This window comes from Microcebus murinus, chromosome 9 (assembly GCF_040939455.1).
Source record: "Microcebus murinus isolate Inina chromosome 9, M.murinus_Inina_mat1.0, whole genome shotgun sequence".
Classification (NCBI taxonomy): domain Eukaryota; kingdom Metazoa; phylum Chordata; class Mammalia; order Primates; family Cheirogaleidae; genus Microcebus; species Microcebus murinus.
In genome coordinates this window covers 6,875,016-7,424,579 of record NC_134112.1, presented here as the reverse complement: position 1 = coordinate 7,424,579, position 549,564 = coordinate 6,875,016, and the positions used below count along the sequence as shown (strand labels likewise).

General features: G+C 41.1%; 2 protein-coding genes and 1 long non-coding RNA gene across 3 annotated transcripts; 2 read left to right on the top strand and 1 right to left on the bottom strand.

The window, feature by feature from the left end:
- The first annotated feature begins 25,803 nt into the window (after nt 1–25,803).
- Nucleotides 25,804–46,037, top strand: UPP1 (uridine phosphorylase 1). Its single transcript, XM_012735978.2, has 8 exons — nt 25,804–25,921; nt 33,680–33,744; nt 38,181–38,298; nt 39,950–40,108; nt 41,398–41,512; nt 44,480–44,689; nt 44,930–45,076; nt 45,833–46,037. Exons 2-8 carry the CDS (start codon nt 33,701–33,703, stop codon nt 45,982–45,984), a joined length of 945 nt encoding a protein of 314 aa, XP_012591432.1. The 5' UTR covers nt 25,804–25,921; nt 33,680–33,700; the 3' UTR covers nt 45,985–46,037.
- Nucleotides 46,038–75,406: 29,369 nt separating this feature from the next.
- On the top strand, nt 75,407–546,058 carry ABCA13 (ATP binding cassette subfamily A member 13). Its single transcript, XM_020289932.2, is given in 66 exon segments — nt 75,407–75,486; nt 91,923–92,016; nt 96,268–96,391; nt 114,311–114,462; nt 116,305–116,333; nt 122,732–122,895; nt 125,298–125,428; nt 128,818–128,951; nt 139,407–139,571; nt 140,952–141,151; nt 145,162–145,289; nt 146,086–146,186; nt 146,441–146,617; nt 148,539–148,744; nt 149,506–149,645; nt 168,661–168,775; nt 171,465–176,207; nt 177,713–178,859; nt 178,861–179,025; nt 179,027–179,090; nt 179,093–179,194; nt 179,197–179,542; nt 180,999–181,108; nt 186,862–186,980; nt 193,458–193,621; nt 194,356–194,435; nt 195,136–195,257; nt 203,965–204,159; nt 207,179–207,343; nt 208,337–208,514; nt 212,489–212,628; nt 228,764–228,877; nt 231,687–231,777; nt 244,267–244,443; nt 245,783–246,089; nt 263,973–264,087; nt 271,367–271,696; nt 273,539–273,608; nt 275,420–275,551; nt 288,448–288,585; nt 289,575–289,755; nt 292,365–292,583; nt 303,627–303,823; nt 310,093–310,250; nt 311,303–311,533; nt 325,429–325,534; nt 352,367–352,616; nt 363,752–363,841; nt 368,103–368,172; nt 374,587–374,705; nt 376,366–376,453; nt 382,103–382,211; nt 405,492–405,546; nt 407,007–407,184; nt 410,166–410,281; nt 416,431–416,587; nt 421,352–421,605; nt 425,718–425,910; nt 429,355–429,464; nt 487,708–487,858; nt 493,964–494,098; nt 501,665–501,768; nt 513,053–513,145; nt 542,081–542,186; nt 543,413–543,550; nt 544,214–546,058. Coding segments are annotated over 66 exon segments (15,147 nt in total). The 5' UTR covers nt 75,407–75,417; the 3' UTR covers nt 544,310–546,058.
- Nucleotides 75,413–141,082, bottom strand: LOC142872889 (uncharacterized). Its single transcript, XR_012920973.1, has 3 exons — nt 140,999–141,082; nt 77,010–77,079; nt 75,413–75,527 (listed from the first exon to the last, which is right to left on the bottom strand). It is a non-coding gene; the product is annotated as an uncharacterized LOC142872889 (long non-coding RNA).
- Nucleotides 546,059–549,564: the final 3,506 nt, after the last annotated feature.

The window sequence follows — 549,564 nt, the reverse complement described above, 5'->3', positions numbered from 1 at the left end:
GTTACAAACATTTCATGTAAAACATTGTAACATTGCTAGTTTTAAATTTTTGCTAATACTCTTTACATAAACTAAAGTTCAAAATATTAAATATTCATTATTTTATAACCTTTAAGTAAAAATATGTTGAATTTTAATATTTAATTTAGTAGGCTTAACAAAAACTTTTTAATAGACTGAATTCTCTTATTTTATAAATTTTTTAGTTTATGTAAGTAATTAGCATTAAAATGTAGTTTTACATTTTGTACATTTAATTGATTAATACAATGAAAACTTTATGTAGGAAGGTTCAGAAAGCCAAATAAGGTCACAGATACTATAGCTTCTTTCCCAGAATAAGCTTATCATGCACTTGCTTACCTAAAATTTAAGTTTCAAATTAGTTCTCTAAATGAGATATTTACTTGAGCGTATCCACTTATATCATTTGATCAAACTGATATACTATGAGAGAATGCATGAAGTGTGTAAAACTGTGAATGGCTGTATGTATTGAATAAAAAGAATATACTGTCATAGTAAGAAGTTTATTTTTTTTCCTTTTTTTTTTCCTTTTCTATCCTCTCTCTATCTGTAACTGAATTCTTACCTCATTCCCAAAAAATCATTAGGAACAGATAGATACCAGTAGTGTAGAACTCTTTAATTCTTATTTAGGTTATTATAGTAACAGAGACCTGTGGTTTAGGGAAACAGGGGACAAACTTTGGAGTAAAGACCATTGATCAAATCTTGGCTCCATTCCTTGTTTGCATAATGGTTAATGTGGCGGGAAAAAATCAGGGCTCCACCTATAGTAGCCAGCGTCAGGTTAAATGATAAGCAGAGAGAGGCTCTCTAAAAGAAAATGATATTTATTCAGATATAGGGCATTGCAATGGAAATTCATGTGCCATAGTAAAGTATGTGAGTATTCAGGGAGGTAAAGGAAGACAAAAGTTTTTAAGGGAAAAATGAGGATTACATAATTGTAATTATCCTTAGCTACAAAGAGCAATAACAAGAGTGACGCCAGTCCCAGGTTGGTCAGGCAGTTGCTAGGCAGATGTCCTTGCAGAAGCATTTTTTATGTATGGTGCAATGGCCTCTGTTCAAGGTTTCATTTATTGTAGAGTCTTCTGTAGTAGATTTTGTCATTAGGCATTATGTATGAGAACCCTCTTTTCATAGCCTTATCCAGCTCTATTTGCCAGGGTTCTTGTTTTTGCTTTTAAACACTAGTGACTCCATTTTAGTTCTGATGACTTTCACATCAGGATATATCTGAAAAAATCAGTCCTGTAGTTAACTTTCTGCTTGGTCAAATACAATAAAAGAGCATTTTATGAAAACAGAAACTTGCAATTCCATCCAGTTCTGATGTAAATGACTTACTTCTAAAAGGTAAAAATATCCTTTAGGATATTTTTTAGAAGCAGAAAAATTAATTCCTAACTTATTCATAAAGACTAATACTAAAACTAGGCAAAGACATTATAAGAAAATTTCAGACCAAAAGATTTAAAGGAAAGAATATGTACAACAAAACCTAGAGCTAACATCATACTTAATGATGAGAAACTAGAAATTTTTCTCCTAAGATCAAGTATGAGACAAGGATGCCCTCTTTCACCACTACCTTTCAACATTTGTGTTGGAAGTCATAGTTAATGCAATAAGATAAGGAAATAAAAGGCATAGAGACTGGAAGGTGCCATGGTCTGAATGTTTGTGTTCCCCCAAAATTCATATGTTGAAAACTGATCACCAATGTGATGGTAGCAGAAAGTGGGGCCTTTGGGATGTAATTAGGTCATGAGGGTGGGGCCCTCATAAATAAGATTAGTGCTCCCCAGAGAGCTGCCTTGCTCTTCCACCACATGGGGACACAGCGAGCCCTCACCAACATGGAATGTGCCTGTGCCTTGATCCTGGACTTCCAAGCCTCCAAAGCTGTGAGAAAAACTTTTGGTTGTTTATAAGCTAACCAGTTTATGGCATTTTGTTATAGTAATCTAAATGGGTTAAGAAAAGAATAATAAAACTGTCTTTGTTCATAGATGACATGATCATCTTTATAGAAAATCTGAGAAAGTTAATTTAAAAAAAAACTCTTAGAACTAGTAAGCAATTATGACAAGGTGGCAGGACACAAGGTTAATATACAAAAGTCAATCGTTTTCCTATATACCAGAAATGAACAAGTAGAATTTGAAATTAAACCATAATATCATTTATGTTACTACTGTCTAACAAAATATGCACAGGACCTATGTGAGAAAAAATACCAAACTCTTGATGAGAAAAATCAAAGAACTAAATACATGGAGAGATATTCCATGTTGTTGAGGTGTCAGTTCTTCTCAAATTGATCTATAAATTCAACACAATCTCAGTCAAAATTCCAGCAAGTTATTTTGTGGATATTGACAAGTTAATTAAGGAAAGGTAAAAGATCCTGAATAGCCAACACTCTGTTGAAGGTTAAAACCAAAGGCAGAGAACTGACACTACCAAACTTCAAGATATACTATAAATTTAGCTATAGTAATCATGAGAATATGTTATTGGAGAAAGAATAGGCAATCAATGTAGTAGGATAGAGAGCCCATAAATAGACCCACAATATAATCTGATCTTTGGCAATACTACAACTGATCTTTGGCAGTACTACAATGGAGAAAAATAGCCTCTTCCATAAATGATGCTGGAATAATGGACATCCACATGCAAAAAAAACCAAAATGAATCTAGACATAGACTTTACACCATTCACAAAAATTTACTCAAAAAGGGTCATAGATAGAAATATAAAATCCCAAGCTATACAACTCCTAGAAGATAACACAGGAGAAAATCTAGATGACATTGGGTTTAGCAATGACTCTTTATATACACCATCAAAGGTATGACCTATGAAAAAAAGTGATAAGCTGGATTTCATTAATATTAAAAACTTCTGCTCCATGAAAGACAGTGTCTAGAGAATGAAAAGGCAAGTGACAAACTGGGAAAAAATATCTACAAAAGAAATATCTTTTGCACCTACAATCCTAGCATTTTGGGAGGCTGAAGCAAAAGAATCACTTGAACCCAGGAGTTCAAGACTCAGCAAGTTGGTATCAACCCAGTTTGATACCAACTTGAGCAACATAATGAGACCCTAGCTCTACAAAGAAAGAAAAGCCTGATAAAGGACTGTTATCCAATATATACCAAGAACTCTTAAGACCCAACAGAATAAAATAATTCAATGTAAATAAAAATGAGCCAAAGACTTTGGCAGACACATCATCAAAGATCTTCCATATCATATGTCATCAGGGAAATGCAAATTAAAACAATCAGATACCACTACACATCTATTAGACTTGACAAAATCCAGAACAGACATTATTTAAAACATCATTTAAAGACTGAGCAGATCAACAAACAGAATTGAGCAGATGTACCAATCATTGCACATCTATAACATAAATACAACCACCTATGACCCATTTCTTCAGCACAATTAGAAAAGGAGAATGTTATTAACTTCAAATAACCCATAAACAGACAAACACAAATTTCCAGAAGAATCATTTCTAGAGATTGCACCACATGCTTTACTGAAGGTAAGGTAGGGTCCAGAAAGATTCCAGAGAGAGAAGAGGTGTTTGAGGCACAACAACCTGCGGAAGGAAAAGTCCAGGCTAGGTAAGAAAATAATGAAAACAAGGATCAGAAGGAGTCCTGGCAGGGAGGAGCACTGATGACAAGAAAAGGAATCAAAGTATGTGTGAGACCCAGGGAGGTACTGTTGAAAAGATACAGCACGAAATTGGAAGAAGAGGCACTCTTTGAAGACTCCATAGTGAAGGGGAAATAGAGGTGGAGGGAATTGAAGGATCCTACCAAATAAAAGTAAACCAAAAAAATTATAAGACACACAATCTCTGCCCTGTACCTCCTCAAACAGCCATCCAATAAAAAATCTCCACACCTCCTTACTGATAGAAAATATCACCTGAATATAAGTCATTCCAATAGCCAACTCTATTCACAAAATAAAATATACAAGAAGTCTTCATCTATAAATAGTACAATAAAACAAAGGCAAAAAGTGAGAAAACATTTCAGCTGATAAAAATTTCCTCCAAAAAAAACAATGAAGCAGAAGAAATCTTTATCAGAACATTTCTCAAGCAAGCATTTAGAGATTTTAAAAATGTACATACAAACAACAAAAACTACAGACATACACTTTGACTTAGAAATTAAAAAACTATGAACAGAAATGAACTGAAAAAAAGAAAAGAACAAGTGAAACAAACAAGAGTTGATTAATCCCAGAAAGAAAAAGAATCAAAAGAAAAATCATATCAGAAATAAAGACTAAGTATTAATTCCCCAAAAGAAAATAGATTCCAATGAAAATTTAATATAGGCCATGGAATAAAAGTAATGAAAGGGGCCGGGCGCGGTGGCTCACGCCTGTAATCCTAGCACTTTGGGAGGCCGAGGCGGGCAGATTGCTCAAGGTCAGGAGTTCGAAACCAGCCTGAGCGAGACCCCGTCTCTACCAAAAATAGAAATAAATTAATTGACCAACTAAAAATATATATACAAAAAAAAAAAATTAGCCGGGCATGGTGGCGCATGCCTGTAGTCCCAGCTACTCGGGAGGCTGAGGCAGTAGGATCACTGAGCCCCGGAGATTGAGGTTGCTGTGAGCCAGGCTAATGCCACGGCACTCACTCTAGCCTGGGCAACAAAGTGAGACTCTGTCTCAAAAAAAAAAAAAAAAAAAAAAGTAATGAAAGAACTAAGGGATTAAAAATAAGATGAAGTAGAATGGATTGGAGGGAAATTGGTTAAAATGAAAGACAATGAAAGGATATTAAACATATGTATAATTCAATTCCATGAAGAAAAAAATATAAATAATAGAACAGAACTGATAAGTATAACCCAATAAAACACTTCACAAATAAAATAATTAAATACACATATTAAAAGGGTCCATGATGTACTGGGAAAATTGATCTGTAACAATACCTCGACATATCCTAATAAAACTGTAAGGTTTTATTACAAAGAAAATATCCTCAGTCCCTCTAGGCAAAAAAAATCTAGTAAGTTTAAAGGTCATGCAAAATAATCTGGTATAAGCTTTCTCAAAAAGAATATACAAGGTAACAAAGAAGCAGTATTTTAAGGAAACTCAAGGAAAGAATATATGAACGAAAGATTTTATACCCAGCCAAATTGTCTTGCAAGTACCAAGGCTATAGAAAAAGTTTCAAACATGTAATAAGGAGCTCATTGTGATGCATCAGACAAAGGAGGCGATTCACTCAACTAAAAAGTAACTGAAGAAAATTCAGCAAAAGGACTATTTGTGAGCACTTAATAAAGTTAATTATGGACCTAAAACTAAAATAAAATTGGGGAAAACATGAGGGAATAATATATAAATGTTATATGTTCTGATAAACTAGAAATAACACAACTAAAAATTTAAAAAAGGAAAAGAGAAATGTAGAATTAACACTTTGATGACCAGATGATATGTAGTAGCCAAAGAATACCATTAAAAACTGACAAACCAGATAGTAAAAGGTTAAATAAGAAAACAGAGAAATAAGGTTATTAGGGAAGACATAAATAAAAAAGAAAGAAAATAGTAAATGTAAGACCTATAATAGTTACAATAATAGCACAGAATTGAGACTACACTTGCTAGTCATAAATAAATGTGAATGAGCTTAACTCATTTCTTAAAAGAAAAAATTTTCAATTTGGCTTACAAAGCAAGATACAAATATCATATGCTAGAAACATGAGACGCATCTAAAATTATTCAGAAAGGCTAAAAATGAAATGATGGGCAAAGGCATAGCAGAAAAACTGAAATAACAGGAAAACACAAGTAACAAGATTCATGTCATACAAAGTATTTAATATAATTCAAGCCAATAAGCATTAAATATGACAAAGAAAGAACTTTCTAATGCTAAAAGCCAAAAGTCACATTAAAGACAGGACATGAGTTATCAATACCTAAGGATCAGATAATAGAGAGACCACCTTTATGGAGCAGAAACTACAGGAGATGCAAGGAGTCTTAGAAACAAACTATTAATAGAGACTTTAACACACCACCCTCAGTGTAATTCAGATCACACAGAAAAAGATAAGAAAGGTTATAGGAGATCTAAACAATGTAATTATATGATAGATTTTATGGATATATATCAAAAGTTAAAACGTGATAATAGAATATATACCTTCAAAAGCATGTACAGAATATTCAGAAAAATAGATGCTATATTTGGACATAATGTATAAATGTTACAAATAATACTCCAATTACAGTGCAATAAATCTGGAAATTAATCACACAATGAATACACTTTAAAAATAATTTTCTCACATGGAACTTTTTTTTTTTTTTTTTTTTTTTGAGACAGAGTCTCGCTTTGTTGTCCAGGCTAGAGTGAGTGCCGTGGCGTCAGCCTAGCTCACAGCAACCTCAAACTCCTGGGCTCGAGTGATCCTTCTGCCTCAGCCTCCCGAGTAGCTGGGACTACAGGCATGCGCCACCATGCCCGGCTAATTTTTTATATATATATCAGTTGGCCAATTAATTTCTTTCTATTTATAGTAGAGACGGGGGTCTCGCTCTTGCTCAGGCTGGTTTTGAACTCCTGACCTTGAGCAATCCGCCCGCCTCGGCCTCCCAAGAGCTAGGATTACAGGCGTGAGCCACAGCGCCCGGCCCTCACATGGAACTTTTTAAAAACTCACACAATTTATATTTAATATCCTTAGATAAAAGAGAAAATGCCTAAATTACAGAATTTCTAAAATCAAATATAATAAAAATACTGCTAGTAAGAACCTATGGAATCTAGACCTAGCAGACAGATACAGGCATTTCATCCAACAATGGGAGACTGTACACTCTTCTCAAGAGCACACCAGCATTCCCAAGGACAGAGCATATATGAGGCCTCAAAGCAAGTCTCAATAAACTTAAAAAGAAGGAAATCATACAAAGTATCTTCTCTGACAACAATAGAATGAAACTGGAAATCAATAACAAAAAACACACACACCTAAATGACCAGTTTGCCAAAGAAGATGTCACACGGAAATTAGAAAATACTTTGAGATGAATGGAGCAAAAGCACAACATACAAAAACTTATGGGATGCAGAGAATTTATAAAAATTTACAGCTATAAACACACACATAAAAAAAAATAAAGATCTCAAATCAGTGGTCTAAACTTATACTTTGAGGAACTAGAAGAACAAACTGAACCCAAATCTAGCAGAAGGAAGGAAATAATAAAGACCAAAGCAGAAATAAACAAAACAGAGACTAGGAAAAACAGTAGACTCAACGAAACCAAACTTCTGTGAAAAGATTAACAAAACTGACAAAGCTAGAATGACTAAGAAAAAAGAGAGAATATTCAAATTACTAAAATAAATAACAGTAAGGACATTGCTACCAACATTACAGAATAAAAAGAATTCCAAGAGAATACTGTGAACAATTATACCCCAGCAGAATTAGATAGCCAAGATGAATGGTCAAATTCTTAGAACACTCATATTATAAAAACTGATCCAAGAAGAAATAATAAAGAACAGACCTATACAAGTTAAAGAGACTGAATTGGTAATCTAAAACCTCCCAATAAAGAAAAGCCCAAAACCATATGTCATCACTAGTAAATTCTACAAGTTGTTAATACCACTCCTTCTTAAGCTTTCCCAAAAATAGAAAGGTAAGGAACACTTCCTAACTCATTTTATGAGGTCAGCAACACCCTGATCCCAAAGTCAAACAAAGGACACAGCAAAAAAGAAAACTACTCACCAATCTCTCTTATGAATATAGGTGCAAAAGTCTCTAACAAAATACTGTCAAATTGAATCTACCAGTATATAATTAATAAAGGAATTATACATCATGACCAACTGGGATTTATCCCAAGAATGCAAGGTTTGTTATATCAATCAATCAATGAAATATACCACATTAATAGAATGAAGGGGGGTAAAAAAAAACACATGATCATCTCAATTCACCCAGAAAAAGCATTCAGGTTGGTTGGGCATGATGGCATGTGCCTGTAGTCTCAGCTACTTGGGAGGCTGAGGCAGGAAGATTGCCTGAGCCCAGGAGTTCCAGGTTGCAGTGAGTTGTGATCATGCCACTGCACTTTAGGCAACAGAGTGAGACCCTGTCTCTGAAAAACAAACAAAACAAAAACAAATCATTTAAAAAAATCTAGTACCCTCTCCTGATAAAAACATACTAGGAATTGAAGGGAATTTTCTCAATCTGATAAAGAGCACTTATGAAAAACCTACAGCTAATATTACAATCAAAAGTGAAAGACTAAAAGTTTCTCCTAAGATCAGGAACAAGATAAGGATGCCTGCTTTCATCATTTCTATTTCAACATTGTACTAGAAGTTCTAGAGAAATCAGTTAGGGAAGAAAAAGAAATAATGGACATACAAAGTATTAATAGAAAGAAAGAAAGATGTAAAACTATCTCTATTTACAGGTGGTGCTATGGTCTGAATATTTGTATACCCCCCAAATTAATATGGTGGAACTCAATCTCTAATGTGATAATATTAAGAGGTGGGGCCTTTAGGTGGTGATTAGGTCATGAGGGCAGTGCCCTAGTGAATGCCCTCCAGAACAATAAGCACATAAACAGTATTTCTGTTGTTTATAAAGTAAGAGGTCTAGATATTTTGTTATAGCAGCAGTAACAGACTGAGGCAGATGGAAGGATCTTATATAACACATTATATAGAAAAGCCTAAAGCACACATACACACACACACACCCCTATTGTAACTAATAAATGAATTCAGCAAAGTTGCAGGATTCAAAATCAACCCACAAAAATCAGTTGCATTTCTATGAGACAATAAACCATTTGAAAAGGAAATTGAGAAAACAATCCCATTTATAGTAGTATCAAAATGAATAAAATACTTAGGAACACATTTAACTAAGGAGGAGAGAAAACTTGTATACTGAAAACTATAAAACATTGCTAAAATAAATTAAAGAAGACCTAAGTAAATCAAGATACATCTATGGTGATGATTGGAAGGCTTAATATTGTTAAGATGGCAATACTCCCCCAATCTGCACATTCAACAAGTCAATATCAAAATCCTAATGGCCATTTTTTGCAAATGTGGAAAAGCCGATCCTAAAATTCATATGGAATTACAAGGAATCCAAGTAGCCAGATAGTGTTGAAAAAAGAAAATGAGGACCTATACTTCCAGACTAGACAGCATACTACAAAGTTATACTAATCAAAACAGTGTGACTGGCACAGGGATAGACATACAGGCCAATGGCATGGAATTGAGAGTCCAGAAAAAACCCCATACACTTTGGCCAACTGATTTCCAACAACGGTCTAGAGAATTCATGGCAAAAGAATAACATGAAAGGTCGGGCGCGGTGGCTCACGCCTGTAATCCTAGCTCTCTGGGAGGCCGAGGCGGGCGGATTGCTCAAGGTCAGGAGTTCAAAACCAGCCTGAGCAAGAGCGAGACCCCGTCTCTACTATAAATAGAAAGAAACTAATTGGCCAACTGATATATATATATAAAATTAGCCGGGCATGGTGGCGCATGCCTGTAGTCCCAGCTACTCAGGAGGCTGAGACAGAAGGATCGCTCGAGCCCAGGAGTTTGAGGTTGCTGTGAGCTACGCCACGGCACTCACACTAGCCTGGGCAACAAAGCGAGACTCTGTCTCAAAAAAAAAAAAAAAAAAAAAAAGAATAACATGAAAGTTCCAACTTTAATCATGCCTTGGTCTTTCCTAATCCTGATGCTAATCTAGGGATCCCAGCCAACAGAATCATCTCATTATACTACAGAAGACACTCATTCCAGAGATGCCAATGGTTTTAGGAGTTGTATGCCAGGAACCAAAGACAAAGACCAATTTTTCTTTTTTTTTTTAACAACAAGGTATATATGGAAAACCTTGAAAAATAAATAATAAAACCAACTCAAGACCATAAAAGAAATCAGTACATTATTAGCATATATGATCAATATTCAGAAATCTGCAAATCAAACCATTTTTAATTGACAAAATTATGTGTATATATGGTATACAACATGAAGCAATTTTAATACATAAAACAATATCATTTAAAGGATAAAATAGAGAAAATTCCATTTATAATTATAAAAGAGAAGATTAAATATTTGGGAATAAATTTATCAACAAGCAAAAACTATATGTGCAAAAATTCTAAAACGCTTCTGAAGATACAAAAGTAGTCTTGAGCAAATATTAATAGAAAGTTATCCCCTGCTTTAGACAGGATGACAACATCATAATGATGCCAATTAATTTATAAATTTAATATAATCCCAATAACCCTTTTAGTGAAGTCAGAAAGGTCAATACTAAAATTCCTATAGGAAAGAAAATATGTAAGAATAGAATAAAAATAGTTAAAAAAGAAAATCTATAAGAACTATGTCTACTAAAAATTAAAACATACTAAAGGGCCTCTATAATTAAACAGTTCTGGTGTGTGAGTGACAAACAGACCAGTGGAATAGATGAGAAAATAATAGAACTACAGACATATGCAAATATGCATGTAATAAAAGTAGAATCACAAGTCAATTAGGAAAAACTGAACTTTTTAATACATAAGACAACTAGAAGCCATTTAAAAAAAGGTAAAATTTGGTTCATACCTCACACCATATAGAAGAACAACCTCCCAATGAATCAGAGATCTAGCATATTTTAAAAAGGTAAAAGTATGTAAGTAGTAGGAAAAAGGATGGGCAAATTCATCTATAAACTGGATTTAAGGAAAGGCTTCCTAACTATAAACTCAGTATTTAGGAACAATAAAGGAAAATATTGATAAAATTAACTACATTTATGCCCAAAAGATCCAATGACACTCTACGAAAAAGACACCTGCACTTGAATGTTTATAGCAGCACAATTCATAATTGCAAGGCTGTGGAAACAGTCCAAGTGCCCATCAATCCAAGAATGGATTAATAAAATGTGGTATATGTATACCATGGAGTACTATTCAGCTCTAAGAAACAATGGTGATATAGCACATCTTATATTTTCCTGGTTAGAGCTGGAACCCATACTACTAAGTGAAGTATCCTAAGATTGGAAAAACAAGCACCACATATACTAACCAGCAAACTGGTATTAACTGAGCAGCACCTAAGTGGGCACATAGGTACTACAGTAATAGGGTATTGGGGAGGGGGGAGGAGAGAGGGGGGCGGGTATATACATACATAATAAGTGACATGTGCACCATCTGAGGGATGGTCATGCTGGAAACTCAGACTAGTGGGGGGAGGGGTGGAAAGGGCATTTATTGAAACCTTAAAATCTGTACCCCCATAATATGCCGAAATAAAAAAAAGAATCATGGAGGAAAAAACCAATAAGTAAAGTCAAAAGACAATTGACAAGATGACATCACAGAATAAGACAGTAGGACACCACATTGTTGAGCTATGGAAGCAACAGGGAAGGCATAAGTGTTGCACTGCCCTATCTTCATACAGTCCCTAAATTCTGTTCATCCTTTTGTTGTTACTATCCTTTAACCAAAACATTAAATAAACAGTGAAATTGACTGCTTTGAGATGTATGTCTTTTTCTTGTCCTTTTATCCTTCCATGAGCTATGAACTTGGCTATAATGAAAGAATCATCCTGAGGCAGAGTTGGTTACCTACTCACTATGCATCCCATCTTCTGTCTAACCCAAGCCCCTGTGTTGTTCAGCCATGTTCTCTCCTCCGTGATGGGAAGCTGGAGCCATCCAGGAGAGTCCCGATTTAGCTGTCAGTGTCCTGCTTGAGATTAGTTTGGGTTTTGGAATGTGCTACGCTTCAGGGCATTGCAATGTCAAGGGAAACCTGCTGCAGCATCAGGGGGCTTTAGAGGCATGTTTCCCTGTTCTAAGAAAGACCCAAAGAAGAATGAGTCTTTTCTTTCTCTAAATAATATTGCATCAGCATGTGATGTCTGGAAATTTTGCAGCCATCTTACAGTCATAAGGAAGACAGTCCAAGGACAAATATCATACGTTGGTGGCTGCAAAATCCTTGATAACTACTTTGAACTGCTGAATTAACCAGCCCTGGAACTACTTTGTGTTGGAACTTCTCCTTTTCAAAACAATCAAGCTCCATACCACTTACCTAGATTTTAAGAGGTTCTGTTTTTGCAGTCAAAATTATTTCGATAGTTCCTGAATAATAAACAACTGGCTACAGTATCTCTGAGAAACAATACAAGGTTTAATCCATTAAGTGATATTTCTTCTATTAACAACACTTGCCTGTAATTTACTATGTTGTCATAACCTTTTTGTATATTGTTTTCATCTTTCTTTATTTTCTACCCATTATTTTGGATTACACACATAATCCTTACCTATCAATAGGCTGTGTTTTTAAATGATTGTTAGCTGATAATTTGGAAGTTATAATAAATTTCCTACAGAAACAAGATATTCTATTTGGTCATTATATTTCTAGGCTAGTCTACAGAAGGTTATTTAAACCAAAATATGCTGTAAATCTAAAGTACATAGAAAACACTATTATGGTATTATGTCTTTCTTTTTATACCTTAAAATAATTAAACATGGGAAAATATTGAAATAGCCAATCACCTTCCTATACAATGTAATTAAATATTTGTGGAATGAATTTAGAACATATCAAGATACATAACACTTTTTTCTAACATGATACAATAGTAAACATTACATTCAAAACTAAATATGAAATGATTTTCAATTTATCTTGACTGCTATTATCGGAGGGGAAAGCAGGGAGTTTATTAGAAAAAAAAAAAAAGATTTGCACCATTTTTGCCCATTCCCAAATGAAACAAGTATGCATAGTCTACAAAACCTATGGTAGAAGATTATCTCATTCTCTTTTACATTCTGTTTTTACTCTGAGTATCACATTGGATTATCTGTAATCTCCACATCTCTTATTATTCCCACAGTGGTCACTCTGGGTCTTCACCTCATGGATTCAGCCTTGGCGTCATACTGACCTGTTTGATTCTCTGGATCACTGGGGTCCCGTCCTCCCCCCACTGGGGGTGGCTGGAGCAGGACCCCACAGCCCTGTCTACCTGTGGGTCCACCTGCAAGCCCCACTCTTCAGACATGAGGAGTGTGGGGGCTGGAGTTTATATTCATCTCCCATGTGGTTCTGGGAGCTAAGGAGGGGAAATAAGAGAGAACAGGAATTAGACCTTGATACATAAAAGAGGAGGGAGCCCAGAGCCTACTTGGGGGCCCCACTTTCTGTCCCAGAAATATTCATGGACAAAGTCAAGGAGTGGGTTGAAGCCAGGGGAGCAGGGGAAGGCATTCCCTCAGTTGGCCTCCCTTGGGGAAGCACTCGTCCAGGCCAAAGGAGGAAAGCTCATGGCTATGAAGAGACCCCAGCCAGGACAGTTTCTGGGATGTACAAGACTTTATTAGTCGCTGTTTATAGTCAACTCAGAATAAGCTCTCTCTAGCCATTGGTTATTCAGAGTTGGAAGGTATCTTACAGTGACCTTGTTCAGCCTCCTCACCTTAAAGCAATATTCAGAATGGACCCTGAGAAGTCACATCATCAGTTATGTGGAACCTGACTGCAGTTCCTCATCTCTCAGTCAGGGAGGGTGGACAATGGCATTTCTAGGTTTTCTTCTAGCTCTGAGAAAAAAGGAGTCAACTATCCATCAAACCTGACACTTGGGTCTCTGCCAACCCAGGCTAAACACCCTGGGGAGAGTTTAATCTACATGTGATGTTGACCTTGAGCATGACACTGGGTCCTCTACATAAACCATCTGGAGCCCTTCAGGGGAAGATGGAATTCGGCTCTGTTTTATAGATAAAGCAGAGGTTCTCAAGGCATGCTGCCAGGACTCTTGGGAATACCCAAGACCTGTTAAGGGGTCTCCCAGGTCAGAACTGTTTTCATAATAATTTTAAAACTTTTTTTGCCTTTTTCTCTCATTCTTTCCTTATGTCCAGCTGCATTTTCCAGACTATATGACATGTGATCCCACAACAGATTAAATGCAGAAGAAGACATGAGAATCCAATTGTCTTGATTAAGCTGGATAGTAAAGGAATTTTTAAAAATCTAGAATAATGCCACGCCTCTCACCTTTTTTGTTTTGTAAAAATATAGTTCTGTTTCATAAAAATGCTATTTATACTAATGTAATGTTTTTTATTATTACTTTAAAATAAATTAATAAGTAAATATGCTATAGATGTATTAGTTTTAATTTCTAATATGATAAGTATTAATAGCTAATAACCCACATACACATTTCTTTGGAGTCTTCAGTAATTTTTAAGGGAGTAAAGGAGTCTTGAGACCAAAATGTTTGAGATTTTCTGGGTTATAGGAATTCAGAGAGGTTAAGTGACTTTCCTTATGTCACACAGCATGCTTCAGACAGACTTGTGTTCACCTTTAGACTCTGTGCTCCTTCTTTTCTTGTTTTACTGTGTTTTAGCCTTTGCTTTACCTTATATGATACATGCAAGGTGGATGTCACCTGTTGAAAATCTTTACTTATAGAACTTTATTTTTACTTGGTGCAGTATTTGTGTTTTGACAATATAGTATAAAACACTTATTCTTTGTGCTCAGCCAGAGCCTGAGGCTGAGTAGTTTACATGATGAGGACAGCAGCCTCTCCACTTAGAATGTTACCTTGAGGCTGTTTGATGCCTCAAGATTGGGCAGAGGACAGCTAACACCATTATTTTTCTTGAGATAAACCTGGTTGGACAGCTATCTGCCACAGGGCAAGTTGGGGGTGGGACACAAAAGACAACAGAGGAAAAATAAGCAGAGGAGAATAGATGTTCAAAACTCTTGGCAATGTGCAATGCATGCGACACGCCTGTGCATATGCAGAGATGTACAACGTGCTGTAGAAAGACATGCACTCATGAATGTAAAAGCTGGAAATTTTATTTTTATCACCGTACTTATCAATGTATCCTTCAACTCATCTATTATTTCCACTTTTTTATATTTTAGTTTGTTCCTTCCAAATGATACGTCATTCAAAGCTTGAAAAAGCCAGATATATTTGTGCACCAAGAGGAGTTCAGGAACAAAACAGTATGTGCCCTGGAGCCCTTCCTGCATTGGCACAAGACTCAGAAAAGGCTGGTAACTGCTGAGGGGTTGGACGGTGGGGCTGTGTGTGTATGTGGGGGAGGGGAGGCAAACTAGCACTGTTAGCCTATCATCTCTGAGCCTAATAATAAGAACTCTATGTTTATTTCCCTGTAAATAACTCTATGTTTATTTCCCTGTATTACTTTCCTTTGTATAACTGGTGCTGTGGACAGTGCATAGTGTTTCAATCAGGCTTCCACCAGAGAACACAATGGCATGCAAGTATGTGCACACATATACACATATATGTATGTGTATATACATATATGAAAGAATTAGCTAACACAGTTGTGGGGACAACTAGGCAAGCCTGAATTCCACAAGACAGATAGTCAGGAAGGGTGGACAGGAACTCTCTGGCACAGGCTAAATCTGTTGTCCACAGGACTTTCTTCAGAGGAGGAGGAGGAGCCTCAGTTCTGCTGTTAAGCTCTTTCAGTTGATAGATTCAGGCCCTTTAGAATTATCTACAAAAATCTCCTTTGCTAAAAGTCAACTAATTGGCCGGGCGCGGTGGCTCACGCCTGTAATCCTAGCTCTCTGGGAGGCCGAGGCGGGCGGATTGCTCGAGGTCAGGAGTTCAAAACCAGCCTGAGCAAGAGCGAGACCCCGTCTCTACTATAAAATAGAAAGAAATTAATTGGCCAACTAATATACATACAAAAAATTAGCCGGGCATGGTGGCGAATGCCTGTAGTCCCAGCTACTCGGGAGGCTGAGGCAGGAGGATTGCTTGAGCCAGGAGTTTGAGGTTGCTATGAGCTAGGCTAACGCCATGGCACTCACTCTAGCCTGGGCAACAAAGCGAGACTCTGTCTCAAAAAAAAAAAAAAAAGTCAACTGATTATGGACATTATTCACATCTCCAAAATTCCTCACAGAAACACCTAGATTAGTGCTTAGCTGAATAACTGTGGACTAGAATAACTGGCCTGGCCATGCTGACACATAAATGGACCACCACAAATTGTTAAGTATTTTAAAAATAAAACAAACGTTTTATGGTTTCGTTTTTCATTTTTTCACTTTTCAAATTTAGAAAATAATACTTACAGAGTCTAAACCATAAATGTACAACTGAATAAATTGTCATAAAACGAATCTTCTGGTAATTATAACCAAGGTCCAGAAACAGAACCGTGCAGCCCCAGAAGCCCCAGCATACTCTGTCCCGACCACCGAGCCCTCCCGACCCCCACCTCCAGGCAGGCACACTCCTGACTTTCTGAAACTCATTACTTGCTTTTCTTTTTTTTGAGACAAAGTCTCACTCTGTTGCCTGGGCTAGAGTGCCGTGGCGTCAGCCTAGTTTGCAGCAACCTCAAACTCCTGGGCTCAAGCTATACTACTGCTCTGCCTCCTGAGTAGCTGGGACTACAGGCATGTGCCAACATGCCCGGCTAATTTTTTCTATTTTTGGTAGAGACGGGGTCTAACTCATGTTCAGGCTGGTCTCGAACTCCTAGGCTCAAACGATCCGCCCACCTCAGCCTCCCAGAGAGCATTTCTTGCTTTTCTTTATGGTTGACCTGTTTATTATGAATCCTAGACAAGATGCTTTAATTTTGCTTTGTTTTTCACTTAAAAAATATGAAATCATACAGCATGTGTTTGTGTCTGTCTTCTTTTCACCCAACACTATGTATATTCTTACACATATTGGTCAATTATTCATTTCACTTCTGTTATGTGTGAGATGGGACATTATTACATGATATGAATATTTAATTACTTCTTTATCCATTCTACTGTAGTTTTTAGCTATTGGCTATGATCAATAAATAAAGCTGTTGAAATATTTTAAATATTTTTCAAAAAAATTTTGAGATTCTAGACTTATAATGAGTCATGAGATATGGATATTGTCAATTTTACCAGATAATTTCTATTCTCCAAAGTGATCAAACCATTTTCTACTGCTACTAGCAATATAAGAGAGTGGCTCCTCATTCAAGCCAAAGTTCAGTGTTGTCACACTTTGTAATTTTCTCTCTCATTCCCCAAATATAAAAAATTTCTATCAAAAATATAAAGAGAGATGCAATCAAATAGAAAAATGGGCAAGAGCCTTAAACACACACTTCTCATGGATATTCAACGATCAATAAACATATGAAAAGATGCTCAACATTATTAGCCATTCAGGGAAATCTAAATTAAAACCACAATGAGCTATAGCTACTCATACACTAGAATGGCTCAAAGTTTAAAAACCAAAACAAGCAAAATCTGACAGTAGCTCCTGAGAGGAGGCTGTGGTGCTCCGGAACATTCCAGAGTCATTGACATCCCAATCTTGTCCAAGGTGAGGCACACTTGGACAAGTGTGAAATATTAAAATATTAACAGTTGGTGCCTGAAGGTCTTTGGCATAGTAGGCACAAAACCCATAACATTTCCTCAACTCCTACCTTGTCTCACCTTGATATATTTGCTTTATCCACATTATTCATTAAATGTTCACTGTTATCTAAAGAGACAGGGATGTTACAGTGACTTTACTGAACTTTTGTTGGGTGGCTATCACTTGACATATCTTACCCAACACATATTCACATGTATTTATTTAACAGTGATTGTTTGAAGCATTAGAGATATAGCAGCAATTAAAACAAAGTCCCTGCTCTAGTGGAGTTTGAAATCCAGTCTAAGAGGCAGATAGATACATAAATAATGTAAATAATGCAAATTTCTCTGTGATATAACAGATTATTGGTCAGTGTCAAAATGGGAGACTTCTACTCAGACAAGATGGCATATATCCATTTTTTATGCTCCTTCCCACTAGGTACAACTTTAAACCCTGGAAATAACTCAAAAAGCATCCAAAAGTAATCTCTGAATGGCAGGAAGAAGGTAGGAAGCCAGTGTGGGCATCAGGACTGGAGGAACTACACAGTGTGGACCATCTCATTCCCTCCATCCACCAGAACAAGAAAAACTAGACTCTGAGGTTTCTGATTCCCACCTAAGCAATAGAAGGCAGTTCAGGCAAGCTCATTCCACCTCTGGACTAAAGGGGAGCCCCACAGAAACATCCAGTGAGCAGGGCAGGACAGTTGATGGTAGCCCTACTAACCACAAGTGGCCAGAGGAGGCAGTCTGCTTTCCTGCCAGGCCCAAGGTTCCTCTCACACTCTAAGAGATACTCAGGCAGCTGGATGGCACTGGCAAAAGCGATAATATGTAACACATGGGAAGGAAAGAAAAGAGAAACAGGAATGAGAAACAGATGAAGCAAACAGAACACAATAGAGTGGCAGATTAATCACTCATATATTAATAATTACCTTAAACATAAATGATTTAGATATATAGATAAAAAAAGAGATTGGCAGACTAGATTTAAAAACCAAAAACCAGAAACTACAACCCAAATATATTCTGTTTATAAGAAACTCACTGTGAATCTAACCCATGAAAACGTGATGCAGTCCTGCACTGCATTACGATATTTTGGTCAACTCCAGATTGCCTATACAGTGGTGGCCCCACAAGACTAAACTATTATATTTTTACTGTACCTTTTCTATGTTTACATATGTTTAGATATGCAAGTAATTACCATGTGTTACAACTGCCTACAGTATTCAGTACAGTAACATGCTGTACAGGTTTGTGGCTTAGCAATGATAGGCTATACCATGTAGCTTGGGTACATAGAAGGCTATACCATCTAGGGTTATGTAAGTGCACTCTATGAAGTTTGCACAATGATATAATCATTCTCAGAATGTATCCCTGTCATTAAGTGATGCATGACTGTATATCAAAATTTGTGGGACACAGATAAAGCAGTCCTGAGAGGGAAATTATAGCACTAAATGCCTATATTTGAAACCAGGAGGGGTCTCAAATCAGCCATCTAATTTGCCACCTCAAGAAACTACACAAGCATAGCAGAAGGAAGGAAACAGTAAAGATCAGAGCAGAAATTGAAAATAGGAAAACAATATAGAAAAATAATGAAACCAAAAGCTTGTTATACAAAATATCAATAAAATCAACAAACCTATAGTAAGATTGATAAGAATATCAGGAATGAAATAGGAGATATCATAACAGATCCTGAAGCCATTAAAGAGGTAATAAAAATATACTAAAAATATACTTTACCTACAGAAATTTAACAATTTATAAGAAATAGACCAATTCTTCAAAATTCACGAACTACCAAAACTCAACCAAGATGAAATAGATAGCTTGACTAATTTTACAACCATTAAAGGAATTAAATTTAAAATTTAAAAAGCTCCTAAAAAAGAAATCTCCAGGTCCATATGGTTTCAATAGAGAATTCTACCAAATGTTTAAAGAATTAACACTAATTTTATGCAATCTCTTTCAGAAACTAAAAGAAGAGAGAATAATTCCCAACTCATTTTGTGAGTCCAGTGTTACTTTGATGCCAAAATGAGACAAATACAGCATGGAAAAAGAAAGCTGCAGACCAATATTTTTCATCAATTTAGATAGAAAAGTCTTCAATTTTTCTATCAGAAAACAGAATTCAAGAACATATAAAAAGAATTACATTCTGTTAGGAAGTGAAATTCATCACATGTATGCAAGGTGGTTCAACATTCAAAAATCAGTTAATATAATCTGCCATATAAACTTGCTAAGGAAGAAAAAGGAAATGATTCTATAAATTGACACAGGACTTTTGGCAAAATTCAGCACCTATGATAAAAACTCTTAGGCACTTAGGAGATGAGAAAGGCGACTTCCATTTGACAAACATCACCTACAGAAAACCTACAGTTACATCGTACTTAATGATGAAAGACTGAATGCTCTTTTCTTCCTCTGATCAGGACAAAGCAAGGTTTTCCACTGCTTGCTCCACTCTTACCCAACATGGTATTGGAAGGCCTTGCCACTGAAACAAGACAGGAAACCAAAATAAAAGGCACACAGATGGGAAAGGAAGAAATAAAACTGTCTCTATTTTTAAATGACATGATTGTCTCTGTAGGAAATCCCAAAGAATCTACAAAAACCACTCCTAGAGCTAACAAGTGAGTCCAGCAAGGTTGCAGGATAAAAGACCAATACATAGAAATAAATCACTTTTGTCTATACAACGATGAGCATGAGGAAACTGAGATCTAAAACACAATGCCATTTACAATCACACCAAAGATAATAGACTACTTAGGTACGCACTCACCTAGTCATATACAGAATCTGCATGCTGAAAATCACCAAATGCTGAGGAAAGAAGTTAAAAAAAAACCCAAAAGACCTCATAAATAGACTTACTGTGTGGATTAGAATGCTCAACATAGTAAAGATGCCATTTCTACTGTTGAAGAGAAAAAATTACTCATGGTATTTGTTAGAGATGGTAGGGAGACTTTTCAGGACTATCACCATAGGTGTAGGAACCACTGTGGTGAAGTTTTGCAGTTGGGGAGAGAAATTGGGCTTGACTCCTACTACAAGGACAAGTGAGAATTTATAGCCAAGCAGCAGTGTAAGTGAGGGTCAGTGGATAGAAGATTACTAAGAGAACACTAAGGCTAGGGGGATTCTGGCTAGGCTGAATCACCAAAGGCAGGCCAAGATCATGAGATATTGAGGGCAGGAAATGAAGAATTTGATCAGATATCAAACCTGGAGGATTTTCACTGAACTAACTCAGCAGGATTCTTGCTAAAACTGGACTAAGTAGGCTTAGGCTCTGGGCTAAGAACAGATGGGGACATGCTCAGAAAGAGAGCCGTGGCCATTACCCAAATTGACTTATAGGCTTAATGCAATCCCTATCAAAATCCTAGTATGATTTTTTTTTTCAGACATAGACAAGTGTCTTCTAAAATTTATATGGAAAGGCACAGGCATTAGAATAGCTAAAACAATCTTTATGAGAAGAATCACTCTACCCAATATTAAAGTCTACTATAATATACAGTTACAGTAATCAAAAGAGTGCAACATTGAGAGGAGAGCAATAGACCATAGATGACTGGAACAGGATAGAAAACCCAGAAATAGACCAACACAAATAAGCTCAGCTAACTTCTGACAAAAGCGCCAAAGCAATTCAATGGAGAAAGAGCCTTTTTAACAAATGGTGCTGGAGCAAGTGCGTATCTGTAGGTAGAAAAAAAAAAAGAATCTTCACCCAACTTGTCACACCTAAAAATGGATTAAGAATTTAAATATAAAATATGAAACTATTAAACTTTTAGAAAATCATAGGACAAAATTCTCAGGATCTAAGGCTAGGCAAAGAGTTATTAGACTTGACAACAAAAGCATAATCCATAAAAGAGAAAATAAGTAAATTGAAAATTAAAGTTAAATTAAAAATTTTTTTAATGTGCTCCCTAAAAGCATGTATGAAGATGATAAAAAGACGAGCTATAGATTGGAAGAAAATATTTGTGAACACATATGTAACAAAGAACTCTCAAATCTCAATAAGAATAACAAAAAACCCCAAATAATTCCATTAGAAAATGGGGAAAAGATATGAACAAATATTTCACCAAAGAGGATATACAGATGTCAATAAGCACATCAAAAGATGCTAAACCACAATGAGACATCACACCTATCAGAATGGCTAAAATAAAAAAAATTACATTAAATACTAGCGAAGATGCAAAAAAACTGGATCTCTCATACATTGTTTGTAGGAATGTAAAATATCACGGACACTCTGGGAAAGAGTTTGGCAGCTTTTTAAAAGACTAAATAAATATGCAATTACCACACAACCCAGCAATTGCACTCTGGGCATTTATCCAAGAGAAATGAAGCTATGTTCACACAAAAACATGCACATGAAGTTTCATACCAGCTTACTTCTTAATGGCCTAAAACTGAAGACAGTCTAGAAGTCTTTCAAGAGGTGAATGATTAAACATCACACTGTGGAATACTGCTCAACAACAGAAAGGAATAAACCGTCAATACACACACCAACATGGATGAATCACCAGGAAATTATGCTGGGTGAAAAAGCTAATTCCAAAAGGCTACACACAGTGTGATTCTATGTATGTAACATTTCTGAAATGACAAAATTTTAGGAATCCAAGGACAGATTAGTAGATGCCAGGGCTCAGGGATTGGGGTGGCACAGAGGGAGTTGAGGGATCCTGTCAGTGCGGAGCTGTTCAGTGTTTTGACTGTAGTGGTATCACACATGTGACACAATTCTGTAGAACTAAATCCAGTACAAAAATGAGAACAAGTACAGCCCAAGAAATCTGAAGAATATTGGCAGAGTGTGTTAATGTCCCTCCTGGTGTGATACTCTCCTATAGTTTTGCAAGATGTTACCAGTGGAGGAGACCATGGAAAGGCTTACAAGGAATTCCTCTGTATTATTCCCTACAACTTCATAATCTATAGTTATCTCAATCAAAATTCAGTTTAAAAAATCGCAGTGAGGCAATGGGCTAGAATTTCACTGGGGAGGCACTGGGAGGTGCTGGGTCTCAGGGCAAGTGCTCTGGGAGTTGGCCTTAAGTTGAAGCCTAACAAGGCAGAAAGAGAATGCTCCTGCAGGGTAAGCAAACACCAGGGGAGAGGCCTGGAGCAGGAGTTTATTATGTTTAGAGAGCAGGAACAGGAGGTGGCAGCTCCAGGGCACCTGGAGCATGCGTGTGCAGCTGGACTTTGCACAGGCTGCCTGGCAATTCTCCCATCAAATGCGCTTCCAATTTCTATGCTGATTTAATTCTAGAAAATGATCAGCAGATCCCTTAGTTTACACCAACACACCTTTGAGAATTATCTATGACGGCACAGATGTAAGCTTTAGTTCACCTCTTTAATTAAAAGAGACAAAGCAGCAATACACAAGGAATCTCAGGACACCTAAGGGTTTTATAGGTTGAGTGCAAGTTGGAGGGAAGAAACTCCCTCATTGTAATGTGACAAGACTCGACAGATTCAAATACATTTTTGTATGGTATCCGACTCTGACCATCCTGCAGCACTCCCCTTGCGTAGATGACAGGGCTCTGGTCAGATGGCCCTGGTAACTGGCCGGGAGTCATCCGCTGGGATGCAGCGAGGCCAAGGACATCAGGGTCATGTCTCAGGAGGGAAAAGTGTCTCTGCGGGTCCTGCGGCATGCTGAGCCCAGTTTAGAAATGAACACTTATTATTCCTTGGTGAGATTCGTGAAGAATTTCGGTCTGAGACAGTGGTTTAGAGGGAAACCAGTCAGGTAGGAGGATGCGTGGACTGCAGACAGAGCTGCGTGGCAACAAGGGGTGAGACAAAGGTGCTTCCTAGATTAGAGTGTTCCTGGAGGCCCTAGAAATGCTGCACTCTGCCAGCACCACTGCTCCAAAAGGAGAAGACCGGAGGGCAAGTACAAGTCTGCCATTGGCACCCATCCTGCTGCTGGGTGTGACTCATAAATGTTTCCTATGAATATTCCATTGCCTGTTCCTTTCCTGTAAACACGGAGAAGCCTGTGCAGTCTCTGCGCCTTGGGGCAGCTGGAATGCCACAGGAATCCCCACTTCCTTTGGTTCCACTGCAGGGCTAGCCATCGGCTGGGACTGGTGACCAAGGAAAGTGACGCCTCATCATACTGGCTGCAGGTGCCAGTAGAGTGAGCCAGTCACTGTGAGTCTCTCTGAGCTGGGCGGGCTCCGGGCATGTGGCGTCTGAGCAATCCTGCAGACTCAGCCTCCATGCTGGGAGCACGCTCTGTGTGCGGAGTCTGAGTGACACAAGGGCATGTTATCTCCCACATGTGACTCCATTCTATCTCGGGGACAATAAAAATGCTAGCTGTGACCTGCCTCATTGGTTTCATGACCTACTAATGGCCAGCCAGCTGTTTAAAAAACACTGCTCTTCAGTTTCTGTCCTCTCTGAGGGCTGTTCCAGAAAATGGGTAGCTGCTGGGATGGAAGGGAGGAGCAGCTACACAGGGAACTGGGGAGTGAGGGCAAAGCAGAGACGAAGCCTCAGTTACCACCTCTACAATATCATCTGAGAAAGAAAACACACTTCTTTGAGGAAGGCCAGCCCCTTTAGATGATCAGGCCTAGAGAGGCATTTAAAATGTACCAGCAGTGCCGTCTCACTGCCTCTTGAGCTAAATAATTACTCTTGAAATCACTTGCTATGGGGGCTCTAGACTGACTAACTCGGGTAACCCTAAAGTGTCATACATCCTAGCAGCCCAGGGACCGGTGTCATGGAAGACAACTTTTCTACAGACGGGGTGCGGAGCTCGGGCAGTGATGCAAGCGATCGGGAACGGCTGTAAACACAGATGAAGCTTCGCTCCAGCCTCTGTGTGCCCCTGCTGGAAGAAGGCCTGGGGTTGGGGACTGGCCTGGGAGGTTGGGGACTGCAGCTCTAGAGCATTCCCCAAGGCCACCTGGAAGTGTGTCCCAGGCTGCAGTCCTCAACCTTGGACCAAATAAACTCTCTGTATTAATTTTTCCTCAGTAAAATTCCCTTTAGGCTAACACAGCTTTGGGAGAATTCCAAATAGTTTGAAATTACTCCTAGGTTCTGGGGAACCTGAAGGGCAGTGAGTGGGGTGTCACTACCTGGTCTTTGGCCCCTAAGTCGCCTTCCTCAGGCCTTCCCACCTCTCAGAGTGCAGAGACCAAAGGCTGGCCCCGGGCTGGGCTGGCTGAGCCTGCAAGCTCTCAGTCCCTTCCAGACTTTCTTTCTCAGGTAGCAGCTATGCCAGGTGGCCACTGGTGGGCTGGGTTTGTTCCTTGCTTGCAAACAGTGATGATAGGGGTTTCAGGAGTTGGGGACAGAGTACCTCCTTGGTTTGAGGCACAGTTTTGCCAGCGTAGCCAGGACTCTCTAAATGAATGAGTCACATCCACTCCCCAGGCCAGCTCTGGGCTCCCCTATAACTGGGCAACTTCCAGGATCATGAAGTTGCCAGAGAAGCTCCCCAGAGGATAAGCTGGGGCCTGAGAGACCAAGGGTACACACAGCCCATAATGACCAGCCACACATTTCCAGACCACCAGCCCAGGGCTGGCCCCACACTGTCATTTGTCTCTAGCACTTTCTCTCAGCTGGTCCTAGCCATGAGGGCCACCTCCAGACAAACAGACCCGGGTCCTGCACTGGCGTCTGACCATGGGATACTTATAGAACCCCTTCTAGCCAAGTTTCCTGTGCTGCAAAACGGCTGGGACTGCAGTTGGTTGGGAGATTTCATCTGTAGCACGAATGACTTAACGAATAAAAAGAATAACAAAAAACGGCTTCCAGTTATTTACAGTTGTCCAACTCCCCAAAGATGAGAAACAATAGCTGGGGGGCGGGGCGCGGCGGGCTCTGGGACAACCTTCCCGCCCCCAAGCCGAGGCGGGAGGACAGGGGCAGGAGTGCCTGTCCCTGGGCGCGGTCCGGTCCGATGAGTCCGCTGAGTGCGCTGGCCACCGCGGGAGGCGGGGCTGGAGCCGGGCGGTGACCGCCGGGCCAGCTCAGCGGGCGACGGCGGCGGGACAGGGCGCACACTGGCTCTGTTCTGAGATTCACCTTGCTGGTCGTTCCCTCCTTCAGTGGTCCTGCCAACAGCCGCTCTCCCCACGGTCCGCGAGCCTTCGGGGAGCGAGGCTTCATCCTCCTGGAGCGAGGTCTTTGTCGCCAGCGTCGCTGTGCCAGGATCGCGCAGCAGGTGTAGCGGGTCGCCGTGCAGGCCGCGCGGTGAGTTGTCCTCGACCCGGGTTCTGCTGTCGGCCTCTCTTGGTAGGATGCTCGCTCGTCCCCTGTCCTGGTGATGTTCCCACTTGCCTCTAGGTAAGGCGACCGGTGTCGCGTCCCTCCCGGCTGCAGAGCAGCCGCAGGGCAGGAGGCGCAGGAGGGCGCACGGGGAGCAAGTGCTTCTTCGAGTTCAGCCCTGCCGGCCTCTGCCCCGCCCGGACGGCCGCGCGCGAGAGTGCCGTTCGGGGCGGGGGTCGCGGGCGGAGGCAGAGCCCCCGGGGCAGGCAGAGCCCCCGGGCGCAGGCAGAGCCCCCGGGGCCGGCAGAGCCCCCGGGCGCAGGCAGAGCCCCCGGGGCAGGCAGAGCCCCCGGGCGCAGGCAGAGCCCCCGGGGCCGGCAGAGCCCCCGGGCGCAGGCAGAGCCCCCGGGCGCAGGCAGAGCCCCCGGGCGCAGGCAGAGCCCCCACGGCAGGCAGAGCCCCGGGCGCAGGCAGAGTCCCCGGGCGGAGGCAGAGCCCCCACGGCAGGCAGAGTCCCGGGCGGAGGCAGAGCCCCCACGGCAGGCAGAGCCCCCGGGCGGAGGCAGAACCCCCGGGCGGAGGCAGAGCCCCCACGGCAGGCAGAGTCCCGGGGCGGAGGCAGCCCGAGCCCAGGCGGGACGCGAGTACGACGAGCCCCACAACTGTGCTGGGCGCCCCAGAAGAGCAAGGAGCTGGTGCCTTCGGTTACGAAGTGATGTTTTGTCCCCACCCGCCTTTTAATGGGGAGGGGGAATAACGTCCGATTTTGTAGAAATGATTGTTACTCGAACCTTCGGAGTTCACACGGATTGGAGTACACATGGTTCAACGTGCAGCACAATGTCACCGCGTAAATACTGGCAGGGTCCGGCAGCGCAGCGGATAGACTTCAGTGTTACGTGTTGCATGGCACCAACGGACTCTGCAGGGGGAGTGGGTCCCCTCAACATCCTTTTAAAGTCCTTAGACCTGGCAGTGCCCAGACAAGGCAGGGGCCACAGCCCGGGGCTGTCGGCGGGTCTCTCCCTTCCGGATGCAGCCAGGAAGGTGACTCCAGGTCGCACGCAGTGACTGCTGGCAGCTTCCACCCGACCTGCCACGCCCGCCGCCGAGGAGGGCGGTGAGTTTCTGGGAAACTCCTTCTAAAATCCGGAGCAGAAAAAGGCAATGGAAGCAACTTTCCGGCTTCCGAACGACCTATCTGAACTCTCCTGTCCGGGTCTCCGTCTCCTCCTTCCCTTCCCCCACAGTCCTGGCCTCTGCTGGGCTCATTTCTCGCCTCCACATATCTTAAGGGTGAAAAAGACCATTGGTTCCATTCATTTGCTGTAACGTTGGATTTAAGAAAAACGAAACTTTGCGACTTTCTTAAATAGAAAGTGTGTCTTAATCTGAGTTTTTAAAAGCCCTTCTCAGCCATTCCCAGGGTGCCATTGCCCCCTTTCAATTTGTGCAAACCTCCCCCACTTCTCTGCCAATCTTACATTATTTCCTTTCCTTTTTCAGGGGCCACACTGACCTTCCATTCTCCAAATAAGCCTCATTACTGCAGACTTCATTAATTCAGCACAAGTTTATTGGGCACAAATTATAGTTTTGGTTCCATCACTAATGGACATTTTAGTTAAAAAGGATAAATTAGTTTTTCTTTACATGGGCTTTTTGTCAAAGTTAACTTTTGTTGTCTTTACTGATCATAAAATTAATGCAAACTTATTTTTAAAAACCACGCCAAAACAGAAAGTGAAACTTCCAGGCTTTCCAACTCCCTAACGATAACACCAGACATTACTCTTCCTCTTCTTCTGTCTCAGTCTCTGTCTCTCTTACACACACACATTTGCTTTTGAAATATGTTCGTTCAAATAAGTATTAGGTTGTCCACAGAAAAGCCAAATTCTGTAAAATAGTTTAAAGAGGGTTATTCTGAGCCAAATTTGAGGACCATGACCTGGAGCCACGCCCAAGAAACGTTGAGCAAGTGGACTCCCTGTGGCTGGGTTGCAGTTTGATTTTATACATTTCAGGGAGGCAGGGGTTACAGGTAAAGTCATAAATCAATACATGGAAGGCATACATTGGTTTGGCCTGAAAAGGCCAGACATCTCAAAGTGGGGTTTTACAAGTCACAGGTGGGTTTTGGGACTCTTTAGTTGACAATTGGCTGAAAGAGTTAGGCTTTGTCTAAAAGACCAGGAGTGGCAGAAAGCAGTTAAGATAAGGGTCGTCTGTCAGGTGATGCTATACCAGAATTGGGTTGGAAAGTAAATCACAACATATTGGGTTAACAAAACTTGTTTAGTGAGATTTTATCATTTGTAGGTGTGACTCGCCAGGCCCCCTTACACAGGAATTTTTGAGCAAGAGAAAGGATCAGTTCTAAATGTTTAGTTTACACACTAAGTTTTTTACACAAGTACTCTAACAAATGGATTTTTGTTTAATGGGTTAAAACTAAAAAAAAAAAAAGAAAAGAAAAGAAAAAAGAAAAAACAAAACTAAAACTTAAAAAATCAATGATTTTTTTTTGTTGTTGTTGTTTTGTTTTGTTTTTTTGTAAGCTGGATCTGGCAGTGGGTAGGGGAGCCCCAGGTACTCACAGCAAAGGTTCCTCCCTGTGGAGCCAGAGAGGGAGGTTCAGAATTTTCCTGGAGGCAGAACCCGCAGGCCAGGTGAAACTGGCTTCCTAGAAAGGTGAGAGAAGACTTGTCTTGGAGAAACTGAATTTAGTCCCTCTGTGTAGTGTGAGAGCATTGTGGTACAATGTCAGGAGAACTGTTTCCTGAAATCAGCTCCAGTCAGGGTCAAATTCCCTCCTGGGGAGTTGGCTAGGGCTTTGGAGACATGGTCTGGAATGTTCTCATCTCAGGAAAGGGCACAGATACTCTTAGGACCTCTAGATATCCCAGTGCTGATCTCTAATTAAATCCAATTTGTAAAATTAGTGCCCCGTGGTGACAGGACTCTGTCCCTCTGTGGTCTTGGTCCTGGGCTTCTCTTAATTGTTGATTCCTGGGCTTTGCCCTTGGCCCTAGTTCTCAGCTGCCCCTTGTGGCCAGGCTTCTCTTCTGTTTTCAGTCTGCTTTGTGATGATGCTCAGACTGCAGTTCCCCACGGGGCGATGCCCACCAGGCCTGCGCAAGAACCATGGTGCCTCCTGTGAAACGTCCAACCACAGCCCCTGGCCTAGTGAACTTCGTCCTTCCCTGTCTAATCCCAGCTGGAAACCGAGGCAGCTTTGTCCCACAGTTTAGTCAGCCCCAAGAAGGAAAGCTTTGTGGCAATGTCTGAGTGTGGTGTGGACTTCGTTCCTAGAAGAGATTCGAGTTGCTCCCATGACAGTTGAGTTTAGGATTTGGGAGGTTTTGCTTTTAGGGAGACGAGGGGTTTCAGAAACTCAAATGCCTTCAGCTCAAAATAATTTTTTATATTGTACCCCCATAATATGCCAAAATAAAAAAAATAATAATTTTTATGCCATAGTAGCTTATTCTGGACCTTTTCACATGGATCTATCATGCAAGTCTTTGTCATTTCCTGTTTGAAATCTTTCAGGGGCCCCCAGTCACCTCCAGGATGATGTTTAAGATTTCTATTAGGACACATAACCACGAGGGCACGCATAGATGCAGCTGCCCACACTGAACTGTTGATCTCTCTATACTCAGTGCTGCCTGGGCTGTCTCACGTGGGGCCTGTCTCCTCGCCTTTGTTAACACTGTTGCTCCTGTTCTGGGTCCTTTCCTCACGGCATGCTTTCCAGGCTGATTCCTACTCAACGATCATTAAGAACCCAGGGTTTGCATTCTTTCTTCTTTTCTGCTCCCTCCTTCCTGGCTGAAGTCAATAAACCTCCCAGGTCCGGTTTGCACCTTTACTTGGCCGCCCTGACATGGAGTTATCGCCTGGCTTGCTGGGTTTGTTGCACACACTGAATTAGCTTCTCAGTGTCCTGGGGCCTTCTCATCTCTCTAGATCATACATATCAGAGGAGATGCTTTTACACTAGACTGATTCTAATCTCTGCAGAAACACGGTGGTAATGCCTAGCACTTTCTTGTATCTTACAGACATTTAATGCTGTCAACGGAAAAAAAGCCAAAGTCTGCAAAATAATTTTAAAGATATTTATTCTGAGCCAAATTTGAGGACCATGACCCAGAGCCACTGCCAAGAGGCCTTGGGCAAGTGGACTCACTGTGGCTGGGTTACAGTTTGGTTTTTATACATTTTAGAGACAAGGGTTACAGGTAAAGCCATCAATCAATGTGTGGGAGGCATACATTGGTTTGGCCCAAAAAGGAGGGCCATCTCATTTAGATTGTAATTGGCTAAAGACATGATGCTTTGTCTAAAGACCTGGAATGTTTTAACATAAACTGTTTACCAGAGATAAGCCACCATTTGTTGCAAATTGAGGGCCTGCAGGTTTGTCTTGCATACCCTTAGGCCTGTTAATGGGTTACAAAGGAAGTCTCCAAGAAGGGAGGGGGGCATAAGGCATGTCTGACCTCCCTCCTCCCGGCAGGCAACTTTCCCCTAGAATATTCCTTTGGCCACTTGGGGGGTCCATTCAGTCAGCTGGTGGGGGGGGGGTGAGGATTTTAGTTCACAGTGCCATTTCTGTTACTGAAAGCACCCAGGTGAGCATCAGAATTCATCTGTTATTGAAGTTACAATGATTGCTGGAGAGAGCAGGATCAAATGGCACCTTTCCTGTGGTGAACAATGGCTGCGGTGGGCTAATTTGGTGACAGTGTTTGGCAAGCTGGCTTTTCTCAGCCAAGCAGAAAACAGGAAGTGGTAGAGTACATCAGGGTTAGATCAGGGATAGTGGTGAGGCTGGAAGTCCATTTTGTAAAATCAAATGTCTCATTAGGAAATAAACTATATATATTATCTGTTGGAGGAAAAATGTCCTGGATGCACAATAAGTATAATTTGGTAAAACAATTTAAAAGCAAATGTCAGAAATATTCCTTAAGATTCTATGAATAGCCTCTACTAGATTAAAGCAACGGGCAAAGTTAAGCTGAACAAAAGGCAGTGCTTGGAAATGATCCTCACACGTCCTCAGCTTGCAGAGCCAGACCCTTTCCAGCTTTGTCCTGGGGGCGGGGTGGGCTGGGGGAACTCCCAAAGGCGTTTCTTCCAGAGGCAGAAAAGGGGTAATGAGGCCTTTTGTCTGGGCCTTAAGCAGTGACCCCGACTGGGTCCCAGAACCCCTTCTCTCTGCCTGTTCTCTAAACTAAACTGTGGGGGGCAAACTCTGAAGGTTGAAAAACAAGAATGCAGCTTTATTCACTATTTTTTTTTCACTTGAAAGCTGCTTTTGAAATGCAAAGGTAGTACCGCGTCACTCAATTGTTGTTAGCCTACTTAATCAGCACTAGGGCCTCTTTCCACCACTCACAGGTGCCCCGAGGAACTGGAGAGTAGGGGGAGACCCACCAGGTGAGTTGGCTCAAGGCTCCCACCCTGTAAGGCTTCACCTGGTCTAAGGGGAGACTAGGTTTTCTTCTCTTACCTCCTCCCGTCTTTGACCTGTCAGTGGGTGGATGGGTGGGGCCACTATATAATTTATCCTCCATGTTCACATCCTTAGGATAGTGGAATGTGTCTCTGAGAATTATGCCAGGTCTACCCAGGTAAACCCCGATGCCCCAGGTAAACCTGCTTGAGACCTAAGTTATTTATTTAGTTGGTAGCATTGCTAAAGTCTGCAACTTTGGCTACCATACATGGGTGGTTTAAATAGAGCCTCAGGGAGTGCAGGGCTGGGGGGTGGAGCTAAGTTAGTCTTTGGGAAGCTTGCACCCAGGAGGGGAGAGCCTCAGGTACTATCATTATTGGGGGAAACGGGGAGCCGGGCTGGTGGGAACCTACCCAGAAAGCAGCCAGCAGAGGGCCTGAGCAAGGGAACTGGTTTCTCTGCTCAGCGGGCCTTGGTTTGTCTGGTTCAGAGGAAGGAAGAGCAAGCGAGCTTAGAAATACCCTTACTCTGCAAGGCCAGCCGCCCCTCGGCAAGAACAAGAATAGCAGCTGGAGGGTGCAGAGTGTGTGTGTGGGTGCATGAGGGGCTGCTCTCACAGAGGGGCTGCTTTTACGGGGGAATGTGCCTGCCCCACAGAAACTGGGCTCGGGACCAGGACTCTGTCTGCCCTACACCCTGTTCTTCCCTCAGTGGAGAAGCAAGAGCTCCGTAAGGAGGGTGGAGGCTGGCCAGAGTATGCAGTGCCCCTCCCCCCCCAGATGACTGTGACTTGGCTGGGAGAGGTGGGGCCCCAGAGAGGGGAGCCAGGGCTATAAGACTGAGGGGCACTGTTGATGGTGCCCTTGGTGTTGTGTTTCCTGGTTCCAAGGGAACCAGACTCATGCAGAGCTGGGTGCCTGTAATCTGCTCGGTGGATGCCGTCATCCACTGAAGGCCTGAAGTCATGTCCAGACACCTGTGCCCAGGACCCTTCCCGAAGGCACTAGGGGAACCACTGCCCGTGCTACCTCCAGCCCTCCCCGTGGCCCTCCACAGGCACATGGGGATAGCTGGCTTGGCAGTGCCTCCTCCCGTTCATAAAGGTTTGTCCCCTCAGTGTGTGGACTTGGCCCCTGGTGGTACAGGGCGAGAGGTGGTACTTCTTTTGAACTCACTCTCTTCCTTGCCTCTGCTTAGCTGAAGTGTTTTACAAAAGCTAAGGGAAAATAAAAGGCAGATGTAGGGAGACAAAGCAGCAACTGCGGGAAAAGTTTTGCTGCACTCCCAACTATGGCCTTCAGTATTTACTGAAAATGCCCAGTATATTATGGTAATAACAGTTATAAATTCCATTCTCCAAAAAGGGACCTTTCAGGTCTTAGCGGGTTGACAAATGACAGGTGAGACACAAGGGTCAGAACCGCCCTATGAAAGTAACAGGCCTGTCCTCGGGAAAGTGGCTCTGCTTGGTAGATTTCTGATGTCTTCTCGAGCCTCGGATCATTCTGGAAGCCCAGTGCTTCACTTCCCTCATCTCTGCAATGGGTCCTGCCCACCCTGCAAGTCTGCACAGGGAGCTGGCGGCCTGGCAGGTGCAGCGAGCTCAGGATTCCTTGCTTTATTAACCAAGTTCAAAATGTGAGCCTCGCCCCCCTCCAAAGTGTTCTGCAAAACCCTGCCCTTCTTCATGCAGAGCAGCGGGCTTGGGCTTTCCTGATTACTGAGATGTATTAAGATGACTGTGGTCACGTGTATGCAGCTTCTCCTGTCACCGGGCTTTGCAGTGCAGGTGGGGGTGGGGGTGTGTGGGGGGCTTATTCACATCAGCCTCAAGCCCCTCTCCCTCCTTGTTGGTCCCTCTTGACCGAGTGCCCTTACCCCACATTTGACCTGATCCCTCCCGCTCCCCAGCTGTCCTTGAAAGCTGGAAAAGGAAGGTTAAGATTCCAGAAGGAGAGGTGTGGTCTGAGAGTCCATGAAGTCCTATTGCTGGGCTGGGAAACCAGGAGGTGGGGTCAGGTTCTCTATACAAGTGTGAGGTGCCCGTCCATTTGTGCCTTTGCCACATTTTTGCCATCTCCTCTTTGAAATTAGCAACCCTCTAAACACACCGCATGCACATACAAACACACACCCGTACCTGCTTCGCACACATCACGAATGTGTAAAGCACCCCACTTCATGGCGCTGACTGTGCATGTCAGTGGGGCGGCACACAGCTTGCTTCCTGCTGGTGGGTTCACTCCATTCCGTGTGCTGTTTGCCCGCAGGGTCCTGCCTCCGAGGAGAGAATGGCGGCTGCACGAGCTGGAGAAGAGGAACTTGGAAGCCACAAGTAAGGCTCCGTCCCCTGCCGCGCTGGCTTGGGTTGGGTTGGGTTTTTTTGGCATACTTTGTGCCAACACTTTTCTAAGAACTAGTCCTATATGTACACATTTGATTCCTGTGACAGAAACTGAGGCCCAGAGGCATCAGCAACCCAGCAGGCTCAGAAGTCAGATGGTCTGCGACCTGCAGGCTGGAGAAGGCAGGCCGGCACGCATCAAATGCCCAGCAACTCACTGAGGACGTCCTCTCTCCTCTCCTTCCCTCTGTTCAGTAGCTATTTTGTCCTCCATCATTTTATTGTCAACTATTTGCTTGTCATGTTCCACCTGCTAAGAGGCAGTCAGCTGCAGAGGTTAGGAGCTAATGGGTGCAGCCTCTTACTAAAGATGTGATCTTGAACCTTTAAAATGGAATTGGACAGGCACGGTGGCTCAGGCCTGTAATCCTAGCACTCTGGGAGGCCAACGTGGGAGAATAGCTTGAGCTCAGGAGTTCGAGACCAGCCTGAGCAAGAGCAAGAGCGAGACCCTATCTCTACTAAAAATAGAAAAATTAGCTGGACATGGTGGTGTGTGCCTGTAGTCCCACATACTCGGGAGGCTGAGGCAGGAAGATTGCTTGAGCCCAGCTGTCTGACGTTGCAGCAAGCTATGATAACGCCTCTAGCCAGGGCAACAAAGCAAAACTCTTGTCCCTATCCCCCCACAAAAAAAGGTATTAATGATAGTCCCTAGTTTATACTATGGTTGCATTAAATAAATTCATATGTGCTGGCTAGTAATAATTTTATTTCTATCTACCCCAAAAGTTGACTCCTTCCTTGAGTGGAACCATATCTCACTAGTCGTTGTGTTCCCCGGATGCAGCGCAGGGGCTTGGCTGGCGTTAGATTCAGCTGATGTTTCCTGGGGCCCTCCCTCTTTTCTTGGGACCAGCATCTCCCCCTTCTCATTCTCTTCTTGTCCCCATGAGTACCTGTCCTAAGCAGAGTGGCCTGGTTTACATAATGATTGGCAGTGTTTTCTCTTTGCTGCTGATAAACTCCAGGAATCGGAAGCCAGTTTTCATTCATTGTCATCTCACACATTTCTTTTACATAGTAGGTGCTCAGCGAATATTTGTTAAATGAATAAAGTGACAGAATAAAGCAAAATAAAGTCACTGGAAATTGTGTATAGACTAGAGAAATGCTTTTCAAAGTGATATGTCTCTGAATTGTTATTTTAAAAATTCTTTAAAAAATAAGTTGGAGGATGTTCCAGTTCACATTTACATATTTTAAAGTTATTGCTGATCTTTATGGTTATATCCTATTTCCTTCTCCTTCTTTTCCTGGAATTGAGAAGAAAATAATTTTTTTTCTATTTCGAAATATGTGACATAGTTGTCTTCATCACATCCTGTTTTGATATTTTAAAGCATGCCAGTTCTTTTATTTTGTACTCTGTACACCCAGAACATCCTGAACGAGACTAGGAACCTTAATTACATTAAATGTAATTGTCATTAAAAAAGCTTAAAATGCTACAGAGTGTTATGATTGTCAGAATTTCAGATTGGCCTAGAGATCAAAAAGGCTTTCTGGGAAAGTGTGGTATTGTAAAATATATATGAATATATTATATATATATATGTATATATATATACACACACACACACATATATATATATATATATATAGTAAAAAATATATATAACAGGTGTTAGACCTGTTTCTTGGTATACAACTCCTTAGAATCTTCACAGTGATGCCTTTCAGTATGCTAATGATTGACCGTGGCCGGCAGCTTCTGAGTGGCTTCAGGATGGGGGCTGGTCACCCAAAAGACAAGGCAGGATTAGAGGGCTGGGACTTTCAGTCTCACTCCTAACCTCCTTGGAGCAGTGAGAGGCTGAAGATTAAGTTAATAACCAATGGTCAATTATTTAATCAACCATGCCTATGTAAAAACCCAAGAGGGCCCGGTTTGGAGAGCTTTGGATAGCTGAACATGGGAGGATCCTGGAGGGTGATGGGCCTGGGGAGGGCATGGAACTCCACGCCTCTCCCCCGACCTTGCCCAGTGCATCTCTTCATCTGTAGCCTTTGTAATACCCTTTGCAGTAAACGCGTTCCCTCAGCTCTGAGCCTCTTGACCAAACTAATCAAAAAGTGGGTTGTGAGAACCCCAACTTGAAGCTGGTCAGTCAGAAGTTCTTGAGGCCTAGACTTGCAACTGGTGTCTGAAGGGGGCAGTCTGGTGGGACTGAGCCCTCAACATCTGGGCTCTGACACTGTCTCCAGGTAGATAGTGTCAGAATTGTGTTGGGGACACCCAGCTTGTGTCTGCTGTAGAAGAGACTGCACGCTTGGTGGTGGGGAGAAGGCCCCACCAACATTCTGTCTCAGAGGTCTTTTTTTTTTTTTTTTTTTTATTGATAAGAGCCCCAGTGTTAAGGTCTCAGAGGTCTTGTGTGTTGCTTGTTGCTGAGTGAGCAAATGGGGAAAGCACTTTGAGTTTGTTTTCTCTACACTCAAAAAGTCCAGAGATGGTCCTAACCACACATACTTCTGGATTTGGACCCTTGAAAAATGGCCTCCCTGCCCCAAGGCAGAGTAAGATTAACCCTGAGTCTGGAGAGCCACACCCCCATCTGAAGAGGTGGGTCGAGGGGCAGATGGGCGTGGCTCTGTACCGCAGCTGGCTGCCTGCCTTCCTGCACAAGATTACAAATCTTTTGGGTGTAGTCAGCAAAGTCTCTGTGCTTGGTTGGCATGCCACCAATGATCACTGCTGACAGTTGATCAGTCCAAGGTCTCTGAAATCTCTTAGCACTTAGCCATGAGAGTCAACTAGCCCCACACTCCCTTTATAAAAAGATCTCTCTCTCTCTCTCTCTTTGAATCTTTTTGTACTTATCTTTCCTCTACAAGCCTTTTAGAAATGTTCAGGACACTACTTGAGAGGAATGGACAAGAGGGGAAATTTGAGAAACATGGAAGAAAGAAGGATTTAGATGTAGGCAGAGGGAGAAGCTGGAGTTCTCAGTGTCTGGAGCCTGGGTGTCTGCTTTTGGTGCCAAATGCCAGGTAGAAACAGGAAATAGATAAAATAAATGGTAAAATGTATCAAATAGGGACGGGCCATCTTAACCTTGTTTGACATGTCTGCTGTGTGTTTTGGAGAATTCAGAGATAAATAAGACATGGTCATGGCCTCTAGGAATTTCTGCTAACGGAGACGATTGTGGTTGTTACATTAATCATGTAAGTCAGTGTTACAAGGTGTGATGAGCATTGTCTGGAGACGGAGGGAGAATAGATGAGATCTCGGGGTGGGGAGTGTGGGGAGCAGCCCTTTACATAACAGTGTTTACACATCACAGGCAGCCGAGTCCCTGCTCTCTTGCTTTATGTTTTACTTTCTCATGAGTTAGATTAAGGAGGGCACATGATCAGTGGGTTCTGGGTGGAAAGTCAGACTCAGAAGGAAAGAAACGAAGGCCCAATTGCTCTGAGATCAGGGATCCACATCTGCCTCAGTTTCCTGTGGGTGAGCATGCCGGTCTCTGGGAATCAGAAAGCGTACACTATTGAGGGAACTGTGTTTGAAGTTGTTTCTAAGGGACTTTGGCAGGCTGGAGATGGAATCATGTAGATCTGGGACATCAGTTTTGTAAGTAAGGTTTTATTGGAATGCTACCACACTCACTTATTTGTGGTTTCTTTCATACAGTTACGGCAGACTTTAGAAGTAGCAGAAACCATGCAGTGTGCAGAGCCAAGCATACTTGCTATCTAGCCTTTTATGATAAAAAGCTTGCTGACCTCTGTTTTAGACTAGCAGAGAGCTGTCCAACAGAAAGGTGGTATGAGCCACACATTGTTTTCTAGTAGCCACTCTGATAAAAAGCAAGATGAACAGATGTCTTATCTTGTCACTCTTCCTGGTCATCATACTGGAGAAGTGATAGCTCGTGCAACAAGGCAGGAAACCGAAACTGAAGGAGTGCAGATTGGAAAGGTTATCTCTGGGTGGTAGAATGCGAGGTGATTTTTTTTTTCTTTCAAATTTCTGTCCTTGTTTCCTAAGGTGAACATAATAGTAGTTTTAAAATAAGTCAAGTTTACATATTGAATGAACCTGACTGGAAGCAACCGGCTCTCCTCATGGTATGGGTAGATTTAACATTTTCTTTGTACTTTTGTGGGCTCTTCTGAGTTCTTCCAATTCCCCTCCAAAGAGAAGCCCTGGGAGCAAAGAGGGATTAAGAGGAAGGAGGAGGAGGAGAACAGAGGGGAGAGGATAGGGAACTCAGAGAGTGGGGTGTCGTACCCCAGGGGTCTGGCTGTGCCCTTCCCCACGCTGCGGCTCACATCTTGCTGACAGAGCACTCCTGTGATACTGTCGGCCACTGGGCACTGGTGTTCTATAAACCTTCCCCTTTCTCGTTTTTTAACAGTGACTGCCTCGTCCAACTTTCAAATCCAAATATAGCAACAATGAAAGAAGATATCCTCTATCATTTGAATCTCAGCACTGGCACACATGATTTCCCAGCTATGTTTGGAGATGTGAAGGTAAGAGGCAGGCTTCTAACTCTCAGAACTTGTCTTAAGCTCAGCCTCTTCCTAAATGATACAGGTAGACTTCCTCACAGGTGCTTGGGGGGGGCAGCTGACACCTTCATGAAGTTATATGCTTGTCAAAGTTTTGCAAATTGTTACTTTGTAAGTATGTGAGCTAGCACATAAAAGAAAACTATTCTAAGTATTGCCATATTGTTCCCTAATTCATCTCTTACAAATTTGATACAGTCATGCATCGTTTGAGGATACATTCTGAGAAATGTATCCTGGGGCGATTTCATCCTTGTGTAAAATCTCAGAGTGTACTTTGCAAACCTAGGTGTTATAACCTAGTGGTCCTAGACCTCAATCTGCATAGCATGTTACTGTGCTGAATACTGGAGGCAGTGGTAAGATATCTGTAAGTATTGTATCTAAACATGTCTAAACATAGAAAAGTAAAGTAAAAACACAGTATTATAATCCTATAGGAGCATCACATATGTGGTTCATTGTTGACCCAAACAATGTTCTGTGACTGTATATATTTCCTATATACAGGAAGAGAGAAGTAGGACATATAAACATTTCCCAGGGACAAAGGACAGTAAAAAAGTGTAATTGTATTGCTTCTGTTTGTAAGTCAAGATGCATATTGATATTCTGTTTAGTTAATTGTCTTTAATGGCTTTTTTTTTGCTGTAAGCAGCTTCCAGTCCATTTGCCCTACAATGTCTTAAATCCTTCAGTTTTGATTTAGGTTAACAAAGAACTTTAAAAAGTCTAATCCCCATGGGCAAAGAACTAACATGGAATTGAAAATCAAAATATAATAGGACCCTAGAATCCATTGCTGCCACATGGGATCATAATTCAATGATAGCCGTATGTCCCATCAGCTATTGTATTCTTTGGTAGTGTTGGTTTCAAATCGTGTACAACTTTCCATGTGCTCTTCATTTATTAAATATCCACCCCTCCCATTAATGTTAATCCATAATGATTGCTATTCCAGGCTATGGAATTTTCTTTTCATGTTTAGAAAATAATAATTCATTTTTTTATCTTCAAACTGTTTAAAACTTATTTACCTTTTTTTTTGACAAAACAAAAAATTTTCTTCAAGGTGCGCCAAAAATTAAAGTTTTTACTTCTCGGAGAGAGACTCGTGCACAATAAGTACAACTTCCCGAGTGTCCACTAGGCCTCTGGCTCTTTCTAAGCATTGGCCATTTGGCACTCAAATGACCAGGTGAGAGGCAGCCCCAGCGTGGGACCCTGGTCACACAGTGAGGAGCCACACCGTCTTGTTTCAAACCCAGGTTCTCTCCAGTACCCTGAGCTGCCTTCCACAGGATGGAGGGAGGCTGCGTATGCATGGGACCTGGAATTACCTTCTCAGAAGAGAGCTAGAGTCTAGATTCCTGAGTTCGTGGAGCTGACTGCCTTGCACCTCTGGGCTGCGAAGTGCCCAACCCTACTGAACACTCACCAGGAAGGCTCATTAAACCAGATATCTGGGCCTCTTTGAGATAGTAGGTTTGGATGAGGCCAGTGAACTTGTATTTCTAGCAAGTTGCCATGTGATGCTGATATTGTGGGTCATTTTGAGGACCCCTGCTATCCACAGTGCACTGAAGGAGTCTCTGTTCTCTGGTTGCAGTTTGTGTGTGTTGGTGGAAGCCCAACCCGGATGAAAAGCTTCATCAAGTACATTGGTGCAGAGCTGGGCCTTGACCGCCCAGGCATGGACTATCCCAACATCTGTGCAGGGACTGACCGCTACGCCATGTATAAAGTAGGACCGGTGCTGTCCATCAGTGTGAGTACCTGCCCAGCACTTGGGCTGTCTCTAGGCTCTGCCAGCCCCTGCGCCCCACCCCTCGGCACACACAGACAGCTGTTCCCCCAACACTTGTTTACTGTAAATGGCTGGGAGCAAGGTGAGCCCACGGCAGCTGGGGTGCAGAGATGAATAGGACCCAGGGTTCTGCCCTCGAGGCTCAGACTCCAAGGGCAACTAAGTGCACAAATGCAAATACAGCTGTCTACACAGTGTGAAGGTGGCAGGTGAGAGTGCCCAGGGCCTAACGGAGACACAGGAGGGCGTGTCCTTCCTGGACCAGGGCAGTAGGAGAGCCCCAGACAAGTACCAGGCCTCAAATTTCCTGTGTCAGCTCACAGTGAGTGAGCTATTTCATAACAAATTTTGATTTAGCAATGAAAGTGAACACAGAAGTGTTCAGTGTTCTACCAAATAAGTCTTCTCATTTTCTGGGTTTCGATTTCCTTTGCCGGCAGCAATATAAACGAAGAGCTACAGAGTTAGGAAAGGATACTGCCCCCCCTCCTGCCCCCCACCATGAGATGTGTGTCAGCCAACACCTCTAGTAACCTCAACCGCCCAGAACACATCAGGGAGCCAAGACGACGTTGAGTTACTGATAGTCTGTGGAAGCACGTCCAGTGTGTAAGACACCATGACACATTCTAAAAGGGACACCTCTACCATAGGACTCTGCCAGGCAAAGCACCTGCCAAGTGCTGAGGGCATCCCGGGGAGGGGTGTCGTAGAAGACGCGACACGGGGAGGGCCTTCGAAGGGGAGGGCCGGAGGGGGCGGTGTGCAGAGACCCTGAGAAGAGGCAGAGGCGCAGGCAGAGTATAGGGACAGCAGGGTGTTCCATGTGCAGTGGGCTAAAGGCCGGCCACTTACTTAGTCTGGATGAAGCAGAGAGTGTAGGACAAAAGTGAAGAGATAGGACTCTACCCAGTGTGTGTGGGGAAGGGGGGTGGGGCTGGCGGTTATGCAGGGCTTAAAGTGCCAGAGGAGCTGTTGTTACCCAGCAGCGGCGGGCTGCTGCCTCCCTGCTAGACCTCGGGCTCCTCAGCTGCTACCTATGTGACAAGTTGTATGGGTCAGATGGGGTCTTGTCTATGACACCTTTGTGCACGCTTTTAAGCTTCCCAAGTGTTAGTAGTTTTTAAATTTATGTCTCAAATTTCATCTTCCATTGCCACCGCGATGGGCATATTAGAGTGAAGCAACCAGTCAGAATACTGACAAAGGCACCGCCTTGGCTTAACGTTGGTGTTTCTCCCTGGTTCCAGCATGGTATGGGCGTTCCTTCCATCTCCATCATGCTACACGAGCTCATCAAGCTGCTGCACCACGCCAGGTGCTCCGACGTCACCGTCTTCCGCATTGGCACTTCCGGGGGCATAGGTAAGGTCGGTGAGTGCCTGACGGCCGGTGGCCCCTGAGGCGGCTCCACCTTGGTGGGATTGGGACGAAGAGTTCCTTCCCTGGCTTTGTTCAAGGAAAGCTTTTCAACAGGAGGGTGGAAGGAAGCTTGCTTGTTTACTTTTGGCAGCCTGTCCTCCGGCTTGCAGCCTAGAGCAGGAAGCCCCGGCCGCCCACCCTTTCGGGGCTGTGCACGCAGCGCCTTCCGTTCGCTCGGCTCTCTCTTTTCATTCTTCCTAATCCCGCTTCTCCTCTGTTCTCTCCTTGCCTTTGCTCGCTTCTCCTCCTCCTTGTGCCTGCAAGGATTTGGAGCACCTTATGAGAAAACCTGCGGGGAAAATGACGGGCGGGAAGAGAGAGGCGGAATACAAAACTAAGATAAGTGTGCTTACATTCGCTCAAAGTTTTCCAGTCCTCAGCGTGTGCTTTAAAACACAAAGATGGCAAAAAAATAGGATTTCACGAGAAAACAAAATGCTAAAAAATAGTTGACTTGTAAGCAGAAGTCTATCAGGCAACTTTGTTTTAAATAAATTGCCTTGCTCTCTGAGGTCCCAACTCCGTGCTAGCTTTTCTGGTCACAACTGGCTTGCGGCAACTCTTACTCCCACCGAGACTCTGGGAGCTAATGGACGAAGCCTGCGTTTGCCCCCAGCAGGCTCAGCCTTGATGCTATTGGCCAGGCCCGTGTGCATTTGTTTCTGACTGTCTAGGCCTGTTCTGTCCTGGATTTATGGTAATTCTAGAATTTAGGTGTTTTGACTTTGAAAGGGGATTTGCTTTAGACAATAAATCTTCTGAATACATTGTCTTATTTTTTTCTTTTTGTCATATAAAGAGATTAATGTGTAATATCTGTGTTTGCATGGACATAATTCCAAGTTTAAAGAAGTTGTTCTCAGGAAAACATACCAATGGCCGTGAGCTGACTTGCAGACTCAGTCTCTATTGCTACCAAGCAGATACTTACAGCTGTGCATGTCATGCCTAGGTCTGCCAGGAGCTCTAGAAAATCCTTTTTGAGTTCTTCCAATGGAGGAATTTTTTTTTTTTTTAAGACAAAGTTTTGTTCTGTCACCCGGGGTAGAGTTCTGTAGTATCAGCCTAGCTCACAGCAACCTCAAATTCCTGGGCTCAAGTAGATCCTCTTGCCTCAGCCTCTCAAGTAGCTGGGACTACAGGTATGCGCTACCATGCCCGGCTATATTTTCTATTTTTAGTAGAGATGGGGTCTCACTCTTGTTTAGGCTGGTCTTGAACTCCTGACTTCAAGGTGATCCTCCCACCCTGGCCTCCCAGAGTACTAGGATTACTGGCATGAGGCTCCATGTCTGGCCTGGAGAGAGTTTTAAAATCAATGATCCGAGAGAATTCTGGAGGGAGTAGTGTAGATTTTGAGTCTCCCTAAATTGCCCCATAAAGATGGAAAGAGTTATTAGAGAGCAAACCCCAATACTCCTGGACCCCACTGATAGAAAAATGTGAATCTCTATCCCCACAAATCCAAAAATATGAATGGGTAGGGACTAGCAGCTGCAAGATCTGGGCTATGTCAGCAGAACTTCAGGAGGATTTCAGGAGAGCCAACTAGGAAGGTGCAGGGGACCCAGTGAGACTAGGAACCAGTGCTGGAGGGGTCTGCATGTCCCAGTGTGATGGTGACATTGGAATCCCAAGGGCCGTGGACACTCAGGCCCTGTGAATTCACCAAGGCCTTGGCCAAGCTTTCCTCCAGCCCCAGCCTCAGTGCTGGGAGGAGCTACTTAGAGGCTCTGCATTTCCCAGAACAGGGCTGGGAGCAGCCAGGGAGAGAGGAAGTTCAGAAAAACACGGGCGTGAAGCAACACAGCAGCCGGAAGGTCTTGGCAGTCAGCCATGTTTTTTTAATATTTTGCAAAAATAACTGACTTGAGAGCTCTAGAAAAGATCATTTGACTTCTTGTTCCTTCCTGTAGATTTATTAAAAGCAATTTTGCATTCAAACAAGTATGAGGAAAGTATTTTGGGTATCTTTATTTCGGCTGCTAAACGAAAGTACTATAGGCTGGGTGGCTTGTAAATAACAGGAATTTGTTTCTCACAGTCTGGAGGCTGAAAGTCCAAAATCCAGTCTTAGCAGATTTGGTGGCTGGCAAAGGCCAGCTTCCTGGCTGTGTCCTCATGTGGCAGAAGGGACGAAGGTCTCTCTGGGACCTCTTCCGTAAGGGCACTAAATCCCATTCGTAAGGGCTCTACTCTTGTGGCCTGATCACCTCCCGAGTCCCCACCTCCTGATACCACCACTTGGGGGCTAGGATTTCAGAAAGGAGGACACAAACATTCAGAATAATAGTCTAATTCCATGTAAATTATAAGACAAAAGAATAAGGAGCAGAATAATGTCCCTACAAGCATGAACATACTCCAGGAAGACATGCAGAGAAAACAGATGAACTGGAACTAAATAGTGCATCAACCCTAGAGGCAACGCGGGCTGTGCAGGAGTCGGTTATTGCTGTGCTGTGCTTGGGGTGCGTGAGAGTTCATTGTACTGGTCTAGTCTGCTTTTTACTTGTTTCCTTTTCAAGTATTTGCTTGAAGTCTTAAATAATAAAAAGGTACAAAACTGGGAGCAATTGAGCATGTCGTGGTGACTCATATGGCAGTTGGCAGTGCAAAGAGCATCAGCTGGAAGACACAAACACGGACCAGAGGATGGGAGGCTCCTGGCAACTTCTGTTTCCTTCTCCCTGCTTTTCCCTTCTGCAGTGTCCACAGTGATCACGTGTGGATTACTTTTATAGCCTGAAAATCACTTTTAGTGGGAAAATGGATCGCTGTGTTTCTCTAGAACAATACCGGATGCTTCAGTGTTTTGCTGAGTTAGTGGATCATTTTCTTTTCTCCACGTGCTTTGCTGTGTGCTCGCAGTCAGCCCTGCATCGTTTGGACATCTGCTTCTGTCTTCAGGTCTGGAGCCGGGCTCTGTGGTCATAACCCGGCAGGCATTGGATGCCTGCTTCAAGCCACAGTTTGAGCAGATTGTCCTGGGGAAGCCGGTCGTCCGGAGCACAGACCTGGACGAGCAGCTGGTGCTGGAGCTGATGCAGTGTTCTGTGGAGCTCAGCGAGTTTCCCACGGTTGTGGGAAACACCATGTGCACCTTGGACTTCTATGAAGGTGAGCCCACGCGTGCCAGGAGGCACCATCCCTCGACGCTGCTTCCCCGCCGTGCGCTGCGGTTTGCACATGCCGGCTGCTGTCTGTTGCAGCTCTTCTGCAGTGCTTGTGACAGCCCGTTTGAATGGACAGAGGCAGGACCTGGATGGGTCCCTTGTGTCCCAGTGGGTAGCATGGTGCCAGTGTGCAGTAGGAGCTTACTGTGTGCATGTGGTTCTTATGTCTCCATGTGTGCTTCAGGGCAAGCCCGACTGGACGGTGCTCTCTGCTCCTACACGGAGAAGGACAAGCAGGCGTACCTGCAGGCGGCCTACGCTGCCGGTGTCCGCAACATCGAGATGGAGTCCTTGGCGTTTGCGGCCATGTGCCGGGCCTGTGGTCTGCGAGGTAGGTGGCACCGTTGCCCTCATTACCCCTCCCCGTCCCTCTCTGCTCTGCTGGCTCAGCCTGGAGCCCCTCACCAGGGCCCCTCCTCCCAGGGCACCCCAATACCAGTTTCTGGCTTCTGCCTACCCTGCCCCCACATCAGTTCCTGACAGAGATGGCATCCCTGCACTCCTGGGCTCAGTGTCCTTTGATTGTCACACAGCAAAATGCGCCATTCTCAGTGTCTGTGCAGTGACTCCCCATGCTGCTATGTGGGGTAAGAAAGATCATTAAAAAGACCATCCCAGCTAGGCCAGGGTCGCTGCCCAGGGAGATTGCCACCAGCCCTGTAAGGAATGTGGCTTTCCTAGCTCTTTGGCTTTCTGAATCATGGTGAGTCCACCCCTAGGTTGCTGGCCCCCCTTCAAGGCCAACTCTGCCTTCCTGAGTTCCCGCATCTGGGTCACATGAGCCAAAACGTGCCTTTCAAGGCAGTATAAGGCGGCCCCGAGCTGGTCCTGGAATTGGCTCGGGAATTTCTTTTGGAAGAGAAGGCAAGAAGAAAATGAGACAGATGGGCAGGGCAGTGTCAGAGAGGGAGGAACCTTCGGAGCACGGGGACCCAGCACCTGCCCCTCTAAGCACCTGCCCACTGCCCCTGCACCGCCCCTGCCATCCTGAGGGATGGCAGAGTGCTCCCCACGCGCACGCTGGTCCTTCATGCCGTCTCTGGCAGGGATGGGCGCTTTGCCTCCATTTGCTCTTTGCTCTGTGCAGCCGCCGTGGTGTGTGTCGCCTACTTGGACCGCTTGCAAGGGGACCAGATCAGCAGTCCTCACGACCTGCTGGCCGAGTACCAGCAGAGGCCGCAGCGGCTGGTGTCCCACTTCATCAAGAAGAGGCTCGGCAAGGCCCGCGTCCCGTCCTGAGCTTCCCGGGACAAGCTGCTGTGGTTACTTGTCAATAAAATAATTGTCCAGAATCCCCTTTTGTGTGACTTTGAGTACGCTTTACATACGGAGCTTGAAAATTAGGTCCCAGTTGAGAGGCAGAGGATCCTGGATTAACCACATGGGAGATTTTCTTCTTTTTTTAAACTTCATTAGTGCATTTTCAACTACTTCAGCTTAATTTGGGGTTTTCTTCAAGAACATTCTGCTAAATACTTCAACTATTTCTAGTGAAAATTTTAAGACCTTTAAATTCTAATGGGGTGGTCAGGATTTCTTGTCACTAAACAAGAAATCTGATAATAGTGCCAGATAATTCATTTCCTAATGCATTTAAAAAAATTCTGTATACCACTTGTAATTGAGAGACAACTAAAAGCTAAAGAACCAGGTAGCAGGTGTTTGGGAAATAAACACATACTAAATGGGTGTATATGCACGATTTCCAAGTTGCATTCAGGAAAATTCCAGGACCCTTCTGCATCAGCTTAATAACACCACAGTAATTCTCCCGTCCATCCTCCACACCACCAGTGCTAGATGGACTTTGCTCAGTACTTGGACCAAGACGTTACATTGTGTTCAAGACAGGTTGTCCTGTTGTGCTTGTCAGCCTTGCAGCCATTCCTGGTGTCCCACAGACACACCCAGACTCCAAGTTCCTTGGCTTCCTTTAGGGGTCAGTCTTTGCAAAGGAGATGGGGCAGAAGGGGGAGAATTCAGGGTGTCCCCTCCTCCATCTCAGGTGAGTCTGGTGCAGCCACTTCTCAGACAGGTCTGGGTCCCCCAGCCTAGGGGCAGTTGGGTCTTAGGGCATTGCTGGCTCCTGGGTCCCCCATGCTCTCAACTGACTCCTTCCATCAATGTGTCCCGTTTCTGGTACTAAGTTCTGTTTCCCATACTGGATGGAGGTGGGCTGTTTCTTGGTGGGCATGGAGGCACCTTGCCATGCTCTGGAGCTCTGCTTGGCAGTTTGCGTGTGACTTTGCGGGGTGCAGGGATGTGTAGGGGGACCTTAGTGTGGATGCATGTGTGTTGTCTATACTCTTTGGAAGCCCCTTTCCTGTATTTCTGAGATTCACCCTAAATTGGCAGTTATTCACCATCTACTGAGCCCATGTGCCCTTCTACGTGCTGAGAGCAAAAGAGACCCCTGAATCAAAAATTTCCTTCCCTCCCACCTCCTGAAGCTCTAGGGCCATGATATGGACCTGCTCAGAGTGGAGAGTGAATGACCTTTTGTTCCTCCCTCAGCAGTTCTTGGCCCCTGATTTGGGCTGTCCAGGGGAAACCGCAGTCCCCAAGGAAGAAGGCTGGCAGTCTCGGGAGTGGCTGTCCAGCTTTCCGTGCACCTCGGGAATGCGCTCAAGGCCAGTGATCCTCGGCCCCATCCCACCATGAGCTGCAGAGCTGGGCTCATGCCCCTCTGTCCCAGGCTACTGTCACATACTTCTGTCTGCCTCCAAATTCCTGAGCATTCCCAGACTTCAGCTGGATGTCATCATGCTCTGTTGGGTGCATGACCCAGAGTAGGTCCGTCTCGCCACTGCGCAGACCACACTGCCTGGCCTGTGGCGTGTCCTGGGAGCAATGTTTGCGTGACCAGCCAGCCGACATTTATTGCCAGGCCCCTGGTTGGGTGAGGATGCAGGCAGGGACTGTCACCCCAGCCTGTAGGGGCTCACAGGCTAGTCCTTTACACACCTCAACCCATGCAAGTGCGGCTGGACGGGGAACCCTGCCCCCTCCTTGAGGACATCTTTGGTAAAGCAAAGGAAAAAATACAGAAAACAGTTGACATGTTAACAGGATTTAAGGCTACAGTGGAGGCTGCTATTAGCAAGAGAAGACTAGTTCCTCCCTTAGGTGTTTGTCTCTGCAGTGCCTGCAAGTCTCTCCTGCTGGGGGGAGCCATCCCAGCACCTGTTGACTGAGCGCCCTCCCTGGGGTGAGGTGGCAGGTAAAAACGACTTCTAGCAGGAGATTCTCACTGACCTATGTGCCCAAGCTGCAGGCGTCTGCGCTGCACCGCCCTCTGCTGGCTGAGCCGAGTAGGGCACGTCGCTGACCGTGATCGTTGCTGACGTGTGGCAGGTGACATCTGCAATTTAAATTGTACCTTCATGAAAATCAGGGAATGGGCCGTGGAGTCCCAGTGCAGATGCCGGGAAACATCCCAGAGCCAGTGGCCTGCTTGTCAAAGCAGCTGGGCGACACTGTGAGAGGACGGCCTCCTTGCTTCTGGGCAGTGGCAGCTGCATGGGACCTGATGCGAGAGGCCAAAACATTCACTGCAGGACGGCCTGTTGTGCTGTGTGCACCCCACCAGCTTCTGACTTTATGAGAACAGAAGGGGAGTTACTGGCTGGCTGCAGGAAGGCTGGGAAAATACCAGGCCATCCTCTTGGGTAATCCCAGCGTTAAATTGAAGACTGTGTCTACTCTTAATCCCACCACCCTGTTACTGGCTGAAGACAATGAGCCTCTGCAGCATGACTGTTTAGAGCAGGCGTCCTCAAACTACGGCCCACGGCCACATGCGGCCCGCCTAGCGCATTTATCCGGCCTTCCGGGTGTTTTTGCCGCCACTGCCTGTCTTGCTTAGTAGCTGACTCGCCCAGGGCCCACAGTGCGCACTCTCCAGCGGTCTGAGGGACAGTGAACTGGCCCCCTGTTTAAAAGGTTTGAGGACCCCTGGTTTAGAGGTTCTGGAGGCTATCTATTCTAGCAGGATGGATCTGTTGATCAGCTGATAGCAGAGTCAGATCGGCACCTTTTCACAGAAGGGAGTAGTTTTGTGGACAATAGACGGCAAAGGGCTGGATATACGGCCAGGTGGAACAATCAGTGCTAGAAGCAATGGCACTGCTACCTGTGACTTCAGCCCAGAAAGCTGAGCTGATTGCTTAAACCAGAGCTCTTCAGTTATCCAGAAGGAAAAGGGCAAACATTTATACAGACTCTAAATATGCTTTCATGGTGATGCATGCTCATGGTACCATTTGGAAGGAAAAGGGACTCCTGATGCAGGACATAAAGATACTAAGCATGCCACTGAAATAATGGCCCTGATACAGGCTGTGGCTGAGCCCAAGCAGGAGGCCATCATATACTGTTCTGGTCATCAGAAAGGGGACACTTAATGTTGCAAAAAAGAATCAGCCTGTTGACAGGGCTGTTGAGAATGCTGCTAAAAGTGATCTGTTCCTCAGAGCTTTGTTACCTCAGTTGGATTTAGATCAATATAATTCCACTACATGGATGAGGATGAAAAAAGAGCTAAAGATTGGAAATTTTGACACTTAGGATGACACAGCTAAGTGGAGACAGAATTCTCATGAACTTATCGTCTACATGAAGCCTTGATTCGGCCCCTTATGAGGCACCTACATGAATGCACACACTATGCACGTGATGCCTTATGGATCTGGCAGGACCTCATTTAAGAGAACCCTGGGCCAGGCATGGTGGCTCACGCCTGTAATCCTAGCACTCTGGGAGGCTGAGGTGGAAGGATTGCTCGAGGTCAGGAGTTCAAGACCAGCCTGAGCAAGAGCGAGACCCCGTCTCTACTAAAAATAGAAATAAATTCATTGGCCAACTAAAAATATATAGTAAAAATTAGCTGGGCATGGTGGTGCATGCCTGTAGTCCAGCTACTTGGGAGTCCAGCTACTGCTGAGGCAGAAGGATTGCTTGAACCCAGGAGTTTGAGGTTGCTGTGAGCTATGCTGATGCCACGGTGCTCTAGCCCAGGCAAGAAAGAGAGCAAGACTCTGTCTCAAAAAAAAAAAAAAAAAAAAAAGAGAACCCTGGCTACAACAAACTATACAACAAATAACTCAGAGCTGCCTCTATGTGCATAAACAATCCCAAACCAGAAGAGTGACCTGCTGTACAGCGGACCCAACATGTGGGGACCCACTCTTTCGATGACTAGCAAATTGATTTTACTCAGATGCCTAAAACAACTGGAAACTTCAAACACTTGTTTGTATTAGTAGCTACCGTCTCAGGATGGGTAGAGTCTTATCCTACCTGAACATAGCATCTGAAGTCATCCAAGTCCTTCTAAAGGAACTTATTCCAAGGTATGACTCCCTTCCTCCATACAGAGTGATAACGGACCCTCCTTTATATCAGAGGTAAATCAGCCAATGAGTAAAGCCCTGCATCTGGAGTGGAAATTGCACACATCCTGGAGATCTCGATCTACAGGAGAAATGGGGAACATGAATCATACTTTAGAGAGGACAGTAGCAAGATTAATGCAGGAAACCCATCTGAGGTGGGATAAGGTATTGCTGCTTGCCCTCCTCTGGATATGGGTAGCCACTAGAAGCAGGCTTAAGTTGAGCCCCTATGAAATAGTTTATGGGAGACCCTTCCTGGCACCCTGAGGTAGGTATGGTAACACAATCATAAGTGAAGAAAAGAGAGTAAAGCAATACATTAAACAAGTAAGTCAGATACTAACCACTATACATGAGTTTGCCTCTTTTAGGTCCTGGCCTCTGCTGGAGACATCCCTCCACCCCTTTAAACCAGGAGACCAGGTTTTGCTTAAAGCCTGGAAAGAACAGGAGACTGAACAACAACTGACGGAGAGGTGGAAGGGACCCTATGAAGGTTATAACAACTCACACCTCATTGACATGGTCAGGAGTAAAACCTTGGGTCCACTATACCAGAGTAAAGAGGTGATTCAGGAAAGAAGAGGACCCCAAACCACAGTGGAAGGGCCAGCCTAGGTGGTCTAAAGTATCTGTTTATGAAGAAGAAAAAATATATAAACCTTCCATCTAAAAGGTCACCCCAATTAAGCAGGAAGTAGCTCTATGACTACGTTGCCCCTCCTCCATAGATATGGAAGGGTGAAATTGACAGTGGGGAATATGTAACAGGGGGAATGGCCTGGAAAAGGGTAAAAATATTCTCTCTCTAAAATCTTCCCCACTCCTTTTTGGAATTAAAACCTGCACCCCTGTCCCAGGACAGTGGTAGGGAGGGGCAGGGGAGTATCTTTGTTCTTTGTACACAGGAGATAGCTCGAGGGAATTGTCCAGGAGGAGGTCATGAGATTGTCCTGGTTAAGATGGGATGAATCAGAACCATCAAATATAGTTGAACAGCAATAGTCTGAGGCTGAAAACCTCCCCTGTAGCTGAAGACTATAAAGTATTTCAGTGTGTTAGGCACTAATAGATTCTGATTTATCAAATTAAGTGAAATAATTGAGCCAGTAAGTACTAGAACCCTGCTTCTAATGAGCGGGTCTTCCGAGTAATTAAGCCAATGAAAAGACTCTTCTCTTGTTGCATAAAACCCTGGAGTCATGAGGCAAAGAGGAGTATATTCCCTTTACCTTTAGTCTAATTGTATCTCTGCACAGGATCGCAGCCTGGGCTGGGCACATGGTCCTCCCATGGGAGGAGGGTTGCCCCTCAGGCACGTACACTGGTCTGCCTGTGAAGCCGCAAACACCTTAGTAGGCTCGTTCAGGAATATCCCCTCTGTGCCCCTGGGCAATGCGATGGAGACCTGGGTGTATGGGATCTGGTCTGCAGGTCTGACCCCTGGGCCCTGGAGTTCGATCCCTGACCCTGCCAGGGAGAGGAGTGCTGGTCCTAAGTCACCAGCGGGGTGCCCAAGCTGGGTGGATGTCTCTCAGCCTCAGGATCTGCCTTGTTCTCCTGGAGTCACCAGGCCAGCAGCACCTGGGCGGGTAGGGAGCTCACCATCTGAGTACCCCTCAGTCAGCTGTAGGGCCCCAAAAGGGAAGGTCCTATTCCCTGGAGATGCCTCCAGCTGGTGGCTAAATTGTCTCTCTCTGCAGCCGTAGATAGGGAAGGGGGAGGGGAGAATGTAGCAATATGGCCCCTGCCCTGCGGCTCGGGTCTGTGCACATGGGGAGGTCCCCCGAGGGAGCTGGGAGCCTGGTGTCATGTCTGAAAGAGGCTCACCACTCACTGGAGGCAGCCGTCTCTGGGCTGGTGTCCGCAGGTCTCTCCAACCTCCTGGGAGCTCACTAGCAGTCCGAGATGCAGGGAGGGGAAAGGTAACTGTTCCACCTACCCTTGTGTTGCTGGTCTCCAAGACTCCTTTCTCCTTCCGTTTCTCCTCCACGACTTCTTCCTGTGGAGTCTCCTGAAATCTCAGGTACCCAAGTACCCCTCCTTTCGACTCTCATCTGATGTAAGTTTGTCTGCTTGCTTATTCTTTTCTCTTTCTTTTAAAATCTGTCTTTTTTGCAGAGACACTCTGGCTGGCGGTTTTTCTCGTCCTCCACCCTGTTGGCTCTCATTCATTTTTTTTTTTTTATTAGCAGCAACAAAAAAAAGAGTAGGACAAAAACTGAGTAGATATAAAAATATAAAACAAGTTGTAGAAGGTTTACAGAAAAGGAATTTTATGTATGGTCAATCTGTTCAGATTGAATGGGTCTATTTTAAGTTAAAAAATGATGAACCTTAATATCAAAAGCCTTCTGATATAAAACTAGAATGGTAAAGGTTTCTTAGATTATTTGTCTGATCTTAATAAAGACATTGTGAAAGATTTTGTTTACCTTTGAGTAATTTGCCCAGAAAATAAAGATTTTGTATTTTATGAAAACAATTCCTTGTGCTTCTTGTTGTCTTTATCAGTTCTTTAATCCAATCTCCTCAATATTAAAAAAGCTAAGTTTTGTTTACAAGTAACCTTCTCTATTTGCCTATAAAATCTTTTATCACTTTAGTTAAATAGATAGTTAAGTATTGTTTCATAATGATCTCTGATTGTATTTAATTAAGGATTAAAACCTTTTGATATTTTTGACAATATCTCAAGATCAAATTCTAAATTTTTTTTTTTTTTTTTTTGAGACAGAGTCTCACTTTGTTGCCCAGGCTAGAGTGAGTGCCGTGGCGTCAGCCTAGCTCACAGCAACCTCAATCTCCTGGGCTCAGCGATCCTACTGCCTCAGCCTCCCGAGTAGCTGGGACTACAGGCATGAGCCACCATGCCCGGCTAATTTTTTGTATATATATTTTTAGTTGGTCAATTAATTTCTTTCTATTTTCGGTAGAGACGGGGTCTCGCTCAGGCTGGTTTTGAACTCCTGACCTTGAGCAATCCGCCCCCCTCGGCCTCCCAAAGTGCTAGGATTACAGGCGTGAGCCACCACTCCTGTCCTAAATTTTGTTTTTTGACCTCAAACTAACTTTGGTATTTCTCAGGGGGCTCCTGGAAAATTTCAAAAGATTTACTTTCCTGTCTTACAAAAAGAGAGATGTTAACTACTTAGGTTGATTTGTTATGTTAATTTACATGGGAAACATTGTTAAATGAGACATGACGGTAATCTTCCTTACATTATATTTGTATGGATATATAGTATTAATATAAGTATTTCAGAAATGATATGAGGTCCACAGAAGTTTGTCAATACCCTAACTAGCTGCTCATGATATGTCGAGCACGATTTTATCAGGTGACTGATGAGGGCCTCAGTGATGTCTCTTAGGGTCCCTTCTGCAAGCAGCATGTAGATGGAGCAGCTTGATAAAGGCAGTGGTCCCCAACATTTTTGGCACCAGGGATGAGTTTCATGGAAGACAATTTTTCCAAGAAGAGGAGGTGGTGCTGGGGGACGGTTTCGGGATGATTTAAGCACATTACACTTTTTGTGTACTTTATTTCTATTATTATTACATTGTAATATAATGAAATGATTACACAACTCACCATAATGCAGAATCTAATGCTGTTGCTGATCCGCAGGAGGCGGAGCTCAGACAGTGATGCGAGCGATGGGGAGCAGCTGTAAATACAGGTGAAGCTTCTCTCTTGCCAGCTGCTGTCTGCTCATCTCCTGCTGTGTGGCCCAGTTTCTAACAGGCCACGTCCATGGCCCAGGGGTTGGGACCACAGGATAAAGGGACAACAAGGCTTCTTTGAGGTTTGAATTTTATAATGATCTAAATGTAGAATGTTTGTGAGGTTCTATGTCCTTAATTTAATGGAAATAAAGTATCAAAGCATAGTTTCTTAGAATGTCTATCATAATGATTGCTTGTGGGAATTTCGAAGTATTTTTCCTTTTAAAAATTCCTTATGTGATGAATGTATAGTATTGTGCTCCTGAATTGTTTCTCCCACAACCCTAAGCAGACATCTTCACAGGTCAAGCTTGACCTGGACCATGAAGAAGCAAAAAGAAGTGAATATTCTGTCCAGCTCCTTCCCAGAGTCTCTGCTGGTCGTTAGTTTCTAAGCAACTCTGAACACCACTGCTGTTTGTAAAATTCTTACACTGAAACAGGAGTCTCCACTACAGAACTTGTTAGAACTTTTCATCTGTGAAATTGAAATTGAAATTGGGACCTACTGCAGATGACCCAATGAACATTCGGATCCAAATAACATGGTGTGGACTTGGAGGAAGGGCATAAGGCCGTTTGTGTGAAAAAAAATCTGGCCATTTTAGACTGGGGCTAGCTTAATACAAAAACTGGGAAAAGCAAATGCAATCTTAGCTCTCCAGAACTCTATTGTCACAGTGTAAAATATAAGTTATTACTTTTTACATGTACACAGATTGCAAAGGTGAGAAATAAGGAGCTTCAGCACATCTATGGGTATGGAGCTTGGGGACAACCACGACAGGATGTGATCTTTCTTCCACCTGAGGGGATATTGAATAGAAGGGAGGCAGCTTTAATGTATTCTCTCAGATTAAACAGGAAAAAGAAGATGGCACTCAGCAGCTGTAGGCTCAGGGTAGAACCTTAAATAACAGGAAAGAGTGTTCTTTTCCTGATACCCATTCCTTTCTCCTCTTTGTTGAGGACTCTGGTAAACAATGCAAAGAGATACAGCCTTCATGAGTCTAATAAGATCTTGCACTGTTATCCACAACAGATTGGATCTGAGATGCTATAAGGGAGGAAGGGAACTCTTGGATGCCCCAACAAGATGGACTTTGCATGACGGATGAGCAATCTGATGGGGAAAGTGACTGTGCTGTCACGTGGGCTTCATGTATTTGCATGGTGCGCTATAAAAGGCATTCTTTCTGGTAATGGGTTGCACTTCCATATTCTCCTAGAGATTATAGGCTTAATGAAGGGATTAAATTTGTGCTCCAAAGTGTATTATGATAACGGGACAGTCTTTCTCATGAGGAAGTGAGCTGTCATTTTGTGGAGTGTTTAGCACATCTTTGATGATTATGTGACAGTGATTCTGTAGAATGGGTTCCCATGTGAGGTGCAAAATTTGACCCAGTGATATTTAAGCATATTTGTGATTCTGATTGGAGAGATGATTCATGATTCATGAGTTTTCCTAGAGGGGAGAGAATTGTATTGGTCTTGCCTTGTTTATTCTTAATATTTATAAAATATAATTTTGTCTTTTGTGACCCTAAAAATAATCAAAAGGGTCAAAATCTAGTTTAAAGAGGTTTATTCAAGCACAAAGTTTGAGAATGAGCCACTTGGGAAGTACACATTCCAAAGATTGGAAGTCAGTGTTCCAAAGTGTAAGTTTGGGATTGTGTATATGGACAAAATTTAGGGAAGTTTAACAGAATTTCAACATCTTTCTACATAAGACTTAATGTCTAGTTACAATGATCTAATTAGTCGAAATGGTCTTTTTCTTTTGGGAAAGGTATATTTAACATTGCACACTGAAGAGGTAACTGTCATGGGTCTTGGGCGCCATCTGGTCTGAGTTAGGTACAGGAATAAAGGAGGCAGTTAATCTATAACAAAGAGCAGTGATGGACAGAGGAGAGGTCTGGTCTCTGGTCCTAACACTATATATAGTCTTTAGAATTAAGTGAGATAATGTATTTGAAATGCTTGGAAACTGTGAAGTATTCAAGAAATGCTAGATGTTATTTTTTTAAGTCCTCAGAGAGTGAACTCCACAAGCTGCTGGCCTCCACAATCCTGTGATTCCCCTACTTGTTAGTGATGGTTACAGGGAGACTGAGCGCTTTCACACTGCAAATTTGTCTCCTCTCCTCCCTCTCTTCCTTCCTCCCTTCCCTTCCCTTCCCTTCCCTTCCCTTCCCTTCCCTTCCCTTCCCTTCCCTTCCCTTCCCTTCCCTTCCCTTCCCTTCCCTTCCCTTCCCTTCCCTTCCCTTCCCTTCCCTTCCCTCCCCTCCCCTCCCCTCCCCTCCCCTCCCCTCCCCTCCCCTCCCCTCCTTCCCTTCTTTGCTTCTTCTTTATTTTTTATTGGACCGTAATATATTTTTGTGACATTTAAATCTGCAACTTAAAGAAAAAACGGAAGAATGACTGCTATGCCTTTAAACTGCCTTTAAAGTCTAAAAAATTGCTAAAAACTCCAATAGCAATCTAGCAAACATTTTGCAAAACTAGAGGGATTTTTCTTGTTTTCTAATGTAATGAAAAACCAAAAGAATTCACGTTGTATCTAATTAATAGACTTGAGTTAAAATCTACTTTAGAGCAGGACTATGGACTAGCATATGGGAAAATACCACCTGGTTGGTGAGAAGTGGAGGGAAAGGAGGTCACTGAACAATTGTATACAATCTGACGTGATACAGAATAATGATGAAGAGTGCTGCTTGGATGAGGTCTTAATTTCCCTTTACACAAATGAGGAAGTGAAGCAAAAGCTTGTTTTAACCAACGGTGAAAGCAATTCTGTTGCTTCAAAAGATGGCGATCGGCTTTCCATGTCATGAGGTCAGAAAGCCAGCCTGGAGACTCAAGTTAGAGATGTAGTCTGCTGTCACCCTGGAGCGGACACTGTAGTTTGCTCATTTTACAGTCTCCGTAGAGCAGATTATCTTTGACTAACAGGCCAGTTCTGCCGGTTATCTAGCTGTTTGCTAAAATCATCAGTTCTTTGGTCCTTGGCAACCCTTAGCAGACTGGGCTGTCTGAGGACCCTTGGAGTTGACAGAGATGTCCTGAAAAAGGGGTCGGGGGAGGGAAAGGGTCATGTCTGAGTCCAGAGTTTGCATCATCACCTGCCCCTCAGTAGTGAGTGATCTCTGTTCCCAGAGCTTCCCTTTACCTAAGGTTTCAGGAAATAAGAAAAATGTTTATGCTCTACCTGTCTTGTAGGGTCAGTGTGGGAATCAAGGGAGCTAATGGAATAAAAAGCATCTGTAGACTGCTAAGAGTTTGACAAATGGAAGCGTGCATTGAGATTCCACTGACTTCTGTGAGGGTGGATTCCTCCTCTCTCTGTGGTCTGGCAGCACTCTGGGCACTCCTGGGTTAGAACACCCTATTATATTGTAAGTGGCTCTGTCTCTCCTCTGTTAAATTGTGAGCTTAAGGAGAGAGCCCGGCTTACCTTTGCAACTGATGCTTAGTAGAGTGTCCACAACAGGGGAATCTCTATTTGGCAATAGTTTGCCAAATGAGTGGGAGCAAGTAATTCCCAGGACTTAGCCACAGGACATTTTTATTGAATATCACACAAAATTAATTCTATTCTTGCTAATCCCCAAATAATCACAATCTGGATGGCTTGCTGACTGATAATTTTATTCCTCTAAGAATTATTTATCATATGGCATGAAGGGCTTTGTCCCTGGGGGAGGGTACCGAGTGTGGGAAGGAAATGATTCCCTGATGCCTTTGGCCTTTGGAAGTGAGTTACCTTGAATCATATGGGGTTCAGGTGTGTTTCCGTTCAAGCAGCACAGCTGCCTTGCAGGTGAGATCGAAGCCACAGAATACAGCTGAAGCAATTAGCCCAAACCTGTGGTTCTCAATGAGTGGTTATGAAATGGCAACATGAACATACCTTGAGAACTTGTTAAAAATGAAAATCCTCTGGCCCCAGACAGAATGAGACAATTTCTGGGTGGGACCCAGCAATCTACAGTTCAATCACCTCTAAGTGACTGTGATACATACTGGTGTTTGAGAACAACTTCCAAAACCAAGGAAAATCCAGTTAGTCCTCTGTCAATGTAAGTTCTTACCATCTGTTTAGGATGGCCTCATCTCCAGCAACTGTCCCATCTTCTATTGGCCTCACATTACAAGGAGCCCAAATGGAAGGTGGATCTGGAATCAGGTTCTTATTGGACAGGGCCCCAGTTCCACTTGTCTGTGGTTCTCCCTACTCTTTGTGATTTGGTTCTGTTTTTGTGCTGGTAAATGGCAATGGCTATTACAGGTGTCACATCCCAAAACACGTCATCTGTTGTTTTCTTAAGATCCAGAAAAACTTTAAATGAAGCCTCAGTTGATCACGTCTTCCCAAGTATCTTACTGGTAAACACTGAGTCACATGGGAACCCCTACCAATTCTGTGTAAAGGGGTTGAGACTACCTTAACACATCAATTGAATTTGCCTTGTAAATTGGAGATGGGGTTCTTCTCCTTGAGTCCTATATGTCAAAATTGGTCACTAGAGCAGAACAAGACTGAAGCCTTGCCTTTTCATTGTTGGGTAGTATTCTGTGGTATGTCTTCTTTCCTCCCTCTCTCCCTCCCTTCCTTTTTTCCTTCCTCTCTCTCTTCTTCCTCTCTTCCTCCTTTCCTTTCCTTTCCCTTCCCTCCTTCCCTCCTTTGCTTCCTCTTTTATTTTTATTGGACCATAATATATTTTTCTGACATTTAAATCTGTAACTTAAAAAAAACAGCCACAGAAAAATGACTGTTATGTCTTTAAAATGCCTTTAAAGTTTAAAAAATTGCTAAAAACTCCAATGGCAGTCTAGCAAACATTTTGAAAAACTATTTTTTCAAAATAGTTTTTTTTTTGTTTTCTAATGTAATGAAAAGCCATGGTATGGATATTCACCAACTGACGGATATTTTGGTTGTTTCCAGTTTTGAGCTATTACTAATAATGTTGCTATGAACATTCATGTACAGAATTTTGTGTGAAGATAAGTTTTCACTTTTCTTGGATAAATGTCCAGAAATATGATTGCTGGACTATGTGGTAAGTGTACATTCAATTTTTAAAAGAAACTAGCAAACTATTTCTGGAGTAGGTGTAACATTTTGCCATTACTCTAGCAATGTATGAAATATCTGATTTCTGTGCATGTAGTATTTTCACTAATTTTTATTTCAGTTGTTCTAAGAGGTGTATAGTAATATCTCAACTTTGTCTTAATTTGTATTTCCCTGATGGCTAGTAATGTTGCACATCTTTACATTGCCTGATTCACTATCTGTATATCCTCTTCACTGATATGTCTCTTTATGTCTTTTTTGCCCATTTCCTAGTTGGATTTCTCTTTACTGGTTGAATTTTGAGAGCTATTTATATATTCTATTCTAAATATGAGTGCTTTGCCACATATGTAGTTTGCAAATATTTTCTACCAGTCTGTGGCTTGTATTTTTATTCTTTTAACAGTATCACAGAGCAAACATTTTTAATTTTGATACATTCTTTTTATTTATTTATTTATTTATTTATTTATTTATTTATTTATTTTTATTTCGGCATATTATGGGGGTACAGATTTTAAGGTTTCAATAAATGCCCATTTCCACCCCTCCCCCCACAAGTCTGAGTCTCCAGCATGACCATCCCCCAGATGGTGCACATCTCACTCATTATATATGTATATACCCACCCCCTCCCCCCTGCCCAATATCCTATTACTGTAGTACCTATGTGTCCACTTAGGTGCTGTTCAGTTAATACCAATTTGCTGGTGAGTATATGTGGTGCTTGTTTTTCCATTCTTGGGAAACTTCTCTTAATAGTATGGGTTCAAGCTCTAACCAGGAAAATATGAGATGTGCTATGTCACCATTGTTTCTTAGAGCTGAATAGTACTCCATGGTATACATATACCACATTTTATTAATCCATTCTTGGATTGATGGGCACTTGGGCTGTTTCCACAGCCTTGCAATTATGAATTGTGCTGCTATAAACATTCGAGTGCAGGTGTCTTTTTTGTAGAGTGTCATTGGATCTTTTGGGTAGATGCCCAGTAATGGGATTGCTGGATCAAATGGTAGATTCACTTGTATCGTTTTAAGGTATCTCCATATTGCTTTCCGCAGAGGTTGAACTAATTTGAAGTCCCACCAGCAGTGTAGGAGTATAGAATTTTTTTTATTTCCATCTTGATTTCTTCATTTATGAAGTAATCATTTAGTAGGAGGTTGTTTAATTTCCACGCTTTTGTGTAGAAATGTGAGTTTCTGTTAGGGTTGATTTCTACTTTTATTCAACTGAGATCTGAGAAGGTACATGGTATGATTTCTATTTTTTTAAATTTCTTGAGATTTACTTTGTGTAAATCTCTGGGATATGGTCAATCTTAGAGAATGTCCCGTGAGCTGATGAGAAGAACGTATATTTAGTGGATTTTGGGTAGAATGTCCTGTAGATGTCAGTCAGACCCAGTTGTTCCAGGGTTTTGTTTAAGTCCATTATTTCTTTATTAATTTTCTGTTTGGAGGATCTGTCTTGTGCTGTCAGTAGGGTGTTGAAATCTCCGGTGATTATGGAGTTGCTATTAATCCATTTGCTTAGATCCAGTAAGGTTTGCTTTATGAAACTGGGTGCACCTAAGTTGGGTGCATATATATTTAAAATTGTTATCTCTTCTTGTTGAACTGTGCCCTTCACCATTATATAATGACCCTCTTTGTCTTTCACTACTTTTGTTGGTTTAAAAACTAAATCGTCTGAAATTAGAACTGCCACACCAGCCTTCTTTTGGCTTCCACTTGCCTGGAATACTGATCTCCACCCTTTTACTTTTAGTCTATATGCATCCTTGCAGGTTAGATGTGTTTCCTGAACACAGCATAGACTTGGCCTGTATTTTCTTATCCATTCAGCCAGCCTATGTCTCTTGAGTGGAGAGTTTAAGCCATTCACATTTATTGAGAGAACTGATAGGTAAGGTAGATTACTGTTCATTCTGTTGGGTTGGATGTTGTTGCTTTGATTTCTCTCTTGAGCCATTGTATTATCTGGCCTTTAATCTTTGGGTTTTGGTTGTTTTTATATTCGTGAGTTTTTATTATGTTGTTCCGTGCGTAGCACTGTTTTGAGTACTTCTTGTAGGGCTGGTCTTGTCTTGGTGAATTCTCTGAGACTTTGCTTGTCTGAGAATGTCTTAATTTCTCCTTCATATATGAAGCTTAGTTTTGCAGGGAAGAAGATTCTAGGCTGGGCATTGTTTTGTTTCAGAAGAGTGAGAATGGGGCCCCAGTCTCTCCTTGCTTGTAAAGTCTCATTAGAGAAGTCTGGTGTTATTCGAATTGGCTTTCCCTTGTATGTCACTTGCTTCTTTCGTCTTACAGCTCTTAGAAGGGCCTCTTTAGTTGATACTTTGGTCAGTCTGATGACTGCATGTCGTGACGTCTTCCTGTTTGCATTGAATCTCCCAGGGGTCCTATGAGCTTCTTGAACTTGTATATCAAAATTTTGAGCAAGGCCTGGGAAATTTTCCTCTATTATATCTTCAAATAGCTTGTTAAACCCTTGGGTGTTGTCTTCTTCCCCTTCTGGTAACCCTATGACCCTCACATTAGGTTTCTTCACATAATCCCACATCTCTTGTAGGCTTTGCTCTTTTCTCTTGTTTCTCTGCTCTATTTCTGTGATGGTTTTATTTAGTTGGAGGGTGTTATCTTCAAGCTCTGAGATTCTTTCTTCTGTTTGATCTACCCTGTTCTTTAGACTTTCCACTGTATTTTGTAGTTCCCTGAATTGATTCTTCATTTCCAGGAGTTTGGTTAAACTTTTCTTCATTGTGTCCATTTCTTTTTCCAGATCCTGGAGGCTTTTTGTGGTTTCTTTGTGTTGGTTATTGAGTTGTTGTTGCAGCTCGGTAAGTGTTCTTATGATCCACATACGGAATTCCTCTTCTGTCATTTTGGTTGCCTGATTTGGGTTGGTGTCTGTTTCTAGGGGGCTGGTGCTCCTCTTTGGGGGTGTGTTTTCCATTTGGTTCTTCATATTTCCTGAGTTCTTTCGCTGATTTCTTCCCATGTCGATCAGTTGTTGTTTCTTTCCTTTAGGTTTTTGTTTGGATATTCACACGCCTTGTTTAGTTTCTGAGCCGTTAGGTGGTGTCTGTGGGTGAGATTCGACCACTCCCTGTATAATGAGTCAGTGGGTGCCGTGATAAGGCTGTGCAGGATGCCGTCCCTGTCAGTAGGTGGCGCTTGTTTGGAGGAACAGGCTATGCTGTTGTTTTTGTGTCCTGTTATCAGCTCTTGTTCTGGGCAGAGCTGGGTTGAGTAAGCCTGCCCTCAGGCACCACCAATGCCATTAGCAGGGCTCAAAATTTTGTTCTCTGCTTCCAGGAAAAGCTGTCAGGGCAGGAGACTGGAATGGTCCCCTCAGCCAGAAAGTCTGCTTGTGGGGGTGGGGCTGTCTGAGACCGGCAGTCTGGAGCGGGCCTCGCTTCTTTCCACCCTCTCCAACTCCGCAGCTACTCCTGGGCCTCTGCCAGCAGGCCAGACCACACGTCACCAGGCCTCCCTGGATTGTGATGCCTGCGGGGAGGTTCCCTGCACAGAAAGGCTGCCTGGGCTGGGCACACGGCCTCCCTTTGGTGGGAGGGTTGCCCTCTAGGATGCTGATCTGTCCCTGGAGGCACACACACCTCCGCGGGCTGTTCACAAATATCCCTTCTGTGCCCCGGGCAATGCTAGATCTCGGTGCACGGGATCTGGTCTGCAGGTCCGACCTCTGGGTCCCGGAGTTCAAACTGTATCCCCACCAGGGAGAGGAGTTCCGGTCCCAATTCACCCACAGGGAGCCCAAGCTGGGTCTATGTCTCTCAGCCTCTGAGTCAGCACCATTCTCCTGGGAACACCGTGCCAGCAGCACCTGGGAGGGCTGGCGGGTAGGGAGCTCACAGTCTGAGTTCCCCTTGGTCAGCTGTAGGGTCCCAAAAGGGAAGGTCCTGGTCCCTGGAGGTGCCTCTGGCTGGTGGCTGTATTGTCTCTCTGGGCAGCCGCAGGTAGGGTCAGCGGAGGGGAGTAGGAGGCAATATGGTGCCTGCCGTGTGGCTCGGGTCTGTGCACACGGAGGTGCACAGGGATTTGGGAGTCTGGTGCCATGTCCGCTACAGGCTCACTGCTAGCTGGTGGTGGCTGTCTCTGGGCTGGTGTCCGCAGGTCTCTCCACCCGCTGGGGAGCCCACCAGCAGTCCCAAATGCAGGGGAGGGGAAAGGTGATTTATCCACCTACCCTTCCCGCTGGTCTCCGGGCTGCTCCGGCTGTCTCAGCTTCCAGTTCTGCTCCGAAGACTCCTCCCGTGGAGTCTCCCGGGGTCGCAGGTACCCCTCCTTCCGGCCCTCGTCTGCTGCATGCTCGCCTTCTTGCTTCTTTTTTCTAATTTCTGCTAGAATCTGTCTTTTCTGCAGAGACACTCTTTCTGGCGGTGTTTCTCATCCGCCATCTTGATCCTCTCTCCTAATTTTGATACATTCTAATGATTTTTTTCTTTCATAGTTTTTTTATTGTTGCATCATTGTATTTTTCAGTTTTTATAATGCTAACATCTTTCTCTTCTTCTTCCAGTACATCATTGATCTGAATGTTGAAACCTTTGATATTGGTTCATAGGCACATAACAGTATGATGTTTTTCAATCTTTTTCTCTCCATTTTTCATATCAGTTAACTTTTATTGATCTATCTTCAAGTTTTCTGATTCTTTAATTTTCGTATACATTCTGCTATTGAGCCTCTCTGGTGAATTTTAAAATTTCTGTTATTTTATAATTCAGTTCCACAATTTTCCACTTGGTTCTTTTTTACATCTACTAATTCTTTGCAGATAATGTCCATGTTTCTTATTGTTTCAAGAGTCTTTGTCCTTACTTAATGGGGCATGGTTATAATAATTGTTTGAAAATAGTTATCTAATATTTTCAACATCTGTGTTATCTTGAGATTGCTGTCTGTTGATTGCCTTTTCTCCTGAGAGTTTTTTTAAAGGTTCTTTTGGTTCATGTTATGTTGGATAATTATGGATTCTATTCTGGACATTTTGAATATTATGTTACAAGATTTTGGGTCCTAGTAAAGTCTTCTGGGAAATGTAGATTTTGTTTTGTTTTGTTTTAACAGGCAATTAACACAGTTAATTTTGCTCTACAAGTCCTGACTCATCTTCTGTGATCTGTGCATCGAGTGTTAATTAAGTTTTCAAAGATGTTGCAGTGCTGTTCTGGTCTGCTTCATACATGTGCCACCCAGAGGTCAGTCTACTTTGTAGTTCAGTTCTCAAAGCCTTTGCTGTGTGAATTCTTGTCCATTCCATGCATGTGTAGCTCAGGGATGATTCTAGGACTCCATACATCGATCTAAAGCATTTCTCTCTCTAGCTCCCTCTTCTCTGTGATATTCCTCACACACAGAAGCTCCCATGGTCACCTTTTCCTGGTGCCGTAGCTAGGGATCTAGGGAGCTAGGGAGCTAGGGAGCTGTGCTATTGCACACTTCTTACAACAAGGTCCACTTTAAGGCAAGGTGGCAAAAAGCTGAGCCTGTGGGGCTGCTAACACCACTGTCACCACTGCAGGGGTCCATATTTGTTATAGGAGCTCACCATAACTAGGGTTGGGAGATTCAGCAGAGCTCCAGACTCTTTTGTCTACTCTTTTGTCAGACTCTTTTGTCTACAAAAGGGTCTCTTTTGTAGATTCTTTGGCTAGTATAAGAGATTCTTTTCTTGAAGTTTTTCCATTTGTATCTGTTTACAATTGCAGGATTTAGGTTGCCCCAAACTCTAAGTATGGCAATATGGGAGGAACCACATTATTTCTTTTTTAAAAAAGGAAGGAAATTCACTGCCCTATGGGTCATTTTTTCTGAATTTGATCTCTCTGTCCAGTCTGTCTGCTCTTATTTACTTCTCAGAGATCTCCAATAGTTTCTTTCTGTATTATTTCCAGAGATGTTAGTTGCGATAGGTGAGATATAGGGTAGAATGGGCTTAATCCATCCTAACTGGAATCAAAACTCTAAATCTTGGCTTTTAAACAAAAAGGTCATGGTATAGATGATATAAGATAGAATAATTTGGAGGAATATTCATCAATTTTTTAAAAATTTCCTCTTCTAGGAGTCTAGATAAACTTTTCTAATGTACAAGTGGATGGGATTATTGGGGAAGATTGAATGAAAAGATTCTTTAAGAGGGGACCGTATACCCATCCCTTCTCCCCTGTCATATTATCTCCAGGATGTGGCTGGGACAACAAAGTCTACACACAGCGACTGGATCCGAGTGGATAGGAGGCTGGTGCTCCCTCCATCCGAAGCCCTGGAGGTAAAAGCCTTCCTGAGAATTCATGCCATCCCGGCATGGGAATGGTGGAGTAGGGATGGCAGTAAGGCACTGAGACACAGAGGGCCAGAGAGAGCCCACTGAGTTTCTCGTGGTACCAGAGAGATGTGGAAGAACAGTTGAGCTTTCTCTGCATCTCTGAGAAAACCCTGGAGGTAAAAGGAGGGAGAGGCCTTATGGGTCAGGCCGAGCGGACATAACAACAAAGGGCCCCGTGGCTCTGGGGACAGGGGACCAAACACAAATGTAGGCGTTTCAGTACAGTCCAGCAGTGAGGCGATGATGCTGTGGACGGCTCGGGACCGTCCACCATTGTGCATGTTGGTGAGGGAAGAGATCACACCTGTGCACAAATTTGAGCGTGGTCAGTGCACAAGTGGTCTTTACAAGCCGTGGGGCTGGGCTGAGACATGGGTGTGTATAGAGATGAGAAACCAGTGAAGACTGAGCCCTGTGGTGTGCTGAGGTTCAGAGGATGGAAAGATGAGGAGGAGCAGGCAGCAGAGATGCAGAAGGGTGGGGCAGGGAAGTGGGAGGAGAAGCAGGAGGAAGTGGTGGGGGAGGAAGGAAGTACTGTGTGGAACACTGCTGCTGGAGTCACGGGGGAAGAGACCTGCTGGGTCCAGTCGCTGGATGTGGAAACTCGGAGCACGGAGGTCTCAGAAGAAATGCTTACAGAGTAGTGACGACAAAACCTGGTTGCCATAGATTTAAGACAGATGAGATGGAAGCTGGGGACAGACAGAATATAGACAACTATTTTGAAGCATTTTGACATTAATGAACATAGATATAGGGCAGTACCTGGAGAAGCTAATTTTTATTGGGTGGCAGCAATCGTAGCATGTTGTGTGCTCACTAAAGAGTGGAAAACTGATGCTCCTGCTGAGGGCACGAGATGCAGCCAGTGCACCAGCAGGGGCTGTCATTGGCAGGAGCAAGGTGGGTCAACGCCTCGTGCCAGGAGGGAGGACGGAGTATCTGAATAAAGGCGGGGTAAGCTGGCCACTGGGTCAAGAGATTGTGTGAAAACTTCATTCTATTTCTGTTTTCTCAGTGAAATACTAAGATTCAGTTTTTGCTTCTTTAAAATAAAACATATAATACCTACCTACTTCATTGGTTTGGTGAGTATCCAAGCAGAAACATTTAAACATATTTCGAAAATTACAAGACATTGTACAAATATAATTGTTGTTATGGACTTCGGAAAAGTTTTTCTTTCTCTTTAGATATCAACATTTCCTTCCTGAGATCCTTAGGGTTCTGGAATATGGATTTGGGAGGCATCAGCCTCTCACTGGCTCCCTGACAGCACCTGCTCCAGGGCAAATCCTCCTCCCTTGCCCTGACACGGGTGGCCCTTGAGTCCCATTGCTAGCTTGAATTTTAGATTTTTGTCTTTGATTCTGCTGTCCTGTGCTTGCAAACTAAACCTGGGTGCTCTGACACTGGAATAAGCAGACATTGCTTTTCACGTTCTCACCTGGAGAAATACAACTCAACTCAAATGGATGATACGCGAAACACGATTTAGACCTCAGATTGTCCCTAACATATTAAAAGGAGAATTCTACTCAATGCCCTTAAATCTAGGTTCAGGCAATTTTTGTCTCAATGTTGTTAGTATCTGAGGATTTCTTTTTAATTTTCTCAGCTCAGTGGACACCAGACAGCATTAGAAGAGGAAAACCACCTGTTCCTATCAATTTATTATCTTTTGAACAAATATCCTTTAGATACAAGTTAAAATTATGTTTTTATATTAGTGTAAGAAGAGAAACTAATTCAGATTCATGAGAAATTATTGAAATTAGCAAGATAGAATTTCAGTATCAGAGAAAAGTAAGTTATTTAAATTACCTGTGAGGCTATTAGTTTTCAAGATTTATAAATTACAATTAAAGGAGAAATATTTGGGTCATGAAAGTTCTCTAAACTAGAAACTTCTAATTGCTTACTGCTCATAATTTTAATAAAGCTTTTTAACAGAGACAAAGGCAATCCTACCTGCAAATGCTGAATAATTCACTTACAACTTTTAAATGACATTACCATAACCTTTCAAAGGAATCAGCCAAGTGTGTGTTTGATAATCTCCTACATTCAAGTTCATTGCATGCTCCTCTGACAGTTTGGTTGGCTTTTGGGGAACTATTCAGGTCTGACTGAAACAATTTATGTGTGAAACTTATTCCATCCAAGCAGAATTATAAGTAGCCGAGAAAGAGACGGAGTTGGTTTTCAGCGCCCTCCAAGGGCCTTCACTCTTCATTCCTTTCTGTGCTGGATCAGCCCTCCTTCCTCCCTCCCCTTCCCTGTCTGTGCCTGCCTTCACATACTTCCACCCCTTCCACTCTCTACGGAACCAGACCTTAACCAAGAATCAAATAGACTGGTCGTGGGGGCTGGGGGAGGGAGCCCTGTCATCAATCATGAAGCCAAATGTTACTTTTATAAACCAATATGAGATGTCTTATGACAAAGCACCAGTAGACATGGAGTTCTGATTTGCAGTGACAGGTGCACGAGGCACACAGCCCGTCCTGCACAGGTGATTGCTGATTCTGTAATGAGCATAGAGTGGCCAGGTCTCCTCTGAGGAAGCTTACGCTTAGAGATCATCTCCGGGAAGCTTCGTACTCAGCACCCTTTCAGACAAAGATTTTTCTGCTAACCCTGTGGTTTTCTGTGTCTTCCAGGGTGACAGAAACTCCTTGCTCTAGGTAAGGCGGGAGAGTCAGCCTGAAATTCCTTAGCCAGCATCCTCTGCAGGGACCTAAATGCGAGTTGAAGTTCTGGCTCCCCTTTGCAGCCCTCTGGCATCAGTGTGCTTGGGCTGCCATAACAAACTACCCAGTCCAGGTAGTGTAAACATCAAAATTTATTTTCTTACATTTCTGGAGGCCAGAAGCCCCAAATCAAGATGGCATCAGGGTTGGTTCTAGTGAGGCCTCTCCTCCCAGCTTGCAGGTGGCCATTGTCTTCCCTTGGCCTTTCCTTCCTGTGTGTCTCTCCTCTGAGCATGCACTCTTGCTGTCTATCCTCTTCTTACAAGGACCCCAGTCTCCTTGGATTAGGGCCCTACTTTGTGACCTCCTTTAGCTTCAGTTACCTCCCTAAAGGCCCTATCTGTAAATGCAGTCACAGTGGGGTTAGGGCTTTGTAAAGGAAACAGAAGTCTCAGGATCCCTCCACCCCAACTCCTTGTGCAAAAGGGAAGATCGGGGCTGGATGCTGTGTGAATAGCTGTCGCCGGCACTGTGCGTCAGCCAGATCCCCATGAAAGGCAAAGGCCTCTGGCACCTATGAAGGACCCGCCACACAGAGTGTTCATAAGGAAGGGCCTACTGGCTTCCAAGGACAGGGACATACAAATTGTGACTTTGGATCTGCAGGCTAAATCTACTTCCTACATCTAAAGAATGTTGATTGTAAGTTTATCTTGCCGGTACGGAACAGAGACGAGACAGGATCCAGCATTCTTCCAGCTACCCAAGGACAGCTATGTAATTGATGCTGCCTTTACTGCCTTTTCCTTCTAACATTCCCTTTATCTCATGTAAAATGTAGATTTCTTGGGCCTCACAAGAATGTAACCATTTGTCTCACTGCTCACCTCCCTCCTCCTTCATTCCTTTTGTATGCCCTCTCTCCTTCAGAAAACCGGGCTCCCACGTCCTGCTTCGGAACAACAGTCACAGATGCATCTTTGGTCTGTGTTTCCCAGCCACCTCCTCCAACTTCGGCTTCATCAGCCTCCATAGATTGAGATCTTTGCCTCAGTCACTTATTTTGTGTTGTTAGCTTCAATATATGAATTTTGGGGGACAGAATTCTGCCCATAACACCCTCCTTTTCTTCCCGGACTCTCCTTGTGATGTGCATTTCCCATTTCCCAATCAGTGTTGGGCCAGCACACTTGGCTTTGTGCGTCACAGGAGAAGAGGGGCGATGAGTCTGCTCTCGTGGCCTTCTCCTCTGACTGTCACGGCTGTGACTGGACTTCTAATGCTTCCTTCTAATGCGGTCCCCTAGTAGAGAGAAGTGGAACAAAAGGTTGTCCAGGCAAGTGGCTGGCAGCAGGGAAGGCGGCGAGAGGTGAGCGGACGTAGGGACAGGAGAGTCTGGAGACAGGTAGCACTGGGAGCACCGGCTGTGTTAGGTGCTCTCCTCACAGTTGTACTGATGAGGACAATGAAGCCACGGTTGGCCAACGACGTGCGGCTAGGCTGGACCTGGAATTCCCACCTGGCTGATTTCGTTACTAGAACCTGACTTCCCTCGGAAATCAACCACCCCACCCCCACCTCGTCACCAGCCGTGGCTTCTCTTCTTCTGTTAGGGATATCATGGTTCATTCCTTTGAGCTTTGCCTTATGCCCCATGGCTGCTGGAAGTCTTTATTTCCTTCTCCTTGGACAACAGCCTCCTTCCTGCTGGCCTCCCTGACTCTAGGACTTGTTAAAGAGGAGGTGGTTGGTTGCGATGGACATTTACAGAGAAAGGGAGGGAGAGAAAGGAGGGCAGTCAGGAGTCCCTGTGGATAAATCCTGTCCTTTTCCAGCCACTTGTCCGAGTGGAGAGAGAGAGAGAGAGAGAGAGAGTGAGTCTCCTAGGAGAATGGCTGCACCAGGGTTTGAAGTCAGCCTAAGAGCTGGTTTTTATGAACCATTTGGTGGATTCTGTCCATCAGGGTCAACGGGAAAATATAAATCATGCTGTATACTATAAAGAGAGGAAATATAAGTAGAAAACTCGTGTAGGTGATGGAAGAGCCGAGAAGCTGTGCAGGCAACGTTGAGGCGCCCCAGAAATCAGCAACGAGGGGGTAGATCACCACTGAGGAGCAAAGCACAGGGGAGAAAATGTAATTTCTTTTCTTTCCCTTTTTAGGTTCTTAGTCGAGACACTAAAAGTCGAAAACAAAAGTCAAATTAACAAAAGAAAAACAAGCAGAAGTTTATTAACCTGTGCCGTACCCACCATGCGGGAGAGACCTCAGTTCAAAGTGCCTCTCTCCCAGGGCAGTGGCTTAGGAGCCTTGCGCAGGTGGTATTTTAACCTTAAGCCACAGACCTACGCAGTGACAGGACAAAGGAGAGAGCAGTTTCAGTCTTTTAAAAGGCGGGAAAGTGTGGGAAGACAGTAAAATCTGTTCCCAGAGTCCTTTGGTGCCTGCTGGTACCTTCTGTGGGCCAACAATCAAGTGCTGGCTCCAGAGAGGAAGGCTTTATGTCCTACTACTAGGTAAATAGAGGCAGAGACAGTGTTCCCTTGTGTTTTCAGTGTCTTTAACTTAACAGCGCTCAATATTTTGGGGAGAAAAATTTTGTTTTCCTTCACAGGGCAGGAGGTGGAATCGCTACAACTCCAGGTGATCTGTGGGAGCTGGGGCCCTGCTAGGGGGGAGGGGAGGGGGGAGGGGAGAGGGGAGAGGGGGGAAGAGTGGAGGGTGGGAGGAGCAGAGGGAACTCCCATCAAGGACTCTGCCACACCAGCCACATTAACTGAGACGTGCCCACTTATCATTGGCTCAGCAGGGATGTTTGTCTACACTCGCGAAACACTCCACCACATGCTCTTTGCTCAGGGGCTTTGCATGTGTGGGGGTCCAGGGGAAGGAAGAGAGTGGGTAGAGCAGGAGCTACACTAGCTTCCCAGTTCACAGTCTCCCTGCAGGGGCCGGCGCGTCCTCACAGTGAGCGGGACCTGGGGAGTCAGTGATCAGCACGTGAGATAAGTGTGTGAGCCACTGGCGAGAAGACATCCCCCTGGCTCTTCTAAAGAGGACTTTAGTGGCTACTGTCCAGTTTTTTTTTTTTTTTTTTTTTTTTTTTTGAGACAGAGTCTCCCTTTGTTGTCCAGGCTAGAGTGAGTGCCATGGCGTCAGCCTAGCTCACAGCAACCTCAAACTCCTGGGCTCGAGCGATCCTTCTGCCTCAGCCTCCCGAGTAGCTGGGACTACAGGCATGCGCCACCATGCCCGGCTAATTTTTTATATATATATCAATTGGCCAATTAATTTCTTTCTATTTATAGTAGAGACGGGGTCTCGCTCTTGCTCAGGCTGGTTTTGAACTCCTGACCTTGAGCAATCCGCCCGCCTCGGCCTCCCAAGAGCTAGGATTACAGGCGTGAGCCACAGCGCCCGGCCTACTGTCCGGTTTTCATGAGAGTGATGATGTGGCAGTTTACAAAGTGGCTAAGACAAAATAAAGAACAGGACAATTCCAAAATGCAGATCCACGCAGCAGCGCCATTCGCTCAGGTTATTTTGAGCTTGGCCAAATGACTGAGAGGAGATGAGTGGCGAAATTTAATTAAAAATAATATATTGAAGGGAAATTCATATGACATAAGATCAACATATTGCAGTGAACAATTCAATGGCATTCAGTACATTCACAATGTTGTGTAGCCACTACTGCTGTTTAGTTTCAAAACTATCTCCATCATTCCAAATTAACACCCCATATCCACTAAACAATTTATCCCCATCTCCCTCCTCTGCAGCCCCTGGTAACCACCAGTCTGCTTTCTGCCCATGGATTTGTCTGTTCTGGACATTTCATGGAAATGAATCGTGTAATATGTGAGCGTTAGAGTCTGGCTTCTTTCACTTAGCACAGCTCTCCATCGATCCGTCCACGGCGTAGCATGCGTATTTCATACTTTCGTATCACTGAATAATGTTCCAGTGCTTTTATAGACTCTATTTTTTTTATCCATTCATTCATGGGTGGACAATTGTGTTGTTTCCACCTTTTAGCTATTGTGAATAGTGTTGCTGTAAACATTAAGTACATGTACTTCTTTGAGTCCCTGTTTTTGATTCTTCTGAGTATATATCTAGGAGTAGAATTGCAGGGTTATGTGACAATGCTATGTTTAACTAAAATTTACTTTTCTGAATCTTGGAAACTGCTCTGGCTAGTGATCCCATACCAATTGCTACAACTGTAATGTGAATACTAGGCTCTTGGCATTTCTGATGGCTAGTTTCATGTGTCAATTCGATTGGGCCGCAGGATGCCCAGGTATGTGGTCAAACGTGACTCTGGGTATGTCTGTGAGGGTGTTTTGGATGCGATTAAGATTTGAATTGGCAGACTGATTTTAGCAGGTTGCCCCCCACCATGTGGGTGGGCCTCATCCAGTCAGCTGAAAGCCTGCATAGAAGAAAAACGCTGATCCTCTCCCCAGTAAGAGAATTCTTCCTGCCTGATGGCCTTTGAACTGAGACCTCAGCTTTTTTCCTGCCTTCGGACTCAACTGAAACGTTGGCCCTCCGTGGATCTCGAGCCTGCTGGCCCTTAGATGGCACTGTTGGCTCTGTGGGTTCTCAGGCTCTGACTGGGGCTACACTTGTCTCCAACTTGCTGACTCGTACTGCAGACCTTGGGGCCTGCCCAGTTCCATAATTACCTGTGCCGATTCCTTGGAGTAAATCTCTTTATACGTATAAATATGATATGCATATGGTTCCATTTCTCTGGAGAACCCCAACACAGACTTTGGTACTGAGAGTGATTCTAGAGAAAGAGAATCTTAAGGATAAATTTTCTGGGATTGAATTTCTAATCCGATTAGATTTAAAGATGCTAATGACTCTGGTTCCAGCAGTAAAGAGAACACTGAGAGCCCATGGCATGATCTGGCAATAGAGATGCGCAAAACATCACGATTGGATACTCCTAATCAAACACTTTTAGGAAGCAAGGGCCTGGGTCATTGTGTATTCAATGCTTTACAGCATTTTTGTCACGACAGTGAGGATAAGGAGATTGGCTGGCCACTCCTAATGTTTCTGGACAAAGTGGAGAAAGCGTGAGCTCCGGGTCCGATTCCGGCTGATGTGCGGCATCGTGTCACGGAAGCGCTACGCGTGCCCTGACAGACACCCTCATCGCCTGTAGCAGAGCTGAGGTTGCTGAAAATCAAACTGAGAACATCACCTGCACCTCGCGGAACTGAGTGCGAGCTGAACTCCCACCTTGCTGTCACAGTGAGGACATGGGTGGGAGGGGCAGATTCTGAAAGTCCGATGGGGATGAGCTGGAGGGCCCTGATGGGGCAGGGACACTGCGCCCCTACATTCTGATGAGGCTTCTTTGCCAGTGGAGTAGGCCTCCCGAGCCCCAGTGGAAGTGGCCTCTGAGGGGACGAACCCTGCATCGCCCGAGGAAATAACAGCCTGCCCTGAGGCAGCTGCCGTGAAGACCTGGCTGCTTCTCCTCAGGACGCACCCCGCCATTCCTGTTTTATTCAGGACCCATGACTAGACTCAAGTCCCAGCAGCACCCAAAGGTGAGGCAGCTCAGGGAGTCAGGAAGGACTCTGATAATTTGGTTGGTCGATTGAAACACACACCCAAAGATGGCAGTATTCTGGGGGTTTCTGTGAGAGCGATTTTGTCTGAGAGGAACATTTCAGCTGGAGGGCTGAGCAGAGCAGACTGCCCTCTGTAGAACAAAAAGGCTGACCCTCCCCTGAGTAAGTGAATTCTTCCCGTGGTGACCTTCAAACTGGGACGCTGGCGTTTCCTTCTGCCTTCAGACCTGGATGGAAACACAGCTCCTCCCGCTCTTGAGCCTGCTGGGCTTTGCACGGAAACTACACCGTTGCCTCCTGTTCCCAGGTCTTTGGATTTGGACAAGATCTACATCATTGGCTCTTTTTTTTATCTCCAACTTGTTGACTCACCCCGCAGATCTTGGGGCTTGCCTACCTCCATGATTGTGTGGGCCAATTCCTTGTAATCAGCCAATCGATCACTTATTGGCTCTATTTCTCTGAAAACCCTGACTAACAGCACTCTTCCATGGAAGCAATGGATGAAATAATGGCTACGCCCCTGGGATGATGCCAGCATAGAAACATAAAATCTGGGTGCTATGAAAATAGCACGGGAAGACCCATGGCTGGGGGCTTTTCCTTATTCTGGATTTTTAAAAGAACATGACAGTTACCAGTGATATAAGGTGTTCTAAGTGTTATCTGCAACGAGAACCATGGTGGCTATAGTTAGACGAACCCAACAGGACTTTGAGGAGGGACAGGCCAAGGGAGGACATTGTGTAGGGGTCAGGCCAACCCACTTATGGATGCTGGACCTCATCCTGCCAGGGAATGGCCTTCATGCCAGTGCTGCCAATTATGTAACAATAAGATAAAATTGATGTCCTTTTAAAAAGTAAGTTTACAGAATAATTAAACCCATTTCTTTGCCAAAGCCTGTGTTCCCTGTTTCTTGTTGCAAAAGCCATTTATGGAACATTCGCAGCTTGTGCAAATTGCTTTATGAAATTGAAGACCACAAGATAGGGTTGCCTGACATCCTTCTGACCACAACTGGGGGCAACAGGAACTTGGGGAGCCTGGCCTCCAGGAAAATGGAGCAACCAGTCGCCTGGCTGAATCCATGTTGCCAGTTAAAAAGTACAAGCGTGCAAGGATCAAACAGGATGTGGAGGTAACCCACAGGCCCCTTGCTAAGTCCTGCTGTGTCTGTGCCTGCTGTCTTCTGAAACACAGATCCTGACCTTTTGGGGCAAATGGGCGAAGGAGAAGTGTGAAGTGTGGCTGCAATAGCAGAACGGACCTGAGACACCCATCCCCAACCCACCCAGACATCAACACTGCTTCTGTCTCCTTCTCTTCCAGTTCTCTGCCATGGGATCACCAAACTGGAAACATTTTGACAAATTAGTACGATAGCTGCTGTGTCAGGAGAGAGGAGGAATGATTCCATCCAGTTAACATGGAGGGAAAAGGGAGGCAAATGGTAAATGTGAGCATCACTTCTCGTGTGCATCCGTTGTGTGGGTTTTGGAGAGGGTGGGTGCACTCTGTGTGCATGCCCGGGAAAGGCCCCGAAGGCAGCTTCCTGTAACCCAACCCTCCCGGGACCTTCCCTGGAGCAGCTAGTGAAAAGATAAGATTTCTCAGCAGATGCAAAACAAGAGGGGACATTTGATGCTTGCTTTATTCAGTCACCAGTAATCTCTCTTGCATCACTCACTTTTGTTAGAATTGACTAATAGGCAGCATGCCTTCGCTTGAGCCCAGCAGATATAAGCGCCGTCCTTACAGGCTGGCTTCCTGACCGACGACAGGGAGTGGCGGGCATGGGGCGCTATGGGCGCCAGTTCCGAGTCCTGCTCTGGAAGAATTGGCTCTGCAGACTCAGGCATCCGGTGAGTGCTTGCCTTGGTTTTCCACAGGGTTCCAGTGAGGTCTATAGAGAGAGATCAGGGTGGTTCTTGTACCTCCTAGAAGGCACAAATGTCCACACTGCAGGGAATTGGGGGAGGTTGGATTATGTTAGATCAGAACCTGCCCTAAGGGCCAAAGTAGCGGAACTCTAATAATCAGCATGAAATCAAGGGTGTAGAATCTTGTCAGAAAAGCTCTAAAATAAAATGTGGAATTTGAACTATAATTTGTGTTTTGAGCATTTGTTATAAAAACTGAACAGCAAAGGCTCTGGTTTAAGGGACAAGGCGTCAGATACATTTAAAGCGTAAATAGAGTATCACAGGTACTGACTCAAAGCCTGGGGCTACAATGTGCATAGAATTGGGCATGACACACCTACTAAGTAATATTCTGTAACGTCGTATCTTGAGTGTTAATTCACATCGTTTTAGAACTGAATTCAAATTAGAACAGCAAGATTTTCCTAAGCAAATTAGAATTGCTCAAACCAAACTCATGGGAATACTTAATACATATCCCATAAGTGTATGTTTTAATGAAATAAAAATTGATTACTTATTGTTATGATTAACCATCCTTTATTCCTGATGCCACTAGACAAACATTAACACCTGTAAATATCATATTAAGAAGAAACATATCTGCAGTAATGTATAGACATTATTTCTGATTTTAAGGTCTATACTTAATATATGGGGTTTTTCTCTGCTGGCAAATTCTTCTGTTTGAAGAAATTCAGTAATTGACATTGCATTACATTTTGCTGAATCCTTATAGCCCAAATATTCTTTCTCTCTTTCTCAAAGTAAATGTTAAAGGAGATGCTTTGTTTTTCATGTGATGTTCAGGACTAACACAATCTCAGTTCAAAATTCGTACGAAAGTTTTAAGGTCAGGAATGAACGAGTGAGACACTCTTCATTGATTGTCAGTGCTTTGGTGTCTGTGTGGGTGGCTTTGTATTTATGGGCAGCATATTTCATGGCCTTGTAAGTTTGTTTTGGAGAGCTAAGCTTATTTTCCCATGAAAGAATGTCACAAGTGGAAGTCGGCTCCCCAGGCACTGTTCTTTCTGCTAGCTTCATGCACATCAACTCATTTAAACCTCAAGACAGTTCAGTGACTGTCTGACCCTCATTATTAGACACTTGAGTTGTTTAAAATTTTCACTAGTCTTATTGCTGCTAAGGTAAATAGCCTCATCAGAAATATTTTGTTCATTTATGTATATGATGACCACTTATTTAAAATGGTAACTCCTGCACCCCACCCTTCTTTGCCTTATTTTTCTCTTTAGTACTTATCATCTTGTAACACATCGCAAATGTACTTATTTGTTAATTGCCTCTGGATCCTACATTAGCAAGATTTGTGAGAACTGGGCATTTTCCCAAATTCGTTCACCACCGTATTCCCTGTACACAGAACAGTGCCTGGCATACGATAGATGCTCAATAAATATTGTTGAATGAGTAAAGGAAGGAAGGAATAAAGTACTTACTGCACTTCTGCTCTGTGCAAGTAGTGGACAAGCAAGCCAAATCCGTGCCCTGCCCTCAGGGAGCTATAGTCTGTTCAGAGAAAAGCAACAAAATATGTGATTAAATATTTAATGAACCCACTCCTGGGGATATCCTAGAGATGTCCCTGCGCAAATGAGGAGTGATGTTTGTACAAGGTCATTCATCACAGCACTGCTTATAACAGCACGCGAGTGGTTTGTGAGTGGAACTTGGGGACACCTGTCTGGGTCCGCGCCACAGCTCTGCCACTTGCTGGTTTACTTGTTCAGGCAATTTCTTAACTTGGTTTTCCTCCCTGTGAAATGAGATTGTGTGCAAAGACTAAATGATTAAATGTGTGTAATGTGCTGGCCGCAGTGCCTGGCACTCCTAAGTCAGAGCTGTTTTCTTATCTGGCCACAGTGCTAGAGGTGGCAGAGATGGGGCCTCGGACATCTGTGGCATGCAAACCGTGGGCTCTGGGGAGGGGGACTCAAGGGCGACTCTAGGTTTCTGGCTTGCACATTTGGGTTAGAATAGAACTCCGGGGGCATGCAATGCGAATATGTTTACATCTCTTAATGCTATTGCAGTGGAAATATTGAGGTCAGGCCCCTGTGGGTGAATGTCTTTGAACTGACCTATTTTTCACAGCTTCCTCCCATTCTCCAGTGATGATCTGTAAATTCTTTTTTTTATTCACTATGAAAATGGGATGTTGGCACATACTATGGGATAACCAAACTAACTGAATGAATAAAAGGTCTCCAATAAATGTTTATTTAGTATATGAGAATCAGAGACTATCTGTAAGATGAAGGAAGCTTGTCTGTATGTACATTTACTTAAAAAATCCCTTCATTTTATTACATTTTATGATTATAGTTCCTTTAAAATCATTTTATTATGAATTCAAACAGTGAAAAAATTAAAAAAAATAGTATAATGGATGAATAATATCCATCATACTTAATACCCAGCCTTATAGATAGTTAAAATTCTACTGTTCTTGGAAAAAAAATAGTTTAAATAGAAGCATATTATCACAACTATTTTAATACTACTTATTTTTTCCTTTGATTTTATTTATTGTACAAACAACACTATAACAAAAAGGAAAAAAATTTAAAATCACCTAAAATTCCATTATCTTAATTCATCTGCTACAGGACATGGCTGGTCCTCTGGCCCTGCTCAGACCCTTCTGATGGCACATCCAGCACAGGCTGCAGGACCTGGTGGTGACAGTGGCTGAAGCCTGCCAGCCATTTTTCAGCCCCTAGATGGCTGTCATGGTGGTGGTCAGCCCTGCTTTCCTGGCTGTGCTAGGACCTAACAGAAGTTACAAACGGAGCTTGGCTGCAGTCAGAAGTGGAGCCTGGGAGTGGCGAGCGGTGCCCTGCTGGCCAGTATGCTTTCTGCTCTGCCTCCTAGCGCTGACCTCCCAGGGCAGCTCCACACACAGCCCCACTCAGCTGCAAACTGGGCACTGTTGGCAGTGAGAGCCAAGGGGCCCTCGGGGCACCGTGGGGGCCCTTGACCTATTCAGGGTTTGCAGTCATTACACGGAAGTGGCGTGTTTCCTGTGATCAGGCCACCTGAGACCTACAGGGCCGCTTCTCTGCCTCTGGCTGGAGCTGTGTTGTAGTGCAGATGCCGACGGCCTTGGGACAGCTTGAAGCGCTGACCCGAGGGCTCTTTAACAAAGTTGGAGCATAACTCAACTTCCATGTGGTTAGATAAGAGGGCAAAGTTGATGATCTTCCTACTCATCATTAAATCTGGAGCCTGTGGGATCCTGGGGCTGGCCTGGGCTGCCCTGGTGTCGGCCTCACCCTGCCCTGGCCCCTGGGAGGAAACTCTAAGGCCACTCAGCATCATTCAGGTGTGCCTCAGTTTACTCAGAGCAGTGATCTAGGAAAAGCAGTTCAGAAATCTAATTAATGAAAAGCATTAATTTGTGTCTTTATAACACAGAGCTGACACATGCTATCTCCATTCATAATCATGGTATCAGCAGTGTCTTTTCTTTAATTTTGATTGACCTTAATTTGCTTCTGATCCTTTAATTTTAGCTTCATTTTCCTCCTGCCTTCTTTCTCAAAGTACTAGTGGTAAACAACCAAACATAAACACAACTTTGAAGGGCAATGAGGGGACTCCTTGTATAGAGAAAGTGCCTCATTCTGGGGTTGGCTTTTTGTGGCAGGAAAGCATCCTTTTTGTTGTGCATCATCTCCTGAGCTGAAGAAAGTAGGACTGCCCAGTCTTCTAAAGGTAGGGAACACTGATTGGATTTCAAAAACGGGCATCCAATTTCCCATTTACCAATTTGATGGTCAGGGTGAAAGAAAAAAATTTCTCCTATGTTGCTCTGTTGCTGAAATTGTTAACAGCATTTTGGAGAGAAAATTACTAGATTGTCATAAGGCTAGATCCGGAAGATTTTATTTAGGCTGGTGGCTTTATGTGGCTTCTATGAAAAACAAAAAACCAAAAACACCCCCGAGGACCTCCTCCCTTCCCAGAGGCGCTTCCTCCCTGCGTGGGCACGTGGGTCTCCTTGGGTAGGGCTGGGCCCGCGGTGCAGCTATTCACTTTGGCCCAGCCAGGCCTGGGTCTTCCAATTACGAGACAGGCTTAAACAAAAACAAAACAGAACAAAAAGCAAACCTTATATTCACAATAACTTGAGAGAGCAGAGGCAAAGGCACCTCAAGGCTGTTTTATGATTATATAAGAGGAGAAGGCTGTTTGTTTACTGGGGAACTGGTCAGACTGAAAAGCACGTTCATTTGGTCACCTCGGGACTCTGCGCGCCCCTTTCAAGCAGACCTCTGTCTGAGGCCAGCTCTGCCTTCTCCACCCTGTGTGTCGCTCCTCTCTCCCTGCATCACACCCGCTGGGGATATTTTCTTCTTCAGCTGCCTGCTGTCGGCTAAGCCAGGGGGCTCACCCGAGGGATGCCGCCAAGCCTGGTCTGGACCTGGGCCGTGGGCTGTCCCGTGTCAGACATTCCGGCTACCCCAACGTGCCTGGCCAGCACCTGCCATCCTTCAGGTCTGAATCTGGAGCTGCTAGGAGACTGAATCTCTGCATCCTAGCGCCCCCTGTTGCTGTTCCTTAGGGATGAGCGGGGAGCGGCCAGGAGGCGTGGTGCCCTGTCCCAGACCAACAGAACCCTGGCTGAGCGGCTGCTACGAAAGACCCAAGTGGGAGTTACGGTCGTGTGTGCTGGGATCCCGGTGGGTCCTGGGCGCACAGGCTCTCCCCTCTTCTTCTGTCACAGCAGCCAAGCCAGACAGTGTCAGAGTGCCCTCTCTCTCCCAGCATGATCCTGGACCAGGATCCTAGTCTTATTCTGTCCTCCCACACTCCTGTGTGACAGAACTTCTTATTCCCACTCCACAGATGCAGGAAACTGAGGCCAGGGAGAGGAATGACTTGCCCAGGCCCATTAGATGCAGAGCTCTTGCCCTCCGCAGAACCCATGGCACTCCTGCCTGGTTCCGTGAGTGAGCAGCACTGAAGAAACACCCTGAATTTATTTGGTGAAGACTGGAGTGGGTGAACCTGGACAAAATGCCACCAAACAACGAGCATTAGGAAACTCTGTCTTGCACATGCTAGAGCTGGATTTGGTCATCTCCACACGGTTAAGCTTCAGGAACTACTGGCATCCTTACAACAGGACAGACTTGGCTGCTGTCTCTAGCACGGCCTTGAACTCTGTGTCCACAGCACATACTGGCATGGGCGGTGTAAGTCCCAAATTCCAGGCCGAGTTGAGGCACCGGCCTCGGCACTTCTGTTGTGGGGCATCCTGGTTTCCAGTGGTGTCTTGATTATCCTAACGTGCTACTCTTTCGATAGGTCATGCCATATTAAACATTACCTCCTTGCTGGGCATACTCTTAATAATCTTAGGATAAATTCTAAGGAGCTCCATGGCTGAGAGGGAACTCAGATTACTTTCCATCTCTAAGGTTCATGCCATTTGCTGGCTGCTGCTCTCAGCAGGAACATGCAGTTCAAGTAATGCCAATCGATGCGCCCAGTGTTGTACTGTCCTTGGCCCTGTGGGTTCTTTGCTTGCAAATCTAGTCCACGTACCATGGTCTATTAAAGTTTACCTAATTTTCTATTTTGAAGAGTTAGTGTAAGAATGAAATTTTTTCACATATATTTTTTCTTATATGAATTGTCCATAAAATTCTTTTCCAATTGTGTAATTAGAGTGATTACATGTATGACAAGTATTTCTTGGGTTAATTATCTTTTATATGTTTTCTACTCTTTATTGCTCAGATTTAATTTGTATATCTTATTATCTTTTCATTTCTTTTTTTTCTTTTTTTTTTTTTTTTTTTTTTGAGACAGAGTCTCACTTTGTTGTCCAGGCTAGAGTGAGTGCCGCGGCGTCAGCCTAGCTCACAGCAACCTCAAACTCCTGGGCTCAAGCGATCCTCCTGCCTCAGCCTCCCGAGTAGCTGGGACTACAGGCATGCGCCACCATGCCCGGCTAATTTTTTATATATATCAGTTGGCCAATTAATTTCTTTCTATTTATAGTAGAGATGGGGTCTCACTCTTGCTCAGGCTGGTTTTGAACTCCTGACCTTGAGCAATCCGCCCACCTCGGCCTCCCAAGAGCTAGGATTACAGGCGTGAGCCACAGCGCCCGGCCTCTTTTCATTTCTTGAACTATATTTTTTATAATTTTAAAACTGTTGAAATTATACTTCATTTATAGGTTTGATCAATGCTCTGTTCTCTTCTAGTGTTTCTAGAATTAACTTTCTTTCATTTCCTTAGAATATACTTTTCAGTATTATGTAAGATTTTAATTTATCTTTTTTTAAAAAAAATCCAAATTCAGGGGGCCTAATGCCATTGTTGAATCACTCTTTCTTACCTCCTTGTACTGAAAATATTATCTTATCATATATTTTGAAACAAAGTAGCATCTATTTTTGACTTCCCATGCTATTGTATTGATCTACATTTCTTCTTTGTCACCAATTTTATTTTTTAAAGCATTGATACTTTATTATATGTGCTAATATTTTGTAGGAGTAGATTCTTTTTCCTTCAGAATTGTCTTTGTTTTTGGAATATATTTACTCACCAATTATACTTCAGAACCATTTTGACTTAAAAGAATTAGTCCAGTTTGCACTTTGGGTAGATTTGCATGCAATGTAAGCAGGAACTTGGGAAGAGAGGGTCCTCTCAGCCCACCTCTTCCCTGTCCCCTTGGAGCCATGGTGGATGGGTGACTTGAGGGTCCCTGTGGATAGAGCTCTCCACATCCCAGACACTCACCTCCTGCCCAGTATCCCTTTGGCTGTAGCCTTCCACGGACCTACTGGACTCAGCCACGACAGAGAAGACATTACCTGCTCAGTCACTAGTTCAAACATCCCAACCCTGATCACAGCAATTGGGGCTTTAAAAAATTTCAAGAGACATATATATTTAACTTCATTTAAGAAAAAAGTAACAATTGTTATGTATTTCATTGAATACAATGTATCAATACCCCAATGATTGCTGCGTAGTTTCTAAATTAATTTTTTGCAGTAGAAACAATGTTGAAATAACATTTTTTGTACATATTTTGGACAGTTTCCCAGTTGTTTTCTTATGAAAAATCCATTGAATGGGAATCTTTATGTTGAAGAGTAGGCACATTTCACAATTTTAAAATGTATTTCTTACTTGACTTACAGGAAGCTTGTACCAACACACTTCTCCTTCCAGTGTTCATATTTCGTTTGCTTGTGTCCTTTGAATCTTTGAGGGAAGAAATTATTCCTCATTCATCTTTACAATGTCAAAGTCTCTAGTTCAATGTTTGATGGAGTAAGTGTTAAATAAAGGCTTAATGAGTGAATGTTGAAAGAAAAACCATTATTTTTCAATAGAAAGCGAAGAAGTAATCCAAAAATAAAAAATAAAAAAGAGGGAAAGAAGAAAATGTTTGCTCATTTGTTTCTCTCAGTATTCAACTAACTAAAAGGTTTGCAAAGAGTTCACTTGGGGAGGGATTTTTTTTACCTTTTTTTCTTTCAGAATATTACTGGAGTACACACATTTTGGTTACATAATTTGCTTTTGTACAGTTTGAGTCAAAGTTATAAGTGTGCCTTTCACTCGGTTACTGTGCATTGTACCCACTAGGCATGAGTCAGGAGGGAGCTTTGGACTTTGCTGGAGAGAACTTTGGAAGCCCCAGCACCTAACTGCAAAGGATCTAGGCGGATCAACTGTAACTCTAGTTGCTATTCAGTATTTGACTGTCTTTAGCTTTGGCTCATGCTTTGTTTGAACCCATTGTGCGAACACTGGGGCTGTCTTTCCTTGCAGGGCTTAACAAGAAGGGCCTCAAACTATGTCTGGGAAAATCCCCTTTCCTGAGGGGTTGGCATCTAGAGGCCGTGAGCACCCCAGAGAGACACAATAGAATTTCATGCTTACTGCAAAACCCTTTATTTCCAAGGACAAGGGCAACAGACTAATTATATGTTTTACTTCAGCTTCCTTGATATTCTACACTTACGGTGTTTTCCACTTCTCTCAGCCAATGGGATCTTGTGGCTGGCCCCTCTCTGAAGGGTGTCTTCCCTTCTCAATTCCTTTACAATTTTAGTTTTTGTACTGAAGCATTTTATTCTTTGTGGTTTTCAGTTGCAACCAAAACCACATGCTGTCTGAGCCAATCTTCCCAGTGGAGGATTTAAAATGAATTTAAACTCAGTCTAGAGGATTCTTATTGAATCTGCAGGCCTGAGCTTCCGTCCGGGTTCTGTCACAAATTAGTTCAAGGACACTGGGAAGAATAATTATCTTCACAGTGTCTAGCATGTAAAAATATTACCTGTCTCACCGTTTGTCGTGGGGATTAAGTAATGGGTGAACATGACCCTGTTAGGGCTCCAAGGCTATACAAATGAGCTACCTGAGGACAGGGCTTGGGCCTCTTGATGGCAGCAGCCCAGGAGAACCTCACGGGGGATGTGTGAGGCTCCGCTTCATGCACTTCACAAGTACATCCATCCCACACTCTCAGGAGGGACTCGCCATGTTTGCTACTGCTCTTCCCCTAGGCCCGTGACAGTGCCTGCCATGGTACACACTTCCTAACCAATGGTGAATGAATGAGCGAGTCACTTATTTTTATTGCTCTAGTACACCACAATTTATTGATCTGTTTTCCAACTGATGGATTTTGCATAACTGCCAATTTTGTTTTTCATTCACAAATAACACTGTTGTGAACACTCTTGAGCATTCCTCTTGGTTCATGTGTGTTACACCTTCTCAGCTACTACATATTCTGCTGAACCATATGCTTTTATAGGTTTAAACCAGTCTAATATGAATAAATGAACATGGTTCAACCTATTACATAGTTGTTGAATTACTGGGTTATAGAATTTGCACATCTTCAGGTTACTGATATTGTCGAATTGCTTTCCAAAGTTCTTGGTGCTCCATATGATCTGTGGCCCTGGATTTTGTCAGACTTTGCTTTTTCCCAAATTGGTGGATATAAAATGGTCTCTCATTGGGGTTTAATTTCTGTCTGCTTGAGTACTACTGAAACTGAGGCCTTATAAGGCGTTTGTATTTCACTCTTGTCTGCTCATGCCCTCTGTTTCCTGCCGTGCTGCCTTTCTCTCATGGCTCCCAGCCGTGTGCAAGCAGCCCGGGGCCATGCTGTCAGTTCTGTGCATGGAGACAGTCTTCACCCCTGCGCCTCTGGCTGCTCCTTCCACTCCTCAGACGGCTTTTCTGAAGAGCACAGATTTTTAATTTTAAAGTAGCTTAATTTCCCTTTGTGGTTTATGGTTTTTGTGTCTTATATAAACATAAGCAAAACATAAATAAGGTACTCTATGTTTTCTTATAAATATTTTTATGGATTTTTAAAAAATATATTTAGAGTTTTGTATGTGATGGTGGTAAAGATCTAATCCATCCCTGTCTGTCCCCAACCCGACTCTCAGAATAACCAATTATGTGGCACAATTTGCTGAATGACAAGTTGCCGTCCCTTTGATCTCGCAACCACGTTTTCTTATATATTGAGTTTCCAGGTATACACAGCTCTGTGTCTAGGCTGTCTGTGCTGCTCCCCAGGTTAGTTTGCTGATTGTGGAACTATTAATAATAGTACAGTGTTTTAATTACTATTATTTTATAGAAAGCTTTGGTAGGTAAGACAAGTTTTTTCAACCTGCTGATGAAAACTGTCTTGGATATTTTTGACCTTTGTTCTCCCAAATACAATCTAGAATCAGCTAATTAAGTATGACAAGAACAGCAAAATCAAAACACAACAAAACAAACAAAAATCTGCTGGAATTCCATTAGAATTGCATTGAGTCTATACATCAATCTGGGTGGAATTAACATCTTTATGATTTTGAGTTTTTTTATGCATTAACAATGTTTATCTGTTCATTTATTTAGGTTCTCTTTGGTATCTTTCAGCAAAGTTTTATCATTTTCTTCATGAAATAATCGCACACACTTTACTTACTTTTCCCCCCTTAAGTGCTTTATATTTTTCATTGTAAATTCTTATTTAAAGGATACGTTTTCTTACTAATTCTTGCTGTTGTAGAGAATTGTTGTGAGACAGATATTGGATTCTTCTGTGAATATAAGTTTGGAATTTTCTTTCTGTAGTAGACTACTATTTAGTACAGTACTATCATAGTACAGTACTATCGTTGCTCTATATATTTTGAGACTATTTTCTTAAATATATACATGCATAAAATTATTACATATTTTTGTTGTATCAGTCTTTTTATATACAGTGATCCTCTATACAACAACATTCCTTATCTTAAAATATTTGTCTGATATTAACATAGCTAATTTGTTTAACATTTACCTACTATATCTTTTCCATCTCTTTACTTTCAACCACTCTGTGTCCTTATATTTTAGTCTTATATATTCTAAATGGCATATGGCATTTTTTTCTATAAAATCTAGCTTGAAAATCCTTGTCTTTCAAATAGTGAGTTTAATCCAAGCATTATTTGAAATTAAAGCATATTATTTGAAAGTTTTTAAAATGTAGGTCTGTTGTTGGATAATTTAGTTTCTGACTAACTGAAAAATTTTTTACCCAATTCTTAAAAAATCATTTTTCTGGGTATACAAGTCTAGATTAACAGAATTTCTCTCAGTGGTCTAAAGATATTTTACTGTCATCTGGCTTCTTGCTTTTGATGTGTCTTTGATAATTCTAATTATTCCTTTGAGGTAGTGTGTGTTTCTTTCTTGAAGTACTATTGAGATCTTCTCTAAATAAACCTTTCACTACACCATGTTTTAGTGTGAATTTATCTTTTCTAGTAAATGTATTTTCTTTATGAATTTGTGTCTTTTATATGTTACAAAAAGTTTTCAGCAATTAGTTATTTAAATATTGCCCCATCCGGGTTTCTTTCCATTCCCCTTCAATCTTACATTTAAAGACTCAGCTCCTGACCTTTTTTTTAAATTTATTTTTTTGGTCAGTCTCCTCCCCTTAGTTCTTTGGAATTTTTTTTTTTTTTTTTTTTTACTTCTAGTAAGACCAGCAATATAACAAAAACTACATTGTCTTGGCAGGCGTGGCCCTGTTGTTTCTAGTCACTGTACTGCTGGGAACAGAAGTGATGTTAATCGATTTTTAATTTTGTCCCATTTTCATCTGGTCTGGATTTCACTGTCAAGTTCCCCCCCCCCCTCAGTGTTTACAGTTAACATGTTATCTGTGTTCTTCCATCCTTGAGAATATATGTATATTGCTTTTTGTTTAAGGGCCATTTTGGTTGGGTAGCTTTTAAAAATCATACCTTCTTCCTTTTAGAACTTTGTAAATATTGATGCATTGGGTATCTAACATTGAGTGTTTTAAGACATGTTTGAGGATAGCCTGATTTTTCTCCTTCTTGTTAGTTATTACTATTTTTTCTGTCTAGATATCTGCAATATTTTTACTTTATCTTTGAAATTCAATAGCTTAGTTTAACTATGGCTTTTTTTTTCTTTCTGAAATACAGTATACTGACTCTTTCAGTCTTCTTCTTCTCTATGTTAAGGGAAATTCTCCTGTGTTATATATTTGCCCATATTTTTTGTTCCATTCACGGGGATTCTCTATTTCAGGGATGACAATTATACTTATGTTGTGTAGTATTTATTTTTCAAATATATTAGCTTTCATTTCTTAATATTTTTGCCTTTAAAAATGTTTTAAAAATATCACTGTTGTTATTTCACACTGTTTCTTTGTTTCAGAAATTTAAATTTCACTAGTGTGTATATTCTTTTTATGGTTCATAAATCATTTAGAATTCCACAGTGACGACTTGACTTTTTGTTGTCGTTATTTTTTCCTTAGATCCACAACCACTCTTTTCATTTATTTATCATTTTTTTGAACTTTTATTTCTGAATGTTTGCTCTTGTTAAATTGTTCTTAATAATAAATCAATTGCAAAGAAATTTTTCATTTTCTTTGAGTTGTTTCTTTTCTAGTCATGCTCTGTGACTTTCTTTTACTTGCTTTTTTGTTTGTTTGTTTCAGTATATTTAGACAGCTGCTACACTCTCTCTTTTCATCTGACTCATACTTGGGCAGCTCAGCCCAGGTACTATGTTTGTTCTTGACTCTCGTTTCAATAAGTCTTGGAATAGTCTGATTTCCCCTTTAGTCTCCAGTGTGATCTCTGAGCTCATCCTGTATGCTCCAGGTTTCTGTAGCAGGAGAAAACGGCCCAGATGATATTGGAGAAGTGGGAGGGGAATCATCTGAGTTGAGATGCAAACTTCATGAGACTAGTTGGGCTCTGTGCTCTCTTTCGACATTTTGACAAGCCTGTTTTGTACCTGGCTTGCTCCACCTAGTTGGGGATATTGTTCCCCAACTTTGAATTCTTTTTGCATTTCAGTGTGTAGCCCTGGAGAGCTTCCCAACAGAGTCAGCCTCACTGTTCACTTCTCGTTCCATTTGATCACTCCCAGCAGCAGTGTCCCACCTCCTCTGTTAGAAGAAGAAGATAGGGAGACTCCTTTGGGGTGTTTGTCCCCAAAGATGTGGATATTGGGGAAAGTCACCAGGATCCTGAGGGTGCATCATTATGGCTTTAGAGATGCTGGGCTGATTGAGGCCTGAGCCATGGCGATCTTGTCTTATCTGCTCTAAAAGCTTGTTACTTGACTTATTTTATGTTTTTGTATTAGGCAAAGACAAATATTTCCCTCTTTTCTCTTTCCTCCGTAATTTTGTCTGGGAGAAGAAAAAGTCTGTGAAAAAGTTTCAGTACATGACTTTGTTTTACCGGGGTGTACATTTCCCATGTATGTGTTGCTAAGGCCTCCCCAAATGCCACTGTGTCTCAGCTGTGCTGAAGGAACCACAGGAAGGTTTATATTCACCCTCAGGCTACAGTGTGAGAGGCATGGGGAATGGGACAGGGACCTGGTCATCCAGGAAAGCCGGGTGAGAGGTGTGTGGGGACGAGAAGCTCAGGGTGTGGGACTGAGCACGGCCACCCTCTCCTGGGAGAGCCTCCCTCCCAGCAGAGCAGAGGGCTCATGGTTGTTTGGAAGGGAGGCTACTGTTTTCTAAGCACTGATAGGTTTACCAGATGAGTATTTTTCTTGAGAGCAGAGCCCAGGACAGCATCTACTTGTGTGCCTTTGGACAGCACGAGTACTAGTTTTTGCTCAGGTCAGTTGCTGGTGGTAAGATGCCCACACCGGAGGGCCTGGCGTGTGGGAGACACGGCAAAGCTCTAACATTAACCAGAAAGCATTCCACTTAACAGGGGTAACATTAACAACGTTAAGGAAGATTTGAGGATAATAATGACACGCAAGAATGGAAAACATGATATAAAAATGTGATGAGAAAGGGAAGGCTGCTTCTGCAGCCCTGCAGAGAAATAGTCTCATGAAAGGAGGCGATTCACTCACTCACAATGGACAATGACACAGCAGAACTGGCTGTCTGGAGACTTTTCTCTTGAATGAAGTAGTTTCAAATCTGAAACAATGAAAGATTTTTCCTATTGTCTTTTTAAGAAAGTTCAGTGACTAGCTTGTAAATAAAAAACTCTGAGATATTGTGGATTTTTTTTTTTTTTTGCTTTTTGTTTGTAGGTTTAATTGGAGTTCTATTTTTATTTCAAGATCCTCAGAGAAATTTCTCAATGGTACGATGTAGGGTTTTATTTTTTTACCAATGTTATTTCCATTTGAAACTAGAGATTTGTCTTTGATTTAAAGACTAGACTGATAAATATCTGGAATTTTAGAGTTGCCACTGACTATTATAATTTGGCTCTGATGGGGTCCTTTAAATTATATTGCCTTTGTGTATGGAAAAAAATTCAGGTACAATAAATAAAAAAATTGACAAATTGATTACATAAAAGATTTATACAATAAAAAGACAAAAAAATGGGGAAAATATTCATAATACTTTAAGCCAAGAAAGGGCTTAATTCTTTAATTAAAAAAATAGAAAATGATGGTTTATAAGTCAGTTAAAAGAAAAGAACAATTTAATTGAAAAATAGGCACCTGAAAGAACAGGGAGTTAAGGGAGAAGGAATTATTACATACTTAATTTATGAAAAACACTTGATCTTAATAATTAAATAAATTTATTGTTATATTTTTTATATTAGCTTGACAAAAAATTAAAAGTTTGTTAATCCCAGGTACTACTGAGAGTGTTATTGGACTGAATGATGATTAACATGTTTGGCTTTTATAAATGTACCTGTGAAGTAACATTGCTAAATGGGATTACTGAGCCAAAATGTCTAACATTTTTAATGTGGATTTTTAATTTAGATAGATATAACAAAACACCCTCATTACAAAAGTCAAACATGGAAAGGAGACTCATGATATCACTGGCCCCAAATAGAAAACCATGCATATTTCCATAACTAGAAAATTGGTTAAATAAATTAAATCCTACAGTAGAACATTATGTAGTCTTTTAAAGCAGTTAGGCACATCTAGAAGTGCTCATATGAAAAACTGTTTCTAAAAACATTAGTTATGATTATATATGTTTTTTATAAGTGAACTCTTAAGATAATTTATGTGTTGGGAGAGTAGTTGTAATCTTTCTGTACTTTCAAAATTTCCTAACCATGCATATGCTTATTTATTTATTTATAATATCAAAAGTTGTTAGACAAATAAGTCTTGGGTCTATAAACCATTATCTGTTTTCTTTATAGCTCTGTCTTAAAAATAGCTATCATATGTTATTAAAAATGAAAAAGAATAAAAAATTATTTATTCTTCTTTATGGTATCAAGTTATTGTTTAATATGAGGTACATTCTAAATTTTGCTAGTTTATGTTCACCCAGAATTAATTATTGAATCTTTCCCCACCACCTCCCTACCCCAATACTCCAATAAGTTATTAATTGTTACAGAGAATGACCAAAACGACTTAAATGAACTACAATCTCCTGAGTGTCCTCGTCCTTTCTTTCTAGTTTAATTAGAACCCTTGAACCAGGGGGTGCCCTCCCACAGACATTTTCTCTATCAGAATGTGTGATATTGGGTTTCAGCACTTTCTCAGAAAACTTTTTATCATGATGCACTTTTTGGCACAAGAAATACTTCCTCATGGACGATTTCAAAGAGAGTGCTTTCTTTTCTTCTTTAATTACACCAGGGATTGAAACACTGATTTCCACCTGTGTTTTGTCTTGATGGATTCAGGCCACTCACCTGTTCACATTTAGATCTGCTTACAGGGAAGGATTAGGACAGTGGGGTATGACCACAGCAGTGTAAGGACTAAAGGAGCAAATGCTACCAGAAGTTCACTTTAGTTCAAAGCACTATAACTGTGAGTCTGAAACAGTAAGACATCCTCTGCAGTGTTTGACTGAACATCCTCAACTTGAAGATTTTTAGGTTTTTGTGTGTGCATTTATTCAATACCTTGCCTGTTTTGTGTCTGGCTATAAACTTTCATTTTTGTAAATGGATATCACCTGAAGTGAATAGAAGATTATCTACCATAAAAACAAGTGAAGAATGATAACAATAAAAATAATTTTATGATAATCAAGGCTTTTGTACATTTAATTTTTCTTTGGGCTATAAGAAATACAGGTGGTATTTCTTCCTCAAATAATTAAATTTCATGTATCAATGGCAGTTCTTTTTAACTTTGAAAATTCAGGATCGTACAAATTATTGCAATCCTTTTGGGTAGCTCTTTTGTAGTATGTGTCAAGATATTTGACTCCAAAAATCTTAGTTTTAGGCATTTATTCCAATCTTAAGAAAGTAATTCAAAAGAAAAATTATTTATGCACAAAAATGTTCTTTGTTAGAAGAATAGGTATGAGAATTATGATATATCCATTTGGTACAAATGTTATGCAATTAGCAAGCTGATAGTTATGAACCTCATTTGGCAATATTGAAAAATATGCATACGATGAAGGTAAATGAGAAATGAGTGCTACCACCAAAGCTGGCAAAATATCTGTTTGGATGGAAAAGTCAGGAATATTAAAGAAATTAGAAAAATAAGATTTGATTTGTTGCAGTGTGGGAAATACGAGTGAAGTCATTAATTTCTTTAATGTCATAAGTTCTGTAATCAATAAAAATGTGCAGAAAAAGGGACTAGGCAGAAGTCAGGTCTGGTGGGAGAAGGCCAGGGAGATGACGCAGTCACAGATGTGGATGCAGTGACGAATGAGCTAGGCTTCTCTGTGGGCCTCTGTCCCAAATGATTGTTCTAAGAGACACATAGTAAGGATTATGATAAACTCCTTCAAGGGATAGAAATATTGTAAAGCTTTGCAATTGATTCAAGTACTATTTTTTTTTTTTAAATGTCCCTAGGTCCTTTCCCTTGCTGAATTCTTCTGGCCATGTATCCTGTTCATGATTCTGACAGTACTTCGTCTTCAAGAACCTCCCAGACACAGAGACAATTGTAAGTTTGACTTTTTAATACATTTTTTGAATTACAAACCTTCAGAGAGAAAAAAAATAGTATGCTTTCTTCTGTTCTTTGTAAACTATGAATTCTGAGTGGAATGAATAGATAGGGTTTTGTTATGACAATTGCAATGTATCTTAGTCATGTGCCCATAAGCTACAATGTAGATTTTTTCTTTTAAGAATGATATTCATATGCATTTACTCAATCTAGCAGATAGACTTCTTCTTCCAACTAACTGACACAATTTGGGCATGAGCATGTAAACTATTATACATATAGGAAGAGTAGAAGAAGGAAAAGTGGGAGATGTATTTCACAGTTAACCAACAATATATTGATAGTGATGATGGAGGTGATGATAGTGATGATGATGATGACAGTGAAGATAGAGATGATGATGGTGATGATGGAGATGGTGATGGTGATGGTGATGATAGTGATAACCATGATGATGACAATCATGGTGGTGTTGCACCAATAAGCTGTTATTGATAACATCCTATGTTCCAGGAACATGGTTAGACAGGCCATTTTGTTAATCTGGTTTGAAACCTCAATAGCTTCATTCCTTGAAAAACAATGGCCTGTTTAGCTTCTGTCAGACTATGCCACTTAAAATATATATAATGTGGTTGATTCTATTTAACATGAATAAAGGATTATGAAACGTTGAGATTTATCCAAAATAGTGCATCAGCTATATTCAGGTTTTACACATACAAAAAGGAATAGTCCCAATGGTTTATATTTGTTTTTTGGGACTCTATTGTATATTGCAGAAAATGGTGACACCATTTTAGTAAAACTGCATTGAGGAAATGTTGGAAAGCCTTTCTGGGTTCCTACTTTATTAATTAATTTATCCATTCAGGAAATATGTATTGAGTGCCTTTTGTGTTTCAGTCCTTGCTGAGGATGAAATTGTGGACAGGTATTTTCCCTCCTTTACTGAACTTACTGTAGGGCCAGACTGTCACAATATGATGGGAAAGCTGTCATGACGGGTTTCGTATTGGGGCCGTGTGAGCACGTAGGAGGGTGGCCAACCCGTTCTAGGGAAGGGCTGCTGAAGAACTGGCCGCGTGCAGCTTTGTCAGTAAGGGGTGCAGGAGAGGAATGGTCTAGGCAGGGAGGACAGCAAGGGCCAAGGCCCGAAGGGGAACAAAAGCAGTTCGTTGTGACCAAGAAGCAGAGATGTGGCTGGGGGTCAGCAGGGTCAGATGGATTGAAGGGTGTGGTGTGGTGTGGAGGACAGTGCACTCTCAGAGAGCGCCGAGGAGCCGTCGAAAGGCTTCAGGCAAGATCATAAAAAGATGGGCATTTAGGGGTCCTGGTCTGGATGCTGGCAGAGGTGGAACTTGGGTTGGGGAGAGCAGCACTGGAAGATGCAAGATCAGTTTATGGAGCTCTTGAGTAACCTGGAAAGAGATGGTTGTGGCGTGGATAAGGGGAAAGAGCACACTGGATGGACATGAAGGAGGAGGATTGAAAGGAGCAACAACTGGTGGGGTGCAGGAGAAGAGAGAGGCCTCTGACTGGGGCCACTGGGTGAAGCACACGCCCTCACCCAAATTGAAGGTGTGCAGACTGAGTGGGGGTTCGGGGACCTGTGTCATGTGGGCTCATCAGGCTGAGCAGCTGCGTCAGTCCGATGACAAGTCTGGAAGCACATAGACGAGGACTCCTAAGGAGGAGACACAGAAGACAGGACACCCAGGACATGGAAGAGCACATTTGAGGGCCAGGCCGGGGGGGACAATGGCAACAGCCAGAGTGCTGCTTTTCCATATGGAAAGAGCATCTTGTGATGTTCCTTATCCCCAACGTTTCTATCCATTTCTTAAACACTTCTCAAGCTCTGGCTTTGTACCAGGAGTGCAGTCCAACAAAGATGTGACCTAAGGAAACACTGGAAATGTTTCCTAGAGGTTGATGCAGATGAGCATTTTGAGGAAGGGAAGGATTTGTCAGAGTCTCAGAGGGATCCAAGAGCCAAAACTGTTGAAGGACCACGTGTTGAAGCTCCACTGTGGCACCCACCAGCTCTGAGGGCACGGGCATGGGGCGTAGCCTCCGTGAGCTTCCTCCCTGTAAAGACGGCTGCTTTCTCCTGCCTCCCAGGGCTGCCTCGAGGACTCGGCAAGAAAGCCGGTCACGAGCATGCAGCCAGGATGGGGCCTGGCACAGAGATGACCCACAAACATTCGTCCCCCTCCCTCACGTCCTGCTGTCTTGGGGTGGCCCGATGGTGCCAGTCAGATTCTTAGTCTTGGAGGCAGTGTGTCCAGGGCTGGAGTCCTCAATTTCTGACCCACTGAACATCTCACTGTGGCAGCCACCATTCCTCATGGTCCTGAGAGAGATGGGACATAGACGTCACACCAGGGAAACACACCTTTCGTCACGAGCTGGCTGTTTCTGGTGCCTGAAGTAAGGACCTGTCCGGGCGCAGGAGAGCTTGCTCCCCTTCTTGTGCTCTGCCTGAAAATACCTTAGAAAAGGTCGGGTGGATTTGAGGATTTAAAACAAAGCCTAAGACTGCGTATATGCATATTTTCCCTAGGAATAAATAATCTTCTAAAGTTAAGATTCCTTGCATAGAAAGTGAAATTTACAATTATGTACCTTGAGAGATTAAAAATAGAAGCCTGAGAAGCTATGTTGATCCATCTGCCCAAGTAAAATACCGTCTGTGCTGGTGGAGTCCGGCCCGCGTCCCGGCGGGCTGCATGCGCAGGGAGACAGGCACAGGGCGCAGCCAGAATAAGCCCGGGTGCAGCTGCTCCCTCGAGCTACACGCGGCTGTGAAGGCTCTGCTGGGCGGGGCTGAGTGGCCTTTGTGTTCCCACTGCCATGGACCAGGAGGAGAGGGAGTGGTCAGGGACACAGCAGCCTGGGAAAGCACGCCTGGTCTCTGATGGGCCCCGGTGATGCTGGGGCGCCGACAGGCACCTCCATCCAGGGCTGCTCCCTGGGGACATGGTAAGGTGTGGGGGAATGAGTGTTCGACTTGGAGTCATTCTCAGGAGTGTGTGACTTGGGGAAGACATGCCTGGAACCTCAGCATCGTTATCAGTAAGACGGAGGTTGTAAAACACATTTTTCATTGTGTTCCATCAGATGTTCAAGAACTTCACACTTGCTTATTTGTATTACAAGGTGACCCAATAATATTAAGCCAAATTTGTAGTCTTGGAGACAAATTGTATCCAAAACTAGTGTCCTCAAAACCTCTGACCCACTGAGCCACCCCACTGTGGTGACTTTCATTCCTGATGTCTTTCTGAGAAAGGTAGGACACGGAAGTCATGCACCTCTTATTTCTAGCCAAGATATAACCCCCAATCCCTCTGTGGTCTCCTATTCTAGAGCACTGGGCCATTCGTCTGCTAAGAACTTGATTTGCCCCCTTAGTTAAAAGTCGATTCATGTATTTTTTTTTCATTCATTCATTCATTCATTCATTCATTCATTCATTCATCATTTAGTGAATGTCTTTTACGTGCTAAATGCTGGGCATAGTGGGTCTCCAAGTTCTGGGGAGTGAGATCATCTCCCAGACCAAACTAGATTTGAGGGGAAAGGCTGTTGCCAGGGTTTCATGAGCTACAGTATATTAGACTCAGAACTTCCAAGTTACCTGCAGGCATCAGCACCCCAGATCCACCTGGTGGTGTGAAGGGCAGATGCAGCTGAGGCAAGTGTGAACAGCCCTTTCTCAAGGGAGGTGGCTTATTGTAGCAACTCTTGTCCTGAAAACTCCTATGCGGTGTAGAAAAACTTTCTTGCATTGTGCGATATTTAGCAACCACACTCAAATATTTAAGAATTCAAGTTGTACTGAACTTGAAATTTTTGTCAAAACTAAAACTCCTAGATTTTTATATGAAATGGGAGGAAGCATCCATTCTTATTCTTCCTGCCCAAAGCCTGCTTCTAGAAGGCCGTGTCTGGAGGCCTGCCTGGGCATCAGAGGTATTGCCACTCCGCGGGTGGGGAAGCTAGTGGATCATGCAACTGGCTGCTTAGAGCCGTTCTGCCTTGAAGGGTGAGTGCTGACCCTGAGGGAATTTTAGGTATAAAGCATTTTTTGTTTGTTTGTTTTGTCCTTAGATTTTCTTTAAATCAATAACAGGGTTGATAATATAATAATTTGATGTGAAATATTAATTCTAACTCAACAGGAATTCCATTGCTAGGAGCAGGAGTCAGGACTCATTTCTTTTTTGCTTCTATATCCAGGTTACTTGCAGCCCCGGGATCTGCCGAGCCAGGGTGTTCTTCCCTTTGTCCAAGGCCTTCTTTGTAACACCGGGTCCAGGTGCAGAAACATCAGCTATGGAGGGTTGATGGAGCACCATCTTCGGTAAGAGAAACACAGACATCCTTTCCAGAATTCACATTAGGCTGATGCCCAGAACAGGCATAGTGCTTTTAGTAAAGCCTCAATAATTTGGGACAGGTCAGGGATCATAAAAAGTATAGACTTTAGAGCTTTAATTAAGTTCAGAGTCACATACTAATGGCTCCAACTCGTGGTTAGTGTCTAGTATAGGAGATTGTTTCACTGCTGTTTCAAGACTCACAGAGCAATTGCTGCTTAGCTAGTGCCATTTACATGTACCAGTTTCCTTTCTGTGGGTTAAAATTCTGACTTCAAAATTACTGGCTAGGCCAACTTTTCATTTTGGTGCCAAATGCCTGCCCAAACAAATATCTTTTGAGCTAACTACTGGGTTTTCCTTACTGTGCTATTAGTTGATCAGAAGCCTGTCCCCAGCTAAGATCAAATGAAAAGTCACCTATTATTCTTCATATAACCATCTAAATGCCCTACATGACAGGTGAGTTGCCTTCTCTGATTCTCTCAATGCCGAGCTATGCCTGCAGGTGCCTATGGCATCAGTCAGCATTGAAAATCAAGAAGAGAAAAAACAGGAGGGATTTCATGTGAGAAGAGTTAAGGTGAAGGGGTTTAATTGGGAGGATCCGATTGCTCTGGAAACTTCTCCCAGGTGAAGTTAGGAATGGAAGGAGGTGACCAATTGATCAGGATAATTTGACTTTATCAAGTATGAATGATCTGGGTTTTGTTTTACCTATACTTACTGGTATTGAATAATCTAATGTATTTAAATGCAAAGCATATGTTAGAATATATGATCTTTATCTTTCAACTTACAGTTATAAGACAAAAATTGGAAGTTTCCAGATAATTTTGGACACATCTGGTACAATATTTATAAACGGTGCTGTTTTAGTCCATTTGGGCTGCTATAACAAAATACCATAAGCTGGGAGGCCTATAAAACACAAGCTTTTATTTCTCATTGTTCTGGGGGCTAGAAGTCCAAGATCAAGGTGTTAGCAGAGTCCAAGTCTGGGGAGGATATTATGGATAATGCCCCCTAGCTGTGTCCTCACATGGTGGCAGGAGGCCAGGCAGCTCTCTGAGGTCTCCTTTACAAGGACACTAATGCCATCATGATGACCTAGTCACCTCCCCAAAGGCTCTGCCCCCTAATACCATAATCTTGGGGGACATATACATTTGGACCACAGCAGATACTGTTTTTGAGAAAGGCCATATAAAATTGTGACATAAAGAGAATTCTTTGAAAATAATGTAAAATCATAACCCTGAAAAGTTTGATGATCATTTGTTGTGTGTGTGATGAAAGAAAGTATACAAAACTTGTCTCTCTGGGAAGCATTATAAGAGCTCGAGACTTAGTATTTTCATTTCAGATCTTTCTTATATCCATTCCTTACTCAGAAAGAGAAATTTAAATGATGTTGAAGAGAAAAGAATAGGACTATGCAGCCAAACAATACTGGCTTTATTACATTTTGGTTCTGTGAATCTGTGCAAATTAACCTCTCTGAATCTCAGTTTTCTCACTTACCTACTTCAGGTGTCACGAATATTAAAGGCAAAATATGTAGCACATCTAGCACAACGCATGGCATATAGCATTCAACCAATGGGAATTAATAATAACAAATTCTTATCACTATGGCTGTAACAATTATAAAATATTATTTGACATCAGAAAATAATCATTTTTTCCTCTATGTTTTTCAATTTCAACACTCTCACTTCAATGTGTAGAAACTCAGGAATTATAAAAGCAACCTCTTAAGAAAGGGGAGGGAGGTACTGATCATTATGAGGACCTCATAGGTCCTCATCATTAGCAGAGACTGAAAAACTGAAGATTTAGTTTTTATAATTTCCCCTATGCCAGTGTCTAGCATCTTTCTAAGTAGCTCTAGCCATAACACCTAAGACTTTGATCCTTGTTTCTTAAATGGCTTTTCTGACATGAAGAAGCACCAACATTAGAGGCAGTGAGAAGAATGCCTTCCATGCCTGTACCTTGGGGTCCTCATAACGGTCAGTACCTCCCTCCCCTTTCTCAGCATCTGCTCCAGCATCACCAACCTTTCCCTTTGCGTTGTCCCCCCACCCAGACTTCACACAGTCCAGTCTGCTATGCAATATGCAGACAGCTGTACCATGGCCAGCCACCTGCTCAGGATGACACGCCATGGCCTCTGCACACTGAGGAAAGAAATTCTGGATGGTCCTGGGGTTTAATTCCAAGCCCCTTTAAGCAGCTTAGTGGAGAGCTGGACCTGGGGGCTTGAGTGAGGAACAAAGGAATGATCCAAGCCCCTGAGCCCAGAGACCCTTTCCTCACTCATCCACTTCTCTGAGAAGGAATATCTCCCTGTCACTCGATCACCTGTCCACCTGTATAGAGCATTTCGGGCTGAGTCCCTGTCCTGGAGTGCTTTCCATGCCCCACCTAAGCATGCCTCTTGATGGACTGTTAAGAACTTGGGGGATTGTGTGTGTTCTGCTATTTTTTTATTTGTGAATTTTCCCCCCCAAAACCTCACTTTGTTTTTACACTGTGTTTCACACTTCAGTTTTGTTTAAGGAATTTTTTCCTACCTGAGGTCATAAAGATAATTTCCTACATTATATTTTTAAAGTATTATAATTTTTCCTTTCACATGTTAGTCTTGAATTTATCTGGGATTTTTGTCTATGTATAGTGAGGGTAATGATCCAATTGCATTTTTTTTTACCCATTTGGATAAGCAATTATTTCAGTTCTATTTATTAAACAGTTTATCCACTTTGCATTGATTTTCAATCCTACTCTGACATGAATGAAGTTTTCGTATGTGCTGCATCTGTTTCCAGCTTCTCCAATTTGTTCTAGTTCCAGCCATCTTTTGAACCATACTGCACTGTCTTTCTCACAATACCTTTTTAAGTCTTGATGGAGCAAATATTCCTACTTTTCCCTTCTCTTTTAGGGAAGTCTTTCCATTCTTCTATATAAATTTTACAACCTTGTTGTAAAGGTCAAAGAAAGGAAACCTATTGGAATTTTGATTGGAGTTGCATTGAATCCCATGATCATGATGCATCATTTAATTTACTTAGGTTTTCTTTAGTGTCTTTCAACATAGCTTTATAGTATTTTTCCATGATGGTTATGCATATCTTTTGTTAAATGTTTTACTGGTTATTTTATATTTTTTGTTGTTATTGCAAATGGTATGCTTTTATTTTTATTTTTTTATTTCAATAAATTTAGGGAATACAGGTGGCTTTTTGTTACATGGATGAATTGTATAGTGGTGATGTCTGGGCTTTTAGTGTATCTGTCACCTGAATAGTGTGAAGTGTTACCAAGTAGGTAATTTTTCATTCCTCATCCTCCCACTCCTGAGTCTCCATTGTCCATTATGTCATGCTGTATGACTGCATACCCATGGCTTAGCTCCCACTTACAAGTGACAACATCTGGTATTCGTTTTTCCATCCATGAGTTACCTCACTTAGGGTAATGGCCTCCAGTTCCATCCAGGTTGCTATAAAGACACTATTTCATTCTTGTTGATGGCTCAGTAGTATTCCATGGTGTGTGTGTGTATGTGTGTTTGTACATATAGACACACACACATCACATTTTCTTTATCCATTCATCAGTTGATGGGCACTTATGTTCATTCCATATGTTTGCAATTGAGAATTGTCCTGTAATAAACGTAAGAGTGCAGGTGTCTTTTTGATATAATGACTTCTCCTTTGAGTAGACAGCAAGTAGTGGGATTGCTGGATCAAATGGTAGTTCCACTTTTAGTTCTTTGAGAAATCTCTATACTTTTTTCCACAGAGGCTGTACTAATTTACATTACCACCAACAGTGTAGTTGTATATTAACTACTATATAACTTCAGAGAAGTTATATACCAACAGTGTATAAGTGTTCCCTTATCACCACGTCTGTGCCAACATCTATTGTTTTTGACTTTTTAATAGTGGCCATTCTGACAGGTGATATCTCGCTGTAGTTTTAATTTATATTTCCCTGATGATTAGTGATGTTTGGGCATTTTTAATTTTTTTTGACCATTTGAAAAATGTCTGTTCATGTTGTTTGCTTAGTTTTTAATGTGTTTTTTTTGTTGTTCTGTTGATTTTGAGTGTCTTGTTGATTTTGAGTATTAGTCCTTTGTAGGATGTTTAGTTTGCAAATATTTTCTTTCATTCTGTAGGTTATCTATTTACTCTGTTTATTATTCCTTTTGATGTGCAGAAGCTTTTTAGTTTAATGAAGTCCTATTTGTCTATTTTTATTTTTGTTGCATTTGCTTTTGGAATCTTAGTAATAAATTCTTTGCCTAGGCCAATGTTGAGAATAACTTTTCCTAGATTTTGTTCTAGACTTTTTATGGTTTCAGGTCTTACATTTAAGTCTTTAATTCACCTTGAGTTAGTTTTTGTATATGGTGAGAGGTAGGGATCCAGTTTTATTCATCTACATGTGGCTATCCAATTCTCCCAGAACCATTATTGAATTGGGTGTCATTTCCTCAGTGTATGCTTTTGTATGCTTTGTTGAAGATCAGTTGATTGCAAGTATGTAGTTTTATTTCTGGGTTTCTTATTCTGTTCCATTGATCTATGTGTCTACTTTTATACTAGTTCCATGCTGTTTTGGTTACTGTAGCCATGTAGTATAATTTGAAGTTGGGTAGTTATGCCTCCAGATTTTTTTGTTTGTTTGTTTAGGAATGCTTTAGCTATTTGGGCTCTTTTTTGATTCCATGTGAAATTTAGGTTTGTGTTTTCTAATTCTGTGAAAAATGATGAAGACATTTTGATAAAAATTACATTGACTCTGTAGATTACTTTAGGCAGTATGGTCATTTTCACAATATTGATTCTTGCAATATATGAGCATAAGATGTTTTCCCATTTCTTTGTGTCATAGATTTCTTTCATCAGTGTTTTGTAGTTCTCCTGGTAGAGATCTTTCACCTCCTTGGTTAAGTATATTCCTAGACATTTTGGGTTTTTTGCAGGTATTATAAATAGGATTGAATTCTTGACTTGATTCTCAGCTTGGTTATTATTGGCATATAGAAATGCTACTAATTTGTGTTCAATAATTCTGTAACTTCAGACTTTACTGAATTCACTTATCAAATCTAGGAGTCTTTTGGAGGGGCCTTTAGGGTTTTCTAGGTATAGGATCATAACATTGGCAAACAAAGGCAATTTGAATTCCTCTTTTTCAATTTGGATGTCCTTTATTTCTTTCTCTTGCCTGACTGTTTTGGCTAGGACTTCTAGTACTATGTTGAATAGGAGTGGTGAAAGTGGCATCCTTGTCCTGTTTCAGTTCTTATGGCAAATGATTTCAACTTTTCCCCATTCAGTATGATATTGGCTGTGGGTTTGTCATATATGGCTTTTATTATTTTGATGTATATTCCTTCTATGCCTAGTTTGTTGAGATTTTTTATTTTTTGTCATGAATGAATGCTGGATTTTATTGAATCTTTTTTCTGCATCTATTGAGATGGTCATATGGTTTTTGGTTTTAATTCTGTTTTTATGGTAAATCCCATTTATTGATTTGGTATGTTGAACCATCCTTGCATCCCTAGGATGAAACTCAGTTGATCATGGTGAATTGGTTTTTTTTTTTTTTTGATGTCCTGTGGGCTTCAGTGTGCTAGTAGTTTGTTGAGAATTTTTACATCTATGTTCATCAGGGATATTGGTCTGCAGTTTTATTCTTTTTTGTTATGTTATTTCCTGGCTTTGATATTGGTGTGATATTGGCTTTGTAGGTAAGTTAGGGAAGATTTCCTCCTTCTTGATCTTTTGGAACAGTTTCAGTAGGACTGGTACTAGTTCTTTGTACTTTTGATAGAATTCTGCTGTGAATCCATCTGGTCCTAGGATTTTTATTGTTGGGAGATTTTTTTTTTATTATTGATTCAATCTCACCACTCATTATTGCTCTGTTCAGGATTTCTGTTTTTTCCCGATTTAAGCTTGGGGGGTTGCATGTTTCCAGGATGTTATCCATTTCCTCTAGATTTTCTAGTTTGTGTGTGTAGAGGTTTCCATAGTAGTCTCAGATGATCTTTTGTATTCCTGTGGTATCAATTGTAATGTCTCCTTTTATCATTTCTGATTGAGTTTATTTGAATCCCCTCCTTTCTATTCTTGGTTAATCTAGTTAGTGGTATATCAATTTCATTTATCTTTTAAAAGAAACAGCTTTTTGCTTTATTGACCCTTTGTATTGTATTTTGGTTCAATTTTGTTTAGATCTGCTCTGATATTTGTTATTTCTTATCTTATGCTAGCTTTGGGTTTGGTTTATTCTTGTTTTTCTAGTTCCTTGAAGTGTGATGTTAGGTTAGGTTGCTAATCTGTTATCTTTCTGTCTTTTGATGTAGGCATTTAGTGCTATAAACTTCCCTCTTAGCACTGCTTTTGCTGTATACCAAAGATTTTGGTAACTTGTGTCATTATTACCATTCATTTAAAAACATTTTTAAATTCCATCTTGATTGCATCATTGACCCAAAGATCATTCAGCAGCAGGATGTTTAATTTCCATGTATTTGTGTAGTTTTAAGAATTCCTCTTAGAATTTATTTTTAATTTTATTACACTGTGGTCCAAAATATACTTGATGATTTTGATTTTTTAAAATTTATTGAGACTTGTTTTATAGTCTAACATATGGTCTATCTTAGAGAATGTTCTGTGTGTTGATGAGAAGAATGCATATTCTACAGTACTTGGGTAGAATGTCCTGTTAGGTCAGTTAGATCATTTAATCTAATGTCCAACTTAAGTCTGGTGTTTCTTTATTGATTTTCTGTTGTGATATCTGTCAAGTGCTGTCAGCGAGATGTTAAAGTTTCACAATATTAATTGTATTGCTGTCTATCTCTTTTCTTAGGTCTAGTAATGTTTTAATGCATTTGGATGCCCTGGTGTTGGGTGTATATATTTAGGACTTTTATATCTTCTGGTTGAATTGATCCCTTTATCATTATATAATGATCATCTTTAACTTTTTTTTTACTGTTATTGATTTGAAATCTATTTTATTTGATATCAGCATAGCTACTCCTGTTCACTTTTTTTCTGTTTGCATGGAATATCTTTTTCCATTCATTTGCCTTCAGTTTATAAGTGTCTTTACTAGTTAGGTGGGTTTCTTATAAGCAGCACATGATTGAATCATATTTTTAAATCCATTCCACTGAGCTGTATCTTTTAAGTGGAGCATTTAATCCTTTGACATTCAATGTTAATAATAATATGTGATGTTTGTTTCTATCATAATGTTAATTGTTATCTAGTTTCTTTGTAGTCTCTTATATGTGATTGTTTTAGTAGACTTGTGATTTTTATATTTTCATATGTTTTTTAATGGCAAGCATTGATCTTTTGTTTTCATGTTTAGAACTTCCTGGTCTATTTCTTGTAGGCCCAGTCTAATGGTGATGAATTCCCTCAGCATTTGCTTGTCTGAGAAAGACTTTATTTCTCCTTCATTTCTGAAACTTATTCCTTCAGGATACAAAATTTATGGTCAATTTTTTTCTCTTTAAGAAGTCTTCTGGCTTTTAAGGTTTCAGCTGAGAAGTCTGCTGTTAGTCTGATGAGGTTTCCTTTATAGGTGTTTTCCTCTTGCTGATTTTAGAATATTTTTTACTTTACACTGACTTTAGACAGTATGATAACTACATGTCTTTATGAAATCCTTCTTGCAGTATATTTCCCTGGAGTTCTTTCTCTTATATCTGGATGCAAGACACAATCTAGCAAGACTAAGGAAGTTCTTCTCAATTATTCTCTCAAATAGATTGTACAAACTCTTTGATTTTTGTTCTCCCTTGGGAGTATCTATTATTTATAGGTTCAGATACTTTACATAATCCTATAGTTCTCCAAGGCTTTGTTCACTGTTAAAAAATTCTTTTTTTTTTTTTTGTTTTGTTTGACTGGTTTAATTCCAAAGAACTGTCTTCAAGTTCTCAGATATTTTTCTTCTGCTTGATCTAGTCTACTGTTGTAGTTTTCAACTGTATTTTTAAATTTCTTCAATGAAGTTTTCATTTCCATAAGTTCTGTTTGTTTTTTCTTTAAAATATCTACCTCTTTGCTAAATTTCTTGTTCATATCCTAAATTGATTTTCTGATTTCTTTGCATTGGTTTTTAGATTTCTTTTAAATCTCATTGAGCTTCCTTATAATCCATACTTTGAATTCTTTATCTTGCATTTCAGAATTTTCATTTTGGTAAGGATCCATTGTTAGAAAGCTAGTGTGATCCTTTGGGAGTATATACTGCCAGAATTATTGTGCTGATTTCATCTTGTCTGGAGAAATTGTCACTTCTTGTTTTTGAATTTACCTTCATTTGGACAGGATTGCTTCTTTTCTGCTTTCAGGGTGTGACTGTAATGTACGTTGAGTAGGGTCATTTGGCTTTGCCTCTGGGTACTTTCAGGGGTCCAAAGCTCTGTATGAATTTATTAGTGGCTTTAGCATGGTGGTTTTCTCAAATGCTGATTATAATAATGGTGTACTGGGCATGTGAGTAGGGTCTTGGCCTCATGCAGAGATGGAGAGGCAGAGGTCTTGAGAAGTTTATCTCATTCCCAAATGCTGTGCATTTGTGTCAGCAGGTTTATATTGTGTTATGCAGTTCACCCTCCAGGTGCTTGCAGGTAAAAGTTGCCTGTGGCAGTATCAGTAGGGTAAATGTTTGGTCTTTGTTTACCTGGAGAAACTCCCTGATATGTCAGGCCAGTGGCCTTGGCTTGGCTCTCAGCCCTGAAAGGGGTTGAAGCTGGGTGGAGCTTGACCTGACTTGCCTCCTTTCAGGTCTCCCAATGACAGTTGCAAGCATGAGCCCTGATGGGGGTGGTGGGTGAATGATGCAGACTCTGTAAGATTTCCTTGGTAATAAATAGTCTTAACTTTGTGGGAATTGTCCCAAGCAGCAAGAATCCCCACTCAGGACATAAATTATAGTTCACAGGCCACACTCCTCCCAGTCTGGGCAAATGCCCAGTTCTTGCACCTGCAAGCAAGAGCCTACACCTCACTTGCCTCTCAGTTCTGGCCACAGGGATTTGTCCCCACTTGAGATTAGATTGCAGATCTCAGTACGAGGCCTCTATCAACCTGTGACCACTGCCCAAGTTACCTGGCAGATTTCCACGAGGTCTGCTATGAGTTAGGATCAGGAAAGTCTTCCTTCAATTAGCGCTGGGATCTGCAAGCGCACACAACACACTTTCTGATGTTGTTCCTTCCCATGGACTCCCACCTCCTGCCAAGTCAGATCTAGCACTGGTAGGGTCAAGGAGCTCCCCAGTGAAAATGCATATCACACAGAGACTACCTATCACCCTTTTCACATGCTGAAGACTCAGTTTTTTGCCAGACCCAGGGGGAGGGATGCTGCCTGCCACTCTTTTGAAAGTACCCAAAGTTTCTTTCGCTTTTTCTGTTGGGCTCCCATGTTCCTTCTTGGATAAAAGTTCATAGAGTTAATCTTTACACACTATTTTGCTCTTCCCAAGTGGGTAAGGCACACTAACACAGTCTCCAATTCTCCATCTTTTACAATTAAGACTTTTTTTTTAATTTCAGCATATTATGGGTATACAAACGTTTAGGTTATGTATATTGCCCTTGTCCTCCCCCCCGCCCCCCCCCCCGCCCAGTCAGAACTTCAAGCATGTCCATCTTCCAGATGGTGTGCATCACACTCATTATGTATGTATCAAAAAGTCCCAAAACAATAAATGTTGGCATGAATGCGGAGAGATAGGAACACTCATACACTGCTGATGGGACTGCAAACTACTGCAACCTTTGTGGAAAGCAATATGGAGATACCTTAAAGAGATACAAGTAGATCTACCATTTGATCCAGCAATCCCATTACTGGGCATCTACTCAAAAGAACAAAAGACATTCTATAAAAAAGACATCTGCACTTGAATGTTTATAGCAGTACAATTCACAATTGCAAAGATGTGGAAACAACCCAAGTGCCCATCAATACATGAGTGGATTAATACAATTAAGACTTTTAATTGAGAAATGTGGTGTGTCTGTTCATTTATTTAGCACAATGGTTTAATAGCAACCTCACCTATTGTAGTTAAACAATGATATGTCCAAGTCCCTTGGATGTATATTTTAGAAAATATAGAAATAGTTTCCTACAGATTTGTACCTGAAAACAAGTTGCTGAGATGCTTGAAGAAATGGTAGTTGGTTGGCAAGATGTCAGGTGAATATGGGGGATGAGGCAAGACTTCATAGTCCAATTCATTCAACTTCTGAAGTGTTGGCTGTGTGACGTGCAGTTCAGGCATTGTTGTAGAAAAGAAATGGGCCCTTTCTGTTGACCAATGCCGGCTGCAGGTGTTGTAGTTTTTGGTGCATCTCATTGATTTTCTGAATATACTTCTCAGAAGTAATGCTTTCAGGAGGATTCAGAAAGCTGTAGTGGATTAGACTGGCAGCAGACCACCAAACAGTGACCATGACCTTTTTTTGGTGCAAGTTCAGCTTTGGGAAGTGCTTTGGAGCTTCTTCTTGGTCCAGTCACTGAGCTGGTCATCACTAGTTGTATAAAATCCATTTTTCACTGCCCATCACAATTTGATTGAGAAATGGTTCATTGTTGTTGCATATGATAAGAGAAGACGACTCTTCAAAATGATGATTTTTTTGATTTTCAGTCAGTTCATGAGGCACCCACTTATTGAGCTTTTTCACCTTTCCAATTTGCACCAAATGCAAAATAACCATAGAATGGCCAATGCTGAGTTCTTTGGCAACTTTTTGTGTAGTTGTAAGTGAATCAGCTTTGATGATTGCTCTCAATTGGTTGTTGTCAACTTCCTATGGCTGGCTCCTGTGCCCCTCATCTACAAGTCTTTCGTCTCCTTTGCAAAACTTCTTGAATCACCACTGCACTGTATGTTCTTTAGCAGTTCCTGGGACTAATGCGTTGATATTGCGAGTTCTCTCTGCTGCTTTACCACCCATTTTGAATTCGAACAAGAAAATCACTTGAATTTGCTTTTTGTCTAACATCATTTCCATCGTCTAAAATAAATATCAAATAAACAGCAAGTAATAAGTCATTAGCAAAAAAACATAAAGTGAGAAATGTATAATAAAATGATGCATAACATAACCACATTCATTTAAGAATGTATTCCAGTATGAAAGGGCAAGTTTCAACAATGCTAAATCCACACTTACTTTTGCACCAACTTTTTTTTTGCACCAACTATCTCCTTATTTGTCTTTGTATTACTTGTTTTGAAGTCAACTTTGTTTGATATTTATCTACATACTGAGGCTTTGTTTTGATTAGTGTTTGCATGATATATATTTTTCCATATTTTTACTTTTTAGCTATATGTGTCTTTATATTTAAAATTAGCATATAATCAGATAATCTTTGCCTTTTAATGTTTAAATCATTTATATTTAATATGTCACATTTAAATATCACCACTTATTTTCTACTTTTGCCATCTCTTTTTTACTCCCACTTTTTTTGTTTTCTTTATTTTTGTAAATTGAGTTTTCCTTATTATTCCATTTTCTCTACTATTGACTTATTAACTATACCTTTTTATTGTATTTTTCTAATGGCTCATGCCAGTTCATACTGGTTTATGCCAATTCCTAATGGCTTATAATAATTCATTTATCTGTAGGAATGATTCCTGAAAGTAGAATTACAGGTCAAGAGCTAAATATGTATTTGATTTTGGTGCTCTTCTATAAATGCTCCTTTGTGGGATTGTCATATTCTGCATTCTCAATTTCAATATATGAAGATATCTCTCTTCCTAGTGAAACCAGTAGAGGGTGGTGTTGAACTTTCAGATTTCTTTCAATCTTATGTCTAAGAAATGATATCTCAGTCAAGTTTAAATTTCATATTTCTTATTCATATTGAATTCTATTTCCTTATTCAGATGCTGAACCTATTTTTATATCTCTATATAATTTATAATTATCTTCCTGTTAAGTGTTTGTTCATGTCCTTTTCCCCTTGTTCTCTTGGTTCATTATTTTTCTTCTTGGTTTTTAGAAACTCTTTACCTATTAAGGAGTCAAACCCTTGGTGATATGAGTTGCAAATATTCTTTCCTGTGTCTGTCATTTTTTTTTTACTTTATTTTCTAACTTTTATTTTTAAGTCATTATAGACTCCCAGGAAGTTGTGAAATACTATATGTAGTCCTGTGAACCCTTCATCTCGCTTCCCCAAGTATTGACTTCTTATGTAACTATAGTACAACATTGAAACCAGGAAAGTGGCTTTAGCACAGTACTGTTAAGTAGACAGCAGACCTTATTCCGTTTTTATCAGTTTTTATGTGCACTTGTGTTGGTGTATGTGTGTGTATGTGTTTCTGTGCAGTTTGATCCCTTGCATAGGCTCATGTAATCACCACCACAATTAAAATATAGAACTGTTCAATCGACACAAAACAACTTTCTCATGCTACTCCTGTAGAGTCACTTTTACCCGCCATCTGCACCTTGTCCTCAGCAGTCACCGTTCTGCTCTACATTGCTATAGTTTTATAATTATGAGGTGCTATATAATGGAAGCTTAGAGAATGTGACCTTATGAGATTGATTTGTTTTTTTCCACCAAGTATACTGCTTTTAAGATCCATCCATCTTCCTGAATGTGCCTTCAGTTCATCCTTTTTATTGCTTAGCAGAGTTCCAGTTCGTGCCTTAATAGAAGTTCTTTTTTATAGTTTATTGATAGTCTTTAATTAGCTGAAAAGTGTTCTGTGTCAGTGAAAATCTAAGTCCAGTGAACAGAAATTTCTTATGCCCAGAGAAAAAGCTGTCAAATATTGGTTGGACAGCCTCTTGCCATTGATATTTTAGAATGATGACTGGGTTGGAAATCTCTGGCGAGAATGCAAGCAGGGGAGCCAAGTGTGGACAGAGATTCTGAAATCCCCTCAAGCGCTGAGAGCCATTGTTTCTGATCTGGAGTTTGGATCATTTTCTCTCTAAACAGACCTAAAGAAAGTCCCAAGGAATTCTTGCTCTTTCTTGTTTTGTCAAATGAGAGATCCTCAAATTCCACTCTAGACTCTCATTCCATCATAGATTTCAAAAGCTGCTTCATCCTCAGAGGCTCCCCAGGTGCAGCCCTGCCCCGAGCTGTAGATGGCAGGCCGGGCTGGGCTGGGGTGCTGGCCAGCCTCACTCCTGGGAATGCGTCCCCCGGGTGCTGCCTCGCCTGCCCAGATAAAGGGGAGCAGTAATGTGAGTTGCCAGGGCACTGTTCTTAGGAGAATTACTTCTGCCTTTGGTTCTGGTTGTCTTAGACATAATTCTAATTCAATCAGAACCTGTTCTATTTATGTAAGTAAAAATTAGTGAAAATTGTAATAGGAAAAATATTCATGTTGCTTACTTATTCTTGTCGCGTCTCTGCTGAAAATGCACATATCTCAGCGTTAGCTGTCCTGTTGCCACTGCCCTTCATTCTTATTTACAGAGAGCTGAGTGCTGGCTGATCCTCACAATCCTATTAGGAGAATTTATTATGATCTTATTTTAAAGATGATTTTCCCAGGGCAACACTGCGTGAAAATATTTTGACTGCAGGGGTACTCTCATTTGGTCTCAGTTATCTCATCTTTAAACTGATGGATGGGGCTCATTGATGATTTCCAAGTCCCCTTCCACTTCCGGCATACTTAGGCTGGTCCTTCATGGAATTGCGGGGGTGTTTTTAGGTGCAACATTTGGTTCCTGGCCCTTTGAGAAGGTGATTCTCCATGCCAGTCTGAAGTCTGAGAAAGAAGTTCAGTCATCTCTGCAGGTGGCCATCTCTTGTCCTCCTGCATTCTAATCTCCAAGTCCTTTCCCACCCGGCCTGGCCGAGCATTACATGACAAACGTCTCAATAAAGAACTGCACTCAGGAAGAAGGAAATTGCTCTGCAACCAAATCCTATTACAGTGCTGGGATTTCCCTGGTCCCCTGTAATTCTCTCTCTCTCCATCACACACACACATGAAAAGTAACGTTTAATCAATGATTTTCTTTCTATATTTTTTTGCTATAACATTTCTCCTGTTAATGATAGTTCATTATCTGGTCTTAAGAACAAATTGCGACACTTTTGAGATAATAATTAGAAAAAGAACATAAAACCAGTTTATTATTACTGGGGAAACTCATCTTGAATTACATCAATCTCTATAATCCCATAATTCTATGGTTTCCCAGGGAAGAGCCATGTCTGGGTGCGGCGTGAGAGCCTGAGTCATGGCTCACGGGTTTCAGAGCTCATTTTTAGCCGCTAACATGAGGCCTAGAGAAAAAAGTAGTAACTGATTTCTTGTTGAGCTTTTGGAAATCTAACCCACTCAAATTGGAGGCCACTCTTTAAAAGGTGAGATTTCAGTCAAGTGTAACAGCACCTCTCACAGTCACCTGAGTGAGCGTTGGGCACACTGGGCTCCAGACCTGGCTTTGCTGCCAACAACCCACTTGCTTTTAACAGATTCACGTTGATGGTCTGGGCCTTATTTCCTTATCTCTAAAGGACTGTGACCTGAAAGTCATTGCATTTATTTTATTCATCAATGAATGTTTATTGAACCTGCTTTGACATCATTATAGGCTGTGAGAATTAAGTGATAGTATTTGTGAAAGAGATTTTACTTCCTCTGTCATGCAAGCTTTTTATTATTTCCTGGTAAATTTACATGTTGACAACTATTAATTCATTTTCACAACTTACATGTTCACAATTTACATGTTGACAACTATTAATTCATTTTCTCTAATTTGTAAAATAAAGGCATGGGATTTAAAAAAAAGAATAAAAGGTTCTATAATTTCTCATCAGGAAAAATTATCTTCAATTTTGCATTTTTTCCCCTTTGGATATGCTAATTTTAATTGGACTCTTAGTTACTTTAGCAAGCTTTCAGTAACTTGTGGCATGATTTCCAATTTTATTTCAAATCAGTAGTTTCTTACTGATTAAAAATAAACTCCATTGGATTTGAGAGTAAATGTAGACAGGGTACACAGTGTTGATTTCTAAGGTCGCGAGAATGTTTTCTCCTGTTAACTAGTTAAAAAATATTTTCATACATGATAAAGTTAAGAAAATACAGTAATTTTATCATAATTTTCTAGTTAGTATTATGGAGTCTGATTTTTCCCACAATGTTCGGGTTAGGTTAGTCTGTGGATCTTCTGTGTCAGAACTCCTAGGAGGTGTGGGTTAAATGCAGAGTCCTGGGCCAGCCTCTCACCCAGTCAATGGGAGCCAGTGGGGGATGGTGCCGAGAACTGTGTTTTTATCGTTTCCCATGTGATCATTCAGCACGGTCAAGTCTGAACATCTCTGAGGGAATATATTTCTAGAAGCTTATTTTTATAGGTGAAGGCAAATTCCTTCTAAAACATATGCTGTTATTTATTTAACCATTGCCCTATAATTGGACAATTATAGGAATTATGGGAATTGTTATTTCTGGTACTTTACTCTGCAAAACATTGTTCTTATAGACATTATTTTTTACATGCTTTATGTCTATTATTATCTTCTAGGAGTAAATTACTCAAAACTAAAATAAAATTAAGGCAGATAAAAAACTGGAGAAAATATTTCTTAACAAAGTGATAAAGTTATACTATACTTAAAACATAAACAGATTATATTTGTAAATGAAGAAGACTCTAAACATCTCAACAGAAAATGAATAAAGACTTTGAATATCCGGTACACTGAAGCCTGACCGTCCCATCCCCGGATCTGTGGATAAAGGGCCCCTGGCTTCTCTCCGTGGCCGTCTGGTGGGCATTGCGAACTTGAGTCTTACCAGGCCTGTATTTCCACCTGCACAGCTACTCTCCACTCTTGAGGAGGAGCCGCCATCCACTGTGTATTCCTCCCGCCACCCTGGATGTCCTTCTTGATTCCCTCTCTCGAAAGGCCCCTGTTTTAATCAGGCGTGGTAAGACACGCAGACATGGAAGTGACTGTCTGGCAGGTGGTTTGCCATCTCTAAGAACTGGCTAACCCTGGGAGGGGCTTCTAGGGCCAGCAAGGCCCCAAGGTGTCAAAGCATCAGAAATACAGAAAACAAAAGACACGGTGAATACACCCACATCCACTTCATTACAGGTCCTCTCAGTGCATGTGGATCTTGAGCCTTTCTGTGTCTTTGGCCTCTTTCTTTAAAGATGCAACTCCTTCTCCATTCTTATCCTCCTGACTCCTTTTCTTATCCTGCAGCCAGAGGGCTCTTTTAATTTCAAAATCCACTTATTGATTGCTGTATATAGGAAACGAATTGATTTTTATAATTTAACTATGTATTCTGCAACCTTGCTATAATCACTTAGTTCCATGAGTTTTTTCTTTTTTAAATTTTTTTATTAATACATAATATTTGTACATATTTATTGGAATCATGTGATATTTCATTACATGCATGGAATGTGTAATGATCAGGTCAGGGTAGTTAGGGTAACCATCGCCTTCAGTATTTATCATTTCTTTGTGTTGGAAACATTTCCAAGTCTGTCCTTCTGGCTATTTTGAAATATAAAATATATTATTGTTCATTATAGTTACCCTACTCTGCTATTGGATATTGGAGAACTGGAGGTCACAATGTTAAGTGAAATAAGCATAGAAAGATTAACATCACTATTTCAGGAGGTTTCCCTGGTCAATTTTTTCAGATTTTCCAAATAGGTAATCATGTCCTGTGGGAATAAAGACAGTTTTATTTCTTCCTTCTCAATCTGTATATCTTTTATTTCCTTTTCTTGTCTTACTGCATTATCTAGGATTCCTAGCACAATGTTGAAAAGCAGTGGTGAGAAGAGATACCCTTGCCTTGTTCCTGATCTTATTAGGAAATCTTTGAGGTTCCCATTGTGAAGTTTTCCTTTATTTCTCTTTTACATGGAGTTTAAAAAAATGTTTTTTAAATCATGGATAAGTGTTGGATTTTGTCGAGTGATTTTTCTGCATGTACTGATATGCTCATGTGATTTTTCCTTTTTAGCCTGTTGATGTGATAGATTACATTAATTGATTTTTGAGTGTTGCTATAGGGCTGTTTTAAAATTGAAATTAGACCATGTTGTGCCTAGTGAAATCTGTTCAAGCTCCCCATTGCTCTTGTGCCTAGCACAATCCTTCCCACAACTGCCCCAGTCTGATGTTATCTGGCCCCATCAGCTTACACCTCCCCTTCCCCACCCCAACCCTACCCTGACCACAGTTTGCACCTGCTCCTTCTGCCCAGAACACACTCTCCCAGTTCTGCCCAACGCTGAACCATTTCGCTTTCAGGTTTCTTAACGTCCTAACGTCCTTAACCTCAACGTCGCCTCCTCTCAGAGGCCCGCCATGAGCATCTTCCTCTACAACAGACTTTTCCACTCACTCCCCATCTCACAGCATTTATCTCCACCCATAAGTGTTTGTCTCCTTCTCATGCGGAAGTCATGTCTGTTCTGCTGTGTTCACTGATGATTTATTCCCACTACCTTGCACAGGGCATGCTATATGTGTTGAATAAATTTTAAAAAATTAAATGGCTAATAAACATATAAAAATGGTTGAGCTTTCTACAGATAATACAGACAATGAGAACAATTTTATAATTTTAAATCCTCAAAGATTTTTTTATATGACAATTTCTATTTTGGATGAGGGCCAGGTAAAGTGGCCTACCTCCCAGGGGAGCTGGTGGGAGTGTAAATTGGTATGAGTTTGGCTGAAAAGAATTTGATGTTGAGTATCAAGAACCTTAAAAACACCAGGGAAACTTGCTCTTACAAAAAAGTTCCACTTGTGGTATTTATTCTATTTATTTAAAGCTTGTCTAGGTTCCAAGCTGCAACTGACCACAAGAAGGTCAACAATCTTGCCTTTTTAAAAGAGATACAAGACCTGGCCGAGGAAATTTATAGAACGATGGACAAGGCAAAGAACTTACAAAAACTTTGGAAAGAACAATCCAAGACTCCAGGCAAGTAAATCTCTCATAACTGACATTACCTACCCAGACACAGCTTAGGACAGCTACCATGAAGGCTGTGATAACCCAGAATGTTTCTGAAATCCTTAAACCCTTAGTGTGCTAATGTCTTATTGTAGGTCTTTGAAAAGGGTGCACCCTCTGATGCGTGAGGCCAGCATCTGTGGCCAGTTGCGGGGGGTGGGGCTGAATTCTCCCTTCCCCTCACCTTGGGGAGATACTTTGTGCAGTGCACATGCTACACCACCTTCAGGGGCTGCAGCCCGTCCTAGTTTTGTCTCCATGGTTACTCTTCCTGCTCCTTCGCTTTCTTCTATTGCTGTCTTCCTTCCTCACTTTCTTTTCTTCTATATTTAAAATCTGTTCCTACCTTTCCCCAATACATACACACACACACACACACACACACACACACACACACACACACACACTCCTGATTCCTTTCCTCCTCCTTGAAGACTTGGAATTTTCCATGGACTTGGATTTTTTCCATGTTAGTAACTCTTTAATTCAGGTTTTGGATGATTAACTTGCTTTTTGATTACAAAACTTTTGTATTATTGGGCAGATTATTCCCTAAACAAAGTAATTTCTTTTCATTATAAAGAATATCCACATCATAAAAGGCTTCAACTCTTATAAACCGGCAATAGAGGAAGTTAGAATGGACATAGATCTTAGAAATTTCAGCTTACTAATGCATAAGTTTGCCGCTCAGAGGGAGCCAGCCAGTTTCCTGCCTTCACGGGAGGTGTTGCCTGTTGCAATTTTGTTAATAAACAGGCGGCCACAATGGTCCTGCCCGCTTTGTTTTAACCCAGCTACCACAGCTGTCAGATAAAATACGGGACATTCAGTTAAATTTGAATTTTAAATAAACAACATATAAATTTTTAATGTATGTATGTTCCAAATATTACACACTTATAATACAATAAACTATTCATTTTTTATCTGAAACTGAAATTTAACTAAATGTCCTTTGCTTTTAATTTGTTAAATCTGGTACCTAGCTCCAATTTTTCTTTTTATATAATTTTTTCTTTCTTCATGGAGTATGTACAAGAAAATGAAGTAAAGAGCTTGGCAGCAAAATGGAGAATGAGCTCCCCAGAACAGGTTTGATGTGTTATTTTTAAGAGAAAAAAATAGCTGCTTTGTCCAGGGTGAGGCAGGGCTGGCCAGGGCCTCCCTGAAGGCCGATTTCATGATGGACCCAAAATGTTTCAACAAAATTTGAGAATGGCTTCAAATACCAAATGATGGAACTCTTATATTATGATTTACTATGGGCTAATTTTACTTTTTATAAAATTTGATTTTCAAGTAAGATTTTTAACATACTATTGAAAGAAAAACTAAATATTTTTTGAGATGAAGTCTGTATTTTCAATTTGCTATTATTTGAGTCATTTCCTATGGCATATAAATTCAAAAATAATCTGAAAATATAATTTCACTTTTTTCCCTCTTCAACTTTTTTCTTTTTTTTTATTTAAAAAAATGTATGTCTCACTCAATCTCTCTATCTTGTCCTGAATGCTTGCAATATGTGGGAAAATTAGAGTCTGATAAAATAATACAATATCCTTTGGCAAATTATTGAAATTTGGTTTTGTAGTTTAATTTTTTTCCAGGAATTTTCTTAATGTCAATATGATTTGGAAATTGTAAGTGAGGTTTTTTCTTCAGATTTATTCATTATTTGGGTATTTTGTCTTTTGGGCCACGGTTCTGTGATCTTCCATTTGACTTTAGAACTAAAGCAGGGACTCAGCAAATGCGTTTTCACTGATGGTTGAATTAATGTCTCTTAAATCTTCTTTATTGTAGATTCTTCTTATGGTTCCAGTTTTTTAACGGTAAGTATCTGAACAAAAGTTTGAAAATTAGTCTTCAGAAACAGAATGGCTAAGCTTACAACAATTTTTAAGTTTAATTTATATTTTCAAACACTTCTTTCTAATGGTTTGATATGTAGTAACAATTATGCAGAGGCTGGATTTGAGAGAGCCAAATTCACTGGGAAGATGGACTGAACGATGAATTCTACTTTTTGGAAGCAAGGCTCTGGGTCTGTGGGAAGTGCAGGGGTAAATAGGGCTGGCAGGTGGTGGGCAGCCCACGCATTGCTTTGAAGGTGCCTTTGAGCCTGTCTGAGCTCAAGGTAGGCCTGAGATTTGGGTCTGGCATATAACCTATGACCCACTTTGAGCACAAAGCCTTTAGTTAAGGCACCAGTTAGCAACAGGGGGCGATTTTGTCCCTCAGCGGGTATTTGCCAATGTCTGGACATTGACAAATTTGATCTTCACAACTGGGGATGGCTTGGGAGGATATTACTGGCCTCTAGAGGGTTGGAGCTGGAGGTGCCACTAAACATCTTCCAAAGCACAGGGCAGCCCCCACAGTGGAGAATTGCCTGATCCAGAAGGTTAACAGTGCCAAAGTTGAGAAACCTTGAATTAAGGTGAGAATCTTGACAATATCGAAAATTCTTTCTTGGTCATATTGTAGCACGAGGCACTGACCGTACAAGCGTTTTCAGTAACGATGTGCTAACAATAACTCTAAGAAGGATTTAGACAATTCAAAAAATAAGTAAATATGCAGTGAGACTATTAGGAGAAAAGCAAAAGAATATGGGCCAACTCATGAATTGGAATGGAGCAGGAATGTCAGTGTATCCATTATATAACTATACTAGCAAATTATTAATATATTGGACATTAGCCTTCACTTTGCACTTCATCATATACCAAGTCAAAAGGAAAATAGTGTGGGTTATACATATTTAGAGTCTTACAAATAATGGCAGAAATTAAAAATAGGGTAAAGTATCATTTCAATGATTAAATTAGCATTTTTAAAAGGAATTGCTTGTGATGTTGTAGCCTACTGATATAATCATATACAGTTTCTGACAGTAAAAAATTGATACAATAACTTTTGGAAAAGCAACTTGATATCCTTTTTCCCAGTAATTATTCTGATAATTTATCTTGTTTATAAGGCAAAAGAAATTAAAAGCTATATGTGTAAAGATGTTCATTTATAATGATGGATAATTTTAATATCTAAAAGTAGGATAAATAGCTGTTGATTGCCTCTTTAGTATGGTCACTTAATAGTAAATATGGTGCATGGGAAATGATTATGTTATTATGTCAAGTGTAAAAAGCAGAGGAGGACAGCATCATATCCATAGTGTGACTGTGATATCAAAACATTTAGGCATGTGCACAATGAACACAGAAATGTGGCTACATGGAAGCAGTTCTATTTGTCATGATGAAAGAATTCTAGGCAACTTTACTATTACAGAATTATGATAAAGATGTTACACTATTCGATTTTCATTTAGAGTAAAACGGTCATTCGAATAATGTGGCCAGACGAACAGCAACACTTGAGTTATGTTTTCAGAGGATCCTTTTGGACTTTGTGTTGAGCACAGACTGATGGTAGCCAGGGTGGAGTTGGGAGTCAATGTCAGTCAGCTCTTTCATTTGTGCAATCGATGCAGTGGTTTAGAGCAGCAGCGTGGCTAGAGAGGGGGGTGGTGAGATGTGGTGGAGTTCTTGATATATTTCAGAGGTAGAACCAGTAGACTCTGTTGGTGAATATGACGTAGGTTGTGTGAGAGAGAAAAGAGTCAAGGAAGACTCCAGGTGGTTAGGCCTGAGCACATAGAAATATGGAGTGTCCTTTTGCTGAGGTGGGGAAGACTGGAACAGGTTTTTCTTGGGGGTGGGGAGAGGAGGAGGAAGGGGAGACCAGGAGGTTGATTTGGGACATATTAATGGGACACCCGGGTGGCACTGTCCAGGAGGCTGTGGAAGGTACGTGTTTGGAGCTGAGATAAGCAGTCTTGGATGGACATGTAAGCTGGAAGGTGTTGGCCCATAAGTGACACTCTAAGGCCCTCAAGGGGGATAAGAGAAAGAGGGCTGAGCACCAAACACTCACATTTGAGAAGGTAAGGAGGAGGAAGATGAGAAGGGGGGAGTCCTGGTAGCCTGGGAAGCTGTTTTCAGAGATGGAAGGAATCCACTGTCCAGAATGTTGCTGATGGATCAAGCAAGAGGAGGACGGAGAAGTGACCACTGGAAGTGCAGCGTGGAGGCCATGGCGGTGTGGATGAGAAAGCTCTGATGGAGTGAGGAGGGCGAAAGCCTGACAGAGGGGGTGTAAGAGAGGGTGAGTGGCTGTCAGTGCAGACAGGAAGTGCAGCATACATGACTCTAGGCGGTATGCTGCGAAGGGGAGGAAGACGTGAGGTAGAGGCTGCGGGGTTGCAGAGGTTTGGTGCCTGCTTCCTGCCCCACGGACTCCCTAGTTTCTTCCCAGTGAAGGTGCACAGGTCTCTGAGAACTTGGACTCCTGGGCACAGCGTCCCAGGTCAGGCACATGCTGAGAGAGTTTTGCATTCTGTACCTGCTCCTTCTCTGAGGCAAGCCAGGCCTGAGAGGGCAGGGAAGCCGATACCCCAGAGCAGCCTGCAACTGGGGCAACCACCTGATCCGTGTTGCCTGGGACTGAAAGTTCCTCATCGCAGAAAATATCTCAGTCCCAGGCGACGTCAGAAGGCTGATCCCTTGGGGTGGATGCTGGGCAGCACCTGGGCTCCTGAGAGGCTTTGTGGATTCAAGGTGGTGTGGGCCACACAGGAGCTCAACTATTGCATAGGCTCTTCCTTCTTTCTTGTTCCAGTCCTCCCATTCCCTCAGCTCCCCCCTGTGGCCATGCCTTTGAACAAGCCACCTACACATAAGTCCTTGTCTCAGGGCTGCTTTCAGGGGACCCCAAATCAGGACAGGAGTTAGGGACTTTCTTTCTTCTTTCCTTCCTTCCCTCCCTCCCCCTCTCCTTTCCTTCCTTCCTTTTTCCCTTTTGGTTTCCCTTTTAAGACTTTACAGTTATTGTAATTGAAGATTTTTCTAACTTTTTATTTTTGACCTAATTTCAGACTTATAAAAACAGTTTTAATAGTAGTACAAAGAATTATTATATATTTTTTAGTCAGATTCCACAAATGATAATGTTTTCAGAATGTTTACTTTATTCTTTTTTCTCTCTATATTTATATCCATACATATTTTGGACTAAGGCTAAATTGCAGACATGATGCCCCTTTAATCCTAAATACAGTTGCCACTTGGTGTCCCTAGGGGGTTGCTTCCAAAACCCTCTGCAGATGGCTTCTGTATGAGGGATGATGCCCAGGTCCCTTAGAAAAAAAGGTGTAGTGTTTGCATGTAGCCTACACGCATCCTCCCGATTACTTTATAATTAGTTGAGATCATCTCTAGATTGTAATACCTAATACGATTTAAATGCTATGTAAATAGTTATTATATTATGCTGCATTGTTTAGGAAATAATAACAAGAAAAATGTGTCCAGTACGGATGCAGCCGTCCATTTCTTTCCCTGAGTTGTTTGGACCTGTGGCAGGTGAACTCACAGGTGCAGATTCCTCATGCGGGGGCCGGCGCACTTCAGTGTGCACTTCCTGAAAACAAAGGCGTCCCCATACACAGCCACGGTATGGTCACTGAAATCAGGGAATTAACACTAATACAATAGAGCTGTTCAAGCTACGGACTCTTCCAGATTTCCCAGTTGTTCTAATAATGCCCTTCGTAACAAAAGACGGCCTGGATCAAGCGTTGCATTCAGTTGTATCGTCCTTAGTCTCGTTTACTCTGAAGCAGTGTCACAGCCTATCTTTGTCTTTATTTCATCAAGGTTTTTGAAGAGGTCCTTTATTTTTTTTTATTTTTTTATTTTTTTTGAGACAGAGTCTCGCTTTGTTGCCCAGGCTAGAGTGAGTGCCGTGGCATCAGCCTAGCTCACAGCAACCTCAAACTCCTGGGCTCAGGCAATCCTCCTGCCTCAGCCTCCCTAGTAGCTGGGACTACAGGCATGCGCCACCATGCCCGGCTAATTTTTTCTATATATATTAGTTGGCCAATTAATTTCTTTCTATTTATAGTAGAGACGGGGTCTCGCTCTTGCTCAGGCTGGTTTCGAACTCTTGACCTCGAGCAATCCGCCCTCCTCGACCTCCCAGAGTACTAGGATTACAGGCGTGAGCCACAGCGCCCGGCCAAGAGGTCCTTTATGTTTTGGACTGTCTCTAATTTGGGGCTTGTCTGATGTCTCCCCATGGCTGGCTTTGGAGTTGTGATTTACGGCAGGAATGTGCTGTATTTTTAAGATGGTGAATAATGTCGCGGGAAGGAACCGAAGGAGAGGACGAGAGGAGAGTTGCGGGCGATGCCTGTGAGGGCCGGGGGCCGGGGGCGGGAGCCCAGGCCGAGGGTTGGGCGGAGGTGGTGACGGCAGCCCGTGGGAAGCCAGGGCAGCACCCCGGCGCAGGTACGGGCCGGCCAGATGTGGGGGTGGGAGAAGCTTCTCTCTAATTGCCGCTGCTTCGCAGAGAAACGGGAAGCAAATGTGCAGGTCAGCGCGAGGATGGAGGACAAGCGGTCTGGAGAGCTGAGGAGAGAAGAGGTTTGCAAGGGCTGGCTGGGAGAACGGGGAAGAACATGGACTAGGACACTGTATTACAGGCGTGCGACAGTGCTAGGCTGCACGCTCAAGGTGTGGTCACCAACTTAAGGTGGAGGGTCAGCACCACTGCGCATTGATCTGCAGCCGCGTTCAGCCGTGCGGGTGAGCGTTTGAAGCAGGCAAAGAGTTGAATTTGACATAGGGTGGATTTTTTTCTATTGGTAATGAAAGGTCAAGATTTTGACCATGGAAATGCGTGATTCAAGCAAGTAGAAGAAAATAGCACTGGACGGTGGAGAAGGGCCAAGTACCAGAAGTGCTTCAAGGAACACTAGAAGATACTGGAATCACGAGGGTTGTGGCAGGAGTCGTGCCGCACAGGCTGACGGTGTGCTGGAAGCCAGACCCCTCCAGAAGTAAATGCGAGGGGATTCTGGGCTGTCCCAAGACCTCGCTGGGTTCCGGGCCGCTCTTCCCTGCCGCCCTGCGTGGTGAGAGGCAGAGGGAGCGGTGCGGTGCGGGTGGCGGGTGGCGGGTGGCGGGCTCTGGTTCCACGCGGTCTCGCCTGAGCGGTAAACGGCAAGACGCAAGACGCGGACTCAGCTTTCCTGGAGGACGGGAACTGGCTGGAGAGCTGAGGGCCAGCGGCTCCCAGCTCGGGGCGCAGCGTGGGGCGGCCCCGAGATGTGGAGTGTCGGGGCGCTCTCCACCCAGAGGGCCGCCGCGGCTCCGTCCCGCACCGGAGACGAGGCTGCTCCTGTGTCCCACTCCACCATGCGTAGCACACAGCAGGAAAGGCTCCAGTATGAGAAAGGTCTGAGGGCTTGCAAATGGGCACCTGCGGGCCGAGTGGTCAGCGCTCAGTGCAGTGTTGAGTTTCCCTGCTCTTCCCCACGTGACCCTTCTCGGTATTCTTTTCAGTACCACCGTGGTGAAAACCTTTCCCGCTTTGCTTACATAGCTAGTTTTATAAAGCAACTGCACCATGGCTGTAATAAAAATGAATTATGCTGCCACTTTCCCATCCCTTTGCCTGTGGAAAAGGCTCTTCTATCTTCACTTCTTTCTCTTGGGTCTATTTTTTCCCCAATACTTGGGGAAAATCACAAATCCGGGGTGCAGTTTCTTGTTCCATGTCTGCTTTATTAAAATATTCATTCAGCCTTCATTTTCCATTTACTTTCCTCCAGACTAAGATTTCATGAATTGTACCATCAAAAACAGCTCTTTGGACATGTGGCGGTAGCAGGGGTGGGGGAAGGGATGCATTTTTGTGGAGGAAATACAGCATTCAGTTACTACACTGTGTGTCAGTCACGACCAGGCTCAGCTGCAATAACAGAAAAACCCAAAATAACAGGAGGCATTCCAACCGTGTTTGTATTTGAGTTATTCTCTTTTCCCTTATCATTTGCTTGCAAACAACAGATCATTACATTCTAGTCCGGGACCTGTCACAAAGACCTGGTAGTTTCAGAAATCGTAGAAATTGATACACCTTGTTACAAAAGCAGGCCTTCTTTTTCTCATCTGCCCCATCTATACTTTCAAAACATTAAAGAAAAACCCACAACCTGACAGAATAATTTTAAAATTGTGTCTGTGCAACATAGGGACCTAGGAAGCATGGTTTCTGCCAGGAGAACGTCTGCATTCTTGTGCCTTTGGGACGTCCTGTCGTTATCTCATTTAACTTATTAATAAAACTACAGAGGGAAACTCTTGGGCTTTTTCCCTGTCAGATGGATCTCAATAAGACCGAGGAAGTAATATTAAAACTGGAGAGGCTCCACCAGCAGCCTCACGTCTGGGATTTTCTACTTTCACTGCCGAGACTGCACGCAGACGGTGTCCGCCCGGAGCACGGCGTGCGCGCGGCGGTGCACCTGCTCCGCTCGGTTGTGAGGTACGTGAAAAAGAGAAATGTCACTAAGCGTAGGTGCGTTAGTTTTTCTTTCTCATTTTCTACATGGGAAGTCAAAATTACTGAGTAATTGTTCTACTGGAAAAAAATAAAAACACCACCCACAATACAACAGGAGCTCCTGCACCTCCCGTCTGCCCCTGGGCTATCTGTGTCCGTGTTTTACCAAGGGGAAGGGATGTTGCTCAGAGTATATCCTCCCTGCTTTAAAAATGTAACATTGCATTATTAATATTTCATATGTTATGGTCCACAAATACTAGTTTTTAATGGCTGCAGAACACTCCCTTTTGATAAAGTACCATATACCATAATTTACTTAATAAATTTAGCATTGGACATTTGGTTGTCTCTAAGCTTTTCACTATTAGAGATGTGATGTGAATATAAAAATTTTAACTAATTTCTTAATACATCAGGCCATAGTTGTCCAAAATAGCACCTGAGACTAATCAGCTCTGTTGTTTCAGTTGCATAATTCAGCGAGTCGGGCATTGGTTTGGTGTGATGGGTCTGGCCCCGTGTCACCTGGGGTCAGGTGGGTCACCTTTGGGAAGACCCTTTCCCATGGTGGATTTCCTGTTCTTTAATCAGCGTGGTCTTCCTTTTTTAAAATTGTGAATTATTTTGTGTAAACTCATTGTAGGAATATGCTATTTTATTAGTAAAATTTCATATTCTTTTCAGGTTTTTAACTGTTACTTATTTTAGCTGCCAGCAGTGAGAACAACCTGCACTGTCCTCAGGCCAGGATGAGAGGGGCCCTGTCCTGGGCCTGTACTTCGGAGGTCCCTGCCCTGGCCTTCCCCAGGTTGTGTCTCTGCTTATGGCTCAGGAAGCCCATGGGGTGAAGGGGATGTGTCCACAGAGCACACGCCCCCGACTTCCTCTCACCCTGGAATTCCCAACTGCCACGTCCGGAGCCCACTTCCAGAGCCTGTGCTGGCCTCTTTCCGGCCTGTGCCTTTGAGGGCAGGTCTCACACTGCAGTGTGCACCCTAGGCTCAGGGCTGTTCGGGGACAGCTGCGGCCATTGGCGGGAGTGTGCGCGGTGCCCGGCCGTGCAGCTGGAGTGCCCGCACTTGAGCACAGAGGCCCCTTGGGCTACAGGCAGAGCTGAGGGTGGGAAGCAAGTGGGGGAGGGGTGCGCTGAGAGTTGGGGCCAGGGCTGCGTGCTCCCCAAACCCCCACACTCTGGAGCACAGCTCTGAGGATCAGAAAATTCTAAATTCAAATATGGCTTTCCAAGTTGTTATGAAGATGTATTTGTCAATGTAGGAAAACAGAACATATTTTGATAGTTTGTTAGCTTGATTTATAATGTAAATATTTGAACATATTTGCTGTGTCTCCCTTTGTATTCTTGCTCTAAGCCCTGAATATGTTAGCAGTGGAAAGTGGGAACAATCAGGTAATCTTAAAACAGGAAAATTTGAAATTAGAAGATTAATTAATGACAGTTGTTGGACCATATCAGCTTCAGCAGAAATTTTATTTCTATTTTTTTGCTTTGGTGACGCAGTATCAAGATAATCTACATTTATAGAGATAAGTGTTTGCAAGCGGCACCACTTTTCAATAATATATCTTGTAATCTTAGGATACTCTTCAATACATAAAGATGTCATGAGAGATTTTCCTTAATGAAAAGCTATAGGAAAATAACCTGTCTGGAAGCAAAACTTATGGTTGTGTGGTCTTATTTTGCCAAACTATGGGTATATTCCAACTTCAGTTCATTGTATTTTGTAATCCACAAGTTGAAGTATATTTATTTATAAAATAAAAATTGATATTTAAAAAATAAATTAATACCATATGCATGTGGACTCCCCTGCCCCAAAGCCCCTTGTTCTGTGAAACAGTTTGAAAACCACTGGTTGAACCCTGGACATATTCAGATCCATGGTTAAGGTAGAGTTGACGATTGGTGCACATAGCATTGCAATTGGCTGCCCTCCAAATATTAGACTGATTATCTCAACTTGAAGCAGCCAGGCTGACTGTTCATTTGTTTTTCTAAGATAACAGCACTTTGCACACTGGCTGGCCTTGTCAACTGCCCTTGTAGGGCAGGAATAAGCAAGACTGAGCGTAAAATGAAATCTATGACAGAGCCAACCAAAACTCGAGTTCTGCATCGAGGGCAGAGGGGAAGATGGCCAAAGTTCCTGGGTGTTTCTAGAGAGGCAGGCTTACCTCATACACTTCGTCCCTAGGCCAGGGAGTTAGGGTGGCATTAAAGCCATGAAGAATGTTGACTTGGAGGTGGTCTAGCTATATATTGCAATAGGTAAGCCGTGGGCTACAAGTAAATCTGGAATTGATGCTACCTCTTTTGCTAATTACCAACTCATATTGCTTTTATTTTCTTTTGGTTCTAGTTTCTTAACATCCCTAGAAGATTTAGATTGGCTGCAACTCAACCAAACTTTCTCCCAGGTTTCTGAAATGGCCCTGAATGTGACCATTTCGACGCTGACATTTCTGGAGCAACATGGAGTAGCAGTCACTGGTATGGGTAATTTAGAGCTATTGCTGTATTTCAGAATGTTTCACTAGTAATTATTGACAGTCAAGATAGAGCTAAAATGATGTTCAAGGAAATGATTTAATTAAAATTTCAAACATAAAAAGAATCCATTTTCTTGTTGCTGTTAATAAAAGATAGTACTAGAGTGAAAATTTGTTACTCAAAACTGAATTAGACTTCCAACTACTATTGAAATTCTGCAGTCACTGCTGATAAAAATGATATTTTTGACAAAAACATAGCTGGATTTAAAATTCCTTGCCTTGATGTCTTCTTAGATTAGATCTACCACTGGTTCCATGATTTTAATCTTTCTTTCTCTAAGCTCCTATTGGGAGGAAATATTTGAAAAACAGTAAGGCTAGTATAGGATGCAGGTTGGTGTGGACTTAAAGAGCCCCCTAACTGAGTAAGCAGCCCCTCCACAGGGGAGAGAATCAGATTATCTAGTTCTTTTCATAACTCAGGATATTATTTCTTGAATTGTCAACTGGGCCTGAATATTTAAGTTTTAATTTCCTCCTTTTCTCTTTTTTTTCTATCTCTGTCTCTTTCTTTAAGGGAAATACAGTGAGGAAACAGCAAAATTAGAATTCATCCACCCATTCATCCATCTGTCCATCTGCCTGTCCTTCTGTCCACCCATCCATCCACCTACCCCTTCACCACTGACCTACCCACCATCCATCCCTCCATCCATCTATTCATTTATTCATCTCTCATTTAGTAAACACTTACTGAGCACTCCCTCTGAACCAAACACTACCTCAGACAGTTGGAATAAAAATCTGAATAAGACATAGTTCTTGCTTTCAAGGAAGTCATATTTATTAAAGGAGAGAAATGTGTCAATAAAGAAAAGATAAAAGCTACAGAGTAGGGATCTGGCATCTTCTTCAGGAAAAGTTTCAAGGAAGAGTTTTGAAGGATGAATTAGAGCCATCAAAGACATGAGGGGGCATTTGCAGGAAGAGAGAACAGTGTGCGAAGCACCTGGCTTGCTGAGAGCCCTGAGGGCTGACATTCAGTGTCTGAGGTGTATCAGGCAACGGCAGAAGATGGCCCAGACAGGGAGCCCAGGTCAGATTGCAAATGGTCTTCGGAGTGGTAGAATTATTTCTACCTTACAGAAGGATGCTCGTGGGCAGGTGTGAGGGGTGGCCCGGAGGCAGGCAAGTCTGGGGGTGAGGAGCCTGAGCTCAGGTTTTCCACTGGCTGCTGACTCTTGAGGTCTCAGCTCTCTGAGCTCTGTAATATTAATAAGAGGTCATACACAGGGATTTCTGCAGGCACACAGAGATTTATCCTGCTGCGTGGAGCCACCCTACATGATACCCTCCATCATCCCAAATTCTACCTGTTGTTTGTTTCTCCCTGTTGTTTGTGATTCAGCGCAGGCAGATCCCCACAGAGAAGAAGAGTTTCTTTGAGTGCTCTGTACAGAAAAGCTTGGCTATTAATGTTTAACTCAGTTTTCACATTGGGTTAGTTCCAGTGGGAACTACCACTTCTTACACTGAGAACAAAACCTAGAGGTGGGGTGAGAGATAAATAAAATGCCTCACTGAAATCTTCCCAGTGACCTTTATTTTAACAAACTCATTTAGAAGCTCAAGTTTTTGTACATCATCTGAATTACAACAACCAATTTACCTTATAATTAGAAATGCAATTACTGCTAAGAATGTAATCAAAATGAACAATTTTCTATCAACTTGCCAGTGAGTCAGAGCTAAGGAAAACTGTTACAAAACATACTCTTAGAAGCAACTTAAAATTGTCTTTATTTTCACAAATTCTTTTGCTTGATGAGCAGATTACAATGTGTGAAGGGGAGGGATACTCTGTTGTTTAGCAATGAATTTCAGAAACAAGTTGTCTTTCACGTTTTTAGAATGATTTTATATTTTTATATCTAGACTGAAGTTACTATCTAGTTTTGTTTCTCTACTTTCTGGAACTTCATAGATACTTCTAATACATTCTGAGAGCAGTAGAGATTAATGGTTTCAACTCAGGTTTGAGAACCGGATCACCTTGGTTTGAATCGTGACTGATTCTAGACATGTGAGTTTGAGTGGCTCTAAATCCCTCCTCTCTAAATAGAGAATAATTGTAGCTCCTGTCTCATAGTGCTGTTGCAGGACTGAGACCTCCCACGGGAAACTCCTAGCCTAGGGCACGGTATCTCTTCAATATACAAGTGCTAGTTTTAATCTCAGAAACCTGTCTTTTGTCTCTATGATTCCATGTAAAGACAGTCAGACCAGAAGCTAGGTGCCTTGGTTTCCTGGACTCTTCCCCATTTTCAATTCCATTTTCATTAATAAGGACCCTAAGAGATCCTTGATGTGAAATGGTTGTACAGTGTCTGGCGTGTGCAGGGACTTAGCAAATGAGTGTGGAATCATGATCTGAAACAATCTAGTTGCTAGGTTTTCAGATGAAGGTTCACCTCAGAATTTATGTGTTTTTATGTTTGTAATTGCTAGACCATACTCCCTAGAGATTTTGTTAAACCGTGGGGGACTTGGATTTATTTTTTGGTTGTGTCACTTCTCGATAGTGTTCTTGGGTTATTTGGGTAGCTTATGCATTTTATACCTTGATTACCTGAGTTAAGGGAACCTTTTCCTCTGACTCCAAATAATTTTGGGTAATATAGTTTTAAGGACTCCATAGTATTTTATGCTATGAATGTACTATAATTTATCCTTTCCCCTGACGCTAGATACTTAGCTAGTTTTCAATATTTATTTCTAAAATAAAGATTCAATTTTTATTTTAATTTTTAAAATTTTTTTGCTTTTTTTTAATATTCAGGATATTATGGGGCACAAACATTTGATTACATGAAATGCATTTGCCTCACTCACACCAAGGCTATAAGGGTGTCCTTCCTCCATACGGTGTGCCCCATTTCCATTAGCTGTGGGTTTACTCCTACCCCTACTCGCCACCCCCTCCACCCCCTAACCTGACCCAATATTTAATCAGTATAAAACCAATGCAATAGTCTTTTTGTACAGTAATTTTTGTTCAGTCATCTGATAGTTTCCTGAGATAGAATTTTAGAAATAGGATTATTAGGTTCAATGATTTGAATTTTATAAAGCTATTGAAATATGTTTTCGAATTATCCTGTATAAACTTTGCGATCATTTATGCCAGGGAGTATGTAACACCTCGTCATACTCTCTTACAGCAGCAAGTATTAGCTTCTGTTCGTTTTCCCATTTGATGCCCAAATTGTATTTGGTTTTCATTTACTTTTCCTATAAAGGTGAATATAGCATTAGTTTCAGAATTACTTGAGACATGTCAAAATATTTAAACAACTGACAGTATATAAATCTTTTGTTGTTTCCCAGAGCCAGGACCCCACTTGTCCCTGCAGAACATGGTGTGGGATCCACAGAAAGTCCAATCTGATCTCAAATCCCAGTTTGGTTTTGGTGATCTTCACACAGAACAAATCCTGAATTACTCAGCTGAACTAAAGGAGGTATGTATGTTTGATTGCCTCTCACACCAGTGGGTCTGTCCTGGGGAGTGACTTTAGAACACACTACCAGGGCAAGGTGGGCAGTGGCGATGGGGCAGGGTAGCCCCACAGGAGAGTCCCACTAAATCTGAGCTCTGTAGACAGAGCAGACCTCAGCTGTCTCCAGCTATTCTAGCAGTGTCCCTTTTCTCTTACCTTATCATTTTATCCCAGCAGTCAAAGACAGTTTGCAAGGACTGTGACCCTTGATTGCTCTCAGAGCTCGCAGTGGGAGAAGCCAGATCAGGTGAGGGTGTGTGATTCTGGGCACTAGGCAGCAGCTAGCGGGGCCCGGGCAGGAAGGTGGTGCACCAGCAAGAGCTTGTGGGTCACAAGTAGGCGAACTTCCAAGCAAAGAGATGGTTACCATTACAAGAAGAGAAGGTGAGTGTCTTAGAGGCCTGCTGGGCTCACCAAAATTAAGCCTTTTCCCAAATTAGGTGAAATAAGGGTGTAGGACTGGATGACCCCAGGACCTCATCCACCTCTAATTTGCTGAGCTTCTGGGAAGTATCTTTTGTACAGAGTTTGCTTTTGTCACTTCTGTCCACTGCAGGCCCTTCTGCTTTGCACAGTGCAGGGCCAAGAACTACACACCTGGAGCTTTGGTCCACTGATGCCCCCTTTCGATCCCACCTCAGGGGTTAGAGCTCTTTGGTGCATCTCATAGGTCAGAGTTGAGCTGTGTATGTTTGGAGAAGACCCACTGTTTTTCATTTTCAGTACAATATTCAACAAATTACATGAGATAATCAACACTTTCTTACAAAATCGGCCTGTGTTAGATGGTTTTGTCCTACTGTAGCTAAGGTAAATGTTCTAAGCACATTTGCAGTTGGCTAGGCTAAGCTATGATGTCTGTAGGTTAAGCATAGTAAATGCACTTTTTAAAAAATATTCAGAATATTACCTTGGAGCAAATATTTTGATAACATTAACTGCTTTTGTGCAGTTTGAGTCAAAGTTATAAATGTATCCATCACCCAGATAGTGTGCATTGTACCCTTTAGGAGTGTACCCATCTACGCTCCCCCCCCCCGCCATGCTTGATTTCCACTCAATTTTACTATCATATGTGCACACGAGTGTTGATCAATGAGTTCCAATTTAATAGTGAGTACATGTGGTGTGTTCTTTTTCCATTTTTACAACACTTCACTTAGGAGGATGGTCTCTAGTTCTATCCAGGATGTTACAAAAGGTATTTGTTCACTTTTTTATGGTTGAGTAATATTCCATATTATACATATACCATATTTTATTAATGCACTTATGTATTGATGGGCACTTGGACAATTTCCACATCTTTGCAATTGTGAATTATGCTGTTATAAACATTCAAGTGCAAGTGTCCTTTTTATAAAATGTATTTTTTTCTTTTGGGTGAATACTCACTAGTGGGATTGCTGGCTTGAATGGTAGTTCTACTTTTAGTTCTTTGAGGTATCTCCATGCTGCTTTTCATAGTGGTCGTACTAGTTTGCAGTCCCACCAACAGTGTATAAGTGTTCCTTTCTCTTTGCATCCACACCTGCATCTGTTGTTTTGGGACTTTTTTTTTTTTTTCTTCTTCTTTTTTTCTTTTATACTTCCTGTCTTTCAGATTTTGGGACTTTTTGATAAAAGCCAATTTCACTGGAGTTAGGCAATATCTCATTGTGGTTTTGATTTGCATTTTCATGATAACTAGAGATGTTGAGCATCTTTTCATATGTTTATTAGGCATTAGTCTGTCTTCTTGTGAAAAGCTTCTGTTCATGTCCTTCGCCTACTTTTTAATGAGGTTGTTTGATGTTGATTTGTTCGAGTTCGAAATATTTGTTCAAAATATTGTAGATTCTGATTATCAGCCCTTTACTGGATGTATAGCATGCAAATATTTTCTCTCATTCTGGAGGTTGTCTGTTCACTCTATTGATTGTTTCCTTTGCTGTGCAGAAGCCTTTTAATTTAATCAGGTCTCATTTATTTATTTTTGCTGTTGCTATGATTGCCTATAGGGTCTTCTTCATAAATTCTTTGCCTATGCTGATATCTGTAAGAGTTTTCCAACCTCTTCTAGAATTCTTATAGTTTCATGCCTTAGGTTTAAGTCTATTATCCACTGGGAATTAATGTTTGTGAGTGGTGAGAGGTGTGGATCCTGTTTCAGTCAATTATTTTCCCCAGTGTATGTTTTTGTTTGCTTTGTCAAAGATCAGGTGGCAATATGAGGATGGTTTTATATCTGGGTTTTCTGTTCTCATCAGTTGGTCTATGTCTCTGTTCTTGTGCTAACACCATGCTGTTTTGGTTACTACAGCCTTGTAGTATAGCTTGAAGGTAAGAAGATGCCTCCCAATTTGTTCTTTTTGCTTTGGGTTGCTTTGGCTATTTGGGGTCTTTTCTGGTTCTGTATGAAGTGTAAAATTATTTTTCTAGATCTGCAAAATATAATACTGGTATTTTAATAGGGATTGCATTGAATCTGTACATCACTTTGGGTAGTATAGACATTTTAACAATGTTGATTCTGCCAAGCCATGTGCATGATGTATTTTTACATTCGTTTACATCCTCTGTGATTTCTTTTTTCAGAGTTACATAGTTCTTCCTATAGAGGTCTTTCACCTTCTTGGTTAAATTTATTCCTAGATATTTCATTTTCTTTGTTACTATTGTGAAGGTATTGAGTCTTTGATTTGATTGTCAACTTGACTGTTATTGGTATGTATGAATGCTATTGATTTGTGTATATTGATTTAGTAACCTGAGACTTTGCTGAATTTATTTATTAATTCCAGTAGTCTTTTGGCAGAATCTTTGGTATTTTCTAGATATAAGATCATATTGTCAACAAAGAATGATATTTTGACCTCTTCATTCCTCATTTGGATACCCTCGATTTCCTTCTCTTGCCTGATTGCTCTGGCTAAGACTTCCAGCATTATGTGGAACAGGAGTGGTGATATAGGGCAACCTTGTCTGGTACCAGTTCTAAGCAGGAATGCTTTCCATTCTCCATTCAGTATGATGTTGACTCTGGGTTTGTCATAATACTTTTTATAATGTTAATGTATGTTCCTTCTATGCCCACTTTGTTAAGAATGCTTATCATAAAAGGGTACTGAATTTTGTCAAATGCTTTCTCTGCATCTAATGAGAGAATCATATGGTTTTTATTTTTGCTTCTATTTATGTGGTGAATCACATTTATAGATTTGCATATGTTGAACCATACTTACATCTCTGGGATGAAGCCCACCTGTGTGTGGTAGATTATTTTTTTAATGTGTAGCTGAATTCATTTTGCTAGGATTTTATTGAGAATTTTTGCATCTATATTCATAAGGGATATTGGTCTGTAGTTTTTTTTTTTTTTTTTTTTTTTGAGACAGAGTCTCGCTTTGTTGCCCAGGCTAGAGTGAGTGCCATGGCGTCAGCCTAGCTCACAGCAACCTCAATCTCCTGGCTCAAGCAATCCTCCTGCCTCAGCCTCCCAAGTAGCTGGGACTACAGGCATTCGCCACCATGCCCGGCTAATTTTTTGTATATATATATTAGTTGGCCAATTAATTTCTTTCTATTTATAGTAGAGACGGGGTCTCGCTCTTGCTCAGGCTGGTTTCGAACTCCTGACCTCGAGCAATCCACCCGCCTCAGCCTCCCAGAGAGCTAGGATTACAGGCGTGAGCCACCGCGCCCGGCCTGGTCTGTAGTTTTGTTGTTGTGTCCTTTCCTGGCTTTGGTATCAGGGTGATATTGGCTTCTTAGAATGAGTTGGGAACAGTCTTTCCTACTCCATGTTATGAAATAATTTCTGCAATATAGGTATCAATTATTCTTTGAAGTCTGGTAAAATCTGGCTGTGAAACCATTTGGTTCAGGACATTTTTCTGTTGGGAGATTTTTTTTTGCTGCTTCAATTTTGTTACTTGATATTAGTCTGTTCAGGAGTTCTATTTCTTTGTGATTGAGTCTAGGGAGGTTGTGTGATTCTAAGAATTTGTTTATTTCCTCAATGTTTTCAAGTTTATGTGCATAGAGATTTTTATATTAATAGTATTCAGAGATGATATTTTTGTATTTCCATGGTATCAGTTGTAATATCTCCTTTTTCATTTCTGATTCAGCTTATTAGGGTCCTTTCTTTTCTGTTTATGGTTAATCTAGTGAGAGGTCTGTTGGTTTTGTTTATCTTTTCAAAGAACCAACTTTATGCTTCATTAATCTTCTGTATAATTCTTTTGGTATCCACTTCATTTAGCTCTGCTCTGACCTTAGTTATTTCTTTTCTTCTGCTGGGTTTGGGATTAGTTTACTCTTCATTTTCCAACTCTTTAAGACAATTCATTAGATTGTTAATTTGTGATCTTTCTGTCTTTTGGATGTTGGCATTTCAGACTATAAATTTTTCTCTTATGACTACTTTTGCTCAATCCCACAGATTTTGATAACTTGTGTTCCCTTTGTCATTTAGTTCAAAGAATCTTTTGATTTCTATCTTAATTTCCTCCTTGATGCAATAATCATTGAGCAGCAGGTTGTTTAATTTCCATGACTTTGCATAGAATTGAATGTTTCTGTTGGAATTGCTTTCTAATTTTATTCCACTGTGGTCTGAGAGGATACATAATATAATTTCTATTTTTAAAAATGTGTTGAGATGTGTTTTGTGACCTAGGATGTGATCAATCTTAGAGAATGTTCCATGAGCTGAGGAGAAGACATAATATATTCAGAGGTTTTTGAGTACACTGTTTTGCAAACATCTGTTAGGCCCATTTGTTCTAGAGTTCTGATTAAGTCCATCATTTCTTTGCTTAATTTCTGCTTGGTGTATCTGTCCCATTCTGTCAGTGGGGTGTGGAAGTCCCTGGGTATTATGATGCTGCTGTTTATCATTTTGTTTAGATCAAGTAGGGTTTGCTTTATGAATCTGGGCACACCTGTGTTAGTTGCATAAATATTTAGGATTGTTATGTATTCTTGTTGAATTGTTCCCTTCACCACTATATAATGGCCATCTTTGTCTTTTTTTACTTTTGTTGATTTGAAGTCTATGTTATCTGATAGAAGGATGACTACACCATCTTGGTTTCCTTTTATGTGGACTATTGTTTTCCATCTCTCCACCTTGAGTCTGAATGAATTCTTGTGAGTTAGATGTGTTTCCTGGAGACAGCAGATACTTGGCTTATATATTTTTTTTATCCACTTAGGCAGCCTATTTCTATTCAGTGGGGAATTCAAGTCATTTACATTTGTTGAAAGAATTGATAGGTGGGACATTTCTTTTCATCCCATTGGGTAGAACTTTATTGCTTTGTTTTACCTCTTGAGCCATAATAGTATCCAGGCTCTGACCTTTATAGCTTTTGGATAATTTTACATTTGTGAGTGTCTATTGTTCTGATCCATGTATAATGAAGGTCTGAGTACTTCCTGCAGGGCAGTTCTGGTCTTGACAAATTCTCTTAGTGTTTGCCTATCTGAGAAAGTCTTTATTTTTCTCTCACACAAGAAACTTAGTTTTGCAGGATACAAAATTCTGGGCTGGGATTATTGTTTGAGAAGACTGAGAATGGGACCCCAATCCCTCTGGCTTGTAAGGTCTCAGTTGAGAAGTCTCCAGTTAGTCTGGTAGGTTTTCTTTTGTAAGTTACCTGCTGCTTTTACCTAGGGATTGCAGGAGCACCTCTTTTGTGTTTACTTTGGCCAGTCTGATGACTGTGTGTCATGGTGATTGTCTCTTCATGATGAAACTCCAAGAGGTCCTTTCAGCTTTTTGTACCTGGATATCTAGATTTTTAGCAAGGTCAGGTAAATTTTCCATGGGTTTTCCAACCCTTGTGTATTTTCTTCTTAGCCCTCAGGGATGCCTATGATTCTTATGTTAGACTTCTTTACATAATCCCATATTTGTTGCAAGTTTTGTTCATTCTTATTTTTTAGTTCTTTCTCTTTGACTTACTTGTTTAACTCAAAGATGTCTTTAAGCTCTTAGATTCTTTCTTCTGCATGATCTAGCCTATTCTTGTGGCTTTCCACTATATTTTGTATTTCCTTAAATGATTTCAAGATGTTCTGTTTGACTTTTTTAAAAAATAATTTCATTTCCTTAGTAAATTTTTCATTCATTTTCTGCATTATTTTTGTGGTTTCTTTGTGTTGAATTCCTGTTTTCTCTTGTATTTCATTGAGGTTCCTTATAATCCATATTTGAAATTCTTCATTTGTCATTTCAATCTTTTTGTTTCACTTGGTATCCATTGGTAAGGAGTTATTGTTTTCTTTTGGAGGTGTCCTTTTGCCCTGATTTTTCATGTTTCTGGAGTTCCTTTGCTGATTCCTTCTTTTCTGGCCTCTCATTTGAGACCTGGGCTGCTAGGCCTGGCTTTCAGGTCTGTCTCTGTGCTCCGAAAGATCAATCCCTGAGTGGGCTAGGGAGAGGAGTCCTGGTCCCAAGTTGCCTATGGGGTGTTCTAGCAGATTAGCTGTACCTCTTGGGTTACCTCTGACCCTCTGTCTTCACCTCTTCCCAACAAGGTGTAGTAAGTTAGGTCCCCCAGCCTAATCTTGGTGATGATGGGTGGTACTGTGAGTTTTAATCAGCCACTTCCTTTTGCTTGAGTTGGAAGGTGCTATGTTTACCTATGGGATTGTTCCCTCATCATTGATTGATTTTTGCGTGGAAGAGGCAGCTTCTGAGATGGTCTCTGTGCCTGTGTAAGCTGTGTTCCCTGAATTTGGGCATATGAATGCCCCAAGCTTTGGAAGGGATCCTGTATCTCCCGGGGATTTACTTGATCTCTACTCCCCCTGAGGTTGGGGAAGGAGCAAGACAAATTGTGGCTGGATTGCCAAAGCTGGAGAGGCTTTGCAAGGCCTCAGTGGGGCTCAGAGGTTGCTTATTTGGCCACTAGGGGGAACCGCTGGTATGAAATATAGGGCTGTCCCTCCAAGCTGGGCTTTTCTTGAGGGAGAAGCCTAATGTCTTGTGAGCTAAGGCTTTAGGTCAGCCTCCTTTTGCCCTTGTCCACTAGCACAGTTTCTCTGTGGGATGGGGTGGGCACACTCGCTATTCACTCCCTGTAACTCCACAGCACTCTCCTATTGGATCAGTTATTGTGCATTCCCTCACCACTTGAGACTGGCTCTGGAACTACCCCTCAGTCCGTGTGTATGACCCACTAGTGTGCATCTCTGTAAGATACGGACAGGTGGGGAGATCCCTAATTGTGCACATCTGTTCCACCACAAGACCCCACGGGGAGAAAGGTAGGCCTATCTGTCCACAGGGGCTTCTGCCAGGGGTTCACTCCCACCTGGAACAAGTGGCCTCTCGCAGGTTCCCTGGCTCAGGCTGCACTCCCTGTTGTAATGAGTGGGGGGAGGGGCCACTGCTCCCATTCAGCTGAGGTATTTGGTTGCAGTGAAAACCAGGGGCTATGCTAATTGACTCTCAGTGCTGCACCTCTATCCAATATGGAGGTTCTCTAGCAGGGGTGGGGATGGGTGCACCCACAGATTGCCATCCTGTGAAATGCCTGCAGGCTGACAAAGTGCAGTGGCCCACTTTCAGTGGTGGGCTCAGTGGGAACACGCACCCACCATGGAGATGCAGCTATTCGTGTGCTACTAGGTTCGGAGTATTCTCATGGTTGCAATGTTTGGGGGAAGCGGGGCCATCAGCTGGCCCTAGAGCTAAAATTACACGCTCTAATGCCATTATGGGAGAGGGGGAGAGTGCAGAGGAGAAAGTGTCTAGGTGTGAAAAAGCTGGCACTCCAATCTCTTGTGGCCCTCTCTTGTTGAGTGACCCTTTTGAACACCCTTTCTCCTGTGGACTGCTGGTTCACTCTGCTATTCCTATTTAGCCTCTGTGGCTTGGCTCATAGAGGGTGGAAACACCTCTACACTGTTTTATGTCCCGATGCTCACTGAAGGTACCTATGTGGGAGGCCCCCGCTTACCCTTTCACTGGGCTCCCAGCCTCTCGGGGTTCAGACTATGCTGCTGTCTTCTCCTCTCTATCTTCTTCTTTCTCGGCTTCGCAGTTTTTCTTGGTTGGGACCTCAGACATCTCTGTATCTCTCCCTGAGATCCACACCTGAGCTGCAACTGCTCTCCACTTTCCTCAGTCCAATATTCTACCTGCTAGCTGGGAAGACCCAAAAAGCCATGTCTCTAGTCAGCCTCCTTGGCTCTGTCTCATAAGTGTGCTTTCAACTTACGGTATTTTTGAGTTTCAGTGGGTTTATCAGGGTATGGCTGCATTGGGGGTCACAGAGTCATTGTGTTTCAACAAGGCAGTCAAATGACTGAGGCACATACACTATATTAGGCAGTACAAAGGAAAATGGGTTTTGGGTTTCTGGGCAGTGAGGCAAGTTATGGGAGGGTGAGGGAGGAGGAACCTTACAGTGAATAGGGCTGTTTTATTATGCAGATGAAAGCAGAGGTGAGCAGAGTTTTTTGGAGGAGTAGCTCTCTTCTTGGTAGAAGACATCTTTACAAATGAAAATTTTCTCTATAAATGTAAATTTCCTTTACAAAAGGGACATTTATACTCTACCTTTAGGGAGTTAGGGAGAAGTAAGGAGATTTTCCTGCATTTGCAGGTTCTAAGTTTGAGCCTTTAGCTTGAAATAATTCATATGCCAAAGCGAAATATTTGGTGGTAGCATATTCTGGTACCTCTCACTTGTTCCTTGACTTTTCCAGCTTCTAGAGGCGCCCACATTCCTTGGCTGTTGGCTCCTTCCTCCATCTCCAAAGCCAGTCATGGCAGCTTGAGTCCTGCTCACATCCGATCACTCTGGTACTGACATTTTGCCTCCCACCTCCACTAATAAGGACCTGATTACACTGGGCACCCTAGATAATCCAGGATGATCTCCCATCTCAAAGTTGGCTGATTAGCAATCTTAATTCCATCTGTGACCTAAAATCTCACCTGCCATGCAGTATAACATATTCCTGGTTTCTAGATTTCAGGATATGTGCATCTTGGGTGGCCTTTGCCCTGCTTTCCCCTTCTTGTTAAGCCCTTTACTACTGGGGTCAGCCTGTGCTCCTAGGCACCTCCTAGATCTTACTGAGCCCTCACCACATGCTGCCCCTGGACGAGAGTGGTCCTTCTTGGTCCCTTTCTCTGCTCCCCAAATCAGATGCATCTAACCTCACATCCTCTGTGGAGCCCCTGTGACCTCACTCCAGCCTCAATTCCATGAGAGGGTGAGTCCCAGGGAAGCTGATGGCTCCACATCTCTCTCTTGGAGACCATGAGACTGGGCGTATCTTTCTAACATGATACATGGTATTGTTGACTTTTTTTTTTAATTAAAGGAAAAAAATCGTAGTAGAAACATGAGGGACACTGTGGTTTTACAGTCACAAGTGAATATTTTTAATCTGTGTCCTAAAGAAACCTGCAAAATGACAAATGGGGCTTTCATGCTTTTGGATCATTGCCATTATTTTGGTTCATTCAGGATGCCACAACACAAGACCATAGATGGGGGGTTTGTAAACAATGGAAATTTATTTCTCACAGTTCTAGAAGCTGGGAAGTCCAAGATCAAGTCTCTAGCAGATTTGCTGTCTGGGGAGGGCCTGCTTTCTGGCTCCAGAGGGCACTTTTTGCTGTGTTCTCACATCATAGAAGTGGTCAGGAAGCTGCCTTGGGCCTTTTTCATGAGAGCACTAATCCCATTCTTAACGGATCCACCCACATGACCTTTTCGTCCCCAAGGCCACACCTCCTCCTGGCACCACCTTGGGGGGCAGGAATTCAACATATGAATTTTGAGGGGCACACAAACACTCAGACCATAGCAGCCATCAGTTGAATCTCTAAAAGATGACACTACGATTATTTTAAAACTATGTAATAGGGGAATGTTCTAACATAAACGTCAGAATTTATACAGCAGTGTTAGAGAAACGGCATTTAAATTCATATACAAAATAAAGGAAATTTGGTTTAAAAATATTAAACAGTTTCTGACCCAGGATCCAAATTTGAATCTTTCTTATTTAATCCACTTTTGTTAGTTAGAAAAGAAAATGTTCTTGGCAAAACAACTTTGTTAATCAAAAGTATCAATTAAACTAGGCTGGTCCATGTAGGTTTTGGCACACGAATGAAGATGAACAGTGTTTGATATCATCTCCACATTTGGGCCTGGAGAAGCAGCTGCACCCATTGCTTACGGATAATTCTCAAAAACATAATCAAGTTTCCTCACTACAAAAATATCCCCTCAAAATAAATCACATAAACATTACAAGTGTCACTTTAACACCTGTTACTTCTTCAATCAAGCAAATGTAAGAGCTTTCACTTAGGCAAGATTGTGGTATTAATTTTAGAAGATAAATGTTCTAGAAGTAAAGGTTTTACCTGCCAATATTTCTTCACCCTGTTGCCAGATTCCCACAGACAGCTCATTAGAGAGGATGGTGTGTTTAGCCTTGTCCAGCACATTGGAGGACGATGCTGAGAGAGAGGGCCACCATGGAGACTGTCACTCCAACTGGTCAGGAGTCAAAAACTATCTCGTCCATGCGGTCAGCTGGCCTCGAGTCTACAAACAGGTGCTGTCCCACCTCCAAATGCTCTGTCCAAAGGTGTGCCAGCTTGAAACATGTCCAAATCCTTCCCCCTCCCCCACATTTGTTGACTGTCTGATTTTTATGTCCTTCCCGGGAGAAGGCCTCGGGATGCCCACATCCTGGCCATTGTGTGCACTTCTCCCATGTGTATCCGCTGGCTCCAGCTGAGCACGAGTGTTACCAAACTGCCCATCCTAGGCCTAACTGGCAACTAAGAAGTTCTGAGGCTCATGCTCTGTTATTGGTGTGTGAGGCCCCCGGGCTACTCTGATGGGATTTGGACACTCGGGAGCATGTGTGCGACCTCCCTGCAGCACTGTAGTGCTGGCTTCCTTGTCCCCTCACCCTGGTGTTGACCAGAAGCACCGTGCAAGGACAGTGACTGTGATTTAAAGGCAAATGAGGAGATGGGGTGTGGTCTGTTTTCACAGCGGTGCTGGTGGGGCAGTGCCCCGAGAGATCGGACTGCTCTTGCCCTCGAAGCCGATGGGGCCTGGCCGGTTCTCAGCTCTGTGCTCCGGGGGAAGGGTTTGGGGACTGTGAAGCAGAGCCTTCTTGGCAGCGGCTTCTTATTTGCTCTATTGGGCATCGCAATGTCTGTCTCACATTTTTACCCAGAAACACAGCTTTTTAACTTTTTTTCTCCCTGTGCCACTGATAAAGGTCAAAATCTCAAAAAGTAGAAAAAACGTCATTAAAAATGTATAGGTGTGGTTGTCCATTTGCTGTCACTACACTCATCAGCATTAAAAGGATAGGAGACGATGTTAAAGTGACCAGCATGGAAATGTTCCAGTGCGCACCTTGCTTTGAGCGTAGTTAACAGAGGCCGGGTGAGCACACCTAGATGGGCGTCCGCACTTCCCATCGCTGTCCGAATTGGGCTTGACTGATCTATTTTGGTGTCATGTTGATGATAAACCAAAATATTAATTGCCCTTAGTATCATAATCCCCAGTCCACGTCATTAAATGGCATTTAGCAACTATGTATTAATTATGGTATATATTTAAAAATATATGAATATATTTATACAGTCTTTAACATGTTAGTTTAGTTTTAAAATTATATTTCATTTGTTTAGAAAATTACATTATTGACTTCTTTTTTTTTCTCTTTAAGGGAAGAAAAGAGAAATAGAATATCAAATAAAAAGTTCTGTGTATCCATTGTTGTAACTTTTAATCTTTAATTTCTGAGTAAAAATTAAATCATAATATAATTGTTAACAGACATTTCAATTTGCTAACAAAATCAAAATTGGCTGTCATCTAGAATAGTCTGTTAATATTTCTTAACTAAGTACTATTATTTCTAATTTGCTATTATTAACAACAGTATTTTTTTTTTCTAAATTTGTAGGTATTTAATCAGTGGCAACAAGGTAGCCTGTTTCAGAAGATACTCACGGGCCTGGTCCACAGTCTGGAGGCTCTCAGCGGTCGGCTTGAAGAAGAGGGAAAGCCGTGGAAGGTGGTGGAAGCTTTGCACACTGGGCTGCTCCTCTTGAATGATAGCTTGGCAGCAGATGGCCCAGGAGACAATCTTACATCTCCAAAGATGTAAGGCACCTTTCCCTGTTCTGTTATCAATTAGATAGTTAACGCTGAACTTTAAATAGTGCATGGTGATACTGTTAGAAACAAATTCTGTAAAACTATAGCTGACAATGAATTCCTACTTAACAAATGGGAAATCTAAGGCTTTCATTGTGGCCCAGGACAGAACACATTGCATCAGCCAGGATGCCGGTGTGGGTGTTGCAAATCATCTAAGGGGGAAGCGATATTTGAGAAGGTGGCAGCTTTCTGGATTTTAGATTTTGTATCTTTGGCATTTTTAAAAAATGAACAAATACGTTTTAGAGATATTTTCACGTAAGGAGCTACGTGTTTTCATGCTTAAAGATTTTGCATAGTTGAAGTGTTAACATGAAGGCCAAAAATATTTTAGAAGCAGGAAAATGTGGAACTTGTGGTTTCTTCATTTTTAAGATAACCAAAACGGTCAAGACTGAATCTTTCTCCTGAGTATGTGTGGCAATTTGTAGTAACTTGAATCTTATTCTGCTCCTGAAGTTAAGGCCCTCCTTCGAAGAGAACAATAAGATTTCTCAAAATTATCTCAAAATGTTCCTTTGAAATCAGAGTCACACAAACTCTTGCTCTTTGTGCACCATGAAGAGAGAATTGTGATGTCAGAACTGTGTGGGGCCATATCGTGTTTTTATGATTACATAACAAATAGCAACTCTAAACATTTCCATCTCTTTCACATTTTCTGAAACCCACTTGGGAAATAGGATCTTGCTTAAGAAGGTTCTAGTTCTTAACTTTTGCTTAAGAGATGCCCTGGGGCATGCATTGTTTGTGCATTGTTTGGCTGCAGTGCGGTTCCAGCTCTGGGCCATAAAAGCAACAGGGGGATGGATACAGGGAACCAGCAGGGACACCTTGCAAACAGGGATCTAAGGATCAGGGTAGGGACAAAGCATTCTTTCATAAATAAGCTTCAAATGCAGGACATTGAATTGGGGCTACTGAAAGCTTTTCTGCTGGTCTGTAATTGAATGCCCATTAATAGAGATACTATAATAAGTCACCTTGACTATCCCACAAACCTCAAATACCCCTTGGCATGTTAGCCCAGGGTTCTATCTGCTCTCTGCCAGACTAGGGGAATGATGTTCCAGAAGTTCTACCTCTTAGCTAGTGCAGGGACTGGGGCAGCTAAAGACCAGACCACATTCTAAGTACCAAGCATGGGCAGCGCGAGTATCCTTGCCCCCATACATAATTTCTGCATGCTCTCGAGGTCAGGAAGATCAGGGCCCAAAGACATCTACCTTTGGCATCCACCTGCTATGTTCACTGGGCAAGCAGTTGGCCTTTGGGAGCCTCCGTTTCCATGTGGACACCACTTTTGTTAAAGGTAATGCAAAACTGCCACCTCATGGCTGCCCTGATGACAAGCAACTCTTACCTGTGCAGCTCTGGCACCGCTGTTGGTCCCCCTGGGCCTTGGCCTCTTGGTTTGGTAATAGCACCACTAGATGGGCCCTAAGCCCTTTCTAGTCTTCAACCCCTTGGTCTGCTGGAGACTGGACACAGGACCACCCAAGGGTGGTCTGTAAAGAAGGAATCATCTGCCCACCTTGTTAGATTGCTATGAGGACTGATGGAGACCTCGTGATGAGAACGCCGCACACTGAGTGGGTGCTCTCAAACACTGACCCTTTCTCACCCCCTGCTCATCTCTCCTTCTAAACTCACCCTCTATCCCTCCGTCCTTCTTCTTACAGAGTCACTGATCCACCTACACGATGTCAGATGTCCCTTCATACACACCTTCCAGATTTTGTGGTCCCTTTTGTTAATTCAACTATTATATTTTGAAAGTTATTTTTTTTCTTTTGCTTTTGTATGGAGTCATGAGTCCCATGGAAACATGTGTGTGTTTCTGTGTGTGGCGGGTGGTGTTTAAAATTTTAGTTGCTCACTTTCTCTGTGCTACGCAGTTTCTTATCTGCCATGCCTGTGGCTTGCAACTCTCTGATTTGTCTCTGTGCTATTGCTGAGTTCTTTCTTCTCCACCTTAATATATTTTGTTGTTGTTTTTGTTGCACTTATTGATATCTCTATCACCTTCTTTTCAAAGTTTTATCCTTGTTTCTCCAATTCAGTTTAAACACTGCAGTTAAGTCAGGCAGTTCCTTGCCTTCAGCCTTCTTCACATCTTTATAAGATTCACACTCACCCTTAGCCTGAAACTCTATGTCTTTTATCATAAATTTATCATAGGCTTGGTCCAGGAACCACATCTTTTCTTTTCTACTCTTTCTCCGTAGCCAATTGTCCAGGTCTTTTCTCTTAAGTCACATCTTTCAGCCCAAAGGAATGGAAATATCTCCAGACCCTCCGTTTCCTGCTGAGACCTTCGTGTCATTACAGACTGTCTTTCCCTGTCAGGGTTTTGTCTGTTCCAGCCCAAGTCCCTTCAGTTGGGAGGCTGAGACCTGGGAGCTCCCATCCCCTTGTGAGTGGAGAGCACAGATCCTGTTGAGGCAAGGACACATGGGGTGCCACCGTACCCTCCAGCAAGGAGTAACCCTTATACCCTGCGCACTGCCGCAAAGCACCTGGTCACAGATATGAGAGGCGTAGTCCCCTGTGTCTGGCCATGCATGTCCTTGCTTTTCAGAGCTTGAAGAGGCTTGGCAGCCCGGATCCAGGTGCCAAGCCACACAGTGTATATTTTTTTCCTGGGGAGATCAAAATAAAGTACAACCATCTCCTTCCCACTTTCTAGTTTTTTCCAGAGCCATTCTGCTTCCTCCTCAGTATAACCCAGAGAGGCAGAGGAATGAGTAACCTAACCCCACTTCATGCTGCAGAGAGAAGCCCAGTTTAAGAAGACGCACCTCTGGTTTCAGAGCAGAGGAGGTGGCATGAGTCCTGCCAGTGGCCGGAGAGCCCCTGCACGCAGCTGCGATGGAGCAGCTCTGCCTTGCAGGGGATGACACGGGCATGGGCACCACCTCCTGCCAGTTGCTTGCAGGAGAAACATCGCGAGGACCCTCCTCACTCCCTCTACACCCTGCAGAGGTCACTCCCTCTACACCATCCGCACACAGCTGCGGAATAGCAGCAACTATTTATCACACCTCTGCGTAGCCGGGACTGTGGAGGTGCCGTGTGGAGCTCAGTCACCGCGGCGCAGAAGTCCAGATGGAGGGCAGGAGCTGAAAGCTGTGGCACGGCCCCAGCCGGTGGAGCGTCTCGCTTGGGCTTCACGTAGTCATGTTCTTTCTGTGTTTTCTCTTCTTTTATCTTGACTTCTCTTTCCTGGGTGAGGATTCCATGCGCTTGCACAAAGACTCAGAAAGCCGGACTCACGGGCTCCGTGGCAGTCCTGCTACGCGCAGTGGGACTGCGCCGCGCTCCTCACTCTTCCATATTTATCCCAGTTTCGGTTTCCTCTCATTCTCAGGGTCATTTTCTTTCCAGCTTCCCTTCTGAGTTACTTCCTCCGTGTCTTCCACACCTCTGGGCCCTGTTAGCCTAATGTTCCAGGGACTAGAGGTGTCAAGCCGCCTGGCTGCTCCTCGTGCCTTGATGGCCTTGACTTGGAGGGCCTGGCGGGCACTGCTGACTCGCCCTGGTCGGGCGCGCTGGTGGGTCTGTGCGCCGCCCGTCGTCTCTACAGTGGAAAGCTCTCCTCAAAACACTTTTCTTTGTCTTGTAAATGTAGGATTCAAGGCAAATATTTTAAAATCTCTCCTGGAAATTTTTCCTAACCCTCACCTCTATTACGCACTGTCAGGAATAAACTTTTCTGTTTTTGAGTAAAGAGAATGTTTAATCCATATTCAGCACCAAAAGAATCCCCAAATCAGCTGATTCGAACAATGCAATTTGTCAAGAACCTGGTTATACGATGAAGTAAGGCTTTCAGTCTATGAACACACTTCCCAAGGCAGTGGAATCTTTTCCTTTGAATGGAATTTTTATATCCCTAGTTGGCACTTTGAGCTGCTTTCCATTTTATTTCATTTATTTATTTTTGCCCTCAGATTACGGCATCTGCAGAAATTGCAGAGCATGCTGCAAAACCTGCCCCCGTGGCCAGCTCTGAAGAGATTGCTTCAGCTTGATGGAGCTCTCAGGAATTCAATAGCCCAGAATTTACATTTTGTCCAAGGTAAACTAGCTCTGGTATTATTTGTCACTGGCTCGCTAAGAGCAAACAGGAAATTTATTGGAAAATGGACTTGAAACTGCCTGATAACACTGTAAAGTTTGGAGATAAGTTTGCTGGTGTTGTATACATATTTATGCTTTGCTGTGATGCCTGCTAGGGTATTTCAAATACTGCACACCAAGGCTGAATGAACAATGCCGTCCTAGTGAAGAATGCATCCTCTGTTTGCCATGAGCTCGCAGTGTGGCCTGTGACGGGCAGTTTCTTAGGACTGGCGTTTGGCTTTCACATTCACGCCAGCATCTGTGGTTCTCAGGCCGGAAAGGGACCAGAGTGCATTGTGAATCTTTCACAGCCTGTGCTCCTCCCCTCAGCTTCCTGGAGTCTGGCAGGGAGGGCATGCTCCTCCTAGGTTTGCAGAATGCTCTTTGAACTTCATCGACTCCTTCCACCCTCTTCTGAGGAAGTCAGGTTTGCACTTTTGCCCAGGTGGGCTGGAGTCTTTTCATCTTATCAAAGAGGAGAGAGAAGAAATGAGGAGTGATGTCACTTTAGAAGCAAAATTCTCCTGCAACTAAAAACTCATACTCACGAGTCTTCAAAAAGTATATGTGGCATTCTAATGATGTTTTCTGTTTTCCTCTCTAAGGAAGGTAACAAAATGTATGATCACAGGTCAAGTTTACCGAAATGCATGTTTTCAAAATTCAGTTTATTAATTCATGGCCAGGCATAGAAGTCAAGCTTGGAGTAGCCTACTTTAGGTGAATAATAAATCAATTTGTCTATCTTGCAGAAATCCTCATTTGCCTGGAGACATTAGGTAACGATTTTAAATGGGTTGGACTTGACCAAGTGAAACTGGAAAATGATGTGTTCTTTTGGGAGTTAAAGCAGGTAAAGCACAGCAAAGGATTATAAATAAACAATTTTTATAAAACATTCAAGAAGCTCATGCAATATTCAGTTTTGCTCCTGTTGTGAATTGTGCTAGCAAAATAAAGAGAACAATAGGCAAGTTTTCGAATAACTTTATGCTGTGTTTTAAAATTTTTATTGTTGCTTATTTCTATTTGCAGTTCTTGAGCCCATGGAGAGGATATCTAAGCCTCTCTAAATGTTACCCCTTCCCACCCTCATTAATCTTTTAGATGTTGATGAAGAATGGCACTACTCTCTGCCCGGATGGACGCTTGTCTGAGAAGGAGACCCTCCGACCCCCTGGAAACTCTAGCATCTGTGGTGGCCTCCAGGGACTGTTATGCCGTCATAATTCCTTCAACGAGACCAATGTTTTAATCAAACTACTGGGTTCAGTAGAGGAAGCTGTAAGTATTCTGTCTTCTGAGCTCCTCCAAGAGAACCAGTGGGCTCATTTTTAAGATTAAATGTATTGAAGGTGCTAATATTTAACCTGGAATTTTGATGAGGCAAGTGTTGACATCAGCCCATAACTTAAATGAAACTGGCCAACTGAGGCCCAGCTGCCCCTCAGTTCCAACCCTTCTGTCTGATTGCCTGGGAGGTTGTGTGTCTGCCCAAAAGCCACCTGACATTCCCTAAGAGCACCCCAAACTTTCAGATCATGCCACTTCCACTTCTCTGGTTTCCTAGTGCCCTGACTTGCTTCATTTTTGGCTGTGTATGCTTAGAGAAGTAGAGGAAGGTCTTTGTTCATCAGTTAATTACAGCAAAGCTGTGGCTTTTATTTACTGGTCATAGGCTCTGAAAAATCATGCTTTTTCTCATTTCTGCCCAGGACGGGGGACTACTTTGGCTGAGTGCTCAAGTGGGACTGCAGAATGTTCTGCAATTTGTTTGGAAAGATTATTATGTGAAGTTCAGCCCATTTTTTTTTCTTACTGAGCATTAAACATCATAAAATTCATATTTTTGTCATTCATTTTTCCTCTCAGAATTACATTTTTTAAATTTTCTTTTTTATATACCATGAAATAAAACCAGTGAAATAATGAAACTAGCAAAATGATTATCAGAATGAAACAAAAACTGAGATAGTCATTGGGATAGTAGTGTACACAGTTCAATCCAATCAATGCTTTCTTAGCATTTACTATATGTGTGATGGTATGGCACAGGGAGTACAAATGTGAAGAAGACAACATCTTGGCTGAGAAGGGCAGACTACCTAATAGCTCAGTATCTGGAGGTCTTCCCAAATAAGTCAATGAGCCTTAAATTAGGTATAAGATTTGGAAGCAAAATAAAATCAGAAGAGGATACTAGGCAGATAGAAAAGAGTATGTGAAGGCATGCAGGCATGAAAACTACTACCTGTCTGCACATAGCTTTCCTGCTATGGGGTGTAAGCTCTTTCCTGGCAGAAAGCTCATTCCAAATTTCTTTGCATGTATAAAGCCTAACTCAGAACCCCACACAGAGCAGGAACTCAGCAGGATCTGTTACTAGTGATGAGTATATTTACAGTTGCACATATGTGAGATTGCCTTTCTGGTGATGCCTAGGTTATCTGTTACTAATAAACCACCTCAAAGCTCAGTGGCTTTAAAGAAAGCACATTCTATTATCTCCCATGACTCTGGGTTGACTGGGCTTGGCCAAGTGTTTCTTCTGTTGGTCTTACCAAGCATTGCTCATATAGTTACAGTAAGATGGCTGTGGGGGCTTGAGTCTGGATACTCGGCTGGGACACGGAGAGGAGAATCTTTCATTCTCCTCTGGAGACTCAGGGTCTCTCTTCTCAGTGTAGACTCTTTATGTGTTCTCTGAGCAGAGTAGTCAGACATCTTCCATGGCCATCCAGGAATCCAAGAAATAGGCAGGAAGGGGGAGAGAGTAGAACCTGCCACCCATCAGAAAAGGAAGAGCTGAAACTGGCACAAGTCTCTTCTGCATTTGATGGGTTCATGTGAGTCAGAGCCCATCCTAGAGGAATTTTGGAAGGAGGTGACAGAGTGAGACTATCAGGGAGTCTGGTTCATTTGGGCCATTTGGGGAGACTAGATGATGCAGATGGCTATGGTACTCGGGTCTCGTCCTATTTTATTTTTGTATGAGATTTTTATTTGGGGATCAACTAACTTGAACATGAGTAAAGACTCAAGTCTAGAACTTTGACTTCAGTGATCATCATCTTACAAGGCATGGTCTTTGAAGAACAGTTCAAGCAGATGCCTTATTAAATGAAACTAGGTAAAGGTTGCATCTCAAGTATCCACATTTGAATTGCTTTATTTATTACAAGTAATATATATTTTTTCTGTTAAGGATCATATTTTGCAAGAGGTCATTACTGGGTACACAAATATGTCAGTTTTAATACCTGAAGGATATTTGGACTGGCAGGAACTTGAGACACAGCTGTCAGAAGCAAGCTCCTTCTGTGCTCAGCTTTTCCGGCTGCTGGAAGCTGAAGCTTCGCCTGGAAATGGTGTCTTTTCTGGTGGCTGTAAGCACCAGCTTGTCTCCACAGTGTAAGTACGTGTTTGATGGAAAACTTCTGAATGACCGGATGCCAAAATGATTTAAATTGCTCCCTTCTACTAAAATGATAGCTCAACATGGTACATTATATTTCTAATGAGTAGAATAGAAAGATGTTTCATTTATTTAAAAATGTGACTCCACTTTGGTACTACTGGAAAGCATCTATAATATGTTCAACAGTTCTTTTAAAGTTTAACCATCAGCTTAATCTTTCACAAGCTGTGTAGGAGCCCTGTTTAGTCTGAGGTGTGCATGTGGTTAAGGTTCTCATTTATTACATTACTCAGGGCTCTCACATTAAGTATCAGTGGGAGGTTTCTCTCGGGAGCTATAATTCTCCAGAAAATTTGCCTTGTTTTTATTTTATGACTTTGTGAATTATATGTGTGATCAATTTCCACTTTCCTTGGCTGCTGGGAAGTTCATAATCTAATATGTCAAATAAGTAATGTATTTTTCTTAAACTCAAAGTTTACTTCACAGTGTGGCCTTTAATTTTCCTTTTCTGTTGATTTACTCTGTCTTATATTTTATGTATTCCTACAAATGGCATTCACTTATTTTCAAATCGGAATGGAGAAATTCATAAACAAATAAATATTTAGAACTATTTCAGAGATTCTAATTCCTTACCTAAGTGGACTCCCAGGTATTTGCATATATTTGTGTTTAGATAAATTTATAATGACCTGTCATCTGGAAAATCATTTCTAAATTTTGGCTTTCTCTGGATTCTTTTTGACTGCAGTATATTTCATACACTTGAAAAAGCACAACTTTCCTTGGAACAAACATATTACTGGAAAGCCTTCGCAGACTTTATCAGGAAGACTTGTGAAGTGGCTCGGTATGTGAATATGCAAGAGACTTCCCAGAACAGTCTGTCCGGTAAGTCAGTCACCGTCGCTACAGAACCATGGGTGCTTTCCCATTTTAGTGAGGTAATATGACTTCCTAAGAGACCATCCTATTCAATGAAAGGGAGCTAAACGGGAGGTGCTCCAAGTACAATTTGCTATTGTGAATACTTCAGATAATTTTTTCCCATCAATTATGACAAGACTTGCCAGAAGTCCTGGTTTGACTGAGCCAGGTTGTTCCTGCACAGTTTCTAATAGTGATGCCTTTGCTCTCAAAACTGTCCTGGTTTGAATGATAAATACTTGTACATGTGGGCTAATCGTGACCCTTCTCATGGGAGTCCAGGTTTACTGCGTGGGTGTCTTCTCACTTTACCCAGCGTGGAGTCTGCCCTCACACTGCGGGAAATACCCCATGCTGAGTGTGCTGCTGTGAAGGAAAAAACAAACTGCTTTTCTCTCTACTCGCACTCAACCCCTCCAACACTTCTGTGACAAAATGCTGTGTGTTATTTTTTTGTTAATTTTTAAAAATTTTTAAATTTATTTCAGCATAATAAGGGAGTACAAATGTTAAGGTTACAAACATTGCTATTGCCTTCCCTCCCCCCTTGAGTCAGAGCTTCAAGCGTGCCCATTCCCCTGACAATGCACAACGCGCTTATAATGTATATATTTAAACCCATCCCCTCTCCCACCTTCCCGACACCCCATACATTTTTTTTCATAACATTTTGGTTAGATTTTATAATTTTTTATAATTTTGCCATTACTTAGAAAAGGTTAGAGGTATGCCCTTCCCCTCCACACTGTTCGCTGCCTCTTTCAGTTGTGGGTCTATCCCCTCACCTCCCGAATCTCTGGTGAACACCAGCACCCTTTGAGCGCCATATTGAAAATCAGTCAGTACCAATGTGACAGCAAGTACATGTGGAGCCCATTTTTCTGATCTTGTGTCACCTCACTTTGGATAATGGGCTTAAGCTCAATCCGGGATAATATAAGCAGTGTTAGCTCACTGTCATTTCTTAGAATTGAATAATATTCCATTGTAAACATATACCAAATTTTAATTATCCAGTCATGAATTAACGGGCACTTGGGTTGTTTCCACATCCTTGCAATAGTGAATTGTGCCACCAAAAACATTCAGGTGCAGATGTCTTTATAATGGAATGTCTTATGCATCTTAGGTAGATGCCTAATAATGCTATTGCTGGGTCGAATGGTATTTCTATTTTTAGCTGTTTGAGGTATCTCCAAATTCTTTTCCACAAAGGTTGCACTAATTTGCAGTCCCACCAGCAGTGTAAGAGTGTTCCTGTCTCTCCGCATCCTTACCAGCATTTGTTGTTTTGGGATTTCTTGATATATGCAGTCTCACTGGGGTTAGATAATATCTCATTGTGGTTTTAATTTGCATTTCTCTAATGATTAGAGATGTTGAGCACTTTTTTATATGTTTGCTGGCCATTATTCTGTCTTCTTTGGAAAAGTTTCTGTTCATTTCCATTGCCCATTTCTTGATGGGGTGGTTTGATTTTTTCTTGTTAATTCTTTTGAGTTCTAGATAGATTCTTGTTATCATACCTTTATTGTAAGAGTATAGAGCAAATATTTTCTCCCATTCTGTAAGTTGTCTATTTGCTCTAATGATAGTTTCTTTGGCTGAGCAGAAGCTTCTTAGTTTGATCAGATCTCATTTGTTTATTTTTGTTGCTGTGGTGATTGCTTTGGGGGTCTTCTTCAAAAATTCTTTGCCTAGGCCAATGTCTTAGAGGGTTTTCCCAACATTTTTCTACACCAAGCAATTCTCCAGTTCTCTATAGACACCAATTAGTGTCCTACAGTTCAATTAAATTCTGGCGCTATCTACCCAGCGTTGGTGTCAGACCACAGGTTAAGGGCTCAGTCCCACAAACTGTCCCCACTCCAGACGCCAGCCCTACAGCTAGGCCTCCCTTCTGACTTCTGACCAGCCAGCTAGAAATCAGGATTCCCATGACCACACTTTGTGTTCAACAATTTGCTGGTACAGAACTCAGGAAACAGTTTATTTGCTAGGTTACTGGTTTATTATAAACCAGCCAACTCAGGACAGGAACAGCCAGATGGAAGAGGCATATGGGGCAAGGTGTGGAAGGGCGGGTTGGCGAGGGGGCTGGGGAGCTTCCCTGCTGTCCTGGGCCCACCCCCCCCCCCAGCACCTCCACGTGTTCCCCAACCTTAAGGCTCCTCAACCACATTCTTTGGTTTTTATGGCGGCTTCTTTATGTAGGTATGCTTGGCTAATTCACTGGCCATTAGTGACTGGCTCAACCTCCAGCTCTCCCTGGAGGTTGGGAGGAGAGAGGGTCTGAAACGTCCAATCCTCTGATCACATGATTGGGTCCCCTGACAACCACCGCCCCAGGCTACCCAGCAGTCCAGCCCCCTGTCATCTCATTAGCATATGAAAAGATGCATATCAATTCCAATATTCTAAGAGTTTTAGGAGCTGTGTACAGAGACCAAACATTATTTTTAAATTGTTATTTTGGCATATTATGGGGGTGCAGATCTTAAGGTTTCAATGAATGCCCTCCCCCCCAAGTCTGAGTCTCCAGCATGACCATCCCCCAGATGGTGCACATCTCACTCACTATGTATATATCCACTACCCTCCCCCCTCCCACCTGCCCAATACCCTATTACTGTAGTTCCTATGTGTCCACTTAGGTGCTGCTCAGTTAATACCAATTTGCTGGTGAGTATATGTGGTGCTTGCTTTTCCATTCTTGGGATACTTCACTTAGTAGTATGGGTTCCAGCTCTAACCAGGAAAATATAAGATGTGCTATATCACCGTTGTTTCTTAGAGCTGAATAGTATTCCATGGTATACATATACCATATTTTATTAATTCATTCTTGGATTGATGGGCACTTGGGCTATTTCCACAGCCTTGTGATTGTGAATTGTGCTGCTATAAACATTCGGGTACAGGTGTCTTTTTTGTAGAGTGTCATTGGATCTTTTGGGTAGATGCCCAGCAATGGGATTGCTGGATCAAATGGTAGATCCACTTGTATTGCTTTAAGGTATCTCCATATTGCTTTCCACAGAGGTTGAACTAGTTTGCAGTCCCACCAGCAGTGTAGGAGTGTTCCTCTCTCTCCGCAACCACGCCAGCATTTATTGTTTGGAGACTTTTTGATAAAGGCCATTCTCACTGGAGTTAAGTGATATCTCATTGTGGTTTTGATTTGCATTTCCCTGATGAATAGAGATGTTGAGCATTTTTTCATATGTTTGTTGGCCATTCTTCTGTCTTCTTTAGAAAAATTACTGTTCAAGTCCTTTGCCCACTTTTTAATAGGGTTATTTGATTTTTTCTTGCTGGTTTTCATGGGTTCTATGTATATTCTAGTTATCAGCCCCTTATCGGATGCGTAGGATGCAAACATTTTCTCCCATTCTGTAGGTTGTCTGTTTACTTTCATGACTATTTCTTTGGCTGTGCAGAAGCTTTTTAGTTTGATCATGTCCCATTTATTTATTTTTGTTGCCGCTGTGATTGCCTTTGGGGACTTCTTCATAAACTCTTTGCCTAGGCCGATGTCTAGGAGAGTGTTTCCAACATTTTCCTCTAGAATTCTAATAGTTTCATACCTTAGGTTTAAGTCTGTTATCCAGCGTGAGTTGATTTTTGTGAGAGGTGAAAGGTGTGGATCCTGCTTTAGCCTTCTACAAGTGGCTATCCAGTTTTCCCAGCACCATTTATTGAAAAGGAATTCTTTCCCCAGCGTATGTTTTTGTCTGCTTTGTCAAAGATTAGATGGCTATATGAGGATGGTTTTATATCAGGATTCTCAGATCTGTTGCACTGGTCAATATTCCTATTTTTGTGCCAATACCAGATTGATTTAATTACTGTAGCTTTGTAGTATAGTTTGATATCTGGCATATTAATACCTCCCATTTTGTTTTTGTTGCCTAGAATTGCTTTTGATATTCGGGGCTCCATATGAAGCGTAAAATTATTTTTTCTATATCTGTGAAGAATGCTGATGGGATTTTAATAAGTATTGCATTGAATCTGTAGATCAGTTTGGGTAGTATAGACATTTTAATGATGTTGAGTCTGCCAATCCAGGAGCATGGTATGGATTTCCATCTGTTTACATCCTCTGCTATTTCCTTCCTCAGTTTTTCATAGTTCTCCCTGTAGAGGTCTGTTACCTCCTTGGTTAAGTATATTCCTAGGTACTTTAATTTCTTTGTTGCTATTGTGAAGGGAATTGAGTGACCAAATATTAACAAATATATTTCTTATTATGCTACAGTTCCCCCCTTTCCTTGCCAGTGTCATAAAACTAAAAATTCCCCAAAATGTAAATTTTATAAACTCATAACTGCATGATTCACAGTGAGTCCTCTGGTTCCTTCAAAGACCCTCCTTTTTGAAAAGATGCCAGCACTGTACCGTTAAACTTGCATTTCTGACTCTCTTCTTCGTGCTCTGGAGCTGGTTGTCTGTTCCCCTCTCTCCTTGGGAATCATGCTGTCCCTGGCTTTCTGGCCTGTCATGACACGGCCTCATCACAGTGGGCTTACCAGCTTCGCCCTAGAAAGCCTGCGACTTGGACTTGGGAAGCCTGGGCTGGGCGTGGGAGTTCCTCATTCCTTTTCTGCCATTGTGACCACCTGGTCTTCTTGTTTTTCTTGCTCCTCCTCAAACTGCCACTTTTGGAGGCTGCCACAGATTCTCCCTCCGTGGCTGTCAGTATCAAGCCTACACACCATCTGATGGGCCCTTGCGTTTGCTGCAGGCTACACTTTAAAGCTCTGTGCTTCGCCATAGTGGTGTTGGATCCACGGCAACTTCTCCAGTGAGTTGGCCATGTCCTCCTGGGTTGGGTGTGCATCCTGCACTTCAGCTTTCTCCTTTACCTCCTTGTCCTCATTTTTATCACTTATTCTTGCCCACTTCTGACTACTTTCGGAAACTTAGGCTACAAAGAGTAACTTTCAATATCAGCCAGAGGCCTGGGTGTTCAGAAGTCTCAAAAATACTGATAATTGCAAATATTTATTGTATTTTCTGTAATTATCTCATTCGGTCTTCATATTAACCTGTGATATCTGTACCATTATGATTTCATTTTCAGAGGAGAAAACTGAGGTTCAAAAAGATTTTACTCTTGGCTTAAGTCACAAAAGTACTAAGTATCAAAGTCAAGAATTCAAATCCAAAGGAGTCTCCCTCTGGCTCCTGTAAGCATAACCACTTCCTTCCCTTTGGAAAGACCCTTGTTAGAGCCTCACTTCTGTGACAAGACTTGCTCTGTTACAGAAATCATTAGGATAGGTGCACGTCTTTTCTCTTGGGTGGGTCAATTTCTCCAAAGCCTAAAAAACCGAATTCTCCAGATGCCTGCTAACAACATGCAGGTGCAGGGTTCTGGGAAAGAAACAATAAACAGGTGATGAGAGTTTCACTGTTCAAAATTAACAGGCTAAATTATTCTTGATATTTCCAGTAATGGCGTGACATCCATACTATCAATTGTATCTGATACTCCAAGTTCAGTGCCAGTCTAGTTCTGTTTGTCTAGACCAGTAAACCTTTCATCTTCTGCTGACATAGGGGAGGAACAGTTGCCTAGCCAGGCTGATGGAGAAAACGCATGTTAGAATTTCTCCTTATTCAAAATGTTATCCAAACTTATCTGCCTATTTTTAATTCCACTCCTCATACTTGCAGTTAGATGCTTGTACCTCCAATACAAGAGACTTAGGGAGTTTCTGCAAAGAACATTAACTTCCCTCTTTTTTGGCTTCTCCTTCTTCAGACTTAAGCTTAAGCTTTTGCTTCTCTGCTATGCCAGATACTCCTTGTCCATTTGTTTTCATACTTCTAATGTTGATATTAATAGTTCTCATTTGCTGTTGTTTCTTTTTTCATTAATGTTATCTATGAGGTTATACACTTTTCTATTGTGTACAGTCTTTTTAGTGGTGTTTTGTGAATAAGTGGTGATAAATGCATGTATTTGATCTTCCACATTTAACTGGAAGTCTTCAGGGAAAACTAACAGCTAAAGAAATCCAGAATCAGAATGGCTGCCTCAACAGTTTTGGGTCATCAAAGATGGTCAAAAACAGACTAGATGTCAGTTTATCTTGACTCTTACAAAGGACATTCCACCCTTACAAGGATGGGGATTCCAGGGCTTGATAGAGGGTCCCAGTTAATGGGGGGATGGACACATCTGGAAATGGGTGTCGGCAAGAGGCTCTGATGCACAGGGCAGGTGCCAGCTTGAATTGTTTGAGCCAGAACATGAAGAATGAGTAGAAGCCAGCAGGTAGAAACTGGGAGAAGAGTGTTGAAATCCTTGCTTAGTACATTGCTTCAGTCACATCAGACTCTCAAGTTTTTCCATAGTGAAGTTTTAAATGTGAAGGCTTTGGTTGTAGAGAGTGTTATCAAACAATTTGACCATTGTATGAGTCACGGGTGGGGCGGGATGAATAATAACTGAGGGAAGTCAGTGGACTGTGCGCTATTCTTTGCCTGTGTCCATGTATTGCGCACGCTTGATCTGGTCACATCCTTGCTACTCGAAGTGCGGTCTCTGGACCTGTGGCATTAGCAGCGTCTGGGGCTTGCTGGACGCATAGAATTGTGGCCCCAGCTCAGACCTACTGAATCACAATGTGCATTTTATGAAGGTGCCCAGGTGATTTGTAAGCACGTGAAAGTCTGAGATATACTGGCCTACAGGAATAACAGCAGAACAGGTCTGGTTTTATGCATTCATCTTTAGGTTACATGTTCCTTATTTCCTCGACAACTGTACATGATAAGAATGTGGTATAATAGAGACACTATTTATTCTAGTAAGTAGATCCTCCTATAATTATTTAAATTTATGGAGTGCAGTTTTATTGTACAGATGAAGCATGAACTCAGGTTGGTACTTTGGCGTGGGTTTTGGAAGCAAATGGACTTGGAAGCAAACATTACATCTGACACAGATTTTATTGAGCAGACTATCTTAATTAGTTTTATCACTGGTTAAATAAAAATTATATGGCTTACTTTAGTGGGTTCTTATGAAGATTAAATAAAGTAATGTATGTTTTAATAAAATGCCTAGCACAGTATTGTAGGCATATGCAATAAATACTAGTTCCTTTTTCTTCCGCACATAAATGAGTGTCAGAATTATGATACATCACAAACAACAGCCAGGGAATTTAATGTAGACAAATTAATTAATTAATTAATTAATTAATTAATTTATTTATTTATTTATTTATTTATATTGCTTAAAAATGTTCTTTGATACTTCTTGATTTTCTGGTGCCATCAACCATTTTCCTATCTGATGTTAATCATCCATACTTGGGCTAGTTTTCAAGATTGTTTCCACTCTTTTTTGCCCCTTAAACACTTGTAAAATTTTACACACATAAGTAAGTCTATTTCAGTGGAAACTCAGTGAAGTATAATGAGCGTAAATTTTATGCAATTTTGCTTTTAAAATAGGTACTAAAGAGGTTAAATTACTTGCCTCAAATTAGAAGTTTTTCTGAAAAAGAAGCCCAACAGCTTTACTGAAATATAATTAACATATAATAAATCGCACATATTTAAAGCATACAATTTGATGTACTGACCTGTGTACATATTCATGATATTAAGATAGTGAACACCTCTGTCACTCTGCTAAACTTTCTCCTATCCTTTGCAATCCTTCCCCAAATATCAATTCCAGCTTCCTGTCCTGTCCTCAGGCAACCACTGCTCTGCTTTCTGTCACTGTATTTGAGTTTTAATTTTCCAAAATTTTTATAAATGCAGTATACACTTTCTGTGTCTGACATGTTTTACTTAGCACAATTAATCAGCATTAATTACTTTGAGATTCATTCTTGTTGTAGTGTGTTCATTCCTTTTTATTGCTGGGTGCTATTCCATTGTATGGATGTATCACAGTTTTTCTATCCATTCACATGATTCACAATTGCACTGTTTACTGTTTGGGGCTGTCACAAACAAAGCTGCTATAAACATTCATGTACGAGTCTTGTTGGGAAGTATGCTTTATCTTCTTTAGGAATAACATGATTTGATTATCTGAGAAGTGTATGTTTAACATTTTAGGAAACTGACAAACTATTTTTCAAAGTCATTGTACCATTTTATACTCCCAACAGCAGTGTATGAGAGTTCTAATGTCTCCACATCCTCTCTGACCCTGAGTGGGTCAGTCTTTTAATATGAGCCATTCCCATAGGTATGTGGCATTATCTCAATATGGATTGAATTTGCATTTATGTGTGATGATTTGAAGCATCTATCTTTTCATGTGCTTATATGCCATCTGTATTTTTATTCATGAATTGTATATTCAAATCTTTTCCCTCCTTTTTAAATTGGGTTGTTTGTTTCTATATTATTTAATTTGAAATTCTCTTGCTTATTCAGGCTACAAGCTCTTTATCAGACATAGGCTTTGCAAATATTTCCTCCCAGCCTCTGGATTGTCTGTTCATTCTTCTCAACAACATCATGCAGGAGCAGAGTTTTAATTTTTTATGAAGTCCTAGGTAACATTTTATGTTAATGGATCATGTTTTTGGAATTACCGCTAAGAAATCTTTGCTAACTCTTGAGGTCACCAAGATTTAGCCTATGCTCTTTTCTAGAAGTTTAATAGCATTAGTGTTTGGTTTTTTTTTTTTTTTTTTTCTGTTTGTTTGTTTGAGACAGAGTCTCAGTATGTTGCCCCCAGCTAGAGGGCAGTGGCCTCACAGCAACCTCAAACTCCTGGGCTTAAGCGATCCTCCTGCCTTGGCCTCCCCAAGTAGTTGGGACTACAGGCAGCCACCACACCTGGCTTAATTTTTTCTATTTTCAGTAAAGATGGGGTCTCACTCTTGCTCAGGCTGGTCCCGAACTCCTGACCTCAAGTAATCCTCCCACCTCGGCCTCCCAGAGTGCTAGGATTACAGGCGTGAGCCACATAGTGCCTAGACTAGGTTTTAAGTTTAATTCTATGATTTATTTTTACTTATTTTTTGTATATGGTGTAGGCATATATAGAAGTTTATTATTATTTTTGCACATGGAGATCCAATTGCTCCAGCAAAATTGATTGTAAAGTTTCTCCTTTCTCCATTGGATTATCTTTGTTTTTTTGTCACAAAATAGTTGTACAAATATGTGGATCTTTTTCTAGACTCTCTATTCTAGTGATATTTTTTGTTTATCTTTATATAAATATTGACACCTTAATTATCACAGCTTTACACTAAGCCTTAAAGTCAAATAGTTTTAGTTCTCTAACTTTATTCCTTTTTTAAAAAATTCACCAGCTATTCTGCGTCATATGCCTTTCCATATGGATTTTAGAATCTGCTTGTAGTTTCTCAAAATTCTGCTTGATTTTTAACCAGATCTGAATTGAATCAATAAATCGATTTAAGGAGAATTGACTTTTTGAACTATTTTGAGTCTTTTGACTCATGGCATATCTCCCCATTTACTAGGTCTTCTTTATTTCTTCTTAGCAACTTCTTGTCATTCTCATTGTAAAAGTCTCACATCTTGTGTCAGGTTTATCCCTAAGAATTTAATACTTTTAATACTATTACAAATTGCTTATTTTTTAAAAATTTCAATCTTCAGTGGTTTGTTGCTCATATATGGACATACATTTAATTTTTTTTTGTTTGTTTTTTAAGACAGTGTCACTCTGTAGCCAAGGCTAGAGTATAGTGGCACTATCATAGGTCACTGCAGCCTCAAACTCCTGGGCCCAGGCAATCCTCCCACCCTGACCTCCCAAAGTACTAGGATTACAGGCATAAGCCACTGTGCCCAGTCAAGTTTTATAAATTGATCTTGTATCCTGCAAACTTTCTGATTCACGTTTTAGTTATCTTTTTCATAGACTTCATCAAATTGTCAATAAATCATGTCATCTGTGAATTCAGATGGTTTAACTATCTTTTGTTTTAATCATTCTTATTACACTGTCTATACCTTCCAGCACAATATTGAATAGAAAAGGTGAAAGAGAACATCCTTATCTTTCTCTTGATCCTGGGTGAGGAGCATGTAGTCTTTTACCATTGAGTGTAATGTCAGCTGTAGGTTTTTCATAGATACCTTTGTTAGGTTCAGGGAATTTTCTTTTATTCTTAGTTTGCCAAGAGTTTTTTTTATTATCAGGAATGGATGTAACAGTTTGCCAAATGCCTTTCTGCATCCATTGAGATGATTATACGGTTTTTCTTTTAAATTTATTCATATAGTAAATTGCATATATTCATTTTAAATGTTAAATTAACCATGCATAACTGGGATACATTCCACTTGATTAAGGTATATTAGGTTTTTATATATTATTGGATTTAATTTACTAAAATTTTATTTAACATTTTGAACCAATTCTTACAAGAAATATTGTCTTTAGTTTTCTTTTCTTACATTGTCTTTATCTCGTTTTTTTATTCAGATTTATTTCTTCTTAAGTGAACTTTGGTAGTTTCTGTCTTGCAAAGAACTTGTTTCTTTTATCTGAATTGTCCAATTTAGTGTCATAAAGGTTTTTTAAATATAATGCTCCATCATTTATCTCTTAATTTCTATAGACTCTGTGGTAATAGCACCTCTCTCATACTTCATATTGATAATTTGCATCTTTCTTTCTTGATTTCTCTCCTTAGAGGTTTATCAACACAACTGATCTTCTCAAAGAACTGGCCTTTGGTTTCATTAATTCTACTCTAATGTTTTTCTTTTTCTACTTCCTGGATTTCCATTCTGATTTTTATTATTTTCTTTATTCTACTTAGTTTGAATTTGACTGACTCTTCATTTCTAGTTTCTTTACATGGAAACTGAGGTCAGCCATTTGAGACCATTTTTATTCTAACATGGGTGTTTAGTGGAATGAACTTCTTTGCCCTAAGTTCTTCTTTAAAGTAGCATTCCACAAACACTGGCATGTTATGCTTTCATTTTTATTCAGTTCAAAGTACTTTCTAATTTACCTTTTGATTTCTTTTCTCATCCATGAGTTATTTAGAAGTATGCTATTTAGTTTTCACATATTTGGGATTTTTCATATATATTTGTTATTGATTTCTAATTTAATTCTACTAGTCAGTGGACATTCTTTGTATGACTTTTTTTTTTATTTCGGCATATTATGGGGGTACAAATTTTAAGGTTTCAAAAAATGCCCTTTCCTCCCCTTCCCCCACAAGTCTGAGTTTCCAGCGTGACCATCCCTCAGATGGTGCACATCTCACTCATTATGTATGTATATGCCCACTACCCTCCCTCTCCCACCTGCCCAATACCCAATTACTGTAGTGCCTATGTGTCCATTTAGGTGCTGCTCAGTTAATACCAGTTTGCTGGTGAGTATAACTGGTGTTTGTTTTTCCATTCTTGGGATACTTCACTTAGTAGTATGGGTTCCAGCTCTAACCAGGAAAATATAAGATGTGCTATATCACCATTGTTTCTTAGAGCTGAATAGTACTCCATGGTATACATATACCACATTTTATTAATCCATTCTTGGATTGATGGGCACTTGGGCTGTTTCCACAGCCTTGTGATTGTGAATTGTGCTGCTATAAACATTCGGGTACAGGTGTCTTTTTTGTAGAGTGTCATTGGATCTTTTGGGTAGATGCCCAGCAATGGGATTACTGGATCAAATGGTAGATTCACTTGTATTGCTTTAAGGTATCTCCATATTGCTTTCCACAGAGGTTGAACTAGTTTGCAGTCCCACCAGCAGTGTAGGAGTGTTCCTCTCTCTCCGCAACCACGCCAGCATTTATTGTTTGGAGATTTTTTGATAAAGGCCATTCTCACTGGAGTTAAGTGATATCTCATTGTGGTTTTGATTTGCATTTCCCTGATGAATAGAGATGTTGAGCATTTTTTCATATGTTTGTTGGCAATTCTTCTGTCTTCTTTAGAAAAGTTTCTGTTCAAGTCCTTTGCCCACATTTTAATAGGGTTATTTGATTTTTTCTTGCTGGTTTTCATGAGTTCTATGTATATTCTAGTTATCAGTCCCTTATCGGATGCGTAGGATGCAAACATTTTCTCCCATTCTGTAGGCTGTCTGTTTACTTTCATGACTATTTCTTTGGCTGTGCAGAAGCTTTGTAGTTTGATCATGTCCCATTTATTTATTTTTGTTGCCGCTGTGATTGCCTTTGGGGACTTCTTCATAAACTCTTTGCCTAGGCCGATGTCTAGGAGAGTGTTTCCAACATTTTCCTCTAGAATTCTAATAGTTTCATACCTTAAGTTTAAGTCTGTTATTCAGCGTGAGTTGATTTTTGTGAGAAGTGAAAGATGTGGGTCCTGTTTTAGCCTCCTACAGGTGGCTATCCAGTTTTCCCAGCACCATTTATTGAAAAGGGATTCTTTTCCCCAGCGTATGTTTTTGTCTGCTTTGTCAAAGATTAGATGGCTATATGAGGATGGTTTTATATCAGGATTCTCAGATCTGTTGCACTGGTCAATATTCCTATTTTTGTGCCAATACCAGATTGATTTAATTACTGCAGCTTTGTAGTATAGTTTGATATCTGGCATATTAATACCTCCCATTTTGTTTTTGTTGCCTAGAATTGCTTTTGATATTCGGGGTCTTCTTTGGTTCTATACAGAGCATAACATTATTTTTTCTATATCTGTGAAGAATGCTGATGGGATTTTAATAGGTATTACATTGAAGCTCTAGATCAGTTTGGGTAGTATAGACATTTTAATGATATTGAGTCTGCCGATCTACGAGCATGGTATGGATTTCCATCTGTTTACATCCTCTGCTATTTCCTTCCTCAGTGTTTCATAGTTCTCCCTGTAGAGGTCTTTTACCTCCTTGGTTAAGTATATTCCTAGGTACTTTAATTTCTTTGTTGCTATTGTGAAGGAAATTGAGTCTTTGATTTGGTTCTCAATTTGGATTGTTGGCATACATGAATGCCTCTGATTTCTGTGTATTGATTTTGTATCCTGAGACTTTACTAAATTCATTTATCAGTTCCAGGTGTTTCTTAGTTGAATCTTTGGGGTTTTCTAAATATAATATCATATTATCAGCAAACAGTGAAAGTTTGATCTCTTCTGCCCCTATTTGGATCTCTTTAATTCCACTTTCCTGTCTGCTTGCTGTAGCCAGGACTTCCAGCACTATGTTGAATAGAAGTGGAGATAGTGGGCAGCCTTGTCTGGTTCCAGTTCTAAGTGGGAATGCTTTCAATTTTTCCCCATTCAGTATGATGTTGGCTATGGGTCTGTCATATATGGCTTGTATCATTTTTAGATATGTTCCTTCTATGCCTATTTTATTAAGTGTTCGTATCATGAAGGGGTGTTGAATGTTGTCAAAAGCTTCTTCTGCATCTATTGAAAGAATCATGTGGTGTTTGTTTTTGCTTCTGTTTATGTGGTGAATTGCATTTATAGATTTAGGTATGTTGAACCATTCCTGCATCCCTAGGATGAAGTCTCTTGGTTGTGATGGATTATTTTTTTGATAAGCGTCTGGATTGGGTTAGCTAGGATTTTGTTGAAAATTTTTGCATCTATATTCATTAGGGATATTGGTCTGTAGTTTTCTTTTTTTGTTGCATCCTTTCCTGGTTTGGTATCAGAGTAATATTCGCTTCATAAAAGGTGTCAGGGAGGTTTCCATTCTTCTCGATGTTGTGGAATAGTTTCTGCAAGATAGGTACTAGTTCTTCTTTGTAAATGTGCTAAAATTTGGGTGTGAAACCATCTGGACTGGGACTCTTGTTTTTAGGGAGATTTTTCATTGCTGTTTCTATTTCAGCTGTTGAGATTGGTCTGTTCAGGGAATCTATTTCTTCCTGGTTGAGCCTAGGGAGGCTGTGTGTTTCTAGAAATTTGTCCATTTCCTCCACATTTTCCAGTTTGTGTGCATAAAGATTTTTGTAGTATTCATAAATTATATCTTCTGTCTCTTTGGGATCAGTTGTGATATCTCCTTTTTTGTTCCTGATGGAGCTTATTAGAGATTTCTCTTTTCTGCTTTTTGTTAGCCGAGCCAATGGCACGTCAATTTTATTTTTTCAAAGAACCAACTTTTTTTTTATGAATCTCCTGAATAGCTTCCCTGTTTTCAATTTCATTTAGTTCTGATTTGATCTTTTTTATTTCATTTCTTCTGCTGGATTTGGGGTTGGTATGTTCTTTTTCCAGCTCTTTTACTCGTTTCATTAGATTGTCTATTTGTGATCTTTTTGACTTTTGGTTATAGGCATTTATGGAGATAAACTTTCCTCTCAGAACTGCTTTAGCTGTGTCCCAGAAGATTTGATAACTTGTCTCTCCATTGTCATTTTGTTCATAGATTTTTTTATTTCCATCTTGATTTCTTCATTTATGAAGTAATCATTTAGTAGGAGGTTGTTTAATTTCCACGTTTTTGTGTAGAAGTGTGAGTTTCTGTTAGGGTTGATTTCTACTTTTATTCTACTGGGATATGAGAAGATACATGGTATGATTTCTATTTTTTTAAATTTCTTGAGGTGTACTTTGTGTCCTAGGATATAGTCAATCTTACAGAATGTCTTGTGAGCTGATGAGAAGTACATGTATTCAGTGGATTTTGGGTAGAATGTCCTATAAATGTCAGTCAGACCCAATTGTTCTAGAGTTTTGTTTAAGTCAATTATTTCTTTATTAATTTTCTGTTTGGAGGATCTGTCTTGTGCCATCAATGGGGTGTTGAAATCTCCAGTGATTACGGAGTTGCTATTAATCCATTTGCTTAGATCCAGTAAGGTTTGCTTTATGAATCTGGGTGCACCTAAGTTGGGTGCATATGTATTTAAAATTGTTATGTCTTCTAGTTGAATTGTGACCTTCACCATTATATAATTTCCCTCTTTGTCTTTCACTACTTTTGTTGGTTTAAAAACTAAATCGTCTGAAATTAGAACTACCACGCCAGCCTTTTTTTGTCTTCCACTTGCCTGGAATACTGATCTCTACCATTTTACTTTTAGTCTATATCCATCCTTGCAGGTTAGATGTGTTTCCTGAAGACAGCATATACTTGGCCTGTATTTTCTTATCATTCAGCCAGCCTATGTCTCTTGAGTGGAGAGTTTAAGCCATTCACATTTATTGAGAGAACTGATAGGTAAGGTTGATTACTGTTCATTCTGTTGGGTTGGATGTTGTTGCTTTGATTTCTCTCTTGAGCCTTTGTAATATCTGGCCTTTAATCTTTGGGTTTTGGTTGTTTCTATATTTGTGAGTTTTTATTATGGTGTTCCGTGTGTAACACTGTTTTGAGTGCTTCTTGTAGGGCTGGTCTTGTCTTGGTGAATTCTCTGAGACTTTGCTTATCTGAGAATGTCTTAATTTCTCCTTCATATATGAAGCTTAGTTTTGCAGGATACACGATTCTAGGCTGGGCGTTATTTTATTTTAAAAGATTGAGAGTGGGTCCCCATTCCCTCCTTGCTTGTATTGTTTCAGTTGAGAAATCTGGAGTTATTCGGATCGGTTTTCCTTTGTATGTAACTTCTTTCCTGTGCCTAACAGCTTGTAGGAGGGTCTATTTTGTTGATATTTTGGTCAGTCTGATGACTACATGGCGTGGTGTTTTCCTGTTTGCATTGTATCTCCCAGGAGTCCTTTTGGCCTCTTGTATTTCTAATTCTAGGTTACTGGTTAGACGTGGGAAGTTTTCCTCAATTATTTCTTCCAAAACTTATCTAACCCATGGGTTTTTTCTTCCTCCTTCTCTGGAATCCAGTGGACCTGCAGGTTATTTTTCTTCATATAGTCCCACAATTCTTGTAAGCTTTGCTCATGTCTCTTATTTTTCTGCTCTAACTCTTTGAATAATTTATTTGATTTGAATGAGTTGTCTTCCAGCTCTGAGATTCTTTCTTCTGTTTGGTCCACCCTATTTTTGAGGCTTTCCACTGTGTTTTGAATTTTCCTGAATAAATTCTTCATATCGAGGATATCTGATTGATTCTTCTTCAAGATGTCGATCTCCTTAATGAATCTTTCTTCCAATTCTTGTATCTTCTTTGTAGTTTCTTTGTGTTTGTTATCCATTTTTTTTTGCATTTCATTGAGCTTTTTTACAATCCAATTTTGGAATTCTTCTTCTGTCATTTTAGTGTTTTGGGTTTGTTCAGACTCCATTTCTTGAGAGCTGGTGTATCTCCTAGGGGGAGTATTTTCGGCTTGATTTTTTGAATTGCGTTGGGCCCTCCCCATCTGGGTCAATTGCTAGAGCTCAGTCGTCTACTTTTTGTAGTTTCTTGATCAACCACTGGGGGAGCTCTTCCACCACACTTGGAAGGTTCCCCTGACAGGGGTAGCTTTTGGGGAAAGTGGGTTTTCTTGTTTCGCCCCGCCTCCAGGGGTGGAGCCTACCACTTGGGCAAGAGAGATGCGGGCTGAGGGGAGGCAGTGTCTCCCCAGTCTACCCTGCACGCCCTGAACCCCAGTGGCTGTAACTCCCTTCGGGCTGCTAGACTTCTCAGTAGTTCGTTGATGGAGCCAGGCCTGACAAGCCGATGGCAGATTGTGTAGGGGCAGGATTTGCCAGGAGATACTCTAGGTTGGGCGGGGGCGGGGGCTTGCCCGCTGACAGCTGGGCTGTGGACCCCCTCAATGGCAACCACCAGCCCACTCGTAGGGTACCAGTACTGGGGGTGACTGATTAGGGTGCAGCCGGTGCCGGGTTGGGGGCCTGGGTCAATAGGACACCCTGTAGGTTCCTCCAGGCTGCCTGCCTGCCCACCTGTTCAGTCGGAGCCCAGGCTTTACTGGCCCGCCCTGTGCGGTTTTATTCGCCTGGGGCAGTTCCAGCTTAGAGCCCCGCCTAGTCTCCCTGGTTACCAGAGGCGACACCTCTAACCACCCCCCAGTCCGCACAGACCAGCGTCTTGGAGCCGTCCTAGCACGGGGCTCAGGGGGGACCACGCGGCCGCCTCTCACCATCAACCCACCCTCCAGCACCCTCTTCTCCTGCTGCCATTTCGCACCAGTGTCAGACAGGCCCCTGGCCGGGCGGGTGTGGGGGTCGATGGGGAAGCAAGGAGTTCTCCTGTGGGTCTGATCCCGCTCCACCCCCTGGCCCGGCGGGTGTGGGGGTCGATGGGGAAGCAAGGAGTTCTCCTGTGGGTCTGATCCGCTCCACCCCCTGGCCCGCGGCCCGCGCCCTCCCACGCTCCCTGTTGTTTGCTGTGCACTCTCCAGAGAACCCGATCTTACTTCCGGGTCACCTGGTTTATCCTTTCATGAGAGTCCCACGCTGCTCCTCTGCGGAGTCTCCACGCTGCCCTCGTAGTGGGGAGAGCCACTCGCCCGTAGGAGACCAAGATCTGTGTCTCCTTCTCTGGAGCAGGAGCCCGGAGAGTTACCTCTACTCCACCATTTTTTCTCCCTCGAAATATTTCTTACCTATAAAATTCCTTTCTTGGTCACCTCTTTCCGTCTCTGTCGGGACTCGGCGGGTCTGTCGTGCCTCTCTGCCAGGCGTGCCACTCAAAAGCTCTTTGTATGACTTTATTGAAATTTGTTTTATGGGCTAGAATCTGATCTATTTTGGTCAATGTTCCATCACTGGGGAAGAATATGTATTACTTTAATGTTGGGTAGATATTTTATAAACATCAATGACATCAAGTTGATTGATAGTATTGTACAAATCTATATCCTTGCTGATATTTTGTCATAGGTATAGTGAAATCTCTGATTATAGTTGTGGATTTGTCTATTTCTCCTTTATTTCGATTAGTTTTTGTTTCATATGTTTCAAAGCTCTGTTATAATGTGCATAAACATTTTGAATTCCTTTATCTTATTGATTAATTTATATGTTTATCATTATGAAATGATAATATCTAATATAAATAATAATAAACTAAAATCTACTTTGATAGCTTGCTTTTGGTTAGTGTTTGGTGGTATGCCTTTTACTTTTCACTTATTTATGTCATTATATTTCTTACATGCAACATACAGTTGCATCTTATTTCATCTGAAATGACAAATTTTGGTTTTTAATTGGAGTGTGCAAGGTATACAGTATAAACTAAATAACATAAACTACTTCACGTGTTTAGTGTTCCTCTCTGCTGGATCCTTCATCTCTGTTGGTTTTGATCAATTATTTTCTCCTGATTAGGGTCATATTTTCCTGTTTCTTTGTATGCCTGATAATTTTTGATCAGCTCCCAAACAGTACACATTTTAATTTTGTTTTGTGCTGGTTGTTTTGTATTACTATAAAGACTCTTGAAACAAATCATTTGAAACAGTTTGATTCTTCAGGGCCTTACTTTTAAGATTTGTGAGGCAGAAGTGGTGAAGTGCTCAGTCCGGTTATAAATATTCCCCGCTCCTGGAGCAAGACCCCTTTTGTTCACTGTTCTCTAATGACAAATGAATTATGAACTGCTCCAGTCGGACTAATGGAAAGAGCATGTTCCTGGTCCTGTGTGATCACTAGAAACCATTACCTTTAATTCTTCTGGGTGGTTCTTTCCCTGGTCTCAGGTAGTTTCCTCACATGCATGTGTTGGGTGTTTCCTGTCTGCAGAGTGGAGAGAAGCTCGCTGCCCATGTTCTTGCTTTGAGCAGCCCTTGCTGGCGCTCTGTGCTGGGTTCTCTGCTGTCTCTCACGCTTAAGCTTCCCCTCCTCCACTCAGCACGTCCACTGGGCCGTAGCTCAGCTTTTCCTTCCTGTGCCAGAGCCTGGCCTCTCTCTAGGCGGCAAGCTGGGATCGGCGTGGGTCTCACCTTTCCCGTCTCTCATGGATCAGCGTCCCCACTACTCAAGGGCCAGTGCTACTTCATCTTGCTGGAAACAGCAGTCAAATTAGGAGGATTTCTAAAACTCCTCTTTAAATATTCAACCATATCAGCTCAACTACTGTAGCATTTTTTGCTTTACTAGATTTGTCTTTTATATCCAATTTGAAATCAATATATGAAATGCCTTTATATTTAGCTTTCTCTGTGGAATCTCCTTGTTATGAAGAAAACATGGATTGGACAACCATCAGTGATAATTATGCTGCATTTTTAAATAACTTACTCAAGTCTCCAGTAGCTTCCATATCCAGGTAAGTTATCAGAATTCAACTTCTGGGGGTCTTGATTTAACTATTATCTGAAGACATTCAAAGCCTAGCTATAGGATATGAATTCTTTAAAATTTATGAGCTTGATTTATATATTGACACAGTGTTTCATATTAGGTGCTCAATAAATATTTGTTTACTAGAATGTACGACTCAAGTTTCAAGTTGTTTAATAGAATGTACGACTCAATGGATTTTTGAAAGGAAGTACAGATTATGGTAATAAGATTCCCCTGAAATAGTAACATGATTTATAATAGATGCTCCGAAAATAAAGCTTTTCTTTGAAAAGTGGCCTTATCTAATTGCTTAGTGTTTAGACATGGAATCAATAATTTAGATTCTGGTAGTTTTAGAGACTTTGGGGGAGATAAGTGATTTTTAGAACTAAATCTGCCAGCTTATTTTCTGCTATGCTATTTTAACACATGTATCGAAATGGAGGTTTTTGTGTGTGGTTATGGATAATGGGTGCAGTTTAAAGGCAAACTTTAATGTTTGTGGGTTGTACTGCGACATGATGGGGAAAAAGCTTTTCATTAGAGCAGTAGCTCTCAAACTCAGGAATGGATCAAACTTATCTATAAAATTTGCTAAAAATACAGATGCCTTCATCTTGCTCCAGACACATGAAATCTTGCCCCAGTTTCTATATATTTAACAATTTCTGTAGGTGGTTCTTATGCAGACCAAAGTTTGAGGGCCATTCTATATCTATCTAGACCTGAGATTTGTCAATGTAGGGGAAATTTGTAAGCCTACTTATTAGTGGGCACAGAAGAAAGGACAATGGTTTGCACCCTCTGGAGAACCAGTTCCTTGCTCATGTCAGATTTCTCACTTTCCTGAAATTCTCAAATATTCAATAGTCCTTGAAAGACAGGGACAAAATGAGTTTATATGTGCTCCAAGGACATGTTTAACTTTATGTTTGTGGACTCATAGCAGTTGGCACTGTGTCTTCCATGACAGATGCTAGATAATTAGATGTTGAATTAATGAATGAAAGCAATTGGACATTAAGTATAATTCATAATAAGAAAGCTGAACTTGAAATGAGAAAATCTGGGCCATGTGCTGTTCGTGCCTCATCATAAAAGCTTGAACCTGCTAATTTAAGAAGAAATTGAAAAGTTTCTTTTTTCATGAAATGGAGATAATGATGTGTAACCCCAAAGTGCTGCTGTAGCAATGAACTAAGATCATAGTTGTGAAAGTGCTTTATGAACTCTAAAGTGATATAAAAATGTGGCAATATTATTATTAGCAGTAAGTATTACTTCTACTCCAATTGTTACTCATACAACTATTGCTACTATAGAATCCTCTCAGTTCCCCATGCAAATATAGTTTTGTATTCTCCTCTGTCAATGCACTATTACTTGCATGTTAGTTTTACATACATTTCTATGCAAGGCTGGATTTAAGCAAAGTTTGTATTGAATTCCTAATAGTAGAACTTTTTTTTTTCTTAATGGGAATTTTTCCCAGGAATTATTTCAAAGCAGCCACTCTTCGTCCTACAAATAACAATTAACTAAACTAAGCCCATATATATATATATCTTTGTGCCCAGATCTCAGCTGTCAGAGAGGAAAACAACATTTCTGACTTTGATCTGTCTTATATCTGTCCAAGGTCAGAGAGTGTGTTACTCAACAGTAGTAGAAAGTTAAAGAAATTACAGAGTAATTCAACCCTTTAGGCATTCGTAGCCAATAAAGTTCGAAATACCTTACCTACAATTCTGAACTCTTAAAAGTATGAAAATAAAAGCTTTTCTTGTAGCTGGCATCACAACTCATTCAGTGGAGATTTTTGCCTAGACCAGTGTGTAGCTGTTTTAAGTCTATGGATCCCGCACAGCGAGACCAGTTCTCACTGCTGAAGTGTTAGTATGTTGACCACAGGGTTGCCCCAGTCCCCAGTGGGGGGCATTAATACATATCTGACATTTGTACCATGTTACCTTTATAAAGTCTGAATGTCTGAATTCTGAAGCACATATGGCCCTGAGGATTTCAAAAGTGAACTTGCAACTAACTTCTGAGTTAGAAGTTAGTTCTCCAAGGGTGGACTTCTACTACATGAGTGGACTTGTCATAAGCTCTGAGTTGCTCTTCTGAGAAACCTTTGTATTTAAAACATAAACACCTGAAGAGAAAGTATGCTACTATAATAATGAGTTTATAATAGTAGCATGTACAGCATTGTTGAAAGAGTACTGGAATTGCCTTCTGGGATGGGGATCCCAACAGTTTTCCCTAAATCACACGGGCAAGGTTCCTGACACATCCCATTATTTGGACTACCTCTACAGCTCAAGACATTTTTAGATGTAATATGGAATTGAATCCTAAAATTCTTCTGGCATAAATAGCAAACTTATCTTTAACCATCATACATAAGAATTTATAGGGGAAAATATATTTAGAATGCATTCTTTTTGATTGTAGGAAACACATTTTAAGCTAAATGTATACAACTATATTGTGAATTCCTAAAAATTTCAAATGCTCACATTAGTTTAATTTTTCTTGGGAATTACATTGTCTAGTAAATGTTTCACTTGTGTTTTACTATCAGTAAGTGAGAATTAACTTGGGAATCTGATAAATTTAATTAATGTATTTTTCTTTCTGATATTAAAACAATTCTATTAATATTACAGGGCCTTAAATTTCACAAAGCACCTTCTAACAATGGAAAAGAAAATGCATACCTTTGAGGATGAACAGATAGACTTTCTCTTATCATTTGTGGAATTTTTGGAGAAATTATTATGGCCTAATCCTTTTGACTCACCCATTGTCCCCAAATTCCATAACCTCCCATTTCTCACTGAGAATATTATTAATACAAGTATTTCATGGATAAATCATTTAAAAAGTTTAGAGAGAGACCCATCTACCATTGATACTCAGGAACTTTTGGAATTTAGCAAAGAAGTGATTGGAAAAATGCAAACTCTTGAAAGTCACTGGATAAGAAAGGAATCAAGAAATATTTTGAGATTCATGGAGTTAATCCTTTTTGAAATTAATCCCAAGTTACTAGAATTATGGCTATATGGAATTTCAGAAGGAGAAAGAGCTAAATTGGAAAACTTCTCTGAAATTTTAAATTTTTCTACTCCTAAAAATGAGATTCTTAGTAAAAATTTTAACTTTTCCCATTTGTTCCATTCAAATTGGCCTATATCACCAGCTGTGAACATGGATTTTGTACATTTAAGTGAAACTATAGTAAATAGTCTCTATGAATTTGGGTTTCTGAGACAGGAACAACTCTCAGAAGCTCTGGATAAAGTCTATGCTATAAGGAATGTATCTGATCTTTTCTCAGCTCTTCCTGAACCTCAAAAACAAGAAGTTGATAAAATTTTGACTCATATCTACCTAAATGTCTTCAAAGACAAGGATTCAGCTTTACTTCTGCAAATGTATTCTTCATTTTACCAATATATTTATGAATTCTTGAGCATTCAGAGTAGAGGGTCTTTGGTAACTTTCCTTACACAAATCTCAAAACACATTTTGGATATCTTAAAGCAATTTAATTTCCAAAACATTGGTAAAGCGTTTGCATTTTTATCTGAGACAGCAGAGTTTCTTGGGGGAATTTCTAACGTATCTTATTGTCAGCAATTGCTTTCAATTTTTAACTTTCTGGAGTTTCAAGCCCAATCCCTGATGTCTACAGAGGACCAAGAATTGGAAATGATCCATGCTACGTTGACAGGCCTCAAACAGCTGCTCATAGTAGATGAAGATTTTCGCATTTCTTTATTTCAATATGTGAGACAACTCTTCAATGGTTCAGGAGAAGCCCTGTTGGATAATGAATGCTTTGTTTTGGATAATAAACACATTTCTTCTGTGAATTATTCAACAGATGAGGGGTCTCCATTCATTCTTCCATGGGCACAAATTTTTTCAAACCTCTCAGCAAATGCCAGTGTTTTCGATGAGTTTATGGCTGTTCACTGTACTGTTTCATGGCTTCAAATGTGGACTGAAATTTGGGGAAGCATTTCTCAAATATTAAAGTTTGACATGAATCTTTTTACTTCTCTTCATGTTGGTCTCACTCAGCTTTTGAATGAATTTGAAAATGTGAAAATTTCTAAAAGCTGCCAGGGAATATTTGCTACTCATCATGTTGCCAGACTCATATTAAATTTGCTTAAAAATATAACTCAAACTGATGACTTCCATGATTGGGATGATTTCCTGGATCTCAGGGATCTTTTGGTAGCATTAGGCAATGCATTAGTTACAGTAAAATCACTTAACCTGGACCAGGTGGAGACTTCCCTTTTCACCTTGGAAACTGCCCTACATCAGCTGAAGACATTTCCATTAAACACAAGTACAAGCAGAGAGTTTTTCTATTCTCTTCTTGAAGTTTTCATTGAGTTCAGCCATATCTCAGAATATACAGGTAGAAATGTAGATTTGATAAATCAATTTCTTTCAAATAATTTCACAAATTATGGAGTAAAATTTGAGAGTGTCATCACTGAGCTAAAAGAAACAATATTATTTCTTAGAAATGTGTCACATGATCGAGATTTATTGTCTTGCATTGATATTTTCCAAAATGTTACTGACTTGATTTTAGAAAATGGCTTACTGTATGTAAATACCTCACAGAGGACATTACATATTCTGGCCATGTTAAATTCCACATTTTCCTCTGAGAACACAATTAGCAGATTGAAAGGATGCACTGCATGGGTAGACATCATAAACTATCTCTATGTGATGTATAACTCAAGTTTTTCACAAGACAGTCTTCAAAGTATTTTAGGGAGTTTCAGAGATAAGGAAAAAATGAACTCCATATTGAAAATTGTAACTTCAATGTTAAATATAAAGGGACCTCTTTGTTCCTTGAATGAATCAAATATAAATTGTGTAAATATTTACCTGAAAGATGTAACTGACTTCCTAAATATTATACTTACCACAGTCTTTGAGAAAGAGAAGGAACCAAAATTTGAGATTTTATTAGCTCTTTTAAATGATTCCACAACACAAGTGAAGATGATTATCAACAACTTAACAAGAGATTTTGATATTGCATCTCAGTCCAACTGGAAAAATTTTACTGAATTAATTCTAAGACCCACAGAAATGTCAGACGACATTTCTAACCAGTTTAAAAATATTTGGCTGCATTTAGTAGAACTGGGAAAGGAATTTCAGAAATTTATGAAAGATATTTCCTCTAACATCCTGGAAAATAATTCTTCTAAAACTGACAAGTTTTTCAGTATAGTTGCCACCAGTCCAAAGGAAAAGTATGTAAGAAGTTTGGGCAATTCCATTTATCATTTAGCTAGTTACTTTGCCCTAAACTTATCTCAGGATCTCCAAAATTCACCAAAAGTAATTTCACATGAAATAAAGAAAGGTGTGGGTCTTGGTATTCAACTGATGAGGGATGTGTTCAACTCCATAATGTCTGTCGTTCATTATAATATGCCACAAAATACAAGTCATGTTCAAGTTTTGAAGAAGGTCACTTCTCTCATGCGTACTCTCAAGAAGGCAGACATAGACCTGTTCGTAGATCAGCTTGAACAAATGAGTGCAAACCTAGTGGATTTCTTTAAGAATATCAGTAGAGCAGGAACTGGCAATTTAGGGAGCAACTTGTTTGTTGGCTTGATGGAAAAGTTTGTAGAGAGTTCACATTCTTGGAATGTAAATCATCTGCTGCAGCTCTCACGCCTGTTTCCTAAAGATGCTGTGGATGCGGTGGTGGATGTGTACTACGTGCTGCCTCATGCCGCAAGGCTCCTGCAGAGAGTGGTTGATAAAAATATCACTGAGGGCCTTAAGGATGTCTATAACTTCATGCTCCTTCATGGCATAAGCATTTCAAACATCACCAAAGAAGACTTTGCTGTCATGATAAAAACCCTTTTGGATACAATTGAATTAATGTCCGATAAACCAGGTATTGTTTCAGAGGTTTTAACTTGTCTTCCTGTAATTTGGTGCTGGAATCATACAGCTTCTGGATTTCAGCAGAATCTAACATTAGAAACCTGTAACGTCCAAGGGACTTCTCTTTATAGCAAAGTGGCCAGTGTACTTGACCACCTTCACCTGTCTCCCCGCGGTGATGATTCACAGTGTTCAGATGAAAGCTCCCAAGTGGAAATAACTAGGAAAGTCGTCTGTGCAATTCATGAATTAGTGGAGTGGAATTCCATTCTCCTGGATCTGTCTCAATCTTCACTTATGAAAACTGTGAAAAAATTTTGGGATAAAGTATTACCATTTATCCCACCTTCTGAAAATAACAGCATCTCTGAACTTTGTCCTGGGAGTTCCATAAAGCAAGTTGCTTTGAAAATCATAAAAAAACTAAAAATTGTCAACTTTACAAAAATTACACCAGGTGAAAACATTCTTGACAAACTAGCTGGTTTGAACAAGATCTTTAACATTAATGAAGGTGCAGAGCCATATGTTCAAAATAATATTTCCTTAAATTTGGGAAACATAATAAAATTGATTTCTGAGGATTGGAGTCCAGAAAATAGTACTCATTATCTGCTCTCTTCATTTATGATGCCCCTGAATGCAAACCTTACAGGTAGGAGTTTAGAAGCATTATCAAGTTTTATTGAAAAAAGTGAAGCAACTTACAACTTTGAAGAACTGTGGCTTGAGTTTGAACAAACAGTGAAACACCTGAAAGACTTAACCCATGACTTTAGTGTCAGGCGCCTGTTCTCTGAAATGAACAAAGAAATCCAGAGTATAAATTCGGTGGCTCTTCAAAACATTACTTTGCAACTTGCCCATTTTCTGGAAATCTTGGATTCATCATCAATAAACACATTAGAAATAATTGAAGATTTTCTATTAGCCACAAAAAACTGGCTTCATGAATATGCAAATGAAGATTACTCCAGAATGATACAAACATTATTTATTCTTATGGCTAATAAGAGTTCAACTGATGACATAGCTTTGTTGACTAAAGATATTATTACCTTTTTCAGCGCCCTAAAAAACGTTTCTAGAGAAGGTAATTTTGATGTTGCCTTTCTTACTCCTCTGCTAAATCAAGAACAGCTAACTAATTTCTCAGTTGTTCAGTTGCTTTTTGAAAGCCTTCTAATTAATTCGATCAATAACTTAGCTGGGAGTTCTCAAGAAGCAGCTCCAAATTTAAGTGATCCTGACCTTCAAATAATGAATTTCATTAACCTCACCTTGAACCATATGCAGTCAGAAGCTGGTGGGAGAATAATTCTCCCTCCAAGAAGCATGGTGGATTTCACAGAACAGCTTTTGAAAACATTCTTCTCCGTTTTACTAATGGAAAATTCAGAGAAAAAAATATCTCTTCTGCTAAAAGATTTCCACAAAGACATTATTGCAGAGATAAGGTGAGTCTACTTTTGCTTTATGTAGTATGTCCATTTGTGATATATCTCAAACCACTTTATTTTCTGGAGTATAGACATATCAATAGCAGCACTTGTATCTAACACCTTTGAATATCTTTGAAGTAAATGTGTCTTAATGAATATTTTATCAAAATGTCAAGGTAAGTGATTTTGATTGCTATCATCTAACTACAATAGTAGACATATAAACCTAGTCCAGAATGATTTATCACATATTATTACTCTTACATTTTTTGATTATGAAAACTATGATGAATTCCACTTTATATGGAGCTGAAAAATTAGTTTTTATAGATATATATACATATATAGCATGGTCATAATTTGAATTGCTGTAGTAACTGTTTAATCACAAATGAGGTGTTTAAATATTCTCATTCCAATTAATCTACTATGATGTTTGCATTTGGAAACATTAAAATTGATAATCACATCTTTATTCATATATATAGATATTCATATATTTCTAAAAATTTCTCTTGAAGGTTTCCAGTAAAAAGGCTGGAGGGAAATTTCAAATTATTCTGTGATGTCTGTTTCAGTCAGGGCTCAGCCATGGAACCACAACCATAACAAGGACTTAATCCCAAGAGCTGGCTTACACAGTTAGGGGCTGGATAAGCATGTCTAAATTGGTAGGGTGGGCTGTCTGGAAGGGATCACGGTGGGCACAGATGCCACGGGCAAGAGCTGAAGCTGCCGTACTCAGGAGGCGGTCAAGGGGGAAGACCCTGGGGAAGGGGGCACCGTTGCATGCCCAGCCATTGTTTGGAGTCTCTGGATCAGGGAGGTCCCAAGCCCTGTTTTAAAGCCTTCCAACTGATTATGTCATGCCCACTCAGGACAATAACCCTTTTCATTAACTTATAGTTAACTGATGCTAGACTTTAACTAGGTCTGCAAAATCTCCTCACAGCAGCACATAGATTAGTGTTTGATTGAATAGCCTAGAAAGGTGTATTTATGCTACAGAATGGCCACTAACTCTCATCTTCCTTCCAACTCTCATGGGAGAATCTCCCTTGTGGCCTACACAGACCAGAAACATATGAGGGAAGGCATCTGGGGCTATATTTCAGCCTAGCCAAGTAGACAAATCACAAAGCCATCACAGTGTCTAAGTGATTCACCAGTATTTTAAAATCCAGAAAAATATAAATATGCTTACCACTTTTTCAGAGATTTATCTCTTAGATTAAGAGTCCTTTTGTAGTCATTTCACCCTCTTTTCTAAAAGCATGTGACTTTTAAAATTGCTAGATCCAAGGAGTTGTAATAGAATTGTTCATGAAATTCCTTCACTCTTGCCATTATTTGGCAACAAACTATTAAGTTTCATCTGGAATTGTTTTAGCATGTCAACTTTCACTCAGTATTATCCTATGATGCCATTATAAAACAAATAAAGTTATAAAAATTATAATTTAACCTCTCCATTGCTAATGTATTAAACATGAAATTAAAAAATATATCTATGTTTACAGTTTTGTCCCAAAAGATAAAATTCCAGAAACTCTGAAACTAGATCAATTTCTTACCTTGATGAAAGAAAACAGATTGAAGAGCATTTTCTCAAGTTTAATGGAGACGGTATATCATATAATCAAAAGCTTATTTGTATTAGACAATGGACAATTTTATTTTGATAGTCACCAGGGATTAGAGTTCATGCAGGATTTAGCTAACACCCCTCGAAGGGAAACCTCCCTGAAAAATAAGGGTGAAAATAATTTAGAGTTTTTCACATTGGTGCGTCAATTGCTTTTTCATGAGAATAGTTCTGAGGACCTCTTCAAACTCAGTCAAGACCTTAGGTCAGCTCTTTGCCTTGTGAGCGAATATTCCACAGAGATGACAAACCTTATGGCCATTCCTTTCAACTCTCCTAATAAGGACTTCCATGCCTTGTGTCCTATACTCCAAAACGTCATACTTGCTAATCTAACTGATTTGCTTTTCTTTATAAGTAATTCATTGCCTCTAAGAAACAGAGCAATTTTAGAAGTTACTAGAGATTACTCAGTGTTTATTTCAAGAGCTGGTGAAGAAAGTCATGCCCTGGAACCTCTTTTAGAAATGTGTAGGACTCTGGTCATGCTGTTGAATGACAGTGCTGACCTGAGAGATCTCGCCATATTAGTGGACTCCACTGTGAAACTTCTTAAGCTGGCCAAGGAAGTTTTGGAAAAGATTGCCATAATTTTTAAAACTCATTTCATCTCTGATACCAAGGATGCTAAGAAATTCTTTGATACTCTCCACTCCATCATGCATCAAAGTGTTCAACACCTTGTGAAGGGAATATTAATAGCTACTTGGAAAGGAGAAGATGATTTGGTATTTGAAAGGATAAATGCTTTGTTGACACCATTTCTTGACTTGGCCTTTGGAAGGATTGGAGTCAAACCTTACATATCAGAGGACTCTGATATTTTCAATATATCATCTAACATACTCTCATATGTGAACCAATCTAAGGACTTTTATGATATTTTGTAAGAAATTGCTGAATTTTTAACATCCATGAAAATCAATTTGGGAGATGTGGAGCATCTTGTGGTAGTATTTAATAATGGGTCCAATATATTTTCTATGGATTCTATCAACTTATGGGAAGAAATTCTAGATTGCTTTAGTTCCTATAAATAACATCACCAATCAAATGAACTTCTTATATCCCAATCCAACTTCCACAAATAGTTGCCTTCAAGATATAAGATGGGAAATAATTCATGAAGTGATCCTTTTTTTGGATAAAAGATTATCACAAAACAGCACAGAAATAGGGTCTTACTTGAAAAAAGGTGATTGATCTCACCTTAGAACCTCTTTGGAATGTCTTAAAGGAGGATAATTGGAATTTTTAAATCTGTTGACATTTACTCAGCATCCAAATAACCTTTGGAAAACCATGGAAACAGTTGTAGAGGCCTCCAGTGGAATTAAAAGTGACTATGGAGGTGATTTGAGAGAAGTGTTATTTTTGACACATCTTTGATTCAGAATATAACTCATCATCAACTTGAAAAAGCAATCCAGATTGTCTTAAGTAGACTAGTTCTCTGGAGAAAAGGGCTTCTGTCAAACAACTCTCAGTGGCTAAATTTCATGAGAACTTTGTTTCAGCCAGTTTTTGAGGTTTTTATTAATGCAAGCACTGGAAAGAATGTCATGTCAGAAAAAGAAGACAAGACCAAGGAAGAGATGATTGATTTTCTTTATAGCTTCAAACCATTATCATGTTTCAGGAAATACCTGAGGGGATTATTTGTATTAAGTAAATACTGGCAAAAAATTCCGCTGACAGACCAAAGGTAATAAAACACCTACTTCACTTCATTTTTTTCTCTGCTGCAGCGACTATATAAAATAGAGCCGTGCAGGGTTACCCTGAGGCAGGGTAAGTAGTTCTTCTCAGCTTGAGCTTTCCTTATACGCTAAAGCTGGCTTCAAGGCAGAGTGACTCAAGTCTGGTCCTTTCACTATTTGACTCATTGCTTGGCATTCAAATATGACTTGAACTTATTCAAAATATTTCAAAATTGATTATTTTATTTTCGAAAGTAAAAGCTCCTATTCTGTTCACTTGTCCCAGGACTAGGCACATACACAGTTTTTCTACCTCCATCCTCTGACAGCCGAGGCTCCTGCTGTTCGACATGTGGGCAAGAATGTGTAGCTGCTCGCTTCACACAGAAAATTGTGCTTCCAGGGGTCGCTAAGCACAGGACAGGTCCCAGTGGCTGTTGGCTCCTGCCCTTTTTGGATTCAGCCCAACTCTACGTGATTGGCCCACCTCTGAGCTTTCCCAGCCTTGAACGTGAGGGCAATGGAGACCTGTTCTTGAGAGCTGCAGGCCTGTTGGCTTCATGCTTTGCAAGAAGTCTGTTGTCTTAGGTTGGAGGTCTTGTGCCCCTGGGTGTGCAGGGTCCCACAGATGCTGCACTTGCCCCACCCATCCGTTCTGTATGCGACAGTACCGTTTGGTCCATGGTCCCTGTCTGCCTCTGCCTTTCTCTCAGTTCCACGTGGAGATTGGAGGTACCACCTCAATCCTCATTCATTTGCCAGACAAGCTGACCTATTTCCTGCTAGTTCTGTTGCTACAGAGTTGCACCTTGCATCCAATTATTATTGTTTTTTTATTTCAGAATATTGTGGGGATACAAATACTTTGGTTACATATGTTGCCTTTAAAGCTTGGAAGGATGTTCTTAGTTAAGGAAATAGATGTCCATTGGCACAAAGAACCATCACTACCTTGAAATTTGACTGCTAGCTTTCAGAGCACCCTGCCTCTTCTCCTCATTGCCTCCAACCCCAGACTACATTCTGTTTGACTTTAGTGTTCTGCTCTAAATTTTCTTTTGGATTGGAGGTGGTCCTGGAAACCCCAGTTCTCTGCCAATCTGAGCTTTTATGTCAATCTTTTCAGTTCTCTGCGGAGGAAATTTACACCATAGTTCTACATACCATCGTGTTTTGACACCCTTTAATCATTTACCTTTGCACCTCAAGAAAAGACAAAGCAAATATATCAGGTTTATTGTCAACTAAATTGATGCTTTGAACTAAACTAGGAGACCTAAAGTTTTCTAAAGGTCTAGATTGTGTTATCCATGTTTTTCTTATGTTCCTAGGAAATAAATATGGTTGTGCATGGAGGATGGTTCTTACATGTGTGGTATGACTTAGCCTTCTACACAGTACAGATGCACATGGGTTGCAGAGTTTTACCCTTTGATGCCATTTTCAATTTTTTTTCTGAAGTGTTGCTGAGATGTGTCAAGTTTCCTGGCATCCTGTGAAGCCTTCAGCAGCCATTGAGATGCTGCAGAAAGTGAAGATGATTGTTTTGCGTGTGCTCATCATCTTTGCAGGTGAGCTGCTTGTGTAAGAAGTGCTTGATAATCGCCCCAATTATCAATTGCCCCAATTGTGCCAATTTTCGGAGTGTGGCTGTCAGTGGGACCAGTTGATGATTGCCTTTAGAGCCAAGTATAGCCGTCTTAGCTGGGCTACAAGGCCCTGGGGTGTCTGGACCACCCTCTCCAGCCTCATTCCCACTACTGGGACTCTGCTGCAGCCAAAATGCACAGCCCCTTCCTGCCACTGTGCTGGGCTTTCTGGGGTCCACGTCTTTGCTCATGGAACATGCTCACCCTGTCTCCTTGATCCAAGCTCCAGCTGTGGTCTATGGCCCAGAGCTGGGGGCATCTCATCCAGAGGACTGCCCCATCTGCTCTGCTGGCGGAGACCTCGAGGAAACTTTGAGCAAATGCAGTACTATACTTTCTTCTCATATTTCTTATATCTCTCCCCCCCCACCATCACCACTGGAGTCCACATTTCTTGAAGACAGCCACCATGTGATAATCTCCCGTGTGCACCCAGCACCTGGCACAGAGGGTGCATTCCCACCATGTGTGCCGAGTGGTCTGCGCACTTAACCTGGGTTCCTTACAGTGCTGGCACTTACCACTCCTGTTTTAGTTTTTGGTACCTCATTTTCTTGCAGTAGTCTATAAGCTCACTGAAAGTAGGATCAGTCTCTTATTAAATTGTGTGCCTCCATAACACTCAGTGCAATGTCCAGCCATAGTGAGTGACTCTACTGTAAGTCAATTAATTCATCTACTAAGATAATACTTACCCGATCTATTACTGCACATTTCAGTGCAATCTCTGTTTAATGCCACTGCTGAAGGAGAGTCCCACGAGCTGCCTTACAGGCTAACTCAATTATTTTGTTACTTTCTCTAATATGTAAGTATTAGGTTTTAAAGCACATGTGAGTCCATGGAATGGGCTGCTGCTGTTTAAGTAATTCCCACGTGCACACGTTTGTGCCTTCCCACGGCTGAGCCCTCTCAGTGGACTACAGGGCCGTGGGCTCTGAGTCGGCGGAGGGCAGTGGATGCTGGAGACATGACTCTGAGCCCAGAAGAGGAGGGGCGGGGGGCGGGAATGGGGAAGCTGTGGGTGGATTTGATCAAACCATGACAAGAGGAGGGAGGAGAGAGGTCACTTGGGTGCACCTTCGCTCCTTACCCCTGCGTGGAGCTCCGCATGGCTGGTCCTGGACTCCCCGTCCCTCCAGCTCATCTGATACCATGTGCTCATTCTCCCACCTTCCTCTGACTTATTGCTAGATCATTATTATTATTTAGTTGCTATTAGATTATTGTATTATCATTCTTAGATTAGGTGTTTTTTTCTTCTGGAAAGCTTTTCAGATAACCCTGCCCCAGGGATACCTCTGTGGTAGCCTGTCTGGGGTCAGGTGGCCCTGCCTGGGCTTTCCTCATGGTGGCCTGACCTCCGGGTTTGGCTCTTACCACTGTGTGCTGTTCTGATTATGAATGAGTGTCTCTTCCACAGCCGTGAGGACTGTGCCTATCTATTAATCATGATAAACCCAGCATATGGAGATTAGAACATAAGAGACGTGGATCGATGTTTGTTGAATGAATATATAAATAAATGCCAGGAGCCCGTCTACACTTATGTCTTGGTTCACTGGAATTCCTAAGTGTGCAATCTGTCCTCGTGGCAATATTCATCTGTAAAGAGGCAGTGGATGGGCCATCTGTGTGCTCTGGGCCCATTTTATACTATTGAGCCAACTGCATGGGGCTGGGGAGGATGCTATAGAGAGAAAGTCTGGCTTCCCCAAAAGTGGACACATGCCCAAAGTCCACCACCAGAGAGGAAAGGTCACTGGCCCCAGGGCGTGGGCTGCAGAGACTGGGCACCAGGAGTACAGACCAGCACTCATGGGGAGTGCAAGTGAGAAGTGAGCCTTGGGCAGAACCAGCATGTCAGATCCTTTTTTCGAAACAAACTCTAACAAATAAGATAAATTCTGGTACTGATAAGTTCTGGGAAGAAGCTAAAGTAAGGTGATGCAGGTGATAGTGAAGGGTGGAGGAGAGGAGGAGACTTTGGGGATGTAGCTCTGGGTGCGACATTTCAGGTGAGACCTGAGAGGTGAGGATGTGCCTGCTCTGCCCACTGTTACACCTGCCAGGGTCCAGGAAACACCCCAACGTGGACATGGTGGGCGTTCTATCAATACATGTTGAAGGATTGGATTGATCAATGTGTGAGTGCTGGCACTAGGCTGGCCACTTGTCACTGCTTGGGTTAATCCACACAACCACTCACAGGGCTCTGGCCAACGTGCTGGACCTCCTGGTCTGCAAGGCCACTTCCTCAGTAACGTGATGGCCCCTTGTGATTATGCAAGATCGTGTCTGGTAAGGCTTCATTGTCCTCACATGTCTTCAGGTGCAGAATCAAACTTGACTCTTACAAGAAATGATGTAATGGAAGGAGCAGGTGTTTTAGATCAAGCCAGCCAAGTTTGACTCTCCACACTAGCTGAGCGACACAGGGCAGTGACCGAGTCTCTGTGAGCCTTGAACAAAGAATGGGGTGACATGGATTTCAAAGTGCAGTTGAGGGGATTAAATAAAATGAGGTCACAAACACAAGTCACCTCCAGGGCCCCTGCCTGTCGTGGGTGCCTCATCCATGTTAGTTTCCTTTGCTGGCCACGGTGCAAGATGGAGATGAGTCTCCCTGCACACCATTGCGAAAACCATGCCTCTCTTCCTAAGAGCTGGTTTCCCCGCGAAAACTGGTAATTCAGGGACGGTGTGACACAAGATCAGTTCTAATCTACTCACTCACCTCTTTTTTGTAATACAATCATTTCTTCGAACCCCAGAATTAATTGATTAGTTGTTTGGCCTAAGAGACACGAAAAAAGATTGAAGAATGGAGGGAGAAAGGAAGACAGCTTTGATGCAAGTGAAACCCCAACTGCCATGGAGGGGTTTGTGGAGGTTTTTTTTTTTTTTAAGACAATCTCTATGTCCACTTAGATGTTGTGAACATTGACGATATTGTTGAATATAAAGTGATGAAGCATCAAGTGTCTAAGTCTACCTTAGCATGGTGGATAAATGATTTCTGCACATGGAATCATGCTCTGGTAAAATTCAGACTTCTTTCTGGTTCTCAGATGCTTATCTGGCATGTTGAATTCAGCCATGTTTGAAGACTTAATTATTTTGACATTTCACAGTCAGCTAATGTAATGGATTTTAAATGAATTAAATATTCCTTAATGCCTGAATTTATATTTATTTTGCTGTTCTGTATTGCAGCTGCTAAATTAATATAGCATATTTGAAATCACATTAGTAACAGAAAATTAATTTTTAATTTTTATCTTTTACTTAAAAAAACTCAAGCATACTAATATTTGAACTGCCATCCCACTTTCCTTATTGAACTGTCACCCCATCCTATAAACTAGGAGGGTAGTGACAGATCCAGAAAAGGTTAAAAGGCCCCCCCACAAAGATTTGAGCTGGAATGGACCAAAATGGGCAGGTGGCTTCTCTTCTGTCACACAAAGGAATAGCAGTCAGGTCTGTTGTAATGTTATTATCACTATTGAAAATGAAGTAGTTATTTGCCATATTATAGAGCTGACTTTGGGGTCTTCATGAGGGATGCTGTCACATTCCTCCTCCTGATCTAGGGCTGTATGTATGACAATGGCAATTGCACGAGAGCCCAGTAGGTCTATACAACTGGAAGAAACCTCAGTGGGCATCTACTTTAATCTTCTAGTTTCACATTCTGGCAAATGGAGGCCCAGAGAATGTCAATGAGTTGCTCAGGGTTTTGGAGTGAAGTCTGATCCCCTCTCGGTCCGCGGGGCTGGAGGGAGCAGAGTGGAGGGGCCCAGGGGAAGCTGGCAGAGCTGGGAAGGCAAAGCGAGGTCTCTGAATGTGTCCTCAGACCAAGAAGAGGCCAGAGCAGGTAGGAGGGGCTGGAGCCAGGGACGTGAAGAAACAGTGTGAGCCTGGGAAAGAGAGGACCTTGGAGGGTGGGAGGAGCCAAGGCTCGACAGGACCTTACCAGAGTCAGGACACGTGTCAAGTGTCCTCAAGGGCAGGTGGCAAGACGATGTCAGAAGCAGGGTCAGATGGAGGCCCGCGGCTCGACGGCTCAGCACAGCTTCCCGCGACCATAACGCCCCTGACCTGACCTTGCAGAAATGCGGGGTGTGGCCACTGTCTAGTCCGTGTCATTTTATATTAAGGGAATAAACGGTGGATACAGCCCATCACTTTCCTAAGGCCACACCGTCGTTGCAACAGCTTTTTCATGTTACATTCCTCGTTCTTTGATCTTGAACAGTGTAATTCCTAAACATGTTACTATGTCTTCTCCAAAGCAGAGGGTCCGTATATGCTTAAAGATAAGTGCCACGAACCCCGACCAGAGTGGTGTGTGTGTTACAAGGGACACGTCATCACCGCCCACGGTCCGCAGTTTACTCGAGGGTGCGCGCTGGGTGTTGCAGGGTCCAGGCTGTGGACAGATGTGCAGCGTTCGTGCATTTGCAGCAGCTCACAGAGCAGTTCCCTGCCCTGCGTCCTCCCTGCTCTGCCTACTCTTCCTCCCTCCCCCAACCTCTGACAACCAGTGATTTTTTCACTGTGTCCGAAGTTTTACCTTTTCCAGAATGTCATGGAGTTGACATTGTACGGTAGGTACGTGGCCTTGTCAGGTGTGCTTTTTTCACTTTGTAATATGACCCAACTTTTTAAAAAAATGACTTTTGAGAAACAATGTAATAATTTGAAAGTCAGGATTTAATTTTTTTCTTTCATTGAAAAAATAAAAAAGATTGTATTCTTCATAAACAGACATTTTCTTTTCTGTCACGAGCAAGCACCTGGAAGGTACAAAGCCACGTGCTAGGTGCCACAGCGACAGGGAGGGCCGCACAGGGCCCGTGCTGGCGGGGTGACCCCGCAGTGGGTGCCCGCAGGGCAGGGAGCACCGCGGGGCGGGAGGCCTGGGCGGCTGGGGAGGGGCGCGTAGGGCGGATTCAGGAGGGAAGCGGTGGTGCCTGAGCAGATGGCCCCGCAGCCAGCAGGAACACGGACGGGCTCGGGGCCCAGGGGGTGCGGCCTGTGGCTGCGGAAAGGCTTTGGGTGCAACGAGGAGCCTTCGGGCAGTTTCCGACCACGGGATCTCCCCAGGAGGGGCCTGTGGCTCACCTGGAAGGGCGTGGGAGAGGCGAGGCGGGCTGGGCCCCGCTAGGAGCCTGGCGCCGTGGGGGTGTGCCCTGGGGGGAGCCGGCGGGGAGATTGGTTGGCTGTGGGGACCCGTGCACAGGCGGAGCAGGGTCGGGATGTGTTCCAGGGGTGCCTTGTGAGGCTGGAAGGCGGGAAGGTCACCTGTAGACGTGCACGTAGTTCATCCTTCCGACCGGGCCTCGGAGAGCGGCAGAGGGCGCTGTCCGCGAACGCGGCCGGCGTTGCGGTGCGTGCACCGGCCTGCGGGGACCGGGAAGGGGCCGCCCGCGGAGTGGGGCGAGTTAATTTCTATGGACTCAGTTAGGCCCCGGAAAAACAAAGTGTCTGTTTAATTACCTTTGGAACTCAAAAGGCTCAGCTTTGCCCTCACCATCTGCGTGTTCATCTTGATGATTTCAGAAATGTCTAGAACATTTAATTATTTTGAATCTTTAAAAAGTGATTTTGTGAGAGTGGCTGTTCAGGAGAGCGCTGTGCACTAATTAGCCCTGTGTTTCTTCTGGCAGAAAACCCTTCCTTGACCAAGGACATGCTGTGTGCTGCTGTGAGGTGCGAGCAGGGTGGGATAGGCCACCTCATCTCCTCTGCCGTACAGGGCGTCACTTTGGCACGCGACCACTATCAGGTTTGTCATCTTTTGTGTTTCAGAGAATTCCACGACCACTGGCGCTTGCCAGGCAGTCGAGCCATCCCAAGCTTGCTGCCCGCTGCTCCTGGCTGGCCATGGCGGTGTCCCGCGCAGTCCTGCTGGGAGTCAGGCTTGCGGACGGGGTTCTCCCAGGGGCGTGCTGGGGTTGACTGGCACCAAGGAATGAGCTGATTGTTAATTCTCAGAAATTTTGCAAGCTGGTTAAGCACAGACATAATTAAAAATCATATTATATAAATTTATGATGAAATAAATTATGTTTAAAACCAAAGTAATAAATACTCAAGGCTTATCACTTCCTAATTGTTCTAGTATGTTCTTCTGTTTACTATCCTCCTGAGATCATTTGCATCTGTTGAATCTCTGTAATGGAAATACTATATATTAATAGCTATGTGCTACTATGTAGTTCTCCCAACTCTATGTTCAGTAGTATCATGTTCCTAGCTTGAACCAGGCCATGTGGGAGCATTTGCCCCATGGACATTGCCAAGTGCTAGAAATGAGATCTTTTTTTTTTTTTTTTTCCTGGAGAGTTACTTTAAAATGTATATCAGCACTTCACTGGCTCTAACTAATCAAACACCAAGTACCAAGAACTGACAGCTGAACGGGACCACTGGCATAGCAGTTTCTTTTGTGTTAATTTGGACAAATGCCCCATGAGCTCCCATGCAGGGTCTCCACATAAAGCTGGCTGGGAGGATGTGACTTTTATCTGGGACCTACTCCCTTGCTCTGGAATTAAAGACCGCTGGGCCCCCAGGCAGGCCTGACCTGTGGAAGAGGCTTGGGCAACGGCACTGTTTTCCCAACAGTGGACCGAAGGCTGGCCCTTCTTCTAGATCCAGTTCTGAATGTTGTTTGCTGCTTTTGTGGTACAGTAACTCTGCTCCGTCCTAAATCCAGTGAATGCCGGATTATCACAGAAAGCAGAGAGATGGATGATGCCTAGAGATCAGTGATGGCCACGCCAAACTCTCAGTGTGGAGGCCTCCTCTTGGGGACATGTGGGGAAGGGGTGAGAGCTGCTGATCACCAGCTGCTGTGCTGGGGCCCTGGGGCGCGTGGTGCACGTGGACAGGAAGCCTGTGCAGGCGCTCGTCATTTGTCGTCTTTACATTGACTTGTTAGATCATCAGTTTTTTATTTCCGGGTTGTATATAACTTTGTCAGGTATTAAATGTGGATACAGAAAAACAAAAACAAACAAACTCAGAAAATTTTTGAGTGCTGAGTGAAGGTTATGTTAATAAATCAGGCAAGAGACTTCAGCTTTTAAAACAACTGATTCAAAACTGTGTTCATAGTTCAGATTGTTGTATGAACATAGGCAATTCTGGACAGTAACAGTTGGGCTCATTTTTCTAAAGAGCAGAAGTTCCCGTCTTTAATGACAAAAATAGAACATTGCCTATCTGAGGACGCCAAGCTCCCAGGATGGGTTTGTGGTTCAAGAGCTTCCAGTGTGTGAGACTTTCAGAAATATGAATCTTTTCCAGGCTGTGGGATATGAATGCCCGACAGAGGTAGACAAAGGACACAATGCCATTGTTAGTTTTTCAATATCTAAATACATATTCTAACATTTAGTTTTCTCAGTACTAACACAGCATTCCAGTTGGAAGTGAAAGTCTCAATTGATGGATGTGATGAAAGTTCAGGGGTTCAACTCTCCTTGCCCTTTTCCATGTTTTGTTCCAAACAATAGAAAGTAGCAATAAGGAGCTAAATAGGAATCAGAAATTAAATAACAGAAATGAAAGCAAGTGTGCAATGAGTCTCAGCACTTCTGGGGTAAGCTGAATCAGAGAATGTGGCTGGAACTCCACGTTAAACATGGGCTTCCCATCACCTTCCTACATCTACACCTTTGGGCGCAGCTATGTGCACTCACCTGCTAGTTCCTGGACAATTTCAGGCCTGATCTAGCCAGAGAAGGAGAGATTGATGTACGCTGTCTGTTCCATATGGTGGTCTTACTGAATCCCCAAAGTATCGTTTAATGAATGTCAATCTCAACCTTCATGCCAGACACTTCTCCTTTCCTTACAGCCTGGCACACCTGTGCTGAAGACACTTGGAAGTTTTCTTCCATTGGTCCTTGCTCCTGGGTAGGATGTGCACTTCCTACTTTATAGTCCTCTCTATGCCAAAATTATTATTTTGTTAAATTTAAGAATGACATCTATAGCAAGAATATGAGAAATGCATTGAATAAAATTTAATTCGCATATAGTAATAAATGAGGAACTAGAGCTTCTTTCTATGCAGGGATGCTCCAAGCATGGCAGAGTCCCTGTGCTGTGGATTTAATTCAATCTATTTTCTCAGAAGAAAGTGGCCCCCAGGGGACACTCATCTGTACCTGTTGTTCTGACCTCGTTGTATCTATGCACCAGTGTGCTTTGAAGAGGGACCTCTAAGGAGGAAAGAGAATATTCGGCCTGTGAAATGTTTGGGTGAGAAAATTGGGGAGGGTCCAGAAAGATCCACAAGTAGGAAAAAGAGCAGAGTATGAAAGTTGCACGGGCATCTGTGCGTGTTACCAGAAATGGACAGAGATTGGAGCCTTGGGACTGGCCCCGATGTCTCTCGCCTTGCAGATGCACTGCAGAGGTTTGCTGCCATGTTTTTCCTTTCTGCTTTCCTGTGGTCATGTTCAGGTGATGAACGGGGTCTGTGCACCTGACTTGAGGGGCAGTGAGTCAGAGGAGGCCGGAGGAGGCTGTGTCTCCGAGGGCAGAGCAGGCAGTGGAGACCTAAGTGAAGAAGGGAAAGGAGTCTGTGTCCTTGAGTCCTGCCCCAAGGTTAAAGGAAGAGACAGGCCTGAGTTGACCATTCCTGCTAGGCCCCTGCAGGCCACAGACACCGGGCTGCTCCTGCCAAGGCCCTGTGACCCCCACATGGCCGAGTCTCACTCTGCCCTTCCCTGGGTTTGAGCACAGACTCGCCCCTCCCCAGCCTTTCTGCACTGGGCTCCCAGGCCCTACCCTGGGCTCCTGCATCCTTGGCTGACCACCTGCACCTCCCCGCCCCGTTCCTCTCCATGATGGATGGCCTAGGTTCAGTCTCCGGACCTCTCCTACTCTCTGTCTAGGCTCCTGTGCTGGGCAATCTTATGTAGATTCCTTTACAACCTAAAAATTCCAATTACTTCCTGACAGTTTCCAAATTTCCTTCTCTGGCCAAGATCCCCGTGACTTCCAGGCCTGCTGCTCTGTCATCTCCTCGGCTTCTCCATTCGGATGGCAGGCAGGCCTCTCAGCCCCACCCATCTGAGAACGGACTCTGGACCTTCCCACCCAATCTTTCCCTCCCCTGGTGTTCTTTTCCTCAGACCCTCGGGGCAATGAGCTTGCCATACTTGTGAACACTTTTTTGTTTTTTTCTGTTAGCAAACTCTTGTTTGTTCTACCTTCCAAATGTTTCCAGAACCTGGCCATGTTCTTGCACCTGCACCGCATCTCACCGGGATGGCGAGACAACCTCCCAACGCTCTCCTCTTCCTCTCCTTGGCTCTGTCCTCAACCCCGGAGCCACCGTGGTCCTCCCAAAGCAGCATCAGTTATGTCACTTTTCTGCTGAGAGCCACCCAGTGCCTTCCAACCCCATTCAGAATAAGTGCCAGAGTCCTACAGGACACCGCTGCAAGGGCCAGCCGTCTGGGTGGCGGTCACCTCCGCATGTCCCTCCCTTGTGCACTCTTCTCCACCTCACTGGCTCCTTCGAAACCCCCGTGGGGTGTTTGCCCGGCTGCTCCCCTTTCCTGCAGCGGGGCTCCTGGAGGGTGTCCCGAAAGTTGTACACCGTCCCCTCAAACCTCCAGCCCTGCCCCCAGCCTTATTTTTCTTCACGGCACATCATGACATGCTGAGCAGCTTGTCCCGCAGCAGCTCTTGGGTGTTCCCGCTGGGATGAGTGCCTCCCAGGGCGAGGATTTCGTCCCCTCCAGACCAGCTCACTCCTGCCGTTGCTGGGGAGGCGCTCAGGAGGTCTTTTTGAATGAATGAATGGGGAGTCCTGTAGGATTTCCATTCTAGTCTCACACCCAGATGGCGTGGGGAGAAGTTATCTTGGAAAGTGAACATATTAATGGATAAACTAGACACAGGCAGTCACATGCTGTGGAAGGGGCCACTGGCTCAGCTCCCCCCGCTGCGGTGAGATTTTGGCCCACGGTGGCGTGAGTTTGGGTGTTCCGATCGCAGCCTAGCGCTGGCAATTCCTGAGAAGCCTCCCTCTCTCCCCAGGCCCCCCCAGCTGGGCAGGGACGGCACCGGCAGCCTCCACAGCTCTGGGCCCCCATGTCAACAGTTCAGCCGCCCTCACCTTTCCCTTTTCTTGGAACATACACTGCTTAGCTCCCTCTGGTCACCTGAGTGATTCATGATTTTCCTCTGCAAGAGAAACTGACAGTGTTTTGGCAATAATATTTAGAAGTTTTATTTAGACAGAAATATTATCTAAGTGTTGACCTACATATGACACTTTTCCCATAATTGATTGGCACAACCTAAAACTATGTTTCCAATATCAATAAGAAAAGGGTGATATAAATAAAATGTGATGAAGCAAATAAATTATGATCATACGAAATAAATTATATATGGTAGAATAGCTGTGCCCAGGGAATGTGTACAGGTTTACATGTATGTATGTAGACACAGGTATAAATACATGTGCGTTGCTTTTCAGGTGGTTTTACATTTTAAATTACCTATGTTTGACACTTAATTCCACATATGATAAATGTTTTGCATTTTTGTCAATTTTTAGCTATTATTAAAACAGGTTTTTCTCTTTTTTTCCCCCCAAATTATTGGTCTTTTGTAAAACTGATTAATGCTTCTAGAAAGATGCTGATCATATGTCCATGAAATGTTAGAGAAGGGTCTGGGGATGGCTGAGAGCCAGGGCCCAGCCCCGGGCTTTTCCCCGTGTGCGATAGAGTCCCCGGCCCCACCTGCAGCGGGAGGGCAGGGTCTTTCCAGGCTGCTCCGCCAGACTTCAGGGCACAGTTTCATCCATTTTGTGTACGTATAGCCACATATAGTTGCTTTTCAATTATTGGTTTTATGGCTTTTATTTTTGAAAAGCCTCTTTAATGTTTTTTTTTCATTTTCATTTTTCATGTTTTTATTATATATATGGAAGGTGTACAACATGATGGTTTGATAAACATATATAGTGAAATGGTTACTATAGTCAAGTAAATTAGCATATCTATAATCTCCGTTATCTGTGTGCATGTGTGTATATGCGAAGTGTGGTAAAATCTTCTGTCTTAGCTAATTGCCAATATATAATGCAGTATTAGTAACTGTGATCCTCTTGCTGTCTGTTGGATCTCTAGATTTACCAGCATAACTGCAACTTTATATCATTTGACCAACATCTCACTATTCCCATACACCTCCTTGGTAACCACCATTCTACTCTCTATTTCTATGTTGTTTGACTTTTTTTTTTTTAATTCTATGTATAAGTGAGATCATAGAGTATTTTTTGTAACTGATTTATTTCACTTAGCATGCCTTCTAGGTTCACCCATGTTACTTCCAATGGCATGATTTCCTTCTTTTTGTGGCTTAATAGTATTTCACTGTGCGTGTCACATTTTCTTTATCCATTCATCTGTTCATGAACATTTAAGTTGATTTTGTATCTTGACTATAGATAGCATGAGGATCATGTTTCTTTGAGACATGATCTCATTTCCCTTGAATTTATACCCAGAAGTGGGCTTGCTGGATCATATGCTAGCTCTATTTTTAATATTTTGAGGAACCTCAATACTGTTTTCCATAATGGCTGTACCGATTTACATTTCTGCCCACAGTGTACAAGGGGTCCCATCTCTCCACACCCTCACCAATATTTATCTCTTGTCTTGATAACAGCCACCCTAACAGGTAAGAGGTAGCATCTTATGGAGGTTTTGATTTGCATTTCCCTGATCCTTAGTGATGTGGCACACTTTTCATATATCTATTTGCCATTTTTATGTCTTCTTTGGAGAAATATCTATCAGGTCCATTGCCCATTTAAAAAATTGGGTTATTTGGTTTTTTTGTTTTTTTCATGTTGAGTTGTATGAGTTCCTAGGATCTGAGATCCAGGAAGTTAAGAGCCAGGCCATGCAGGGAGGCATAGCTTGTTGTCTGCCATTTTTTTTAAGAACCTGCTGTTTTTCCTAGCTGGTGACTAATGGCAGAGCCAGGAGTAAAATCTGAGCTCCCCAATTTTCCAGCCAAGGGCTCTATCTGCTACTCTGCAATGCACAGAAGCAATTGGAAAATGATTGTTCATTCTCTGTATTTCCTGAGTCTACAGGAAAACTGACAACGAATGTAGTACTTAGTGAGAACACATGTTTATCTGGAAACCAGACTTAAGTTCATACGAATAAGTATGTATGTTTCTAATCAATATCATTGCCATGTTTTCCAGGAAATTGAAATGATATGGTCCTCACCCAGTCAAAAAATTTGTGAAAGCCTTAGCAGGAATCTCTCTAGCATCTTGGAAAACTTCAAGAGCAGCTTGGAAAATGCCACCAACCAGGACTGCACATGCCAGCCCGGGATGGAAGCCCTGCAGCAGCGCATGCACATGTATGTGCTAACATGCTCTCCTGCCTTCCCAGTATTGTCATTCATAAAGAGATGTCTAGCACTCTCTGTGAATTTCAGACAACAGTTTGTGCCACATACTATCAGTATATATCTCAATATATATATTTTTTCTAAACAAAATCAAAGTTTTCTATGACTAAATTCTTAAGTGGTAAAATGTAAGAGCAGCATCAGCCAGAAGGCTAACTTTATTGGTGATCAAGATATTAGATCAAAATGTCATGATCCAAGGCAGCAAAATGGTTTTATATGAAGAGTCAAGTTTTTTTTCAAATTACCTTCATATTTGATTAACTTTGCTCATTCCGTAAGCATAAAGCCCAGGAAGAGGAAATCAGGGACTGTGTATTCTGCAGATGACTTGTTCACAAAAAGAATTATGTTCATCTGACTCTTACTCTCCTGATTTCTCATATGTTCCATGATCTATTCTATCTATCCTTTTCACAGTTGCATTAATTATGCATCCGTATTCCCCTGATTCATCTTGCTTGGCAGGGGCTCTGAGAAGGAAACACTGTCGTGTGGGTATTATGGGTATTCACATGCAGATGGTGTCTGGAGACATGTGTGTAATTGTTGGAGGAATTTTATGGAAATGTGATCTTGTTATCCAGCTCATCTCCTGGGAATTGAGACAGTGTTATTCAGTCCAACATAGTTTCTGATGGTTTTATCTTGCCTAATTTAGCTTTAATTTTCTGCCATTTTAGGTTGGCCAAAAGCCTCAAGGATTCTTGGTCATCAGGGAACCCCATTATGACTTTTCTTAGCAATTTCATAGTCACTGAGGGTAAGTATGTGGTCTTTCAAGTTTTCTTGATTAAAAATTAAATTTAGTTTCTCATTTTATTACTAAAATAAAATATAAACATGAAAAGTTATATTATATGTGATAATCATTTAGAATTTGGTTGGTCTGATCTATTTGGGGTTTTTAAGGAATGCCCCAAAATCCTGGAGTACTAAAATCAGTGGAGGAAGGAAGGGAAACTTCTGTAGTCCAGATCTTGCTCTGGCCATGCCTGCCTGGGCAAGCCAGTTGATGTCTATGAGTTTCTGTTCTTCAACTGTTCAATCTACACAATTCATGAAGCTTCTTGTAGCATCAATTTTCCAAGTCTGAAGATGTCTGGCAAATTCTTGAATGATATTCCTCTTGTTAAGAAAAAGTGAGGTAATCAGAAGTGGCACTTGGTCACTGTTCCCTAAGAAAAAAATCTCTTTCTAAAGTAAATCTTATAACATACAGGTCTTAAAGAGTAAACCCAGTGACTAGAAAATACCACATACCCTGGGATTTTGGTTTACTTGTGTTCTACATTATCTGTTGGCCTTAGAGGAGTAAGATTTGACTTTATTTAGTGTCTATTATGGGCTGGATAGAGTGAAGGAAACCATTCTGGCCAAGTATAATATTGAATGTTATTTTCATAGTCAGTAATAATCTAAACATGCATTATACAATTTCCTTCTTTTTGCTTGTTTTTCAGATGTGAAAGTAAAAGATTTGATGAAGAACATCACCCAGTTGACTGAAGAGCTTCGATCTTCCATTAACATCTCACATGAAACTATCCACAGTATTTTGGAAGCAAACATTTCCCACTCCAAGGTGTGGTGCTGCTTCTTGTCCATCTGTTGTGCTTGTGGAGGGGCCCTGGCCTGAGCTATGGCGTTTTGTCACCCTTTCCTCTCTTCCTCTCCTGTGGCTGGGGAAGGGGCTGCTGAGCAATGATATGACCGGAGGCAGAAAGGAAATGAGGGAATGAGCGAGGAACCACAGATTGTCATGATTTCATTCCAATTCTTGGGGTCTTTAATTTTATAATATTGTCATTATCTGGGGTCAGAAAGGATAAAATTGGTGATATTTATTCCAGTGATTTCCAGCCCTATGCTCAACACCCCACGGGGTTTCTTCTTGGTTCAGTAGTTGTTGCAAAATTATAAAAAATATCCAAAAACCAAAACCAGCTAAAAGTGTCTAAAAATCAACTATGATTTACTCTGAGTAACTGTGTACAGTCTGGCTGCATGCTACCGTAGTGGGTTGTTGTGAAAGTAAATGAGGAAGACAGGCTGCTTCGTCTCCAAGGTGGTTGGGAAGCACTGGTGAAGGCAACTGAAAAGAAAAAAGACAAAACTATTAAAGAGCTTTTGCAGCAAGTCAAGGAGTGAGTAAGGATGTGGTTTACCCATGGAAAGGGGGAACAGGTAAATATCATGTTTGCCATAGCAGATATCACCTGCACCCTTAGCAGGTGTGCTGTTCTGAGACATCCTCTCAGCACTTCCGGTTGTGGTTTTACCTTTCTGTACAGAAAACCTTCCATAAGTAACAAGCATGTAGCTGACTCACAAGTGAACATTCCAATTGACAGTCAGCTAGGCCCCAACACACATTAAATTTCAATTTTCCTGGTTAATTGGGGCTAATTGCAAGCCTGAAAGATAGATTAATTAAGAATTAATTTAAATTAAGAAAGAAAGAAATTAAAAGCTAGGAACCCCAAATTCAAATGGCAGTATCACCAAGTTGTTTATAGTAAGATGCATAGCATCTCTCTTCAAGAAAAAAAGTCAAATTCAGCTTATTAAACACCACATATGCACAGAGGTGTTGGGGTTGAAGATGGAGGGGAAGAGAGTAGAGGGCAGTGGTGAAATTCCTTCTACCCACCTGTTATGCTGCCTTATAAAGAAATGGTGAATAGATGTGCTTTTAGATCTTTAGTTATGGAAACCTGTAATGAGGGAAATAAAACACTGACTGAATTAATTTGAGCAGCTGCCTAGGAATGCCTTAAGAGAAGCATCAGATTGGTTAAATTCTGGGTTTCCTTTCAAATTCCAAGTCCTTATGATATGCTCTGAGTTTGGGCTCAGCTGTTTTTGATGGTCACTGCCTGATTAAGCAAGCAGCCACCGGGTGTCACTGCTGTTCTACCATGGGAGGGCTGGGCTCAGAGAGGCTCCTGTTATAAGGTGATGTTGCCGTATAGACAGTTTTGCAGTGCTTTTTTTGCACTTTGTGTATCTTCCTCTGCCACTATGTCAATATAAATCATTATGGTTATCTGGAAAGTTAGGTAACTGGGAGGTGTATTTAAAAAGTTGCATTCTAACTATTCTGATAGCTAATGAGGTTAGTTGCTTTGATAGCTAAATATATCCATGAAGCCGCATGCATCTACAGATCCTAGGGAAGGAATTCACGTCAGGTTCGGAACTGACACTTTGGACACTAGCGTTTTTTAGATTGGCAGGTTGACAATCTTTCTTCCTGAGCTTCTCCACCATAGTTTTAGTCAGTCTTCAAATTTGTCACATCAGATTCTCATTCCGATCTGTTGGTCGCCTGTAGGGAATAATGTTTCAGTGGTGCTAAGGCCTTGGCAAAATTGCAGAAATCTTCATTCCTTCATTTATTCACTTAAGATGTCCTGCATGTCAGGTGTGGTTCCAAAGTGGAGGATCGAAGTCCCTACTCCAAGACTGTGAATGTTCTATGGGGCATGACAGGAAAAATGTAAACAAATGATGGACATCATAAGTTAATAGACCATAAAGTTCTATGAAGCACATATGATGCAGTCATGGGGAGAGATGGTCATAGGAAGCCTCCCTGAGCAGGTGAAGTTGGAGGTTAGCTTGGAATGACAGCAAGCTGGTTGAGAGTCACAGAGCTGTGGACATCGCGTAAAAGGACCAGAGGCAGGAATGAGCAAAAGGTGGCAAAGGCAGGCTGATATATCCATACCATCTCACTTTTCTTTCCTGCCTTCTCCCCTGGATGCATAGAATCTGCCATGGGTACCTATGGAAGTTGCTCTCTTGCAGAGCTCCATTCTTTAACATCAGCATCACCCCATTAAAACATCAAGTCACAGACTCATGGGGCTCATTGGACTCTGAGCCCAGCTAGTTCAGCCTCTGTCCTGGGCTTGGATCTCCTCCCCCTGCCCTGTGGAGCGCCCACCCATGTCATGCTGGACTCCATGTTGTAGGCACTCATACAAATTGACAGTGGCTTCCTCCTTTGTGTTGGGCCCAATTTTTATTCTTTTAAGATTAAGAATGAGGTCAAAGGGTCAGGATCCAATAGACTGAGAGAGTATTCAAAGGGTCTGTCTTCTGTTTCTTCACTTTTTGTGCTAAGTAATTGAGCATTACTTGGAAGAACTTGGTCTTTTGCTTAGAAGATAAATATTTTCCATAATCTTCAGCAGATTGTTTTCTCCTCCCCATGAGGCTTAAGGCAGAAGGGAGAGGCTTAAGCCTCTTCTGGGAGGCTCCTTCAAATGGAAAGATATTCTGAGACGTTCTCTTATTTCTGTGGAGCAGAAATAATTGTGTTGTGTCAATCTGGTCAAGTTTTCCCATCTCACCTAAGGCTGGTCCCCTGCGCTGGTTCTGTCTGTTGCTTCATTAACAGAGCTGCCTGACACAATTTTTGGAAAGAGAAAGAGATTCCTTATAGGGATTTAGCAACATTATGCATTCCATTTGCTGTAGTACATGAAGTTTGTCTTCTCAAAAGCTTCAACAGATAGTTTTTGGTGAAATTTTAGAGTAGACACTGGTGAAAATACGCTCATGCTGTTTTTTCCCTACTCAAAGAGGAAAATAATGAATGTGTGACCGGAGTTAGGGGTTTCTGGGACCACGCAGAGGAATGTGACCAAGCATCCCCTGGAAGACCCCCTGTGTGTGGAGCGTTATCCTGGAGGGAGCTGCCCCATGGCTGCTTGCCCGACCCCACAGCCACATCGCCAGGGGGGAGCTCACGGTCCTGAGTTGGGGACACACCGTCCTCCACCCCGGCTCATCCTCCGTGCTCTTAGGGTCGGGCTCTGCTTTGGCTTGTTTTGCTGTTCTACCGGAGTGTTCTCAGTGTGTGCAGTAGGTTTTCATTAAACATTCACGAAAATGAGGTGAATCTCCAGCTTCTCTCCTAACGTTAATTCAGCCAGCATCCTGTAGGTTTATGACAGCCACACACTGTGCTAAGGGAATTTGTGTGTCATTTAACTCCCTCTGAGCAAGGCATTTCCCTCCTTTCACAGGTGAGTGTGGGGCTGAGAAAGTCACAGCTGGGAGAGGGCCGGAGTTCAAACCCAGGCTTCTGCACTCCAGCTGTTCTATTCTTTCGTCTCATGCTGGTGCTACTTCAATTTATTATAAAGTGACTGTTCTAAATATTAATAAATTGCTCCTCGCTGAAGGGTTATTTTTTCCTACTAGCACGTATGTAAATATTTTTGAAGCTTAATTTCAGGATTGGCATTGACCTCTGCAAAAATACTTCTTGTTAGTTTTGGCCAAATATTATGACCTTCAAGGTGTTTTTAATTATGACTCTACTTTGCAAAGTATCATTTGTCCTTGTCAGCTTTGTCGGTTACCAAAGAGATGAGAGTATCTCCTGTATTTTCACTCAAGTTGTTAGTGTTGACAGATGACCATGCCCTAGGAAGGTACCAACTAACACCCGCTTATCAGTTTGTTTGGGCTCTTAAATCAATCACAGCATGTCCATGTGGGGTGTCTTGGTAACTTACAAGCCTAATAATTTTGTCACCAAAAGAAAATGACTTTGTATTGACATGGACCATTTATGGTGACTCTGTCAACACGGATGCTGCCAGGGTGCAGCCCAGTGTGGGGTGGGGCAGAGGGCACAGGGGTGCTGGAGCAAGGACTTCTTCGGCATCTCTTCTACCCTCTCCAGTGCCACGATCGTTCTCTTTAGGGATATAAAATCAAAGAAGGAATTAATTAGTCCTCTCATTTTCTTAAGCATAATCAGTATTCTCAATCAACCACTCTTACTCATCTTTTTCTTTAAATATGCTGTGAGTCAAAGGTGTGTTGTTGTCGGTAGTTACTGATAGACTCCTTGGTAATAATGGTGGTTACCGAGCACTTACGTACACTGCGTCTTGTGCGGAGCGCTTGAGATCTCATTTAATTCTCCTAACAACCCTGTGGAGTCCTTTGGAATTTATTATCTCCGCTATCGAGGCTTATAGATGTTAGGTGACTCTCGGAGGTCACGGAGTGAGAGCTGGAGTCAGGATCCACGTGTGTGCAGTGTGGTGACAGTCCTTTAGTCGGGTCCCTGTAGCTTTATCCCACTCTCTGATGCTCATCTCTTGCTCTTGCCTTTTTATCTGTGAGCAGGTCTGAGCTCAAACAGGTCTCCAAGAGCAGAGAGCCACCTTGCTTCTCTCTGAAAAGCATAGGGTCTATTTTTTAATATCTGTCCTGATTTCGATTTCTTGGCTTACACGCTAACTTGGCAGAGTCCCTCTGCCCTGATATTTCTATCGCTTCCTTTCTGGTCACAGCCAGGCGGAGAGCAGCCGTCCCTGCCATGCCTTCCTTGCCCTTCTGCGTCTACAGTGATCAGCTGGGCAACATCAAGCCCGGCTCTGGTGCTCTGCTCTGAATGCAATTAGGGTTTCAGGCAGATGTCCAGTAAACAAGCTCCAGCTAAAAATGCAAATGCCTCTCCTAGGGATCACTGTCGTTTTAAAATCAGCTAAATACCGTGATCGTTATCTAAGTGGTAGAGAGTGTGTGTGCTGGGCTCGCAGGGTGGGGGCGGCTGCCCGGCGCCCCGGCTCCCTCACAACTTCCCAGCCTATAGGCACGCACAGGAAAGGCTGCAGCACCTCGGCATCCCTGCTGCCGATAATTTGCAGTGTGAGCCTGAGCAAAGCCTGAGCTGAGAGGTGCCAGTTTCACTTTGAACAGGAATAGCACATGATGCTTCCAACCAAGCAAAACTGTTATCTTTCTTTCCTTATTCCCTTTCCCACCTCCTGCTCCCACCTGCTTTCAAACAGGTGTTCGTGAAACAGGAAAAACTGAGCATAATAAGACTTTAGAAAGATAACTAGTAAAACTTGGAAAACCAGAGCAAAGGAGTGGAAGCAGACACGCTTCCGGGCCGTAGTCTTGTGAGCTGAGTGTGGAGCGCCTGCGTGACGGCCTGGGATTCTCCCCATTCAGTAAACAGAGATGTAGGAAATTTCAGGACAAATGTTTTTGCCCTGGAACCAAATTCTAAGAAATGCACTGGGTATGACCTTGCCCGGTGCCATTGCACGCTGCACTAGAAAATAAGACACAGACTCCACAGCGATGCAGGACTGCCACTGGCCGGCCCGGCCGGCGCTCGGGGAAGCCAGCAGCAGCTGCTCTGGCGCTGGGTGTGGATGCGCCTCCTTCACGGAACATTCCCGCGGGTGCTCATTTTATGGAACTGATCAAAGAGGGGCTGCTGTAACAAAATCCAAGGGTGGATACCCACATCGCACCCCCAGCCGCCCCCTGAGGGCTCCCTCGCCATCCAGGGAAAGCATGTTCGAAAACAGTGGCATTCAGGAAAACATAACCAAGGTGTGTTTGCGCCATGCAACTCCCATGTGAAAAAGGGGCTTGTTGGCAAATTAGTTATGAAAACACTTAACATTCTCTCTTAAAAGATTCAAAATGCCCATTAACATACTAGAGCATTTTAGCCATTGGTGATGATTAATTTTGTCAGTTAACCAGCTAGGCTGACAGTGCTCAGATATCTGGTCAAATATTATTCTAAATGCCCCAGTGAAAGTATTTTTAGATGAGATTACGAGTTAAATCGGTGACTTTGAGCAAAGCAGATGACCCGGCATCATGTGCGTGGGCCTTACTCGATCGGCTGAAGGCCATAAGAGAAAACAAACTGAGGTCCCCAGGGAGAAGGGATTTTGCCTTCAGATGGCCTTCAGACCCTGCAACGTCACCTCCTCCTTGGGTCCCCACCCTGGTGGCCCACTGAGCAGATTTTGGGCTTGCCAGCCTCCACGGCTGCATGAGCCAGTTCCTTAAAATAGATCTTTCTCTGAATATATGTGTTAGTATAATATTATATGTGTTAATATAAGTCATGTGTCCCTCCACAGCAGGGATATGTTCTGAGAAATGTATCATTAGGCGGTTTTGTCGTTTGTGAACACCGTAGAGTACACTACTTAGGGATGGCGGGCCGACCACACACCTGGGCCGCGTGGTGTAGCCTGTGCTGCTGGGCTGGAGACCTGCGCAGCAGGTACGGTACTGAACACGGGGCAGTAGTGACACGGTGTATTCGTGTATCTTGACATAGAAAAGGTAAAAATACCATATGGGAGATAAAAATGGTACACCTGTATAAGGCACTTACCATGGAAGTGGCCCTGGGTGAGTCAGGGAGTGAGTGGCGAGGGAATGCGGAGGCCCCGGACATTGCTGTGGGCTGCTGTGCACTTTATCAACACGGGACACTTAGGCTACGCTAAATTTATAAAAATGTATTTCCCTCCTTCAATGATGAATTAACCTTAGCTTATTGTAACTTTTTTACTTTATAAATTTTAAAACCTTTTAACTCTTTTGTAATAATGGTTTAAAACAAAACAAAAAAATACAGCTGTACAAAAATATTTTCTTTATCTCTTTCTTACATATGCTTTTTTTCTATTTAATTTTTTTCTTTTTACTTTTTAAAACATCTTAAAACTTTTTTGTTAGAAATCGAGACACAAACACACACATTAGCCTGGGCCTACACAGGGCCAGGATCCTCAGAATCACTGTCTTCACCTCCGCATCTTGCCCCACTGGAGGGTCCCCACTGGAGGGTCCTCACCGGCAATAACACCCATGGGGCTGTCATCTCCTGTGATAACAATGCCTTCTTCTGGAACACCTCCTGCAGGACCTGCCTGAGGCTGTTTCATGTCACCTTTTTAAAATATAGGAGGAATGCACTATAAAATAATGGTAAAGCATGTAGTATAGTAAATACATAATTAACATAGTCATTTGTTATCATTATCAAATATTATGTACTGTACACAATTGCATGTGCCAGAATTTCATACAGCTGACAACACGGTAGGTCTGTCTACACCAGCATCACCACAAACACATGAGTAATGCATTTTGCTACACACTCATGATAGCTCCCTCATCACCAGGAGACAGGAATTTTTCAGTGTCATTATAATTGTGTGGAATCACCATCGTACATGCAGTTCGTCATTATGCACCATATGTCAACATTTCAGTCAGCCAGGACTGAATATACAATGATGGTCCTGTAAGAAGATTATAATACTGTATTGTTACTATACCTTTTCTATGTTTAGATATGTTTAGATGCACAAATGCTTGCCATTGTGTTACAATTGCCTACAGTACGGCAGCATGCTATACAGGTGTGCAGCCTAGCGGCTGTGGGCTGTCCCGTATAGCCCAGATGTGCAGCAGGCTCTACTGTCTGGGTGTGTGCACATACAATTTATACTGTGATGTTCGCACAGTGGTGGAATCACCTAATGACTCATTTCTCAGAATGTGTCCCCGTAGCTAAATGATGCATGACTGCAGTTGTACACACACAGCCTAGCGGTTCTGTTTCTCTGGAGCACCCTGACTAACACACCCTCTATCTCTTAATAATTTTTTTGGCATTTCGTGGCATATGCAATCATCTGATGAGTTCCACCTGCTCTCAGGGCAGGTACACAATAGCTCCTCTTCACAAGGGAGAGTGCACTGAGGCCTCACTTGGCCTGAATGTGTCACAGCAGTCACACCGATCAAGAGTATACACATGGAACAGGGAGTATGGTTTTTGTTTCAGTTTGCTTTGTAATCTGATACATTACAAAGGTCATTAACTGAAAGTTGTGTCCAAGTGAAGCGGCAGAAGCCTTTGATTAAAACGTGATACAAAATACCAACAAACGAGATAATAATACAAGTTGTCCTCAGTGCCTCCTTTTGAGTTTATTTGCTTTTTCTTTAAAAATAAATAACATTTTGGTAATTCTTTTTTCAATCTGGACATGGAGGAGGTAAAAAATATCAATTGCACGCTGATAACAGTGGAAAGTGGAAGCTGATAAGCTGAAAGCAAAGGGTGAGACTTAATACCAAAGAAGCCACAAATGTTAACCATGAGGGCAGCTTCCGGAGTGGGGGCGAGGCGTGAGCGTCGGGGCGAGCCCTGCAGAGAGCAGAGGGACGAGGATTTTGGAACAGTGCTCCGAACCCTCAGGCCAGGGCAGGCGTCACAGAAGTCAGAGGATGCTGCGCACACCAGGACCATTTCCATTCGTAACATTGAAAACAGAGCCAGGGGCCGGCTCCGTGCACGCAGGCAGTCCCCAGCGGGCCAGGAAGCGCTCCTGGGCGCCTCCTCCGTGGGGAAGCTCTGGGTCTGGGGTGCCAGAGCCCGCGACGGCCTGGGTGTCCTCACTTCTCCTCTTCGCTCTTTGAAACAGGTTCTCTCTAGTGCCCTCGCCCTCGCTGTGTCTGGAAAGTGTGATCAGGAAACCCTTCGTCTCCTGCTGATGTTTCCTGAGGATGAAAAATCTTGGCTCGCAACAAAGGAGCTCTGTGGGCTGCCGGGGTCAAAAGTGTTTCCTCTGATCGTGTTGATGAGTCGAAACCTGAACGTGCGGACTTTCATTTACAAGGTACGGGGCGCCGGCCAGGGCGTCTGGCTCCGTGCGGACGGTGGCTGCGTGTCTGTGCGAGGAGTAGAGCAGGAGGCCGCGGCACCGGGTCACTCTGTGCAGCCTCGGCTTGTCTCTCCCGTCACCTGTTTGCTGGTCCTGGGGCGGAGTTCAAAGAGGCTGTGCTGGAACAGAGGGATGTCCAGGAGACATTCCGGGGCTCTTGGAAGCAGCACACCAGCGCGTTTGGCACAGCCCTGCTGCTGGGCTCCAAACTCAACGTGCGGGACCAGCAGCAAGGAACACCGCCGACCCTAGCGCCAGGTGCGCCCTCGTCCCTACAGACCGCCTTCCCGCAGCGTGTTTGGGAGGACTGGGACTGTGTGTGAACACCCCGAGCTGCGGAACCAGGAGCTGCTCCCGCCCCGCTGTGGCCCTGCCCCAGCAGTGTGGAGTGCCCGGCTCTGCCTGGCCCTGCCCCGGAGAGGGCGCTGGGGTTGGGTGGCACGGCCACCCACGGTGCTGCGTGTGCTGGTCTCACCTCGCGACAGCACTCCCACACACAGCGGGGCGAGTGTGCAGAGGTTGGAGGAAAGACTTGAAAGTGGAAGGCGACTGGGAGTTGGGGCAAGCCGGGGTCCGACCCTTCCCACACGGCTTGCATCAGGGCAACCCAGTTCCCAACTTGGTCTTCTGCTCTGGGGCTGCCATTTCCGGAAGTTCCTCCTTTTGCTGGCCTCTACTGTTTGCATCCTTACTTGCACTTTTAGAAACTTCATTTCCTATGCTTACAGATCAGTCTTGTTCCAAGTTCCGCTGTTTTTCCTTTAGGGATGTATTTCACAACATCTGGGTGAATCAGAGGGTTTGCAGCGTGGCAAGGTGGCTGTAGGTGCTCAGCGGAGTGAAACAAAAAAGATGTGGGCTTGGGAGCGAGCTGCAGCTGCCCTCGAATCCCCACATGGTTACCCGTCAGTGCTGCGGGACGCCCCATCTCCGAGCAACGTCTTGTATTTTATCAACGTTCATAGAGCCCTGCACTCGGGAGGGGCCTGATGAACAGGAGCTGTTGTCCAGGAGCACAGTCCTGGGTTTAGGAAAGGGTGGATTTGCCATTCCAGCCATTCGTGGCCTCCTTCCCTTCTGTTACTCCAAGAATCCAGTGGGTCTCTGGATTCTCTCTGAGAGAGAGATGTTGGATCTCTCTCTCACTCTCTGTCTGTCTCTCTGACACACACACACGGACACACATATACACATACACATGCTCCAGGAATAAATATTCATTTTCAGGAGGAATACATTTTAAACCCATAAGGAGGAGGATAAACATTTCCTAAGTAATTTGCAAGCCCACCTCTGCTCGGTATAATTAATACTTCCAGCCAACAGGAAGAACGGTTTCGTTCTGCATTTGCTCCTGGCCGCCCCTTTTGTAACTTTACAATACACCTTGGGGAAAACAGTTAGAGCTCCATTGGTGAGTGGATATTTTACTGGCCACTCTGTCATGTGCCCAAAGGCCACCAATTGGAAATGAGTACTTGGGGCCCGTGTAATTAACTGCGACAAGGGCCGTCATCTGTGCCCAGATTCCTTTGGAGGATGACAGTGGGTTGGACTCAGTCTCCCAGACACGATGCAAATGACACCACCATAAATAACAACAGCTCCTGTTCATCAGGCCGCTCCCAAGTGCAGGGCTCTAGAACATTGATTAAATACAAGACGTTGCTCAGAGATGGGGCATCCCGCATCACTGACGGGCAACCATGTGGGGATTCAAGGACAGCTGCAGCTCGCTCCCAAGTCTACGTATTTTTTGTTTCACTAGGCTGACAATGAATTCCTGAAGCCTTCTGCAAAACATGATTTGCCACATTAGTTCAGGACATTCGTCTGTTCTGGGGGTATTGCTAACTGAATCCACCATTAGTCAGCGGGCGCCGTGTGCCATTTCTAAAGGGCAGCTGTAATTAGAAAGGTGAGTAGAAAAAGTGTCCATAACCACATGCCATTTCTCCTGCTTGAGTTGTCCCTGTGGCCTGAACGGACGGAGCCACGTGGTTACCAGCGAAGTGTGCCTGCGAAGGATGGAGCTCTGATCGCGGGGCTCTGAGGGTCAGTGCAGAGCCGCAGCTAAGTGGCAGGGCAGAACCCTAAAGAGCAAAAGTAAGATACGGTGACAACTGGGTTCCTCCACACCAGTCTGGAAAATCAAAAATTTAGTATGTGAATGACATAGGAAGGAGATTCACTGCGATTTCTCCCACCTCTCGGAAAAAGCCGGCGTTTGCTCATATAGCCATTGATCCAACAAATACTTGTTGAGCGACTGATGTTTGCGGATGCTGTTCTATCCCTGATAGCTCCATAAATGATCAAGATAGGAAAAACCCCTGCCTCAGTGGGATTTACAGTCTAGAGCTGAGAATATGCAAATAACAAGTAAAACGCATAGTGTCTCAGGTGGTGATAGCACAAGTAGGTTGCAAAGGGCACTGATATTTTTAAAGAACTGGGTTAAATTCAGAGCCCTGAATCTTTCTAACTTGGAGACCCCAGGAAGCCCTTGAATCCCTTCAGGCCTCAGTGTTTCCACCCACAGAACAAGCACTGTGAGAAATAGCCCCGGGCACCAACGAGACTGAAATGACATGTGAACCTTAGGACACAGTCAGCAGCAGAGAAGTGTAAATTGTCTCACTTATAAGCCTGGCTTTATTTTGAGCCTCTTCTCAAATTTCCACCTTGGTCACCTCAAAGATACAAAGGAGTATTTTGAAAATGGTTTGAATTTTAACTATAGAGCACATTTGTATCTGGTTTACATTTTAACAATACTGGAACAATTTAGTGTGCTCCAAAAAACTGAACTATGTCTACTCCATAAAGAAGATTTTGATATTGTACAACAAAGATGTCTCTGAAGTACGAGAGACCATAACATCCAATAACCAAGTTTTCACAGCTCATATGATGCGCTTGAGAGTAAAAATACACTGTTGGTTATTTCATGTTGTTTCTTTTTTCCTTTAAGACTCTGATACCTTCTGAAGCAAATGGTTTGCTCAACTCCTTGTTGGATGTAGTCTCAAGCCTCAGCTTGTTGCTTGCCAAAGGCCAGCATGTCTTTGAATACCTTCCCGAATTCTTTCACACATTGAAACTCACTGCCTTGCTGGATATGCCAGACTTTCAACAGGTGTGTGTTTGATCTTTGCCACTGGTGAAATATTTGAACTTACTCTCTCTTTGTATTTGTTCCTTTTTGCCGTTATTTATCTTCCCACACCTAAAACTTTCATTAGACAACAAAATACAGGACCTTTTAATATCTATGGAGGCAACAGCATGACAAAGAGCAAGTCCTGGCTTCTCCCTGAAAACTGATCAAAGAGATATTGCAGATCCACATCCCACTGATGGAGAGATTGGGATAGTTTGTGCATTGTTTATGAAGTAAAAAATTACTAGCTCAATTATTAGCAAAAATGAGATTTCAAGGGCCTGCTTAACTTAATTTGGAAAACAAATTGCTTTCCAAAACCTTAAAACATTTATTTACATACAAATAATTGGTTTACAAATTACTGATCATTTGCTGCAAATGCAAACACAAACTCGAATTAGGTTAGTGGCTTGATATTCATTTTTGCTTGAATTCTCTTTGCCTGGGATGGAACTGATGGGCACAGACGAGGAGCCGTGTGGGGTTATGTAGTGTGGGAGGTGTAGGGTGAGCCAGATGGCGACGTCCTTAGAGCTGCCTTGGAGTTAGAATGTCAGTTAGTCCATCAGCTCTTGGGCAATTTGTATTACTGTCAGATATCCGGGTAATTTGGCAGTATAGACACCCATTAAGATTGTTATTAATAATTAGTCTGATTTAGTGATATTTTATGGATTAATAATTTATTACTGGACAGACAAAAGAACTTGTTAGTGTGTGTGTGTGTGTGTGTGTGTGTGTGTGTGTGTGACATTTTTGTCTTCTACCAGGTGTGTTGGCCAGAAAAATCATTGCAGGAATTTGAATGGTATCCCAAGGGCAGAAAAGTCTAAGCAGAGTTTTCATTCTTTTGAGTTGTCGAACATCTTGTACGTTCAGTTGCAGAAGGGTCTCGAATTTCAGAAGTGAGCAAGGGATTGTTTCAAGTCACTATATAATTGCAATTTATTTTAAAAACTTTCTCAGGTTTCACAAAATGTCCAGGCCAGAAGTTCAGCCTTTGGTTCTTTCCAGTCTGTGATGAAGATGATTTGCAAGGACCACGCATCATTCCTTAGCAATTCTAACATGTTCATTAATTTGCCCAGAGTTAACGAACTCTTGGAAGATGACAAAGAAAAATTCAACATTCCTGAAAATTCAAGTAAGACAATAGTAATCTATATTTGCTTGGGTTCATTTGTGTCTTGATAATTAGTTCCACTTTATACCAAATGTTCTGTCTGTATAGACAGCTGGTATGTGTTGGTATAGAATCCTCTGCCTCTACCTCCTTACCTTCATCCCTCTTCATTTTAAGGTCTAAAAATGCTCGAATGGCAGTTGGCTTTGGAAGGACCTAGTGCTCGTGAGGACTGACTAATCCTCTCACCTGTGTCACCAGGGAACTGGGCTAGAAACATCTAACACCCCTGAAACTCCAGCCCCTTTGGTTTCCCCGGCTAACGAAAGTCAGTGAGGGTCCAGGCACAAAGACCACCAGCACCATATGGGTCCTTGCAAAATGGTCATATCAGATAACAAAGAGAACTGGTCTGTGGCTGCCTCCAGATTTGCTGTTTATCAATCTCAGGTGCAAAGGAACGTGGATTGAGAAGTGATTTTCTGGCCTCATTTTAAGTGAATAAATGTTCTTAGAAAGGCAGAGAAAACATACTGGTAAGGATTTGGGGTTTGGACAGTTCAGCTGGACAAGTTGTGCTGTTTTAGTCACATTATTTTATGTGTCTGAATCACGTTGGTCTCACCTCTGATATGGAAACTATAGCTCATAACCGTGTTGTGCAGAGCAGTGGCAATGAGGAGTGTTAGCAGCTTAGCATAACCTAAATGTATCCTAAGTATACTCATTTTCTACCCTGCAGGACAAATCGCCACACACTTAGTGGCTTAAGACAACATACATTTATCATCTCGTAATTTCTGGAGGTCAGCATTAGGCACTGGTTAGCTGGTTCTGTGCTAGGGACCTCACAAGGCAGTAATGAGGGTGCTGGCCAGGGCTGGGGTCTCTTCAGAGGCTCTGGTTGCTGTGTTGTTGGTAGAATTCTTTTCCCTGAAGCTGTAGAACTCCTGGGGGCTGCGTCTTCAAGGCCAGCAGGAATCTCTCTCTGACTCTGAGGCTTCCAATGTCTTTTAAAGGATTTACCTGATTGCTCAGCCTTTTGCTTAATTCCAAGTAAACTGATTAAGATATCTTATTTAGGCTGGCCGCAGTGGCTCACACCTATAATCCTAGCACTCTGGAAGACTGAGGTGGGCAGATTGCTCAAGGTCAGGAGTTCGAAACCAGCCTGAGTAAGAGTGAGACCCTGTCTCTACTAAAAAAATAGAAAAATTAATTGGCCAACTAAAAATATATAGTAAAAATTAGCCAGGCATGGTGGTGCATGCCTGTAGTCCCAGCTACTTAGGAGGCTGAGGCAGGAGGATCACTTGAACCCAGGAGTTTGAGGTTGCTGTGAGCTAGGCTGACGCCATGGCACTCTAGCCTGGGCAATAGAGTGACACTCTGGCTCAAAAAAAGAAAAAAAAAAAGACCTTATTTACATCTTCAATATTCTTTCACCTTGGTTGTAAAACCCAATCATGGATGTGGCAGGTTCTATCTGCACTCAGGGCAGGAAATCATACAAGGCTTAAACTCCAGGGATCCTTTTAGAATTCTGCATACCACACCCAAGATCTATCTTTATATACTTTGTGCCTGGAATGGAGCAGAGGACAGAGGTGTTGATGGGACTGGGGAAGGGAAGGAGCATGGGATTCTCTAAGAGCTGGAGGTGAGGATGAGCAGCCAGGTAACAGTGTTTTCAGGGCTTCTAGAGAGGCAGTCTGTCAGTGTGTTCACCAGCTGGTGTACAATTTGGATGGCTGTCAAATATAAGGTGATTTGGTAGTATAAACACACATTAAGGCTATTAATATTTAATTATTTTTGTTGTCTCTTTTCCTAATCCTCATTTTCTCTTCTTTTTTTGCATTTGGGATTCTTGAGGGTTATTGATTTGTGCATCCAATCCAGTCATCCATCCATCTATTTATTCATCCATCTACCCTTCCATCCATTCAGTCATCAGATGATATTGAGGACCAGTTTTTATTGGTCTTTTCATAGCTTTTATTTCAAATGGTTGACATATATACTTGGCAGACAATATTAGCACCCCATTTTTCAAATGACATGATAGAAGCTCAGAGAAGGTTAAGTGACTTGCCCAAGTTCACACAGGTCACAAGTGGCAGATGTTAAGATTCCTGGATTTAAATTTTTAGTTCTGTACATGTAATGATTATGTCTTACAATAAAAATTGCTCCTGTCTATATTAAGCTTGCTATTTAAAGAGTAAGTTGTTAAATTACAATAACAGTAACCTCTATAAATTAATGCTTTAAAAATTCATTGTGTGATCATGCTCTTAATTTATATTTTAGGGAATTATTTCTATTAATTTCATTGTCAAATAAAAATAACTTTTTGTCTTTTCAATGGAGAATTTGGGAAGATGAAATTAGCAGTTAAAATAATCATAACAGTACTCTCCATACCTTGAGTATAATGAATCACGATATTGAAGCTAACATAGTACTTCTATTTTAAATGTTCTCTTTATGGGTAAAGAACTAGTCATACTGAAGTATTTATACTTCACTATACTTCACTTCATTTATACCTCACTAGCTTACAAGCTCATATTTGGTCCTAATCACTGCAGTGATGAAAGCTCTACCTTCATCAGGTACCTACTGATGTTGTTAAATAAATCTTTGATCAAAACCAACTCTAGCATCACAACGATGATGAGAGCCACTGAGAGGAATTAAAGGTTTGAGTGAAAATAAGGCAACTACTTATCAAAAGTAGTAAGTTTGAAAGTTAGTACTAGTGAACCGTACTTTGATGCATTGTTGCATTAAAGAAAATTTAGTAGTAACTTGTAAAGCTGATTTTATTAAAAATCTTAATTCTGGTCTCAATATTATGACTGTTGCAATGAGAATTTTCTTGATTAAAAACCAAATTTATTTATGTTTTTAAATTTTTAATTTTTTTCTTTTCTTTTTCACCCCCCTTTTTGCCTGTGTCACAAGGGAAGAGGAACTATTTCTTGAGTGTTCATTAAGCATTACACACTTGACATATATCATGCTGCTTTATACTCAGAGCAAGCCTGAAAAAGATGGATTTGTACACTTCTTCCATTTGTACAAATGGAGATTTTGTCAAGTTTAAAAAATTTTCCCAAGGTCAAAACTCATAACATCAATATGGGAATTGAAGCCCACTTTCCTGTTTTGATAACTCATATCCATGTAATAACAATTATAATGAAAATAGAAATAAAAATAATACTTAAATTTACTATGTTTTAAGTAGTTTATTTTATTTTTTAAAATTTATTTATTTCAGGAAATTATGGGGGTACAAAACATTTTGGTTACATGTTATGACTTTGCCACAACCAAACCATGATTTTCAGAGTGCCTTTTCCCCCTACAATGCTCACCGTGTCTGTTAGTTGTGAGTTTACCCACCCCCAACCCCCTAATCCCTGGAGAATATCACTACCATGTGAGCACCATAGTGTTGATCAGTTAGTGCCAATTTCATGGCGAGTACATGTGGAGCCTGTTCTTCCATTCTTCTGATACCTCACTTCGGAGGATGGGCTCAAGCTGTATCCAGGAAAATATAAGATGTGCTAGATCACCTTTGTTTCCTATAATTGAGTAATATTCCATTGTATACATATACCACATTTTAATAATCCACTCATGAATTGACCAGCACTTGGGTTGTTTCCCAAATTTATTATTTTAATTACCATTTTCATTTTCATATATTTATGTCATCATGTGGTACTCTTCTTGACATCTTAATTTGAAACCATGAGTTATGCTTTCATTTCTGTGAAATCATTCAAGTGAACACAGTAACACGAAGCTTCTCATGAGACAAGAGCTGCTGAAGACTGCAACAAGGAAAAATATTCTTGTTTTACTCCCCAAGTTCAGAGTTATGTCAGGAGAAACATATCTAAGTCATTCATTGATAACAAGGTATCTTGGATACCTTGGGCATTCCATAATACCTTTGTTCTTTCTTTTTGTGACAGCACCGTTTTGCTTGAAGCTTTATCAGGAAATTCTACAGTCTCCAAATGGTGCTTTGGTATGGTCCTTCCTAAAACCTGTATTACATGGAAAAATACTATACACACCAGACACTCCAGAGATTAATAATGTCATTCAAAAGGTAAGTTAAAATGAATCATAGAGAACACACATGCCTTTTACCAGGAAGATATCTTTTAAAATATTTAACATAATTATTACATGCCTTGGATTACATAAAAGTGTTCCTGTGTTAATTACAACTTATTTTGGCCTGAGTTATTTTTTTCCTTTTACTGGTGTTAAATATGGATTTGCTGAGTCCTTCTTTTAGAGGACACTTTGGAGGCTGGGGGTGTCATTTAGAATAACTAATGCAGTGAACTTACAGAGCTCTAATATTAAAAGTCGAGGACAATTAGAGAGGAGGACTGTTTGGAATAGCTCCAGGAAAACTTCGAGAACAAATGCTAATCTGTGTTGCTTGGTGCATCTGGCAACTAAGAAAGAATCCAACGTGGCGCATGCAAACTGATGTAGGAACGGTTAGGATTTGGAAAGTCATGCTTTGAATTGGTGGCGAGGCTTTGCTCAAGCCTGTGGAGGAGAGAAAGAGGCCAAAGCAGTTTACCCAGGAGGAATTTAGACCTGTGTGGTTCACCTGTTCTCCCTTTCTTGTACTGTTTGACTTCTCCAATCTACTTACTGCAGACTTAGTAGTAGTAGTATTTGTAGTTTCTTTTTAATGATTGGGTTGTCTTTTCTTTTCTTATCTGTGGGTGGCTTGTGGGTCTGTAGGTACCTCAAAATGGGACATTTTACCAAGGACATGGAAATAATTTGGTCTTACTGTCAAACACTGCAAAGAAGGTACCTGTCCTATCAATGATAAAACTCTCGATCTTCAAATAGTATGAACAACTTAAACTTAAAAGCTAACAGCAGTATGGAATCACATGAGCTATGAAGTCATTTTTGATCAAACTCACTTTTGCAAGTTTTGTGCTCCTGCCCCTGCAGATGCTGTGTGAAGTCAGGTGTGTCCTGGCTTCTCCCTCCTGGCGAGGAGCTGTGGGGGAGCCGGGAGCTGAGGGTCTTGGCTCTACCCCTGGTCCTCTGAGGGGTTGTCAGAATTGTCAGAGTGTAACCTTTGAGGGCAGCGTCTTCTATTCAGTGTAAGGGCTGTGTTGTATCTAGGTGGCTGGGTTTTTCAGCAGTTGCCTCCTCTTTACGGCCACGTAGTCTTCCGTGGTGTGGACACACAGTTTGTCCCTCCGTCCACCTGCTGAAGGGCATCTGGGTTTTTTCTAGTCTCTGGTGATTATCAGTAGAGCTGTGATCATACCTTTATCACTACTTGCGGTCTTCTCATTGATCCAGGCGCTTACTTGCTACTGTTTGTCTCCTGCTGTCATGGGAGCCCCATGAGGGGCAGGGGCTTGTGTGTCTTCCTGACCTCCATCCCCGGGGCCTAGAAAATGCTGGGAATACAGTCGGCAAGTGGTTGTTGAATAAGTGAAAGAACAGTGAGTATCTGGCTTTTGTACCCAATTGAGTCAAAGATGTTCCTGTATTAAGTAAGCCAGGAACAGAATAAACCAAGTGCCGAGCCCTCTGTCCCTTCCTGGAGTCCAGGGACCCCTCTGTCACGGCTGCAGCTGTGCCTTGCAGTGGGGCAGCGATAGCTGTGTCTGAGTCTAGCAGTTTCCAGTGAGCCGCCTTTCCCACCTCGCCACTTAGCTCAGGGCTGCATTTTGCATTCACCCCGGCCTATTCTCAGTGGTGTTTATAACTTTGTTTGTTTTTTAATCTTGAGAGTGTCCTTTTGGAGGAGTATATGCTGAAAGTCTGGACTCACAATGGATGACATTAGTCTCCCTTCACACCCAGCGCCGGCCGTTCTGCGTGTGGGAGCTTCGGCCTCACAGCCGCCGTCCCAGGGCTGCAGCCTGCAGACCGCCCTCAGGTGGCGTGCTGGGCTTTTTAGGGTCGTGGCTATTTTAGGAATTTCATAGAAAATGATTCTATATCACAGCTTTATTTTAAATTCAAAATTTTAAAATAGGCCATGAATTTTTTGTGATTATAGGGCATATTATTATATGTTAATATCATTAATAATATATATTACTGTGGTATGACATGTTGTGCTATATTCTGCAATGTGACAGTTAGTATGGTGATCTCTGCTTTTGAGGGGCTCACCCTGCAGTGGGAAAGAGAAGAGGAACAGCTAAGGAAGTGGCCTACATGTGATGTGACAAAAGAGGCGTGCGACGCAGCAGGGACACAGGCTGAGGCGCAACTCGTCTTCCCGGAAAGAAGGGTGGGAAGGATGCCTGGCAGGGGGGTGTAGGCCCTGCGGGGTGGAGGGGCAGAGGTGGGGGAAGGGATGCGGCCCGCATGTGCGGTCTGAGAAGGATGCGAATTTTGTAAGAATCACCAAAGATTTCGCTGGTCCTTGCTTAGCCCCTTCTTAAACTCCACAGCAGTAATAAGTAGTGAGAGCTGGTATCTTCTTCACTCCCACGGCTGAAGACTGTGCACGCAGGTGTCCTGTTCTGCGCGTGCCGCGCTGACTTGACGGCCGCGTACCTGGGACGAATGATCCTAGCGGTGGCTCTAGCCCTTAGACCCGGGGCCTAACGTCCGCGCAGCTGGGAGGTGCCTGCAGCTTTGTGACTGGGGTTATGTGCAGCAGTGCCATCTGCAGTGTCGGAGTGACCCGCACCATAAATCATTTACCACTTGGTCTTTCTGTTACTTCCTGTTAGGCGGAACCATATGGAGCTGCCATTTTTGCAGGAAAAACAAATCCATAAAAACTGGCAATTTCATGTCGGTCAACTTCAATAGCGAGGGCTGCCGCAGCAGCAGGCGGGTGTGGTGGCACGAAAGGCGTGTGAGTGCCGGGAGCTGGCGCCCCTTTCCTGACTCTGTGACCTGGGCCGACGGCTGTCCCTCCGAGGACTCCTTCCTCCGACTGTGAAATGGGGGCTTGAGGTGGATCGTGGTTTTCAGTCATCTGGGAGGCACTGTTCACGAGGGGCTCCCCCTGCCAAGCCAGCCGCCGGGGCTGCGATGCCCCTCGCTGGGGACCCGCGCCCCGCACCCTCCCCGCCCCTGCGAGGAGCTGGGTGACCTCCCGCAGCCTCGAAGGCAGCGCAGGCTGAGCACTGTCATGGCCTGGAAAGAAATGATGGCTAAAATTTCAAAGTTAAAAGATAAACTTGGGCACATCAACATTTTAATGAGTTTCAGTTTGAGCGTCCAGCTATTCACGCAATAGACAGCACTGACTGCAAGCGGGCGGCCTCCGCGGTGTGCTGGGCTCGGGGAGGAGCAAGACAAGCTTTTCTAAGCATTTGTGGAAGCAAGACGGAGAAAATATTATGTATTTGATTGTTCAAGTGCAAAGTCCTTAGAAGTTACTTGGAGGTTTCTGATTATAAGCTTAAGTGTTGTTTTATTGTTTGCATCCAATTTGCTTATCTATGAACCCGAGGTGCCATAGGCGGCTTAGCCTAGTGACCTCCCAATTAATTATTTTAACGGGAGTAACTTCACTCCTGCTCCGAGGGTGTCAGACTCAGTATTTGTGAAGGAGTTGATGGTATTTCCACGTTATTAGTCAAGAGATTCCAACACATCAGTATGCTCTTTTTATTTTTGGCCCCAGGCTGATGTAAAAATTGAAGAACCACGTGTAGGCCCAATGTGAGCTTGAAGAGAGATGATAAAAGTAAAAAAATAAAATAAAAAATCAGATTGTTCCCAGGAATAAGTAGCATGCCAGAATGACATTGTGAGTGGAGTCATCAGCTTGTTCTAGTCTCCGCCGCACAAGGTAGTTTAGTTTGAGCTTGTGCTTGGGAAGTGTAAGCCCCGACATCAGACTGTCCGCTGTCTGCCCTGGGCCACCTATCTGCACTGTCACGCTCAGTTTCCTCCTTTTAACACTGGGCTACATAATAACTATCAGTGCCACATAATAACTTGCAGTGCTGTTTGGAGGATTGGAAAAAATATCAGAAATAATATTTAGAAAACAGTAAATGAATGTAGTTTGGGATCTTCTCTAAAAACGTTATTCCTGGGAAGGCATTCTGCCATCGTTGCTGCAGGGGGTTGGGAGGGCGGATGTCACCTTAGGGAGAAGGAAGAGGTACTGAGCAGTGGTCCTAGCCAGGGTGGGTCGGAGTGACTTTGCCCACTGGAGGACTCCTGGAAATATCTGGAGACATTCTTAGTGTCACAAGTAGGAGGCGCTGTTGGCACCTAGAGGGATGCTGCTAAATGTCCTTCAATTCACAGGACAACACCCAGCCTACAAAGAGTTATCTGGCCCAGAATGTCAATGGGGCTGAGGTCGAGAAACCCCAGCATAAGGGGAACACAGTGGCAGGCCGGGCGGAGGGGTGGGTCACGGGAAGAGAGGGATAAACACAGAGGAAGCCGGTGGTCAGGTGTGTCCTGGCTTCACCTTCCTGGAGAGGAGCTGTGGGCTGAGGGGGAGCAGGGAGCTGAGGGTCTTGGCTCTACCCCTGGTCATCTTACCGGGTTGTCAGAATTGTTAGAATATAACTTTTGAGAGTGGCGTCTTTTACTCAGTGTAAGGGCTGCAATTCATGAGGGGGTTGTGTTTTTCAGCAGTTGCCTCCTCTTTACGGCCACGTAGTCTTCCGTGGTGTGGACGCACAGTTTGTCCCTCCGTCCACCTGCTGAAGGGCATCTGGGTTTTTTCTAGTCTCTGGTGATTATCAGTAGAGCTGTGATCATACCTTTATCACTACTTGCGGTCTTCTCATTGATCCAGGCGCTTACTTGCTATTGTTTGTCTCCTGCTGTCATGGGAGCCCCATGAGGGGCAGGGGCTTGTGTGTCTTCCTGACCTCCATCCCCGGGGCTAGAAAATGCTGGGAATACAGTCGGCAAGTGGGTGTTGAATAAGTGAAAGAACAGCGAGTATCTGGCTCTTGTACTCAATTGAGTCAAAGATGTTCCTGTATTAAGTAAGCCAGGAACAGAATAAACCAAGTGCCGAGCCCTCTGTCCCTTCCTGGAGTCCAGGGGCCCCTCTGTCACGGCTGCAGCTGTGCCTTGCAGTGGGGCAGCGATAGTTCGGTCTGAGTTCAGCAGTGGGAAGCTGAGAGAGGTCTCTGTCGTCATTAACCTCATTTATTGACCCCGGGCCATACACCTTACATGGATTATCTCATTCATTCCTCACAACCACCGTGGAGATAGGTACTAATATCATCCCCATTCTATAGATAGGGAAACTGAGGCTAAGAGAGGAAATGTTAACTTGCCCCAAGTCACACAGCCAGCAAGTGGTGGAGCTGGAATCCAGGCCAAGTCCATTCGTTTGAAGTCTTTGACATACTGCCTGTATCAGTTTGCTAGGGCTGCCATAGCAAAGTGCCACAGACTGGGTGGCTTAAACAACAGACATTTATTTTTAGCACCATTCTGGAGGCTGGGAGTCTGAGATCAAGGTGTGGCAGGCTGGTTTCTCCTGTGGCCTCTCTCCTGGGCTTGCAGGTGGCCGTCCTCTCCCTGTGTCCTCTCGTGGTCTTCCCTCTGTGCGTCTGTGTCCTCAGCTCCTCTTCTCGTAGGCAGCAGTCCGACTGGATTATGGCCCACCCCAATGACCTCATTTTAACTTAATTGCCTCTTTAAATAGGATCTTTAAAAACCCTATTTCCAAATGCAGTCACATTCTGGGGCACTGAGGGTTCCGACTTCAGCACATACATTTTGGGAGGACACAATTCAGCCCACAACACTGCCTCTTCTAAATTGTCTTTTACCACTTGAAAATGGAAATAATTGGAGCCATCTATGAAACTGGCAAAGCCTGTCCTTCTGGCTCTGCAGCTGGCTATGGAATCGCAGTGGAAACAGTAACCCAAGGGAGGCCAGTTTGCTAATTACTGCGTGAGCGTGGGGCTGAATGCTAAAAAAAGACAAGCAGGAGGCTCACAGAAACCAGCCGCAGGTCACTCCTCAGAGCCACCTGCCCTTGGGCCCAGTGAACCTCAGGCACCTGTGACACGTGGCGTGCTCACCGGGGCAGGGTCCAGTCTCGCTCGTCTGTGCAGACTGTGGTGCCAGCACGGCGATGCACAGGGTGTGCTCACAGGAAGCCGCTGCGTGGCACTGGTGTATGGCGATTTTCGTTTCAAGGCCAGTTTGAGCAGGACAAGATATGGTTCACATTGCTCTCTTAATTAAAATTTTTCCCTAAAAACTGAGCTAAGTGTTACTTCCACTGTCACTTTGGTCATTAGAGGCTTCCTCTGTCACAGAACCAAGAATATCTCTTTTATTCTGACAATGGTTGGCTGCAAAGTCACTGAAGCAGACGTTAGACAGGCCTGTCTGGGGGGGGGGGGTTGGGGGGGCTACTAATTTGCGCCCGAGCAAGTTTCTGCAGACTGAGGATGACTTGCAGCTGGCGGCAGGAAAGCTGATCTGTGATGGCCGAATTCTAGTTCTCCCTGCGGTCCAGGTGCTCTCTGTCTATAGGGCTTTGTGCTGGGTTCGTGAGCCAAGGAGTGAGAGCCAGGGAGCTCCCTGTCCACCAAACCCTCCTGGTGACTGTGGTCACCCCGTGGATGCTGTGCAGAGCCCTACCTCAGATGAGGCATCAAAGCACTGGCATCCCTCCCTCAACCTCCCCCAAGCCCCAGGATTAATTCCTGTGGCTTCCCACCTTTGCCAACTCCACATCCCAATAGTTTCTTTTTTATTTATTTTTAAAAAGTATCAGATTATGTTTAAAGCTGTAGTTTTTGGCACTTAAGTGGTCTTGACATATGTAAGAAATTTCATTCCCTTCTCCTCTTAGTTCTTTTCCATGGCATCTGCATTGTTGCTATTTTCCAAGCACATTTTCCATTTTGTTGTTAGTTCATGTTATCAGTCAGGGTCCAAGCAGAAAAGAGAAAACAAGCCATATTTAATATAAATAATTATCACTTGAGAAAGGTATTGGAGCCAGGTGTGGTGGCTCATGCCTGTAATCCTAGCACTCTGGAAAGCCGAGGTGGGAGGATCACTTGAGGTCAGGAATTTAAGACCAGCCCGAGCAAGAGTGAGACCCCTTCTCTACTAAAAATAGAAAGATTAGCCAGGCGTGGTGGCATGTGCACCTGTAGTCCCAGTTACTTGGGAGGCTGAGGTAAGAGAACAGCTTGAGCCCAGGAGTTTGAGGTTGCTGTGAGCTAGGTTGATGCCACGGCACTCTAGCCTGGGCAACAGAGTGAGACTCTGTTGCAAAAAAAAAAAAAAGAAAAAAGGAAAAGAAAGGTATTAGAGTAACAGGGGGTTGGTTAGAACAGTAAAAAGAACTCTGGAGAATGCAGCAATGGCAGATGCAGGGGCAGCTCCTGCCCGCAGTGCTGGGCGAGCACCCACGGAAGCAGCGAAAGGAGCAGCAGCCCCCATCCGCGCTCGCTATCCAGGCCTCCCTGGAGAGAGCACAGCTGTGGGCCACTGGATGGCGGAGAAAGCCACTGAGGTGCCACTTTGGTGGTTCTTGCTGGGAATCTGCACTCTGGGTGCTGGGAGAAGTTCCGTATTCCTTAACTATGCAAAGCTAGAAAAGAACATGCTGGGGAGTCACCCAGGGGGGCATGCTGCACCAGCAGTCTTCCTGGGAAACCATTCTTTGGGATGCTGTGGGTGTTGCCATAGGATGCTAAGGGACGGTGCTATGCCTGCGCTCACTGCGCTCAAATGAGCTAGAGGAGGAGCTAGGTGAGGGGGAATGGAGGGGCTCCCTCTGTGGCAGCCTGTCAGAAGCAGCACACCACAATCAGGAAGAGAAAATCCTTCCCCCTTTATTGTCCCTTCAGCGCCCTCTACTGGCAAAGCTTAACATTATGTCAGCTGGTAAAAGAGAATGATTCTTTTTATTTATTTTTATTTTTTTATTTTAGCATATTATGGGGGTACAAGTGTTAAAGTTACGTTTATTGCCCATCCCCCCTCCCCTCGAGACAGAGCCTCAGGTATGACCATCCCACAAACGTGCACATCTCACTCATTGTGTTTGTATATACTCATCTCCTCCTCCCCCTCCCACCTGCCTGACACCTGATAAATATTATTCCTATATGTCCACTCAGGAGTAGATCCATTAATACCAAAGAGATACGAGTAGATCTACCATTTGATCCAGCAATTCCACTACTGGGCATCTACCCAAAAGATCAAAAGTCACTATATGGAAAAGACACCTGCACTCAAATGTTTCTAGCAGCACAATTCACAATTGCAAAGTTGTGGAAACAACCCAAGTGCCCATCAATTCATGAGTGGATTAATAAAATGTGGTATATGTATACCATGGAGTACTACTCAGCTTTAAGAAACAATGGTGATATAGCACCTCTTATATATTCCTGGATACAGCTGGAACCCATTCTACTAAGTGAAGTATCTCAAGAATGGAAAAACCAGCACCACATGTACTCACCAGCAAATTGATATTAAAAGAGCATTATTAAAAGGCCCATCTTTCATATTGCAGAGCAGGCAAAGAAGGGCTGTTATAATATTGTGAGTTACAAGATGATAAATTAATAACTGGCACAGCCTGTTGTAAGTTGGTTTCTTTGCTTTAGAAAAATGAGACTATTGAGGTATAAAGAGTTCCTGTAAAACTCATCAGTTCTTGAGTGTAAGCTTTAATTTATCAAACAAATTGAATAGAGGTAGAAGGAGAAATATTGGAGAGGAATTACTGACAATGCTAAGATTTCATGTTGGTTAGGAATGATAGGAATTAGTAATTGTCATACCCAATTTGCAGGTAAATAAATGAGTCTTGGGGTAGGTAACCTTGTCAAAATTTCTCCACAGGTGGAAGAGATGGCATTCAAACCTAGGTCTGTTTAACTCCCACACCAATATTGTTTTGGTTTTTTTCTGCTGCACTTTACTATATTCTCCAGCTAGGGATTCACATATGAATAAAACTCAGTTTCTGCCTCAGGGGAACTGAGGCAAGGATCATGGTGTGACAGAGACCAGAGTCCCAGTGATAGAGGACATGAGGAGACCGGTTCCTGTGGAGGGAGTTGGACCCAAGCTTTAGAGCTGGAATGTCGGGTTATGGTGGTGAGAGACTGGCTTTCAATCTCGTCTCTCTGGTGTAGTGGATTCTGATAGAATCTTGAGCAACAGAGGAGGACAGAGGGGGAGTCTGACATTTGCTCATGGTTCTGGGACTCTAACATTAACGATTCCATTGTCTTAGGTGTACACCGAATCACTCTTTATTGAGCACTCACTTCTACAAGGTTGTTGGAACCATCATGGACAGTTTCCCAAATCCTGTCTCATTTACTTCTCACAAGAACCAGATGGGGTAGTCATTATTAGACCCATTTCACAGATTACAATATTAAGAATTGGGGAGGTTTGGGTATCCAAATTTATTAGCTGGTAAACAGTAGCTCAGGGTTCTCGAATCCAACTTTGGCATACTCTACAGCACCAAATGGGTTCTTTTCATTGGCCATATTTATAGTGTTAGCTACCACATAGTAAGGATCCTGTACACCAAAACTTCTTTTACTATTGTCAGCCTGGGATACCAAGTACCTAATTTAAAACATTTACCATGTATTTTATAGCTTTGTGTGGCAATGTGTTTCACCCATCCTCAGACCTCTGACTACCTTCAAAGGGACACCTTTGGGAGGATGAGAATTGAGGTCACACAGGTTAAAGATGAGCACAAATTTATTGTTATTGCCATCATTAAATTGACATAATGCCTGATGATTAACTCGAGTAGACATGAAAATCCTTGGCTCTATGATACTTATCAAAGATGAAAAATGCTAGAGAAGTGGAAGCTGCCCAGACCTGGAGTCTACAGAAAGCCACAAGGCTCTGCACGTACGTGGGACTGTTTACATAGCAGATCAACAGTGAAGGGGACTGGTAGGACCTCCAGGCAGGTCAAGGTCGCCCCCAGGGAGCCCTGCAGAGGGAATGGAATTCATCTCAATCTGCTTTCTGACTGTAGGCATCTGATCAGTGGTCTGAAAGCGAGTTGTCAGTGGCTCAGCCTGCAGCGAGGCTCCCAGGTAGATGAAAATGCCCGACATGGAACATTTTTATCAAAACTCAGCGAAGTTGCCCAGAGTAGAAGTAATTACATTTTACCAGTAGCCCTGTTTGATGTAATCCCCTGTAAAACAGAAGTTCTCTAAGAAAGCAGTATCAGTAGGCCGGTGAATCTACTTGTTTTGTGAGACTAGATAATGTCCAGTCCCTGAGATGGGCATGGATGTTGTTTTTTTATTGACACTGGATGTCTGTGAACTTCCATCCTACCAGCTTTCAAATCCAATCCCACATCCTTAGACTCAAAATCTCTCTTGGGCCCCTCTAGGTCATTTAGGCCCTGGTAAAAGGAGAGCCCATAAAGGTGAGATTAGCATATTTTTTGCTCTTAAAAGTATTAAGAGCAGGGAGGGGCAGTGAAGAAATGACCAGGAGAGGTGATGGGAAGGGGAGGCTCAGGTTCGCACCACCTCCTCCTGGCTCCTGTGGCAGGTTACCGCCTATGCTGTCTTCCTCCTCCTCTCTGAGCTGCCTAGCAGTGGATCCTGTCCACCTGGGAATGGAGTTTTCTTAGACAAAATTTTAATTCATTAATTATTTAAACAGTACATTAGAAAATGAGCAAAGAATATAAACATATAGTTCAAAAGGGGAACAAAAATAATATGGGTTTTAAACAAATGAAAAGGTGCTCAAACTTACTCATAGTAAGAAAAATGCAAATATCCAAAATAAGATACTCAAAAATGAGATATCTTACCAGAATAATAAAGGCCCCAGATGTGATATATTTTGGTGGTTGAAGGTATTGGGAGAAAGACACTGTCATACATAGCTGTTCGGAGTATCTGACTTTGAGGCGTGCTGGGAATGCCTATCAACGTTACGGAGACATTTATTCACATAGGAAAAATACTATATTTCTTGTGCCATTGTTTGTAAGCATTAGGCATGGGAAACCGCCTGGCCACCAATAGGGAATTGGTTAAATGTTGGTACATCCAGGAAATGAAAAATATGCAGCTTATTAAAAAGAATTAATTAGATATAAACTGATCTTCAGATATAAACTGATCTTCAACATTTACTGCTCAATGAATTTCAGGCAAAGTGAAGAAAACTTTTGGATAGTATGAGTGAAAAGAAACAGAATATCAATGTATGAACCTGCCCTTGTAAATATATAGATGACCTCAGGGAAGCTCCAGGAGGAACCAATAGCAATTCTTCCTCTGGGTTTGGAACTGAGTTTTGGGGGGACGGAGTAGAAATGGAGAGAATCTCTTCACAAACCCCTTTGAAGGCTTGGAATTTTGTACAGGGAGCAAAGAGTGTACACGAGAATTCCCAGGAAGTCTTTCTACCTCATCATTTCACATTGCAATGGATTTGTGTGTTGGATTGAAGACACAAGGCCTTGGCAGTGAGTGTCAACATCCTGGGGGACTGGCCATGTGCCCTCCAGATGACCTGTCCAGCCATGTCCTCTATCTGGGAAGGTCAGGGAACAAGTCCCTTCTGTTTCTGGGGCCACAGGGAAGCCTTCCACTTTTTTCTTTCTTTTTTTTTTTTTTTTTGAGATGAGTCTCGCTCTGTCACCTGGGCTAGAGTGCTGTGGCATCAGCTTAACTCACAGCCACCTCAAACTCCTGGCCCAAGCGATCATCCTGTCTCTGCCTCCTGAGTAGGTGGGACTGCAGGAGTGTGCCACCATGCCTGGCTAATTTTCCTATTTTTAGTAGAGATGGGGTCTCGCTTTTGCTCAGGCTGGTCTCAAACTCCTGACCTCAAGTGATCCTCCCGCCTTGGCCTCCCGGAGTGCTAGGATTACCGGTGTGAGCCACCACACCTGGCCCCTTCCTCTTTTTCTTCCATCCATCCATCCCATCCCTCCACGATGGGGAGGAAGCAGTCTCTCTCTAGTATGAGGTGGGCTGAGGAGAAGGGGGATGCTCACTCCCTGAGTTTTGCTCTTCTTGATTTTGGCTAAGTGAAAAAGAAACTTCTTCCTTTTATCTGCTCTGAATATCCCAATTATTTCCTTTTAAAATCTCTGCCTTGTGCCCCTTTGAAGTAATAAGCAAAGGTCTGAATGAGGAGAGAAGAGGGTGATATAAATAAGAAAATAATGGATACAGCAGAGCAAATAAACCGAGAGCTAATATCTTGTGCTATGACCCAGTCACCTTTTAATTTTTTTCCTGTATTTTTTCAACAAAAGATAACTGCAATAAGAGAGGAATAGGCCATTTTCTAAAATCAGCAGTTAGTAGGTGGTGAAACCAAAACTCGGGTCATTTCTCCAATGAGATGAAAGTGAAAACAAGACTTTAATCACAGGCTACCTGAGAATCATGGCCATGTTTAGGTGGAGCTTTGAGCTCTGGGCCTCAGCTGTTCCCTACAATCTTCTGAAGGTGATCAATTACAAATATATTATTTTGAACTCAGATTTAAACCTATTTACCGTATTTCAGTCTACTGCAAATATTCTTCTAGATAATGTCCAGTCCCTGAGATGGGCATGGATGTTGTTTTTTTATTGACATTGGATGTCTGTGAACTTGTTCAAATGATCCCATCTGTGGTCAGTGGGCCTGTCTTCTGTCAGACTTCCATGTTCTTTTAAAAAATAAACTTATCTTGAGGCAGTTGTAGATTCACATGCGTTAGGGAGAAACCACACAGAAAGATTCCACGTGCTCTTTACTCAGTTTCCCTAAGGTAACATGTCACAAATCTACCTGAAGTGCAAGCGCATGGCCAGGATTCTGACACGATGTGGTTCACTGATCTTACTCTGATTTTCCCCGTTTTACTTGCACTTGCACGTGTGTATTTAGTTGCACGCAGCCTTATCGCCTGTGTGGGACTGTGTGCCCATCAGCAGAGCTGAGGCAGAGTAGCCGCGTCCCTGCGGGGTGTCTGCGTCGCCCTTTCACAGCCACGCTCGTGTGTTCCTGCACTGCTCCTCCCACGTCCTGGTCCCTGCCGGCCACTCGTCTATTCTGCATTTCCATAATGTTGTCATTCCTAGGTTGTTGTGTACGTGGAGTGATGCAGTGTGTGACCATTTGGGATTGTGTTTTCCCCCAGAGCATAATTCCCTAGAGATCTGTCCACACTGTGCAGATACCAATAGTTCACACGTGCTTATTGCTGGTATGTATGGGCCACAGTTTGTTTAACCATTTACACACTGTAGGACATCTGGGTTCCTAATTTTTGGCTATTGTGTTTTCTGTTTCTTTTTTTTTTTTTTTCTTTTTTGCCTTTTTGTGGATTATTTGAAGATATTTGAGGATCCTCATCCTAAAAAATAATTTTAGGACCACCATCCTAAAAAAGTGTTTATTACTAGTGCTTTTGAGTGAATCTCTTTGAATGATGTTCTCAGTGGTGGCTCTGGGTGCCACAGCACACGCAGACACACTTGTGTCTCGCCACAGCCCACCGGCATCGACGTCGTGCCACTCTGAGTCAGGTATGGGGACCTTGCTTTCACTAGGTCTCTTTACCTTCCCAACTTTTAAATATCGTTGTCGTCACTATCAGATGGTGTTATAACTTCTATTTCAATCATCAAATATGATTTATAAAACCCATGGGGAATAGGATAGTTTACTGCATTTACCCCCATTGCTGCTCTTTCTGTTGGTTTTTCTTCCTTCCCAATACTCCAAGATTCTTCCCTGTGTTTCCTTTTTGTTTGATGAACTTCAGCTTTTCTAGTTTTTCTTCATCTGAGAATGTCCTTGTTTTCCCTTCATCTCTGAAAGACATGCACACTGGGCAGAGGCTTCACAATTGACACTTCTTTGCTTCCATCATGAACAGTGTTGGGGTGTTTCCTTCTGACCTCCAGAGTTTGGATGAGAGATTGCTAACCTTTGAGTTGGTGTTCCCTACAGGTAACATGTCATTTTCCTCTGGCTTCTTTAAAGGTTTTTCTGTCTTCAGTTTTCAGCAGTTTAATTATGGTGTGGCTTGGTGTAGATTTCTCTCAGTTTATTTAATTTAATGTTTACTGAGCTTTCTGAGTGTGCAGGTTTTTATATTTCTTATATTTTCCCAGTTGTAAGAAGTTTTTCAACTGTTATTTCCTCTAATGCTCTTTTAGCTCCACTTGGGTTCTCCTCTCCTTCTGAGACTCCAGTGATAGCAAGGTTGAATTTTTATTATTGTCCTATAGGTCCCCGAGGCCCGCTTGCTGCTCTGTCAGCCTGTCTCCCCCTGTTGCTCAGATGGGTGCAGTGCGCTGAGCTGTCCTCCGGTTTACGGCCTTCTCTGCCTTCTGCTGAGACCATCCAGTGACTGTTTTTTATTTGTATTATCACATTTTTCAGTTCTGTAGTATCCCATGTGGTTCTTTTTTTTATGGATTCTTTTTCTTTATTAAGATTTTCTACATTTCATTAGTTTCAAGACAATTTATAATTGCTTCTTGAAGCATTTTTGGTGATGGGTGCTTTAAAGCACTAGCCAGATCATACCAACATCTGATTTGTCACAATGTGGGTGTCAATCGATTGCTTTTTTTATTCCTGCTGTGTCTTCTCTGGCTCTTTTTACGAGGGATGCTTTTCAATTATATCCTGGGCACTTTGGCTTCATGTGAGGAGACTGAGCCTGTGCAGGAATGTTTTATTTGTACAGATTCCTACTTAGGCTTCACCAACGGCTCTCAGCCTACTCTGTGGCTGTGGCTCCAGTGACAGTTTGATTTTCAGAGAGCTTGTGCTGTGGTCTCTGTTTGCTGGTTTATCCGAGGGTGCTTCTGGCACTCCCGCTGGCCCCTGACGCTGCTGCTTGAGGGGAGAGAGAGGCTTTCCCTAGACCCAGATCCCAAGGGGGTCCGCACAGGGGAGCCTGGGAGCTAGGAACGACAGGACTTGGTAGGTCAGGCCTCTGTCGCATAGGGGCCCTCCCGCTGCAGGGCAGGGGCGTGTCCGGCCAGGCTCCTTATTGTGGTGGGATCCCCTTGTCCTGTCCCCTGGCTGCTCAGGGTCCGACCTGGGTACTTGTCGCAGGAGCTTCACCCCAAGCCCCTCTGTTCCCCTCGAAGAAAGAGTGCCATTTCCCTGGCTGCTTGCTCTCTGTGGGTGTCCCGTTGTTGGTGTTGCCAGCCGGAGAGGCGTGAGCCCAGCTAAGCTCCTTCCATTGCTAGACTGTCAGTTGAAGAATGCGGGGTCTGTTGGATGAGGGTTGTAAGATGTGGTGTGTGTGTGTGTTTTCCCTATTTGTAGTTTTAACATATTTTAAAGATCTTCTAAATTGGTTGGATCAATGACATTATTCAATGTCTGCATATCTGTATACATTTTTCAACCAGTGTAGTTGGCATTTATTGAGCATTTACTATGTGCCAGGCCTGGTACCAAGATATTGGAATATTACTTTATCTTAATACTTATGCAATCTGTACCCCTGTCTTTCTTGGAGGCTGAAGCTGAGAGTGTAAGCTTTTCATCTATTGACTGCAGTGCTGCCTGTGCCACAGCCAGGGTCCTGGTGACCCAAGGGAGATGGGGTTGGATTCCCAAACCCTCCTTAAACATTGTCTCTTTGGCATTTAGCCTGTTTTCAGTATTAAATGTAATTATGTTGCAACAGATGTTTCCATGGAAATAGCTTTATATTTTATTTAAACTATTTCTTTAGAATACAGTCCTTTCATCTTGAGGGAAAATGATTGGTGACTCTGACCATTTTTATGATACTAAATTATTTTATAAAAGTCTTACACCAATGTACTCTGCCAGCAGCAATAAATGAAAAAAAAATACCACTTTTACTTTACCCTCAGTAGTGCTGGATATCATAAAACAAATAAATAGATATTGGTTGAAAACATATTTTGGGGGGGAGAAATGTGGGCAACATTGTTTCATTTGGCCAGTTGTGTTTTGAGCCTAACACTGGGGGGGCAGCGATGAGCAGGCAGGTGGCACTTGGATGGGCAGAGTCCACAAGAGGTGTTGGAGGACTCACCTTATATATGAGGACATTGAGCCGTTCACCTTGTCGAGGGAGGTGTCAGCAGCCTGTAGGTGGCCATGGCAGATCTCTGTCTGGCATCCACATCTACACAATGCGTGTGAATTTTCTTGTTGTGGTTGCTACAGGACTGAAGAGTCATCCTAATACAACAACTGAATAAGAGATATATCCAAATGTGCTTCATTTTGCAGGCTAATTACACTTTTCATTTTGTGGACAAACTAAAAACTTTATCAGAAACACTGCTGAAACTGTTCAGTCTTTTCCAGAGAAGCGGAAACAGGCAGATGTTCAACCAGCTGCAGGTGAGTGGGGACCGCCTTTGCCACTGAGGCCTGGGGAGCTGCTGGCTGGGGCATGTCTGAGACACCGAGCAGCCCTTTAGAATATTCTGCAAGGTCATAGCAGGCATGGTTTCATCAGTTGGCTGATGGAATTGACGTGAAATTGGGTGTGTGGAAGCTTTTTGTGAATTTTCAGTGTTTTACTCATGCAATATGACACTATTGTGAGAATGATTAATAATTTGTTAATATTTACCTGAGCTTTAAATTTGACATTAAAAGTAATGCTTTTTAGATGGCTTGTATACTTTTCAATTGTGAGGTTTATGACAATGACCGATGGCCATTTACTAATATTCTGTATTGACAGAACTAATACTTACAAAATTAAGTGGGTTGTGGTTTAAAATGGCCCAACTTCATCAGAGCCTGGCAATCATTGGCTGCAAAACTTTGATTTAGGTAGGTCACCTAGTAACGTTTGGGGCATTTATGTAGCTCTAAATTACCTAAAATCTGATAGGATTAGAAAAAATATTTTTATTTTTATTTGGCTTATTTATTACCCACTGGATGAGTAGTTCAGAGCATGGTCTCAAAGGCCAGAATCTTCTAAGTCTGATTCCGAGATCCAGCCTCACCAGCCCCGTCATCTTGGACTAGTCGCTGAACTTCTTTGTACCTTGGGTTTCTTACCACTCTGTGCCTTGGGTTTCTTTCTACCATGAGGAGGTGATGGTAGTTATTAGGTGTAACTACCGTGAGTTAGGGCATGTAAAGCACTTGGAATAAGGTTCACACAGAGGGTATGCTACTGCGTGAGCCTGGGTTTTCCACGACGGGATTACATGTGCAAGAATTTTATCTTGGGACAAGGCTAGTAGAGCAAAGGAAGAGGGACCCAGAGAGGCTGGGGCAAGGTCGCCGAGCGGTGATGCAAGTCAGACCCTGAGGGAAGGAGCGAGGGGAGCTGGGTGGAAGCATCCTGATTGCCCTGCAAGTTAATGGACATCAGACAAGGCCGCGAGGAGGTGTGGCGCCGACGTCAGTTATCAAGGGAGGAGTCCTGCGCCAGCAGAGCCCAGTGGCTCGGAGGATCGCGTCTATGTGCAGGTCATGGGCGAGGGCAGCTAGTGGGAGGTGCGGCCTTAGGGCAAACTGACATGGATTCAGAGTGCAGCAGGGCATCCTGGCAGTTGGTATGCCATGTGTACATCATTACAGAGGCCACAGCTGTATGTGTTAGCTATTATTGCAATATTCTTCTCCTTTGATTGATTTGTTTGTGAATTTGTTAATACAGGCACCGGCATATCTTTGCTGTTACTGGGCCGGACAATACATAGTTTAGACTTGATAAGGTCTCTGCTGCAGCTATAAATAATTAATCACATGCAATATTGTAAGTGCCAAATTAAGAACATACAAAGTACTATGAGAACATGAAGGAGTGCCTAACCCTGCCGCAAGAACTTGGTGGCCCCTTAAGAAGTCTACAGTTTAGCTGAGTATTGTTTACTAAGCAGTCAAGTGAGAAATTAAAGTCATTTACTTATTCAATCACTTGAAGAACTTTTCATCTTACATAAGATAAGATGTCATCCATTGTTACTCTATTTCTTAGCATTGGGATCGTGTTCAGGAAGAGCTTGTAGTGTCTTTGAGTTTGTAGTTTGTAGTAGAGCTGCCACCTTCTTATGCATGATGTCATTTAATCTCAACAACTTCCCGAGAGATGCTTACCTATGCTGCTGGGGAACCAGCCTGGTTGTGCCACAAGGTGGAGTCATAGTGCCTCTGGGTGAAGGCCACAGCCGCTCCCTCATGGGATGTTATTGAGACTCAGTGACACAATGCGTAACAAAGTGCCTTGCACGTTGTCTGCAGGATAGCTAATGCGCAGTGAAACAAGACAGATAAGATTGCAATAAAAAAGTGAGCACCAAGGTTTCGTAATAAAGTCTTGTCATCCTCAGACAAGATTAAATAAAGCCATCCCATGTAATGAGGCAACGGTGAGAACTAAAGGAGCTATAGACGGTATACATTATTGGAGAATTCCTACGTGAAGCTCCCGTGTTATCGGGTGTCGTGCTGAAACCGAGTCTGGATGACATACAAAGACTCCCCGCGGCGCTGGCCCATCCCCAAAAGAGCCCGCTCCTTGACGCTGAGCACTGATGCACTAGTGCCTTCCCCACTCAGCTTGCCGTCGCCTGTCGGGGCTGTAAATAAAGGCACACCAGTTGCACAGCAGAGATGCAAATTGTCATTAAGTTGATGAAAATAATTTTGAAGTACTCTCCACAGTAAAACCAGAGTAAAATGAGGCAAAGTTAGAACCATCGATAATGAGAGAAGGATGGCACAGATGATGCAATGAAAGATGTTTCCAAAGATGATGATTTGGAAATCAAAGCAGTAAGAGAAAGTTTGGGAAATGCTGAAACCCCTCCTCAGTGTTTTTGTAACAGTAAACTCCTCTTTATAAGCAGCCTGTGGAAAAGGTAATGTTAAAAAAAAGAAAAGAATCTTATAGAAAGTAACCATATAGGTTCAGTAGAAAATGTTGTCAAAAAGTCACCACTTAATTCATTCTTTGTTTTCAGTATTAAGTCATAATTATAATTACAACCTACATTTTTATACTTTTTTTCAAGGTAAAGTCCTATTCAATTGTTACCTTATTAATTGTGATGTTTTCTTCTTTTAAGTGGATTCACTTTATGTGTCTTTTTTCTGTATGATGAAACTCTGAATGAGTCTAGTAAGTATTATTCAATAAGAGGAAATGATGCAGCTTCTGTTAATCTATATTATTTCCCTTTAGGAAGCCCTGAGAAACAAATTTATAAGAAACTTCGTAGAAAGCCAGCTGCACATTGATGTAGACAAACTTACTGAAAAACTCCAGACATACGGTAAGTGTGCTGATGGGTGTGTTGGGGTCCCTCTGCCCAAATGGCTCTGATGCTTAGGTCCTAACCTGTGGGCCCTGGGTTGCCAGGTGACTTCCAGCCAGTCACTCTTCCTCTCTTAGTTCCTGTTTTCTTATCTGTCACATGAAGGGCTTGAACTAAACACACTCTAAAGTTTATTTATACCTGAAGTTTTCTGATTTGCTGATTCAGGGCTTGACCAGTAAAGAACTTAGTGAACAAGGAAGCCTTCTTATTCAAAGATAAGAACTGGAGTTACAAAGCAAGTTTATAAAAAAATTACGTTTATAGAATTAATAGTTGAAAGGAGCCTCACTGATTTGAAAATGTGGAGCTCAGATAAAAAACATTATCAATGAGCAACCATTTACCTCTGCAATTGATGAATCTATGAATTCGTTTAGGTGTTTAACAAATGTTTGTTGAACACGCAAGGAGAGCCAGTTCCGTGCAAGAATCTGGAGAAGGATGTGGCATATTCCTGTCCCACCATGCAGCGTGGAGGGGAAGATGAACACGCTTACGAACCGCAACACGGTGGCACAATCTGCTCTCTGCCAGGGCCTACCAGGGAAGCTGTCAGGAGACGAACCCAGCTGGAGGGACCGGAGATGGGGGAGGGAAGGTGTCAGGCTGTCTCCGGTCCTGGCACCCTGGTGCTCTGCTTGTGCACAGGAAAGGGCCTGGAGTATGAGGGTTAGAGGAAGGCAAAGCATTTTTTTAGGCACAACACTTCCCTTTTCTGAAAAGAAAAAATTGGTGAATTACTACTTTGAAATTTTAATAATATTTTAAAATAAATGTTACTTCCTTAAACAATTTTTTCAAGTAATTAAAACATCTTTTTTTTTTAAATGAAGTAGTACTGCAAGGGGTGTAATGGGGGAGTGTCGCGCCCCCCCCCCCCCATCTTGTGCTGTTAGGAGTCAGGCACTGACATGGGTCTGAGAGACGTGGGCCTGGGACACAGATGGCTCCATTAGTTTGCAGCTACAGTAGTCCTGGTGTTAATGTCAGTGTCTCAGTGTGTGAATTGAACTTGAGCCACGTTTGTTTAGCATGCTGCTGAAAAGCAATACCACTCTTGAATAGGTTTTCCCACATAGGAACTTCTATTATAAAATTAAGGGAAAAAAATCCCAGAAGTTTAGACCTACAAGTATGCTGGAACTCAGAATATGGGAATCCCATGGAATTTAGAAATTCACAAGGTGTGATTCCTCCTTTCTTCTTGCTCCCCTCCAAAGTTGGAGTCCGGAGATCCTGTCCCCCGTGGTGGGGGATGGTGGTTATTGTCCATTCGACCCTGACAGCGTCTGTGAGCAGGCAGTGTGGCGCCAGGCGTTCTTCTCAGCTGGGGTAGTGGTGATGGCGGTGGTGGCGGTGGCGGCGGGGGAGGGGAGATGGATCACTGACTAGGTGCAGATCTCCGTTTGTAGCTCCCTAGCTAAAGAGTTACCTCACCTTACTGCATGCATCCTTTAAAAATTTTTACCTAGGTCATACATACATTTCTTCATCCCATAATGAGTATCTGGAGACTAGGGTAAAATGACCACTTGAAGTTATATTGATGCAATTCCTAAGAATGTTTACACAATCATGCTGTTGTTTTTATTCATTATAAACGTTTTTAAATTTTGGTTACTGCAAAAACTGTGTATGTCTGTTGTAGAAATACTTTAAAATACAAATAACCCAGAAAAAAAATCCACCCATAATCTTCTCACCACTTATATCTATTGTAAGAGCCTCAAAGTTCTTTTTTTAGATGGATCTATATGTACTAATACAAGCACAGGTGTATGTATTTTCAAGAATGACCATGCTGTACATATCATTTTGTAACTTGTTTGCAAAAAAGTTAACTCTCTTTCAGAGGTTCTTCACATCTATAAATATCGATTCCATTATTAAGGAGGAGTCTCCTAATCCTGCCCCTGCTTCCATTTTCACTTGATAGTTTGAATTATTTTAAATTTATTTAGCAATTTCTTCTGGATTGGTCATTATATCCTTAAACAATATGCCTATAGTAGTATTTCTTGATTTATGTGTTGTAGGAAATACCAATTGATTTCCTGCTATGAAAGACGCAGTTTTAGTTTTTGCACCATATCATTTCCCTGACCAGTTGCTCCCACTATAGTTACAAGACCATTTTAGTTGTCATGATACATTATGATTAGATAAATATTGTTCAGTGTAGAGCCAGGCTATTACACTGTAATGACACTTCCTTTTTATAATGTTTCCCTTTTCCTGGAGTTTCATGTTCTCTTCTTTTACATAACACTTGCCAGCCATGGCTCCCGCCCCAGTGTGCCAACAGATCATCTTTGCTTTGAGTCCTCTTGTCTGTGCAGACGTGCCCCTCCCCCAACCCCAGCGCCCGCCCTCAGGCTCCCATCCGGGTGCGACCTCCGCCGCCACCACTCAGCTGCTTTGCTGGGAATGCTCTGCTCTCCTGGGTGGATGCTGTGATTTCTGTGTTGTACATCCCTCTCACTTTTGTTTTATTGTCATGTTTTTTGTGGGTCATATTCACAAATGTCATCCTGAAAAAGAAAGCATGACAAAAAAATTTCCTGAGTAATCTTACTCAGTAAAATCTGTTTTTTAATAGCTGAAGAATATGTAGACATATCCTTATTTCATTCCTAGTAATTTAAATTTGCATCTTCTTTTTGATTTGTCTTGTCAGAGGGTCATCAATTTCATCAGTCTTTTTCAAAAACACTCATAAGATTTGGCCTTGTTTATTCTATTTTATGTTTATTTTCTATTTCATTGATTTCTGTTCTTTTTTAATTGGTACTATATTTTTAGTCTTTGATTTGTTTCTTTTTCTGGTAATTTCTTGAGATGGATACTTGAATGGTTGATTTCCACTTTGTCTTCTTCCCTACATACACTCATGATTATACATTTCCCTTTGAGCATGACCTTAACCACATCTCACAAGTTTTGATATGTTGTAGTTTCATCATAATTCAATTAAACATATTTTAATATATAGAATGATTTCTTTTATTTTTTGACCTGCAGGCTATTTGAAAGTTTATAGCTTAATTTCTGAGTATTTGGGATTTTCTATTTATCTTTGTGCTACTGATTTCTAACTTTATTTCACAGTGGTCAGAGACTATATGTCATCAATATGATTTCATTTGTTTGAAAATTATTGAGACTTACTTAATGTTCCCACCCATGGTCAATTTTGGTTCTTGCATACAATGGCTCTGCAATTGCTGAGTGCAATTCTGTGTTTTCTTACCCTCTCCTTGTTCTATCAGTTAGTAAGTGCACGTATTTGAATTTCTTATTATGATTGTGGATTTGTACCTTTTTTTTTAAAGTTCTATTAATTGAGACTTTTTATATTTTGAGGCTACATTTTAATTTCTGTTGAGAACATGTTTGAGATATTTATATTTTCTTCTGTTTGTACTTACTTTGTTTTTTTTAGAGACAGAGTCTCATCTGATGCCCTGGCTAGAGTGCTGTGGCATCAGCCTAGCTCACAGCAACCTCAGGCTCCTGGACTCAGGCAATCCTCCTGCCTCAGCTCCCAAGTAGCTGGGACTAAAGGCAAACACCATCATGTCTGGCTAACTTTCTCTATGTATTTTTAGTTGTCCAGATAATTTCTTTCTATTTTTTAGTAGAGACAGGTCTCGCTCTTGCTCAGGCTGGTCTTGAACTCCTGAGCTCAAACAATCCGCCCGCCTTGGCCTCCCAGAGTACTAGGATTATAGGCGTGAGCCACTGCACCGGGTTGTTTGTACTTAAATTATTTAAATTCCCTCCCTTCCTTCCTCCCTTCTCTTCTCTCTTTCTCTCTCTCTTTCTTTTGCTTTTTTTCTTTCTAGAAGTTTTACTGTGACTTACTTAGGTATAGTTTCTTTTATGAGAATACTGCTTTGATTTTATAGCACTTCTTGAATCAGTGAGTAAATATCTTACATTTTGGGAAAGTCTTGACTACTATTAAAATATAGCTTCTGATGAGCTCTCACACTGCTCTTCTCTGTCTGCCACTCTAGTTAAATAACTTTTCACAGTGTCCGTATGCTTCTTATACCTTTTCTGGTTTTCCAACCTTTTATTTTCTCTTTATGCTTCAGTTTGTGGAATTTTTTTCTTACCAGTTTTCTAATCTACTAATTCTCTCTTCAGCTGAGTTTAATCTGCTGTTAAACCTGCCCATGGAGTTCTTCATTTTAGTTACTATGTTTTCCTTTTAAAATTTAAATTTTATTCTTTTTTTTATAGTATTTAGTTCTCTGCTGAAAGTCTCCTTATTTTCATCTAAATTTTGGATGCAGTCACACTTTTAAAGTTCATGTTGTAAACTATAATATTTGAGTCTTTTGTAGATCTTTTTCTATAGTCTATTTTTCTCTTATTTTTTCACTATTCTGTCTTATCTCCAGAAATACTAAGTATTTTTAAATTAAATACCAGACATTGTGAATGAAAAATTGTAGAAACAAATTTGAGTCTACTGATGGTGTTATCCTCCCCAGATAAGTTATTTTCCTGCTTTTGGCAGAGAGTGAGGGTGGGGCCACATTCTCCTAATGTAATCTGGGACTGAGATGGGTGGTGGAGCTGGACTTCACTCTTAAAATGGAAATTTTCAGTTTCCCTCCACTCTTAGGGAGTACACTATTTGTGTGGTGAGGGATCTCAACTAAAAAGCTGGTGTTTCCTAGGGCCTTGGTAGGTCCTAAACTTGTAGCCCCCTGGGACGACTGGAAGCTTAGCCTCTCAGTTCTCGGGAGTACCACATACCAGGCTTCCTGTGCTTTCCTTTTCTCAAATCTCAGAGCTTCAAGTCTTTGCTGCCTTGGTAGCTATTTAAAGCCTTCATATAGACTTTTAAAAAGTCATTCATATTTTCTAGTTGTTCTTGGTAGGAAAATTTGTCTGCACTAAATTGTCTTCCATTACTCTAAGCAGAGATTTCCTCAGTAGGTCCTTTTGATATCAAGACTGTTGTCCTTCAATTAAGGAAAGTTTTTATTTCATTATTTCTTTCATAATTTAATCTCTATTTAAAAAATAATGTCATTTTAAACTTTAGTTTATTTTTAAATCATTGGTATTATTTTCTATTGGCTTATTTTGAGTTCTCTCTTTCATGTTGGAAGGTCTCCTTAAATGTTTGGTGGTGTTATGAATGAGGCACTAAATCCTGACTATAAGTTTTTTACATGGGTGGCACTTATTGTGACTCAGTTGATTTTGTCCCCCAGGGGACATTTGGTCATGTCTGGAGATATTTTTAGTTGTCACAGCTTGTGAGATACTACTGGCATCTAATAGAGAGAGGCTAGGGGTACTACTAAACATCTTATAATATACACGACAGCCTTCCACAACAAATAATTATGGGCCCCAAATGTCTACAATGCCTAGGTTAAGAAACTTATTTAGAGCAATAGGATGGAGTCATTTGTTGAAAATAATTTTTAGGGACAGACACATCGGAATGTCAAATTCCCTAGTCTGTTTTGGCTAAAAACATGCCATATCTAGGGTCCTCAGATATATACACTGAATGAGGAACAATGGTCAACTTTTATTATTATCTGAAGCTTGGCCCCGAATTAATGCAGAATTTTATACTATGTTGTTTTACGTCTACCTATGTGTGTATCTCATTATTCTTGTTGCCCTCCGGACTAAAAGTAGACCTATGTGTGTCTTTCCTTGCCTGCTGTTCCACGGGCCCCACGGCTTTTCTGCTGGTCCATCTGTTACTGCCTATCGTATGAGATGGAGCAATCCAACAAGACAAGAGAGCCTTGGCTCTAGTCCTTCCACAGTGGGCGTCACGCACTCGTGTCCTGTGGTCTGCATTCCATCCTCTCCCACACCAGTGCCCCTCGTCCCTTTAGGTTGCAGCAAGCACTCAGGTCTCCAAAGTGATAGAATGTGCAATTAATATTAGGCCACATTTTATTTTTATTATGTTTAATTCATTGTGCAGAAGCTATTATTCCACATGGATATTGCTGCTTTCTTCTCAAAGGAAGAAGATCTGCACAGCATCCCGAGATCCAGTGAGTTTTTGTGTGGAACTGCTTTTTTGATTTTTAAATAATGCCTAGTGACATCATGGCTGTCATCACATTGTAGCACACATTTGTGGTGGTACTGGTGTAAACAAGCCTACTGGGCTGCCAGTCACACCGAAGTATATTATTATACATACAACTCTTTACAGTATGTAATACTTGATAATCATAAATATTGCAGATTTATGTACTTACTGTACTTCTTAATCATTAATTTAGGATGCACTTACCATTACTAGAAAATATTAACTGTAAAATAGCCTCAGGCAGCTCCTTCAGGAGATATTCCACAATAAGCCACTGTTGTCACAGGAGATGACAGCTCCATATGAGTCGTTAGCCTTGAAGACCTTACAGTGGGACAAGATGTGGAGGTGGAAGACAGTGATATTTATAATCCTGACCCTATATAGGTCTAGGCTAATGTATGTGTTTGTGTCTTAGTTCTTAACAAAAAAGTTTAAAAAGTAAACAAAATAAAATATTTAAAAGTAAAAAAGCTTATAGAATAAGGATATAAAGAAAGAAAATGTTTTTGTATGGCTGTACAATGTTTGTATTTTAAGCTGTGTTACTACAAAAGAGTCAAAAAGTTAAAAGAAATTAAAAATATATAATGTAAAAAAGTCACAGTAAGTAAGGTCAGTTTATTGTTGAAGAAAGAAAAGTTTGTTCTGTAAATTTAGTACAGCCTAAATGCACCGCGTTTACCAGGGGTGCAGGCGTCTGCAGCAGTGTCCCAGGCCCTCGCTGTCACTCACCGCGCACTCTCCGACGCCCCACAGCAACCTCCGGTCCCCAAAGCTTCGTTCCTGGCAAGTGGTCTGCACAGTTGTACCATTTTTTATCTTTCATACATATTTATACTGTACACTTTCTATGTTTAGGTAAGTTTAGACACACAAATACCGCCCACCACGTCCCAACGGCGAGCAGCATTTAGCGCAGGAGCGCGTGCGGGTTGTAGCCGCGGGCGGTGGTCGGCACCAAGGCTGGACGTGTGCGCGCGTCCGATAATTACACCACTCAGCTCTCAAGGCCGTCTTCAAAGCTGCTTTGATTCTTCCCCCGAAAGACAATTAAAACCACGCTGTGCTGAGGCCAGGTCACTCTTTGTTGCATTTAACATCTGGAATTATACAGTTAAATCGTCTGACTGTGCTTACTAGGCAAGCTTATGGAGCAACATATTCTGAGCGACAAATGGTCAACAATATAAAAACACAATGTGAAAATGTCCCCGGTTGGCCCCCTACTGTGAAATTTAACAATCTCCAATTCACCACAAAAAAAAATGAAGCCCTCCACAACACACTTTTTGGTCTCCTATTTTCTGGTTGTTCTGTTTAGTTTCATGCAGGGGAATTAAATAAAGATAACGAGTTGGAGCCTAGCTCTTTCCTTTAGCAGCTACAAATATGGTAATAGCGTGCAGTAAGCGCTTATTATAACATCGGGTTTTTATACAGATATATATAAACTTCATTTAATTTTAACAACTCTGTGGACAATTTTGCTTTTTATATGTTACAGATGAGGAAACTAAAACCTTGACAGAATAAATAACTTTCCAGTGTATACCATGGGATAAAGGTAGAACTGCCACGGGAGCAAAGCCACATCACGTCTGCGCTGGGCACCAGGCCCTGTGCCCCTGCAGCAGGGAGATGACGCCACTCCTACGCCCCCAAGCCAGGTCACCCAGCACACGTCTGTCAGGGGCCTTGCTTTGTGGTGGCTCCCAGGAGTATCATTGCACACAAGAATATCCAAGCTTAGCCTTGTACCCACAATATTTAGAAAACGGTAACTTCCTTAAGAGAATTGTCATCACAACCACTGAATAACCCATAAACGCCACCCTTTCCAGTTGCATTTCACTGCAAAAATGATGTCTCCAGAGCCCAATACGTCGATATTTCTAGCAGGTGGTAGGCAGCGTACCAGGGTCATAGAAGGTCATGGAGTGAACATGATGGATTGTTCAAAGACATCACTTTTGCTTGAATATTTTGGGGAAAATGAGACATAATTTTATATTCACACAAATGAGGAATAGACAAATACAATATACATTTTTTAAAGAATCAGTCATTTCACAGAATTTTCACCTTGTAAAGGCTCATCCAGGATCACTGTGTTCTTGTGCACACGCCCCTCGCCCCTTCTCCCTGGGCGGAAGCAGGGGAGAAGCAGCCCCAGCACAGCGTGCCGGCACTGCACGCCGGAGTCAGCAGCCCAGGGCCGTCTCCGAGACATGGTGCAATCTCAGAGAAGGAAATAGAGAAAACAGATGAGAAAATATTAAGAACTACTGGTGTTAGCTTTGCCTTTGCATCAGCTGGTCCAGCCCCGCTGTGCAGCCCCAGCCAGCTGCGTTTTCACAGCAGATACATGAGGGAGCCAGCTTCCCATCGTGATTGGGTGGGGGTGCCGGTGGAGCTCTGGAAATCCACCTGCCACACAGGATAATAGTTTGCTTGTGCCGAGTTACCTGAGCCAAAATCTGAGTCTCGGAGCAAGATAAAGGCAATGTGCTTTGTCTGCTCCTGTACTGGAAATCAGTTTTACGTAGTATATTAATTACTGTGATGCTGGGAAGCATGTATTGAGTGCTCAGTATGTGCTAGACACAGTGAGTATCAAGCATGTTATATGCTTTATCTCGTTTCCTCTCTCACAGAGGTCAAGGACTAAACAGCTTCAGCTGTGCACCAGGGGTTGGTGAGCAGACTCTTGACTCCATCTCACCCTAGTCCACGAGCCCAGTAGACAGCAGAGGCCCCGTGTCCCCGTCTGCAGATCAGATGGGCACCACATCCAAGGAAACTCTTTAAACCCAACACCATGTGTTCAGTATCTCTTGTTCAGCCAGGAGGGCCAGACCAGACCACGGGCTGCTCCCTCGAGCCCCCCATGTCAGTGCTGAGGGGAAGGCCAGCTGGTGTCCAGCACAGGGGCTCTGAAGCTCAGAACTTTTCCAAAGACCTCTGAGATGCTCTGTCCTAATTGGAGAACTCAGGACACACTGTGACAGAAGACCCAACGCTGTGGGTCCTTCTAGCTCCTCTTTGATGGTGTCATCCGAACAGCCAAAGGTCTTTTCCTGCCTTAGATCTTAGAAATTGTAGACTATAGAAATAAATGAGAGAGGAAAACTGCCAGTCAATTACACGTTTCTGCTGTTGATGCCATTTGAGAGCTCTGGCTTGAGGGACTTTCTTCTCACTGAATTTCCCCATGAGCTTGTTTTAATCTTCTATGCATTCAGTTTGACTGTCTTCACTTAACCATACCTTCCAGGGTTTACCAAATTGTGAATTAAGGGGATGTTTCTATGAAAGTGTTGTGTGCTTTCCGATGGCAATAGTTAATTGGTCTTCTGATTAAATGTTTACTAAATAGCTTCAAATTTTTTTTTTTTTCCCATTCGATCTCTCTCTGGGAAACAGTAATGAGTTTTTTCCTTTCTGAAATACACATGATAAAATTGAGGCTTAGAGACTGCCTCTTTCAATATTTGGTGGAACCAGGGACCCAATTCTTTGAACTTGGGATCATGTATTCTTTCTACTATGTGCTATGGAGAGCTGTCTGGAATTCCCGATGCTTGAGTATTTTTGGCATAACATTGAACCGTAGTTTTATATGGCTCCACCCAATATAAATGCAGCCTGGTGCATTTGTAAGAAAGTGACCTCCAAAGCTAGATGGTGTGTTTGAATCATGGTTTTGAAACTTACTGGTTGCTCATCCTCTTTGTGCCTTAATTCCTGCACTTTAAAATGAACATGCTACTAAGTTTCCTACAAATAGAAGGATTAAGTGAGACAGTACACGAAAGTGCCTAGAATTGTGCCTGGCACATGGCTGGCACTCAGACCATGCCATCTTGCTGTTATTGTAGTTAGCAAAAGCTTAAAACTATCTAAAATCCAGCCTTCCCAAATCCTCACACTTGTGTCTTGGCCTGAGATCTAGACATTACTGGAACATCACGACAGTAGTAGCAACCGCAATAACGGCTAATGCCCTTTGAGAAACAGCGAGCAGCGCAGGTGGAGAAGCATTGCATGGCAGAACACCGGCACCAAACATCGGTATTTGGAGCCTTACGTGTTTTCAGCTCCCTGAGTTGGGGAATGGAAATGATTCTTTCCTTACCGGGGATGAAGTTGAGGCCAAGACGTCTTAAGTGAATTTTCCACACCTCTCAGGATGATAGAGATGGATCTTGACATAATTTCTCGTTCAGGTCTGGCCGCTTTGCACAGCCCCAAGCTGCCTTTCAAACACAGGAAGGGTGCCCAGCAAGCCAAACCCAGACTTCATCCAGAAACCCAGGAGATCTGGAGGATCTTGGAGCAGGGAGAAGCCTACTCAAGGAAGAGAGTGATGTGAGAGGAGGAGCAGCCCTCAGTAGAGGCCAGTGCTGCCGCGTCCTGGGACAAATGCCCACTGGGAGGGCAGGCATGCTCCTGGCTGGGGTGGAGGATGGCCGTGGGCTTGGGTGGGGGGAGCTGCCTCACCTGTCAGTCTGGAGCATTCAAGAAGTCAGTGGGATGGAGGAAGGCCAGGCAAGCAGGGTCTGCATACAGAGGGAAGGCAGGGGCAGATCCTTGTCTGCCACCATACAATGGAAGGCAGCTGGCAAGGCCTGAAGGCAGAGGCTTCCCCCAGACCATGGAGGAGAGGAACAAAGTCGAGGGTTGACACTGAAGGTGCGCCTGGGGAGCTCCCATTCCTTGGGGTGTTCCTGAGCTCCAGTGGGATGCTCGTGTCGGAAGTCAGGTGTGGGGTTGCCTGATGACAGTCCTCCCAGGAGTGACCATCAAACATTGTTGGGTAGAGAATGCACCTGGGTATTTAAGAGCAAAATAATATAGATCCAGAGTGTCAGCCAGTCAACTCTTGCCAAGAATTATATAATATTCTTCTGTAACATGAAAAGGTGCTGAAAAGATTACATGTCATGTATACTTGTAAGCCCTGTTACACAAGGTTCTAATCATGCTTGTATTTCTTTCTTACTTGTATTTCCCATGCACGATTACGTTCAGTCTAATAGGTGCGGGGCTGGGTGGGAGCTAGCTGTAAACTAGTTCCTTTATGAGAGGACCGTGTGTCAGTGCTGAGGGCTCACCACTATCTGAGATGAGATTAAGCAGCTCCTGTAGCCAAGAAAGTGGTCCCTGGCAGCTGACAGTTGTCCCAAACTGTGATTTTGTCTACATAGTTTTACAGCTTGCTGCGTGTTAGTGTGCAGGCTGTGGGTGTCTGAAAACATGTTGGCATGTTTCCAGGTAGGTTCAGGTGATCTCAGTTCTTCTATTTTCTTTATAAGGTCTTGAGCAGTAAAGACAAAAAAAAAAAAGACTCTCTGGGTCTGAATAGGGTCCAGGCCCAGGGCGGGTGGAGACGTCTCTGCTGTGAGCATCACGCTGACCAGAGGAGCATCTTTCTCACAGGCCGGGGCCCAGCAGAGCCGCTTCCCCTTGCACCCCGCGTAGGGAGGCCCCCCCCTGTAGCGATGGGGTGGCCCTGCTCTGTGACCACCTCCTGCTGGCAGGGCCCCGAGCGACTGCCCCACGGCTGTGCCACCCAGGGACTCTGGGATCTCTCCTGCCGCTTCCCCTCTGCAGGTTATGGCATTCTTCTGGGCCTGCCGTACTCCCGGTGACTGGTTTTCCCAGCTCCTTCCTGAAACCGGAGTGAGCATATCGAGACGTGCTCAGAGTTCTGCCCTGAAAAATGTTTACTGTTCGGCATCCACAGTCGATAAGATGTTGCCAACTTTAATCTGTGATATTTGTATTTCCATTTCCAACGCGCAGATCTAGGACGGAGAGGGCATGAGGATTTGGTTTCCTCAGTGTCAATGCTCCTTGATAATTGGTTCTGCAAAATTAATGTTATAAAATTACTTTCCCAAAGTGCTTGCTGCTTCAGGGAAGGCATTTTTTTTAGGATTATTCGACTCCAGGTTGGAGCATCAGTTTTTCCCCCCTGAAACTCTGCTGAGCTGTCTGTGAAAGGCTCTTCCCTACCGCTTGTAGAGGTTTCCTCCTCCTGTTCCTCCTGCCGTCTCCTCCCCCAGGCTGACACCCCCTGGGTCTGCAGTGCCACCTTTTGGGCTGTTACTGTTTTCTTTTTATTTACATGTAAATATCAGTGCCACAGAGAATGTCTATACTATGAGAGAGTTTACACTCAGCAAGTAAGTGGCAAATTTTGCATGTGAACAAAATTTGACTCTTTGGAGCCATTTTTTAGTGAAGGAATTCATATTCATTTCCAAATTCATTTGTGCTATCTCCACTCTACGAGCAGGAGGAACTGGGGCGGAACAGAAGTTGATCTGTCCTAATCTGTTTGCTCTCCTTAGGAGGGATGCTGGATGGCATGTTCAGCCACGCAGGGGCTGGGCGCTTCCGCCTCCTGGGCAGCATCTTGGTCAACCTCTCTTCCTGTGTGGCCTTGGACCGTTTCCAGGCTGTGGAGTCTGTCGACATCCTGGAGACTAAAGCACAGGAGCTCATGCAGCAGAACAACTTCTTGGCCAGTAAGTTTGCAATGAAAAGTATGTTTGCAAGGGTGCCAGCTCTAATACATTGTCATTTTGCGTATTTCTCCCTGAGGGTGCCTTATGATGGCTCAGAAAGAAAAGAAGTCCTTTCCAGACAAAACATAAACATAAAGCAGAAATATTTGCATTGAGTTAACAAAAAGATGTATATTTACTGTAATGGCTAATGGCATTTTCATCATCCTGAGACCAGCACCCTTCCTTACCTCTGGACTTACTGCTTCATGATATCATGCCCCGGTTAAATCCCACATGATAAATTGTACTTTTCCTGATTAAATGTATACTCTAATTTCCTCCATCACCTTTATTTTTATCATAGTATCTTGATGTCCTCATTGAGCGAGGAGAAAAGACAATGGTCACTTCAACTCCATTATTAATTGTTCACCTATTCAAGATAAACATGATGTGTGCTCTCATATTCTTTTTGAGTAAACATTTAATTATTTTTAATTGAGGCCTTGTATTTGTTGGCTAGGGCTGCTGTAACAAACTGTCATGGACTTAAACAGCAGAAGTTAATTGTCTCTCAGTTCTGGAGGCTAGAAATTCAAGATCAAGGCCTCCATGGTTTTCTGTCTGCAGAGGGAGAGGGAAGGGTCTTCTCCAGGGCACTCTTGCTGGCTTGCAACGGCCGTCTTCTCTCTGTGTGTGTTCACAACGTCTTCCTCCAACCTCGCTGTGCCCAAATGTCCCCTGTTCATAAGGCACCCTCATATTGAATGAGGGCCCACCTAATTGACTCGTTTTAACTTGATACCACTTGAGAGATCCTGTCTCCAAATATGGTTGGTCACATTCTGAGATACTAAGGGTTAGGACTTCGACATTTAAATTTGGCAGAGCTTGGGGGAGGGGGCCGACAATTCAGCCCATAATGAGCTTTATGCATGAAATTCAAAGAATGCATGTGGCAGGAAACAGAATCCCTGTATTTAAATTATGAATGAGACGAACTCTGCACATTTAGTTTTATCTGCCACTCAAGAGAAGAAATGCTTGACTTGAACAGCCTCATGTATTTTTTGATGTCCTACAAAAGATACCAAACAAATAATTTCTTTGTGTTGGCGACACTGCTGCATGGTTTTATTAAATAAAAGGCAGCACTGGACCAGGAGTCGGGAGGTCTTCGTTCGAGCTCACCACCGATTGCCTGTGTGACTGATTTGCCGCCCTGGGGCTTGGCCGTACGTGTAGGAGTGGGGTCCCTCGCAGTCCTGCCAGCTTTCCGCTCTGACCCAGCGCAGAGTGGTGTCAGCCCCTCCCTAAGTTGTGATGCTGCTTCAGTTTTTTCCTTTTCTGCCATTAGGTGTCATATTCAACAGTTCCTTACTAGGCAAGAAGTTCAGATCGGAGAGCCTCAAACTGCCACCGCACGTCACATACACGATTCGGACGAGTGTCTTATACAGCATGAGGACAGATGTGGTAAAAAATCCTTCTTGGAAGTTCCACCCTCAGAGTCTACCAGCTGACGGGTTCAAATACAACTACATCTTCGCCCCGCTGCAAGACGTGATCGAAAGAGCTGTCGTAGCGGTGCAGACAGGGCAGGAAGCCCCGGAGCCCGCGGCGCAGACGCAGGCGATGCCCTACCCCTGCCACACCAGCGACCTGTGAGTAGCCTGCAGTCGGGGCCACCCCGCCCGGCCGCGCCCGCCGCAGCGAGAAGGGCTGTGTGTTTGGACAGAGGAGTGGAGAAGCCCCTTTGATTTCTTTCTGTAGTCATTCCAGAGAGCATTTTTTAAAAAGTCCAACCTCCTTTTGAATTTCTTAAGGTTCATTTGTTACATGCTTGAGCTATCTAGGTAGGAGAAATACAGTGGCTGAGATAATGTGATCGAGTGGAGCTTCACATTTGGCATCAGGCATCTTCAGTCTTAAATACCCTTGGAATAAATTTGAGGAACAGTATTCACAGGGCTGCGCATGTCTGAGAAAAGACCCCGCCCACGTAAACCTGGGGGAACAAAGGCAGGCTGTTTCCTCTTCAGTGCAAGTCCTTAGAAAAGCAGGCAGCGTGCTGTGCAGAGCGGTGAGGGCTCCACAGAGGCCTCGGCGTGGCTTAGGTACCATGTGAAACCTGAGGATACTTAGTAGTCAAATCGTGTGGTTTGGCTGGTGACGTCTGCACGGGGACCGAGAGGGGAAGCTCAGTGAAGGGCTCCGGCTGGGCAGGGAGACTTGGAGGAGAACCACGGGGGAGGCCGGGCCAGGCAGCGGGCGCTGGCCAAGTGCAGCGGAGGTCTGCACTTGTGGTCTGATGGGGGCTCAGTGAACACGAGGGTGAGCTTGGACACCTAGGTGGGACCGAGGGTGGAGGACGTCAAAGCACATCAGAGGGCACGAGCCACACTGCTGCTGGCTCGGCCTCCACGCCTCCCTTTCTGCAGGACGGGTGCTGTTCCATGGGCATCCCACTCCCACACCTGGCCCCGGCTAATGCAGGTCACTTGCAGTCCTTGCATGCTGGCTCTAGGATGCCCCTCTCCTGAGCTCTATCAAAAGCAGAACAAGTGGCTGAATGTAAGGTTGTTAAAGGGACAGTCTTGAGTGTTCTGAGAACAGGGACAGACCCTCGTTCTTCAGTGAGACAGGGTGGTGATGCCACATCCCATCCCCAACTCCCAGAGCAGTGGGCCAAGAGCAGAAGATGGGACTGCCACTCCAGGTGGTTGGGGGCCACATTTGCAAGGAAAGGTGACTTGACGTCTTACGCCCTTCTTCCTGCCTAGTGATATGACTTGTACATCATATCTGGCCAACCTAGAAGGAAAAAGGCTAAAGACGGCCTGATTGAGCTTCTCTCAGGGTATTGTTGTATGTGGGGAGAAGCAAGGGTGAGGAGGAAAGAGAGCAAGGTGTCACTTTCACCCAGGGACTGCATCCTTAGCAGATTGTTGGTAAGCTTCTTCATCTCCTTCTTTGTGAAATGAAAGCTATCCTTTCATTTCAGAGTGATGATATTTTTGGCTTTGAACATTTTCAGCCAGTGATTTTCTGCTTCTAAGGCATTTTGCTTGGAGGTGACAGCACTGAGAGCGGAAACCAGGAGCAGTGCTGCTGCTGGGTGTCACGCGCACATGCTTCTCACCTACCTCGGACACTGAGAGTTCTGAGAATTAATGACCTGTGTTAGATACTTGGGGAAGTCAACATTTTATGGTGCTATTTTTTAAAAAGGCGAGTCTCAGAAAAAAGTCTCCTTTTGACAGTTTTATTTTGTCTCCAACGTATGCTATGATCTCCATCCGTGGAAGACAGCATCACCGATGTGGGTGGGAAGGAGAAAGTTCCCTCCGCTCCTGCTCGCAGGAGGAAGGCAGGGCTTTGCTCTGCCCACCCTGACGCAGGAGTTCCCAGGAAGGCGTGCTGGGGAGGACAGCGGAGGCCCCTGTGGATGTGCGGACGGAAAGCCGGTGGCAGGAACAGTCAGGTTTCCATATCTGCTGACCACGGCGCTTGGTCAGCAGACATTGAAGAGGATGGCAAGGAGACATTGAATGAGATAGATGAAGATGTGCCTTTTTCATACTTTGAAGCTAAATTCTTGTGTATGAGAAACATCTTTGCCTAGGACGTTGGGGTTAGTGCAACGCCCAGCTGTGATTCATGGAATTACTTCTTGGTCTACTTCTGGGATGCCACAACATAACTCCTCAGAAATACTGTTTTACTTCTTTGGTGAAGGTAAAGAAGTATTTTAGTTCTTTGAAACACTTAAATCTTTGAGACCTCTCATCGTTGTATATCTTTCTTATGTCTAGTTTCAAAAAGTTTCCCTTTCTTGAGGGCTTAGTGTACCTTCAATGACTGAGGCAGTCTAAGATCTTGCAAGAACTCAGCCACTTGAGGAAAAGTCCCTAAGTACACTTTAGACCATAGACCACACTTGTTACATTTTTTTTAGTGGTTTCCTGCTGCTTACAGAATGAGCTACGTGTTCATTAATGTATAGATTTATTCAATGACACTTACGTACTATTTGTGAGTCTCGAGGCTGGGGGTGAATCAGTGAAGGGAGCAGGTGAAGCCCCTGCTCCTGTGGCACTAACCGTCCAGGGAAGCAGCGTCCACAGCACAGTGAAGAATGCCTTGACAGTCTGAAGGCGGGAAGAGCCACGCAGGTGTGGACAGTAGGAGGAGCAAAGTCAGGGACGCTGGGAGCTGGGTGGGCGGACCTTGCCCGGAAGTCTTTGAGCAAAGACTTGGAGGGTGACAGAAACACAGAGGAACAGAGGAACAGGCAGAGCAAAGGCCCTGTGGCAGGAGTGGCTGGGTGCATGTGAAGGGGCATGGAGCAGCGTGAATGAGGGTGAGAGGACAGGAGATGAAGTCAAGGATTGGCCGCAGATTGGTGGTTGCAGGGCACCTGGGTGACACAAGAGGCCGTGCTGGGGGGTTCTGAGAAGGAATGTTACCATCTAAGCCATACTGTAAAGGCCTTGCTTAGGCTGCTGCGTGGGAAAGAGTGTGTAGGGGTAGGTGTGGGAGCAGAGAAAGCCTTTAGAAGGCTGGCGTAGCAACCCAGGTGAGAGGCGATGGCAGCTTGGTTCAGCACGGTAGCAGGGAAGCCAGAGAAAAGTGGTCAGATTCTGGTTGCACCCAGAAGGTAGAGGCGACAGAATCACCAAAAGGCTGGATGAGGGTGACAGCAGGGCATCAAGGGAGATGCCCTTATTTTGGTCCAAGTAACTGGCTGGAACCAACTATGCTAGAAACAACTGTTGATGGAGAAGATGTAGAGGATAAGAATAGAAATTCAGTTTGGGACATGCCTAGTTGCCTTTTAGAAACCCAAAAGACATGTTAAGGAGGCATATTTTCTAGAAGGCTGGGGAGATCCAGCTGGCCCTATTAATCCAGGAGTCTTCACCACCTTGATGGTATTTAGGATTCTGGGACTGGACGGTATGACCACGGGAGAAAGAACAGACAGAGAAACAAGCAGGGCCAAGGCCACGTGCCAGGCCTCGGCCCGAAGGGGTCTGGAGAAGAGGAGATGGAGAAAGCATCACTGAGGCAGGAGGAAAACCTACAGAGGGTGGGGTTGTGGAGGCCACGCTGAGCAAGTGACTCCGGGAAGGAGGGTGCTCAAGCGTGTCGAGTGAAGACAGGAACTCGGCCGCGGGATCTAGCAGTGCGCCCGTCATCGGGCACTCCGCAGAGAGCAGCTTCCATCACGTGGTGGGATTGGGGTGCACGCGCGGAGGGGAGACTTGCAGGAGCAGAACTGGAGAGAAATCTCTCGGGAGTTTTGCTGTAAGTGGGAAGAAATGGGCAGTAGATATAGGGGAATCGGGGAAGATGTTCTTTTCTTCATTTTTTTAATGTAGGCTGCTAAGGAGAATAGTCCAGCAACACTGGAAAGCTGGTGTATACAGAGAGGGGGGCTGTGCCCGTGCGCAGCCGAGGGGCGAGACCAGCACGGGTGGGGCACGGCAGCGCGTCCACGGCAACCACACCCGCTTCACTTTATTAACCGAGAATTTCCCTTCTTCCTTGTGCACAGATCTCTCTTGCCTTCATTTTTATTTTTTCATATTTTTCGTATAATACCTATCAGCATCCCACGGAACTGATGTTTGAGGGGCGTGCACCGGGAAATGCTGCCCTGAGACCGCAGGGGTGGGTAGGGAGGGGCTTTGTGAAATGCGTTACTTGCAAGACCCCAGATTCATGGGTGGTCATCACAGGGCGTCTCTGTGATTGGAACAGGGGTGAACTTCATGAATAAAGATTTCAAAGGTTAATGTATTGCTTCAAAGAGTAAGCCAACTTACTGAAAAGGTTTTCAGAGAACAGAAATATAACAATCCTCCAGAATTGTTTTATATGCAAAAAGAATATTCTTTGAAAGGGCACCTGGCATTTCCCCCGCTGCGTTCTGGCTGCGGTTCGCAGTCGCTGGGCTGGGGGAGGCCGGGAGAAGGCAGCGAGCTGGCTCTGGCTGAGCCACGGCCGCGCCCCGGAGCTGCTGCGTCTGGACCCGGTCCTGCCTTGGGGGAAGCGGAGAGGGAAGGGTTGACAGCCATTCACACTTGAAATGTCAAATTCCGTCTTTAAAAAAGTCAGCTTGAGCCACAAGAGCCCGGCGAGAGGACCCCTCGTCCCAGACATTTTGCTTGTTTCTTTCCTCGGGCTCTCCTTCCAGTGAGCGGACGAAACCCCTCTCTTCCATGCGGCCTGGCCGTCGTTCCCGGCAGAAGTCCCGTTCCTGACGTCCCTCAGAGCTCAGTGTTGGGAGCCCCGTCCCTGCCCCAGGCCCTGCCCTGGCCCAGTGAGGGCCCGCAGGGAACTGCACAGACTTCGGTGGGAAGCGGAAGGAAGACCCCGTTACAGTTCCCAGTTCTCCGCCTTCCTGTGCCCACGCAGCTCTTGCAGACGCACGCTCCCGTGGGGCAGAGGAGGGCGGCATCTTGCTAAAGCCTCAGGCGTCGTTTAATCAGTTTCTCCCCGTTCTTTTCCTCAACGGCAGCAATAATCACGTTTCTCTTAAAATTGTATCGCGTCTTCAAGAACATCATCCCCGTTATCCTCTAAGGAGTGCCTTATAAGTACAGCTGAAGAAATGGAGACCCAGATAGGTTATCTCCCCAAGGTCTCGTGGCACCTGAGTGCCCTTCACTCCTCACGAACTATTAATTGCCACTTGCTACTTTTAAGCACTTTGCGCTGGAGCCTTGCTCACTGGGCTGCCATTTCTCTCCACTGTGTTAGAAAGTCTGGCATGTTGTCTTACGTCCGAGTCGGAGCTCGGATGTCAGCAGTCACTCTTAACGTGGGCTGTGTGGGAGTTTAGAAACGTGTGGGGTGTGTTGATGGTCACATGGGGCATGTGTATTTAGTGCCTCCGGGCCAGAGTTGACAACTGTTTTATGGTAAACCACACAGTGGTTTGCAATGAAGAATAGTCCTAGCCACATTCTAAAACAGATTCATCTAGCACTGTGTGCTCTGCTTCTGATATATCATTTCAGTGCCTTCATTCACTCATATATTTATTTCTTCATTCATTCATTCAAAAATGATGTTTTCCATGCCCAGTGTATGACATGGACTTTTCCAGGTGGTGGGAGGAATGCAGAGATGGACACCAGGCAATTCCTGAGCTCAGGAAACTCCCTGCTTACAACAGCGGGTAACATGCATTCGTGTCTAACAAGGGAGAGAGGGAAAGACTTCAAGGCACAGGTGCTGTGGGTGTGGCCGATTGGCTTCCTGCCTTCCCCTACCAAGCAAAATAGAGGGGAACTTTTTGCTAAAAAGAATTTTTATTACCCAGAAGTCTGAATTACAGTTCCCAAAGTTTGCTTGTTCAGACATGCTGGGTTAGTGAGTCTTACCTTCTAGGGTTATACAATCTCTTTTGGGTTTCTGGGATCCCCTTAGAATCTCAGACTTGAGCTAATGAGAGAACTGGGATGAAAAAACTGCATTTGGGTTCCAGTTTTGCCAGTTGCTGGTTGCAGGACGTTGGGCCAGTTATTTGACAGTTTTGGGTATCAGTCTCGTCACCTTGCACAGGATGTTAATTGCTAACCTGCCCAGCTCTTTGGCTCGTAGTACACAGCAAATCATCCTGCTTAAGAAAAGCCCAAGAAGGGGCAATGCCAGGCACTGTGAGCAGATGGGACACTCTGAGTGGCAGCCCACTCTGTTTCCGGTCAGCTCTGACTGTCAGAAAGTTCTTCCACCTCCTAATGCTGAAAGTCAAGACAAGTCTGATGTTTTTGGATGATGGTGTATTCAGAGAGGTACGGATGCAGGTGGCTACCCCCCTCCTCCCTGACTGTCCCAAGTGAGTCACATGAACTGGAACAATACGATGAAGAATGAACTTGCACAGTTCCCTTTGTTTGTAGTTGGGGAAGTGCGCGTGCTTCTATGCATTGCTCTGGCAAAGGCTGAGTCAGGCACCCAGCCCACACTTGAGTCTTAAATGTCCCTTACTCCACTCCTTCCCTGACCTCCCCTCCCCATCCAAATCACAGATCGCAACACATTCTAGCTGGCTGTGCTGAGGAAGGCCATGGAAGCTGGGAGCTGCAAGCAGCAGGAGCAACGTGGATCTGCTCACCCGGTTTCCCGAGGGGGAGGGGAAGTGGGAGAGCAGAGGCCAGCTCCCTGGTCCTTCTCTTCAGTGGCTTCCGCCACTGGTGCCCTGGGCTCTCCTCGGATGGTGAGGGCTGCTGGTCGTGGGTGGCAGTGGTGGTGGGGTCAGGTGGAGAGAGGCAGAGGCCAGGCTGATGCGACAAGTGGAGGCTGGGAATTTCCCACCTCCCTACGCTCCAGCCAAAGTCCTGTGTGCTGAGCAAAACAAAAGCCAGTTTCTCAGGGAGGCTCTTCCTTAGTGTGACTTTGATTCAACATGCTCATCACTTTTCTGTCTTTGAACTCACTGATGGTGCTAATAGAGACCAGCAGCAGATAAAACACAATTAACAAGGACTCATTAAAATGTAAATCAAGGGTGTCCCACCTGCAGAAAAAGAAATGATGACAATTAAATGTTTCTGAAGATCAGAGTATCCTTTTAAAAAGGCTTAAAGAAATAAGAGAGTTTAATTTCCTACTTGTGAAGTTTATTGATAGTGCTTTTGTTCAGGTTCCAGAGAAGGGATGAGTACAGAGAAGATTCTGGAACATATTAATTTGATTCATACTTTCTGATAATAGGACAATATTATTTCTGAAGTGACTAAGACATCCCTGATTTTAATGTTGCTTTTTTTATTGTTAGTTTTGTAAACAAGTGATTATCAATGTAGAGAAAGTAAAGAAAAAAAATGCTTAATATTCTGTTCTAAAACAACAGCTGTTTATTTATGTTTTGTTTGGGGACTATTTGCCCCATTCTTTGTCATTGTGATGCATGGTTTACATACTAGAAATGGGAAATTTTTGCCAAGAGTTAGCATGAAAGTATTTGTGATATTTAGTCATTTGAGAACTGCTTATGAAACACTTGCTTTGTGTCAGGCACTGTAGTTGCCTGACATACACGTGGTAGTGAAAAAAGATGTAGTCCTGCTATTAATACTAATGGCCTCCCAGGGGAGGCATGTTCAGGTTCTTGGTGATTGCTGGAGAAAAGCGTTTCAGGATGCACTATGCAAGCCAAAAGCAAACGGCTTTACTGATAGCGAAAGTACACTCCCTCACGAGAGGCAGTGGGCAGGCGCTAAAGGAAGATGTTTTTGTCTTATGAAGTTTCACTAATTGAGGGGAGTAATATTCAAAGTTAAGGGGTTAGTTTTTACTAAGAATTTGGGTAGTAACTTCTAGAATTGGGTTCCTTCCCGTTTCCATACTTTATATAGTTGTTTCAGGACTGTCATGGTGATTTCAAGGGTGGAGAAATTTTAAAACCACAATGCAAATTATATTGTAATTAGCCAAATTATATTGTAAGTTGTCTGTGGTTATCAGTCCCTCTTCACTTAGACTTCAACACCTGCCCTCACTCTGCAAGCCCCTGCATCTAGGCTCAGCCTCGTCTCCTAGTCTCCTACTCTAAAACTGCCATCAAGAAGCTTGGAGAGCTTATTAAGATGAGAGAACTACTACTGAAATCTACTCTTTTGTCACCCTGCTCTTGGGGGACCCCTAATGCACGAGAACCAGAAAAGCCCTTTAGGACCTGCTACCCAGTGCAGAAGTCGGTAGAGATGTATAATGCTTCATCTTTAAATATAAGCCCCTCCCAATTATTAAGATCCTGGACAGGAAGTGAAGTCAAGGCAGGAAATCATTTTCTCCTCCTGCTTTCTTCCACCCTGTCCTCCTTCATTTCCTCTCTTCCTGTGGTTACTCTTTCTTGAACATGCTTTCTCTTTCCTGATTTCTAAAATTCATTATGTGCACAAGTTGTTTCATTCTTGTTTTCTTTTTCAAGGAACCATATTCAGACTTTATCCATTCTCTTTTTCTTGTCTTTTCTAACTTATTTATGCTTTTATTTTTATTGCTTCCTTATTGTACATACACCTTCAATGTATTATGTTCTTTCTTATGTGACCTGAGAGTGATGTTTAATATTTATGTTTAGGGCTCTTTTTCTCCTAAATTTATGTAGTTACTTAATGTGACTTTTTTAACCACTACTTTAAAACTCATAGATCTGATATGCAGTTAGAAATCCATTATTTTCTACATACTTACAATACAGGTTTTTATTTTCTCTTTGACTCAAGAGCTGTTTAAATAAAACTTCTTTTAATTTCCAAGTGGAAAGTCTCAGGACTTTTAAACATATGAAAAATTACTCAGTTTACTTGTAATAAGAAAATTTCAAGTTAAGTCTATTCTATAAGAGCACATTTTCACCTATCAGATTGAAAAAATCCAAAAAATCCATATAGTAAGTCACCAAATTCTGTTACCAAATAATAATCTTTGTATTCCCATCAAAAATATTATCTTTATTATTTTAACTTTTGGACTTATGGCATTTTTCTCTGTCAACTAATATATAATCTACTTTTATAAATGATTCATGGGCAGTTGCAAAGAATTTATAATTCCCTATTTTCAAGTCAGAGAATTTTGTCTGTGCTAGTTATGTTAGTTAGGATTTCTCTATCCTTAATTTATATCCTCTTGATCTGTCTTTGAACAAGATAGGTAAATTATAGTCCTCCATTTCTTGGTTGTCCCTGTTACTTCTTCCGGCAGTGGTTGGCTTTTGAATATTGGTACTATGTTACTGTGTGTATCACTATGAATAATTGTGCTCTGGATCTTATTTAATGCTTTGTGGACATAATTATACCTTGTGTAATTTTTAATTAAAGTGGTGAACTTTGTTTTTTGTCTTTCTTCTCTTTATCTTTCTCTCTCTTTTTTTCTTTTGGTATTTCCATTTTCTTGGTAGGCCTTTGCCAATCTTTTCATTTAAAATTTTTATTTTGTTTCACTTCTGTCTTTTGTATGCATCATATAGCTTCTTATATAGGTGACATTAACCCTTTAATAGCATAAATGCAAATATAAATATATACATATATAGTCTTCTATCTTGTTTTTTTTATATTTATAGTTTTGCTTTTAAACTAATGTTTGGTAATGTTTTATTATTGTCTTAGTAGTAACCTTGTAGTTATAACTTTAAATAAATAATATCAACTATTTGTATTTACCATGAACAAAAAAAACTTAAAATATTTTCTCTTACTTCATCATATAGTTTCTCTTCTCCATCAAGCAATTTTAGTTGCTATTATTATCCTACGTAATGTCATACTGTTCAAGATACTTATACTAATATTCTATATTCTTCAATATTTCAACAAATAGCCTTTGATTTTGGCATGCACCAACTTATTCTTCCTCTCTAAATAATTTCCCTTTATTCTTCAATTTACTTTTTACATCATTTCTACATTTCAGAGACTATTATATTTCCAATCTATCTTGTTACCTTAATTTCTATTTTTGTTTTAGTCTTACTTTTACTAGAAAATGTATTCATTGTTTACCATTAGCCCTTTTACTATAGTTTACCAGTCATCATTCAGTGGATTAAAGCTTGTGTTCTAGTAATTTTCCTTATGAAGATCTCATAAAATAATATAATCTGAATTCTAACATACTTAAAACTCATTGTGGCATTTATATTTGAAAGACATCTTGGCTGGATATGAAATCCTTGGTTCACTCTTTCCTTATATATTTTATAAATTTAACTCTATTAAATTTGGCTTTGAAAATTGTTATGGAAAAATATGAGGCCCCCTTGATATTTCCCCTTTTTTGTATGACTTGGTAATTTTGACAAGCTGCCAGTAACTTGAAAATTCAATAAATATTACTAGAGTACATTTCATTACATTGACCATTCTAGGATAATTTTCCATGACTCATCTTATGTAGACTTAGTTTTCTTAATGAAAACTCTTTTATTTTTTATTTATTTATTTATTTTTTCAGGATATTATGGGGGTACAAACATTTTGGTTATAAGTAATGACTTTGCCTCACCCAAGCCAGGCTAGCTTTAACAAATTGACACTTAGTTTTTCTTTTTCAGGAAGTCTAATTGCATGAATTTCTTTTCCCTGCATGTGTAATCAATAAAATGTTCTTGATTCTTTGAAACCTTATCTTTATTTTTGTTTCCTTTAGTTACATTTCTCATGTTTATTTTCTTTGTCCCTTACTGTATATTGTGAAATATCAGTTTGCCCTTGTTTTTCTTCCAGTTTTATCATCATTTGTCTGATGGTTATTTTTGTTCATCTCTTTCACATTTTATATCCTTTTGATATCTTACCATCTCATCAACTCAGTTCTAACAATTCTGCCATAAAATGTTTCTTTAATAATGGGCTTGCCTTATTAAATCTTTTTAGATTGATGGCAAAAAATATATCCACTATTTTCATCTGTTCCATGTCACCATCTTTTTGGCATGTGTTGCCCAGGCTAGAGTGAGTGCCGTGGCCTCAGCCTAGCTCACAGCAACCTCAAACTCCTGGGCTCAAGCAATCCTACTGCCTCAGCCTCCCGAGTAGCTGGGACTACAGGCATGCGCCACCATGCCCAGCTAATTTTATATATATATATTAGTTGGCCAATTAATTTCTTTCTATTTTTATAGTAGAGACAGGGTCTCGCTCAGGCTGGTTTTGAACTCCTGACCTTGAGCAATCCGCCTGCCTCGGCCTCCCAGAGTGCTAGGATTACAAGCGTGAGCCACCACGCCCAGCTCAACCTTCTTTTATTGGTTGTACAAATGTGCTAAACTTTTGTTGTGATTATTACTCACCTGGAATGAATTGGGCATTCCTGACCCGGTATCTGCAAGAGGGTCCTGTTGGTGGTTAGGACCAGGTGACATTAATGGCCATACAGTGCAAAGGCTCTCTTTTCCATTTCCAAAAAGATAGGGTGCTTCCAGTACATAAGACAGGATGCTTCCTGTAAATATGTGGATTCCCCGCATAGCCATCCCTCCTGTTTCCCTGGAAGTAGAGTCTAGGGGCAGAAGTGGCTTCTCACACTATCTAATTAAAAACTGTTTTTGTTCTTTTTTCTATTGATATATAATAGTTGTACATATTTATGGAGTATTTGTGATAACATGATACATGTATACAATGTGTAATGATCAAATTGGGGTAATTGGGATATCCATAACCTTAAATTATGATCATTTCTTTGTGTTAGGAACATTCCAAAGCTTCTCTTCTAGCTATTTTGAAATTTACAGCAAATTATTGTTAACTATAGTTGTGCTACTGTGCTATTAATATCAACCAGTAGAACTTGCTCCTTCTGTCTAAAACTATGTTTGTACCCATTAACCAACCTCTCTTTATCTCCTCTTCCCCTGTCTCCTTCCCAGCCTCTGTGTCCATCATTCTGCTCTCTACCTCCATGAGATCCACTTTTTTAGCTCCCACATGTGAGTGAGAACATGTGATATTTGTCTTTCTATTCCTGGCTTATTCCTCCAGTTCCTTCTATGTTGTGCAAATGACAGGATTTTATTCTTTTTATGGCTAAATAGTATTCCATTGTGTACATATGCTGCATTTCTTTGTCCATTCATCCACTGATGGACACTCAAGTTGACTCCCTATCTTGGCTGTTGTGACTAAGGCTGCAGTAAGTATGGGGTGAAGATGTCTCTCTTTTTTTTTTTATTTTATTTTATTTTATTTTTTTATTTTTTTTTTTTTGAGACAGAGTCTCACTTTGTTGCCCAGGCTAGAGTGAGTGCCATGGCGGCAGCCTAGCTCACAGAAACCTCAGACTCCTGGGCTCAAGTGATCCTACTGCCTCAGCCTCCCGAGTAGCTGGGACTACAGGCATGCGCCACCATGCCCGGCTAATTTTTTCTGTATGTATTAGTTGGCCAATTAATTTTCTTTCTATTTATAGTAGAGACGGGGTCTCGCTCTTGTTCAGGCTGGTTTTGAACTCCTGACCTTGAGCAATCCACCCGCCTCGGCCTCCCAGAGTGCTAGGATTACAGGCGTGAGCCACCGCGCCCGGCCTGAAGATGTCTCTTTGATACACTGATTTTCTTTCTTTTTGATATAGATCCTTTAGTAGGATTGCAAGATTATCATGATAGTTCTATTTTTTAGTTATTTGCAGAAAGTCCATACTGTTTTCCATAGTGGCTGTACTAATTTACATTTCTCCCAACAGAGTATGAGCTTTCTCTTTTCTTTGCATCACCACCAGCATCTGTTATTTTCTGCCTTTTTGATGATAGCCATTTTAACTGGGTGATATATCTTATGGTTTTGGTTTGTATTTCTCTTATGATTAGTGATATTGAACATTTTTTTTATATACCGTTGGCTATGTATATGCCTTGTTTTTTGAGAAATGTCTATTCAGGTTTTTTGCTGATGCTTTAATCAGATTATTGGGCTTTTATTTTTTTATTTTTTGCTATTGAGTTGTTTGAGCTCCTTATATATCCTGGTTATTAATTTCCTGATGAATAGTTTACAAATATTTTATCCCATTCTGTAGGTTGGCACTTCACTTTGTTGATTGTTTCTTTTGCTATACAGAAGGTTTTGAGCTTGATATAGTTTCATTTGTCTATTTTTGTTTTTGTTGCCTATGCTTTTGAGGTCTTACCCAAAATGTCTTTGCACAGACCAGTGTCTTGAATTGTTTCTCCAATGTTTTCTTCTAATAGTTTCATTGCTTCAGGTCTTTAATCCATTTTCAGTTGATTATTTTATCTGGTAAAAGACATGGGTCTAGTTTCATCCTTCTGCATATAGTTAACCAGTTTTCCCAGCACGATTTTATTGAAGAGACTGTCCTTTCACCAATGTATGTTTGTGACTCCTATGTTGAAAATGAATTGGCTGTAAACGTGTGAGTTTATATCTCAGTTCTCTATTCTGTTCCACTGGTCTATGTGTCTTTTTTATGCTAGTGCCATGTTAATTTGTTTACTATAGCTTTATAGTATATTTTGAAGTTAGATAGTAGGACGCCTTCAGCTTTGTTCTTTTTACTCAGGATAACTTTGGCTATTCTGGGTCCTTGTGGTTGCATACAAATTTTTGGATTGTTGGTTCTATTTCTGTGAAGCATGTCATTGGTATTTTGATAGGGATTGCCTTGAATCTATAGATAACTTTAGGCAGTATGGACATTTTAACAATATTACTTGTTGAAATTGTTAATTGAGCATGGGATATCTTTTCATTTTTGTGTCTTCTTCAATTTGTTTCATCAATGTTTCATAGTTTTCTTTGTAGAGATATTTCACTTCTTTGATTAAATTTATTTTTCATATTTCTTTGTAGCTATTGTAAATGGTTTGCTTTCTTGGACTCTTTTTCAGATTATTGCTGATGTAAGAAGTGCTATTAATTTTTGTATGTTGATTTTGCATTTTGCAACTTTACTGAATTTGTTTATCATATCTAGTAGTTTTTTGGTGAAGGGTTCAGGTTTTTCTAAATGTAAAATCATGTCACCTGAAAGCAAGGATTATTTGACTTTTTCAAATCAAAGAAAATAATCTTTTCTAATTCAGATGCCCTTTATTTCTTTCTTTTCGCATATTGCTATGGCTAGGACTTCCAGTATTATGTTAAATAAAAGTGATAAAAGCAGGTATCCTTGTCTTGTTCCAGATCTGAAAGGAAGGGCTTTCAGTTTTTCCCTGTTCAGTATGGCATTAGCTATGTGTTTGTCATATATGGCTTTTTTTGCTTTGAGGTATGTTACTTTTATACCCCATTTGTTGAGAGTTTTCATCATGAATGAATATTGATTTTTATCAAATAGATGCTTTTTCAGCATCTATTGAAATAATCATATGGTTTTGTTCTTGATTTTGTTAATATGTTGTATCATGTTTATTAATTTGCATATGTTGAACTATACTTGCATCTCTGGGATGAATTTCACTTGATCATGGTGAATAATCTTTTTAATGTATTGTTGAATTTGGTTTGTTATTATTTTATTGAGGATTTTTGCTTTTATTTTCATCAGGGATATTGGCCTGTAGTTTTGTTGTTGTTGTTGTATTCTTGTCTGGTTTTGGCATCAGACTATTGCTGGCCTCATAGAATGAATTTGAAAGTATTTCCTCTCTTTAATTTTTAGGAATAATTAGAGTAGAATTGGTATTAGTTCTTCTCTAGATGTTTTGTAGAATTCATCAGTGAAGCCATTAGGTTCTGGCTCTTCTTTGATGGGCAATTTCTTATTAAATCAAAAATAAATGAAATTGAGACTAAAAATAATAAAAAAATCAACAAAACAAAAAGTTTGTTTTTGACAAAATACAATTGGAAAACCTTTAGCTAGACTAAGACTAAAAAAGCAAAGACCCAAATAAATAAAATCAGAAGCAAAAAAGGACACATTGTAACTGATGCCACAGAAATACAAAGGATCATTAGAGACTGTTATGAACAACTATGTTTTGACAAATTGGAAAGCATCGAAGAAATGGATAAATTTCTGGACGCATACAACTTACCAAGATTGAACCAAGAAGAAATGTTATAGAAAGCCTGAGTAGACCAATAACAAGTAAGGGAATTGAAGCAGTAACACACTATCCAATTTAACATGCAGCTTGACACCCAGTTGACACATGCTCTTGTACGTATTTTGCCCCTCAGAGTATGCCACTTGCCTGTAAGAAGTCTATTTTTGATGGTGCATTCTGAGATCGTGGAGGGTGGAGTTTTATTATTAACATCTCTCCTTTTTACATTTTTGTGCGACTCCCACATGAACTTGATTTTTTTCTTAGCAGCCTTTTCAAATTCTTGGGTGTCTCTTTGAAATATTTATCAAAATTGAAAGTATATATTTTTTTCTCATGTTGATTTTGAACTACTTTCCAGGAGCAGATAAGAAAAAGACTGAGTTACATAGCCTTGTCTTGTAATTTCTCATCTCCAATTTCTTATTCTATTCAATTTCTACCAAATGACCTCAGTAAGACATGTTTGTACAAAGTGTCTGAATATTCTTTTGGATCAGAGAGAGTTGTTCCAAGAATATCAGAGCTGGGTTGATCCAATTCCAAGCCTCTCATAACTCTCTCCTTTGTAAAGGTAAAAGCTGTCTTTAAGGGATCCACAGGACACACATATATCACAGAATTTTGAACCAACATGACTTATGAGATGATAGTTTAGAGTAGAAACTTAGATAATATTTGTGCATGATACTGGCTCTTTTGTAAGATTCAGTTACTGCAAGAATAAAATTCATTAGCCATCAATTCCACTGCCATTAAGTAAAAAACGGGAAGTTCATGAACAAATAGACAAACTTTAAACCCCCCAAATAAACTCAGCATTAATTTCTTTTAACTTTACAAGTAATCTATGCTTCATCTCTGTGCTAAATTGTGTTACTCTGGGAGAAGAGATGGCATTTGGTGGATATATGAGTTGATAGATTTTATGGCACTACCTGTTCATAGATTTCTACCTGCTCTGAAACTACAAAAAAAAAGTGATTAAAAAAACCCAGAAAGCCACAAAAGTGAACATTTAAAACACTCTGCCCTCTGCAAGCAGTCACTGTATAACATGCAAGTTAACCATATTTAACTTTAAAATGTGATTCATTAAGTTGACAGCTCATAACAGTTGTCTTAAGCAGAAAAGTTCATGAAAACAAAGAGATTAATTTTCTTTTCTCTTTTAGACATTCATTTACTCTTGACATACTTTTACTATGAGGCAGGCCTTTGCCAGGGAGAGGAGGCACAGTGGGGAGGCATTGTCTACATGCATTCAGTGGTCTTTTAAAAAAATATATACCTGATTATGCCATATTTCTGTATCCCTTTCCCCCTTTAAAACTCTTTTCAATGTATCTTCTTGTCCATTGACTAAGATCAGAACTCACTCTGACATGCAAAACCCTTTCAGGTTCTGGCCCCAGCTAATGCTCCGACTCCATGTTCTGCTAACCCACAAAGGCCTTGTCCGCTCCTGACTGTGCTCAGCATGCTTCTGCCTCAGGCCCTTGCACTTGCTGCTCTTTGGCCGGGAGCAGTCTTCCTTCAGATACCTGTATGACTCGTGTCCTTACTTCATCTGCTCTCTGCTCAGATATTTCTTCCACAGTGAGGCCAGCTAATCGTCCTCTCTGACTTAGCGTCCCTTCTCACTGTTACTCAAGATCTTCATGGCTCTTATCACTATTTGACATCGTATGTCTCTGTCTTAGTACCTTTTGTGTTGCTATAACAGAATATCCAGGACTGAGTAATTTAAAAGGAAAAGAAGTTTATTTGGCCCATGATTCTAGTGGCTAGAAAGTCCAAGATTGGGTAGCGTAGCTAGTTGGCCTCTGGGAGGGCCTCGTGCTGCTTCAACTCATGGTGGAAAGTGGAAAGGGAAGCAGGTGTGCACAAAGAGACCAAACACAAGTGCAGACTGATGGTATAACAACCAGATCTCACAGGAACTAACCCAGTGCCTTGAGAACTAACCCAGCCTCAAGAGAACTGCATTAATCCATTCATGAGGCTTGAGCCCTCATGACGCAAACACCTCTTAAAGGCTCCACTACCTCTCAATACTATTACACTGCCAATTAAAATTCACCATGAGCTTCAGTGGGGACATAGCAATCTCTTCATTTATTGGTTTGTTTATGCTCTGCCCCCACTAGAATAGACAATCCTTTCTTTAATGGCAAGACCTTTTTCTGTTTGACTCATTCATGTATCACAAGCCCAATATCATGCTTACACATTTGGTTGGTGAATAAAATAACTAATATATGGATTTAATGCTCAGAGAGTATGAAGTGAGAAGACAGAGGGTCCAGGTTAGGGTGAAAATGCTCATATTTCAAGACAGGTAAAGGAGGAGTTGCCAAACAGTGGGTGTGAAGTCAGGAGTTGTTCTGGAAGCTAAGAGAAGAGGAAGGAGGAGGGAATGGTCAGTTTCATCAAACATGGCTGAGAAGTCAAGAAGGAAAGCGACTGAAAATTTCCCATTGTATTTAGAGGCATGACTGTCATTGGTGCCCTAGATAACAGTAATTTCAAATGTGTATTAGAAATGGAGCCCAGATAGAGTGGGTTAAAATGTGAGGGTCGGGGAAATAGAAAAGGAGCAATTGATATCAATGATTGAAGATGTATAATGACCCTGTTTAAGTGGGGAAAATTATAGTCATGGCCTAATGACCTGTTTCCTTCCTCTGACCTGCTTTGCCCATGGCAGATGTTAGAGAGGACTGGGGTTGGGCTATGGCTACCTGCAGTGCCTTGAACCAGTTGTGTCTACTTCTTGGGTTCCTTTGTGAGTTCATAAACACACAAAATCAACACACCAATCACAACTGTCCTGCCTAAGTCACAGGCCTACAGAAATAGCCAAATGAGATGTTGTTCCTAAAAGTGCTTTCCAACTCATAAGAAAAATGTAAAGAAGCATATGCAGGTCTAGAACTTATCATATGCATGGCTATTAGTAGATTCATTTTTCTTGTCCTTGAATGCTGACTAAATTATGCCCTTACAGATTCTTGAACAACGTTGGTTTCTTTTTTCCACTGATAATGATGCTGACTTGGATGGTGTCTGTGGCCAGCATGGTCCGAAAGCTGGTTTATGAGCGGGAGATCCAGATAGAAGAGGTAAATAGACTTACACCCTGCTTGGCTGACAAGGAGGGGTGGGCTTGCATCTTTGGAAACTGATCTTATTCCATAACTGACCTGATCCCCTCTGTTGTGACCTCCCTCTCCTCTGCTGGTGTTCCTGTGTACAGTCCAACTGGGTCCCTGTCCCAGGAAAAAAAATTTATGTTAAAGTCTGTGAAGTACTGCTAAAGTTTAACAGATATTTTCTATTGAGATGAAATAGAATCAAAGAATAATAACATGAGATTACAAGAACAAAGCCAATGTTGCTCATTCAGCAATTTTTATAAAACCCAGAAAAACCTAATGACTTTTCATCTTAATTTATGATTAGAATTCTCTATGTAGAGAGAGGGGGCCAAGATGGTGGACTGGAAACAACCTACACATGCCACTCTCATGGAGAGGACTGAAGGTGGTGAATGGATATCCACCTTCAGAGCAATCATCTAAGAGAGAGCATTGTGAATCTAAAGAGAGGAAACGAGAGGCACACAAAATGAGGGAGAAGGAAGAGAGGTGACCTTCTCTGTGGTTTGGAGGTATGCAAGAAAAATTAGTGCACAGCTGAGGAAGGCACAGAGGGGAGAATCCTGGGCCTCCACCCCCCCACCAATCATTCCTATCCAAGCTGCAGGAGGGACCCTCCACTGCAGAAAGCTACAGGACTGACATAGGGAGCTATCTGGAGACTGCACAGCAGCATTTCTCTGAATAGATGCCACAGTGGGGACCCACTGGCTCACAAACCCTGGGCATTGAAGCTGGTGCCATTTTATAATCCTAGACTCAGAGCATTGCCTCTACCCAGGGGTCAGATCCATTGTTGCTGCCTCCTCATCGCCCCTGCTGGTCTGATGGAGGGAGAGAGGAAGTGGGGAAGCTGGGAACTTTCATAAGTCTTATGGGCAGGAGCTACATGCCCCCACTGCCACTGGGGTTCTGGACAATCACTGTACCCTGTCAATGTGGGCAGGGATAGCTGCTTGAGCTTTAGCTCAAGCTAAAGCCCAGCCAACAAATGCCACCACCTGCAGATCTAACTCGGAGAGCTCTCAAGCCAATGCAAGCTGACTATCAGCACTACCTGCAGGCATGGGCAAGGTTTTGCTTAAGTCAGCAGCTGCCAATGAATGCTGTTGATTGCAGATCTGAGTGGGGCAGCCCTCAAGTTGGCATAGGCCATCAATGCACCCCCACTGGAGGGCACAAATGGGTCTATGCTCAAGTCACACAGGGCAGCAAATGCCACCACACATGGATCTGAGTGGGGCAGCTCTTAAGCCAATGTGGGCAATTATTGCCATCTGTGGGCATGAGTGAGGCTGCCCTTGAGCTGGCACAGGCTGACAAATGTTGCTGCCCACAGATCTGAGTGGAGCAGCTCTCAAGCTGGCCCAGACTGACGATCGCCACCACTGACAGAATTAGGTGGGGCATTCATTCACTCTGCAATACCCATGGAGACCTCCAGTGACAACCACAGGGGAGGGGTGAGTCAGGAGAGAAACAATGTTAAATGCTCACAGTTCTTCTGCCCATCTCATGCTGGATAGACCCTCCAGAGTATGACGAGTTGAACCCCCCAGGGATCTTACCTTCTTTGCACTAAGTAGGAGAGTTCCCAGCAGAGGAGAACAGGTGCACTGTAACTTATCTGTCTTGAGCTGAGAGAAGAGGTTTTAGGTGAGAAGAAACCAGAATAAGAACTCTGGCAACATGAAAAAACAAGCTGTTTTGACAGCCCCAAAGAATGACAAAAGGTCTTCAGCAATGGACCCCAATCTAAAAACAAATTGTCAAAACGTAAGAGATGGAATTCAGAATGGGATGGCAAGTAAGATGCATAGGATTGAAGAGAAAGTTGGAAACCAACACAAAGAAGCCAAAAATTTTTTTTAGGACATGAATTAAAAAAATGAAAAACTCACCAAAGAGATAGAAAACATAAGAAAAGATAGAACATAAAGAAATGAAAGAGTCATTTAGGAAATTTTGAAATATAGCAGAAAGCTTCAACAATAGGCTAGATAAAGCAGAAGAAATTTCAGAGCTTGAAGGTAAGGCTTTGTAACTAACCCAGTCAGTCAAACAATATTGTAGAATAAACAGTAAAGAAGAATGAACAATCACTTGGAGAAGTATGGGACTATGCAAAGTGGGCCAATATAACAATTATTGGTAACCCTGAGGGCAAAGAAGAAAAAGCAAAAAGTATGGAAAACATATTTGAGGAAATTATTGATGAAAATTTCCCTGGTATCATTGGAGATTCAGATATCCAGATGGTCATCAAAACCCAGGAAGATTTATAGCAAATAGGTCACCTCCAAGACACATAGTCATCAACCTAGCCAAAGTCACAATGAAGGAGAAAATTCTACAACCTGCTAGATGAAAGTCATGACTAATCTACAAAGGAAAACCCATCAGCTAATGGCAGACTTCTCAGTGGAGACAATTACAAGCCAGAAGGGATTGGGGCCCCATTTTTAGTCTTCTTAAAAAGAAGAACAACTGCCACTCAAGAATTTTAAGAAACTAAGCTTCTTAAATGATAGAGAAATAAAGTCCTTTCCAGATAAGCAAACACTAAGGAAATTTGTTACTACTAGAGCTGCCCTACAGGAAATACTCAGAACTGTATTATACTTAGAACAGCACAATAGATACCCACCAGTGTAAAAACACCCAAAAGTTAAAACTCACAGCTCTAGTAAAACAATATCACAAAAGGGAAAATAAAACAACAAGGTATCATCCAACATGATAAACAGAACAGTAACCCACACATCAATACTAATACTGAATGTGAACAGTGTGAATGCTCCACTTAAATGACATAGACTAGCTGAATGAGTGAATAAACACACCCCAATTATATGCTGCCTCAAGAAATACATTTAACTCATAAGGGCTCATGCAGACTCAAGGTAAAAGGAGGGGAAAAATATTCCATGCAAATGGAAACCAAAAGTGAGCAGGTATAGTAATTCTCACATGAGATAAAAAATAAAGTAACAATGGTAAAAAAAAAAAAAAAAAAAAAAAAAAAAAAAAAAAGATAAGGATGGTCATTATGGAATGGTAAAGGGATCAATTCAACAAGAAGATATAACAGTCATAAATATAGATGCACCTAACTCAGGAGCTCCCAGATTCATAAAGCAAACTCTACTAGATATAAGCAAAGAAATAAACAGTTGCATCATAATTGCTGGGGACATCAATGCCCACTGACTGAATTGGAGAGATCATCAAAGCAGAAAATCAATAAAGAACCATTGGACTTAAATGGGACTTTAGAACAAATGGACCCTAAAAGCTATGGAATATACATTCTTCTCATCAGCACATGGGACATTTCCCAAGATTGATCATATCTTAGGCCACAAAACTAGTCTCAGCAAATTTAAGAAAATCAAAATAATACTGTGTACTTTCTCAGACCACAGTGGAATAAAACTAGAAATCAATTCCAAGAGAAACACTCAAATCTGCACAAAGTCACAGAAATTAGCCAAACTGATCCTTGGGTCAGTGATGACATTAAAATAAAAATCAAAATGTTCCTCGAATGAAGTACAAGTGAGACACAGGCTTTCAAAATCTACGGAATATGGCAAAGGAAGTCCTAAGCAGAAAGTTCATAGCCTTAAATGCCTACACCAATAAGACAGAAAGATTACATATTAAAACTTAATGGCACATCTCAAGGAATTTGAAAAAGAAAAGCAAACCAAACCCAAAGCCAGCAGAAGAAAATAAATAAGAAAGCTTAAAGCAGAACTAAATAAAATGGAAACTAAAAAAACAAAAAAAAGGATCAACTAAAAAAAAAGTTATTTCGTTTCTCATTGAATAAACAAAATCAATAGGCTATTAGCCAGATTAAACAGAAATAAAATAGAAAGGACTCAAATAACCTCAATCAGAAATGAAAAGGAGACATTACAACTGATACTACAGAAATACAAAATATCACCTGTGTATATTGTGAAAACCTCTACACATACAAACTAGAATATATAAAGCAAATAGATGAATTCCTGGAAATACACAACATTCCAGAATTCAATCAGGAAGAACTAGAAAGAACTAGAACTAGAAGAACTAGAAATCCTGAACACACCAATAATAAGCAGCGAGACTGAAGCATTAATAAAAAAATCTCCCAACAGAAGGCCCTGGACAAGAAAGATTGACAGCCAAATTCTACTAGACCTATAAAGAAGAACTCATACCTATCCTACAGAAAGTACTTCATAACATTGAGAAGAAGGGAATCTTTCTTAACTCATTCTATGAAGCCAGTATCACCTTGATACCAAAAGTGGGAAAAGAAATAACAAAAAAGAAAACTACAGACCTATATTCCTTATGAACATAGATGCAAAAATCCTCAACAAAATACTAATGAATGAAATTCAACAACCTATTAAAAAGATAATTCACCATGATCAAGTGGTTTTCATCCTAGGGATGAAAGTATGTTTTAATATATGCAAGTCAATAAATGTGATTCACTACATAAACAGAAGCAAAAACAAAGACCATATGATTACCTCAATAGATGCAGAAAAGATATTCAACATAATCCAGTACCCTTTTATGATAAAAATCCTCAACAAACTAGGCACAAAAGGAACATATCTCAATTATAAAAGTCATATATGACAAACCCACAGTCAACATTATACTGAGTGGGGAAAAGTAGAAAGCATTCCCCCTAAGAACTGGAACAAGACAAGGATGCCCACTGTCACCACTTCTATTCATCATAGTACTGGAATTCCTAGCCAGAGTAATCAGTCAAGAGAAGGAAAAAAAGGGTATCCATATTGGGAAAGAGGAGGTCAAACTATCCCTGTTTACTGACCGGATTATCTTAAATTTAGAAAACCACAAAGACTCCACCAAGAGTCTCCTGGAATTGATAAATAAAGTCAGCAAAGTCTCAGGATACAAAATCACCATACATAAATCAGTAGCATTTCTATGGATTAATAATATTATAGTTAAGGTGCACATCAAATCAAGACTCAATACAATTTACAATAGCTGCAAAGAAAATAAAATACCTGGGAATATATTTAACCAAGGAGGTGAAAGGAGACTTAAATGTAAGGAATGAAACCATAAAATTCTAGAAGAAAATGTAGGAATCTCTCTTCTAGACATTGGCTTAGGCAAAGAATTTATGATGAAGGCTCCAAAGACAAATGCAAAAACATCAACCACAAAATAAATAAATGGGACTTGATTAAATTAAAAAAGCTTCTAGACAGTAAAAGAAATAATCAAAAGAATTAATAGACAACCTATAGAATGGGAGAAAACATTCACAATCTATACATCTGATAAAAGGGCTAATATCCAGAGTCTACCCAAAACTCAAACAAAGCAGCATGAAAAAAATAAACAACCCCATTAAAAAGTGGGCAAAATACATGAACAGAAATTTTTCAAAATAAGAGAGGCAAATGGCTTAAAATCATATGAAACAATGGTCAACATAACTAATCATTAGGGATATGCAAATCATTAATAAAACCACAATAAAATACTACTTTATCCCTGTCATAATGGTGATCATTAAAAAGTCAGAAAACAATAGATGCTGGCATGGATGCAGAGAGAAAGGAATGCTTATTCACTGTTGGTGGGATTGCAAGTTAGTACAACCTCTATGGAAAACAGTATGGAGATTCCTCACAGGAAAAAAAAATGCAGACTTATCATTCTATCCAGAAATCCCACTACTGGGTATCTACTAAAAAAAAAATCATTTTATCAAAAAGACACCTGCACACCAATGTTTATTGCAGCACAATTCACAATTCAACCTAAGTGCCTATCAATTCATGAGTGGATAAAGAAAATGTGGCATATGTATACCATGGAGTACTACTCAGCCATGAAAAGGAATGAAATAATGTCTTTCACAGCAACTTGGATGGAACTGGAGACCATTATCCTAAGTGAAGTATCCCAGGAATGTACAAACACATGTTCTCACTCATAATTGGGAGCCAAATGGTGGGCATGCATGGGCACAGAGAGATGTAAAGGACATTAGAAACCAAGAAGAGGGGAGGAGGAGAGATGGTGAGAGTAATAAGTTACCTGTGGGTATAATGGACACTGTTCTGGTGATGGGCACAGTAAAAGCCCTGACTTAAGCACCATATAAGCTATCCATGTAACAAAAACACTTGTACCCTCTTAATATTTTGAAATTAAAAAATGGAAAAATAAAAGAATTCTTCATGTAAAGGCTTGCTATTTTCATCCTAGTATTGTTAAAACTTGAAATATCAGAGCTCATTTTAAGAATGAAAGTTTGTAAAAGTATGTGGTAAAGACCTGACTCCCCATCTATTCCTGCAGAAAGGTGAAGCCATGAGACAATGGGTGTGCACTGTTTACTTATTTTATATTTATTAAAGTGAAGAAAGTGTAGTAAAATAAAATGTGCTTTTCATTCAATTTTACAAGTACCACATAGAACTTGCATTACTGTTCTGCATGTTATTTACCTATTTACAACCTATTTACCTATTAACTTGTGCATTTCTTTCTGAACTCAGTTTAGCCCCTCAGCACAGGGACCTGGTGAATGTTAGGCTTGCTGGGCTGTAACTGACCCGGGGTAACCCAGGCTGCACGCTTCAGAACCAGTTGTCCTCAGATCACAAGTAATCAGCCCCATACTCAAGGATATCATGATGTGGTAGATGAGCAAATGGTAGATTTAGTGAATGAATTAATTTTATTTTATTACTTTGGACAGAGTTATTCTGCAAAACGCATTCTAAGATGTATGCAATAAACCTCCAAGCTGAAGAGCTCAACTACCAGTATTTCCCTGTTCTGTTTTGTTTTTCTCTTTATTAAAAAAAACACACAGATAAAATGAAAATCAAAAACTTAAAATTAAAACAAAAACAGTGCACCCCAAATAAACGTGGAAACACAATAAGACTGGAGTTGACCAAACCTAAGGTCTAAGATATGTGCTCCTACCCATTCCTGCTGTGTGTTCTTGCCAGTGAGATTATTTTAACATCTGGTCTCAGTCCTCTCTTCCCAAACTGGTGAGTGACCGAAGGTGCTCATGAGGGAATGCTGAGCTCTAGGAAGGCCTGTCCTTCCCGATGCCCTATGCAGGGCTGGCTTTGCAAGCAATGCTCATTCCCCCCCTCTCCCCCATCTGACCTGCTCTTCCTGCAGTATCTGCTGCTGTGTGACCCCGGGTTTCCTCTCTTGACAGTACATGCGGATGATGGGCGTGCACCCAACGATCCATTTCCTGGCCTGGTTTCTGGAGAACACGGCTGCACTGACCATAAGCAGTGCCGCTCTGGCCATCATTCTGAAAATAAGCGGCATCTTTGCGCACAGCAATGCCTTTATTATCTTCCTCTTTCTCTTGGATTTTGGGGTGTCGGTTGTCATGCTGAGTTACTTCTTGAGTGCATTTTTCAGCCAAGCCAATACAGCAGCCCTTTGTACCAGCCTGGCCTACATGATCAGCTTTCTGCCCTACATAATCCTGTTGGTCCTGCGTAACCAATTGAGTTTTGTCATTCAGACATTTCTGGTAAGTGAGTTATTTTCTAAAAAGGCAAAATAAAACAAAACTGCCACACCTCCAACAAATCAAAACCACCACCCTCAACTTTTTAATTTATCATGTTCAGATCTTCACGGGCTTTTTGATCTCTACTTTCTTTATCCTGCCCACAGATGCGAACCTTACAGCTGTAGTTCCCTGAAATGACAATGGTCTTGCTGGATGGCAGCCCATTGAGAATTGCCATTTTTTATGGAATGGGGGCGCTTTGCAGACTCTGGGAAATCAGCGGCATCCTTAAGGAAGCATATAACTTTAGTTTCTCTTTGTTTCATGCATGGAAAGAAATAGATTTCTAAAGCTATTTTAGAAGTAAAAAATAAGCATTTTTCTTGAAGCACCATGAATTACATTACATTAAGTGGAAAAATCTCTTCCTTAGCAATGTCAGAGTTGCTCATCCATGTAAAATGTACCTCCTGAAAATGTATGACAATACGTTTGGGTCTGTCACATAAAATATGCAGAAGATAGAAATGTATTCATTCTTTCATGACTGTTTCCTGGCAAGCATGTGCAGTGCCTGACACATAGTGGGAACTCAGTCCTTGAAGAGGGATGAACAACTCACCGTCAAAATTCCCTCGCACAGAGCCAGGGCCACAGCTGCAAACATTTGCATGACACTCAAGGCTGCTTTGCTCAGCAGGTCAGGCCACTTCCCCAAGTACCAGTGTGTTGGGAGGCGGGGCTGAAATCCCTGAGGGAGACTTGGGGGCAGGGTCAAGGAGACTTAGCGTCCAAGGCTGCCAAGGGATGTTTAAAGGCCTTTAGAAAACACTTCGTCCAGCACAGATCTCATGACAAGCCCAGTGTCTCACCCCCTCACTGGGAATGGGTCACCTTCTCTGCTTATTTGAAGCCTTATGGCAAAATATTTCCGTGGGAGCCAAATGATTTTTCTTCAGTAAGCCATATCTATGTTGTGCGTATATGGTGGTGCATAATGAAGAAACAGTTAAACTCCATCAGTATTTTGTCCATTGATATGTGTTCATCAGTTTTAATTAGCGTATGTAACACCTGTAATAACTGAGAACCAATAATTTTGTGTGAGTGTGAATTAGGCATTTTCAGAATAATTAACCAAAGTGGGGCCCTGTGGCGCCCCTCCCTCACACGCGCCTTACACACAGAAAAGGAATCATCCATGATCCGGCCTGATTATTAAATGCTGTTATTTTTGTTTTTACTTCAGTCCTTATATTTAAGGGTTCTATGCATATAAAATTCGATTTTCCTTTTACATGTTCAAATCTTTTCTAGCAAGTAAAACAAAAAATCTAACTCCGGTACATTGTATTTTTAAATATGATACTTTTTCAATGTACTTTTTCTTTTTTTCCTGACATAGGACCTCTCTACTGGAGATACAATAACATTTTTTCTCAATACACTCTCTTTCTAGTGTAGAATAGTGTATATATTCCACCAGTCTGCCTGCAGTGTGCTCCAGGGCATTCACTTAATAATAAAAAACAGTAAATTGCTGTATTCCATTTTCCACTGGTTTGTGTTACACGTTTCTATATACAGTGCATTGGATTTATGACACTTCAAACATCGTAGTAAAGAGAAATAATTCCCTTTAACGTTAAAAACTAGCTTGTTACCGTGCTTTTCAGAGTGGGCTGACATTCTGCTCAGTCTTTCAGGTTCAAATATTTAAATCACCGCCTGAAGCAATGTTTTGGCTTCAGCACCAGCAGGTGTGGCAGCTTCTCTGTGAATTTAGTGTTGCGGTTTTCTGCCGTTCCGATCTAACACTAATGTGCTGTTTCTCTCCCCACTCCATCAATCTGCGGGCAGTGTTTCCTCTCAACAACTGCCTTTGGACAGGGAGTATTTTTCATTACATTCTTGGAAGGACAAGAGGCAGGTAAGAGAATACATTTTTAAAAAGTGACTCTGAGTGACTCATGTTTTGGCAAATTTGTATTTATGTTGCCAGCAATACAGTAGAAAGTCTTCATTACCAAGTGGAACATACGGAATGAGCTATGGATATTTGGTTTTGTTGGTGTAAACACCTCCCACCATCTAGTTGCCCCAGGTTTGAGAACAACCAGGTGTGATCCTGCATCCTTTGTTTCAGATTCTTTCCAGGTCAGCCGCCCAGCCAACGCCTGGGTCTTCTTCATAACACCCCTGGTATAAGGTCAGCTTCGGGACCTTCAGAATTCTTCCAAGAATGAGGAGCCCATACACATCCATTTGTTAGATCAGCGGTCCCTGACCTTTTTGGCACCAGGGACTGCTTTCATAAAGGACAATTTTTCCATGGACAGGGTGGGAGGGAGGCGCGGAGCTCAGGGGGCAATGCCAGTGATGAGGAGCAGCTGTCAATGCAGGTGAAGCTCTGCTTGCTCACCTGCCCCTCACCTCCTACTGTGCGGCCTGGGTCCTAAGTTTCATGGAAGATAGTTTTTCCATGGATGGGGGTGGGGGTGAGGAGACAGAGCTCAGGCAGTGATGCACGTGGTTCCTATCAGGCCGTGGACCGGAACTGCTCCGCCTGGGGGTTGGCGACTACAGTGTTAGCCTGTTATTGAATTTGGATCCATCTTTCCAGGTCCCAGTTTTTTAGTTCCTTCTTCCTAATTCCCTCTTTCACGTGACAACTGTCCACATATTTGTCGGCTCTAATCTTTGCACCCATATTTTCTAGAGCTTTCCTGAATGTCAGGATCCAGAAATAGGTCTAACCAACACAGAATAGAGCATAACGATCCCTCGATTTTTCATGATACAGCTTAACATGGCTTAAAAAATTGTTGGCAGCATTTTTCACTGTTTTGAGGCTTTGACAACTAAAATCCCAAACTAGAACAGGCATGTATTTCTTACATGTTTATAAGGTTTTTGGGGTGTGTTTTGTAAACACAGGAGAAACATATGCCATAAGTAAAACTCAGCTCCAGCTATTCTATTTGTCAGTTAATTTGCACTGGTCTTAGAATTCTTAGACTTTTTCTGAAAAACATATTTAAATGTCCTTTAACAGATGAGTAATCCTGAAGATTTCTTTGGTATTCTTCAACCCAATCTCTAAAATAAATTGGATCAAAAAGATAAAATGAAAAATGGACAGTGTTAGACCATTCGAATATTTTACTCCAATTTCCAACAAGTACTCAATGATTAAAACGTGTAATTTAATGAGTGAGCCTAGCACTAGGGAAATTTAGAAAGAGGGATATTTTTCTTAAATTATATTTTAATCTAGCAATAAGTCACAAACATATTGTCAGAAAAGAATGATTCTTTCTCACCCTAGATCTTATAGAGCCTAGATATTTTCTAAAAGTGGAGAGAGTTATATAATTTAGAGTTTGGGTTTTCAAGGAACCTTCTTTATCTTTTAAAAAAGTATGCTATTTTACCAAAATATGAAGTCTTTTTTAATTGGATAAATAAAAGTAGATATAAGTAAAGTGACCTTTAAAAATGTTGAAATGTTAGGTATTTGAATGTTGCTAACGGTCATTCCACCTGGTATCATTGAAAGAGATGTAAGATTGTACAAGTTAGTGTTTCCTTTGGAGAGTGACGGCCAATGGCACTGACCTTCCTTTTGTTTTATCTGTATTAAGCTTTACTGGAGCTTCTAGAGTTAATGAATTCATCTTACTAAAATCTACAGTAAAAGAGGATGCACAGTTCTAACTCTGACCTTTTTCTTCCTACCAGGGATTCAGTGGAATAACATGTACCAGGCTCCAGAACAAGGGGGCATGACATTTGGCTGGGTTTCCTGGATGATTCTGTTTGATTCAAGCCTTTATTTTTTGTGTGGATGGTACTTCAGCAACTTGATTCCTGGTAAGAATTTTGCACTTCATAAGATAACAAAATCAACTTTAAAAACAGTTTCAACCAACATATATGAGTATTAGAATAATTGTTTGTTCCTTAAGGAAGACATCAGAAAGGGAAGTCTTAGGACATATTTTAAAAAGAGCTGTGAATATTTAAGAAAACATGATGTTTCTGCATCTAGAGTGAAAGGTCAAAGGCCATAGGAGGGGTTAGCCAGGGTGGCATGCCTATGACAACATGCTCAGCCCACCACAAGGCTCCCCAACAAGGGGCCTTCTGTTCACTACACAGAAAAGATCCTGATTCCCAAGATCAAGTGTTTGGGGAAGGCGAGCATGAGGGGGTGAGGGCAGGAGGGTCTCAGGGCCCCCAGACAACAAAGAGTATGGGTGGGGAGCTCAGGGCACCTTGGACGGACAGCGGGAGGTAAGGGACCGAGCGCCCAGCCAGTGGCAGGTGAGCGGGCGGCAGAACCCGGAGAGAAGCAGGCAGAGCCGATGGCAGCTGGAGTGCGTGGGTTGGGGGTGGGGCCACCTCCAAACCCAGGGTTGTCAATGGTGTCCCAGGTATGCAGTTTCTCCTGACGTGATGTGGTGTGCCTCTTCCTGGTGTGACAGGCACACCCTGGAGGTCTGGGGGTGAGTGTACAGATTGCAGGGAGGGCCACGAAGGATAAAGGATTTCCCTGCTGTGTTAGTAGGAGCAGAGGTAGTGTACCTTTACCTTTTTGGTTCAGGCCATAATAAAGGTGAAATAGCTCTTTAAAAAATGTTTATTTTATTATTTAGAGATAACATTTTGATGGTATTATATTTTGTTGCTAAAATTACTTGTGACTCAGGCCTTATACTTTCCAAAGCAACTGGCATCTAACTTTTAAAATTAAGAACTAAAGAAAGAGATTCTATCATGTACAAATGAAAACGGAGGGATAGAAGGGAAAAAGCCCAGTTCATTCTATTTGCACAAACGCATTCCAGACTTGGAGAGATCATGCCTCATTTAAGGATGGGAACCATAAAAATAACGCAGGTCATTGCAAAGATTGTTGTGCATTAAAGTAGGAATATTGGGCCTTCAAGAGTAGAGAGAGAGAACGTACAATGGAAATGTGATTGATTTTTTGAAAATTTACATTGCATCATCTTGGCACATTGAATAAAATTTAAGAAAAGGTGGATTCTAGGAAACAAGATATAAAAAAACAGAGTCGAGAAGGCCAAGGTTTCAAGGAAACTGGATGAGAAGCAGTTTGGATATTGAAGAGAAGGTAAATAACAAGAAAGAGATGTTATAAAACACACGTGTGATGTCAGTTTAAGATGCGTGACACAGAGGTCATGAGCACAAGAGGCAGAGCCTGACATCAGCAGAGCATCTGAGACCTGGAGGACCATACGAAGGAAGTCCCCAGGGTGGAGCTGGGCCGGTGGCAACACCTGGCCGGCAGGTGATGGACAGCCACGGGGCCGTACAGACGGTTGCTGCCCCTGAGAGGAGCAAAAGGCAACATGGAGAAGAAAAACTTGGATTTGCCAGGGAGAAGAAAAACCTGGATTTGCAAAGTAAGCACTTGCTGCACAACACATGAACTCGAGAAGAAGAAACCTTCATGGACATGTAAAATGCTGGATGTCTTGAACTCCAAGTACAAAGAAAAGAATCCTACAAGGACAAAGATGAATAACAATGTGCTACCCTTGGCAATGTTGAGAAGAAGATAAAATGAAATGTGTCCAGGGACCCAGAATGATCTAATTCCCCCTCAACCATCAGGACTTAAGGCAGGAGGATCCCAGGGCAATATTTTCATAAATAAAGAAACTCTTGATATTCAGTTGGGGCTTTCCCCCCACATCCCACTGTGGAATCCCGATCAATAGACCAAAGCCCTACGTGAGCAAATTCTTTCATCTAGACTGCAGACAGAGAAGCGAGATCAGTCGGGCCAGAGCAGAGAGGGAGGCCCTGGTCCAGGGAGAGCAAGGTTCAGGAAAGAGAAAAAGGGATGGGTTGGAGGGGAGAGAGAGAGAAAAGAAGAGCTCTGTTCTAACTCTGCGGCTTTTGAAGCCGGACTGAGTGAAGTTTGAATGCAGTGGGGCGGCAGCTGTGGCTGCCGGGGGAAGTGGGCCTCAGGATCTGATGATGGTTGTTATTAGGGTTGTTATTATTTAAGATGGTAGCATAACTGTGTGCCTGTGAGAATGCTCTAGTCTCCGAGGAGACCCTGATATGGCAGGAGCAGGTGGGAAGAGGGCTGCGTGGCGGCGTGAGAGGTCGCGGGGTGGCGGAGGGGGGGGAGGGGGGCGAGCATGCACAGGGCCCTCCATCCCGGACCCTGGTGAGCACCCCCTGCTAACGCATGTGGCTGAGGGCCTGGGCCCTGGGGCTGGGACGCTCTCTCCTGACTCCTGGGGCGTCTGTGTTCTCAGCACAGCGGGGGCGGTGCAGGTTGGGGCAGTGGGGCCTCAGTGCCACCCTGGAGCTCTTGGCATCCCGGAGCTGTTTGTTGGGGATGCGAAGTTTAACTGAGATGAAGCTCTAGCCATGGGGGGAAAAATGAAACATAACAGAGAATTTATTTCACAGGAATGTATAGTGATGGAATAAGGTAGATCCTATGCTGCCACGAGCCCTTGTCTATGAAACAAGACATACAATGTAACAATAGTCAGTTTAGAATTTTTTAAAAAAATACACAATTTGGTCTATGTACCAAATTATTGAAGTTTATGTGGAATTATGGTGTCGTTTTCTGTTTTTAATTTCTATGCCTTGAAAATGCATTTCTTTTGTAATTCAAGTGAACTATAAAAATTGACTATATGTTTTGTTTTTCTCAAAATGCCAAATAGTTTACTAAAAGAAATAGTTTACTAAAAAAAAAAGGTCAGGGAGCATACAACTACAGAACAGGGAGAGAGATATGTTTTGGGAGCAAAGTAGCAGGATGTTGGCTGAAAGAATTTCATTTAATAGTTTTGGTGATGAATTATCTTTTCTTCCCACTCTTCCTTAGGAAAAGATTGTGAAGTTGTTGCATTCTGTTCTTCCTAAAAGGCACTGAATAATCAGAACTATAAGTAAAATGTAGGTGTGTTATAAACAGGTAGGAGGCAGTTTTCCTTTCTCTGTCTCCCTTCCTACCTTCACTTCCCTCTCCCCCTCTCTTCCCTCCCTTCCTTCCTCCCTTCCTTCCTCCCTCCCTTCCCTCTCCTTCCTTCCTTCCTTCCTTCCTTCCTTCCTTCCTTCCTTCCTTCCTTCCTTCCTTCCTTCCTTCCTTCCTTCCTTCCTTCCTTCCTTCCTTTAACATTTAACATAAGATCTGCCGTCTTGTCACATGGAGGACAGTTGTAAGTGTGCGAGTGTACTGTATTGTTAATGTAAGCACTGTGTTTTGTGGAAGATCTCTGGGACTCATTCATCTTCTGTACCTGGAACTGTGTACTCTTTGACAAATATCTTCCCATGTTCCCCTTCTCCAGGCCCTGGCTACAACCATTCCATTCACTCCTTCTTTGAGTTTGACTAGTTTAGATTGCTCCTGTAAGTGGTATCATGTGTTATTAATATTTGTCTTTTTGTGGCTTATTTCATATAGGATAATGTCCTCCAGGTTCCTAGGTTTGTCCATATTGTCACAAATGGCAGGATTTCCTTCTTTCTAAGGCTGAGTGGCATTCCATTGTATAGTTGGGCCATGTCCACCCCTGCATCTCTCAGGCTATGACTTCCTGGCTCTGTCTCCCACTTCCAATGATGAATTTGCAGCTTACGCTTGTAGACAGATGTGGCTCCTCTTGTTTGGACCCTGGGATCTCTTTAGGAAGAGGTTTTCATTAATTTTCCGATTCTTTCTGCTTCCAGCAGCTCTGCACACTGGTGATTAATCACTTGGCCAAAATGATAAAGATTTCCAAAAGCACTGCTCTGGGAGGGGGAGAGGTGCCAAATGGGATGGGGGTGGAGAGGTGAGCATGGTCACAAATTTTCTCAAGGAAGGTCTGGAGAGGCTGGGTGAGCTTGTGGCGGGGGATAGGACCAAATAGAAAAGTGATTTCACCAGCAGAGACTTCTGGCGAGAGCAAGAAATACTTGGACTGAGCCCTAAAATAATTGAAAACAAGCTCTTGAAGAGAGAATTACATACCATATTTATAGTCTAGTATTCACAATAGCCAAAGGGTGGAAGCAACCCAAGTGCCTATCAATGAATGAATGAATAAGCAAAATGTGGCATATCCATGCCATGGAATATTATTCAGATTTCAAAAGGAAGGAAATTCTGATGCATACTGTAGCATGGACGAAACTTTTGGAAACATTATGCTAAGTAAAATAACCCAGACACGAAAGGATGAATATTGTACAATTCCACTTATATGAGATCCTTAGAGTAGTCAAATTCATAGAGACAAAAAGTAGAATGGTGGTTGCCAGGGGCTGGGACGGGGGACTGGAGAGAGACTGTTTATTGCAGACAGAGTTCTGTTTGGGATGATGAAAAGTTCTTGAGCTGGGCAGTGCTGATGGTGGTACAACAATGTGAGTGTGCTTAACACTACTGAACTATACACTGAAAAATGACTGAGATGGTACATTTTTTAATGTATATTTTATCACAATTTGAAAAAAGAGACTGAGCCTTGAGGTGGGGGTCTGGTACACAGAAATGTCCACTTTCTAGGTCATATTCAAAGGAAAGAAAAAGGAATTAGGGGTGAGCTCATGGAGGAAGGTAACTTGGTGCAGGAAAGGTGAGTGTTGGTGAGAATGCCCCGGGTGGGGGAGAGTGTGGACTCATTCCTTATTGTCGTAGTCGGGACTATCAGCCCAGCCTGTGACTTTTCAGATTTTTTTCCTTAAAAGCTAAATGAGGTCAATTTTGGGTTCAAAGGAAAAAAGAAAAGCTGTTTTCCTCAGGGGACCAGCAGATCTAAATACCAAATTTGGTAATCTTTTGGAAACACCTTGCCCATCTGGGCCATGCTGTGATGTAGTTTGCCACATTTGGAACTCACCCATATTCAGTTGGGGAAGCCATCGACTCCCGTTCCTTCTCTCACTGCCTCCCGTTCCTACATTTATTCAGGCTCCCCGTTCGTGGGCTCCGATCAGGTGAAGGTCAAACCCTCAGCCCACTGTCTCCATGCACCCTCACCTGCAGCCCTGCTGTGTGGTTCCTGGTGAACTTCTACCTGGGACACTAAACTTGAGCTACTTCAAGGTCAGCTCTTACCCTACCCCATCCAACTGGGGACAAAAATCTACTGGTTTCACTTTCTAAACCTCCTATAATCCACATGATGTACGTTTTCCAAGGAACAGCATCACTCTTTCATCGCGCCACACAGTGTTCTGTGACCTCAAGTGGTTAGGGTTCCCAGCCAGGTTGGGTTCTGTACCCCACAACGGCAATGGTGGTGTTGGGCCGCAGAAATGTACAGCCCGTGTGGGGGAGAGACAACCGCTCAAAAAGACTCAGAGTCCAGAGACTTGATGCAATAGCATGAGGTGGATTTATTTTCCAGCGCAGCGCAGGGGCAAACAGCACCACCGAGCTAGGGAAGCTGCCGCCCCGGCCTTTTTTTCCTTAGGATTTTTATAGGCAGAAACCACACGCAGGTGGCTAGGGATCACAGGGTGGAGGGAAGTTCCATGGGCTTTGACCTTGCACAAACATGTACCAGATGAGCTAATGTCGGGAACTTCTAATCTTGGTCAATAATTTCCAAGGACTAATGGCTAGGAAGTTACAGAGTGGCGCCAGCGAGGGGAGGGAGTAGGGTTGAGCGAGCAGAGTTTACAGAAGCAGAATGGCAGGTTAGATTTTTCTCCACAGTGGGAGGACCTCAAGCCTCCTTTGAATCATGAACATCCATCTCTACATTTTGTTTAGAGAATTTGAGTGGTGCGTTTTTATATTTCCCCTTTGTGATTGTACAACCATTTTACCTACTTTGGTTAGGAAGGAAAACTAGAGTTTATTCTAGAATAAAAAATCAAAGCTCTAAAATCTTGATAACACAGATTTTAAATATTTTCTTTTATTTATATAGAGTTGTCCAAAAATGACAATATTTCTTTATTTATTATGAAATTCCTGATTCTCCCATTTCAAAAGTTAAAAAAAATTAGAGTTGCCCATTTACATATCTTTAAATTACCCAAAGTATTTATTTTCATCTTTGACAAAGTCTGCTAAGAATAGCAAAGAATAAAATTGCTAGAAAACAATGATGGGCCTTCAGATGCATAAGGAGCTTTGCAATTTCTAGGTGTTCTCTGACCCAGTACCCTCTTTTGAAGATAAATATTTTACATTACCCCGAGTACTCTCTTGAATTGAAACTTACAGATGATGTAAACTACTTACATATATGATTCTTAAAATTAATATAATTTCTTAATTGTAAAAGTTAAATGAAAAGAAAGTAATTTATAATTAGATAATATGTAATTCTCAATGCTCAGGCATGGCTTGATTAGAACACAGAATGAGACACTCAGCTGCTTACACCTATGTAGAGTAAGTTTGGATTTAAGAAAAGGAAAATGATCGGGAGCCATTTGGTACTAAAAAGAAAGGAAATGTGCAAGTAGAGATGAATGTAGACACTAGAATGGAATCTTATATTAATGTATAAGTAATACCAGATCAGACTTATTTGTGTGTGATAAAATAGGTGCTAGTAACTTCAACGAAAGTAGAAAAACTGTGGGAAGAAGTATTAGACATGAATGAAGTAAATAAAAGAATGGTATTTTTCCAAATGACCTGGGTGTTATTTAAAATATACTATCAGATAATTCCCTCTGTTATCACATGGGGCAGGTGGTGACAAGGCATAACAGAAGATGCAGTTCCTGTCTCAAAATTCCATCTCATGTCAGTCCCTACTTTCAGTCTCCAGGTTTTTAAAGACTTCAGAGATCTATTGTTTAGTAGTGGCAGGAAACAGGATGGATTGGACAAAGGAACAGTAATATAAGAATGTTTCTAGAGAAGTAGAGGAGTAGGTATCTGGGAGTGGCATCAGAATCAGATTGAAAACTAATAGTAGGCCTTGTACTAATCATCTCAATGTGAAATTTTTACAAAAGGGGCTTCTTATTGTGCTATACAATCCTTTCTTATTTCAAATTATTACAAATGCTTTTGATTACAAAGATTGTGATGTTTATACAAGTGTCTTTGGTTACAAGGGTCACTTTTGTTATGCTTGAGCTGGGGTTATAAGTGTGCTATACAACTTTAAAAAATATATAGAATCACTAATATGAAGTAATTCTCAAACAACCTTCATTAATAAAATTTAGCGCATTTTGTGAATCTTTGCTAATTTAAGGAGTATTTGGTTATAAGTTTGTTAAAAAGCAATCTCCAAATATTTTGTCATACATTTGCATGTAACCAGGCAAAATGAAGACTGAAACGCTAGTGTGGCATTGCAGACTCAAAAGCAGTGAGTGCACCACTACAGACGGTGCGGTTTTTCTGAAATAATGAACAATTTCTACATTAAACAGTAATCCTCCACTGGTTTCCACAGTGGTTGCATTCCTGGAAAATTCAAAGTACGCCGAAACTGCAGAGAAACTGTGGGTTTATGTGTCCTAAGCTCAGTGACCACAAGGGCTTTTCACTTGCATGGCTGCGCGATGAGTCTCAGAATGAAAGTCAAGGCCAGTGGTCTGTTTGCTGGGCTGTTCTGAACCTTGTGGGATGCCCACTGTCCCCGGCATCGGCACACTAGAGACAACTGCACCATTCTCCTTGTGTTAATCCTGGCTTTGTATTTTATGTATTTCTGATGCTTTGACTGGGAGGAGAGTTAGCGACTCTGAAGGGACTTCCCCCCCATGGCTAGCCAGTTCCTAGCCACAGAATAGGACTCGCTGTGGGTGTGCTTTTCGTATGAAAACCAAGCAGTCCAGGCCTTCGCTCCCACCATCTCCCCTGTAAGGCCTCCCACTCAGGGCCACTGGCCACCTGCCCTGCTCAGCCCATGGCCAGGGACCAGACAACTAAGGCAGCCCTTATGCCTCACTGTCTGCTGCCAGTGACAAACTAGTCAATTCTAACCCTCCTTGCCCTTCCTCATTTGTTCCATCCCTTGGAAACCACAGTAAAGGCTCTTGTCCACATTTCGCCCTCCGTCCCCTCTCTTCTGACAGACCTGTGCTTGCCTGTGTGGCCCTGTGTGGGTGTCATGCTCCCTCCCTTTGGGATCTGTGAGTAACAAACTGTATTTTTAATGGCAGTTGTCTCCTGCCCCGTTGGCCTCACCATTGCCAACTAATAATAAGACCTACATCGTAACACACCCATTCACTGTGACAGCTAAAAGTGTCCCCACCCATGTTTCCAACACACTCCTGAGAGAGTGTCACCAAATTGAGAACCGTGTTTCGGAAGTCCCTCGTGTGCAGGAGGGCCTCCCCCAGGGGGAGGAGGGGGAGAACTTCCTCTTGCTCTCTGTTTCTCTCAGACACGCACGCACTCATACCGTGCCCCATGTCAGTGCTTTCCTCTTCATTTCCTTCCTTCTTTCTTCATTATAAAGTGACTCTGTACGTATGACCCCAACATTTTAGATGGGGCAGATCCTTTCCTGGCCTGGGCGCTCTGTGCCAAGTGCAGGTCTGCAGTCAGGAGCTCGCAAGCAAACATCTGGTCCTCTCAACGAGCTTTCATTGCATAACCTCCGTTTTATGTGCTTCCAATTAAGTCTGATTCTTCTTGATCTGTCTAATTTCATTGACTTCTTCTTTTATCACTGTCAGTTTTGGGGGGCAATGCTAATTAGTTTCCTGGCCTGGTTCCCCTTGAGGAGAAAACCTCGGCATAAATCGGGGCCTTTGCACATGTTAATGTGCCCAGTTACATCTGGTAGCGAGGGCAGGGTGCCCGTGCTTTAGAGTGCGCGCAGTGGACGAGCGTGGGATCACAAGCAAGAGCAGCCGCAGAGCCGGCCAAGGGGCCGAGCGCCTCCGCTCCAGCGTGGATTTGGCAGCTCTCCGCTTCAGTTAGAGTAGATTAATTGGGAGGATTGTGGAAGTCCAGACAGATTGAGGCTGAGATGGTTTAATTGGCAAATCAACCCTTAATAGTCAATTTATTTCTAATTTATTTTTTTCTAACTGTGAAAAGTCTCCCAGACTTTGCTGTCCCTTTCTGTCCCTGAAGCCCTGGTTTGGGCCTCGCGGTAGCCGCCACACTTGACCTGGACCATTCGGTGCCCTTGTGACACCTTCCTGTGCTCCAGGCCAGGCAGCTGCTCACCCCTCGCTGCTCACCTCTAGTCTGTGTTGACTCGGAGTTATCTTTCTTGAAAGCGGCCCAGATGGACCCTGCCTCCCCGCCAGCTGGCAGTCTCCCCTGGCTCCAGATGCGGACAGAATGAAGGCTGACACCTGCAGTGGCTCCCAGTCTAGGCCAAGCTACTCGCCCTGGATTCACGCCTCGGGCTCTGTTCCAGTTGCACTGGTGGGGGTGGGGCGGTCTCCAGTGTGCCCAGCACCCCACCCCACGTGGGTGGCCAGATAAAATACAGGACACCCACTTAAATTTGAATTTCAGATAAAATACAGGTAATTTGGGGGACATACTTACACTAAAATATTATTTGTCAACTGTCTGAAATTCAAATTTAATTGAGCATCCTGATTTGTGTTTCCTAATTCTAGCAACCCCTCCACACATCTCTCTGCCTTTTCTTTCTGGCTCCTTTCCCCCTGCTTGGAGGCCTGCTTCCACTCAGTGTCAGTGGAAACCCTCCGATGACAATATCCTGTCACCTCGTGTTCCTCTCAACGTTTGTTTGGTCACCTTTACTAGAATGCAGGTCGTAAGAAGGTGAGGTCTCTGCCTGATTCACTTGTGTCGCCCTCGTACCATCAGAGCACGTCGTTGATTGATTTCTGCTGATGACTGACGTCTCTGGAACAGGAGGTTATAAACTGGGAACAGCGAGACACAGCATAGGACATCCTGGACCCACGCGACCTCTCCAGCTTCCTTGTCAGTGTGCTGAGGCCTCACGTGCTCTGCTCCTTTTTGGGCTGACAGCTGGGACTGTGACCCCTGGGAGATGAGCCAGCCTTTCCCCTCCTGCCTCTGTACAAAATGCTTAGCTATTCATTTCTCAGCAAAGCATCTTCCACAGTGAGTCAGGGCTGGAGGGAGGTGTCGTTTTCCAAAGACTCAGTGAGCAAATGAGGACACGATCAATAAGCAGCAACATTGAGGCTCCATTGCAGGAATTGGAGATGCCTGACATTGTTGGGGTTGTGTATGTGTGCTCATGTGCACGAGTATGTGCATGCATACGTGTTCACACTCACATGCATAACTATATGTGTGGATGTGTATATGTATGCATGTACACATGTGTGTTCACACATGTATGGTGATCACCACGGCCCCAAACTTGAAAGCCATTTTATGAAATTATATGTATCTTTTCATAACTTCCTTTTACATTGAAGTGGAGTGGAGCTGACGTTTTGTTTCAGGATTTCCCTGTGGGGCACCCTGCAGATGTGAAGGTGTTCAATTACTTCCATTGGAACAGGTGGCAAATTGCACTTAGTGTCACCTTTAGAATGTGCATATAGAAAATATTATTTTCTCTCCAATGAGTCTGAGAACTTGAGATGTAATACATCAGATGGCTACATGTTTATTAAAAAATGTTTGGAAAGTTTATGAAGAAGCAGGGAAAAAATCCAATTATCTCAAATCTCACTGGCCAGAACTAACAATATTTCCCAGTCTTTTTTCAGACACTTTTCTATTCCAAGTTGGGTTTATACTGTATATATACGTTTCTCTTTATGTTTTAAAAATATTTTTATCATAAGCATTTATCCACATCTTTGAAAATACTGTTAACATCTCATTAAATGAAAGTATGATTTCCTGCACTTTTCTCCTACTTTGCAAGTTTAAATAATTTCTGCCTTTTTCATGAATATGTTTGTGCTCAGTTCTATGTCCCCACTTTGTCATTGTGTGTTCTCTAGATTCCTAGGATTTAATTGTTAATTCAGAAATCTATGAGCCTTCGAAGGCAGCTGACCCTCATTGCCGACTGCTCTAGCTAAAGGTGGTGCCGCCTCCCCCACTGTGAATGTGGCTGGCTGGGGACCCGGGGCCCCTCGGCAGGAGAACCGTGCTGGCTGTGCACGAGAGAGACCAAGGCAGTGCCAGCACTGGCGGGGTGATTTCCCTGATGTATGTGTTTGCTTATTATGTGCTTTTATTTCCACGAACTCGTGGTCCATGCGTGTACGTGAGCAGAGGCGTCCTCTGTAGTTGGCACTCAGAGACACCGTGGTGCAGGGGCTGAGGCAAGTCTCCATGCTTGTTTGACAGGCGCACTGTCCTTGCTGCGGCACGCGGGCGCCCAGACAGGCAGGGACTGCCAGGGGAGAGGCCAGCCAGAGCATGCCACCTCTGCAGCCACCAGCTGCGTGTCCCGGGGCAAGCCATGCTGGTCCTCCCGTTGGCATTGGGAAGGGCGCGGAGAAAATTGTACCCTGCGCATCAGTGGTGAAGGGCTATGTGAGTTAATGCAAATGAAGACCTTGGAACAGAGAATACTGGCTGTATATGACCTAATTACCCGGGTGCTACCCATCCTCTTCCACCAAGGGACGGTTGGTAGTTTGCTGGCCACTCGGAGAACACCAGCCTGCGTCAGTTTTCCTGGCCTGCCATAACAAAGTACCACAAAAAGTGGCTTCAACAAAAGAAGTTCATTGTCTCACGGTCCCACAGGCCAGAGATCTGCGATGAAGATGTGGGCAGGGCTGGCTTCTCCCGAGGCCCCTCTCGCTGCTTCTCCCTCGTCACAGGGCCCGCCCTCTGGGCGTCTGTGTCCCAATCTTCTCTCATGAGGGCACCAGTCAGATTGGATTAGTTCTCACTCTTGTGACTTCCTTTTGCCTTAATCACCTTTTTAAAGACCATGTCTCAAAATATAGTTGCATTCTGAAGTACTGAGGGTTAGGGCTTCAACACATGAAATTTCAGGGAGCACAACGCAGCCACACCCGAAGGCCAGCGCCCAGCCTGCGGGCCACACAGCACCGGCCTTCCCCTGTCCAAGTGACGGCCGTCCTTTGTGTGTGTAATCATCGCCTGTGATTAGAACGTGAGTGCTGCGTCTCCCTCTGTGGCTCCGTGATCAAAGTGCGACAACGGTCTTCACCGAGCCCTGTTTTTATTCTAGTCAGTTGTAGAATTTAGGCCTTTAGGTAAGTTGCATTTATCAAACTTAAACTAGAATGGATATGTTAAAGGAAATTGAAGAGTGTTAATAATTAAATTTCCTTTCATTTCTTCATGTAACGAGGGCAAAATGACTGGCAAATGGTGCAAGGTGAATACTTTTGAAGAATGGTGATGTGTTTCATATGGAAATGTTAGCATTATGAGTTGTTCCTCTTTGTGGACGTTTCATCGATTAATCCCGTCATGCACTTACCTCATGCCCTCCCTTTTGTCTGATCACCCAAGCGAACATCAAAGACGGGCGAAAGAAGAGTAATAGCAAAGGAGAGGGGCAACACAGGGCCGGGCTGAGACTGGGAAATATTCAGCAATTTTTATTAATAAAAAATGTTTAGCGAACACCCACTCTAAGGGTCTGTTGGGAAAAGTGAATGTGGGGAGTGGGGGTGAGGGGTCCTGGCAGGCAGCCCCGGGTTAGGCCCGGGAGGGTGAGCCAGACCCCCCCACCGCAGGGCCACCCCCGGGGCAGGGCACCAGTGGTTTGAAAATATTAACATAGAAGAACATTTTATACTAATTAGTTAAGATATTCTATTACAGAATCTTCATCTAAATAAAAGGAGAATTAAACTGCTTTTAATTGTGTCTTATTTTCTAGGAACTTTCGGTTTAGGGAAGCCATGGTATTTCCCCTTCACCACCTCGTACTGGAAGAGCGTGGGCGGCTTGCTGGAGAAAAGGCGGCATTTTCTGAGTTCTGGTCTGTTCCTCGTCAATGAGAACTCTGGGAGCAAAGGTTTGGATTCATGCATTTTTCCTCTGGTCAGTTTTGATTTTTGTATTTTATTTCTGGTCCGGCCTTTACAACTATGCGCTGGTTTTCAGGCTGTCTTCCATGGGGAAACAGCTACAGGGCCAGGTTGCAAGGAGTGTCCCTGATCATGTTCCTCTGGGAAGCCCGGGAAGCCCAGAACCTCCTCATTATCTATTTGTTAGCGCCCTCCCCTCCATGCATTGTGTACATTTGTGCATGTATTATCATTCGGTAAAATTGAAGCTTGAGTCCCCAAATGAATATGTGTAAAGAATAAGCAAAGGTGGGTAGCGACCAGGTATAATGCACTTAAAAATTTTTAATTTAATTTTTAATGTCTAATGCTTCTGTGGGAGAGATTATCACTGCCCTTTACAAATGGGGAGCAGGGTTCCCAGCCGTCTGCAGGGGGCCGGGCCCAGTCCCGCAGATGCAGGCCACAGCCACTTCCAGAGAGGCCGACTCCCGGGGGACGGTGAGAAAATGCAGGCGCATCAGCCGGAGATGAACAAGCTCCCCTCATGGTGGCTTTATACCGTGCGTCCGTATTGGAAAGTGAATTTTCTTCTGACTAAACAAGTAAAATATGAATTTTTTTTAGAAACTTTGGAGCACACCAGCAAGCACCTATTAACTCTCACCTCCTCAGGAGACTGTTAATATTTCTTTCCTATGGAGATTTTGGTGTGGAACTAATCTGCCTGTTGTCTCTTCTCTGCATATATACAAATACATGTGTGTGTTTTTATTTTTATTTTCTTTTTTTAGAAAATGTTTATCATAAGAGCTTGACACTTTGTAATCAGTGATAGCATTTGATTTTTGTCTGTTTCTCATTTTGGTAAAGAAAGAGTTTTGAATTGCTTTGCATGTTTCACAGAGCTAAATTCCATTCCAAAGGAGAACACTGAATTAGTCAGTATGGGCGCATTTCGGGGGCTTTTGACGTCCTCTTGCCGTCCCCGTCACAGGGCCGTGGCTGCAACACAGGGAAGGAGAGCTTGAAGGAGGTGCCCCGGGAGTCGCCTTGGTGTCCGTGACCAAGGAGTATGAGGGCCACAAGGCGGCAGTCCAGGACCTCACCCTCACCTTCCACAGAGACCAGATCACCGCCCTGCTGGGGACCAATGGAGCCGGGAAAACCACCATCATGTGGGTCCCCTTTTATCTGCATAGAGCACTGGGCGTTTGAGTCCTGAGAGTGTCAGTTTACCTGTGAAACAGAGGTTTGATTCTCTTTCCTTTAAAAAAATTTTGAGTGTTCAATATAGAGTTTAGAGACACAGGAGAGAGACAGAGCCCTCTCCCCAGAGTGGCCCTCTGTCCTCAGCCACACGGTCACACCGCAGGCCTGGAATAGGACCCAAGGGGTAGGGAGGTTGGTTTTGTGTTTTTTTTATCTTTAATCTTTAATTCTTCTTTTATTTTCTACAAATAATTTACCATGTTTTACTTTAGTCTCTGGAAATCCTGTGACACTTTTAGTTTTTGTCCTGGTAAATGTAATCTTGTTTGCATATCTATGGGAAGATAATATCAGAATGATATTTGCAATTTTTAAAAAAATACCTTGCTCTTTTTTTTCTTCATGTTCTGCCTTTTGTGTGGTTGCTTTCTTGTTAAGGCTGGGGTTTTGGTTTAGGACCCAATGGCTCGAAATTTGATTAAAGAATCAAACCATATGACCCCAGAGAAACAGGGAGTTCAAGCCTTCCTGGCCTTGAGCTGACTGTGGAAATGGTGGTTTAAGGTCAAACCACTAAAAGTATGAAATAACTGTTTTGAACAAACCCATTTCCCTTTGTTCTTTTCCTCGCTAAATATGTAGGATTAAAGTGTGATTAGTCAAAATAATGAAAAGAACTTTGCCTCAAACTTACTAAGAAATGTAGAGAAATAACATATAAAAAGCTTCAGAAATCTCAAATTGAAAACAATTTGAAAGAAAATGTGGACAGTTTTTCTTTGTTCCTTAGATGCTGAAATGGAGCTGAAAAGCTCTCTGAGTATTTTTTTAGTGTTTGCAAATTTGGAAAGTGCTAGTTACACAAATAATGACTCAGAAAACCAGCACTCCACATCCTCCATTTACTAAGACACATTTCTTGCAAGGAAAACCTGGAGTGTTTGTTTAGCAGAGCAATGAGAATTTGGAGTTTCTCGATGTTTCAGGGTTCTCCGACCACACTGCTTTTAGTGTGTATTTGTAGTGTGTCCTGAGCCGGCCTCAGTGGCTGCCCTCCCGGCAGTGCTTAGGTGACAGGCTGAGAGCCCAACTAATAGGCTGGATCTTCCCTATTTGAAACAAAAATCTTTGAGACTCATATGGAACATGTATAAACCATTCTATAGTATCCCTAAAATAGGTTTGGAAATAATACAGCAAAGAGCTGTTCATCGAATGTATTCAGGTATAGTTTGCGTGCAGTAGCCAGTGTCCAGTGTGAAGACACAGAGCTTTCTGTCCCCCTCCGAGATAGCCTGTGCCCTCTTTTCACCCTATATGTCGCTATAAATTAGTTCACTTATTCTAGATTTTCATATAAATGGAATCATGCCTGGCTTCTTTCTCTCAGCAGACTGCCTCGCAGATCATCCGTGGAGGGCACGTGCCAGCAGTTTGGCCCTTAGGGTGGCTGCGTGGCAGTCCCCTGCATGGGGGTAGCACGGCTGGTTTATGTTTTCATGTCGGTGGACACTGAGGTTGTTCCCCTTTTTTAGTGATTGTGCAGAAGATGCTGTGAGCGTTTGTGCACATATCTGTGTTGGCACGCATTCTCATTTCTCTTTCACAAATGCTTACGAGTAGATTTTCTAGGTCCTGTGGTAGGTCCATGTTTAACTTTTTAGAAATAAGAAAACAGTTTAAAACCTGAATAATAAACTTCCTGAAGCAAGGAAGCAGAACCAGGCAATCCTCAGGCTTCCTTTGGTAAAGTTGGCCACGTGAGTTTATGGTGACAGGCCACTGTGTTCTCTTGGTTCTGACATGGATGCGTGGACCTGCAGAAGTGGCAGGAAGGCTGGCCCCAGAGTGGGAGTGTAGGTTGCATTTCTGTTTTGTTTATGTCTCATTATGAGATGAATGTGTCATTTCTTTAGCCTGTTTCCTCATCTGTAAAAACAAAGTTGGATGTTATAATCCTAAAGTTTCGTGCAGCTCTCGTGGTCTATTACCGCAGTACAGATGATCCCCAACTTAACAGTGCTTTGACTTACAATTTTTTGACTTTACGATGGTGTGAAAGTGATGCACATCAAATAGAAACTGTACTTTGAGTACCCATACTACCATTCTGCTTTTCATTTTCAGTATAGTATTCAATGAATTACATGAGACATTCAACATTTTATTATAAATAGGTTTTGTGTTAGATGATTTTGCCCAACTGCAGGCTAATGTAAGTATTCTAAACATGTGTAAGGTAGACTAGGCTATGATGTTTGGCTGGTTAGGTGTATTAAATGCATTTTCAACCTATAATATATTCAACTTATGATGGGAATATCAGGACGTAACCTGATCATAAGTCAAGGAGCATCTATATATCATGTGGGAGTATAAACAGTGTCACAGGCCCACATTTTCAAGATTAACCAACTGACATCCCCCTTAGGCTTCCCACAAGTTTTAACTTCTGTACAAAGCAGGCCGCAGAAGGGGTGTGCCCTGCTCGGGCTGTGTGCGTCTCTCTGAGCGACCAGGTCGCTGCAGGCGAGAGCATCCGCAGCATGCCTTCTCTGCACTTTTCCTCCGGCAGATCCATGTTGACGGGGCTCTACCCTCCCACTTCTGGAACCATCACCATCAATGGCAAGAATCTGCAGACGGACTTGTCTCGGGTCAGAAGGGAGCTGGGGGTGTGTCCACAGAGGGACGTCCTGCTGGACAGCCTCACCGTCCGGGAACATCTGCTGCTCTTCGCCTCCATAAAGGCGCCTCAGTGGACCACGCGGGAGCTGCACCAGCAAGTCAATAGGTCAGTAGGCGGCTATCTCTGCTGCTCCTGCTTCTGCCCACTGTGTGGGTGAAGACTATAGAAAGAGACACTTTAAAAAGTCACCTGTATCTACGTTTGTGAGAATGTTAACTGTGGAATTATGACATAGCCACCAACACGGGCAATGCCAGAGAAGCCTTCTCAGGGAAGACATTGAATTTGACTTGATTCAAAGTTGGACGATTTGGGTCATGCTGACCAACTGGTCGTACAAGGCAGGAAGTGGAGGAATCCAGGTAGGGTCCTGAAGATTGGGTAGGAAATTGGTGGGTCCACATGAAGGGCCGAGCCCTCCATTGAAGTGGACCAGCGTAAGGAAAACCCGGGTTAGATGCTGTGTATGGGGAGAGATGGAAAGGAGGTGGGGAGTCAAGGATGGCCAGAAAGGCAGACGGAAGACTCTCCTGTCTCGCTGGAGACAGAGAGAAGCTTACACTGGGGAGAAGGGAGGGGCGGCAGGTTCCTGGTTAGAGAACAAAGAGGCGTTTGGGGGTGGGGACCTTGGAAGGATGGACTGGAGGGGAAAGTGGAGCAACGAAAGTCAAGAAGAGTAGCTGGGAGTGGAAGCGCTAATCCAGGGTGGGGCGAGCGATGCAGAAGACAGTGGTGCTTAGACATGCAGGCCGCGTGTCCGTGCTGGGCTCTGTCCCCTCAGGAAGATGTGACTGTGGACCTGGTGCTGCACCCTTGCCAACCCCGGTGGACAGACTTTGCAAAGCAAGCGTGAGCCAGGGCGTGAGCTGCGGGCCGGGCCGTGTGCAGGTGTGTGTGCATGCAAAGGGTGACCGCCTACACACGCCTAAGGAGAAACGGGAAGTTAATGAGCTTATGCATTATTTTACAATACTTTTCCAAGCTTCACTTTAAAAAATAGGTATTTGTCATCTCTATTTAATGAAGGTGGAAGCACGCAGGGCTTTCGTGTCATTTTGCTTTGTGTGACCTTATTTCCTTACCACCTTCTCGAGTGTGTGCTTCAGGGGCTACGATTCTACCTTGATGTCTCTAGCCCTAGAGCACTGAGAAAAAGACAGCTGAGTCTTCAAATTGTCGCATGTTCTTTGTACCTTTGGTGACATTACTTATTGGAAGGCAAGCGAGGTATTTGCGGGGAGGATGTGGCCTTCCACCAGTCCGTCACGCCACGCCACTTCCCCGACCGCGTCTCGGGCGTCTCTGTCTCCAGCAGCGCAGGTCGCCCCTCCTGGTGCTTCCACGGAGGTGCAGGTGCGGGGCTGCCGCTGCCCTTCCTGCCTCTGTTGCTCCTCCTCCACCTCGCCGCAATCCCTTCTGCCACCTCTGCAAAGCTCATGTTCCCCGTCATCCCAACTTCCTAAGCCCCTGACTCCAGCCAGGGCTTCCCGTTCCCCGACCTGGATTATCCCCCGCATGGTGGCCGGTGCCTCTCAGAAATGTGTCCACCCTCCAAGGACTCTCCACCACACCTGCAGTGAAGTCCAAAGGTTAGGGTGGCCTATAAACATGTGATTTAGGCTTTCGTGCCTAGTGTTCCAGATGGATTAGTAGTATCCCTCCCACCTCAAAACCCTCCTCCTTTGGGCAATAAATTACAAGGCCCTGCCAACCTCTCTGGCTTCACCTCCCACCTCACTCTCCCTTCATTGCACAGTGCCAGCCACGGTAGTCTTGTTGCAGCTCCCTGAACACTAAACAGGGCCTTGGCCTCAGGGCCTTTGCACTTGCTACTCCCTCTGCCTAGCCTGCTCTTGTGCGGCACGGGCTTGGCGTGCCGCCTGCCTCACTGCCTGGGGCTCCTCTCAAACGTTGTATCAGAGAAGATCTGCCCACACCCATGTGAGTCCTCTCTGTTTCTCTTACCTGGATTTTTTTCATAATTTTTATCAGCATATGATGTCCTGTTTGTCTCTCTTCTGTTTCTCTCCACCAGTTGCTAACCCCTTGAGTACAGGAATGGTGTCGTTTAGTTCACTACAGCATAATAAATATTCTATGAGTTGAATAACTGAATGACTGAATGATGCCATTTTCCTGCTAAAAGTCCTCCATGTCATCTCATGGCCTATGGAATGATATCCATTACTTTAGGTTGGGGATGCAAAGAACCTCACCCTCTTTTCTCATCCTAACTTCCCAGCCTTTCATCCTATTGCTCCTCATTCATTCATTCCACACTTTTTATTTATTCAGCCTGTAGTCAGCCATGTCTTAGTTTGCTGGGCTGCCATAACAAAGTACTGCAGGACGGGCGGCTTGAGCAGCAGCAATCCATTCTCTCTTAGGCATGGGGCCCTGGCGAGTGTTGAGGGCTTGGTAAATGGCCACCTAATTGGCAGGTCAGATGCTCTCTCTAGCGGCAGGTGGAGGGTGGGGTGGGCTGAAGCAAACCTGCACTGGGAGGCCCAGAGGAGGTCTATGGAGGGTGGGGAGGAAGAAGAGGGGGTGCCATGACATTTCCCCAATTTCTGCCTCAGACAAGCAGAATATTTCTCACAATTCAGGTGACCCGTGAACAACACAGATTTGAACTGTGCAGGTCTACTTACATGCAGATTTTTTCAATATAAATTACACCAAGTGTGACTGCCTCTCCTGCCTCCCCTTCCTCATCCTCCACCTCCTCTGCCTCACCCACCCCTGAGACAGCAGGACCAACCCCTCCTCTTCCTCCTCAGCCTGCTCAACATGAAGACGAGGATGAAGACCTTTGTGATGATCCACTTCCAGTTAATGGACAGGGAATATATTTTCTCTTCTTTGTAATCTTCTTAATACCATTATCTTTGCTCTAACTTACTTCATTGCAAGAGTACAGTATACAATACATGTAACATACAAAATATGTGTTACTCTGTTTATGCTATGGGTAAGGCTTCCGCTCAACAATAGGTTGTTAATAGTTAAGTATTTGGAGAGTTGAAAGTTATACATGGACTTCTGACCATACCTCTAACCTCCATGTTGTTCAAGGGTCAACTGTATACAGAGAGAGCCTATTTGTGGATCGGAGAGAGGAATATGATGGGTTTGTCTCAGAGATGTGAATTGGAGGGGCGTGGTGATGTTTGATGCTGGGGCCAGCAGCTGTGCTAAGCTCCCGCCAGGTGTCAAGGACCTGCGCTCCTGCTCATGCCTGTTTCTCCTAGCTCTGTCCCCTACCTTCCACTGCTGCCCTGCCTCTGTTTTCTTGGTGTGCCCAGATCCTGAGATCATTCAGGACCAGATCGTTCCCATTGTGGCCTGGGACGTTGTGCAGCACACGTGGGGCAGGGCAGAAAAGAAGTGCCCTGTGGTCTCTCTCAGATGGACAGAAGGGACCTTCTGCTTCTAGACTCAACTGGCTATTCACATATAAATGAGGACTTCAGTGTGTTAAGACCTTTCTTTTTGTGCTGGGTGCTACTATGGCTGCATGCCAGGCACCTTACGTGTGTGGTCTCATGCAAGTGTCTTTCCTCTGGGATGCAGGAAGGGCTGATGCTCAGGCAGACAGGGCCACACGGGTTGTGCAGGGAAGCCAGGATCTAGGCCAGGATGCTCAGATGTGAGGTGCACTCTCCTCCCTTTCTTCTATGTTGGTTGCCAGGGATGGGGGCCTTGGAGAAGAGGAACCTGCTGGGAAGAGGAAGGCAGATCATCTTGCACATTGCTAGTGTTGTTGCCATAACTGCAGGGTGGATACTGGCTCATCAGGGAATTCCAAGAGTCTGAGAAGTGAAGGTGATTCGTTGTCAGTTGCTCTCCCTGGGTCTAGTGAATGTGGATGACAGTACTGCCAGAGCCCTGGCAGGCAGGTGGGCCACCAGCACCCATGATGAGGGACATGTGGACAAAGCAGCCCTGGATCATTGTGGAATGAGACTCTGGAGCATCAGTCTCTTAAGGAGCCTCACCTGAATAAGGTCATCTGCAGGTGAAGGTGGGTCCAGTTGCACACACAGGATCCTAGAGGGGCAAAGTTAGGTGGTGTTATGGAGGGTCTTCTGTTGGTGATAAGAAAACAAAACAAAACAAGACCCCAAACCCAGAATATGGTGGAGGCACATATTACTCGGGGGGGGCTGACCATGACCATCAGGTAAAAACCATGTTCAGGTTACCCCCGACAATCTTTCAGTGGAGAGCAGTGTTGGACAGTGACAAACTGGTTCTCCAGAAATGCACAACTGCACTGTGTAGTTTTATTTTCTCACACTTAGAAGGGGCCAGTATTTGTGTCGGCGATCTTGAGTTGCGATACACGCTGGGTTGGAGACCAGCTCTGTGACAAGTGCATGTGCAGGTCAGATCTCTCTCTGGGTAGATGCTCGCACGATGAGGGTCACGTGCAAACTACGCCTGGATTGATGAGGAAAATCCTCGAGAGACAGAAGTCCATGTGTAAAGTGGTAGATGGTAGCACAGATTTTGTTTCAATAGTAATTTTTTCCTTTCTCCCTGCTCTCAAATTTCTCATTGTTGGCATATTAATTGGGCATTGTCTACTGCAAGGTGGGCTGGTTTCTATCTCATGCTGTCTTCAGAAAGTGTCTGGTAATAGTAATAATATTGATGACAGTGAACACTTGGTTGTACAGGGAAATGTTTACTTGGTACTATATAAACCTACCTTAAATTTAATGGGTACTGAATGAGAAATGGCTAAGTATTACATGAACTACATATTACTAGATAGCAAATTGGCTATGTATAATCTAATTTTGTCTAAAAAAAGTTTTAAGTCACCTATTTTAATTTTAAAAATGTATCTACCCTGGACCACAGTACACTCTACTGTGGTTGTGATTGGGACCTTAAATCAGGCATCTGGCAATGCTACACGGGCTTCATCTCATTTGGATGCTCGGCAACCTTAATGATTATCGGTTCATAGTGTGTTACCTAGCAACAAAGCCAATTTGCACGAAAGCAATCAGAATGAGATCATGTTTTAGGACAGTGGCTCTCAATTAGAGAAAGGGAAAACTGAAAACACCTGATTTATATCCAACATGCTGCTTATTAGTCTCCCGTAGCACCACTTACTTTCCTTAATGTGTAGCTTCATTAAATGTGAGTTCAAGGGAGGTAGCCTCCCTAGTAGAGTCTTAGGAGTAAACATTTGTCAAGAGTCAAGTCCTACTGTTTTGCCCTTAATTTGGCCTAGAGAAGATGAGGGTAGTTAAGAGGGGAGCTTTGTCAGACCTTTAAGCCAATGTGATGCTATTATGTAGTTGACGTTACCACTTGGAATTCTGGCGTGCACTAGGGAACTCAAGTTAAGTGGGAGGAAGATTTGTTTGGAGGGTCATTGAGGGCATAAGTGCAGGGAGGGTAGAGGAGAGGGCAGAGGACTGAGCCCTGGACACTCCAACATGACGGGTATGGAGAGATGAGGACGGACCAGCCCAGCAGGCAAGAGAGAGAAACCAGCAGAAAAGAAGGAAGATGAGGGAGTGGACCAAGTCCACTAAGGGTGATGGGTGATCAGTGCATCAAATGAGGGTCAAGCAGAATAGAGTCTGAGAAAATGGACTTTGGGCTTAGGATGTGAAGGTGTCTAGTGACCTCCAGAAGAGCATTTTAGAGGTGGGATGGGAATGAAGGTGTTATTGGAGCCAGTTAAAGAGAAATGGAAGCAGAATTGGTGACAGAATATCCTCTCAGGAGTTTTGCTGCAAAGGGAAGCAAAGAAGTGGGAGGATATCAAGAAGGAAAAGTGAGGTCAAGAGAAGAATGCATCAAAGAAAGCAATCCAGCAAAATACTGTATGCGGAAGATTGGGGTGAGCTAGGAGCAGGTGGCTCGCTGGGACACTGTCCTGTGCATGACAGAGAAAGGGACATAGGAGGCGAGGGATGGACTCCCGAGAGCACAGCTGCTCACTTACGACAGTAGGAGGCAAAGCAGCGTGTGTGGATGCTTCTGTTCAGCTTTGATGGGTTTTATGGTCAAGAGTATATGCAAAGACGTAATGTAGATGACATGGTGAGCATGGACTCTAAATTCAGAGAAGAGAGGAAGGACCATAGAGGGTGATGGATAGAGAAAAGTTTTGTGGAGTTAAGTGATTGCTGTGGGCAAGGACCAGCTGGAAAAATAGATGTGTGGTCAGAGGCGGATGCATGGAATTGAGCCTCTGGAGGAACTGGGGTTGCTGGAAATGACAAGGTCTAGGGTGCACCTTGGTTGTGAGTGAATGGGATCAGTGGGGGTGGCAGGAGGATGTGCTGTATCAAATATTAAAATCTCCAGAAGTAAAGGTAAGAGTAGAGTTGGAGAAAGGGACAGCCCACAAACACAGATGCAAGGGTTGGTGGATGACAGCAACAGTGAGGCAGTGGGTGGTATGCTCGGATGGCCAGAGGTTCCAGGCTGAGGCTTTCGGGTGAGGTGGGGAAATGTAGACTGAAGGTCCCAATGAGATGCAGGGAGTCTGCTGCCTCGTATCTAGGCCCAGTGAAAGAAAGAGCCAGCGGATTTATGACGGGGGCGAGTTCTGGCTCAAGCCCATCTGTCTTGTCTTATCTGAGGTCATTGTATGGTTTTCTCTGTACTTCAAGGACACGTTTTTTGTTCCTTGCACATACCATTCTTTCTCCCTCAAGCCCTGGCAAATGCTTTTCCTCCTTTTCTGGAACACATAGTTCAAATATCTCTATGTCACCAACTCCTACCACACATCCGGCTGACTTCTTATGCCCCTCTCTGGAGTTGGAGGAAATCCCCATAGTATCTGGGAGTTTATCATTAACTTTCTCTTATTTTATTATCATTTCTGTCTGCCTTCCCCACTAGACTCCGAGTTTCTTAAATCAGAGACAAGATTCGATTTATTTCTCTAGCTCTAGCAGGTGGCAGGTGCCATGCATTGCAGGGGTTCAATAATCATTTCTTGAATAAATAAATGGATGATCGAAGAGCAGCATCTAAAACACATCCTCTGGTGTGTAATTGGGACTTAATATGAAAATTTTCCTTCCCTTCCTGCTGCCTACCAATGTTCTCAATTAAAGGGTTATTCTGTCCTTTTGAGAAGAAATTTGGAAATTTAACTTTGTAGAAATTGGGGGGGGGTTGTATGCTAAATATCAATAATTAGGAAAATACTAGCCCCTCGATAACTTTGGACTTTAAATGTTTAAGAAATTTAACAGGCAAAAACATTAGGCCAGTGTTTTCAAATTGTTGTCTTCTTTAATTTTTAAATGTAATCCAAACATCTGAACCGTGCCCAGGAACCAGCAGGGTGAAAGTTACTAGACTTTTCAACAAAGTCCTCTCCCTGCCTGAAGAGTAGGTCTTCAGACATTTTTGTACCAGCCCTGGACAACTCCTCAGTGGCTCATAGTCCCAGGAATGTGTCCTTCTGTGGATAACAAGTCAAGTCCCTTGACCACCGCTGGCCTTAGTGGAGATTACATCCATTGATTAAAATGCCATGAGTACTAGTCAGCATCAGGCCCCAGGCTTGGTTCTGGGAAAACAGAAGCATTAAGACAAAGGCCTTGTCCTTGGGAAACCCTCAGTCCATGTGGGGAGTGAGTCCAGTACCAAGTACACCTGATGGTTGTCACAGGGACCCAGGGGGTGCCAGTGTGCCACGGCTGCAAAGGTGTGCTCTGGCTTCAGACTGCCAGTGTTGGAATCCAGCTCTAGCACATGCTTAGGGAACTTTCTGCAACGTATGCTACCTCTGTCTTGGATTTCCCAAGTGCAATGTGGTTCTAATAACAGGAAGACCCTCACTGGGAGGTTGTGTGGATTGTATTAATTTATACACATAAAACACTTAGAACAGTATCTGTCGTGTGCTACATGTCTGATAAGTATTAAATATGATTATCCAGGCTTGGCAATACAATTTAAAAGAATATAATACTAAAAAAAATTGACTGAGCTTCCCTCTGTGGGAAATGAATGAATGACGTTCTTCAAAATCATAGATTCTACTGTACTGTGATGTGAGTAGAAGATTCTACCTCACGTTGGACCCCCCCTAAGAGAGAGTCCCTGATAGCACTTTGTTTCTATTTCTCCTGTATCGCCCCTCTCAGCGTGTTCTCGCCGGGCACACAGATGTGGTTTCTGCACCTCTCTCTCCCCTGGACAATGTCCGTCCGCGCTTTGCTGCCGTTTGTGCTCCCCGCCCCACATTCACCCAGCGCGCACCCAGCACCTTTGATACTGTGGAGCCCTTTGCTCAATCTTGCAAGAATTTATAAAGTGTACATGAATTAAATAGACTTTCCTCACTCCCTCTACCCCATCATCGCCTACCAGCTTGGTTTTGGGAATTAAAAAAAACAAAAAACAAAAAGAAGATAAGGGGTAAATTTTTACCATAAAATGTATTATTAGTATGTTAAAGTTCAAAGTGCATCAGAAAAACAGGATTCCACCAAAACCAGAAGCAGAAGTACAGAGTGGAAGAGATTGGTCAGTTTACTGCTAACCAGGTGCACACGGGGGATAGAAAGCAAGCCTCGGCCTCTTTGCGTAAGTTCCATTGTGGAGCCTGGGACCTTTAGCTGGCACGCATCTGGCACCTGTGTGGTGAAGGTGCTGTGAAGGGCTGCACAAGGTGGGGACAAGGTGGCACGGGTGCCACGGGGCCAAAACCGCTTTTGAAGCACGATGCCAGGCGTATGAGGAGGAGGTGAGCCTCAAGCCTGGTTGGGGTGTGGGAGGAGGAGACTTTGTGGGGCCGCTGGAGAGAGTGCTCCAGGCATCCCAGTGTGGCCAACAGAAGAAACAGAGAAAGGAGGAGCTTAGAAATGTAACCAGAACTTTCACGTTTGGGAACATTTGGCATCTCACTGACTTGTTTTCTTGTCTATTTGTCTTCCCTGTTGACTGCTCTCTGGTTAACGTGTTCAAATTGGGCATGATAGAGTCACCTCCTCTGCTGGGGTGGGAGGGTGTTGGCAGATTGTAGGGTCAAGCAGTCACCTGCTGGAACTGAAACTGACACATGCATCCTTCTCCCTCCAGCTGGGTGCAGTGCCATCAACAGTGGGAACACCTGAAAAGCAGTGGCATAAATGACTTCCATAAATCTAGGTTGAGATTTAACCAGCAGAAAACGTGCTATAAGACTTGGACTCGACGTTAAGTGCAGAGCCTGAAGACTAGACACTGAGAAGCTGGCTTGGGCTCTTTCTGGGTCAGGACAGGAAGTATATAAACACTGAAACAGATGTGAAAAAATTTCAGGCAAACTTTGGGATGCACCCATTCTCTGCTTAGGATTCTGGAACATTCTAGGCGCCAACTGTTTTTGAAGTTCAACTGTCTGGAGTCTGGCTCATCTTCCTCTGCCTGTCTAGCTTTCCTCCCCCTAGCAGCAGAGCGGCACCATTGCTTTAGTCGGTGGCCATCAGGAAGTTGCAGTCATGCCTGTGGCACAGGGGAGGACTGCACTGTCATTTGGGTGGTCAGGGGAAGGCTTCAGGAAGGCTTTGTTTAAGCTGGTCTTTAGGCCAAGTGCAGTGGCTCACACCTGTAATTCTAGCACTCTGGGAGGCCGAGGTGGGAAGATTGCTTGAGGTCAGAAGAGCAAGAACAAGATGACCCTGTCTCTATTAAAAAAGAAATAGAAAAAAAATTAGCCAGACAACTAAAAATATAGAAAAAATTAGCTGGGCATGGTAATGCATGCCTGTAGTCCCAGCTACTTAGGAGGCTGAGACAGGAGGATAGCTTGAGCCCAGGAGTTTGAGGTTGCTGTGAGCTAGGCTGATGCCACAGCACTCTAGCCCGGGCAACAGAGTGAGACTCTGACTCAAAATAAATAAATAAATTAAATAAACTGGTCTTTAAGGATGAGTAAGATTTAAGTATGTGGTGGGGAGGGCTGCGTATTTATGGCGTTGGCAGGGCAAGGTGGCGAGTGGAAGTTATTCGTGAGGAATGAGAGTGGCTCCACAGAAGGAGTGGGAAGCTTCACATAGGGACACCCGTGTCCTAAGTGAAGGAGCTCAGGAATTTCACCCCCAAATATGACTCCTTGGCACAAAGAGTGCTTTGAATTTCAGGACCCTGGAGAGCAGCCCAGCCCTGGAGGGGCCTTTCCCCCTCTCTGCATAAATGGGCTGGACAGACCTGATGGAAAGATCAAAGGGGGGGTTGACTTCCTGTCCTCCGCCTGCTACCTCAGTGTGTTGCGGATTGCAACCAGACCAGGCCCAGATCATGTGAAACAGAATGCCTGTCTCTCAGCTTCATTTATGACTCAATCTGTTTCCCCATCCATTTATCCCCCTAGCAACTGTTTATCCCCCTAAACAGACTTACCTACACTCCTCATTCTCCCCCTCCACTCTAGAAGTATATATAAAAATATCTGAACTTCTTTGGAATATTGACTAATGTGATTCTCCCCACGCACATGGTAAATAAACCTTTCTCTTATTAATCTGCTTTAATTGTGAGTTGACCTTTAAGTGAACTTTCGGGGCAAAGGGTGGGTTTCCCCTTCCCCCTACAGTGGTATCAGATCTGGAACTCTCCAGACTGAAAGGGCCCGGCAAGGGAATAAGAGACTGATGCGTGGCATTAGTGGCAACTGATACTTATACTTTGCACATGGCATTTCACTGGAACTTTCCCATTAGTCAGGGAGGCAGGGAATCGAAATTCCCGCACAGAGGGCGGGAGAGTTGAAGGGTTCCCTGGCGAGCGCTAGAGCTGGGCTTTGCATCCTCTGACCGCACCGCTTCAGCCATTGGCCTCCTCCGTGCGGCCCAGAGGGACAGCAGGGCCTCCCTGGCGGGAGGCTGAGTAAAATGAGAGGCGTGCTTCCCAGGAGAGGACACACGCGAGCATTTCCTGAGCGCAGTGCCTGGCAGGTGCTGCTGACTGGCATCGTGTTCCAACTGTTGGCGTGGTCCTGTCCAAGCCTCGAGAAGGGCAATGTCACTCTGCCGGGACTCAGGCGTGCCCTTGATGTTTCCATGGTTTATAAAGATCTCAGCCACCGTGGGTTGTTATTTATGGAGCGAAATTCAAGGGGAAGCTTCCAGGTTTCTGGGGAGAAGAGTGAGGGCTTTCTTCTTATTTCAGAACTCTTCAGGACGTGGAGTTGACAGGGCACCAGCACAAACAGGTGCGGACGCTGTCCGGGGGCATGAAGAGGAAGCTGTCTGTGGGCATCGCTTTCATGGGGACGTCAAGGACTGTGGTTCTGGATGAGCCCACCAGTGGGGTGGACCCTTGTTCACGTGGCAGCCTCTGGGACATTCTGCTCAAGTACCGAGAAGGTAGGAGCTGGGGCCTCACTCTTCTTTCTCTTCCCACAGTATGTGTTGTGGCCCAGGAAAAAGATTGCTAACAGTACATTTTCATAAGAGTTTATAGAGATGTACTTACTGGCTAACATCTCTATAGGGCTCGGAATTGCATACTTTGACCCTGAACACGATACCAGCAATGACACTACCAATGCACACTATGGTCTACATTGAAATTGCATTTCTCTGGAAGCATAGACTATTGGAGGAAGCATCCTAGTGACCATTTAGGACAAGCCCTTCTTTTCTCAGATGAGAAAACCGAGGCGCAGACAGATGGGCATCTTGTTTGCTCTGTGGATCAAAAGTTGAAATAATGGGCCTTAAGGAAATCAAAGTTAATTTTATTCTGAGTCAAGGTTGAGGACTGCAGCCTGGAAATGCAAGACTCAGCACAAAGGAGACTGTGTCCCTGGGTGGGTGACCAGAGGTGTGGTGTTTACAGGTTCTGTCACACATAGGATGATAGGAGGGGACAGGGAGCAAAGGGGCAGTCTGGCAATTCCGACCGGCGCTCGGCGGTATCACGTGTGATGAAGCACCTGCGCAGTGCGCGCAGCACGGAACGGTAATGAGCATGTAGGCGTGTTAGGGGTGGGGGCGGATGATTGATCCCCTCCTGCCTCTGTGCTTCGTCTAACAGGAAAGGTGCTAATCAGTATGTGTCAGGGAAGCGTTTGACAGACTTCAGTTTTCCAGTTGAGAGTTCAGCTTTGGTTCGTAGGCACAGATTCTGTTACATGTATGTCCAAGCTACAGCCATCTCAGGGCATTTTTAAAGAGTTTTCTTTCAGAATTTCCTTTTTATGACAGCTCATAGCTGCAGAGAAAGTTTCCTGAACCAGGGGTGAGTGGAACCTGGGACTCCGGCCCACATTTCTCACCTCTGTCATTGCCTTTTTCCATTTGGGGGCATTGGATGGGCAGTTAGGATGTCCAGCTTCTGACTCTTTCTGCAATCCTGACAGCTAGGAAGTGCTGCTGTATGTATGTTGTGTGAAACACTCTCACTTGGAAGGAAACACATCTTGGTGCAGGTAAACAAGCGTTGAGGTGACAGTGGCAGGATTAATATAGAATCTCCTAAAACATCGTTTTGCATTTTTCTTTTGCTTTTTACGTACAAGAACTTCTACATGACCTGAAGTCTCCACCTCCCTGGGGGTAGATTAGGATTTGCCACTGAAGACAGGCAAAGAGAAAGAACAAGGAGGAGCCCCTCCCTTTGCTTAGCATGCGGAAGGCCAAGCCCGGCTGCATCAGATCATCAGATTCTCCCTGAAAGCGTTGCCATAGGCTGGACTCAGAAAGGAGAAGGATGATACAAGGGGAGCAGCAAAGGACAATCCTGGTCCTTCTACCCTACAATTTTAGAGGAGTTGTGGGAGGAGATGTTAGAGAAGAAAGCAGGAAAATTAAGCAAACAGATGTGGCGTTTTGTTCCATTCTGAGCTTTGGCCTGGGCTTGGCAGCTGCAGGGGAAATGCGAGGGCCTTGTCCATGGTGCTGGCTCCGCAGCGCTGGCGCAGCCACAGCACAGCGCACGAGGCTGAGGGGAACGTAGCACCCGGGGGCACTGAGGGCTGGAGTTCCTGCACTTTTCCTATGAGCTCTGCCACTCTGAGGGAGACAGAGTCTGCTAGGCATGCTGCCGTGGAAGAACAAGAGGCGCCTTCAAAGTTGCCTGGCTGGAGCCAGGGAAGAGATTCCGGGCTCTGAGGCCAGCAGGACCTGACAGCCGGGAAGCACTCTGCTCTGACCTGACCCGGCCAGGTCCCTGCCCATGCTACAAATGCCACAGTGCAGAGGGCGACAGTGCCAGGTGGTCTCAGTCATCACTCAGACACCACGTTGTACCCAAAGATCCTAACCTTTCCCCATCGCCACGAGGTCACCAAGCCTCTTTGCTCCACTACCTAAGTGCCCTTTGGGGAGAGCATAGATGGGGCACTTGAATGCCACTTGAAGGCACTGGTTAAATTTTGAGATGAAACCAAGCTGGACTAAATAATTTGCCTGCTACCCTGAGTGAGGGATGATGAAGAAGATGGGTGAGAAATAGATTACGTTGTCTCTGCACCTGTGAACTGCAGTGTGCGTTAAACACTGCATGCCCGCCACTCTTGTTTATTTTAAAAATCAGAGATGGAGTCTTCAAAGTGTAGCAGAACATTTGAGTAATCAGCATAAAGGTTACTTTGGGCAGAAAACCAGATATAATAAAGGTCTACAGAAACAGACAGCTTTCTTCAGTTTCTGCTGTTATAAATGAAATATTTTCCTACTGTTCTCCATTGCTTAGCAATTTTATTTTTGTCTTTGGAGGACTCCTTTGGAATCATTCCTGCACTGATTGAAGTGCAAAATCAATAGGATGTAAGTGATTAGATAGGTGGTACTGGGAAAAAATATGTTTTCAAGAATCAAAATGTATATCTATTTCTGGAAGCAGCCTCAAACCTCCAGGTAACTGATGTAGCTCTGTGGATAGATCTAAGGACTGTGCAAAAACAAATGTTCCCTGCTGAGTAGAAAGAGATCTTCTGTCAGAATACCAGTACACTGTCAGAATACCAGTACACTGGGGGCTAGATCTACCTGGAATTTTGTGTGTTTCTTGCTTCGTTATGTACAATGTGAGCTCTTGATCAGCCCTGGTACAAGTCCTTCTGTGCCTCCCATGGAAAAATATTAATAAATAAGGAAGCAAAAAATACAAGAGCAAACTGGCACATCACCACTAAATTTGTGTACTGGGACACACGCTTGCTCTACAATTCCTGTGTGACCTAGGAATAATTATCAAATTATTTTCAGCTGCAGTGTTCTCATTTACAAATGAAGACAGTTGTAACCATCTCGTAGGATTTTGGGAGAAGTAAATGCACTGTATGTGAAAGTGCGTAGATCAGTATGTGGGTGCACAATCAATGACAGGTTATCATTATTGTTATTAAAATAGAAGAGAGAGGTGAATGTGGGAAGTGCAACTTTTGGAGGAAAGTGGGTAGAACGCATCATCTGAATCAGAGGGAGAAAGCCTCCTGGGGGAAGCAGAGTCATGCTGTTCTTCAAGGTTGGGTCCACTGAACTGAACTTGGGTCCACTCGCCGGGCGCAGCAAGGCCAAACACGGACACTGAGGATTGCAGCCAGAGAAAGGAAGGCATTCATTGCATGGTACCGAGCAAAGAGAACGGGCAGCTAACACTTAGGACCCAAACTCCCTGAGGGCTTACAAGCAAGGGTTTTTAAAGGCAGGGGTACATTTCAGAAAAGATGAAGTTATAGGCAAAATCAGTACATGAGGTTATACATTAATTTGGCCCCCAAAGGCAGGATATGTTGAAACGAGACTTATGGGACATGGGTAGATTCAGAAATTTTTCGATTAGCAATTGATTAAGGAAGCAATTGTCTGAAAAACTGGGGTCAGTGGAAAGGAATGTAAAGGTCTGGCCTGTGGGCATGACTCTCTCCAGGCCCCTCAGGAAGAAATTTAGAACAAGGAAAGAACAGCAGTCAGAGTTCAGTCCTTGCTTCCTGCAGGGCAGTGGTCAGGGCTGCCATTCTTCATCTGGTGAGGTCTGAGTTTCTGAAAAGCAGTTCAGGAATGTGTGTTAAGATGTTATCTTTTAGTTTCCACAGGGAACAAAAACACCTTGTGACTCTGGCTTGCTTGGGAGACCATTGTTTTAGGTTATTACTATCTTGTATGTCGGGTTGCTCATTCACTTCTCAAGGCTAGCTAGGTGCCCAGAATCTCTCTTGAAGGGACTGAAGATGTTTCCTTTATTTCCATTCTTGAGGGGGCCTGGCAGCTTCCTAAGAGGGGTCCCTTCTCCATCTTAGGATGTGTCTTGAGTTTCTTTAGCATTCACCAGGAAGCCATCCCAGATCAAAGTCTGCGACTTTAGTCTAAATTCTTTAAGAATTTGTTAATTTATTTTCCACCTTTAGTAAGGTGTAATTAACAAATAAAAATTTTATATATTTATGGTATACAGAGTAATATTTTGATACACAGTTGGCCCTCCCTATCTGTAAGTTCTGCAGCTGCATATTCAACAAACCATGCATGGAAAATATTCAGGGAAAAAGCAATAAGAATTAACAATACAGCAATAAAAAATAGTTCAAATAGAAGCAATATTGTATGGTGACTATTTACATAGTATTTACATTGTATTAGGTATTATAAATAATCTAGAGGTGATTTCAAGTATAAGAGAGGATATGCAATGTGCCTAGGTTATATGCAAATGCTACATCAGTCTATATAAAGGACTTGAGCATCCTGATTTTGCTATCCTTGGGGGTCCTGAAGCCAATGCCCTAGGGATACCGAGGGACAAATGTATGTATACATGCAGAATGATTAAGTCAAACTGGTTAACATGTACATGACCTCAAATACTTATCCTTTCCTTTTGTGTGTCTGGTTAGAGCACATAAGTCATAATCTCTTAGCAATTTTCAAGTACACGATGTATTATTATTAAATATAGTTACCATGCTATACAGATCTCTTGTACTTATCCATTTGCATAAATGAAACTTTGTATCCTTTAACCAACATCTCCCCATTCCCACCCCTGTCTCGCCACTGGGCCCTCAGTTCCTGGTAACCACCATTCTACCATGTTCCTCTTTTGCTTATTTGTATTCCAATTAACTTTTATTTGTAGACTACTTCATTGTATGGGAGCATATAGTCTGAACTTCACAGCAGTTCTAATCAGAGTGTCTAAACTGCCTTTAATACCAAATTAGGGCTTGAACACATTGTCTTAGCCTCAAAGGACTATTGTGCAAGGAGTTGGCCTTGGTCTTTGAGACACATCTATGGGGAGAATAGTCACTGTGGACCCCATCTTTGTTGCTTTCGGATGTACATTTTATGGTTTCTTTCTAGATGTATCTTTTTTTGTTTTTAATGAATTACAAGTCCTGGTCTTAATTCTTCTCCTCTATTGTTATTATTATTTTTACCTGTATTTTTTTTAATTGCCACATAATAATTGTACATATTTATGGGATACAGTGTGATGTTTCAATGTATAAAATGTATAATGATCAAATCATGGTAATTAGCATATCCATCACCTCAAACATTTAATTGAGTCGAGTTAAAAACATGTTTAGCCTTCTCTCTTTGGAAATTTGCTTTTGCAGTAACAGTCAATCAATGTGTTTATTCCTGCTAAATAAAATAGAACAGGTTGAATGGGGCTCAGTGTAAGCTAATGGGGAGTGGAGAAGCTATAAGTAGTAACACCTTCCCTTTACATAACTGAAGTCAACTTTACCAAAATATCTTTTAGCTTCTCTGGCCTCTGCTTTCCTACGGTAAATCTGGAGCTTTTTCTTTCCAAGCAAAGGTTGTAAAACTTGACACAGTGCTAGAATTCACAGAGGACACATATGAGTCTAACAACACTTGTTTCTGCAAATAGTGGGCATGGACGCTGGGCTCAGTGACACCTTCCTCCTGAGAAGGTCCAAGCACCCCCTGTGCCCAAGCTCCCCCACTCACCTCCCACACCATGCCATCTGTGGGTCACGGCTGCTGTGAGTTTTCCCAGGGAGGTAGTGTAGTTCTGATCGTGTTACATTCGATGAATGACTACATGTGGTTACATCATCCCTGATTCCATAGGGCATCAATATATACCATGGCCATTTCAGACATCTTTTTCTTTCTGGTCAATTTCTGCCTTAACACAGTGCTGATTTTCTTATGCATTAGACCTTCCATAGAATAAAGCCTTCTCCCTAAGTACACAAGAAATTGTCATCTGAATAGGAGTGAGGAGGAGTTCACTATCAGGGAAGAGAGAGAGAGATGCCCACCTAGCTTTTACTTATTTTTTAAATTTCTTCTCTACATCCATTCAATGATCTGCCTCTGAGCCTTGGAGAGCAGGTGGCTGTGCACAAGGACTCCATGTTTCCTTTCTTGGTTTCACCCTTCGAGTCTGCCAGGGTGGCCACCTTTGGCCCCTGGGGTGGGGGAGATTTGAAGAAACAACAGTATAGAGAAACCTTTCAAGGTCTCTAATTTGCAAAGTGTCCTCAGCTAAGTCATTTCTGCAGGACCCATTTCAATGTGTTTCAACTTAAAAATTGGTGCTGAGTTCCAAATTGTGTCCTGGATCTACCATTCATTCCAAGGAAGGTGTGGATGGTTCTCGGGGCCTTTGTCCTGCCAGTACTGATATGCTCTGTGCTTGGACCCAGGGCGCACGATCATCTTCACCACTCACCACCTCGATGAAGCTGAAGTGCTTGGTGACCATGTGGCCATCCTCCAGCAGGGCCAGCTCAGGTGCTACGGTCCCCCATCCTACCTGAAGGAGGTGCATGGCCAGGGGCTCAGCCTGACACTCACAAAGCAGGTAAGAAGGACCACCACTTTGCTTCATTGGGGAAGTCCCATACCTATCTGTGCATAAGAAACAAACTATGACAATTAGACAATAATAACATCTCATTAGAGGCCTCCTGCATACAATGGCTCAGATGCCAAAGTCAGTCCCCCCAGGGCTGAGCAAAGGGAGCTATCCTCTGGGAACCCGAGGTGCATTTTGATAAGGAAATACATGAAGGGTCAGAATTACCTGGTAGTTTAGTAGGAGCTGCTGTGAGTGTCTGGATCAGGAAGTATCATGACTCATGTGTCCTAGAAATACTTTTCTGACAATGATACTTCATTTAGGAGGCTAAAACTTTGCCTTAATGCAGAAGCAGAGTGTGAGGGCATACAACAAGTGGGGTGGACCTGTCACACCTGTGCTTCTGTAGTTATCATTGCCTTGTGTCAAGTGGGGCAGGCAGTGGTGGCTCTGGGGTTGGGGCGGGGGTGAGGGTGGCACCTCCCCACTCTTGATGACTGAACTTGACCCTTGGTAGCCCTTATAAAGTCTACCCTTGACCTCTGAGCCAAGGTTCCTGGTTGCTTCATCTCTAATTCACGGTGAATATCTCCCCATATTCAAGGAGCTGAGATGGCTCCTTTCCTCTGCAGCTGAGGATCCTGTGTCCCTTTTGGGAAGACCCAGCCCTGTTTCTGTAGTGCAACTTCTAGGCCCAGAGTCATCCATGATTCTCCCAGGGGACCAGCAAGGGTGGGGGGACTTCCCAAAGGCATGAACAGACCCATGAGGGCTGGCCACAGCATACCCAGTAGCCAAGAGGGCCATGCAGGTGTGGCCTTGCCAGGTTTATCACTGCGGATTTATATTTTAAAAAAGAAAGAAAAAAAAACCCCACAATGTATTATTGAGATGCCTACTGCTTAAATGTGGTGTTTCATTTAAGCTTTGAAGTGGAATTTCAAAATAATTTTCTTATGGATATACATGAAATCAACTGATGTATATTTGAATTGACATTCCTTACTGGTTTCTCAGGTTTTTTTCTTTTGTTTGTTTTATTTTGTTTTTGATAGCCTTCTGTTCTGGAGGCCCATGATCCAAAGGATGTGGCTCAGGTTACGTCCCTGATACAGATCTATATTCCACAAGCATTTCTCAAAGACAGCAGTGGGGGTGAGCTGACCTACACCATTCCCAAGGATGCAGACAAGACCTGCTTCAAAGGGCTCTTCCAGGCCCTGGATCACAACCTACATCATCTGCACCTGACGGGCTATGGGATCTCAGATACCACCTTAGAAGAGGTACTGAGAAATGCTGAAGCATGCTTTTATTATTTATGGTTTTTTAGCCATTCTACATTCAATGAAGAGATGTAGGGAAAAGGGAGGAGAGGGAGAACACTGTGTTTTTATTTATGTTCAAGTTCTGATCAGCATCAGCCACAGTGGAAGCCAATAACTGAATTAACACACCTGACAGGTGACTGTTGTTATATAAGGGAAATAGCATTCTTATATTTGAGAACGTTGGTGTCTTTAATCCAGAATCATTACCTGTCTATAGCACTATTTCCAATAGTGGATGGTTGCTGTCCTAGTTTTGCATGTGGAGGTACCCTCCTCTTCTCTACGGGCTGCTGTCCGGGAGCCTCGGGCCCCATGCTGGGTGAGCCAGGTGTGAGAGGGCTCAGCATGTGAACACTGCTGACTCCTGGTGAGCTCCCTCCCCAGATCCCACCTTTCCTCTACCTGGGACTGAGCTGGATGAGACCAAGTACTCAGTGTGGTTTCTTCATAGTGTACGATCAACCAGAGTCAGAATCAGGCAATTCCTGCAGGAGGAAGTTGCTGTGTTGTGTAACCCGACCTAAGGCAACCCCTGTTTGGGGTTCTCGAGGTGTGAGCCATTACTGTATTTTAATTTGACATTGCTATCACTTATATAAAGTGCTTCAGATTTTTAAAAAATCAAGTGGTGCAAATTGAAAAAAAAATCTGGGAAAACTTTTGGACTAGGAATAGAAATAGTGCTTGATCAGGTTTTTAATTAGTAGTTGACATTTAGAATCTGAAACAATATTTAAAAATAACCATGGGAAGTAAAATGTTGTGACTTTTAGAAAGTCAAAGTCTGAACATTCAGTGGTGTTTGGGGAGGGATTTGGGGCTGAGGGCACCTCACCGGGTTAGTGACGCCGGAGGAAAGATGACCCTTGCGTGACCATCAGTGAGGTCTCAAATAGACAGCAGCCATCACAACCTTTGTCTGGAATAAATCAGCATAAAAGACTGCAATACACAAAATTATAATATTACGAAATGCTTTTATATGTAGAATGTATTTGGTTCCCTTGAAATTCTGTAACTTGTTGTTTGTCTTTTAAGGTTGAGGAGGCTGGAGCTCAGATAGGCTAAATTCTTTACCCCAGACGACCAAGGTCATGGGTGGTGGGGCTGTACTTAAACTGGGGTTTTCTAGTGGTTAGTCCAGTTCTCCAGACTCGCCCATGCCTTTGTGGGTGATGCTCTGGGTTCTGCAGACCCCAAGGGTTGGAGTACCTCAATTCCCACCACCTCTGCCATGCTCTTTGTAACAGAGCAAGTCGGGGTACACAGAGACAAGCAAAAAGCAGCCTAATATACACAAGAGGATCTGAGCTGTTTTCTAAAGCCAAAGAATGCAGAGTTACATCGACTTTTATTGTCTACCATCTCCTACTTTCCTTCTTCAAGTCTCCACAGCACAGTCCCAGATTCCTCAGCATCAATTCACTTCCACCCTCTCCCCTCTCCCTGCACTCCATACCTGTCCTGCATGGCTCTTCTCCCAGCTGGCTATGCGTGGTAGGCTGCAAGCTGAGATCCATGAGAGCTTGTATCTTCTCTGCTCACCTCCACACCTGCAGTGTCCAGGGCAGCTGCTGGCTCTAGTGGTTGCTTAATAAATATTTTCTGAATATTATTTGCAGAACATATCCAAAGAGATTCATCTAGTCCAGGCATCCTTAAACTACGGCCCGAGGGCCACATGCGGGTGTTTTTGCCCATTTGTTTTTTTACTTCAAAATAAGATATGTGCAGTGTGCATAGGAATTTGTTCATAGTTTTTTAAAACTATAGTCTGGCCCTCCAACAGATTGAGGGACAGTGAACTGGCCCCCGGTTTAAAAAGTTTGAAGACCCCTGATTCTAGCCTCTGGGAGTAGCATGTTATAATGGAAAGTGTATTAGCTATGCCCTACCAAATTCTCAATTCAAATCTTTCTCCCTCCTGAGCTGTAGTAGCTTGAATAAATCACTCAGCTCTTGTGAGCCTCAGTTTTTTCATCTTTATTTTATTTTATTTTAATTTTTTTTTTTTTTTAGAGACAGGGAAGGGGTCTCACTAAATTGCCCAGGCTGGCCTGGAACTCCTGAACCCAAGAGAATCTCTTGATTCAGCCTTCTGAGTAACTGTGACTACCAGATGCACACCACCATGCCTGGTGTCGATTTTTTATCTTTAAAATGGAAAAGTCAGAACAATTTACATGATTATTCCAAGGAATGACAACAGTGGTTAAACATCTGGACAAACTAGTCGGTCTACAATGCAGTGATTTCTCTGACCTACACTGGCGTGGTGTGAGACATTGCTGCCATAGCTTTGGAGTAACGGTGGGATGGAATCACAGCTGTGATCCCAAAAGGGCATCTTTTCTCCAGGGATTTTTGTGGGATAACAATTTTCCGTGCCAATGTTGAAGGACAGGAAATGTCCTAAGCCTCGTTTTCCGCTGACCACATGAGTCAGGATGTGTTTGGAGTTCTCCGTGAATACAGGTTTACAGCTAACGAAAGCACCGGGCTCCAATGTGGCTCTGTCAGACACCACTTGTCACTAACTCCTGACATGTGGATGACAGGTCCAAATGATATGTTAGAAAGCTAATAGTTTGTATAGTTGGGAACTGTCAACTGGCATGAGTCAGTTTTTGAGTATCACCCTCAAAAGTTGTTTCACCATCCTAGGTCACTTGGAAAGGAAAAGTAAAATAATTTCTTTTGGATTGTAAGGAGAAGCTATCAAAAAGCACACACTTGTTATGTTTGTGTCTTCTCTCTAATTCTTCACTAGGGTTAACTAGTCGTTTGGGTCTCATACAGATAAATTGAACATGTTCATAAACTCACTGGACTCTCAGGGTAGGGGAGAAGATCCTGTGGAAATATCGAAGTTTTTGGAGCAAGCATACTTATCAACAGAATAATAATAATGTGTACACCCTCAATGTGGGTATATTTACTTACTTACAATTAAACGTACATGGTAGGAAGAGTTGGTGTTTCCTTGGTGTAAGTGGCATTTTATCTATTGCTAACAGAATAAGAAACCTCAGGAATCATTTTAATATTTATCAGTAAAAAGAGGGTAATTGTATGGAAGGTTTGGCTTGAATATTTTATGAATTTATACATTACAGTAAAAAATAAAAAAAACAGGAAGGAATGTCTTCATGTTTGGGCAGATGCGTAGTTCCTAAAAGGTTTTGTTAATTATTGTGGCTTGTAGGACCAATTGATAATATCTCAAGGCAAAATATATATTTAGGTAGAGGATTATTCATATCATGGTATATAAAAATAAGATACTTCCATATTGTTAGTAATTTACTTCCTGCTTGCTCCCTTCCCTCCCTCTCTCTCTTCCATCCTCCCTCCCCCCTTCCCTGCATCAGGCCTGGCTGATTTTCAGTCGCATCTGAGGTTAAAACAAAAAGCTGGCAGGAGCAAGAAAGCGGCTGCCCTGCATTCAGGTGTTGGCTTGTGCTTGCTGCTATTATCTGCAGAATCTGTTTAAGCCATGTGTCTCTTTTATAAGCCTTATGTTATTTAATAGTAAAACCTAGATAAACCAATTTAAAAATCCACTTAAACAAAGGTACAACCTGCTGAAACTGAAGGAGCTGTCGTTGTGGCCACGGAGGCCGACTGAGGACACTAGTGCCCATCAGCATCTGAGAAAACGAGGAATTCTTAACTTCTTATGGGGTCTACCCAGAAATGGAAACTGAGGCTTCCCTATTTTCTCATACCCCCTGGGGTGCTGATGACCCGCCTCAGAGAGCCAGGCCTGGAGGAGCCCGGGGGACGGCCCTGAGCGCTCTGGGTGCCACCTGGGGTGTGCGTGGGAAGAGACCCACGCGGCCCTTCCCGGCCCAGCGCCCTCAGCCACAGGCGGGGGGCACGGAAAGAGCCACAGAGCAGCGCAGACGGGAAGACACTCCCAGCTCAGTGCGGACACGCAGGCGGAGGCCGCGATTCAGCCCGACCCGGGCTTGGGGCTCCCAGAAGTCCCGGGAGCAGCGGGCCCAGGCGCGCCCGAGGGGCGTCCTCCCCGGCGCGGTCCCGCCGGCCCTCCCGCGCGCACGCGTGCACGAGGCCGGGGCGCGTGCACGAGGCCGGGGGCGCGGGCGTGCGGGAGCTGTGCCCGCCCCGGCCCAGGCCGTCCCTGCTGCAGCCTCTCCCGTGTGCCGCCGCCCGCTGTCCTGCCGCGCGGGGTGAGAGCTGCCGGGCTGTGGGGCCGCCGTGCCCAGAACCGCAGCCCGGTTTGAAGCCTCCTTGCAGGTGAGAGTTTTTAGCAGGAGTTGCCCGTTCCACACGTAAGCAGTTTCCATATTCCTCATGACCATCTTTTCACAGGGACATAATTTCTTTTATGGAAAGTTTCCGTTACACACCCGTAGGCACTTAGGGCGTTCCCAGCGTTGCGACTTTGCCAGTGAGATGCCTCGGGGGCCGGTGAACGGCGTCCGCCCGTCTCTGCCGCGATGCCCGGCGGCGCAGACGGGGCCACTGGCCGGTACCGCCCCAAGACCCGCGCCACGTCAGGTCGGAGTCCCACAGCGACCCGGCCGCTTGTGCCCAGACGCTTTTTCTCATGTGCCTCGACTTTTCATCCTTTCAAAACCCGCCCAGGCCTTCCATTCTCATTTAAGATTCCCTAGCCAGGCGCTGCCGACCTCGTCGTCAGTCCCCCACCGTGCTGGGAGGGGCCCCTAACGCCGAGTTTTAGTCTCATGGCTTCCTGCCAGGGTGAACCTGGACAAATCACTCAGGCTGGAACTTCAGTTTTTAGAGTGTCTTTTTAAAGCTATTTTCTTGGAGCAGTTTTAGCTTTGCAGCAAAATTGAGCGGAAGGTGCAAAAGATTCCTGTGCCCCCCTGCCTACCTTGCCCCCAGCCACCGCCACCATACACACCCCCCACCCAGGGGCACATTTGTCACTGTGGACGAGCCTACACTGACACTGCATTGTCACACAGAGTCCATAAGTCACAGTAGGCGTCAGTCTTAGTGTACATTCTAAGTATAGTACATCTTATAGTACATTCTATAGGTTTGGACAAATGCATACCTCCATGTATCTATTAGTGTCATATGGAATAGTTCCCTGTCCTAAAAATCCCTACGCTCTGCCTGTTCCTCCTTCCCTCCCCTCTATACCTTGGCAACCACTGATTCTTTTATTTCCTCTATAGTTTTAACTTTTCCAGAATGTTGCAGAGTTGGGAATCATATAATCTTTGTGGCCTTTTGAGGTTGGCTTTTTTCTCTTAGTAACACACATTTAAGTTTCCTTCATATCATTTTATGGCTTGATAGCTTATTTCTTCTTAGCGCTGAATAGTATTCCATTGTCTGGACGTACCATGGTTTATTTATCCATTCACTTACGGAAGGACATCTTGGTTGCTTCCAAGTTTTGGCAATTGTGAGCAAAGCTTCTATAAATATTCCTGGGCAGGGTTTTGTATGAACCAAAGTTTTCAACTCATTTTGGTAAATACCTAGGAATGCAATTGCTGGGTTACACAGTAAGAATAGCTTTAGTTTTTTAAGAAACCGCCAAACTATCTTGTAGGGTTGCTGTACCAGTTTGCATTCCCACCAGCAGTGAATGAGAATTCCTGTTGCTCCATGTCCTTGCCAAGGTTTGGTGGTGTCCCTCTTCTGTCCCTGTTAGATTTTAAACATTCTAATAGATGCGGAGTGGTATCTCACTGTTGGTCTAATTTGTATTTCCCTGAAGACATATGATGTGGGGCATCTTTTCATATGCACATTTTCCATCTGAATACATTCTTTAGTGAGGTATCTGTTGAGATCTTTGGCCCATTTTTTAATTGGGTTGTTTGTTTTCTTATTGTTAAAAGTTTGTTAAGTTTGTTAACTTTATTTTTCTTATCACAAAAATAAGACTATGTTCCCTATCTTCAAATAATATAATTAGCACTGAATGCAGATTACAAATTACTGGATATAACACAAACATGAGGACATATCGATATTTTGACTGCTATTTATATCCATAATACATATGCAATGGCATATTCTGAGATTAAGCATTGCTGTGCTTTAATCTATCTATATTTTTAATGTTACAGTATATGTCCATTATAGAGTAACTTCTAAGAAATTTTTATGCTATATTCTTTAAATATTTCGATTTCTGTTTAGTATTCACCTTTCTTCTCCAACACATTTATATTTACACTTTACCCATTTGTGTTCATTTTGGAAATGTCTCAATCTTCCTCCTCTTTGCCTTCTTTTCTTAAAATATTTACATATATTTATTTATCTATTAAAATTAAAATTTATATAGTAAAATCCACTCTGAGTTTGACAAATGTATAGAGTTGTGGAACCAGCACCACAATCAAATTACAGAGGGTTCCATCGCCGCTGCCATCTTAAAAGAATAATTCTTCCATTTTATTTACTTCTGTAAGTTTTTTTTTAATCCAAACTTCATGTTCTTGCTGTGAGACACCCTAAAAACAAGATGAACAAGGAGCAAGAGAACAAGTTGGTCAATTACTTTGCAGATTTAGTACGTGTTTCTTTGATTTCTTGCCATAATTTCTACTTTCTACATTTAGTACATGCTTTGCTATTATTTACATAATAGGTCTTAAATAAACATTGATTTACTAGATCTCATATATCTTTCTTTTTCTCTTTCACACACGCACAGATGCTAAAAAATAAGTTATCTGTCTTAAGGGCAACCACAGGCAAAAGATCTGAGATATATAAAATTGTGCATGAGATCTAATAAAATATAACATAGCATATTAGATGTGTTTGAGAACGATATCTTAAATTGGAAAAAGATGCCTTTAAAGAACTTGCATTTGTTTGGTGTAGTCTGTAAAATGTCTGTCACAACCAATTTTGCCTCTTCACACTTGGAAAGCATTGACTTTCCTTTCCTATGTCTGCTATTGATCCATAGTCAGCGTGGCTGACACAGCACTGTGCGTGCTTGTCCCTGTGCTTGTCTGCATTTTGCCTGATGACTTTCCTGGGGTGAGGAGGGCCTGCCAATGAACTCCTCTCACTTTGAATCGAGAAAGCAGATTTCATTTTTAAACTGCAATTAATTTCCTACAAATCGTGGTCTCCAGATCTGCACCCATGCCAGTGAAGTTGAGATTTAAAATTGAATGGTGGTAAAATAAAATAAAATGACCACTTTTATTAAGGCATTTACACTTCCTAGTCTAATGCTTGGGCCTAGGGAAGATGCTGGCACGGCACAGCGTTTACTTACTGTAGGGCTGGGGACAAAGGAGGGCTGCAGAGCTTGGCTGTGCATATGAAGTACATTGGCAGCAATCTCTGAAGCCAAGACAACATTTTCTGGCAAAATGCAAAGTGAATTTTAGCAGTGTATTTTTAATAATTTTGTAGTTTTTAGTAGTATTCTACAAAGGTTAGATTGCCAGTGTGAGCTGAGCAGTTTTTTTTCCACCCAGCTTGCTAAGTACCAGTTTGGGGTTCCCTTTGTACCTCTGCATGAGGGTTGTGGGTGCTGGTTCCTTGGGAGCAGGATCTCAGCTGCCCTATCCTACACAGCATGAACAGATGAAGTGTGGGAGTGAGCTTGATCTTTTTATCTTCTTTTTTTTTTGCTCCCTAAGAGTGAAAGGATGGAGTCCAGTGTCATGAGCAGCACTTAGTTACATGTCACCATCAATGTGCAAGAATTCTTCAGTTTCCTTGACTTCATGACCTCAGTATGTTTGAAGATTCCAGAGCAGTATTTTTGCACAACCACTCTCAATAAGGTTTGCCCCATTTGTTGTGATTGGGCCAGGTATTGATTTTCAGCTGGAATATTCCAGGGGAGACGCCGTGTCCCACTGCTCCCCACTGTCAGCCCTGCGGCTGATCTGCCCCACAGCTGCTGGGGAGAACTTTGATGCCCCAGAGAACTTGACCTTCACCCCACTCACTTGCTTACGTTAGTAGTGACTCGTGGCTTCCTGTTCTGCTCAGTGCGCTACAGTTCGTCTTGGTCGTTACTTTCATGCTCCAGTCGGACCAGGTGGAGCCATTGGGAGCTCCTTCATGCTGGCTTCCAAGGCTTTTAACGCATGCCGCCCATTCTTTCAGTATTTTCCTACTTCCTCACACAGGATGTTCTAGGATCATCTTGTACTTTCCCAGCCCAGCTCTGGAATCAGCCACTGGCTGCTCCAAGAAGCCCTGGCTGCTTCATGTGCCCACATGCCCACATGGCTGGGGTGTTGCTGCTCTCAGGTCCCCCTGGAGAAGGTGAGAGACTCACCTCCGTTTTTGTCTCTATGTAAACCATGAAAACCAGGCGTTCACCTGCACGTGGAATCTCTAAAATTAACCCAATAACACAGCTTTTGTTTAGCGTTTCCTTTTTCCTTATTTGTACCTCCTTTCTCTGATCATGAGAAACCCGACTTTAAATCTGCTACCTGACTTGTGCTCAGTCCTCGCGGGCGCAGGTCATCTCCTGAGGCCCCCGAGCTGCACTCTGCCACATGCCCTCCGTGGGAACCCGGCCCACGCTGCCCCTGCGTCTTCCTCGCCAGCAAACCAAAAGCAGTGGCGGGGGAAGGAAGAAAGAGGGAGGAGGGCAGAGGAGGAAGCAGGTATTAACTCTTTTGAGAAGCTGTTCTCTCTCTCTCTCACGTGACATCATACTTTTTCTCCCCAAAGAACAATGCATTGAATATTTTGGGGCTTTGGTCTTCCTCATTTAAAATGGCCTCATAGTCTAAGCATTTAAGACAGCCTGGTGTCTTCTAAACACTGGTTGTGCTACCAGTCATTCAGACTGGAGTGCTGCGACACATTTTTGCATTCTCTGTTTATAAAAACAGTATTGTAGGATGTCATAGACCCCAAATGTAAAGTAGAATTGACCTTTTCATACCTTGTCTAATTTAATCTTCCCCTTGTATAGATAAGTAGACTGAGAGACTTAATCTGAAAAAGGTACTGAGTTGCCACAGTCAGAAATTGGAATTTAATTGTGTTGGACTCCAAAATTTTCTACTCTGCCTTCTGATTTTTACTGTCTTTGGCGTGTCCAGGGACACATTGAATCAAATGCCCTAGTTTCAAAGGTGTATTGATGGCGTGATGGTCCTGTGATGGACTGAACAATGTTCCCCACGTCCTAGTTCAAGGAGCCTTTAAATGTTACCTGTATACGGCTTGTGATGGGAAGATGGTCCAGGACTGTCTGGGTGGGCTTGGTGGAACCAAGAGAGCCACATGAGAGGGACAAGGAAGATCAGGCAGGAGGAAGGGGACGTCATGCTGAGCCTGAAGGTGGCGGATAGGGCCGTCGGCCCAACGATACCGGTGGTCACTAGAAGCTGAAAAAGTCCAGGGAGTGTATTCTCCCTTGATTTTAGTCCAGTGAGGTTCATTTTAGGATTCTATGTTCAGAATCACAAGATAATAAATGTGTCATCTTGAGCCACCACGTTTGTGGTAATGTGTTATAGCAGCAATAGAAAACTCACAAGTTCCTATAAAATGAAAAAGCCTTGCTGTGTGCACCGTGTGGCCCAGCACGGACAGCTCTGCCCAAAGTCCTGTGTTTGGAAAGGAATTGCCGGCACCTCTTGTGTTTCTTATCAGCTAAGAGCTTTCCGCATGGCTTGATCTTCTGCTTCTGTTAAAAACAATCACTTTGGGGAAACTGAAATAATACATCATATGTTACATTTTGGTCAAAGTTTAGAAATGCTTCCTATGCTCATGTCATCACTCAGCTGGACTCTATTGTCGTTGACTTACAAAAGTTTGGTCTGCTTCATAAATCTGTCTAGTATCTAAGCAAAAAGGCACCTTGCACTGACCATCTCCAGGATATAGTCCATCAAACTGACACTCTAAGTGTGGATCACTTCTGGGGTCTAACATTCCTTGACGATGCCCTTTTAAACAGAGAGCACAGGAGGATGGGCCAGAGCATGCCATTCTGAAGGACTGATGGCACAATCAGTTTTGGGATGACACTCACTGGGCCATCATAAACGGTTAGGCCTCGCAGCTCTTTTTAATTAAGAAGACATGAGTCCTCAAATGAAGAATCTCCCAATATTTTAATTTACTCTTCCTTGAAAAGACAGGGTAGGAGGAATATCCCAGGCATTGCCTTTAAAGCAATATTTTTATTAAATTATAAATTATTTTCATGCTAGTTAGTGTACTTAAGATTTAAATTCATCACTTCTTATTTCATTCTTATTCATTTTGTGTGATAAATTTACTTAAAAATTAATAAGAGTAGTTTGACCAGTTTGATTGTGCTTTGACTTGAGAGGCCTGAGCTAATTCCAGTGAAGTTCAAAACATTAGGTAAGATTGAAGACAGTGTCTAAGTCCTGCTGTATAAAAATGGACAGGAGTAGCTCTTATTGGATCCATTTTAATTGGTTTATGGCTTATATTCAGTTAAAAGTGATAGAAAAAACCAGCAAAACAGGAGGAACAACTGTGTATAAATAATATCATTTGGTACCAAATGCACAAACACAGCATTCTTCTTAAACTGTGGAAAGTATAGCTGGGACAGTATATGTTTATCCTGCATTCAAATAAGTGCCTTTGCAGTTGCTCAAGTTTTGTTTCTGTCTCTTTTGAGGGGTTGTTTATATGTGTTGATCTGGACTTTCATAGTCTTTGCTATAATGAGACTATTTTTGCAGTATTTTGCATCTCCTCATAACTGTCCAATGAAACAAAGCAAATGTTTATGTGTGTTAATAACATGAAAAACATTTTTTTGAAGATTTGGCTTTTAAGTACAAATATTGATTTAAATTTTTGCTGGAAAATATGTATTAGACAATAAAGAATACAGTAAGTCCTCATTTAACATCATTGGTAGGTTCTTGGAAATGGTTATTTTAAACAAAACTGTATACAACAAAAACAGTACTTTTCTCTCATTAATATATAACAAAACAATGCTGAATGAAATGACTTTATTCAAGGATCCACTGTATGTCTTTTCCCTTAAAAATCACAGTTTCTAAGATCTTATTGACAATGTTAAGTGAAGGCTTACTGTATATTAAACTATAATGTGGAACATCCATTTCCAAAATTCACTGGAATTCTAGGAATTTTATTACAAATTTCATGTCATTAAAGTCCTGGATAATGTCTATTCTGGATGTTAGGATTTCCATGGGGCACTTGCCAAGGGAAGTTTTATAATTGCCATCTGTTTCCATTTCGTATGAGAATTATGGCCCCCAAATAACAAGGGTAAATTCTACGATCAAGACACAAATCATGGACTACGATAATCAATGATGTATTGCTTTTCAAAAATGTGACCTTTATTTGTCCTTTCTGTTAATTGTGCTACTTTGACATTTTCCCATACTCTCAGAGCCTCTTTGATGATGTGCCTGCAGTTAGGGTGAATGGCCCCTAGAAGGCGCTCATAACATTCTTATGATCTTAGACTTGCCTTTCGCCTTTCAGTGCAAAATTCCAGAATTCCCAGGCACGCTGTACCCTGGTTCTTAGCGCTGTATCATTATCGATCATATCCCCACTGATCTGCAAGATTATTGAGGGCAAAATCTCTGCCCTTAACTCTGTTTTCTCCTCCAACACACACATGCACAGGTGTGTGCACGCACATGTGTACACATACACATTTACACGTAGTCACACATGCATCCACTCACATACAGCCTTTTTATGAGAGGGGAGAAGGAAAATTTAAGGATAGATGAGGATTGTTATCAAGAATCCCTTCATTATCAAGGTATGCTTTCTATATTCAGTTACATGTGACCATTAAATAAAAATTCTATTTAGAATATGATAAAAAGGATAATCTCCAGTCAGTAAATAATTCTTGATGTGCACCATTTCTATTGTTTTAATTGCATTTCTATAAATGAACTCAGTGAAGGCTTACTGCACTGAGCCTCAGTGCTCGCATCCTAAGTGGGGATAACAGTGCTTCCGTTACTGGGTTGATTTGAGAATTACATCATGAAACGCACCGTGTACATCCCAGTACACTCGATCCTCCTCCTCTGGCTGCTCTTAAGAGCAGACCTTGCCAGCTTGCTGCATGCCAGGCATTGTTCTCATGGGTCATATATAAATGCACTTCCTTCTTGAAACAATCCTACAACATGTCTTATTTATGACTGTGTATCACATGAGGAAACTAGGTCACAGAGTGACAAGATAATTTGTCCAAGGTCACATGGGCTGACACACACCGTGAAATTATTGTTATAATTATTGTTATTGTTATCATTTGTAGTAGTAGTACTGAGTTTTGCAGCTTTTCCTTGAGGCTTTCCTGGGAATCAGCAAAGGGCTATCTTTCAAATGAAGGTGACTCCATCTGATCTAATTAAATGTCCTGACCCTTCACTTTGCATACAGGTTTTGCTCAGTTGGATTCCATGCAAATTAATTAATTACATACAGAGAGACTGCCTGTCTTTTCTGCAGTCTTGCTTACTCATCGCTACTTCTCTCCGGTGCCCTGCCCCTGTCTTCCCCTGTGGGTTGGTGGCTCCTCAGGAACACCTAGAGACAGTCAATGCATTTTTTGCTTAGCTAAGGGACAGAATGGTGGTGCTGTGTCCTGAAATGAGAAGTGAGGGAGGGTCCTCAGTGTGGACATGTTGAGTTGAGGTACCAGCTGGATGGGCAATGAGACTTGTCCAGCAGGAGTTGCTTAGAGAGGGCCACGGCCCGGAACCTGGACCTTTCTGGGTGTGTGCAGGGGTGGGAGCAATGGAAAAACAGGATGAGGCCAAAGGGGAGAGTGGCCACACATGGTGCCTCCCTTGGTGAATGGCTGCAGAGGGCATTCAGTGAACCTTGGCTAACCGCATGGATAATGGAAGACCTACTGTGTGCTTCCAGATTCTGTGTCTGGCACTTTACAGCCATCATCTGCTGACCTTTAGTTACTGTTATCACCATCATTCCTGTTTTGCAGACAAGGGAGCCGGAACTCTGGGTGGTGCAGTCCTTTGCTCACAAATACACGGCCGGCCCACATGTTGCCAAGAGCAGAGCCAGTTAAGACTGGCTCCTCAGCCCATAATTCCTGTGCTGTGTTGCTACAGAGCTCATTCTCTTTGATTTCAATACTTCTTGTCCTCTGCCCAACATTTCTGTTATGGATTCTTGCTCCATCTCTCTATAAAGCCATGCCAGGCCTCCAGGTGTAGCTCAGTGGCCTTCCCATCTCTCCCTGTCTTGGCTCCGTTTCTTGTTTCCTCATGTTATTCTTGCTAATTTGGTCCTAGTCTTTGGCTTTTGATAAATAGAGTCTGGATTTCTACTTCCAGCACTAAATAGTGACTCTAAGCAAGTTGATTAAATTAACCGCTTTAGCAACATGGTACATCACAGTCCATGGAGAGCACATATTCAATGGGGATTTTGATATAGGAGATCCCATCTACCCTAAATAAACTGTAAGCACCATAAGTTTATTTTCTGATTCACCTCTGAATTTCTAAGATGCTGGCAGAATTAGTCACAAACTTGAGTTGAATTGGATACACTGTGTTATTTCCTGCCTCCGCCTTGCCTACTGCTGCCTGTGGATAGGCCAGTCTCTGCCTGCATGTCAGGGTCTGGAGGTTCACAGTCAAGTTCCCTCCTCTTTGCATCAAGCGTGTGGGCAGCCTGTCAACCAGCTTGCCAACAACTAGGTAGCTTTAGAGTTATGCCAATTAGATGCACAACTAAATTAAATATACAGGGAGTGTTTGGGGTGTGTTGTCATGACCTAATTGGGCAATTGAGGCAAAAGAAAAGAAATGTAATGTGGAAAGGAACATAAAATAACATATAGCTCTTTCTTCATTTTCAAAAAGGTGTTTTTGATGCTTTTGCAAGATTCCAACAAGAAATCTCACGCTGCCCCTGGGACCAAGTTAGAGCTGCTGACTCACAGGCCCGCAGGACATCGTCCCGGAGGCTGTAAGTACCGAGTGGCCTCCTGCACTTCTGCTGGAGCAACGGCGCCACCATCCCTCGTGTTAAACGTTGAACAGCAGGGGACGGAAGCTAGCGAGGAGACACGAGTGTATAGTCAGGGGCATAAGTGAGTACAGGTCAGAACAGAAAGCTTAGAGTCTTGTCCTGGCTTGAAAAGAACCATTGTGTGTTTATGGGACACTGTGTATCTTTTCTTCAGAACTTGACTTAGTGCATACAAATTTTTTCAGTGCATAAAATTAGAATAATGAAACCGTTAGTATTGTTTTACCTTCATCACGAACAAATGGATCCAGCGTACGTGCACGGCGTGCCTGTCACGTGCAGGCACTTTGCTGGGAGTGGATTTATGTGGCCTTGTCTTCATGTAGCCTTTGTCCGTCTAGGACCAAGTCATGGTCTTGGCCTTGGTGTGCATATCTCCTTGCGTAGGCAGTGATAAAGAATGGGCGGAATCCAGATTTGGCTTCTAAGTGTGTGGCCGCAGTCTGATTGAACCCAATCCCAAGCATATTTATTAGCAGCAGCTCACCAAGGAGCATGGAGCGGGGCTGCAGGGACGTGGAGGGTAATAAATCTCAGAGCCTTCCTTCAGAGACTTCAGTCCATCAGGGACACAGGCCCATGAATAAATAACTGGAACTAAGTACATTATGTTCGTAGTAATGTTTGCCAAACTGCATTCACGACGGTAGGAGTGTTGCAACTGCCTTACTTCCTTTCCAGCTCTTGGTATTATCAGATTTAAAAATGTATATATGTTTAGCCATTAAAAAAGATGTGTAGTGGTTTCTCATTGTGGTTTTAATTTGCATGTTCCTAATAAATATGTTGAGCATATCTTCTTTTCCTTTTTCACAGTTTTATTGAGAGATTATTCCCATATCATACAAGCCCCTCACTGACAGTGTGCAATTCCATGGCTTTTCAGAGCTGTGGGTCCAACACCATAATCAACCTTAGATCACTTTCCGTAGTCTGAAAATAACCCTGTGTCACATAGACATCTCTCCTCAACACACCCACCCCCTCCAGCCTCATGCAACCTCTAATGTACGTCCTATCTCTATAGGTTTGCATATTCCGGGCATTTTGTATAAAGAGAATCATAATGTAAGTGGGCTTTTGTGATTAGCTCCCTTCACTCCTGATGTTTTCAAGGTTCATCCATGTAACAGCATGTGTTAGCCCTTCATGTTTTGATTGCCAAATAATATTCTATTGTGTATATAGGCATCAAATTTTGTTCATGAGTTGATGGACATTTTAGTTGTTTCCAGGTTTTTGCTGTTGCCTATATGCTGCTATTAACTTATATGAACATGCTTTTTGTGGATATGTGTATTCTCCTTGTATATATAACTAAGAGTGAAATTTCCGAATCATACGTTTAACCATTTAAGGAACTGCCAGACTGTTATCTAAAATGACTACACCTTATGTTCCTACCAGCAGTATATGAGGGTTCTAATTTCTCCAACATGCTCATGAACACTTGTTATTATCTATTGTTTTGATTATAGACAACTTAGTGGGTATGAAATGACATCTCAGTGCAGTTTTGATTTGTACTTCCCTGGTAGTTAATGATGTTGAGCATCTTTTCATCGCTTGATGGCCATTTGTATGGCCATCTTTGTAGAAATTTCTTTGTAGAAATGCATTTTCAGATGTCTTTGCCAATTATTAAAATTGAGTACATTTTATTTCTGGAGCTATAAGATTTTTTTATTATTATGGGATTGTGAAGAGTTAAGTGTAATGCTAATGGTGGGTTTCATAAATGCCCCTTATGAAGTTGAAGAAGTTCCTATCTATTTCTAGTTGTGGAATGTTTTTATTACAAAGGATGTTGGATTTTCCTAAATGCCTTCTCTGCATCTATTGGGATGATCATGTGTTTTTGTTCTTTATTTATTGATACGGTGTATTATATTATTGATTTTTTCATGTTAAAACAGTATTGCATTCCTGAGATAAATTCCACTTGGTCATGATATACAATCTTTTTATATAATTTAGATGAAGTTCAACTGTCCTATTTACTCTTTTGTTGTCTGTGTTTATGGTGTCAGACCCCTAAAATCACTACCAACTGTAATGTCATGAATCTTTCCCCCTAGGGTTTTCCACTATGAATTTCACAGTTTTCACTCTTTTGTTGGATCTTTCATCTATTTTGAATTAATTGTTGTACTCGTGGTATATGGTAAGGGTCCAACTTTTTTCTTTTGTATGTGGATCTCTAGTTTTCCCAATGCTATTTGCTGAAATAACTCTATTTTTCCCACTGAATGGTCTTGGCATCTTTGTTGAAAGTTAATGGAACATATATGTGAGGGTTTATCTGGGCTGTATTCTACTCTAGTGGTCTGTGTATCTATTTTTATTCCAGTGATACACTGTTTTGATCACTGTAGCTTTGTATAAGTATTGAAATTACAAGGTGGAAATCTTCCAACTTTTTTTTTTCCAAAATTCTTTTGGCTTTTCTGTGCCCCTTAAGGTTTCGTATGAATTTTAGGATGGATATTTCTATTTATTCAAAAAAATGTGTATTGGAAACTTGATAAGAATTTCCTAGATTGATTTAGATAGCTTTGACTAGTACTGCTATCTTCATGAATGTAGAATATCTTTCCACTTATTGTATTATCTTTCATTTCTTTTGGTAACATTTTGTAGCTTTCAGTCTTCAGGCTATTATTTGCCTTTGTGGTTAAATTTACTCCTAAGTGTTTTATTCTTTTTGATATTATTGTAAATGGAATGGCTTACTTACTTTTCTTTTTCAGATTGTTCATTGCTAATATATCAAAATGCAACTGATTTTTGTGTATTGATTTTGTATCCTGAAACTTTTCTGAATATATTTATTAGTTTTAACAGTTTGTGAATGTGTGCTTAATCATTAGAGTTTTTACCATGTAAGATATATCATCTTCAAACAGAGATAATTTCACACTAACCTGGATGACATTGTCGACTAATTTCTCTGGCTAGGACTTCCAGCACTATTTTGATAGAAGTGGTGAGAGTTGGCATGCTTGTCTTGTTCCTGATCTTAGAAGAAACATTTTCAGATTTTCACTATTGAGAACAATGATGGCTGTTGGTTTTTGACAGATGGCTTTCATTATGTTGAGGTAGTTTTATTCTATTCTTAGTTTGTTGAGTGATTTTATCATGAAATGGTACTGAATTTTGTCCAATGCTTTTTCTTTGTCAATTAAGATGAGTATACATTCTTTTTCATTCATTCTCTTAATATGGGTATACAGTAGTCCCCCCTTATTCACCGTTTCACTTTCCATGGTTTTAGTTACTCATGGTAAATTACAGTGGGTAGCTGCAAATAAAATGGAAAATTTTATTTGCTTTAGGAATAAGAAATAATTCATAAATTTTCAATTGGGTGCTGTTTTGAGTGCTATGTTAAAATCCCATCTGTCCTGCCCAGGACATGAATCATCTGCTTGTGGAGCATCTCCATGCTGTATACACTACTCTCCTCTTAGTCACTTAGCAGCTGTGTTAGTTATCAGAACAAAAAAGCATAGTAGTTACAGGATTCGGTACTATCTGCAGTTTCCAGCATTCACTGGAGGTCTTGGAAAATATCCTTTGTAGATAGGGAGGTGCCGCTACACATTACACTGATTTTTTTCCCATATGCTGAACCATCCTTGAATGCCAGGAATAAATCCTCATTTGTCATGGTGTATAATCATTTTAATATACTGTTGAATTTGGTTTGCTAGTATTTTGTTGAGGGTTTTACATCAGTATACACAAGGGATATTGATCTGTAGTTTTCTTTTCTTACAGTGTCTTTGTCTGACTTACTAACTCAGTCTATCAGCCCAGCATTGCCTCATAGAATGAATTAGGAAGTTTGTGCTCCTCTTCAATTTTTTAGAAGAGCTTGGGGACAGTTGTTAGCCAAATAAAAATTGTATGTTTGATATAATTTACCAGTAAAGCTATCTAGTCCTGGGCTTTCTTGTTGTCTTGGGGAAGATTTTGATTATTGATTCAATCCTATTACTAGTTATAGGTCTACTAAATGACTTCTTCATGATTTAGTCTTGGGATATTGGTGTTTTAGTAATTTATTTATTTCATCTAGATTACAAAAATTTTTGGCATATATTGTGTATAATACCTTCATAAATCCTCTTTAGTCTGTAAAGTTGGTGGTAACATCCTGTCTTTCATTTCTGATTCTAGTTATTTTAGTTATTTAAGCCTTCTCTCTTTTTTTCTTAATTTAGCTAAGGGTTTATTTCTGCACTGATGATCTGTTAAAAAAAGAGAAAAAAAAGAAAAAGAAAGAAAGAAAATAATAATAATTATAAATTTAAAAAAAAGGTTTGTCAATTTTGTTGATCCTTTTGAAGAATCAACTCTTGGTTTCATTGATTTTCCCTATTGTTTTTCAATTTTCTATTTTATTATGCTTTAATCTTTAATTATTTCTGTTCGTGTTAGGTTTAGTTTTTTTCTTCTTTTCTCACTTTTTAAGATATAAAGTTGGAATGTTTGAGACTTTTCTTCTTTTTTATATAAGCATTTATGGTTATAAATTTTCTTCTTAGCATTGCTTCCTCTGTACCCTATAAGTTTTGGTATGTTGTGTTTTCATTTTTATTTTCCTCAAGATATTTTCTAAATTTTCTGAAGATTATTATTTGATCCGTTTATTCTTTTGACTGTGTTCTTAATTTTCACATATTTGTGAATTTTCCAGTTTCCCTTCTGCTGTTAATTTCTAGTTGTGATGAGAAAAGATACTTTGTATGATTTCAATCATTTTAGATTTATTAAGACTTATTTTGAAGTGAAACATATGATCTATCCTGGAGAATGTTCTATATACATTTGAGAAAAATGTATTTTGTGCTCTTTTTGAGTGGAGTGATCTGTAAATATTTGTTATGTACTTTTTTTCTACAGTGTTGTTTAATTCTGTGTCCTTATTGAATCTTCTGTCTGGTTGTTCTGTTATTGAAAGTAATAATGGATATAGAAATTTCCTATTGCTATTGTAGAGATGTCTATTTTTTCCTTCGTTTCCATCTATGTTTGCTTCATATGTTTAAGAGCCCAAACTTGCCACCATTCCTGGAAGAGCTCTAAGTCAAGTGAAATGGATTCCAAGTTCTTGGCCTATCCGCAGCCAGGCCAGAATTTTTTAAATGATTTAGACTTTGCTGTTTCTGCCCCAAAGGAAGGATCTAGGAATTGGGCCATTTCTGCATGACTCCACCAATGAGAAGCGGGAGGACAAGGTCAGGTAAAAACACCACAGGATTTTCTGTTGTTTGGAGTGTGTGTTTATTTTGGACTGGGAGTTTGCTTGGTTGCTGTAGATCGTTGACAGATTTCCAGAGCTCTTATACAATTAACTTTAGTCTGTAGTTGCATTTTTGTATCCACCAGGGAATAAGAGCCTAGAGTTCCTAATCCATCATCTTAATGATGTCATGGTGTTCTCAATCACTTTACAGTACCTTTTGTGACCATATATCTGAACTTTTGAGGTTTTAGCAAAAGGTTGTACAGTCGCACACTTGGCCTTTTATCTCTGCCACAGTATCAATAGCGCTCCTTAACTTTTACTACTTTTTTTTTTTAAACCTGGTATAGCTGAGAGTTTTCAAAATCATTATTTCTTGTTTTGTTGGTTTGCTTGCTTATACTTTTCCCCCTCAATTTATCTCTCTCCTCTCCCATTTTACTATAAGCACGAGGAAGACACTGGGTGGCACCTTCAATGTTTTGTTTGGAAATCTCCTTAGCCAAATATCCAACTTTGTTGCTGACTAATCCTGCTTTTCACATAACTGCAGGAGACGATTTGCTATTTTCTACTACTCAACAACAATGACGTCCTCCCTCTCGTTTTCAAAAACGTGCTTCTCACTTCCTTCTGAATCCTCATGGACAGACTCTTTTTAGTTCATATTTTTACTAACAGTCTGTCCAGGGAAATATAGGTTTTTCTCTATCATGCTCCTCGAAACTCTTCCATCCACTGCTTTCTCCTGATTTCACAACACCTTATATTTTTTAAGTATTTGTTATAGCAATTCTCCATTTCCAGTTACCAAAATCTGTTAGTTCCTATTTCTAATAACACTACTGCAAACTGAGCTGCTTAAAACAACATCCATTATTGTCTCAGTTTCTGTCAGAGGTCTGGGCACAGCACCGAGGCGCCCCGCTCCGGACCTCCCACGACTGCAGCCCAGGTGCTGTCAGGACCACCGTCTTATCCAGAGCTCATTCAGGTTATTGGCAGAATTCAGTTCCTCAACGTGCCCATTTGTCAGCTGGCCGTCAGTTAGGGGTTGCTCTCAGTTCCTAGAAGTCACTCTCAGGGCTTAGTCACATGGCAGTTTACTTCCTCAGAGTGAGTGGGAGTATCTCTGTTTTTACTGATTTAAAGGCAACTGATTAGGAATCTTAATTATTGATGGCTCTGCAGAATTTCTTCCCCTTTGCAGTATGGTATAGTCTAACTGTGGGAGTGAGGACCATCCTATTCTAAGTCTCACTCACATTCAAGGGGAGGGGATTGCACAAGGGTCTGAGTCATTGGGAGTCATTTTAGACCGCTACCTAACAATACAGAATTATAACAAGCTAAATTGAATTTCCATAACTTGAGCCCTTTTTCATATTTATTGGCCATTTGAATTTCCTCTTTTGTTACAATGTTGTTTACATTTACCCATGGATTATATATTTTTAATGATGTTTTTAATTTCATTTTACTAACATAAACTACATATATCTCATAGTAAATGGCATAGATTTTCATTGTACAAACAAGAGGACTTTTGCATGGCACCCACCTGTGTAACCACCACTCACATCGAGGTAGGACATTTCTAGCACCTCAGCAGCATCCTCCTGTCCCCTCCAAATCAATCCCCCTCCAAGAGCAATTTTATCACTTTGCAATAATTGTATCTATTGTCGAACTTTATATAAAAGCAATCATACAGTATATATAAGACTCTGTGTTTTTCTCTCTCTATTTTTTTCTCTGAAATCCATCCATGTTACTGCTTATATAATTTCTACGTAGTAATATCACACTACATAATCATAATTGGTCTCTGTTTCTACTGTCTATATAAAAATTTATTTTAACTGGACATAGATATTGTTTTCTCTTTTATTTATTGGCATTTTGCCTAAAGGTTTAATTTCTGAGCATTCATTTCTTTTAAGATACATTAATTAATGACTTTCCTATGTAAGTGTGAATTTAAAGAAAATATGGTTGTTAGGTTCTCATTAAAATTTTGTCATCATGAGAATGGATAATTTACATTGAAAATATATTGCACACACACACACACACACACATATATATATATATATATAATCTCCTCTTCATTATGGTTGACATTATGGTTATACATCTGTTTTAAAAAATGATAGCTTTATGTTCTGAATTTGGAGAACATTACAAAAATCCATGTAAATAAGTTGGAAATAAAATATACAATAAAAGCTAATGCTATGTGAAAAAAGTGGTGTTTTGAATTTAAGCAAGAACTCTGAAGAAAGAAAAATTATAACATTTTCATTACTATCATAAAACATGATATGAAAATGTAATTTTATTTATCATTCAAATTAAAAATTTGGGAACTAGAATATATATTATTTAAAAATTGATCTAAATATTTCATTACTAAATAAGAAGTCCAGGATACATTAAAACAAATTTGGTATGAGATTGCCTACATTTGCCAATTTTATTATATTCTGCAAATTCCTCAAGTAGAACTCCACGAGGCCTCTAGCTAAGTCAAATTTATGTTTCTTAGTAGATATAACTTTATCTCAGTGTTAGGTCAGGATATCGAGACTGTCCATTAATGTCTTTTATGTAAAGTGATTTATTTGCCTTGTGTGTGTATATGTGTGTGTGTGTGTGTGTGTGATCTACGCTAGAGAAATTCAATTTCTAGATAACCATTTGCAAAAGCCTTTCTCCTTCTATTGGTGCCCTCAAAGATTACTCTTTTGTTATTGATTCCTACTCCTGGGCTGCACCTGCCCGTGGGTACCCCTTCTCTCTACAGATGCCATCTGTCTTCAGAAATAGTCTTCCAAGGCCTAGCTCTCAAATAACTTACTTCTTCCTCTCTGTGAGATTGATGAAAGGAAAATAAAATATATACTTTTTAATCATAGGGACCCTAGTAGCTCCATAGAAATGAGTTATGGAGACTGATCCCTGGAACTGCACTGCAGCATGTGGAAGTCACTTCATGGAGAAAGAAACTATTAGCTGCCTGGAGGGTATCAGACACTACGATAGGCACTTTATATGCATTTGGATTTTCTCATTTAATCCTCATAGCCACTTTGCAAACAGATTTTCTTATCTCTGCAATTTGGTTGAAGAGACTGAGGTTTAGAGATATTATCTTATTTGCCCAAACTGTTAGCAGGTTCAAGATGGAACTCCTGTCCCGGCACAATACCTGCCATTGTAATCTTTCTGAGTCCTTTCCTTTTCTTTTTGAAAAGACTTTTCCAAGGATCAATAAACTAGTGTTTGGTATAATATTTGAAATATACATAGATAACTGGATTAACTATTTGGCTTCCTAAAAAGTTTAATGATCTTGCATCAGAATGACCACCTGGAGAGTGTGTTAAAACACAGATCCCTGAGCTCCACCCCCACGTCTTCTGACTCAGCAGGTCTAGGGTAGGTCTAGGGTAGGGTAGGGCCCAAGAGCTCATGTTCCTCAGAAGCTCCCAGGCGATGCTGCTGGTCTGTGCACCACACCTTGTGGTGTGATAGCAAAAGGAGAATTTACAATCCTAAATTCTGGATCTAGTCTCTCCTTCCACTGGTGTTATAGACTGAATTATGTTCCCCTAAAATTCATATGTTGCATATATTGAAGTCTTAACCCTCAGTACCTCAAGATGTGAATGTATTTGAAGGTAGCCCTTTTAAAAAGGTAATAAAGGTTAAAAAAAGATCAGATACGTGGGCCTTAATCTAATGTGATTAGCGTCCTTATAATCAGTGGGCATTTGGGCACAAAAAGAGATACCAGGTATGCACCTGTATAGAGAAAAGACCACGTGAGGGCACAGGGAGAAGATGGCCATGTGCAAGCCAAACAGAGGCCTCGGGAGAAACCGAGCCTGCCGACACCTTGATCTTGGACTTCCAGTCTCCAGAACTGTGAGACAATACATGTCTGCTGTTGAAGCCACCCAGCCTGTGGTACTTTGTTACGGTAGCCTGAGCTGGCAGATAGCCTTGGGGAAGTCATTTCTGTGCTGAGCTCTCACGTGTGCAGCGTGCATTTGGCTGGTTGATTCCTAGCCCAGCGGTTCGGCTGTGCATCTGAATGTTTACGATGCTCGACTTGAACTAGAGTCAGAGCTGCCCCCGTGGGCACTGACCGTGGCACAGCACCCGTCCTGCCTCGGGTCACACATCCCCTCCTCTGGAAGTCTCTCTCGGCTCCTTTGAGAAGTTATTCACTTTCTTCTCCATGCTCCTCCAACACTTAATATCTGCTTCTCTTAGGGGTTTTCCCATGCTGATTTATTGTTGCTTATTGCGTAGTTTTCATTGTCATCCGAGAGAATCAGCATTTTTATCATCTAGAGTTCACAGGCTTTATAGTAGATTTTCAGTAACGAGGCTCTCAACACTGTCCAGAAATGCAACCATGTTTCCCTGGTCAACTCTCTTTTCCTTGGGCCAAGTTACGTTCAAATGTCCCTTCTCCTTGTGCTCCTGCCTCCTCCTTTCCCCGCTCCCATTGAGGGAGCCCCTTCCTGCCTAACAGAGAAAATATCAGTAAGTGGATGAAATCCTTCCTCCACCTCCCACCCCCAAAGCCCTTAACTTTTCTCATCTGCATCTTTTTCCTTCCTGTTATAGGACAGAGAAGGTCCCTCTTCCCAGGTGAGACCAATTCCTCTGCCATGATGAATCCCTTCCCTGCCTGGAAGGAAGAATTGTTTGCTGTGTTTTCAGTGTCTCCTCATCTTCTCATGGGGTTCTTTCTCATAGGGTTTAAACATGCTGATGGCTCTTCCTTTGGAAAAAACAAAGCAGCATAAGAGAAACAAAATTTTCCCTCTAATCCACTTCCCTTCCAAATGCCTCCCCACCCTCCTCCCCCTCACAGTCAAACTTCTTTCTCAAAAGAACCCAAGACACACCCTGACTCCATTTCCTTGTCCCTCACCTGTGTCTTGGTCCTCTCACATAGGTGCTGTTCTCCCACCATCTTGCTCAAAAGCCCGTTCTAACTTCGCTGGTGACCAGCACGCCGCTGGTTCAAAGGGCTTCATCTTCAATCTCTAAGCTGCATCCAGCTCCCTCTTTTGGGGCAAAACTCTCTTTCTTTGGACTCTGTGGTATCTCATGTAAGTTCTTCTCTGAAAGCTACTCTTTGATCCACCTTGTTCAGCCGGACCTTCGCATGCGAGGGCTCCCCAGTGCTCAGCTGCCCTAAGCCCTCTGCTCTCTCCACTCTTCCCATGGGCCATTTTGTCCCCAGCCAAGGCTTCGTCATTCCCAATTTGTGGTGCTCACATGTCTAGGGGCAGCTCAGGCCACTGTTCGTGGCTCCAGGCTGTGACCACCTGCTGAGTAACCCCATGCTAACACCTCCCGGTAGCTCCTTATGGTGCTACCTTATGTGTGGCTGTATTTCTGGCACTGAGTGCAGTGCCTGTCATAACACACATCCAATGCATGTTTCCTGCCTGACCAACTGACCAGATGTATGAGTAGGTGGCCTAGCATGTGAAGGCAGGTGGTGACCATTTGGCCTCACCTGGTTGACCCCTAGGGTTTCTGGTATCCATGTGCCACTGTGCACATCTGGCCTTTGGAGGCCCTGTCCCACCTACAGAACAAACAGCCCCACCGAGCCGGCCACACTGAGGTACCACTTCCCGGGCTGCTGTGTTCAGGATATAGTTTTAAGAGAAGGGGCCTTTTAGAAGGAGATTGAAAAATCACCTGGCTACCTATTAAAGTAGCATATTCTTAGGCCCAACTTTCACAAATTTTGACTCCAAAGACATAGTTGTTTACATTGTTTAAGGAGAACCCCACTTCCTTTGATTTAGATGGTCTGTGGCCACTACTGTGAAAAACACCCGATTAGAGTCTCTATACGCTCAAAGTTTATGTGAGACATTACAGATCTATTCCATACTGAGTGGTGCGGGAAAGATGGCTGTTGTTGCCTGCGTGAGGCTTTGCCATGCCTTTGTTTTTAAGAAGCCTGTTCCCCACATGAGACCTGAGATAACGGTTTGTCAGTGCCACTTTACATTAAATTCTTTTCCTTTTTTCTCCCACAGTTTAATCCTCTGTATTTCATTCCTAATTGCTGCTGCTTCTGATGATGGAAAGCAATTTTGGCAGCGATTAATTTGAAGGGTCTGCAACCTCTCCTTTGCTTTTTAAGACAATCCTGTTTGTGCAGCCCATCCGAGGAGGGGCTGCCATAATTCTCTGCCTCTTTAAAGGGCTGTTTCAAATTCTATGTGTGTGTCCTAGGTCTCACCGTAGTGGTAAGCCCAGAGTGCTGTGTTTTATTCTTTGTCCACATTTCCTCAAACTTCAAAAACTGCCCTCCCTGCAAGCAAGGTGGGAAGTGACTTAGCTGCTGCCAATTATATATGCCAAAGAAGGTTTGTTCTCCACATTAGCTAGAATCAGCAGAGAGCTAACAGCAGGATGCTTTGCAGAAAAGAGTCTGCCAAAATAAAACAGAATCAAAACAGATCTGGGCAGGATAAATGCCGATGGCAGGTGCCAGACAGCAGCAGCTTCTGTCAGGGGCAGTGGGAAGTCAAGAAAGTGTGTGGAGCCATAATTCTTGCAGCCATGCAGATCAGAGCTGCTGAAGAAAGCTCCTAAGGTTAACTATGAACAGCTCCAATCCTCATTTCCTGAACTGAAATATCATCTGCATTTGAAATGTTTGACACAAGATGAGCTTCATTCATCTTAAGAGCAGACATTGCCTCAAGGGTGGTCCTGGAACAACTTCGATAATTCAGTCAGGAGGAGCTCTGGGCAACCTTCACTGACACATCAATCTCCAGGAAGCTATGAATACATGTGCCCTTGAGGGCTTCTTCAATCCCTTTCCCACACCCAGCTCCTCAACAGAGCTGCAGAAAACTGAGTGAGACATCCTGAACTGGCGTCCTCAATTCCACCTTCCTCACAACTCCCCAAATCTTATTTCCTTCTTCCTAGGGGATAGAGATGTCTTAGAATGTGAGCAGCTGTATTTATCTCTCTTAAGACCACAGTACAAGATTGTGACTTTGCTTTGTAAACTACTTTAACTGTTGTTTATACCCTGCAAATCATATTGAAATGGAGCCCCTGTTTGTGACTTAAAGACTGCTGTTGTAGGAGGCTCACTAGGCATGATTGTCAAAGCTGAGGGTGGAATAAAAAATACAAAGGAACTGCAAGAAACGCCTAGGTAGAATTATATTATGAATAGGAGAAGGGTGGACCTAGAAAAGAATGCTGAGTATCCATCCACTCATTCATCAGAATTTATTGAGCATCTCAGCTGGGCTGGGTGTGTGCATGACACGAAGGCTACAAGGTGAATCAAGCCCTACCCCTTCTGGTTACAAGGACCTCGTCGCATATGAAGAAGACAGATAAGTTGAAGCTGATAGTGAAGGGGATGAGTATAGAGCTCAGGCTGAAGACAGGATTTGGTGATAGGCAGATTTTTCTTCTTTTTTAGCCCACATCCCTGTTCCCTGCACACCCCGCCTCCCCAGTGTGATCAAAAGAGGAACTAAAGAACAGGGACAAGGCTGATATTATATTTAATAATTACACTGCAGCAAAAGTATCCCTAATACCATTTCCTTAAACATCAGTTAGAATTGTGAAGGAAACTTAGGTTTGGAAACCCAACTGTGGGGCTGGTTAGAGACTACAACAGGACCTGTCTTTGTTGCGTACAAGAGAAAACCCAAACTCAGAGTTTAGATGACTGCCCAGTAGCATAAGTGCTTAGTGATACAGTGGGGCTGCACCCCTGACTCCCTGAATGCCAAGTCACTGTCTTTTCAAGGCAGGTTTAATATCATAGGAGTGTCAGCAACCTTTATTCACAAAATGTGGCTGGATATAAAGGATGACCTTTTTCCAAAGTGAATCCTAATTTCGTGCTTTTAATTTTGGCTACTGCAATCACAGTGCTTTTCAAAGAACCAAATCAATGATGCGTCATCTGTGTAGCAATTGGAAACTTCAGTGGCATGACATGTAGAATTGCTCTTTTACCGGGCTATCTTGTTTTTTCGTGTATTTTTTTTTAAGAAAAATCATGTTTTAAAAAGCAGTATAGTTGTTATAAGAAATGGACAGATTAGAGTATGGTAAGACTTGGCTAAGATATGGTTATGAGATTATCAATAAAACAATTGATAATTGATAACAATTGATAAGCATAGCCTCCATTTATTAGCTTTTCTAAAGAATTAAACATAATTAACACTGGTTTTATTTTTTAACACATTGACTGCCACATGAGAAAAAAAATTGTTTCTTTTGGGGCCATGGTGTTTTATTGTGAAAATAGAATAAAAACTTTGAAAACAAAATGATCATTTCTAATTTAATGAAAAATTTGTTATTTTTTACTGTTTTCTGTGCCTGAATTATATGCAATTAAATTGCCAGTATTAACTGTAACAATCAGAACATCAACAAGTAAGATTTTCAAGAGACACGTGAGTTACATATGCTTCAGGAGGCCCCAGGCTCAAAACTGGCACATGTTAAACACAACTCACATGGCAGTTAATGTGTCAAAAGCACATTTAACCAAAGTTAAATGTTAGAATAAATTAGCATGGTTTTAAACTTTGTATTGTGTCTGTCTATATTAAAAATTGCATTTTGGATTTTATGTTGTATTAATAAGCACACAAATGCCACTAATATATTTTACTTTCTTTACTATGTTTACCTTTTGTCTTTTTTATTTTCTTTCTCATTTCTTCTTCCCTCCCCTCCCCTCCCCTCCCTCCCCTCCACTCCCCTCTCCTTCCCTCCCCTCTTCTCTTTTCTCCCTTTCTCTTCTCTCTTCTTCCTTAAGAAGAAGATATCTGATTTTGTTGCTTTTCTTCTTGGGGAAACATGAATAGTATGAATAAGACAATTTAGTCATGATTTGTATAAATGTCATACAACTATAGTTTTAACTGGAACAAGAATTGAAGACTACCCTATCTAAGGTTTTTGCTTTTTAAATGAGGAAACAGGGACAATTACCTGTCCGAAATGTTCAGTATATTCAGTGTAAGCGAGAACTGGAATTCAGACATCTTGACTCCTGGTGCCAGATTGTGTGGCTTTCCCTGTGAGAAGGCTACCAAAGTTCAGCACCTGTGCCCGAAGCCACATAGGAAGAATGAGAAAAAATGGTTTGAGGAAAAGGAAAGGGTTGTTTATTTGCAGGCAAATGAGGAGAATGGCAGACTCCCATCTTAAAGTACTATTTTCCTATCTATAAGCAGAAATACAGAGTTTTAAAGGGAGGGTTTTCAGCTTCAGGCTACTGTTGTTTACCTACAGATGATGGTTCTGATCCATCCCATCTCGGGAAGACACTCTGATGACCTCCTCCTGGACAGTTCCTCTGAGCCATCTTCTGTGGTACAAAGAGCAAAGGATACTCCTCTGCCCCTGTGATCACTGGCCTTGGGCAGGAATGTTTTAATTCTCAATAAGAGTGTGGGGTAGAATTTTAAAGAGACAACTCCTAAAACATTTTACCCTTCTTTGGGCCATTTCCTGTTACAACACATTTACGAAGTTAATACCCATCTTACAGGTGTCTACTTATTGACTTTAAAGTGTATTCCTAAGGAAACTGACAGGGCTATTAGAGTTTCCATTCAGCTCACATGATTCTATTTCACTGGGTTGGTAAGAGAGATACAATGATTTATGCCTTTTCATGTCTGCTAATGATTCTGAAATCCAAGATCATGACTTAAGTTAGAAAATATCCCTCATGGCCTTTCCCTGCCCAGCTTAGCATACTTCTTTCTCATAATCAAATCATGTCTTTGCATGAGATTCCCTGTATTTCTGGATCATTCTCTGGTTATTCTTTCTACCTGTCAGCAAACACCATTTTACTTTTGAATCTCTGGCATTGGCAGCCTCCTAAAGAAGTTTCCTCTGCCCCCCCATTATGTACATTCTATTGTGCTGGTCAGGATTCACTGATATGTTTTGGTGACATGTTTGACTCCACTACAAGGCCAAGAACCTCTTGAGAACTTTATTCAAATAGATAACCTAAGAACCTAACATAGCACTTGCATTAGCAAATACTCAGTAAATTTAATTCCCTCAAATGTAACTTATTTCAAAATTGCTTCTGAACTGCATTTATTTATTAATAAATTAAAGTTTTGAACTACATTATTTTGAAGATGAATTTCAGCTCTAGAATTTTGTGACTCACTGAACAGAGAATTAATACCATATCTATCTCATAAAAACATGCTTGATAATATCATTATTAATAATTATTGATTATAAGATCATTATTCATTATTCAAACATCCCAGAAAATTACAAAGAAAATTAAAGTAGCCATAATCTACCATAAAAAGCTAACATAAATCTTTAAATAGGTTGAAAAATGCTTATACTATTTAAATTTTTAAATTTAAAACACTCCACTTTATCAAATAGTATATGAAGGCAACTTTTCAATGAAAGTATATATATCAAAATATTAATTTTACTAGTTTAGGATTAGTATTTTTAGTAAATTATGTTCATTCCATGTGTATTATTTTTTTTAATTTTTTTTTAATTTCGGCATATTATGGGGGTACAGATTTTAAGGTTTCAATAAATGACCATTTCCCCCCTCCCCCCACAAGTCTGAGTCTCCATCATGACCATCCCCCAGATGGTGCACATCTCACTCATTATGTATGTATATACCCGCCCCCCTCCCCCCTCCCACCTGCCCAATACCCTATTACTGTAGTACCTGTGTGACCACTTAGGTGCTGCTCAGTTAATACCAATTTGCTGGTGAGTATATGTGGTGCTTGTTTTTCCATTCTTGGGAAACTTCACTTAATAGTATGGGTTCCAGCTCTAACCAGGAAAATATAAGATGTGCTATGTCACCATTGTTTCTTAGAGCTGAATAGTACTCCATGGTATACATATTCCACATTTTATTAATCCATTATTGGATTGATGGATACTTGGGCTGTTTCCACAGCCTTGCAATTATGAATTGTGCTGCTATAAACATTCGAGTGCAGGTGTCTTTTTTGTAGAGTGTCATTGGATCTTTTGGGTAGATGCCCAGCAATGGGATTGCTGGATCAAATGGTAGAATCACTTGTATCGCTTTAAGCTATCTCCATATTGCTTTCCACAGAGGTTGAACTAGTTTGCAGTCGCACCAGCAGTATAGGAGTGTTCCTCTTTCTCCGCAACCACGCCAGCATTTATTGTTTGGAGACTTTTTGATAAAGGCCATTCTCACTGGGGTTAAGTGATATCTCATTGTGGTTTTGATTTGCATTTCCCTGATGATTAGAGATGTTGAGCATTTCTTCATATGTTTGTTGGCCATTCTTCTGTCTTCTTTAGAAAACTTTCTGTTCAAGTCCTTTGCCCACTTTTTAATGGGGTTATTTGATTTTTTCTTCCTGATTTTCGTGAGTTCTAAGTATATTCTAGTTATCAGTCCCTTATCTGATGCATAGGATGCAAAAATTTTCTCCCATTCTGTAGGTTGTCTGTTTACTTTCATGACTATTTCTTTGGCTGTGAAGAAGCTTTGTAGTTTGATCATGTCCCATTTATTTATTTTTGTTGCTGCTGTGATTGCCTTTGGGGACTTCTTCATAAACTCTTTGCCCAGGCCGATGTCTAGGAGAGTGTTTCCAACTTTTTCCTCTAGAGTTCTAATAGTTTCATACCTTAGGTTTAAGTCTGTTATCCAGCGTGAGTTGGTTTTTGTGAGAGGTGAAAGGTGTGGGTCCTGTTTTAGCCTTCTACAGGTGGCTATCCAGTTTTCCCAGCACCATTTATTGAATAAGGATTCTTTTCCCCAGTGTATATTTTTGTCTGCTTTGTCAAAGATTAGATGGCTATATGAGGATGGTTTTATATCAGCATTCTCACATCTGTTCCACTGGTCAATATTCCTATTATTGTGCCAATACCAGATTGATTTAATTACTACAGCTTTGTAGTATAGTTTGATGTCTGGCATATTAATGCCTCCCATTTTGTTTTTGTTGCCTAGAATTGCTCTTGATATTCAGGGTCTTCTTTGGTTCCAAACGAAGTGTAAAATTATATTTTCTATATCTGTGAAGAATGCTGATGGGATTTTAATAGGTATTGCATTGAATCTGTAGATCAGTTTGGGTAGTATAGACATTTTGATGATATTGAGTCTACCGATCCACGAGCATGGTATGGATTTCCATCTGTTTACATCCTCTGCTATTTCCTTCCTCAGTGTTTCATAGTTCTCCCTGTAGAGGTCTTTTACATCCTTGGTTAAGTATATTCCTAGGTACTTTAATTTCTTTGTTGCTATTGTGAAGAGAATTGAGTCTTTGATTTGATTCTCAATTAGATTGTTGTTGGAGTATATGAATGCCTCTGATTTCTGTGTATTGATTTTGTATCCTGAGACTTTACTAAATTCATTGATCAGTTCCAGGAGTTTCTTGGTTGAATCTTTGGGGTTTTCTAGATACAATATCATATCATCAGCAAACAGTGAAAGTTTGATCTCTTCTGCCCCTATTTGGATACCTTTGATTCCATTTTCTGTCTGATTGCTGTAGCCAAGACTTCCAGCACTATGTTGAACAGAAGTGGAGATAGTGGGCAGCCTTGTCTGGTTCCAGTTCTAAGTGGGAATGATTTCAATTTTTCCCCATTCAGTATGATGTTGGCTATGGGTCTGTCATATATGGCTTGTGTCATTTTTAGGTATGTCCCTTCTATGCCTATTTTATTAAGTGTTTGTATCGTGAAAGGGTGTTGAATTTTGTCAAAAGCTTTTTCTGCATCTATTGAAAGAATCATGTGGTGTTTGTTTTTGCTTCTGTTTATGTGGTGAATTGCATTTATAGATTTACGTATGTTGAACCATCCCTGCATCCCTGGGATGAATCCCACTTGGTCGTGGTGGATTATTTTTTTGATAAGTGTCTGGATTCGGTTAGCTAAGATTTTGTTGAAAATTTTTGCATCTATATTCATTAGGGATATTGGTCTGTAGTTTTCTTTTTTTGTTGCATCCTTTCCTGGTTTTGGTATCAGAGTAATATTCGCTTCAATAAAGGTGTCGGGGAGGTTTCCGTTCTTCTCGATGTTGTGGAATAGTTTCTGCAAGATAGGTAATAGTTCTTCTTTGTAAGTGTGGTAAAATTCGGGTGTGAAGCCATCTGGACCGGGATTTTTCTTTTTAGGGAGATTTTTAATTGCTGATTCTATTTCAGCTGTTGTGATTGGTCTGTTCAGGGAATCTATTTCTTCCTGGTTGAGCCTAGGGAAGCTGTGTGTTTCTAGAAATTTGTCCATTTCCTCCACATTTTCCAGTTTGTGTGCAGAAAGATTTTTGTAGTATTCATAAATTGTATCTTGTATCTCTTTGGGATCAGTTGTGATATCTCCTTTTTTATTCCTGATGGAGCTTATTAGAGATTTCTCTTTTCTGCTTTTCGTTAGCTTAGCCAATGGTGTGTCAATTTTGTTTATTTTTTCAAAGAACCAACTTTTTGTTTTATTAATCTCCTGAATAGCTTTCCTGTTTTCAATTTCCTTTAGTTCTGATTTGATCTTGTTGATTTCACTTCTTCTGCTGGGTTTGGGGTTGGTCTGTTCTTCTTTTTCCAGCTCTTTGAGTCGTTTTATTAGATTGTCTATTTGTGATCTTCTTGTCTTTTGGTTATAGGCATTTATGGAGATAAACTTTCCTCTCAGAACTGCTTTAGTTGTGTCCCAGAGGAGTTGATAACTTGTCTCTCTATTGTCGTTTTCTTCATAGAATTTTTTTATTTCCGTCTTGATTTCTTCATTTATGAAGTAATCATTTAGTAGGAGGTTGTTTATTTTCCACGTTTTTGTGTGGAAATGTGAGTTTCTGTTAGGGTTGATTTCTAGTTTTATTCCACTGTCATCTGAGAAGGTACATGGTATGATTTCTATTTTTTAAAATTTCTTGAGGTTTACTTTGTGTCCTAGGATATGGTCTATCTTAGAGAATGTCCCATATGCTGATGAGAAGAATGTATATTCAGTGGATTTTGGGTAGAGTGTTCTGTAAATGTCAGTCAGACCCAATTGTTCTAGAGTTTTGTTTAAGTCCATTATTTCTTTATTAATTTTCTGTTTGGAGGATCTGTCTTATGCCATCAGTGGGGTGTTGAAATCTCCGGCGATTATGGAGTTGCTATTAATCCATTTGCTTAGCTCCAGTAAGGTTTGCTTTATGAATCTGGGTGCACCTAAGTTGGGTGCATATATATTTAAAATTGTTATCTCTTCTTGTTGGACTGTGCCCTTCACCATTATATAATGACCCTCTTTGTCTTTCACTACTTTTGTTGGTTTAAAAACTTAATCGTCTGAAATTAGAATTGCCACACCAACCTTCTTTTTACTTCTATTTGCTTGGAATATTGATCTCCACCCTTTTATTTTTAGTCTATATGCATCCTTGCAGGTTAGATGTGTTTCCTGAAGACAGCATATACTTGGCCTGTATTTTCTTATCCATTCAGCCAGCCTATGTCTCTTGAGTGGAGAGTTTAAGCCATTCACATTTATTGAGAGAACTGATAGGTAAGGTAGATTACTGTTCATTCTGTTGGGTTGGATGTTGTTGCTATGATTTCTGTCTTGAGCCATTGTAATATCTGGCCTTTAATATCTTTGGGTTTTGGTTGTTTTTATATTCGTGGGTTATTATTATGATGTTCCGTGCATAACGCTGTTTTAAGTACTTCTTGTAGGGCTAGTCTTGTCTTGGTGAATTCTCTGAGCCTTTGCTTGTCTGAGAATGTTTTTATTTCTGCTTCATATACGAAGCTTAGTTTTACAGGGGATAATATTCTAGGCTGGGCATTGTTTTGTTTCAAAAGAGTGAGAATAGGGCCCCAGTCTCTCCTTGCTTGTAAAGTCTCATTAGAGAAGTCTGATGTTATTCGAATTGGCTTTCCCTTGTATGTTACTTGCTTCTTTTGTCTTACAGATCTTAGAAGGGCCTCTTTAGTTGATACTTTGGTCAGTCTGATGACTGCATGTCGTGACATTTTCCTGTTTGCATTGAATCTCCCAGGGGTCCTCTGAGCTTCTTGAACTTGTATATCAGGATTTTGAGCAAGGCCTGGGAAATTTTCCTCTATTATATCTTCAAACAGCTTGTCCAACCCTTGAGTGTTGTCTTCTTCCCCTTCTGGTAACCCTATGACCCTCACATTAGGTTTCTTCACATAATCCCCCAGCTCTTGTAGGCTTTGCTCTTTTCTCTTGTTTCTCTGCTCTATTTCTGTGACTGATTTATTTAATTGGAGGGTGTTATCTTCAATCTCTGAGATTCTTTCTTCTGTTTGATCTACCCTGTTCTTGAGACTTTCCACTGTATTTTGTAGTTCCTTGAATTGATTCTTCATTTCCAGAAGTTCGGTTAAACTTTTCTTCATTGTGTCCATTTCTTTTTCCATATCCTGGAGGCTTTCTGTGGTTTCTTTGTGTTGGTTATTGAGTTGTTGTTGCAGCTGGGTGAGTGTTCTTATGATCCACATACGAAATTCCTCTTCTGTCATATTGGTTGCCTGATTTTGGTTGGTGTCCGTTTCTAGGGGCTGGTGCTCCTCTTTGGGGGTGTGTTTTCCGTTTGGTTCTTCATATTTCCTGAGTTCTTTCGCTGATTTCTTCCCATGTCGATCAGTTGTTGTTTCTTTCCTTTAGGTTATTTTTTGGGTATTCACACACTTTGTTTAGTGTCTGAGGCGTTAGGTGGTGTCTGTGGGTGTGATTGGACCACTCCCTGTATATTGAGTCAGTGGATGCCGTGGAAATGCTGTGTAAGATGCCATTCCTGTCAGTAGGTGGCGTTTGCTTGGAGGAACAGGCTATGCTGTTGATTTTGTGTCCTGTTATCAGCTCTTGTTCTGGGCGGAGCTGGGTTGGGTAAGCCTGCCCTCAGGCAGTTAGCAGGGGTCAAAGTTCTGTTCTCTGCTTCCAGGAAAAGCTGTCAGGGCGGGGCTGGAATGGTCCCGCTCAGCCAGAAAGTCTGCATGTGGGGGTGGGGCTGTCTGAGACCCACAGTCTGGAGCGGGCCTCGTTTCTTTCCACCTTCCCCAACTCCGCAGCTACTCCTGGGCCTCTGCCAGCAGGCCAGACCACAAGCCACCAGGCCTCCCTGGACTGTGATGCCGGTGGGGAGGCTCCCTGCACAGGAACGCCACCTGGGCTGGACGCTCGGCCTCCTCCTGGGAGGAGGGTTGCCCTCTAGGATGCTCATCCGCCCCTGGAGGCACACACACCTCAGTAGGCTGTTCACGTACAACCCTTCTGTGCCCCTGGCAATGCTAGCCCTCGGTGCAGGGGATCTGTTCTGCAGGTCCGACCTCTGGGTCCCAGAGTTCAAACTGTATCCCCACCAGGGAGAGGAGTTCCGGTCCCAATTCACCCACATATAGCCCAAGCTGGGTCTATTTCTCTCAGCCTCTGAGTCGGCACCGTTCTCCTGGGAATACCATGCCAGCAGCACCTGGGAGGGCTGGCATGTAGGGAGCTCACAGTCTGAGTTCCCCTGAGTCAGCTGTAGGGTCCCAAAAGGGAAGGTCATGTTCCCTGGAGGTGCCTCTGGCTGGTGGCCGTATTGTCTCTCTGGTCAGCCGCAGGTAGGGTCGGCGGAGGGGAGGAGGAGGCAATATGGCGCTTGCCGTGCAGCTCGGGTCTGTGCACACGGAGGTGCCTGGAGGAAGTTGGGAACCCAGTGCCACATCTGCTACAGGCTCACCGCTGGCTGGCGGCGGCCGTCTCTGGGCTGGAGTCCGCAGGTCTCTCCTCCTGCTGGGGAGCCCACCAGCAGTCCCAAATGCAGGGGAGGGGAAACAGCAAATCCACCTATCCTTGCTGCTGGTCTCCGGGGTGCTCCGGTGGTCTCAGCTCCATGTGTATTATTTTGTAACATTTTTGATCTGATATATCTTAAATATTTTCCTATGATTACATATTTAATATTTTAAGCCTCTCTCTTTTTTTTGGCTAATCCATGCTGTTAATGCCTTGGGTAGTAGTCCCTTCCCTACCCATTTTATTGAGTCACCTTCCATGTTCACTTTTTTCAAAAGATTATAATTCTATCTTAAATTGCTTTATTCACTTGCAAAATTTAATGAACACTCTCCATAACAATGAGTATTTAGCTATACTGTTGCCTTTTGGATTACCATATTCTACTATATGGTTGCACTGTAATTTGTTAAATTAATCCCCACACGTTAAATATTTAAATTGTTTCCACATTCTTGCTACTGTTTTCTATAAGATGTAACAAGTCACTTTGCTTTATATATTTGCTGAATTTTTATTTTTTTATAATACAACTCTTGAATTGGAATTAAGCAGATCAAAGAAGATGCATATTTGTTTCTCACAGAAAGACCATACAGATCTACCCTCCCACCAGCAGTGTATAAGAAGACTCATCTCCTTAAACTCTCAATAATATTAGGTGTTAACATTATCTTCAATCTTTACAATATATTATTGACTTATTTTATAATATTCATATATTGGCTATTTTATAGATCTTTTATGAACTGTATATTCATGTATGCTGTGTGCCTATTTTCTTTTGGAGTTTTCATCCTAATTTTATTGACTTGAAAGCATTACATTTGTAAGGATTAATTTTAAAATATTCAGTAACATTTGGAGGAACTCTGTAATATGGAGATCATATTTGTGAGTGCTTGCTGAGACTTTGATAACTAGGTGTTAATATTTGAACAACTGTAGTTACCTGACTGAAAATAATCTTTGGACATTTTCTCTAAGCAATTTGATGGTCAGGAGAAATGAGAATGCATAATTATGGATGTAACTAGAGTCCTTGAATATAATTGCACTCATAAGTCACATAAGACAATTCATAACAATTTGGTCCAGCATTTTAATTTTGTCTGTTAAATTATTCATGTGAATATTTTTATGAGTTTAACCATGAATATTTGATTGGTGGTTGATTCATAACCATAAAATATCTTAGCCTTTTATTTTTCTCATTTATGTCCAATTAACATGTATGGGAAGGTGGAGAAAATTTATTCTTCTTAATATGAGAAACCCCTTCCCCCACAGACTTATTGAGGCTGTCTAATGAGCATTTACTATGACTGGAGGTCAACATTATGCCTATTCTGGTAGTTTAATAAGTGTTCTAATAATAATTCTCATTACCTGGAGGGAAATATTATAAATCTCTATTTCACAACTGAGGGGAATGACATTCAGAAAGGTAAGTAATTGTCCAGAAATCACGCAGTATGTTGGTAGCTGAGATTAAATTAAAATCCAGGTCTATGTGGATTAAAAGACTGAATTTCTCCCACCCCGTGGTGACTCTCGAGGTGGTTCTCGGTGAGCCGGGCCGGTGTGCCTCCTCACCACAGCCTCGGACTCTGCTCCACGCCTTCTTCATCACCAGAGCAAATCGCCAAGTAGCTACCTGGCACTTATTTAGTTACATTAAGTTTTTCTCACCTAACGAAAATCTCTTTCCTGCCAAACATGTATTTATAATGCTTTGCCTGCTCTGCACGTACACAAGAAGGTACTTAGTTTGGCAGGCCGCTAAGTATGAGTAGCTGGATGTGAATGTCAAAAGATGCTCTGTAAAGGCTAATTCATGGATTGTGACATCTGGTAGACTGTGACTATTCAATTTTTCTTAAATATAAACAAAGTAAGTCATCTTTGTAAGGAGCCAGTGAAAGAGCTCCTTAGTCAAAGACCAGGGGAGACATCAATTATCTCAAAATAACTTACAGAACTCCACAGGGTGGGCAACCAAAAATATCTCAATCATTTTAGCTTGAGTTACATAACTCAAATAATTCTCCTAATGGATCTATATACTTAATACTAGGAATTGGTATGATCCTGCATTATAAACTCATAAAATTATCAAGAAGGGTATATATAAATGAAAGTGTCAAATTTAGTTTAATAGTATCTTTTTTCCTAGCACCAGCATCTGTCTATAAGCTGATTTAATCACTGCTCTATGAGAGCGGTATATGAATTGCCATCGATGACACATTAAATCAGTGCTTCCATAGCTGAGCTGAGCAGTGCAATCTCCCAGGAAGTTATATAAAAGCACATTTTTGTTTCTGAGTCCCTGGAGATTGGGATTTTTTCTGAGGTAGGGCCTGTAATGAGCATTTTTATAAGTTCCCTGCTGAATCTGACATGCAGCCTGGTTTAACAACCACTGCTTTAACCACATAATGCCTCCTCCTCATTATAGCTCCACTCACCAAGCTACAAAGGACGCCTCTGCCTTATGCTATGCAAGTCTAATCGTCCAACTCAACCCGGTGACTGCTGGGTTGGGAAGCCTTCAGCCCAGCACAAATCCTGCAACCCTTAAAATCAATGCCAGGCCCTTCAGGGCTTGATTTCTGGCCACCTTTACCGTTCATCTCTCACCACTGGCTACATGCATGGGCCACATTCTGCTCCCTTGTATATAGGGTTATTCAGAGAATGTGATATGCTTAGCTATAGCTGCTGTTCTGATCTTTAAACATCCATATTTTCTTGTCTGCCTGAAAATTCCAATGGATCTTCAGGATTCTGCCCAAACGTCCCTGATGCTGTTCTTGTTTTCTCACTTTTCCCCTCAATATCTTAGGAACTTACTCCTTCGTACTGAGTTTTCCAGCTTGGCCCTCCTCTAGCCCAATCGTTTATGACACTGTGACAGGTTATTTTTTTACATTTTTATGCCAACACTATGCTGCACATTTTTTGATGACAGAAACCAAATGGCTCAGTGCCTCCACATATGTATCAATAGATCCCAGATAGATGAAGGAGTTATTTCAGATATACCTTTTTATCCCCAATGACACCTCTATAGCTCTGTTCTCAATGCGATTACCAATGATTTCTCTTTAAAATGGTACAATTTCTTTAAAAGTGCTTTCTTTTGGGTCTTCGAACTTGTTTACTGCTCTTCTATTAACTGTATTTCTATTTTGTATTTGTGAGCAGCACAATCAGTTCGGTACATCAGTTCTTTTATAAGACCACTTTTCTTGTAAAATTCTTTGTATTGGGTTTTCTGGAGCACTTTGGAGGGAACTGCTGGGAAAAGCTATCGACATAGCTGACTGATGGAGCTGTGTCCTTCCTTTAGGCATGGTTTAAGCCTGCAGTCATGGAGTGTCTCTTTCTACTCCTGACTTCTCATCCTCACACTGGACATAAAAATTGCTCTCAACAGCTTTGTTTGGAACATTTGACCTAAACTGGGGTAGGTTTATACAGATTTGTGTGTGTGTGGAGGGGGATCCCCAAAGGATCACTGTTGAGGGCTCATGGGGGAGATGACCAACAGATTGATGATGACAGCTTGCTCTGGAACTTCACTTGCTGACCCCTCTGATCACTGAGACTGGCTTCCCAGATCCACTGTGTCCTACAGAGAAGAAAGGGAGGGCGGAGTCGCTGGGGCCTGCAGGGCCCAGGGGCTGCATCCTGGTAGAGGCACAGCAAGGGAGAGGTAGATCACCTGGCAGCCAGGCGCACGAGCTGGGGCTTTCCCAGGAAAGACCTCCTAGGGTTAAGAAGAACGGAGAGGAAGAGAATGGTGGGAGAACAGGAGGAGGAAGAAGAGGGAAGACTGCCCTGGGTCCTAAGGGGAGCGAGCAGCCCCTCCCGGTCCCCTCAATGCATGTGTGTGTGTGTCTCTCTCTGTGTGTGTCTGTGTGTGTTTGTGTGTGTCTGTGTGTGTGTGTGTGTCTGTGTGTGTATCTGTGTGTCTGTGTGTTTGTGTGTGTGTCTCTGTGTATCTGTATGTGTTTGTGTGTGTCTGTGTGTATGTGTGTGTCTGTGTGTGTGTCTGTGTGTGTGTGTGTGTGTCTGTGTGTTTGTGTGTGTGTCTCTGTGTATCTGTATGTGTTTGTGTGTGTCTGTGTGTATGTGTGTGTCTGTGTGTGTGTCTGTGTGTTTGTGTGTATGTGTCTGTGTGTGTGTCTGTATGTATCTATGTGTTTGTGTGTGTGTGTCTGTGTCCATGTGTGTCTGTGCGTGTGTATCTGTGTGTGTGTGTAGGAGCAGTGGCTGGCAGAACCGTTTACCCTTCTTTAGTCTTTGTTGTTCTAGAATCCCGATTTTATTTTGACCAAGAAGGGTAGACACAGGCCCCTCCCCACCCTTTCGAACTTGCCCCTCTCTTTTCAGGAGCACTATCAGACAAGGCCGACTGACGCCCCGCTCTTACCGTGCGGTGCCATGAGACATCATCGCATACGGCCACCTTCCAGAGCAGGGGCGCGCGAAGGCCTAGATTCGGTCCTTAGGGGGTGGCGTGGCGCGCGCGGTGTTCCTGTGGCTACAACTTGTTGCAGGGTCACGTCGGCGTGGGAGGAAGACACCCGGCGGGCCGTGTCCGCGCTGCGCTGACCTGTGCCTCTGGCTCTCGTTTGCCGCCCCAGGTGACTCGCGGGCCAGGCCCCCGGCCCTGCGCGGCCGCCGGCTGCTGTGCGCACAGGTGGCGGCGCTGCTGCTGGCCCGGCTGCGCCACATGCGCCGCGCCTGGAGGAGCAGCCTCTGGCGCCTGCTGCTGCCCGTCCTCTTCGTGGCCCTGGCGATGGGCTTGTTCATGGTGAGGCCCCTGGCCACGCACTACCCTCCGCTCAGACTGACACCGGGCCACTACCAGCGGGCTGAAACTTACTTCTTCAGGTAAAAACCTTTTTTTGGCCTTTTACTACCGAAGTATGTCAGGACAGATTATGAATAGCAATAGTTTGATACTTCTGAGAAGTTCAAATAAAAATTTCAAACCTAAATGTTCTCATTGTTTTTGAGGTCTGAGTTGACAGGCAGGACCGCTGAGAAGCTCGTGCTCGGCTCAGGGCCGTCTCGGGGCGGGTGCTCGGGGCAGGTGGGCAGGTGGGCAGGTGGGCAGGTGGGCAGGCTGCCGCTAGCCGGGTCCCCGCCCTCGCCACGCCCGGCTGCCGCCCTCCGGCACGGGCGCCCGCACCGGCCGACAGGGAGGCTCGGCACGCACCTCCCTGCAGGCCCTCTGCGGGAGTCGAAGGGCCAGATCCAGCCCAGAAATTCTGGGATTCTAGAAAGTATATACATCGTGCATTTCGCAACCCCTCCACAGTTGCCTGTGGACGGCAGCCGGCTACCGCGTGCCTCTCCGCAGAGAAACGTGGGCGCGGCCAGCGTGGGTCAGGATTTGTTGCGGTATTTTCAGAATAGTGCGGGCTTAGCCACGAAACACATTCACACAAGCGCTGCTCAGAACTGGGCTGTAGATTCATAGACACGGGTCCGGAACCTAAAACAGAAACCCTGATCCGCCAAGTCCCCTTTGCCGGCGCTTGGCTGGCGCCTGCCCGGAGTCAACGGTGGTTTCAAGTAATGAGCTGAATCAGCTAGTCTCTGAGTGCTTGCTAATATTTATGTAACTTTTACTGTGATGTGTAATTTGGAATTAGATTTAAACAAATACAGGGACAAATGAAAAATCTGTTATGAACTCTTACGTTTGTTCCTTTCTCTCTTGGTTTATGTTACTTCACCTCTGGATGTCTTTATGTTCTGCCAGGTCTGGGTTTAACTAAAAGAAAGAATCCCTGCAACAACCATGTTTGCAGAATTGTGTCCATGTCCCCACCATCCCCTCTTCAATTGGCTTTCTTATCTTCTGGGGCCATCTATTTTATTGGCCTACTCTCATCCTTCTTTTAAGAAGTGTTTAAAATGACCATGCCTATGTGTGAGTATGTCCATTAATGCTTTTATTCTTACCAGAGGTTCAGATTCTGCCACACTCCTGAAGTATGAAAGGGCTGCCACTATTTTGAGCCTTTTAATTATAAAATATCTTTCTTGAAGGAAATGATACAAAGCATAGGCTAGCAGAAAAAAAAGAAAAAAGAAATTAAAAACCAATCACATGTAATCCCACCAGAGATATTTCCATAAACCTATTGATGTATAATCTTCTGCATGTCCTATATAAGGCTTTTAACTACATGCATTTGTATTTTTAATGAAAATGAGATTACACTGTAATGCTTTCTGTAATTTGTTTTTTTTTTACTCAGTCATATATCTGTGTCTATTCTTGTAGATTAGTACAACTATATTATCTGTAAAAGCCATACTAGCCAAACTATTGTATGTATGCAGTAGTATGTTGCATGAAGAAATCATAATTTATTTAAATAGCCTCTATATTGGGGGCACATAAATGTTTATTTAAGTGTTTTTTCCTATTATAGGCAATGCTGTATAAATATCTGTGTTTAGATTCATGTGACTGTGAAATTATTTTCATCATTGTACATTTTTATTAGAAGTTTTAGGGCAAAAGCATCGGTATTTTAATGGTAGATATTGCCAAATTACCCTTATAAATTGGTGCCAACTGAAAATCTCGTAGTTTATTTTTTTATTAAACAGATATTTATTGTGCACCTACTATATGCTAGGTACTGTTTTAGGCAGTAGTTACAGTGATGACTAGAGCTGGCCAAAAGTCCTACCCTTGTGGGAGAAAGGAAGCTCACCTTCTCCAAACTCTATCACTTTTGAGAGTCCAGACCTGGTATCTCATTGCTTTTTAAAGCAGCTTTTTGATTACTATTGAAGTTGAATATTTGCAGTTATTAAAATTTTTGGTTATTTAAATTTTTACTTTATATATAGAATATTTTAAGCATCATCTACATTGTAAATGTATTCCATACTCTTGCTTCTAACTGACTTCTCCTTCACCCTTCCCCCATGCCCAGCTTTTTACCTCTTCATTCTTTCCTTCTGAGACTGGAGAGAATTTCTCTACGTGGTGTTTATTTTACCAATACCATCTTCAGTTGACTCCAAACAGCTATTTACATTCTCTACTGCATTATTAATTTGGTAATTATGTTTTGCATTTGAAAGCATTTTTTCTTCTCTTGCAGTATTCATTTTTCACAGCAGTAATGCACTCCAAAATTATTTTGAGTCTGAGAATTAGAGATATTTTAATCTTTTCTTCTATTTGTAAGAGTAACTCTTTTAAAGGAGGTTATTTGTTCATTCTCATTTTTCATAGTGTTGCCCACACACCAACTCACGTAGCTGGAGCCTTATTTTCTCATTGCAGATGGAGTCCCACCTGCCGTTGGACGTGCTACCTGCTCCGTCAAGGGTTGCACGTGCCCCTCTTTTAATTGTTAATTTCAGGCTAAAGAGAGAAGAACAAGCCTACATTTTTGTAGTTTTTATTTTAGCACAGTGGTAGTTTAGTTAGTTATGAGGAAAAAATAATAAGCTACCAGAGAGCATCCACATGGATGGAAAATTTTCTTGTTCTTTTGTGTTATCTTGCTTGTTGGTGATAGCCAACACGCTAGATAGTGGGGGACAGAATGATTATCCTTTAACTGCTCTTGTTAGAACTCTTTGTTGAAATTCACTGTTTTTCTTCTGTGTATGGAATCCTGTCTATTTGAGCTGTTGAGTTCCTCCAAAGACAGCCCCTTTTGTTCTACAAATGTATTAATCCTGTCCCTTTTCACTCTTAAAAGTGTCTTGGTATGGGTGATAAATGATGTGACCATTTCGTCTATATTGACTCTAAGCATCGTGGTCTGAATCTTAGCATAGGAATGATTCCCAAAAGGACCCAGCTTCTCAGCTGTCACATTCCTCCCAACTCCCCACACGCACAGCTGCCCGTGGTCACCCAGCACCCATCCTTGCTGCTCCACATGTGGGCACATCCTTGTTTCCTGATCCTTGGAGGTAGATAGGGTTTACATTACAGTTCCTTACTTTGTCTGTAGAGTAACTCTCTGTTAACAGGTGTACAATTCAGACCTGTTATGTAGCTTGCAAAAATCATTAGATGCTTTAGCTTTGTGTTGATCTGGACAGTACATATAAATCTTATTTTATTAGTGTTCTGATAATTTTCAATACACCCCCATATTCCTAAAGTCTTACAGTTGAGAAAAAGAAGTTATATACCTACATTAAATACATTTAAAATTTCTTGCAGACCATAAATTTTCATAAGAACACAAACCAAAACAAATGTACCAAAGAGGTTCTCTTCCATCTGGATCCTTTTGTGAATGAAGTGAGCAGACAGAACTCCCAATCCTCCTAGAGGATTTTATGCTCCTTGGACCCAAACAAACCAGGGGATTTGGTGACTCAGTTGCCAGTGGTCTCCAACTCAAACGCCTTGGGGGGTAGGTGGGGCCTCTGAGCCCATTCAGTGCAGAGGCAGCACAGAGCAGCCCCAGAGAAGCTAGGAGAGGGCCGTGCAGCTCTGCGCTGTGCAGTATGTATCTGCAGGTGGTGAGCCCCTATGGGCCCACTGCAAAGCTCCGAGTAGCTCCCTATTGCCCCATGATGATGTCTACAATGTGAGCATGATTGATAGGTTGTCCTGGTGCCTCTACTTTGTGCTCTGCTCTTCAGAGGGACACACCATACACGATGTTGCTCTATCTCTCCATGTTTAAGGAAATGAGAAACTACCTTCCTTTCTCTACTCCCTGTTCTCTGTGCTACCCAACTCTATACACATTCGTGTTCTTAGCAAAATAAGAATGCTTCCAAAACCTGTCTCAGAGCAGTTGTCAGCCTTTGTTCTCTCCTCCATATGTCTATCCTTTCTACCTGGATCTCACTGTGGTTTACCTTACTGCTGGAGATTCTTGCCTTCCTTCCTGTAGGGAGACTCCCTTGGGGGTAAGGATCGTGCCTTCTTCATCCTTGCACCTTTAGTTCCTGCCACAGAGTCTGGAAATGGTTACTTTCATTAAATACTTGTTAAATTGGGTAAATCAATCGAAATAAAATGGACCAGGAAAAGTCTTCCAGAAATTAACTTGGATAGGCAGCAGACAAATAAATGGACTATGGAAAAATAGGTCTATACACATTAAAAATTTTTAGTGATTCTGTGACCCCACCTTCTGGGACTGCGCACCTGGTCATAACAAGAGGAGGCACACCCGACTGCACCACTAGGTTCACTCCATTGGAAGAACCTGTGGAGTTCTAGATGGACCTGACCCTGACCCACTGCCTGCTGTTTATTCCCACCATCAAATTCTCTCTATGTATCTCCAAGTTCTCCAACCAGAAAAGACCTCAGAGGAGCAAATGTAAAACTCTAAGTCCTGATCACAATACCTGTTCTCTCAGAGCCTCCAAAAGGCCAGTGGGCATAGGCGGCTAGTCAGTGTCTGCTCTTCACCATGGCCCTATCCTGTTTACATGCATGTAGGAAGTGACCATCTGTCTTGGTCTGCTAGGACTGCTCTAGCAAAGTACTAGAAATTGAGTGATTTAACAGAAATTGATTCCCTCACTGTTCTGGAGGCCAGAAGTCTGACCTCCAGGAGGCTAGATGGCAGCAGGGCTATACTCTTTCTGAAGGCTGCAGGCGAGGATCCTTCTGTGCCTCTCCGGTGGTCCATGGCATGCCCTGGCTTGTGGTGGCATCATTTCAATCTCAGCCTCCTGTGTTCAGGTGGTCTTCTGCCTCTGTGTCTCTGTGTTGTCCAAAGTTCCCTCTTCTTAGAAGGACATAAGTCAGGCTGGATATGGGACTCACTTTAATCCTCTATGAACTCATCTAATTATACTACAAAGACTTAATTTCCAAATCAAATCACATTCTGAGGTTCTAGGTGGAAATGAATTTTGGAGGGGAAATTATTCAACACTTTTCCACAACATCTTCTTTATCAAATACCACCCAATTTGACCAAATTCTTGGCCACTGGCCTAAAGTAGAATCACTTGGTATTCTGTAAAAGTCATGCCCTTCTGCTGTATGCAAAAGGATAATAGAGATTAAAATTAATTGAAGCCTAATGGCAATTGTTGGTATATAATCACTGGCTTCCTATCATCTCAAAAAAACCCCACCACGTTTTACAAAATGGTCACTAGAATGTGTCAAATGTACACATGAAATTTTCCAGTGATGTTAGTTACCACTCAACATTCATTGTGAACATGAACACACAAAGCACTGGCTGCCTTTCAGACCTCGCGCCCCGGCTGTTCTTCCCTTGTCTGCGAGGTCTCCTCTCACACCAGGCTTTACACAGATCGTGGAACGCCCAAACTCTGCCATGACTTTGCATATCCAATTTGATACCTCAAGAGCATTTTTATTGCCAGTCATGGATGGCTACTGCTTCCTCAATTCAACTCACCTATGGTCACTTCACAGTCCAGTGGGGAAAAAATAGGAGGCAAACAGGATAGCTGAGTCTGTTTGCCTGGCTTAATTATGTAGACATTGCATGGGTTGAAAGTCCAGCACTGAGTAGGAGTTTTTAAAATATTTACTCACAAGTGGATTTATATCCTTCACTCTCTATCCAGCCCTTAATTTAAGAAGCACTTTACTGCCCTCCACCCTGGGTAAACTGTCCTGTGGCCCAACCCAGCTGAAATTCAGTACTTTGTGAATTGCTGATAGAATGGAACTATAATATGTCCTACCTCTTAGTGTTAGGAAATTTAAAAAAAGAAAGAGAGAGTCACTGATGAAAACATCCTCACTGTGAAGATGCTGAACTCATAGATGATAAGTGAATTTCTCAGTTGAATTCAAGTGAATTACACAAATAACAAGGAGTGGGACTGAGAACACAATTGAAGGCCGGACTTGGTGGCTTACACCTGTTAGCCTAGCACTTTGGGAATTTGAGGAGAGGATTGCTTGAGGCCAAGAGTTCAAGACCAGCCTGAACAACATAGTGAGATTCTCCCATCTAAAAAAAAATTACCCAGACATAGCGGCACATGCCTGTAGTTCCAGCTACTCGGGAGGCTGAGGCAGGAGGATCACTTGAGCCCAGGAGTTTGAGGTTACAGTGAGCTATGATGACACCACTGCACTCTAGCCCAGGCCACAGAGTGATATCCTGTCCCAAACAACAACAGCAACAAAGCAAAACCAAACAAACAAAAAGGAATACAGTTCAGGCTTTCTGGCTCCATTTCTAATTCCACAAACAGGTACAAAGACACAAGTCTTACTCTCAAAAAGTTAACAGTCAGGTAGAAAGAATAACTCCAGAAACAGATGAGGGCAGGTGTTAGAAATGCTGAGAGAGGCAGACACCGGGTGCAGGGTTGCACCTTAGCTGGATGGGAGAATCCGTTTTGGGGTGTTGGGGAAGGTTGTTTAAGGCTGTGGCCCCGGGGCTGAATCTTCAGAGTTGAATAGGTGTTTCCCTTTTCCTTTTCTCCTTCTCTCTCTAGGGGAAGAAAAGTGAATAAATGTGAGAAGTAATGAAGGTAATCCAACAAAGTCTTTATGGTTTCTGACAAATGCTGTAAGATTCTAAGTAGAAGAGACATTATTCTGCAAACAGAACGCGGGAGGCATTAGGAAGTTGTAAAATCTGGGCAGTGATATAATTGGGATTATTTTTGTAGCTTCCGGGCATGAAGTATGATTTGGAGCAGTCCCTCTGATTCTTCTTCCCTCTTCCCTTTCCTCTCTGGACTCATGTAAGATTTCATCTTTATCCTTGGAGCAGAGGACTTTTTCCCCATCGTTTCCTCGTCAAACCTGCCAACTTAGGTCTTTTTCTCAGTTCAGGATAATTCTCTTCTATCGCTGATCTAATGCTTCCTCACATCTGTTTTCCCGTCCTCTCAGAAACTCCCAGCATATCTCATGCTAGGGTCTCCCACATCCATCTTTCAAGTTCTTTGTCTTTCCTTAAGGATTTCTTTTCTTTTCTTATTTTTTCTCTGCTTGTGATATTTCTCTTACATCACTATTTGCATCTAAACAGTGACTATCATTTTACTCAATTCATATCTTCAATATTATCTTCAGGAAACCATCTTGGTTTCAGAAAGTCCTGTGTGTGTGATTCTTAAGTGCTATTTCTTAACTGTTTGTTTTTGTTTAAGGTGTGCATTCCTTCAGTGATTTTATTTTTAATAAGTATCTGTACTGATTGAGTTCTTCTCTGGTTTCTGGGACCCCTGGGCTGTGTGATTGTTATTGCTGTTTTGTCGGATCAGCAAGGACATTGCCTGTCAACTGGAGGCAGCTCCGAGAGAGGTGGAGCCCAAGCCCATTCCACCTCTCTGGAGCAGTGGGCGCTGCCAGTGCTTTCTCCAATTCCCCATTTCCTACACTTTCCCAGACTTAGGAATAGGAAGGCATCAGTCAAGATTTTTCTGGACTAGTAGGGGCCAGTGAGACCAGGGGGTGCTGAGGTCAATCTTACCTGGGGATTTGCAGATCTGTGAGGGTAGCACTTTCCAAGATGGGTCCTTTCTGGTCATCACCTCTGGACACTCTGCTCCTGGTCTTCCAATTGCATTCACATGTTGCCTGGCCTGCAGGAAGGGCAGCCTTGAGTCAGCTCTGCCAGGGGTAACTCCCACAGAGCCCAACACCTCACCTGGAATCAGATGCTCAGCACTAGATGGTGATTGGAACAGGAGAGGTAGAAAGGTTGGTGCTGGGAGGATAGGGATGGAAGGAAGGAGAGTGCAGGTCTTCCTGCAAGCCCCAGTGCTTCTCAAGGATGGTTCGATCCTCATCTGAATCAGAATCACAGGGACTTTTGTTATCCAGGATGACCCTTTCGGGTGGTACTCAGGAGTAAGCATTTGTTCAACCAAATTTCTTGAGTCATTCTGGTTCCCGTTAAATTTTGAGAAATAATGATTTCAAGAGAGAAAATTACCCCATTTATGAACTGCCTCAGGAATCACAATTAAACAGAAATTTTCAATTTCTAGTTGTCTGGTAAGGACAGATGTCAAATACTTTTTGAGATTTATTTAAAAATATAGCCAAGAGTGTGAAGACAACCAAAGAGGGATAGTTTAGGAACAAGTATTTGAATTTTATAATAAGGAGATACTTTAAAACAAGGTTTTATGTTTTATTTTAAATGATGAGCTCTAGACCTATGTAAAAAAGTAATAAAAAATAAACCTTAACTTTTAAACTTGTTATTAGTAATTATTGCAAGTAAACTGCTTTATGGATCAAATATTTTTTCAGAAAAATATTTTAAGCTTCTGTATTTGTTCTTGGATTAATGGGTCATAGGAAAGCAGTCCAGAGCATTTTCAAAGATGCCAGAAATAACAGTTTCCTTTTATATAAGCCACATTTCGGCAGAAAGTATATCCCTTTCTTTATAAAAATGTTTCATTATTTTTTGGAACCCTGAAGGCTGTTTATACAGAGCTCACACTGCCTACTTATGAGTAAATTACAGCATGTTCTGTCATTGTGTATTTCTGGCCATAGCTGTAGGGAATCACATTAGGCCAGTTGTAAAGCACCTGAATATTTAAAAATCTTTAGTGTATATAATGCAGTGGTGAAGATAGTGTTTTCCTATAAACAGCTATTTCTTTCTGGGTTTGGAGGCTACAGAGGTGTTTGCATTCTAAGTTTATGAAGAGTTACTGCTCTGAAAACAAATTGTCCTCAGAATATAATACTAATTTGGTATAATGAGTTTCAGTTTCTTTTCCGTTAAATTTTGTTCTTGTTTGAATGATAAGAACTCAGAGAAGCTCAGATTTAGGGAAGTGAAATAATTGGATAGAGACGAAGGATTAGGTCGATGATTTCAGCGGATATCACAGTATGTTCAACAAATTATTTTTGAGAACCTGTTGGGCTCCAACTACTGTCCTAAGCATGTGTCCTTTCTCTGGATGATTGTTTTGTTCTGAGGATAATGAGAAGCCCACAGTTAAAGTCCAGTGGAGGTGTGTGTCAGGACCACTGGGCAGAACCAGTAGAGAAGAGGAGGCAGGGAGGGCTCGCCATGGCATCAGTGTGCCAGCCGAGCCTCCCAAGCAAGCATCCAGGAAGCTGGGCATAGCGAGTCAGAGGATCAGCATCCTCAAAGGCAAATCTGCCTAGTCGGGAAGTGGTTCAGCTGGGCCCGGCTGGGCTGGGCTGGGCTGGGTGCTGCCTTCTGGAAGAGAATATCCAACAGGGCTGAAGATGTCAAGGCCCAAAGATTGTACAGGGATTTCAATACTATTTCAAGGCACATAGGCAATAAGGAGTCATTGATACATTTTGAGCAGAGAAAATGTCAGATTGGTGTGTTAGAGACCTCACTGAAGGAATCAGGGAAATTGGGAATCTGTAAAGTTCCCATTTATGTGTAGAGTTGTGCTGCACAAATATGAAAGTTTCTTCTCATGCTGGGCTCACATTTGTACTGCAGGATGTGGGCGTGCAGTAAGCCTAACTAACTCAGAACTCCCTGTATTTGAATGCTGATAGCAATTCAGAAAGGTATTTGGGAGTCAACTTTTTATTGTCGGTGGACAAAAAATTTAATTAGAAAAATCAATGCTTGAAGATTACTTTAGGTTGCTTATATTCCTTTTTTTTTCTTTTTATTGAAACACAATAAATGTACATATTTATGGGGTACATATGGTATCTTGATACACACATATAATATGTAAGGATCAAATCAGGATATTTACAATATCCATAACCTCAAACATTTATCATTTCTTTGTGTTAGGAACATTTAAAATCTTCTCAGTATTTTGTAATATACAATAAGTTGTTAACTATAGTCATCACCTTACTGTGCTATTGAACACTAGAACTTATTCCTTCTGTTTAACTGTATATTTGTATCCATTAACCAACCTCTCTTTATCCTGCCCCCTGGTCCCCTTCTAGTCTCTGGTAATGCTTACAGTTCTTAAAAGAAGTTAATGTTATAAGTTTTTTAAAAATAACCACTTATGTACATTTATTAAATTTTGTAGTAATTCTTTCTAGAAAGAATTGAGGTCACCATGTACATATAAGTAATTTGTAATGCTAATTATGCATCATTCTTCTTTATTTTTGAGTCATGTGTTCCCAAAGATATCTACTGGAAAAGAATTTTGTCAATAACACAATGCAAATTCTGGAAAGTAATAAATCTATATTTTTTTCTAAATATTATAATTTAGAATTTTAATTAATTTAAATGAGCCCCCACTCTCATTCAGTCCAATTTAGAGACGTTTAAGATCTTTTTCCTCCATATTTTCTCAAGTTAAGATGTTTCTCACAATTGATGTGTGAAATTTAATATAGAGTTTGTTTCTACGCCTCCCCCAGAGCTACATGAATACTGTGATTTTTGCTGATGATGTTTTCAGTAAGGAAATTCAGTGTTGGTGGCCTTGGTTTTCAGTAAAGCTGCTTGAACTATTTATTAATAAACTTCCAAGACTTATGCCAGTAAAATAAATACTGTAATTCAGTGTGTACTTAAAGCACACATAGGATTCTGTGTTGAAGACCTTTTATAAGAAAATGTAGTTCAATATAGTTCATGTATAGAAACCAACCAATATAAATATAAGAAGTTGTTTTACCGCAGGGCTATGTAACAGAACAAATATTCAGACCAATCCAGAGCTCCAACATTAAGAGTATAGTTTTATAGATTTTGATATATTAACATGATGTAATATTATGCAGCCTTTAAAATTTGTATTTAAAAACCATGTAAGTATATGAAAAATGGTTATGTTTTAATATTGAGTGAAAAGATGAGAAAATAATATACTGTGAAAGCAAGTATATCAAAATGCATATCTGTAATAGCAAGACTCTGCTTTGAATATATTTTTAAATGTTATTGCTTGTTTGGCTTTACCATAAAAACAGTGGAAAAAATAGCTTTATCCATATTTCCAGGAATCATTTACTTGTATCAGCTTGACTAGGGCACAATGTGAGGTCAGAATCTGGTTTTATGTTCTCGTTTGGGAGCTACTAATAACCCCCTTTATTTCCTTTGTCTCATAATGAACAGCAGTGAGAATGATGACATGGACCTCACCCACGTGCTTCTGCGGAAATTTAGAGATCAAGATCTGCTCTGTGCTGATTTAAACACCGATCTGTAAGTATCATATGCCCTCTGCAAAACTGAAGACTTCCAGTTAGTAACACTATAGCCTGGGAGGACTGTTTTTCTCCATGATTGGTCATTTCATGTTTCAACACTATATTACATGAAATGAACATTAGCCTAATAAGTAGTTTAATACTGAATAGGCCTAATGGGTATCAACATATAAGAATAACTTGAAATAAGCTATGTAATTTCCCCTTTTTTCCTTTTATAGACACATGCTTTATATTCTTGCAAAAAATTATTAATATTTAATAGCATTCAATTTGTTTAATAAAGCCCAAAGCTAAAAAGAATGAAGTAGTAATTAGGTATGAATTATATATTAACTGTTATTTACTTTAAGAGAAAACTTGTACATATGAAAAAATTAATTACTTTTTTTTAACTTAAATGACTTAAAGGTCAGTACTGTACAGCAATGTGGGGTGAATTACTTTGAAAGTTATTTTTCTAGGATTTAAAAATGATCATAGTGATGACCTTTTTATGAAACCTTGATAAGTTGTGCCTTTCTTCATAAACAGTTCTTTCCCTCTTATTTTGCTCAATTGTTATTTATTGAGGGTCTACTATAAATAAAGTGCTGTGCATGAACCAAGATTAATAAAGAATATGGCCCTAGTCTCAAGGAATTTACAGTCCTGGGTAGAGCAAATGAGGCAAGTGATAAAAACCATAATGGTATGCTAAGTGCCAGAAATGTATGTTTTTAAGTAATAAATTTAAAAATCCAAACAATAATGTAATATTGGCAATATGTTTTCTAATTTGTGATGACATATTTTACTCATTAGTCATGTTGGTAATTAGCGTGAGACTAGTTTGAGACTATTAATGGTCTCAGTAAGGAAGAATTAATAGAAAATTAATTATGTTGCTTCATTCTTGTCGTCTCTTAAAAAACAAAGTAATTTATTTAACTAAGATTTCAATGGTGATGTTTTTATTTCCCTCCCCTCCAAGGAAGCACACAGGATGTGAAATACATCTATCTTTGAGAAATTGAAATGTAACCCAGGGACACACTTGGTCCAGTCCTGTCCCAACCTTGCATCCAAGAAGGACCAGTTAGCACAAAAAAGTTCTTTTATCTAGTCTCTCAAGGAGGGGGAAAAACATGGAATCAATGATTAAAGGGCAGAGAACACATGCAAAATTCAGGTGGACATCTATTTGACTTCTCTTTCCTTTTACACAGGTGGCAATGCCTCTCAAGCTCCCCACCAGTCCCCCAGGCTGCTGCGCACGGCCCAGCCTGCAGCTCAGGACAGCTCGCTGCTGTCCTCTGCCTTCTTCTCTGCCTTCCTGGATTTATGTTTTCATGTTCTCCCTTTTCTTTGCGAAACTACTGAATCTGTCCTTAACTCATTCCTATTTTGTAACAGTTTCTACCCACTTTCCTGGTCAGCATAGCAAAAGGTGGGGTGGGTGGCTGGTGACACAAGGATGCTAGAAATGCTTATATTAGCACAAATTTATGTCCATATTACACGCACAGGGCTTGGTTCACTATGGCCCCAAATCAAAGCAAAAAGTTATATTTAAAACAAGTAGATTTCCTTCTGTAAGTGTAAAATATTATTGAGTTCAATGATGTCTATATTTTACCTTCCTGGTAGACTCGAGCAATCACTTGATTATTAATTAGGGGAAACACTTAAAATAATAGTGTAGATTCTACCGCTAGGTTGTTTTTCTGTTGAGATACTCAACCTGAGTGTCAGTGCAAGAGTGTTGTGTTGAACTTTTGACCTCTACCTTCCTGCCATACAGAAGACAGTAAAGAGCTCTAGAAAAATCCACTGTGGTATAAATCTGACCTGAAATAAAAGTTTTCTCATAATAGTGGGCAATGCATAATTTACATTTTAAAATGTGCTAAATTTGTCAACTTTTAGAAGCTGACTGTAGATTTACATACTTAGTTTCATTTTACAAGGCTTATACCTGGTGCCACTCCCGTGGTGAATCCCCCTACTATTTCTAAGGCAAAATGGTCACTTTATCCACCCATTCTCCTTAAGGATTTAATACAGAACAGAAGTGGTAATTATCACATCTTATATTTCTACCAAACTGAAAAAGCCAAGTTGGGAAATGTATAAAAATTTTTTCCATTACTTCTTAAAAACATTATCATGATTAGATTACACTGATAGATAAATCATTTTAGTGATCTCATATTTCCACAGCTTAGGAGAATCTTGAAGGCTCGTTGCCTCAGGAAGTGGGATTCTTGGAGCCTGGCATGGCTGGTGACAGATTCCCTCCGAGGGGACTGTGGAGATGAAAGTTGAGGTCAAGGGTCAGAAGTACAGGACAATGTGTGTATCAGGTGTTGCGACAGAGGGGTGACGAACATACCTCAGAGACCAGGCTGAAGGAATGCAAATCTGGGTGTCATTTCTTACTGGCTGTGGGACCCAGGCAACTTACTGAACCTCTGTCTGCCTTCTGTGTTTGCATCAATGTGCTCCCAACGCTATAGAAAGAACAACGCTCACCTCAAGCAACAGGTAGCCCTCGTGGAGAGCTTTTGTTCTCTTTTAGGCAAGTTCCTACCTCAGAACTCTACTCTCTTGAAAATCTCAAAAGAGAGTAGATCCTTTGAGATTTTGCCTGTCTCTTCAAGAGTTAAAATACACATGAGACTATTAAAAACCCCAGGCAGCCCTGCAGTAAAGGGACCTATTTAACCCAGCATGCCTGAGCCCTAAGAACCAAGTGACCCTATTCGAGACATTTATTCTGAAAAAGCGTCACTGCAGTTGTGTTCTAGAGACCACTGTAGGCAAATGCATTGCTAAGTCAAAGTGTGTGTTTGGACTCCTAAAATCTGGAAGGAAATTTAGGTAGAAACATCTAATTCCTCACATGTCATCCCCTCTGTCCCTTTAAGAAGGCTCACACAGCTTCTTAGTGCATCTGTTTGAACACAAAGTTGTTGGGGGCTGAGAGATACCAAAAAAATCGAAATCTGTTCAATACTGTCAGGGATCACTGTGCAACTCTCATAGTCCCATATTTTTACTCAATAAAAGAGAGCTCAGAGAAGAATAAGGAAGGATTTGGAACAGAGAAAGAACTTTTTGAAGTTGTTTATTAAATTATAAACACTTGCTAACTGTCATAAGGCAAGCATCATCGAAGGAATAAGAGCCAGCTGAGTTGAAGTAAAAACGTACTTCTCAGATGCGATTAAATACATAACTCCTTTAGGTATTGTTTCCATGTCAACTTTTAAGTTGCAAACTGGAGTCCCCATAAGCTATTCAGTCAAGAAAGTAATAGTGGGGAAGTTTGTAGATTATTTTTGATATTTCAGAAATTACATGGAAATTGTGCTTTGCTACCTGGTTAATAGAAATGGCAAGTTTCTTTTCCCTTGGACTGGACTTTATCAGCTCGGTGTTGTCCCCTGGCTATTTCTCCCTGGAGCAGCACACTTGGAGCACATAGCCTAAGCTTGGAGCTTGGCGGCCCAATCTTTCTGCAGCATGATCTTGGCAGTTGCTTCAATTCTGAGGATCCTACTTGTTCTTCCAAAAAGTGGGGCTAGTTAGGATTATGGTAAATATTTCTAGCTGGTGCTTGTAATTCAGAAATGTTAGTTTCCTGCCTTTTTTTCCCCAATTTTTGAGTACTTAAGACTAATTATCCACAACTAAAGCAAATTTTGATTTAAAAATATTAGAAAAAGTGTTTTAAGGTAAGGGACTCACAAGGAAAAAACAAAAGCTCTAGGAGAACTCTGGAATAAAAAAGGGTTTTAAACCACAACTACAAATGCTAGCTGTTTCTGTTGCACAACCTTTCTTCAAAATGGAAACTTAATAATTGTTTTTCTTTAAATGATGATGAAGTTAATGTGTCATGCCACGAAAAGGAATTAGTAGCTCACTGTGTTTATTAATTGCTTCTTGCTACCTGGTTTTGAGACTGGGACCAGGACTCACTGCGAGCCCAGCCCCCACCCTGAGAAAGTCTCAGGGAGCCCTGGTGGTGCATTCAGTACAGTGAGATAAGTGAGCATCATGTGACATAATGAAATACTGGTGTTGTAATAAAACATTGTCATCAGATTAAAAGCTCAAGCTGTGAAAACAAATGTAAGAGCTCTGCCTTGTCGGCAGTAGGAGGTGATTATCTTGTGAACTCTGTTTTATTTTGATGGAACTCTCTTTTATGGAAATACAATAGCTTTGTAATCTGAAAGATCATTCCATTTCTCTCTTTTGTTTTTTAGGAAGAATTCTTCATGCTGGCACATGGATCCTTTTTCCCACCTGGAATTCCAGCATTCCTGTGGCTGCCTGGTACATTTCTGCAGCATTTTTGATTTTTTTAAGATCTAAACCTCAAGTGACAAAAATGAGTTCACTCCATCTATAAAGTCTTCATTTTTGTTAACTGAGTTGCTATGACTTTTGGTTCCCTAGGTTGGCTGTTTCTGGGAAGTTTTATCACATGAAATGAACATTTATACAGCATAGGTACTGTATAGACTGATGGTACCCTTCTCATTCATTGCCTACTGCCTTTGATCATTAATACCCCCACTGGCATTCATTAAGTAAACGAATCCTCTTCAATTATTGATAAGGAAGCTAGAACTGCCCTTTGGAAAAGAATTTCCCCACATTTCAAGGCAGGATGACCTCAAGGCTCTGGTCATATTTTTATCTGAGTTAGATATTAAGAGCAAAGATACCACTTAACTCTTAACTATGGTTAATTAATACAAAAACAGATGGAAGCAGGGATGCTACTGTTACTACCCAATCAGATTCTTTGCCTGCTGCCCAGGAGGAAGCCAATACACTGAGACAAAAGGGTTTGCAGCAGAGAAAGAATTTATTTAGTATTGCAGGGTGGTGAGCAAGAAGATGGGAGAAATTTCTCAAATCAGCCTCCCCAGAAGTTTTAAGGCTAAGCTTTTTAAAGGTAGTTTGGTAAATCAAGGCCTAGGGGATTGGGTGTGCTAATTGGCTGGGGATGAACTCATAGGATTGGGAAGCGGAAATTATCTTCTTTGCAGAGAGAGTTCCTGTTGCATCGGTTCCCACACATGGCCACTAGGCCGGTTGGCATCACTTGGTCCCCCGCATGCAGAGTCTGGAAGACACCTCAGAGACCAGTCTTAGGTTTTACAATAGAAATGCTGCCTACAGAAGCAGTTGGAAAGTCACAAATGTCACATCAGTCGGGGATACATGACTCTTAAGCAGTAAGCAGTTACAGGAAGGCAAGCTAGGAAACAATGGCTGAGTAAGTTTGAGCCATGGCTATATCTCTGAGAAATCAGACTTGGACCACAATTCTTGCTTTTTGCCTTACATTACTCTAATATAGGTGGCTTTACCACTACTGAGGTGAGGGCCATTGCTATCTAGTCTGTGAGGGAGAACGAATTGAAATCTATTTCAAAAACTGATTGGAACTCGTATCAGAGGAAATATCAAAAGCTAATTCACAAAAGGCATGGACCTGTTAACTACAATCTAGTGGTTGCTGCACAAGCTAGTGTAGCAATCCTAACTTACAGAAAAAAAAGGAGAAGAAAAAAAATCTTATTTTATGTTAATTGAGCACCTATAAAGGAAATGCCCTCGTGGAGAACATGTTTAGAGGGTCTTTCTACTTAGTAGCCATGGAATGTATTGCTCTTAATAGTTGTCGACCTAAAGGAAGAAACTGAGTAAATTAATATACGAAGAGAGTTTTCTGGGGCCAAGGTTGAAGACTGCAGCCAGGACACACTTCCAAGTTGTCTCGGGAAGTGCTTCAAAGAACAAAGGAGAGGCTTGCGTTTTTAAAGAAAAAAAAAGATGAATCAGGAAAAGGGTGATTACAAAAGTTGCTTTTCAGGAATTCTTATAGGTTTACAGAAATAACATTGATTAGTGATTGGCTATGCATCGCTGAGCGATTGGGCAGGAGTTAAGGCACCAGAATATGGCGTCGTTAAGTTAATTTACAGCTATCGGTGGTGATCATCTAGAGTCCATACAGCAGGCAGCTTCAGGACCGCCACTCAGAGCAAGGGCCATGGGATGTGACTGCTGTCTTGGTGCAGGGCATCTCCAGGCCTGGTCATTTAAAGGGGACTTGAATTCTCAGATAAAAATCTTCTTTTCTTTCTCACAGTTTAGTGACTTTAGAAAACTTGCTTCGGAGAACCTAGTCTGCTTTCTCCTCTTAGGCAGAAGGCACACACGTAAGGGAGAGTGAGGACACGGCACCATACTGGTTACTCAAAGTGCTGGCTGACCTGAGAGAGCTGTTGGCATTCTGCATGTTTCCCTTTGACCTCGGCTGTCAGTAAGCTCTGCTGTCTTCGGTACTCCCTTGCAGTGACTCGCTATATTTTGCTCCAGTTTTTTGGGGGACACAATTATTGTTTTTTTTTGTTGTTTGTTTTTGCCCTGTCTTGTTTTTTCCATTTTCTCATTGTAGGGGCAAAGGACAAACTTCTCCTCTGAAAGTTCTCTGAAAATCAGCTGACAAAAGGCAGATTAATAGGGGGAAAGCATACAAATTTACTAATGTGTGCCTGGAGAGAATCACAGAGTGATTACCCAACCCCCCCTGGGGTACAGAAGTTTATATGCTCTTCCCATAGGGGAAGGAGGAGATGGAGAATGTATACAGTTCTTTTGAGGGGCAGGAAAGGATTACTAAGGAGAATAAATGGACAGGAGACAGGAGTTAACTTGGAAATTATTCTCTTTGGAATTTGAATGAGCCCCAGAGGCAGGCCTCATCTTGTGAAAGTCCTTCCAGGTGTGATTGGTTGCATTCTTGAGCTTTCTCTTCTGAAATAAATGTGGGATTTCAGGGAGGGGATGGAAGGCATTTGTGTTTCTCTTGCTTAGAAACTGTACTGGTATGATAAGGAAATTCCAAAGAGAGTCCCCCTGAGCTTGAGGCTGGAGGTGGGGTGGGGGACTGGGGGGAAATAATAAGAGGGTAGAGGGACTTTGACTCTGGGGCTTATTTATGAGGCTTTTTGATTTATAAAAGTGCTCAGCATGCTCAAATGCTGTGTTTTGGCAATTGTTTTCTGTACCCCACTATTCACAAAATCTCCAATTTTTTACTTCACCCTCTCTTCTCTAGCCTTGATTGAATTAATCTATTATACCAATAGCTTTTATTACTAGCTACCTGAAGACTGTTGGGATTAGACTGGGTGCCAATGGTAAAGGAATGAATTAATAAATATTATAATGGCTGATATTTATGTTCCTAAATTCACTCCAACTCGCATAAGCTGTAAGACTAGCAATATCTATGTGCGAAAAAAAGATTTCACACGAAAAAGTACCATAGCCAAATAAGTTTCATAAATCTTGGATAAAACAGGTCTCTGCTATAGCTTCTCTAAGAAGCTATTATCTGATAATGTACTTACACTTGAATTGACAATGGGGTGCAGGAGATGCAGCATTTTCTGCAAATTTTATCTAAAGAATTTTTCCTTTTTGTGGCACTTGTGGTTTTTGCGATGCATTTTGAGAAATGCTGGGTCGCACATCAGAAATCAGAGAACCTTGGCAGAGAGGGAGTTGGGGTGGCATTAATGGCATTCCTGTCATTCAGAAGACCACCAGGATGGCTAAATAGTAGAAAGGAAAGCTTTATTGGTGATAGCAGTTTGCAAACCGGGAAGAGGTAGTCTCTGGCACGGACCAAAGGTGCTCTCTTTTCCAAGAGGGAGAGGGCAGTTTGGGTTTATGCCTCACGGCGTCTGCACAGTCATGCACATCCAGCAGGCTTTGGGGAAAAGCTATACACATTTATGAGGGAGGTCAACTCTGTGCACAGTTGGGTAAACATACATGTTCACTTTGGGGGGTGGTTTTAGCATTAAAGGGAGGTAGAATTTTTGCTCTTTGCATCAAAAGGTGAACCATATGACACAAAGACAGTTTGTGAGCAGTCTCTCTAAGCTCTGAAACTGGCTTCAGGTCAGTAGCTGCTTATCAGGAAAGAATGTTGGTCAGGCCAGCCCTCTGCACAGTCAGAGCTGTAGTGGTCTGGGCTGTAAATCAGAGTCAGGAACTAGGAATGGTCCTAGCTCCTATTTTGCCCCATAGCTCCTATTGTTAGGATGTTAACGAAGATGTGTAGGAGTTTAGCAAGTTCCAGTATCAGCTGAGCCCTGAACTCCTGGCATGTAGGTCACTTTTGTTTCCTTAACCTTAAGGTCTATCTTAGTTGGGAAAGGAGTATCTATTTTGCTCTCTCTGATCACATTCCCAAGGAACGGTGTTGCTAGTTAGGGATGGCTTGAAGGAGATGCATACAGAGGTGTGTAGAAGGAAGGTCCATACCCAAGGCCAGTTGTCCTGCCTTTAGTGATCCTGCAGAGCGAAGTTAATTGTGCTTTGTCGGGTGGCGAAATGCTTCTCTCTCCTTAAATTCATACATGCTATTCAGAAGTCCTGGGTCGTCACAGATATGTCCGTTCCCTTATATTTTTTTCAAAGATACCATGGCTCTCTCCAAACTCACAAAAAAGTTTCAAGGTTAGTTCTACCTCTGAGGATGAAGACATTATTTGGGAGACACACCATTAGAGAAGGCTCCAGTGGGAACAGGAATTGAGCTAGCTCTGAAGAACAAGCAGGGATTTTTAAGGCCTGAGCTCTCACTAGTAACAGCGACATTATGACCAAAGACATGTGATTAGGAAGGAATGTGGCTTTAAATAGAGTGAATGGAGGGTATATTTATTTCCTATGGATGATGTAATAAATTACCACACACTGGGTGGCTTCAAAAAACATAAATTTATATTCATACAGTTCTGGAGGCCAGAAGTCTGAAATCAGTATCACTGGGATGAAATTAAGGTGCTCCCCGCAAAGGCTAGCGGGGAATTTGCACCTTGCCTCTTCCGGCTTTTGATAGCTCCTGGTCTTCCTTGGCTTGTGGCCACCTCACTGCAGTCTCTGTCCCCAAGGTTACGGTGGCCCCTCCCCTTCTCCCTCTATCTAATCTCCTTCCTCCTCCCTCCTATGGTGTTACATGGCATTAGGCTCACCCTGGCAATCTCCCTGTCTCAAGATCTGTAACTTAACAATGCTGATGAGGTCTTTGCCACATAAAGTAACATTTACAGACATCAGAGATATTTTGGGGTGGGGCCATTATCCAGCTTAGTACAGAGGGTCTTTTTGAGGACACGTACACAGATAAAGGTTAGAAAAAGAGACTACAAACATTTTGTAGTAGACATGAATTCTTCATAAGAATTTGAATTTTTTAGCAGGGGAAGCACCTAAATGAAAACAGCAATATGGAAAGATATAGTTTGATGCAGAGGTAAAGGGACTGGAGAGAGAAGCTAGAGTCAGGGACACTTTAAAGGTTTGTTATGTTCATCTATGAGTGAGATAATTGAGTTTGACCTATTTATTATTTGTTTATTTAAATTGACAAGTAGAAATTTTATATATTTGTGGGATTCAACATGTTTTGATGTACGTTTGCATTGTGGAATGGCTGAATCAAGCTGTTCAACATATGCATTACCCTACATACTTACCTTTTGTTTGAGAGGACACTGAAGCATTTTTAAGTTGTGCAATGTATTGTTACTAATTATAGGCACCATCTTGTACAAGAGAGCTCTTGAACTCATTCCTCGCGTCTAACTGAAATTTTGTGTCCTTTGACCAAAATCTCCTCAACTCCCAGCTTATGAAAAACACCATTTTACTCTGTTTCCATTAATGTGAGTTCAATATTTTTAGATTTCACATGTGAGTGTGAAATCTAAAATTCTATTAATATAATTTGGCTAAATTATATTAGTATATAATATAAATTAATATAATTTAGCCAAATTATATTAATAACTTGCAAAAATTATTATTCTTTATAGTGTCTTTTTCTGAGTTTTTCTATCAAGAACCTGAAAATAATACCTTAAATGTAAATAGCCCATCTTAATTTGACATAATACTTTCTTATATATCTGAACCTAACAGCAAACCCATGCGTTAGGTAAGGCTGTTTCTATTTCCATGTTGCAAACAGGAAAACAAGTTTCCTAAGTGGAAATAAAAGGTTTAGAGGAAGAGTCATTTCCTATTTTTATATATTATCTTTCCCCAAATTATTTGAGAAATGGACACAAAGCACATTGAGTCTGCACCCATGCGTGGCAGGGTAGGGCGCATCACTGCACAGGTTCCAGGGCCCCGGGGGTCATGTCGTGTCAACTATCGCTTCCTACCTTGTTTGGTGATTATTTCATAATTCAGGGCTGGTGTTTGCACTCTAGTGAGTCACTAGAGAAGAGTTATTTGATTTCTACTTTCAACATTTATGAAAGAAACACATACCTTTGAATTCTCCTATTAATCTCCCTCCCACGAGTTGCCTGGACTCTCTTTCAGGTTCATCAAATGCAAAATCACCCCACTGAAAAACACATTTCTCTTTTAGTTCTTACAAATCTGCCCAAACTTACGTACAGAAAAAAATGCGAAATTCTCAGTTATAATTGACTGCAAAGGTCTCGGTGGAATTCTGGCATAATTCTCAAATGTAGGTGACTCTTAAAGAGATTTTAGAAATCAGACCCTATAAAAGGCCATAGGTAATTTACTAAAGATTGAAATCAAGAAAAAAATCACATTTAGTTTAAAGTAATGTCAGTAAACCAGCGTGTGGGTTATAACTAAATTTCTATTTCATGTCTTTGAAAACAATTACAGAAGTGTCCAAATAGAAGTGCCAGGGCCCCCTACCTGACCAGCCGCCCGGGCCACATGCTGTTGAACCTCTCAGGCTTGGACGTGGAGGAGTTCTTGCTGGTGCCCTCTGAGAAACCAAGGTGTGTTCAGAACTGTTGCTGGGTCTTTTCTGTTGTCTTTGAAGAACTTTGGAAAACCTATTGTTTCAAATGCTAATGTTCTTAAAAACTCAGAAGTCTAAACTAACTTCGGTGCTCATAAACATTCCAAAGAATTGCTGCAGGCCTTGTAAGATCCCCCACTGCTGACTTTCAGTCTTGTGCACACTGGGGGTGGATCGTAGTGATTGAGATTCCTCAGTAGTAGGAGCAGGAGAGCCGGAAGTGGTTTTACTGCTTTAGGTAATAAGAGCAGATAAGTTAACAGCATAGTGAAATCATGGCCTCCGTTTAGAATTCCTCCTACTAGTCAGCATCCAATATGGGAACCTGGGTACAAACTGGTGTCCTAAATTCCTCTTTGGAGATTTTTGGGAAAGCTTTTGTTTTGTGTTGAATTCCTGTTGAATTTCCTGGAGCCTGAGGGGGAGAATCTGGAGGAGGGAGACAGACAGCCGTGAGTACTTCTCCACGCCATCAATTTCCTGAGTCCCCCAAATGTATTGCATTGCTTCACATAGGAAGACCTCCCATAGGCTGTCCGTGTTGCCTAGGACACCCCACTGTCCTTTACTGTACCCTTTTCATCCTCCTGGGACTCTGCCCCCTGCCCCAGTGTGGCCTGCCTGCCTCTCTTCTGCTGCCCTATCTCTGAATGCCTTTAAACAGGTCCTGGAATCTCTGATTTTCTTTCCCATCCCTGATGGATAGCTTTTAGAAGGTGGGAGCTTGTTTGCCAAGAACTTACAATAGTATCTGGCACAGTAAAGATGTTCACTCAATATCTGTTGAATGAATAAATATATTCAATTGAACCAGTTGGGAATGTATCCTTATTCCTTGCCTGAAATTTTGCTGAGAGTAGAGGCACTGTTCTAGAAGACTGTTCTTTAGTCCGTGTTGATCCAGAGAGTGGGAAACGAAGTTTAAAATGAGCCTTTATTGCTAATGTTAACTACTTTTTTGGAAGCTTAATAGGTGCAAGATACATAACCCATGGAGATATGGAGAGAAAAGATATAATTCCCACCCAGGAATAACTCACAGGGCTGCATCAAATGATAAACTAGCAAATAGATGATTAAAACAGTAATTGGTACAGTGGATGGAAATGTAGGATACTGTGAGGACTCAAAAGAGGAGGATAATCTAACCCAACTGAAGCTCTTGAAACGGCTTTCTGAACCAGGCAAGATCTGATGGAGGATTAAAGAAAAATAGAGTAGGGAAGGCAAACCAGAGTGGCCTGAAAGATCATGAAAGACTAAGTAATTGTGAATAGCACATTGTAGGGGAGATGACCATTAATAAAAATAATTAGAGTGCTGATGATCATTAGCCATATCCGGCACATGCCGTGTATTTCTGAACAAGACGGTAAGTTCTGACAAGTACACTCTGTAATGCAGCCAGCCTCACCCAGCCCTTCTCTGAAAGCAGTGCCCTTCCTTGGATGCCTGACTTAGGCCACTCTCATTAGCACTGAGCCTCAGCTCGTGTGGTCAAGCCACAGACCGTGGACGCTCAGCTGGCTACTGTCCTAAGACCACTGTAACTAGCATTGTTGGTAATGAAACACCCCCTGGTTAGAAGTCCTGGTATTCCCTGGTCGAAACACTAACGCGATGTTTATTGTCAATAGGCTTGGAGGTTGGTCTTTTGGAGTACGAATCCCCAGTGAGGCTCAAGATGTGAATGCAAACGTATCAAATCCCAAACCTCTGGCAAAGGTAATAGAGTTCTCTTTTGTTCTTTACTTTCTGTCTTAGAAAGTATTTAGGGAAACTTTATATGCAAATATATTTGTGAGCACAAGAGTGAGGGTGGCAGATCCAATCCCAGCATTTGTTACTGAGCATTAAGAATAGTTGTATGGAAACATTCCCTTGAAAGAGAAAATGACTGGTTTTCCTTTAGACTGTGTAGAAATAGAGCAAATAGGTTATTGCTTTTTGTTAAGACTTTAGCCGATAGAACAAACAAGAAAATAATACATTTTTAAAGCTATCCATAGTCTCAATAACTGGAAACATCACTAGTTTCCCTGGTGGCCAAGGAGCCCTTCCACATATGAACTTAAATGCTTCGTCTTCCAGAAGCTAGACAGATGCAGAGCTCACATAAAGAGAGCGGCAATTACACAGGGCTGCTCTTAGGGTCCCTGGATTTGCAAGCCCCGTCAGGACTGTCCCTACCAATTAAGAATGGGCCCCTGGAATTACAGACACTAGGTGGGAGAGTTCTTCAGGTGGGAGGAAATGAGGACTGAGTTAGAGGCAAGGTGCCTTGATCCACCAGTAGGAATGCAGAAGTGGTAACAGAGGGCTTTCTGAAGGGGGAAAACCTGTGCAACCTTAAAATGGGGAAAGAGGAAAGATTCAAAGCTTTCAGTCCCCAAGATTAGGAATATAGAATGGCGTTTGATTGAGAGGGAAATTGGAAAAGAGTACATTGCGAGAGGAGGCAGAGTGCATGTGAGTTCATGTTGGGACGTCAGTGTCAAAATGACTGCTGACCGCGAGCCATTTCTTTTTGCTGAGTGTGGGTGTTGTGTCTCCTTACGAGAACCAGTGGAGCAAGGACGCTCTCCTTGCACCCAGGAAGGCGCCTTCTCTACTCTGTAGTGGAGACTTTCATGGTTCATGTGAATGTGACAAAGCTTATAGGGATAAGGGCATGTGCATGTTGGAGTTTTATTCAGTAGAGTGAAAGTTCTTTAGAGGCATTTCGTAGTATAAGCCCTGACAAAAATTTAAGTCATAGTGTGGACTGTTGAGAAATCTCTCTTTCAGCTGAGGTTTGTTCAAATCTGTCTCCCCTTAAAGGCAACACACATGACATTTAAAGCTCGCTATGACAATATCATCATTCACAGCTTGATAGAAAAATAACTTAAAATATACTTGCCGGTATGTATTGGAACATATTAAGTGGCCATTTTAAAAATGTACCAAATTTATAGAAGGAATCTAAGAATATTTTGACTATTTAATCTGACCAAGTCCAAACCCTTCTTATTTATGATAGATGGCTGTGTCTTTGCTTTGAGATACCCAGCATGGATCTCTTGTTCAGTGATGAGGGGCCACTGATTCATGTGTTCCTTTTTGTCTCACACCTGTTCCTTTTTGTCTTTGTTTAGATTAGTCTTCTGTACTGACATGTTTGACAGGCGATTTCTGGATTTTTTAATGTTGTTTGACAAGTTCTTTGCCAGGCATGGGCATGCAAGTGCATTGTATCTTGCCCTTTAGGGAAGGAGCTTGTTTCCAGGAAGCCAAGGAATCCAATATTGCAGAGCGGTTGAAAGGGCAATCTGCTATCTGAAATACCCACTAGAGGCTGCCAGGGGCTTGTGTCACGTCAGATGAGTGCATTTACCCTTAAGTAATTAATAACTACCCTTTTCCTTTAGCCTATAGGCTACATTCATAAGACATACACTGTATCATTTTCACAGTCCTTTTGAAGGAAAAATGGAAAATTTGCATGGAAATAGGCTTAATGTATGGTTCATTATACTGCAGAATGTCTCTCATGGAATCTTTATGAGTTACATTATTCACATCTTGAGGGCTTGGCTTGTTTAATGAGAACACCTTTTAGAACGTATACACTTCAGATAAAAAGGACAAACATATTGCCCCTCTTGTTTATTTGCAGAAATTCTGTCTCCCATGGAATTCTACATATTTGAATATCTGCTGAGTGATTTTTTTTTCTTAGAGATACTTAGTTATTTTTCTGAGAAGCTGTTACTCATGATTCCTGAGATGAGAGGTCTGTTTTGAGGTGTCATAATATGTTCCTAAAAGGAGATTAACTTTCTATTTCACTTATTAAACTTTATCACTTCTTGACTTATGGGTTGGCAGGAAAGGAAATCTCACAACTGATTTCCAGAATACAGTCCAGTTTTAGAAAATTGTTCTTGGGAGGAAAAAAAAAAAACAGAAAGAGAAAGAAAGAAAAGCTTTTCCTTTGAACTCTACTAAATGCTAATTTTAAGATCATCATAGTATATGCCTTTGCTTCCTTAAAGAGTTTATAAAACTCCCTCAAGAGAGGTTATATAGATCAATTTATAGAAGAGCTGCAAAGGGAGTTCAGCATTTTTTAGTGTCCCATGAAACTCTGTGAATCAATCATTTATTGTGAAAATAATGCTATAGAGCAAACAACTGCAAGTCACCAGTGACATCAACAATTAACATCCATGTAGCTCATGGGTCAGTGGGGCTGGGCTGCTGTGGGCTATGCTTAGCACATGGTGCCAGGTCACCCCTGCCGTGGAGACTGCTCCTTACCACCGGCCGGTTCTGCCTCCTGGGAATGCCCCCCAGCCCATCATCTACCTGGCCCTTTACTCTCTGCCCAGTGCTTCCTCTTCATCACCCTCCATGGCTACGTGTGAAGAAGATATTTGGAAATACACCTTTTGAGCAGCTTGGCAGCCTGCTTCCTGCCTATAAATAGCTGGGCTCTTGGAGCCTATGTACATTTTACATTGAATCTAGCCTTTTTGATACAGCCCTCTGTAGAGCACTCTAGTCTTTCTACTTATCTAATTGAGGTCGACGAGCCACTCTCATGATTCTTGTTGAGACACGCCGCTCTCTCTAAAATTCTTTATTGGTATTGGGGGATTGTCAAATGTGGATGCTATGGGAAAACACCCCGTAGGTTCCTAGAGGCTCTCTGTCCCCCTGAGAGGATTCCTTAGCATCTTTCTTTCCATGATCTGGGCATAGTTCTTGCAGCCACACCCTTGACTAGATCTTTATTCTGAGCCCATGTCTTACTGCATTTTGCCTAGAGATCACCACACCCAGCTCAAGATGTTTTCTGGGCAATTTGTATCTTCAAAATTAGCACAGGTGACAGTTTTACCCAGTGTCTTGACATTGCAAAATATGGATGGGTCAACATTTTTTTCAGTTATCTACAGTAATGTTCTTGCCATTTTCCCAGATATTCCTAAATGTTTTCTCCTGTATTTCCAAATTCCTCTAATTGTCTCTTTGTTCTCCCACTTGCTGGCCTCAAAACCAATGCCATACATTTTCAGTTTTTGGTAGAGTAACGCCCTATTCTAGTGCCCATTACTGTGTTAGTTATCTTGCCACAATGATGCTATATAACAACAGTCACAAACCTCAGTGACCTCAACAAAGGACATTAATTTAGCTCATGGGTCTGCAAGGTTCTGCTACTAAGGGCTGGCCTAGCCTGATCTCGGCCAGGAATGATTGTGCGTGAGGGTGGCTGGCTGTTGGCTGCAGCTGAGATCACAGTGGAGGGCTCAGCTCTGCTACTGAGTCACCCTCCGGCAGGCTGGCCTAACCATGCTCCTGTGGTGACAGCAGAGGCACCAGGGGGAGTGCGGGAATGTGCGTATGCTTCCCAAACCTCTGCTGTGTGCCACATTCTATGCCAAAGTCAGTGACGTGGTCAAGTACAGTGGGAGGGTGTGAAAATCACATGACAGAGCGTGTGGATGCAGGGACGGTGAAGAACGGGGACCTTTTTAATGCAATCAAGGACAGAAGCCTCAGAGCCCATGGAGGGTGCGGCAAAAGAGGCTGAGCAGGCCGGGCCCTGTGTCCCCAGCTCTGCTCCAGCAAGCTGCCCCGCTTGGGATTCTATACAGTTTCTCACCTCCATTTCTAAAATGGAAAATATCACCCTGCTTTTAAAACAAAAATTAAAACAAATAAATGAATCAAAACAAAATTTGAAAACTCCTATTCTAAGGGCAAAGACTACCTTTGTCGCTCATATTTTTTTCCCTAGTTAAACAATTAAGGGGACAGAGGTCACAAACAGGGTCAGCGGGAGGTTCCAGTTTCCATAGGCAGTGGATGTTCTACTATATTAGCCTGTCCCTTGAAATTAACAGAACCCTAATTTTCTGCCATTTCCGGAAATATGGCTGGTGTCTGAGCAGGTGTGTGTGTGTATGTTGGGGGGGGGGGCAGGGAGGCAAGGGAGAGACCCCAGAGGGTGACAGTGCAGAGCTGTGAGGGAGAGAGTCTCTGTACTGGGTGGGAGGGGGACATGCCTCTGATATGTGTCGTAGGCCCCTTCGGTTCCACGTTGGATGGAAATCAGGCTTTACCCTACTTTAAAGAAGTGTGTGACTAAGTTGCTTTAGATCTTTTTTCTGGTCACACAATCTCACTCTGCTAGGCATAGCCTTGGACACTCACAGAATGTCCTGTGTTCTTTGGTTAGTAGGATTTAAGCTGCACTCTTTCCTGTTGGAGTTTAATAAAGGATTGGCAAGGATTTCTCTGTGAACTTAAGAAAATATTTGAAAAAGGGAATGAGTGATGTGAAAGATGGAGTCAGCTTTATTTAGTTGCTTAATGAAGCAGGCCATCTGAGAAAGAATTGGGGAACATCGGCGTGTGTAGCAGGGCTTTATTTTTGATTTTTAAGTATGTGAGCAATATTTTATTACTTAGCTGTTCCGGTGAATACAATAGCTACCACACAGCATTCTGGTTGAAAAAATAATTGGTCATAGTGTGATGGGATGGAAGGAAAACGGGTTGGAAGTCCTTGAGTTGGAAGGGACTTGAGATCTGCTCCAAACTCTGAATAAAATTCTGTGAGAACTTGAATGGGTTAACTTTCTGTGGGGCCACTCTAATGTTACAATGTGAGTGGTCTGTCACAACCTTGTCTAGAGAGAGGAGCTGTTCAGTCGATGGAATTAAGACTGATGTGCCAGTTTGATTCATTGTACTTCTTGAAGACACCAGTTTCCAAACTGAGCATATATTTTTCATTAAAATATCAATATTTTGAAACATAGATACTGATGACATCCTTAGTGTTTTGAATGATACTGATCTGGACTTTAATCATACTGTCTTTGTCTTACTTTCTCCTTCGCTCTTTCCCTGACATGCATGCCACTTTATTCTCTCTGCTCAGCAAATATCCAGTTCAGTTTATTTGGGGAAATAATGTTCCATATTCAGGTATTAATTTGAAGGTAATCATTTTTTTCTGATCATTTTCCACACTTTTAATTTGCAGGTCAAATTTCATTAGCTTACCAACTGAGAACAAGAAAAAAAAAAATGATGGGCTTCAGTTCCTTTTCCCCTGTAAGAATATAATTATAGAGCAAGATTCACATTTGTTCTGGCAAAAATTAATCTATTTTTAGCTGTAAATTATATGCTTGAGATAAATGTAAAATTAGCAGGCTGGAATTGACTGCTCACCGTGAGCCGCGCGGGCGTGGCTGGGGTCCTGCGCTCAGGTGCCCGGGGGCTGATTGACAAGTGCCTCCCACTCCCGCACAGCCCACGGGCGGACTGAGGGACTGCTTCCACGGGCGCCATTAAATTGTCTTTCTTTTTTAGGTGTGGTATAATCAGAAGGGTTTTCATGCCCTACCTGCCTACTTAAATCACCTAAACAACCTGATTTTGTGGCGGCACTTACCCCCTGCTGTGGACTGGAGACAATACGGTAATGCTGTTTCTCTTGCCTTATACGAGGTCACCGCTTTCAAAACACAGTGGAGTTAAAAGTGAGAGAAGCAGAAAAGGTTCTGAGCAGGAAAGTGAAGAGCACTGGGCACATGTCTGCTTGGGCTCCCGTCCACACGTGACTACAGCACAGGGCGTGGCTCCCTGTGTCTAAACTGCGTCCTCATCTGTGAGATGAGGGGACCAAAAGGTGACTTAAGAGTTCTCTCCTAAAATTGTTTTTTATTCTGTGACTTTGATATCGTACAGAAGCCAGAATAAGTTTCCGTGTTCAGAGCACTGTTGTATGGAATACTGTAACAGGGAGGACAGCCTAGACTGTCCCTCTGGGTTGCCATTGGGAAGGTGAACGTCACACTGTGATTTGTGCTGGGCCCTCACCTCGCCAATTATCTATGTTGATCATTGATTCCTTATCTGTGCTTTCTTGTTTCGGTGATCGGCACAGGTCCAGTTCTGGAATCCAGAGTTCATTTATTGGTTTATGGGAATGTTTATTTATTTCACTTGGGTGGGATCCATTATAACTTGTGAAACTAATTCAGTGTCTTGAAAAAAAAGGGAACAAAAGAAACAAGAAGTATTAGGTAAGTAACAACAGGCCATATCCATCATAATTTATTTACAAAATATATTTGTTGAAGCATTAATTCACACAGAAATCAATGCCTAACAATTTCTCTAATATGCTCATTTTACTCCAATCTTACTTCATTTTTCCTTATCCATAAAATTTTTAACAAAGTAAATTTAATTATTTTGTGGCACTGTAATTATTTTGGAATGATAATAGGTAACATAAAAGAATTAAAATGTGTATGATTAAGAGAAATAGTAAAAAAATATAAAGCCATGCAGAATAGGGACAGCAGAATAACATTTATTAAGTGTCTGAAATGTATAAATTTATCGGGAACTCCAATAGATATTTAACATTCATGGTCTCATTTACTTTTCATATCGCTTTTTTATGATGGGTAATATTTGCCTACTTTACTGATTAGAAAACTGATGTTCAGAAAAATCACCTACTACTGGGGCTCTGAGAAAGTTAGGTAATGGGGCAATGAGTGAATTCTAGCTGATAGCAAGCCTTTTCTACTACATCAACTGAGAGGTCGTTCTGGTTGACATGAATGCAGCATGCTTCATGCGGGAAGGGAGGTGGTGTTTATTAACATTGGATCTTGAACAGGCAGAGGTTTGACTGAGATCAGGAAGCCAGTCTAGGTCTCAGCAATGCAAAAGCAATCATAGTGTGGGTTCAGGTTACATGGGGGCATCCGGCTTGGTCTTATCATAAAGCTGAGAGTAGAGGGATAATTGTTGATTTTTCTAGAAAGATTGTTTGAGGTCAAATTCTGCTTGACCTCAACTGACAGAATGGACAGTTGGGGAGAATCGACTTTAATAAGCAACAGACAGCCTTGACCAATATTTGAGAATAAGAATGGCATGATCTGAGTGATATGTTAGAGCGATGCCATGTGTTAGAGCGAGAAGGCTGGTTACAGTCAAGTGCCCTGTTAGGAGGATGCTGCCCCAATTTATAGGTTGAGGCCAGGATGAATATGGAGAAAAAATGATAATGTTCAGACAGATAGGAAAAAGGGTTGGGATATTGGGGATGGGGGTAGGAAAGATTTTATATATCCGAAATATACATCTTAGCATTTTTAGAATGAATTACTTACTGTTCAGTGTTAATGACATTATAAGAAATAAGAGAAAAAGAAGAGGTATTTTTAAGGAAGGGGTGTGGTGATTTGCACAGGGTCAGAGATGCTGGTTTGATTTACACATTTAGATGAAAATTTGAAGTAGGATTCAGAAAACTGGACAGAAAAGTTCAAATTAGTCATAAGTAAAATTAGTCCTAACTTTATTATTAGTAAAAAATGACAGAAAAGGGGGTCAGTAAGTGAGATCCTGCATGGGTCAGACTCGGATGCAGAGGAGGAGGGGTGCAAGCAGAACAGAGGAGGAAGACACAGATGCTGCAGCCCTTTAGGTATGAAGATCTTGGCAGAAAAGCTCGGGAAGGGCAAAATTTCAAGCGGAAGGGCAGGAAAAATGATGAAATATTCCAGAGCCATCAGGAAGAATAAGAAGCCAGAGATGTGGCTTGCGACCTCCAGAGGCTAGTTCAGTGGAGTTCTAGAAATGGAAAATCAGAGTAGGCAGAATGAAGCAGAGAGAGGTTGCTGTAAGCATTTAGGAGACTAAACAGATAAATTCTGTTTTATGGAAGTTTGGCTGTGAAAAGGAGTGAGAAGAGAAACTTCGTGTGTGTGTGTGTGTGTGTGTGCGCGTGTGTGTGTGTGTGTGCCTGGGTGTGTGCATGTGTGTGAAATAAGGAATAATAGAAGGTTTGGTAGGCTGATGAAATCAAGAGGTCTCATGTTTTGAACATTCAAGAAAGAAAGAAAAATTGATGAATCAAGAGAAAAAATCCTGAAGGAAAGATTTATCTGGAAAAGGTGCCATGTTTTTATGTGATAGAAGAGGAGTAAAAATGAAACTGTGGAGGAAAGTTGTGGAGCTTCATGCCAGCCTGCTTTGATCTCTATTAAAAGGAATTGAGACTAAAGGGACAAAGATGAACGTGGATAACGAGGGAAACACAGAAAATCTGCACACCTCTGATGTGGAGAACACATTAGAGAGAGCGGACACACGTGAAACCGTGACCGAAGGTCAAGGAGATGCGCATTTGAACGCACTGTACTTTTCCAGAGGGAGCGGTCGGCTCGCAGCCAGCACACGGCCATGATTTTTCCTAGTGGTTTGGAATAAACACAAATGAGAATGGACGACGTTTGCAGGGATAGAAACAGACAGAAACTGGAAAGTCTTAGCGCGGGCTCCGACTTGGGGAGGGAGGCAGACACAGTCAGCAGGCCTTGTGGGTGGCGTGGCTGTCACAGTGCGGGCTCTGACTTGGGGAGGGAGGCAGACACAGTCAGCAGGCCTTGTGGGTGGCGTGGACGTCACAGTGTGGGGGATGAGCAGGCTCTGCAGTGCTGAGGAAGGAGGAGAGAGGGGAAGACAGACCTGGTGGAGGGAGTAAAGGGCAGGGTTTGAGATCGCACAAAACGTGCTGCCAGTGACGGAAAAGAGGGGAGGGCAAAGGGCGCTGAGATTAAGGGTCCGAGGGAACACTGAAGTGAGTGCAGAAATCACCAATGAACCCAATAGGAAGTGGAGGTGCAGAAAGTGGAGGCTGTTACAGCATTTGTTTAGAAGAATGCGGATTGATTTGTGGCACTTCTGAGCTGTTTTCCCACTCAGCGCACCTGATGGACGGCGTTTATAAGGGGCCACTCTGTGGGATACAGAGTTCCATGAACCCCAGCTGCAGAGTGGAAGCAAAACCAAGCAACATCTCAGATTTATTTGGAGGTGCTAAGCAGGTTTTATAAAACTGCAAGAAAGGAAAGAAAAACAGAGAAAAGAAACACCATTTAATCATTTTTTAAATGTATTTTATAAGGAAAAATAAATATGTGACTAACAAATATTTTAAAAATTGAGCTTTATTTTAAAAATTAGGCTTTGTTCCTTTTATGCCTCCTCTCTTCAAGGCATGGTAGAAAGTAAATTAATATTTGCCATTGACAAATAAGCATAAGTAAACCTTATAAAATACATAGGATATATAGATTTGAAATAATAATTAATGTGAACTACACTGGTAGAAAGCAGTCTGAGGAACTTATTAGAAACCAGAAGATTGTTTGCCTTCTTTAATTGATAAACTGGTTAAGATGATGCATTTTCATCTGTTTCCCATGGACACAAGTCCTGAAGGACAGTTAGCTGTCACACTCTCAACTGCCTCTGAATTATGCCTTTCCTGGTTTTGCTACCATTAGTCTTCTAGAAGGGTCATCCACTAGCTCTTAGCAGTTTCTCATTGCGGCCTGCAGAGTCCTTTTCTACCCGTCCTTAGCCGGTTAACTTTCCATGGCAGCGAATGGTAGTGATTCATCCCCCCTGCTTCTCCTTGGGAATGGGTTGTGCCGTGGAGGGAGCAGAGTAACTGCAACTGGCCGGGTCTCATTTTAGATGAACAGATGGAAATGCCTTTTTGGAAGTGATTCACACCGTCAGAACTTTTCACATGTTAGAATTGACATCCACGTGCATCGCAGAGATGCAAGTCTTCATTACACATGAAGAAAGTGGGGCTGAGACATCAGCAAAAGGGCAGCGTAGGAAGCTTCAGGCTCTTGTTCTCCCATGGAAACATTAAGTAGACAGCAAGACACTGAGTAAAATAAGTCTGTAGGAGCTCTGGAAATCAAAGATCTACAGTAACCAAACAAATAACCAATCAAGAAAAAGTAGATGTTTTGTGGCATTTTTCTTTCTCTTTGTCCCAGCCCTCCCCAGTGTAGCCTGATGCGATTTGGGGAAAGTGGTGGCTCAGTCACCAGTTTCCTTCTGGGAAGTGGAGATAGTGGAGCACAGTACATAATAACCTGTCTGTGGGCTGCCTGAGAATTTGTTCCCTGTGTCAGAGGCCTTGAGGTTTAAAAATGAGCAAAAGATGCTCGGATCTTAGGCTAGATAATGCCACTGGAAGCAATGCATGTGGCCTGTGAAAACCACATGGGAACTATAGACCCACAGGTACCTGGGGCAAGGGGTTACTAATTGAGGGATATAATAGAATACCTAAGGCCAGAGAAGAAAGTGGTGATATTAAAATATCTAAAAGTAGCCCTGTATAAGGCAGAATTGGAGGAAAGCAAATGCACAGGGCTAGGGAAGATGCATGTCCAGGGAAGGCCTGAGAAGACCTTAACCTTCACCCAAGGCTGATCGATTAAGGTCTTTCTTTGCATGTAGCCAATATGCAGCACTGGGAGAGGGGGATATTTTTTCAAATGTCCAATTAAAATATAGGTTTTATCATTATTTAAGTACGGTGAGACATACAGATAAGGAGACAACTGTCCTTGAAAAGATAGTTTATTATACTCACAAATACCAAGAAAATGAGGCACTCCACACCACTGAGGACCATGGGGAAGCACCAGGGCCAGGGATGAGGCAGAGGGAACAGGGGAAATGTAGGCAAGAGCCTCTGTTGTGGTTGTGGTGGGAAAGAATAGTCAAGGCAGGGCAGGCAGGTTTAGGATTGGGTAGTTTGAGTGATTTCAGCAGGCTCTAGTGTGTAGGAGCCATCCTGAGTTATATGATACCTGGCCCTGGGGTGATTAGAGCAGAAGAAAAATGATCTTGAGTGTGAGAGATCCATAAAGGAGGTGGTGGTTGGGGGCTTGGATACTGATTTGTTTAGTTTGCACATGAAAGTGACATTCGAAGGTGAGTTGTTTGATACATTTAGGAATTAGCTTGCCCAGGGAGGGCTAGTCCCTCTAGGTTCTGCAAGGTCCCAGGATGTCAAAGAATCAAACATAAAAGATGATTAACACAGAGAGGAAAATATGACTCATTCAAGTAAACAAAATAAGTGTCCATAAACCATTCCTGAAGAAATAGGGACTTACTTGGGGAAAAAGAAAAACTTTAATATGATTGTCAAATATACTCAAAGAGCTCAAGGAAAACATAGAGATCCAAAGGAAATCAGGAAAACTATATTTGAATAAAATGAGAATATCAACAAAGTGATAGAAATTATAAAAATAACAACAGAAATTCTGGAGCTGATATGTAATAGTGGAATTGAAAACTTCACTAGTTGGGTTTAACAGAGGATTCAAGCAGGCAAAATAATCACAAACTTGAGGACAGGTCATTTGAAAATACTGAGTCTGAGGAGTAAAAAGAAAAATTAATGATGAAAAGTGAACAGGACCTAAGAGACTTACTAATCCCTCAAGTTGATTAATATATGCATTATGGAAATCCAAGAAAAAGAAAAAAAATAGATAAAGGAGTAGAAAGACTATTTGAAAACATAATGGTCAAAAATATCCCAAATTTGAGGAAAGACATAGATATACAACTGTAACATGCTTAACGAACTCCAAATAGGATGGACTCAAAGAGACCCACACTGAGACACGTTATCATCAGACTTCCAAAAGCCAAAGACATAGAGAGTCTTGAAAGCAGCAAGAGGAAAGTGACTCATCACATATACAGGTCCTCAGTAAAAGTTCTAGATTTCTCATCAGAAATCTTACAGAGAACAAGGTAGTGGGATGAATATTTCAAGTATCAAATTTAACAGCAACAACAAAATGTCAACCAAGAATTCTATACCTAGCAAAACTTCACTTTGAAACTGAGAGGGAAATTCAGACATTCCCAGATGAGCAAAAACTGAAGGAGTTCATTATCACTAGGGCTTTTCTGTAAGAAATGTTAAATGGATTCCTTCAGGTTGAAATGAAAGGACACTAGAGACTAACTCCAAGTCATGTAAATGTATAAAGTTCTCTGGTAAAGGTAAATTCATGCACAAATATAAAAACAAATATTATAATTTTGACTTATAACACCATTTTTTATTTCATAAGATTTAAAGTCATAAGTATAACATATAAATGTATGTGATTAGGTACACAATATATAAAAATATAATTTGGGACATAAATAACAAAGTGTATGTGTTGGGGGTAGAGCTGTAAAGAAATATAGTTTTTATATAATTGAAGTAATATTGGAATCATTCAAAATAGATTGTTATAACCTTAGGATGTTGTATGTAGTTTGTATGGTAATGACAATGAAAATATCTGTAGAATGTACACAAAGAAAATGATAAGGAAATCAAAACTTGTCACTATGAAAAATTCACCAAACACCAAAAAGGCAGCAAGGAAGAAAAAGAGGGACAAAACAGCTATAAGACATATAGGAAACAAATGTCAAAATAGCAATAGTAAGTGTTTCCCTATGTAGTTACTTTAAATCTAAATGAATTAAACTCATCAACCAAAATCTATAGATTGGCAGATTGGATAAAAAATAATACAACTGCATGTTGTCTACAGGAGACTCACTTTAGATCTAAGGAAATGCACAGATTGAATGTAAGGATAGAAAAAATATATTTCATGTACATAGTAACCAAAAAGAGTAGCAGTGACTGTACTAATATCTTATAAAATAGACTTTAAATAGCAAGCTGTTATAAGAGACAAAAAAGGCCAATTCACCTAGACACTGTAACAATTATAAGCATATATATAACCAACACTAGGGCTCCTAAATAGATGAAGCAAACATGGGCAGAATTAAAAGGAGAAGTAGATAGCTCTACAATAATAGTAGGAGACTTTAATACCCTACTTTCAATAGTGGATAGAACAAACAGACAGAAGATCAATAAGAAATAGAGGACTTGAAATATTATAGATCCATTTGATCTAACAGACATGTAAAGAACACTCCAATCAACAACAGTAGAATACACATCCTTTTTTCAACTGTACATGGAACATTCTCCAAGATGGGTTATGTGTTAGTTCACAAAACAAGTATTAATAAATTTAAAAGGCTTTAAATAATCCAAAGTATTTTTTCTGATCATAATAGAATAAAACTATAAATACCAGCTGAAGGAAAATAGAAAATCCATAAATATGTAGAAATTAATCAGCACAATCTTAAATAACCAATGGGTTAAATAATAAACCACAAGAGAAATTAGGAAATATCTTGACAGAAATGAAAATGAGAACACCACATGTCAAAACTTATGGAATGCAGCAAAAGCAGTGCTGGAGGGAAATTTACAGCTGTATATGCTTATATTAAAAAATAAAGATCTTAAATCAATAACCAAATTTTATGCCTTAAATTAAGAACTAGAAAATTAAGAATAAGTTAACCCAAAAGCTAGTAGATTTAAGGAAATATAGAAATATTACAGCAGAGAGAAATAAAATATAAAAAAATAGAGAAAATCAATAAAACCAAGAGTTGGTTCTTCGAAAAGATAAAAAAATAGAAAATTGACTAAGAAAAGTGAGAAGGCTCAAATAACTAAATCAGAAATGAAAGAGGAGACATCATTTTATTTTATACTTTTTATTTTACGGAGATAAAAAGGACTGTGTAGTTCCAGTGATGCAGTCAGTTACTGCATGGTGCTTACGAGAAATAGAAAGGATGGTAAGAGAGTACTGTCAGTAATCATACACTAATTAGAAACCTACATGAAATGAATAAGTTGCTAGAAATACACAAACTACGGATGCTCAATAATGCAGCACTGGAAGACTTGAATAGACTCACTATAAAGAGTCACATTGTAATGGCATAGTAAGGATGACAAAGTTATGCACAGAATGATATGGAAATGCAAGGGCCTGACCCCAGCTGAGTCTGGGTGGTCAGAGTTGTTCAGGAGAACAGGATATTTCAATCATGTCTTGAATAATTAGTGGGATTTAGGCAATTTGTGTGAATGGAAGGGTGGGAATGAGAAGAGAATGAATAGAAAGGAGGAGGGTGTAGAAGGGAATTTCAGGCGGAAGGAACACATGCAAGAGGGCGTGGTCTGTGAGGGCAGTACGTGCACCTCTAAGCATCTGGGCTATGGGCCAGGTGGTGCAGGCAGGGAAGTGAAACGAGAGCTATAGGGGTGGGCAGAACCTCGTCCTTGCCCACAGAGACGGAGACTTCATAGAGGCAGGGGGTTATGAAGGGTTCTAAAGAGGGCATTGGCATGGCTGGGTTTATACCTTAGATTTGAGAAGGATGAAGAAGAATCCGAAATACATGAGGCACAGCATATGGCCTGATGAAAGGAAAACTGTTAATCACCAAAACTGGATTTTCTCTTCTAAAATGACAAAATGATGCTACTGCTAAAATATATTTTAATTCATATAAACTCCGACTAAACACATAAGATTTAAATTTGGCTCCTGTTATGAACCATAATCCCACATCTTATATTGGCTCCACCCACTGTGTGATGGATCACTGCCAGGGACACTGGACTGCAGGCGTCCGTCGCTGGGGTCCTGTGTGCACTGTTTCCAGGTTACCAGATATTCCTGGTGATGCTCATCTCAGAAACATCTACTCAACGGAGTGGGTACTTGTTTGTTAAGTAGTTATGTTTATTTGAAAAATACCTTTATTCTCAGTCATCAGAAATTTCTTCACAGGCATTTTATTTATTTATGTAAAAATTTCTATTCCAATTTGACATGTTTATGTAGTCATCATGGGAAGGGAATGCTTGTGCAATAAACTGGGAACATGCAACACGGCACCACAGGATGGTGTGTTGTGAGTTATTGTCAAAATATTGATAAATCACATAAGCAGGGCTGTGAACAAAAATATTTTATCATATTCATTGATGTTTGCTTGTCCATGTGGGCAATGGACAGAGGTGGAAGTATTAGCTGAAAAACTGTACTGAAATAAGAGCCTGCCCTGATGTGGAACTTGTGTAAACCTCGTGAGAGCAGAGGCTGTGTCTTGCTCACTGTTTTGTCCCCAGCACCCAAAGCACCGGGCTCAGGGGCCATTCCATCAGTAGCTGGATGTGTGGATCACTACATTGCACACACAGCGTGATTCTCGTCACAGTGGGCTCGTGATGTAGACACGAGATGTAGATGTAGACATTTCCATCTTAGAGGAAAGGGAACTTTCTGAACCCTGATGCAGGCCACTTGTTAAGGGGCTGGCTCACTAGAACCCAGGCTGGCCTCTTTGCTCAGCCCATTGAACTTGCAGCTTGTCAGAGCCCTTAATTTCAAGCATAAAACTCAATGTAAATTTGAACATTATAACCTATTCAAAGGAGTCAGTTTCTAAAGTATTGGAAGGCTGGCCCTGGCATAAACCAAATAGAAGTGGTTTACCAAGTGACTTCTCCAAGGCGGGTTGTTTCCTTCTGCGTTGAGTATGGGTGAGATTGGGGTGTCCTGCTCAATGACTGTAAAACGTGCCAAGACTTCCTTGGGTGACGGGAGCAAGATTTTTGCATGTGCAGCCTAGAGCCTGGGGGAAAGCATGGATTTGGGAGTATGATGAGTGAAACACGGAATATATTTTTTATATCAGAGGCTTTATTGCCTCTTTTATGCTCATGTCAGCAACTTAGTCACATGCAGTGTCACATAATATTTTTCAGAAACTCAAGGGAACTTAAAAGTTAGTTGAAGCCAAATTCCTAATATGGGCTGTGCTTTCTCTTGCAACTCCCATGGTCACTCAGCAAATCCTATCCCGTCTGCTCTTGAAGTCTCAAATGTGCTTTAGTACTTCAGCACTTTACTACTCTCATCTAGCCCACGGTGCCACCCGCTCTTACCTGGACTTCTGCACCAGCTTGTTTTGTGGCTCCCTGTAGCCACCCTAAATCCCTGCCCTGACAGTCTCATCTCCCCACAAGTGTCCGTGGTCACCCACGGAATGTGTCTGTCAGTTCATGGTACTCTCTACAGCTTCCCCTATCCCTTATAATAAAATAAAATTCCTACCTGTGACCCACAGGCCCTCCCTGGTCTGGGCTCACCAGCCTCTGCAGCCTCATCTCAAAGCAGTCCCCTGCCACCCTGCCGAAAGTTTGATTCCAGCCACACCGGACTCCTTGCTGACTCCGACATGTGTTATGTGTTCTCCCACCTCAAATCACAGTTCCCATTGCCTGGAATGTTCTCCTCCTTATATTTATTAATACATGGCTTGCTCACTGAATTTCTTTTAGGTTCTCCTAGCAATGTCCAACTGTTTGTCATACCTTTAGGGTGAACTAATGGAAAAACAAAAATAGAACCAAAAACAAGTCCAATCCTGTGTGCCCATCACAGATCACCTGACATAACCCTTTGATCATAGACTGCGTGTCTGAGCAGCTTTCCATTCTGGTTTCTCTCTTCTGAAAGCATTTTTGTCAAAACTCCACTTATATTGATTCAGTAATAAATAGACAATCGGTGTTGGCATTTCTCTGGGAAAAGTGTTTCTAAAATGTTAAAATTGTCCTTCTTGCCCAACAGTCAGGACTTCTATTGTCTCACATATGTGTTCATAATGAAGTCCACACTTGTAAGCTGGCATGCACGAGATGGTACTCACCTATTTTTTCAGCCTCCCTGCTCGATGCTGCCTCACCTTTCCCCAAGGTGTGAGCAGCCTTTCCACTGCTGGCCTGCCTGCCGTCACTGTGGGCCCTCGTGGCTGCAGTGCCTCAGTCCAGACTGCCTTCCTCACCCTGCAGAACTTTGAAGGCCCAGCTCAGGTGTTGCCTCCTTGGGAATCCTTGTCATCTTTGCAGGATGAGTTAGTGGCTTCTTCTCTCTCTTCTCACAGACTTTAGCTTCTAAAATTCATCCATCTATTTATTTTTAGCAAGCATTAATTCATCTTATGACAGATATTTTCCAGGCGCTATATTAGGTCATCGCTATGGTTTGAATATGTCCCTTAGAAGTTCACGTATTGGAAAGTTGGTCCCCACTGTAACAATGTTGGGAAGTGGGGCCCCCGGGAGGTGATTGTGTTGTGGGGGCCCCACCCTCATGAATGAGTGAATACTGTCATCTCATGAGAGGGTTAGTTATTGCTAGAACCATGGACTTCCCAGATTCCAGATCTGTGAGAAATAAATTCCTTTTCTTTTTTAATTACCAAGTCTCAGGTATTCTGTTATAGCAACAGAAAACAAACTAAGATAGTCATTAAATTAGTTAATACTTTGTGTATCGTTATTTGTTTACATCTCTGTCTTTGGTAATAAGAATGTAAACACCTCGTGAAAGGTGTTTACACTACTGGTATTTGTGTTTTCTAAAGTCTTTATCCCTAGGAGGTATTCAATAAATGTGTCATTTAAATGAATAAGCTTTTGCATCATTATTATAGGGTTACTATAGTATGTTTCATTGCTATAATTCTATAATAAAGATAAATATGCAGTAAAATAAATACTTGCTGCTTTCATTATTATGACTTTCTAAGTTGGCATAATACTATTAAATTGAAATATTAAGTAGAGATATAAAAGAACAAACCTAAGAGGACATTTGTTTTAGTAAGACTAAAAGAATAAGTGAAAACAGATTAAACAGAATAGTGCCTAAGTAGATAAGTAGGTATCTTCCTCTAAGGAGAAAGAGTAAGAATAAAAGAGGATAGGGAATTTTAATTTTATTCTATTCTATTTTATTATTTTATTTTATTGAGGGTAGTGGTGGCAGTGGTAGCAGTTGGAAATGTTTGGAGATAAACTTCAGCTCCTCATCCAAATCGCATCCAAACCTCAGAATACTAGCAATGCAATGCTACCACGTGAGACAAATTAACCTCAGCAGTGTCACCAACAGGCTAGAGCCATGGTCCTCAAACCATGTGTACATTAAAGTCACCTGAGAGTTATGTTACCAACCCAAAGAGATTCTGGTTTCATTGGTTTGGGGTAAGTTTTAAATGGCAGGAGATTTTATTGTCCTCAGATAATTCTAATTGCAGCCAAGTTTAAGACCCACTGAGTTAAACTGAGAAACACAACTGATTCATAGCTTGATCACTGAAGGAGAAAAACAGACAAAAGTGTAAATTAGGAGTCAAGGTAGAGATGTCCACATTCACCTTCTCACTGTTAGGAACCTGACAGGCACCTGGCTCCTGGGGGCCATGAGAGGACCATTCTGGAACCAAACCTGGAACCAGAAAGTGCTCTTCCTTCTGTCTTCTCCTTTCTCCTCATTAGTACTTCTCTTTCTGAGTGCTCCAGAAAACTACAACTCCTTAGGATGCTGCAAGTGCCAGGAAGGAAAAAGGAAGGCTGTGCAGGCTGCATGCTAAGATGATAGGACAGATATAAAATGAACCCTGGAGCAAAAAATGGCATGCATAGTCATTTTTCCTGCTTTACTTTTGATGAAATACAGAACATTCGAGGAATAAATCCCCAAACTATAATGAGAAAGCTTGAACATGAGAACAGGAGAATAATCTATGATCTTTATAATAGAGTAACTGAATGAACAGCCTTTGGATATTGGAAATTATCTGGCATCCATGACCTTCAATATGCTCTTGAGAATTTTGGAGATGTTTTGAGAGAAGAGACCCAGCAGCACCCAAGTGAAGGTAAAGGGGAACCCTAATATGATAGGATGCTGAGTATCGAAAACCATGAGGACTAGCTTGCTCTTGCTAGAACCAAGGAGAAACAAGAAACAAAAGAATAACAAAGCCAGCTGTCAAACTCAGCATGGAACAGAGACTAATGCCCCAACCTCAAAGAGGAGAAGGTCACATGCATTTTCATGGGAAGCACCTCATGATGGGTTTATATCCACATAAATACAGGAAAATGTGCAAACTCTATGAAACGGAAGTAAAAGGTGAGAAGAAAATGCCAGGTGGAGTTACAGAGTGAGACACAAAAGGAGCTAGCTAAAACGCAGGTTAGAAATATGAATTTTCATTGGATGCAGGGAATAACATTATTGTTGTAAACCTCTCTTCTTCACTCAGAATTATTGATTTAGAGGCGGAAAACATGAAATAATCCTCTAAGAGCACAGAGGAAAACTGTGACACAATAAAGCTGACCAGAGGGGAAGAACTAAAGGAATTAGATAGACAAAGAAGGTGGATGAACAATAATTAAAGTAACAAGGAATGATGTAAGAAGAAAACTTGTATCAAACACAAAACAAAACAACTTCTAGATCAGTGGATTGGAATAGTTTGCCATGATTCAAGCCACATTTCTGAATTGGATTTTGTAGAAATAGCAATGACCGATACACAAATTTGCTGAGTTTTCTGAAGTTCAAGGATAAAGAAACAAAGCTATGAGTGAAAACACATTACTTTCAAGGGAATACAAATAAGACTGGCCTCTGAATTTTTTTATAGTTTCCTTTGAGACCTTGTTTTTGACCCAGAAATTATTTAGAGGTGTGATGTTTAAATTCTAGGTTTTTAAGATTTTCCTGTGGCTTTCCTGTTACTGATTTCTAGTTTGATTCATTATGGTCCGTGACCATACTATGCATGATTTCAGTTATTTTAAAGAGGCTTATTGTATGCATCAGGATACTGTCTGTTTGGGTGAAGCTTCTATGGGTGACTAAAAAAATCTATTCTAATCTTGTTGGTGGAAGTGTTCCATATATGTCAGTTAGATCCTGTTGGTCAGTTGTGTAGTTCAGGTCTTCCAGATGTTCACTGATTTGCTATCTAGTGGTTCTGTCATTTGCTGAGGGTGGACATTGAAGTCTCAAAATTGTGGATTTGTCTATTTATCCTTTAAGCTTTATCAGTTTTTCTCATGTATTTTCAAGCTCTCCTGTACGCATCAAATGTGTGTAAACATTTGCCATAGTCATATATGCCTGGCTGATTGATCTTTTTTTATCATTATGCAATATTCCTCCTTGTCACCAGGAATTTTAGTTGTAAATTCTGCTTTATCAGATAATAACGTAGTCTCTCGTACATTGTTTTAATTAATGTTCACATGATACACCTTTTCCATCCTTTAACTTTGGATCTGTCTTATTCTGTTTGAAGTGAGTTTTATGTAGATAGCATATTATTGGGTCATATTTTTTAATCTACTACCAATATCTACATTTTAATTAGTGTACTGAGACCATTTACATTTGAGATAATTATTAATATGTTGGAATTTAAGTATGACACTGTATTCTCTTTGTTTTCTGTTTCCTGTTTCTCTTTTCTTGCCTTCCTATGAATTACTTGCCCATATTATTTTAGGATTCCATCTTGATTTCTTTATAGTGTTTTTGAGTATATCCCTTCATATAGTTTTCTTAATGTTTGTTCTGGGCATTACAATATGCATGTGAACTTATCACAGTTTACTGATATTGTCATTTATGACTTTGAGTGAAGTATGGAGACCATACTTCAATTTAGGTCCTTTTATCTTCTCCACTTTTAAAATATTAGTATCTTAAGTATTTCCTTATAAGTTGAGCACTACATCAGATGGTGTTCTAATACTTAAATCGCTCAAAAATTTTCTGAGATGAAGGGATAAAATTCATAATATGAAGGATAGTCTTTTATATTTACTCCTGTTTTTAACACATCCTGATGTTCTTTCCTTTTGGAAGTTCTAAGCCTTCTTTTGTTATGATTTCCTTTCTGTTCAGAGAACTTGCTATTGCTATTTTTTTAAGAGTAGACTTTTTAATGACAAATGCACTTGCTTGTTTTCAACTGATAGCATCTGTATTTCCCCTTGATTCTTTAAGGATAGTTTCACTGAGTGTAGAATTAATAGTTGACAGTTAGAGGAAAGTTCAGCCCTTGAAAAATGTGCTACTTCCTTCTTGCCTCCATAGTTTCAAATGAGAAATCCATTGCTATTCCAGTTGGTGTTCCCTTATCTATGACTGCTTTCAAGATTGTTTTGTGTGTACTTTAATTTTCAGAAATTTAGTTACGATGCGTTTTTGTGTTGATTTCTTTGGTTTTATGCTATTTGTGATTCACTTAGCTCTCGGATTTTTAGGTTTATGTCTTTTACCAAATTTTGGAAGGTTTCAGCCATTATATATTTGAATACTTTTTTGGTCTCATTCATTCTCTCTCTTTTCATCTTCTAAGATCTAGTAATAAGACTTTTTTTCTTTTTTGTTATTTTCTCACAGGTCCCATTCCTGAATATCATTTTTTTACATTTATTTATTTTTTTATCTTATTTAGGTTAAGTAAATTCTACTACTTTTGGGAGAGATTAAAAGGAGGAAGAGAGAAAGAGCCATAAAAATGCATTTTAGTCAAAATGGTTCATATATTTCTTTTAATACTCTGTCAGATTGAATTACTTTTTTTACCTGTCCATATATCACTGCATCTCACAGTGAATTAATTAAAAGAATACCAACTTTTCCTCATATACTGATGTTAAGACAAGTCTTTTCTTTTGATGTATTTACAGACATCTGGACATTAATACTTCCAAATATATACATTTTATAGGAGTAATGAACCAGAAAGTGACTACTTGAATTGGAGACATGCTAAGTATCTTGCTATCATAATAGATATTGTACAAAAGCACAGATGTGCATTTTTACAAATGACAGATATACGGAGTCTGGAAACCATAACAGATGTAGCCATAATGAGAATACTGAATGAGAAAACTAATTTTATACATTTTATACATTGCTGTGGGCCAATTCTTCGAAAGAAAAGCCAGAATATAAATGATAAGAATAATCAAACAAAGAAAATTATTCAAATGTATTCAAAATGTACATATTGAAACATCATTTCTGAAAACCTGTGAAGTGATGCCAGAAAGAATTGGGTGAGCTCCTTCTTATACTCAATCTTGGTGCTGAAACCATGGCCCCTCTCTTTGAGAGTCTGGACGTCTTATCAACTTCAGGATTCTACCACAGTACAATTGTTACCTAAATAGAGTGCTGAGTGCACATAATACAATGGCAGTAACAACACAATTACAGAGATTGTCCATTGCAATAATGTGGGTTTTTACAGCGAGGATATCAAAGACTATAAATGATTTTCTTAGTCTCACAGGAAATGGATTAAACCAGGATCCAGAAAATCAGGGTTGTGATTCTTACTCTGCTACTGATTATGCTGGACCTCAGATAAGTCACTGGAATGCCCCTCTGCCTTGCTTTCCTTCCCTGCACCCCTCCAGTCCCTCAGCTGCACATCTGACAAGATTCCTCTTTGTGAGACAGCTCATAAGCTCTCCTCTCTCCCCTTGGGTCTGCGAAAGGAGCTCTGGTTTCCAGAGTTTGTTTATTTTCAAGAACAGGGGGCTGCTGTGAGAGTGAGTGAGAGTGGCTTGTGTGGGTGTAATTTCTCCTACCTGCTGCTGCTTGCTCAGGGGTCTCGGGGAACCCAGAGACTCTTGGGGAAGAGAGTGAGCTTCCATCTGTGTCTTCTTCATTCATTCTCCATTCATTACCTCTTCTATTTTTCAGAAAATACTCATACATCATTTATTTAAATGACTTAAGTCCCTCCCCCTTTTTGCAAAATGCAAATAAAATCTCAGCACCAAATTCAAGAAATATTAGCTTGACATTTACAGATGCTTAATTTTTCAGAGCTGCTTCTAAAGAATAACTGATTCTGAAAACATCTAGTGTAGTGATAAGCTAAATTACATATATAAAAATGAAAAGCTCACCAGTGTTTGCAAACCACAAAAAACTGTATGGGGGGGCACCTGTGCGCACCTACTGCCTGCAGTCCCAGGTGACCATGCTCCTGTCAACCTTGCCTCTGCAGTTTGATGGTTTGAGGGTGGCTCTACAAGATTGTGCTTCCTTGCCCACCAGCTAGGGTTTCATGTGCCTCACTGGAATGGACCCTTCCCCTGTAAAGCTCCTGACTTCCTCCCCATCCTGCTCCACATAACCCTCCCGGGTACCTGGCTCCATGAGTGGGCTGTAGCCGCCCTGGATGGTGAACTTCTCAAGGGAGGGCCTGCTTGTCCCTCCCAATTAGCATGTTGCCACACAGTGGGCGTGGAAGAGATGCTTGTGAAAGAATTCTCAGGCCTGTGAAGAAAGGCATCAAATCTCTATTTGACCCTTGATGGAACTCAGCTAATGTCCACTGCACAGATTTCCACCATCAAACTTAGAACAAAGTCAAGATGTTGCTTGACTTCTGCAAAAGCTGGCGGTAAATGCCCCATGGAGGGGGTCAAGATTTAACGCGACTATGACAGCAGGCCGGGCTCTGCCTCCTTATGTGATGGCCTTTCCTTCCTAAACTCTGTGGTCTAAGGTGCTCTATTTCTCCGTATCTTAACTTCAAGTGAGAATTTCTTCATTTCATGGTGAAAATGTGGGAATGGCTGTGCAGTGAGATTTAGTTCAGTGGTGGCTTTTAAAAGTGCTTAGGAATCTTCCTGGAGCCCTGAGCAGGAAGCCTGCGGTCCACGGTCACAATGATCCCCTGGAGGGCACTAGGAGAGGAACCACAGAGCACGCATGCATGTTCTTCAGTATACTGCATTTAAATATTTACTCTGTGAAAAATATGTAAATAATTATAGGGCTTTGAAGCCAGCGCCAAAGGAAAAGCTGTGGCCCCTCTGAATTATTTATGAATGAGGGCCCCAGGAAGGGAGGGACAGCCACTGTGGTTTGTGGGGTTCAGGTATTTGCACCTGTGGCCTCGTACTTCTAAGGGGTGCAGGCAGATCCCAGGGAGGATGCTACCTAAGCACAAAAGGATGGGAAGGGAGGGCAGGATGGCTGCCATTGCTGGCTCTTTCCTAAAGCTTATTACAGAAAGATATGAACTATGTCAGCAGCTCTTTTCTGTAATTGTTGAGGTTTCAGTTATATGTTACACATGTTGTTGGCACACCTTGTGGCTCCTAGCATAGAGGCAAGATTTTCAGTGTCCTGCATGTCAATAGGTGATTTGATGAGACCGGCAGAGACCCGGGGCTCCAGACACGTGGGTTCTGCTTGTGTTCACAGCAGGTCCCAGGCTCCGGGAAAAGCAGCACATTCCTCTGCTGCTGTTTCTGCTTCTGGAACACAAGGGTGTGTCCACACTAGACCACTTCATGGGGTTCCTTTTTCCTGTGAGAATCTGCAATTCTAAAATGCTGCAAGCTGATTTACAAAGAAATACACGCACAGTATACTAGTTTCTTTAGCACGGAATTTTACCATCAGATTACTGAATGAGAAAATGTATTATGAAAACATCCAGAATAGGGTCTGGCACTTCGGGGAGTTGCTAACCACAGAAGCAGTCAATCATTTCACCAGTGAGATGGGAGACCAGATGTACTCTTGCCTCCTAGATTAAAACCCTAACAGAATGACACAAATCCAGGAAATATGCTAAAATGAAGGGCAATAAATTCATACCAGATGAATGCGGGCACAGAGAGCAAATATGAGAGCACTGTTTTTAATCTTTCAGCAATGACTGTCATGGTTTAAAGTAAGAAAAGATATTTATGCAACCTGATCAAATAAAGATCCAACCTTGGTAGTTTAACATTTTATTATTGAACTTTCCATAGAAACAGCAGCTTTTTTCTGCAGCCTTGTACTGCAGAATGAGCAGAGTAGAGGCCTGCAGCCTCCAGCCCTGTCTCCGTCCCACTGTGTGGCTGTAGTCTTTGGAAACCCAGGTGCGTGTGCTGGAGAGAGCTGTGTGACATGCTGGAGGGAAATGGGCCGTGGTGGCTGCAGCCCAAGGTCTGGCTCATAGCTGTGTCATGGGTGTCACGCTCTGGGAAGGTGTCTGAAACGCCTGCCCTTCAGGTGCTGCTCTTGTAGGTGGGCACAGTCACACAGATGTGACTGAGTTGCTCAGTCAGAACTTATGCAAACAGCCTGGTGTTCTAAATGGCATGCAGCACGCAGCCACAGGCTGATGTTTGTGTGCTTTTGCATACTCGGCCCTTCTCTCTGCTCGCAGGTAAGTAAAGACTCAGTCTGAGATCTGCCTCTCCTCCTATTTACCCACCTCCAATCTCCTGCACATTTAATTCATCTTCTTCTGTGCACAGTGAGGATACTTAAGATCTAATCTCTTAGCAAATTTCAAGTATACAAAATATAATTATTAACTGGCATTGCCGTGCTGTCCATTAAGTCTCCAGAACTTATTCACTTTATACCTCTGAAGAGTATTACATTACTGCCTCCTTCACCTGGCCCCAGTAGCCGCCCTCCACTCTGTTTCTATGAGTTAGATTTTTTGTAGATTCCACATATAAGAGAGGCCATGCAGTGTGTCTTTCTGTGTCTGGCTTATTTTCACAACATAATGTCCTGCAGGTTCAGTCTTGTTGCAAAGGCAGGGTTTTCTTCTTTTTTAGAAAGAGCTGAATAATATCCCATTGTGTGTGTATATTTGTCATCTATATATCTGTATATTCCACATTTTCTGTATCCATTTATTTATCAATGAACAATTAGGTTGTTTCCATATCTTGGCAATTGTGAATAATGCTGCAATGAATATGGGAATGCAGATATCTTTTCAAGATATTAATTTTATTTCCTTTGGATATATACCAGTAAGTGGGATTGCTGGAGCATACAGTAGGTCTATTTTTATTTTTTCGAGGCATCTTTATACTGTTTTTCATCACAGCTGTACCATTTATATTTCCACCAGCAGTGCATAAGAGGTGATGGATATGCTAATTAGCTTGATTGTGGTAATCATTTCACGATGCATACATTTTTCCAAACGTCACATTGTATACTTTAAACATATACAATGTTTATTTGCCAGTTATACCTCAACTAAGCTGGAAACAAAACAAAACAAAGCAAGAGCAATAATAATTTAGAAAAAAAGAAGTTAATTCATCAGACAGATGTGAGATGGGAGTGGGGTGTGGGTGGGGCTGGGTAAGGCAGTACAAGGAAGTGATGAAACTTGCCTGCAATTACAGAGTTTGGGGAAATGGTAGCAATCCAGTTTTTCACATGAGAACAGAACAGATAATTCGAGAATACTATGAGTTTTGGACTTGGCTTTAATGGGCAGCAGTGTCTGGGTAAAGAATATGGACTCTATATTTTTCTTTCCATTTCTTTCTGAAAGTTATATAGGGCTTCCAGAAGGGACTGATGAGCTTGAGGAGAAACAAGCTGAGAGGGGATACAAGTTACGAGCATCCAGGCAGGGGTGCAGGTGTTCGTGAGTGAGACCTGGCACTGTGGGGAGGAGGGGCAAGGTGAAGTTTCTTGGATGTATGGGTGAAGAAGAGCAGGGAGATCGGAGGGCTTGGTTTTTGAGTCTGAGTGGCTGGGAGGATGATGGGGGCTTCCATGTGGGAAAACTGAAGGAGAACATCTGTAGGCTGATGATGGGATCTTTTTCTTGGATTTAACACAAAGCATGGGGGAGATATGTGGGATATAACTGTGATAGGCAAAGGATGCTTGAAAAGACCCAAGGGGAATGTGAGGATGTGGGGAGAAGAGAGCTGCAGGGAAACTTCCAGACATGCCTGCCTTGCTACCTATTGCTGGGTGAGGAGAATTCAGCTGTGGAGCATGTTCCATTTTACCCCCAACCTGGTGTGGGGCCATTCAGCTCTGGCACTGTCAAAGGGCAGAGATTAGATTGTCTATACTTCAAATACCAGCTATGTCTCCATTAGGTTTGATAATTTGCTAGAATGACTTGCAGAATTCAGGAAAGCACTATATTTACAGTTAAAGTTTTATTATAAAGGATGCAAATCAAGAGGACCACCCAGATGAAAAGACACATAATGTGACATTGAGGAATATTGTAGAGCTTCTATCCCCTCTTCTTGTGGAATCCGGGCACATCAGTCTCCCAGCACATTCATGTGTTCACTGACTGGAAGATCCACTGAGCCTCAGTTTCCTGAGTTTTATTGGGGTTTGATTAATAAGCATGACTGTGTGAATAATTGACCACATGATCAAACTCAATATCCACCCCTCCTTCCCCTCATGAGGTTGAGCTGACCCAAAGGTCCAACCCACTAAGCATATGTCTTATTATAATTGTTGAAGCTGGCTGTTTGGACCAACTTTTCTGCTTGGACCATGTTTTCCAAAACATTATAAACCGAGTCTATTTCCTTTGATACATGAGAATTCTCTATCTAAAGACATTTTCATACTCCTTCTCATCCCTGGTGTGTGTGTATGTGTGTATTTTCAGATTAAATGATTCCAGTATTCTCTTGTGTTCCTCAAATTATACATCAAGATTGTTCTCATACTTATGTAGAGCCTGGAAAAGCTCATTGCTCATAATTGCAACATAACATTGCAACTATACTCCCACCATCTACAGCACCCAGTGGGGCACTTGCCACCCTTTGGCAAGATGTCACACTTACACAGTCTAATTTCAGTTAGCTTTTGCATACCCACTTGATAGGGTTGGTAATATCGAGCTGCTTCTCCAGTGAAACAATGCCTGCAAGTCAAACCTTAGCAAGGATGAGGTCTGGCAGACACTAGGAAGCCTGGGGCTGGAAGTTGAGCTCAGCAAGAGAAAGAAAGGTAGGTGAAAGAGTGGTAGGTGCTGTTGGTCCAGACAGGCCGGGGGTCAAGACCACACATTTCAGTTCATGATGACTGTGTAAGTCCAGGACATAGGAAATGACACAGCAGGCATCAGACCTACATGGTGAGAGCCTGGACCAGAATATCAGGACAATATTGATTTATAATTAAAGACATTGTTCTGGAAAACTATATAGAGGACTTTCTGAACAAATGTCTCCTGCTGTTCTATATGCTATGAGCCAGAACTTACCTCAGGGCATGGCTGAGGCTGACACAGCTGGAGAGGGGAAGAGGCGGCACAGGGACAGAGATGCAGGGTGGCAACACTGTTGGGATTTTGGAATACTGTCATCTTTTCCAGTTCTGTGCCTTTTAACTTATTTATGCTTAGTTATACCCTATGGCATTTTACTAAGTCATTACTGTGCTCTCATAAGGGAATGCAAAATTCAGATGACAGGATAAATTAAAAGTGAGCCGAAAGAAGAAGAAAAGCCCAGGAGTGGCAACGTGCAGTGGGCAAGGGTGTTGTGCCTTCCGTGGTGGCTCTGCACACAGGCCACATGTTGGACTCCACACATGTCTAGCAAACAAGTGAAAAAAGGAAAACTGATCACTCTCACAGTCCATAACATCTTTAGGATGAAACACAAACCAGTTTCATTTATGGAGTTCTTCTCGGGGAAATATTGACTGGAACTTTCTGGGGAAGGGCTCTCACACTGTGTGATATTATGAACAGCCTTCATAATAAAACCCTCTTAATTGATAGTTTGATGGCACTTTCCCTATATTGGCTGCTGATATCGCATCAATGCAGAAGCCAAGAAAACAACTCCAAAAGCAAAATTAGTTCAATGAGATGGTCCAGTTTTCTATCTCTCTGAACCTGACTTGATCTACAGGTGAATTCTTGAATATTGGCATGACTTCTATCAAATAATCTCCTTCGCATATTGTAATACTTAGCCTGAATCTGTTTCCTCATTGCAAAAATATGGATAATACATTACTCAGGCCACTGGGATCCTTTTAAGGAGTAGACAATAAAATGTGATAACCCATAAGCACGGTGCCTGTCATATAAGGCATGAACAATACATGCTGGTTATGTTGGACAACAGCAGCAAGGACAAAAATCCCTTGCTGAATTGCCGATGAAATTTACCATTCTTTGTTACTCATGGACTGGGACTGGGCAGAGCAACAGGAGGTTTGGGCATGGGGTCTGTGCGGCTTGGAGACTGCCTGTGCGGCTTGAGGCTCACCTTTCAACTTGTCGTTCACAGGAATAACGCTCTATAGCCACCCGTATGGAGGGGCCTTGCTGAACGAGGACAAGATGTGAGTTGATGGAGTGCTGGGGGTGGCGGTGTGACCCCAGCTATGGAAGGAAATCTTCGGGTCATCTTAGGGGTGATTTGATCTCTCTTTGACATTTGCCCCAAGAGAAGTTGGCATATATAGTTAGTGGCATGGGGCTTGGGTGTTTTTTTACAAAGTGTGAGCAAAATGATTATTAAAAGAGGAAGTGCGTTGACTGAGCTTAAAAAAGATAAGCTGTACTTCTAAGCAAAAATTGTCCTAAGGGAAGGATTTTCCACAATCCTGTGGGACTGCACATCTTTCAGACCTCTTTTTTGGGCTAACATCATAAACGTAGCATACAGATAGGTAAACATAGTAAAGCCGCCTTGAACATCTCTCATGCACCCTTTTCCTGTGGTCCGGAGGGAGTCCCAGTGGTGATCAGGCCAGTGCTCTCCGGGCGCGGAGCTAAGTGCCAGCTCTCACTGTCTTGTTAAAGGGCAGCACGCTTCTGCCTGCTTTCTGTTTTTTGTTTTTCACTCACCTCCCTTCTCTATTATATGGTTGACAAACTTTTAATTAAAAGTTAATAATAAAAGTAAGCATTATTTATGTGCTTTTTATGACTCCCAAATTGAGCTGGAGAATGCAAATCTGCTTAATGGGCATTCTCTCCTCCAGTAGCTAAGCCAGCAGGGAGTGTGTTGCAGCTTGTCCTCACATCCACATGCTGATTTTGGGGGTGCTGGCTTGAGTTGTGTCTGATACCTGCCCAGAACGCCAGGAGTAGGCAGGTTGCCCTCTGTTATAAAATGAGTCCTGGTGGAACGAAGGCACGGCTCGTCAATGGTTTGTGGGGAGAAGTTTCAGCATGGCAACTTCCTGTACGATCACGTGTGGCCTGGCTATTCCTGAGGAGCGAGCAGAGAGAGCTGGCAATTGACTGGAGGGAAGGATGTTAGGAGTAGTGCTCCAGATTTAAAAAATAACCAGAAAGCATACAGTGTATGTTATTACAAAAACACCCCGATCTATTGCAAAAGCTTTTTGGTATTTCGAGTGACTAAATTTAGAAATGGTCTAATGAAGCGAGGACCTGGGGCGAGGGCCCCTCCCTGGCAGGTGTTCTGTTTAGCAAAGCAGTCTCAGAGTGGCAAAGGTCACGACTGACCGTGGGTGCCGCTCTGGGGATGTCCCTCCTCTTAACAGGGAAGTGGCTTCACGGTCAAGGGCAGACATTGACACCAGCAAACTCTTAAATGCTCCTCAGCTTGCGCTGCTCAGTTATGGCGTCTCTAAACTGAGAACAGTAGCCCTGTCTCAAAGGCTGTTGAGGGGATTAATGAGGAGACCCACACCCTTAGCCAGCATGCCTGGCCGATCATGTGTTTTTAATTAGTGGTTTTTCTGCTGTCATCTTCACTGATTGTTAATGATGGAAAGAAGACTGGTGCTCTCCGTGTAACCCCTGATGGCCTGTTCTGTTCTGCCTGCAGCCTGGAGAGCATCCGCCAGTGTGGTGTCGCCCTCTGCATTGTGCTGGGATTCTCCATCCTGTCTGCAGCCATCGGCAGCTCCGTGGTGAGGGACAGGGTGACCGGAGCCAAAAGGCTGCAGCATATAAGTGGCCTTGGCCACAGGACGTACTGGTTCACTCACTTCCTCTATGACATGGTAGGATTCCGGAAGGAGGCTCCGTGTGCTTCCTTGCTACTGATCTGTTGAGTGTGTGTGAGGTGGGGTGGAGAGGACAGGCCACCTTGGACTATCTGCAAAAGAAGGAGTCTTCTTACTGGTTAGAGCATTTCAGGTTAAGTCTAAGACTGACTGGCCTCAGGCTGGAGACCTGGGAAACTAGGGACCTGTACGGAAAGAAATGCAACGTTTCTTACTGGGGAGATGAGAAAGCAATCGACTTTAATATGCTCTTTTCAAGGATGTGGAAGGCAAGGTGACAAAAATCATCAGAAAGGATCTGTCACCTTACCTTCATCCCTAAAAGCCCCTGCAGTGCGACCTGTGCCTTGTTCCCTAATGTGTATAGCAGGCATCACTCGCATTTCCCGTATGCCTTCAGCTCCCCAGTGGACACCCTCGAGGTCACTGTCTCCAATCCTTAGGAGGACAATGCCAGATGCATTGTCCAGTGGTGCCCTACAGTTCAGGACATTTACCTTGAGTCAAAAACTGCACCTTATATGATAGATTGTCCTTCAGTGGTCAACGTCTACTTTCATTGTTCTATAGTAGAGTTGTCTTTTTGCAGGAAAGTGAAATCTTTGCCATCGTAAATATGAGTTCTCCTGTGATATAGGAAATCTTGCTTAAGTCAGTGGAAGGCCAGAAGGGCCCAACATTTACTGAGCATCCACTGCACGCCAGGTGCTATGCTCACTGCATTATATTTTGCACAGAATCGGGCATATTAACACCTGCTCTCATGCAATGTTTATTCCTTTGAGCTGGCTTACAAGTTAGCTAATTTACTTCCATTTGATCATGTAACATGGGTTTTGTTTTTGAAAGTTCAATTTATATGGGTCACACCTAAGTTACCTCAACATTTCAGGAGTTCATTTAGTTTACTCAGGGCTTTCCCTCAGCCTGCCCAGTGACCGTAATCACCTGGGACAGTGACTGGCAATAAGGATCCCCTGGAGCCTGTCCTTCAAGACTCTGCTCAGTACGTCTGGGCAGGACATGGAGGTCTGTGTTTTAGTAGGTACCCAAGGTGATTTGTGAATCTCAGCCAAGATTAAAAAATGCTGGTCCTCAAAAATCTTCATCTTTACCAAGGGGTACTTTAGGGCAGGAGAGAGGACGTGACTTATGATCTCAGGTCTAGTTGGTGCAGAGGTGGCATTTCAGTGCCCGCCTCTGCCTCCCGCGTCAGTTCTGTTCCTGGTGCTGCAGACCGCGCCAGTGGCCGCTTCACTCTCTCGTGTCTGCCATTTAGCTGTGTCCAATGGCTACAAATTTCCCAGAGAAAATGGAATGAGGATTCATCAAAAGAGAATAAGAGCATACAAGGGGGTCCACATTTCCAAGACTCTGAGAAGCATCCAGAGTTTCCAAAACTACAGGGTCTCCCCTCTCTCCTGTATGCTTACTTTATTATCTCCTTATCTCTCCCACTAAATGTGGCTCTTCTTTATTCTGTGATGTTTGGCCTTGTGGTTTAAGAGCAGGGAAGGTTATTTTCTTCTTGGTTGACTGTTTTTCACTTTCCTCCAATCATTCCCTGCTTATTCAATTATTCATTTAAGGAATATTGTTGGGGATCTGCTATGGATCAAGCTGTGTCCACGATTGTCATAGACTGAATGTTTGTGTCCCTCCCCCGGAAATTCTTATGTTAACACCTAATCCCCCATGTGAAGGGAGTTGAAGGCAGGGCTTTGGGAGATAATTAGGGCATGAGGGTGGAGCCCTAATGAGTGGGATCAGTGTCCTTTTAAAAGAGGCCCCAGAGAGCTCTCTGTGAGGACGTAGTGGGAAGGCACAGTCTCTGACCAGACAGTCAGTCCTCACCAGACACCGAATCTGCCACCATCTTGATCTTGGACTTCCCAGCCTCCAGAACTGAACAATCAAGGTCTGTTGTTTATCAGCTACCCCGTCTATGTTATTATAGCCACGAAGTGGACAGAGATGTTGGCATAAAGCCATGAATAAGGCAGAGAAGATCTTTCCCCTCATAGAGCTTGTATTCTTATGGGAGCAAGCGGAAACATTTGAGTAAACAAATGCATAAACACCAGAATACAGTTGGCTCATGACTGGATCCACTGAGAGAATGAAGCACAACCATGGGATGGAGGGTGACTTTACATGGGGTGTAAAGACGGAAGTGAAGGTGAGATCTGAGAAGTGAGAAGGGCCGTCCACGTGGCTGACATGAGAAAGAGCTCTGAGAGGAGAGGGAGCCGGGTGTGTGAGAGCCCCAGGGAAGGTCACGGTTGCTCTTGGCCATGTTGTTCTGTGTAACACCCTGAGGTAAGACTGGGTCGAGGGCCAAGGCAAGGGGCCTGTCCTCGTTCTTCGTGTTGGGGGAGGCCATGTTTCATGGAAGGTGTTTGTATTCCTCGTCTCTTCTTAAAGGAGATGGGGGGGGTGTCTCTATACCGGTCAGCTCAAGCGGCCATAACAAAAGGCCACAGACTGGGCAGTTTAACCACAGAAATTTATTCTGTCACAGTCCTAGAGGCTGGAAGTCTGAGATCAAAGTACAGGCAAGGTTGGTTTCCTCTGAGACTCCTCTCCTTGGCTTGCAGACAACTGCATTCCGCCTGTGTCCTCTCGTAGTCCTCCTCCGTGTGTCTGTCCTCATCTGCCTTCAATAAGGACACCAGTCGTGTTGCGTGAGGGCTCACCCCAGTGACCTGGTGCTATCTGAGTCTCTAGTTCCAAGGCCCTTTTCCCAGATACAGCCACATTCTGACAAACAGGGGGTTCCATTTAAACATTTTGGGGAGGCACGACTCAGACCATAACAGTGACCCTCCGGGACTAATGCCACAGCTACAAAACTCCCAGTGTGCAAAATAGGGTATGTACTTCGCCGGGAGTTGAAGGGACACTTCGGGGTAGGTAGATGATGGTAAATGTGACCATCTGATGTGACAGCCCTCCCGTATTTCTTTTTGTCTTCTCAGCTCTTTTACTTGGTTTCCGTTGGCCTGTGCGTCGCCGTCATTGCCGCCTTCCAGTTAACAGCGTTCACTTTCCGCGAGAACTTGGCAGCCACAGCCCTCCTGCTGGCGCTTTTCGGGTATGTGATGAGAAATGCTGCCGCAGAATTACGGTTTGTTTTCCGAAAGAGAAAACCCTCAGGACGGCTTTGAGCCTGCTGGCGGCTTCATGATTTCCTCTCTTTTGAAGCAATTATGTTGCTCCTACAAGGGGCGCTGAGCAAACAAGCTGGAGCAGGGTGATGAAGGCCCTGTGGGGGAAGGAAGGGCTGACGGGTCGTGATGAAGATGGCATTGCCCTGTCTCAGACAGGCCCTCACTGTCTGACAAACGCGTGCAGCTGGAAACGGATTCTCTGTTGTTCTCACGTTGACTTTAATCAGGGGCTCAAACACACAATCCAGTTAGCTCAGAGACTGAGCTTGCGGAGATTCTCTCAGGAAGCTCTGTCTGGAATATTCTCCCCTCTCCTATGATATTAGTAGTTTGTAAATGTTTTGTCTAACTTCTATGGCTTTTTTTTTTATCTCAGAGGAAAAAGTGCAAAAGCAGAAAAGTCACTTTACAAATTTCTCATTTATGCACATGAATCAGGATCATTGCTACAGGTCTCAAGTTATACCCATCTGGTATCAGGAATATATGTGTCTTATATCATGCATATATGCTTATATAGAGACTAACTATATGAGACATACTTGCTAATAATAGGGAAAATAGTTGACATGCTAATTTATTATAATCCAAGACATTTATTTATTTATTTATTTTGAGGCAGTGTCTCACTCTGTAGTCCAGGTTAGAATGCAGTGGCAGATCATAGCTCACTGCAACCTCAAACAACTAGGCTCAGGGGATCCTTCCCACCTTGGTCTCCCAAGTAGCTGGGACTATAGGTACATGCCACCTCACCCAACTATTTTTTTTAATTTTTGTGGAGACAGGTTCTCATGATGTCAGCCAGGATGGTTTTGAACTCCTGGCCTCGAGTGATCCTCCTGCTTCGGCCTCCCAAAGTGCTGGGATTACAGGCATGAGCCACCACACCCTGCCTCAAGGCATATTTTTTTAAAACAAAACATCCAGCTCTTATTTAAGCGAAAGATTACAAATAAAATGATTTTTACACAGTTTATAGTTATATCAGTGACTGGGAATTATTCAAAACATCTAATTAGGAATAAAGTTTGACTTAAACAAAAACACATCATTACTAGATGAATGCATAGATGGGTGGGCGCATGAATGGGTGAAGGGATGGGTGGGGAGAGAGAGAGAGATAAGAAGAGAGAAAGAGACAAGACACATGATCTTTTGTGGAGTATTGATATTACCATTCACTAACTCTGTGGCCTTGGAAATATTAGTTATTCTCTCTAAGGCTCATTTTCTTCCCTCTAAAACTCCATTTCTGTTGCTATAATGATTAAATTGGGTAGTTTATATAAATACTGTGGACAGTGACTGGTACAGAGTTCCCATTAGATTAATTTTAGCTATTTTTGTTATCCTTAGAATTATTTCACTCTTTAGAGGATATTATATCCTAAGCTATGAAACATGCTTATGGTAGACACATGTATTTTATACTCAACTGGAAATTTATGAGCCTGTGTATAAAGATCTCTTTATATGTGTACCTAGCTCTAAGATCATAGTCTGATTTCAGTTTATTGATCCAATTGAATGGATAGTGTTGTCATATCACATTATAGTTTGATTAAAATAGACTTTGCTATAAAATTATTTTTGAATTTTAGGAGAATAGATTTCAAAAATTGAGATAAACCTTAAAATGAAATGGTTAGAAGCTCCTAAGAACCATGTTTTAGAAATTTTTATCAACTTTGTTTTGATCATGAGCCCCATTAAGAATCTGACATAAGCTAAGAATTTTCTCCGCATACACAACTGCAACACTTTTTCAAGGAATTTCTGGGGCTTCACAGATCTGTTGAAGCACAATCACAGGCCAATAGGGGTTACACCCTTCTGGTTAAGAATTCCTATGTTAGAGGGACCAAGGAGATGTGACAAGGTAACTCAGATTGTGTTTGTGATCAGGGCCAATTCCAGTGGAGAGCCCAAGGGAGACAAAAGAGAGTCACTGGAGGCTTCCTGGGGGCTCTGGATGAAAGCAGATTGAAAGGCAGTTCTTCACTGGGGCACAGCCGAGGGACAGTGAGAACTCCGGTCTGGGCAGCCAGGGTCTCCTGCAGATGCTGTCCGGGTGAGGGTGGCAGAGTGGGTCACCCTTGTCTCCAACGAGGACCTGTGGGTACAGGGATCCCAAGAACAAGTCTCAGAGAGGTGGAATCTCAGAATGAGCTGAAACCTAAGAACACCTTCAAGCATTAAACAAGGCCGCTTAATGGTTTGGAATCTGAAGAAATAAGGGATTGGATAAATGAATAGATTCTCATAAGAGACAACAAAGCAAACATGCCCAGTAACAATTTTTTCTCTCTCTCTATCAAACAAAATTTGTTATTTAAACTGTAAAGGGGTTGTGGGGAGAATTAGCATCAAAAAAGGGAAGTAACACCTAAAAATGTCTGAAAGAAAAGTGAGTCTAGCTTATGTAAAAAATTGAAAGCTTAAGTATATATTTAGTGTATATTTGGTGCTACAAGATTGTGGAGATGAGGTACAGGATCCTGTTCTGGTGCCTTGGGAAATTCACAAAACACGGGGAAGTGTAGCCAGTTTTCAACAAAGGAAACCACCCCTTCATAAATCCCTAGTATTGTGAAGAGTATACCAATCTCTAGCAAATTCTAAAATCACTAACATGTTTTATTGTGTTTTAATAAAATAGTGGAGAATATTAAAAGCCACTGTAAGTTTTCCCAAAAAAATGATGTTCTCTAAGCCAATTTATTTGTTACTTCTTTAAAAAAATTTTTTATAAAGGGAGACTGGAGTTGCTAATATGTTAATTTGAGCCAAATATTTGAAACTAATGAAAATGTAGTAAAAAAAGGTGATAGAATCATAGCCAGTTGCAAACCTTGCTGAAAGACTGTTCATTAATGTAGCAATAGGAACTCTCTGGTGGCATCATTTAGGACTATGTCTCTGATACTTTCTCTTTTCTTAAGTAATGCTTTGATCTACTTGTCAGATATTTAAATGACATAATCCAGTGTGGAAACCTTATGTAATGAGTAACAAGTACAGACTCTGACCAGTCTCAAAGGAAGCAGAGACTAATGTTGAGGTGGTAATGAGTCCCTCGAGTACAGATCGGGGTGTGTGGGCCCGACAGCGGGACAGTGGGGCTACTGCACTCTTAGAAGGCATTGCTGGGTGTGCAGATGCTGATCAAAGCAGGTAATAAGCTTGCTAAGTGCTTTGTGTCAGGATGGCCACATCATACGCTCTCTGAGGTGCTGCTACCCACACGCCCTGACCCCTAAATTGCAAAATGTAACAGAGAGAGCTGATTGAGTACCATGCTGTATAAGGAACAAAGAAAGACATGCTCTTTTGTAGTAGAGGCTTAAGCAGACTAACATGGTTATCTTCAGCTGTTTAAAGGGCTGACACTTGGAAAAGAAAAGCTACTTATCACAAGTTGTTCCAGAATATCAAGTTTCAATCAGTAGTTGTAAGTTAGAGAAATTTATTTTTGTTCACTCTCGGAATGAATTTTATAGCAATTATAGCTGTCCCAAACTTTGGCTCATAAGTTTCTACTATTGCTTATATTTTGGTTGCAAAAATACTTTCAATGCTATGATTTCATTTGTTTCTCAAAGAGGCCACACGATGGAGGGTAGCACTTGATTTTTGTGTCTGAAGGGCCAGGAGGGGTGGGTGGTGGATGTGAGCATGTACAGGGTTCCAGTCTGCTCTGCAGTACTTTATTTCAGACAAGAGGTGTTGACAGTGTAAAACACCAAGAAGTCATGACTTACCTCTGTGCTAATTATTTTGATTTCATTAGTTTGATTATTTTAAGCAGCAATGGTTTTAGAGTACTTGTTTTACAGCTCTTGCCTCCATAGTGTGCTCTGAAATCATTTTCTTCATGCCCAAATTATGAGGCGGATTGCTATTGAGTGAAGGTTTGAAACACTATATGATTTTATATGTCTTGTTACATGATATTTTCTGAACTATGAGAATGTATCTCTTAACCCAGGGAAGTATTCCAATATCATAGATTCACATATGAAAAGGGAAATACATTAAAATAATAGCTATTTTGAGGGCCTAGTGTCTCTTACTTCATTTTGAAGTCTTACAATTTTCAGAATTTGTTAACATATTAAGAAAACCTCAGACATTTAGAAGGCACTGAAATATTTCAGGTTAAACCAATTATTCTCTGTAAGAACACAGTGACGTGTTTACTTTGCTTGTGCAAAGAACATGGCGGGGGGGGGGGGGCTCCGGATATATGAGAGTCTCATGGGAAGGTTGTGCTTTAAAAATCAGTGACCTCTCTGCTGATGTTGGAAATCATCCTTTAATGGGGTACAGTGGTGAAAGGAGATTAAGGAAGTTGGCCATGAGTGAAACCTGGCTCTAGAATTAGGGAGACTGAAAGAAGAAAGTGAAATATTTTCATTTTAGGGACATTGGATGGTATCTTAGATCCCGATGTCTTCTGATACAGGTGGGAACTGCTACTAGGGTTCAACACTTAGTGGTGTCTCTTACTGCCCGACTTTGGGGCCACACAGAAAGGAATCACATGCTCATGTTGCCCTTCTTATCAGCTGTGGAACCTCCATCAAGGTGTGTCAAATCTGTTAGTCCCCGTTGCTCTCCCTTGTAAGGTGAGGATCATAGTGGCCACAGTGGGTCGTTGGAGCATGTGAGGGGAGTCAGGGCATGTGGGGGACACAGTGCAGTGCCCAATATGCAGTGGACACTGCAAAGGAAACTTTCAGCTTTGATTTTTATGCCTTGCTTTTTATATAGAGCTCTGTAGCTTTTCATATCCTTGATATTTTTAAATTCTCAGTATAACAAATAGGGATTACTCCTGCTTTGCTGATGGTGATACTCCTGCTTTACTTTTCTTGCCCTGTACGGGGAGGGTGTCCCTCCCAGAGGAATCTTTATGGCTTGCTGCATGAAGGAAGAGACAGGCTAGCCAGCCGTTTCTGAAACTACAATTTCTCCAGTGTTTTCAACTCAAAATAGTTAATGTACCAGTTGGCATATTTGGGGATGGCAAGTCCTTCACTCCTTCACCTGAAACTGCAGATAGTACTGAACCTTGTACACATACACTATGTTTCTTCCTGTACTTATGTAACTGTGATAAAGTTTAATTTATAAATTAGGCACAGTAAGAGATTAACAACAACAACAGTAATAAAACAGAGCAATTATGACAAAGGGAGGACTCGCGTCCTGGCAGGGTGGAGCAGGACACGCCACTCAGAAGGGTACACCATTTAAAACTTAAGAATTGTTTATTTCTGGAGTTTTCCATTTAATATTTTGAGACTTCGGTTGACCACAGGTGACTGAACCATCAGAAAGCAAAACTGCAGATGAGGGGACCAGCGTGTTTGTGTAATGACTGAATTATAGATGCAGTTTTACGGCCTGCCAGCTTTTCCTCCCTCAGCGAACAGAAACCACCTCACATATTACGTCCCTCTGGAGCTCCAGTCAGAGCCCCTTCCCGGGGCCTCGGCAGGCTGCCACGCCGTGAGAGCACGCCGGATGCGGCAGAGGTAGCAGGGCCTGCGCAGTGCCCCTTCTCCCACTGGAGGGGCACCTCTTTGCTCTGAGACTGGGAATTGGGGGCTGCAATGGACCCAGATAAACATACTTTCCAGAGTAACTCTTATCTTCCGCTAGTTTTACACCTCCCCGTATACCTCCTGGCGACTCCCCTAGAAATGGACTGCTCCTAACCAGATCCCTTTTACATGTTATTTCTTCTTAAATGTATCATTCTTCCTCTAAAAAGTGTAAAAGTGTCTTGTTTTGACACTTCTTCAGACTTTGTTCTCTTAAGAGGATTCCCAAATACATGTAAAACTAATCATATTTGTATGTGTTCCTTTGTTAAGCTGCCTGTGTTAATTTGGTTTCTAGATCCAGCCGTGGCGCCCACTAAGAGCTGAAGAGGAGCAGGAGGGGATCTCTGGTTCCCCTATGCAGGCACCCTCTTGGGGTCTTAGATGTACCCCCATGGATAAGAAGGGACTACTATAAATGTTACAGCAAACTAAACATGACTTTTCACTTCACTTTTCAGATATGCAACTCTTCCGTGGATGTATCTGATGTCCAGAATCTTCTCCAGCTCCGATGTGGCTTTCATCTCCTACATCTCGTTAAACTTCATCTTTGGGCTCTGCACCATGCTCATGACCACCATGCCCCGGCTACTGGCCATCATCTCCAAAGCTAAGGTCAGTAGCTTTGCAGTGTCACCTCTACAATGTACTAGTAAGAAGACAATGTTGACTCATGGCTATTTTGTTGCTTTTCCGATTGGAATTCCATAGAAATGCACGAGTATCTGCTGTCTTTAAATTCCAGAAAGAAAAATTGATTCTAATGAACAAAAAACAGCTGTGCCATTATAAGAGCCTTGTCCAGGTTGGCAACAATTGACAAAAAGATATGCAGTCTCTGCCTCTTTATTAGTGAGCACAGAGCCACAGAGACATTCGCTGCCACATCCCTAGTGCCTTCATTGGGGCTACTTGTTGATGAATTGCTGTTTAATGGTAGAAGAGGGATTTCTTCTACCAAACACGTCAAAGTCTCACCATAGTCAGGGTCAGTCACTGCAAGGCAGGGCGGGCCACAGCTCTTGACCACACTTTGAGGCTATCTCATGTCTGAAGGATGACCTGTGGGGGTGGGGGTGGGGGCGTCTGCCCTCTGTGATCTCTAGAACAAATTAAATTTTGCTACTTTCCAAGCGTCAGAGCAAAGGGCCGTCCTGAGCATGGGCTCCGTGGTCTGGAAGCATTTCTCCCTGTGAGGGAAATGCCTCACCCGAAAGATGCCCCTCTCCAATGGGCCGTTCCCACTGTCAAGTCATTTTGGGGTATCATCCCCAGCAGGGGTCTAGGCTGAATCTGTTTCTGCTGACACATCCCGTTTGTCCCCACCATGCCCCTTCCACCCTCATCTCCTCCCTAGTGAGGCTTGCCTGGGTCCAGGCCCGCGCTGGGACCGTCTTGCAGCTCCTCCACATCCCTGTGAGACCTGGAGGTGTGGGCTTGAGATTTCCCCCGTCCTCTCCCCCCATATCCAATCCTTTCCATTCTCGTCTTTTCTTGGTTCTGACCACACTGCTGTCTCTTGACTCTCTGCTGTTTGCATAGACTCTGATTCCTTGGTGGCTCCCAGGTGTTTGCCTGACCCGGGGCCTGAGAGAGTGACCTGGAGAAGGTGCAGAGCTCCCAGCCCTGAAGGATGTGCTGCTGGTCTCATTTCAGGTGACGCAGAGACTGACATCTGCTCATCTGGGACAAGTCTGCCTCCTCATGGCTGGACTTTCAGGGACTTAGTAGACTCCCTAGTGATGGCTAATATTAATTTTTATTATTGTGCCTTATGTTTGGGTAGAAGCAGTAAAGTGTGTAAACATCTATTATGCATTTAATAAAGGTAATAATCTATTTTGGTGACTTTTACAGATTTAATATTGACACTAATCTGTATTAATATGTCTAGCCTTTAAGTAGAAAACTTGCAGAACAATTAATTGGCTTTAGCTTGAGGAGAAAATTGAAATCAGCAGAGGCAGAGTATAAAATTTCCCTCTTCCTTCATCAGATCTCTCATATGATACGAGCTATCAGGATGTCAGTCATGAACTATAGTGAACTGGAAATAGACTCAGGTGGATAATCCTGATGGTGAGAAACTTAGAAACAGAGACTTTCCTTAAGGATGGGGTCACTGAAGGGGGTGTTTAGCTCCAATAGAAAAATCAAGAAGAATTGTTCAGATCCAAAGATGCAACTCATAGAAACCTTTCCATCCATGAGATGCTAACAGTGTAGTATTGTTACCTTCAGTTATAAACAGCAGCATTGCTTACTTGAAAAAGAAAATCAATAGGCAGCCTGGGTGCAGTGGCTCATGCCTCTAATCCTAGCACTCTGGGAGAACCAGGCAGGAGGATTGCTGAGACATTGGAGACCAGCCAGAGCAAGAGCAAGACCCCATCTCTACTAAAAATAGAAAAATTAGCTGGACATGGTGGCAGGAGTTTGAGGTTGCTGTGAGCTAAGCTGATGCCATGGCACTCTAGCCTGGGTTACAGAGTGAGACTGTCTCAAAAAAAGAGAAAAAAAAAATCAACAGGAAATGAGTTGTTTGCAGAAAAAATGGATCTAAATCAATTGATAACAAATAATGAAAAGCATTTTATTACTTTTATTTAGGTCTTTATTTTCCTTTGCTCTTTATTTGGATATTGTTTTGCTTAAGAATCTCAACATTATTCAACTATTTATTTCAAATGATTTCAAATATGCATTTATAAGTTATGGAGCAATATCTGATAGAATTAATGAAAGAAACCAAGAAAGATGACTGGATTCTCAGATCAATCTTAAAAGCTAGTATAACCAGTATTAACCATCGTGTACACAAACTGTAGTGTTAATGTGTTCATTTTCATTGCTACCAAATCATACTTTATGTGATGATGCCTTTGGGGTTCTAACACTAGATCTGGGACATCTCTGTTTCTTCCTGGCAAGGTTCTATGTTGGGGTTAGGGGGATGTAGCTGGGGGAAATCTCATGTTTTCTAATTTATCTGCATACTTATCATTCCTCAATCTCCACATACCCTAAATGGAACACCAATGAATTGTTGTTCTGCAAGTTTGTGTAGCTGCGCCCCTCATCTATCTGGATTATTTGCTAACTCAGTGTTCATGCATTCTTTGTTCATACTTGTGTAAAGACCATTGTGAATTCCTTAAAATTGGATCTAAATAATCACTGTCGGTATGGCATTTCCTTAATTAGCAGCTTCTGAGTTAAAAGCTGCAATATTCTGCTGTTTCTATACTATCACTAGTAATAGACAATCTTTTCTATTCACGTTTATGTGGTACAGTAATTGATCCAGGGACACAACTTTATGAAGAGTGGGATTAATTAGCTCTTTTAGGACTGTTTGAAATTTATAACTAGTGGCAGTCAGTCAAGAAAAAACAAGGAGAAAATTAAATGAAGCTTTTGTACTTTTCCCATGTCCCTATGCAAATGACGATAACCATAATATAACAACAAATGCCCTTAAAAGTTGTCATTGAATCTTCTATTTTCCCAAAACCACATTATTTAAGACTACATTTATCCTAGTCAAGTTATAAGTTTGTGTCATAAGGGAAAACTGGACATATATAGTATGAAATATATAATTGACAATTCTGTAAGTTTTTTCTTTAGTGTTTATGATAGAATCCAAATATCCATGTATATTACATGCACATAGATTTTTCTCCCTTATAAAATATTATTGTTTATATTTAAATCAATTATTAAGTTTGAACACAAGGAGAGAAAGACTATGAAATAGAAATTGAATTCCCCATTATATTTGCACAGCTTTATGTTGTAGCTATAGTTACGTGGCCTTTCTGGGTTAAATACTTTAAAGTAGCTATACTGAATATAAAAGTCAGTTCAACTGACCAGCATTTTGATAAAATTTCTCCAAAGACTGCACCCCTTGGTCAAAAGATCTTGTCCTTCGGACTAGAAAGGTCAGGATGATGTCCTAGCCCTACCACAGTGTGGCTTGGACAGCGTGGCTCAGCCGGCCCCCTGAGCATGCTTTCTCTTTGGGACCTCGTTTCCGCCTCAGTGCTTTGTAGATTATTGAGAGACTGAAATGTGATAAAGTGTAGCAAAGCTAGAAGTATACAATAAGTATCTAATAGACAACTAATTAACATAATTTTAATCTCATATTAAAATTAATATTTACCAGGTGATAAAGACAATAATAAAAGTTATGGTAGATGTTGACTTTTTAGATGTATTTAATTTAAAAATTGTGATTGTGTTCATGTATGGCATACCTTATATATTTTTGTTTTCTCTGGAATTTTATCCTATTCAATCTCTTCCTATTTTCTCCCTTACTCATATTTGTTCTGTAATACCACTTAATTCTATGTTTAATAATGACAACTATGTATATTTAGGATTTATTATATGCTAAGAATGAAGTAGGTATTCTGCATGTTATTTAAATGCTCACAATCACAGCTCCTAATATTATCGACTTATTTAAGTACTCACATCACCTTGTGACTATTAATGTTACCCACGCACCTTAATCTTCTTAGGCTATTATAACAAAATACCATAGAATAGGTGGATTAAACAGCAGACATTTATTCCCCATAGTTCTGGAGGCTGGGAAGTCCAAGGTCAAGGTGATTTCAGTTACTAGTGAGAGCACTGTTACTAGCTTATAGATAGCTGCCCTTTCACTGTGTCCTTACATGGTAGAAAGAGAGAGAGCTCTGGTGTCTCTTCCTCTTCTTGCAAAGGCACGAATTTCATCATGGGGGCTCCACCCTCACGACCTCATGTACACCTAACTACCTCTCAAAGGCAGGCCTCCACATATGAATTTGGGGGGACACAAATATTCAGTCCATAAGATTTAGTTCTGGAGCCTGTAAGATTCATGTCCTTCTTACATGCAAAATGAATTAATTCCATCCCAATAGCCCAAAAGGTCTTATTAACTCAGTGCAGCATCAGCTCTAAAGTCAAAAGTTAAAAGTCTCATCTAAATGTCATCATAATCAGATCTGGGTGAGACTCAAAGGTATATTTTATCCAGAGGCAAATTTCTCTTCAACTATGAACTGTGAAATCAAATATGTGCTTCCACAATAAAATGGTGACACAGGCCTAGGATAGACATTCACATTCCACAAGAAAGAAATTGGAAGGAAAATAAAGGGGTAAAGGTCCCGAGCAAGTAAACTCTAGCAAGGCAAATACCATTATATCTAAAATCTCAAGAATAATCCTCTTGGGTTTGATTAGCTGTCATTGAATAGTTGAGGCAGGAAGACCTGGAACACAGGACTGAGGAGAAAAAGAAGTTATTGGTATATGTTATGAAAGGAGAAATAACTTTTAATTTTGATTTTTTGTCTTTCTTTTACTGTACAGAATTTACAGAACATCTATGGTGTTCTCAAGTGGGCATTTACGATTTTTCCTCAATTCTGCCTGGGCCAAGGACTGATAGAACTCTGTTATAATCAGATCAAATATGACCTGACACACAATTTTGGCATTGATTCCTACGTGAGTCCCTTTGAGATGAAGTTCCTGGGCTGGATCTTCGTAGAATTGGCATTGCAGGGCACCGTTCTTCTCCTTTTGAGGATTCTTCTGCACTGGGATCTTCTGCAGTGGTCAAGGTGTGTTCTGAAGGGCTCCTCCTTGAATTGCACTGGCTCTTGAATAAAGACAGGGAGAGAAAAATCCATCCTGGAGCTTGCAACATCAGAAATGCATCTGATCCAGGTTCTACATGATTTTAATGACTTAAGATATTATTATTTTCTTTAATTTTGATTGGTGTGAGTCACCAACACTAGGAAGGAAAATTTCAAAAGATAAGGTGCCAATCTGTTAGATAATATTTCCAGTTAATTAATTGTCTCAGTATATTTTCCACTTTGAAATTGCTCAATTTCCTTGTTACTCTGTAGTACCCACAGTGAATTTGGTTGATACCATAAAATAATTTATTTTTATTACTAAATGCCAGTAACTCCTGGCAGCAGGAAGATATGAAAATTCAGTGCAGATAACAACATGCCCTCTGCCAGGTCCTGTTGCTTCTTGCTGCTATGTTTTCATCTTTGTTAGGTGAGAATGGAAGTCAGTAGCACCAGGGTACATGTAGACATGTGGATACATAATGTGGCCTATATATGTGCCACATACACACAATCCCTACTACTCTAAATAGGATTTAGGTGGCTTTGCAAGGATGTGTGAAATATTGTCAGATAACACATTTGACATACATGAGGGAGAAATGTGCTTTCTTGTGTAGGGTCCAAAATGGTGTAGTTCCCCTCCATGACCCAATTGGCTTATTCCATAATCCATTGCCCTGCTCTTTCCAAGTGCTGTATATTTCCCTCTGACTTCTACTTAAGGGAAGCATCTTTTATGGATAATTTACTAATTGAGACCATGTCATTGGAGAACCTATTAAATATTATAAAGATACATTATTAATATTTTATGGTGATCCCATCAGAAATTTTTTTCCTTTCAGTCATTTGACAACACATTTCCTTACCTAACCCCTTTAAACTGCTAAAGTAGAGAATAAATTTGAATAAAAATCCAAATTCTCCTTTGAATTGACCACAATCACTTTGGAATTTGCAGATTTCCAATAGCTGACCAAATTTGGAGCCAAATTCTGAGTGCCTTTCAAACACGATTGGTTCTCTGATGTCTCTTACTAATGCAATCTATTTTAAAACCTATAATGTAGAATTCCTTCTGGCAGATTTTAGGGTGCTCCATTCTCCCATAGTATCAAAGGATATTTCTTTAAGAGAAGACTTTCTGTATTACCTTTAATTTATAGAGTGTGAGTATAAGTTGAACCATATTTTAGAATAATGTCTTTGTTATCCATAGTAAAGAGTTAATTTTTGCTTTTTGTTTTTTTTTGTTTTTTTGTTTTTTGGGGGTCTGTGTGAAGGTTGCAGAGCACAGAAATGTAAGCTAATTTAGACACTAGTTGTCTACTACTCTTTTATGGACCACTGTCACAATGACTGTGTGACCTAGTCAATTTACTTTTAAAATCCAGATCTAACTAGGTCACTAATAATTCCTTAAGAGGTCAAGTCCAAGGTTCTTAGCAAGGCACCCTGCAGGCCGGGGGCCTCCTGCTCAGTGGAGCTGTCTGTGGTCCTTCTCCCAGCCCTGCAGAGATGTTTGACTCTGGTCACTTATGTTCCACTGACTTCTCAACATCCGTCACCTCATCCTGTCCCCACTCTACCTCCTGGGCGAGTGTGATGCAGTCTCAGTGTTTCCATTGCATCCTCTTTATGAGGGCACATTCATACTGTTTTATAATATTTATCTATGTTAATCATCTCTGCTTGACTGTAAGTCCCTTCATGCAGGAAAATTATACTTGCCATAGTTGAATCTTAGAAGAGAATGGGAAGCCCCTGCCCTGTGTGTTGGGGATGGAGAGATCCTGCCTCCCCTTCCTGAGCAGGGCCTGTCACTGGCATCTGCCACAAGACCGGTGCCAAGTGCTAGGGAGCCCACTCCATTGCTGTCCTTCCCAGCCTGCACTGGCTCCTGTCCTGCAGTCCTGCAGTCCTGCTGCTGGCATTGGCTTTCTGCTAAGAAGCCATGTCTCCATTAGCACCTGAGTGCTAGTTCTTGCCCATTCTGTCTCCTATCTGGAGCTGAACTTTGCTCTCTGTACCCCAAATGCTGGCTGTGTTGGGACAGCCACACAGTGCGGATATTCGACATGTGGGATATCTCGAGAGCTCTGCCACCTAGGGCCCATCCAGATTCTTCTTCTTTAGCACAGACATCATTTTTGTGTGTGTGTGATTATCATTTGGAAAATGACTCAGTGGCACATATCTGGGCACAGTTAGATGAATGTATTAGAACACTGCATTGTCGTGAGGGGATGGACCAGCAGTAGCCAGGGTCAGTTGTCCTAGTCACTAGAATGACTTGAGGAGATTGAGATGCATGCGCACGCCTGGCCCTCCCCAGAACCCTGCGATCGGAAGCTCTGGGGATGAAACCAAGAGCTATGTATAAAGCTCCAGGCAATTCTCATGGGGAGAGGATGAGGACAGGGGCCTGGGAGCTGTGGGAGGGGTCTGGGAGACAGGTGGGAATAAAGGATAGTCAAGAACCACACCCTCATCTAGGAAAGGGAAATGACATTAGTGCAGAAAAGGGTAAGATTCAATGAATTTTAACAAACTGAACACACTCATGTAACCCCTCTCATTAATAAATTGAATGCTACCCACACCTCAGTTGGCCCTGGGACCCTCTTCTAGTCAGTAGCCACCCTGTAAGGCAACTACAGTTGTTTTTATCCCCATTGATTTGTTTTTTTATGCTTTTGAAATCATATAAATGATGTCATGTGGTACAGCTCCTGAGTATCTGGCTATATGTTCTGTGTGGAATAAATTATGTTTGTCATATGGTGATTTCAGGTATACAAAACTGATTCAGGGAAAGTTGCTGGAGATATTGGGGACTGGCAGTGGCTATTTTATTTTTAATACCATTTTCATTTTGTAATAGTTCAAGAATCACAAGAAGTCGCAAAATTAGTACAAAAATTTCCTATGTACATTTCACCCAGCTTCTCCAAATGATAATAGACTAATATATTACACAACAGTAATTCACTGTCAAAACCAGGTAATTGATCTTGGTTATAATCCTAACTCAACAGTCTGTGTTATCATTGAAATATAATCATTAAATATATTTTAAATGATTAAATATAATCATTAAAATGTTGGCCAGGCGCAGTGGCTCATGCCTGTAATCTTAGCTCTCTGGAGGCCGAGGCGGGTGGATCGCTCAAGGTCAGGAGTTTGAAACCAGCCTGAGCAAGAGTGAGACCCTGTCTGTTCTAAAAAATAGAAAGAAATTAATTGGCCAACTAAAATATATAGAAAAAAATTAGCCAGGCATGATGGTGCATTCCTGTAGTCCTGGCTACTCAGGAGGCTGAGGCAGTAGGATCGCTTGAGCCCTGGAGTTGAAGGTTGCTGTGAGCTAGGCTGATGCCATGGCACTCTAGCCCAGGGAACAGAGTGAGACTCTGTCTCAAAAAAAAAAAATGTTGGCGTATTACATTTGACAGAGGAAATTAAAATTTACGTGACAGTTAAAATGCATCAGATTGAAAATCATAAAGAAGATTGAAAAGTGAGCAGCTTAGATTTAGAATAAATAAGTTAGAGTTGAAAATTAAATTTGTATTCATTGGAAAAATAGTTTCTGAATGCTTTTTGTAAAGTGTTGTGCAAAGTACTGGTTGTATACCACTTTTATATGGTTCAACATATACTATAAATTTATAATGTTTGGCTACTTTTATACACAATCAACTTTATTAAATGACCTGTTTACTAAAAGTGCTTGAACAAGTTGATGCCTTGTAATAATTTTGTGATAAATTCTTTTTACATTTAGCACAAAAGTCTCGCATGACTTTATTATTCATAAAATTAAAAACTAGCTCTAGTTTAGTGTCAATCCATTTCAATATCTTTTAGGAACATGCATATTTTCTTTATGTTAGAAAACAAAAATCGACTCTTGCTTGCAATGGGTAGTGAAGATGACAGGACTTGGGTGCTCTGGACACGGCTGATACTGGAGAGGACTGAGGGGGTTTCTTCTGTTTTCACAGATCTTTGTCCTTTCTCTCCCATAGGCTGTTCCAGGACAGTTTCCCAGGTGAGAATTAACTCTGACTTTATCTTTCCAGGCGTCGCTCTGCTCTCCAAGGCACGGTCAAATCTTCCAAGGATAGAGATGTTGAAAAAGAGCGAATGAGAGTGTTTGAAAGAAGAACCAGTGGAGACATTCTTGTGTTATACAACCTTTGTAAAAGTTACCAAAGCTTTTTCCAGAAGATCACTGCTGTGCAAGATATTAGTCTGGGCATACCAAAAGGAGAGGTAAAAGCTTCTATTTTTACCCTCTTCTGTTGTGAACCTCTGCAACTCTAATTGCTGATCTGCTCGTATTATTCTCAGAATATCTGAAATTGGAGTCAAAACAGTCTCCAACTTTCAGAAATTTCTACAAAATATATAGAAGCAGAACCTTAATAAAGGGTCTGTTGGCTCTTTCCACAGTGAAAACTTTGCTGATTGATTGATAGAGTTTATTTTGTTTCATAATTTTTAAAATTTCATGGGATTGGGGAATTTTAATTATTGTTTGGGCTATAAGATGACTTTTTATTGAGTGCAAATATTTTATGAATTCAATTAATTAAGGAAACCACTTTCATCTCTTACCTGGCCTTCAGTATTCTTCAAATGTCCAGTTAAGGCAATCTGATGAAATACCGCTTTGGAAAGGTAAAGAACACCCACACGATATGGCAATAGCGCAGAGATTTTTTTTAATGGATATGGCATTAAATCTAGTAACAATGTTCAATCAGAACTGACAGAGCCATATAAATTGTTCCTGATTTGTGTTCAGTGCATAAAGGGAAATCAGTTCTGGAAATGATTACCTTTAATTAACTGTTAAAAATAAAAGGATACTTGCATTCATATTGTTCCAAGCTCCTGAGAAATTCAAAGTAGGTTATATTGTCATCTGATTGGTATTCACGTTACACTTGTGAGCCGAGAGCAGGCATTTCAGATATGAGCATTCTGAGCTAAAGAGAAGCAAGAGACCAAACTAAAGTAATGTAGGAGTATCCTTACTCTCTGGGCTATGGTTTCTGGTCGAATAGAACAAAATGTTAAGGGAGGATTTTTGTGCAGTTGTTGTTTGCTGCTGCTCTAAGACTGGCTATGCAATCTCACCCATCGCGTTGAACTGTTTTTACCCTTGCTTTAAAAACCCATGTTAGTTTTGCCACTGCCTCTCCATGGTAGTTTTATGCAAAAGGGGATGTAGGTGCTAAGGGGAAAGCTACTCCTTTGCCTTCTGCAGGTTCGCTGAAAGTCACTGACAAAAGGCAGATTCAGAGGAGGAAGGGTACAATCTATTTGATCATAGTTTTGCATGACATGGGAGCCTTCAGAACACAGACCCAAAGGTATAGGGGAAACTCAATTTTTATGCTTAGGTTCAACAAGGTATGGACAGCCGTGTAGAAATATGATTGGATAAAAAGGGTATGATCTAATACTGGTAGACTGAGTGGGGAAACCCAGCAAGGCCTGTCTGTCTAGATTCTTCTTGGCCTTGGCTTCTCTGAACAGCATTCCTTCTTTCTGCTCTGCGTGTGGGGCAGGGCCCTCTCTGGAATGGGGATGCTATGTCCTTCAATCAAATAAGGTAGGTCAGGAAATTTTGTTATGGGCAGTTTTTACACAGAAGGATTGGTGAAGTGTGGGAGTTAAGAATAGTATATTTAGGTTTTATTAGGCATTGGGGAAAGGGGGTTCTGATTTCTTTGACCCACCACGGGGAAAAGGGAATCCAATTTCTAAGGCTAGACTCAGGAGAGAATGGGACTGAGAGATGGGAGAGTAGGAAGTCAGAGGGAATCTTTTGCTTCAGAGGCTGCTTCTGAGACCTTCATTTTTGGAGTATCATTTCTAAGTTCCAACAGGAGTAAGAGAAAAACTTGGAAAACTTTAAAAGAATGAAGCTCCAGGTATCTGAAATGACCCACGCTGCCATTTAAACCTGGGTCCTATTCTCTAAGTTTTTACTAGTATCACAGTTTATTACCTAGATGGAAAGTGCTATGCAAGAGCCTATGGAAAATATAGAGATGCCTAAGATACAGTCAGGAGTCGATTAACGATGAGGTTAGGTTCTGAGAAATGTATTGCTGGGCTATTTCTTCATTGTGCAAACATCATACAGTTCACAGTCTCAGATGATACAGGTGTAGCTATACCTGGGCTATCTAGTATAGCCTATTGTTCCTGGGGGCCAAACCTGTATAGCATGTTATTGTACTGAATACCGTAGGCAACTGTAACGCAATGGTAACTATTTATGTATCTAAACATAGAAAAAGTATAATAAAAACACTGGATCAGAATCTTAGGGACCACTATCATATATGCAATATATCATTGTCAAATGTCGTTATGTGGTACCTGACTGTGTGTCCCTCTCCCTGTAGGAATTAATTGGGTAGGAAACAAAATATCATAAGCATATACAGTGTTACATGATGACATGAGCATTGTCCCAAGGCAGGACAACGCTGAAAGGCACATGAGTAGTATTGTCTTCAGTGCCATGAATCCAGAGACGGAGACCGGGCAGGGAGGGAAGAGGAGTGGAATGATGGGGCACCCGGGGAGAGCTGTATTAAAAAGCTGGGTGTATATCTAAGCCTTAAAGCATAGGCATAGTTTGGATAGGCTGATGGCAGTGTACCCTGGGACACCCAGCTCAGCTATGGTCTGTCTGACAGCAGTGACATGGGACAGGGCAGGCCTGGACCAAGATGGGCACATACTTCAGATGGTGGGAGAGATCTGGGGGAATTGAGAGGAATGTGGCAATTGAAGTAGGTGGCAATTCATGGATGCAGTGAAATCCAGAGGTACAAAGAGGGTTATGTGGTAGGTAAGGCCCGGTGACAGAAAATCCAGAAGCAGTCATTTTCCAAGGTTTAAGGAGCCAGGAAGCCAGCTGTGTCAGTATGTAGCAGCACTCAGCCATCAGAAAACAGCTTTCTTGGAAGGGGATTGCCAAGAATCACAGAGACAGTCTGTAAAGTGGGGTCCCAGGCAAAGTATCCACTGAAGTTTAATATAGAGACAACATCTGGAAAAGTGAGCAAGAAAGCTATTTTCACATGAACTCTAAGGCAGAATTGGGCAAAAAATATATGTTGACATGATGCTGAGTGTCAGAGTATAGAACTAGAGGTCATCTTTTTAATTAATATCAGGATTAGTCTAGAGTCTGAGTTAGGGATGAATTTATAGCCTCTTAGATGGAAAAAGATGGTATACAAGAAAGCTGTGAGTGATATATACATACACACACACACTTAGTGGAGTGTGAGGAGAATGGAAGATGGAGTAGTATTAGAAAGTACTTTAAAATATACAGATATGAAATCAAGAAGATATAATTATTATGATGATGTGACTTCCAAAGAATATTATATTATCTCTGTGTAATTTAGGGTAGTTGGCATTTCTCATGCTTTTGAATTTTTTGTACATTAATTTACTTGTCTATAAATTAATGCTGAAATTTTTATACCACTCAAATGTCATGAAGATTTTGAAAAGACTTTGCAATGTATTAATATAAAGTGCTTTATACAATAGTATGATTTTAAAAATCTACAGATATCAAAACCCAACATCAACTCTTAATCTGCTGGAAGCAAATGCTGTTTCTGATATAATTTTGATTTTATTTAACTTGTTTCATTTAACTTTATTTCCATTTAGTGCTTTGGGCTTCTCGGGGTGAATGGAGCTGGGAAGAGCACGACCTTCAAAATGCTGAATGGGGAAGTGCCTCCCACCTCGGGACACTCTGTGGTCAGGACGCCCACCGGGTAAGATCCCGATTTCACCATTCTTGCTGCCAAAAGAGACAATGATCAAGTCCAGAGGCCCCCAGCATCCTCTCGGTCTTGTGGAATAAAGTTTAAAATAATAATTTTCCTCCAAATTTACCTTCCAATTGCAATTTACCTTTGCAAAACTGCGTGCTATTCTCTGAAGGGGAAAAAGAGGTTCCAAGGATGAGGAAGCCCAGCTGGTCCTTAGCGGAGGGGCCCATCGGACGCAGCTGCGGGCAGACCCCCCCACCCCCAGGCCCGGGGAGGGCTCTGAGGTGCCAGGCTTCTGTCTGCCCAGGTTTTTCTTGATTCTTATTTAGATAAAGCTTCGGATGGTCCCACCAGTTAAAGTGGCCAGAGGAGCCCTGAGGTTCCTCTTTTTGCCACCCAGACTTCTTCTTTCAGGTACTCCTGGCTGCTTCGTGTTGGGGAAGGGAAACTCATTACAAACCCAGACGATGGTATCTGAGGTGGGGAGGGGTGTGTGCCCTTGCCCTGCACACAGAGGAGGGGGCCGGGCACCCTGAGCTCTCGGAGGCTGCCCGAGGCCAGAGGACCCGGCAGGCTCTGCGGGCCTCACGCAGGCAGGGTGCTGCTGCAGGCCACTCTCCACCAGGCCCTTTCTCTCCTTTCACCTGGTACCCGATTTCGGAGCTCTTTGCAAAACTGCGTGCTTGATGACGAACAGTTCTTCTGGGGCTGGAGCCTTCATGCCCCTTTCTGCGGGACAGTGGTACCCCATCTTCTCCTTCCCTGCTCCAGTCGTGACTAACGTCAGTGATGTTTCTCTCTTCTTAGAGCTTCCCCACTCTAAATCTCTCTCAGCCGGATTTGCTACTTGATTCTTGTTCTACCACGTTTGCCCTAATAGCAAACTGGGCTCAATGTCACAAACTGAAATCCTATGCTTTTGTTGTGACAGCTCTCTTCTAGCCACTCCTCCACAAGGCACTCCTGTGCTTCCTAACATGGATGTCCCCATGTCCCATTCTGTTTTCGGTACTGTGTTAGAAGGCCTTAGGCATCTGTCTTTCTTGTTTCCTACTCAAGCAAACTCATTGTAACCTGGTGGATAGCCAAATCCAAAGCTGCCCTTTGTAATTCAAACCCAGCACCCAGGAGCTACTGGGTTTAACCCTACCTCTAGCTTTCTGTGCAGTTTATGATCTGCAGAGATGTTTATTTTTAAGGGTGGTTATCTGTTCTAAACACTAGTTTTATAGCAATGAATAAAGCACATAAAAATCCATTAATCATTTTTGGGGGGATGTAGAGAAAATAATTTGAAGCATTCTTCCTTCAGTTCTCCATTGGAATTTTAATTGACTTTATGTTGCATTTAGAGATTAATTTGGAAAATAACAATTTTACAATACTGTCTTTTACTTGTACAAAATTTGCAAATCTTTCACTTACTGATATAAATAGAATTTATTTTTAAAGTATTTTAAATGATCTTTATTCTGTTAGAACAGAATGCTTATCAATAATTAATAAAATGTTTTATTTTTTCTCAATAGTAATATCACTAATTCTAATTACCCTTAGTGCTTTCTCTGAACTATTAAAATAACATTAAATGAAAATGCATCTTATTTCTCATTTAGTTGCAATATTTCTACTTACTAAATATGATGGGTTGAAAATTATGTATATCTGTCATCTAAGCATTTTTTTGGAATTTTATTAAAAGTTCTTGCAAAGAATGTTGTAAATTAATCATTTTAGGATTTATATACATATACGTATTTTACAGTTCTTTTTCTTTTGACATATTTATGTTATAAAAAATTCTTGGCCGGGCGCTGTGGCTCACGCCTGTAATCCTAGCTCTTGGGAGGCCGAGGCGGGCGGATTGCTCAAGGTCAGGAGTTCAAAACCAGCCTGAGCAAGAGCGAGACCCCGTCTCTACTATAAATAGAAAGAAATCAATTGGCCAACTGATATATATATAAAAAATTAGCCGGGCATGGTGGCACATGCCTGTAGTCCCAGCTACTTGGGAGGCTGAGGCAGGAGGATTGCTTGAGCCAGGAGTTTGAGGTTGCTGTGAGCTAGGCTGACGCCACGGCACTCACTCTAGCCTGGGCAACAAAGTGAGACTCTGTCTCAAAAAAAAAAAAAAAAAAAAAAAATTCTTGATAAAAATAAAATTTATTTTTATCACAGGTTTACTTATTTTTAAATTTTATATGCCAATATTCTAGGTAGCATTTTATATTTGTGATTCATAAGAACAATTAGTCTGTTGAAAAATTCATTCTTAATTTTTGCCATTAAAGTATTCTTATTTTTTATTTTGGAATTTTGACCATATTTCCTTAGAAACTCATTAATTTAATTAAAATGGTACATTACTTACATAGGGTTATAACTATTATTCTCCTAAAATTTTTATTTCTTTCTATTCCTATATCTGTATATTTGTGCTTTATTATATAAAATTATCTTTCTATTTTCAGCCTTTGACTATTTTATTTTGAAAAGAGTGAAATACTGACTTTCTGTAGCAATTCAAGTTTTTTAGTTTTCAAATTTATCAAAATTTGTCATTCTTGTTAACCCCTCCACCATGCTTTTCTCAATCTAGTTTTATTGTTTTATTTCTTTTTTCTTTTAATTTGTTTTTTTTAACTGATGCATTGATGGGATAAATTATGTTAATATATCATAGATAATCAAACAATTTTCAGATTTTTCAATGGGATTCTCCAATTTGGTTGATGATGTTATTTCCATTGCTATATTTCTTAAAATTTTATTTGGATTTTATTTCTGTCTATAAGTGAGTCTCTTTCTTTTTTTTGAAATGAAAGAAAATTTTCCATTGTTGTTTTATTTCTAATTTTCTGATTTAAATGATTTTTAAGTTTTCTGTTAAAATAATCAAATCATTAAGACTATAAATAAATATACCACTTTGTATAGCTTTACATTGATCCTAAAAATATAATGTGATATTATTGTTATTCTCTAAATGACATATATGATTTTGATTTAGTCTCTTTTTCTCAAAACTTAACTTGGAAGAATATTTCCAGAAATTCAAAATCTTATTTCTTACTTAAATATTTTTATTAAAAAATCTTTTAAAAAATGTTTTTGAAGTATAATTTACATATGGAAAAGAACATCTCAATGAATTTTCATAAAGTGAAATTCTTGTATAATCAATACCTACCTCGAGAAACAGAACAAGACCATCTCCCAATAAATCGCTTTTCTCCATCAAGGGTAACTCCTGTTCTCATTTTTTTAAAAACCATAGCTTAGTGTATTATTATAGACCAAACACTCTTGTAAACAAAACTCAGGATGAGAAATAGAACTTTGACAGCTGACCTGTAAACCTCTCTATGTGCTCCATCCCAACCACGACCCCTTCCATCCAAATGATTCTTTATGGTTCTGTGACTGGAGAATGTATTCCTAGACATCATAGTTTAATCTTGCTCACCTGTAAAACCTTGGTATGACCTTTAAGCTTCTTAATCTACAGGTCTCCCCTCCATCCTTTTCATTTCTTTCTAATCTCTTTATTGAAGAACCTGGGCCTTTGGACCTGGAGAGTTCCCACAGACTTTGCTGACTGCATACTCATGATGAAGTTCCACATATTTCTCTGTCCTTTTTATTTCTTGCCATTTAATCTGGATCCAGAGGTTTAATCGGGCTCAGGTTTAGTCCTTTGGCATGAATAAGCAAGAGATGGCGTTCTTTTTCATCAAGAGGCACATCATAATCTGGTCTTTACTGTTTTTTTGTTTGTTTGTTTGTTTTGATGTTAGTAGTTTTAATGTTTAACGCTTAGATGTGTTAATCCATTACAAAATGCTGATATTTGAACTATTATCTTTGTGTTTTCATTTACTAGATAAAATAATTTTGTAAGGAGATACTTTTACTATCTTTTGTTTACCCCGAGGTACAGTTCATAGAGGAAAAGAGAGAAAAATGCTTATTTTCTTTCTATTTATCCAATTGTCATGGTTTCCAGCAATCCTCAGAGAGTGACAAATTAGGTTTTGTTTGTTTGTTTATATCATTCAGATGTCATTCTGATAGAATTAGAATATATCACAAATGTTATTTTGTGCTCAAATATCTCTTTTACCTCTTAATATGTCCCTTTTCTTTCCTCTTCCCATTCGTGTCTATTTATTTCCTCATCAATATACTAGAAATAATAATAACAGATATTTAGATGAAAGTTCAATGATATCTCATATAAAATCTGCCTTGTCTAGCAATAGGCATGCAGTTGTCGTGTAAGAAATATTTTCTTTTCCTAAATTATACGACGAAAGGTGCATACCTGGAAGCATAGCCATCTTGCTCCCGATGCTACCTGCTATAACTATTGCAGGCTATGGGCAGAGAATGCAATTATTCTTTGGTTAATCTATGTCACTAGATAAAATCTCAGCAGTAGCAATGAATTATGTTTGAAAACAGAAAATAGAGCTAATTTATTAATTGAGCAAGTGTTTGAGGTTTATGCATGTAAAGAGTTTTACACACTACTTATTCTAAAAGAAAATCATGCTGTATGGAATTGAATTTTCTCTCAAGCATTATTTTGTTGATTTTTTTCCCTGCAATCATAGAAGTAAGAAGTAAGATATTTTGATTGTGGTACTTTTTTTTTTAATAACTTTTTTCTCTCTAACTTCTCTATTTACAAGTACATATGGACAAAAGAATCAGAACTTAAAAAGGAATGAAAAATAACATTTATTTTTTGATCCCTGGAAGACTGACTCTCTCCTTTATAATTCCATTTCATCATTTGTAAAATAATTGGAAAATGAAATTCAAATAACTGTTCTTGAAAGGAAGAATAAATTTACATCCAAATAATGGTCTGCAAGTCCCTTATTATACTACATATCTGTGTAATTAGTTTAATTATAACTAAATCACACTTGCATTAATTATATTTTAACCTTGATTATTTGTAATGTTAATTTCACTTTGGTATTCAAGGAATTAAATAGGTAATTAGAAGCACAATGGAATTTTTAACTACTTAGAGAATTTAAATATGCCTTCCTGTCCATAAAGATTATAACTTATTGCTACTTAACCGAAACACATACACTCATTCATTATATTAAGGTTTATTTCAGCACTTCTTTGTGGTTATATTATCCAAAAAAGTGCTTTCTTTCTTTCTTGTTTAACTTACTAATTTCCATGAATGCATATCCTCAAACTTGAGGATAATGTATGTCAGAAGAAGGCCATTATGATTTGGTTCAAAGCATATAATGAGAGTCTGATATAATGACAATTGTCACAAATTGACAGACTACAGGCCAAAAATTACATACTTTTTTATTTGGCAAGCATAGTGTTAAATTTTGGATTTGGATTGCTGCTGGTCAGGACATACAATGCCCAGTTTGTCACAGTTGCCACCACTCTTTATTGCTTTATTGGTGGGTGCCGTCAGACATTTACTTTGACTGTTAGTTCTTGAAATTATTGGAGATTGTGGCCTCTGCACACACATCGTGATTTACTGTGACTCTATTATTCTCCAGGCATTAAGTTAGGGGCTTTACATTCTTTTTTTAAATTTTTAATTTTTTTGTAGAAATGAGTCTCACTATGTTGCCCAGGTTGATCATGAACTCCTGGCCTCCAGCTATCCTCCTGCCTCTGCTTTTCAAACTTCTAGAATGCTGGGATTAAAAGCATGAGCCACCATGCCCAGCTGAGGCTTCAAATTCTTTTTGTTGTTATTGTTGAGACAGAGTCTTGCTCTCTCACTCTGGGTAGAATGCAGTGGCGTCCTAGTAGCTCATTGCAACCTCAAACTCCTGGGCTCAAGCCATCCTCTTGCCTCAGCCACCTGAGTAGCTGGTACTACAGGCATGTGCCATGATGCCTAGCTAATTTTTCTGGTTTTAGTAGAGACAGGGACTCGTTCTCTTCAGGCTGGTCTCCAATACCTAAGCTCAAGCAATCCTCCTGCCTGGGCCTCCCAGAGTACTATGATTACAGGTGTGAGCCACCATGCCTGGCCTGCATTCTTGATATTATCTGATAATTATAAAGATTATAATGGCCTTGTGAAGAGGTTGTTGTCTTAATTTTACTGGCAAGAATCCAAGATTCAAAAAAATTAAGTTACATACCAGAAGTCACACTTCTAGAAGGTGGTAGAGGATTTAAATCCAAGGTTTTTCAACCCTAAATCACATATACATCCCACCCACCACCAGATTACTAAAGAACCCCCCAAAACCATAATCTGTAAGAAACAGAACATAAAATACCAAAAAGAAGCAACTATATGTGTATATGTGTGTGTGTGTGTGTGTGTCTCTCTCTCTCTCTATATATATATATATATTTTTTTTTTAAGACAAGTTGACAGATACCAGAACAGGCATATATTTCTATAATAAATATTATTGGTATTATCTTTCTTTAAAAACTCAAACACTCAGAAACTGGATTAATAAGTATATTTTTTATCAGACATAACACACATTATAGTAAATTTAAAAATAAAAATAATAGCCATTAGGCAAATAAAAACAAAACAAAAGTATATAAATATATTAATATTTTAAAATATAATTCTAGAAAAAGGCATATTTGAGGCAAAAACACTCTACTTAATAAAATGTACTCTCCTGTATGAAGTTAAGAAATTCTGTATGTGAAAGACATAGCATGAAAATGTATGTGCAAAACAGACTCTATTGGAAAACCAGAAAGAGAATGAGAGGATATTTGAATGAAGAGACCTTAGCTCTTTCCTCCAATTACCTAACAGTTAAAGAACTATACTGTATATTGAAAATATATTTAATATTATAAACACAAAGAAGACTATATTTGATGCAAATATTATAAATAAAACTTCTTGTATTTATTTATGAAGTACTAGAGTAATTCACATTAAAATAAGAAGCAACACTATCAACATTATTATTTAGCATTATTCTGGAATTTAATTTCCTGCTATAAGACATAGTTAAGAAATAGTATGAGTACTTATGCACCTGACAAAAGAGATTGTTATGTCATCATTTAAAATACCCCCAAAAATCAAGTAAGAAATAATTTCAACTGAGGTGGTCAGATCAACAGACAGGCAAACAAAAATGAATATATGAAAGGATATAGAATAAGAAAAGCACGTAAATACAATAGAAAACACACACACACACACACACACGTAAAGTGTGGCAACGCAACATAAGTGAGTGAGGCAATGATCTCAATGAACAGAGGTTTATTAAGCCTAAGTTGAGGACACTCCTGGTTAAAACCAAACCACAGAAGCATCTGTGACTGTTTATCTGAAGGGAAAATTTGAAACTTTTATATTTAAGGGGGATAGGGTATATGAAAAGAAAAAGGAGCAGGGAGATGGGCACTCAGGCAAGATGGTTACATTCTCGTGAGGCCCAGGAAGTCAACGTTTTGTAGAAGTTAAGGTGATTGTTAGAATAGAAAATGGGAATGAAGGAAACATCCATTATGTAGATGTCCCTGAGTAGGTAGAAGAATGTTTGATTTTATCTCTGTTCTGCACCTGGGAAGATAAACTGGTAATTCATTGTGAGTGTGGAGTTGAACAGACTTCAGGAGCTAGACTTAGCCTGCAGACCCAAAGTTACAATTTGCATGTCCTTGCTTTTGGGAGGACAGCAAGGAGTTTCTTCATGAATGATCTGTGGGAGCAGTCCTTGTAGATGCCTGAGGATTTTGCCTTTCTAGGGATCTGGTTGGTACATAATATTAGTAACAGCTATTCATTTGGAAGGAGATGTGGGGTGCAGCATGACTCAGTCTCCTCCTTGACCTTCCCTTTTGCATAAGGAGTTGGGGGAGGTGGTCCTAAAAATGTTAGTTTTCTTTTCAAGTGCCTATGAATAACTTTAGAAAGAAATATGGTCAACCTGTATGTTAAAATCTACATAACTTGTTTCTTAGAATAATAAGAATGAATAAGTAGTAAGATATATACGATGTTTATGGATGGAAACACAGAATAGTCTTAATATTATTCTTTTTCACCAAGTTTTACAGATTTAATGTAATTTTAATTGCTATTGCAGAGAGTAGGAAGAGGCTTAACAAAGAAATTCTGAAGTTTAAATAGAAGAATAAATAGGTAAGTCTAATCATGACATTTTTGAAAAAGAATAGGTAAACAATGGCTAATTGCCCTTACAGTTATTTCAGTGCACTATATTGATTTTGTAATAAAATAGTTCTTCTAATTGGATAGTTTAATCAATGACATAGAAGAGAAATAAAAAAGATAGTATTAATTTTACATTAGTGATAAAAGGGAAAACAAGTTCCAAATTTTCCTGACACTGGTGTTAACTATTACCCAAAGAAAATCAGTAATAAAACAAATAAATATATACATTGTTTATTCAATAAGGATATTCTTTCTAAACATTCAATTAATACATAGTTTATAATACTAAATATTCATATATTTAAATGTGTAAATTTGAATATTTTCTATAAGTAAAAACATTAAAATTTAAAGATTAAAATATGCATCAAATGAGACAAAGCAATGATAGACATAATACGTAAAATTGTTCTGTATAGTGACAAGGAAAAGCCTACAATCAAAAATTGGCAAAAGACACAAGCATTTAACACAATATGGAAATGAATGGCTAACAAATGTTTTTAAAATAGTTGCCATCATTAATACAAAAATGCAAAGCAAACAAAATATGTATTTTTATCATTATAAAGATTTAAAAAATAATGAACCATTTCATGAAAATATAGTAAAGTGTACATTGTTATATGCTTCTCTTTGAAAAATAAATAATTCAAATTTGTATGGATTTCAGCTTGGCAATATGTATAAAAAATGTTTGAAGTAGTAATTTTTCTTCTAGAAATTTATGCCCAGAAGATAACAGGAACCTGGACAAAGGTTTAAATGAAAATATATTCATTCTAATATTATTTATAATAGCAAAATTGAGAAGACATTATTCTACCACTATTTAATGATTAATTATAAAATAGTGTTGTAAAATCATCCAAACTTATATTTAAAGAATTAATTTAATTTAAAGAATTAATATAGAAAACTAGAATAACTTGAAAATTATTTTATTATTGTAACAGAGAAAATGGCCTGAAAAAGGGTAAAAATATTTTCTGTTTCTTCAAAACCACCTCACCTTTTTTGAGAACTAAAATCTACATACCTGCCTCAGGCCAGTGGTTGGGAGAGGCAGGAAAGTGTCCTTTGTTCTTTACACCACAGGAAATGACTCGAGAATTGTCCCAGAGGAGGTCATGAGATTGTCTGAGCTGAAGATGGGATTCATCAGAACCATGCCCTTTAAAAGCTCTACTTCTGCTCAGAAGCTGGAATTTGGTAGTGTAAGACAGGAGTCGGCTAACCTCCTTGTTTGCCAGCAAATTAATAAACTTCTCTTTCCTTCTTCTCAAACGTCTTGTCCTCATTCTTCTATAAGAATGAACCAAAATTATTTTGTAAGTGCTTATCTGAGGCTGTTACTGCAAGTTCAATACTTGTCCCCAAGGCCAAATCAGTGAGAATGAAGAATGAGGACAAGTGGTTTGAGGAGAGGGTAAGAGAAGTTTATTAATTCTCTAAAATGAGGAAGGCAGTGGACTGGTGTCTCCAAGGCTGCCGTAGTAAACTTTAAGAAGAAACACAGGGCTTTTAAAAAGCGGGATTTTCTGTGGTCAGCTCAAGTCTATGTGACCACCCCATGTTGTGGCTTCGAGCTCTTGTTGTTTAACTATAGTTAGTTGGTGGTTTCAGTCAGCCTTATCTCTGGTGATGATGTCTGTGACCTTGTCCAGACGATTCTGTTGAGCCATCTCATGTGGTTTAACATACTAGTAAACAAACTGCAAGGAACATTTTTCTACCCCTTTGTTGCAGGTTTTATTTATTTATTTATTTTTAAAGGGAAATTCTTTTTTTTTTTTAATTCAGCATATTATGGGGGTACAAATGTTATGGTTATGTATATTGCCCATGCCCCTCTCCCCTCTTGAGTCAGAGCTACAAGGGTAACCATCCCCCAAATGTTGCACATCTTACTCATTATGTTTCTACTCCTCCCTCCCACCTGCCCAACACCCGATAAATGTTACTCCTATATGTCCACTGAGGTGTTGATCTGTTAATACCAATTTGCTGGTGAGTACATGTGGTGCTTGTTTTTCCATTCTTGAGATACTTCACTCAGTAGAATGGGTTCCAGCTCTATCCAGGAATATACAAGAGGTGCTATATCACCATTGTTTCTTAAAGCTGAGTAGTACTCCATGGAGTACATATACCACATTTTATTAATCCACTCATGAATTGATGGGCACTTGGATTGTTTCCACAACTTTGTAATTGTGAATTGTGCTGCTATAAACATTTGAGTGCAGGTGTCTTTTTTATAAAGTGACTTTTGATCTTTTGGGTAGATGCCCAGTAGTGGAATTGCTGGATTAAATGCTAGATCTACTTGTATCGCTTTAAGGTATCTCTGTATTGCTTTCCACAGAGGTTAAATTATTTTGCAGTCCTACCAGCAGTGTAGGAGTGTTCCTATCTCTCCTCATCCACACCAACATTTATTGTTTGGGGACTTTTTGATAAAGACCATTCTTACTGGATCTAAGTAATATCTAATTGCAGTTCTGATTTGCATTTCCCTGATTATTAGAGATGTTGAGCATTTTTTCTTATGTTTGTTGTCCATTATTCTGTCTTCTTTTGAAAATTTTCTGTTCATGTCCTTTGCCCAATTTTTGATAGGGTTGCTTGATTTTTTTCTTGCTGATTTTCCTGAGTTCTAAATAAATTCTAGTTATGAGCCCTTTATGGGATGTGTAGCTTGAAAAATTTCTCCCATTCCGTGGGTTGTCTGTATGCTCTCTTGACAGTTTCTTTGGTTGTGCAGAAGCTTTTTAATTTGATCAGGTCCCATTTATTTATTTTTGTTGCTGCTGTGATTACCTTTGGGGTTTTCTTCATAAATTCTTTGCCTAGGCCAATGTCTAGAAGGGTATTTCCAATATTTTCTTCTAGAATTCTAATTGTTTCACACCTAACATTCAAGTCTGTTATCTAGCCTGAGTTGTTTTTTGTGAGAGGTGAAAGGTGTGGATCCTGTTTCAGTCTTCTCCATGTGTCTATTCAGTTTTCCCAGCACCATTTATTGAATAAGGATTCTTTTCCCCCAGTGTATGTTTTTGTCTGCTTCATTGAAGATTAGTTGCCTATATGAAGATGGTTTTATATATGGGTTCTCTGTTCTGTTCCACTGGTCAATGTCCCTGTTCTTGTGCCAGTCCCAAGTTGTTTTAATGACTATAGCCTGTGGTATAGTTTGAAGTCTGGTAAATTGATACCTCCTATTTTGTTTTTGTTGCCTAAGATTGTTGCTATATGGGGTCTTCTCTGGTTCCATACGAAGCATAAAATTATTTTTTCTATATCTGTGAAAAATGATGGTGTTTTAATAGGGATTGCATTGACTCTGTAGGTCACTTTGGGTAGTATAGACATCTTAACAATGTTGATTCTACCGACCCATGAGCATGATATATTCTTCCACCTGTTTACATCCTCTGCTATTTCCTTCTTTGGTGTTTCATAGTTCTCCCTGTAGAGGTCTTTGACCTCCTTAGTTAAAAATATTCCTAGGTACTTTATTTTTTTTGTTGCTATTTTGAAGAGAATTGAGTCTTTGATTTGGTTCTCACTTTTACTGTTGTTGGCGGATATGAATGCCTCTGATTTCTATGTATTGATTTTGCAGGATTGCAGGTTTGAATTCTCAAAAAGGGGTGGGGATTTTAGAGAGACAACTCATAAAACATTTCCTTGCCCATCTCCTGACTTTTCATCTGTTATAAGGGACCCAAGAAAAAAGAGAATTCCCAGGTGCCATTAAAAAAGCAACCAATAAACCAGATATGATACTGTGAAATATATATTTGGTCTTTGAACCTGTTTCCAGCCATACAACTCCTAAAATCCATAAAAAATCCAAAAACATTTTTGTGTGCTAATGATTAATGATGATTTTGTGGCTGGCAGCTCCTGGGTAGCTTCAGGATGCGGGCTGGTCACCTGAAAAACCAAGGCAGGATTAAAAGAAGGTTGAAACTTTCTATTGCTTTCAACCGTTGATCACCAGTGGCCACCAGTGGCCACCAGTCATGCTTATGTAATGAGGATTCCATAAATACCCCAAAGGCCTGAGTTCCAGGAGCTTCTATATAGCTGAACTATGGAGGTTCGGGGAGGGGGGGGTGCCCCTGAGAGGGCATGGAAGCTCCGCATCCCTTCCCCATGCCTTGCCTTATGCATTTCTTCATCTGTATTCTTTGTAATATCCTTAATAATAAACTGGTAAATGTGCTTCCCTGAGTTCTGAGCTGCTCTAACAAATTAATTGAATCCAAGGATGGGTTCATGAGATTTCCAGTTTATAGTCAGTAAGCCAGACGCACAGGTAAAACAACCTGGAGCTTGTGATTGGCATCTGAATGGGGAAGAGGGGCAATCCTGGGGACTGAGACCTCAACTTGTGGGATCTGACACTATCTAATAGTGTCAGAATAGAACTGAATTTGAGGACACTCAGCTGGTATCCCCTGTGGAATTGATTGCTCGCTTGTTGGTGGGGAGAAACCCCCACACATTTGGTCACAGAAGTCTCCTGTGTTGATTGTTGTGGCATGAAAGCAGAGTAATTGCTTGGGCTGATGCTGTGGCTGCCTAAAAAAGGGGTGGAGCAGACCCGAATTTGTGAATTGGAGGCCTGAGTTTTAATGTCCCTGAGGGTGGAGGAGCTGTGGAGCTACGCCTGCAGCTCTGCCCCAGGGGAAACATTGAACTGAAACCCTGTCTAACGCCAAGATCATAGAAGGCCTGCATTTTAAGTGAATAGGAGGCTTTCGCAAACTCCCCACACTGGCATAAAAAGGTGATAAGAAAAGTTATTGGTTTCTGTCTAGGCTGAGATTTTAAAAGAAAAGATCGAGCCTGGAATTTTGAAATGCCGAGCTTATATCCTATGTGGTTTGAGAGTTTAAATTCAGCTACTTGTGGTCCAAGAACTGCAACACCCTCTACCCAAGAATATAATGTAAAAATCAGCTTCGTGTTGATGGTATCCATGGGTAACTACAAGAAGAGAATGCAAATCTCTTGGCAAGGATGCTCTCAAACCATACATCAAGGGATTTAAAATTTTTTTTTAAAGAGCCCCATTAAAATGGGGTTTTCAGTCAAACATGACAAAACACAGAAGACAACTATCCACTATAGATATAAATTAATGGCTAAAAGAACAAAACAAAACAGAACTGGAACACCAAGAATGTGATGTAATAGAATTATAATCACAGGGAGAATGTAAGAGGCACCACAACATTATGAAAGAAAATAGATTTGGAAAAAAAATACTAAGATTGAAAAATTTGGTCATCGACATTAAAAAGAAAAACATAATGCTTTGGTTAAAAACAAATGATACATAGATTATGAAAAAATATGAAAGTTAAATTATATGAAAATGAAGGCTAGAAAGAGCAGGTTTAACATAGCCTATTAGATTTCTGAGGAAGAAAATAGAGACAATGGAAAAGAGGAACCATTTGAAGAAATAATAGGGAGGATTTTTCAGTATTGATAAAACAGTTGATTCCTTAGACTGAAGAAACATTACAGTTATTGAGCATAAACAAAAAGAAGATATTTATTGTTAGGTACTTTGTGCTGAGACATAATTCCAAATACAAAGCACCATAAAGAAATAAAAAGCAGACCTGTGCCTGTTCAAAAGAGTAGTCACTAGCCACTTGTGTTTAAAATTGAATTTAAATACACAGAAATCTAATCAAGTCACAAATTTAGTTTCTCGGCAATACTAGCAATATTTCAAGAGCTCAACAGTTTCTTCTGCTTCAAGCAGCACAGATACAGAACATTTCCATTGTTGCAGAAAGTTCAATTTGACAGTACAAAATTAGACAAAAGACCAACTTCTTGGCAGCAAGATTATAAACAGAATACAGTACAATGGGAGAATGTGATGAATAAAAATGCATTGATAGGTCAATAGTTGTTATGTCTAGATAGAGAATTATAGGTCATTTTTTCTCCTTATTTCCTCATGTACTTTTCAGATTTTACACCATGATCATGTATTAGATGATCAGGCAATTAAATAATAAACAAGACATAAACTCTTTTAAGACACAGCCTTTCTCTTCATATTTCAAATTAGCATTTTTTATCTTGTTCTATTTTAATGTATGCAACTGGGATAGACCTATTTTTTTTTGCTTTGGTTTTCTCCTTTTGTAAATGACCCTATCATAGAATTCATGTGAGCAGTAACTATTAAGTGCTGTAACACCATCAAAATGCTAAGTATTATGGGTATAACACTTAGGAATTTATGTACTAATTACTCTGCTTCATATAAACCAATGTAGTACCAGTATTAAAAAAGACATAGAACTCATTTATTGCTTATAAAGGCTTTATCTTTCTTTAGACTAAAATGAATCACAAGTTAGAGTAGTTTAAATTATGACCTCACTAACTAACAACTAGTTGACAATTTGTTTTTCTCCCATTTTAAATTAAATGGCAATTTAAAACACTAACATAGAGTTAGGAAACCAATGAAGGAAATTCCTCTACAATCATACATCAAAGTGATTTTATTCTTGTAGTCTTCATATTTGAAAACAATTCTAGCTATGTATGTATGTGTGTATCAATCATCTATCTGTACGTACACATTTGCATGCATACACATGTAAATGTTCATATAATTGCAGTGATATTATAATTTTTCATTAATTGCACACAATTTTTCATTTTACATCATATCACAATGTTTTCAGTACTGTTGCATAGTCTCCATGTTAATGCCTGCCCTATATTACACTGGGTTTCTATGTCAGCATGTACTGACATTATGCAGTTATAGTCTCATTTGAATTTTCCTTTCCTGGAACAAAGTATCTCCTACCTGAAAAAAGTCTTATTCTATGAAAGAATGTGGTGCCATTCTATGGTATGGCTAAGATACGGCAGCGAGTGCAAACTATTAACAGCAGCAGGCAGCCGTCTTTAGCCATAGCGTTGACTTCGGGGGACACAATGTCAGTCATCGCTGTGCATTAATGATGTTTCCCCTGCTGCACACTGCCGCGGGCTTCCATGGGGTACACCCAGGACATAGTATTTGAAGAGGTGTTCTTAATTCCAGACTGAAGATGCTCAATTCTGTGTACAGATGGTCCCTGATTGCTCGACTTATAATTTTTCAACTTTATAATGTTGGGAAAGAGACATATTCAGTAGACACGGTACTTAGTACCCATACACTTTTTTTTCACTCTCAGTACAATATTCAATAAATTACATGACATATTCACACTTTACTATAAAATAGGTTTTGTGTTAAATGATTTTTGCCCAACTGTAGGCTAATGTAAATGTCCTGAGCATGTTTAAGGGAGGCTCGGCTAAGCTATGATGTCTGGTAGGTTAGGTGTAGTAAATGCATTTTCAGTTTATGATATTTTCAACTTATGATGGCTTTATCAGGACGTAACTCACTCGTAAGATGAGGAGCATCTCTATACGCTGCTTGTCCATGCTTACTTCATGTCTGCTAACATACTGCCTCAGTTGTCGTTTCTGTCATTCGGGGGACTTCCATATCTTTTCAGTGTAAATGCACAACTAGAACAGAGAATGTGAGGGTTTTTTTTTTAAATGGAAAATATCCATTGGTCTGTAACAAACCTGCAACTTCTCATACATTGTGTGTAGTTTAATTTGTTATTTTTCATTGGAAAATATTATTTATCCTATACAAATAAATATCTTCCTATACTCCTGTACCGATGTGCTGGTATAATTAAGTCATCTTGGGTACTGTATTTGTTTCATTATGTAGTGGTATTAGAAAAACTCTAAAAGTCCCCTGGCAGAGAAATGTCCCTAAGCATTTTGTTAATTAAGGGATAATGTTCACTGAAGAGGAATGTTGGAAGCAATTGCTTTATTTCTCAGACATTTAAATACAAAAGCCAAGTTGAGGTCTTTATAAATCTAGAATCTGTTTTTTTCTAAGACTATTACAGCATAAAACCATATTTTTCTTTAATTAATAGAATAGGCTGCTGAGGGTGAAGGAGGATGAAAACACCAACATGAGACATTTTCTCTTTGTCTAAAGATTTTTGAACATCAAAAGCAATCTCAAACTGATGCCTTATATATTATCGAACAGTAGGAGAGTTCACATGTTGACTCCTGATCTTTGAATTAGAGTTAATACGTTGTTTGAGCTCCCTGGTACTTCATGGGAAGTCCTCCCCGTGAGCCCATCTCTCTGTTTCAGCTGCTCTGACCACGCAGAGACTAAGCCTTCCTGAACAATGTGCAGGTCTCTCATGCCACGATGGTTCCTGCATGTCTTGCTTGGCACGGCTTCTATATTCCCCACATGCCCTGCCCTTGGGAAGCCCCTAATCGTCCTTCAGTGCCACGCACACTTGGTCTACTGATTCACACGGGAAGGTAGGATTATCCCAACTGTGTCCTAAACATTGCACCTTGACCACATTTCTATTGAAATAGAGATGGGTGGTGGTTTGCCTGGTATACTGATGGCCAAACAACCCTGACCTATTTAGGAGTCATTATTCATCTCACACGCCGATTTTGAAGACATTTGGCTCCTCTCATGAAACATAAATATGCATGTTATCTACAATGATGTCATATATGCCATGTATAAGGTTTATTTTCAAATACTCCAACCAAAACAACATAATTAAATATAAAGTGGTGACAGAAAAATAACAAAAAAGGGTTTTTGTTGACTTAAAAGAAAAATTGGTTATTGTATTTCTCATTCATGAATTGATAGTGTAATCCATCTGGGCACAACCCATGTGCGTGGGCACAACTCATGTGGCTTTTGGATCAATTGAATATTTAACTAGTCTTATGAGTGAAATCAAACAGAAACCATTGAGAGTTATAAAAATAACAACTGAAGGTATTTGTAGTGCTTCAGCTATAAGTATTACCATCATGTCTTTACTGTGTAAAGCAGACATTCTAATTGTTATATATCTTCCACGTGTGAACCATGGTCTCCACCTTCAAGGAATGTTCACGGTGGTTTAAGAACTTGAGTTCTGGAGCAAGACTCTTGGTCTAAACCTTGATTTTTGCCACTGTCAGGCTACATAAATCTGGGTTAAGTTGATTATCTTTGTAAACATTAGTTTACTAATTCTTAAAATGAGATAGTAATAGAACTTACCTCAAAGGTTGGTGTGAGGGTTTATTAGATAATTGATGCCTGGCACATAATGGGTGCTTAATAAATTTTTGTTGTTATTGCCTCCTTTGAAGTTTTGTCCTTGAAATGTCTAGGAAATAGGGAGCAGATGGTGGGCTTTATAATGCCCTGGTCCACCAGGAGACATTTGTTCTTTCTCTACCTCTCAAGTTCACAATTAGATGGGGCATAGCTGTACCGTGCTTACCACGAAATGGCTGATTGTTTATTTTCATAGAAAATTCAGCTTTTCATGTACTTTCTTCTGTACCAAACCCTTTGCAGTTTCTCTATTTTCTTTATCTTTGAATAACAAATTCTTTAAACAATTTGTGTGTGTGTATATGGGTGTGTGTGTGTGTGTGTGTTGTTAACTTTTCTTTATGCAGTGGGTGAGACCATAGGCTGAATTTCACTCTGAATGTATCCATTTATCAATCTTTCTTTCTCTCTCTCTCTGTACCTGCCTTCCTTGACACAGTCATCCTTGCTGTGTCACCTCTCAGTGTTCGCTAACTGACATCTCGGGGGCTGTTTCAATCATACCACCAATGGAATTAATACAGCCAGTTGAACAATATTCTTTCTTTTCCTTTTACACTCCTCTTCCTTCTTTTTTCTTTATTCTGCTCTTCCTTCCTCTTCTCTTCTCTTCCATCTTTAATAAAACAGTTACAAAAATGGTTGAGCACACACCAAATAGAAATCCTTATCCACTGGTACATGAAAAAGGCATTGCCCTTCCACTCTTCCTACACTGATATGCTTCCACCGTCTTTCCTATTGTCACTTTGGTGCAGGCAACTTTGATATACATTTCAGCTTTCCTCTACATCACACATGGATGAGAATAAACTTGGGAACTTACAAACCTCTCCCAGTGCAACAGTGGAGAACATATGGACAGGCTTAGTCTGTGGGCTGTTTTCTGGTAAAAGTGCCCCAGGCTGCTGCAGCAGAGATAAACACAGTTCTCAGATAGTGTACCCATAGCTATCATTTTCCCATCCCAGCCTCTGCACCAGCCACTCTGAACTGATACAGGAAAATACATTCTGAAAATAGTTTAGAAATGAATACTTTTGAAGAACCGGTAAAAACAAACAAAACACATACCACTTTTTTGTTTAACATCACATAGGAACAATTAATGCTATTGACAATCAAAATTCTAAGATATCCATTCATGATTAGGGATGAGATGACTTCAGTGAGTTTTTCATTTCCAGTTACTCAAATGATTTTATCTGATTTGAGTAATTTACCTATAACTCTACAGTAATGCTTAGGAATGCCTTCCTCACTTCCATAGGGATATTTACTCCAGAAGAAAATTCTAGTATTTTGCTAGTTTGTTTGTTTATGCCGAAATCCTCAATAGATCTGCATCTTATTGAGAGATAAAGAAGGAGATATAATTCTTTCCACAATATCATTTATGGATTATCTATCTTTTTTTATTGATTTGAAATGACTCATTTACCATATAATAATTATTAAGTGTGTTTATATATACTGGAATGTGTTTATTTGCCTTTAATTTTGACTTTGCATTTTCTGGCAATGGGTCTATTGCATTTTAAATATATTTTCATTTATTTCTACATTTTTTTTAAAGAGATGAAGTCTCTCTATGTTGCCAAAAAAGTGAGTCCTCCTGGGCTCAAGCAATCCTACCACTTCCACCTCTTATGTAGTTGGAACTACAGGTACACACCATTATGTCTTGCTACCTCATTTTTAAAACTATGTTTTATAATGTGTTTGAATATCAAGACAAGTCTGTTCATCAGTAGTTATCAGTATTTTCCTATTGTGAAATATATATAAATATAAACAATTTTAGTATCATTGAAAGATTTATAATGTTGAGCCTCCTCATTCAAGAGTTTTTTATTATATACTTCACTAAATTTTAAAGTGTATTACTTTTTATGGTTGTTCATTCACATTTTATTTAATTTGATGCTGTTGTGTGTAACTGAAATTTTTCTTCTATTGTGTTTTTAATTGGCTAGTGTTGATATACAAGAAGACTATTTAATATTGTTTTTTAAAGTTGTTACAAATGACTTTGTTGAATTCATTTATGTGATTTAATCTTTTCTTAGTTTAGTATCTTCACTTTTCTTGACAGACAAAAATGATGGTATTACTTTCTAATTTCTAATATTTGTATATATAAAATTAGTTTTTTAATTAACTTTACTAGAACTTCCAGAATTATGCTTAAAAATTGCACTTGTAATAAGTATCTTTTACTGTCTGTTTCTGAATTTTTTTAGTCAGGAATAAATGCTGATTTTATCTGCTAATTCTAAATAATGAATATCATTTTTTTTAATCCTTTGAACTCTCTTTATCTTTTGGTTCTAACTTTCTGCAAGACTTTCTCAACTTTATCTTCCAACTATTTACTAAGCATTTTATTTTAAATATTTTAAAACATTTTAAGTATCTTAGCTATTTTTTCTCTCTCTAGTTATTTTTAAAAAAAACATGGCATCCCATTTTTTCATAAATGCAATATCACCTCTTATCTCTTTAAATATTGATATACTTTTAAAATAGTCTCTCTGTATTGCTTCTGCTACCTCACATTTGTTTTCTTTTTGTGTGTATGTGTTTATGTTGCTCATGCCACATGTTTCCTACAAATAACTAATGTTCTGTGGTTATCCATTGGTACTTAATTTTTAGCATTAATATCTTTAATGAAAATGTTTGGTATATGGCCAGGGCTTATTGACTGGCTTCTCTGTAGGAGGATCCATCATTTTGATATATTTGGTGAGGCAGTAAGGTAAAATATATATTTAATCTCCATCTTTAATTAGATGTCAAGATTTACTAACTAAAACCACTTTTGAGTTGCCACTGTAATCCCATATGATCATGCTGTATTCCTTTGAACTTTTCAAAAGCTTGAATTTCTAGAATCAATAGTGAAACATTTTTTGAGTTCCAGACACTTAAATATAAGAATTGTTAGATCTGTCCTTTTTCTCTTCAGACTTGGAAATATGTTCTTGGATTTTAGATTTAGGATGTTGTTAGATTATTGTTTTACATTATTCTTTTTTTAAAGAAAGAGATGCCTGTGCATTGCATACATCATTTATTTAGATGCATGCCTGTTTTAATTTGTTTCAGTACTGACCACTAGCTTTTTCATTACATTTAATAATGCTTAATTCTCAATTTGAAAAAAATAATTTTCGTTGTTTTTAAATTTTTTAACAAAGGTTAACTGGGGTGGGAGACTTATGTCCTGATTTCCTGAATATCAGAGAGTAAGTTTCTGTTGCCCTCATTTTGTCTTCCTTTCTAACACACAACTTAACCGCTCATGACAACATTTTCTCTCAAGTCTCTGAACCTTGCCCTATTTTCTTCTGACAGTCTGTGTGGTACTGCAGAGTCAGAGTCAGCCTCACTATGAATCTTGTTCTGATATTTAATGTTTTATGTTTTCCTTAGAAGGTAAGCAAAAACAAGCAAGAAAACAAATCCCATTAAACTTTTTGTCAGGAAGCATCAAGGCTTAGTAATATTTTCAGTTATTTTTTTCTTTTCAGTCTTCATTCATAAGTCCCCCCCCCACCCTGCCTTAAGTTAAAGAAAATAATTTTGGTTTACTTGCAGCCCTTCCTTATTTTGACCTATTACCTGCTAGAGACCTATTACCACCCTTGGAGACCTTTTATTTTATTTTGTTGCAATTTTATCTGTCATTTCTCTGCTTGGATTTTGTGTTTCTATTTCACTGAGGCTGCTTCATCTTGTATTCTAGTGGATGTGTCTGTGTGTTTCCTAAATATTCATATTCATGTGAATATGCATTCACGTACATATTCTTGCTGAATATCTTCTAGATATTGCTCCCTTTCCACTGTTCAACATTATTTTTAGGAGATGTTTTACTAATCTCAGAAAATCAGAAATTTTTATTAAATTGATGTTTATGAACAGCAATGGAGAATAGAATTATCTCTTTATTTTGGTGATGGCTGCATACTAAATTTAGACCTATAGCTGTGGGTCTGGTGGAGATGCAGTGCTCCCAGTTCAATCTTGGTTTCTAGCAGGTTTTTATGTTGTACCTCCTTTGTATTGAGATAGCATTTTGCTGCCTTTTAAAACAAATTTTATTAGGTATTGATAGACTATAGTTTTATATATTTATAGGGTTCAAAGTGATGTTATGATGTTTGAATAGAATGCAAAATAATTAAATGAAGCTGATTAACATAGCCATCACTTCAAATATTTAATATCTTTTGTGATGAGAATATTGGAAATTTACTCTCTTAGTGATATTGAAATGTACAGTACTCAATTATTAGCTGTATTTAGCATCCTGTACAGTTGATCTCAAAATAAAAGCAGACGTAGTCCTGCTATCTAACTGAGGCTTTGAACCCTATGACTATAATCTCTCCATTCTCCTCCCCCCCAGGTCTTGGTATCCACCATTCTGCCCTCTGCTTCTGTGGGTTCAGTTGTTGGAGATGCTGCATATAAGTGAGGATGTGTAGTGCTTGTCTCTCTGTGTTTGGTCTGTTTCACATAGTATCATGTTCTGTAATTCCATCCAGATTGTCATAAACAATAGATTTCATTTCCTTTTGAAGGCCAAATAGTACTCCTGTACTACGTTTTCTTTATCCATTCATCCCTGATGGACACGTAGGTTGATTCCATAACTTGGCTATTATGAATACTGCTGCAATAAATAGGAGCGTGCAGGCATCTCTTCAATTTGATTTCAAATCTTTTGGGTAAATACCTAGAAGTGGAATTGTGACTAATATGATAATTCTATTTTTTGATCAAACACCATACTGTTTTTGATAATGGTTGTAATAATTGACTTTCTTTTTTTTTTTTTGAGACAGAGTCTCACTTTGTTGTCCAGGCTAGAGTGAGTGCCGTGGCATCAGCCTAACTCACAGCAACCTCAAACTCCCGGGCTCAAGAGATCCTTCTGCCTCAGCCTCCCGAGTAGCTGGGACTACAGGCATGCGCCACCATGCCCGGCTAATTTTTTTATATACATATCAGTTGGCCAATTAATTTCTTTCTATTTATAGTAGAGACGGGGTCTCGCTCTTGCTCAGGCTGGTTTTGAACTCCTGACCTTGAGCAATCCGCCCACCTCGGCCTCCCAGAGAGCTAGGATTACAGGCGTGAGCCACCGTGCCCAGCTGACTTTCTTATTAACAGTGTACAAGGGTTTTCTTTTCTCTATATCTTCACTACCTAACTCTTTTCTCCTTTTGATAATAGGCGTTTAACAGGTGTGAGGTGCTATCTTACTGTGGTTTTTATTGCATCTCCCTAATGATTACTAATGTTGAGCATCTTTTCATGTATCTGTTAGCAATTTGCATGTCTCCTTTTGGGAAATGTCTATTCAGGTTTCTTGCCCATTTCTTAATCATATTTTTCTCTGTAGAAAGTTTGCTTGAATTCCTTATTTTTTTTGGATAGTAATACCTTATCAGATTTGTAGCTTGCAAATATTTTCTCCCATTTTTTAGGTCGTCTCTTCACTGTTAATTGTTTCCTTTGATGTGTGGAAGCTTTTTGTTTTGATATAATGTCATTTGTCTATCTTTGTTTTTGTTGCCTGTGCTTTTAAGGTCAGATCTAAAAAATCATTGCCCAGACCAATGTCATGTAGTTTTTTCCACTGTGTTTTCTTCTAGCAGTTTTATAGCTTCAGGTATTATGTTTAAAGTCTTTAATCCATTTTGAATTGATTTTTATATGGGCTATAAAATAGGGAGGGATCCAATTTCATTCTTTTGCATGCTGTCTTCACCTTCTCTGAACAAGTGTAGAACATGAGGACAGGCTTTGTGTCCTGGGCAGCACCCAGTGTTTGAGGAGCAAAGTGAGTACCCTGTCCTCTGGTTGGCGTACTTCCCACGCCTCTGAGCCACGCCTCAGATAGGATATGCACGGGTATGGGTGGTGAGGGCACCAGTATGGATATGAGGTTTACCTGTCTTTTGTTCTCCACATATTCTAGCTTTTATTATTTAGATCCTCATCATGACCCTAACCAAAATTGTGATAGTTTGTTTTTGTTTGTTTTAGTTACACTCCTTAGTTCTGTCTTATAACTACCTTGTTTCTCCCCAAATAAGACAGGGTCTTATATTTATTTTTCCTCAAGAAGACACCCTAGGGCTTATTTTCAGGGGATGCGTTATTTTTTTAAGTATGGTACAACAATCTACATTTATTCAAATATGGTTAAGTCGTCTTCTTCTGGAACATCATCATAACTCTCCAAACCCCGAATTCCATCCTGAATTTCTTGCGACTCTATTTCCTTTAGAACCATCGGCCCCAATCTCCCATGTCGAGCAATAGAGCTCTCCTGGGGCAGATGAGGAGGGGTTGTGCAGACAGGCTGCGTAGCCACGCCCATCACTAGGGCTTATTTTCGGGGTAGGGCTTATATTGTGCAAATGCTTAGAAATCCTGCTAGGGCTTATTTTATGGGTAGGTCTTATCTTCAAGGAAATACAGTATTGACACCCTCTAGTTACCATTACCTTGATTTTTTGTGTGGTTTGTTTTTGTTTCATTCTATGGGAAATATTAGAGGTGTCATTCTGAGCTGAACATTAGAGCTCTGGTTTTGGATAGTAACTTGACAAGGGAAAGCGTACATTACCATGGGCAATGACTCCTTAAGTTTTTTTCTCAGATATCTAGGTAAGGAACAATGAGGAACTGAAACATAGGAGACTTGAGAAATTAAAGAAGTAGAAATGATATATGCAAACATAGCTTTGGTTCCATAGAACTGTAAATCTTGAACGGGGGCAGTGAAAAAGTAGAATCAAATATAATTTGAGGTTGAGAAGTTTCAGTCAGGATTTTTTGAGCAATGAAATGTTAATCAGCAACAGAGAACATGAAAAAGACCACTGGGGGTAAGATGCTGCCTTTCCTTTTAGATATTATTATTCATTTTTTGGTATTTTTACATATTCAATCTTGTTTTTCCTGAAATAAATACTTTCTTTTAAAGGGACGAATGCATCGTAATTCATGCTCTTTTCTTTTTTCTTCCTTGACATAACTGTAAAAAATAAATATGCATCATGAGACTGACAAGCATAAAGTTATGATTTTGATATAATTAGTTACCTATGAATATGGTAGTTGATTGCCAAAATTATGGAGCATAAATAGTAAACATTTGGTATCATCATCTGTAATGACACAAAAATATTGTGATTTCCAAAAGAATGATGATGCTTTATAGCTTTGAGTTATTTTATATATGTGTGTGTGTTATGTTTTGTAATGCTACTTTGTGATGGCACAATCATTTTAATATTTTCAAAAATGCAATATACGTGTTCAGGGTAAAAATATTCAGATTATAAAAGGTATAATCAATGTATGTCAAAGGCACAGACAGGTGTAGTTTTTTCCAGTCATCCAGTTTTTCACTCCATAAGTTTCTTATTTAGTTTTGTACATTTTCTGTGTACAGATTTGAGTGAAAGTGAGAAGGTAGTGAGGAGTTGCTTACTAGCATGTTCTTTCCAGTTTCTAAAACAGTAATTAGTGTTTGTTTAGATTGCCAATCTGGGGAATAAAACTGAGTCATTCATATTTCCTGGAAAATAATAAATTTTATCCAAAATTTAAATTTATTTGTTCTGATTTGAGCAAAGTAATATCTTCTTATTTTTTAAAAATTTAATCTATATTTATAATTATGCCTCAATTCATTTCACCTTTTTAGCTTTGTGATTTTGGTAATCTCTATTTTTCTAAAGAAATGAAATTTATCAATGTTTTCCATGGAATTATATCACTTGATATCTTTTTGTTCTTTTTCTAACTTTTGAAGTATGATGTTAAAAAATTTATTCCAATTATGTCTTCCTTGTTACTGCAAAAATTTAAATTCATGAATTTCCTCTAACTATTGTTCTAGCTAATATTACACATATGACTTCATTTTTATAGATTCCAGATATTCTGCAATATCATTTCATTTATTTTGTTTTTAGAAAGAACTTTTATTTTGAAATTCAAAAATGGTATGATGCTTCGGTTTTTATTGGTTTATTTCTTTGCAATGGGAAGTTTTCATGTCCTTCTTTGATATTTCGCCTTCTAATATTAATATATAGTCAGTTTTAATATATTGGCTCATTTAATGCTTAGACTTGAATATAACTGTATTTGAAATCAATGCTATGACATCACCTTTCTTTTTGCTTCCCTTTTCCTAATCTTTGCTTACCCTATTTAGTCAACTTTTCTGAGTTACTTGAAATGTATCTATTTAAGACAACAATGCTAGATACTTTACTTTTGATTCAATCTAAGTCTTTTACTTAATAGTTGAGTTTACCTCTTTTTATTTATTGCCAGACAAGTTCTTTTACCCTTAGTGGTGTCAACTCATTTTATATTGTGCTTTCTACTCTTGTTATATGTGTATATGTGTGTGTGTGTGTGTGTGTGTGTGTGTATACATAAATGTTGTTAGGAGCTCAGCTGAGCTGGAAGAGAGCTGAGCTGTCAGGTGTCAGAAAAGCCAATTAAAACAACAGATGAAAAATTAAGGAGTGAAGCCGTTAGTCACATATTTCAATGGTATAAGCAAGAGTCTAAACTGGAGATAATGCTGACTCCCTCTGTTCCATTCTCCACAGTGGAATGGCAGGCATGTAGGTCTGTGCACACATGAGGATTGTCTCGCATTGATGAGCCCTGAGAAAAAGGTTCTTGTCATTTTATGGACCTGCAAGCCTGAGGGAAGCATAGAGTAGAGGCCTAGGAGTGGAAAAATGTTGAGTACTGAGTCAGAGTTAGGAAATGCCTCCTTGAGGTTCTCCTCTTTCCTCTATAAGCATGCCTCAGCAGAGGTGATGGAAGAAGCCTGCTGATGAAGGTCTCAGAAAAGAGAACTAGGGATAGTCTCCTTGGCTAGGAGTGCCAACATGTGTAAGAGCACAACTGACCAGAGGAACTTGAGACCTCGACTGTGACTCCCTTCAGACCCTTCAGTGCACCAAGTCTGGTAAAGGGAGGGCAACGCTCCCCACGAAACTATCAAGTAAACCCTATGGTTAGGCCTGCAAAGTCACACATAGGTTCTCAACTGGGAGCTAGATTCCTCAAATGCACCCCCCCTTTTGTTTAATTATTTCACTGTGTGGTTCAGCTTTTATTGACTGCTTGTTTATATGTGTGTGTATATATACATATATAACATAAATATATATTTATTTAAGCATTAATATATATTCATTTCTGCATCATCCCACATTTCTTCTTACAATATAACTTGGGAATTTGTAGCCTGTGTTTTAGCTACTCTGGTTTTCTCTACAGACAGAACTCTATATAATGCTTAATTTCTCACTTCTTTACAGGGACTATATCAATGCCTAGTATAAACAATAGCAAACATAAGTATATCCTTGATTCAATGTATCAACTCTTCTCTTTGTTTCCTTTTTATTTTATTTTTAATTGGTACATAATAATTGTACACATCTATGGGACACACTGCGATGTTTCAACACATATATAGTGATCAGATCAGGGAATTATATATCCATCATCTCAAACATTTATCATTTCTGTGTGTTGGGGACATTCAATATCCTCCTTTTAGCTATTTGAAACTATATCATATACTATTCTCAAATATAATAATCCTACAGTGGTAAAGAACTCTAGTGTTCTATAGAACTTATTAGTATAGAAATAAGTTCTAGTACTTATCTCTTCTATCTAGCTAAAATTTTATAACCTTTAACAAATCTCTTCTTAATTCCCCCTTCAACCTATCCTTCCCAACTTCTAGTTTCCTCTGCCCTACTTTTTAATTCTAGAGAGTAATAACTTTTCTTTAGCTTTCACATATAAGTGAGAAAATGCAGTGTTAAACTTTCTGGTTTTGGCTTATTTCTCTTAACATATTGTCCTCCAGTTCCATCCATATTTCTGCAAATGACAAGATCTCGTTCTTTTTTTATGGCTGAATATTATTCCATTGTGTATATATACCACATTTCCATTATCTGTTTATCTCTTGTTGGACACCTAGGTTACATCTTGGCTATTGTGAATAGTACTGCAGTAAACATGGGGTGCAGATGTCTGTTCGATTACATTGATTTTTCTTTTTTCAATTAATGTCCAGAAATGTGTTATAATTATGCAGTTGTGATGGGTGGATGATGCGTTAGTTCTATTTGTAGTTTCTTAAGAAACCTCCATACTGTTCTGTATCGTGGCTGTACGAGTTTACATTCCTTCCAACAGTGTATAATAGTTATTTTTTCTCTGCGTCCTCAATAGCATTTGTTATTTCTTGTCTTTTTGACAATAGCCATCCTAATTGGGTGAAATGATACCTCATTGTGGTTTTTATTTGCATTTCCTGGATGAATATTGATGTGGAGCATTTGTTCATGTATTTGTTGGCCGTATGTATATTTTCTTTTGAGAAACATCTCTTCAGATCATTTGCCTATTTTTAAATCAGATTGTTTTTTGCTGTTGAGATGTTTCAGTTCCTTATATATTCTGGATATTAATCCCTTGCCAAATGAACAGTTTGGAAATATTTTCAACCGGTCAGTAGGTTGTCTTTTCACTCTGCTGATAGTTTCTTTTTCTGTGCAGACACTTTTTAGTTTGATATGATTCCATTGTTTCATTTTGCTTTTGCTGTCTTTACTTTTGAGCTCTTATTTAAAAAAATATTTTCTCAGACCAATGTCCTAAAGTATTTTCTTTATGTTTTCTTCTAATAGTTTTATAGCTTTGTGTCTTATATTTAGGTCTTTGATCCTTTTAGAGTAGATTTTGTATAGGGCAAGATGTGGGTGTTGAGTTTCATTCTTCTGCTTCTGGATATCCAGTTTTCCCAGCACCATTTATTGAAGAGATTGTCTTTTCTCCAAGGAGTACTGTTGTCACCTTTGTCAAAAATCAATTGGTTCTAGATGCATGGATACATTTCTGGGTTTTCTATTGTGTTCCATTAGTCTATTTTTATGCCAGCACCATGCTGTTTTGGTTACTACAGCTTTGGAATATATTTTGAAATCTGATAGTGTGATATCTTCAGTTTTGCTCTTTTTGCTCAGGATTAGTTTGGCTATTCAGGGTCTTCTGTGGTTCCATACAAATTTTAGAATTTTTTTTCTATATCTGTGAAGAATGACATTGGCATTTTCCTAGGGACTGCACTGAATCTGTAGATTGCTTTGGATAGTGCTATGGTTTGGATATTTGACACCTCCAAACCTCATGATGAAATTTGATCCCCAGTGATGGAGATGGAGCCTACTGGGAGGTGTTTGGATCATAGGGCCTGGTTGCTCATGAATGACTTGGTTTTGTCCTTGTGGTGATGAGTTCTGTCTCTGTTAGTTCCCAAGAAAGATGGTTGTTAAAAAGAGCCTGGCACCTCCCTCCCCTCTCCCTTGCTCTCTGTCTCTCACTATGCAATGTCTGCACACACTGGTTCTCCTCTTTCTCCGTGAGTTGGAAACAGCCTACAGCCTTCATGAGAAGCAGATGCAGTTGCATGCTTCTTGTACAGACTGCAGAACCATGAGCCAAATAACCCTTTATTCTTTTTAAATTACCCAGCTGAAGTATTCTTTTTCAGAAACACTAAATGGATTAAGACAAGTACTATTAATTTTTCCAATCCATGAGCATGGGATGTCTTTCCATTTGTTTGTATCCTTTTCTATTTCCTTGATCAATGTTTTGTTGTTTTCCTTCAAGAAGTCTTTTTCCTCCTTGGTTAAATTTATTCCTAAGGGGCTGGGCATGGGGGTTTATGCCTGTAATTCCAGTGCTTTGGGAAGCCAAGATAGGAATATTTCTTGAGACCAGGAATTTGAGAACAGTCTGGGCAACATACCAAGACCTCATCTCTACAAAAAATAAAAATTAGCCAGCCATGGTGGCACACACCTGTAGTCCCATCTACTCAGGAAGCTGAGGCATGAGGATCCCTTGAGCCTGGAGTTCAAGGCTGCAGTGAGCTATGATAGCACCATTGCACTCCAGCCTGGGTGACACTGTGAGACCCTGCATCAAAAAAACTAACACAAAATTCATTTCTAGCTGTTTTTTGTAGCTGTTGTAAATAGCATTCCCTTCTTGATTCTTTTTTCAGCTAATTCATCATTTGTGTATATAGAAATGTTACTGATTATATTGATTTTGTGTTTTGTAACTTTAATTCGTTTACCAGTTCTAAGAAATTTTTGCTAGAATGTAGGTTTTTCTATATATATGATCAAGTTGCCTGTAAATAGGGACAATTTGATTTCCTCCTTTTCAATTTGGATGCCCTTTATTTCTTTCTCTTGCCTAATTTCTGTGTCTAGGATTTCCAATACTATTCAAATAGAATGGTGAGAATGGGCATCTTTGTCTTGTTCCAGTTCTTAGAGGAGAAACTTTTAGCTTTTCCTCATTCAGTATGATGTTAGGTGTGGTTTTGCTATGACCTTTATATGACCTTTATTATGTCCAGGTACTTTCCTTCTATACCTAATTTATTGAGAGTTTTTATCATGAAGGGAGACTGAATTTTGTTAAATGCTGTTTCTACATCTATTAATATTAAGATGATTATACAGTTTTAATCTTTCATTTTCTTGATGTGGTGTATCATGTTTATTGATTTGTATATGTTAAACCATTCTTGCATTCCTGGGAAAAATCTTGCTTGGTCATGGTGTATTATTTTTTTGATGTGTTGTTGGATTTGATTTGCTAGTATTTTATTGAAGATTTTTGTGTTTATGTTCATCAGGGATGTTAGCCTATAGTTTTCTTTTTTTGTTGTGTCCATGTTTGGTTTTGATATCAGGACTATGCTGGCCTCATAGAATGAGTTAGGAAAAATTCTCTCTGTTTAATTTTTTGTAATAGTTTGAAAAGAATTAATATTAATTTTTATTTAAATGTTTGGTGGAATTCAGCAGTAAAGCCACTAAATCTTGGACTTTTCTTTCTTAAGAGCCTTTTACTACTCATTCAATCTCATTACTTGTTATTGGTCTCTTCAGGTTTTCTATTAGTTCTTGGTTCAATCTTGGGGGGGGGGGTTGTATGTATCCAGGAATTTATTCATTTCCTTTAGGTTTTCACATTTATCATATATGGTTGCCATTGTAGTCTCTAATGATCCTTTGAATTTCTGTGGTAACTGTTGTAATGTCTCCTTCTTTGTTTCTGATGTTGCTTATTTGGGTCTTATCTTTTTTTCTTAATTGAGATAATGGTTTGATTTTTTTTTTTATCTTTTCAAAGAGAAATTTTTGTTTAGTTGATCTGTTGTGTTTTTTTAGTCAAAATTTTGTTTATTTCTGCTGTTATATCTATTATTTTTTTCTTTCTACTAATTTTGAATTTGGTTTGTTCTTGATTTCCTAATTCCTTAAGATGCATTGTAGTTTGTTTACTTAAAATTTTTATAGTTTTATTATGTAGGAGGCTTTCATTGCTATAAACTTGACTCCTAATATTGCTTTTGCTATGTACCATAGCTTTTGCAATGTTGTGTTTTTTTTTTATTTGTTTTAAGGAGCTTTTAAATTTCATGCTTAATTTTGTCCTTCACCTACTGGCTTTTCAGGAGCACACTGTTTAATTCCCATGCATTTACATAGTTTCCAATGTTCCTCTTGTTGTTGATATCTAATTTTATTCCATTGTGGTCAAATAAGACATTTGATATGATTTAGATATTTTTTTTAAAATATTGAGACTTGTTTTTTATACCAACATATGATTAGTCCTGGAAAATATTCCATGTGCTGATGAAAAGAATGTGTACTCTGTAATAGGTGGGTTAAATGTTCTATAAATTTCTGTTATATCTATTTGTTCTGTAATGCAGTTTAAATTCAATGTTTCATTGTTGATTTTCTGTCTAGATAATCTGTCCAATGCTGATTGTGGTGTGCTGAAGTCCCCAACTATTCTTATACTGAGATCTACTTATCCCTTTAGGTCTAATAATATTTGCTTTGTATACATGGGTTCCCTAGGGTTTGGTACATATATATTTAAAATTGGCATATTCTCTTGCTGAATTGATCTCTTTATTATTAAATAATGTCCTTGTTTGTCTCTTTTTACAACTTTTGACTTGACGTCTGTATTGTCTGATACAAGTAGAACGATTCCTGTTCAGTTTTGGTTTGCATTTATGTGTAATATTTTTTTTTTCATTCCTTTCATTGTATGGATGTCTTTACTGATGATGTGAGTTTCTTATAGGCAGCATATTGTTGGGTCTTGTTTGTTGTTGTTAAATCCATTCATCCAGCCTATATCATTTAAATGGAGAATTTAATACATTTACACTCAACATTTTATTGTTAGTTTAGGAATTATTTGTGTCAATTTATTGATTTTTTCTGTTTTTTTTATATTCTATATTCTTTCCTTTCTTTCTTATTGTTTATTTTTGTGATTGGGTGGTTTTCTGTAGTGATAGGGTTTAATTCCTTTAATTCCTTTCTCTTTCTCCTTTGTATATCAGCTCTACCACTGAGATTCTTAATTTTGCATATTTGCTTGATAGTGATTTTCTTCTTTTAACTTCCAGTTATAAGATTCCCTTGAGAATTTCTTGTAATTATGGTCATGTGGTGATGATGAATTTCCTCAGCTTTTGCTTCTCTGGGAAAGATTTTGTTCTGCTTCATTTCTGAAGGATAGCTTTGCTGGATTTAGTATTCTTGAATGGCACTTTCTCCCCATCCCCCAGTACTTTGATATATCTCACAGTCTTCTCCTGACCTGTAAGATTTCTGCTGAAAAATCCTTTGTTAGTCTAATGGAGATTCCCTTATACCAACTTGATGCTTCTTTCTTGCCAATATAAAATTCTTTGTTAGTCTTTGACTTTTGACAATTAGAGTATATAATGTGTCTTGGATAGGACCTGCTTGGGTTAAATCTATTTGGGATTTTTTGAGCTTCCTGGACCTGGATGTCCATCTCTCTCCAAAGACCTTGGAATTTTTAATCTATTATTTCATTAAGTATGTTTTTCTCAACTTTTTTCTTCGGTTCTCTTTCTGGGATGCCCATAATATAAATATTTGTTCAATTAATGGTGTTCCATAAATCTGTAGGTTTTCTTCATATTTTTTATTCTGTTTGTTTGTTTGACTGTGTTATTTTAAAAGACCTGTCTTAGAGTTCAGAAATTCTTTCTTCTGCTTGGTCTATACTGCTATTGAAGCTCTCACTTGTATTTTTATTTCATTTATTAAATTCTTCAGCTGTAGAATCTAATGTTGGTTCTTTTTTATAATATCTATCTCTTTTTTGAATTTGTCATTCAAGTCATGAGTTGCTTTTCTGATTTCATTGAATTGTGTATCTGTATTCTCTTATAGATCACTGAGTTTCCTTAAGATTTTTATTTTGAATTCTTTTCTGGAACTTTATATATTTTCTTATGATTGGTGTCTATTACTGCTGAATTATTTTCTTTTGGAGGGGTCATTTCCTTGCGTTTTCATGTTTGATGTATTGCTACATTGATTTCTACACATCTGGTCAAAAAGTTGCCTCTTCAAATTTTATGGAGTAGATTTCATAGGGAAAGGATTATTCATGTGAGTGGATCTTTCAGTGTCACTTTGGTATGATGCACTGGCCTTTGTTCTAGGTGGATGCAGTAATACAGTCTCCATGCAGTTCCTTCACCTGTGATCCATACTAGTGACATTTGCAAGTATCTCAGTGTCCTAGGCTGAGGGGGTTTATCCTGGCAGTGGTGTGGCTTTGCTGGATTTGGGCTTGCCAGGCTGTTTCTCAGGGTGGAGGCTCAGCACTCATATGGTGGGTCAGCCAACTTGGAGTCTGGCTCACTGCAGTGGAGGCCACAAGGCTGTTATGTTGGCTAGGATCACAGGCACGCATTTGCTCTGCTGGCCCGGGGTGTGCAGCCAGGAGTAGGCCACTGGGCTGTTTCTAAGGGCCTAGAGGCAGGTGCACAGCTTCTCAGCTGGCCTGGGGATATGTCTGTTGGTTGTGGCCCATAGGGCTAATTTTCAGATCTGGGACATGGTTGGAAGGCTACTTATGGGGTGTGCTTGCCATGGGCTTCCAGCGGCACTGTTTCTTGTGCCCAGTATGAGGAGGAATAGCTGCTCTGCCGGCATGGGGACACATCTTTTGGTGGCAACTCACAAGGCTGTTTCTCATGTTTGTGACATGGTTGGCCTGAGAGTGCTTTGCAGGGGGTAGACCACTGGGCTGTTTCATAGGCCTGGGACATGGGCACAGGGCTGCTCAGTTGCCTAGGGGTATACTAACCAGAGGCAGCATACAGGACTGTGTCTTGTGCCTGGGATGGGGGCACATAGCTCCTTGGCCAGCCTGGGGATGAGCCTACCAGGGGCAGTTTATGGGACTGTCTTAGGCTCTGATGGTGGGTACAGAATCACTGGACAGGCCAGGGATATATATGCAGGGGGCAGAGACTGCAGGGCTGTATCTCTATCCCGACCACAGGTGTATAGCCATTCCATTGGCCCAAGGAGTGTATCAGTTGATCAGAGCCTCGGTAGCCTCACCCATTCCTGGTTGGGCATGTAGCAGTTTGGGTGACTCAAGGACAGGTTCACCGTGGGTGGAACTGCCAGACTGTTCCTTCGGTTGGATGTGCAATGTTAGCGGTTGGTTTCCCTGCTGTGCAGGACCAGAGTCAGAGCCAATACTGGGCCTAGGCTCTTCAAAGCTGGGGTTGTGACATTCAGCCACCCTGTGGGTTTGGTGAAATGAAGTGGGAGCCCCACTGCCAGCAAGGTGCAGTGGCTACTGGCTTCCAGAGCAGGGTGCACTCCTGAGGTGGCTCTGGTCTCAAAGTGGTACTGTACTACAGCATCTTGTTTCACAGGGGGTGGATGGATGGTGGGGAGCACATGCCTTGTGCTCCCAATCTGCAGTCATGCAGATGCGTGAATTCCCAGAGTTCTCCACACTAGGCTCAGGGCTTGCAAGGACTGTTTGATTCTCCCGTGATAAGGACTATAGGTGTTTGCTGTGGCAATGGTGGCTGCAGGGGTTCTACTAGCCTTTACCCCCAAATGGAAAGTTTCTCCTGATGCCAGTGAGATCCCATCCAGAGGGCCGATGGGGCTGCAGAGGCAGGGTGCTTCCACCCTGCCCTCCTGGACTTCCAGTTCCCACAGATGCCTCTGTGCTCCTCCGCTGCCCTTCAGTAATCTCCAAGTCCCAGTCGAACCTCAGCTGTTCCCTCATTGCCTTGGCCCTTGTTATGGGGGGGAGGGTGAGCACCAGGTGTCTCTAGTCCCTCTCTTTCCAAGTAGATCTTTACCTTTTATCTTCTTACTACTAGTATTGGTTTTGGTTGTTTGTTTTTGTTTTGAAACATCAGCATGGTATAAATCTAGGAGTGAAAAGTAGAGTCATAGCCAAAGGTTCTGGGTGACACACACCTCTCAGACCTAATATATGGACATGAATTCTGCCTTTTTAAAATTTATAAAATAATAACAACAATAAATTCACCATGTTTTTTTAATGAAATATATATTAGAATCTCTAAAGGACTGAATACTTTAAAATACGCTAAAAAACTGAGGCATCATCATCTTATAGCTACTGTTTATTGACAGTTTGTTAATAATAAATATAAATAATGCTATATTTCTCACAGATTTATTTTCAACTTATTTGTTTATTATAATAGTTCTTAGCAGATTTTGACACATAATATAGTAAAATTACCTGTACTTCTCATGTGGATTTTTTTTTTTATATATAAATTTCATTTCAAGAAAATAAGAACCCTAGTGAGTTTGCCTGCCCTTGCTTAAATATTCAAAATATCAGCCGGGCGCGGTGGCTCACGCCTGTAATCCTAGCACTCTGGGAGGCCGAGGTGGGCAGATTGCTTGAGGTCAGGAGTTCAAAACCAGCCTGAGCAAGAGCGAGACCCCCATCTCTACTATAAATAGAAATAAATTAATTGGCCAACTAAAATATATAGAAAAAATTAACCAGGCATAGTGGCACATGCCTGTAGTCCTAGCTACTCAGGAGGCTAAGGCAGGAGGATCGCTTGAGCCCAGGAGTTTGAGGTTGCTGTGAGCTAGGCTGACGCCATGGCACTCATTCTAGCCTGGGCAACAAAGTGATACTCTGTCTCAAAAAAAAAAAAAAAAAATAGGCCGGGCGCTGTGGCTCACGCCTGTAATCCTAGCTCTTGGGAGGCCGAGGCGGGCGGATTGCTCAAGGTCAGGAGTTCAAAACCAGCCTGAGCAAGAGCAAGACCCCGTCTCTACTATAAATAGAAAGAAATTAATTGGCCAACTGATATATATATATATAAAAATTAGCCGGGCATGGTGGCGCATGCCTGTAGTCCCAGCTACTCGGGAGGCTGAGGCAGAAGGATCACTCAAGCCCAGGAGTTTGAGGTTGCTGTGAGCTAGGCTGACGCCACGGCACTCACTCTAGCCTGGACAACAAAGCGAGACTCTGTCTCAAAAAAAAAAAAAAAAAAAAAAATATATATATATATATATATATATATATATATATATATATATCAAGTAGGTAGAGAATAGTTGTACTACCCTTAATCTGTAATGCCTGGATTGTGTATGTATATTCACATTGATCTGTATTCTTGTAAATGGGATAGTTTTTAGCATTTATTTACATAAAAATTCCCTATATAATTAAAGCAAGTTAAAGATATCCAACATTAGAGTAATTTGAACTATTCAATTTTAAAAACCCTTCCTGACAATATTATGAAATTAATATTGCATTTTAAAAATTTGACTCTATATACTTAGACAATAATATAAGTATGTGCAAGATATATTTTAGATAATTATATGAATTAGTGACGATCATATTTGCTATCCGGATTCTGTAAAACACACCAATGACTTTGCTTAACCTGTGACACTGACCTTGAGGAAGAATTGTATCAGGTAGAGGAGTTCTGGGAAACTGGAGCTGTGCTAATGCTTTCTGAGTAGTTTCTAGAAGTTTACCTGTGTGTGTCATAAAGGAAGACATGTCAAATGAAAGAAACGTCAGATGAAAAGTCTGAGTGACAGTGGACAGTGGAATAGTGGTGATAAACATAATCCAACATTTGTTCTCTAAAAACAAGTCCTTGATGTATTAACTTATTCTCTTCCTTGAATAAATTATTAGATGGGAAGATGGGCTGTGCATAACACATACATGTAATTTAATGAGCCCATTTTGTTTCCAGAAGCTCACAACATTTTCTTGGTGGACAAGAAGTAAAAACCTGAGGAGTATGAAAATATAATTGTGTGTAGTTTTACTATTTTGAAAAGAAATTATCACATTTTTTGGCTTGTCTATTTGTCAGTTACAAAGGAGGAAAATGAATAAAAATCATTGCTTAAATACTTCCTAAAATAATAACTATGTTCTCTTATTTTGCAAACATACTTATGTTTAAATCAGGGGTCCTCAAAATTTTTAAACAGGGGGCCAGTTCACTGTCCCTGAGACCGCTGGAGGGCCGTTGGAGAGTGCGGCGCACATTCCACACATGCGCACTGTGGGCCTGGGACGTGTTGGTAGCTAAGCAGGACAGGCAGCCGCGGCAAAAACACCCGGCAGGCCGGATAAATGTCCTCGGCGGGCTGCATGTGGCCCATGGGCCGTAGTTTGAGGACCCTTGGTAAATACCAATTTGAAGAATGCTCCTTTATTGGATGGATAAATAGGTGGTGTGTGTGTGTGTGTGTTTGAGTGTGTGTGTGCGCACACGTGTGTGTGTGTGTGTGTGTGTGTAGGTTTAAACATGGGGGATGAACTTATTCTATCTTTCAAAGAATGAAATAAAAATATGTTCCTAATCCACATTTAAGAAATAAAGCATCATGGCAGCATCATATTCTTTCTAAAATAATATCAGGCTATCACGGAGGGTGCACTCCCTGAGCAATTATTGGATTACAGTTCTTTGGTCTTGGTCATGGGCTCAGAGACTTCTGGTTCATGGATCATGTCTGAGAACCAAAAAGACTAACTGCCAGGGTGTTGGGCATTCACGTGAATACATGTAAATGATCCAGGCATTCTGTATCCAGTCACTTTATGATAAGGATAGGTGGTGAATTGGGGGTTAATCCTGCAATGAACTCTGGAAAGTGGCAGTAACAATCAAACAGTTTGAAAGCAAATGGATTTAATATACTGGCTGGAAAACCAATCAAATTAAGACCACTGAACAGTTCTTTCTTAACTCTCATTGGACCTACTTTTGCAGTTTACCGACTGCTAATAATATAAAGTAAATTAAATGCCTGAAGAGAGAAGGTTCTTGGTTTGGCAAAGACCCCTTAGAGTGCTCTAAACATTTTATTTACTGTCCGGCTTTCCTTGATTCGTTATCTCATTAAATAAAGCGGGGGGAGCTAGTCAGTATGCATCATGATAAAAGCCCCTCGAAGTTCACTTTTGTGTCAGACCCAGAACTGAAAGATGTCTTGGCTTTCCGAGTGGTGCTGAAGCGTGAAGCACACAATGTTATGACCTTCACTGTTGGGCTGAGTTAACTGAAAGGCGAGAGCATGGAAACTTGAAAATGGATGTGAGCATTTTCTAGTAATATCAGTATGATTGACAGTGATTTTGATTAAGGAGGTGTTGGTTAACATTGCACAGAGAGATGAGAGGATTTATATAGATGAGCTCATCTTCTAGATCAGTTAGAAGGAACTCTGGTTTAGGTATTAAACTCTTGCCTGACCACACTTTATTATCATATGACTTACTTTTGTATGCAAATCTGCACAACACTATGCCCACTTAGTGTCTCAATCTGAACTATAATAAAACACCATTGAAAAATAAATTTTTGAACCTTAAATTTGAGTTGTCAGAATGATCTTCCTAGATCCTTATTTTCTCCAAAATTTAGATAAAGAAACCTGGCTAGTCACAGAACAGGTATTTAAGCTAATAAAACAGAGCAAAGGAAATCACGGTATGGTTTCACTTAACATGTCTATAATGCTCTTTTAGTACTTAGCTCTACTGTGGTACAGTACATGCTAGATCCTCTAGGCAAATACTCTAGCAAACTATCTGCAATGATAGACATAAATTCTTACTAAAACCTATAGAATTGATAGATATCCTGTGTGTAGGAGTTGAGTGAGGAGGTGATTTCCACTAACTGCAAAGATAATGCAAACACTAATTGCACCACTAACAAAGATGCTCTGCTCTGAGATTGCAGTAAAGGCTCTTCATTTCATTCCATGGTGAAATTATACCCTTAATTTAAAAATATAACTCCTATATAGTTAGAAGTTAGGCAGCCATCACTGTACTGGATAAAGAGTTGCTGTGAAGGCAGGAAGACCTTTTTTGTTGTTTAATCCCTATATTTGCAGACTACTGTTATTTACCTGTTCTGAAGTTCAAAGATACCAACTAGAAAGGAAAATATGGGCCTCAGGCAGTGCAGAGCAGGAAGTGTCGTGGAGTCATTGAACAACATGAAGGATATGTGAATGTGTATTCCATATCTTGAAATGGTAAAATATATGTGTAAAATATAAAAAATGTGTAAAATATATATATATATATAAATATAAAAAATGTGTAAAATATATATTTTATATATAATTTGTCAAAGAACTAGTTGAGATTGGGGAGGACTTGGTAGGAGACCATTCAAACTCATTCCAGAAGAACCTAGGTAAAATATTTTTAAACATTAAAAATTGTGCTAGAGGATTTATCAATTAACATGTAGAGATGACCAACAATTTTTAAAATATAAATTTTAAAAGTGAGATATATAATATCTATAAGTCATGAATGTATGGGTTGATGAATTTTTATAATGTTAGTATACATATAACTATCATTGGGAAATAGATCATTGCCAGGACCCCAGAAACCCCCTTCATGACCTCATTCATAATAAAGATAAACACCATTCTGATTTTTCTCACCATAGATGTGTTTTACTTGTTTGTGAACTTTATATAAGTGGGATCATATGGTGTATACCCTTTTGTGAGTGATTTTTTCCTATAATATGTTTTCTCATATAATATGTTTTCCTATAATATAACATATTTCCTATGTTTCCATGCACCCATATGGTTTCATGTTGCAGTAGTTTTATTTTCAGATAATTTTTACAAATATATGCTGGTACACATATGAATAAACTGCTTCCACAGAGCATGTGTATGTTCAGCTTTTGTAAATACTGATAGTGTTTTGATTAATTAAGATATAATTTCCACACTATAGAACTTACAATTTTAAGTGTAACATCTCAGTGGTTTTTAACATATTCATAAAGCCATGCAATCTTCCACTATCTAGTTTCAGAATATTTTTATTACCTTGAAAAGAAACCCTATACCAATTAGCAGTCATCCCCTGTTGTCTCCCCCTCCCCCAGTCTTTCCCAACTATTAATCTACTTTCTTTCTCTGTGGATTTGACTATTCTTAAAATTTCATATAAATGGTTTCATACCATTTATGACAAAATCATTTCTATACATAGTTATTTAATTGTTTTATCATGAAAGTTGTTGGGTTTTGTCAAGTATTTTATTTCTGTTTATTGAGATATGGTGTGGGTTTTACCCTTTATTCTATTAATGTGGTATATAATAAATGATTGATTTTTATACATTAAACCAAATTTGCATTCTTGGAATAATCCCTCTTGATAATGATGTCTAATTCTCTTTAGATGCTGCTGGATTTGATTTACTTATATTTTGTTAAAGATTTGTTAAATCTTTATTAAAGAGTTTTGCACATATATTTATAGGAAATGTTATATAGTTTTTTTTTCTTGCATGTCTTTTGTTTTGCTATCAGGGCAATACTGGCCTCTTATAATTAGTTTGGAAGTCTTTCCTCTTCTTTTTTTGAAACAGTTTGTTAAGGATTGGTGGTAATTCAACTTTAAATATTTTGTAGAACTTACCACTGAAACCATCTGATCCTACACTTTTATTTGTAAGACAGTTTTTTTTTTAGTTACTAATTCAATCTCTTTACTTGTTACAGATTTGTTTAGATTTCTATTTCTCATTTACTCACTTTCAGTAGTTTATATCTTTCTAGAATTTGTCCATTTCATCTAAGTTGCCTTATTGTTGACATATGAATATATAGACAGTTATTAAATATATTTTTGTATTTTTTAATGTTAGTAGAAATGTTTCAGTCCTATTTTAGTTATTTGAATATTCTCTATTTTTTTTTTTTGGTTGGTACAGCTAAGGTTTGTAGATTTTATTGATTTTATAGAACCAACTTTTGATTCTGATGATTTTTTCTATTCTTTTCTTCCCTATTTTATTTATTTCTACTTGAATCATTATTTCCTTCTTTCTGTTTGCTTTAGGTTGAGTTTGCCTTTTTCTAATTTCTTAAGATAATGGCTAAATTATTGCTCTGAGATATATCTTCATTTTTAAATATAGATGTTACAGCTATATCTTTCCCTTTATGAACTCTTTTTAGCTCAATACCTTAAGTTTGGGTGAGTTGTGGTTTTGTTTTCATTAGTCTCAAAGAGTTGTCTGATTTTCCTTTTGATTTCTTCTTTGTCCCATTTGTTATGTAGGAGTATGTTGTTTAATTTCTACACATTTGAGATTTCCCAAAGTTTACTTCTGTATTGATTTTTAATTTTAGTCCATTGTAGTCAGAGAACATATCTTCAGTCCTCTTAAATTTATTGAAGTTTGTTTAAATTGCCAAACACATATTCTATCCTGTGCATTTGAGAAGAATGTGCATTCTGCTCTTGTTGGGAGGAGAGTTCTTTAACTTTCTATAGTCTCTTAGGTCTGGTTGGCTTTTATGTTGTTCAAGTCTCCTATATTTTTGTTGATCATCTAGCATATTTATTCTATGAAATATTGAATGTGGTACATTGAACTTTCTATTATTGTTGAAATGTCTCTTTCTCCCTTGATGCTTATCTTTTGCTTTGTATGTTGTGGAACTCTGTTCTTCAGTGTATATATGTTTATGATTAGTCTGTCTTCCTGAGGAATTAACACTTTTATCATTTTTAAATGTTTTTCTTTGTCTACAGTAACAATGTTTGCTTACATAATATTTTGTTTGATATTAGTAGGGCTACCCCAGATCTCTTTTGGATATTACTTGAATTTTATATCTTTTTTCATCCTTTTACTTTCAACTTATTTGTGACTTGATTATAAATTGTATATTTTATAGACGGCATATAGTTAGACCATTTTTTAAAAATCCATTTGCTAATCTCTGACTTTTATTTGTAGTATTTAACTCATTTACATTTAATATAATTACTAAGATGGTCAGATTGATGTATGCCATTTGGCTTTTTGCTTTCTATGTATCTTCTATCTTTTCTGTTTTCTTGTTCTTCTATTACTATGCCGTGGCCCGTTTGCAGGATGGGGGATGAACACAGAATGAAGAGACACAAAAAGAAAGACACAGACACACATAAAGGCAGTACAAGACTGCAGTGCCAAATGCACCAGTCGTTTTATTTTTATGCCCTAAAAAATTGAAGTTACTTCCTTGTACGTGACCACCCAGGCATTACAGCAATGGCCTTATATTCTGGAACACATTGCCTAAGGGCACTCCCCTGACTCAAGGTTTCCAGGCAGTTACTCAAGGCACCAGGCATAGATCACAGACTGAGATTAGCAAGGTTGGGCAAGGCAGCCACAGGGGGCATTTTTCATCCCCAGTTCCACCTGGCTGGCCCCCCAGTGGCTGTGTATGTCTTAGGTTGTTCCTCCTTGAGGAATCTTACCTGTCATTAACTATCCAGCCATCTAACAGGGGCAAGCAGCAATCGTAGGAACAACGTGCTTATTGTGTGGCCTCCAGGCCTCCACTTATCATGGGACTGGGCAGCTCATACCTCAGTGCAGAAACTCAGGCCTATTGTTATGCCTTTAGGCAGCAACCTTGTCTGGAGTATAACTCTTAAACGTTCTGGGCAGGGCACATACATTTCTCACTAAATTTAATTCTTAAACCAGGAAAGTATAATGTATTTAACTCATTTACATTTACTGTAATTACTAAGATGGTCAGATTGATGTATACCATTTTTCTCTTTGTTTTCTATGTGTCTTCTATCTTTTCTGTTCTCTTGTTCTTCCATTACTAACTTCTTTTGTGTTAAATATATATTTTCTATAATACCACTTTAATTCCTTATTTCTTTTGCAATATATTTTTGAGTTATTTTCTTAGCAGTTTTCCTGGGGAATTATAGTTAACATCTTGAGTTAAAAATCCTCTAATTTAGATTAATACTAACTTAATTTCAATAGTTTATAAAACTGTGCCCCTATATAGTTCCATCCCTGCTTATGCTGTTATTATTTCAAATTACATTTTTAGAGATTGTATGCTCATCAGCATGGATTTATTATTATTCTCTTATGGAGGTGCATTTAAATAACATAGGAAAAAATAAATTATGAGCAACATGTACATGTATTCTGTCATTTATATTTCTTTATCTAAATAAATGGCCTGTGTTCTTCATTTAATCTCATTATGTGAATTGAAGTTACTATTAGTACTTTTCTTTTCAGCCTAAAGAACTTCTTTTAGTATTTTTTGAGACAGCTCTACTATCAACAAACTGTCTCAGGTTTTCTTTATGTGTGAATGACTTAATTTCTAATTCAATTTTAAAAGATGTTTTTGTTTCATATAGAATCCTTGGTTGACTTTTCTTTCAGAATTTTATATGTCATCCCATAGATTTCTGGTCTCTATACTTTCTGTTGAGAAATCAACTATTAACCTTATTGAGAATTCTTTGTACATTATAAGTCATTTCTCTCTTTGCTATCATGATCCCCTCTTTATCATCAGTTTTTGACAGCTCAATTATGATTTGTTTAGGTGTAGATTATTTTGTACCTATTTTGTAAATAATGATCTCACTTGTAAATATATGCAGCATTATTATTTTATTTTACTTCCCATAAGTTTTTTCCTTGCCTTAATGCACTGGCCAGGACTGTTCATATAATGTCGAATAGAAGAGGTGACAATGGGCATCTTTGTTTTTTTCTCGATATCAAGGAGGAGACTTCAGATTTTTTTATTATTAACTTAAATATTACACAGTTTTTGTGGGTTTGTATAGATACTTTTTATCAGATTTAGAAAGTTCTTTTATATTTCTATTCCTAGCTTGAAAATATTTTTTCTTTTTATTCTTTTTTCTTTCTTTTTTTTTGAGACAGAGTCTTGCCCTGTCACCCCAAGTAAAGTATAGTGGTGTCATCATAGCTCACTGCATCCTCAAATTCCTGGGCTCAAATGATCCTCCTGTCTCAGCCTCCTAAGTAGCTGGGACTATAGGTACATGCCATGACACCTGACTAATTTTATATTTTTAGTAAAAATGGGGTTTCTCTCTTGCTCAGGCTAGTCTTGAACTCCTGAACTCAAGAAATCCTCCCACTTCAGCTTTTCAAAGTTATAGAATTACAGGCATGAGCCACTGCGCACAGCCAGTTCAGTTTTTGATTTTTATTTGTTTATTTTTATGAAGAATATTTTTAAACCTTTGATGAACTTTTTCCTCATCTCTTGAGATAATCATATAGTGTTTCTTCTTCTATTAGTGTACATTTTATATTTAATGACCTTTTAAATTTTGTTTTAAAAATATTTTCAGATTTATGGATAGGGCTGACTTGGTTAACATTTACTATCCATATTATATATTACTTTATTTGATTTGGTAATAATTATTAATATTTTACAATGATTATTATGAGAAGTTGAGCTCTGATTTTACTTATTGTACCATACTTGTCAAATTTAATTAAGTTAATTATGGCCTTATAAAATAACTTGAGAATTGTTTCCAGTACTTCTATTTTTAAAAAGAGTATATGATTCATATAATTTTTCCATAAATATTTCACAAAATGCCCTAGTGAATCCATTTTGGCCTGAATTTAACAAAACAGTTTTAATTAAAGATTTGATTTGTTTTTGGATATAGAAATTTTTAGACTTTCTATTTCTTCTGTTTTGGTACTCTGTGTTTTAAGGAATTTTTCTATTTCATCTAAATCATCACATTTCTATGGAGATATTTTGTGCATAATATACTATCATTTTACTTTTAATAGCTATAACGACCTTAATGATGTTGTTGTATTTTGTGTCAAATTATATTAATATTAGTATTTATTACTGTGTTTAAAGCATTCCGTTGCCTTTTTAATTTTGTTTAGTATTAATATAATTTTCATTTTATAGAATTTTCATTTTATCCCTTTTTCATAGATCCCAGTTTTCTAGTGTAATTCACCACGTGTCAGCTTTTTTGTTCATGTATTAATTGAACTGTATTAAAATTTATATCTGTAAATGCGATATCTATATCACCTGTGGGTTTACTTTTATTTTCTTTAGTTTTCATCTTGGTCCTGTTTAAAGGCATTTTTCGTGTTTCAGTTTGCCAGGATTGCTGTAAAAGTATGCTACAAACTGGGTAGCTTAAACAGCAAAAGTTTATTTTCTCACAGTTCTAGAGCCTGGAGTATTGTCAGGGTTGGTCCTTTTCAGGGCTTTGTTCCAGAGAGGGAGGGGTTTGTTCCAGGCCTCTCTCCTTGGCTTGTAAGTGGCTATCTTTCCCTGGATGTTTGTACAGTCTTCCCTCTATGTATGTTTCTGTGTTCAAATTCCTGCTTTTTGTAAGGACACCGGTCATACTGGGTTAGGGCCTACCAGAATATCCTCAGTTTAATTTGATTATCTCTATGTCACTCTATTTCTAAATAAGGACATATTCTGAGGTGCTGGGAGTTAGGACTCCAACATTGTTTGTTTGCTTGTTTTTGGTGGGACACAAGTCAACCCTTAACACTTTATAAAGTTTAAACATTAGGAGTTCTGGATGATTCTGTTTTCCTCCAAAGAGAATTCTCTTTGGCTTTGATGTGTAATTAGAATAGGAAAAATCATTTTAATACATTCAGAAAATTAGATGACCTTATGAACTTAATTTTTAAGGACTTGTCTAATTTTTATGTTTTCCAGGATTTCACCTTTTAGTGATCCTGATTCAAAGCCATGGTTATTTACCAGAGTCCCAACACCTAACTCTCTGCTTAACTCTAGTTTTGATTATCACACATTTACTATAAACCTGAAAGTTTTGCTTAATTTTTAGCTTATCACACTTTTGCCATGACTTCCTTCTTCAATTATAAGCCTGCATTGCTCATGAATTAATGAGGGTGCCAAGGGTGAAGGCACCTCACAGTTACAGATGTTTCCTCTCTTCCTTCTTTTTGAGATATGGGCTCCTCAAGACTTATCTGCCCTGGTTACCCTAAACCTCAGTTTCTGTCACTGCAGAAGAATGATACCAGCTTTGCTTAGCCCCTCTGCAAAGCCGGTCTACACAGCAGTCATTTTCCACACGACATCAGCACCTCTTCTCTTTCATCCTAGATGAGTGGCCGATGCATCAACAGAAAAATCAGAATATATGTCTTACCTCAGTGAGTTTTTCTTCACTTTGGGATATGAATCAATATTGCCTAGCCTTTAAATAGATTTTCTTGTATTTCATACAGCTGTTCCATTGTTTGTTGGTCTATTCAAAACTACTCTCCCAGTTGAAATTCAATTTTGATAATGAATTTAAAATAGCACAAGGATGATATGTTTGGAGCCATAGATAATATACACATTACCTTTCAGAAATATTCTCCCATGAGGAAAATATTTTAAACTTGAATTTCCAACAAGTTTTTTTTTGTGTGTGTGATACACACAAATATTCCATGGTGTATACTCATACTGAACATTTATTCATTGTCTATCTAAAATACAAAATAAAGTATATATCTTGTATTTTATCTGGCAATCTTGCTGCCTATGCAAGAATGAATAACAATAAAGCATATATAAAATTGTTGTGCAAAAACTATTTATAGCACTAGAAAAAGACTAACTGTTAAAGTTATACATGCACAGTTTGACTTATTTAAATGTAGAGAAATACTTTTAGAAAATGTGGTATCATCTTGATCTAAAAGAGTAAATTTTGAGATGTGGAAAACTTCTTGACAAAGGTGCTAGCTAAATTTAAAAGACAAGAGAGTATGGATGTGATAGGAACTAATACAAAGGAAACTCAGTGCATAGTAGACCTTAAATCCAGTTTTCTGGAATATTTGTGTCACATACAAGAGCAGAATTCAAGTACAGAATATTAAAATAATAATGCCAGGAATCAACTTAAGAAATTGTCCCAGGGTATAGATTAGAAGCCATTGAATTGATGAGCAGAAGAATGGTAGATAATACACAGGGTGTAGAGATACATGTAAAATGTATAGCTTTTTCTGAGGGGAAGGGATGTGGAACATGAACAAATGAAACAAAAAATGTAGTAAAAAAGTTATCGAGTTATGGTTTCTGGTACAACATTAAAAGAGCTTGAAAGTTGTCATTTTCATTCTCAAAACAACTAAAAAAATTCCTGAAAAACTGAAAATTACTCACCCTTCCTGGAAGGTTCAGAGCACTGAGGTCAGAGAGCAAACTGGTGCCCCAGCACTGGAAACAGAGTCGGGAATACAGCGGGCCACTGCGTCTGCGGGTTCCGCGTCTGCAGACTCCACCACCTGCAGCTCAGACATACTCAGAATAAAAAGTGCATGATTGCATCTGTACGGACCATGTACAGACTTTATTCCTTGTCGTTATTCTGTAAATAATACTGTGTGATGGCTATTTAAATAGCATTTACATTGTATAGATATTACAAGTAATCTAGAGATGATTTACAGCATACAGGAGAATGTGTGTAATTTATACAAGCAAATTCCATGCCATTTTACATATGGGACTTGAACATTTGTGGGGCGGCGAGAGGGGATGTTCCGGAACCAAAACCCCATGGATGCTGGGGGATGGCCGCACTAGAAGGAGCCTAGGACTGTGAATGAGGAGGCATAGGTGCAGAAGCCCCTCAGGGACCCAGGATCAGTATGAACTCTTCAACTGTAGTTGAAAAATTGATATAGGCTCAGTGTGGATTTGCTTGAGAGTTAGAAACACCAAGAGGACTCAGTCTTATGGGGCGCTCCCCATTGTTGAGTATTAGCTTCAGGATCCTACCAGGTTCTCACGGTGAATGAAGTCTGGAGAAAAAATTCCTGTCATGTTTCCCGCAGGCCATAATCATATGGAAATATGCCCAGAGCTCTCTGTTCTCCTTGGAAGGCTAGCCATCAGGAGAGACTATATTGAACAGAGCCTGTCTGACTGGGGTCTTCCCAAAGCCGAATAAACTTGGGGAAGGGAAATGTCCAGCTCGGACTCTGGATGATGGAGACCTAATCATAAGACTCTTCCCCTCCACCAGCTCCTTACCACCACATTAATGGAGCTTCTGTATAGTAACAAAGGACTCTGACAATTATATAAGAGCTACAAGCCTCACACTCTATTTAAGATGGAGTCTCTAAGCAAACCCAAAGAAAACAGTGGAGATGAAAACAAGAACTCTAGAAAAAAATTGCCAAATCTGATGTCACAGCTACAGCAGCCATAAACACAACCAAACTCCTATTCAGATAAACATGAAACCTTCACTAAAAGCCTATTTACCTGTGTGGTTCTATTACCTAATACACCTTGTCTGGCTTTCAACAAAAATTACAAGGCATGCTAAATGACAAAAACAAGCTAGAGAAACAAAGCAAACTTCAGAACCAGACTCTGATTTGGCAGAAATTTTGTAAGTATCATACTGTGAATTTAAAATAACTATGATTAATATACTAAAGGCTCTAGTGGAAAAAACTGATAACATGCAAGAAATATAATATAAACAGAGGGAAGGAAATGCCAAGAGTCCATAGGAAATGCTAGTAAACAAAAACACTCTTAAATGAAGAATGCCCTTGGTGGGCTTGTCCATAGACTGGAGACAGCTAAGAAAATAGTGAGCTTGAAGATATGTCAATAGAAACTTCTAAAACTGAAGAGGCAAAAGTACTAAAAGGATGAAATAAAATATCAAAGAGTTGTAGCACAATGAAAAAAATGTTTAACATATGAATAATTATACTATAAAAAGGAGGAGAAAGAGAAAAGGAGGCAGAAGAAATATTTGAAATAATAATGGCTAAGATTTCCCAAAATTTATAACAGACACCAAAGTACAGATCCAGGAAGTTCAGATAACACTGAGCAGCATAAATGTCAAAAAATCCGCACACCCAGACATATCGTACTCATCCATAGGAAATCAAAGAGAAGATCTTACGAAGCCAGAGGGTAAAAACCACATTACCTACAGAAGAACAAAGATATAAGAATTATATCGAATTTCTCCTTAAAACTATGCAGGCAAGAAAATAATGTAGTTAAATATTTAAAGAGTTGAAAGAAAAGAATCACCAACAGGTATCTAGTGAAATTATCCTTCAAAAGTGAAGGATACTTTCTCTAACACACAAGAATTGAGGGAATTTGTTGTCAATAGACCTGCTTTGTAAGAAATATTAAAAGAAGTTCTTCAGAAAGGAGGAAAATTATGTAGGTCAGACAATGAAATCTGTATAAAGAAAGGAAGAGGCCTGGCGTGGTGGCTCACACCTGTAATCCTAGCACTCTGGGAGGCCGAGGCAGGCGGATTGCTCGAGGTCAGGAGTTCGAAACCAGCCTGAGCAAGAGCGAGACCCTGTCTCTACTATAAATAGAAATAAATTAATTGGCCAACTAATATATATAGAAAAAATTAGCCGGGCATGGTGGCACATGCCTGTAGTCCCAGCTACTCAGGAGGCTGAGGCAGGAGGATTGCTTGAGCCCAGGAGTTTGAGGTTGCTGTGAGCTAGGCTGACGCCATGGCACTCACTCTAGCCTGGGCAACAAAGCAAGACTCTGTCAAAAGAAAGAAAGAAAGAAAGAAAGAAAGAAAGAAAGAGAGAGAGAGAGAGAGAGAGAGAGAGAGAGAGAGAGAGAGAGAGAAGAAAGAAAGAAAGAAAGAAAGAAAGAAAGAAAGAAAGAAAGAAGAAAGAAAGAGAAAGAAAGAAAGAAAGAAAGAAAGAAAGAAAGAAAGAAAGAAAGAAAGAAAGAAAGAAAGAGGGAAAGAAAGAAAGAGGGAAAGAAAGAAAGAAAGAGGGAAAGAGGGAAAGAAAGAGAGAGAAAGAAAGAAAGAATGTTAGAGCAGGAATACATAATGGTAAAATAAAATTGTATTTTTTATGGTTAATTAATTTGATAGTTAATAGTTTGTTCAAAATAATAATAGCAAGAGTATATTCAGTGATTATAGCTTATAGCTAAATAAAACAAATGTCACCAATGTCATAAGTAAGGGGGGAAAGGAATTGTGAATACTCCATTGCTAGTTATTTGCACCTTTGTTAAGCAGAATAGTGTAAATTGAAAGTGGATTTGGATTGGTTGCAAGTGGATATTGCAAACTCTGCAACCACTAAAAAATATGTAAAATTAATGTGCTAAGAGAGAAGAAAAATGGAATCATATAAAATGCCCTACTAAAAAATAAAAAAATCTTGAAAAGAGTGGAAGATTTAAAAAATAGAAACGAAGAACAAAGTTACAAATAGAAAGTAGGTGCAAATATGGCAGATATCAATCCAACTATATCAATAATCACTTTAAATGTGAATCGTCTAAATACGTCAATTAAAAGACTTAAATTAAGTGTATAAAATATCAAACCCCAAATATTTATTGTCTAAAAGAAACCCACTTTATATATAAAGATATAGATTAAAAGTAAAGGGGAGGAGAAAGATATATCGTGCTAATACTAATCAAAAGAAAGCTGGAGTATCTAGATTAATTTCAGACAGAATAAACTTCAGAACAAGGAAAATTATCAGTGATAAAGTGGTACAGTAACATAATGATACAGGAATCAATTCTCCACAAAGACATGATAATGCTTAACAGGTATACCTTTAATGACAGAGCATCAAAACACATGACGCAAAAACTTACAGAACTTAAAGGAGAAATAGATACTATAGAAATATATAGATGTATAGATACATAGAAATACTATAGATACATAGAAATGTATGGATACATAGAAATACTATGTATAGATACATAGAAATACTATAACCCACTGTTATAGTAAAGGACTTCAATTTCCCTCTGAAATGGGCAGAACCAGCAGGCAGAATTTCAGCAAGGCCATAGCTGAACACTACTGTCAATCAAGTGGTGCTATGGACTGAATGCTGGCCCCCTCCTCCTAATCGTGTGTGAAACCCTAATCCCCATTGTGATGCTCTTTGGAGGTGTGGGCTGTGGGAGCTGATGAGGATTAGATGAAATCAGGAGGGGCTTCCATGAGGGGATCAGTGTCCTTCTGAGAATAGGAACAGAGACAGTGCCCTCTCTGTCTCTGCCATGCTAGGATACAGCAAGAAGGGAGCTATCAGCAAAGCAGAAAGAAGGCTTTCGGCAGAGACCAAATCTACTGTCACCTTGACCTTGGACCTCCCAGCTTCCAAAACTATGAGAAATGAATGTTTGCTTATTAAGACACTCAGGGTTTGGTATTTTGTTATAGTAGCTCAAACTGACTAAGGCAACTGGATATAGTTAACATTTAAAGAATATTTCATCCAATGAAAACAAAAACTACATTCTTTTCTTTAAATTTTATTTTAATGTATTATGGGGGTACAAGTGTTAATGTTACATATATTGCCCATGACCTCCCCCACCTCAAGTCAGAGCCTCAAGCATGATCATCCCCTAGATGTTGCACATCTCACTCATTGTGTTTGTATATACCCATCTCCTCCCCCTCCCACCTGCCCGACACCCAATAAATGTTACTCCTATATGTCCACTTAGGTGTTGATCCGTTAATACAAATTTGCTGGTGAGTACATATCGTGCTTGTTTTCCATTCTTGAGATACTTCACTTAGTAGAATGGGTTCCAGCTCTATCCAGGAAAATACAAGAGGTGCTAGCTATATCACCATTGTTTCTTAAAGCTGAGTAGTAGTCCATGGTATACATATACTTCATTTTATTAATCCATTAATGAATTAATGGGCACTCGGGTTGTTTCCACACCTTTGCAATTGTGAATTGTGCTGCTATAAACATTCGAGTGCAGGTGTCTTTTTCATAAAGTGACTTTTGATCTTTTGGGTAGATGCCCCATAGTGGAATTGCTGGATCAAATGGTAGGTCTACTTGTATCACTTTAAGGTATCTCCATATTGCTTTCCACAGAGGTTGAGCTAGTTTACAAAAGCTTCATTCTTCTTAAGCTCATTTGAAACATTCACCAGGGTAGACCATATTCTGTTCCATAAAACACACCTCAACAAATTTAAAAGAATAGATATCATCAAAACTATGCTGTCAGACCACAAAGGAATACATATATTAGAAAATAGAATATATGTATTAGAAAGTATGAAAGACCTAAAGTAGATAATCTAAGCTCACACCTTGGGAAATTAGAGGAAGGGAGCAAATTAAATGCAAAGTAAACAGAAGAAAAGAGATAATAAAAATAAGAGCAGAAATTAATAACATTTTAAATAGGAAAACAAAGAAAAATAAATAAAACTAAAAGCTGAAATCAATGAAACTAAAAGATCAAATCAACAAAATTGATAAACTCCTAGTCAGGCCATCCATAAAAAAAGAGAGAAGACACAAATTACTAATATCAAAAATTAAAGAGGGCAATCATTACTGATCTCATGAACATTAATACCATAATAAGAAAATATTATGAATGAATCTATGCTCACTTATTTAATAACTTATTTAAAATTGGTCAATTCCCTAAAAACACAATTTACCATAATGCACACAAAGAGAAATAGACAATCCAAATAGGTTTATATTAATGAAAGAAATTGAATCAATAACTAACAACCTTAAAAGGAAAGCAAAAGACCTTGGTGGTTTCACTGGTGAATTCTACGATTTAAGAAAGAAATATCAATTCACTACCATATCTTCTAGAAAATAGATACAGAGGGAACATTTCCTAACTAATTCCATGGGGTCAGCATTAACATAATACTGAAACTAGACAAAGACATTACTAGAAGGGAAAACTATTTATATTGACTTGCATCTCTCATGAACATACACGTAAAAATCCTCAACAAAATATTATAATGCTAAATTCAACAATATAGAGAAAGAATTATACATTATTACCAAGAGTAATTTATTCCAGGTATACAAGCCTGGTTCAATATTTGAAAATCCATTTAAAAATCCATTCACATCAATAGAATAAAAAGGAAAAATCAATCATATTAACATGCATAAGACATAAAAAATTGATAGCATCTAACACCCATTCATAATACTATCTCTCTGCAAAGTGGGAATAGAAAAGAACTTCCTCAACTTAATAAAGAACATCTGTAATAAACCTACAACTACAGTAAGCCTATAACTAATAACATATTTAGTGATGATTGAATATGACAAAGATGTCCTCTCTTACCCTTCTTATTCAGCACTCTACTGGCAGTCCTACATAATGCAGTAAGACAAGAAAAGGCAATGAAGTTGGAAAGAAAGAAATCAAACTGTCATTGTTGCTAATGACATGATTGTGTGTTTGTAGAAACTACCAAAGAATTGCCTGAAAAGCTCCCAGAACTAATAGGTGATTATATCAAGGTTTTAAGATACAGGGTTAATAGAGAAGAGTCAAGTGTTTCCCTATATAACTGTAATCGATAGTTGGAATTTGAAATTAAAAACACAATGCTATTTAGATTAACACCCCACAAAATGAAATACAATATATCTAACAAATATATATATATATATATATATATATATATATATATATATATATATATGTGTGTGTGTGTTTGTGTGTGTATCTATATATATTCTACATGAGGAAAACTACAAAATCCTAAAAATAGAAATCCTAAAAGCTCTAAATAAACAGTCCATTTTTTGGATAGAAAGACTCAATATTGTCAAGATGTTAGTTATTCCCAACTTTGGTTTTAGATTCAACACAATCCCAATCAAAATCTCAGCACGTTACTTTGTGGACATTGATAAACTGATTTTCAAGTTTATGTGGAACAACAAAAAATCTGTGTTGGCAATGCAGTATGGAAGAACAAAGTCTGATACTGACCTTACTCAACTTCAAGGTTTACTATAAAGTTACAGCAATTAGCATCCCAGAAATAGACCCACACAAATGCAGTTACTTGATCTATGACAAAGGAGCAAAGGCAATCCAGTGGAGAAAGAATCACATTTTCACCAAGATGGTGCAGGAACAAATGGACATGCACAAGCAAACAGTCACTCAAGGCACTTAACTTAAAGCTGTCACAAAAATTAACTCAATGTGGATCAATGACCTAAATATAAAAGTTCTAGAAGATAACATAAGAGAAGTCTAGGTGACCTTGGATTTGGCAATGCCTTTTTAGATACATCAAAGGCATGATCCGTGAAAGAAAATGTTGATAAGTTTTGTTAAGAATTTGTTAAAGCAAACTGGTTCTCTGCAGAAGACATTGTTAAGATATTGAAAAGTCAATCCACAGGCTAGGAAAAAAAAATGTTGCAGACCCATTTCTGATAAAAGACTTATATCCAAAGTACATGAAGAACTCTGAAAACTCAACAATGAGAAATGAACGACCCAGTTAAAATGTGGGCAAAATATCTGAACCTCACCAAAGAAAACAAATAGATAGCAACTATAGGAAAAGATACTCAACATCATATGTTATAGGTGATATTGCAAATTAAAACAATGGAATAAATAAAATACAAAACACTGACAATACCAAATGCTGGCAAGATGTGGAGTAATGGGAACCCTTATTTGCTGCTGATTGGAATGCAAAGTGGTACAACTACTTTGGAAGACAGTTTGGCAGATTATTATAAAGCTAAGCACAGTCTTTACACATAGTTCAGCAATTGTGCTCCTAGGTATTTACCCAAATGAGTTGAAAACTTATGTTCCAACACACAAAAAATTTTGCACATGGATGTTTATAGCAACATTATTCATAATTGCCAAAACTTGGAGGCAACCAAGATGCCCTTCAATAGGTGGGTGGATAAACTGTGGTTCGGGTTTGCAATGGAATATTATTCAGCAATAAAAAGAAAACAACTATCAATCCATGAAAAGACATGGAGGAACCTTAAGTACATATTGCTAAGTGAAAGAAGCCAGTATGAAAATGCTACATATTGTATTATTCCAAGTTTATGGCATTCTGTAAAGAACTGTCAAGACAGAAAAAAAGATAAGTGTTTGCCAGGGTTTATGGGGAGATGGGGAGGGATGAATAGGATGAGTTCACAGGATTTTTAGGGCAATGAAAACTATTCTATATGTTACTGCAATGATGCATACATGACATTATGCATTTGTTAAGACCCATAAAACTGTACAATATGAAGACCAAATGATAAAGTAAATTATGAACTTTAATTAATAATGTATTAATATTGTTCATCAATTGTAACCAATTTACCACACCAATCCAAGATGTTAATAATAGAGAAAACTGGGTGAAGAGAAGAGGACTATATAAACTCTATACTTTCTGTTCAGTTATTTTATAAACTTAAAACTGCCCTAAAAACTGAAGCCTATTCAGTTTTTAAAAAAATTATCTTCTCTCTTTTATATGTGGTTCCTTTAACTTTCTACGTAAGTGTCATGGAATGAGAAATGGTGGACTTGCACGTGCAAGGTTAAAGTGTTAGAACTGGTCCTGGTTAACTCAGGGCCAGCTGCATCATGTGGACCTTAGTTTTATCATATGCAAAATGAAGGCAGTATTTTTTTTAAAATAACTGCTGTGTGCATTTCCTTATTAAAAGAAAATATTACAGCATGGATTAATCTTAAAAATATTATGCTAAGTGAAAGAAGCCAGACACAAAAAGCCACATGGTTATACATTACTCATGGAATATAAAAATGAATCATATGATTCCTTTGATATGGAATATCTAAAATAGGGGAAACTGTAGAGACAGAATGAAGACTAACAGTGTCAAGGACACAGGTGAATGTGGAGTGACCTGTTTAGTGGGTACAAAGTTTCATTTCGGAATGATGAAACTATTTTGGAACTAGATAGTTAATAATGTTTGTATAACACTGTGATTATTCTAATGCCACTGAATTGTACACTATAATATGGTTAAAATGGTGAATTTTATATCATATGTCCTATTATAATAAAAAGAGAATTTAAAAAACCTTAAAAATTATTATGTAAAAATTTTCAGAAGCAGTGATTAAAAACAAGGCCTAATATTATATACTGAAATAATTCACACTATTTTAATGTTTTAGATAAAGTCATTGAAAAAAGATATCTCTATATCTACATATATATCTCTCTATGTGTATATATATATCTTGTAAAGAACTCTCAGACTATACTGATAAAGAATATTTCTAAGGGTGAACAAACAGAAAAAAGTAGTTTCTTATAGTATAACAAAAATCAGACTAAAATAAACTTTTGGCTACACAAAATTTAGGGGGAAAAGTTTGAGGAAGTAATTTTTACAAGATTTTTGAAGGGAAAAACAAAATAAAGTTGAGAACATAAAATTTTACACAACACCCAGTTTTCTTTTATCGTTTACTTGTTTCCATGTACATATACTGTTTTCAGAGGAATTAAAAATAGTAATAATCCTTTTTCTCACTGTTTCTTTTTCTTTTCTTTTTTTTGAGAAAGGCTAATAATCACCCCTTGTAATAGTCATAATTTCTCAGCATATATATATATATATATATTTTACATTATTTCCCGTTTAGGAAACAGGAATTTTTCTTCCTAAAGTGTTCTTAAGAATGTTTATGGTCAATATAATTTTATCTGTGTAAAAATGCATAGAAATAAGTCAGTAATGAAATTGTCAAAATGTTAATCATATTTGAGTAGGTTTACATTTTTCATGATGAATATGTATTAATGTTAAAATTAGAAATAAAACAAGAGTTCTTTTATGTTTAAGTAGATAGAGTTTTGTATAATCTGCACCATGTCATCGTGTAACATAGCTATACTTGAAGGATTAACACCAAAATATTAATAACAGAAATCACTGAGAGTTGGGACCATGAATTTTCCTTTTTTTCTTTTTTCTATATGTTCAATGAGAGGTTATATATATAATTGTTATCATAAAATTTAGGTTTTTTTTAAAAATCAGTAACTAAATATAGTTAAGTCTGTTAGTGGGAAAAAAAAACCCAAACTCTGTAAAATAATTTAATGAGGGTTATTCTGAACTGAATGTGTGTGACTGGCTCAGAGCACATGGCCTCATGAGGTCCTGAGAAAATGTACCTGCAGTCATAGGTTTATAGTTCGGTTTTATACATTCACAGAGATAGGAATTACGTGTGAGATCATACATGGAAAGCATATGTTGCTTTGGCCTAAAAAGGCAGGACATCTTGGAGGCGGGGGTTAGAGGGCTTACGAGTTATAGGTGGGCTTAATGATTCTTTGATTTGTAATTGATTAAAGAAATTAAGCTTTGTCTAAAGCCTTGGAATGTTTTAAGTTAAGACAACAGAGTCTGTTAATCAGAAACAAGACACAGGACATGTAACCAGACTCAAGTGATGTGTTAAGTAAATTGATGACCTACAGGTGTCCTGTTAAAGGTCTCATGTGGCTTTAGGCTTAATGATTTTGTGTCTTATCATTACAAAGAGTTAACTCCAAAAGGGAGGGGCATGGCCAGGTGTGTCTGACCTCCCTTCCTCTCCAGGCCTATATGTCAGCTTTAAGTAAGATTGGTCAAGAGTGGGTGCATACAGTTGGCTAAGGGGTTAAGGTTCTATTTTAGTTCACAAGTCATTGATTTATTTGTTGTTCACATGAATTGTTTTGGTTGAGAAATAGTAAATATGATAGCCATTAATTGAGCCCATGTTATTCATGAAATACATGTTTTTCTCTAACACCCAAAGCTGTTGTGGACTTACCCCAGTTAACACCAGGGCCTCTGATTCTGGAGCCAAGATTTTTCTGCCGGACACCTGGGTTCCTACTGCAGGGGGAAAAAAACTTTTTCCCTCTACTTTTTTATGTTCTCCAGCTAGGGCCCTGGATATGAAACTGCCGAAGTAGTTATTAATAAGAAAAACAAAACAATGGTTTAAATACGTACGTGTATATGCCCAGGAGTTTCACGAAAAAACAAAACTCAAAGAACAGGCCTGATGATTGAGGCTTATACACCTATGTAGGCTAAACAAAAACAACAACAAAAAGGGGGTGGGTTTGGGGCTTCTGTACAGTGGAGGCAATTTATGGGAAGGGGAGGGGTGGAAATATGCTGTGAATTGGGGTTGTGTTATTACACAGGTGAGTCTCAGTGACCAGAGCGGTCTGGAGACGTAGCTCTGTCCTTAGTATAGAGACATCTTTACAAATAGAAATTTATATTCAATTTTTAGTTATTTAGGGGGAAGTAAAGAGCTTTTCCTTTGTCTGCTGGTTCTCAGCTGTTCATTGCTCAAAATAATCAGTTTGCCAAAGAAGCATATTTTGGGGTGATATATTCTGAAATCCTTCACTTTTCATTAATTAAAACTATTCATGGGAAATTAATTAATTGCATTAGACAAACTCCAGCGGACTTCATATTGATGAGCCAAATGTAAAAAGTGGTTGACGTTTGTTTTGGAAGCCGCCGTTCTCAACCTTGCCGCTTCTCTGCACAGAGGTGAGGTGGACCTGGCTTCTGCGGGCGCGGCGGGCGTGCTCACCGGCTACTGTCCGCAGCAGGATGCCCTCGACGAGCTTCTGACCGGTTGGGAACACCTTCATTATTACTGCAGCCTCCGTGGGATTCCAGAGCAGCACATCCCTGAGGTAAACGCCCCTGGGTTTTTCCAGAAAGAGGGACCCGTTGAGGAATGCTTGGTGACCAAGGCAGCTCTCACCCTGTGAAAAGGGACCAGAGTAACACTAAACCTAGCCTGAAAAATACTTTCCAATATGATGTTCCTGAAAGGAAACATATTAAAATGTGTTGGCCTTATTTATATTATATATTTAAAATGTATCAGTGTGAGAAAGTCAGGAGTTAAAGCATATAGATGACAGCATTTATAACTTTGTGTCTCTTGCTGTTTTTTCCCCCTCTCTAAATGCCTTTTACATTTACTGGACTATTAATTTGTATTCAGGAACAAATATAAACTCAGTATCCCCAGGGCTTACAGAGGAATGGTCACACAGTAAGTGTGGAATTGTGGGATTCAGGGAATTGTTATAATGCATAACTTCCTGGTGAGTGGGCTGAGAATTCCTGCCAGAGAGTTCCTTTCTGAGTGGCCTTAGGACAAGGAAGGAGTGGCAGAAACTGTAGGAACTCCACCCGCATCACTGTCTGTGAGAGGAGGGGAGGCGGGTGAGCAGTGAGAGAACAGGAGACAGCTGCCACTTCTCCTGTTGCAAGCAGAGGCCAGCCAGGCAGAGCAGACAGCCTTGACTGACAGCTCAGAGGGTGTCATGCCAGGAACTACCAGAATGGCAGTTGCTTAAGGCACATTTTTACCTTTCCTGCATCTCATTATAGAGAGTCTGGGGTGCTGGCTCCTTGGATTTCTGGATTCTGAACAAGGAGTAGAAATAAGTGGCTTACGTGATGCATTTGCAATTAGATTTTTCAAGAGATGGAACATCCTAGGACTCACAGGAGACAAAACTAATAGCCATCACCTTCACTGGTCCGTGAACATTCATTCCCTGTGCTGTTTTTGTAATGCTTCAGCCTTCCTTTCTTAGTTATGCTCTGTAACTTTAAGTGAGACCAGAACAGAATCTCTCATATCATTGTAGGGACTTGGGTCCCTTTATTCACCTCCCATCTTAATAAAGCAAAGATAACTGACCACCCCACGGGAGACCTGCTCATTGTAGTCACACAGTTAATGAAATCTGAGACTAATTGTTGGCTCAGTCTTTAATAGATAGATGTTCAACCCTGTCAGCTCCCCCGTGTTAGTTTTTGATTAAGAGGCGGATGCTTGGCAAATGCTTTAAGCTGGCCCCTTTGCTGTGCAGGGGAAATGTGCCTATGAGAATGTTCTCCTAATATCATAGGGCTTGGTGCTGCCTGTCATTCAAGGGCAATTGCCTCCTGATACTCGGCTGTCGTACAGCCTTGTTTTTCTGAACTGCTCCACCAAGAAAAGTTATTTTAATGGCTGCCAATTAGGAACTGGCTTCATTTCTTTTATAAAACTGCAACTGATTTTGCAGACTGTATTGCTACTTGCTCTTGTTTCTAAGATGTCAGCACACTTTTCCATCTGTTCTCTAAGGAGTTAGCTCCTTTTCTGGCAAATTTCCTTCTCCTATAAATTTTGGGAATATTTAAACTGCAGAACAGGCATATCTATTTTGAGGTAACCACAAGGTTACCAGAAGATATTATTATAAAATAACAGAAAACAATTGTTTTAGCTAATTTTTCAGCATTCATTCTATCAGGCACTGTTCTAAGTTTTTTACAGCAAACACATGAAGTAGATGCCTATTCCCCATTTTATACATGGGGAAACTGAGGCACATAGAAATTAGGTAATTTACCCAAGTTCATATGGCCAGTATGTGGCAAGGTTCTGTTTGAAACCAGATAAACAAGCTCCAAAGTACATGTTCTTGATTCAGACTCTGCTCTGACACTAAGCATATTCAGGTTGCTGATGGAATTCCTGGTGGCATTCATAGCTCAGGTTTATGCCCTGGGGTAGCTGAGGAAGTGGACACTCTCTGGGGTTACCACGTGACTCCTCCAACATGGAGCTCCTCCTACTGATTGGCCTTCCGCTTCTCCTCTGTGACTCTAGAGGAAGACCCTCCTGTGCTTGCTGGGAGGGTCCTTTCCACTCAGCTTCGCATTCTTCTCCTCCCTCCCGTGCAGCCTCAGAGCCCAGGCCTGGCGCTGGGCTGCGTCTGCGCTCTAGCCACCCAGCCTGCCTGTGCTCCAGCGTGCTGGTCGTTTCACCTACAGTCATGCCACTCACTCCCCCAACCCTCCAACAGTCCAATTAGGTGAGAAAAAGATGCCTCTTTATACACCTTGAGTTTAGGTTCTGCAGGGGGCATTAAGCGTTTCGGTTTTCCCCATCATTCACACTACGCAATTTGTACAGTGTACATATTTGAGCCTGAATTCAAATAACCTGCTGAAAAATTTTACATCAAGTTTTAAGCAAATGAGGAGATGAGGGCTACATAATCTGGCATGCTAGGGGAAGCATGTAAGAGAAGTCCCTCGTAGTAGTTAATTTCAGTGTCATACCAAACAACTAAACAATACTTTTGAGTGGGATGAGAACTGGTGAATTCTGCATTTTCGTTCGCTAGTAGAGCAGAGGTAGGGCCCTTTGCTATCTTATTTTTGTTAATATTAACACCTGCAAATCCCTACCATGGAAAACCACTTCTGTGTCTTGTTTCCCATCAGCCTCTCTATAGACATGAAATGCATCTTTAAGTTTTCTTCCATTCACACAATTTTTCTAGAAGGAGCTAGAAGTTCTGAGATAGAAAGAATGTGGACAGGAGGTCTTTATCACAGAGAGAGTGAGAAAAAAGGCATTTCTTCTGAAACCCTTGACTCTTTTTTCCTACTTGATTACTCATTTTGATCTCTAATCTCACAGAAAATGTTGACGTGGCCATCCTGTGTGCTAGTGGGAAAATGTTGGCTTTAGAGTCCAACAGATGCATGTGTGAATCTCTGGGCAATTTATTTGGGCTCCAGTAATATTTATAAAAGTCTTACTGTGTGCCAAACATGATTAAGAACTAGTGATAATAAAAACAAATGAATTCCAATCTCTTGTCATATGTACTTCAAGAGCTTTATGGGAGAAAAATGCCAAATTGCTTAGGGATTCTATTAACTTGTGACACTTTGGGGTTTTGGCAGTAATTCGCCAGCCACAATCACAAAGCCATTGCATTTGCCATTACTTTGATAGTGGTGCTGAGTGCAGAAAAGTCTGCAACAAAATACTTCTTATTAGGTTGCTTTCAGTTATTTTCTGACAAGATGACATTCAGAAAGCACTGGATCAAACTGATACATTTGTTCCTATATTCTGGAATCTTTCCTATTGTTAACCAACCCAGGATTTGCCAACTGAAACATTTAACCTTTTGTAAAATTGGGAAAATATGACATGTTTCCTGAGTTCATAAAAAAAATGCAATAATAGTTTGGCAAATTTATTCAAAACTCTCTTATCATTCTGGGGTATATTTCTACAGAACCAGGTGCTTACATTATTTTTTATATCATCTGTCTGTCAGCTTTCAATTATGTATTGCTAATCTATGAATAAAATGAATGAGAGTAAAGTAAAAATTTCTTTCTAATACATATGCATACACACATATTTTCTTTCTTTTCTGCAATTTTTTATGAATGCAAAAATAACAAAAAATATCATTTTCCTAATTTGGCATTTTTACCAACTTCACTGCTTTTAGTACAGCAGGTCCTTGAATGACATCATTTAGTTCAACATAGTTTCATTATAACGATGATGGATTCCCCACCAGAGCTAATGTCTGTGTGGAGTTTGCACTTTTCCCCCAGAGCTGCATGGGTTTCCTCTCCGTACTTCAGTGTCCTCCTCATGTCCCCAAGCTGCGCACATTAGTTCATTGGCATGTTTAAATTGTCCAGGATGAGTGAATGTCTGTGTGTGAGTGTGTGTGTGTGTGAGTGTGTGTGTGTGTGTGAGTGTGATGGGATGGTGTGCTGTCCATGATTGGCTCCTCTGCTGTGCCCTGAGCTGCCAGGATAGTCTCTGTCCACCCATGAACCTGAACTGGAATAATTGGGCAAATAATTATCTTGTTTTTATTAATCTTTCTTCAGTGTATGTATAATTCACATTTATTTCAGTGTTTCATATTAAAAGTCTTTTGGTCCTTATTTAGAAGTTTGATGATGTTTTTGTGACCAGAAATATGCCCTGGGAACTTAACTCTCGTTTCTAACAATCTGCCTGTGGTAAGACTAATTTCGTTAATACATTGATTTGCTTGGAGTTGCAGTTTCCAAGACCCTATTGACGATGTTAAGTAAGGGATTACTGTATTTTCTCTTTCCAAGAGACAAAGCTTCCTAAAAGTGTCTAATATGTTTTCAGGTACCTTTTCTTTTATGGAGACATGTGCCTCCTCTTCCTTCATCTCTCTTGTGTCTCTTCATCAGGGACTGGTCTTACACTTCTTAGTATTTCCTCTCTTGGGGAAATTTGGATGTATCTACATTACTACTTCTATCATCTCTTTAATTTCTGCAATGCCAGGGATTGTATTGTTTTATTTACACAGCACTACCATTAATATTTGTGTGTTTGCTTATTTTGAATAAAAATGTCTTCTTTAAATATTTTTTATTTATTTAAATGACTTTTTATTCAATTTATGTTGATTGATATAATTGAACTGAATGGAGTCAGGAAAAAGGATGATTCATATAAAACAATCTTGAAAAAAAATGACTTTGCTATTTTCAGTAAGAACAAACTATTGGCCTTAATATGAGTTTCTTCAGCAGATAGCTGGAGTTTCAAGATGTCAGCTTCATGAATCTGCACTTCCTTGAATTATACTATTTGACCACAGAACAGTTCTAGAGCCTCGTAGTGCACTTTTAATTTATTTTTTGGGCTGTACAAATAAAGTGATAGAAATATTTCTTTGGAAATTTTTGTTGGGAGGCATAATTATTATCAGTATTATAGAGGTTCTTAAATACTTCATCATCATTATCATTATTATTATAATCTTAACATTTATGCACTTACCAAAAAAAGTATATGCATTAGTTTAAAGCTATATTTGATTCAGTTATTTAGGACACACAATTATTAACCCATCTTCATAATCCTGTAAGTTTTTCTGACTTCTCCTAAATTTGAATTAAGATCTGATCTTGGCTAGTTTGGCAGTATAATGTTCTCTTAAAAATGAACCTACATGAATACTTTTGTGGTCACAAGAGTTAAATAAAACTGCAAAATTTTTAAATCATGCAGAATTGGAAACAAAGAAGTTGCTTAATTTGGGCCCCAAGAGGAACCAAATCCAGCACAGGAGACAGAACTGGAAACAGAGAAAATATAGTGTGGTGCAAATTACACTGGGAAACGCTAAATAAAAATGTTCTATAGACACATATAGTACACAGAAGAGGTGACAGTTATTTCTGATGAGGAGAGATGGAAACAGGCTGGGCCTCTGCGGATGTGTGAAGCTGGCTGGTGGAAAGCTTGGGAAGGGTACAGAGGCCGTGAGCACCAGGCACCTGGGAAGAGTCAGAGTCCTGGGTGGGGACAGGGAGGTTTGGTGAATGCAGTCACCGCCCCCAGGGACTTCATAAAGTGGTTTCCAGCAGTTGTGAGTAAGGAGCATTTCCCCATCTCTCCCCCACCAAGAGTTTATGAACAAAGCTCCAGGTGTGCAAACTCTGACAGTGGATCCTCAATATCAAGGGGCTATTTCTTTCCCTGTTCTAATGTTGAAAATTCTCTCCTTCAATTCTTTCCTTCCTTGAAGTTTTGTCCCTTCTGTCTATTGGTTTAATTCCCACTCAGTTCCTTCTCAGTCTTCTTTTTGGCTCACCCTCCTGTGCTCACCTTAACGTGGATACTCACCCTACTCACCTGGGTCCAGCCTGGGATCTTCCTTTCTCCTCACCCTCTCCCCGAGCTCCTGACCCTGGCATTCTGACCATCACGCGATGTCTCCAGGCACAGAGAAGACTCCCACCTGCTCATTCTCACCTACCTCCTGTAGCATGAAGGGGGTGTCCCGGGAGAGGCACTAGCTGCCTGTGTGAGGGTGGCAGAGGCAGTGGGAGGACGGTGCAGGAGTCAGGGCTGGGACCCCGTGTCTGGCGGGCACCCTGGTGAGTGGTGCTCAGGGACGGCTCCTCTCTTCCAGGTTGCCGGGGACCTGGTGAGGCGCTTACACCTCGAAGCCCACGCGGATAAGCCTGTGGCCACCTACAGTGGGGGAACCAAGCGGAAACTCTCTACAGCCCTGGCCCTGGTGGGGAAACCGGACATTCTTTTATTGGTGAGTAGTGGGAATGTCAGTAATATGCCAGTGTCTTGGGATAAGTTCTTTCAGGAAGTGACTTCAGAACGTACAAAACTGGTTCTGTGAACTCATGAACTGTTTTGCCTGAAGTCAACATTTCCCAAATAGAATGTAAAATACCATTGGAATTTTACAGAAATAAAACATCTATATTTTTGATAGATTCACTTATATTTGTCAAGTTGAAAATTCAGTGAAATTTTAACATTAAAACGCTATTTTAAAACAATGTTAGAATTCACCTGTAATCTGAAAACAAATTATTTTTTTCCTCTAGCATATTGCTTTCAAGTCTTTTTCTGTCTGCAGATGTATGTTTATTATAGCAGCAGTGGCACCGATCATGGTGGATTCTGAGGATGGAAGCTGGGGGTGAGGATGGATGTGGAATGGAGGGAAGAGAGGGGATTCCAGCAAGAGGGTGGCTTTGAGACAAGGCGGTCTGTATTCCCTCTGGGAACTGCACTTAACTCAATTTGGCTGGATCACAGCATTGATTGGAGGTGACAGTTGTCAAGAAATACTGCCAATTGTTTTGCATTTCAAAAATACCTATAACTGTAAGTAATGCCATTGAAATGATAAATAAAGGCTGTTGTTCCATGCCACACATAGACCAGATTCTAATCACTAGAGAGTACCCCAGGGCTTCACACTGGTAGAAAGCCTAAGAGGCATCAAAAGTATGGGAAACAAAGCAGATTTTCTTTTTTTTGTCTGTGTTCATCAAATGAAAACAGCCTTTCAGTGGGGAAGCAAATGGTGATTCAGAAGGTCTGTGTTGGAACATGGCTCCATCATTTGCCGGTGGTCTCCTGGAGACTCAGCTGAATGTCCTTTTTATTTTCTGTAAGTTTCCTTTTGCTATGTCCCAAATTATGGACTATTGCATATTGCATATTCTGAAATCTGATGATAAAACTACCATCTGCACAATTGTGCATTTACAAACTACATTTTCCTTTCAAGATGAGTGAGGCAGGGTTATGTGGAAAAGTCGGTAAGACGTGCTGTTCATTACCTTCTGCAGAATTTCCCCACGCCCGGACTCTCACAAGGCATCTCCTCAGTCGGATGAAGGGGCCTCTGCTCTGGACCCATGGCCCCCACTCGCTCGCTGCAGACCCTCACTTGTTCTGTGATACATCCTTGCTCTCAGCTCCCCTCGGATGCCCAGGACTGTGGCATGGTGGTCAAAGGGGGACTCTGGACCCTGACTGACCAGGTGCAGATTCTGCCTCTGCACCCCTCAGAATGCAGCCGTGCATGCTCTGTGCTTGCTTTCTCCTTGTCTTAAAGTGGTCCTGGTGAGAGTGTCTGTCACATGGAGCCACTGAAATGAAAGCAGTAAATAAATCGATCCACATTAAGCACATGGCCCTGTGGCCTGCACATGATAAACCATAATAACCACTAATGACCGTGACGAAGGTGACTATTCAGAGCATCAGGTTAAAGAGACGCATTGCAGGTCCTTTGAGGTTCACAGAAAAACTGGAAGTGGCTCTCAGAGCAGACATCAAGGCAGGAATCAGGAAAATGTAAAATCACACATCTAACTCTCATACTGAACAATGCATGATCACACCTTTTATTTACTTATTTTTTTAACTAGTGCACATATATCACTTGATTTGCAGAAAAGACTAGACATTTATTTTCCTGTTCTGTGTCTTTCCCTACCCCACTGTTACTTCCCTTCTGTTTCTTTCCTTAGGGAAGCTTATGACCCTAAGCTCTTAAGAAATATGTATTTAGTACTCCCTGACTGCAAAAAGCACAGAAATACATCATGTAGTTTGGCAAGAGTTCTCTCAAAAGTGGTTCAAATAAGAAATGCTTTGTTGTTTATTGAAGGAGAAAGCTTCAGGTTCCAAGAAATATCAATTTATTTGATGTTACTAAATAAATGAAGCCTTTTCCTGCTGTCATATGTCTTCCTAGGGGATATCATTCTGAAATTTTTTGGAGGTTGAGAATTCGTTTTAAAAACAGCAAGAATGCCTTACTTAACCAGATCACAAAGGGGAACCAACCTGATACATCCCATTTTTTTTCCCCAGCTTTATTGAGGTATAACTGAAAAAAAATTATATAGATTTTAAAAATACAATATGTTTTGCTATACATATACATTATGAAATGATTAGCACAAGCTAATTAAAATGTATTGACAACCTCACATAATTTCCATTTTTCCCCTGTGTGTGGTGAGAACACTTAATATCTACCCTCTTAGGATATTTCAAATATATAATACAGCATTGTTAACTATAGTCCCTCTCTTAGTCTCTTGTGCTGCTGTAACGGAGTATCACTGATTGGGTAATTTATGAAGAGTACAAATTTATTCTTACAGTTTTGGAGTCTGGGAATGCTGCAATGAACATGGCACTGTAGATATCTTTTCCAGATCATGATTTTATTTCTTTTGAATATATATCCAGAAGTGGGATTGCAGGATCATATGGTAGCAGCATTTTTTAATTTTTAGAGGAGCTTCCATACCGTTTTCCATAATGGCCGCACATTCCAACAACAGTGTACAAGTGTTCCCTTTTCTCTACATCCTTACCAACACTTATTTTCTGTCCTTTTGGTACTAGCCATTCTAACAAGTACAAAGTGTTATCTCATTGTTGTTTTGATTCGCATTTACCTGATGATTAATAATGGTGACACCTTTTCATATACTTGTTGGTGTTTTGAGTATCTTCTTTTAAGAAATATCTATTCAAGTCCTTTGCATATTTTTAAGATTGGGTTGTTTGGGGTTTTGCTATTCAGTTGCCTGAATTCCTTATATATTTTGGATGCAATTCCTATTGGATATATGGTTTGCAAATATTTTCTCCCATTCTGTGGTTTGCCTTTTTTGGTGAATTTTTCCTGTGCTGTGTGGAAACTTCATTAGTTTGAAGTAGTCCCATTTGTTTATTTTTGCTTTTGTTTTCTGTGTTTTGAGTGTCCTATCCAAAAAATCATTGCGAAGGTGAATATCAAGGAGTTTTACTGTGTTTTCATCAAAAAGTTTTAAGATTTCTGGTCTTATATTTAAGTTTTTAATCCATTTTCAGTTGATTTTTTTTGTATGGTGTAAGATAAGGATCCAATTTTATTTTTTTGCATGTGGATATCCAGTTTTCAAAAAACCATTTTTTGAAGAGAATACCTTTTCCCATTTTATATTCTTAGTGCCTCTATCAAATATTCGTTGGCTATATATGTGTGGGTTTATTTCTGGGCTCTCTGTTCTTTTCCATTGGTCTATGTATCTGTTTTATACCAGTACCATACTATTTTGATTACAGTAGCTTAGAAATATAAGTTGAAATAAACAAGTATGAGGCCTTCCAGCTATATTTCTCTTGCTTATTGTTTCTTTAGCCATATGGCCTCTTGTAGTTCTATACAAATTTTAGAATCTGATTTTTTCTGTTTCTGTGAAAAATGCCAATAGAATTTTGATAAGGATTGCACTGAATCTGCAGATTGTTTTAAGCAATGTGGGCACCCTTACAGCATTAATTCTTCTAATTCATGTGTACAGATGTCTCTCCATTTATTTGTGTCTTCAATTTCTTTCATCAAAGTTTTATAGTTTTCAGTGTACATATCTTTCACCTTCTTGGTTAAAATTATTCCTAAGTATTTTTTTTGTATGCTATTGTAAATGGGATTGTTTTAAATTTCTTTTTCAGACAATTCATTGTTAGTGTATAGAAACACAACCTATATTTGTATGTTGATTTTATATCCCATGAATTTATTGAATTTATTTTTTAGTTGTAACATATTTTTTGGTGGAATCTTTAGGGTTTTCTATATATCATGCCTTCTGCAGAGACAATTTTACTTTCTACTTTCTGACTTAGATGCCTTTTATTTCTTTGTCTTGCCTAATTGCTCTGGCTAGAACTTCTAGTACCATGTTGATTAGAAGCATACAGAGTGGGTATCCTAATCTTTTTTCTCATCTTAGAGGACAAGCCTTTAGCTATTCACTGTTGAATATGATGACAGCTATGGACTTACTATATATACAGCCTTTTTTTTTTTTTTTTTTTTTTTTACCTTTCCAGCTGTTCATTGTTTTTTTCTTTTTTCTTTCAGCGTATTGTGGGGGTACAAGTGTTAAGGTTACATATATTCCCCATGCACCCCCTCCCTCCTCAAGTAAGAGCTTCAAGCGTATTATTTCCTTCTTTCTTCAATCATTGGGCTTAGTTTATTTCTTTTTCTAGTTCTTTTAGTTCAAAATGTAGGTGATTTATTCGACAGCTTATTTTTTTTCTGCATATTGGCATTTACTACTAGAAAATCCCCACTAGAACTGCTTTTGTTTCATCCCACAAGTTTTGGTATGTTGTGTTTCCATTTTCATTTGTCTCAACATCTATATCTATCTATCAATCTATCTATCTATCTAGACTTCATGTTTGACCCATTGGTAGTTAAGAATGTGTTGTTTACACATATTGGTGAATTTTTAAATTTTCCTTTTTGGTAATTTCTAGTATCATATCATTGTGTCTCAAATGGTACTAGATGTTTTTTCCATCTATATTTGTTAAGGCTTGTTTTGTGATCTAACATACGATCTGTCTTGGAGAATGTTTAATGTATGCCAGAGAAGAATGTGCATCTGCTGCTGTTGGATGGAATGTTCTGTGTGTGGCTGTTAGGTTCATTTCGTTCCATTAGGTTCATTGGTCTCCATTTATTTGTGTCTTCAATTTCCTTCATCAAAGTTTTATAGCTTTCAGTGTATAGGTCTTTCACCCCCTTGGTTAAAATTATTCCTAAGTAGTTTTAGTACAGTTCAAGTACACTGTTTCCTTGTTGATTTTCTATCTGGATGATCTATCCTTTGTTTAAAGTGGGGTACTGAAGTCCTCTACTATTATTGTATTGATGTCTTTTTCTCCCTTGACAATTCTGTTAACATGTACTTTATATATATATATGTATATATTTATATATAGATAGATATATAGTTTCTCTAATGTATGTATATCTATTTGTAAGTTTTATATACTCCTAATTAATCAACCAAATTATTATTATATAGCAACATTCTTTGTCTAATTTTACAGTTTTTGAGTTCAAGTATACTTGTTCAATATAAATATAGTTAACCATGCCCTCTTTGTGTTTCCATTTGCACGGAATATCTTTTTCTATCACTTCATTCTCAGTCTGTCTATCCTTAAAGTTATATGAGTCTCTCATATGCAGCATAGAATTGAGTCTTGGTTTTATCTTTTTGTTCACTCTGTCTTTTGATTAGAGGATTTTATCTATTTACATTTAAAGAAATTATTGGTAGGTAAGGACACACTCTTGATGTTTGTTAATTGTTCTCTGGCTAGTTTTTAGATTATTTGTTCTGTTCTTATATTTCTGTTTTCCTTTTGATTTGATTATTTTTTGTATTGGTATGCTTTGATTCAATTCCCTTTGTTTTTTGTGTATTGACTATGGGTTTTTAATGTATAGTTACCATTAGGCTACATAAAATATCTTATGGGTATAAAAGTATATTTCAAGGTAAAAACAACTTTGATCACATACAAACAATCTACATTTTTACTTCTACTCATCTCATTTTATGTTTCTGATGTTACAATTTACAGATTTTTATATTGTGTATCTATTATCAAATTAATATTTCTATAGCTATTTTTGATATTTTTATATTTTAAAATACCACCATTAAAATATTAGAGTATTCTGAGTTTGACTGTATAATTAACCTTACTGTGTTTTATAATTTCAAATATTTTCTGGTAGTAATTAGCATCCTTTCATTTTATCTTGAAGAACTTCCTTTAGCATTCTTTGTAAGACAGGGATAGTGATGATGAATTAACTCAGCTTTTGTTTGGGAAATTCTTTATCTCTGCTTCATTTCTGAAGAGCAGCATTGCTGGGTAAAGTATCCTGGTTTGCCAGGGTTTTTTCCAGAACTTTGAATATGTCATCCCACTGTTTCCCAGTTCTTAGGATTTCTGCTGAGAAATCTTCTGATAGTCCTGTGAATAGTCTCTTAAACATAATAAGCCTTTTTTTCTTCTTTTACTGCTTTCAAAATATGGCTTTGATCTTTGACAGTTTGAGTATTGTATCTCTCAATGAGTAATTCTTTGGTTAAAGTTGTTTGGGAACTTTTGAGCTTCATATATCTCAATGTTCATCTCTTTCACCAAATTTTAAAAAGGTTTCAGCCTTTATTTCTTTAAACAAGCATTTTGCCCCTTTCTCTACTCTGCTTATTCTTTTTTTTTCCCCCTTTGGTAAATTATATAATGCAAAAGTTAGTTCTCTTGAAGATGTTCCATAAATCCTATAGGCTTTCTTTATTTCTTTCCATTGTTTTTTCCTTTATTTATTCTCACTGGATAAGTTCAAATAACCTATTTTCAAGGTTGCAGATTCTTGTCTGCTTGATCAAGTCTGCTTTTGACACTGTCTATTGCAATTTTCATTTCATTTGTTGTCTTTTTGTGCTTCAGTATTTCTTCTTGTTTCTTTTAAAATTATTCCTATGTCTTTTTTGAACTTCTTTTTTTGTTCATTTATTGTTTTTCTGTTTTCATTGAATTGTCTGTTGACTTTTAGCTCACTGAGCTTCCTTAAACAATTATTTTGAATTCTGTCTCAGGCAATTTGTATAACTTCATTTCTTTTGGGTCAGTTACTGGAATATAATTATTTTCTTTTATGTTTCTTGAAGCATTGCCTTGTTGCCCTCTCATTTGAAGAAGCAGTCACCTCTTCCAGTATTTACTGACTGTCTTTGTGAGAGAAATGCCTTCCCCAGTCAGCCAGGTTAGGGATTATGAGGCTCTCTCAGAGCTTTTCTATAGGTATGCCTACTCCACACCTCTCAGTCATTCTTGGTGTGGGGAGGGAATTCTTAAAATTATTTGCCTTTTCTAAATCCCACAAAACCAAGCCAGGTGCTGAGAGCTCCCCATTTTTCTTTCCTAGGACATTGCCGTGAAATGCTCAAGTTTGTGTGCCTTTTTTTAATCCCACAAAGTTGTGTTGGTTCTTTGAATGAGACATATGCAATTACCCTATGTGAGGGTACTCTTGGGATACCTGCTTAGGGGGAAGGGGAGATGAGGCATGCCAGGTGCTTGAGGTGCCTATGGGCCAGTTGTGAGGTGTCTACTCATGAGTGGGCTTCACAGTGGTCACTAGAGTCCACAGCTTCTTTTCCCTGCTCCCAGCCTCTCCCAACCAATCAGCTGTGTCAATCATCTTAGTAATCTGGATCAGGTAAGAAAGAAGTGGGCCTTGGGCAGCATCCTGCATGGGTGGGTAGGCAGACACTCACTCATTAAACTCTTACTTTCTGTAATCATACTGACTTTGTTGCAGCGAGTGAAACAAAGCCAGTGGAAAAGTGCCTGTTAGAGGCGCAGCAGAGATTTTCTCTCAGCCGGGGTTTGGCCTCACATGTTGTTGTATATATTCCTATATGTTTTTTTTTTTTTTTCAAATGCCCATTACTGTGTGTTTCCTTTCCTTCAGGATGAGCCAAGCTCTGGGATGGATCCCTGTTCTAAGCGGTACCTGTGGCAAACAATAGTGAAGGAGGTTCGGGAAGGCTGTGCTGCAGTGCTGACCTCACACAGGTGAGCTAAACCGCCTCTCGTGGCCATTTTCTCAGCAAGATGGAGTAGCAGTCAGAAGTTAAGGAGTGCATTCAGGGCTAGGCACAGTTCCACACACAGACATTGCTTCATCTTTACAACATTATAATGGTGATATTGTTGTTAGTCCCCATTGTATGGATTGGAACACTGAAGCAGAGAGAGATTAAGTAACATAAACAAAATTACACAGCAAGCAAGTAGCAAAGCTAGAATTTGAACCTAGTAGTCTGTGCCCAAAGGCCATGCCTTTGCCTAGCGCATTGCTACTGCTCAAGGGTGAGTGCTAGACTTCCTCACTCAGATCTTCCTAAAGAATCTTTCAGACCCTTTCTACCCAAGGCCTCTTATCCAAGCAGGTAGAATTAGTTGAACTAAAAGCTTAACAGGTTACTGAATCTGGCCTAATATTTTCTTTATCAGAGAATTAATTTTGTAATTAGATTTCAAAACCATTGGCTTTTTAAAAAATTTGCAATACACTATAATAGGTCACACAACCATACAAATATAGATTTCATAAAAATGTTTATGGAGAATTAGTAATATGGTTTGGCTAATAAAAATCCTGGTGATGTAATAGAGATCAGGCTTTCAATTTTAGACTTGTTCTTTCCCTATGCTTAAGTAAAATAGACTGTGAATGTAATGTCAAAAACTTCCAAGGACCAAGATTTTATCATCCTTGCAAGCTAACACATTTAGCTTTTCATGGGTTGCTGACAGAGGAGCAAGTTCAGTTTCATGGATGCTGACAGAGGAACAATAGTTCTGGGTCAGAGATGAAAGATTTTATTACTCACAGCAAAAGTAGTAGCCGAGTATCAGCAGGGTCTGATTGGTTCCCTGAGCCCCAGTTCCCATAGGATTAACACAGGTGGGTATAGATGGATTCCTTCACACACAGGACAGGAGCCCCAAGCCTAGTGAACCCCCCACTCTACAGCACTGGTAAACAAGCCAGCTCTTGGTTTGGGAAGAAATGTCACCTCTTCCTCCAAAGTTGTTCACTGCCAATGCAACTTTGAGAAATGGCCCAGGTAAAGTGTACTCAGGGCCTTGCATTCTGGAAATTCATGGCAAGACTTGTAGGAGTATGAAAGACCCATGGAAGAGTGTCTCCCAACAGTTAGTAAATCATTAGGTCTGTGCTTGAGTTAGTAACCCAGCCTGCCGGAGCCAGCCTGCGACCTGTGGCACCTGGCGTTAGGGGGCGAGGCTGAGAAATGAAGAGACAACAAAAAGATGGGGACAGGAGGACGGAGTCCTTGGTGACTGTCGTGCCTCGTTTATTTCAGTTGCTGTATTTATACAGATAAGAACAAAGGAGAAGCGAAATGCATTGGAATAGGTGGTGCCTGTCTTCATTAAACCAGAAAACAAGACAGTTCTTGTTTCTTTCAACCTTACGTCACTTTGATAGCCCTTTCCCTCGCTTAAGCAGTTTTCTAATCTACAACTTAACTTTCTTCTGATATCAAAAAAGCTACAAATACTCAACTATGATCACTCAGACAGTTCAAGGAAAAGAGCACCCAAGCGTAATTAACAATTCTGGGAAAGGAGTGTGCAGGGCCTGGGTGGGGGGCGGTGGCTATAAGCTACGAGGGCTGTGTGCACAGGATTACTTCAGTGACCTTCTATAACTGCTACTGCTATCTCCAGCACCCTCCGTGAGCTGGAATAAAGGCCAAGAATGTCCGAGCTCTGAGTTAAGGCGCCAGGTGCTGTGTCTCAAGGACCCCAGTGTTCCGGGCAGCAACCGCACTTTAACTCTCCCGTGTCCGGGACAGCTCCCAACACCAGCCCTTGTTACTAGAAATGAAATATAAAGTTTCCCTGTCATGTGAAATGTGAGATCTCTTAGGGGAGCTCAGGCTGCTGATGACTTACAGACATTCTAATAATGTGTTGGGGGCTACTTTGACGACTGTAGCCGGTAAAGCTAACCTATTGTGAAGGAAGCAGCCATTCACACACATCATGCATTGCTTCATGTCAAAGTAGATGTGTCTTCTTAATTTGCTATCTCTGAGCTCTATTTTGTTTTGTTTTTTTACCTCTTCTACTCATTCACTGATAGGTTTGCCTATACTGCCCAACATTTCCAAATTTGCACTGCCAGACTAAGCGTTGATTTTTTAAAATAATTTTTCTGAATTATAATTTACCTGCCATATAATTTAACCACCCAAATGTAGAGTTCTATGATTTTTTAGTAAATGTGTAGACTTGTACAAATGTCACCGTGCATGGGCTTTAGAACATTTCTATAATCCCCCAAATTTTCTCAGGCCCATTTTCAGTAAAGCCTTCATTCAAAATCCCAGTCCTAGGAAAACATTGATCTTCTTTTAGTCTTTATAATTTTTCTTTATATAGATATTTCATATGAATAGAATCATGCAATAAGAAGTTTTTGTGTCTGACTTCTTTCACATAAGTGAAATAATTTTTGAAGTCCATCTATGTTGTAGCATATATCAGTAGTTTGTTCCTTTTCACTGCTGAACACTTTCCCATTATATGGCTAGACCACTTTTGTTTATCCATTAACCACTTGACGAACATTTAGATTGTTTCCAGTGTTTGGCTATTATGAATAACATACTATGAACAGTCATATAAATGTCTTTATAGATATACGTTTTTATTTTTCTTGGTAAGATTCCTAGCAGTCTAATTGCTGAGGCTGTGTTTGTCACTTTAAGAAACTGCAGAGCTATTTTCCAACATGGCTTTATCATTTTATATTCCCGGCAATGATGAGGCTTCTAGTTATTCCACACCCTTGTGCACACTGTCTTTTTGATAATAGCCATCCTAGTGAAGTGGGACTTTAATTCATATTTCCCTAATGACTAATGGTGCTGAGTCTTTTCATGTGCTTTTTTGGCTGTTTGTATTTATTCTTTTTTTTTTTTTTTTTTTTTTACTTTTTCTCTCATTTTATTTTTTCCTTTATATTACAAATGAAAATAAAAATACCAAGACTACACAAAACAAATGTATGCCTTGGTGATTTATTATAAAGTGAACAATCTTGAACCCACCCCCAAGGCCAAGAAATAGAAGTTTGTAAATAATTCCTGAAACTCCTCCATGTGAAATATCCTAATTATGGTCCCCTCTTTCTCTAGAAGTTATCATCTGAACTTTCATAGTAATCAGTTCCTTGCATTTCATTATGTTTTATCATCCAATTATGCATATAATTAATTTTGCCCATTAAAAAATTCTTGATATGTCCTTGAAGTGTCTTGTAATCTATAGGTTCCCTTCCATTTCTTTCTTTTCTTTATAATTCATCTGTTAAAGAATCCAGGTTTGACTGAAGAGTTTCCCATGGTGTGCATTTCGTTGGTTGCACACTCACAGTGCAGTTTAACATGTTCCTCTGTTCTTTGTATTTTCTGAAAAAAATGGTAGCTGGCTCCAGAGACTTTTTTTTTTTAATTTATTTATTTATTTTAGCATACTATGGGGGTACAAGTGTTAAGGTTACACATATTCCCCTGCCCCCTCCCCGCTCGAGTAAGAGCTTCAAGCATGTTCATCCCCCAAATGTTGCACGTCTTACTCATTGTGGTTGTATATACATGCCCCCTCCACCCTCCCGACACCCGATAAATGTTACTCCTATATGTCCACTTAGGTGTTGATCTGTTAATACCAATTTGCTGGTGAGTACATGTGGTGTTGGTTTTTCCATTCTTGAGATACTTCACTTAGTAGAATGGGTTCCAGCTGTATCCAGGAATATACAAGAGGTGCTATATCACCATTGTTTCTTAAAGCTGAGTAGTATTCCATAGTATACATATACCACATTTTATTAATCCACTCATGAATTGATGGGGACTTGGGTGGTTTCCACAGCTTTGCAATTGTGAATTGTGCTGCTATAAACATTCGAGTGCAGGTGTCTTTTTCATAAAGTGACTTTTGATCTTTTGGGTAGATGCTCAGTATTGGAATTGCTGGATCAAATGGTAGATCTACTTGTATTGCTTTGAGGTATCTCCATATTGCTTTCCACAGAGGTTGAACTAGTTTGCAGTCCCACCAGCAGTGTAGGAGTGTTCCTCTCTCTCAGCATCCACGGGTGCACCCAGGTCTCGCATTGCCCGGGGCACAGAAGGGATATTCGTGAACGGCCTACTGAGGTGTGTGTGCCTTCAGGGGCAGATCAGCATCCTAGAGGGCAACCCTCCTCCCAAAGGGAGGCCGTGCACCAGCCTTGGTGGCGTTCCTGCGCAGGGAACCTCCCGGCCGGCATCACAGCCAAGGGAGGCCCGGTGGCATGTGGTCTGGCCTGCTGGCAAAGGCCGAGGAGTAGCCGCGGAGTTGGGGAGGGTGGAAAGGAACTAGGCCCGCTACAGACTGCGGGTCTCAGACAGTCCCACCCCCACACGCAGACTTTCTGGCTGAGCGGAGCCATTCCAGTCCCTCCTTGGCAGCTTTTCCCGGAAGCAGAAAACAGAACTTTGACCCCTGCTAACGGCATGGGTGGTGCCTGAGGGCAGGCTTACCCAACCCAGCTCTGCCCAGATTCACTTCCAGACCAGCCCTCACTGAGAGGGAGAAAAGGACACACCTGGAAGTCCCAGGGCCCCACCGACCACCTGAGGCACTAGAGTGCCTCTCTAGAAGAACAAGAGCAGGTCACAGGTCACAAAAACAACAGCGTAGCCTGTTCCACCAAGCAAGCGCCACCTACTGACAGGGAGGACATCCTGCACACCCTCCTCACGGCACCTACTGACTCATTATACAGGGAGTGGTGGAATCTCACCCACAGACACCACCTACCGGCTCATAAACTAAACAAGGCGTGTGAATACCCAAACAAAAACCTAAAGGAAAGAAGCAACAACTGATTGACATGGGAAGAAATCAGCGAAGGAACTCAGGAAATATGAAGAACCAAACAGAAACCACACCCCCAAAGAGGAGCACCAACCCCTTAGAAATGGACACCAACCCAAATCAGGCAACCAAAATGTATTTATTCTTTAGTGAATTTCTATTTGAATATTTCCTTAATTTTTGAAAATATTTTATATTTCTTTTAGAAGTTTGAGTTCACAGCAATATTGAGAGGAAAGTACAAAGACTTTCTATGTACCCTGTAACCCTTACACATGTAGTTAGGTGAATATGCATTCTTAATTGTTATCCTCCTCATATTTCGACCTTCTTATCATTATGAAATGTACCTCTGTGTCACCAGTAGTATGTTTTGTCTGAAAGTCTATTTTATCTGATTATATAACCACTTTCTTTGTCTTTTTTTTAGTGTTCGTATGGTATATATTTTTTATATCCCTTTACTTTCAAACAGTTTGTGTCTTTGAGTAGAAGGAATATTTCCTGTAGATGATGTGTGGTTGGGTCTTGATTTTTTTAATCCAGTCTGACAATCTCTGCCTTTTAGTGAGGTGTTTAGGCCATTCTACATTTAATATAATTAGTACTAGTGCTGAAGTTATACTGACTATTTCGCTATTTGTTTTTTATATGTCTTTTGTGTTTTTTCTATCTGTTTCTATTTTGACAGCCTTTTATATTTTATATAAATAATTTAAAAGGTTCTGTTTTTGCTATTTTAACTATATATTTTTTTGAGATATTTTCTTAGTGGTTGGTCTAGAGATTACAGTATGCATCTTAATTTATAGTTTAATTTGATAACTTAATTTTACTAAAATATTGTAACTTTGCCCTAATATGGCTCCATTTCCTCCCTCCTTTTTTGTACTGTTATTACCATGCATATTATATTTTATATGCTATAAGTTCAATACAACATGTTATAATCACTTTGTACAATCTTAAATCTTTCAAAGAAGGTAAGAAAATATATGAGAAAAATACATCTGTAGACTGTTATATTAATAGAATCACACATATAATTGCCATTTCTGATGTTTATTTGTCCATGTGGAAAATTTGAGAACATTTTGGCCATTATTTACTCAAATATTTTTTTTAGCTTGTTCTGTATCTCCCCTCCTTTTGGTTCTTTCATTACATGGGTGTTGAAACTCTGATATTAGGGAAACAAATCTCTGAATGCATGCTTATTTATTTTTGATCTGTTTTTCCCTATTTTTGTATTGTATATTCTTAATGATTTATTTTCAAGTTTGCTAACTCTTCTGCCACCTTGAACCTGATGGTGACCCTCTAGTGAATTTTCATTTCATGTATTGTACAGTTTACTGAAAGATTTCTTTCTTAGATTTATAACTTTCATATTCTTCTTCAGAACCCATGTTGATTTTTGTTGTCATATTTTCCTTTAATTCTTTAAATATGCTTTCCTTTAACTCTTTAAACATATTATAAATATATTCTTTGAACATATTTATGATAGATGCATTGAATTCTTTCTGCTAAATCTAGAATTGAGAAACACTTAGAAACAATTTCTATTGACTGCTTTTTATCCTTGATTATGGTTCACACTTTCCTGTTTCTTTGCATGTCCTATAATTTTTTTATTGAAAACTTAACATATTAGATATTTGTTTCTCTTTTTTAATGTTTATTTGTTCATTTTGTGTTTGCATGGAATAAATCCATGAAAAGTCTTTCCCTTGCCATGTGAGTGGCTACTCTGCTCAGTTTGTTTTTAAAAATTTGTTTCCATGTTTTTAAGGCTGGCTGCATAGAAGTTGCCCCTGTTTTTACATAGGCAAGTTGCCAGCCAGTGACTGGGCAGAGGTTATGCTCAACCACCTCAGGCCAACAAGATTTTGTCTTCTGATGGACCTGCATGTGGATAGTGGAGAACATTCAAAGTTCAGACCTTTTTCTGGTTGGCCCCATTTTACTGGAGCTTTTTGTGTCTCTCCTATGCACATGCGGATAGCCTCTGGGCTGACACAGAATGTGTGGCTGGCCCGGCCTTCTCCAGTCTCTACTGCACATACTTTCAGCCTCAGTTGGCTATGTATGTGCCATGACCACAAAATTTCAGTCTAGTGGAAGCCACCTCTGGCCAAGTACTAGAACGTTGGCCTTTCCTGTTTGCTTGGCTCCAAGATAGTCATGTATATTAACAATGTCACTGGGCCTGCTCCTGGTTCTTTTATTTTTAGTTTTTTGTCTTCTTCTGTTTCACTTCAGGAATAAAATTTTACATTGAAATGAATCAAATTTGATGAATCTACTTTATCATAATGTGTAGATGATTTCGATTAAAATGATGATTTTTCTTTGCCAATTCTGGAAACTCTCTCCATTCCTGGATTTATTGTGCTGGCATTTGTTTGCTGTCATGACTACATGACTCCACATGTTTATGCAGAGGTCCTAAGATTGGGTAAAATGGTGTCACAATAAAAATTGCTTTTATTTCTCATATAATATATAATTATTGTAGACTTTTCTCAGAAAGACCACATATCACTGCAATTTCTCTTTTATATCTTACTATTCATTTGGTTTCACATTCAAGATATATATTCATTTCCATAAATCTTTCCACATTCATGCATACAAAGATTTAAATTACTCACTGTTAATGAAGAGTAGGGCAGCTGACGATTGATTCTGTGATTCAAAAATGGAACCATTTAGTTGATAAGAAGTTTCTAAATTGGATGGTTTCCTCTTAACTTTGAGTTCATATCTCATTGCTTCTTCTGTTCCTTATCCTAGAGGATCTTGGTAAAGTATGGGGCAGGAAGCTGAGGGTGAGAACCTGTATACGACTTCACTTACTAAGAGGAATTTAAATCATCCTAACAAGAATGACTAACACTGCTCTTTCCTCACACATCAGACACTGATACATGAATCCCGATGTAAGTCCTTAAATGTCTGCATTGCCTAGCCATATTTATGTACTAATCAGATTAACCTCCCATAAGGGAAATTTGGCCTTCATTTTTTGAGTAAATGTCCAGTGACGGCTTTCATTGTATAATTTCTGGCTTTGTATATTTTTCTTGATGTGGAAGATCAGCAAAATATCTGTCTCTGCTGTTGAGGCTGAGATTTTGTGGTATTTCTCATATTTGGAACATATTTGTTGGATAGCTGTTAACAGTTCAGTTGAAACTACCATTTATTTCTGAGGCCTTAATTCGTATACATTGGTTGTTATTTGGACTTGCACTTGTCTGAACTAATGTTTAAGGAAGTAATATAGAGGTGACTTTGTAGTCTCCCTCTTTAATTAGAGTACCTACTATGCACTCATGAAAATGATAAGACTTTTAAATTGAAATTAATTAAAGAAACATAGAAAAAAGATATGTTTTCACAGAAAAATACATAAAGCATCTTTGGAATGTTTATAGCATGTGTTCCTGAGACTTCATGTTAAGTTATGAAGGAACTTCAACTTACAGTGGCTCAGACAAGTCATATTTTTTTCTCTCACTTAACAATTCATCTTTCTGGGCTGTGCTCCATCAGGCTGACCAAGGCCTCGGGTCCTTTCCACCACGCCATCGTCACAGCTGTCATGGTGGATGTTGGCTCATCAGCAGTGTGTCTACACCCCAGCTCAAGGAATGTGGAAAAAAACAAAATCTGAGTCAAGGGGCTTGCCATATTTCAATATGACCCAGAAATTGTACCTTCTATTGACCTGCACTTGTTGCATGCCCACGTCTACCTGCACGGGAGGCTGAGAAATATAATCTTGGTCTGAACGTGCATTAACCCAGTTAGTAGAATGCTTTATGACTGTTCCCCAATAAAATAAGACATGCTTCCTGGAAAATACAGGATAATACAAAATTATAAAAGGAGAAAAGAAAATATATCATTAATTTCACTTTTCAATCATTGATAGGCATACTTTCTGTGTGTGTTTTTTTTTCTTGAGAAATTCTTTTCACGTACCTGTATAATTCTCCTTAATATGCACTGTGATTTTGCCGTTGCTATATGATGATCTTTGTCCCATGCATTTAATTGACTTTAGAGGACCTCCTTTTAATGGCTGACTACCACATGGATACATTCTCATTTATATGAGTATTATATTATTCTACTGTGAAACATTTATGTTTCCCTGTTTCCAGATGTTTACTATTATAAATAAGTTCTTATATGTATATTCGTATTTGCTATGGTTCCTAGACTAAGTTCCTAAAAAAGTAATTAGTGCCAAATTGGTTTTGAAAAAGTGACACCAATTTTTACTCTCAGTAGCAATATATGAGATGACTTATTTAGAATTACTGAGAAAATGTCTTTAGCTCTCTGGGTATTTTTTTCATCTGAGAACTCATTTTTTTAGAAATGAGAATGGGGAAAAAAAGCACATTTTTCTCTGCAATATCCAAAAGCATACATGAGGGATGCCTTTCTGGCTAGAAAATAGTTTTAAAATCAGTTGATTTGATGTTTAGTTTATAATTTGTTGGTATGTTTATTAACCATGAACAGTTATTTTAATAGTGTCTACATGTTATTTGCCCTTTTTCTTTATTGGATTTATATTGTTCTGTTTTTAAATTAGTATATATGAGTTATTTATAGTAAGTATATCAACCCCTACTCATTATGTTTGTTGCAAATTTTTAAAATGTTAGTTTGCTGTGTTTTGAAATACTTATTAGAATTGTGTAGTTTTGCCTTGTTAAGTATATCCAATGTCCCTTTCATAGTTCCTTCCATTACTGTTATGCTTAGAAAGTATGTTCCCATCATACCGTCAAATCACTTATATATTTAAACTATTAATGTCTTATTTGGAGCTTTATTGTCTTATTCTAATGCCATCTGCCTTGTAATTCTTTCATGTATTTCCTAAATTTAATTATTTTTGCTGTATAATAAATATTAATGTTTTCTGGAGCAAGTCTTCTCTCATGACTTTTCTTTCAATATTCTTTTTTCTCTCACTAAGTGATTTTAAAGCTATACCTTATAATTATTTCAGGTTTTTCTCCTGGGTGTGATAAATTTAAACTTAAAATTTTTATTGGTATTATACTATATCCATGTTACAATTTATATTTTATATAATTATACTACAGTTATACATTATAAATCTTTATAACATTATGTTTTGAATTAAAATAATATTAAATTATGTTATGATTTAAATTATAATTACACATTAAAATTTTATAGTATTATATTTCATATTATATACTATATTAAAATATAACATTTATATTTTATGTATAATTAATTTACTTACATTTTATAATTATACTAACAATATTTTATTTTATATTTATCCTAGTATATTAATATTTTATATTTCAGTATTTTTATAACAATTTTCCTATTTCAAAAATATTCATTCTTTTCTTTTGTTCCATACTGCCTTACATTGAGTCAACATTTCATTTGTGCCAATTAGTAAAGCTTTCTCATTTCTTTTTATAAAACACTCACATTATTTGTTAAGATCATTCTTATTTATTTTATATTTTTGTATAATAGTATTGTTAAACAAGTCTCTCCCATATGTTTTATAAATGGTCCTCTTGATACATGGAATAGGTAAATTTTTTGCTAACTGTGTAATTTGCTACCTAAATAAAATCCTATCAATTTTAAAAGATTTTAATTTGGTTTATCTCAGATATCTTATGTAAAAAATTAAATAATTTGGCATTTTTGCCTATTTTTTATTTTTAAAAGTTAGATTAGATCTACCATTTGATCCAGCAATCTCATTATTGGGCATCTACCCAAAAGAACAAACGACACTCCATAAAAAAGACACCTGTATTCAAATGTTTGTAGCAGCACAATTCACAATTGCATAGATGTGGAACAACTGAAGTGCCCCTGGATACATGAGTGGATTAATAAAATGTGGTATATGTATACCATGGAGTACTACTCAGCTATAAGAAACAATGGTGATATAGCACCTAACCATTCTACTAAGTGAAATATCCCAAGAATGGAAAAATAAGTACCACATGTACTCACCAGCAAATTGGTTTCATTGATCAACACCTAAGTGCACATATAGGAATAACATTTATCAGGTGTCAGGCAGGTGGGGGAGAGGATTCGTATATACACATACATAATGAGTGCGATGCTTACCGTGTGGGGGATGGACAAGCTTGAAGCTCTGACCCGAGGGCAAAAGGGGGGCAAAGGCAATATATGTAACCTTAACATTTGTACCCCCAGAATATGCTGAAATAAAAGAAAAGGACAAAAATAAAATAAAATAAAGAGCTCCAAGTCTAAAAAAAAAAAAAAAGTTGGATTCAAGGCTCACATCTTCAGGAAATGGCTCATTTATATATTTCTTTCTCTTTCCTTCCAGCATGGAAGAGTGTGAGGCTCTTTGCACAAGACTGGCCATAATGGTCAATGGCAGCTTTAAGTGTCTTGGTTCTCCTCAGCACATTAAAAATAGGTATGTTGCATTTCTCTTTTGCTTAAATATTTGCTATAAAATGAATAGCGTGGTGCATTGTTCTGACTGGAGATGGCATAGTGCCAGTGTGGTGCAGTCACCTCCTGGCGCAGACCAGGAGGCGAAGGTCCTGCCAGGCTAGGGGGTTGTTTAAAGTTCCGTGGGGAGTAAGGCAGGACACGGCCACTCCCAGACAGAGTCCAGTGTTTCCCCTACAACGTTTTGGTTTTTCTTCCCAAGAGGCCATTGTACCTCATTGTAGTAACATTGTTAGGGGAGAGAACATGACTGCAGAGTCAAGAGGAAGACAGGACAAGAAACGTCCTCATCATTCACAAAACGCCTTATTAAAAGGTTGTACCGACATGTCCCTCATCCACAGTGAATCAGAGTTCCTGTTTTACCCCAGCAGACACTACACTTTAAAAAAATCTCTATCAATTTAAGGGGCAAAGAGGGGCGTGGGTGCTTTCCATCTGGACTAATGAAAGATTAGAATTTTTTTTTCCTGTGCTCCTGAGTCCCATGGATTTCTTCTTGGTTAATTATCTCTTTATGTCTTTTTTCCGTTTACTTTTTGGAATCTTAAATTTTTTTAAATCAATTTCTATGAATACTTTTATGTCTTGGTATAACATCTTTTTACTTAGAGTTGCCTAAACGATTTTCTGATTTCCTTTTAATTTACTGTTTAACCTGTTACTTTTTATATGGAGTGATTTATTTATATTGATAAATCTCTTCATTTTTATTTACTCAAGGTTTTTAAGGTTAGAAGTCTCAGGCAGAAATTTGGTAAATTGTCTCATATATAGATATTCTCAGTTTATGAAGAAAATAGCTAGTGCTCTGAATTGAGATCACATATTTGGAGGCGAACGTCAGTTTTCCGATCAATGCTGCTGGGGTTCCAGGCCCGTCATTCTCTCTGTCGCTCGCTGCATCGGGTCAATTGCTTGTCAAATGCACCCACTGAAAACTACTCTCAGTATATACTCTGCTCACCTTTAATAAGTATCATCAAAAGAAAAACAATATTTCATGCTCTCTAACCTTTATGAATGCCTACATCAAGTTTTATGGCCCATCCCTGATTGTTGGGAGATTTATGGTGATCTGTGTCTATGAAGTTGGCACAGAGGCGGGCGGGTGGCCCTGCGCGCTCCTCCCGCCGCCCGGCCCCACACCCGGGAGTCTGCCCGCCTCCGAGCCCGGGTCTGGCGCTGTGAATCGCGGGCTGGATAGCAACGAAAGAACTCTATTAAGCAATAAAAAGCTCCACGAGTACTTCCCTGAAACGTTGAACTTAATACACATTTTTAAATAATTTGTAGAGTTTGTATTCTTCTACAACAAATAAGTCTATCATAAGTAAACGTGTGACCATGTATGTTTCTATAATATTGAGATAAAGAGGAAAGGATCAGTCTTGAAATAGGTGGTAGAGTTTTCACAATGTTGGGCGTCCGCACACCGGTGCCCGCTCCCCTCCCTGTGAGGCGGCGGCCTTGACCTGGGAGGGAGAACCTGCAGCAGGGCCTCCTCTTCCCTCTCCCTTGCTCTCCCTGGGCTCGCACCTGTGCCCGTGACCCTTCAGCACGCGTGTCCTGGGGGCATCAGAGCACACGGAAAATGCACCTTCGCCTCAGACATTGCTGTCCCACGCTCACATGTGACGATCTTGATACAAGGGCAGAAAGGAGATCACCTCCCAGGTGTCCTGATGAGGTTGCCACAGGATGTGACCTTGAGTGGTGGCTCTGGGTGTTCGGTGTGGACTGATTTTGAGAGGAGGGCCCTGCGTGCCCGGGCACCTGCTAAGCTCCTGAAGATGGTGCCACGGAGCGTAGCTTGGCCCTGGTTTCTCCAGTGTCACTCTCTCTGCTCCTGTCTCCTTAGCTGTCACTGGGGTCCTTGTAAGCACTAAACACGGTGATAGCACTTAGGAGACTGTGTAGCACAGGGCACAATTTAATGTTTGCTGACACTATTATCACATGTCATCTGAACGAAAACGACTTCTCACCCCAGTGCACCCCACTGGTGCTTTGCAGGGGCAGGGAGAGCGGGAAGGAGGCTGGGCAGTGAGGAGGCTGGGCAGTGGGGAGGCTGGGCAGTGAGGAGGCTGGGCAGTGGGAAGGCTGGGCAGTGGGGAGGCTGGGCAGTGGCCCTTGTGGGAGCGGGAAAGCCAGAGCTGCGCCGTGGCGGTGCATGCTAACAAGCCATGAGCTTGAGTGAGAGTGTGCTGCCGGCACTGGCCCCTGTGGGTGGCACCGTCTGTCCTTACACCCTCTGTTGGTGGTGTCCTCCATGCCCTACACGCAATGCCTGACTCTGTTGTGACTCTGTCCCCCCTGCGTGCTCATTTGACTTCCTTTGCTGGGCGCTAAGTGTAGCCGAAGGTACTTCCCCATCCCATTCTAGTGCTCCTATCTGCACTCGACGTCCCCACCATTCTGTGGCAAGTCTGCACCTGCCTCCTCCCTAGCCTACTGTTTTAAAACATGTACTACATTCATAGAAAATTTGAGATACTGTAAAGCCAAAGGATTGGGAAATAGCTGCTATTAAGAAGACAGTTTGTAGCAGTGCCCAAGAGTAGGGTGGGACACACAGGGCTGCATGGGGAAGCCCCTGGTGTTGGTCTGGAGGTGGAGGGAACAGGAGGAAACATGAGCAAGAACCTTTATTGTGGTTCCCATGAGAGGGAACAGGTGAGGCGGGGCAAGCGGACCAGGATTGGCTAGTTGGAATAATTTCGGGGCTCTGAGGCTTGTGCCTAGCTGCCCGGTGCCTGTGTGGGGTGACGGGGGCAGGTAGATAGCCGCCCTGAGTGTGAGGTGCTGGGTATGCTGGCTCTAGGTTGACTGATTTGTATTTGAGCAAGGCATTCGTGGGCAAGTTGTTTACCAACTTTAGGAACTGGCTTGCTCTGGGAGGGGCCCTCTCACCAGAGTCAGCAGGGCTCCCTATTTTCAAAGCATCAGATTACAGCAACAAAAAATACGGTTAATACGCTCCCTGCCCAGGACTCACTGAGGCTGAGCAGGGCCATAGGTGTGGGGCCCATCATGTTCCCCTGCCTGGAGGAAGCCAGGTGTGCCCACCTTGCAGAGGAAGGCAGGGACCTGGCCTTGCTGAGGGTCCTGAAGTCCCCCTCCTCTTCCTTGGGGTAGAGTTTTGTTCTTTCTGGTAATCTTTCCAGTAGTGGAAATTATCTTCAGTGTAATTTTCTACATCATGAATTTCCAACTCCTTTGAGGTTAAAGAGTTGTTATATTAAAAAATAAGTTCCTGGACCTCTGATCTGCAAATAACCTAGAGCTCTGTGTGACCGGATTGTACCAGTCATCCATGGTGAAGGGCCTCTGGGAAAAATTAATGCAGTAGGTAACTACCTGGTTTGAGTGTGTGCACTGAAATCAAGTTGTTATTTTCACTCTGATGTTGGTTTTTACCCAAGGTTATAATTTAGAAAAAAATCAATCAATATTAGAGCTTTTGCTGGCAAAAGGTTTGCTTCTGACATTTAATATTTTAATATTCCTTTACCAAACATTTATTGAGTCCCAGCAAGGCGAGACAGAGGTTGGTCCAATGCAGTTCATCCCCACTTTGGTGCTTGTAATTGCTTAGAGTGAGACCTGCACACATGCGGTGACTTCCTAAGGCCTGACAGGGCAGGGATCATAGGAAAGGTGGCACCTGGCACCCTAGGAGGAGGAGACCTTTTTGGTGTGAGGAAATAGGAAAGTCCCTTAGACCTAGAAGTGCAGGTAAAATTTGTTTAAAAGAGTTTTTAATTCTAGACTTCATTTAGTAATAAATATATCAGAACAGAAAGAAAAATTTGAGAGGAAGTAAAAGGGACAAACATACCAGTCAAAGCACAGTTTAGATTTCAACCTTGAAATTAAAGGAAGTCATCTGGCTAAGTAAAATCAGTGTGGTTATTTTAAATATTTCATGAGCAACTCTAGGCTTTGTGGTCCTAACTTGGGTTTCTTCACCTCGGCACTATTTCATTTGGGGCAGATAATCATGGTTGTGGGAGGTTGTCAGGTGCGTGTTTAGCAGGGTGTTTAGCAGCATCCCTGGCCTTTGTGGCACCCCCCTTCCCCCAATCGTGACAACTGAAAATGTTTCCAGACATTGGCAAATGTCTCTTGGGGAGAAAACTTGTCCTGGTTGAGAACTACTGTCTTACCTGGTACTTTTTTTCTATGTCCTCAGGGAGTTTACAGATTGATGGGCTTTGTAGTTACAAGAACAGGAACTGAGATTTGTAAAGCGGGTTGGGCAGTGGCACCTGCCCTTTCTGTGACTGCATCTCCTGCAACGCGGCTTGCTCAGTGGCTAAGAGGAGGTGGGCCTGTGAAATAGGAGTGTGTCAGGAAATGAGCTCAAGGGTGGGTGGAGGGTGCTGTACATGGGATATTGTTTTCCCCAGGTGGACCCTCTGAGCCCTGCAGTGACCTCATTTTGCAGGAGCTCCAGGGTCCATGTGGGAAGAGTGGCTTCCTCCCCTTTCAGCCTCAGTCCTGCTCCAGTCTGGGATTTCAGAAGTTATATCTGAGAGCCAAAGACCTGATGGAACTGGGGACGCTGCAGGTTACGGTCACTCAGATGTTCTTCGTGCTCCTCTGAACACATTCCTCCATCCTACCCTGGCGTGTTTTCTCACGCGCACACCTTGCCTGGAACACTGCCCTCCACTGACTGCACATCCAGGCCATTCTTCCTTTTTCCTCGAGATGGCTCTGGCCTCTCCAATGCTTGACATTTTCTTCCTTTTGCTCATGTTTCTCTTCTTAGCTAACCTTTTTCTCTTTGGTGTAAAAGAGAAAGAGATCCTGTCTGCCAGAGATGCTGCCTACATCTTGTCTGCCAAAAGATCTGTTTGTACAGTATTTAATTTCCACAAAGCTTCCTTGCTCCGCTTTGGCGTTGTACTCCTGGAGAGCACAGCCTTGGTCTTTTATCAGTCCCAGCACTGCCGTGCGCTCATGCAACCACGTGATTTCAGAGGTAACATTTGGGGGCAGTCACACCAGACCTGGGGGCCTTGGCCTGCAGAAACTGAGGAGAACCACACCCAAGAGGACATACTATTGACTAAGTTGATGTCCTATGTTATTCTCAAGTTCTAGGTCTTCTTGTTATAGTTTCCTTAAGTATATTTTGTGATACTCCTAAGTAAACAATGATTTTAACTTTAGAGATGGTATTTTAATATATTTTATTGCTACACAATAATTATATATGTTATGAGGTGTATATGATATTTTGATACATACATACAATGTGAAATGATCAAATCAGGTTTTTTTGGATATCCATCACCTAAAACATTTATAATTTCTTTGTGTTGGGAACATTCCAAATCTTTTCTAGGTATTTTATACATTAAATTCTTGTTAAGTATAGTAACCCTACTGTACTATTGAACACTAAAACTCATTCCTTCTAACTATATTTTTATATCCATTAACCAACCTTTCCCCCTGATAACCTCTGATAACCACCATTCTACTCTACTCCATAGGAGATCAACTTTTTGCTCCTACATGTGAGTGAGAACAAGTAATATTTATCTTTCTGTGAACAAAAAATAATAGATAACAATGAGGATGTGGAGAAAGGAGAACACTAGTACTCTGTTGGTGGGAATGTAAACAAGCACAGTCACTATGGAAAATAGTATGAAGGTTCCTCAAATAACTAAAGATAGAACTACCATATGATCTGGCAATCCCAGAGCTGGGTATACATCCAATGGAAATGAAATCAGTATATAGAAGAGATATCTGCAATTTCATGCTCATTGCAACACTATTCACAATAGCCAAGATATGTGTGGGGCGCGGTGTTAACGCCATTGCAAGATGGCGCCGGCTTCCTAGTCACACCCATACTACAGGACTGATAAACAGGGTGAACCGCGCAGGTGTAGGGGCTTTTCCTGTCTCATCAAGTATGCATATGAAGGATCTTAGCTTGGCCTATCAGTAACAACCCTCGAGCGCTTTTAACCTATCCCCATCACTTCCCTCCTTCCTTAGAGTATATAAGTGTGTGAGAGCTTGTGCTCAGGGTCTTCCGTATCATGTAAGCCTAAAGGGAACCCCATTAAAGCACGGTCAGAAGAACTCCGGTTGCCGCGTCTTCCTTGCTGGCGAGGCGGGCGCGACAAGTGGTGCCGAAACCCGGGAGCCGAAACAACTTTGAGGCACCAGCGGAAGACGACCTCGGAAGAGGTAGAGTTCAGAACTGACGTGTGGGACGGCCAAAACTCCCCTGCTTCCAAAAAATGGGTAATATTCTGCTGCGGCACCTTTTGTGGCCTATTATCATGAAATGCCTGCATGATGAGACTTCAGGCCCGCGCGTAGCAGCTAGCCAAAGTGCACTGAGTGACTTTCAAGAAGCAAGCTCAGAGAGAAGCAGTAAGGGAAGGACCGCGGTAGAAGAGCGAAGAAGGCCAGAGCCAGAGCGCCAGAAGGCCAGAGCCAGAGCGCCAGAAGGCCAGAGCCAGAGCGCCAGAAGGCCAGAGCCAGAGCGCCAGAAGGCCAGAGCCAGAGCGCCAGAAGGCCAGAGCCAGAGCGCCAGAAGAAAAGGCCGAGAAAGAAAGGAGAAAGGGGAGAGAAAGAAAGGAGAAAGGGGAGAGAAAGAAAGGAGAAAGGGGAGAGAAAGAAAGGAGAAAGGGGAGAGAAAGAAAGGAGAAAGGGGAGAGAAAGAAAGGAGAAAGGGGAGAGAAAGAAAGGAGAAAGGGGAGAGAAAGAAAGGAGAAAGGGGAGAGAAAGAAAGGAGAAAGGGGAGAGAAAGAAAGGAGAAAGGGGAGAGAAAGAAAGGAGAAAGGGGAGAGAAAGAAAGGAGAAAGGGGAGAGAAAGAAAGGAGAAAAGGGACGGAAGACGCAGAGGACAGAGGAGATGGCCTTTTTTCGGTCAGAATTTATCTGAGACACCTGCTACTTCACTGCTTAATTGTACATCATCCACTTGTGTTGGAATGCCACTTCGCATCTTGTTGCTGTTGCTCGTTTACCCGGACATATTCCTGTTCCTGTAGACGCTCCTAATTCCTTAACATTGTTCAGGACTCGCAGGAACTTCGGAATCACGGCTGCAATTGTTGCAGCTATCGCTACGGCTGCCGCAGCGTCGGCTGTAGCTTTGAGCACAACCCTGCAGACCGCATATGCGCTTAATAACCTGCCAGCCGGCGTAGTTACGGCCCTTGCAACGTGGATTCATCAAGCCACTCAGCACCTGAAAACTGTCAACACAGGTGCGACTTTGAATTAATAAAACGGGGAGATGTGGGGCGCGGTGTTAACGCCATTGCAAGATGGCGCCGGCTTCCTAGTCACACCCATACTACAGGACTGATAAACAGGGTGAACCGCGCAGGTTTAGGGGCTTTTCCTGTCTCATCAAGTATGCATATGAAGGATCTTAGCTTGGCCTATCAGTAACAACCCTCGCGCGCTTTTAACCTATCCCCATCACTTCCCTCCTTCCTTAGAGTATATAAGTGTGTGAGAGCTTGTGCTCAGGGTCTTCCGTATCATGTAAGCCTAAAGGGAACCCCATTAAAGCACGGTCAGAAGAACTCCGGTTGCCGCGTCTTCCTTGCTGGCGAGGCGGGCGCGACAGATATGGAATCAACCTAAGTGTCCATCAACGGGTGAATGGATGAAGAAAATGTGGTCTATATATGCAATGGAATACTATTCGGCTTTGTAAAAGAATGAAATCCTGTCATTTGCATCAATATGGATGGATCTGTAGGTCATTATATCAAGTGAAATGAGCCAATATACTCTCAAATTATTGTTTATGTTTAGAAGCTAAGAACTTAAGTTTAAGAATCATGTCCTCTCTTACTTCACTAAAAGAAGCTCTTAGTGGGATTTACCTACGGGGTTTTCCTGACTCTAGCTCGGGGCCTCATCCTGCTTGTTCTGTCTGTAGCCAGCACCAATCCCAGTTCTGAAGCTAATGCAGGTGGAATGCTTGTTCAAAATTGGTGGCTGATTTTCCCAGAGGACAGACAGGATCTGGTGTACTAGATCTAGCGATTCAGGAGCCCATCCTCACAGGGGAAAGTGGCATTCTCTCTGCACCCACGGACATCTTGACCTCATCCCGGGGCCTCCCTCTCTCCTACTCTGGGACCTTCTGGCCCGTGTTTCAAACTGGAGGAGTCACTGAGTCCCCCTTTGCTGCCACTGCAGCCTGCAGGACTCCTGCTAAATTGTGAGGTCATCACGGAATGCTCCTTAGATGATTCTTCAACCGCCCTTCCTTCCTCGGCATCACCAAGACACACTCTCACAGGCTTGTGAGTATTATTATTTGCTCTTTCTGGGGAACTCACCACTGCCAAATCCCTTCTCCCCTTCCCAGGGCGTCCTATTTCCCTGGTGGAGCAGAGGGGTTAGAATGCTGTGGGTGACCTCCCTGCAGGCTCAAGAATTCACTTCTCTCCTTTTGGTCTCTGGCAAAGGAACAGTGGCATCTTATGAAATCTGCAGCACATGTCCGTAGCCTGCAACCTCAGATCATCTCTCAGCCATGGTGTGGCCCCTTCTTTTGCACCTCTATTTTCCCTTCTTCCTGCTTCCCTCGTCTACAAATACCCCCTTCCCTAATCGTTCTAGTCCTGATCTCTTTTCTGGTTGCCATTTATTAAACATGTATTCTCTTTCCTACTATCCTGAACACTGTATATAGACTACCTTGCTTGGTGGGTAATAATATTAAGAATTAACACTTAGATAGTGATTACTATATGCCAGCTCTAAGCACTTTGTACATTTTAATTTATTCTTCATGACAATGCTATGAAGTAGCTATAATTATTATCTCCACTTTATAGCATAGAAAATGAGTCACCAAAAGATCGAGTGACTTTTCCAGAGTTACCAGCTAACAAGTGAAAGAGCCGGGATTCTGGTTCTGCCTTGCTCTGTAACGTAGCGTCACGATTACCTGCAGCTAACACACGAAGAAAGGTAGTCTGGTGCCTGTGCTGGGCGTTGGGCTCAGGGGGCCAGTCTGACCCCAGAGCCCACAGTCCTCCACCACCGTGCATTCCGCTTCCTTCCTGCGCCTCCCAGAGCCACACACGTGAGCACACACTAACTCCTGCTCAATCCTTGATTGCATCTGCACCAGCGGCTCTAGCTCCTTGACTGTTCTTTTGTCGAAGTTTCAGCATCTTCTCCATTCTTCTTAAGATGCCATCACCCATCATGCCGTTACATAATGGCCAATTTCCTGAGCAGACAGATGCCAACTATTAGCCGACTCCTTGATAGGATCCCACAAAATGTTTACTTCTTCATCATCTGTTTCTTTGTGTCTATATCTGAGAGAGAAATGTGCCTATCAAGTGTTTTTCTTCTACCTGTTTGATAATAAAATGATCTCCTTCCCTTCTGAGACCTGTCTCCAATAGTTTTCTTCTTTCTCTTTTATACTTTGATCTTTTCTTCTTTATCAGTGATGAGCTGTTATTTGTCTATTATAACAGAACATCACCAAGTTGACTTAAGCATATTCATTGTCTCAAACATATTTGTTTTTATATGTAGTAAGAATCCAGAGGTCACTGGCTTTGGCATTCTGTTAGAGGTTCCAGGCCTGACAATTTGCGTGGTCCCAGAATGGCTGCTGTAGCTCCGCCCAAAATATTTATGTTCTAGACAGCAAATAAGAGGAACAGAGAAAAGCAAAAAGAGCACATATCAAATGTCTGTCCCATCTTAAAGTAGTTTTCTAACAAAGTCCCACCCAGCACCTCATATTGTGTTTCATTGGTTTCCCTGGCTACTAAGAAGTCTAAGAAAGACAGACTTTAGCTGGGCACTTTGCCACTTTAATAAAGTTGGGTTTCTGTTAGAGAGGAAGACAGGGAACATGAATGTTGGTTGGGATGCATGCAGTCTGGCTATTCTCTTGCTTAGATTTTTTCCTCAGTTGAGGATAAGTCATTAGATTGAGCAGTTGAGCTGTAGGGACTCTTGGGCTTCTGATTCAAGACTGTCACGTGATGTGAAAGAGCCTTATATGTAATAGAGATTCATAAGTTTATGTGTGAGCACATGATTGTGTGTGTGTGTGTGTGTGTGTGTGTGTGTGTGTAGCTGAGTTAACAGAGGAGAGCTGGAAGGGAGTGGCATTCATCTGATAGTCAGGCATGGCTAAAATCATCCTTTTTGGGTACTGATGTTTTATCCCAGGGAATTAGGGAAGCATCCTCAAATCCCCCACGAGTCATAAATTGAGCACATAGTGACACCCCGGTAGCTGTCTTTTTACATGCAGACTGCGGGTACATTCATAACACACCTGGAGAGAACCAGTAGCAGCTGCGTGCGGCACCTGTGTGCTTTTCGCCTCCCTTGCAACTGACTTTAGTTACACAGGGGGCTTAAGTCGAGTGATTAAAACACTCCCCCAAGGGGGGAAATGAAGCTCGCTTCTGAAGCACAGAGTTTACAATTGGAAGTACACCAGGCCAATTTCTGATTTTGGGGACAGGGAGGATAAAGTCTGTTTATTTGTAAATAAAACAAAGCTTTAAATTATTTACGTAAAATCTTAAAATTATGAGAATTTTCTCTTTCTATCTATTTATTTTTTTTGAGTTGGAAAACATTAAAACCTTGGGAATCAAGAATTCGATGGAATAAACTTCAAAGGGTGCCATGATAGATATGTTATACAGCTATTTAACTTAAAATGTAGAGAATAGTCTAGAGGTTTTTGTGGATGTTTTTTCTAAAAAATGAAAGGAGGCATAAATGTTTGAGCGCTCAAGTTACCAATGTCTGAGTAGCTGCAAATTAATGTATCACCTTATGTGACACCATATGCTTCATTGTGGCAACTCTGATTTAGTGCTTCTATAAAATGTTACTATAAACATAACAGCTTAGATTAAGATTACATCACCAAATAATAAACTACCTCATTTAAAAATGAAATAGACAATTCAATTTGTTTATGTCATTTTCACAAATGAAGAAGGAAGTTTGTACGTGAGCACATAAAATGATTTCTGCCATGACGTGGAACTATGGAATGATGTGCTACTGAATTATGTTTTTCTACATTTTATTTTAGCTTAAAGCATCATATAATTTACCTGCCACTGCTCAACACTGACTTAATTCTCATTACTAAAAATGGTTTTATTAAGAGAGTGAAGTTAACTCACCTCCATATCCTAGCATGTTTTCACCCCAACTGATACATGTAATTGGTCATCTCATTTGTTTTCACAGCATCCTGTTGCATGAACACAATGTTGCACTGACATAATTACCTGGGAGAGTTTCTGATTCTCATGCCCATCCCATGCTGGATGTTTTGGTTGAATGCCTCTGGTCTTAGAAATTCCAATCAGGATCGATGTCACCCAGAGTTGTCACTTTGCCAAAGGGGAATACCCTGCTTTCATTTTTAAATATTTTCTGTTAAGAGTAAATAGACAGCTTCTCACAATGAAGATGGGAAATGGAAATGCCAGAGACATTTTTAGATGTGTGAATTTTGTTTTTACTGGGGACTCAGACTCACACCACATTCCTGTTGATTCACTCACATTTATTGAATAGCCACCTTATTAGAGTTGATGAGGATCTGATTCCTGATCTTAATTAAACTGTCAGCATAGTGTTGGAGACAGACACTTACAGATGGGTGCAACACAGTGTCATAATTGCTCTAAGAGACTAAGAGAAGGGAATGCTGTGTGATGCAACTCAATTTAAAGCAGCAAACATTACTGAGTGTACATGCAGTGTCAGGACCTTGGGGATCAGATAAAGGACAGGGCATGAACCTTGTAACAACTGAGCTAGACACACGAATCAAAAATTATATACCAGAGACTTTAAGTTCCACGAGAAGGTTTCGAAGCCCACGAGGTAGAAGTTAGGAGGAGGAAGAATGCACACTCGAGTTTTAGGTGAAGGATTGGCACTGGGGGCTTCATGGGCAAGGAGACATTTAAACCAAGTGTATGGATAGGCAGCTAATAAAATATGAGTGCATTAGAGGTAAAGGCACAGAGATAAACAATGCAAGTCATGTTTGGGAAGAACTTGCCTGTAAATGAGGTATAGATGGAATAGTGAGGCATATACTTAAAGACTGTCTTTGGGATCAAATCATGGGAGGTTTTAATTTTAGGGCAAAAAGTGGGGGAATGAAGGGAAGCAAAAAGATACAAGAGAAGGAGTGGCCCATTGAACAGCTGTTTTCTCTAGCTGGGGGTTAAATAAGACGAACTGAATACAGCTGGTGACAGAGCAGATGAAGGCAGCATTGGTGTGGGAGACACCGCAAAAAATAATAGAACTTTACAACTGGCTGATCTGTAGCTTAGGGAAAGCAGGAGGCTTTGGGCTTGGCAGATGGAAAGATAGTGATTTCACTAGAGAAATGGAGAATTCAGGATAGACTGTGAAGGATTTGGGTATTGGGCATGCCCACAGGGGTCACTGGTGGGTTGTTTGAGTAATTCATAGTGAAGAAGTGATATTGACACTCTGTCTAGTGCACTGTTCACAGGAAGCAGAAGAAGAAAACCTAAAGGTGGGAGTGATTATTGCCTCTGGTTGAGTTAGAGGGATGGAGTAACTGAACTCATCACAGCTTTGAACCAATGCTTATAAACTCTGGAGTGAGGTGAGCTGAGCTCAGATCCATGCTGCTGCATTTATTGTAATGATTACTGAACAGGCCATTTTCTGGATGCTCTCCGTGCATTGTCTCATTTAAACCTTACAACATAGATGGCTATTATTTTACCCACTTCATTGTAAGTAAACCAAGACCTAAGGAATTTAAGCAGTTGGCTTACAACCCAGAGTTACTATTGAAAGAAGCAGTTTTCAAACTCAATTTATTGACTCTGAGTTTCTTATTCTTTCTGTACCACTGCTATACTCTGTCTACAGCTGATTAAAGAACAGAGTTCCACTTCACATAGGTGTCATAGACACTTTCATGATTAAACCTACACAATTCTTCTGTTAAATTATTTCCTGCGTATTTACTGAGAAAACAGCCAGTCTTTTAAAATCATAGGCAGATTGCTCTTTGAAAACCAGCGTGGTTTGAAGAAATAAAAGAGATTTAGAGTCAGAGCTTTATTTACTACCTATATGACTTGGAAAAAGTTATTTAACATCTCCAAAAGTTATTTCATTTTTTGTTTTAATTCATTGATGACAACAATACATATTTTATAGTATTTTGAAAAATAGTGTAGGGGTATACCAATTATTTTTCCATCTGTCTTAATTCATTTTCTGTTGCTATAACAGCATACCTGAGACTGGGTAGTTTATAAAGGAGAGAGCTTTATTTCGTTCATGTTTCTGGAAGCTGGGAAGTCCAAAGTCAGGTGGCCACATCTGGTCGGCTTCTGGTTGGCGGCCTCAGTGCTACTTCCTAGCCTGGCGGAACTGCAGAAGGACCAGTGAGCATATGGGAAAAGGGACAGGCACGAGGGGTGGGCTTGTTTCATAACAACCTCTCATGAGAACCTAGTCCCTCAAGGACTAACTCAGTCTCTTCAGGATGGCATTAACTGATTTATGAGGGCAGAGCCCCCATGACCCTAAAACCTCTCAGTTGGCCCCACCATACTGAGGAGTTAAGGTTTCTACTTGTGAACTTCTGGTGGACACACTGTTCAACTGTCCCCTCCTCAGAGAGATTCCCAGTATTCATTCTACTTATTCACAGAAGCAGAAGAAGCCCTGAATGTTAGCAGGCAACATGCCCTCCTAGAAGTCAGACTGCATTTCTCAGCTTTCCCTATAGCTACCTGTGGCCAAAGAGTTATAGGAAGAAGAGATGTCTGTAACTTGAGGGATATGAATTTGCAGAAGGAGCGTGCATTTTTTTTCCATGCCTTACTTCCTTTTTCCTGACTTGAATTCAGATGTGATGGTTACAGTTGAAGCAGCCACCGTGGCCCATGAGGAAGTCTTAGTATTAGAGACCTATGAAGCGGAACAGGAATACAGAATGAGCCACAGGAATGCTCTATCTGCTCTGGGCTGCCTGGCTTCAGACTTTAAACTTACTAACATCCTGCTATTTAGGGTTTTCTGTTACTCATATATGAACCAAAACTGACTAATACTTCTTTTGACTTATTAAATACAGCATTAATTTATTTACCTGGTTACTGTCTACCTGTGTCCTGTGAAACATGTACCTCTAAGGGTAGACCTTTGTTTCAGTTTACTTCTGTATCACCAAATGCCAGATAAATAAACATGCTCAAAGTATTTGTTGAACAAATGGATGAATATATTAAGGATGAATGTAGAATCATTAGCTCATGGCAGCACTTTACATAGTGGTAGTTCCTTTTGGATTGCTATGACTGGATTCTAAAAAAGAAATGTGATGAGGCCATAGAAGCATTCAGATTCTGTCTAGTGGCTGGCCTAATGAATAACTACTACTACTAACAATAATCGACCCCTGGTGATGGATACTTTTATTTCAGTCCCATTTATCTCTAAATAGGGTGAAGCCTGCCTTCTCCTAAAATAGTCTTGCATTATTCACAATTGGTTTGCTGTTTTTAAAAACAGAGCTCTTTCTATATTCAGCATCTCCATTAGTAGAAACTATCAGGTGTGTGATTCAAGCCTAATTGCTACCGTGGTCTTGGCGATATTCTGTTGTCACCTTCTCTGCGGGAGAGCCAGACTGACCACTGATGCACACTTGCCTGCCAAGAATTAATGTACAATGCAGACAAGCAGAACTCAACTGTGCACTAGGGGGATTGTGATTTCTGATTGTAAATACAGCCTAAGCACAAGAAAATGCAGCCTAGCCAAGGAAATGGATATTTATTAGATCAGAGTTACATTTAGGTTTAAAATAAATCAGGATTGGGATCTGGGAAAGTATTTATTTACTCTGGGTTCAAACAATCAGCCTCAAATATGTGTGTGTCTGTGTGTGTGTGTCTGTATTCATAGAAAATGCAGGAGCTCACAACATTTCTTTGTTTTATAGTTTAAAAGCATTTCACAAATTTGATTTTGGTTTCATTTTAATAAAACCACAAAAAAAGGCCTGCATTAGATTATTATTTTTTTTTACAAAAATGCTGCAAGGCTTATAAAAAGTCAGTAGCTTACAACAGTTGTCATTCACCCTCAAGAACCTGCAGGCTTTGTAGAGGTGGGCTGGCCAAGGCAGGGCTTGAGCCCCTGTCTTTCATCCTCCTTCCGAGATCAGCGTCTGCAAGGTTAAGGTGCGAGAACGGTCAGGCCAAACTACACAAGGGTGATTCAGGTGGTCACATGACACCTACTAAGGTCCTTTTGGCCTCATCAAGTCACGTGACTAGCTCAAAGGAAAAGGGTAGGAAAGTATCCCGGCCATAGGGAAGAACACCACGTGGTTATGTGGCAAAGGACAGGGAAGTAGGAAGGAGCAAAGAACTGGGCCATATTTACAATCTACTGCAATCTCCAGACATTTTGTAACCATTTCTTTTAAACCTTGCCATCCTCTTTGCTTGTTAACAGCTCAATTGAGATACAAATCATATACCATATAATTCACCTATTTAAGGGATATAAGTAAATGGTTTTTAGTATACTCACACATATGTGCAACCACCTCCATCTTTAATTTTAGAGCATTTTCATTATTTCAAAAAAACAAAACAAAAACCCAAAAAACAAAAGACCTTATCCCGTTAGCTGTCATTCCTCAAGACTTCCATTTCCCCTAACCCTAGGAGACCAGGAATCTGTTTTCTGTCCATAGAGATTTGTCTACTATTGACATTTCATATAAATGGAATTATATAGTATGTGGAATTTTGTGACTTCCTTATTTCACTTAGCGTGGTATATTTTTTTATTTAAGAGAAATTTAATGACCATATGACCTTTACTTATATAGTCTGCATTATATTGCTTCTCCAAAAGAAATTGACAATGAATGAAATATTCACAAAAATAATACAACAGGAAAAGATTGACCCAGTATCAGACTTTCACTAATGTTATATATGATGTGTATGATAATGATAATGCAAGACCTGTGTCTTGAACTAAAAGTAGTAAAAAAGATTGTTTTTTTAAAAAAATGGCTTCTGACTCCAGTGGGGCAAAGGCAATCTACATAATTCAAACATTTGTATCCCTGTAATATGCTGAAACAAAAAATAAAAAAGGGCTTGTATAATGTATTTTAAATGAAAAGATAGGCTATCGTTTGACTATTGATCTTTCTTTATCAATCAATGAAATTTAGATATCCATATCCTTTTACACTTAATTATTGAGGAATTGGTTGGACCGAATAAATCAACTTAATTCTGTTCCCCATGTCTTTGTCCTTAATTATATTCTCCATGTCTTTGTGCTGGACATGTCCCCTTCAGTGGAGAGTACATAAAATATCAATTCCACTATTTGTGGGGTCCGTCATCTCAAAAAGTTTGACAGCAGATCTGATTTTAACCTTATTTTATTGCTTTGGCTTTTTAACAACATGTTTCATGTTCATGTTCTGTGTCATTTACAGTGCCTTAAACTTATTTAGGCATTTATTGTTTGAGAGAATGCACTCAATGAAATTTGATTTTGAGGCCAGGTGCGGTGGCTCACACCTGGCACTCTGGGTGGCCAAGGCGGGTGGATTGCTCAAGGTCAGGCGTTCGAAACCAGCCTGAACAAGAGGGAGACCCTGTCTCTACTATAAATATAAAGAAATTAATTGAATAACTAATATATATATATATATATATATAAAAAATTAGCTGGGCATAGTAGTGCATGCCTGTAGTCCCAGCTACCCAAGAGGCTGAGGCAGTAGGATTACTGAGTCCAGGAGTTTGAGGTTGCTGTGAGCTATGCTGATGCCACGGCACTCACTCTAACCTGGGCAACAAAGTGAGACTGTGTCTTAAGAAAAAGAAATTTGATTTTGAAACTGCTTTTATTGTGACAAAAGGACAAAAAATTACAGTCCTTTTCCATTTCATGTGGATTGTTGTTATTCTGGCCAAAGTCTTATTTTAGAAATTAAATGCTACTTCAGGCTTCACAGCTCATCAGATTTTTCTGTGAGCAAAAGAGGACAATTACAACCTGTTATTAAGGCAGTGCAGGTGTCTTCATCAGTACAACTTTTTAACAGTAGGTGACACAAGGCAAAGACCCTAGTGGCAATTGCATGTTAGCGGCATTGGCTTCATAGTTAGTACTGTCCTAGATATGACTTGAAAGGAGTAACCTAGATACAATAGACCATGACAAATTCTCAAGTCACACAGGCACCTCATTCCATAATTTGAGTCTAACTGTCATCTCTGATGGTCCTTGATGTTTCTTTCCTAGGGACCCTCTGACTTAGTGTGGTATTTTAGGGTTCATCCGTGTTGTAGCAGTTCTATCAGTACTTTGTTCCTTTTTACAGCTAAATAATATTTAACATTTATTCATTCATCCCTTCATGGACATTTGGCTCTAATGAATAATTTTGCTATAAACATTCATTGTCATATTTTTCTGTGGACTTTTAAAACAAAATTTCTTTGGATATATCACTTGGAGTGGAGCTGTTGGGTGACACAGGGACTCTGTTTAGGCATTGGAAGAACTGCCAGACTGTTTTCCAAATCAGCTGCACCATTTTACATTCCCATCATCAGTGTACAAGGGTTCTTACATCTCCACATCCTTGCTACTATTTTTATTATCTGAATTTTTTATCTTAGCTATCCTAAGGAGTATGAAGAGGAATCACAATGTGCTGTTTGCATTTTCCTAATGACTAATGATGTTGAACTTCTTTTCATGTGTTTATTGCCATTTGTGTATTTTTGCTGATAAAATGTCTATTCAGATCCTTTGGCCATGTTTATATTGGATTGTCTGTTTCTTATTGAGTTGGAGTATATATATATACACATACATATATATGTAGGTAGATAGATAAATACATATATATATAATTAGATATATTTTCCCATTTTTTTACACTTTTTACACTTTTGATAGTGCCCTTTAAAGCACATTTTTAATTTTAACAAAGTCTAAAATAATCTACTTTTTTCTTTTGTTGTTAGCATTTTTGGTGCCTTATCTGAGAATCCATTGCCATATATTGGTCTGCAGTATTGCCCCCACCCACACTTTTTCTTTTTCTTGTAATGTCCTTGTCTGGTTTTCGTATCATGGTAATACTGGCCTCATAGAAAGAGTTCAAGGTGTTTCTTCTCTTCTACTTTTTGGAGATTTTGTGAAAATTGGTATTATTTCTTAAAGCATTTGGTAGAATTCACCAATGAAGCCATCTAGGATGTCTTGTTTTTGTAGGGTCAGTAGTAATGTTCCCTCTTTCATTTCTGATTATAGTCACTTGAATGTTCTCTCTTTACCTCTTGGTCAATCAAGGTAAATATTTGTCAATTTCATTTACTTTTTTCATAACCTTATTTTAAATGGCATTCCAAAATTCCATACTCAGATTTAGTTTCATTGGGTTAGATTATGGTTTTGTGATCTTATCTTTTTATGTAGGCATTACTGCTATAAATGTCCCTCTAAGCACTACTTTAGCTGGATACCATAAGCTTTCAAATGTTGAGCCTTCATTTCTATTCTTCTCAAAGTGTTTTGTAAATTAACTTGTGATTGCTTCTTCCAACCCACACCCAGCTGGTAAGATTCGCTGGTGGTTCTATTTTTTCAACAATACCATGAGCATAAATTGCTTTACATATGAATCTAATCAAATACAGGGCTCTTTGAAGGCTTCTTTCCCAGAGCCAGTGTTTGAGATTTGTTCTGATTGCAGGAGGGCTCTCTTAGTGGTCTCCTGGGTTCTCTCTGGCAAACCAGACAACCTATAGGTTAGACTATATTTCCAATGAATCTATCAATCTCTTCCCAGTTTCCTTTCATCACTGTTATTAAAAGCACCTTTATGCATGAACTTCTCCACAATCTGTTGCAAATGAAATCAGTTCCTTTGTAAATAGATTAGGAGCTATATGTTTTAAGGCTTGCTTCTCCAAAGCAAAATATATGGGCCACATCTCAAGCTGGGAATGGGGACAATGTCATGCTTCGATTTGAGTGACACCCCCACTTTAGAAGCTGAGCACTCATTGGAGAGAGAGGGCCATGGACTCAGTTTTTCTCAATTTGCTTCTCCCAGTGAGGAAACCCCACACTATGATCTGGAGCAAGGACAATAGGGACTCCAATATTCCCAGCAATGCTGGACCTAATATAAAGCCTCTGACTGAGGAGGTAGAGCAGGCTGGGAGAAGGGGCCAGCCATACTTACAGGAAGCTTAGCCTCATCAGCAGGTCGCTGGGTCCAGGATGAGAAATACTGGCATCCTGCCCCTCCTGGGAAAACAGCCCAGTGACTGGGAGCTAAGGGGAGAGGGAGCCCTGTGTTCTTGGAAGAACCAGCCTGGAGTTTTCATCTTCCTGAGCTGGGACATGGCAGGGAGGGAGTAGGTCTAGTAAACAGCAAAATGCCACAGACTCTTACTATTCTTACAGTTTTTTAATAACTACTTTTTTTCACTTGCTGTATATAGAAAGACCATCTTTGGAGACTTCAAATGGTTGCTTTTTAATAAATGTCACAGGTTTCACTTGGGAATGGGTCTGTAGAACCCCTCACACAGTACTGCTGAAGGCGGGATGAACTCTCAAATACATACGTTTATATCCACTTCGTGCTGGTTTTGTACCTACATCTAAAGTGATTGTCACCATAAAATGAAGAGTCTGGGTCCATTGGTTTTGAGGCCATTTTTAATATCTAGTTTCCTAATGGCCCCTGGTTTCTTCTCATTATTGTAATCTTTTATAGTATTAATTTTATTGCTTGCAAAGGCATGTTTGAGTGATTGAATGACATTACATAAGCACAAGCACCAGTCTTTTGATAAGACTTTAGAAAATCATTCCAATGCTGTTGTTTGCAGAGAAAGTGAGGAGTTGGTTATCGCCACTATACACAGCCACTCCCCATAATGTGGAAAAGCTGATCCCAATTAGTATTTTCTTTGTTATATGTCAATGAAAAGAACCTAAATTCTGTAAAATAATTTAAAGAAGTTTATTCTGAGCCAAATATGTGTGACCTTGCCCCAGACAGCCATGCCCAAGAAGCCTTGAGCAAGTGGTCTTTCAGTTGCTGGGTTACAGTTTGGTTTTATACATTTCAGGGAGACAGGAATTACATGTAAATCATAAATCAAAACATGGAAGGCGTACATTGGTTTGGCTCAAAAAGACAGGACATTTTGAAGTGGGGGATTACAGGTTATAGGTGGGTTTAAAGATTATTTTATTTGTAATCTGTTAAAGAAATGAAGCTTTGTCTAAAGACTTGGAATGTTTTAAGTTAAGGAAGTCTGTTAATCACAGACAAGCCACTGGACATATACTGAGACTCAAGTGATCTGTCAGTAAATTGATGACCTGCAGGTGCGGTTTAGCCTTTGCCTCATGTGGCCTTTGGCTTATTTGTAATTTTGTATCATGTTGTTACAAAGAATAACTCCAGAACAGATAGGGCATAACTAGACATGTCTGACCTCTCTTCTCCTCATGGCCACCAACTCAGCTTCAAGGTTTTTTTGGGGGATCTGCTTGGCCAAGAAGGGGTTCATTCAGTTGGCTGGGAGACTTAAGATTTTATTTTAGTTCACATATAGCTCATCTAGTTTTTAATTAGTATTTGGAGGGATCCAGAGTAATACTGAACATTTTCACGATCTGATTGATTCACTTTCATAATTCATCTATTGCTCAAGTCTTTCCTGCCCTTGGGAAATTTAGGTAAATGTGCCTGATCTCACTCCACTGAGGGTCCCAGGCTCTTATCTAAGGGTCCTGTGAGTTCCTGGTGAGTTACAAGGTCTCTGTGCCCTGTCCCTGTCTTTGAGCCTGCAGGGTCCCGCCTAGGTATGTGGTCCCTGGTCTGGGGAGCCAGCGACACACCCCTTTTCAGTGTTCACACCCCTGGCCCCCTGCACCCTGCACCCAAATGCATTTGTCTCAAGTATTACGTAATTTAGGAGTTTTCTGATGTTTGAATGTGGGGCTGAAGTGGGGAGCAATTGGGGAGCTCTGGGACTTCTGTCCACACCACCCACCCCGCATCCCCAGCTGCTTTCTCTCCCGGCTCTTTCTCCCTGCAGCGGAGATGTGGTCCTTACCCTGGGATGCAGCTGAACAGTTCTGGCCACGTAGAGGCCCTGGGGCTTTTCCCCAGAGTCGGGCCTATCAAAGCCTTTTCTCAACAATAGGAGGGATGTTTCTTCTTGAAGCAACTCCTCTCTGCTAATACAATCATGCTTTTTGCTTATCGTTACTCGGATCTGATTGGAGTCCCAGGGGTTATTTGGGAAACTTCTGAAACTGAACTCAAAAGAGGTTGAATCAGATCTTCCAAAGGGACTGTGTCCCTACAAAAGCTTAAACCAACAGCAAAACAGAACAAAGTGTATTTGCTTCTGAGCCTGCAGCAGAACTGCCCTCTCCCCTAGGGAGACGGTTTCCAAAGCTTCCGTTTTTACGCAGATGGTGACCGAGCAGGGGTGCTGGCTTCCAGGCTCCCCGTTTCTATGCTGGTGTTTCTGTCCTCGGGTCTCACCCGGGCATGCTCAGGGCTTCTCTGTGGGCAGCAGCGTCAGGCAGGAAAGTATATTGCCCTGGCTTCTTCCGTGGGGTGTTTTCTTAATTACATTCATAGGCTCAGAGAAAAAATCAGGAAAAGTGACTACTGTAGCTTCCGTAGCCTCTTGTTCTAATCGGTGTGGGAATAGCTTGGCGGCTGATGAGGGTGTCTGATGGGAAGGGACTTGATTCGGCTTCCTAGAAACGTTTCGTTCCTAAAGACACTTCTCCGCTGATACTTCTGTCGTCTAGAATGGATAAACACTGAAACCACAGAAATGCTTTTGTCTTTGATAATCAGGTTTTTTATTTATTTGCTTTAAGAAAATGAGCCAGCTGGGCACAGTGGCTCACACCTGTAATCCCAGCATTCTGGGAGGCCCAGGTGGGAGGACTGGTTGAGGTCAGGATTTTGAGACCAGCAAGAGTGAAACCCCATCTCTACTGAAAATAGAAAAAAATAAAATAAAAGCAGCTGGGCATGGTGGTGCATGCTGGTAGTCCCAGCTACTTGGGAGGCTGAGACAGGAGGATCTCTTGAGCCCAGGAGTTGAGGTTACAGTGAGCTATGATGACACAACTGCACTCTAGACAGGGTGACAGAGTGAGACTCTGTCTCAAAAAACAAAAAAGAAAGAAAGAAAGAAAAGAAAAAGAAAATGTGCCACTTCATCACTTGATAGCATTTTCACTTTAGGGCTGTGCGTGGATTTCTGAAGAATAAGATAAGACCAAGTAAGTGACTTTCGTTCTTTTCTGTTTTCCAGGTAGCTTATGAGGCTTTCTACTACATCAGAATGTCTGCCGATTGAAACCATTTCATAGCATCTTACTGACCCTTCCTTTAAACAGGAGGAATAGAACACATTTATGAGCTTTTGTTATGCTCCTATTAATGAGAAAAACCACACCCATAACTTATTTCAACAATGCAGAAATTTTAGCTATTCCTCTGTGCTCCAAGCAAAAGTTGTCTATTATTACTCAAATGGAAATCATGGTGTCAGGATTTCAACTTTGTGAATAATTGTTACATTTATTTTCTAACTTTCTTTCTCTCTTTTTATCTTTTTTTTTTTTTTTTTTTGAGACAAGGTCTCACTCTGTTACCCAGTGATTTGATCATAGCTCACTGCAACCTCTAATTCTTGAGCTCAAGTGATCGTCCTGCCTCAGCTTCCCGAGTAGCTGGGGAAGCATGTAGCATCTGACTACATTCTGTTCATTTTTTATAGAGACAAAGTTCTTGCTATGTTGCTCAGGCTGGTCTCTAACTTCTAGCCTCAAGCCATCCTCCCACCTGGGCCTCCAAAAATGCTGGGATTACAGACATGAGCCACCATGCCCAGCCCAAAGGAAAAAAGACATGCTTACTTGGTCAAGAGTGAGAAATATAGAAAATCATCCTTATAATATTGTTAGCTTTAAAAAGTATCTTTTGTTTATCTACATTCTAAAGTATTTTTAAAATGAAGAAATCATGTTTAGAGGCCCTAAAAAAATGCAGGAGGCCACATAAGGGGCTGAGCCATACAGCTGTCACCTCACCACCCTGAGAGAAAGCGGTCTGCCGTGCTGGTTTGGTGTGAGCTGTGCTGGAGCTGAGCCGTGGGTTTCCTGTCGTGCTCACTTGGCTGCTGCCCATACTTTAAAATGGTCCCTTTTGATTGCTCCAAAAGAGAGAGGAAGACAAAAGAAATGGTACATTTTGCTGTTCATTTAAGAAAGAAATATTGTTCCCATTCCACCAAAGTCTACAAGGAGTTTGATCCATTCATCACTTCATCAAATGTAAACTGGGCACCTGTGGGACGTCAGGGTCATGGCAGAAAGCCTGTGGCCGCATCCCCTAGGAGGTCTCCTGTGACAGCTGATGGCATGGAAGGGGGCCCCCAGGCCTGCATGCACAAGGGAAGGGCCCCCACCCCAGAAGAGGGCCTGGCACCACTGAGCACTAAATAAATACTGAATGAATGTAGGAAAGGAGACGCGGTGCGGGTGGCGGGAAGGGTGCTCTTCGATGAGGAGTGGGAGAGGAAGGCGCCAGTCCCGTCGTGGACAGCCTTGGGGAGGAGCTGAAGACTGTGATTTTGAGTCAGAGGCCTTCAGTCCTGACGCTGCATGGCCGCCTGAGTGCCGAGACATTCTGTTGGACTTTCCTGGGGGCAACGCTGGCCCAAGCTCTTTATTCTGGATCTGTGGCTGGTAGAGTCATTTAAGAAAGTGACACCTCCAGCCACAGAGAGGAATCCTTATGGAGAAATGTGCTAACATGGTTCAGGCCTATTTTTATAGTGAAGCTGTGTCATCTACGCCTATGACCTTGTCTTTAGACTCGGAAGCTTACTCAGGCTCTTTTCAAAGAGGATTTCTTCCCCAGGAGGAATGCGGGTGCCAGCTGCCAAACACTGTTTGTTTGTTTTTAATTTGTTATTTGTCAAGGTTCTGTTTATGTTAACATATACCTTAGATCTACAATCCTGACAGCCATTCTGATTTGCATATGCAATGATCAGAAAGTTCTCCTAATCAAACTTACCAGAAGTTGAAATAAATAATGAAGGTACTTGGGACTGAGACAGGTGGTTGTGGAGTGAGCCCCAGTTGGTCCCAAATCTGCTGGGTAATAAGCTGAGTGACAAAGAAAAAATGTCCCGGCCTCTTGGGCCTCAGAGTTTTTGCATTTTGTGAAGAGGAAATGGCAGTGTGTTCTAATCAGCATACAGGTCATTGTAAGGATAAAGCGAACACATCGATCCGAAAGTGCTGCTACAGAGAGTGCAGGAGCAGTACGGGTTGCGTGGGGTCCCGCTGCACTGCAGACGCGCCTCCCTCCATTGCCTTGCAGAGGGTGACCCGAGCGCGCTCCCAACCTGTGTGCGCTGCCACTTCACTGCTGCAAAACAGAGACAGCATCCTGAAAACAGAGACAGCATCCTGGGGCATCGATGGGACAACAAGCCGGGTGCCTCACTCACAGAGGCTGCAGGACAGAGCTCGGGCCCTCGGTCCTCCCTCGGCTCCCTGTCTCCCCACCGGGCACAATGAGGACATTCCTAACACACAGATGGCAGCTACGCATCGGGTGCTCGCATGAATGCTTGCTTCTCACCTGGCGTCCGGCTGCCCTTCCTCAGTGCCCCCCTCGCCTCCTCTCCATGCGTCCCAAAGACCAGCGATGACCAGGCAGCTACTGAGGCCGGTCCCCGAGATTAGGCGTATTGCAGAGGGGCGGAGCCACGAGGAGCGGTGTGGTGTGCTGAGGCAGGAGCGTGGGCATCGGGGACCGACGTGGTCTGAGGCAGTGGGGGCCCCTGTCCCACAGCTGGTGCCGTGACATGTGACACGTGTGTTTGATGGGAGCGTTGTGTGTGACCACAGGAGGCCTGGTCACCCTCTGCTCTCTGCTCTCGCTCTGTGAGATGGGAAAGGCCATTTTTAGAGTCTTTTCATGGAGTGATACTTGTGGGGAAGGGTGTGTGTCTGTGAGTAGATTCCTTGTGGAGCAGATAATGGAAATGAGTGAGTGTGCATGTACTCACTTATAAACACTTGATAAAGATATGACACAGCTTACGCGTCTTACTATTTTCTGAAGCCCAAGATTAGCTTCTATACCAAGAAGAATCTTTTGCATTTAATTTTTGGAGACAATATGACAAAATGTTTCTAAATAAATGATTTTGCAATCAGAAGCTGAAATGTAGTTGAAAGTATGGGACATTAATGAGCATGTTCCCTTTATTACCTTAGAAACCTATACTTTTTCTCTTTACCTATAAAAGTGGTATGTACTCATTATCTTAGGATTCAGAAGCATACAAAGAAAAGAAAACAGCAACAGTCATACTCTTATTCCTCTTGTCTAGATACCATTCTAGAATTTTGAGTCTGAATTTGTAAAACCATGTAGATATATTTACATAGTTGACATCATACTGAGTCTATAATTCCCCTTTTGTATTTTGCACTTAATATTATATAATAGGCATTTTCCTCACCATTACATATTCTTTGTAGAGATACCTATAATAGTTGAGGCTAAAATAAACATATTTGTCATAAGCCTTTGACTTTTAATTTTGGGGGAAAATTATAAGCAGAGTCTTTAAAGCCCAGGAATGCAAAGCCTCATAGGCTCTTGGTATAACTTGACAAGTGATTTTTTTCAGAAATGTCGTTTCAGGAGTATTGTCTGCTCTCTCCTTGTGCTCTGGAAGTGTCTGTCTTTTATAATATGTGTATGTGCGTTTTCTCGCCCTCTAGCACATTACTCATGCTTCTATTTTAGCATTTATTATGCACATTACAATTAATGTTTGTGGCACAAAATGTATCACAGAAAGTCGTAGAATATTTCTTGTGAGCACCTACACCTGCAGATATTGCTGTTTCTTACTCTCGATGTAGTCATTGATTATGTAAACGATGTGTACATGGTGTATTATCTAGAAATGTTAGATCAATGAGCAAGTATATAAATAAATGACTCCTCGGCTGTTTTGAAACCTTTTATTCTATGGAAGTACGGTAATCAAATAAATCCCTCAGGGAATTCAGATGTGTGGCAGAAATGTGTAGGTTACAGGCAGAAACACGAAAGTAAAGCTAATTCAAATTAGATAATTGCATCATAATGAATGTAATAATCTATAAAGATCCTTTTAATTGTTGAAGGTGCCATGCCTTTATAATTTTATTCTCCAGCAGTCTTATTAACTGTTCTAGAGAGATTCTGAGTAATTTGCCCATCTATTTCGGGAATATTTTCTCTTAAGTTTGTTTTTGTTTTTGCTTTTTAAGAGTGATCTAATTTTATTTTTGTGTAATTCAGATTCTCTATAGTAAAGCTAAAAGTGTTTTATTTCAAATGACACTTAATTTTCAAAGAATTTTAAATATTAATATGCATATATGCTTGTAGAGAATTTATTAGACAATTATTGGAATTTAGCATGAATTTTTCAACATTCATTAGCAAAATATGCCCATAGGGCTGCATCTTCTGCTCAGAGTGAAAGTGGGTGCTGATGTGCACAAGAACATGCAGCTGTTTCTCCTCCCATGGCGCCCCCCCCCCCGTCACATTTCTATGTAGTGCTCCCAGTGCATGTTCCGAGCATTGCGTCTGCTTTCATCTAAGTTCCCCAAATAAATTGTGAGCTTTTTCACCCTAAATAGAGAATTCTTCCATTTGGTCATATACTGCATAAAACCTAAATGTCACTATTTACTTATCTCCTTATTTATGGAGTGCCAGAAACTGTTCCCAGTGATTTTCAAGAATTCATTCATTCGTTCCTCTAACCATCTTACCAGGCAGCTACCATCATTAGCCTCATTTTCTAGATGAGGCAACTAAGGCTAGAAAATTTACCTGATTTTTCAGAGTCACACAACTAGTGCCTGGAGGAGCTGGATTCAAACCCAGGCGGTCAGGACCCAGCATCAGCAGCGCAAACGAATTACATCTTGTCTTCAGAATCGCTAGTCACCAGGAGGCCGTAAACACATCTCCATGCACACACGTCTCCCTTGCCCAGTGCCCCAGGACACAGCAGTGTGCCCCGACACACACAGCCGAGAGCTCTCCCGGAGTAGTCACCAAGCTCCAGTGACACAGCCCGTCACCTTGGGAGCCCTGTCAACTGTCTGGACCTCCGTCCTTTCCTTGCGTGGCATACCGAAGTGGACAGGCACCCTGGAGGATCGGTGAGAGCAGAGTGGGAGGACCCGTGTCCGTCGGCAGCACAGCCTCTGCTCAGCCTCTGACGCTGCTGCTCGGGAGAGGAGAAGCGGCCACTGAGGGCCCGGCTCCTGTGCTCACCCAAGTTTTTGGCCTTTAACAATTCTTAGAGATGGCTAAATAGAGGTGCGCCTCGGAATGCTTTCCATATACTGTGTCAACGTCCTCAACAACCTCTCGGCCATACGGAGATTAGAAAGCATGGACTCAAAATGACTGACGGCTGTGGGGCCTGCACAGACCTGGGGGGGATGAGGGGGTGCCAGCTGACGCCCTGAAATCAACGCAGGAGGCAGGAAAACATCACCCCAGGGTGAGGAGCTCTGGGGGGCTCACAGGGTGATCCATGCCACTGAAACAAGGTCACATAATCATGGGCCTCTGACTTCACCAAACTTGAAACAATGATTCAACCATAAATACAGCAGGGGTCGGCCTGAGGCAGCAAAACTTTACTTAAGGGTAACACATTTTCCCCCAGCAATGTTTTTTAAGTGAGGTATTGTAAGATTGTTTTGTGAGTATTGTAAATGAGTGCTGTAAGTGATTGCATTGTATTGTGAGGTATTGTAAGATTGTAAGACTCTGAACATGCCATTTGTTGTTTCATTCATTCATTAAGCTAAATATTTATCAGTGCTAGGTACTTGGTACTAGGTGCTAGATACTGTGCTAAGTACTTGGAGTATATACATCAGTGAGCAAAATAGATAAAAACTGTAATCATCATGGTATATTCATGTCTTTGTCTTTTATTGAACAGATCTTTATTGAGATGCTATGACCTGCCCGGCACCATGCTAGGTACTTGGGATAAGGCAGTAGAATAATACACATAGTTTTGGGAAGTTCCCTACATTCTTTGAGGTTTCTCCTTGAGAGTACCTTAGGACATGGGATAACCACGTGCATTGTCACTGAACACACTACCATCTGGAGCTCCATAATACTGTTAGGAACAGCGCCTCTTAGGCAGGTGACTTCCCTTGTAGTCAAGGATCTGCCGGCCCAGGCTGGTCTGAAGCACAAGTGGGAGAATTCTTTTATGAAACAAACAAACCAGTGCCTGGTTAAATTAATTATGCATTCTCTTTCATTCCCCAGCCACATGGTAATCACTGCAGACCTTGAAGCAATAAGGCCAGCAGTAATGCTTCTCGGGTTAGCTTCCAGCCCAGCTTCTGACCTCCTCTAATTTAGTACTCCACAGTTTACGGTTTTCCCTTCTCTCTTTTATTGACGAGATGTTGATTCTAGGACTTGCTGCCTATTATTTTTTAAGATAAATCAGTGTCTGTGTCAATATAAATGGAATGACAGCAAACTGCATAATTAATGTACAATTAATTTCTGCATATTATATTTTCTAGAATCTAAAATATCTCAAAAATTTTCTGCCTCTGTATGAAAATCTTAAAATTTCCACATCTTAGGTAATATAATAATAACCATTTTTTATTTTATTTAACTCAGATTTGGTGATGGTTATACAGTCAAAGTTTGGCTCTGCAAGGACACAAGTCAACACAGCACTATTTCTGACTGCCTGAAGCTCCATTTCCCAGGAATCCAGTTTAAGGTAGTGCTTATGTTCTGCATTACTTCTTTGTTTTCAGCTAAGAAAACCTGTAAATGTACTTATCTTTTTTTCTGTTTTTATTCTATGCTGCTGTGAAATACTGCCTATTGTCTTGGCCTCATTGCATAGTATAGGCCGGGCTTCCCTACTCAAAATGTCACAGAGGGCTGATACTGTCTGACCACTCTGAAGAATGCCCAGCCTACAGGGCTACTTGTTGGATTGCCCAGAGCAGCCTGTGATCACCCCTCTTGTCTATGGGCACACCTCCATTGCATAGCTCATCTTATTTGGCATGGAAGATTGTAAAAGTTAATTTCTTCCATATATTAATATTTGCTATGGGGTTTATAGGCTTGGTATTTTCATTTTGAAGAAGAACCATGTGCTTGGGATTATAATCCCCTTCAGACTCTATGTGATCAAGTATAGTCCCTGAACCAGCCCCACCTTCATCCCCTGGGACCTGTTAGACATGCCAAATCTCAGTCTCCAACCTCCTGAATGTGAATCTGCATTTTAACATGCTGACCATGTAACTCCTATGCATATTAAAGATAAATAAGCACTGTCTAAAATTCTTTTGGATAAAGGTATGATGGTAGTTTATGATAAATTTTAGCAGGTTGGAGCCCATAAAGTAGCCATTCCCTACTTATTTCAACAACAACCACTGAGCGAAATCCTACCATGAAAGAACCATGCTGTGTAAGACACCATCATTCACGCTCGAGTACCACTCTGAACAAACCTGTAAAATAGATATCATTTCCTCCATTGGCACACATGGAAACAATGATCAGAATGGCTCAATATCTTATCAAGAGTTGCTAAGATAATGGTGAGGACATCTGAGAGCCAAGCCCAAGTCCCATTGTGAAGTTCAGGGCACCTCCGTCCACCTTTGCCAGGCCACATTAACTGCCTACCCCGTGAGTATCTGTAGGAGGTCTTCCCCATGCTCATGGCAAGGTGGGAGCATAGCAGGGCACAGAAGAGCAACACACCTCAGGTGAATGCCATTTATCAAAGATGCCTCTTGGTAAATTTTCACCAATAAGCACTCATTGGAGACTCCAGAAATTAACCTGCAGCCCTACCTGGTGTTTATGTGTGTGGTTTGAGAAAACTTAACTGAATTTATCAGCCAATTAAATGTAGCGTGACATCAATTTTGTTTAATGATTGCTAATCATGTGATATGTTTTTTATTTTTTCACTTTTAGGGACAGCACCTTAATTTATTAGAATATCATGTGCCAAAAAGATGGGGATGCTTAGCTCACTTGTTCAAAGTTCTGGAGAACAATAAGGCCTTCTTGAATATCAAGCATTACTCCATTAACCAAACCACTTTGGAACAGGTACAATACCTCGAATGATGCAGCAGGTTGTATTTGGTCTGCTCATCAGGTGTAATTCAGCCAATTTTTAAATTAGCCAGATTGCTTCTTCAGCTCACCATTTCATTTAATTAATCTTGTTCAACTTTACAAAATTCTGATAAGAATGGTGAGTGTTAGGAGATTTGTTTATTGTATGTCCTCTACTCAAGATATATATTAGATAGAACTTTAATTAGTTAATAATTACGTTGGGCATCCAGTAAGTTAAATCCTGTCTCAGCAACCTCTCCTTAATCCACTTTACTCAGCCCCCCAAAGGCTTGGGGGCTCCACTGTAATCAAATAATAACTAACTATGGGGGAAATCATAAGGACTTGATTTACTAAGAGTACCAGAAACGTAAAAATACATCACAACTTCTTTCTAAAATTATGCGTAAGGTACTGAGAACTTACAGGTGATTTATTAATTGTTCAGAAATGTTTGTCATTCCTGGAGTTGTATCCTCAATGGACTTACATGTTTATGGTGATTTAGGAGGGGGCGATATGAATTAATGATTTGTGACCTTTAGTACAAGTTGGGCAGTGTTTGGAGAGGATGTTTCTCCCCTTGTAATAGTTGAGACAAAAGGTTGAGAGTTCTTATAAGTTAACAACTATTTTTATTATTTCTTGCAGATATTTATTAATTTTGCTAATGAGCAGCAGCAAACTCCACAGCCTACTCTTGTTCCATCCACTGATTATCATCACCCACATCACCTGCCCATCTAAGTGCTAAAAGAAGCAGTTTTCATAAGGAGTAAAGCCTTGTCTGTACAATTAATAGTCAAGGATCAAACCAGCACGTGCACAGATAAGGAGCTGGAAGACATGCTCCAGTCAATCAAATTTCCTTCTCTCCTTCATTTTCTATTTTGAAACTCTTTGTTAATTCATAACCAGCAAACTAGAAGGCCCTTCTTCAGTGTAGACTGTTGGAGAATTCCTCCAGTACATTTACTCTTTTAGCCATGCCAGATGGGCACCAGCTTCCTTGTGACAGAGGCATGAATGACTTGACAGAGTGCAAACTGGGGGTTGGAGCTGGAACTGCTGTCACAGGTGCCTGCTGTGAACATCTCAGTTCACTATTAAGGGAACTGAGCTCTCCCCACTCCCCGCCCTACCGCCCAAGGTTAAAAATCTTCCCTAACTAATTTGTGTAGAAAGTCGTATCAAGAACTGTTTTCTATTTTTGTCATCTTTTTTACTAGATATGCTTACATATTTTTAAATAAAAGTGCAATGAATTAAATGCAAACTTTTCCTAATACTAGATGACATTATATGAAATGACACGAAAAAATTGCCAGTTATTTTTACATATAAAAGGTGTTTTTTAAAAAAGATAATAATTAAAGAGTTTTTGTCAACTCTTTAGCAAAATTAAATAAATTGAACTAGTTATTCTGAACCATTTATAACAATTTTACCAGAATCTCACAAATTATAATTTTATGAAAGTATAGAAAATAACAGAATGTGTATATATTTTATTTGTCTTAATTTGATAGAAAAACTGCTGGTTTTTGTTATTCTAAGCCAATAGTTTTCAAATTGTGGTGGTCCCCATACTAGCCACATTGTCATTTCCTGGGAGCTTGTAAGAAATGCAGATTCTCAAGCTCTACCTGGGACCCAGTGAATCCCAAACTCTGGGACTTAAACAGCATATTCCCATTTGAAAATCCATGACCTAAGGAAATAGCTAGTAACCTCCTAATTATGCAAGCAAAATCAGCACAGTATGTAATAACTAAACATTCATTTTCAACTTAAAAATTTCTAAAAATTATGCCATTTTTCAGAATTGCTGTCCCCAAAGTATTTTCAAATATAAAGTGCTGAGATGTGGCTCTCAAAGGCTACATAAACTTGATATTTTGTATCTTATACTTAGTGAAATGTGTAAAACCAGTCTGGCTACAACTGAAAATAGTTTCTAGTCAGACATTTCTCCATATTCTTTTAACAACCTTTTTCTAAACCTTCAATAGAAGACCACATTAATCTCATTTGGCCTTACTAGCATTACTATTACTAGTAATGCTATTACCTTACTATTACTAGTAATGCTGTTACCTTACCATTACCTTACTATTCAACATTAGCATTGAGTAGCAGCAACTTGTGATTAAAGGAAAACACTCCCTTGTTACATTTCCTTACTAAAGCAAGATCTCATTAAATTTTCTTTCCCAAATATCTTTCTAAATCAGAGATATTTTTTAAATGGTTAGGATTAAGCCAGTCATGGATAGCTTTGACATGAGTGATTCTGATTCTCATGTATCACATGAATTATGCTTTCTTAAGTTACAGTTTAGGGCTGTATGATTTTTTTTCTCCAATTATAGCATAGTCTTACTGTCAAAATAAAAAATGTAATCTTTTTTATTATTGTTGAATCAATAAACACCAATTTATGAAACATGAACATGTTTAAACTGCAGTAAATAAATGAGATGTACTTTAATTTAACCTGATTCTTGTAATGTTATTGTGTTTTTGCCAATATATTTCCTTGCATCTTTATTTGTGTCTTTAGGGATCCAATTTAATTTAGGCAAGGAGGAAATGAAGCCACTCCAGATCTTTTAAAGCTCGAAAGGTTAAAATTTAATTGAGTTCTACTCTGCTATGTTCTGCTCTGAGGGGTTCTTTTCTGGTTTTTGAACTGCTTGTATTCTTAAAGTTTATATTTCAAGGTGTGCCTTTGAACAATAAACAGGAAGAAAAAGAACCCAACATGCTAAAACACCACATCCCAGATGACTGGACACGAAAGGTCAAATCTTATGTTAATGTTGAAAATGTCATTGCATTTAAAAGTACGCAGATATTTTATGCCTTTGGAATTAAACATTTGTCTTAAGACCTTTGGGCTTAAGGTCACACAACTGAGACTTTTAAACAAACTACCTTCTTTTGAAATCATTCCAAGTAGAATACTTTCTAAGACAGAGATAAAACAGTGATTATTTCAGTTCCCCTAATCTAGCATTTATTATATTGATGGTATTTAAAGTCCTCATGCAAAATCATGATTGTAAAAAGCAAATAAGAAGTATATTTTCAGAATAGTAAAGGCTAGGTGGCTTAAGGTTATAGATAGCTTTGTTTCATGGGCATTGAATTGAAAAATAGCGCAACATGGCCCCTCCAAAACATCTTACAAAATGCACATACACACACACACAAACCACAATCCCCCCACATGAACACTATGAGTGTTCATGAGAATCACATGAATATTCACTTAATCACAAATTTTCCTACCCAGCTGGGGATTATAGACATTTTCAATTTTCGAACTGGCTTAACCAAGTTCCTCCTTTGGCTTTTGCTTTGGTCTGTTGCACTATTTTAGTTTCAGTGAACATTTATTTATGATATGTTATAACTCAGTTTCACACACTTGAATAGTTCAAATCCCTTTCAGAAATACACAGATACACACATCACACATATGTAAACACACATGCACATATTGCACACAAGCGTACATACCACAGAATAACACACACATTTGTTTTTTTTTATTTCGGCATATTATGGGGGTACAGATTTTAAGGTTTCAATAAATGCCCATTTCCCCCCCCCCCACAAGCCTGAGTCTCCATCATGACCATCCCCCAGATGGTGCACATCTCACTCATATTTATTGAGCCCGTCCCATGTATCTAAGTAGGTGGTGGGTACTATAGACAGGAGGGCAGTGGACTAATAGATAAAGAAGCCACAATTGTTGTCCTCGAGGAGCACACAAGCAGGTGGCAGTGGCAAGGTGAGATCTACAAGCAACGACACTCCCTGCTATGAGGCCGCAGAGTCATTCTGTCACCAAGGATGTAGGAACAAATTGTGGATGTAGGAATAGACTGGGTGGGCCTTTACATGTGGAAAATAGGGAAAATGCCATCGAAGGCTAAGGGAATATCAGAGCAAGTCAATGATATTTAACGAGCAATGGGTGTGTGCCTATTACTTCGGGAGTACTTGATTCAGTGGTTCCATAGACATCAAGACTCCAAGTATATGATTTTTAGAATTTCCCTTGCATTCCAAGGTGGCTGCTAAAGCTCTAGCAATCACAATGTTCAAAGCAGAAATAAAAAAAAAAAAAAAAGAAATTGGACTAAGAGGATAAAAGCACACCTGCTTAAAGAACTTTCCCAGCAGCCTAAGCTGCACATTTAGCCTTATATTACATCATCCAGAAATCTTCACATGGTCCTAACTAGCTACAAGAATGTCTGGGCAATGCAGTCTTCAGCTAAGCTTCTGACAATCCTAAAATGAAATGAGAGTTTTGATTCTATGTAAGAAGAACCAGACTGATACTAGATAGACAGCCAGCCAGCAATGACTACCACAGGAAAGCAAACAAAAGTTCTGTGGCTATTTTGCAGGGGCACAAAATGCATTCCATTTTGGGGATGTTTAGTAATATAGGTAATGTCAAATTATGTGGCTATTTTTGGCAGTCCAGATTCTAAGACTGTTAGTATTTTCAGAATTAAAGTTATATGTTAAGATCTGTAGAGAAAATCCCATTTATATTTATAAACATTACTGTCAAATTGAATGCAGTAGATAAAGACAAGAAAGAATTTTATGGATATTTTCCATTTGGGCTAAATAAATAGCATTGTCATTTTCTCACAGTAAGAATTCCTATTGAGAACTTTAATGGATAAATGTCTCCTGCTGGAAAGGGTTTCAGTGCTGAAAGAAGTCAGAAACATTTTTCTTAATTATTTGCAATCGCCTGTCATCACAAAAGAGACATTTCGCTATTTTTCACTACAAGTGAATCCATTATTTTTTCTTTATATTAAAGTGTTTTAAGGAAATACTCTTTACTTTAAAGTGTTTTAAGGATAAATGAGGTCCACGGAGTTAAAGATACATCTTAAACCTAGCAAAATTCACTGGTTAAAAAACACATCTAGAAATTTTATGAACATATTCTTCTTTCAAATAGAAGACTACATTGTGAACAACATATCTGACTTTGCATTTATGCCCCACGGGTATGGATTTGTTTTAGTGAATGACGTCTGTTAGTGGTGGGGTTCCATTTGGCTGATGATTTGTTCATGAGGTCCTGTGAATACGGCTCAGGTAAACCCTCTGTGGGCACCGTGCTGGGTGATGAGTCATCAATTCCTACTGACCTGTGCCTAGTACTTCGAGAGTAGCTGAGAAAAAGCCCCAATGTTACACTTGCATTCAGTGTCATATTGGAGCTTTTCCTGCCCCAGCATAACCAAATGGAAACATTGTTTGCCTCAGCATAAAACAAAGTGAGTTAGGGTCACAAACCAGTGCAAGGTAGCAAGTCCTGGGGGAAACTCCTAGGCTGGTGATCAAGAAACCTGGCTCAACTACCCATCAGAGGTGGGATCTGCTCTATTATGCTTCTATTTTCCTCACTGTGCAATAATTAAAAGATCTTTAAGAAGCCTAACAAAATTAGCAAATCTAATTTTTTTAGAAACAAAAAATTATAAGAGAATAACATGAAAAACTTTATGTGAAATATTTGAAAACAGATGAAATCATGATATTTTTAGTAAGCAATTAAGAATCAAGGCTTACTCAAGAAAACGATAGCCACTCTAGAAAATTAATTGACAGTAAAATGTCATCGCAAGTACATCCCTACCAACACCGCATCCCAAGACAGCAAGCCCAGATGGTTTTACACATGTATCACACTAAAGGACATAAACTCTCTATTATACAAACTACTTCAGAAAATAAATTCTATTTATCTCATTTTATAACATAAGTATAACCTTGGTACAAAAATTTGTCCAAGAATAGAAAATAAGACAACTATAGAGCAACTTAATATATGAACATGGATACAGATATATTAGTGCATAGAATTCAGTAGTGTATACAATATGTCTCATATCAAATGTGATTTATCTAGAGAATATCATTGCGTTCAAAGTCAAGAATATGCATTGTCTCAA

Bases quoted from the DNA above. Each gene is read 5' to 3' on its own strand.
- UPP1 (XM_012735978.2), top strand. From the start codon at position 33,701: ATGGCGGCTGCACGAGCTGGAGAAGAGGAACTTGGAAGCCACAA. The intron at 41,513-44,479 runs GTAAGGTCGGTG...TTCTGTCTTCAG, and splicing joins TGGCACTTCCGGGGGCATAG to GTCTGGAGCCGGGCTCTGTG. The intron at 44,690-44,929 runs GTGAGCCCACGC...TGTGTGCTTCAG, and splicing joins CACCTTGGACTTCTATGAAG to GGCAAGCCCGACTGGACGGT.